General features: G+C 45.4%; 3 protein-coding genes and 7 non-coding genes across 13 annotated transcripts in view; 3 read left to right on the top strand and 7 right to left on the bottom strand.

The window, feature by feature from the left end:
• LOC8040291 (neuron navigator 2) overlaps positions 1–94,781 on the bottom strand; it is a 183,827-nt gene extending 89,046 nt beyond the window's left edge. For 2 of the 4 annotated variants that reach the window (XM_029988503.4, XM_029988502.4), the window contains exons 1-11: positions 93,987–94,781; positions 52,385–52,517; positions 49,999–50,225; positions 48,045–48,395; positions 45,089–46,253; positions 37,763–37,822; positions 12,052–13,363; positions 11,080–11,265; positions 9,725–9,851; positions 9,397–9,449; positions 8,670–8,768 (exon numbers count right to left, since the gene is read on the bottom strand). In XM_029988503.4, coding sequence (XP_029844363.3) covers positions 8,670–8,768; positions 9,397–9,449; positions 9,725–9,851; positions 11,080–11,265; positions 12,052–13,363; positions 37,763–37,822; positions 45,089–46,253; positions 48,045–48,395; positions 49,999–50,225; positions 52,385–52,517; positions 93,987–94,029 — 3,756 coding nt within the window. In that variant the 5' untranslated portion in view covers positions 94,030–94,781. The remainder of the gene's footprint in view (positions 1–8,669; positions 8,769–9,396; positions 9,450–9,724; positions 9,852–11,079; positions 11,266–12,051; positions 13,364–37,762; positions 37,823–45,088; positions 46,254–48,044; positions 48,396–49,998; positions 50,226–52,384; positions 52,518–93,986) is intronic. The other 2 variants (XM_029988505.4, XM_029988504.4) reach the window with 1 other exon arrangement.
• Trnai-aau lies at positions 30,945–31,018 on the bottom strand. Its single transcript has one exon. It is a non-coding gene; the product is annotated as a tRNA-Ile (tRNA).
• Trnai-aau lies at positions 33,155–33,228 on the bottom strand. The gene has a single exon. It is a non-coding gene; the product is annotated as a tRNA-Ile (tRNA).
• Trnai-aau lies at positions 33,875–33,948 on the bottom strand. Its single transcript has one exon. It is a non-coding gene; the product is annotated as a tRNA-Ile (tRNA).
• Positions 94,782–132,006: 37,225 nt separating the features above from the next.
• On the top strand, positions 132,007–156,331 carry LOC115327488. The gene is made up of 6 exons (XM_029988506.2): positions 132,007–132,077; positions 135,496–135,588; positions 136,760–136,813; positions 139,453–139,500; positions 147,806–147,853; positions 156,125–156,331. The coding sequence occupies exons 1-6, from the start codon at positions 132,021–132,023 to the stop codon at positions 156,272–156,274; spliced, it is 450 nt and encodes a 149-aa protein (XP_029844366.2). The 5' UTR covers positions 132,007–132,020; the 3' UTR covers positions 156,275–156,331.
• A 1,592-nt stretch (positions 156,332–157,923) lies between these two features.
• On the top strand, positions 157,924–157,997 carry Trnai-aau. The gene has a single exon. It is a non-coding gene; the product is annotated as a tRNA-Ile (tRNA).
• Positions 157,998–159,262: 1,265 nt separating this feature from the next.
• Positions 159,263–159,336, top strand: Trnai-aau. Its single transcript has one exon. It is a non-coding gene; the product is annotated as a tRNA-Ile (tRNA).
• Positions 159,337–203,645: 44,309 nt separating this feature from the next.
• On the bottom strand, positions 203,646–448,495 carry LOC8027735 (neuron navigator 2-like). The gene is made up of 8 exons (XM_042286071.1): positions 448,328–448,495; positions 371,127–371,244; positions 368,595–368,647; positions 351,138–351,210; positions 350,581–350,794; positions 339,858–340,036; positions 205,160–205,207; positions 203,646–203,704 (listed from the first exon to the last, which is right to left on the bottom strand). The coding sequence occupies exons 1-8, from the start codon at positions 448,421–448,423 to the stop codon at positions 203,646–203,648; spliced, it is 840 nt and encodes a 279-aa protein (XP_042142005.1). The 5' UTR covers positions 448,424–448,495.
• Trnai-aau lies at positions 328,729–328,802 on the bottom strand. The gene has a single exon. It is a non-coding gene; the product is annotated as a tRNA-Ile (tRNA).
• Positions 335,117–335,190, bottom strand: Trnai-aau. Its single transcript has one exon. It is a non-coding gene; the product is annotated as a tRNA-Ile (tRNA).
• Positions 448,496–576,716: the final 128,221 nt, after the last annotated feature.

The raw sequence follows: 576,716 nt of genomic DNA on the forward strand, positions 1-576,716 counted from the left end.
AAAAAATGTGAGGTCGCATAAAAGAAATGAAACAACTAGATAGTTTCTGGAATTAAGAACTCTTCGAGCTCTATCTTCCAAATGAACCTCCGCCGTAATTTCCCCATAGTATATCCAAAACCTAAAATCATTCACAAACGCTTTTTTTTTTAATGAGTTTGGGCAATGCTTTTTTACTCGTGTTCCCATGAGATTTTCACAACCCGGGATGAGCGCCCCTTTCCTTTTACACCGTTTTAAAAGTACGCACTCAACCAGCTAATACGTCGACCCAAAACTTCTCCTTGTTTAGCCTAAACGAACGCGATCCGCTAGCAAAATCTCATTAAGATCCGCGTACTTCATCATCGTCTCGACGTGCTAAAACGGTCAGTCTCAAAATGAAAAAAAAAAACAAAAAAAACCCAAGGCTCTTTTTGTTTCCTCCATTAAACGAAGGCCCCCAGAACGAGAGGCCATCGCCCCGCGTACATCATTTATGTCGGTCGGTCCTGCTGACTCAGAAATCCCATTTCCTCTCGTGATGATCATCGTCATCACGACGATGCTCCCCCACCAAAACGCGAGGGACGCCAAACAGGTGACGAGGGAAAGTGCACCTTCCCCATCGCCACACCGATGTGCACAACCAACCAAACGGAAAAGAAAGAAACTACGCAGGAACATATGACGAAGATCTCATAGGTAGCCACGAACACTGTCGACCGTGCAAGGCATACTGGTACCCATAACCACACGAATAACTCGCAAGAACATGTATTCAGACAAGCTGCGTCTCCGAGTGAAGTTGCGCAGACGCCGCACGCGCATTGCTCAAAACCTAATCTGGGCAAACGCGGACGTATTTGTTGGTTTAGAGCGTGTTGGTCTATAGACGGATGGACATACAGACGCGAAGCTAAGGGAAGCACACACAAACCGACCGACGACCCGCACATACGAGCACAAAAACAAACGCATGTGTAGGAATACAGAGTGAGGATAACTGAAGAAAAAAGAAGATAACACAGTGAATAAGAAAGTAAAAGAAAGAAAGATAGCGAGGGAGAAACAGGGGAGAGATTGAGCATAATCTGCGTGGACGGATGTACAGAAGAGAAGCAGAAGAGTACGAAGAAGGCACGTGCGTGGAAACGAGGGAAACGGGAAGGGGCATGCCCCCGTAGGAACGCACACATATGAGAACTGTTAGAAGGATATGAGCAGAAACAAAATAATAAACGAAGAAAACAAAAAAGAAAACGGGAGACTGGTTGGTCTGCAAGTGTGAGCGCCACAGGGGGAAGGGGGGGTCGTGCTGGGGGAGGGGGTTTCGTGTTCCAGCCCAGCTGTTCTTTTAATTAATGAGCAGCCACGGAGCTTCGGTACCCTGTTCTTCCGGATGCGCAGGAGAGCTTACGGGGTTGCTGAATAAGTAAAACCGAGTGAAACGAGAAAGACACGTGACCCTGCCTCGTGGTCACGCGAGAAAGCGCGAGATCAACCGCGGGAAGAAGGATCAACCGTCGTTCTCTGGTCCACCCTGTCCGTATGGTAGGACCGGAGCTTCGTGTGGTGCTGCAGAAAGCACATTCTCGTCTGCTGGTTTTTGGCAGGGTTTTAAACTGACGAAAGGAGCATCTTATTATTGCTTCGAAGCCAATGGCGGCATTAGACGATAACAAGGTCCAAGAAAGAGTAAAGAATCAAGAAGCGTGAGGGTCGGACATCTTGAAGCACCGTGGAGGTTGGTTGGTGCAGATCTTGTGACTGTGGGTGGTTGCATGGGCTGTATTCGCTTTGGAATGTCAGGAAGAAAATGTCTAGGTTAGGCTAAACTGCACGTAGATGATCCCATCACAAAACCTTGGCCACCATCCAAACACATCACGAGGGAAGTCGTACATGACAAAAATAATTTGAAAAGGAGCCTTTTCAGAAAAATTCAGGATGCCTCGTTATCTTATACCTTTGATAAAGGACAGCTTCTCTGGTGATAAATTAGCCCTGAGGTTACGCGGTTTTAGAAACGTCGGCTGCCAACCTATAAAAGGCTTCCGGGGGCTTCCTTTTTGTTGGGTGATTCAGAAATAGCACAAATTGCGGTCAATCACGAATCTGGAAGGGATGTTGCTGCATCAATCGGTGCATTCAGTTTTAACATCGGAAGATAGCTTAAAGTACTTCGATTAAGCGCCATCCAGAACCGACAAATCCGCCAACGGTCGGTCATCGACCTTCTCCGAGATTTTAGGTTCGAGGGAATTCGACTTTGCGTGACGATAACATCCGAGATTAGGAAAAACCTAACGTCGATGACATAACGGACAAAACGGCAGTGGAAGATAAGGACAGATACGGATTATCTGTTTTTACAGCTGCACGACGTCGACGTGGGAGGTACATAGTTATCACCACAGCAATGAATAAAGACAATAAAATATTGCCAAAATCGCATGAAAAGAAACTGAAAACTCTCATCATGCAGCAGGCGTATAGGACTGATAAAAAGCAAACCTTTGAGAGGGTGTAAGCTAATTAGGGGCACCTGACGGGCTCTTGCGCTTCGGCAATCACAGCGCTGAGATGCATATCTGCGTTGGAACCGAAAGAATGAAGCCTGCCTGCAATACGGTGACCACTGCGTAAGGTGTGTTGTTGGTGTTGGTGCGTGAGATACACGCACGTGGCTGAACATGTTCGTAAGTTGCTCAAACTGTCGAACCTTCCTTGGATAGAGTACGAGGGAATTCTCCCAGCTGGTATGCTTCCGCCAGTAGGCATTTAGTGGTTCACTTGAAACACTCCTCGGGGCACCCAAAGCGCCAGCACTGAACAACGAAATATATCAGCTGTGCTTTAATCAAATATCACTTACTTTAGGAACTGACAAGTGTTTGGAAAAGCATAGTTGGTTCTAGCTCCAAAACGGAGCCCACGTTGGGAAGAGGTCTCTTCATTCACGCTCCTGATATCCGGTCTAAATAGTGGATTTTTATTTGTTTTATATATATAAACTTGCCTTTTTTTTTTCTTCGTCTTCGGGTGTTTTGTTGTTGTTACGTAACCATATATGAGACTTCATGCCTAAACTATACGACAGTTTGATCATTCGGTACACAAACGCGTAACTACGGCGACTATACGGCGAGCAAGTGTTACAAGATGCGTCTGCATCGGAATGCAAGAAGGAGTTCGCCAATCAAAGTGCAACATAGAGAAGGCAGAGGAAAGGCGCAGTGACGAGGCAGACAAGCGCGCAATGTGATTGGTTGGGGCCGAGGGGGTAAACAAAAGCACGTAGGCGCATTTGGGGGTTAACAAACGCACATGGTGCACAAAGAGGAGACGGTCTTGCACGCCATATGATGGTGCTAACAACGCCAACTTCGATGATGATGATGAGGGAGAAGATAATAATCTGGGGTTTTATTACCCTACATCGACGGTGACCTTATACATCGCCAAGAAATCTAGAAACAACTTCAACTAAAAAAAAAAACGGTTTAACGTGGAACTAATAAATCAACCTGCCTAGTCTCTCACCAGCCTCGCTCTTTATTTTTCAGAGTTGGCCTTCTCTCGCCGTCAACGAGGAAACTAGCAGACGACACGCAGACGACTACAAATGAGGGGGTCATCTCGTAGCCTCTCGTTCGTTTACGGCAAGCGGAGGTTAGGGTCCGATAACTTCTCTCGTCGGAATTGGACATCTCTCGAAGGAATCGCGCGTGGAAAGTGCGGCCACTTCCTGATGTCGCCGATAGATAGCGCGACGACAGGCACCGGTGACTCCGCTGCGATTCGTTCTTTCATTCGTCTAATTCGCCCAGACTGTGCCGCTGCGGTGAAATCCCAGACTGACTTCGTGATAGCTTCTTGTTTTCGTTCGTTATTTTCGTTATTCGTTATTCGTTATTTTAACAACGTGTATTTAATCCCTTTTTTTCTGTTTCGCATTTTGACCGCCAGTCCGTGTCGGTTTTTGATGCACACTCGCATGCGGCTCCCCGCCTCGCGTGTTTCCCGCGAGGTGGCGTTGTCTCTCGGGGTTGCGAACTTATATGACGATTTTGCTTCGGGAAGTTTTGTGCTTTCAGCGTAGAAAGGAAGTACATTTTTCACGCACGCGGGTGAGCTTTAACTTACTTTTTGCAAAGTAATAAAGCTTACAGCTAGATTCATCTTTAGGTGGTGCAAGGTAGTTGGCAAGAGCGTTTGCTCTTTCCCTAGTGACGGGACTAGGAAAGCAGATAAATGGTCAACACTAAGTGGGGGACATACGGGAGAAGAGGCTTCGCCGGTAATTAAATTGTGAAAAAAAAAAAAAAAAAAAAAAGAAGGCGGGTGGTGTGAAGCAATGGGACCGGAAGTAGAAACCTACGGGAGCCCATCTGGGAGTTGGACGATTTAAATTAGAGGAAAACGTACGCTTGTGGCAAAAATACGAGGTTTGGAAGATCAGTTCTGCCGTAAGTCAAGGGCGTTTCGGCGACAATCCCAAAGAAAATCTCCTCTCCGCGAAAGGCACTTGCTACCTCCGTCGGACGAAGAAAAAAGAAACGCTTTAAAGATGCCGCGCTTTCTTTCATTTACACGCGCGGTGGGCGAAATACCATATACACCATTGTCCCCATCCCCCAGTTGGTGGCACCAGCTTGGCCAAACGAGCAGGCTCGCTCAAAATTTAGTTATTACTCATTTTCTGGGCCACTCAGAATTCAGTTATCATTTATTTTCTTTCTAATCTTTTTTTTTTTTTTACTTTCTCGTTTCAGAGAGTTCCTGCAGCAGTTTCTTGCGACGCCCTCTCTCACGAGTTGTAAGAAGATTTGATGGTCGTGCTTAGAATAGCTTTTGCGCCGAAATATGAAAAGTAACTGTAGCGACGTTACTCTTTACAGTTACTTTCAATAATAGTAACCCTGTTACAGTTACAAGTTATTTCCACCAAACAGTAGCGCGCTGCAGTTACGAGTTAGTGAAAAAAAGCAAGTATAGTTACCGGGAACGTGTTAACTAGTAGAGTTACTGCCCCGAGGCTGATATCAGCCACTGTCTCTTTGATGTAACAAGTACTCATTCGATTCTAACAACTAAACTATCTAGAAACTAACATGCCGTAAATGCGATCGGTGGCAATTGAGCAAACAAACGGTATATTCAAATTAAATAATCGCACTTCACCCGAGGAAACAATATCGCATGCAGCATAGGTCTTTTGGAACAACGAATGAATGACGCAAGTTTCAGTGGACATATTTTAGGCTAGCAAAACACTTGTCGTCATATGCGTAAAAAGGGGGAAAGGGGGGGGGGGGGGGGGGGGTCGTGACCTTAGGTATAGCGAGGAAGCCTTTCTAGATTCAAAAGACCGGTATAGACTTCAAAAGGTAGAGACAACTCTAACAGCATTGCATATGAAGATGGCTTGCAAAGAAAGGCCAGACGATATACAATTTTACGGCACAGTTAGAAGTTTTACCATATTGTTATGAATCTGTATGCTTCCCTTGGTACGAAGTCCGACTCGAAGAGCTACAATACTGTTCTTTATGCGTATATACAAGTTCCTAGGTGAGTGACACTAGTTCTCCCCAGTTCTTTGACTGCATCCAGTGTGAACAGAGGCGAAGTCAATCCGCAAAACAGGGTCTTTTGAAATCAGGGCGGGCGATGGTAAAATTTCGTGTTGGCTAAGCGGGACGCAGATCGGTGCTTCGCTGGGAAAGCGACCTTGCGGAAATGAACAGGATGCATTCTTTTTTTTTTTTTTTTTCGTGTCTATTCGACGTGAGGTGAAAGGTGTTCCAGCTGGTATTTCAGAAGGAAACGATTGAAGAAAATGTGCTACTCAGGGACGTGCACATTTTACGACGAGAGATCATACTGGCGCCACCTATCGGGCAGCCGCGGAACACTTAAAGTGTCCGCATATTTCCTTTTTCTTTTCACATCATTTATTTTTAGTTTGCTTGAAAAGTTTTGACAGTTTTGTAAACGATTATTGCTTATAGATAATACGTGCAATGGATCTGGAAAATACCGCGAAACATTCGCTCTAGTGAAATTTACTTCCAGGGTAACTACATAGATGGCGCCAGCGTTTCAGTGTGTTGTCTCGTCGTAAGAGATCGCAAGAATTTGGCCCTAAGCACGGTGTAATGTAAACAAGCGGAAGTGTGTGAGCGGGCCTTTAGACAAGGCTCGAAAAAGTGGGCTCTGCTTCAGACGGAACCGGCACAAAAACAATTCTTGACTTCGCGTGGGTATCCTTTGCATGAGCTTCTAATACGCTATAAAACGAGAAAAAAGTAAATTATTTTAATTGTAAATAACTCTAGTAAAAAAGAAAAGGTATTTGATCAGATGACATTTCAGAAGTGTGCGAGCGCATGGGCTTGATTGCAGGAAACAATTGTCCCCAATTATAGGCATAATGTATAATAAAATGTGTGTCCAACAAAATAATTGCTAATTTCATGGTTAATTCCCAGTGATGGAAGCGGCATTTTACCTTTTGTAGCACGTTCTGCAGCAGTCAAAATATTGGTTTGAAGCAGTCATTGACTCTTTTGGAGCAGATGCCAAAATCTGTTAGCGCATCAATTGAAAAAAAAAAAAAAAAAGTGATGCTCCTCTAACTTAGTTCATCTTTGATAATGATTGAAGGTTCCTCGTTAATAAGGGAACAAATTACTTATTACATATTGTATAAGAATAGACAGGGAGCAGAAGGAACACACAGTTGTATTTTTAGAAATAAGGCCTGGTCAGAGTAGGTTCCATTTACGTGGGTATTCAAAATGGTCGAGAAATGAATCGAAGCGCAACATGTCAATCGGGATAAAGCCTCTCTTCTCTCCCCATTTTACGCACTGTAGTTTATTTAGCCCGTAAATACAATTACTGTAAAATGTCAGCAAGAACCAGCATCCGCTAACACGTCTATAAATAAAACCCCACGCCACCCCCCTCCCCCCCCGCCCCCCCCCCCCCCCCCCTTCCAAGTTCTGTGTATCTACCAAACTCTAGACTCTAATTAAACTGCAAAAACACTCATCAACAAAGATAATAAAAGATTCTTTAAAGGTGACGCTCCTCTTTAGCGGTATTGGAACCAGTGTTAAGTCAAAGTTCGCTGATCTTTCGATCGACAGCTGCACGTATTACATTCAAATGTAGACTCGCGTTTTTTTTTTCTCATCTTTTTCTTGGCTGAGTTTCTTTTTAATTTGAGATAAACCTACAATCTGGACAAGGAAGGTCGACTTGTAATAATCATGAGCATAATTTGCGTGCATATATCGCGCCAGGCCAGCCGCTCCCCCGGGCCAGCCGCTTCTCCTAGCACTCCGGTGCAAAGCGGTGAAGCCCGACGCGCGCGCGCTGGTGTGAGGCGGTAAAGGTGATGCGATCGGCACAAGTGGCACGGTACACTGTAGTAGCCATGGCAAGGAGGAATGTGGTAGACACGACAGTCGAGTGATTTTCTGAGTACAAGACTTCGGATCTCTCCTATCACACTAGCCGCCATACTGATATCTTGCAAAGATTTCCCGCGACTTGGTAGTTCCTGAAATCGCCGATATCGTCTCGAAATTTAGACGATGTCGGCGATGGCGATCAACCGGTCGGCGCATCAACCGGCCAGAACGGTAGATGAGCAATCTCTACAGTTATTTTCACCTTAAGTTGACGCTACAGCCGACGCTACGGGTCAATGAGACCAATCAAACAGCATCAGAGTGCGACATCGTGGCATTCCTCATCTCCCTGTACGTGTTCCTTCATAGGTTAAACCGATCTAGTGCAACGAGTGTCCCATGACTCGCGCTTTTAGTATCTGTGTTCGTGGTTGTATGCGTTCGAGCCTTCGACTGTGCTCTAACCTAACCATAGTTGTACAATTTCATTTTTACTTCTACTTCTCCAAATATAAAAATGGGCCACTAATAAATTTGCCACGATAAATTTGAGAAGTGGGTACTACATTTGGTTATACAATTCCCTCTGTTTGCAAAACACAATTGTCATCTTTTCTCATTTGTGAACGATAGACGGAATTGGATGAAAGGTACGACGTTTCTTAATATTCCATATCGGTCATGTAGCGATCGAAGAACTAAAACACGAAGCTCGAGGACTAATAGAAAAAAAACAACAACAACAACAAAAAAAACATTGTCAACGGAAAGTTAATAAAACAATTTCTACGACTAATTTTACGAATTCTATGAAGGGCTGGAATAAATGTGTATAGGAATTAAATATGTCGTAACGTAAACTGAGCGGGCGTTCCAGGTCGCCCAGGTCGTTTCGAGCAGCCGACGCAGCCGACGCAGCCTCACCGCCATCTATCGGAGTAACGCGGAGTCTCGCGGTTGATGCTTTTAACGGCGCCACTAGATGGCGACACAATATCCCGGGTTTCTTTTTTTTTTTTTTTTATTTCTTGCTTTGTTTATTTATTCTCTTTCTCAGCTTTTTTTTTTTTTTTTTTTTTTTTTCCTCCAGCCTTTTTGTTGAATATGTTGGATACAGGATGGCGCTAGAGCATAAGCTAGAGCAATCGGAGGCATCGAAATACGGCACCGAAAACCTAGGTCTATGTTGTGATTGCGTGACAGGTATGCTGCGATAAAATGGTCGTAAAAACATCGCGTTTTATAAAGTAAACGAACGCTCACGTTTGTGGTGAGTTGTGACGTCAGTGTGGCAACTTTTTCATTCGCTTGATCCAGTTCCTTTCGCAACTTGCGAATCTCGTGGGCTTGCTTCTCCTCGGTCTGCACAGACCAGAGAACACTCGATTATTATCAGAACAAAGGGACGCTATCAAAAACGATTTGAAACGAAAACGAAAACGCTCAAACCTATCCCATCCTAACCCGATAGTTTAAGAGTAAAAATAATGTTATCTATAAGCTAGAAAACTGTCAAGTTCTGCACAGTTTACGAAATAAAGTACATGGTTGAGAGCTTTAACTTCAATCAGCTTGAGACCACTGGCTTTCATTTCATGTGACTGAGATGTTTTTGGATTACTTATATATCCTCGCACACTTGTAGGTACAGGGTTGTTAGAAGATATATTTTAAAAGAGAGAAGTACCCGGCGCTATACAAGTGCCATTATATCCTATGCTCTCTTGTAAAGTACTACTGCCAATCCATTTAAAAAGGTCAATATTAGTTTCGAAATACGCATATTTTTATTCACTTTCAGCTCTACAGATTGTTTGCACCTAAGCTTAAGAGTCTCGGGCTACTTGGGACTTCAATACATGTGCTGTGATTCTGAAATCCCACACGACTAAAACACTCGCAGCTGTTACTCACGCGAACGGATATGTCTTTATAATGGTGCGTAATATGTTTACAATGAAACAACGATTACAATGCACAACGTGCTCACCGTAGAGTAGAGCGAAGAGTTTGTGGAGACCAGTGACAAGGAGGATCCATGAGCTGAAACAAAATGTTAACATTTCTCTTGAAATTTGTCCAGATATGTCGCGCAGGGTTTCTACGACTGGTCAAACATGACATATTAATACTGTCATCTTTCTTGGTGTTCGGTTCTGCTTGCTGCCTTCTACATTTTATACGCTGCAAATACAGGAAACCCGTGGCCCATTTTGCGAGGTACAATATTATATGCTTGTGCATTGCATTGAAGTACTAAAGTACGATGCCTGCTACACTTTAATGTTCGGTATCAATCTGCATGGAAGGGTACGCACCATCGTCATCCTTGGTCGCCATTTTGGACAGCAATCCTCCCATGTAATGTGACACAGTCATCGAGTTCCTCGGGGCATGGCTCGCCGTGTGTAGTGGAGAAGAGATGTACATGTAGCGTGAGCCACCCTGTAAATAAAACATGACAACATGAAAAATAGTGCCACACACAATGTTCCCTCTGCCTCTTGCTGAAATAGATACGGATTTGCCGCTTGCTACGGCTACAGTTCTTCATGTGTAGTTCACCGGCAATGATATGTTTTGATATGTTGTCTAAGTTAGAGAATGATTAGTCGAAACACACTTAATACATATTGTTCATATCTTCAATTTAACCGATAACCGTATGTTATGTTTTCAACGCTGTTTATACCGCTAAGCGGTTTAATTGTGGTTGGTTTCAATTGTTTCCACGATACTCATATTGATGGCTTGATTGGTGGCCATGCATGCAAACATCGCAACATGCCATTCCATGAACATGCCTTCAATGCACAACAGAACATTTTACTAGGAGTGCAACAATCTACTCAACTTCAATTAAGCAACAAGTACTAGTAGGCAAAGGCAGCCAAAACTATTCATGTTTCATGTCGTATCGAATGATTCTATAAATTAGTCGAAGACGAAGTAGGCTAACTCATTACCCGTTGGTGATCCATAGTCTTATGAAAATTTCTGCTCGAGCAGAGGCACATAACTTAATTATCAGAAAACAGGTAAGATGGTGCAAATTGTACATAAAGATCTACGACACCAAAAAACTAAGGCAAAAAAAAGTTTTAAGAAACTCAAGTTAAAAGAAAGTATATATATCTTTTTTAAGTGCTATTTTAAGAAAGTTTTGTCACTGTCGTACAAAGCTGATCTTGCCCAACGACTACTCTCAAGTCAAAAGCACTTTCTTGTCTTGCGCGTTTGGAGTGTAATTTTTTGGGGGTCTTTCAAGAATTGCTTCTAGCTTAAATGCTTACATTTTTTAAAGAAAAGTCTTGAGTTCTAATTGCTCTCCTACCTCAAGTGTCAAAACACAAACGTCAAAGCAAGGTTGAGAGTCAGGATCCTTGCTTTGTTTTCCAACAGGCGTACAAAGTTTCTTTGGTTTAGTGATACTAATGAAGTCTCAGAATCTCAGGAAAAGAATTTAATCTGAACACAAATCTCGTGACTTGAGTGTGAGTTACTTCACAACCTTCTGTTCCTCGGTCTCGGGTATAGTGTATTTGGGGGTTATGATATCGTCATGTGCGCAACAGAATAACTAACATGCTGGCATGCTTCCGGAATCCGCAAGACCTCAGCCCCTTGCGGCGGAGGGCTAGGATGGGTAGGGGACAAAGGCCAAAGGGTCTACCTGTCGCCCCGTGGGCGACGGGGGGCAGGAGGGAGGGCGTGGTCCGACGAGGGGGAGGGCTAGTCTCTCGGACTGTGCGGGCCGCAGAGACCTGGACCGTGATATTCTTCCGGGGCAGGTTGCCGTACCGGAAGTGATGTCACGCTGGGACGTCAGCAGGGGACCGGAAAGGAAGGGCTCGGCCCACTTTGGGCGAAGGGAAGGGAGGAGAGGTGGGAATGGGGAGGTCATGGTTGGGAAGGATGGCGACGTCTTGTAGAGGAACGTCCGCATGTTACCTCAACATCTTTCGAAAGTCGACCAGTCATGGTTCGTACGGCACTTGACCGAGATGTTGCCGTAAAATTTAAAGGAGGCAAGGCTTGTAACTGGTGACGCCTTCAAAATTGCTCTAGAACTTGCGATTAATCTTAAGAAGAAAGCATGCTCTAATGATCGAGACAGGCGATAAGAAACAAAACCTCACGACTGGCAGACCATGCCACAGTGCGACAAACATGCGACGGTCTCAAGCGGTTTCTGGTTGGTTTGTATATTATAACCAAAACGTGTATACCGGAAGAAGTGGATGATCAAAACCTTTTTCTTTAACTGCTTGCGATTGATTTACAGGTCATCGGCTGTGGTCCCGCAATTATTGCTGATCAAGTCGCGTGTTCACTATAGCCTCACATAGGAGGCTGTCGTTCATCGTTTTATGAGTCTATGACTGATCCTATTTATGATAGGCTGCTGTCGTTGAGGTCAGCTACACTGTCGTTCCATACATTTACCGTTCAAGGTTGCATTCGAACAAGATTTTTTTTATTTTTTTATTCACAGTCTCGTATAACAAAAAGTTATCTTGATCGAGTGGTTTTGTAGTTCAAGCTACTCTGAGGGCGATAGCACTCCGTTTACGATTAGCGTGATGCTTCTAGGACTTAGAAAAGCAAAATAAACGAAGGAAGAAAACCAATTACGGTTGCTTACCTGTCCGTGTGCGCTGGACGCCGTTGAAGACAGTGACTCCATGCTATCCGCCTCGGCGATTCCTGGTCCTCCGAACGACCTTCCTACTGGCGCCGAAGCCACAGAAGCTGATCCGGACGTTGGACTGTGCCTCAGCCAGGCGTACGGACTACCATGATCCAAGGTCATGTAGTTGTCACTTTCAGAACCCTTCGCCGACGGCACCGACAGCCGAGGTCTGTCCTTCACCGGACCATGCTGGAAGCCCGAAAGCAAGGCGTAGTCCGCGTTGGAGGCGTACGACGGTGGCGACCCATTCAGCAGGGTCCTCGTTCCGTAGATGCGCTCACGCATGCTTCCGAGCGTAGGCGACGCGAAGGAAGCCTGCAGGTACTGCTTCGCGTGCTTGCCGGCCGACCTCCCCAAGGAACTGTACTCGGAGTCCGAATGGGCCGAGATGAACATGTCGTTGACCACCGTCTGCGTGCTTCCAGAGACCTTGGCCTTGCGCTCCAGCGAGGACCTGCTCCCCCGGGTCATTTCTCCGGTTCTGGTAAGGCTCGACGTCCTGTGCTCCAGGTCTGAACCTTCCCTCTTGCTCTGCTGGGAGCTTCCGCTTCTACCACTTCCCGTTGACGCCGTGCTAGAAGGTCGCTTGCCCGCGACGCAGACCGCGTTGGGGGCTCGATTGACCAGCTTCCTAGAGTTGACCACGTACTCTGTCCCGCTCTTCGGCGCTCCAGAGCGGCCCTTGTCGAGTGGCCCATCGCCGGCTGCCCCCGCAAGCTCGGCGGAGTACGACCTCAACTTGGAGGAATCGTCCCCTTTGCCAGAGGTCGTCTTGGACTTGCTCTTATGGACCTCGTGCTTGTTACTGTCCAGGGACTTGCTGGTCTTAGAGGACTGTGCGCTCCGCTTGCTCTCCTTGGATTTGAGCGACTCCGTGGAGTTGGTCTTGGACTGCTCCTGCTGCTGGACGTACCTCTTCCAGTTGGCGGACGTGAGGTTCTGCTGGAGGGCGCTGGAGTCGGTCTGCATGGAACTGTCAGTCTTCTTGACGTTGGCGTTCCTGCTCCGCACGGAGGTGGTGGGCAACAGCGGTACTCCGATGGTGGCGGATGCGCTGGTGGAAGCCTGCTGGTCGGCCTTGCGGGAGGAAGACTTGTCAGTGGTGGACGAGTACTTGTTGCAGGGTGCGGTCATGACCGGGTAGTGGTGCCGCTTCAGGCAGCCGTACGGGTCCGAGCTCAAGGATGAGTCGGTCAGGTCGTTGGTGCTGATCTCGGCGAAGGTGTCGCTCAGCCCGCTGCTGATGGAACTGCTGTCGTCGAAACTGCGCAGGAAAAAAAAAAGCATTATCATTTCATGCATAGACATTGAATGAATGTGGTAAGTTTTTATAGATCGTAATACAATTTTTATGTCATTACCGCGGGGAATTTTATATTAAACGCCTAAATTCAGAAGAATATAAACAAATCATATTATTTTGATCTTTTGGCCCTTTGCCCCAAAAAGATTTACCTCTAATTTGCTTTCAGATTTTTTTTTTGCTTCACGATGTAAGCATCTCGTATTCATTGAGCTGATAATGAATATAATTATTTTGTGGTCAGGACGATCTTATTTATTCATAATAATTTATAGTGCTAGCTCGCATTCAACTAACAGAAATAACGATATTAATTTGACAGTGGTGAAATATTTAGAATCAACTCCACGCGAATAGATATATTCGTCCGTAATTTATCCTAGTAATCCAATTGTACGTGCGCCTCTTGTCAGTGGTTCTCAATTGAACTCGCCAAACCAGCGCGGAACTATTCTCCTGAAAATAATTGCGCTCCCCAGCACCAGCTGCACAACCCGTTGAAGGCGGCCCATATCGCAGAAACAAAAGGAAGTGGTCGGGAAGCGAACTAGAAATCTCTGCCATCCCCAAAACAATACTCCGTTTCCCCTTCCGTTGGACCGCAGCGGACGCTACGGGCCATCCCAGCCAATCCAGAGCTGCGAAACTATCACGTGATTGTGCGTCCCGTGCGTAGCTCGAAGCTCACGTGACAATAACGCGGCATCGGATTGGTTCCGCGATGGCTCATAACATCTCCCGTGGTCCACAGTAGGGTTAAACGGAGTGTGGGCGCGGCGTTCGCAACCGGTTCCAGAACCCGAAAACTGCCGCGTTCAATTCTCTCCAGCCGAGGTAAACAAGGATCGGATAAGAGATGATTCGATTTTGCGGGCGCCGAAACCTTTCGAAAACCAGATCGGTAACATACGCGAGCGCATGCATCCTGCGGTATACATCCGAAGAGGAGAAAAAGAGGGCGCGCTGCCGGTTCGACAATCCCCGAAACCATACAGGCGTGAGCAAACGCACACACGATTATATCCCCACCCCCTCTCGGCTACGGCCTCCGACCCTCGATAAAAATACATTAAAAAGAACCACTGTGGAAAGGAAAATTATCAAATCCAATTTCGCGAAATTAAATCACGCCACGGGGCATATCATATGGGGAATGGATCACCGGTCTTTTGTTCCGGGGTTCGTTCCGGCAAAAACATATTTGTGCAGGGGTGGTTTTTAAAAAGAACGAGAGAAAGAAAACGGGGAGGCTCCGTGATGTCGTCTGCAATGCGGGGAAGGCGCTCTCGCCGCCGTCGTAGGATGGCCGACTGTCTGAACGGGATATCGGTTCCCTGTGGCTGGGGGAACGCCTGTGTTTGCTGATTGGTTAACCGGCTAAACCACGTGATCCGCAGTGAGGTGTCGAACCTCCCGTAATTTGTTTGATTGCATGTCCTCCTGTTTCGCTGAGGTGAGCTTACGTGTTTCGCAGAGGCAGGAATCGTTTGTTTCGTTAACTAGGGAAGGCTCGGTAGGGGGCCTATTGCCACTCTTTAAGAAACGCAGTGCCGAGCATCGGATTACAACTCCACAACCGGTAAGACTTCATCTGTATGCGTTCAAAGGAGCAGCATCACATCGGACACACCCACATCTCGGTAAGAAAGGCACGAAAAGGAATTTTAAAACAAACTAAACGATTAGCAAAGAGCACCTGGTGGATGTCGCTAACGCCTCGCTTGTGATGCCCGTCTAGGAATTTTGAGAGCTAGTGACGGTGAGTGTCGCGCCTCCGGCCACGACGAGAGAAGAGGGGCAGGAGGAACTCCCCTCTTCCCGAGACTTCCTTTTGTGTGTCCCAGAAGTCGCTATTGCCCCTCTACAAGATTATAGAAAATTAACCCGTCACTCGAAATTCGTACAAAAGCAGCCGCTTCGGTGGCTGGGACGACTAGGCCACCCTCTTAACGTCAGCCTCGCCGCAGCTTTGCTCGTGCCGAGACAAATTACGTCACGATTGCGTCGGATGTCACGTGGTCTCTGTTGGCTGCTCTCCGCGCGCTTACCAGAGTGGGCCGTTTATAACAAAAAATACAGCCACCAGGCTCAAAATACGAACGTGCGATTGTCATTTACGGATATTGTGGATCATATTCAGCCTATTTCTGAACACGACGGGTACATCTCAAATTTCGTCGAAGTATCCCTTTCCTTAAAGTGACTGTAGACAAACATACCGCGTTGTAAACATGCAAGTGGAGAGAACGCTTCAGGCAATATGTTCTGACCTCTTGTTAAATACTACAGCAAAGCAACGTGGGGTGGAAAAATATTTTGTCTAAATCAGTTATTTCTATAATCTGCCGGATATGCCGAAAGGAACGCGACTAAAAACGTTTCCTTCTGAGCCGCGTAGACGAAAGAAATAATAAAAAAAAAAAATAAGCCGGGAATGTTTAAGTCGGTATTTGCCAGGTCAACATTTAACTGCGTTAGAGTTCATTGAGGACACCAACTGGCGAGAAGTCATCATTAGACTTTGGGCAGCACACGATTTAGGAGCGTCGGCACAGCCGTTGAAAGTTCAGTGACTCGGGAGGCCTATATAGCCACGAGCACCTAAAACGCACTTTCTGTCGAAATTTCACGCATCAAACGTGAGAGGGGGGAATCGGTGCCCGAGAGTGTTAGCGCATAGCAGCTCGGAGCACGGCACGGGCGGCGAAAGCTCGCGCTGCAGAACTCGGGCATACTACTGGGCTCCAATCCACACTCTTGCCTGCACATTGCGATATGAATGAGCATCTTACCGGCGTGCGGTCGTCTAGCTGTCACACCTGGGGCCCTAATCTGGAAACTTGGGGAAAAAGTCGGCGAGAAGTCCGGCGGCGGGGTAGACGGTTCGTTAACTACCGACGAACGCGCTAAAGCTTCCTGCTTTAATCGTTACATCCGATCTATTTTTTCTCTGGATTTAAATGCGAAACCTTTGCATGCAAATGATGGTAGTTTTTAACAAATGCCAGAGATTGGGATAGGTCACAATGGAATTCTTAATTTACTAAATAACATTAAAGTTGAAAAGGCGATCGGACCCGACGGTGTCCCGAACCATGTTCTCAAATCATCTGCTCACATAATTAGTTGCTATCTTTTGATTATTTTTACCCGATCATTGCAGTGTGATTCGTTGCCTCACGACTGGAAACATGCGATTGTTGTACCAGTACATAAATCTAGAGCCAGGAGCGGTGTTGAGAACTAAAGACCAATATCGCTAACGAGTGTTTCATGCAAGATAATGGAGCACATCATTTATAGTAATCTGATAATAATAATAATTTTTACTCCCTCGCAACACGGTTTTCGGGCCGGGTTCTCATGCGACGCCCAATTAACTGAATTATACCCACCACATAGCTCAATCGGTGGATAGTAGCAAGCGAGTCGATTGCATTTTTTTGGACTTCCGAAAAGCCTTCTATACGGTTGCGCACTGTTTTATTTTAGAAAAACTTAGGCGTCTAAATATTGATAGGAACGCGTACTATTGGATTGCTAACTATTTGAGCGATCGTAAACAATGTGTAGTTGTATATGGGATAAAGTCTCTACCAGTTGATGTAACTTCCGAAGTACCACAGGGCTCCGTGCTTGGGCCGCTCCTCTTTTTAATTTTTGTAAATGACATAACCCAGGGAATTGCCTCGCAAATAAGACTGTACGCTGACGACTGCATGTTGTATTGTGAAATTAATTCAGACTCTGATGTATCGGCTCTTCAAGGCAATCTAGACAGAATTTGTTTGGTGTTCACGATGGAAAATGACTTTGAGTATCTCAGAGTGCTGTCATGTAAGGTTCACAAGAAAACACAACGTTCTCCAGTCAACGTACACTTTACACGGAGAAACTTTACTCGTTAAAAAAGAAGCTAAATATCTGGGGGTACCTTTTTTTTTTATGATTTGAGATGGCTTTCACATGTGAAGTACGTATCAGGGAAAGCTAGTAGAACGCTGGGTTTTCTAAGGAGAAACTTCTCGCGCGCTCCGCCATCCCTCAAACAGACTCTCTTTTGCTCTTGCGTGAAGTCCATTCTCGAGTATGCTTGCGTTGTATGGGATCCATCTCAACAGTGTCTTATTGATAAAATCGAAAGAATTCAAAACCGTGCCGCTAGATTTGTGAGAAATAATTACAACTTTCGTAGCAGTGTCTCCGCAATAAAAAAGGATTTACAATGGAAATCGATGTATTCACAGTATTTTTTTTTTTTTTTTTATGGTTTATCTAAAATTGAAAGATCACATTACCTGTTCGAGTCATTTTATGTATTGCGCAGAGTAGATCATGACGAAAAAGTTCGGGAGTACACGTCAAAGTCGGATTTGTTTCGTAACTCTTTCTTCCCACGAACGATAAAAGAATGGAGCAGCTTGCCAAGCTAGTTGCGATTCGTTTTCTTTTTCGCAACTCCAGCACTGTCTCTGATCAATATATTTGAGTGTAAATATATTATTAACGCATTTGTGTGTGTGTTTTTTTTTTCATGCGGACTAAGGTTGTTTCTTTTCTATGTACGTTTATATGCGTGTGCGAGTTCTGTATATTGCTTTGCCTGCTTGTGTGTCTCGACAACCTATGGTGTATTAAGAAATCCATTTTTTGATATTCTGACTCCCCCTACTGTAATGCCCTTCGGGGCGATGTAGGTAATAAATAAATAAGTAAATAAATAAATATGATCGGCTGGCGCCAAGGTCAAATGCGGCGTTGGCCAATTACAACCGCCGGATTTGTCGCCGACTTTTTCGCCGCGTGTCCAGGCTAGCGGTCGCACTGCACTGGTTTGATTTCTCGTCTACAGCGAAGACAACCGACGTCCATTGGGGCTGCCTTCCTTACTTTTCGCTCTCTAAACAAACACGCAACACAATTTCCAAACGCGAGACTAGAACAACAACAAGAACAAAAGTCCGTCTTGTTAGCTCTAATCTCCCCTAATCCCAGTTGTTATTGGAAGAGATTGACCGCCGCGTCACGTGACGCGCCGCGGAAATCAATCAGATTGGCCTAGCAACAGCGTCCGAGCCGTCGCCATGGCAACAGAGATGAACCTCCTCGTTCCCGAGCAAGCCTGGAGAGGAACGCACACTCCCGGGGTTCTCTGAAAAGAAATAATAACACTAAAAAAGGAGGAGGATTTTTGCGTGCAGCTCCCACCTTCGCTTTTTAAAGCTTTCGCGTGGACAAGAAAGCCGTTATCTTTTATGGACGCCCCGGAACGTCGTGTAGAGTCTACGAAAATGCGGCGGTGGAGAAGCGGCTTTTCTTTGATGGTCCTTACGGGGCACGAGAAGAGGCGCTCTTTGAGTGTCCGGGAGCTACATTTCGGTTAGGGTTATTGTCGCCCTGAGACAAGGGGCTTTGCAAAGGGTGCTTTAAGGTGTATCTTCGCGTAAACAAATAAGGCAGGGTCAGCTTTTCTTTTTTACCGTCTCGTATTCTGAAGGTTAGAGCTTATGTTCTCGGTAAAGAATAACTGTACGTATTTTTGTACAGTTTTTTATATGCATGACTAAAAAAAAAAATTAAGGAAGAAGGAAACGTTGATAATGCCTTTGTTTTTGGACTAGTTATCTCTAATGGTTTTTAAACAAAATCCCCAAGATGTAGACTATGGGCTCAAAAATCCCTTTACTTCCACCTAGAATTGAGCGCAATTCGCGCCCTTGTGGCTGATGTGCCGCTGAGCAAATCCGCCTGGTCCGTGTATCGTACCCGAGACGTCTCCAAAACTAGAGTAACTGTATATAATCACTCCTTGTCCTTCCAAGACTAGCGGAGCGTTATGAAAACTGAGCGCTCCGCTAGTCTTAAAAAGGTCCTGGGTTCGATACCTTCACCAGGCAATTTTTTTTCAGCGGCCCTAAAGGGCACGAATTGGACTCTATATAAGATAGAAGGTAATTTATCATTGACCGGATATCTGAAGTCCTTTCCTCGAGCCTAGATGGTCTTGAACCTCGTCTCATTCTTAGGGCACATCGAAAGACTATGGAGGTGTTCGCTAAATCATAAGCACTGCATAAACATAAATCAAGATCCTGTCGCTCCATAACGTGACATTTTGCCTAAACAGAAAACCGCGGAACTATTGCGAAGTCCAACCTGCTGTTTGACCTCGGAGAAATAATGTTGTTTACATTACGCTGATAGAATAATAAGTGAGATAATATCGCTTCATTTCTTGTTTGGACAATAAATTCGGCTTCGGTCGCGAGTCAGAGGAGAACGAGCAACTGTTTTGCAAGAATCAGTTGTTGCACCTGATTCCCTACACGTTTCATCATCTCGCAAATGTTAGTCTGCTTATCACGAAGTCAGAACATATGTATCCCATAAGATACATCACATATTTAACACGGAAAGGAATGATACCGATCATTTCCAGTATTTATTCGCCTCTCCAAGGTTACTCGAATATTTCATTTCCAAAAGACAAAAGCAACATAGGTGCCAACGTTTACACGTGCATCAAGTATCCCGCATTTGTTTTCGTTTTAACATACATACTTGGAAAAATGGCATCGCGAGCAATATTTTTGTATCGACACTTTTGCAATGTTCTTTGTCCGCAGTATCGTGCCACTTGCAACGTAATCGGAGACGCTGGTGGGAATGAAACCTGCGAAATATATCGCGTATTAGATGGGGCTTCCACGTACAGCTCGTAACGCCCAAGAAGTCACGGAACAATACGTGTTTGTGCAGTCGCACTCATGATTTGTGTAAGGGCTTCCGCAGAAACTGTGCACAGGTCCCCCCCCCCCCCCCCCCCCCCCCCCCCTCCCGGGCCTCCCCCCTCGAAGAAAAAAAAAAAAAGTTACGAGGTTTCTTTACTACAAGAATAAAGAAGTCGCAACCAACGTTTCGCTAAAAAAATTCAACTCAAAAAGGTGATGATATTTTTATTTATTTTTGTTTTAATTTTTAGCGTAACGTTTGTTTCCACTCTGGAGATATATCTCGGTGACATTACAATCTCCGAATTTACCAATCTGATCGGAAAGAGTGAACGACACAAGTTCAAAGTTGACGTTCCCGTATTGTAAACAGTTGAATGAAGCAACCAGACACAAACCGCGCCTTTTTTTTTTATACTATAACCCGGGATCACGTGACTATAGAGCCAAGCTCCCGGCCCCGAAGCCCAAAGATGACACGACGGCGACGTGGGGCTCCCGAAAATCCCCAAACACCCGATATAAAGATAGACGGAGTCCCGAAGCCGGGAAGTGCTTCCGTATCGATCTCGAGGGACGACGGCCAGCGCCGCCGGCCGCCTCGGCCACGGTAACGCTCCGTTTCACTTAGCAAGGGATCCCAGAAAACGCTACGATGCCGTCCCAAGCCACTCCCATGATGTGCGAGTGTCGCGCCGTGTTGGCGGTAACGCTTTACAAGTAACGGCGTCTCCCCTAACGCCCAAGTTTTTTTTTTTTTCAGTAACGTAGTAAGTGAAGTGGTCGTTACTTTTTGACACCAGTAACGGATAACGTACTTGCGTTACTTATTTCGAACAAGGGGTAGCGTAGGTAGGTTACTAGTTACATCTTCTTACCAAAACTGTAAAGACAAATTACGCTTCAAGTTTTTTTTCGTGTTTTTAGGCGTCAAGTGATACGAATTCTTGCAGGAATCCTACCTACCTTTCATATAAGAAGGAAAAAAAATGATAAAATAATTCTGTTAAATTTCTGCGTGGTCATGATGCTGCTCGCAATATGGCGCTTCTGCACACCCGTAATGTAAAAATTAGTAAAACGACTTTGTACTTGCGTAAAATAACGCGAAAGAATCGTGCGTTTTATCGGCAAATATAACGGTAAAGGTTTTCTTCTATTAGTGGGTTTTAGGGAACCGTTTTTGCACATCCGGTACGGTTCCATGGGCCCACCGGCACAAACTGCGCATGCGCCATTACAGAAGAGTCGCGCATGCGCAGTTCGCACCGGAGGGCCTATCGTACCGTCTCCGATGCGCCAAAACGGTTCCCTAAAACTCTCTATTTGGAGGTTACGTAGGTCGATAACGCGTTCCTTTTATTTGCAAGTAACACGATTTCGTTACTATTTTTTTTTCGGTAACGCGTATACGACACTGGTGTCGCGTGACCTTTGGGAAGGGCACGGAGTGGGTAGTCACGTGGTAAGTTCACAGTTCTAGATTGGCTCCAGGATTGGTTCGCAGCGTCCGCAGCGGTCCATGTTAAGGTGCAATGGAGCGCGATCTCGGAAGCGCGCGGCGCCGCGTGGCTTCGAAAGGAACGAAGCCGAGAGACGGGAGCGACGCACTCTTTTTGGACGTGACTCGGTAAACGGTGAAGGCTACGGCCCCCAGCGGGCCAATCAGAACAGTCGGAACAAGTCACGTGATAACGGATCCTCGAAATGCAGTTCTCCCGCATAGAACCGTCACGTGCTTCGTTTCGAGGCTCTGATTGGCTCTACGAGGGACGTAGCGTTCGCGGTTTGCCGTCAGGGTGGCTTCGAAAGGAAACAAAGTCGAGAAACGGGAGTGATACGCTTGGTTCCACCGTAACCTGGCAAACGGCAAAGGCTACGGTTCCCCGTGAGCCAATCAGAACGTCGGAAGAAGTCACGTGACAACGGATCGTCCTGCGGAGAGCTGTCAGTTGCTCCGTTTTGTCGGTCCGATTTGCTTTAGGGGGGCCGTTCGCGGTTTGCCACGTTGTGGGCAGACAAAGTGTAGCGGCCGACGGGCGCTGATGACGACCCCTCCGAGTTCTCTCCTTGGAGGACCGGCATCGGGCAGAGGAAGAGGTGCCGTTATCCGACTCTCTGCAGAGTGCACACGTCGATGCCTGTCTGGACGAAGTGTGTCGCGAATGATGAGAGAGCGAGCGAAAGTTAAAATGAAGGAGCCTAAACACGCTGATGTCTTGAGCGGATTTTTCGGTAGGCGGTGAATGTTGGAGCCGGTGATAAGACGACGACTGCAACATTTCTTTTTTTTGGTGGTGGGGGAAGGAATGGGGAGGGACGTTTTAAGATAAACGCCCGTACGTCTGCTTTTTTGCGGAGCACCCGATGAGCCAACTACTGCGGTGCGCGAAGAGATCGAGCTCGGCGAATAAGGAAACCTACGAAATGTATGTGCGTCGCTGATAACGGAAGAAATGCAGTGCGTTTCTTCCTTACCATTGCTTCGCAGTCAATCATTATTGCGGCATTGGCCGATCAAGAACGGGAAAAAACGAATCGCAAAGCGAGAAACGCGAACATAATAGGCATTATAGGCAAAGTAAAAAAAAAAAAAAAAATTACGATAAAAACAATTAAATAAATAAGATTTATCTGGTTTAAATAAGATTAATTTGATTTAAATCACTGTACCTAGAGAAAAAGTAATTATTTGTTACTCAGATGCATTTTTAAACATGTCAGATTGGCTGGTCAATCCGTCCGGCCACTGAAAACAATGCGAACGAAACAATTGCTGTACCATTTTGTTCTTAGCCCGATACTGAGGCAGGAAAAGAGGAAAGTTTCGAAGTAGAAGAAAAATGAACAGTCGAGGACACGTCTCTAGTGTCCTCGACTGTTCATTTTTCTTCTACTTCGAAACTTTCCTCTTTTCCTGCCTCAGTCTCGGGCTAAGAACAAAATGGTTAACATCCACCAGCTCGCCTGCGCAATCACTACATTATCATCAATTGCTGTAAATTGAAAGTAATAAAATTAACTGGTTTTCATTGATGTAAACCCCGCTATACTTTTTTACAACATGTGAGTTAACGCTTTTAAGGCACTTTAGACGGCCCGGCAAAATCGGGTTCTCAACGTATTGCGCTGAGATTTACTACAGAGGTGCAACCACGTGGTGAAACCTTTGTGTGAAGATATCAACAAATAAGCTTACCTCGTTAAAAAAAAAGAAGAAAGAATACTTGTTTTGGGTTATCTGCCGCGGCATTCGCAGACGACGTATGGCCGGGCCCGCCAAGTTAAATCTTCCGCCAACAGATGTCGGAAGCGTCGAGCGCGCCGCCGCCGAGCCGCCGAGCTCAGCAGATGATCTTCGGAAACTGCCGGCGCACTCGACGCTTCCGACATCTGTCGGCGGAAGATTAAACTAGGCGAGCCCAGTCATGACGTCGTCTGCGAATGCCGCCGCCGATAGCCCAAAACAGATATTTCTTGTTTGAACAAGGTAAGCTCATCCGTTGATATTTTTAAGGACCCTTCGATATTTTCGCCCCGTGCTTCCACCACGTGGTTGCTTCTCTGTAATCAATCTCAGCGCGATACGTTGAGAAACCGATTTTTACGGGTCGTCTAAAGTGCCTTAGAAGCGTTAGTTTACACGCCGTAGAACAAATTCACCTTTTTTTTCTTTTTTTTTTAAAGGTTCCTTTTTTTTTTTTGCGTTCTTGATTTGTGTGCAATATATTATTTTCCTCGTATTTAGTTCTTCCTTTCGCTTTCCCATTTTCTTGCCATAGGATATAACGTAACTGACGAACTACGCTTTGCCAAAAGAGCACCGCTTTTTACTTGTCTTCGTCCTGCTATATTTATTCTTTGGTGATTATATAATATATAAATCAAATGAACATAGAAAGCATCGGATGATAGGAAAGCAGTACATAAAACGATATTGTCGGGCACATTTGTTTGGGAAAGCTTTGTTAAATCATCATTGAAAAACCGGTTCTTTAAATCACGATTTAAACCGTGATTTAAATCATCTTGATTTTTAATCTCCAGCCTGCCTAAGAGTCGTTAAAATCAATTCGGTAATATATGACACGGAGCTTGACGTGAACGTGAACGTATGCACGTGTTGAAGACCTAATTTTAACATCTATAGATATCTTGGGTCACGTCATTCGACCAGGCTCCTTCGTTCACCGCTGTCATTAGCGCCCCGGACGCCCTGCGGGAAAGTACACGTACCTCCATTTTTAAGACTGCGGTGCAGCGGTTAGAACAGCCCACGCGCGAGATTGCATTCGGGACCGGAATCGGTGTTGGCTGTATTTGACGGCGTTACGCGAGTGACAGGCTACAGTGTAACATATAGCTAAAGTTACTACCTTTCGTGTGTCGGATATTTTCAGCACGAAGACGCTAAATATCCCTGATCAATTTCAATGACACCTGGGAGGTTGAGATTACGCCTCCTAGACCTAGTTAAATCTCCAACCGACTTACCATCGAAAAAAAAAAAAAAAAAAAGTAGTAGATAGGTGTTATTTTCATGCAAAAAAAAAAAATGTAACTGCAATACAAACCATTTTTTTTATTTTTATAACTTTTGATCAGATCATGCCGAAAACATCGTGATGGTATTTTATACCTTGAGTACGCCACCCGTCTTTTTACATCCCCACGTTCATGTTTTTTTTTCTTCCCAAGGTAAAACATCTGTCAACGGGCCACTCGCTTCAGCGTTCGGAATTACTGCGGGCTACTTCCCAACTATAAAATGGATTGTTGGACTTTTTTTTTAAACATTATTTTTTTTTTTGGGGGAAGAATATAATACCCTCGCTATAAAAAATAATATAGCCAAATAAAATCCTCCACCCCATGAGGCAGGAGGGCACATCCAACCAGCTAGTCGACCTTGGAGAAGTGTGCTGTTGACTCCTTCAAGCGGAAACGCCAAGAGGGGATTGTGTCTTTGTTGAGAGAGAGAGAGAGAGAGAAAGGAGGGGGAGAAAGACATTTTGGGGACACCAAAATGTTTCCGGAGTTTGGGGAAATCTCTTGGGGACAGACGCAGCTTGCGAAACGGCGCGAAAATCTCGCGCCTTTATCTCATCGCCCGGGGTCATAAGCCTCACTTTGTGAAAGGGCATTTCAACACCATGGTAACGAGCTTTACTACAAAAAAAAAAAAAAGCACAAAAAAAATATTCGAGCAGGTTTAAAATTTTCGCTTAAAACACGGGAAGGAGGCAAATGGTTTTCGGAATTGTCTGATCTTAGGGATGACGATGTAACCGTTAGTTGAGGCTTCTTGCAAAAGTTCACCACTCGTCTCAGAACATACAGTAGCACCCCTGCAAAATACAGCTGGTTTAGCCGAGAGCCACTAAAATGGCGCCTTATTGCTTTGACAGACCAGATGCGGTGGTTACCTGAACATAACGCTAGAATAAGACAGTTTATTTGGCTCGCAATTGTTCCCATTCATTTCTGAGATTGTTACACACCAGGCACGTAGCCAGAAAGGGGGGGGGGGTGCCCATGGGGCCCGGGCCCCCCCGAATTCTTCCATTTTGCTGGGACCTCCTCTCCCCCCCTCCCCCTCATACTGCATTTAATCATGGGCGGACGCCCCCCCCCCCCCCCCCCCCCCCGCCCCCCCCCCCCCCCGAAACAAAATCCTGGCTACGTGCCTGTTACACACGCCTTAATATTTTGTCCAACTCGCCAACACTATGCATCTCAGCGTTGCTGGCATTCATCGTAACTATCCGGAGAAACCAAGAGACAGGCTGTTTGCTGTGATCAGAAGCAGCGTAGAAGCGACAGAACAGTTGTGGGTGCGATATCTGCAGTGCTGGGAAAAAGTACAGCTAAAAAGTACTTTAAGTAAAGTACAGAGTTAATGAAAGTTTATGTACTTCAAGTAAAGTACACCTGTCGACGTACTTCAAGTAAAGTACTATAAATACAACGTACTTCCAAAGTACAGTACAAGAATTTTTAAACAATATATCTTCCCCTACACATTTTTTTTTTAATAACTGGTATGCATTGGTTTCAAGGGTGCATCAGTTATTTTTCGGGGTGCATGAGTTATTTTCGGACACGGCGGCGAATATCCGATAATGTCAAATGTCCAGAGAGTAGTTGTTTTATTCTCGCCGGCGAACTATTTCACACAGTCAGCTTATTACGCGCTTATTTGTACCGGTCTTATAGCCGCCATTACTTCATTCAGAGAAATGAGTGATGCGCCGTTTGCCCACGTTTCTAGTGAGAGTAGCGTATCCCTCCAAGTATTTCTTCAAAGCTGACAAAGCATTAGGTATTTTGTGAAACTAATCCAACAGGACCAAATATGGGGAATGTACTTTGAAGTCGGGCGTTGTACTCTCCTCGAAAAGCAACAGAAAAAAATACTTTAAGTACAAGTACATACTCAGATAATGTACTTCAACTAAAAGTATAAGTTTTCTAAACCTACTTGAAGTAGTACTTTAGGTACTTGGAAGCACTGGATATTTGTGCGCATTATTTTGTTATTTTGTGGGGGCACGATAACAAGTGAAACGTCGCACTTACTTGTAGTGATCGTACCTTCTTGAGCGATGCATCTTTGTACTCCGAGCAATGGAAGCTGTTAATCTAGTTTGTTCATACTGTGGTTCCTAGGCATATGTCCCTCGACGAAGAGGCGTTGAGCAGACGCGTGAGAAAAAATGCAACTTCCAGGCGACTTGCTTCACAGAATCTTTGTGCCCGTCCTCAGGCACAATGGGAAATTACAAATATATCACATTGAGCAAACAAACAAAACAATAAAGTCTTCTTCAACTGCAGCCGTTCCTTCCAAGGCAGCCTATCTCAAGAAGGAGAAGGTTAATGACGACGGGAAAGTCTTGCCAGCGACTGTAGTACTCAAAATCACTAGTTCGAAACACGCTCAACAGTTAGCTATGAGGACAGGTAAGGTACCTAAACGCCGAACTGTACCATAAACAGCTCAGTCACACAGAAGTCTTCACGTCGTCTCAAATTAACGCTGTAGGCCACAGTTACATTTCGTTACATGAGAGACCACTTCATAACAGACACCTACGATTTCCAAATCAACACACGGAGACTAAGAACCAGAATGGAATACAAAGAGGGGAAAGACTGTCAGGGACAACTACCGAAAGTCACCACGGCTAAAAGCTACCGAAGAAGCCAGGATCTTCAAGGCATCCTCGAGAAAGTTAGGGAGCTTTGGAAGATGCGAGTCCTTCCGGACATCCGATAACGTCAGAGCGGGCAACTAAAGCCCTAAACTGAAGCCAGTTCATAAAAGGTTGTAACACTGAACAACCGGTACACACACCCATAGCTTACAATATGATCGCAAAATAGCAAGGAAACCGCCGGAGCGAAACAGTGTAGTGAACACGATGGCACTCGGCGAGCACTCGTTCAGATGTCCTCCTCTACAAGGCGGCTCACCTTTTCCACTTGAACAACTCACTTCACAAGTAAGAGATGAAGGTTGAATTACATCTGAATTAGACCTGACACCGCGATCCCACACACACACGCCACTGGAGGAAGACGGCGAGACCTGGTGCCTACCAGGACACCGAGGACGTCGAGCTTGAAGACCGATGACGGTAGACGTGTCTTCAAGAACGAGGAGAAGCGGAGTGAGCAGACCCTAAAGAACGCTCATCAGACAACACCGATGAAGACGACCGACCGTAGAGAACTCCCCGCAACAGCGACAGGGACACTGAGACCGTCACACACGAGGGCCGATGATGGTAGACACGTCTTCAAGAACAAGAAGGGGACTGAACGCACCCGAAGGAACATTCACCAGACAACACCGGAGATCATGACGCGCCTGTTCAAAGCGGAAATAAGCGGCACGGCCCACAGCGACGTTGAGGACGACCGTCGACAGATGTTCACCATGACGTGTCCACGTCCCCTGCGCATGGCTCCGGGTGCATGTGGTTCCGCGCAACGTGCGACCACTTCCTACACGGCGTTTTGCACCAAGGACTCGGGACGCGAGTGGTGTGCATAGGGAGAGGCCCAAGCGGCGCTGTATCGATTGGACGGGATCGGGCGGTTCCACTTCGGAGTCGGAGGGGAGGGAGGGAGGAGTGATGGGGGGAGACTCGGGAGGGGGAAGCCCTTTTATACGGTCCCGGGGGATCCGATAGCAAACAGCCGGTCGCTCGTTAGCATGAGGCGGGAAGTTTTCGTCGCCGGGGGTCCATATCGTCGTCGGCTGTAACGCGGACTCATAAAGCGGATACGCTGCTTCTAGCTAACCGACTTTGACGGGGTTTAGCCAAGATCTGCAGCGTGGGGAAACAGCGTGCCTTGTTCGTTCGGGTGTTTAACCGGTAACGCAGCAGGGGGCTTTGAAACCATGCAAGTCACGACTAGGTTTCGTCTGATACAAAACCTCCTTGTATAATTTTGTATGTTCAAGAAAAACACTGAGCATCATTTGCTTATTGGACAAGTGTAAGATGATTCTAAGCTAACTCAGAGAAAGTCTTGGAATTAAGCTGAATGTTTTGAATCTGGCGTGCATGGCATGCTTTTTCCTCTTCAACACTAGAATAATATGTCGCGTGTCATTCTTTGTTCTCGGCGCATTAAATGTTTCAGGGCGGAAAATATGCATAGAGTGAAAATGAAATGATGGTCGTTTTTATTTAAATAATTTTCTGGGATTTCAATCGACTTCAATAAGCGACCGCTGTTTTTGTCTTAGCTTACGAAGCTGCTATGCGTTTAATAATTGCTATTTATACAAACTTTTAAAGTGCAGACTGGAAATATTCCTGCTGGTATTTGGTTAGTGTGATTTTGTTTCGTCTGAATCTCTGAAATTTGAACCCGAGTGAGCTGCGCAAGAAAATTTGAAGCCAGAACAGCAGATCTTTTGTGCTCTCGCTAAATCAACCATCGATAAATTCTTGGAGGAATAGAAGCGAAAAAAAGTGTGCATTGTATGCAAGCGTTTCAGAAGGCTTTATACGAATCGCATGACGATAATGAAAGTCCACTTCAAAGGAAGCATTACATAACTTAGACGGTCAAAAGGGCATCGGAAAACTGCTAGACGTTCTTAAATAAAATATTCAATGTCATTTAGCTTTACAGGCGTTTGCTGTTGAAATATTGACAGAATAAATACCGCAGCAATAAACACAATCATCAAAATATAACTATAAAAATTCAAATTCACTACAAAAAAAAAGAAAGAAAACACTTTAATGAACAAATTAAAATCACGTATAACTTATAAGTTCTAATCACTTCTTTTTCGGAGTACTAATGAGTGATTGAAATGCGTTTTGAAAATTAGAGTAAAGGAAAGTCATTAGCGCACCCGGTTTGCGCAACCCATTATAACTTTAACGGGAAAATTATCTGGCTTTCGAAAGACAGAGGAGTATTGTTTTGTAATCGCTCTAATTGTGAAACCAAATATGTGATAAATAACTTAAGATTTAACAAAACGAAACAGGGACGGAATTTCCGTCAAGGTTAACTGCGAATAGAAATAAATAAAAATTAGAAACATTTTTTCTTGTTTGGCTTTACTCGCTAACTTGTGAAAATATCATTCGATTAATAAAGGCACATTCCAACATAATGAAAAATTGGGACAGAAGTTTGGGACGATCGGAGAAGCAAATGGAAGGGGAAAGGAAAGTTCGAGAACTTAGTGGGACAGTCCTCTGCTGATTTTGTGTCAAACATGTTTTGTTAGTAAACTTATTTTCATATAAAGAACTTTTTTTTATACTGATAAATTTTTTACAGCGAAGCTCCTCAGATTTCTTGCCAATTTTGTAGTGTTTCTGCCGCTACAAATCAGCTTACAATTATATATATATATATATATATATATATATATATATATATATATATATATATATAAACATAAACAGTCGATGGGTGATATGTTTTGATGTAATGTAATGTTTCATGACCATGTACATGCCGAGGGAAAAACCTTGTGACTAACACGAGTAATGAATTGTTGCATACATTACGTTTATTATATGATCAATATATTTAGGGAATAGCGGGTATCAAGAAAATAATAAGAGATTTTTCTGTTAGCACATTTTTTTTTAAACATTTACAGTTCAATGGCCAAGAAATGTGTATCCGCTAGGCATACACCGTAAACAAGTTTATTTTCGCTGTCTCAATATTTCGAGAATTTTGCGGTGCGGGTTTCATGAATATTTGGCGACCATAAAATATTGTGATTTAGAGTGATATGAACTATTGGTTATCATGGGCTGGTATGTCACGTAATACATTTTTCGCGATTTTTGTTTTCGAAGTCGGGTACTCCGCAAAAATGAGGTCCTTCCGAAAATTAAGTTTTTTACGGTAATGACGATTTACCGCATTTAAGTTGGTGAGAGAGGGGGAAAGTCAAGGGTTATTTTAGTGCAACTTATGAAATAAATAAAAACGGGGTTTCACTTTCAGTAGAACGAACCAATTAATATAATGTGATAATGTAGTGATTGCGCAGGCGAGCTGGTGGATGTTAACCATTTTGTTCTTAGCCCGAGACTGAGGCAGGAAAAGAGGAAAGTTTCAAAGTAGAAGAAAAATGAACAGTCGAGGAAACGTCTCTAACGCAGCTCTAGTCGAGGCGATGCAAACAACGCACGCAGACAATTTGTGATATTAGGTGCGGTTGATTATTGTAATAAAATGCTGAATAACGCTGAACGTTAAAAGAATAACGTTAAACGCCAAAACGTTTAATAAAAAATAAATAAAAAAAAACCTGGCCTGCACAGGGATCAAACCTGTGACCTTCGCGTTATTAGCACGACGCTCTAACCGACTGAGCTAGCAGGCCGGACAAGACGCGATCCGTCGGCGAATTTGGAAGTTAGAAAGTTAATCTCAGCTGCTTTGCGGCAACAATGATGTACTACAAACAAACAAAAAAAAAAAAGAAAAAAGAAAAAGAAAAAAACAGTTCGTTTTGACATTTTATGATTTTCGGTATATGTTCAAAACCACCGAACAATCAAGGAGTGCAGATTCGTCGTTTCTTGGCGCTAACCATTTTCTGAATAGTTTTTGAGATTCATAGATTGCCTAGTACGAGTGGGAAAAACAGCAAAGGATAAACGAGGTACAAGTGTAAACAAGCACAGCGCTGACTGACAACTCAAGTTTATTTCTGCACGTGACAGGAAAATACGCACGAAAGAAGCCGAAGAGAAAAGAAAGAAAGAATCAATCCGCTAAGACCTGTCAAAACGCGCCCAAGCACATTTAAACAAATTTGCCGCATTTCTCAATACATTCAACTTCGTCCCTGTCCAACTATGGGATCGCCTCAGTTTGCGCAGTGTTATCAAAGCTACAGGGTTGAGAGCGTGGTGCAAGCCGCTGGAAAGAAGGGGAAAGATGAATTCCCTTTCCTACACAGGCTATCTTGCGTGCCTGAAACGTCGCCATTTTGCTCATCGTGGGTTGTCACTCAAAATTCCTACAAAGCGTTTTCTTTTTTGTCTTCAGCCCGATGCTTGCACAGCGCTGCACCAAACTGTTGTTGTTCTTTTTGCTATGTATAGTTAGACTACCAATGCTTTCTGTTATTCATAACTCTCAATTATATCAGAAAAGTGCGTTTTTTGTTTGTTTTTTTAGCTCTAGGTTTTAATGTATTGCCCCCCCCCCCCCTTTTTTTTTTTTTCGTAATGCCCTAGAAAGAGGGCCCTCAAGATCAAACAAATGAAATAAAATACACCGACTAAATTCTCTGACGTCACATTGAAATACGCAGACGCTTCAGGCGCATCTGGTTCCTGCGCATGCGCACCAGCGCCCACACCGGGCCAAACGCTGGTTCTGTTTGTAAACAGCCCGCTGGTGTCTATACGTGAAACGGACCTTCGCATTGCAGCATAATGCTCGATCAGCATGATGCTCTCAAGTGTAGTTGGAGTGGCGGGCTGGCGGCGCACTTTTGGAACCGTCCTACCATTTCGGTCCAGCCTCGCGCGCTGCTGACTGGGAAAGGGAAAGTGTGTAGAGAGACAATAGGGAGTTTTAGCAGGTCGTTTCCACGCGAACATTTAGCCCTGGAATGCATCGGCGACGCCACTGCGCATGCGCACGCGAGTCGTTCGGGGCGTCGTGAGGCTCCTCTCGTTCGTTTCTCCCGTTCCGGCCGCTGGAGTCGCCACCGCAACGCAGCCAGCACCGTTCTCGACTCGAGTAAAAAAAAAAGATGGCGGTCGGTTCGGCGACTGATTTCGCCGACCCAGCCGATCGTTAGGCTTAGTATAGCGGGAGGCGAGTTGCCGTCCATGTTACTCAGCTTCATTCGAGAGTCTGAACCAAATCATATCGAGAACTGCTCACAATGGTAAGCGATCGTGAATGCTGTAAACTGCGCGTGCTGGTAAATTTTTGCAGTCTCCGGGCAGACTAGCTGGCACTGCCGTGGCGACCGCGAGCAGACGAAAAGATTTGGTTCGACGGCACACAACGCGAACGATCGTAGAAAGTTGAAGATGACGGAGACATACCTTTACGGTCATTCAGATACTTTTTACTCTGCCTAGCTTCGCAGTTCTTGAAATTCCGACCAGCAAATGTTACATCGGCCGTCTTGTTTACATCAGTCGTACGCAGGAAACACGAGCCGCCACCGTTGCAGAATGTTTCACATGTTTACTAGAAGATGGCGGCACCGTCAAACACTATTATTATCATCGTTTACACGGTTGCGCCAGTTTCACGATTCGCTAAAACATGTCAAATTTCACGTACAATTTCACGGAACGGACCAGCTGCATCGTTCGTGATTTCGGAACTGTGTGCTCGAAAAACGACTCGCTAAAACTCCCTAATGTTATTAATAATATCATGACTACCAGATAACTGAAAAGGGAACCGCCATTTCAGTGTAGTAAAAGAATGAGGTGCCGGTAAACTTAAAAAAAAAAAAAAAACAGATAAAAAGAAAAAAAAAAACTGGCCTGCACAGGGATCGAACCTGTGACCTTCGCGTTATTAGCACGACGCTCTAACCGACTGAGCTAGCAGGCCAGATGACATGGGCAAGGCGAGCTGAAGTCAATTAATTCAATCGAGCATTATAATCTAAAAAAGAAGCAAAAACAACCTCGCATGCATATTTTCGTTTCTAGCAATTTCGTCGAGCTTTAACCTCGTTATCTAGTTACTATTTAGCTGAATACTAGTTGGCTACTTCTTTGATACCCGGTTAATTGGCGCCTCATTACTTGTTACCCGTTCACTAGCTAGCTGCCACCCACCACCTTAGTGCCCACGTTACTTGTGCCCGTTACTCCGCAATCGTTACCCGTTACTCGTCACTGGTTCTTCGGTAAAGATATTAACTACATTTCAATGGCTGCTGGCTCATAAAAAAAACCCACGAAAAACTAGTATGTCATCCATTTTTTAGACCACCTGAGACTGGGTGGAAGAAACACGATGACGTCTCAAAAAGACGAGACGTCGTCGTGTTTCTCCAACCCAGTCTCAGGTGGTCTAAAAAATGGTAAACTTACACCAGCTCGCCCGCGCCCTAACTGTTTTTTCATTAATAGTATGTCATGGAGTTTATAACCCTCACAAAAATACCAAAAGTATGAAAAAGCCAAGCACCGATAGCACAATATTAAATTCTGCAGAGTCATCTCTTAAGAATGATGTAATAAAAAGGCTTTGGCCTGCACAGGGATAGAACCTGTGACCTTCGCGTTATTAGCACGACGCTCTAACCGACTGAGCTAGCAGGCCAGATGAAAACAACAAATCCACAGCAGGAGTCAGTTGATATAATCAAGCTTTAGCCTCATTACCGTGTCGCTATACAGCTGATTATTAATTGACTACTTCCTTGGAACCTGGTTAATTGTCACCTCATTACTCATTACTCGATTACTCACTAGTTGCCACCCATTACTTGTCCCCTACCACTTAGTACCCGTTATTTGTTATCTTTACTCCGTAAGTGTTACCAGTTACTCGTTACTGGTTCTTCGCTAACGATGGTAACTATGTTTCAGTGGCCGCTGGATTTTCAAGAAAATAGGTATGTAATGTGATGTAATGCAAAAAAACATCAACAACAAGGCGGATGAGGACAATGTTGGGAAGCCTAAAAAATACTAAAGTATGAAAACGTTAGGTATTGCAATAACAGCACAATATCAAACTCTACAATCTCTTAATTTTACAATGAAAACATATAATGGCCTCCTTCCGACTGAGCTTAGCAGGCCAGACGTAAGCCAGCTAGATAGTTCGTTTCGCACAAATCCAAGACTAGTGGCGAGATTAATCTTGTTGAATTGCAGCGATAATAATGTGACTAGATTGCTGCATGACAAGATTACAGAGATTAGGTTGCTGCATGACAAGATTAGAGAGATTAGGTTGCTACAGAATTAATTATTGTGACTAGATTGCTGCATGATAAGGTCGCTGTAATTAGATTTCGGCATGATAAAATTACTAGGCTTATAATTTGTGTGACAATATTACCTTAATTGATAAGGACACTGTGATAAGATTATACATGTATCGTACATTAGACTTCAGTGGCTAAGAGACCGTAATTTAGGAACTAAAATGCAGTACTGGAAAGTAAGCAAAATGAAAATGAAAAACCAACAAACTTAGCATAACATAGACAACTATGACTTTTCAAGATCCTGAAAGTTGCGTTCCAAAGAGGATCATTTTCGAGTTCATTGATAGACCTACTGCACCATGCTGCATATGTTGGGAATTATCTAATTAGTTGTCAATTGTTCACTAAGGTAGGCTGCATGTTTCTTCGCAAAAGTGCCAAGAACTGAAAAGATCGCAAAAATATCTTGGGAGTGTTTCATTTTTTAAACATTATCCTTTAGCAACTTCCTGAAGGCTTAGCCTCACGAAGTTGCTACTGTCTTGTAAAGTTTTGTGAACTGACACTACATGGCTTTTGAGCCTCCAAGCACTTTGACAGCGACCGAACTCTTCCAGTGAACTTGCCTCTTCGTCCCTGAACAAAGACTAGTGCCAAAACTCCAACCCACAAGCATCTCAAAGAATCGAGGAGGGAATAATAATTGTGGCGAAGAGAAAAGAGGAATGCTTTCAATTACAGAACTTACAGAACTCGAGCTAAGCTCTTATCACGCCTCTTACACATTCATCGAGAAAAAGTATTCGACCGATAAAATCAACGCGAGCTATTAATAACAGTTAGGCAGACAGTCCAATTAAAAAGCATCGGAGTTGCTTTAATTAGCGAGCCACCCCTCCGGGTAAATTATCAGGCAGTTTCCCAAATGAGCTAATTAATCTTCTAGTCCTTAGCGACTACCGTTGAGTGCATCTTAAACACCGAATCAATCGAAGTGCCCGCGCCTTGGAGCCGCTGATAGGGTTATGCAAATGTCCGCCTTCGAAAAATACCGCTTTCTGATCCGTCGTTTCGTCATCGTTTCGAGGCGGAGCAGGACAATGTTGGGAAATTTCATATCGTTATCGAGACCGTGGCAGCGTGCGAGTTTACCCAGAGACCCTGAATAAGCTTAGAGTACGGATACTCCATTTTCCGACTGTCTTCACGGCGCCGCCATTTTTGTGACTGGTGCAGTGCGGGTGCGGTAGCCGATCGTTACGATTTTTAAAATGCGACCTTCCAGAGATTTACATATGTGGTGCAAGGAAACTCACACGATTTTGTTTTTCGCTGTCGCGGACTGTTTTGCAATCATTGGAGGACAGAAAACCGTTTTCTCGCGATTTCAAATGAAGCATCGGATAACTGCCACCAACGATTTTAACACCAAGATGGTTCAAATGGTGTTACTCTGAAGCGTATGGCCTATTTAGCAGTACTGTAAGTTTGTCGCGTTGCCGAGTATTGAAAAGAGGACATTTTGTCTATCTTGATAAGGAACGCAACAAACGAAAGAATACAGACCGCTTTTTTTTTTTTTTCCGTGGTGGTCGTTATGGTGAATTCTGACGTAGGCTGAGTTGGGGCAAAATAGCAAATCACTAGAACTCAAGAGGTTCGAGCCAATAGTGTTCTTCTTTCTTGACTATACTTTTTTTTATTGCAGTTATGCTGAAACTATTTCGTTTAGGCTTTCCCGCCTAACCCAATTACGAGTGACGCCATATTTCAACGTGGCGACTGAGTTTGCTTCACTCGAAACGGCGGGGGGGGGGGGGGGGGGGGGGGCCTTGCCGTTTCGGGGGTTGTTAACCGAGGCAATAGGTAAACGAAACGCATAAGATGCTTCAATTGAAGCGTTTTCATCTTCCCTGTGCATATCACCCCAGCGAAAAGTTTGAATGAGCTGTGGACGACCGCGCGACGTCTGGTATAGTGCAGAAAAGAGGTTCTGCGCATGCTCAGAACGCGTTCCACATCCCAGCAGACGAAGATGACAACTAATCAGCGAAATAATTTCCTTAAATTTACTAATTAACTTTTTAATTAGTAAAAAATAAACGAATGGTCCTAATTAGAAATTTGCTGAGTGTCGCGGCAGACATCCATAAATCGGTGAATTTTAGGACGCGTTGAAGCAGGTCAGAAACGCGAGGCCAGCGATGCGAAAACGGGAATCATGAGCGTTTTCAAAGTCATAATTAAAATAAGAACGCCGACTTGACATAACTGAAAAATCAACTTCATTAGACGTTTCGCCTCCCGTGCGGGAGGCATCATCAGTAGTTACACAGCAAATGCAGGGTTCAACCTAAACTCCACGCTATTTATCACGAATGTCCGTGTAAGCTTCGTGGAGAGGGCCGCGGTTTTTGTTGCACACGGATGTGTCCCTGCGAAGAAACCACGATTCTAGAAGCTTTCGGTTATGTCAAGTCGGCGTTCTTATTTTAATTATGACGTCTCCCGGCTTTTGGAGTATTTTTGCATGTTTTCAAAGTCTTCACAGAGACATCCGGTATGTACAAAACCCAAGGAAACATTTGCGATCCTGACACCATCAAGGCGATCAACGACGTTGCAAACCTGAAAGAGTTTCTGCGTCCAACTTCAGCTCTTCCGTATTAATTAGATTGACCGTAAACAACCCGATAGACCTAAAGCAGTAGTCAGGGTTACGAAGCCTTCTATATTGACCCTTGCGACAGGGGCTCGAGCCTCGGTTCAAGCTTGTTCACGACGTATCCGCTTCGAGCTTCAAAGCATTCATTATTCATTCACTTTACAGTAAATGTTTGGTTCGGCGCTTGGATGGGTTAGTCTCAAGGAAGAAACATATCCGTTGCATCAGCGCTGATGGACAGCTGCGATGTTGCTCGTATCGGCAGCACTACTTAAAAGACAAGGCCTGAACCTTTCCTGCTCTGACGTCATCACTAGTGGATCCAGACAACGTCGCCTAGTTGGCGTCACCGTCACCGCCAGCATGGTTTGCAGCGTCTTACAACGAGCGGGATGCTAGCAGACGGCGACACTCCAACACGCACTCGTCTGCGTTTGCAGCTTGGGGACGTGTCGGGGGTCCACTAATGACGACGTCACGCGCAGGCCTTGCCTTCTAGGTGCTACTTGTAGCGGTCATTGTGCGGCACTCACCCTTTACGAGGTGCACACAGATGGCGGACACTGGGGTGCATCAAGGTGGCGCTGCAGTGGCTGCGTGAACGGAAGTGGCGATCCATCCGTGAATCCCGTTCAACGTGTTTGGGAACCAAAAAGAGAAGGGGGGAAAAAGGGAAAAGAAAAAGAGAAAGGGGAAAAGAAAGAAAGACGTGAAGAAAGATAGAACGAGAGAGAGGAAAAAGAAAAAGATCAGGAAAGAACGAGAGAGTGAGATAATTATAGGAAAAGAGGGATAAAAATATAAAGATGAGTAAAATAAAGAAAAGATGAACGGTGCGAGAAAGAAAGGTAGAAAAAGACAGAGAAATAGGAAGATGATGAAGGACCGATAGAAGAAAACAGAAAGAGGAAGCAAATAAAATAGAAAAGCACAGACGAGAAAGAGAATGAGATATAGAGAAGAGAGGCGAACAAGGAAAAAGTGAAAGGGAGCGAACACAAAACACAAATTAAAATAGTGCAAAAATTAAGAACTTCTAAACACAAACGGACAGCTAAACAAAACAGAGCAACAGCAAGGTAGAACAGAGGTGTTCTTGAAACACAATGTGTTAGAGCCTTGTAATGTAATCATGCCACCATAATGAAAAAAAAAAGAAGAAAAAAAGATAGCAATCAAAAGTAGAACACCAGAAAAAAAAAAGCAAAGAAACACAACAGGGATTATAGGAAAACAAAACCAGAATAAAATATTTACATATTTTTTCTATACTTACACATACGTTGACTAGAGAAGGGTGTGTCCCTTTTTGATGGCGCTTTTTATGAGCTTGTTGCTGTCATATTTCTGGCCTCCTCGGGCCGAAATATGGTTTCCACCACACCCAACAGTTATTTTTACATAGCCTAACCGTGTGCTCCCGACTCTGTTTGTCAGAAGATATTTGAAGCACGTGGAATGTCATTATTCATAACCAAAAAAAAAAAAAAAAAGAACACAAAGGAAGTTTATGATTTTGGAGATCTGAAAAGCTAAGCTATGTCAAAGAAATAAATGAATTTCGGCTGAAAGACTTCCGTTGACATTCAAGCTGCTATTTTGTGTGACAGAAGGTTCAAGAGAGGATAAGCGACTCAGATCTGCCCATACATGCGATATCGGCTAAGATCGTGACAGGTTTATAAACGTAGTTCGCATTAATTGTGTCGCACAATGTTCAAGTTAGCGAGTCTGGAAAGAAGGGTCGGCTAGACTTCTCGGCGGTCTTTGCGACTCAAACATCTGAACTGTACGCTTGGCCTGTATCGTCGGAGCGAGCGCTATTTAACATTGACTGAAATAGAAAAGCGTGTTAGATTAAAACCTCCAAGATGAAGTCAGATAAACAGAATAACACCAAAGCTGCAAACTCCACACCATGGCATGAATGGATATTTCACCCATTGAAGGACATAATTCACATGGACACATCTTCGCGTTTGATTTTTTTTTTTTTAAATTTCTTTAATATGTTATTGCATTAATCAAACTTCATCTCAAGAATGAGCAATGTAAGTACCCCTCCGGAAACGCACTGGGACTTTAAGATGGTTCCCCAACCTCAAGTGCCACAAGGGACTGCACCAGAAGACGTTCCCCATCCCTTCCGGCGACGGACACTGACGGAGCGCTGTGCTGCAGATCTACCCGCCGCCTACGACGAGGAAGAATATGCCGACATCTGTGAACTTTGCCGCGTCCCACTCATTTCATGCGAACAACATCATCAAGGAGCACTTCACCACGACCGAGAAGACCGCCAGCGGGCGCTGGTGCGAGCTGAATCACGGGCCCTTACACCTGCCGACATCGAGGCCGCCCTCCTTATTGTTGGCCGTGCCTGCCCCGAACGCCTGCGCCGAACACTACCCTTACCACCAGAACTGGCGAACATCAGACTCAGCGACGACGAAATGTAACCAACTGATTAGGAAACTCCCTGCCCCCCCCCCCCCCCCTGCCAAGAGGGGGATGATGTGGGGATCGAAAAGAAGAAGTATAAAGATGCCTCGTGAGGCAGACCGAACTAGCTCGCGCTCAGGACGAGCGCGGGGTAGAACGGGCGTAGACACCAGTGAAGCGGCTGTCTTTTCTTCAGTCTCCACAAGCTAAGCAAAGCTTGAAAGCCACGAATATGTCAAACCTTTTCGGCATTTTATCGCAGTTTCGGCGTATAATTCAGCTTCTGGACCGGTCAATGCTAGTAGGCGATGAAAGAAGCGGTTCGCCGACATCATGATCTTGTTTTTGTATACATACATTTATCGCGTACCATTTTCACAATGAAAAGTCAGTATCCTTGACGTAGAGGGGGACTCCATTATATACGTAGATCCGAAATGTTTCTTGGCCATAAAAAAGACATTCGATTCGTGTATATATTTCTTTCTTGTTTATTTTTCACGACCATTCCGCTTCTCTGAGTGACTCAAACTTTATTTTCTTTACCGCTTCTGCGGTAAAACAACAACTGCAACAAAAAAATCCCCGAATCTAATAGTACGATGGAAGGAAAGCGCTTTCAGAGCAGACAGAATGCCGGAAATTTCGCTGGGCTCCGGGCCAACAAAAGCGTTTGTTTTGTGTTGCCCGACGCGATGGTCTGCCTCTACACACGGGGCCTCATTCAAGTCGAGTGTTTCGCATTGTAACCCAAACGAATCAAAGAATAGCCATATAAGAAGATAATAGATTGTAGGGCAGAGAACGCGCCACTGCAAATCAGCTTGAAAGAGTTTGTTCTGGAGACTGGAGGAAATAGTGGTGTCGAACTGTCCTAACTGAACTGTATCGAACTGTATCAACTGACTGATTGTTGGTTACGCTGACACTGTAACTACTCCTTTGTTTGTATTTATTTTTTTAATACGCATGTTTATATGAACATGAACTGGTGAATAAAATTTATTCTTGTTTTATGTATTCCTCTTAGCTTTGCTTTTTGTTCTCAACACCTGCCTGGTTCCATTGAAAAAAGCCTGCACTGTATTCTAAATAAATATGTAGTTACATAAATAAATTAGCAACAATTCTGTAATTAGTACACGAGTTGACTCTTGTAATTTCGCACGTGAATACGTAAAATAACTCGTTCCTTAAAGGTTTTTTTTTCACTGTGATGTTTAAACCGACTGATGCTTTTTGTTTCTTTGCTACTCTGGACCCTATTGTTTGACGTTCTGTTTGCTTAATGTCATACTCTCACAAAGCTTACCGAAACAGCAGACCACTTTTGTGTAGATAAGTGACTAATTAAATAGACATCTTATCCCCAGTATCACTGACCGATTTCACGATGCAAATCGAACGAAAAATATACTCCTTAGCGAAGATACATAGTATGTCACGAATATGAAACTGCTTGATTGAAAGTGATTTGTGATTTCTTTTCTCGTGATAGGCGTTCCAAACCTCATTAAGCCAGAGCTGCTCCAGCTTGCTTGCGTTCTCACGGGTTCCCCGTGAACAGCTGTTACTTTGAGAGATTTCAAAGTGAGGTACAACCAGTGCTATATTCGATGTCTTTGACACTTACCTATGATATAAACGTGCAATTGCACCGGGCGGAAATACAAATCTTAAGTGAATGGTGCACGTTAGATACCTTGAGAACCGAAGTAAATAAATAAAAAGACCTCATACACCTTTTGAACAAGAAACATAAAACTCCCGCGCGCACGTCTCCCACAACACGGATATAGGTTGAGAAGAATAAGAGTTTTAAGAGAGACATTTCGCGCACTATACAGAACCATGGATGCAGGAAGTGCGTTCATTTATCTATCCTCAAGTGCATTACCTTCGCGCACGCGCACTCATCCGTGCAAGGGGGAAGCGACAGAGCGCTTTTGTGCGTAAAACGTAAATCCGTAAAGAAATGCTTGACCTGCTTCACTTGCACATCCACAGTTCCTCATCAGGGGAGAAACGTTCGACTCTCGTGGCCTCGCTTTTAGAGGTGTGTTTTCTTAGTACAAGGAAAGTTAGGAAGACAATAGAGTCAGTGAGTTTAAGAAGTAGTACAAACCGGTCAGAACCAAAATAGTCTATTTCGTAGCGTATGTAAAACTGTTCCTTGTTTTACTCGAGGAGGTTGGAGCTCCATTTACAATCTACTCAAGTCGTAAACATAGCGCTGCTGGAGAATGAACTTATGTAATAATTCCTTACAAAAGCGAGCGATGAGAATATTAGCCAATACACCAATTAATGCTCATTCTGCCACATTATTTCAAAACCAACGGATACACCATTACCATGCAGTATAATTTCTCACTGAGGTAGAGTAACTAGAAATGTTCACGTAAACAATTGTAACATTCCATTGTCTCATAATGTGCGTGGCCAAAGAATGGTAGAACGTTCAAAAGTACACTGAAAAAGCTTTATATATATATTAAAAAAATGTTCGAGCAAGAAATATTTGTTGTATGGCACATGCATGAATGCCAGCTAGTCGCCGCATTATTTATTTGTGTACATTTTGAAAGAATCCAACACTAGCCAAGAAGGCTACGGACCCAGATGCGTTTGTGCAATGTTTATTATAGGTTTATTTTGACTAAAAGTGATTGATTGATTGATAATGTCTAGTTATCAAATTTGTAAAGGGTGTAATAACAAGAAGGTTGTCAAATGATGTACTAAACCTTCTCTTATAATAAGCACACCGTGCGACTTGTTCTGATGGGTACAGGGTAATGCTAGAGCCACTACATAAGCTATACGTTCCAGAGTAAGGACACTCCATTCCCCGACTGTCTTGCGTGCGCCGCCATTTTGTTGCCTTATGTGCAGAGTGGATGCAATTGGCGATAGTCGCGATCCAAAAATACGAGATCCAGAAACTTTAGATGCGGCGTCAGGAAGCTCAGGCGATGACGTTTTGCTCTCTCGAGGACTGTATTAGTATTCCTGGAGGACGGAAAAGCGCTTCCTGTGATTTCAGGTAAAGGTTCAGACAACCAGCCACAATAAGTTTAGAAGCAGTAAGATGGCTCAAATGTCGATACTGTGAAGAAGCGCATTTAGGAGCTCTAAAATACCATTCTACCTATCAGCGTCTTTTTCCCCCTAATAATGGATCCACGTTCCGGCTTCTAATTGCACATATTGTTAATGATCAATTGTTTAAAAACGTTAACACTCCTCACTGTTTTCAACCTACGTGAAATAAGTGTAAAATTACTGCCTTGTTTTTTCATCGATACAGTAATGTCTCGTTGACAGGGACACCTCTGCCCCCCCCCCCCCCTCCCCTCAAAAATTGTTCATAATGAGAGGTGTTCATAATAACGAGACAAAAAAATTCCGTTTGTCCCCAAAAAGGGTGTAGATATAGCGGGGTATTCATATTGACGCGGTCCATATTAACAAGACCAGAACTGTATCTGTTGTTTCCGCTACCCTCTAAAATGCCGATGACCTGAGTGTATGTACATAGATAAATGAATAAATAAATAAACATGCCCCCTAAGCAACTCATAGGCGAAACGAGAAGCTGAATTTGAGAGAAACAGAAAGTACTTAAAAGGAACTGCCACAAACACTGTCACTGCTCAGACTCGACCGTTGGAATAGTACTTTTACACGTTCCTGGAAGATTTCCCTCAAATCTTGGGAGGCTCGGAGGAATAAGTTGGCGAAGATTGAGGGCGAGGGTCACGTGACAGCCATCCTTGGCACGTGATAAATGGCGGGAACCCAACGCCCATTCCACGGACAGCGAGGCGAAGGGGTTCCGGATCGAGTTTCGCCAAGGGGTCGCCGATCCATCTTCCGGCCAAAAGCACCGTAGACGTTCGAGGGCACTCCACGTCGGATAGTGTCGTCCTTTTACCGCTTATTGTCACTGTCAAAAGAACCCGAGCCTTGAAATGCAGTTCGGGGAATGTGGACTGGTTTGGCTTGTTTTTAAACGTTCTTTGCTGTGTGGGTCCTATCTTCTCGTAGATGTCTTACTCTGGTAGATGTACCATGCACGCAGTGGCTGAGAACGTTTGCTTTTATAATTGCATGACAGAGTAATATTTTTATGATATCCATCTTTAAGCGGAAGGCATCGTAGATGTTCGAGTGCACTTCATATCGGATAGTGTCGCCATTTTCCCTCTTATTTTCATTGTCAAAACAACCCGAGGCTTGCAATGCAGCTCGGAGATTGTAGGCTGGTTTGGTTTGTTTTTAAACATTGTGCGTTCTGTGATTCCTAACTTCTTGTAGATGTCTAGTTTTAGTAGACATACCATGCGCGCAGTGGCGATGTCGAAAATACAATTGGAACTTTGCTTTCAAAATAGCATGACAGCCCACCATTTTTATGAAATTCATCTCCAAGCAAAAGTAATTCATCGCAGACTTTCTAGGGCACTCCACGTCGGATAGTGTCGCTGCTTTCCCACGTATAGTGCCCGTTAAAGCAACCCGAGCATTACGTTGCAGTTCGAAGAATGCGGGTAAAGTCTGTTTGCTTTTTACCCTTTACACACTGTTCGTTGTATGGTTCACAACTTCTCGTGAATGTCAAACTCTGGTACACGTACAATGTGCGGAGCGGCGATGCATTGCTTGAGGACACATGCGAAACTTTTCTTTTATACAAGCACGACCGTGCAATATATTTATGAAAGAACTGAGGTCTAGATATAATAAAGGCAGTACACAAGAACTACATTATAAGTGCATCTTGTAAATGATTAATGTGTGAAATTCTTTGTGCAATAAGACCTAGAGTCTTTCTAAGATGATATATATTTAGGGCAGGACAAGTGTGACGTAAAATGAATAATAGTTCAACTGCACGGGATAATGAAAACTTAAAAGTAAACATGTAATTTAAACAAAAAGTTAGCTATCTTAAGCGACACGTCAGGATGTAACGCACGCTAGGTCCCATTATAGATTCATTGTCTCAAAATCACATTTAGAAAATAAATGCTCGTTAGAGGAATTTACTTTTCTTTAAACCTGTCGTACATCCAAAAGCACCATAATGCGTCATACAGGAGATACATTTTTCAAAGTTAAGGTGTCTCATACAATAAGAACAAACCAATGACTCAGCATAATGAGACCATTTGAGTGAATCGAATAAAATAACTTGTCTCACAAAAAACTCTAAGGTCGGCGTTTTTTAAAAGCCTTATAATTTCTTTCAAGACTCACTTCATTTAATGAATTTCATTTTCTCAACAGCTTTGACGTTTCTAGTTTATTTACTCACACATAAAGGTCTGACCAATATTGCAAGCTAACGATTCAACGTTATGGTTGAAGCAGCTAGCAGTCAGAAGAACAAAGGTAAATCGGGGAGTCCTCACCTGTCGTCCTGAAGCACGTTGACCAGCTTGGGATCCTTGACGGGACACCTGACGGGTCGACGGGCGTACAGAGATGCCCCACCCTCACTCATGTAGCCGCTAGCCACTTCCTCGGCGGTCGGAGCCCTGAGCACGTCACCGTCGCTCACGTAGCCCGCCGTGAGCTCGGCGTAGTCTGAGGCCGTGCCTACCCTCTGGGCGCCGTACAACCGGGCAATGTCCTGCGAGGCTGCCATCATGTGCCTTGCCACGCGATGCACGTCCGCCTGGAGACGCAGGCAGGCCGGCAGACGGGCCGCCCGATGACCGCTCAGACTCCTCGCGTAGCCGCCGTAAGGTGACGCCCTGTTCAGCGGCTGCATCGGCTGGATGTTGGCCAGGGCGTCTTCGACCTCATCTCCGTCCTTGGCTTCGGATGCGTTCGACTTGGGGACCGGCTTCGTTTCGGCTGAGACGGACTTGATGGTCGACTCCATGCCGCCGACGAGGGAACCCTTGGTGTCCTTGTTGTCCTGCGGTTCCTTCTTGGAGATGATGGACGTCGCGGTTGAGGACTCAGTGGAAGACGTGATGGAATCCTTGCTTAGCGAATGCTGCGTGCTCATGATCGGCGAGACCATGGCGATGCTGACGTTCTGTTGCGAGTTCTTCTTGGAACGGTCGTTCTTGTGTTGCGTCTCTGGCTTGCCAGTGGATTGGCTAGTCACTTGGTCTTGTTGGGCATGGACATGTTCCTTGGAGCCCGGTGATTTTAGTGATGCCATGGACTCGGACGTCGCTATCGTTGTCATTGGGTTGGCGTCTTCTCTGGCCTTGTCCGGCTTCTCCGGTTTTTCGGGCGGAAGCGTCGATAAGACGCTGAGATCTTCTCGCGAATGCTTCGATGTACCCTTGACGGCTGCCGTAGGCTTTGGTATTCCGCTGCCCGGGTTGGGTGTGCCATTATTCATATCAGACTGTTTGTCGTCCGTGGCTGAGCTGTGGATGTTGCTGTCTTGAAAGCTGCTACTTTTTCCCACGGCGACCTGGCCACTCAGTTCGTGGCCAGTGCTCGTTGGGCGCGAACCTCCACCATTTGTAGACTTGGAAGCGTTTCTGCTTAAGGTATCCGTCGATGGGGAAGACCTTGGGAGACCGGACCTTACTACATCACTGGAGTTTGGTGCTGGAAGCAAATCAAAAAGACATATTTTTATATCCTTTTGACATAGCCCTTTTCCCAACGTCCACAAAATCTGATAGTACTTTCAGGTTCCCCGCAACAGTGGGCGAATAAAATTGGGAAATAAAGAATCGTTCGTAGCGCGAAAAAGGTTCCAAATAAGCTAACAAAAATTGTAAACACTTACGCAACCTGTGAGATGAAACACAGCGACAGCTGAGGTGTGACGTCGGAGCGGCTAACGTGTCATTTCGGAGCAGATGAACTGAATGAACGGTAAATGTGCGAGCGCGCACCATAGAGTCCCGCATAGATGTTTCGTGTTAAACTGAGGAACATACCGTACAAAAATTCCATAGCGTTTTGGAACCAGCGAGGGTGTATTAAGTAGAGAGAATTTCAGCTGTCTGCGTGAGAAGGGAGCGGGTTTTCGTATGTTACTTTTGTACAAATAGTCACATGTGATAAGCGAAAATCTTCGAAAAACCAAGGACACGAAACTGGAGAAGACGGAGCGCACCCTCAAATGAAGGTTTATTGAAACAAACATATACTATTAACGCCATCTTTCTGGCTATTCGTTTAGAACATCAAACTGTATCTGTCAGGTGTATTGACACGGCACTAACACATCTGCTTTTTTCTTACTTTCTTATACAGAATGCATCGTAAAATTCTAAGGCAGTTTTATCTGCGCATCTCCCGAGAATTGTTGTTTGTGCTAATTCTGGGCCACGTGCCCGCAATATGACGGAGGCTTATTGCGGAGAAGGCGCCGTGTAACTAAGCTTTCGATTGCACGTCAAAAGATCCCCAGGTGGTCGAAATTAATCCTCAGTCCTCCGCTGGGGCGTGCCAGATGCCCGTCGTAGGTTTGGCACGTAAAACCCCCAAATTTGAAATTTGACCTGGGCCAGTGCACTGTCGGATTTCCCTGCCGGGACTGTTTTACTGACCATGCATGTTATCTTGCTACAATGCATGGCCATGCATGTTATTTTGCCTGCTTGTTATCTTGTCATCAGCGGCCCGTAGAATGTGTTGGATGAGTGCTGAAAAAGGCCCGCGTCGATATGAAGCGCGGTCGGTGGCGCGAAGTGTCCCACTAACAGCTATCGCTGTAATAACAAATTGGAGATAAACTAATCGTAAGCATCATTAACTTAAAATCCTGCAAATATTAACAAGTATTAGAATATTAATGGTAAATTTTTCTGGCTCAAGGAGCTTGACAAAACCAGACGGTCTAATTTAAAACGTACACAGACATATGTTCATGATATAGAGGTCTTAATACATTACTAAAGTTGGCGCCTTAAATATTCCCAAATATTCCGAGGAGAACGTTTTAGCTGACACTTATGTAACCCACTAACAAACAGACCTATCACATAAATGTTTGGGTGTCTGTTACGTGTCTGAAATTAATCTAGCTTTCAGTGAAACCGAAGACGATATTTTCCCGCTCTCAAGAGATCAGGTTCCACATAAACGCTAAAACCGTTCGAGATCCCTGAAGTTTCAAAAAGGCTAGCACACACTCGCTTATGACAATATTACCAGGAACCTTTTACCACCTCAAGTCCTTTCACAATTACGAAATATTTTTTTTCCAAATAGCGACAGTGAGTCACACTTTCTAAGCAACATGCTCGTAGGTCTGACGTTCCAGAAATCTTCTTTACAAGTTCTTGCTAGCTCCAGCCACATTCGTGCTTTGAGAAAATTACGATGCAATCAACATTTGCTTATCTCTTACTTGCAAGGTATGTTCTATTAATAAGATCGCCTCACCAGCGTTAGCCACAGGCGTAGTTTTCGTAGTCGTCGCCGCTGGATGCTTTCCTATGGACCTGCCGAAATTTTTCTTGGACAGACTCTTCACCCCCGCGGCAGGGCTGTTCACAGAGGCTTCAGTTCCTTCCGCGACCAGCGCAGAGTTGGGCACGCCGCCATTGCAGTGTGAAGCAGGTGCAGCGGTCGAGTGGAACTTGGCCTGGAAGGCATCAGCCACTGCCGGTGCTGGACTTGTACCAGGGGAAGGGGAACCAGGTGGATCACCGCACAGGCTCACGGAGGAGTCGCTCTTCTCACTCCTGGCAGAGCTGAGTCCGCTGCTGCTGCTGGGTCGTCTTGAGGCTGTGCCTGCGGTTTCGGACGGAAAGTGGATTGGATTGGATTGAATCGCATTAAGAAGGCTGAACCCTTTGTATCGGGAGTTCACAACCTAAAAAAAAAACTAAAAGAAAGAACATTAAGAGTTTTAAGAATTATTGATGTAAACCCCCCCCCCCCCCCCTCTTCCCAGTTTTCTCCCACCAGTTTTATAGTATACTTCTTGTGATTTCTGCTGGCTTGCAGACTTGATCACAATGTTCATTTGTCGTCGGCACAGCTGGCGCATTGCCGTTGCACGTGATCTGTTACTGCCGCCCCTGTTTGAATACTCTGAGCCCCGGTGCGTGTGGTTAGCACCAGTATTTTTCACACACATATTGACGGCGTTCTGCCAATTCAGACAATGAACTAACAATGGCAAGGCTGTCTGGCAACAATGCAATAGTACTAATTGCCGCTCCCTCATGATACCAACGTGCGAATGTTCCGATATCAGTAGATAGGATACACAAGACGGTGGATGTCACTTTTAGCTACCGAGAATGCGTCGAAAACTAGCAAGAAGAAATTTGTGTCTACAGCCAAAACAACAACGATTACAACAACAATACAACTATATTTAGAATATACGTGTGGTTACGTACTAGAAGAGTCCATTTTTGAGGTGGAGGAAAACATCTGAACAAATTTCTTGAGTCATTTGTTCTAGGGATGATTACTAAAGGAAACAACCAGGGCATACATTACAGTCTTCTGTGCTGATAAAATGGGTATTAGGACATAATGTTGGGTCACCGTGACCGAATCCCTGGCTGCTTCAGCTTGTTTAAAACCCAACTGGTAGGAAGAGCAAACCCTGTAAACAACTAGAACGGACACCTCCACTTCATAAGTGACCTATTATTATATCCTGGCTGCACCTCATTATCACGTACAAGTAGGCAAAGACACGCTTGAGTGTTTTGTTTAACGGGGAATCTGTTATATAAGGGCTTGTCTTGGCCTTTTGAGCCTTATCTTTAAAAAAAAGAGCTAAACAGCAGCTAAATTTAGCGTAAAATATTATGTATACTTGTTAGTCTTGCCTTAGGTTGTTCGTTTGCACATACACACATATATAATACGATGCTTCAGCTAGCACATCAAAAACATTTATTCCTAACTCCAAAAAGTTGTAATACAGAGTATGCACGAAGGAAAAGTATTTGGAAAACCCCTACAATCAGAACTAATTATGAGAAACAAAAAATTACTCTCCAGATTCCTAATTTGTGAAATAACATGGAAGAACAAATGAACTTCAATTGTTGCTTTCACGATTTCAAGAAAGACATTAAAAAATTTTTGATGGCGAGTGAGGGTAAAAACATGCACCACGGAAAATCAAACAAACGAACAAGATCAAGTTCTGTTGATTTTGTGTGCTCGCTGACATGCGCCAAGAACTTCGTAAGGGGGCAGACCCTCGTCAGGGCTTGCAGTCTTTTGCCTCTGCCTCCCACCCAAATGCGAAACAACAACAAGATCAACCACAACATTAAACAATAATTTTAGCAAAAACGAACTATAAGACATTCGAACTTCATACGTTAGGCTAAGATGCGCATTCAGGCTTGTTCTCGAAACCTACCTTTGGACTTGTCGTGGGCCCCCTTGTCCTTGGAGTTGAAGAACTTGAACTTGTCGAGCATAGAGTTGTTGTTGAGGCTGACGTTGGCGGCGTTGTTTGCGCCGGCTGCCTTGTGCCCGGCGTGGCCGTTGGCGGCGCTTGCGGGCTGTTGCTGCCTGACGGGGACGCCGACGGCACTCTTGACAGGAAGGTGGGAGATGGACGAGGCGGAGGCCGTAGACGATGGTCTGGGACGTGGAGAGGAACACCAAATAGTTACTATACCGCTGTCCTCTGGGTCTGGCCTGTTAAGTTCAAAGATGATTGCTAACACGCGTTGTGAATGAGAGAGATATAAATAAAGACCGAGAGAGAGAGAAAGTGAATGGGGAGAGAGAAAGAGTAACTGGTTGTTTTGGAAAGATTGGCAACCTTAAAAATGGCGCCGGCTACTTCATAATTTTTGTTCACGTTATCAATATAATTAATATTTGATTCAAGAAAGAAGAGGGTCAATTGTATTTTTAAGGACATCGCATTTTTCAGTTGCGCCTGCTTCTTAAATAACGTTTGAATTCATCAATCCTAAGAGTAATTTTACAACAAGATTTTTTTTTTTTTTTTTAGAGTGTAGATTGGGGATTTTGCGGTATTTGCAATATCAAATCTGCGACATTTATGAGAAATGGTCTCTGGTGACTTTGTCCGAATTATACCAGCAAGTCCATTGTGAAAGAATGATGCGTAAAGATGATGGAAATATATACGCTGATGGAAATGGTTTCAGCCAGGGCTAGCCGATAGATGGCGCCTGTGTGCCAGTGTGTTAAGTAGAGAGCCTAGATTGAAAAGAGAATTCATCTCAAACCATGGGGAGCGTTCGCAATTTAAAGGGATACTACAACGAAATTTCGGCGCCTATTTTATGGTCCATATGTGTTCAAAGGAGCAGTATCACATCGAACATACCAATATCTTGTTAAAAAAGTCACGAAAAGGAATTTTAAAACGAAATAAACGATTAGCAAAGAGCACCTGGTGGATGTCGCTAACGCCTCGTTTGTAATGCCCGTCTAGGAACCTTGAGAGCTAGTGACGGTGAGTGTCGCGCCTCCGGCCACGACGAGAAAAGTCCCTTTTGTGTGTTCCAGAAGTAGCCATTGTCCCCCTACCAGATTATAAAAGATTAACCCCTCACTCAATATTCGTACAAACGCAGCCGCTTCGGTGGCTGGAATGACTAAACCATCTCCTCGACGTCAGCCTCGCCGTAGCTTTGCTCGTCCCGAGACGAACTACGTCACAATTGCGTCGGATGTCACGTGCTCTAAGCTGGGTTTTGTCCGAGCGCTTGCTAGAGTGGGTCGTTTATAACAAAAAATACAGCCTACCAGGCTCGAAATACAAACGTGCGATTGTGATTTACGGATATTGTGGATCATATTCCGCCTATTTTTCGACACAACGGATATATTTCAAATTTCGTTGAAGTATCCCTTTAAAATGGCGGACACCTCCTGCTGCGACTGGTCGCCGGTGCGCAGGCGCTGCATTGTCACGTGGCGAGGAGGAAAACAGGAAAGCAGGAGGAAAGGCGGGGGCGTTTGCAGACGATCCGCGCGTTCGTCACCTCCTCGCACCTTGCAGACGCGGCTCACAAACCACGTGACCCCCGACCGAGGAGTTGGAGACTCTCTGTAATACAGGCTGTTAAGCGGCTGCAAGTTTACCGCAACGACCTCCATCACACTCGAACGCAAATGTGTGGCAAAAAGGATTAACGCGAGATACACAGGACAAGTAGAAGACAGGACAGGACAAACATACGAGTCGGTATTTCTTTATACAGTGCGAGTTTAGTCTGCCCAAGTATGGCGACGTCGTTACCCACTGTAGATAAGAGATCTAGCCGGTGCAGTACGACCGCTACTCCCTGGGATCTTCAGCGGGTACCGCGCAGTAGTGGTTACGCAAAAACTCACGATGGTACGATGTGATCACCCAGATCGAAACGGGCAGGGTGGGGACTGAACCTGGACAGGACAAGCGGTACTTTCAACGGTCGTTTGATGAAAAGATAAGTACAATGATAAAAAGTAAACCTGGAAAAAACAAAAACAAAAACAAAACAAAAAACACAAGAAAACGACGGATGATTTGGAAAGAGAAGAAGATATATAGTTGGAATTTTTTTAAGTTGTTAAAAATATAATTATTAAAATGAAGAATTAATAAAAATTAGCAAAAAAAACAAGTAATAAAATTTTTTTTTGGGATTTTGAGTTAATTGTTTATGTGATGTTTAATACACTGGGCCATCAACTTATATTATCTTTGCGAAAGTGTGACGGACGCAAATGTGTGAATCAGCATTTCGGGTGGCTTGGCACACCCCGGCGTGACGTACCTCGACCTGTCCGAGGTGTTCCGGTCCCGGGTGATCACGGTCGCCTTGGGCTGAGGGATGAAGGACCCGGTGTGCGGCGAACCCGACCTCGAGCTGTTGGCCGAGCTCTTGGGCGCTGCAAGGCCGGAGATCCCTGCGGCACGGAGAAACGAAACAAAGGGACCAGCATATTAGCGGACAGGGTTTAACCGCAATGGCGTAAAACGTCCGAGTTCGCGCGTCGAGCGAGACGCTCGTACGTTCGCAATTTTAGGGAAAAAACATCGTTTTTGCCCTAAAAACGATGTTTTTGCCCTAAACGCCGAGCAGAGACGGTATTATGAAACTCACACGTGGTTTAATGGGCCACACCTGTATAGGTTAATAGCTACGTGAAAAGACCTATTTTTTGTTTGTTGTACACACGGCGACACTGTTAGCGCGAACATGACATCGGCGCATTTTCGCATTTGACTCCTAAATAGTAATAGCGAGCACAAAATTTTATTGCTCACATTATAGAACTAAATGAGTTCTTTTCATAGCAAATAATAACTTGAATGACATGATGTAGAAAACCCGAGACTGTGGTAAAAGCAGGGAAACTTGGTCGAAGTAGAAAACAGGAAAAAAGAACGTCTCGTTTCTTTTTTTTTTTTTTTTTAATGACATTTCTTGGTTTTAAAGAGAAACACTGGAAAAACCGGCCATCGCTTGTTCGTGTTGACAGTGTCGCGCTCTGTACGTATGTATTTACTCTGTAACGTCTACCTACCTTGAACTATGACGTTTAATATCACTGGCTTAGAGTAGCAATATGACCTGTAACAAAAGTGTTCGTTTTTTTAACGATCACACGCAGGAGAATAACGGAAGGATCGTAGCAAATGACAACACTCAGAATACGATCAGGTTGGTTAGAAAACAAAAATGCAAAGTGCGGAAATACTGTAATATTGACTCTTTTCCCTTTGCTTATTGTCCTTGAGTGTTGAGGAGCGTTGGTCATTGGGTGGGGATTTATTTTTGAGGTTGCCAAGGTTAAAAGAAAGCAAAAAAAAAAAAAAAGGAAGAGGGATCTGACGGTTTTATTTTTGTTGACGTCAAAAAATAAATACGGGAGCTTGATTATGTTGACAAAGACCAGGGAGTACATAATGTGTCCCGCACAAAACACACATGTAATAATTTTGTTTCGATTTTATTGCTTTTATTGGTTCCCTTATTTTAATTTTTTACGTTCATTTTATATATTTTTTTTTTCGTAAAGTTTTGCGGAGAAACTGTATGATATTATTGGTAGTACATGACATGAAGTTATGTGACGTCGATTTTCTCCCCTAAATATTGCGGGGAAACAGGATCATCTTATTGGCCACGTCACATGACGTCACGTGACGTTTATTCCTCCGCTAAATTTAGCATGGAAACTGGATTGTGTAATGTTAACTCCCAGCGTGTCTCTCGCTCACGACGCTCGTTCACGACTCTTGTTCATGACTCTCGCTCATGACGATTTTTTCATAGAAAACGTCTGATAAAATACATTCTGTGTTAATTGTGCGTTGTTACTCAGTGAATCACCGTAATGCCATTTCTCTTTGTGGATTCAGAAGCAGAGCCTCGGCAGCTGTTCAGTTTTTATATTGGAACAGACAAGGACACGAGATAAAAGGGCTAGGGGCATGTCATCGAGATTGAGAGGATCGCTTCATGTGCAAAGAGCAGAAGCAGGACAGTCGGGTCAACAAAAACCCCGAAACATTTTGTTGGGAAACATTCAGATAAAAATATCAGAAGCTGAATCAAACTATAGTTGGTGACAGGCTAAAGGGGCAGTGAAGTCATATTTGGAAAAGGTCGTTTTTAATCTTATATTGTTTAAAAATATGTTAGTTCTCACATTTATCAAGTCCTATATTACAAAACCCCCCCGTTCATCTCAGGGCAAAAGAAAGGCATGTGGACTCTTTTTTTCTTGCGGACTACATTGTGTGGACCAATGAAAGCCCTAAAATACGCGCAGATTCCGAATGATTTTGTTACAGTTCGGTTCGGAGAGAGTCTGATAGGTAGACATTCGGATAAGACTCCTCTTTTTCTCCGCGGGCTAAGCCATCGCTTGCAACTCGCCGACAAGCGCCCCTCGTCGACCACTTCACTCGGAAGAAAATTCTTCCCAAAAAGGGCATGTCGCGATCTTTGAACACGCTTTTAACGAGGAAATAAGCTACGCACGATTATAATTTCGGGTTTGTTGGGATGTTTAGAGTGTCTAGATTGAGTTGTTACCCCAAAAGGACAATCTCAGAATCGACTTCAGTGCCTCTTTAAGAGTTTAGAAAACGCTCCTCCCACCTGTTCCCCCTTTAGCAGAGCGAATTCTGGAGAGGAGGTCGCCCCCTCTCCAGCGTTCACTCTGTTAAAGTGGAAAGAGGTGGGCGGAGCTTCCACTTTTCTCTTAGCCTCTTACCGACTACACAGAAAACGTAAAGGATAGTACCGCAAGATGTGCAATTCTGCTAATCCCCGAGTGCGGTTTCGTCCAGGTCAATCCGCTATTTATTTTCTCTCTCCTCCCCCAACGTATGCCAACGTATACAAGACATGTGATATACATATGACTACAAGATTAACGCAACTCGCGTAACATCATTAAGAAAATTACCCTACCGTGAATTGATAGAACCGAGCTTTATCGACATAAAATTGGCCTAAGTGCGCCGAGCGCTTGAAACTCTTGGTTTGGAGCGCTATGCCGCACGTATGCATACGCCTACATCAAAACGGAAACGCATAAAACACCCAATAAAATTAACGTAACGAGGATAAGTAATTGCCACAAACGCTGATATAGTTCTGTCGTTTTTCTTTGTAAGCTTACTGCCTGTTTCATGGCTCGGCACTCCAGCAACTGGTTTAATGATCGCAACATATTTTATCCTTGTTTTGTCTAAAGAAAGGCCGCAAAAGAAATGGGTTCTGGGCGACCGTATGTAAGCAACGCAAGACAGAAAAGAAAAAAAAAAACACAGCAATCACAAAAAAAAAACCGGCTAACTTAGACATCGCCGACAAAACGCCCCCTCCGAGGCCGCGTACAATGAACGGGTCGGGGAGACCTTCGCGGAACCCAAGTCACCCCTTCTCGGCTTTCGCGCGTTCCAACATGACATGAGGCACCGTCGATTAAAGACCTGTTCTCGGCTCTCTTACTTTTTTTTTCCTTTTTTTTTTTTTTTTTACAACACTCCGTTCATCGAATGAGTTGACAGTGCGGTGGAAGTATCGTGCCCGTTGGACCAGTCAAACGTTCATTTTTTTGCCACGTGATGACGACGCTCCAGCTTTTACCCAAGCGCACAAAGTGGGGTCACGTGGTACAAGGGACCGCGGCTCATTAGTCGAGCGAGCGCGTAGCCTTCACCGCACTGTCAACTTAGTGCCGGGCGAAATGCAGGTGGCGTCGGTCATGCTTAGGGCTTTTACCGGCGAACACATTCTGGTGGTGTTAAAGTAAGGGAGGGAAGGAAGGTTCGCGGAATTATGTTTTCCGTCTTATCTATAACCGTGACGTGCTTTCAAGGTGGTCGGCGTTTCTTAGAGTGTTTATTTTATTTATTTTTTTCGTTGCGCGTGAGTGGTGGGGGGTGGTGGGGGAGTGTCGCTTTGGTGTAATGGTCGGCAAAGTATAGTTAGTGTACCACAGTATCACTCATAAATAACCGCAAAGAGGGATACTTATACACCAACTCATGCTTACAAACAAACCGGAGCGCCTCTAGCGGCACGCCACCGGCGCCGCGCATGCGCAATGGGTTGTGGGCAAGCGTCGCGTCTCGCGTCCGCAAACCATTGGTATGTGATGTTGTCGGCGTCGATGTTAGTTTTAGGGCTCTTTTTCACGTTTAAATTGTTGATTCTACGTTTACCTAGCAAAGCATTGGTACTTTAGTGGTCTGGGCGAAATTAACGAGGCTCATTACACGGCAAAACTTGGCGTCAATGATGGGACGTGCGGCCATTCCTTCCGCGTGAACGTTGCAGAACGATCGCTAAAGCCTGATTCGGGTGAGATTCTGCTCGCTATTTACAGTCGTGAAGCCGCTGGGGCTGCCAAAGCGTGGACGGTAGCTGCGATGCCCGACGTTGATACTGAAAGTCGCAAGCGGAATCGGTCCAAGTTAATCAGGCAAAACAAATCGGTGATGGCAAGGATGAATATCTTGTATCATACTGTCTACACCGAGCCTACTTAACAACTTTCAAACTTATAAGTTTTTTCGAGGCCTGCACTTACTTCTTATCGCAACGTTTGGTCTACTGGCCGATGTTTTTTTTAATGAGCAGACGAAAGTTTGAACGAGTTTGAAAGAGCAGACGACAGTTTGAACGATCAGGTGGCCGTTTGAGCTTGAACACGCACTGAACGTAGTCTGCAGGTTGTCCGAACAACTTGACGGTTTTCCCGCGTTCATGTTGGAACAAAACAAATAAATCTGACGACCACAAGTATCCATGAATTCAACCAAGAGTGCTTCCCGCACAAACAATCGTTGTCCGACAGTATCTGGTTTTTCCTTTCCCCGGCACCCACGTTCTCGGATTTAATGAGCAGGCAGAAAACACGTAAAAACTGATCTTCGCACCTTTCCCGGCTCCTTTGGTACGGCCCCAGTCGCGGCGTTTTGACGGGAAGGCAGGTTTTAGCTTGGTTTCTTTCAAAACAACACACGAATGCACGTCCCGCATGCCGACTTCCGCCGACACCTACAAGACTGGAAGTGCGCCCGAAGCGCCATTATCGCGGCATGATGTAGCAGAGTTGCAGTGTGCAGTAAAGGCACCGAAGTGGATTACATTTGAGGCGCGCTATTGTATCTGGAAGGTACTTAGGGCCAAGTCGCAGGATAACTTAATCGCGGGATCTTATGAATTGTACAATGAGCTCTTTTCAGACCTTGTTTAGCGCTGTTTATTTTCGGTGTAGCGGCGAGAGGGAGGCTCTACCCACTTTGGAAGCGCGGTCTATAGACTACTTGTCTTATGTACTGTACTAAAACCATGCGGCCCCCTTTCCTGCGTGGTTCCCACACTCTTAGGAGTCTGGAGCGTCTGTTTTCCAGCGGAGCACTTGGGCGAGCCAATAGCCACAACCACAACGAATGGTGGAAATAAACAACAACAACAACAAGAACAATAACAACAAAAACAACAACAATAAGAACAAAAACAACAACGACAACAACAACAACAACAATAATAATAATAACAACAACAACAACAACAACAACAACAAAAATTTACAAAAAAAAAATATCTTTGCGCGGTGACATTGGGCACGGCGTTTCACCATGCTCAATGTCAAAGTGCAGACCTTTCTTGTGTTCTTTTTTTTAAGGTCTAAACATATTTTTAGTTCCGTCCTTCACCGAACGCCCTCCGTAGATTGCAGCGATTGGCTCTCCCAAATGCTGTGCGGAAAAGGAGGCTCTCCGTATTACTTAGAGTACATGCACTAAGAATTCTCCGCTATTTGTAGGTGACACAGTGTTGCGTGTTGTCGAGTTGTTCTCGGGGAGCGTGCGGTGCGTCACCCAGCGTCATAACTGGGAAGGTCGCCGACGGGTGGATTGAGCACGAGGACGAAGGACGGCGCTGAAACTACCCTGTCCCCTCAATGTGTGCGACGCCGCAGCACGACCGATAATTCAGGAGGCCCTCGGGCTCGCGTGACAGGGAACAGCACTGCACGAACAACTTAGCGTTCCGATGCATATACCTTCGACGAAACGCCGACATGCATGCTTTTCGTTCTTTATCGTACACCCTATACGAAATCTGGCGTGTTTTCACTCTGTCAATGACTTTGGTTGCAGACTTCAATAGAGCAGCTTGACAATTGTTCTCCGACCGTACAGATGTGGCAACTTGACCGACAGGAAAGCAATAGAAGTATTTCAACTGTGAACAAGAAATTGTAGTGTCAGCGCGTCCGCTTTCCTGCACAGTAGTCAGAGAGCTAATCGCAAAGATTTACGGAGGAACATGAAAACAACAACATTGAAGCCTGCGATGGGACAGTGAGCATTGCGATTGTCACGTTCACCTCGCTCTCATTGCAGACTTCACTGTGGAGTCGAAACCGAAACTTAGCTCTTTCGAAAGCGTTAGTCGGTGAGCGTCATCTGGGGATTTGCTCGTGCATTTTTTTTTCTTCATATTTCTTTATTTATAACATTAAAAGACTAGCAGGGTTATTTTAACGGTTCGAGCTGACAACATTAAAAATCCACCCTGTTTTTTTTTTCTCCTTTCTTTTTTTTTTTTGGAGGGGAAAGGGGGGGGGGGGGGGGGCTAGAGCAGCGGGGTAAAGACGGAAACAGAACGCGGCAAATCCTGAGCCCTGATGTCGGATGTTTCCAGAGAAAGAACGAGAAAGAGAGCGACAGAAGAGCGGAGAAAGAAAGCAGACGAAAGGTCTGCTTTCTTTGTGTTCGTTTTGTCGCGTCGAGTTGAAGTTGCTCGAGCACTCGTCGACTTTGTTTCTTCTGATGCAATGCACAATTCCGTTGTCTTCCTGCCAAAGTAAGCTAGAAAAGAACAAGGTACCGACTTTAACGGTGATGTTTATGTTCACGCTTTTGTCTTCGTGATTGGTCCCTTTGCGTTCTTATCAGCTAATCACGCATTCTGATCGGCTGAGGAGCGGGATGACTTGCGTTTTCTTAAGTTGTCAGTGCACACATTTCCAGCCTTCTTACATGGCGATCGCACGACACGAAGGATTAAGCCGCCATAGACCGATCCAATCCAACGAATGCAATTCCATGCAACCGTCTCTAATAAAATCCAATTCATTCGAGCCTAATCAATGCCCAATCTAATCTCGAATCTAATCCCAGCTTTTAGATGGGTCGGTTAGCGCGAACGCTCGATTGCTAAAGTTCCTCTCGACCGGTGAAAAGAAACACATGGCATGATTCACCGCGCAAACTCGCAGAGCACCATCGCAGAGCACCACCCGTCCGAGGTGTTGAAGGAACAGCGCGTCGACTTGGAGCCATAAACGGACGGAAGGCTCCTGGAGAAAACGGGCATGGCATGCGTGCATGCTTGCCCGAGGCTGCAGCTAGAGTGTGTACACTCTCGCCGCTGTGTACACAAGCACGGCTTTCTGCGTGATCAGCGTACACAGAAGACCAGACGCTGTATAGGGTTCGGGACGCTGGAGCGGCCCTCCCGCCGGATACGAGAATTTCAAATATTTGGGCAAATACTCGTTGTAAACCACCTCCCGCCCCTCCCCCGCCCCCCCCCCCCCCACCCCCCCCCCCCCCTCCCCCCCACCCAAGAAAAGAAAAAAAGAGGCACTATTAGGTTTTGAAAAGCGTGTCCGATCGTTTTAGTATAGGTGGCGCCTCCAGTAGCACAGATCAGGTATACATTCAACTGTTAGGGATGCCGCTTCTAAGTTGTTTCGTAACAGTTTATAAGCTGATGCAACAAACAAAACATATTATTGATAGCAGCCGTTGTAAAACAAATAGTGTGGGGCCACGATGTTTCTCCGATTGATTTAGAGTAAGCTTAACAAAACGTCTACTCCATAGTCAGAGCGTCAGGAGGTTCCTTCTTCAATATCCGATGGCGAATAAGCAAGCACCAAAAGACAAAACAAGGAGAAAAACAAAGAAAAATGCAAATACAAAGAACGCAACTCCAGCCCGGTAGGTGGCATCAGACGTGCCAGCTGGAAAACCATGAAGAATAGAAGGGTAGGAGAGGGCATGACGTCGACCGCGTAGCCTCCACAAGCCATGCTCCCTTGACGCCTCGCCTCTTTCTCATTTTCCTCCTCACTCTCCTCACTTACCATGCCAACGTGACCACATCACATGACCGTAGCTAGACTTCGTCTTGCTGTGGGGTACTAGAATACACCACAGTCTAGACCTCGACCTGATAAAACCTACCGGACGGAGCGCGCGCAAGCCTGCAAGGAGTCCTTCTACAATCAACCATCAATCTCACACGTGACATGTCACGCGCACCAATCGCCCGAGAGATCTGCGGTCACGCTGGGCACAAAATCGTTTAAACTTTTTATGAATAGGCTTCACCAATATTGCAACGTGCCCCCTCCTAGTACTTCTAACCTCCTTGTGGAAAACTGAGTAGCCAAAACGTCTGCTCCCACTTTTCAGCATGCATGGATGGATGAATGACTACGGATGAACCCTCTGAATCGGACGACTACTCACGACACCTATAGCCAGTGTTTTCAGGTGTTTCAACTTCTTGCACTGCCTGGTAGCCAGGGCACGAAGCTGTCAATTGGGGGCCTCAAAACGTGTTTATGAGGTCTGGGCGTTGATTAAAAGTTCTAACCCGAATATTCGGTACCCCTTAATCGATTAATTATTCGATTCATCGGTTTCGCATATTTACACGCATAATATATTAATGAGGACAAAATGACACGTCTTGCCTTTGCTTATTTTTCTGCTATTGTGATGAACAGCGCAAAGTATTATTTTCAATTAGAGTTCAACTTTGATGTCTTTTTGAGAACAGTCCAGAGAGAATTTCAGCCACTTTTTCCACTTGGGAATGCAGATAAGTTCTTTGATATACTCCGGCAGGAACGAGCTGTTTTGCTCGTCCACGATAGTCACTGCTGCGCTAAACAGACATTCGCTCGAAGTTGAAGTGATCGTGTGAGGCACAATCTTCTCGCCTTGCTGTGGGTTGCAAACATCGCCCCTGCAGCTTACATTACACTTAGAATTCATCTGAAGTTTACCCTTCATATTGGTGTACTCCTCCACGTCTGTAAGGTGTCTAATACTGAAACGGGTAAAAGTGGCGAAGGATACGGCACGACTCTTCCCTCTCGAAGAACTTATCCGTTTAAATTTAGCGTTGCTCATGTGTCCCCGACCAAAACCAACTGTAGGTGAGGACACGTAGAAGACGGCAATAATTGTTTACCCCAAGTTCCCGAGTAAAAGAAAACAAAAAGTAAAATCTATTTTGTGCTTTCGACTACTGTGGTCTCCGCAATTTTCGGGGGGTGCCCGGCGATTTTATTCGAGGGAATATAGACGGCATTCGGCGTGAGCCGAGGAAAGGCCACACCGGGCCCTGCGGCTGCCGACAGGTCCCCCCGCTCAACGGCTCAACCCCGCTCGCGATGTAGACGCGTCGTCCTCCCTCTTTGTGTTCTCGCTAGTTTGAAGGGAAGCTCAGTCGGGGGAGTGTCCGAAATTGGCCCCGTGAATATCGGGTCAATTGTCAAACACGTCGCGCGCGGCTCGTTCGTCGGCTTTGGGAGGAAAGAGAACGTCGCTGGCATCAATCTTGGTGACTTTAGACATACACAAAAAATGCATGACCAAACTCACTTGGCCACCCCAAGACTCGAATAAAATCTCTGGTCATTTCTTTTTTTTTTTTTTTTTTTTTTTATGCGAAAGCATTAATTGTCCCATGGAGCGAGCTGGCGTCATCAGTTTGAAGCGCGAAAACGGCAGATAGTTTCCTTCGGTTCCATTGGCTGGCGCGCGTCGACGGGGCTCCCATTGGCCGCTGCGCTCGTCAGTTTCCATGGGCCACTCACCCGATGGTGCTGTGTGTCCATCAGTGCGCCGTTAACACGGAGCGTCCAAGCTCACCAGGGGAGCACGCACGCTGACCGGCGACGAAAAGTACGCAGCAGACGAAACAGGGAGCGGACGAGCGGCTTGCATGCTTTCGCATTCACAACTCATAAAAAGTGCTTAAGTGTACCTCGAGTTTTTTTTTTTTTTATCTAAGTTTGCTAGATGAGGAAAGCATATAATGTTTTTTCTTGTTTCGTTTTGGTTTGTCACAATTCAATCAAATAACCGGTTGAAGAAATGTATCGCAATTAAAGCATTAATCGATTCATCGGAAGGTTAATCGATCAATCGCCCAGCCCTATATATAGGAACATGAATGTTTCGGAGTGGCTCTCTCCAACGAGACCAAATGGAGTTTCCGCAGCCACAGAGTTTCAGAAATTTGGCTGTAGTTCGTTTCGTGCCGAGTTCGTCAGGAACGGGGCGGCTCGGAAACCCCATCAGCGGAGATGAGATGTGACACATCTGGGGCTGATGACACACGTATGCGGACTTGTTTTCAAGTCACGTGACGAAGTAATGACTAAGCGACGAGGTGACTAACGACTCATCCGTTGCCTTGAGCACATCCTGGGCTGTCTACACGTAGACAAAGACGCATCGGGGATGTGAACCCTAAGCAGAAACCGTTGCATCCAAGCGACAATTGACGAAAACGTGAAGACGCTCAGGTTCAAGATTACATAATAAGAGGTCACATGTCCTGTGTGAGCTCAGAGTCTTAACGGTTCTAAAAATATCACATTTTACAAAACTAAACTCCTGCGCACCAAAAAAAAAAAAAGAAAACGAAATAGCGAAAGGAATTTTGACATTAAAGAACGATGTTAGGGGTTCTTATTTCGCCCGAACAATGAGGAAACAAAATCTGTTTTCTGAGCACTGATACTGCGCTATAATTTACCTCATCAAGTGTCTTTTAGATGTTTTTGTCTTTTCTTGCCCATTACGACATTACTGTTGAGAGTGATATTTATATGTTTACGGCGTGTTCGGCGAACATATTCATGGTTTTCTGAGCATCTGTTATTGGTCACAGTTGCGTCCTGATCACCTCCATCGCAGTCTTAGCTGTAGGACTGATGTAGTATTATGAAATAAATGAATCACTTAAGACACTTGGTGCGAAACGTTAATTTAGCGTAACCGATATGCATAGCAGATTCGTTCAACCCGGTAGTGTAATTGAATCATGGAACTTGAACACTCGATCGTGGCTGCTCAATATTACGCACGGTAGACAAGAAAAAAAGAAATAGAAAGGGACTGCCACTGCATTAGACATGCGGGGAATTCGAGGCGTCGGGACCTTCAGTTGTCCTTGGAGTCGGGCTGGCGTTGACACACGGTCGCCCAGACGACGCATCAAAAGTCGGCAGCGTCGGGACGATATGCTTTTTTGGGACCGGCTTAATCAGACGCGGAGCTCGACGTCGTTCGTCACGGTGGTGGCGCGCGACACATCGTGCTTGCGGCAACATGGCCGCGCCCATGCGGAGAACGCCTGGCGACGAGGGATTCCCGGAGTGCCTCCGGTTAGTGTCAACTTCGGTTATCAGCGCGCCGCCAGGGCCACATAGCAAAGAGCTGCGGCACTGCACTACGGATAAACTCTCGTACATGCTAAAAACAACAACAACAACAACAACACGATGTTTGTTGGAGACATGATGAGAGAAGTATGTGCGGTCAGGCCTCGAGCATGTATATGCATGTTTCGAACATGTCTGCTCTGCAGGCTGTCTTTTGTGTGATCTGTGTGTTCGTGGCTTTAGAGTATCGGCACTCCACGATTATGCTGTGTGCGCCGCAATTTGCGCACAAACACACGCACACGCAGACAGAAGACATCACACGAGATGAAACGCGTTTAAAACTATGGTTAGCAATCTTGGAAAAGTCGAGGGATCGATTCCACAACAAAATTTGCTGTCCTAATTTCAGGCCGACATTTCTTTTTCGTCTGAAAGCAAGCAACGTAAAGCAAACAAAATAAGACGAAAAAAAACATTTTTTTTTTTGAGGGGGGGGGGGGTGTATAATTTGTTTTTGCAGTTTCATTAAGAAAGAGAGAAGGAATTAGACGCCAACTTGATATAAATCAGCCGTCGGGTCATAGTTACTATAACCTATTCAATTAGAGTAACTAAGACGTGACAGCCGCAACGAGCCATAGTAACTCTCAAGTTAAAAATGAAATAACAAAAATAGATGATTGAACGCAGCAGGCTGCGACGCAAACTGAAGAAGCAAATTACGCGTGCAAAAAGTTCTACGGTTCGTGATCCAAATTGCCAGCCACTATAAGTGGCGCGCCGACCAGCGATGTGACAATAAGCGGAGGCGACACTCAAGTGGTCGTTGGCGGTTGACGTGTGCGTGAATTATGACGCGGTTCGAACACTTTCGCACTGCGCGTTTTTATAAAATTTGTTCTATATTTTGTTTTTCTTTGTCCGTGGTGGTTTTGACGAAGGCACTTGCCCTTGCTGTTCGAGCATGGGTATAAGTATAAGGCGGGGTATAAGTATAAGGCGGGAAATTTCGGTCGAGTGGGGGACCGTGGCGCCCACCCACACTGCATGCGTTGAGAGATACAGGGCATGGCAGAAAGAGAGGGAGCATTGGGAAGAGGCGACGTGCTCGAAAAGTTGTAACGAGCGTGAGATCACAGTAGAGGAAGTCTACCCTCTAATGTTCTCACACCTCACAAAAAAAAAAAAAAAAATGGTGGAGAAAAAGGGGGGGGGGGGGGGGGTTGCGAAGGGCACGATTGGCAAGAAGGTTGTAAAGTTAATGCACTCCTTTTGGAAACAAAGATCGTTATATGTACAACAAAAATAAAAAGATTGTAGAGAAAGACAGACGAAAAGCTACGTCTGACGCATTCCAAAATCGAACTGATCTTCTCGTTTTTATTTGCACGCGATCATCTTCTTCTTTTCTCAGTGGCTATCGCCACATAGCCCCCCTTTGGAGACGGAGTCGTCCCAGTGAACTGTCCTGGAGTGTTTGATGCGGGTCACGTGTGCTACTGTTGAGCTCGAGGTGGCTTGCACGCTGGGAAGATCGGTCGGCTGAGCGATCGTATCGCTCTCAACAAATGCTGGCTTGAGGCGGTCAACGGACACGACCGTGTCGCGGACATTAACTCGCAGCGTGAATGTTTTTTCGCCACGTGCCACGACGAGGTGGGGACCAGTGTAAGGTTGCTGGAGCGAACGGCGGACGCTGTCGACGCGCAAAAACACGTAGCCACTGTTGTGCAGGTCGCGATGGAAGAAAGGAGGCTTGCTCTGGCGTGTCCGCGTCGGTGTAGCGCGCACGTCACCGAACAGACGGGCTAAGTCTTCCGCGTAAGGCAATCCTGCAGTCATCGTAGGGCCGCCGTGGGTCGGAGTGGTAGGGCTGACCAATTCAGCTGGGAGGCGCAGCGATGTTCCATAAACTAGATGTGATGCGGCACATCCGAGGTCTTCCTTTATGGCTGTGGTGCGCAACCCTAGGAGGACGATGGGTAGAGACGTGGCCCACTTATCTGGTGTGGCGTGGGCCATGAGGGAGGCCTTGAGATGGCGATGGAACCGCTCAACCAAACCATTTGCCTGCGGGTGGTAGGCTGTGGTCTTCAAGTGAGCGATGCCAAGAAGAGTTGTCAAGCTTCGGAAAAGGGCCGATTCGAATTGGCGTCCGCGATCGGTCACGATTTCGGCGGGAACCCCAAAGCGGGAGATCCAGGTGGACAGAAGCGCAGAGGCGACAGTCTCGGCAGTGGTGTCTTTGATGGGACAAGCCTCCGGCCAGCGCGTGAACCTGTCGATGACGGTTAGGAGGTACCGGTAGCCCTGCGATGACGGTAGGGGTCCGATGAGGTCCACGTGAATGCTGGCAAAGCGCGTGTCGGGGAGTGCAAACTTTGCCAGAGGCGTGATGGTGTGCCGGGACACCTTACTCTGCTGACAAGCAATGCACGCTCGTGCCCACGCGAGGACATCAGTGTTCATCCCAGGCCAGACAAAGCGTTCCGCGATTGAGAAGCGCGGATGCCTGGGTGTGAGAGTGCATGAAGGTTGTTGAACATCTGACGCCGAAGTGGCAAGGGCAGATAAGGCAGTTTCCGTCCGGTCGCCGGGTCGACGTCGCAAACGATGTCTGTGCCCAAGTCGGAGAAGTAAACGTCCTCAAGATGGAGAGAGGAGGTTGGGGAAGAGCGAAGGTTGCGGAGCTCTTCGTCACTCTCCTGTAGAGCAGGGAGTTGTCTAAGGTCACACCCGCGGTACTGAACTGCGGAGACGCGGCTGAGGGTGTCGGCGGGGATGTTGTGGACGCCCTTGATATGCTGAATGTCGGTAGAAAATTCAGCTAGGAATGCCAAGTGTCGCGTCTCTCTCGGAGAGTATGTGGCCTTAGATGATCTGAAGGCATTGGTTAGTGGCTTGTGATCTGTGAAGATCACAAACGATCGTCCTTCCAGGAAGAATCTGAAGTGCTTGATGGTAAGGTAAGCCGCGAGGAGTTCACGGCCGAAGGCACTATATCGTTGCTCGGTTGGTGTAAGTTTCTTGGAGAAGAAACCAAGCGGGAGCCACTCGCTGTTGATGCGTTGTTGCAGCACCCCTCCTACTGCGTATCCAGAGGCATCAACCATCACGCTCGTGGGGGCATCGTGCTCTGGATGAACTAAGAGGGTAGCAGAAGCGAGACGCTCCTTGATGGTAGTGAAAGCGTTGTCTGCAGCGTCAGGCCAGTCAACAGTGGCTGTTGTACCCTTCGTAGTTTGAAGGAGCGCTTCTAGGGGACGCAATATTGCCGCGCAACCTGGGATGAACCGCCCGTAGTAATTCACCAGGCCCAGAAAACGGCGGAGCTGGCGGAGCGATTCTGGACGTGGGAAATCGGTGATCGCTTTCACTTTGTCGGGAAGAGGTCGGATGCCATTGGAGTCTACCACGTGGCCCAGGAATTCCAAGGACGGGACGCCGAACGCACATTTTTCTGCGTTGATGATCAGGCCATGTTCAGCGAAACGCTCGAATACTAGGCGCAGGTGGCGTAGATGTTCCTCCGGCGACGAGCTGGCGACAAGAACGTCATCGACGTAGGCGAAAACGAAAGGTAGGATCGGCACTGACTGCGTCAGCAGCCGGCAAGACTTGGTCTTGATCGGCGCCGCTGGTCCCATCCTGATCCTCGTCATCACCGGTCATGAGGAGGCGGGAGAGCTCGTCACTGGGCGTTTGGCCGAGGCAGCTGAGGACAGGGCTTAGCAGGAGGCAGTCTTCGAGCCGCGGCGCGTGCTCCCAGCCGCTCGGAGAGGGGCTGAAGTGCGTGAAGACCGCCGCCGGGGGTTCGTTAGGGTCTAGGAGGGCAATCATGTCGCTCGGGGTGTCGTCAGCCTCGCAATCCACGATAGAGTGAGGCACCTGACGTTGCGTTCTCCTGGCCTCGTCGGAGAGCGAGCTCGTGGAGGAGCCCGACGACTGGTAGCCAGACGCTACCTTCCGAGGTCTCTTGGCTCTGGGCGGCCCGGCCTTGCGAGTTACCCTCCGTAGTAGGTCCGGACGGTCCCCTCACAAAGGACTCGTTTCGGAATGCGTGGATGCCGCTGCTCGTAGTGTTACCCCGCGTTGAGCTGCTGTACTGCGCCATCACCCTGTCGTGGGGGCTCACTTTGCGGAATCCGTACAAGTTCAGCTGCCTGATGAAGCTCCTCATATTGCTCGTCTTGAAGATCTCTTGCTGTTCGTACATGTAGCTGGACTGGAAGTTGGCGTAGTCGATCACCACGGCCTTGCCGTCGACCGACCAGCTAGTAGCGCCGGGTCACCAATGTAGAGAAAGACAGACGAAAAGCTACGTCTGACGCATTCCAAAATCGAACTGATCTTTTCGTTTTTATTTGCACGCGATCTTCTTCTTCTTTTCTCAGTGGCTGTCGCCACAAGATAAAGAATATTCACGCCTTTTTTTAAGATTTTCGTTTATTTGTTTTATGCCTGAGTAAAAAAGAAAGAAGAAAGACGTATTTTTAACCCTTTCGGTAGGATAGTTTATCGATCTTGACGAACCAGAAATACGTTCTAAAGAGAATAAATCAATTTGTCCACGCTGGCATAAAAGGGGGTTCGAGGAGCCGTTTATGCAAATTTGTTTTAGAGTCATTTTAGAAAGTACATACAAGATGCCAAGTTTGGGAATAAAAGAAATAGTTCGCAGTGTCCACGAATGAAAAGAAAAGACGGTACATACAGTTTTTGTAACGTTCAACGTTGTACAGCTCGTCTATAACGGAAAAGTTTATGTTTTTCTTTTATAAATGGTCTGCATCAAGATGCAGGATATTAAATCTGGTTGCACGTGCTAATAAAGAGATCCCTCTTAGCTCGCCCTAAGCGTAGAGTTTCTCGTGGATTCAGCAACTCAGCCACCACTGTGGTCAGCTGTGCTGATGCATTATATTGTTATAAGATGCCATATATATTACATTCATCTTTACTACGTAATTTTTACATGAAAGTGAACTTGAGATAAACAAAAATTACAATGGTACCTTTAATAAAATAAACCTTTGCCCTTAAAAAAATAAAAGAAGCGTTTTGCAATTAGCGGCAGGTCGTATATTTGTATGCTCTCTTAGATAAGAAGATATCAACCTACAGATTGTCCAAGCACCTCTGAAAATGGAACTGGTGTTAGCAGTCAAGAGGCGCGCTCACAATTCCTCTTAGCGCCATTTTTTTTTTTGTCATGTAAACACCATAAGATCTATCGGTCACAGCTACCTCTAGGCTGCCGATGCTGTTTCACCAATCGAGTATGCTATCTTGTTCAAGGGGCTTTGCAACGATATTACAGCGAACTAGAGGAGGGGTGAGATCAGGCGCCGACGCGCGCCACGCATTGCTGTGAAGCGGCGAGCTTGGAAAGGTCCCGGATGTACGCAGTGGCGCTGTGGTAGCATGGGCTGGAGGATCCGTGCGTTCTGAGGGCCTACGGCGAGCAGGTTGGGCTTGGCGATTTGGCAGCGCGAACTGGCCCCCGTTCAGATCTTTCCCCATTGTTTTCTGTCGCTTATGCCGATTGAAGTGTAATACCGAATTGACTATACGACGGCAAAAACGACGACGACGAGAGTAGCGCAGTAAACGCTATCCGATGCATGCATGCGCTACAGCCCATTACAGCCCATGCTTTAGTGGCGCCCTCTCGTGCCGTCAACACAAAGTGCGGCAGCTGTGAGCGCTTGCTGAGCTGACTACCCTTCCTCTAGTTCACTTTAACGATATTCAGTTGGAATGTTTTTTTCACTTTACGTGAACTTACTGCCACCAGTGGGACCCAAGTTCGCACGCAACGCCATTGACCGAGAAACCTGTATGTTGCGGGGTGCTTTCAAGGAGAAAAGCGAGCGTTCTTTTTCAATAACCATGATGACGTAGCCTGGAGGTCGCATGCATTGTCGGCATAGTCCCGCAGTGACGATATTTGAATGCGGCTCGTAGATTGGACCCGAGCACTGCGTGAGCACGCGATTTGGGCTCGCGATAATCAATAGCTCCACAAGCATTCGGGTGGTGGCCCTGCCCAATCGCTGCAATGACAAAAATAGCCGAACCATAACTATCTAGAACTCAGCGCGTGTTCTGCGCTTTGCCAACTCTAGCGTGTGGCTATGAGAAACGTTGGAGGCATACTATCGGCTCCAAATCACGTGGCCGCTTGTTCTGGCTGCAAATTGAAAGAACAAGCGCTGATCGTTTTTTTCTCCTGCGATTATTGTTGCAAGGAAAGAAATTCTAACGAGCTTTTCATGGGTTAGAAACATCAGGGATTCATTCTAATCGGTATCTGCGCAAAGTACAAAAGTCGTTGTAGAGTCCCTTTAAAAAAATAACAAACCAAACATTGGATGAAAAAAAAAAAAAAAACAATGCTGGAGATTTAGGCGAGACGCTACAATCCCTACAACACTACTCGTAAGGCGATATCTTGAATGGACGGCCGTATTTTTGGAAAAAGAGGTTGAAATTGAACGAGGCCGACGAGGCGCGTGACGTCAAGATATCTCGTTTCCTCCTCTCTTCGCTTCGCCGCCTCAAAGCGGCGAGGCGGAGAAGACGCGAGGCCGTTCCCTCTCTTTCTCGGAGAAACATGACGTAAACATATCTGTCATATGCGCCTCCTTTTGTTGAGAAATACGGTCATCCGTTCGAGATATCGCTGTATGAGTGATGTTTTGGTGTTAGTAGCGTATGGTGTCACGTTTTTGCTGCAGTGTTTTGTGGAATCCAGATTCCGGTTCAACATCCTTTTAACGATTGGGAGTGACTTGGCAAAACCGTGCAGTGTTGAAAGTATTTGTTACGAGTCAGGATCGTCATTGGCATTTCCCGCACTCTAAAACAAAGGGTACGTGAGTTCACTTTCCGGCGGGACAAGTAGACAACCAATCACGGCAATAAATAGAAAGATCCCATGGAATGAAAAAGCTCCAGCGATAATCCCAACGAATGACAATACGATAAGACGCGATGTACGCAAGCATGACGTTTCGGTTGTTCTCTTCCACTGCCGACACCGTATTTTTCACATCTAATCGTGTTCTTCAACCTCCACTGGAATTCGAATCCTTCTATTGTTCGTCAACGTGCTTAGCTATGTCCGTGTTTTGACGGGAAAGTGAGCTTAAAGTTCGTAAATAGGAGCCTCCTACAAGTAGCGATGACATTCGTTGAAGCGCGGACTGCGTGACGGTGCAGGTTTTAGGAAGCGAACGGCGGCGCACATCAGAGGACTGAGTTGAATAACGCCATTTTTTTCCAGAAGAACGTGCTTTGTCTTTTGTATTGGTTGTCGTTACTCGTAAAAAGAAGTATCAAGAGACATTAAGTGAATTTACAGATGCTTTTCTAAAAGTGATATGTGTCCGCCAGATTACCCTGACAAGTTCATTACGGTTCACGTGACTCAAAGTGAGTATTGCCTGGGGTGATTACGCGGGCCCTGAAACTCCGATGGAGTGCCATACCCTGCAACACACAGCGACCCCAATCCATACTCTTTCCACTTCCTGGGTTCGCGCGAACCGATTGGGGTTCGGGCAGTCTTTTATCCGTTACAACGACCGCCGCTCGTTAGGGCCCCGGTGTGCGGCTTCCCCGCTTTTTCCGAGACGATGATCGCGACGTGACAACGAGATAAGGTCGCACTCAATGACCGCACGGATTTGCTCGGCCGACTTTAAGCTCACCAGGCGGCTCGGAAACTTTAGCGGGGATACCATGGCGGAAGCGGTTTGTAAACCGTAAACGATGCCGCGGTGGAGAAAAGCGTGACATCTCGATTTCGTGGCTTATACCTCGCGGATTCTTCAACCGTAACGTCGATTGTTCCGCGAGGTTTCTTGCGTTACTTTCGAAAATGTGGCGCCCTCCTAACGGACTTGTTTTCTGTTAGATGCTAATGGTCTGAAAGTCCCCAAAGTACAGTCCTAAAAAGAAGAGAAAAAAAAAAGAAAAAAGGGGTTGGTTAAAAAAAATTGCTTTTCACTGAAATTGTGGAAAACTTGCGCCCCCCAAATAAATAAAGCGCGTATGAAAAAAAAAAATTGACTTTTTAGTTAAGCGTTGTTGCGAGGTGGATGAATATTATGCGCGTTCTCTTTATCTTTATGCAGCTAACTTCTTAAATATTTTTCGCACGAATAGCTTTATTCTGAAGTTTAGTAATTTATTTATATGTACCATGCTATACTTTCAAAAGAAACAACATACACTCGCAGAAAAAAAAAAAAAACGCGAATGAACTTGCCTGCAGAACACAAAGACATCCATCCAATCACGTCGTACAACAGAAGGGCTATGCTTTGCAAAATAACTATTGGAGTAAAAAAAATACATTTGGAAATTATTAAAACTAACACCTAACGCCAAAATGATTTCTACAAGCCCGCGGACTGACACACGCATGTAACTCGTAGGATGAAATTTGGCGGGTAAAGTTAAATTTAATAATTGCCTCCAATAAATCTTCCTAATAGTTATTTCTTATTTGGTATATGTCTTAACAGCCTCTGATGAAGAAGACAATTACGCATATGAAGAAGAAGTGTACTAAAGCAACGTTGTAAGTCGGCTAGCACATGTTTTGTTCTGTTTTGTACTTTCTTGGCTCGTTTCAGTAAGACCAAACTGACCTTTCACCAAACAATTTATGAACGTCACCCCTCGTTTGTTCCCTTTCCTGCGCAGATCGCATTTTTCAGATTCCATCCTATTCTGAGCTTCATCATTCGCTGGGGAACCTCGTATTCTCTGCCGTGATTGGCTGTCTCCGTGTTGTGCAGAAAAGTGAACTCAAGGCGTTCTTTTTTTAGAGTGTACGGGTGAGTAGGTCGTAACTAGATTCTGCACATCCGGGCTATTTATCCGAAGCGCTCGTCTGCCTCGACGAACAGAGGTTAGCTGCAAAACGAGTCGGACGCACCTGTGCATGTCCCTGCCCTGAAAGACACACGACGCGCAAACTCACAAAGAAGCGGAGGTATCCAGGTCTTGAATTACGACTCCTCGTGGTACGGTCTGGTTAAAAGTAGGGGATGTCGCGAATTTTCGTCGAATCCGAGGTTCGACTAGATCGGCGAACCTTCGACCTTTATGCAAAGTTCGACGAAGTTCGACTTGTGGACAGTGTTGCCCAACTTCTACACAAAGATTTTGAATTTTGGGAAACAAAAATATTAGAAAGTAGTTCATTTTATAATTATTATAATGGTAACCAAAGTTTACACTATATAAAAACAAAAAAAAAATACTTTTATTGTTGAACAAAAAAAAAAAAAAAAAAGGAAAGGAAAGATAAAGAGCGCAAAAGATGAAAGGCAAGTGGAAGGCGTACGCAAACACATCGCTGATTTACAACTGAAATTTCACTTCTGCACGATACAGCAAATAAAGCGTCCAGCTCGCAGGTTTACTCGCTGTATCGTGCAAAAGTAGACTTTCAGTTGTAAGTCAGCGCTGCGTTTGTGTACTGCTTCCACTTGTCTCTTGTTTATTTATTTGAAAATTCCGTCAGTCTCAAAAGAGACTTTAACGGGAAAGGACAGACAATACGAGAAAATTCCATGCATAATAACTGGCACTTCAAGGTCAAAACATACACATAAACGCTATTGAGCAAGACACTCTCTTCCGCCTTTTACGCTTGTTTTTCCACCAACTGGCCCAACTACACACCTTGTTGCACTTTTAATGCCTTCGTTAGCAACGCGAACCAGTGAACCAATCCATCAAACAAATATTGCCCTTTTCCCCCGCCAGGTGGTGTCAGCTCGTTTCCAAATTTTCGCGCATGCGCACGAAAGTCTTAAGCCGAACTTCTGTCGAAGACCGCGTTGGAAGTTCGAGCAAGTCGAACTTGGTCGAACTTGAACCTCGGCAGGTTCGCGTCGCCTTGTGCGGGGTAAAACGAGTCAAGGACATAAAGGCGCTCATACGAGAATCTGATCTGATTTTGTTTCTCGGTCACGTCTGTCAGCGCGTGCAGAGCGGGGCACAGTGCCGACGAACAAACGATCTCCCGTTTCCTTTTTCTTGTGTTTTGTTTCCTCTGTTGCGCAACTGCAACAATGCCTCCGAGCTGGACGCTGGAACTTCAGGACGTGGCTCCGTGGCTTGGGACTCGACGTTGTAAAGAGGCGTGGCTATGAACGTTATCACTGCTATCAGTCTTGCAAATATGTTGGCCCCCAGTTTGAAGAGTCATTACTTACGGAAAGATAAAGCCCGAAAAACAGCGGAACATAAATATCTTCCCGAATTTAACTCTGACCATTATCCGATGAAGGAAGAACACGCTTTTACTTCGGCTAGGTTATCCTGGTACTCTGAGCCCCTTTCTAGAGCAGCGACGCAAGCGCGATGCTTCGTTTCACCTCAAAGTGTACTGCAGCGGACGATACAAGTCACTCCATTCAATCCGGCGTTTCCCGTGACTTCAAGTTTCGCGCGTTGTAGCGTTCCTTTTTTTTTTTTAATTTTTACGAAGGCGCAACACTTGCACGCCATTACATTTGCTTTCCTTACTTGAAGCGTCTTTTGAGCCGCCTTGCTAGAAACCGCGTCTCAGCTGAGACTGGGGGGAGGAAAGCGCTGCCAAAGCGAGCGCACGAGCTGAGCGGGACTCTCAAGACGCTCGCACCCCGCAGCCATCGCAGTGTTTCCTTTCACCTCTCAGCTGAGACTCCGTGAAAGAAAGCACTGCCGAAGCTAGCGCACGAGCGGATTGCCACATGAAGTCGAGTTTCAGGCGCTCCCCAGGCCTTGGCAGGCTTGATCTACGGTACGAACTTTATCTTTCACCGCAAATACACGTGGTGAATGGAAAGCCGGAGAAAAATCTGCAGAAATGCAGCTTGAAAAAGCTCTACCCCCCCCCCCCCCCCCCCCCGCCCGCCTCCCACTGAGCAGCTACGACGGAGTGCATATAATACTGTGGTAAAAAAAGCGAAAATCAAGCGAACAAATTGATGATTTGGCTGTTTGGCAATTGCAAAATATCTATGTTTTTCACAAAATATTCGTTCAGTATAGACGGTAAAGCAAAACTATTTTTTTTCCATAGTTGGTCCTGTATTTCGGAATTCGCCAGGGCTGGTGATTTCTCGATGAATAATAATCGTGTTTTTTTTCTGTTAAATCAGACAGTTGAAGAATTATTTTTGAGCGTCACAATACCGGATATTTATACGCCATCGTTAAACGATGGTTATAGATTTGGTGTATATGGATAATACAGTCTAAGCCGACGTTAGTATAAGCTAAGACGCTGATTCTAGCAAGCCGGCCCTGCAGTTCATCATAAGGTAAAAGGTAGTATAAGAACAGTTTCGAAAAGAATACGTGCATGTTCTTTTTTATTTTTGTATATTCCACGCAATGCGGAGCGCAAGGTCGCCTGCTTCTTTTGCAAGGGTTGCGATCACGAGCCCCGATCGACTGTAATTGAAGGATAGTGAGCAGAGATCAAAGCAAGCTATCCTTCAATCAAACCCAATCAGTGCTCGGCGTTCTGACCTCATCGCAACCCTTGCAAAAGAAGGAGACAAACTTGTGGTCCGTATAAAGACACACTGTTCTCCCGTAAACCAGCAATGCCCCTTTAGCAGACGGGAAAAAAAGTTTTTGCTATACTCCGTTCACCCTTATGTTGAGACTAGAAGATCAACCTCCAGCGCGAGCTCGCTGCCTTCCGCAGCGCTCTGGTTGCGCATGCCTGCACGTTCACACTTGTGTTAGCAAGGGCAGAAAGCTCGCGCTGAAGGCGGAGCTTCTAGGCTCAGCTTAAAGGGGCGATGCAACAATTTTTGTACTTTGCGCAAATACCGCTTAAAACGGATCCCTAACGTTAATGACCTATGAAACACGCGTTCGTTTTTCACCACACGCAATAGAAGTCCCAGAAAAAAAAATTAAAGAAAAACGAACAGCGTTCACCCCCTCAACTCGCAGACAGAACAAGCGGCCACGTGATCTGGAGCCGATTATATGCCGCCAGTGTTGATCATAGCCACGCGCTGGGGTTGGCAAAGCACAGAACACGCGCCGAGTTCCAGACATTGTTATGGCTCGGCTATTGTCGTCGTTGCAGCGATTGGACACGGGTCACTACCCGAATGCTTGTCGAGCTAGCAATCATCACGAGCCCAAGTCGAGTGCCCAGGCAATGCTCGGGTCCAATCTATGAACCGCATTCAAATATCGTCACTTGGGTGTACTGCGATCCCCACGTTACGTCATGAAATTTTGCCAAGGAGAGATTGAATGAAAATGATCGCTTTTGTCCTTGAAATTACACCGCAACAAAGGAGTTTCTTGGCCAGTGGCGTTGCGTGTGAGTATCCTTGAGTCCCAGGTGTGCCGTAAGCTCGTGTCAAGTGAAAAACATTTCAATTGAATATCGTTGCACAGCTCCTTTAAGGGTGAACAGGGTATTATAGTTCGGGAGATGCACGTGAGAATAATATATTTTACTTTAGAACGAAACGGTTACTAGATTTGGTTTTTCTAAGAGTTTTTTTGCACCCGCTCTGTGGAAAATCACGATTTTTAGTTAAACATTTGAGAGAGCGCAAACATTCTTCCACGAAGGCGTCGCGAGAACTTTGAACCCCAGGATGCTTTGGCTTGGGTGAGCGCGGCGCGCCCCGCATGACGTCGTTCCGAACACGGAGGCCACATGTTGGATAGCGGAGGCGTTGAACTGCGAACGACATGCAATGCAGGAAGGGCTGCACCAAGCAAAGCGCCGTCTTCATTCGGGCGAACCGCAGACAACGTTCTTCGAAGCATCCGAGGATTGGCTTTACACACGAGGAAGACATCTGCTAACGCTGTAACTCAAAAGTCAATGACTCTATTAGCGTCACTCCCACTCGTTTCAGTATTCATAAACGGAAAGGCTCGAGCGTATATTGATAATCCGATACGAATCGCGATTTATGCACGCTGCCATTCTTTACAAAATATCACAGTCCAGACGTGCTAAATCACAGTTCAGCCAGCGCTCGCTCGCAATGCCGGCCAGCCAGAAAGTGCGCGTGCAAAACACCCAAACATACCAATGAAGGCGCCCTCATACACTTTTATGGAAAAGGGAATAGGAGACATCTTGTAAACCCTGAGATGGGGAACGATAAAAAAAAAACGGACGAACACAACAAAATCTCAAACGCAGCTCGCCTGCACTCTCTCACTGCTTGGAATAGGAGATCTGCACGAATGTATGATATTCCTGGATGTGCGCTGCACTGCTTTAAAAAAGTGGGGATTTTTTGACCTAAACAGAAATGAACAACCGAAGCATTCTTCCGATATATGCGCAGCAAAATATCCACACAGAAGGTTAGTTTTTCCTCAATAAAGTTCTTAGCGCAACAAATATTATTTGGTTTTGTAAATATGTTTCCGGAGACCAGGGCCGGCTTGCTGGAACAGCGTCTCAGCTGAGAGTGAAAGAAAGCACTGCAAAGGCTGGGGCGCGCGAGCGTCTTGAGAGTGAGACACGGCTTGAGTGACGATCAGCTCGTGCGCTGGCTTTGGCAAATATAAACATACGCTTAAAAAAAATAGAACTTTTGTTCAAAAAAAATTAGAGTTGTAAGGTGCTTACATTTCTCATTGGCTGAACATATGATAGACGTGTGAAAGGTTGCTTGTAAATTTGTATGTCCGTGCCATAAGAGTATTTTAATCGACTACTTTGTTTTATGTTTGAGAAGCAGCTAGTCAAGATAGAGTTAATCTTGTTTTCAAACGTATTCTGAGATTGCTTCTCCTGCTTTGGCTTGAAACGTTAACAAACATGGCTGTCGGCGCTCGTCACTTTTCACGAGTGCGGGTCGTTTTGAGTTCATCGAGGTGTTTAGAGGAAGATCTTATCAGCCGACATAGTTTGCAACAAACAAATGTCGCACGTAGGCGCCTTCCGAAGCGCTGTACGGATGCTTGCTTTCGCAGCGGGGCTGGACTAAGCCCCCCATAGCGTCCCACATTAACTATTTTCATAGACCTGGCTTGATTTTTTTCTTTGAGCGTGTTGGTGCTGAATGAAGATATTGGTTCCCGTAAAAGCGGCCTACTGCTCTGCGAATTGTGCAACCGTCGTGATTGCGGCCATGGTTTCAATACCGAGAAGATATACCCACACAGGTAAGAATTTGCGATTCGTTTGGGTGGAGGCAGTCGGGCGTTCGGCTCGTATCAAGTTACTCCGGGTATGTTCCCATCATTTCGCTTCGAAAGCCAAGTAGCTCTCAAGTTTCGCAGTGCACCTGGTCTGAAAAAGCGAATAATTTTAGGTCGCGTTTTTAATTGTTCGTCATGATGCTCTATCACCTTGCTAGTGGATATCATGCGGAAAAACAAAATAGAAGGAACATAAAAGCTGAAAATACTGCATATTCATTTTGTTGCTTTTTTTTACCTCTCGGTCGCTTTTTATTGCACATCGACATACGCTGACAGACGCCTGTATTGGACCGTCGCTCGCGAACGATGGAACGCTGGAACGCCGCTTCGATGGTCGAGTATTTCGAGCGTTGTAAAGTTTCTAGACGGGGGCGGAATAGCAGACGGACGAAGGCGAAAACGAACGCCGACCGGCAGCGTTCCTGTCCGCGTCCTTGGAGCATGGCAGACGACGATAGACGGTGGTGAAATAGCAGACGACGCCGGGGGCTGCCGCTCGTCTGCTCGCACAACTAGCAGGCTTCTTCAGTCGCCAGACTAGACGCGCCGGATGTTGGGAAAGGGAGACACCAGGCTCGTTAGCGTATTCGGCTGCGCAGCCAAGCGAATCCAGTAGTACTGGGCGGTGCAAATGATTTGTGGGCGGGGCTTAGAGCGGGCCGTGACCTACACCTAAATTGCGTCGAACGGCGTAAATATCGCGCGAAAGCCTTTTCTTCTCATGGGAAAATTACGGCAAAAAACAACGAGTCCCGTCTATGCCCTTTAAAAAAAAAAACTATTTTTTTATAGAAACGCAGGGGGGCGTGGCGAGTACCGCGCATCTCATTATCTGTCGGCAGCCAATCAGGTTGCGGCATTAGCCGATAAGAACGCAGCAGAACCAATCACAACGCGAGAAGCGTGAATGTGATAAGCCATGCCCCGCACTTTCTTCAGTTGTCAGCGACTCCAGCTTGCGAAGACGGGTTTGATGACATCACGTGGATTTGAAAACTGTGGAAATAATACTCGCAGAAATATGGCTGTTTCGAACATCCTCAATTTTCTGACAATTATCTTTCGTGGGATCGCGCGGGATCACAGTTAATAAAGCAGATTTCAGGGAACACCGGAAGTGCTGAAACAATCACCTTCGTTTTATGGCCGTGTAAAGGTGTGACTTCGCGTACATTTTGATGAGATCGTAAAAAGACGTACGCGCTTCAGCGTCATTTAATTATCAAAAATCGATAAAAAATACGTACTATAGTTTCCCAGCTTGTCAATTAATGACAGGCGTTGAAAACGGCTAACTCATTCACCGGCCGTATTGAAGGACGCCGACTGAATTTGCGTGGTAGAGGTTAACACGACACAAGGCGTGGTATAAGAAGCATTTTATTTTAATTAAATCTAAAGGCCTTTTTTTTATTTTCTTATGCGCGCGTTAGACATTGAAGAATTGCGAGTCAATACCACCTAGAAGATAAGGCCTGAGCCTCTACCTCGAGAACGTCATCACTCGTGGATCCACGTAGCACGTAAGCGTCGCAGCCAGCGCGTATTTCAGAGTCTCACGCGGCGGACACCAAGACGGACACGTCTGGCGTTTTGCGGCGTCACTCGTCGAACTTCAGTGTCTTTACCGCATGGTGCAGGTCGGGGGTCCACCAACGATGACGTCAACCGCAGGCCTTATTTTCAAGGTGGTATGAATACAATACAATCCTAAACATTTTTTTTTTGGGGTGGTGGGGAAGGGGGGGGGGGAAGGGGGGGGGGGGCGAGGGCTGCCAGTTAGGTTCGATTGATTGCGATCTACGTTTGCCGTACGAGTCGTGAAAGCGGCACGACAAAGCACACTATAGTTTTACTGTGGTTCTCGGAAGCCTATTGAGGCTAGCAGCTGCGCTCCGCCTCGCTTCGTCGTGACAACGCCGCACCCCTCGTGGTAGAACACAGGTGGGATTCGGGCTCTCGTACTTTCTCGCGTCAGTCAATAATAATAATAAAAAAAAAGTAATAAGAGGCAGGAAGAAAAACTGAACAGGTACAAAGCGTAAGGCATCTGGGTACGACACGTCGGATGAAAAGAATATTGCTTCGCGTAGGCTCCGGTCCCACGCGGCGCCGCGATAGGCAGGCTAAAGCAGCTGGGACTGAATCTGCGCACGATGATACCGATGTCATGCAGTGAGTTACGACCAGTCTATGAGAACGTAAACGCTCGTGGTTGCTTGAATAAAAAAAAAATATATATATATATATAAAATACGGCGATTATTACAGTCATACAAAATGTGTACAGATGTATCTTATTGCTCAGACGAGAACCGGGAGACAATTGTTTTATCTAAAATAGTATACGTAAGAATCACCGATACGCGACGATGATTCCTGAGATTTTAGGCGCGTTAGTTTAGGTTATATTCGTAATAAAAAGGACTTAAACTGTTTATGATGCATAAACATTTCGAGCACAAATACCATATACCGACCACATTACTTTTTGTTTTGTTTTTGTTTTGCTACAAAATTATGTCATGCAAATAAAATTGATATTACATCATGTGAAATTAGTTTGATGGTACGACCCATCACGCGTGCCATTGTCACGCCCTGCATTTTTCGAGCTGTCGGTTACTTTAGTGATAACTTCGATATGAATATGCTGCACATGCATTCGGATCAGAACTATTCAGACGTTAGTTTTGACCTATATAGTACAAAAAGTAAGGCTTAATAGATGCACCACTGACGGCAACAAAGATATTATATATTACTTTCAGAACTGAAACTCTTTCAAGTAGCAGTCCTTCTGGTGACAAGAACGTCGCTGTTTGTTTTTGTTATTTTTCCTATTTTACTTTCTTTATGTATCGCTCGTGAAAACCGCCGAAAGACATACTAAAAATATTAGACGTATTATTTATATTTAGTCTTTCTTTTTCCGCACGGTATGATAATTTAATAAAGAAAAGTTTAATAAAAATTAAATGTTTAAAGTGCAGGCGAGCTTATGCATATTGAACATAATGGTAAAGCCTGAAATTTGGGTACCAGAGGGAGGTAAAACAGATAGAGAGTGAGAGTTTCTGTTCCAAGATGCTGTCTGAGCCCTCTGTTTTCTGCCTTTCCTCCTTAGTACTGTTTTTATTTTATGCTGGTTTAAGTCTTATCTTCGGTCTACACAGTCTCAGAATTTAGCAACATGTTCAAGGTAAAGTTTAAGTTAGCATGGCTGTCAACACCTTTTCGAGCCACAGACAATGACAAAACAGAACAACGAAAAGTCTAATCCCGAGGTGCCATACGGGGCAGGTTCCCGCTTTTGCAGACTACGCAGCGTAAACGCAATTAAGGCACGTAACATAAACACCCCGCGAGGAGTGGACACAAGGTGGCAAAGGATCTCGAAAGTGCCAACGTGTAAAAACAAAGTAAAAAAAGGACTCGGTGCTATAATTACACAGCTGGTGCCAAAGGAAGATCACGGGAACGCATATACGTTTAGCAAATAGGCTAAGAAAAACAAAAAAAATCTCGAACGTGTTGTATCGTCGAACACTGCACGCAGGCCTACCTTTATAGATGCCAGACCCGGCCCGGTCGTGTCTCTCAGTTTTACCCGACCCGGCCCCTGCGCGATGGGACGCGTACCTGATCCGGCCAGGCCCGAGCCCGGCCCGGTTGGAGGTGTCTCGACAGTGGGATATAAAACACGTCTTGGTCCCGGGTCCGGCCCGGGCCTGAGGACAGTGCGTGCTACCCGGCCAGGCCCGACCCGCGGACCGGGCCCAGCCTTTTGGGTAGGCCCAGGCCCATGCACACTTCATATAAGGACAAAATCTTTAACAAAACAAAACAAAAAAGCCTGTAAGATTTGTGTTGTTTTGTTGGAATAATATGCCTGTTCTACAACAGTAGTATTTCCAGCGGACGAAGAAGCTACACTCTCAAGAAAAAAGGGTGTAAAAGGGTGTATCGGTTACACCCTTTGTCCGATATATAATACACCCCAAAACTTCAATTCGACGTACAGCACCCCATAGTCGAACAGACGGCCCGAAATTTTACGAGGGGCTTGATAGCCGTGTGGTACAACTTATTAAAATAGCTAATGTACGTTTTACTTGCAAAAAACAAAATAATAATAATAATCGGGCTTTTCTCGGCCCTACTGTAAAAACTTGGTGTTTTCTTTCTTTGGTCTTTGATACGTACTTTAGTTATTTAATAAGTTATATGACACCGTTATCAAGCCCCTCGTAAAATTTCGGGCCGTCTGTTCGACTATAGGGCTGTGTACGTCAAAATGAAGTTTTGGGGTGCATTATATGCGAGAAAAGGGTGTAACGATACACGCTTTTGCACCTTTTTTTCTCGAGAGTGTACGCGGCGAGGAAGTGTTCCGAAATGCGTAATTGGTGCGTCGGAAGGCAAGGGGAAACATAGAACGCCATTCAAAGGACAACATTGCGAGCGCCCAGGGAACGGGCGATGGCGAGGCGACTAAGCACGCGCCGTCATTTGGTTGAGGTTCGGGTGGAAGCAAAAACGCGTGTGCGCGGAGAAAAATACATTGTCCAAAGCTCTGGGGCCCTAAACCCGTCAAGCACAAAGTTGGACCCTAAACTCGTCAAATACAAAGTTGGACCCTAAACTCGTCAAATACAAAGTTGGAGCCGAAAGTTCGCGGAGCTCGCCGATTGGACGTCGGCGAAAAAAAGCGCAAAGTCATCGTCGTGATGGACCAATCGGCGCGCCCCGTCAACTTGGGCCCCAACTTTGTGTCTGACGAGTTTAGTGGCCCTTCAATGCGAGAGACAAACTCGAGCTTTTTCTGCAGAAAACCGAAACACACCGGGCGCACGAGGAGTGCAGGAAAGGGCTGCTAAATCGCTGCATTTCGTGTTCTTTTTTTTTTTTTTTTTTTTGTGTGCAGATAAAGTTTTAGATTTTTTCATTCTGCATGGCTTAGAATATTCTTTTCTCCGTTTTAAAGCCGAATATAAAATTGTTTCTTCCACAGCTACAAACGTGCCATCGGTACTGGCCACCAACTTTGCACTAATTTAAATAAAAAGTTAATTAGTTCGCTAATAAGTGTCTCGTTGCAATCAATAATGTCTGCCGTGGCTGGCAGTTTGTTCCAGAAAAGAGATAATTTTTTTTTTGTTCGCGCTCAACCACCGTTTTTGGGAGTTTTTGAAAGTCCTCGCTGCAACACCGGGCATAAAAGGCTGCAGGCTTCGGAATTCCCCGAAGTCGGCGGACTCCCTGGACGGAAGCTCGACGCGCCCTGAACCTTGACTGTGTCACGCACCCGCGAACGCGTTACGAATGCGTCTCCGCCGAGGCTTTCCCTCCTCGCACTGTCCCTCCTCGTAAGAAAACTCGCTCTGCATGCAAATCAGCCCCGTCGCTTCCAGACTCTCGGCATTGTCGAGTACCAGCATGGGAACGTCCGTTGCGTAAGCCTCGTACACCGGGAGCGCGTCGAGAACCGCATACATTACTCCGACGTTCGCAGGTGTCGTTTGCGCAACCGCAGCACACCGTTCACCGCCCAGCTGCTGCAGTAGCACGATAAGAGGCTGCGCGCTCGTCCGAACCAATGAACAGCCTCCCTTTCGTCACCTGACCCCTCTCTCTGTGAGTGGGTATATGGTAGGAGCCTGGTCACGTGGGAAATGGTACGCGTACAGGACTGATCCGACGAGCGAGTGGCTTCGACCGCACGGTCAGCTTAGGAGCGAATGGAGTATGCACGTTAACTGGCGTGACCTTCCCCGTAATATGTCGTTGTAGATATAGATGTACGTCGGTACTTCCTCCGAGCCTTCTAACGCGGTGAGGCCGCTGGAAGCTTGCCTAATTGATTTTCGAAGTCCTTTTGCGGAGAAGCATATTGCTGTACGATACGAGGAAAGGTTTGCGGACGCAGAAGTAGTAAACCCAATTGTTTCTCTCAAAATGGTTGGGTTGCCTACTATGGGTTCTGGCTTATGGATTCGCCAAATTGTGTTCTATAGGGAGACATTTCCACCCTGATTAAATATTTATTTTAATGGCTCGTACGCGGACCAAAAGATACCGTCTTCAGCCGCAGCCACACTTGCTCATACATCACGCTAAAAGACAATGTGTTTGCCGCAGATATGAAGCCGGGATTATCGGCGGAAACGCCTCACGCATGTTTTAAGCAGGTCTGATTCACGCGTATATATGTATATTTCGAACATGTCCGCGCACATTTTTTTCATGACCATTGTGAAAGGTGCTTTCACAATGGTCATGCAAAAGCTGTGTGCGGACATGTTCGAAGTATATACATATATATGCGTGAAGCAAACCTGCTTAAAACATGCGTGAGGCGTGTCATACAGGGAAGAAACACACCTCAGACAGTGCGTGCAGACTGCCTTTTGTACGATGTATTAGTAGTGAGACCGCTACTCCAAACCCGATTGCAGTGAATAGGCGCGGGACGATTCTTAGTTATTAAAAAGAGAAACAGGTTGAAAAAGAACTGCCGATGTTATGGTTCGCTATAAATTAACCGCCACGACCGTGGTAAGCGTAATGACCCTGTTTATGTCTGATGCTGCGGAAGAGTTCACGTGCTGACAACGTTGCGTATACCAAAAGTGATCGGTATGATGTTTGTGTGTTAACGAGTAGTGCATTTGTAATTTGTCTCGTCGCCGTTTAACACGTGGTTCCTCCATATCTTTGATTATTCGCCCCCTGTTTAGTCGTAGGGTGTGATTTTATGACGTTCTCGCTTCTTGAAGTGGGATTGGTTCTAGAGCGTTTCTTACATGCTGATGCCGCAAGCTCATTGGCTGCCGAGCACTAATAATTAAGAAGCTCGGAGGTCACCATACCCTGCTGTCAGCTACCCGGCCGTTCTGACCATTAAAAAAGTATGTTCCGAGCATGTTCGCATCTTCAATTCTAGGTCCCTAGCAGTCGAGCACAAAATAAAATCAAAATTAAATAAGTTCATGAAAGCCACACACAAGCGGCCCATTTATTTATTTCATTGACTCATTAATTACGTATCCACGAGTCAAAGGTCTTCAGCACAACCGGGGCGGCCACCACCGATCAATATGCATACCTCAAGCAACACATTTTCCCACAGTAGCCTCAACACATAAATAACAATGGAGGGGTGTTCACGTTATCAAAATGGTTTCGCGCCTCGTAACAAAAGCGCGGTTGATCAGTCTTTAATGACTTTCACGCAGGAACGCCCAAACCGGAAGCAGGGACGTATGCTATACGCGGGCCCGTACCGGAAGTGACGACAAGGAAGGTCGTGCTTCGACTACCATAATCGCAAAAGACAATGGCCGCGGTCACCGGCGGCATGTCTCGTCGTGGTCCAGGCATAGGCCGTAAAATTTCGGGACCTCCGCAGCACGCGACCTCTCTTGAGCATCGTGAGCAGGACCTGGCCAAATGGTGCCTTTGACCCCGGGCCGGTGAAGCGCTCCGCCATTGCGATGCAGGATTCAGCGGTTAGTGCGAGTGCAGTGCACTCATCGCAACGGGAGCACACTATACTGGTTGCGATCACACAAAACAAACAAACAAAAAAAAATAGAAGAACATTACAAGTAGTCTATGCGACGAGCACGTTGGACACTAAACCGCGTGTATATCTATTTATTTTTGTTATATTTTGTACGAAATAGCCGGCACTGTTAAAACAAGGCCGTTATCTACGTTAATTTAAAAGTATCATAGAAAAAGAATTCTGAAAAATAAAATCAGATCTGCAGCGCCTAAAAGAAAAAAAAAAAAAAAACCTCGGTTTTGGAAAATTTTGTATTGACCCTTCTTGGGAGCTCTTGCGCCACAAAACCCGCAAACAACAACGACCCTTCTGGGGTAAACAAACCAGGTCGGTATAATTAGGAGGACAGCCATCCTCATATAGGTTAACGCGTACAGATAGATACAAGAGTCGGAGTATAGACATCTTTGTAAGACCGGCCTAGATGCTGGTGAGTGTACAGACCGTTCGATAGTCAAGCTATTGGTTATACTCATGCCCTTTAAATTGGGCGATAGCCTGGGCCGCTTATCGTGAGAAACATGTACACCTGTTCCCTCTAAAGTTTGCTCCAAATTCTGCATCTCGTTAAATCTTCTTATAACTCTATCCGAGGGGCACCTAATATACGCCAAATGACATTCAGCGTGAGTTCCATTCAGTCAGTGCCACACCGCAACTAAAAATGGCATACGAGCTAAGTGGCATTTATTTGTCAATAATGTAATTTGATTGGACGTGTGGCACTGCTTAAACTGTTGTTACAGTGAATGCCAATTGGGCGTAAGGGCATTTGAGGTGCCCGTCTCATATAGGACTTCAGTCTAAAGCCCGAGCGTCTACTTTCTCGCATTACACTCGGAGAGCCAATCACTGCAACTTACGGAGGCGACTCAGCGAATGACGATGCCGAAACGTATTTTTAGACCGAGAAACGCAGTCCGAGTTGTGACATTAAGCAATGCAAAATGTCACGCTTGCATTGCTTAATGTCACAACTCAGACTGCGTTTTTTGTTCTAAATATATGTTTCAGCATCGTCATTCGATGAGCTGTCTACAGTCTCCGTAAGCTGCGGTGATTGGCTGTTTGCAGCTTTGTGCGGGAAAGCAGACGCACGGTTTTTTTTTTTAGAGTGTAGCAACGGTTGCCAGACAATCGCCGCAAGAAAGCCCTTTTTTTCCCGCCACGATGGTAACACCAGCTTGCAAACGTACGTGTATGGAATCGAAATGCGAATAGCAGAATTGTAACGCGCATTTCGGAGCCACCAAACTCGAAGAACCCAAATTCTGGTGTACGAGAATTATGTGCGTTTGGGAACAGATGACGATATAGCAGGAAGGCAGTCGAGCTAGTTAAACTTACACGTCTAAAAATAATAATAAAAAAAGAAAGAAAAGAAAGACAGGAACACACACGATAGGTCTTCCCGCGTTGAAAAGCGTAGTGTAAGTTTCCTTTTTGTTGTGTCGTATTTTGACTAGGGCTGTAATATTTGAGTAAATATATCGACGCAGGCTTCATTCTAACACGCTACTTGTACCTAGTGACTTTTTTCCGGCAACGGAGAACCGAACTAGTTAATTTTCGAGAGAAGGAACGAGTAATTTATTTTCGCCACTTTTAGATGAAGTAACGACTAACGGTATTTAGTTAATTCTGGGGGTAAGTGTACGGCACGAGTATTCAACCTAGTTCTCGCCCCAGCTGGCGCCCGTAATTCGCACGACGAAAAAACGCAAAATAGACCATAAAACGATCTACACAACGTATATCAATATAGCCGAAGCGATGCCGGAATTGACGCTGTAAAAAGCGAGGAATTATTAGCGACGACAAATATTGGTAGCGGCTACAGCTACGTAAAAACAACCCATTCAAAGTAACGACAAAAAAAAGCGTTACCTTTAAGCTAATATAACGTGTTCCTCTTGAATCGCAGTAACTAGCAATGTACTTACTATTCGAGTGAGTAGCGAGTGACGGTATGCAGTTACTTTATGTCAGTAACGTCTACATGTCCGCGAAACAAGTATCTGAAACAATACGGACAGTTTAAGGTCATTTCTCAACGACCTAAGACATGCAGGATACAGTCTTCTATATAATTGCACCCCAGCGCAAGATAGTTATCTATCCGGGAAATGGAAGAAAGTCTGATTAGGATAGACCCCCATAAAATTACAATCCCCAGAACTAGCGTAATTAACTAGCGATTACGTGTTCAAGCGCAATTGACCAAAGACTTCCTCTTAATAATTAGCCCGTTCGGAATCACGACAAAAAGATAGAATCACGTGATACCCTCTCCATCATCTCCCGAACAAACACACACCTTCAACTCGGACCCCAATGCCACGCAGGTGCAAAGTCTCCTTGCCTTAAACGTTTCTATGGAATCGCAACCCCACTGGCGACGGGAAACAGCGGCAGCCGCGGCTATTAAGCGACAACTAAAAAACAAATAAAATACTGCAAATGAAGTTGAAAAGTGGCGCCGCGTAGAGGTCATTACCGGAACCCACCACGACGTCTCGTCGGCGGCGCCAATGTCAGCAACCTCGTCGCTACTTCCCAGCTAGAGAGCCTCCCTAGACTTTAAGAGAGGGTGCAACTCGAAACCACGGAGAGCGTTTGATATTTAATGGCGGACACCTCCCGCGGAACTTAATTGCGCCTGCGTAGTGTTTAAAAGAAGGCCTTACGAGTGGCGACGTCACCGGCACCGCGTTCAGCCGCTGTGCACACATCGTACAAAATATACAGTTTTTGCTCTAGACGCGATGAGAGAACAACCTGCGGACAGACGCCTCGAGCATTTTCGAAGCGTGTTCGCCTCATGCGTACGTGTGCTTCGAAAAAGTCTGCAGACCGACTTTGTACGACCATTTTGACAGGACGGTCATACAGAGAAGAAGCACGCCCCAGACACAGTTTCTGCAGACTGTATATCGTAGAATGGGGGGGGGGGGGGGGGGGGGGGGGGGGGGGGGGGGGGGGCGTTACAAGTACGGCTTTAGTGTTTTTTTTTTTTTTTTTTTTTTTTTTCTGTTTCAATAGGAACTAGAGTCCTCGTTCCAAATGAAAATGACTAAGGAGTAAAATAATTTACTTACACTTTTACCATATTGTCAATAAAATTGGGGTTATTTCTTATTAAAATATAGCATCCTTTTTGTTATCTTTAAAGCGCGTCATTGGGACCTCGCTATATTCTACAAATTATATATATATATATATATATATATATATATATATATATATATATATATATATATATAACGAAATCGCTCTCGAACTGTTCAGTTGCTGTGAGAATAATTATCAGGGCCTTATCAGCGCCAAATGACAAAAAAAAAAAAAAAAGCTAAATTTTAGGTTAGCCCAAAAACAAGTGGGAAAGCAGCGTTCTTTAGGGTTAAGAAGCAAGGGCTATAAGGAAATTTCGTCCCCATTTGCAGGACGGTAACGAATCTCGGTAACGCGTTAGATTTCGGGGGAACTAACGTGCCGCGCTATTTCGCTACACTTATTTCGAGTGACGGGCTCAACGCTGCTTTTAGACACCCGCGCGTTCCTCCTCAAACTGTACATTACAAAACGCGCTCCATGAACCACGTGACCGAGGCGGAGCAGTTGGAAGCGCTCTCAACTCTAGGCTCACTGCTTCCCAGCAAGATGTCCCGCAGAGAAACCAGGCTTAACACTTAAAAAAGGGGGAGAAGGGGGCTACAAGTTCGTTGTGGTCGCGTTACTGGGTCTTCCGTTTTTGCTTTATTACTGTTTTTCTGCTTGTCTTTTTTTTTTTTTTTTTTTTTAATCCTTTCTTTTAGGGGCGTTCTTTCAAGTGCAACTTCGTGACTCACTGGCACCGCGCGGTCAAATTAAAACATCTTCTGCGCGCCTCTGCGTGAGTGCGTGCGAGATTATTACGCATCAGAGGGCTAAATAGAGGCAGTCCGTTGCTAACGTGTCTCTGCCCGGTGTTTTCGTGCTGCACTCGCTGCGTGTTTTGTTCGGTTGTTTTTCTTTTATGGCTCTAGGTCGGCCGGCACTCGGCGAGTGTTTCCTCAGCTCGTGACAATGGCGCCCGTTGATGAAATACCGAGGGTGCCCCTTCACTGCCTGATCCCAACACTATAGGCTGCGTTGGAGGTGACGGCGAATCTGCGTAAGATGGAACGGCGTTACACCCGAAACGCGTTCTGTACTCTAAAAAAAAAAAAAATGAAAAGGGTGTGGGCATTACACCTTTTGTCACGTATACGACACCCCCAAAACTTCTGTTCGACGTAGTAGAGCGCACTGACGTCGGACTGGCTGCCTCAAATTTTCCGATAGGGTCGATGACGGTGCAATTTAACATATTGAACGACTAAAGTACGTATTAAAGTAAAAAAAAAGAGAGAAAAAAAAACACAAAAAAAAACAGAGGTTTTGCAGTAGGGCTAGGAAACCCCGATAACTTTGTTTTGTAGTAAGTCACACTTACATTAGCTATTTTAATAAGTTGTACAGCTCGGCTATCAAGCCGCTCGTGAAATTCAGGTTCAACGTCATTGCGCTGTACGTCCAACTGAAGTTTTGGGGTGTCGCACACGTGACAAAGGGTGTCAGAATATACCCTTTTTTGTGTGTGAGTATGAGAGAAGCGAGGGAACGCCTTCCGTACCCTCGCTCTTAATTTCAAACACCCCTTGCATTCATAAAGCTGCCCGTGACTTTAGTGGATGAAAGGCTAAGACTTGAAGGGTGTCCATTTCTTCCCACTTTAGCGGAGCAATAGCTGGAGAGGACGTCCCCTCCTTTCCAGCGTTCGCTTTGGTAAAGTGGAAATGGGAAGGGGGGGGGGGGGGGGGGGGCTTCCTTTGAACTCTTACACTGTCAGTCCAGGCTTGTACCAGTACTCATTACGAGTAATCAAATTACTCGTAATCGATTGCTTTTTGGAGTAACTTTGTACTCATTCGATTACTTTTATTGGGAAGGAATCACGATAGTCATCTTATCACTTTTGAAGTATTACAATTAGTCGTAACCGCTACTAGGTTTCCCTCTCCTTTTTAATGACTCTCCTTGTTTGCACAAGTCCTACCAACAATCCTCGAACAAAGTACCAGGCAGGAGGATGGTTTACGAAAATGAGAAGATTAAGAAAGGATAAACAGTTTATAATTCGGTGAATCTAATTAAATAATGGACAGTATAGGAAATACCAGTCTTAAAACCGGCAGAAACATCTGTCGTTTTGAACATCCGAAGTAACCGGAAAAGCACCGAATACTTGTTCAAGTCACCGACCCCTTACATTTTAATCTAATTGAATAATTTTTAACCTCGGATAATTATAATTGTTATCGATTAGTTTTTTTTTGGAGTGACGTGTACAGAACTGCATTTCACCGACCAATCAGCGTTTTGACCAATCAACGCCAGAATAAGGCACTCTCCGAATCTTAAAAGCTCAGCTAACTGAACGATCGACGAGCGAAGAAAATTACGCGTTCTGATGCAACAAGAAACAACCGTTAAAGGTCATTCGTGCCGTCGAGTGAACGAAACAAAAAAAAGCGAAGAAATAGCAACATGGCGAGGATGACGCATGAGTGACAAAGAGCGGCTGTGGAAGTTGAAGGTTACCGCGGCATCTCGCGGAGGCATATTAAGACGGCTGAAAAAGGATGACGCCGCCTCGAGGTCGCTCCGATGGCATCGCGCCGGCAGTGGCCCAGCAATCCCGACCTGCGCTCTAAGCCAACGGAAAACGGCTTCCGACCCTTACTCACACGACAAGCGGTGACCGGGAACTTGCTGCTCTTCCAGATGGAAAGCAACGCCAAGGTTATACCAATCAACGAAGGGTGGATTAGTATAACCAATCAACCTTCGTTGATTGGTTATAGCAATCGGAGGTATCGGAAGGTACATGGTTAAAATAATAATAAAAAAAGTTTTATCCACTCAAGTTTCTTTGAGTTTTGAAATACATGCGAGAGGTCTCTGAGACCATGAGAAAGGAAGGGTGTCGTTTTCACGTCAAGAACCGTAGTAAAAAAAGTCCGGCTCCCCTCGGAGCAATACTAATTAGAATTTGTATGTAGATGATTGAGATATGTGTACGTGCGTTTTAGATCAGACATATGTTATCTTATCGAGAGGTACACGTTTCAGACGCCAGAAAACCCGCATCGCTTCTTCCTTCGACAATTAAATCTTGTAAGAACTATTTCGCGCGGCGTAGGAACAATGCGCAAAACTCCCTTTTTTTTTTCTTGAGGCGAATACGGGTATAGTAGTAGGGAGCGTGGTTCTTTCTTGGGCTCATTATCGCTCCAGCCAATGAGAGCGAGGCATCAGTGTGATAAGAACGCGAAGGAACGAATCACGAAGAGAAAAGCGTGCGATGATATATAGCACTATGGCGGTTCAAACCAAATGCCAAAGTTCCAGAACAAACCGTTTTGCCATTCAAAGGTAGCTCTCGAATACGTGAAGCTAAACGGCACCAGGTACCGAAAACGGGTGACAACGGACCCCATGTTTCCGTTGAAATTTTCAGAAAATTACCCATAGAACTTTTGATTGAAATAACGGCTACTTCAGAAAAAGTTGGCATCTCGTTCGGACCTCAAGCACTACATTTGGGCGGAAAATGAGCGTTAGGCAATGCGTAGTGTATTTTTGCGGAAAAAAAAAAAAAAAAAAATACAACAAATCAAATGTTTTTTTTTTTTTTTTTTTTTTTTTTTGGGGGGGGGGGGGGGGGGATGCGCTGTTCGTTCAAAGACGGGTGTTGCAGAAATTATTCTGACGGTTTGTGGAATGATGCTCTTTTTAAATCCAGCAGAATAGGAAATTTTATAGGGGAAAAGGCGCACGACACAAGGAGCGGGATTGGCTGGTGGTGGTGATACCGGTGCGATGTTACGTCCCTTGAAACTACAGGCTCTGGAACGGCTCGATCACATCGGACAGACAATGTACCTGGGGCTCAGCTGAGGAAACCAGGTCGTACAAAATGGCCGTGCCGGTGGATTTTGGCATCACACTAGTAAATGATCTACCGGCAATATGACAGTATAAAGCCTCATCTGGCTGACCCAGTAGAGAACGAGAACTATTCGAAGCTGCTTTAGTCCAAACACGGGGGAGCGGGTGGCATGACACGACATGTGGCCTGAAACAGCTACTGCTACCTTCTTCCTCTCAGACCCATAAAACTAGCTGACAGTGCGTTTATCATTGCGTTCATGTTCGTACGTTGATTGCTCTTATCTTTTTATGTTGACACTTTGTGTTATGGCAGCACGAAACGGGCCATCCAACAAAAATAATTGATGATGATGACACTGTTCCCAGATACTGTGAAAGTTTAGTGAAAACCCGGTAATACAGGAAGCAGGTGCATGCCATGACATACAAACCTCAACCCTCTCCCCCTTTTCCGGATCCCCGCAGTATGTCACTGACAGGTCGAATGTTGTATGTATTCGCTTTATGCTACTTTAAGAAGTATTCCGCACGGAGTTTTGCAGGTGTTCTTTTCTTCGGAGCGAAGCAAGGTTTAAGGGGAACCGCCGAGTCAACAACACCTGTCCCTGGCTGAATAGAGACCGGTGCCGCAGGTTCAGCTGAGGAAATATTTGGACTAGTGCTGCCCCAAAATATTTAATCGTATGAGAGTTTGCTGGCTTGCACCTGCCATGAAAGAACAGGTGCGCTGCGGACCTGTTTTATGCCGAAAGTCTGAACTCCCACTAGAACAAAGCGGACGAAAAAAGAAAAATCGGTTGGTCGACGACGGCGATTTTGTATTGCACTTGATCTAAAGAGTACAGGACTTGGATGTACAGAAGATCTTTCTGCGCCAATAATTATTTTGTATTCATTGGCTCGAAAGATACAATTAAAAAAAACACTGACCATGATTTCTGATATGCAGAAATAAGGACAGTACGTTTCGAGGTCAGGTTTCTGAAGCACTCTCCTGCATTTTAAGTTAGCCCAATGCTACACTTTATCCGATCTGAAAAATTAGAAATCAATCTACGATAAGAGTGAGGCATGCAATGGCGGATAGCTGTTGATGACAACGATTCTCAGAATGTGGGCAACCCATAGGAGTACACGCTGTTTACACACATGACCACATTACATTTTCCCACACCAGGTGTGGGCACTACGCATGCGCCGAAATAAGGACTGCGACAAGTGAAATGTCTTCGCATGCGCAGCGGATTGGCATCATAGTGCCGCGTAGGTGTATATACGTTTCCTAAATGTGATCCGCAATCGTAGAAATTTCACCGCGACGGGCAGTGTAAACAAGGAGCGCGGTGGCAAGATCTGTGAAGATGAAAGTGATTTGACTTTCTACGATGGCTCACTATAAAGGGTGCACCCTAGTTTGTGTATGCCCCAAAGTGTACTATACGTATCATGCCTGAATATCACGAAACAAGACACGGCGAAGGTGAACAATGCCACGATGACAGCTAAAGACCATTTTGCTTAGAGTATCAGTTATACCACTTCTGGCTGACACCCCTTATTGTGAATAGGCTACCGCGAACACTGTGCATAAAAAAGACTCAGTGGCAACGTCTGTGAAAATGAGTATTCGAGTGATTATGAATAGGAAACTCCACGAAACTTACCAGTGGGTCTTCGGACGATCCTCCGCTGTGCGACGGTCGCCATCACCACGACACTGCCGTCACTAATCTAACAGCACAACCTGACACTGACAACACGTTCAGACAAAAAGTGGCGCCAAACTGTACGTCACTTCCGGCGGCGTCGGCGTCACATCCGGATGCAATCCGACCGTCAGGCCCGCGAAAACATCCGAGGCGCCAAAATTGACAGCAGCGGAAGCGATGAGAAACTCCTTCGCCGAAATCCTTCGCGTAAGCAATCCACCGAGACGACGCTTGACGCGATAGCGAAGCAGACGACAAAACGGACGAAGCAGACGACAGGAGCGACGAAGCAGACGACGTCACTACCGAACGAATCTAGCAGGCGGCTCCAGAGAGGATTCAGACATCAAAAGCAGACGAAGGTTGCAGGTGACATTGACATCGACGCAATCGGCCAGAAGACATAAATAGCGGACGATAAAACACAGCAACGGTGGAACCTTCAGTTCCGTTTTCGAAGCTTCGAGCTACATCACGGAGCAGGGAGGGGGTCGCAGTTGATGAAGCAGACGTCACTTGCGCAAGTTTGCAGACGACAAAACAGGGCAACCAAACTGTCAGTTTCGGTTCGACGCAGGAAGGGATTTCGGTATTTGTTTTCGAACGTAACACCCGTGGAGTTCAAACGGTATAAAATCTAGAGTTGGCTCGTTTGAAGTTTCGCGGACTACTCCGCGAGCTGCCGTCCTCGGCTCGACGCACGTGAGTCTGTAGCGGCTCCGGCGAACGCAACGGCAACTTGGCAGCGTCGAGGGAGAGAGGAAAAGCTTACGTTTTTCGCCCTTTCTTTTACGTTTCCCTTTCCCCAACACGCGAGGAAAGAGGAGGAGGAGGAGAGTGCGTTATGTAAGCAAGAGTTATTTCTCTTCGGCGGCTCTATGAAGCCCGTTCCTAGCCGTACGTGATACGGAGTTTCAGCGAGCAGGCGCATAAGTGCAAGTGCTCGCCGTAGCCAAAAAAAAGTACGGCATTAAAGAGAAGAGAAACAACAGCATACAATTCTTAGAAGCTACTTTCAAATAGGGAAGTTGTGCGGGCTTTTACGCAACTCCGCTATATAGGCTACTTAGCGTGTGAGTTTAGACTTTGTCGGCGTAATCTTGATGCCATCACAAAGAATGTAGGAAAAAATGCAGATGTTTTGTTTCAGGTTTGATGGTAGCTTGTAATAAAGAAGGTACGTGTAATGCTTCGCTTCTCCTCTTGAAGGAAGGGATTAGCGAGGGTTGGATAAGATGCTATGGAAGGAGCGGAGTTTACGGAAGCTTTAATAGGACGGAGGCGTAGGTACAGCGAGCAGATAAAAACCAGGACCGTGGGGCTCCCTGCACTTTGGGATTAGGTGAGTCGAAAAGCGGCATACTGCGCTTGCGTGTGCGCGTTTTTTAAAAGAACGTTGCTTTAGAGGCACAGAAATGAGGAAGTGAAATGAAGCGGAACGAGATCCCTGATATGTGAAGCCTCGTGATCAAAGGGAGCTCGTCTGTAAGTTTAAATAATTCTGTGAAGCTTATTGTGTGTATGAGGCATTACAACCGTTTTTTTATATATAAATGTTCTAGAAATACCAACATCTGGAAAAAACAGCAATCTAATCTCCGAAAAAAAAAATATACGCATAAATGATAACTGAATAAATAAACCCATTCAATGTCAAGAGAAAAAAATATCCTGCCTAGGAAAAATTGTGCGTGCTTTCTGACTTTTATGCCTACTATATTTACTCAATATTTGAAGAAATTTATTTTTTAAAACGATAAAGTATTGCCGGGAAAGGCCCCTCACAAAGGGGATATTGGCATTACAGGGTTGCGAAAGGTACAGAATAAAAATGTCAGCACTGCTTTTCATTTAACAATAACATCCACCCTCAGAAACACGCGTATAATGTGAAAGCAAAAAAAAGAAGAAAAAAAGCCAACAGAAAACATAATTTTCTACATTGGCCACATCGCCTCTTCACAACTATACACAAGTAATCGAACGCGAAGGAACACTCGCTTCTATAGGTAAAGAAACATCAATACAACTAATATATTTCACGGACGCACGTGCACAAGTGGTGGGGCATCCAAATCAAAATGAAACAAAACCCGCTTATAATTGGCTTCAGCGTGCTGCCATATTTGTCTGCTTGGCCCTGAGACGCATTTTGAAAATGCGCAGTAGCTCCATTCTGCGAGATATCAGATTCCGCCCTCGCGTCCACGGCCCAATGACCCAGCATTTTTCGCTCGCGGGTAAGTTGCACTGAGAAAGCCCACACTGCATATTTCTACAACCTAACCAATCAAATGAATCGTCGTCTCATTATGAGCGCTAAAATCGATTCCATATACGATTCGCGCTAAAATTTTGCAGAGGTGGCCGCGAAGATGGTCCATTTTGTGCATAAAAACGTCAAAGAATGAACTTGCCTTGGTGCAAGTAAGAAAATTAAGAACCTGATTTCACCACCTACAACGTCCGCCTGCTAGCAAAAGATGTCGCGCAACAGCCAAAAAATGTGGAGCGCCAGTTCGTCTGCTTCTTTTGCAAGAGTTGAGGTGACGTCAGAAAAACGCCGAGCTCTGATTGGCTCTGATTGAAGGACAGTGGGTAAACCTCAAGGCAGCTTGCTTTGAGGTCTCACCACTATCCTCCAATCAGAACCAATCAGAGCTCGGATGTTCTGACGTCATCATAACCCCTGCAAAAGAAGCAGACAAATTTGCGCTCCGCAAAACCTGATGTGCGACAGCCGGCTTTTAAGTGAAAAGCGGCGCCGGCTTTTTCAGTGCAGTGCAGGGTTTTCTTACACTTACTAATGAGAAACACTCAACTGATGTAAAATCGACAAAAATATAATTTTTCGGGTAATTTCGGTTTCGGTCAAGAGCATGCTCCCATCTCTGGGCGGTTGCGTCACCCAGACGTGTTTCATTTGCAGACGGCCGCGGTGAATTCAGGCTTTTCATTTTCGACCCGTTCCTTAGAAATGCTCATTCATCGAAACTGCGACACCTCTGCCCCGACAGCTCAGCTCGATACGTTGAAGAACCGCTATGCCGTCTCCTTCAAAAGGGCCAGCGATCCATTTGATTCGCACGGTATGCAATAAACAGCTCATACGATACGCGACACACGAAGCGTGAGTTTTCGCACACAAAGGTTATGGGGTCGCGAGCAGGCACGCTTCGCTGACAGCCCGGCCCTTCCAGCGTCCCCCTTAATTCGCACCAATCAGCTTTCAGAGGCGTTCGATCGCGTCCGCGTCGAAAAGATCGGTTACGAGCGAGTGATTGCGACCGATGCCCTGCCTGCCCCCCCCCCCCCCCTCCCTCCCTCCCCCCCCCCCCCCCCCCCCCCCCCCCACACACACACACAACAACAACGAGCGATCTCAATGCGCGGCAACGGTGATTGACACTTCTTTGTTTCTTCTTTCTCGTTCTCGGCGATTCCGCCATAGTTCCTGCCCTGTCCCAGTTCAACCGCGGACAAAAGCCGACGGTGTCGTAGATCTGCCATTACGGCAGTCGGGAACACGGCTTTGCCGCGGCTGCATGCAGCGCAGCGGAGTTTCAATGCGGCGGCGAGGTCGGACACGAAGTCGTGCGCCGGTGTTCGGTTGCGATTTGCGCGAACCGGGAAACCACTTTCGAGTCGGCGCGGCTTTGACGTTTTGCTTCACTGGGTCGTGGGCCTGAAGCCGGTTGGGATGCAATGCTTCGGTGAAGTCGCGAAGAAACCTAAAGCCCCCGGTTACACTCGCTAATACGTCGTACAATAGAGAGTCTGCAAAAAATGTTCGGGGCGTGTTTGTTCCGTGTGTAACGGTCACGTTGGTCGTACAAACACTGCCTTCAGACATGTTGGAAGCGCACATATGTACACATATATTATGTATTCGAGTAGTGTGACCGCATAGCTTCAAGCTTCGGTCCTTGTCACCATAACTTGATCCTTTTTCAGTGCACGTCCAGATAACAAAGAATAAACTATATTGGCGTCGAAAGTCACCGAAAAAGACATTGAATGATTAGGAGCGCCACGGACTCCCGTTTTCAGTCTGGTCATTTTTCTCGATGACAAACGTGGGCTTTTTTTTTTTCTGTTTTTGCGGTTCCCAAAAGCTGAATTATGTCTCAGTTTGTCAAACGATCCGAAGAGTGGGACCTAACCGTCGCGTTGCATTCCTATAGTAAGGGCCGCAGCTCTTTCGAATACTGGCATTTACGACAGAGAAGCAGGAAGGAATGATTCAGCTTATATTGCCCGCGATAGTAGGTTGGGCACTTCATTTCTTATTTGTTTAAACCTCCTTTGGTGGCCGAGTTCGATTTGGTCCATCATCCAGCCGTTGTCGTTGATTAACGGTGTAAGCTTGTATGAACTCATGGAAAATTCACGCAGTACGCGTTTTCGGCCTAAATTTCGCATTTTTCCAATGTAGAAAGTTCACCCGGTGGCCAGGCTTTTATAAGTTTTTTTATGTGACTTGGTGTCATTATTTTTACTACAAGCAATCACGGTCGTATTAGTATACAAACGGCAGAGCAGCATTAATACATAATCGCGTTCTTCCGGTGGCTGCACCTTGCAGTTTTATTCGTGCATGCACATATAATGTATACACTACATGTATGAGATATAAGAGAGGCAGGCATACACCGTATACGGCGCAAACAGCGATCGTTTCTTACAAGTGTATACTGAACTTTGGAGCCAGCAGCACGCTCCCGGGGCCCACCGCCTTAACCTTCTGGCACCACATTCTGTTACAGTCCGCACCGTTATCATTTCTCAATCACGAAGAATGACCCCCGTGTGAGCAACCCTTCACCTTGCCCGGGGAAACACCTCCACACTTCCGCCTTGATATACACTCCGGAGGTGACCTTGCAAACCGAACTCCACCCTCCTAGTGCGACCAGGCTGTTATACAAAGCGAGACCGCGGGCGATTTCGTGCAGGACCGCGCGGAGGCCCGTGGTATAACGGAAGAGACAGGAACACATAATCTTTGCAGCAGGGATTGTTGGTATACAACTATTTCAAGGTCGGCAGCCATGGTTCGAGACAATCTCGCGAACCTTATCTGAATTACAAAACGATAGAGGGACATAGAAGACAATACAGACCAAACGGGCTGGTGATATCGGTCTATTCGAAAGCCAGTTTCATATTAGGTGGAAAAAAAAATTATGGGTCTATCTAACACCAAAACGCAGCCGTGACGTCATGCCACGTCACGCCGCCGTCTATAAACGTCACGCAGCCGTCACGTCTATAACGTATAAGCGAAAGAAATAGGAAAAAAGTATAATCGGAGTACTGTATCAAGGTAAAAAATAACTGAGGGTTTTCTATTTATTCCCTGCACACACACAGAGACATGCAATTTTTGTGTCAGAAGATCAGGAAGTTTTCCCACATCGCGTCCTTCGGTGCAACCGTTTCACCTTCTATTGTAATTTTAGGTTCCTATTTGAAACGCTTCCTCGAAACTTGACACACAGACACATACACGTTGTATACGGGCCACTATAATACATGTACCTGACCGGCAGCGTCACACCGACTCCACACTCCATCGCAGCTCGTGTCGAGGAAAAGAGCCCGCGCGTTGACACAAAGCAAACCCGAGTCCGCATTAAGTGACATCAGGCTCTCGCAATCTTCACGGAGGAAAGAGCACCCGCGTTCACATTAAACGAACCTCGGCGCACATTAAGCGGCCCGCGCTAACGATGACAGTAGTTCGAGGAGGCCTGCCGAATGACCGGGTTGGGTCGGCTGGTCAGGGAAGCGGTCACGGGGGCTTACGGAACGGCACACACGGGGTGAGACCGGGGCGGAGTACTTATGCCCCGCGGGCGCAGCTCGGGCTAATTACGGCGCTGGGAGATTCGCTACGAAGGAATCCGGCGAGGTCAGCCAGGGGGACAAGCGCGAAGCGAGCGATACGAGTGTCCGTAGGTGTTTCGGCGAAGGGCGGGTGAAAGTAGGGCGCACTGCAGGGTTCGATATAAGAGAGATTCAATTTGAAGGAGTCGAGTTGGGGGAGGAAGTGGCCGAGTGGGCTAACGCGTCTCAGCTCGGAGCGTGGAGCGAAAGCTTGCGCTGGGAACCTCCTGGGTTCGATCCCCGCCGCCCCCGCCCGTTTCGGTCTGGATGAGTTTCGTACGGGCACGCGTTCGTGTGATGACTACTGCGTGATGCACGTTAAAAACCCCAGGCTAGCGGTTGTACTGCACTGGCTAAATTTCTCATCTACAGCTAAGAGACCGATTACTCATTGAGGCTCAGGCATAAACATACAGAGCAAACCAGATTTTTTTTTTTTTTTTTTTGTTTAAGGAGTCGAATTATTAAGCGGTCCATTTTTTTTTTTTTTTTTTTTTGCATTGAATTTTTTGAGGCATAACCGGCGTATTGAAATGAAGAAACTTTCGCTAGTGCATTATATCTAGGGCTCCGTGTTTTCGATATACCGTATACCAATATTTACCGAAAAATAACCCCCGAAGGTTTTTTTTTCCCGAAAACGCTAAAACCAAAAAACACCGAATCGAAGCTTGCTTCGAAGAAGAAGAACCACAGTTTCACGGCAGGAAACTTTTATAAATAAATTTCTTTGTTTCCAACTCAAGCACCGACCGCACTGAACTGTCCGCAATGCTGCTTGTTTCTTCGGAAATTGTTTCTATGTGCTTTATTTAATAATAAATAACGTATATAACGTCGTGTTGTCTAGAGCGCGCCCGATATACCTTTTGCTTTTACCATAGAGGCCCGACAAACCCCAATTTGTGGGTTTATCGGGGCTCGTATGGTTAAAACCCCGATGTGTGGGCCGGTGTCTATTTGTGATATCAAAAATAGACACCGAAAACACCGAATTTCGGTAAAATAAACTCCGAAGTTGAATAAAACTAAGTACCGAAAACCCGAAACCGTATTCATATCCCAGACTGCCGGGTGATGGGAGAGAAGATTGGCTTAGAAGGGCGGGAGGAATCATGTTTGTCTTTCTAGACTTTGGCTAGGTGGCGCAAGCTGCCGCCCGTTACAAAGGGTATAGCCATTGACATCCATTCATTATTCCAGTCTGCAGACACTGCCTGAGGCGTGTCTCAGAGCCGTAAATGTAGAGAGTTTGGCCATTCGTTGGGAAGTATAGGAGACAAATGAGGAGGCGCCATTGGCCGAAAGCGGGCTGGGCGTGTTCCAGGGCGTCTTCAGAAATTCGAATGTGACCAACCAGAAGCCGGAAATAATACCCTGGCGGTGGTCGCAAGAAGCAAACCTGATAACTGCATTGGAGTAACTCTCAATGGCTGAAAATATGGTACACGTGATGTTTCAATGACGTTAATCCAAAATGATGGTGGAAGAGTGCGACTAGCGGAACGATCGACATGATCCGTACGCCAAGCGCCCAGGGCCGGGAATCTGCCGTCCGAACGTCCGTGCAAAACAGAGTTGCGCGGTGCATTCGTTTCTTACATCTTTCTGCATGATCATGATCAAAGCAACACGTGCACCCTATTTTCAACCACGAAGAGTTACTACACTTCACTCTTACACGCTTATTAAAACCATATACGAACATAGACTTTTGATCAGAACTGTTTGCCGCTACCACCGCTAGGGGATTCTTTTCGGCTTCTGGTTGGTCAAGAGAGCATGCCAAGCCCTCTTTCCGACTCTGCCGCACGCCCCGACTCTGCCCGCGCCTCCCATTGACCAAACTCTCTCAATACACGGCTCTGGCGTGTCTCCTTCTTGCATATAAAGGCCGATTCACAGATACAGTGGAGCGCTAAGTTAGCGCCTCATGAGCGCTGGAAGCAGTGCTGCGTGACGTATATAGCGCTCGGTTATCGCTTCAGCAATGCTTCAGCAGCGCTCGTTTAGCGCTCTCACGCTCCTTGTGCCACGCTTGCTGCTGTGGAACAGCGCGTGCACGACGATTCCGTTGTTGTAGTTTTTTTCCTTTGCTGGTGAACGAAGAGGAAGCAAAAGAGCCGCTCTCCAAGCAAACGGTCTGGCAGACGATCCAGAGTCACGGACGTTGAGCGACTAATTGATTGGGTACGACCTCATCGCTTTCTATTCGACATGCGTGACTCAAAGACACGCAATTCCAAAAATAATCACCTTCGAAAGAGCTCTGCGTCTCGGTCCCTCACCCTGGGAACAAGGTTCGCCGGATACTCGTCGGTATCTCGGTGGCGAAAGATCTCGCGCACTCAGAAGACTCTTCTGGGCGTTCAGCCGTCCACACACATATGCACTAATTGCGTATGTAAGAGCATTTGTCGCGTTTCTATTTCAGCGTCCCAAATGTCAGCCATGATGTTGCTGATGCACACACAACCGCAGGAACCGGAACGGCAGTGCACGCGCTCATCCGCAGCAGTAACCGCGGTACAAGAAGCGCTAACAATAAAGGCGCTATTGAAGCGCTAACAAGGCGATACTACAGCGCTAACAAGGCGCTGCAAAAGCGCTAATCGCGCGCTATATTAGAAAAATCGATTACAATTACACTAGTCTCGATTAGAAAAAAGTATTCAATTTTATTACTGATTACCTGAGAGAGAGAAAAAAGTAATTTTCCTTAACCAGAAAAAAAACAAAAAAACTTTCAGCCTTTCCATTTTGGTGAAGAAGGAAGACCAGCGAAGCTGTACTATGGTGGGAAGGAAGTAATGGACGGTCGCAAGTCGGCAAGCCAGAGCGGAAAGGCTGGAGGGGTTGTGCTATCTATGAGCGACGGCGGCAAGCAGACAACCGGCAAGCCGATTGTCTGGTTGCCGCCGTCTCTCATAGATGGCGGTAGCTGTCCAGAGTTCTGTGTCATCAGGTCATTTGAGGACAGAGACGATCATGGGGAAACTAGCCCGTCATTCTATCGGAGACTTCATTCGAGGATTCCTGGGCAGGAAACTTGTACAAGCAAAGGGCGCCAATGAGAAGGGGAGGGCAGATAGTAACGACTACAAGTGAACTTAGTAGTTCTAAAAATAATCAGATCACTCTTGCGATTACTTCCGAATAAACGCATTAAAATGATTACAAAATTACTCAGAAAAGGCATAGATTACGAGCAATTCGGTTACTTGTAACGAGTGTACCGTACAAATGTCTGGAGCGGTGTGACTGTGTGGCATTAGGACAAAAAGGTACGTTAATTGTTACCCCGAGGCCGTGAAATCCCTTCGAGGCTTCCAAGTTGTCACGAGAGTGTATTTAGCAAAAGTGGGACACGTGTGGTTTAGCACGAGACAGATTCGATTTGAAGAAGGAAAGATATTAAGCGTGCTATTTTTGTTAATTGCCTCGAGTTTCCCGGGGCATCGCCGATAGCTCGAAATTAAGTCGATTTCGTGCTATCGTACTCATGCGTCCTCAAGAAGTGAAGGCTCCCGGCAAAAACAAATGCGTACTTGGACTGAGGCTAGTCTGAGGTTCTTTTTGAGAATTCCAGGTCGTGACATCAATGCTCTCAATGTCTGATGATATCTGAGTCGGAGTCTTTAGTGAAAGTGGGACACTGTGGTTCCTATTAAGAGAGATTCAATTTCAAGAAGGAGTTATTAAGCGGGCTATTTTTGTGTCTTGGGTGTCCTGAGGCATCGCTAGTAGATTGAAATGAAGTCAGTTTATGCGGTGTCTTCTGGCCCGGCTGGCGCATTCCGAAGAAGCGAAGGCTCTCGGCGAAAAGGTGTGGCTGTGAGATATATCTCTATAATGATTACGATACATCTCTATATCGATTACAGGTTGGGACACGGGTCTCCTCAATTTCTGATCCTCTTATGGTGAAATTAGAACACTGTGTTTGGTATAAGACGTAATCACTTTGAAGAAGTCATTAAGGGAGCTGTTTTTGTGGCTTGAGTTCCCTGAGGTATCTGGAGTAGATTAAAATGATGTCACTTTCAAGATGTGCCCCTCAATGAATGTGCAGGTTTCCCTCTTTAAAAAATAAGTATTTCAGCAAAAAGAGAAAAATTTTTATATCCTGAGGTTGTCAGGCTCCTTTGTGAATTCGAAGTCATGACATAAATGTCCGCTAATGTTTGATCGTATCTGAATTAATTTCTTCTAGTGGAAGCAGTACACTGTGGTTCGGTGTAAGAGACATTTAATTTGAAGAAGTACATTTAAGGGATCTATTTTTATTGTCGAGTTTCCTGAGGCATCAGGTGCAGATTGAAATTATGGTGACATCACTTTCAAGCTAATTCTCCTAGCAATCCGTCGTCCCTCGCTCTGAGGATGTGCAGTTTCTAGGCAAAACTTTGGCTGTTATGATGAGGATGTGGCATCTATTCGGTGACTTCAAGTCGTGATAGAAACGTCCTCGGTTGTTCAAGTTCTAGGTCTGTAATACTCCAATAGACGTAATCTCTCCACCGTTTTTTTTTTTAATTTGTGCTTTCTTATAAACTCAGGAACATACCGAGACACTAACTAGAAGACATGTTTTAATAATTTTATTTATCAAGATAAGTATCCGATAGTCCCATGGCAAACCGTTACTCCCTTTAAATATCTGAGAGAACAATAACAAACCAAAGAAATCTGACAAGCTATATTTGATTGTAGAACGGTTAAGCGTGCTGGGAAGCAAATTAGTTGCAATCCGAACACTGCCAGCTTCAGCACGACAAGGTATCAAAAACAATGATCGCGTTCACTACTCCATGCTTGAGTCTCCATGCGTATTTTAGGAACACATGCATGCAGTGTCAATGGCTGCAGTGTCCTAACAGGATGTGATCGTGGATGGTCAATCACCTTGCCTCCAAAGCTACCAGTGATTATACCGGATGTATACATAACACAGGTTCGGCTACAATCAACCTCAGTGAAGTATTGAAATTGCGATTAGTTCTAACAAGAAGGTTGTAAGTTAATGATAGGATCAGTTATAAAAAAGACGGCAGAGGCGGACCAGAACCTCAATCTTAATCTATCAGCTATTATGGACGAGTACGCTCTTTATTGAGGGTTGTCTGGAATTACCACATAACGAAGGTACTAAGCCAGAATTAAAATCGCAAAAAAGATTGTAGATAAAGATGTCTCAAAGAAGGATAGAACGCTTGGAACAACCTGATAACGCAAAAACACTACAGAAGAAAAAAAAGAAGAAACGCTTTAAACGGTCAACAATGGAGGTCGTCGGCAGTACTCGGTCATTTAAAAATGCTCAGAGTAAGACATTAGTCCATCGAGTGGATTAGGAGCGGGGTCGTTCACAGGCAATCAAAGACGCACTGGGACATCCGTGGTGATGCATCGAGTATTCTTTTATCACTAGTGTTTATTTTGCTTGAGAAGAACAGCTGCGTTCGGTGTTGAACTGTCCTACCTTGAACCCGTCTCTTCTCCCGCTCGGCGTCACACATTGGAATGTGTGTCATCTCCGTTCGAACGTTTACACGCCGGTAATGATGATTGTTTATCGCTTCGGTAGGATGATGGGAAACAATGAATCATACCATAATAAAGGAAGGTTACCATTACCGGTTTTCTTCCCCTCCGTATTGCACGTTTCATTGCATTTCACTCCATAATAAGAGGATCTATCTGAAGGTTCGATATCTTTAGGAGTAGACAACTGTGTGGTACTGCATCGAAAGCCTTTGCGAAGTCGATGAAAATGTCGTCAGTTTGGACACCAGCATGAACATTAAAGTGCAACTTTAATGTTCAATACCTTTCTTTTACATGGGGCACTTTTGCATGTTCGCCGTGGGTAAATCAGGACATTATCTACAGCGCTCTGTTTGTCAACGTCTTCCCTTGTCCTTCGTCTTGTTCGCGCTATTTTTAATTCTTCATTAGGCAAATTTACATTCCTTATGCAAAGGACAGGATCAATGCAAAGTTCGAGGTTCTGTCAAAGGGATGTAAAATGCGCTGTACTACGTTCCAACATAATCTGACAGGGCGATATAGGGTGCGGGCTTTCTGGACGAAGGAGCAGTCGGCCCTGTGCCATGTGACTAAATGAGGAAAAAGTTTCTTATTAAAAAATTAAATTAAATTTAAATTTAAAACAATTGTTTGTGTAAACAAAAATGCAGAAACTAAAATAGTGAGACGCTAAATATACTGGTGAGAATAGGATTGAAGACACAACAAATACAAGAAGGCGACCATGTCGCATAACGTTTTTAGGCTGGTGGCACAAGCTACCGAAACGCTGCAAAGGGTATACGTATCCAGCATCATTCATCCCTTCATTCTAGACAGAGAAATGATGGAAAACGTGTCTCACAGTTTTCTTTTCTTCCTATTTTCGTTTATTTGTGTCTCGCATGCTAGTGGTGTGTGTTGGCTTCAGCTGATGTCGGAAGGAGCTCGGAGAGGCCATGTTGGGTTTGGAATCGCAACCAAAGTGGCAAAAAGCGACCCCCCTCGGCGACATTTTACGAGCGTCTGGTGCTAAAATCACAGCTGGCCCTCCGTTTTTTTTTTTTTTTTATCTTTGAATTCTTCGGTGGTCTCCAACTTCTTCATCTTTCGATACGAGGAGAAAAATAAAAAAAAAAAAAAGTCCACACTCCCCTCTCCCATTTTTAAGAACCAAGAGCTTTTCGCAGCATACTGTCTGGCCAATAGAATCTGGTTTGACGGGTAGCACCACGCTACGCGCAATCTTTGCAACTCTGAGACGCCTCACGGCCGCAATCCTTGAACCCGATCCTGAGCTTAAACGTCCGAGTGCCCTGCCGAACTTTGGCGCCTGCAGAGTTCGTGCCCAATCGTTCGGATGGATGAATAGATGTTAACCACTGTACCCTTTTAATTGGGCGGCAGCTTGCGCCACCTAGCCTGTAGCAGCGTAGTCTATCTACCCAATGCTACCCTTTCGGGTTTTAGCTGTTCTCTGCTCATGTCTACACTTCGTTTCGCCGTAACCTGGCGAAGAGCGAATGCCACGGGCCCTTCGAGCCAATCAGAGCGACGGAGGCGAACCACGGGCGCATGGTGGAGAGCGTCTCGAGCAGTTGGAGAAGAGGGGAACTTCTTAATTCCCTCTAACCAGTGTTACGCACGCTCCTCCAAAACAGAAACGAAAGCTCGTTCCTCGCTTTCTCTCAAACTTGGAGCAGGTTCCCGTTGCACTTTCTAGTGGTTCAAAAGAAATTCCTTCCCGTTATATTTCTACGATTGAAATATGTGTTTGCATTCGTGTTATTCTCACGCATTTTAATAAAAAATATTACGCTCGATAATATTTAGACAAAATTAAGCTAGGAAGTGAAAATATCCACATGAAACTTCGCGGCGCGTCACAATCACATTTTTGTCAGTTGGACTGTCTCTCGGACAGTTATTCATCCCCCGAAATCGACGGTTGAAATAGTCGCCAATGAAGTTAATAAGTGCCTACTAAATTCGGTTAAAATGCAGATATTCAGAAAAAAAAAAGTGATGCCGTTTTTTTTGCAGTTTCTTTTAAAACGTAACGGATTCCTGTTTCAGTTCTGCCGATGCAAGATTGAACGGTGGTGTTCCTCCGTTCCTCCTCCGAGGAACACGTTCCAGGAACGTCGTTCCTTGGAATGCCGTTCCGTACAACACTACTTCCATTCCGGACCATTCTTTAATTGTCCCAGGCGTCGCTTCTGTCCTCCTCGGAGGTTAGCCCGTCACTCAAAATTTATACAAAAGCGGCTTTTTTTCTCCCTCCCGCCCGTGGCTTAGACAGCACTGCTACAAGAGAATGGTACCAATCAAGCTGTGTGAAAAGGGCAAGTCACTTGGACTTTTCTGTTTATGATTAGCTCAGCGATGATGTAACATGTACAGACACATGACGAACTCGTAGCTTCGTCTGCGCCTGGACGAAAGGTGAAACTAAGTGTAGTGAGATGGCGTATAGTCACGTGTGTCCTTATGACGCGCTGATTGGCTCACTGGGAGCATAGCCTTCGCTCTTTGCTAAATTACGGAGATACGATGTATAGGTGGTAACTTAACCCTTCCTGGGCGTCCACGGGTTCCAGCGTGCCAGCCACCGCGTCATCCCGAGCGAGCTTTGAAGTCTCGGCGTCCTTCGGCGTCGTTGAGGGCGGGACCGCCGACAGAGAGGCAGGGGTCCCGCCCCCGTCGCTTGTACCGGAACAAACACCCGTCGCGGAGCGAAGAAATAGTCCCAAGGAGAAACGGTGCATTCCAGGGGCCGTGTTTGTCATCACTGCCCCCACCCCTGCTGAACGGATCGCGGCCCTTCCGCTTTGGCTCTTCTCCCGTTCGCGGAATCGGAATAGGCGTACCTGTGCACGTGTGTGGTCCCGGCACCTCCTCTCACCCTTGTGGGCCCGCGTTCAAGACCGTATTACAATGTCTAAACAAGGTAGGGGTGAACTCTGATAGAAAGGACATTGAGAAAAAAAATAATTCGGGGGCTCTTGATCTGTGTTATTAAGCTGAAATGCACATAATGTTAAGCGGCAAATTAGTGTGTAATCAACTTTAATGTCACATTTAGGCGCGAAGCATTTACTCTTCTAAGCTTAGCGGGGAGATCAAATCGGGGAATAGTTTGTAGACCAATTCAAGTTTTTCTTAAGGCTCGTTAAATTTTTGCGTACACTTTTTCGTGGCCATATTTTTATGACCTTTCTGACCTTAAATACATTCTGCGTGCAAAATCTCCTGAAAGCCAAAGTCGACGTTTCGCTAAAAGTCTAGTTATGCTTATATAGGGCTAGGTGTCTTGGTGATGCGTTGAGTTAAACTGTGATTCCTGCATGGGCTTTCCTCTTCTGTTCTTTCACCTAGTCCATACTGCGGTCACGTTTTGTTGGAGTATACTTGAGATGAACGACAACAATACTTGGCAAACGAACGCATGGATATCTATAGAAGTCGCAACTTAATCTCCAAGAGCAAATTACACCATTGCGGTACGAGGCCTACCAACACGCACCGCTTACGCAGACTTTTCGAGGTTGCGGGGTTTCCGGGAGCCTCGCAAAATGAACGCAAATTATATACATCGCACACTGTACGTCGTCAGTCGGATATGTCCTCGTCGGTGGTGTGCGTACGCGCGTGTGCACACTGAATAGACCCCTTCCGACATTCTGTCCAGCCGCTTCGATCACTATCATCATCTGCGGCATTCTAATATGACAGGGGTGGCCAAGCTGCGGCTCTTCGCGTGTTAAAGTGCGGCTCGCAGCTCCTTCCCTCCCCCCCCCCCCCCCCCCCCCCCCCCCGGCCTCCCTCCCGGTCACACGAGCACTTCCCCAAAATGAGAAATGGAACGCATTTTAAATCAAACGACAGGTAGCGGTTTGGTAGTCTTATGCAACTACAGTTGCACTGCTTTTGACCCGGATAGATTGAAAGTAATTCGAGTTTCGTTTTACTGCTGCAAACAAAAGTCCCCGTCCCTCCTTCCCCCCCTCGCCTCCGCGGCTCTTGGAAGTTTCGTGGTTTTGTTTGCGGCTCTTAGGCCGGGTCAGCCTGGCCACCCCTGTAATATGACAAGCCTCTGGTGGCTAACGAAGGAAGCCTATAGAAGCGTATAACACGATGCTTGTGCAATCTAAAAGTTCGCACACGCAATGCGACGCACAACTTGGGTTCAAGCGCTGCTTCGGCGTTCATTTCGGACACTCGTATACAATCAATCGCACACTCAGCCCACGAGGGGGTCCTGTACTAATACCACCTATAAAAGACAAGGCCGGCGCCTTTTCCCCATAAACGTCATCAGAGGTGGACCCACGCAGCAGCGCCCAGCTGGTTTGCGTCAACATCGCCGCCAGCGCGTCTCGCAGTGTCGCGCTACGAGTTCGACTATATAGCACGCGGGGTGGGTCGGGGATGATGACATCATCCGTGGGCTTTGTCTTCTAGCAGGTATTGGCTCTACTCTGGTCACCTCTTCGTACAGGCTGGTAGTTTCTTTGTCTTAATCAGAACGGAAACGAATCGAGGAGGACTTCGCGACAAAGTACACGTTCCCGTCTGCTGTTGGCGCTCATAATGAATGTGCACGATGAAATACTATGTGTTTATTTATACAGGGAGTTTCCGAGAAACCGGAACCTTGTTTTTCGGCTCGGGTAAACAAACTAAGCATCGTAGAAAGCTCACACTTCTTGAGAATGTGACTGTAGCGGGTGGGGTAGGACGAGGAAGTTTGAGAACATGACGTCACAGCTGTATCCCAAGATAATTGAGAAAAACGATATTTCTCTATGGAGCCGACGTTAAGCTAAGCCTAACATCGTCAAAACAAGAAAAGACACCGTGGGTGCCCGTAATATCCAATTGAGCAAAAAACAAAAAAAAAACACAAAAAAAACACTTAGTTTTTTTTTGTAAAGAAAGAGGACAAGAAAACTATGTCCTCTTTCTTTCTGAAAAGTCTTTTTTTTTTCACTGAAATGGATGCTACGTCCTCCCACAGTGTCGTTACCTGTTTTAACGATATTAGGTCTAGGTGGACGTTGGCTCATAGAAAAATTCCGTTTTTCTCAATAATCCTTTGATCAAGGTAACGTCATGTTCTCAAACCGTTTCGAGTTCTATCCCAATTGCCAGCGTCACATTCTCACAGCGTTTGAGCATCCTGCTATGCACAGTTTATTTACCGGGGCCGAAAAACACGGTCCCCGTTTCTCGGAAACTCCCTGTACATGCGCGGTATGCACGTACATTGTAACGATGAAAACGACGCTGCGGCTGCGGTGCCCAACATTGTCGCGTGCTATGGGTACACACGCACTTCCCGGCTGCCATTAGAATCATTCGGCTTCATTACCTGAACATATGTCTCTCTTTATTTCAGCCGGTTGCTCATATATCTTCGCAACAGTATATCTTGTATACATAATTATAACATACATCACAACGCCGCAATTTACCGCGAAGGTATGATTAGGAGGCGCATTTGCTTGTGAAAGTATAAAGCCAAAACCTGCCTCATTCAAAAGTTACAAATAAAAGTCAGCGCTTTCATTTTACTGCGTACTGTTTAAAGTCAAAGTGAAAAAGCGTTATTGCGGGTCATTGGAGCAGTTTAGTGGACAAAGCAGAAAGTGAGGGCCGAGACATAGTAATTTTCTTAACGCACCGTTCTAGTTTAGTAAGCGTTCCAATGGCCACATTAACGTTTTGTTGAACTTGACACGAAAGGGATTTAGCTCAATATTGGTTCGGAAGAAATTTATACTTTTTCTTTGTTACTTTTGATTGAGGCAAGTTCGTTCTTTGATATTTTCAAGTAAACACATGCACCACCTAGATTCACGTTCGTGGCAAATTACAGTGTCGTAGCATGCGAATCTCATTTCTGAGATTCATTTATCCGGTCGAAAACGAAACTAAAATAAATGACCGGTATCGCATTAGTGGCACGAAATATGATCACAGCCAAAATATTACGTCAAAGTAAAGCCGCGTACTCCACTAAAACCGATTTTAAAGATGCGACCAGCTGCTCTTTAGCGGGCGGCAACCGGGTTAGCTTTTAGTCTAGCAACACTGCGCGACGCGTACCGCAGCATCCCAGTGACGTCACGTCGCGGCCATACAGCTGATATCAGTGTTGCCATCACTCTCTAGCATAGGGTGACCACCCGTCCCGCGACTCGCGGGACTGTTCCGCATTGAGGGCTGGTGTCCCGCGTCCCGCAAGAAATTCCCAAATCTTCAAAATGTCCCGCATTTCACATTGTCGTAACATTCACTGCTCAAATTATGGCGCTTCCGAACAATGGGCAACGGGGAACCGCGGAGGTCGCTGGAGAATATGTGAATCTCGATGGTATGTCATTTTCTTGCCAAGCACTACGGGAAGGAACTGTCGTTCTTGCAGGAGACTGACGCACATGCGCCGTTGTGCCTCTCCCCTTGATGGCAAAATATTGCAAGCGAAAATTGCTCGCCAAAAGCTGAAAAATAAACTATTGTAATTAGTTGCAAATCATACTGCATCATACGAAAGGTTTGTTGTGGAAAGCTTTTTTTTTAGTAAAGACGGCCAGAGAAGAACAAAACCTGCAACTCACAACGGTCAAAAAGATAACAACATAAGGTTTTATTTTTGTGTAGGAGCATGTTAATATAAGATTAAGTATCGACAGGAAACAATAAGTCGAAACATATTTACTGTTTTTTTTTATTTCCTCTTGATGGATTGGGGTCTGGTGCAATCGATCTCTATATTTTCAACTTAGATACGTTTAATAAAATATTTACCATTACAAATAAGCAAAAGTATATCACTGTGAGTGAAACTTATCTTAGTTTAATTGCCGCGTAAAATTTTCAGGAGTATAATACGCTTTCGAACAGCGCAGAATTTCGGGGTGAGCGCGTTGGTAAATTTCCCTTAATAGTTATTTCTTGAGTCGCGAAAATACCGTCCTCTACTTACTCCCACTCCACCCCCCCCCCCCCCCCCCCCCCCCCGCCAGGGTCAGGGTGTCCCGTATTCCACCGGCAGGAAGGTGGCCACTCTACTCTAGCAGATGGTTTCGCTTTTGGCGTAGACGCCCGAAACGAAACTTTGAGCCGTGATATTTGTAAAACTACACACAATATCGAAAAAAAAAAAAAAAACCTTGAAATTTAGGGACACTGTCTGAGCTGAAAACGGTTGTAAGCCAAAATTCGAAAATATTGACCGGAGTTGCCCTTTCATACGTACGTAGGCTTCAAACATGTCTGTGGCAGTGTTTGTACGACCAATTTGACACTGACTTTCATGCTAAGAAGAAAAAAAAAATTGGGTTGTGTGTGTGTTTATACCAGACTTGTACGTAACGCGTTACAAGTAATTGATTACTTGTAATCAATTACAGTTAAGTGTAATTTTGTAACGCTTCAATTACATTTGTCAAGCTGTAACGCTCGGAGTAATTCAATTACTTTTTTTCTGTAATCAATTACAAAATCAATTACACAATTACCAATTACATTTTTCATTCCACATTTTTTTTTCACAAAAATCAACATAGTCACTCAGCCATGGAGCAAAAATGATTGACATTTTTTTAACATCTAAAAAAAATAAAACTAGGATTAGTCGGCAAATCCTTTTTTCTTTTGCGCCACGCTCTTCTACAAGCGCGCCACCAGCCTTGGCTGGGGAGTTCCGGATCTCGTTGCAGATTGCTGATAAAGTCGACGGGAAGCGGGAACTCGCTATTGACTTTTTAGTGGGCTTTGTTCCTTAGGTCGACGCGTCAGCTACACGACAAGGTCTGGGTCTGAAAACAAAAAAGGGAACAATAACCAAACAAAATTGTGTACGCAATATTTTACTGTGTATTTGTGTATTTCTGTCATCGCAATAAGAAGTAACGTGAAAGTAACTTGAAAAGTAATCAATTACTTTGCCGTAATTGTTCAATTACTTCTGGGAGGCAGTAATCAGTAACGGTAATCGGTTACTTTTTTGACTGTAGTAATTGTAATTGTAATCAGTTACTTTTTTTCAGTAACATGTACAAGTCTGGTTTATACCAGAGTGTCGAACCGATATTTTTATCGGTTCGGTTCGGGTTCGGGTTCACGGCTTTCGGTTCAGTTCCGGTTCAGTTCCGGGGAGCAAAAAATAACGGTTCAAACCGGTTCGAACCGGTTCGAACCGGTTTGAACCGCTAAATTGAGAATATATTTTCCGCGTTGTTCTGTCAATAGGCACTATTTAGGCCGTGAAACTAACTGCTGTAAACGATCTGATTTTTGCGAGGACCTATTCTTGAGAATTTCGTGAATCGCCTACGATTCTCGGAAGATGGGTCCCGCGAACAATTTCGGTAAAATGTAAACAGACTGAAATTTATATTGAGATTCCACCGCGGTCGAGAAAATTACAACCCGCGAATTATTCCAAAACTTCAGCTTTGACCTAGATCGCGAAATATTGAGCCCACGAAAAATAAGTCGTTTACAGTGTATAGTTTTCTTTTTTTTATCGTTTGTTTAATCCAGTTTTATTTTCAGGTACCAAAATTATAAAATTCTGTTATTTATTCCTACACAACAAGAAAAGAAAATCTACATTAACATACAAAACGTCGAGTCTATACGACTCAACATCCCTTCGTTTTCCAGAGTCACATGCATTGTACCTGAATCGAAATGTTTTCGCGAAGTGAAGTTGGTTGCCTAAAATACCCGTGATTGGTACAAATTTGTATCGCAGTATCAGATGTTGAATCGGGGTTTTGCCCTGGAACTAAGGAATTAATTACAGTGATTAAAATCATGAAATCGGCACCTCGTCGCCATATATACCATAAAATGTGTTTTACGGAATACGTTTCACAATATATATATGATGACGAGACGACTGAGCTTAAGGCAACATAATTTTCAAAATGTCACGAAAGTCACGGGACAAGTCCTTCCAGTCTATATTTTATAGAAACACTAAGCGACAATCGCAATGCTTGTTTTTCTAACTAGCATTGTTTGCTCTCAGCACCATGATGCGGGCGACGAATCATGCGAAAAGGAGTGGCTGAAATTGTTCACTCTAATCTATGAGCACCTTCGTACTGATATCGAATCTGACCTAAAACAGTGCTTACCCATGTGTACATTTTCTTATATTGGATAAACTGGCATAGCCTGGATGTTGAGGTTTGCTCTTGACAAAATGCCGGTCAATTTAATTTGCAAATGAGCATCATTCTCGCTAATTTATGATTTTTGTTAAATAGAACAAAGTGGTATTTCGTGCTCTACTCAATTCGGAAGCTACTTAATCGGACACTTTCTGAGAGTTTAAGTGTGCAATTGTCATAGTTCCAGCATTCGTTCCAGTAAAAAAACGCGATAATAAAAATATGAAAAAGGCGATAATAAACTTCTATATATTTGAGAAGTTATATATGCGTGAGGAATATATAGGTACTTAAATTAGCTTCAAAATAAAAAAAAATTATTTAAAGCTTTTCCAAATGACCTATAATTAACGTGTCTATAGAGGATAAAAGCGCCGAAAAAGATTTACAGAACATCTTTCAGATAATTTAAAGGTGCATTTACTTATATATCTTTGAGGTGAGGATCTCCTATTTATGCTGCCAAATATTCAGACAGGAATTAAGTATATTTTTATTATCGTCGATAAATTTGACTTTATGAAGTTCACATAACCGCCTGAGACCGACACGGAAGGACGACACTCGAAAATACGCCAGCTGTTGAGTCTTCGGCAACGTGCTTTTGTTAGCTGTTTTGCAGTGTAAAATACTGGGTTGCAGGGTATGCCAAAAAACACCGTGGTCACATGATATATCGGAAGGCTAATACACGAAATGGGCAGAAATAAGGAGATGACACGCAATTTTTCCTAAATAATCCCTTACAGAACGCTTTACTGCAAAAAGAGATGCATAGAAATGCATAAAATGATATTCCTAATTAAACATAGATTCCGCGCAGGGCAAACGAAGATTTTATAAATCCTAATATAAATCACTTTTGGGCATCAGCTTGCCTCAGCTCGAAACGTCGCGAGATACTACCTCGGAAGGCTAATGTTACCTTAGGTTTTACGTGCACTTGTTTTGGGACCTTACTTCACGACTCTGTTCTTTATCAGTCATGTGCTCCAACATCTGCGAGACTGCTATAAATACTACACAACTTTACACCTTGGACGTCTACTGCTGGTGTTGCAAACGTCGCACTTCACCAGAAAGCTGAAGTATTTAACATGGTTTGCACGTGACGTAATCGCACTAGATAGTGGTTGTCATTGCGAGTTGTTCTTGCTGAGAATATCAAATCCGGTGGGGCAAAATGCACGCTGCAAAAGTTTCGCGCTCAGTGCAAGCTGTGTATTTGAAAGACACACATTTTTCTTGTTGGTGCATCGTCGTTAGGCACGGCGCGAGTAACTCGCACGACGAAAACGTGCTTTCTGGCAAGAGTGTTTTTACAAATAAAAGTTTTACCAACTATCCATCTGTCACTACCGTTTCCAAGCCACGCTTTCTAGTCTGCGCCGAAAATGCGGGGCAGAAGAATCTTTACGACACAGTATGTTTTAAAACTACCACCCTCCCCACTCCCTTTTTTTTTTTTTTAGTTGCTCCTTGATAGTTTTTATTCCTCAGGGATTGCCTGCCCCGTATTGAGTGGTGTTCACTCGACAATTATATTTGTGTCACTTGTTAACAGTAATTCTTCCTTGCTTTTACTTTGCACCACACTGTGAAGTTTAAACAAAATACAGGGCGGTCGAATCTTGGAGAACTTGAGAACGACACTCCTGTGAGACTTAGAGCGGCTGCTATCCCCCTGAGGCCACTAGGATCCCTCTCGCACACACTAATAGTTCCATGTAACGTCGGACTAATACGTCACATATAGACCCTTTAACACTTCTATTCTCGGGACAACTTTTTGAGGCAGTTCAGCAATAACGAAAACATGTTTGGGAGCCTCAATGGTGTGCATACATGTAAAATGGGTCGTGCAGCATTTTTTTTAAAACTTAAGTTCAATAAATACCGCTAAGATGTAATCCCTGACGTTGATAACTTACAAAAGCATCCATTAGTTTTCCCCTCCGCGAAATGGCAGACAGTCGAAAGAAAGAAATGAAACAGCATTCCCCTCCTCAACTCGCAATTAGAACTATCAGCCACGTGATCTGATCCTAATATACACACCGTCAGTGTTTATCATAGTCATACGCAGGGTTGGCAAAGCAGAGAGCATGGGCTGATCTTCAGATATAGTTTTAGTTGGGCTACAATGCCCGAGCCCCACTAAAGCGACAAACAGAAACAAACAACAGCGGCTAGCCTTAAACCAGAGTATTTTGCGATTTGACAGGCTTTGTAGAATAAAGAAGGCTATGCTCAAACACAAGTATCATGCACACGATGGTACCATTTGCAGGCTTGTAAACGCTCGTGCTAACTTCGCGAGCACCGAACAACTGAAAGCCGTATCATCGCGAACATGCTGCATGTGTCCGAGGCTTGTCGCTGTCGTTTGTTTCTGTTTCTAGTTCTAGTGGGACTCGGGCCCATCATAATCTTTGAGTTGAACACGAGCCGTCACCCGAATGTTTGGCGATGCTGGTTGTCATGAACCAGAGCATTCAACTCGGGATCATGACAATCGGGTACATCATGGTGTCACGTGACTCTCAGTGCGAAGTTGTGATGTCATGTGACGTCACGGTATCAACAACGTTAATAGATCTAGGGACGTCCTCAATTTGAATCTGCGCGGTGAGTCACGTGACGTCACGGGGTCACGTGATGTGACATTACTTGACAGCGTGTCTTGACATCATGACGTCACGTGACGATGTGACACATGGCTAATCATAGTGCCAATAAGAAAGCGTCGCAGAAAACCAGGATTTATTATACATTGCAATTCTGTATATGACGATTTGATCAATATAGAAATACAGCTGCCAGTTTTTTTTTATTCCCAAATAATAAATTTGTAATACTAACAAAAAAAAAAAAATACCGCGAACCGTTTTGAACCGGTTACCGTTATATTTTTTTTCCGGTTCAGTTCCGGTTCAGTTCCAAGATGGCGGCGAAGATTTCGGTTCGGTTCAGTTCCGGTTCGGCTAAAAATAACGGTTCTGTTCCGGTTTTCGGTTCGGTTCGGTTCGGTTCCGGTTCGACACCCTGGTTTATACAGCCTAGAACTTGGTCTGCCTCACAGGGGCGACGAGTCTCCCAGCTGTACACGAGAAATTTAGCCAGTGCGGTACAGCCGCTAGCCTGGGGTCTTTAACGTGCACCACGCGGTAGTGATACACGACCGCACGCCGGTACGATGCTCATCCAGATCGAAACGGGCAGGGGTGGGGCTCGAACCCAGGATCCCTGGGTTCTGCAGCGCGAGCTTTCGCCCCACGTGCTCCGAGCTGGTGTGCGCTAGACCACTCGGCCACCGATCCCCCTGCTAAGAAGAAACACGCCTTAGACAGTGTCTTTAAAGGTATGGATGGACGGATGTTAATGGCTATTCCCTTTGTAACGGGCAGTAGGTTGCGCCACCTAGCCTAAGTCTAAGAAGACAACCCTATGATACAGAAATGAACGCTCACAAGGTTGCCTGCGGGCTATAGCCCCATTTTAGTCTATTCAATTCACTCTTCTGTTGGCCTTTGCGGGTATAGGAGAGTCGTCTGTAGTCGCAGCTTCTTTCGGAGCTCGAGTGACAGCGTGAAAACAATTCGGCCCTGAACCTGACAAAGGGCATCGACGCAGTATCCTGAACGAAGTGATAACAGGCAGTAGTGCACCTCCGCTGCAAACAGGACGAACATCCGCTGTAGAGCTAGGAAAGGAAGCAACGCAGACGACGACAAAGATTATTCTTTACCTTGAGGAAATCTGAATCGAATAATAGATGCTCGCCTTTCTTTCACCTTTCCAGAGTTGAAACACGGTAGGCTAATGCTGCGGTCCATAGTCAAGTACTATGAACATGCTGTTTCTTGTTTTTGTTTTCTTGGGCAATATTAAACGCAGAGAGTGGGATGACGCAAGAGAATGTCGCTTGCGGAGAAGCCGAGTCGTTACGAAGCTTCTATACTTTCAGAAGTCTCCGAAAGTAGCCGCGATACATCTGGAAGCCTAGTCAGTTGTCATTATTTCATCGGTAGAATCAAGTAGAAGGGCGATCAGTAATTTGATACTATCTGTGATCAATGGCCTCGCGGTCACAGGGGGCACGCCCCTCCTTCAACTTACGCTCCTCACCCAAACTCACGAGTTTTCGGAGGTTAGAAACTCACTCAGTCTCACCCGACGTCTGGGGGCGAGCGAGCTGAGAACTTACTCATAAGTGTGCACTCATGAGTAAGTTCCTACAAAGCTTGGTTTTTAAAGAAAAAGGAATGAAGAGTTTTAGATTAGGTGGCTCCATCGATTTGGGTCTCCCGAGCAGCTTGAGGCGTCGCACGCTACGCAAAGGCGGAAGTTCTGCGCATGCGCAATGCGAAACCCCAAGCTGCTAGTGGACCCAAAGCGTTTGGGGCCCCCTATGAAACGCGTCAGCATTCACTGTCCTGGTACATGCAGCCGTGTTTCGTTTGGACTGGACTGGTTTAGTGATGCCGCGGCGCGTTTACCGCTGTGCTCTTTTACTTCCTTCGTACGCTCGTTACGTCCACTTTCTCTCTTACAAGATGGAAAGTGTCTTCTGCAACGCTTCCAATGATGCGCCGCGGCACCGGGAGAGGAGGGGATCGAGCGGCCGTGGTGGTGGCACAACGAACGCGACAGCGTAAAGCCGAGGCGCAGAGACGACGCTTTTTGCGAGAAACCGTGGAAAACCGTAAGGAAAGATTAGGGAGTTTTAGTAGACCGTGTTTCCCCCTCCGCTAAGCCCCTCCGCTACCCGGAACTCTACAGTCAAGGCCATCAGCGCGCAGGCGCAGTGGCGGTTTCTTCGTTGTTGAGGGCTTAGCGGAGGGGTAAACACGGTCTACTAAAACTCCCAACTGACTCTTCAAAGACAACAGTATGCAGACCGTAGGAAGCGATCGAGGGGAGCTGTGGTGAATGCGTCCGAATCTGCCAACGCCTGGGAGAACAGGCTGGCTCTCCAAACACAACAGTATGCGGACCATTGCGAGGCTGAAATTCCCATCCTTCGCTGAGTCGAAACCCCTGCACTAAATGATAATGAATTTGGTCGAGAAACAGCGTAGGAAAAGCAGTGATTTCGGCAGTATTTTTTTTTAAATTTTAATGACGTTTTTTGCCATGGAATTTTGGGAATTCTGGTAAAATAAACACTGACTAATCTTGAGTGTATACAGTCAGCTGCCATATGAGCTAGACCAGTTTAGTGCCAGCCGAAAGAGGTAAAATACCTCATGTGCATGGGGCGCCCTTGGCATGGAGATGAGCTATAAAACCGGCTGCCACATTGCGACAATAGCAAAGGTGGCAGCACACGTCAACCTTTTTGTTAATGCAATTTGTTTGTTAATTTGTTTGTTTGATGGCTATTTTGTAACCTCATGAATGTAACCATTCCTACAATGGTCCTGAACAAGGACCAGTAGTATAAATAAATAATAAAATTAAAAAAAAAATGTATTAACGTGCCCGGGACTCGGCTCTTGTGCTGCCCCTGGATGAAGGGCGCTGGGCCAGCTCATATACTGCGCCGCTTCCTACACTCAAGTACATTAGCTCACCGCATAACGATAGAGATCAGTAATGCTACGCGAGAAGCATCGCTTAGTTTTACTGCAGTTAGTGGGCTGAATGCAAAGCTGGTTCACACACTGCTTACTACCGTGTGCCATCTAACCGCCCACTTTAGGGCAGCCGTCGGAAACTTGGCAATTCCATATAAATTTTCTTTTTGTTTGCGCAACATTTTTTTTTTATTTGACTCGAAAAGCTTTTGATGATGTTATAAACGATCAGTTTTCATATTTTACCTCACCGCGAAACCTTCGCTCTATACTGAAATTCAGTTCCAGGGTCACCCCCTAGGTGGCGTCAGCGTACCGATCTGTTCTCTCGTCGTTAGAGGTCGGAAAAACTCGGTCCTATTCGCGTCTCCATCCCGCGGCGGAAACGGGAAGCGGTCTAGTGAGGGTCCCCCGATTCTCCTGCTCAGCGGGCACGGCAGAACTGCTCGCGACCATGACTCGCTAAATGTCATGTCCGAATGCATACAACACTCTTCACTGTCCCGAAGTGGTGCTGCAGCCGGTATGGGATTGTACCTTACTGGAGAGTTTTAGTATTGCGTGTAGAAGCAACAAGCTGCAGGGCGTTAGCGTAAAGGCGGCGTGCTGCACGTTACGCGTGCGCATCGTTGCCATGCTGCCATCTAAGACCGCGATTTCGGGCTCCGCGCACGCGCAGCGTAGAGCCCGGAAAGCTAACGCAAACACACAGCTCTTGCATTCGCTCGTATACGCAATGCTACAACTCACTACTGTTTCACCGGCTTCCAACGCCAACAAGACGTGCTGAATGAACAGACTTACAAGCAGATAGGCGTTTCTACGGACTGCAAAGGCTGAGATTGGCAAAACGACGGCGAGCAAATACAAAAGTAAATAAATGTTATGAAAAAAATGTAGTAACTAAAAAATATTTTTGTTTTTTCTGGGGAATGTTTGTTTTAGCAGCCAATATCCTTCATAACCATGGATTTGGTTTGGAAGGATATTGGCTGCAACTTTGGAAGTTTTGCCGATTGTCAAAAGTCGCTACTTTGATAGCAGCCTCAATTAATTTAATTTTCATTAATTTCTCAAATTAGCTAGAATAGTGTCTTTGATTTTATACTTAGTTATTTTATGTCTTGGTAATTGAAAATGCTGCAATTGGCACCAGTGATGATAGTTAGCTCACTTTAGATTGTCATACTTGTTCGCGCGTTTGAAATGGGGTCGTAAGCAACTAATTATGTTAAAGCTTGAAAAGTTGCTTAATACAATATCTTAATTTAATATTTATATTATTATTAATACAAATTGCGGCAATGTATGCCCCCAATTAACGCCACGAACAGAAAAATACGCCATTTAACCATAATAATCTTTCCTGGAAGGTATCATTTTGTTTTCTTTTTAGCACATGAAAACCTCTGACATCGCTATCAAGATAGACAAGCAGTCAAACACTGGGTGCAATATGAACTCCTATGCGCCACGCGTTGCTCTAAAAAAAAAAACACGCACACTTCAGCTGCCTGAGTCGGATTTTTATCCTCTTTGAATTCTTCTAGTGAGAACAGCGTTTCTTAATTCATACGTTTTGTGAACATATGGTATAAATTGGATTTATTCTGTTATTCTTGTGCTGGGAAAGTTGTTAATGTAAATAATCATCTAAATACCGAAAAATCCATTGAAAGGCCCGCAGCTCATTATTTCATCTGACAATTATCTGAGCGAGAAAAGGCAGCGAGAACGCACACATGTCAGCATTAATTTTTTTTAACTAATAATAATATTCTATCTTACCTATAAAGTGTATGAAAGACCTTGTCGTTAAAGGGACAAAATGTCTCTCGAACAACTTCTTTAACTAAAATATACGGTGTGAGACACATTTTGTGTTATGAAAGAATTTGAAATTCAGACCTATACCGAGAAATTAGATCCAAAATAAAGGTTAGTTTAGATTTCGCTCCGGAATTAAAACGTACTTCTTGACCTAAATATTACGCTAACTACCGTTTTTCTTTTCAAGATAAAGAGGTGACCTGCGCTCATAGCACCCTAGCTTCCTCGTATTACCGGAAATAATTTGTGTCTATCAGGGAAGCCAGCACGCCACACATTCTCAGCAGCGGCACGCACCTCCGACCCTCACTATAACCGCCATTTTGGAAAACGAGTGGCGCCACCTATAGTGAACTGGAGTCGCGAATATAAGCAGACGCAAGTGTGTGAACGGGCCTTTAGCGTATAAGTGGATGGACTCGGTGAGCAGGGTTGCCCGGTCGAGAAGAATTCGTGACTGTGATGATTGGCACAGTCGCTTTCTTCGACCCTCAAAATGCGTTTCAGTGGGCGGCGAAAAGCCCAAGTCGGCGGACGCATCCTTGCGCGACAAACGCTCCTTATCGAGGGTCAGGCGACAACGACCCTGGCGGGTGTGGGAGGAACGAGCTGTTGTTTCGCCAAGGTTTTTTGACGCGTGGGAAGAAACCCTCAAATCGCACGCAGATTCTTCGTGCGCCGCTGTCCGTCGGTTTAAAGGGGAATTGTGTAGAAGACGTTGCTGATTTGCGCATGAATAATAAACGACCAGTTTGAGCGTTTTTTTATCCGTGATTGAGTGGACGTCTTTTGCATGACTCTGGGCTGAGTGTGTCTGGTGGTGGGTGGACTGGGTTGTTGGGAGCGATTACCAGAAGTCGTTAGTCATTTCTCTTCTCTAGGGTTTACGTTTATAAGTAGTAAATTAAGAGGCGGTAAAAAAAGGACGAAATATAACTGATGGTAAAGCAAGGACACAGGCCAGGCGGTGTAATACAACAATTTTCTCGTGTAGAGCGTAAACAGAAAAGAACAAAACCCGGAATGTGTTGCTACCTTCATTGTTGCCATTCTCTAAAATATGTCTATATATAAGTAATCCACACCCCCCCCCCCCCCAAAAAAAAAAAAAGAAAACAAGAGAGGGAGAAGAAAACACATTAAGCCAATGTGAAGCATTGATAGCCTTCGCTATCCACAGACATTTTCTGCACAATAAATTATAGCAAAAATCTAATCATGATCGTTCTGGCACACAGTCTAATTTTAGCACGTGTATGGGCGGGAAAAAATCGAAACCTTCACATCTTTGTGAGTTTGTGAGTAGAAACGTACGCACAATCACCCAATTGCACCCACCTATTGCCCCAGGGCAGCGAATAGGAGGCGCCACGGTCGACTGCTAGTCCGCGGTGCTGGTGAACACAACTTTGGCAAGGCCGAGCCACCGAACGATTGGACACGGGCACCGCGTCACAGTTCGAAACGCCGCTCGGACATTTCAAGCTCGAGATCGGGTTCAATAGTAGCGGCAGGAGTAAAAATTCCCCATAAGATGGCGTCACCTGCCAAACCAAACTTCACAGCCCGGTGGGAATAGGCATCACTCATGAACAAAGCATGTCCAGAGTTGCCAGACTAGCTCCTGTGCAGAACGCTCGGCCACCCAGGGTGGCCCCAGTAACGCTGGAAGCGCGGTTCTTCGCAAACATGTGTCATGTCACACATCCTCTCGCATTCATCGCGTATAGACCGCCACCCAATCCTAACGGAAAACAAGCCGATGGCGGTTCGTCAGCGCGGAAACGACAACACCGTGAATCAGCTTCCTCGTCGAAGAGCGCATGCGCGGAGAGGCTCGCCCGCAAGGACTCTATCAGCCTGCAGGCTCTGGGAACCGTGTTCGACGAAACGCATGCCCCAGGCGTCTCCGTCTCGAAGCGGCATATGCCGGCTGCCGGGACTACTTACTTTCCGATTCACCTTACGACGGACCGAAAAGTATCCCTCACGAGTCGTCCCAGCCAATCCAATGCCGTCCGCGTGTCACGTGACTTCGGGGAACAGGTGCAGCGACACTCCTAGTTGAGATTAGTCACGTGACTGGTTTCACGACGCCGGGTTGGCTGGGATGGTGGGTAGCGTCCGGTGCGGTCCATCTTAAGGCGAGATCGAGTCTGGATATAAATTACGGGGAACGAATCGAGATTGAGGAATGGTTCTGAGTTCTGGAAGGAACGAGCGCCCGAGCGTGCGGAACCAGGTAATGACGCGGGTAATGGGCTGCCTACTAACGGAATGAAACACTCTACGTTTCCTTCGGGAGGAAAGGAAGACAAAATAACGGCAAAAAAATTAGTACGACAAAGTAGAAATATTGAAGCACGAGCGCGATGAAACATTGGCCGAGGTATGTTGGTGCGCAGCAAACACGAAGGGTGTACGCGTTCCAAATATAGTCAGATTTATTACAGTTATGTAAAGATATAATGCCATAATGTTCATTTATTACTTTTATTTCTAGATTCATCACTTAGGTTACTTGATTAGTTTTGAGGCGATACGAGTGATCATTCCATTTTATTGCCTGTATAGTTACGGACAAGGAGAAAGAAAAACAAAAGAAGCTACACAGTTTGGTTTGATCGTAAGTCCTTGCCTTCCAATTTTACCACGACTACATTACCTTCACTTGGTCTCGCTGCTACACTGGAGTAACTTGAAACTTAAAAAGAAGCGAGCACAAACGTTTTTGCGATCACGCCGCTAATATACATCATAAAAAACGGCACTCTGCAAACACTGTCTGTGGCGCGTTTGTGAGACGTACGCTAGGTGGCGCAAGCTCCCGCCCGTTACAAAGGGTATAGCCATTAACATCCATCCATCCATCCATCCCTCCTTTTACGAAATTTCTGTCACATCAGTGATAAAGAAAAAGAAAATGTTTGCAGAGACAATTGAGGCATAAAAATGCACAAAGCAAACACACTTTGAAGATGCTTTAATCGTTTCCGCATATTATTCTCTCATGACGTCTGCCGCGCACTCCGTGTTTTTTGTACGATGATGACTGACACGTTACTTCGACTTCAGCACAAACGCAGGTAAAGTACATATAAGACAACCAAAGACCCACGACGCGTTTGAGCTGTAGGGTGCCTTCACGTGCGCTTTGCTTAGGCCTTAGGGTGATAACATCTAACCAGTTTGTTCTAAACGCTCATTTTTTTTTTGTTCCGCACTGCGTGAAAGGGCGTCTCCCTGCACGCGATCTTGGCGTTGAGTATGCTACGGCGACATTTTGTTTTCGGCGATTTTTTTTTTTTTTGTGAATTTTCCCTGTGAGCACGTGCTGTCGGATCGGGTAAAACGTTGATCGGGTACTACAAAAAATGCCGTTACCCCCCCCCCCCCCCCCCCCTCTCCCCCCCACAAAAAAACAAATAAACAAACAACAACATTCGTGCATCTTAATTTGAGTCGTTGGTTTGAGCTTGCAAGCAGCGTCAAATAAGCAACTGCACGAAGCGCATGACTCGAGTGACTCTTGGAAGAAAATTGCGTAAAATAGTGGCGGTGCACTGAAATGAGCGGAACCTAGAATCCAATGGCGGCGGGAGCACTCGCTCGTGACACGTGTCTCGCACGTTTCCACAACAATGGTTGGCGGCACTTGTAAGGAACGCCAAGCGTGAACTTTGTCGAGAGACTTTACGGTCGAACGGTTTGAACGCTACCTGGACTGCAAGGAGCAGGCATAGTGAATCGGTCGAATACTTTTATCCGATTTGAAGTGGTCGTGTCAAAGGTGTTTTAGCGAAAAGGTTTAGTAGACCGTCACGCTATCCACGAAGTGCGCAATACGCGAAGGAGATTACGTCTCGAACGGGTTAACGACGCAGACCGTACTGCGATTACAAATTCGTGTCAGTTGTAACAATGTTGTAACGAACGTCAGACTCATAAAAAAAAAAAAAAAAAGAAAGAGTCCGATAGCAACGCAGAGACGCCTCGGCGAAGTTCCGCATCTCGGAAGCGATCGTCCCGGAAGCCGGGATCAGCCGTGCCGGCAATACGTATCTCGTCCTTTTAATTTCTGTTTCATCATTTCGTTGTTACGCAACCGAAGCGAGCGTGTCGCAACGGTAAGCGGCTCATACCAACACCACCTAGAAGACAAGGCCCGGAGCTTTCCCTCGATACGTCATCACTTGCGGACCCACGAAGTGCCGCCTACGTTGGGTGAGCATTGCCGACAGAGCGTGTTGCAGCGTCTCAACACGAACACGACGCTAGCGCGCGGCGACGCCAAGAGGGACGCGTCTGCCCCTTTGCGGCTTCTTCTGGTCGCGCTTCGGCGTGTTCTTTTCGCTTGGTGCGGGTCGAAGGTCCACCGACAGTGACGTCATCCGCAGGCCTGAACTTTAGATGGTATTGCTCAAACAAGGCTCAAGCAAGGCTCAAACTGGTTGCTCTCTTTGTTCCTATCTCTCTGCCTCGCTTTTGCCACGGAAAGAAAACGGCTTAGCATCGAATATTGTTTTTCTTTTTGCTATCTTTTGTTTTTGTGATTTGTTGCCGGGACTTGGCATCAGAGGCGCCCTCAATCACAATAATGACTGGGATCTCGACGACGTAGCCTTGACCTTGGAGAGATGAGTGAGGAGGAGTTAGAGCGGACTGGGTACAAGGCCGATTTCATGAGCGCCGCCGCTACCGAAGCACCTAACATCTTTTGTCTTGACAGCCTCTCGCCGGGTTTCACAAACACGCGCTTTTCTTTGTGCAGGCGTTTTTTTGGCGGAATGTCGATGTATACTTTCTAGGTGCTTTCGGTTGTTTTATACTGTAAGATATCTCGCACCCTTAAGACAAGGTCACACTGCTTACATATCATACAAAAGTCAGTCTGCAAACAGATTCGAATGCGAGTCACCGGGAGATCTGTGCTTCGAGTGCCAGATGGCAACGAGTTCGAGGAGAAACTTGGGCACGCGGCATTCGAACCAGGGATATTGCGGTGACTCTTGTTCTGCATTCCGTCTTTTGTATGATGTCTGAGCAGTGGGACCCCGGCTTTAAAGGGAATCGAACTGGAAATATGTGTGGGTGAGGAACGGTCAAATCTTTGCAAGGAAGGCTGAGAACACGGTTGTAGTAAAAATACAAACTAGCGATGATGTGGCAAAATTTGTAAACTCCTAAAAAAAAAAACAAGAAACAAAAACTTAAATGTCTAGCACATACGTTGACCCTGCTGATTTGCATAAATTAAAAAAAAAACACACCTAAATTTGTTCCCCCTAAAGGAGCTGGGCAACGATTTTACCGTTGAAAGAATTGGCATCTTCTACTTTTGAAATTGTTCACCTTGTCACAAAGGACAGAAAACACTCCTCCTTCCTTCGAAATGTTGCAATTCCGCCGCGTAATCGCGAAACCAAAATTGGAATATTCCTCGACCTGCAGCCGTGAGCGCCGCCCACGAGAAACACGCGGCATGACGTCAATGGGGGTCTTGTAGAAAGATACCAAGTTATGCGAATACCTGCTCGATAAAAGGTAACTTTTTTTATAAATCGTGTCGTTCCAACATAAATATAAATGCGTCAAAACCCTGGTATCATCGACAAAACTTTTATTGTACGGAGTTTTAGTGGCGCCATCTATCCTAGGTTCACAAAACCGTCAGATACCGCGAGCAACCGCCAAAAGCCGTAGAGGGAGGGGGACAGGGCCGGACGGGTATGGCCGGACCGCTGCGCCCGCCAGCACGTGGTCACGCGGTCGCGAGCGGGTGAGTTCTCGCTGCTCACTGATGGCTCTAGAGAGAGAGCTTCACTTAAGCTTCACCGGAGCTCAATGCGAGAGAGAGAACTTCACTGGAACACTATATATGATTGCTCCGCAGTCAATGAGAGCGAGACGTCAGCCGATAAGAACGGCGAAGAAATGGCGAAGCAAAAGGTGTGAGCCTGATTGTTCTTACGTTTTTAATAAGCAGTTAACGACTATAGACTCTAGCTACTAGAGACAGTGAAGTTGAAATGCGTTTTTCGAAGATCGCTTCTGAGAACATTTCCTAATGTAGCTGTGCGTTCTTTTGACTCGTCGGAATTGCCAGGGCTAACCCAACTCGCATTATTCCAGATACACTCTGGAGGAATTAAGTGTCAGAACGTGACTGTTCGAGAACTAGAATAATAGAGTCCCGACGAAACACGCTTTAGAAAAACACTCCTTTCTTCCAGAGGCGTAAACACTACCTTTTTGAAGCTGACAGCGAATGGCAAGCAACATTTAGGGCGGACCGATGAGTTGTTTCATTCCTACCACATGAGCATTCCTCCATCGCACGTGCAGCAAACGAGAGCCTGGTCACGCGACGTGACCAGGCTCCCTTTCCCGTTCGTTCTGGAAGTACGTGTCGTCGTCTGATTGAGTGGTCAGAAGTCACGCGAGTAAAACAACTGAGCTTTTTGGAAACCACACATGTTTAGGGAAGGACGCCAAATTTGAGCCGAGCTCGATTCGGAGCTACGAAAGCTTTCGTCCATGTTGTGAGTTTCACTGGGGGACGCCATGGCTAAGTTACCAGGCCTAGCTGTGGTTTTCGGTCTTGTCATCGTGGCTACGAAAGCCCGCGCTGAAGTCAGGATCACCAGCTTAGCGGAATGCAGGAAAAGTAAGCGTGATTTTCTGCAGTAAGGCCCCCGCTGGGCCTCAGGCATGCTTGACCTGGTGGGATCTCTTCTTAAATCTTTCGGATTGTTGGCACTTTGTCCAGGCGAGTGTATATTTTTGCGATTAGCTATCTTAAGAGACTGGGAGCCGTAGCTGACTTGCAGAGAACTATTCGCCGCACAGAGGAATTAATAATCCTTTTTATGGTAACTGAGGGGTGAAGAAACGCAGGGCATGAGAAATGTTCACACTTGTTGCTTCGTTTAATCTGGTTTCACTTACCGGTCATGACCGGAACTTCTTTACGAAAAAAGTTCCGCTTAACCAGGAGGAATCGTGATGCGCGTACTTGGTAGTGAGTAGCGCTGAAAATAATTCTAAATAGGTACTTTGTAGTTTATACGTAGGGTGTGTACTTTCCGGTGTTTATTTGTGAGAAAAATCGGCGGATGTTTTTCGGTGTTTATTTATTTTCAAAACACCGGAGTATTTCGGAGGAACGTCTCACGATGAGGCTAAAATCGGTGATTATCGGTGAAAAAAAAGCGATTGATCGCAGAAAAAGATTTCCAATTTTATTCACATATAGTTCATACACTTCTTCTCTAGGAAGCAACTATTTCTGACACTTGGTTATTGTAGTAGATGCAAGCATACTTTCATGCTTGCAGCTACACGCAAGAAACGTGCTGCCGTCATGGCAGCACGTTCCTTGCGGTTCGCAACCCGCATTTATGAAAACGCACGCTCCTGTACGACACGGACGTTGGCAGTGTCTTCCAGGAACCACAGCAACCTCTAAATACATGGCTTGCACCGATATCACTTGGCCAGACACAATGAGGAAAAGGCACGTGAGAGCCTACCCTCCACTGCGTTAATTTGTCCACAAAAGGGGGCCATGGGAGACACAATGGGGGAAAGGCGTATGAGAGCTTAGCTTCCACTGCGTTCACTAGACGCTTTTGACCCACAGAAGGGAGGGCGGACTGACGCCACCTGCAAGCCATGTATAAACACTGGAAGAATGCAGGATCCACGAGATAACACGCTTGACGAACCTCTACGGGGAAAGGGTTTCGCTAGGTCGGAAACTAGCAACGACCGGTGTTTTTCGGTTTTAACCAGGGCGAAAATATCCAACCACCAGTGTTTTTCGGTTTTAACCGATTTTATATTTTCGTCACCGACGGATGTTTATCGGTGTTTTTCGGTTAAAACCGGAAAATGCACACCCTATTTTTACGGAGCAGCGTTTCAGAGAGTCAATAATTGTAAACAATCAACGTTAAAAAAGACGCTTTTGAAGTTTTAGCTGGAGCGGATTGGTGCTCAAGTGAGACAGAGTAAGTGGAACGGCATGTAAGTGGAACGACACTCTACATAACACGTATGTTTTAGACTTTAAAAAAAAAACCCGAAGAGATTTGACATTTTACCTAAATAATCCCCGATCCACATAAACACTTGATTTGCTGAAGATAGAATATGTGGAAGCTGAATAAGACGATTGATTAAAAATGTAGTCTGCAGGGTTGGTGCTGCTACTGGTTAGAGATCTAAAGATAGTGAAAATAGATCTAGAGTCTTCCACAGGGAGGATTGCAAAATTGTATCTTTGCATTAAAAAAAGAAAGAAAAAAGAGGGTGAAGTGAATGTACTTTATTTGCTACGGCAAATTCCTTTTCGAAATTAGAGTGGGGTCTCCGGCTAGGACTTGGTAACACACCCCTCTGTTTGCAGCATGCACATGTCGGAAGTTTCGTAAAATGTCGCAGCACTCAAATCAAACTGTTTAATTTGTTGAAATATTTTTTATTGAATTTAAGATGATTTGTTTTTGGAAAAAAATCCTCGCTTTTTATGCGCTTCATTTTTAGGTACGTTTTTTTTTCAGCAAATTACCAAACAAATTTAGTATCAGTTAAGCTCCAAAAAACAAACAAACAGGAAAGATAATTGAAATAATATAAAATTAATCTCAAGGCACATCTTTCTTCTATTATTACGTGTATCTGTGTGTCAAAGGGTTTTGTTGATCTGTTCCGGTCGGGTTCAGGCTCCTGGCCCTGTTGTTATTGTTTTTCTGCCTTGGTGTGTTCGGAACGAACTGGCTTAGAATTTGAATCATCCTAAAACCAAAATTTCCTTGCTTTGTTTGTTTTTTAGCGTTGGGGACGACTTTAGTAGAGGAATACAAAAGCTTTGTAAAAAAATAAATTTGGTTAGCCGAGTTTGAGACGCTCCTCTGGCAACTTTCTTAAGTTCGTTCTAATTTACCTCCAAGTTTCCTCCCCAGTCTCAGGATTTAAACATCATGATTAATACGCATCAGCTCGTCTGCACTTTGACACTTTGTAAAAATAATTTCCCTTTAAGCACAAAAGAAGCACCAAAGGGCTTTTTCACAATCTCAAGAGTGAAACAAAGTTTCAGTCCACCAATGCGCGTATTTGCTCGTCAATGCATACTGAGCGCCTAAATCCGAGGCGCAGAGTAAAATGCGGTTACTCTCAAATGTGGTGCGTCCACTTTGCGTCAAAACACTTGAGAGAGCCGAGCGCTGCACGGCAAATAATTCTAAAATAAACGGATTTGATTTGACTTGAAATGACAAAAAGACGTAAAAAGAGGATACTGCGCTGTGATACTGAGCATGCTGTAAGCATGTGAAACATCATGCCCACTGTCACATCACAAACGTTTTTTTTTTGTTTTTGTTTTTTTGTTTTATGTCTAAACATATCTTTGAGCCAGTAATTCGGTGATCCTCTTTCGTAGATTGCATCGATTGACTCTGTCTCATGCTTTGCAGAATAATCGACGCAGCGTATTTTTTCAATTTTTCTTTTTTACAATGAGTTCAATTTTTATATTAGAGACGCAAAGACTCAAATTTCAGGGTACGGTGGGAGAAAACAAGCATGTAGGAACATTTAAAACAAGGCCAAAAAGGATGTCGAAATACCATTCAGGCTTTCGCGCAATTCCCGGCGGGGCTGTCGAACTGCATGGGGCTTCCCGCGCATGCGCGGTAGCGCGCCGCGAGGCATTGAAAGCGTTTGCACGCCTAAGGAGGATTCGTTGAGCTCCTGTCATGCCGCGCCATCTCACGGCGTTTCTCTGAAATGGAAGCGAGCCCTCGAAACACTTGCTTTGTGGCCCCTTTCGAACACCTCTCTCTTCTTCCACCGTGCCCCAGATCTTCAACGGGAGGTCATTGAGTTCAATTTTTTTTTTTTCTTTTGCAGCGATAACGAAGTTTCTTAGGTGTGTGGACACGGAATCCGGCTGGGGTCCTAATATGGGCGGCCAGTCACCTTCAAAAACGATGATTCGTAGAATCGAAAAGATGAACAAAGTAAGCCGACTCCTGGCCACGGTGTTAAGGCCTTGAAACTGCGCGTGTCACAGCTGCCAGATAAAGTCCCTTTTCCGCCTTGGTTGCAAGCAGCGCCACCAGATGTCTCCTCGACAAGTGGCTAATGGCTACTTGTCACGGCACCGGTTTCTCATATGCTTTTCTATGGGACACGTACGGGCTTGTTTTTAAATTTGTTTTCTGGGTCCTCCACGTCATGCAGAACTTGTAACTTGTTCTACGCGTGCTGCTTAGACACTGCTTCGTCATTGACCTTAGTTTGGTGCCCCAACGGCGGCAATGAGCTTCATGAATGCGTTGAAGCGGAGAGCTGTCTCTGGCGCGGTGTTCGAGCCAGCGTCCGTCAAGGTCAGAGCAGGCGCTTAGAGCGGAAAGAGCGGGAGTCCGGGTGCCATAGAAACGAGATACGTTTTTGGTTTTGTTTGCTTCTTTTTTCCTCAGTTGCACCGTCTGCACGGTGGAGGCGCTGTCGGCATAGGCTACTCGGGCGCGTGCCAATATGACTTTATCTGATCAATCGCGTCGCAGCGTTAGCCGTGCTGTGTCCTGACCTATATACATGTATCTTACATCGTGCTCCCGGCAGGGCCGAGGTGACATCTGGAGCAACGCAATAAGTTACACATAAACCCTTAACCTTGTCCCACTTAGGTTCCAGTTAGAACCTGACCTTTTTTTTTGCAAAAAACGATCCGTTGAATAACCAGTTGGAAACCTGGTTTACGTACTTCGTACTTTATAGGTATCAGTGTTTCCTAGAATTTTAAATTTTTCGTAATTATACACCAACGCGCGGTCCTGACGTCACGCAGCTACGGTGGCGCTGCTATTGGCAGTGCGCATGCGCAGTGCCCACACCTCGTGCGGGAAGCGCTCGTTTGCCCACACCTCGTGTGGGCTTGCATGTAAACAGCGCGTTGGCGCCTACAAAGCAGTGTTTCACATCATGAACATTTGTAAACGATAAATGTAAGAGAAAGAAAAAACACTAGTTTTAATTTGAGAACATTAGCGCTTAAGTGGAGCAGGAGTACGTGGATCGACATGTAAGTGGAAGGACATGTAAGTGGAACGACTAGTGTGCCTCAATGCCCTTCTGTTTAGGGTGATGCCATCGTTTGTAGTACCCGATGCCGACAGCACGCGCCCACAGGGAAAATACAAAGAAATCGACAAAAACAAAATGTCGCCGTAACACAGTCAGCGCCACGAGCGCGTGCAGGGACACGCCCTTTCACGCGCTTCAGAACAAAAAATAAAAATAAGCGTTCGAAACAAAATGGCCAGATGTCATCACCCCAAGCAAAGCGCACATGAAGGCACCCTAGGAACGACACTCCCCATGTCATCAACGAGGTCCAGCATTAAAAAAAAGAAAGGAACAGAACCCGCGTTCCACCTATGATATCCGATCCCAATGAAAATCGGATTTGTTCTAAGAGAATATGCGGAACGCTAATTTAACCGGAACCTATATGGAACCAGATTAAGGCTGTGAAGTATCGGCGCTCGTTTTATCAATTTTCTGGTGGGCCACGCCATTTTACTTGATCGGAGCGGGTGCATTGAATACAACCTAGGAAACAAGGCCTGCGCCTTTCCCTCCTAAACGTCATCACTAGTGGATCCACGTAGTGCCGCGTAGCTCGCGTCAGGAACGCGGCCAGCACGCCTCGCAGCGTCTCGCAAAGAGTGCGACGCTACCATGCGGCGTCGGCAAGACAGACGTGTCTGACTCTCGTCGAGCTTTGGCGCTCTTGCCGCTTGGAGGAGGATCGGGGTCCACCAATGATGACGTCATGAACAGGCCTTCTGTTCTAGGGGGTAGCGGCCCTTTTCGAAAGTGCACGCCCTCTCCCAAGCACGCATTCGGCGTTCGGGACGTCTCCGGGTGCAGATCTGTTCGACAGGAGCATTGCGTCAGCGCTCGGCCTCGACTCGGGTCCAATCAGACGCTTCGCGCAGGAACTGAGTCCCAGATTGTGGCGGCCGCCAGTGTTGGCTGATGGACTTTTGAAAAGTGCACATTGAAAAGTGTGTTCGGGCGTAAGCTAAGTCGTATAAATAAACCATTAAACGGAGTGCAGCAAAAGGTTTCTCAAGGTGTCCTTAGGTTGTGCGTTTATCCTACTTACACTTTATGAGTATAGGTTTCACAAAAAAAATTCGTAACCCCCCGGCAAAAAAAGAAAAAGAAACAAAAAATGTTGTTTTCCGTTACTATTCACAGATGGCACAACACACGCTCGCATCTGCTGAATGCTCTCGGGTATTCGCCGCAAAAAAGAAATTCACGTTTTTGCTTTATTTTGTGTCATCTGTGAGGAACAGCATGAACTAAACGGCTTTTGCGATTTTCCTCTATCCATAAAAAAAAAGGAGCATTTTTTTTTTTTTTAGCTTTGGGAGGGGGGGGGGGGGGGGTTGAATTGGCGTTGTTGCGGAGCGTTTTAACGTTTCTGGAGGATGAGAAAACGCTTCCAGCGATTTCAGATAAATTTTTAGGTGTCTGGCAACACCGATCTTCAGCACGAAGATGGCTGAAGGCCTGATCGTGCCGTTGCTTGAAAGCGTAGCCCTCTCGGGGGCTCTAAGGACACTTTGCGTCGGCATAACTTGGCAAGCGCCGAACGCCCCCGTGCGCCAATCGGGGTGACGTGTGGGCATCTTGACACAGCACCCGAAGTACAGGAATCAGCGTTGATGTCACGTCACGTGACGTCACATGACATCACAATTAAGGCATGTCACGTGATCCTGTCATGTGACCTCAAGTTACGTGACGTCTTGTTCTCCGTCTAGATTTATCGGTGAAACTCGCGTCACACCACGTTTTCCCGTTAAATTCACGTCACATCACGTAATTGCCCGCTTAATTTAACAAGAAAATTGACGCCCCATGATATGAGGTTGCATGAAGAAGTCACGACGCAGTATTTATATGTGCAATTACACCAAAGTCTCTACGTACATCCAAAATTAATGTGTCGTTTGTGCTCAACATATCCTGTGCTGTCCGGTATCTGTCAGCATGATCAAGCTTGTATAAGCTTTAGGATACTGTGTTTCATTCTATGAGAAAACCGTCACGAAGGACAGTATACATCGCGTGACAATATGACACCATCTGACACCATGACGTCCGCGCGTGACGTCATATGACACACCGACGTCGTATGACTTCGAAGTCACGCGACTTTATGACTTTAACGTTCAATGACGTCAGACGCACACATGGCATGGGCCCAGCTCAATTACGACCCATTCAGTGCTCTCCGGTGTTTATCAGCACGATCAAGCTAGTGTCGCGCTTTTGAAGTGTGTTGGATATGCAGGTCAAATCATTGTCATCGCGAAGCTTGCCACAGCAGCTGATTTGCCGGCGTTTTTGTTACAGAGACATCCCAGGTTTGCAACGAAGACCAAAGGGTGTTTATACCGCGACTTGACTGGGCGTGATCTCAACGTAGTGTGCACCACGGGACGAGGGGTAAGGCTATGACAGTGCTTGTCGCAGTTGCCGTCTTAAAGCGACACTCAACTATGACAAAACAGATATTTCTAATGCCTGCAAAAGAAATGCATGTCATAACATTCAATTTTATTAAAAAAATAAAAAGAAATAATGGCGTAATTATTACGCTGTCACAATCATTTTGAGTACGATTGTGATATTTCGGCACGTCGACATAAAATGGAAGGAGGTTTTGGAGTCATTCATAGGGAAATTGCAACTCTCCAAACCACATTCGTTAAGTTACTGCGGACCAGTCTTATACGTGTTACTAAAAAACAACAACAACAACAATCGAATACAATTACAGCTACACTTGGTTGAAAAGTATTGAAGTAGATTACTTGATTAGCTAAAAAGCAGAGTAATTGGCCGTATTTAAAAAGAAAAGTAATCGTTAGTTTTTCGATTACTTCGTACTGCCCATCGTTGGATTAGAATCACCAAACTAGAAGGTATCTTCTCAGTCCACCCCTTTTGGCAGATTATATGTCCTCCTTTTGAAGTGTTCGTTTGATGATTCCTTGATAAAAAAAATTGTACCAACAAAGTTCGATATTAGAAAGAGGAGAACAAATAGTAAAGGTTACGAGTAATTGTAATACTTTCAAAAGTAATCAGTAATTGCAATACTGTTCCGATTACTTCCTAATGAATGTCGTGAAATGATTACGAAATTATCCCCAAAAGTAATAGATTACAAGTCATATCATTGCTTGTAATGATTACCGTACAAGTCTGCTGCAAACGCTATGACAAAATAATATTAATCAATAAAAAAAGCGATAAAAATATTTACGCCGGGAGACTCATTCTGAGTGAGAAGCGATTCCGAAGCAGGCTTGCATTTCGACACCTCGTCCCCAAATAGAAGCACGAAATAGCTCATGGCGAAATTGTAACTCCGGATTAGAACGCCCTTTTTAATAACGTAAATAATAAACATTAGGCACGTTATTTAGAGTATGCCTACATCCAAAATAAAAAAAAATAAAAATCCATATTTTTAAATATAAAATCACTCCAGATTCCCTTTATAAAACCGCGAAACGTTAAACTTCTTTTCACCGCATTCGCGTATAGAAACGCTGGAGAAAACGCTGTTCTTTGATTAATCTGAATGGTATTTGTGTTGTCCCGCTTTCAGCTGAAGAACATTGGCATCTGCTACTCAAAGGCGTACCTCCGCTTTAAAGTGATGGTAACTATGTGCCGTCCGTTAGCCTTTCTTTCCGAATTACGCAAGCTGAACTATACACTCTCAACGGCGCGTTTACACTCGCGTATTCGCGGGCGGATCCGCGCAGGCGGAAAGGGGATTTCGGAGCCGGGTTGGCAAAATCGACTCGTCGCTGGAAGAAAGTATGGATGAATCCCGGCCGCTTATATCACCTGCTTCCTCACGGAGTAAAACCCAGGGGGCGAATCCGGCGCCCCCTGATTCGCCATTTTTTGACGCCTCTCAGAAATGTGCGAGCCACCAGCGGGTTAAAAAGTGCACACAGATGCCCGCCTCGAATATGGAGATGCCGCCTCGAGAGATTTCGACGTTTTAAACGCTCCGCCACGCGGTGTTGGGGTGTTTGTATTCGCCACCAAAACTAGCCTTCGTCTGTTTACCGCCGAGCATTCATCGTGAGCGGCGGCCATCGTGTCGCCTTGTAATGTGGTGCAAGCCGCCGCACACTGTCGCCGCGAAGCACACTGTCGCCGCGAAGCACACTGTCGCCGCGAAGCGTTTAACACGCGCCCCAGTGAACCCCGCCGTCCGCCACTGCACCTCCAAGAAGGGGCAACCCCGTCTTCGGAGAAAGAGCTGTCTTCTTACCTCCAACAACAAACAAACAAGCGCCGAAGGGCCATTGTCGCCTTCCTGCTTGCGAAAGAGCGGGACGTTCAAATAGACCAATCAGGGCCCTGGATTTGCTCCGTGGTTTTATTCCGTGAGCAAACGGCAATGCGCGTCCGGGACCCTTATCCGGATTTTCCGCCAGCGAGGAGTTGAATGCTCGCCACCCGGGCCCAAAACCCGCTTTACGGCTGCGCGGATCCCCCCGCGAATCCGCACTGAGTGTAAACGTGCCAAGAAACCACAGTCGCACTGCTCGAACATCATGAAAAAAATAATAATAAAAGAAATGCGGTGTTTACTGTAGACACGGTGGCGGAATATTCGGCGTCCCAGGCATTCTCGAAGCCTGTTTGCTTCGTACATATATCTACCGGGTGATATTTTTTATTCAAGCAGATATAAAGAAAGGTGTCTTCACTGCTACCGTGCATGTCGTCTTCACTATATTTGTTTCTTGAGCTCGGCGCACATTCGAGGGGTCCTAGCTTTAGCGTACTACTGCACTTTTGACGTGCTCAAAGGCGTTCTCAAAAATTGCTGATTTAGTGGTTTTACTTGACGCTAAGAAAATTTCCAAGTATAATCGTATGTTTCTTTTCAACAAATAAAAAGTTAAGTTAATGAATGTTAGTTAACTATTCACCAGGCTGTGACGGTTGTTCCCCCCCCCCCCCCCCCCCCCATATGTCCGCCGAGCTGAAGACATATGTAGTGAAGACGGAATTCACGTAACAGTAAAGAAACGCCTTTTTTAAAAATTTGTTTCGAATAAAAAGAATATCTATATACACCGTGTAAACTAACGCTTCGAAAGCACTTTAGACGGCCCACAAAAGTCGGTTTCTCAACATATCGCGCGGCAATTTACTCCAAAGATGCAACAACCTGGTGGAAGCCTTGGGTAAAATTATTAAATAATAGAAGTAAAAAAAAAAAATCCTGTTTCGGGTTATTTGTCGCGGCATTCGCAGACGATGCCATAACCCAGCTCGCCTAGTTAAATCTGCCACCGACAGATGTCGGAAGCGTCGAGCGCGCCGGCACCGAGCTTAGCAGACGATCTTCGGAAACCTCTCGACGCTTCCGACACCTGTCGGTGGCAGATTTAACTAGGCGAGCCCCTTTCATGACGGCGTCTGCGAAGGCTGTGGCAGGTAGCCTGAAACGGTTTTTTCTTTTTTGAACAAGGTAATGATACAAATATGCAATCATGTGGTTGCATATTTGTAGCAAATTGCAACGCAACACGTTTAAAAACCGATTTCATGTTTCTTTTTTTGCGGTCCGTTTAAGTTGTTTTAGAAGCGCTACTTTACATGCTGGATAGGCCTCGTGCATGTCTGTAAAGAGTGAACAAAAGGTAAGGGCGCAAACGAGCTGGTGGTGGTTAAACATTTCGACAAAACCCCCGAGACTGTGTTTGTCCGTCCCTTTTTGTCCCAGTCTCGGGGTTTTTGTCGAAATCTGTAAAGAGGTTTTTTTGTTGTTGTTTTTTTTGGTACGAGGCGTTATTATTTTGACGGCGATTTAAGAAATCCAGTGCCCCTGGTTTCACGTAAAACACTCGGAAGAGCTAATGGCTGCAATCTACAGAGGGTACACGGCGAATGGCAAAACTAAAAATACGTTTAAACATTAAAAAAAAAAAAGAAAAAAAAATAGACAACATCGGTGGTCGCTCCTTTTGGTTTCTAGGCTAGGTGGCGCAAGCTACCGCCCATTACAGAAGGGTACAGCCGTTAGCATCCATCCCTGCATCCATCCATGGACGCAAAACATGTGATTGGATCCGAGTCCTCGCCGAATGCTGACGCGGCACTCGCGTCCAATAGATGCTCAGAGTGCGCGAAATTTCAGGGACTTTTGAAAAGGGCCTATCGGCACCCCCGGGTGTTTTGCGAAAAAATAAATAAATGACCGCGCGGGATTTTTTTAGAGCGTTGGACACTGTGTTAAATTTTATTTTTAATGCATTTTATCTTTCTTAGGGTGACCGCGAACCGTTTGACTGGAAAGGAAAAACTAATACATCAAAGGTAAGATATCTAACCAAAGTTCTGTTCGGCATCGAAAATAATGTGCCTGTTTGTTCGTAAAAAAAAAAAAAAAAAGACTTTATATTTTGCCTATTTTTCACATGGTGTTTTTTCGTTTGTTTCTTTCTTCTGAGATACCAAACTAGAAAACGAAACTGTTGATAAAGAAAATATTCTTGCCGAATAGCTTTATCGATGGCGGCGGACCTCTCTATACGAGTTTAAGGTGACAATTAGCACATAATAATAATAATAATAATAATAATAATAATAATAATAATAATAATAATAATAATAATAATAATAATAATAATAATAATAATAATAATAATAATAATAATAATAATAATAATAATAATAATCAAGAATCAAGAATAGTTTTTATTTGTGCCCAGGAACAACCTTGCGGTTTTGGTGCTGGCGCATGTAAAAAAAGAACAAAAACACACACACACAAAAAAGGAAAAAGAAAAAAAACAAAAACGGAAGACAGTTTTACATAAAATTCTACAAAAAAGAAGACGCGAGAACTGTGTACATAAAATTGTACAGAAGAACAAAACAAAAAAGTGCACAAAAATTGCACAGAGAAATGAAGACACGAAAAAAATTGTTCCAATACATATGGATGCTTCACTTGGACGCAAACAGACGTCTGAACACTACACATACAGCTCCGTACAAATAGAAACAAGAAATCAACAAGTCATAGAAATACATATGGAAACCCGGCAGTTGATTCAGGAAGTTCATCAAAAGTCACAAAAGAGCTTCCGCACAGATTTAACAAAATCGGAAAAGTTGTCAAGAAATATATCGAGATTAAGAGAAGAGTTATTATAAAGGAGTTCCGCACGAGATACTGGATCAAGTGTATTAACTCTAGATGACAGATAGAAGGTTGACGTTTTTCTTGTCGTCACTCGCGGTACGTGCAGAGAAACCTGATGCAGGATGTCGGAGCTATCTATTTGACCATGTATACATTTATAAAGAAAGAGCAGCTCCGCAGTGTTTCGGCGTCCCTGCAAGTCTTGCAGTCGAATGGGTGAACTATGCACGTCATCAACTGCTTTTGCAAAGTTGAAACGGTGTTTAAAAATAGATACGAATTTCGCTTGTACACGAGAAATCCTCAATAGATTAGAGTGGCACGTCCCACCCCACACAACAGATGCATACTCAAGGTGAGAACGACACAGGGAACAATATAAGGTTAAAAATGTTTTAGGGTCACGAAATTCTCGTGATACACGACACACAAGACCCAGGGTGCGCAGCGCAGACTTCACAATATGCATAACATGACCCTGGAAACGCAAAGCAGAGTCAAATACAACACCAAGATCTCTGATTTCGCCAACGCGGGATAGTTGATTAGTGTTAATTGTGTAGTTAAATGGTACTGTGGCAGTTTTTCTAGAGTAGGTCATGACTTTTGTTTTGGACTGGTTGATCTTCAGGTGATTACGTGAGCACCAGCCAACAAACGAGGTTATATCAGACTGTAAATCCATGCAGTCAGGTTCGCCGCCTATTTCTCTAAATATCTTTATATCGTCTGCATATAGCAAGAAAGAATACGTGGTGATGGCGCTTGCGACGTCATTCACAAAAACAGAAAATAGCAACGGGCCCAGTACGGAACCCTGTGGTACACCCGAAGTTGCGTTATACGTGGAGGAGCAAAACCCGTTCGCACGCACATAACAAACCCTTTCCCTTAGGTAGTCCTCCAGAAGACAGTAAATCGGACCGCAAAGACCAACTGCAGAGAGCTTAGATAAAAGTATACTGTGGTTTACAATGTCGAAGGCCTTGCTACAATCAAAGTATATAACGTCAAGTTGACCTCTGTCGCACACAACCTTAGACGCAGCAGCCGCGAATGCCACAAGATTTGTCGTCGTTGAACGACCAGCGAAAAAACCGTGCTGGTTGGTACTTATCGTCCTTTGAAGTGAAAAAGACAGAGACCTGTGGATGAGCTTTTCAAAGAGCTCAGAAAACGAGCAGAGTAAAGAAATAGGTCTGTAGTTAGAAGCGTCAGTCCGCTTGCCCGCCTTAAAAATCGGGACCACAACAGCAATTTTCCAAATACTCGGGAAAATGCCCGACTTCAGACAATTAATAAAGATAGCGCAAAGGACTGGTGTTAAAATGCAGCCGTGAGACTTGAGTATAGCTTGGGGGATGCCGTCATGACCGGCAGATAGCGTCGGACGCATTGCTTTTATAGAAGTTTCTACAGTAACCTCGTCTATCGCAATATTACTAACTGATAAAGTGTTCGTGCATGGAAGGGTCTCATTAGGAAGTGCGCCAGTATCAACAGTGTAAACCGAACCAAAGACATCAGCGAAAACATTACACACATCAGTTGTAGAGCCTCCGTTCCCTTCTATGACAATAGCATTTTCTCCTGCGCGATCGCCCCTGCGCGATTTAACTCCTCTCCAAAATCTTTTAGGGTTTCGCTGTAGATCTGACTCTACTGCTTCGGTATCTGCCTGCTTATCACGCTTAAGCAATGCCCTGCAACGACTTCTCACCTCCTGAAATTTAGACTCGAATTCAGGACGGCCTGTTTTCTTAAATTTTCTATGCAAAAACGACTTTCTCTTCAAAGCCGTACGGAGTTCAGGAGAAAACCAATAGGGAAACCCAGAGCGTACGTTTTTTCTCAATGGGATAATAATAATAGTAATAATAATAATAATAATAATAATAGTAAATATTATTATTTACCTTGTAAGTATGGTAGGAACTGAGGATACAAAGCTGTCCGAGCAGCTTGACAGGTCCTAGGTCCCCCTCAAGTACAAAGCAGGGATAAGAAAAGTAAAATGAAAAGAATACAATAAATTATGCAATACCAGGTTCTTCCATCACAAAACAAAACAAAAAACAACAAGAAAAGAATTATCAGCAGCGACGTTTGCTTCCACTAAGACAAAGTAAGTAAAAAGATAAACCCACAAACAAAAAAACATCAGAAAAATAAAAAGAAATTAATTCAATTTTTGCATATCTCAAAAGCACACATAAAGTAAAAAAAAAAAAAGCTTTCCAAGCTTTCGTACATTGCGCGAAGTTCAGTGTACCACCTTCAAGTACATATATATATATATATATATATATATATATATATATATATATATATATATATATCAAAATTAACCAGGTGGTAGCTATTTAATAGAGATATGGCACTGAATAACAGCATGGTTACTACACATTTCAAATTACTGTGGCTATGATGGAATTCACTGTGCACATATTTTTATGGTCTATCTAGCGTTTTCTCGATGTGGAAATTACAGGCGCGAGCTGGGGTGAAAACTAGGGCGGCCACACGTGTTTTACACGTTCCCCTGCAGAAGTAATTAAATACCGTTACCCGTTACTTCATCAAAACGCAATTAAAATACATTCCTCGTTCTTTCTTTTAGAAAGTGATTAGGTCGTTACTTCGCTACCGAAAAACCGACTCGTGTTACGTACAAGTCCGGTCTAACCAAAGAAATAAAAGAGCACCACGCGTTTCAGGAAACACAATGGTTGATCAAAATCAACATAAAACAAAGGCTCTTCGGAGCTACTCTTACGGTCTCGGTAAATGATATACATGTATGGAATGATCATGACACCTGCGCTGCTTCCTGGTTCCCCACTTCAATATTATGAGGATTTACTGATGAGGTGTCATATACTGCGATTGCTCTTATATCCGCAACAGAAGGCGGATGCCAGACAGGGAAACATCCAAACACGGAAAGGGCAAAAAAAAAAAAAGGGAATTAGGTGGAAAACAGAGACGCACACGCACACAAAGAAAGATATATTTTTTAAGATGGTGGCGTTTTAACGTGACACGTAAAGTTTACTTCACACCATAAAAAAAAAACAAAAAAAAACATACTTCGTTTAATTTTTTTTTTTTTTTTTTTTTGTAGAACAGGCAAAAAGCAATTAGTGCGACAGTTAAGGTCTTGGGAGTTTCGATGAAGGAGTAATAATAGAGCCGAAATAACGCGAAGAAAAACAATCAAACCAACAAATTCAGCGTTACGGCGTTTCGTTTCTTAAAATGACACTTAGCCCCCACAAAACATGTTAATAAATGGCTAGGTAAAACACGCGTGTCTCACAAAATAAACATGCCGCGAAAAAAAAAATAGTATCGCAATATGCATGGAGGAAGACTCATATTGTATTAGGAGGGAGCGATTCCGGACGTTGAAGCTGAAATAGAACTACGTTTCGGATTCACCGAAACAAGTCTCGCAACGTAAATAATGCACACTTTTTATTTTGTAGGTGAAAGCTTTTTTTTTTTTCTGTGACATATACGATTTAGTTAGGCACGAAAACAATTTTAGACAAAACCCCGAGGCTGGGGGGGGGGGGGGGGGGGGGGGGGGGGAGGGGAGGGGAGGGGGGAAAGGACAACACAACACGAAGTTTCAAACATAGGTGAAATTTCCAATAAATTTCAGCTGTGGTTGTGACTTCGTGTTGTGTTGACCTTTTCATATATATATATATATAAGGGACACTAAAAAAACTTCTTATTAAGATGACGGTTCATCTCATAACTTTGGCATCTGGTTTCGACCGCTAGATAAAAATAAAAGACATGTTTTTTTTGTTATTTCTTTTCTTTTTTTTTTTTTGGGGGGGGGGGGGGGGAAGGTGGGTACCCTGCCCAATAAATTGAATGGTTATCTGTTTTGAATAACATCATCTGTAAAAGAAAATCAAATTCCTGTGGCGGAAGGCGCCCTCGCGTCATATGGCAGGCCACGAGAGTGACCCGCCATCCGACGGGGAAAGAACGAACTACCCAGAATTTTGGCGGGAGTTTTTGACCGAAAGATTGCAATCTGTAGCTCTCAAGTTTCAGCAATGCACCTAGCGAGCGGGTACACATTTGCTAGTCGCTACCCCTCTCACAAGTCATTTTGTTCGCCGCTTCTTTTTTACATATATCTATATCGATCAGATATAGCGCAGTCCCTTTGCCAAGAAGGAAAACAACTGGAACTTATAAAAGAGTCGCTGCATAAACGCTGAACGCTCCCGAAAGACAAGGAGTGGCGAATCCCGATAATCTTATCATAGCTCAACATCCATTGACATTGGAGCTCGTGCGTCGACGGTAGCGCCACCTGGATCGCACTAATGACAGCAGGCGGCCCTCCCGCCTTCGGTGCCCCATCCGTGCAAGCATGTGCAGTGTGCGCGTAAACGTAGCTTTGGCAAGCTTGTAATTGCACGCACTTGCCCGCACGGGCATGCAGAGACACGGCGGCTGTCAGATTCTCCGCTTGCAATTCTCTGTACACCTTTCCACAAAAGTATATGGGGGGAGCGTTCATTGCTGTGTTCGTAATCTGTGTTCGTGTGCTTGTGTGCTCTTCAGGCTTCGGCTGCGCTCTGACTCAAGTTGAAACGAAGTATAGGCAGTATTCACTGGCGGCCATAACGGAGTGCGCTGCTGCTGAGCGCGTGCTGACGGCGAGCTTCCGCAGTCCTTTTGGAGCGTGCATTTAGCACCATCAAGGTTGCCGGTCTTAGCAGGCTAGTAATGTGAGCTCGTTCTGAGCATGCGCTCTAAACACCACCCTCAAATATGGCGTCCAGTGAATACCTCCTATAGGCAGTATTCACTGGCGCCATAGCGGAGTGTGCGGCTGCTGAGCTCGAGCTCACGGCGAGCTCCACCACCATCGGCAGTTCTTTTGCAACGTGCATTCCGCACCAGCGCGATTGCCGATTGCGTTCTGAGCAGAGATTGCAATATTGCTCTGAAAAAGTTATGAAATTTCGTTACTAATTATTTTTCTGTAAACAGCGAACATGTAATTAAACTACATTACAAATTACCGCTGACCAAAAGTAAGGACATTACATTACAATTACATTCCAAAAGTAATTAGATTAGTTTGACATTGCATTACAATTACATTCCAAAAGGAATTAGATTACTTTGTTATCACTTTTCAATACCTTGAGGCAGTAATTTGGGCTAATTTTATTTACGGGATATGTACCACGAGTCCAATATTCCTGTTTACACCGTAACATGCCTCATACGCCTCAACGTGAACCGTACTGAACAGTTATAGTTATAGTCCGTGCCAGTAACTTAAGCCGGCCATGCGAGCTCGTTCTTTCAAGAAGTCGTCATGTGAAAGATTTCCCTTCCGTCTAGCACGCAGTCCGATCATTTTCACCCAAGAACACTAGCTGCATTATTGCGCATTCATTGCGAGGAGTGTTGTTCCAAAACATCCGAAGAGCCCTCCTTGTGCGTCGTCACACAAGGGGGCTGAACGTTTGCTGGACCACGGCCGCTCGATCCCGAGGGGCCGTGGCTGCAGAGGCGTCGCTCGTCGAGGAAAGAAATGGCGCGAACTTTATAAAGTGTGTACTTTCCCACCTGACGGGTGGCAAATTAGTTCGTTTTCTAATTCCCGACTAAACTCTCTAAGGAAAGACAGAGAGGCATACCGCGAGCGGCACCTGCTTTACTCGCTTCCCGTCTTTTTCGACTAAAAGCATCTTTACTTGCCAAGGCTACACAAAAAAAACGATTTGAGGCCTTTATGCGGCATTTCGGATTAACTATTTATTCCGGTCGTTTGTTGTTCGCGATGGTCGAAGCTTGCGGTTTGACCTTGCTTGGCGAAAGAGCAAGAAGGCCGGAAATCTGCGTCTCCTGTTCACAGGTTTCAAAACGTGTTGACCTTACTGGTGACGTGCACGTCACACTGTAGCCTAAAAGCCGTTCACCCCTAAGATGATAATGCGGGGGAAGCTACGTGCTCGTTGGACCAGTCGCAGGTGTATCTTTCGCCACGTTACCACGCTATCGCTCCTACCCACGAGCAGAGAAGGGGTCAGGTGATGAAAGAAAGATGTTTGATTGGTTCTGGTTCGCTGCTAGCTCGTACCGCACTGTCAGCTTAGGGGTGAAGGAAGTAGAGTACCGTCGTAATGACGTGGATCATGATGATGTGACTCCGTGAATCTGTCTTGCCTGTAGTTCGTGATTCTTGGCCTTCCAGCGATTTCTCGACACAAAAGCTTTTCTCCATCTCCTTGGCCTTTCGAGCCTGCCTTTGTGCGTCTGTCGTGTTCCTCGTACGAGGCTTTGCGCTCAGATGTAATTTATTTACTCTGGCTGTTTGTTTTTTCCAGAATACTTCATTGTGCAAAGTATGTTTTTTCTTCTGAGCTCGCAAACAAACCATATAATTTCGGACAAAAGTAATTCCATAGTGTAATGAGTAATTTGTTTCCAAATTACTGCCTGAGAGTAATTCATTAAATTACTAAATTACCTGCTTGGAAAAGTAATTCATTACATCACTCATTACCACAAAAAGTAATTTATTTACAGTAATGTCATTACTGGCATCTCAGATTCTGTGCATGCACTCTAAACATCGCCCTCAAATATGGCGTCCAGTGAATATTGGTCGCCATATTTGCCCAGCATACGATTAGACGCGGAAGGTGTCACGTGCGCTGGGAGAATTGGGCATTTACTTACAGTGTTTCCGCGCCAATCAATGTGTTTTGGTCTGATCATTCGGAGCATCGTCGCTTGCTGGGATCCTTTTGTAGCTCGCAGTGATTGGCTATCTGCGTGTTATGCTTGTAAGTGAACGCACAGGATCTTTAACCGAGATTTCGTTCTTTGGGTGTGTTCGATTCCGATAAGGGATGGACCGTCACGGACAGATGCGATGTCCCAGAAGCAGCGTAGATAATAGGGAGTTTTAGTAGACCTTGTTTCCCCTTCCGCTAAGCCCGTCCGCTATCCGGAACTTTCCAGCCAAAGCCATCGACAGGCAGGCGCAGTGGCGGTTTCTTCGTTGCGAAAACTCGACGAAAACTCTACGATCTACGAAAACTCCCCAATAGGGAGTATTTGTAGATGGTTTTCACTGTCCCGCAAGGTTCTCCGCAACCGGCTACGATGCCCGGAACTCTACAGTCAAGGCTATGGGCGCGCAGGCGCAGTAGGGGCTTCTTCGTTCCGGAGGGCTTAGCGGACGGGGGAATGCGGTCTACGGAAACTCCCTAATTTTGACCCCGAACTTAATGGGAAAGGTTTTCCGCTAAATTTGAGGGACAACCTTTCAGTTGGAGCCTCGTCTCGTCCCAGAACTCGAAGGCCTCTCCGCTCACTAAGGTTTGGCAGGAGCCTAAAGATTTTCATCTTCGTCTTGGATTTATTTATGTTTTCCTTCCGAACCATAATTTTGAAATATGTCTTTCAATCTACTTGCAGGGTATCCTTTATCTCAGACGGATGAGGCGGCTTTTGGAGAGAGTGGAGGTAAGTGCGGCGGCTCGCTTTTCAACATTAAAAGCATCGAATGATTTTTAACGGAGCCCCCAATCCCACACTTTTGTTCGTCCGTCCGTCGGTTCGTGCATTTTCGGATAAACTTAGCGATAAAATTGAAGTCACGTGGCTCGAAGTCCACCGATACACAGATTCAGTCTTGTGGTTCTCCTTGGGGCCACTGCCTTTGGGAGTACCACGTTCGCGGCGAGACGCTCTACCGCGAAGCGGGTTCGTACTCGCGTGGCATGCTGCTCGTTGAGCGCAAACAGACACCAGTCACGTTGGTAACGGTGATAAACTGTTTATTTACAATGAAACAAAATAACAACAAAACAGCGACTATAAGCTGGTGAACGCCGTCGGTGTGGAGATCGCCCACGGCCGAACGGTCGTTCACAAAGGTACAAAGTACGGGGTAAACGCTCACCGGTGCGCCGGAAGGGTCCCCGTTGTCGCCGCCGCCGAATCCCAGGAAGAAGAGAGAAGCGAGACTGCTGTCCGCTGGTTTTAAGATAACGGCGGGGGCGAAGTGGCCAATCAAGGAGCGACACGTCGATCTCCTTTGTGCGGGGGTTCGTTACGGAAATCGCCCCAAGGGGAGAGAGGAGGAAGCCACTCACAGTGGTAAGCAGCGCCGCCTCTCGCTACGCCAGCGCGGCCGCCACGGCGCGCCAAAACGCTGACGCGACAGAATGTTGAGGGATCACAATCCCCTCACTCCCCCCTCCTTAGCCAATAGTCACCCGCAAACGGGTGGACCAACACAAACACACAACAAGACTAAAATAATAAAAAAAAGAACAAGGCCGCCAGCGGCTACAACTACACGGGAAACAACAGCCCGGCTCATAGGTCCATGCTTCAAAAGTTCGTCCAGCGGTCCCTCACCAGCAGTACAGTACAGCTCCCAGCGGCAGTCGCTCCGCCACGTCATCCTGTGACGGTCGCGCACGTAGCGGGTCACCTCCTGAGCGCCCCGGCCGGGGTAGGGCGTCGAGCCCAAAGTGACGATGTCCCACAGCAGTAGTCCGCCGAACGCCCAGACGTCGGACTTGAAAGGGGAAACCAGGAGTTGCACGCACTCCGGAGCCATCCACCGCACCGGGAGGGCGCACTTGGACACTGGTGGTAGAGGTCCGTCTCGGAGTCCATAGTGCTCCTGGAGAGGCCGAAGTCGGCGACCTTGTAGCAGCCGTGTTCATCGACGAGCACGTTCCAGGCGGCCAGGTCCCGGTCGATTATCCCTCGGCTGCCGATGTAGTGCATGCCCTACGAGCCCTGCTGAGCGAACTGCGCCAGGTCCCTGGGTCCCTCGGCACTTGTTACGGGACGAACGGGAACAGCTAGTCCCTGGTCGGCGAGCTTTCCGACCGCTGCGCGGGTGCCGAAGATGACGAGTGGGCAGTCGCTGGCCGGATGTCGATCTTGACGGCCCACGAAAACGACGGGTTACTGGTTTGGCCCGCGGCCGGCTGGGGTAGAGGGGCTGCCTGACGAGTCACGCCCAGCCGTGGTCCCTGGACACCGCTGAACTGCCGTAGCCAGGAGACAGCAGCAGCTCCCGAACGACGCGAAGCAAAGGCTGGAGGTCCTCTTCGTAGGTGCGGAACGTACTGCGGTAGAATGACCACTTGGTCTCCGACCGCTTGTGACGACGCTCGCACCGCGCTCTTGCGTTGACATGTGGCACACGTGAGCGTAGGTGGCAATAACTGACCAATGGCAGTTACGCGTACCCTTTCCCTTGGAAGCCGTGTTTGGGGGATTCCCCTACGGGTTCATCCGGGAGCGAACGCCGAGGTGACGTATGGAGGTCACTGCTTGCCAGTAAACAATGGTGTCTGGCGCGTTCGCGAAGGCAGCAGGTGTATTGTGCTTTGCACTTCCCTTAATGTGACATTTCGCCACTTACAGAGGCTGCCTCTACGAAAACTTCGGATAATAGTTCCTCCGTCTACGCAGATTGTAGCGAGACGCCTGTTGTTCATCGTCGGCGTTATCTCGCGCTGCGTGTGCATGTTTCTGCGGGGGCTGAGTTTGCTCGTTGGCCCCGTTTTCCCTCTCATGGTAGGGTTTCAGATCGCACACATGTACCGGCCCACTGACTTTTCTTGATTGCAAGTTTGTCAGCTTGTACACGAGTGGGGAGAGAAGTTCCTGCACTCGGTACGGGCCACACCACTTCGGAGCCAAAGCGGCCGAGAAGCCTTTGCTGGCATCACTCAGAACATGGTTGCGTCTGAGGACGAGATCGCCCACTTTGTAGCGGAGATCTCGATGCGAGCGGTCGTACTGAGCTTTTTGTTTCGCTCGCGCTACCCCGAGATTGCGACGCGCCTCTGAGAAGGCTTCCGTCATCCGAGTTTGTAGCTGTCGCGCGTGGTCCGTTTGCGTCGGCTGCGCGTTGTCCACCCCGGCGCTCCCCCCTAGGACACGGTCCATGGGGTTCGGAAGCTCTCTCCCGAATGTGAGGAAAGCGGGGGTGAAACCCGTCGAACGGTTGAGAGTGGTCCGAAGTGCGAACCCGATCTCGGGGATATATGAGTCCCAGTCACGGTGCCTTTCCGCGAAGGCGGCCAGCATTGGTTTGATGTTTCTGTTACATCGCTCCGTGATGTTCGACTGCGGGTGGTATGGCGTGGTTGTTTTGTGCTTTATGCCAAGGGCCTTGCACGCGTCCACGAATACCTTCCCGACGAAGTAGCTCGCTCGATCAGTCAAAAGAGCTTCGGGGAACCCAAAACGGGTGAAAACCTCCATGAGCTTCTCCGTGATCGCTCGGGCTGTCAGCTTACGGAGCGGAAAAAGTTCCGTCCATTTGCTGAAGTGGTCAGTTACAACCAGTAGATACTGGTGTCCTTTAGGGCTCCTCGGTAGGGGGCCGACCACGTCGCAGGCTGCCAGAGACCATGATTGCTGGCTCGGAATCGGTTGCATTAGGCCCGGGGGTTTGCCGCCTCTTGGTTTGAAGCTTTGGCAAGAGTGGCAGGTGCGGGCATAACGGAAAACGTCCCGTTTCATGCCCGGCCAAGTGGCGATGCGACATAACTTTGTGTAAGTCTTGGAGCCGCTCGCGTGTCCGGCCAAGTGCGAGTCGTGATAGTAGCGCAAAACTGCGTTTCTCAGACTGCGGGGTACCACTACCTTGAACGCCTCGTCGGAGTCGTTCTCGGAGGGTATGTACGTCAGCAAGAGCCCGTCATTGCTCAGCAGATATGAATCCTCCGATACCAGATACGTCCCGGCACTCGGCGCCTACTACAATACCAGTAGTGTTGCGCCCGGCGGTCGCACCACCCGCCTCCACGGCGTCCGACTCTTCCGCGAGTCCGTCGATCACCTTTCGACAAAACGGATCATTCTGCTGGGCTTTCAGAAGCTCTTCTTTGCTGAACACGATTCCCACGGCGCTCACTGCGTCTAGGTGGTTGATCGTCTCGTCCGGGGTGGTCAGATGTGCTGCCTCCCTTTGGGACTGAGTCACGGCTTCGCCTGACAATGTGGATGTCGTTGGCTCGGCCTGGGTCTTTGCGGAAATTTGTGTGCAGTCTACGGGGGCTCGTGACAATGCGTCCGCCACCACGTTTGTGCTGCCTTTCCGGTACCGCACGACGTAGTCGTATTTTTGCAGCATCAAAGCCCATCTTGCCAAGCGACCAGCGGGTTCGCGAAGTCGGGAGAGCCATATTAGGCTTTGGTGATCTGTTTCGATCACGAAAGTGGTCCCGTCGACATAAATGTCGAAGCGCCGGAGTGCAAAGACGATGGCCAAGCACTCTTGTTCGCATGTGCTGTAGTTCCTTTCAGCTGGCGTCAACGAGCGGCTGGCGAAGGCCACCGGTCGGAGTACACCTTCGTGCTGTTGGAGCAGGACCGCGCCCAAGCCAAGATTGCTGGCATCTGTTTGGATCAGAAAGGGCTTGTTCAAGTCGGGTAGCTTGAGTTCAGCTGTGTCCGCGAGCGCTCGGGAGGTGCGGCGAAAGGCCGCTTCCTGCTCGGGACCCCAGCTCCAACTCACGGACTTTCGCAATAGGCGTGTCAGTGGTGCTTGAAGCGTCGCGCAGTTTGGGATGAATTGGCGATAGAAGTTCACCATTCCCAGGTAGCGACGGAGGGAGCTCACGTCGGTTGGCGCCGGAAACTCCAGGATTGCCTTTAGTTTGTCGGGATGTGGCGCAAGGCGCCCGCGATCCAGTTCGAACCCGAGCAAGGCGATGCGGGTTTCGGCTATTTGGGCCTTTTCGGGGTTCAGGGTCATTCCCGCGGCTTTTAGCCGGTCGAGTACGTCCTCGAGATGACGTAGGTGATCTTCGAAGGTGTTGGAGTAGACGACAATGTCGTCGAGATAGGCCATTGCGTGTTTCCATTTGGCTTCTCCCAGTACTCGGTCGATCAATCGCTGGAACGTCATAGGCGCTCCGCACAGACCGAAGGGCATTCGTGTGAATTCGAAAAGCCCGCGGTGACAACAGAAGGCTGTTTTTGCCTCGTCACCTGGCTCCATCCGAACCTGGAGGTAGCCTCGGCTAGCGTCCAGGGTGGTGAAGTACCGCGCACTGCCCAAGTTGGACAGAATCGAGTCGATGCTCGGTAGCGGGTAGGCGTCCTTTCGTGTGACGTCGTTCAGACGGCGGTAGTCCACGCAAAGACGTGAGCTGCCGTCTTTCTTCGGGACCAGCACCACGGGGAATGCCCAGGGGCTGTTAGATCGCCGGACAACTCCGGTGTCGATCATTTCGTCCAGGGCACGGTCGATGGCTTTTCGTTTAGCCAAGCTTACGGGTCGCGCGTTCTGCCTTCTTGGCAGTTCGTCGCCCGTGTCAATGCGATGTCGCACTTCGTTTGTGCAGCCCGGTCGGTCCGTGAACATTGCGTCATAGCGGCGCAACAACGACGACAGTCGGGCTTTTTCTCGCCCTGACACGCTGCATGATTGCGTGAGCAGTGGGTGCGTCATTTCCCCGATGGGGGCGGCGCTTGCTGCCATCGGCGCTGGACTCGCTGTCTTGGGGTCAATGACCCGGTTTAGGGAGTCCTTCGCTTCCTCTCGACGGCTCGTCGCGTGCGCCAATGGTGGCGTTGGCGGTACGGCCGGGGGTTCGCAGAAGGGTTTCAGGGGTGCAAACGTGCCCTCCCGATAGCCTGCGCTGCTGACGTCGATTACAATGCCTGTTTTGGCAAGGAAGTCTCTGCCCAAAATAATGGGCACCGATAGGCCAGGGAGATGAACGAAGCGTTGTCGTCTTACTCGATTCTCCCATCTCGCGACCAGCCGCGCGGTACCAGCCGAAAGGGCGGTTCCGCAGGCTAGGCGAAAGGCAGTGTTGCATTCTCGGAGTCGGACAGAATTCTGTCGGAGGTGAGTCAACACTTCGTCGCCGAACATCGAAGCGCTTGCTCCGGTGTCGAGGAGTGCCTTGAATGCCTTGCCGGCGATCGTTACAGAAATGAACGGGGCCGGCGTGCCGGTCGGGAAGCCTATTCTGTAGGCGGTCGGCAAAAGAGTGGCCATGGAACCCTCTGATTCTTTGTTAGCCACCGGTCCGTCCGTCCAAGGGCCGTTTACCGGTGGCTTTGCTCGTTTCCCGCACGGTGCGATTCCGTGTTCGGCCGCTCCGGGCACTGGCGAGCGAGATGACCGGGGCGATTGCACCGAAAACATCTTCTGTCGTCACCTCGCTGGGGGTTCCGCCGTGCGTTTTGGTTTTCGCCGGCTCTGTCGTAGCGTGCATTGGCTCGCTGAGATTGAGGGATCCTCGTTTCCTCCTGCCTCGCTGCCTCGTTGGGGCGCGAGTCGGTGGTTCTGAACTGCGGCGTCGGCCGGCTTGTTCGTCTACCGTAGGAGTACGGGTCGAGCGCACGATCTGAGATTGCGTACGTGTCTCGGCCCCGATCTTCCGCATAGTTTGCGGAATCGTAGCGCCTTGGTGCTCGAGATGGCGTGTCCCCGCTCCACGCGCAGCGCGGTTCGAGGGCCGCTGACGCTGGAGGCGGAGGCCGGTACGCACGGGCAGCGAGAATGTCACCCTGAAGGCGCCGGGCCTCGGAGGCGAGCTCGTTCAGGTCGCGGAAACGGCTGCCTCGAAGATACGCAGCGAAAGTCGGATGGCTTTGGCGTATGACGCGTTCCACTCGCTCTGCATTGGGAGCTGAGGGTTCTGCGAGCTCGAAGAGCTCTTGCATGGCTCGTACGAACTCCAGCAGGGACTCGTCCGGATGCTGGGTTCGCTGTTCGAGCTCCCGCCGCATCCTTCTCTCGTAGTCGGCGGGAAGGAATTCGCGGCGGAACGCTTCTCGGAACTGATCGAGCGTTCCGGGTTGGTCACCGACAAGTCGGAACCAGCGGGCGGCTTCGTCGACGAGCGCGATTGGCAGAATGCGCTCAAGTATTTCACGATCGGACATTCCCATCGCGCGTTGGTACTTCCGTAAATCGTTAAGGAAGTCCGTAGCGCTCGCTTTGTCTGCGTAACCCCGATAAGTCGGGACGGGAATCCGGACCGGAGGTCGTTGGGCCTGTGGTGCGAGTGTTGTCGTTCGCAACGCACCTGTCAGACTCTCAATCACACGTGCCGCGTTTTCGAGCAAGGTGTGGTGAGGCGCCGCAGCGGTTTCTCCGTGGGGAGACCGGTAGGCTTCGCTTTGTGCCGGCGGCGGAGCACGTGCGTTCAGGGAAGATCCGGGAGCGATGGCGCCCGTCCGCAATGGCGTCGGAACCACGCTCGGCTCCAGGCGTGCGCCGTAGGGCGCTTCTCGTTGGAGGGTTGGCATTTCGGCTTCCCGTTGAAGTGGGGGCCGCGCGAATGCGTCGGCCGGGGTCGCCAGCGTGAGCAAATCCGAGAAGTCGGTCTGCATTGTCACGGTAAGCGCTGGTTGCGCGAGGACTCGTCACTCGGCAGCAGTCGCCACACACAGACGTACCAGGGTTCTGGTCGTCAGCCCTTTTGTTGGGCGCCAAATTGTGGTTCTCCTTGGGGCCACTGCCTTTGGGAGTACCACGTTCGCGGCGAGACGCTCTACCGCGAAGCGGGTTCGTACTCGCGTGGCATGCTGCTCGTTGAGCGCAAACAGACACCAGTCACGTTGGTAACGGTGATAAACTGTTTATTTACAATGAAACAAAATAACAACAAAACAGCGACTATAAGCTGGTGAACGCCGTCGGTGTGGAGATCGCCCACGGCCGAACGGTCGTTCACAAAGGTACAAAGTACGGGGTAAACGCTCACCGGTGCGCCGGAAGGGTCCCCGTTGTCGCCGCCGCCGAATCCCAGGAAGAAGAGAGAAGCGAGACTGCTGTCCGCTGGTTTTAAGATAACGGCGGGGGCGAAGTGGCCAATCAAGGAGCGACACGTCGATCTCCTTTGTGCGGGGGTTCGTTACGGAAATCGCCCCAAGGGGAGAGAGGAGGAAGCCACTCACAGCGGTAAGCAGCGCCGCCTCTCGCTACGCCAGCGCGGCCGGCACGGCGCGCCAAAACGCTGACGCGACAGAATGTTGAGGGATCACAATCCCCACAGTCTTCACGCTACATTTTGCGAAGGCAGTAATGCCACGTGACTTTCGGTTTCCCGCTAAATCGAGGTCACGTGACCTCATACGCCAATTGAATTTCACCTCTAATTTTTGAAATCCCGTGACTCGTTGTCACGTGACCTATATATATGACTAGTTTATTTTTCCCCGCCAAATGTGGCTGACAACTTGATGAAGTTATATGTCTCAGGTTATATATCTCACACCCTGATATGACTGTATGCATGTCTTCTAAACAGGTTTAAATGGTATCTCGTTAAAAACTGCATTTCATGCATTACAAAACTTCAATAGTAAAGGTCTCTGCGAAATTTTAATGCGAACGCATTAACTGTCCCATGGAGCAGAGCCGGCCTTGTCTGTAACCGCGAAAAACGGCAGAGAAATTCCCTCCGCGCCGTGACCGCGAACAAATGGCTGAGAAATTCCCTCCGTGAAACGGCTCTTCAAATGGCTGCGACGCGTAGTTCGAAGCAACGCCACACATAGAAGCCCTCTCAGCGCCGGTAAGAGAGAGAGGGTGGAGCTCGCGCGGCTGTTGTGTTCTACGCTATGCTTTCAGCCATGTCGCGCCCCACACTCCCGCCGGCGCTTCCTCTCGTCGCCGAGGGCACTAAGGAGTGTTCATCGGTGTTCAATTGCACACTTATGCTTTCGCATTTACAACTCATAAGAAGTGCTTAGGTGTCATCGGAAATTTTCTTTTCTTTCTCTTATGAACAGGCGTGCGTCATGAACGACTGGGAAATCGAAGCAATGATCATGCGACACCCAGGAGGGCAGAGGGCCCACGAAAGAGACGGAGGAAGGAACTACGACAGGAAGGAGGCGACAGGCGTCCCCGTCGTCGCAACTCCGGCTCAAGCTCCTTAAAAACCGCCGGCGTGAACCATCCCGAAGAAGAGGCTTACTCCAAACGCCCCGCACAGTTTGAAATAAATAGAGAGTTTTAGAATTGCGTATATATATATAGGAACAAACGCAAGCACTGTGCGTTTGCGATAGTCTGGCGTGTTCCATGCCAAACTCCTTCTGCGTTCGCACACCAAGATGTTTAACCAACACGCTCTCCTAATTCTATGTGCATCCGGGTCGTTGCCATGCGCAGTTTAGGGGTCCGCGCACGCTCAGTGTGGAACGCGAAACGCTAACGCAAACGTAACGGTGCTTGCGTTTGCTCGTGTACGCAATGAAACCGTTTACGAAACTTCAAAATGAGGCGCAGATAATGGGCGGCGGCCATTAGCTGGTCATCCACCGTGAGCACGCGTTGTACACGAGCGCTTCGTCAGCATTCGGAGTGTAGATCGATACGCATTCGCCCACGAGTGCTGCGTCAGTGCTCGACGAGAACTCGGAACCAATCACGCGAGCCTGGCGCCGGAAGCGACGAAACGAACTAATGGCGGCTGCGCATAATATATGCCTCCTTTCACAATTTGCTTTCCTGCTGCTTACTTTCCTACAGAACACAGAGACAACCAATCACGGCCGGCAATAGGAGGGTACCAGACTACCAGCGAACGACAACGTTCGTGGCCTTGTCACAAAAAGAACTTTACTTTTTAAGTCGCGATCTTTAACGGTCCTTAAGGGGTATTCACACGAGGGAGAAATCCCGGGGATTTCTCCCCGGCACGCGCATCCCGCGACGAAAACGACAGGCTTTCCGATGTGCAAAAGCCTCGCGTTTTCATCTCGTGATGCGCGCGTGTCGGGGAGAAATCCCCGGGATTTCTCCCTCGTGTGAATACCCCTTTAGATTCGGTGAATATTTTAAACGTAAACTTCCTCTTTCTTTTTTCTACCGGAATTTCTATTCACGTCGTCCCAGGACTCAATCGATTTCAACGAGTCATTTAAGCGACCAGCTTAAAGCTTGGTATTCTTAGCAATCCATTTTCAGGCAACTCAAGCTATAGCATATGTTTTTGCGGGTTTTCATTATGCATGTTTTAAAAGCATTCTTCGGTTCTTCTTCCTCTTTTTATTAAACGTCAGTTGTTAGTTCAGCCTACTATCCTGTCTCCCTTTTCTCTCCTTCCTGTCGTATTTGCGCTGTTAATTCAACAATATGATCAACCAACTAGCCCACCAGATGATCGTGACTAAGTGGCAGTTTCGCAAGCCTTCGGCCCCCGTACACCGGCAGACAGCGGAAGCGGAGGTAGTAGGGAGTTTTCGTAGATGGTTTTCGCCGTCCCGCAACGCCCTCCGTTACCCGCTACGATACTCTGAACTCTACAGTCAAGGCCATAGGCGCGAAGATTCAGGCTTCGTTGCGTTGGGCTTAGCGGAGGCGGAAACGCGGTCTACGAAAACTCCCTTATGACACGATCGCGTGCCGGTGCTATTCTCATTCAGATCGAAACAGGCATGGGTTCAAGCCAAGATTGAACCTTTAGTCAGTGACGAAATTGCTAGAACCGGAAATATGGCATGCGAGCGTGTTTTCGCTTGTTTTTGAGATTATAATGCTCGATTAAATTAACTGACTCGAGCACGCCTTGCCTTTTCCACCTGGCCTGCTAGCTCAGTCGGTTAGAGCGTCGTGCTAATAACGCGAAGGTCACAGGTTCGATCCCTGTGCAGGCCAGTCTTTTTTTTTTTCTTTTTCAGTGACAGCACGTCATTTTTTTTTTACTAGTGAAATGGCGGTCCCGTTTTCAGTTATCTTGGACTACTAATATCATTAATAACATTATCTCTCTACTCATTGTTCTTTTCCCGCTCAGCAACGTGCATGGCTGGACAGAAAAATGTTGGACCGTTCCAAAAGTGCGCCTGCCAGCCCGCCACTCCAACTACGCTTGAGAGCATCATGCTAATCGAGCATTATGTTGCAATGCGAAAGCGGGCTATTTACAAACAGGTCAACGTTTGGCCCGGCGTGGGCGCTGGTGCGCATGCGCAGAACCCAGATGCGCCTGAAGCGTCTGCGTAGTAGTGTGACGTGAAAAAATTGAGTCGGTGTATTTTTTTTTTTTTTTGTATTATTTCATTTGTCTGATCCTGAGGGTCCTCTTTCTAGGGCATTACGAAGAGGGGGGGGGGGGGGGGGGGGGCAATACATTAAAGTCTAGAGTTCAATTGAACAAACAAAAAACGCACTCTCCTGATAAAATTTAGAGTTATAAACAACAGTTTGGTGCAGGGCTGTACAGGCGCCGGGCTGGAGATTAAAAAATATATATCCCCTTTGTAGGAATTTTGAGTGACAAGCCACGATGAGCGAAATAGCGTCGTTTCAGGCACGCAAAGATAGCCGTGTAAGAAAGGAATTCCTCTTTTCCCCTTCTTTCCAGCTGTTTGCACCACGCTCTCAACCCTGTACCTTTGGTAACACTACGCACAACTGAGGTGATCCCATAGTTGGACAGGGACGAAGTTGAATTTATTGAGAAATGCGGAAATTTTTTTTTAATATGCTTGGGCGCGTTTTGACAGGTCTTAGCGGGTTGATTCTTTCTTTCTTTTCTCTTCGGCTTCTTTCGTGCGTATTTTTCTAGCTGTCACGTGCTGAAATAAACTTGAGTTGTCAGTCAGCGCTGTGCTTGTTTACACTTGTCCCTCGTTTATCCTTTGCTGTTTTTCCCACTCGTACTAGGCAATCTATGAATCTCAAAAACTATTCAGAAAATGGTTAGCGCCAAGAAACGACGAATCTGCACTCTCCGTTTGTTCGGCGGTTTTGAACATCTATACCGAAAATCCTGGTATGTCAAAACTAAAATGTGTAATGCGTTGTGTGTAAGCGTGTTTTATATATATATATATATATCGTAGTACAGCGTTGTTACCGCAATGCAGTTGATATAATCTATCAAATTTCCACACCCGCCGAAGCACTACATCACGTCTGGCCTGCTAGCTCAGTCGGTTAGAGCGTCGTGCTAATAACGCGAAGGTCACAGGTTCGATCCCTGTGCAGGCCAGGTTTTTTTTTAATTTTATTATTAAATGGTTTAATTAATGGTTAATGGCGTGTAATGTTATTCTTTTGTTTCACGTTATTCTTATTTAACGTTTTAGTAGAATTATCAACCGCACCCCATATCACAAGTTATCTGCGTGCGGTGTTTGCAATATTTCACACATTTCTTTCATTTCAAACGCCGAAAATATTTCTTTCCACGCGGTGAATAGCCAGCTTTTAATTCATTGACCTTTTTGCTATAAAAAGAAGTTCGGAAAGTAATAGATTATGTTAGTTGGCTCGTTCTACTTCCCATTTTGAAAGTGAAACCCCGTTTTTATTTATTCCATAAATTGCATTCAAACAACCCCAACTCTTCCCCACCCCCTCCCTTACTTAAATGCTTCAATACCATAAAAATTAGCATATCACTCTAACTCGAAATATTTCGTGGTCACAAAATAATTACAAAATCCGCACTGCGCAAACTTCGCGAAATATTAAGTCAGCGAAAATAAAGTTGTTTACAGTGTATGACTAGCGAATACATATTTCTTGGCCATTCAACTGGAAACGTAAAAAATGAAAGCCGTTTACAACTCCCTGTAACACCGAATTGGAGCGCAGCTCTTGAGGAGGAGGAGGGAAGGGTACTGAGGGTTACCTGTTCTCGGGGCGGGGGGGGGGGGGGGGGGTGTAGCGTGACCTCAGGGGGGGGGGGGGGTCATGTGACCCTGGGGGGTCACGTGACCCCCCAGAAACAATTTCCCGCTAGGTTTAGCGGGAAATTTTTTTCCGCTAGATTTAGCGGGGAAGTTTTTCCGCTAAATCGGGGAATTTTTCCCGCTAAATCTAGCGGGGAACTTTTTCCGCTAGATTTAGCGCGGAATTTTTTCCGCTAGATTTAGCGGGAAAATTTTTCCGCTAGATTTAGCGGAGAAATTTTTCCGCTAGATTTAGCGGAGAAATTTTTCCGCTACATTTAGCGGGGAAAATTTTCCGCTAGATTTAGCGGGGAATTTTTCCCGCCATATTTAGCGGGGAAATTTTCCCGCTAGATTTAGCGGGGAATTTTTTCCGCTAGATTTAGCGGGAAAATTTTCCCGCTAGATTTAGCGGGAAATTTTTTCCGCTAAATCTAGCGGGGAAAATTTTCCGCTAGACTTAGCAGGAAAATTTTTCCGCTAGATTATGCGGGGAATATTTTCCGCTAGGTTTAGCGGGGAAATGTTTCCGCTAGATTTAGCGGGAATTTTTCCCGCTAGAATTTTCCGCTAGATTTAGCGGAGAAATTTTTCCGCTAGATGTAGCGGGGAAAATTTTTTCGCAAGATTTAGCGGGGAATTTTTTCCGCTAAATCTAGCGGGGAAAAGTTTTGCGCTATTTAGCGAAATTTTTCCACTAAATCTAGCGGGGAAATTTTTCCGCTAGATTTAGCGGGAAAATTTTTCCGCTAGATTTAGCGGGGAATTTTTTCTGCTAGATTTAGCGGGAAAATTTTTCCGCTAGATTTAGCGGGGAACTTTACCCATAATGCACCGCGCGGCTACGCCGACGCCGCTCAAGCTGGAAACAGGCCCCTAAGAGCTGCGCTCTAAAAGTGAGCAAACGGAAAAATGCCTTATTATTTTCTTAATGCCCGCTATTCCGGAAAGATATTGATCATTCAATAAACGTAATGCATGCATCAAGTCATTACCCGTGTTAGTCCCGAGTTTTTTTCCTCTGCATGTATACGTCATGAAACGACACAAACGTGGCCGTGAGCGGTTGAGTTCCCGCTGCTCACCAATGGCTCTAGAGAGAGAGAGCTTCACCGGAACCCCGCGCGACCCCCATTGACGTCACAGCGCACGTGACTCGGAAGATGGTGAAGGAGTTGAGAAGTGCCGAATACCTCAATCTTTGTCAATTTCTAAAATAAAAATGTGAAAGCCGCTTACAACTCCCTGTAACGCCGAATTGGAGCGCAGCTCTTGAGGAGGAGGAGGGAAGGGCGCTGGGGGGGGGGGGGGTTAGACTAACCAGGGGGGGGTCACGTGACCTTGGGGGTCACGTGACCCCCAATGCCGATGATGTCATCACTGACGTCACTGATGATGTCATCAGTGACGATGACGATGCGGGTACCGATGACGTCATTAGTGACGTCACTGATGACTTCACCAGTGATGATGACGATGACGATGCGAATGTCGGTGACGTCATCAGTGACGTCGCTGACGACGTCATCAGTGATGATGACGATGACGATGCGGATGCCAGTGACGACATCAGTGACGTCACTGATGACGTCATCAGTGATGATGGCGATGACGATGCGGATGTCGGTAACGTCACCGGCATCCACATCGTCATCGTCATCATCCCTGATGACGTCACCGGCATCCACATCGTCATCGTCATCATCACTGATGACGTCACCGGCATCCACATCGTCATCGTCATCATCACTGATGACGTCACCGGCATCCGCATCGTCATCGTCATCATCACTGATGACGTCATCATCACTGATGACGTCACCGGCATCCACATCGTCATCATCACTGATGACGTCACCGGCATCCACATCGTCATCGTCGTCATCACTGATGACGTCACCGGCATCCACATCGTCATCGTCATCATCACTGATGACGTCACCGGCATCCGCATCGTCATCGTCATCATCACTGATGTCGACGTCATCAGCGATGATGACGATGACGATGTGGATGCCGGTTACGTCATTAGTGTCGATGACGTCATCGGGGGGTCACGCGACATCGCCGGGGGTCACGTGACCTCGGGGGGTCACGTGACCTCGAGGAGGGGGTCACGTGACCTCAGGGGAGTCACGTGACTTCGGGGGGTCACGTGACCTCGGGGGGTCACGTGCCCCCGCGAAGTCACGTGACCCCGGTGGGGGGCTCGCGCGGTGCATTATGGGACATTTCCCATGATGCACCGCGCGGTTACGCCGACGCCGACGGCGACGGCGACGGCGACGGCGACGCCGCTCAAGCCGGAAACGGGCCCCTAAGAGCTGCGCTCTAAAAATGAAAGCCGTTTACAACTCACTGTAACGCCGAATTAGAGCGCAGCTCTGGAGGAGTAGGGAGGGTACTGAGGGTCACGTGTTCTCGGGGGGTCACGTGACGTCGGGGGGTCACGTGAACCCGCCACCGAGGTCACGTGACCTCGGGAGAGGGGGTCCACGTGGGGGGTCACGTAACCTCCCCCGAGGTCACGTGACCCCCCACGTGACCTCGGGGAGGGGGGTCACGTGACCTGGGGAGTCACGGGACCCCCAGGTCACGTGACCCCAAGAGAAATTTTTCCTCTAGATTTAGCGGGAAATTTTCCGCTAGATTTAGCGGGGGAATTTTTCCGTTATATTTAGCGGGGAAATTTACCCATAATGCACCGCGCGGTTACGCCGACAGCGACGGCGACGGCGACGCCGCTCAAGCCGGAAACGGGCGCCTAAAGGCGCGTTCACACTCTTGCAACCGAGTACGACCGAGAAAGACTTCTTGGGACCGGATGCGCTGAGCGGAGCTGGTCCTAAGAGATCGCAAGAGGCTTAAAAACCGGTTTGGTCTCTCTCGGTCGTACTCGGTTGCAAGAGTGTGAACGGGCCTTAAGAGTTGCGCTCTAAAATTAGAAGATGCAGGCAAAAGCGGTTTTTTGTTCTTTACTTCGGAAAGCTCGAGACACCAACTCCCAAATTATTTAAGCCAACCACTGCAACTCAATTTCGCATACGTCATGATGTACCGCAGGAAAGGCTACAAGCGCGAGCTCCTGGCTCTAGGGCACATCTCGGCGACACAAGCTCTCGTGCATTAAGGGCAGCACTCTAAAAAAAAAAGTGTCGATTAAACCCTTTTTCGAGTGCAAGTGATTTGTCACAGAATCCACTCTTTTAAAGAGTAACTGTAAATCTTCGGAAGCAAGTGTATGTTTAACTCTCCCATAGAAGTGTTCAGTTAACCCTTCTATAGAGAGTAAGTGTAATACTTTTGAGAGAGTCAGGGTTACTCTTTTGTTGTGTAAGTGTAAGAGTTAACTTCACTCCTTTGTGTAGAGTAACTATAACTCCATGTGAAGTGTTGCCTAAGCTCTTTGACGAGAGTAAATTTCCCTCCTTTATGTAGAGGGACTATAACTCCACCAACATTGAGCCTGAAGTTTTTTTCTAAAAGATAATAAACCTGAGCTTTCTATCCGCACAGTAATAAATGAGAACGGGACTTGGCAGAAGGTGGTGTTTAAATTCCTGCAACAAGGATTAGGGCATGTAAGGCTTGAAGATTCGCCCTCACTGAGAAACTCGAACGAATTAATTGGCATCCTGGAGGTCCACCATGGCAGGAAGTGCTCGATATTTTCTATGGACATAAAAGACCTTTATTATTCGTTGGAGAAGAGCAGACTGGTGAAGCGAGTGAAAGAGGCCCTGGAGCGTAATCTCGTAAATTTTCAGTCAGGTTCGGGCATTTCGGTAGATTGTTTCCTGACGGTGTTGGATTTGTATCTTCGTTCAACGGTGGTCGAATACGATGGGAAAAAAATTGTGCAGAAAGATGGAGTGTGCATAGGTTCATCGGTGGCACCAGCTTTGGCGGAGATAAACCTGAATTCTCTTGATTCTGCCGTGGTGGAAGGACTAGGGAAAATGCCGTCGGGTAGCTGTATAGTCGGGAGATATGTCGACGACATTGTGGTATGCACCTTTCAGAGTTTAATTGCGGAGAAGCTAGAGTCACTAATAGTGTCATCAGCTCCTGAACAGAAGTTAACAGTGGAAAAACTAACTAATGATGTGTTACAGTTTTTGGACCCAAAACTTCATGTGGGTGAAACCATATACTGAGAGGGGTGTAGCACGATTGCCCCGGGCGCCAAATCTCCGTCACAAAAGCCCCGCGTCATTTGCCCCGCGCTTCGAAAACCCCGCACTCAATGACCCTGTTCTATTTGCCCCTTATGCCAAAATCCCCGCATTTATTTGCCCCCGTGCCAAAACCCCCGCATCCATTGACCCCGTTCTATTTGCCCCCGCGTGGTGGTGGTTATTGCATACGCGGACGTAGACTTGTGTGGCATACGCACTAAAACGATGGACGGAAGAGAATTTTGTACTTTTTGATGTGTCAACCTTTTCCGACCGCATCATCTGCTTCGGTACACCGGAGGCACTCGTTGATTTCTTTAAAGCGAACGAAGTTTTCATTGATGGAGCCTTCTTTTCCTGTCCCTCTATTTTTTACCAGATGATGACATTGAGCATAGTGAAAGAGGGATGCGGCTTCAATGTTGCTTATTTCTTGCTGTCAGGAAAATCCCGCGACGTGTACGTTCATGCCTTCGAACATTTCAAACACACTCTCACTGGTTGCAATCTCTCCATTTCGCTTGAGCTCGTCCGAACGGGCTTCGAAACTGGACTGATTCAGGCCTTCCTCTTCGTTTTTCCTGGGAATCATCACCGGGGGTGTCACTTTCACTTCTCCCAAGCGATTTGGCGGAACTTTCAAGAGTTAGGACTCCCAAAGGCGTATCGCGTGGACACCTAAGTTGCTGGCTTCGTCAGAAAGATGATAAGCCTTGCGTTCGTACCACCGAATTGTGTGCGGGTATACCCGCACAGCTAGCTTCAGGTTGCTCCATGCTATAGCATGGAACAACCTGAAGCTAGCTGCACCTTCGGACCTAGCTGCACCTTCGGACCTAGCTGCACCTTCGGACCTAGCTGCACCTTCGGAAGCTAGCTGCACCTTCGGACCTCGAAATTCCGCCTTTAAATCTTTAGTTTGAGAGCACTTAGATTATGGGCCATTTCGATATTCCACAGTGCAACCAACACGAGAACCGCGGAGCCCGCACTAACAACCTGAAAGAAGCCTGGCATAGGTAAGCAGCAGGAGGTATAATTTATACGTGGATGTATCTCTCGCTGTCTTCAAGGGGATATGCAGTAACACTTTTTAATTGCAGGAAAATAAACCACATGCTCGGTAGGGCACACACGAACATCTACGCCTTCGTCAGTCTCCTGAAAAAAGATGAGGCCACCAGTCGGGTGTCCCTGCTCCAGCTGTCCAACGGTGGCCAGGCGAGGAAACGACTCAAGAGGCGGAACAACAAGGACAAGAGCATCAAAGATTTGGAGGAACGACTGCGGGACGGTGCCCTCAACCTGGATGGCTTTCTTCAGAAGATGCAACGTTTTTGTGAAATTTAGGTGTCCCTGTAACCATACACAAGTTGTGAGCAGACTTTGTGAATAAATAGATTACCCTATCGGCGAATTGTCATGGTACGAGTAGTGTTTCTACGAACGAACCGCTGCCCTTAGCCTAGTGTTCGTTCATAAAACGAGCAAAAGAAAAACTTCTAGCCTTTCCACTCTGGTGAAGGAGGAAGATCAGCGGAGCTGTACAATGGAAAGTAATGGCCGGCCGCAAGTCGGCATGCCAGAGTGGAAAGGCTGCCACCATCTATGAGCGACGGCGGCAACCAGATATGTGGCTTGTCACAGTCGCTCATAGATGGCGGTAGGTGTCCAGAGTTTGGTGTCTTCATTTCTTTGTGGGGGTCATGATCTTGGGGTAACTAGCCCTTAACAGCTCCGCTGTAAAAAGAAACTAGGGACAGCGGCTCGTTCGACGAACAAGCCGCTGTCCCTAGCCCAGTGTGCGTTCAAAAAAGAAGAAAAGCAAAAACGACGAAGCGAAACGCAATGACGCATAGAAGAAATGGGCTGCAAAAAGAATGGGTTGCTGACACGGGGGGCATTGGACACGGAGCTTTTGAGATTGGGGGCTTTCGTGTTACGGTCTTTTGAAAATGGGGATTTTGAAACTGGGGCCAAAAAAAAAAAAAAAAACGGGACTTATGGTGGGGGGCATTTCACGCCGGGCTTTTGAGATTGGGGTCTTTCGTGCACCACCTTGCTGGGAGTATGGAAAATATGCCCCGAAACCAGTACTCCCAAAGAAGAGCTGCCACTCTAAGACGGTAAAGGCAAGTGTCGTTAGATCGCTGTTCACCAATGCTCTGAACAGGTCATGTATTCATTTCATGGCTAAGGCAGTGAGGGGGAAGTGGCAAAGATTGATTAACGCAGGCTATGAGGGAGATTTCATCGAGAGGCAAGTGACCTTAATGAACCGGGAAAAGGAAAAGGCAGAGGAAAAATCGAGAAACAGGATCGCAGTGATGCCGTATTTTCACACCGTGTCAATGTAAAAGCGCGTGCAAAAAAATTGCCGTTAATGTGGTTTTCAGCTCGGACTTTAAGTTGGGCAACCTCACTCCTTTCCAAAGAGAGGAAAAAGGGTGCCAAAAGGGCCACAGGGAAAAATCTGCGCTTTGTGAAACTGGTGTCGTTTACGACATACCGATGACTTGCGGTTTTAGGTATATAGGGCAGACGTCAAGATGCTTGAACGATCGTCTTGCTGAGCACAAAAGAAACGTAAGGATAAAAGCGACTAATTCCGAAATTGCGATACATGTACAAGAATGCAGAAACTGCTCAGCCGAGTGGTCCGGTACAGCGGTAGTATACAAAGAGGTCAATGACATCGAAAGGGTTGTAAAAGAGACAGTAAAAATTAGGTCGATCGGCAATTGCACAAGCCAGGCGTCTATGCTTCTTATTGATAGGACGAAAGCTTTTCTGCGAGTATGAATTGAAGAGGTCTTGTGTTTTTCGCGAGATGTACCTCCTTTGCCATGATCTTGTTTCGTTTGTATACGTACGTTAAAAAAAAAGGGGGAAAAAAAGGTGCAACAGGTAGATGGGTTCGAACTACAGTCGGTTCCGTGTGGTACGCTTGTTGGTTTTTTAAAGATAAGGGTGGCTGCGAGGTCAAAGAATATTTCTTCGGCCGATGTTTTGATGTGTGTGTACGTTTTGTTAATTCAAAGTAATTCACTATTATTATTATTATTATTATTATAGTTCAACTTTCTGTCTTCCATTGTGGAATCATGATAATCGTTTTTTGAATTTCTTTTATGGGCGTCATCATACAAGCCCGTATCTAGTACATGATTTGATATGCCCGTATCTAGTACATGAATTCCAATTTGTGTGAAATAAATATTATTATTATTATTATTATTATTATTAAGTTTATTATTATTATTAAGATTAGCGTGGCTGCGAAGTCAAGGCGTGTCCCCTTGGTGCCATTGTTTGGAGTGTTTCTTATGGTGACGATTTTTGGGTTCAGGATGTATAAAAGGAAGGAGCACTGAATAAAGTGGTGAGCTGTGTTTGAGACGTCGTCGTGTTTCTTCTACCCAGTCTCAGGTGCTCTAAAAAATGGCAAACTTACACCACCTCGCCTGCGCCCTAACTGTTTTTTTCACTAATAATATTCCACATTTCGCGAATCCGAAGACGCAGAGCTGTTTGGTTGTGCTTTGTCAAATGGACTCGCATGTAGCCTAAAGTTTTCGGAATTGAGCGGAGTTGCCCTTTAAGATGATGGCCAAGGGTCGTTACTCTGAAGCGTAGCTTATTTAGTGGCACTACATACACCAAAATCGTTTAGTTCGCTGATGTCACGCCACTATACAGTGGCGCTACTGTCGTCGTTGCGCACGCGCAGTCGCTTTCTCTCACGATCGGGTATCTGCCCAGACGCAGTGCGCATCCTTAGTGTGACAAGCGCGGGTCTGGTTTGTATCGAGCATGCTGGTGTGTATACCATGCTCTTTCTCGCGAACCCTCACAGGACTGCGTCGTCACAATGAGGACCATCGGCGACGACTACGACAGGAAAGAACCGTTGGAGTCAGTCCAGCCTCGGATGGGCAATCAGACGGCAGTCCCCGATGGAGGGATGGATGAATCCGGCTGAGCCCTTTGGATCGGGCGGTAGCTTACGCCACCTGGCCCGAGAAAGCCGCTGCAGCGTCCCCTGGCGGGAGTCTTCTTCCACCTCGGCGCCGCGACGCTGAACCGCTCGACGCTGTCGGTGCCGACGATTCTAAGGACACAACCTACGTCTCAAAGAGCAGAAAAGATTTCGGAAGTAATTTGTCGCGTCATAGTTTTGTGTGAACCGTCCTCACAAGAGTGCGAGGGAACATTTGCAAAAATCCCACAAGGCCGGGTGCAAAGCGCGCAACGAATTATGGGAGAGTTCAGTGACACCGAAGAAAGATAGAGATAGAGAGAAGGAGGGAGAGAGGTCGGTTTACATATGTTTTAAAAGCCGTGAAATCTATAGTAACGCGGCCTTCGCAGGGGTGTTATATGCGGGCAGGGGGACTTCAGATAGTTTTACTGTCAGGATAACTGAGCTAAGGGGGATCGGTGGCCGAGTGGTCTAGCGCACACCAGCTCGGAGCACGTGGAGCGAAAGCTCGCGCTGCAGAACCCAGGGATCCCGTGTTCGAGCCCCACCCCTGCCCGTTTCGATCTGGATGAGCATCGTACCGCGTGCGGTCGTGTATCACTACTGCGTGGTGCACGTTAAAGACCCCAGGCTAGCGGTTGTACCGCACTGGCTGAATTGCTCATCTACAGCTGGGAGGCTCGTCGCCCCTGTGACGCAGACCAAGTTCTAGGCTGTATAAACATACCACACAACCCAATTATTTAACTGAGATAATTAACTATAGTCTGTTAACTATATTTTTTTTCATTAGTGAAATAAAAAAATTCTTTCAACTAGAAACTTGCTGAGTGCCGCCCAAAAGCGTGGGAAGCACGGTGATCCTCTAAATTCCCCCCTCGTGCAACGTGCGCAAAACTCGTGTTGCGAAAAAAAAATAAAATAAAAAAAAGCGTATTTCAATAGCTTCGAAGGCGTTTTTAGAGATCAAAACGCACTGCATATAGCAAGGGCGTAGCGCTGGATTTTCTCGGTCACCTAAAAGCAATCTTGTAGTCGCTACTCGAAAAAAATTAATCGCTTACATTTACAATTACACTGGGTTAAAGAGTACTAAAATTAGATTACTCGATTACTCCAGAAGAAAAGTAATTGGCCCTTACTTTACGGATTACTTGAGGCCTTCAGGACGAGAGATATTTCCGACGGCTTGAAAAAGGGTCTTTCGTACTGCCCCTTACTGATTTAGAATCACCGAACTCTAAAACTACTTGTCTTCTGAGTACACTGATTTCGGTAAACCAATGCCTGCTGTCGGAGACAGATTTCCAGGCTCCCTTGGGAGGATACGGAACGGTTACAAGTAATATTAGTACTTCCAGAAGTAATGAAATTAGTCGTGTGGTTACTTCCTAATAAATGTATTCCATTACAAAAGGGGCCAGCCGGGGGGGGGGGGGGGGGGGGGCATGTTTGGACGCGAGTTGTGCGTCAGCATTCGGCTGTTTGCTGATTGGACAAAGGTTTCTGTCGAGTGATGACGTAGCGGACGTGTCCAATCGGCGGCCCGCGCTGGCCCCTTGACGTAGTAGGATCGAGTGATTCGGCCTTGTATACATGGGCGATATTGGCTGGCCCAGCCACGTTGTGCTTCAGCGAGTTTACCGCTAAAATTAATTTTTATATATATATATATATATATATATATATATATATATATATATATATATATGTAACTGAGAAGAAAAAACTCTTGGTGATCCGGCCGAAACGTCGGAAGATTAAATCGTCCGTTGTTGCTGATTTCACTAAGGGTTTTTCTCCTCAGTTATATACCCACGCCTTCGGCCTCCCGCCACCATGCCCGTTGTATATATATATATATATATATATATATATATATATATATATATATATATATATATATATATATATATAAAGTAATAAAGTCGCACTTCGAAACGTTGTTGGAGTTTTAAAGAATTTAGTGAGTCGACGTTTCGGCCTGACACAGGCCTTCTTCAAGACTGGTTGCCAGAGTCGGTTACAGGGTTGTTTTCGGTCTCCCCACCCGGGCCACGTCACCTGTCAGATCACGTGTAAAAATGCCCAAGTAAAAGAGCCCAAGTGAAAAAACGCTGCTGTACTCCCCCCTCTACACGCACGGCCGCAGCAGACGCCGCCAGCCATCGGAGCAAACCAAAGGCCACGTCAGACTTCGTGACCCCAGGAACGTCACGTGCGGAAGGCGCAGTAACGTTCACATAGTTGGATCGGCCCAGATGGCCAGCAACGCACGCCGCGGATAAACGCAAAGTAAAAAAAAAAAAAAAAAAAAAAAAGGGGAGGAATGTAATAAGCGCACACAGTAAATAACGCCAAAACGCATAGAAAAAAACCCTACATAGAGAAAGATAAGGTGAAATAAGCACACAGAGTAAATCAATGCCAACGCGCATAGACAAATCCCCTGCATTAAAAAAAAAAAAAAAGGAGAAGCCCACGCATTAAATTAGGCAAACGCTCGGCCGAAGAGCATAAACAAATCTCCTGCAAAAAAAAAAAGAAAAAAAAAATCGTAGGTATAACAGTGTTAACCACAGTCCCAGAACATTCAACAAGGAGCAACAGGTGGAAGATGCCTGTTGAAGGTCATGACCCGATGACTCATCGACAGGTTATACAGAAAGGTACACGAAAAAATTAAAGGGTTGAACGAATGGGATTGAATTAGCTACAGTCACTCCGCTACAGGGGATCAAGGTAGATTGCATGCATAGATGACATTATACCTGGATCTTCATTAATACCGGCCCGGATTGAATTAAATTTGTAAATAAGATACGATTCTCTCTGCTCGCGATCACGGTTGCTTTTGAAATTGGATTGTAAAAATGTAACGTCCAGTTTGTCAAACGTGTGTTTGGGTAAAGCCATATGTTTTGAAAGGGGGAGTTTGGGAAATGAATTTACATGCGCCCTGTGGTTGTTAAACCTCAATCGGAAAGGTGTGCTGGTTTGGCCCACGTACTGCTTACCGCAGGTGCCACATGTGAGGAGGTATATCACATTACTTGTGCGGCAGTTTAAGTTTCCGTGGATTATGTAGGTGAAATTGGAATTCGTACTCTCTACCGTGGTTTTAGGTGTCACGTGTTGACAGACATCGCAATTTGTTCTTCCACAAGGGCGACTGCCAGTGCTTTCAGTGTAGGTTGTCTTAGACAACCTACACTTTATAGTCTTCGGCATCCTACGCTATATTTTCTTTGTCTATATATATATATATATGATTTTTTAAAGCATATTGCATGGAAACAAACGCCACCGAATAATCGATTAATTAATCGATTAAACGGTGGCAATTAATTGTTTGAAAATTTTTAATCGACACCCAGTGCTCGCGGATTTATTTGTTCGCTGGGAAATAAACCGTGTCTCAAAACACGAGAAATTTATGAGCTGTGAGGTTTCAAAATATTAAGAACAGCGATGAGCTGAAATGTTCGCTTTAATAATGTGCATCGTACGGTAATAAAAAAAAAATAAGAAAAGATCATTAGATGATTATATTCTTCCGCTTTTCTTGTGTTTTTATGAAAAGGTACTTTATTAACAAATCTAAGAAATTTTAACGATGCTGTCGAGTCGCTTTCAGGGTAATGCCACATTTGGATTTTTTATATACTAATTCCTGAAACGCAATTCGCAAAGGCAGATAGAACCCTCCCAAGAAAAGTGGGTACGCAACAAATCCGAGACTATTAAATCTGTGAAACAGGTCAAAGAGAAAAGATCCTCCGCTCGTAAAACAATGTATCTGCTGAGTTCTAAGAATTAGATTATTGCATCGGGTCTTCAATAAGTTATTGGATTTTTGTTTTATTTACTTATTTCCTTTTATTTATATCGAAACGCGATCGATAGGGGCGAACAATAAAACACCCTGAGATTTCTTTTGTTACAATAAGCAAATTTCGTTAATTGTTCGTGTCCAACATCGACATAAAAAGTCAGTCGAGCTTGTCAGACTTCTCGAGCCCATTTGCGGGGATTGCTTGCGCGTGAAGCAACGATCTGTCGCTAATATGTTTGCACCAATAGGAACGACTCTCTTGGTCTTGGTTCTTTGCGTCATTAGCGCTGCGGCTCAACCACGGGCCAGACACTTTTTTCGTGCCGATCCCGAAAAACAGAAAGTCTTCGAAGGATGCAAGAAAAGTACGTACTTCGAAACTATCGACGCTTGTTCGCGCTCTCGCGTTTGCTTGGACCGACCGGGCTCCTGGGACATTTTACGAAGAGAGAACACACACTGGCACACTGGCGCCATCTATGACGTCCATGGTCCTGCGTCTGCATTTCGTCTGCATTTCATTGCTTGGGTGAGGCATGCGGAAGGCGCGGGTGTCCTGGTTTCTCGCAGCCGCAGCGCAGTCAAACGCTTTCGAACGCTCTCAAGCACAGATGTGCGTAGGGACCTTTAAAGCCGGGGTCCCACTGCTCATTAACATCATAGAAAAGACTGTCTGCAAACATCAGTCCCCGCGCTATCCGTGGTTCAAATGCCGCCTGACAATCCTTGAACTGATTGTCGATCATGCGGCATTCGAAGCAGGGATCTCGCGTTTGATTCTGTTCTCAAGACCGTTTTTTGGATGATGTATACGCAGTGTAACCCCGGTTTTACGGTTTTCTTAGCGGAATATCGCGGATAAAATATATTTTGTGTCAAGTGCTGGTTCACACTAAAACATTTTGTTTCAGTCACTTCTGAGTTCTACGTGTGTATGGCTCAACAGAACGCCAAAAGAGTCGTGCCGAAATTCGAAAAACTCGAAACGAGCAACATCGCTGGAAGGAAAGAATATTCTTACAATTATGGAAAGGTATGGCATTCTATTTTTTTTTTTTTATGTTCTAGAGATTTCTCGCGATACGGAAGAATGAGGCGTCAGGATGCTATAAAATGAGGTTAAAATTTTGCGGATGTTTTTTTCCTGTACAGAAGTTAAAGACAACAGAAATAAAGATCGAGCCGTCTGTGAGATTCTAGAAGAGCGTATGTAGGCTTGGGAATTGGGATATCGTTCGTTTCATCATCAAAGGTCGTTCACAGATTTAGGTTTGACTTGGATCGACGGCGTGGCGACGGTCGCTTACAAGGAATGAACACAGTGGCGCCACCTATCGTCTATACCTGTAACGCTTCCGATATGCGCATAATTTACGCATATCGTGTGCTTGAAATAATTCTGACAATTTTGGAAGGGACCATTTCTCACAAAATAGTGCGTACATTTGAACTCGCAAATGTACTGCCAAAGCCATCGAGTGTTCCAGGGATACCTGATAGCAGAGTGTTCCAGGGATACCTGATAGCAGAGTGTTCCAGGGGATACCTGATTAACTTGCGAACCTTGAAAGATTCGCATAGCGCGGCGCAGGTATGTTTTGCTTCTGGATGAGGCTGAAAGTACATGAATGTATAATTGTAAGAGATTGAAGGAAAAGAGGAGTTTCAAGGTGGCGAGTGCGTCTACTGACCCAGGAAAGGTGCCATTGACGAGAAAAATTTCCTGAAACATGAGGCGAAACTGCGAATGTGGGCTGCGCGCTAGGGGTTTGGGTCATAACTTCCATGGAGCCGCAGTCCGTCGTGACCGCGGCCACGACGGACTGCGGATTCGTCTCCGTGGAAGTTTGACCGCAGTCGCGGCCGCGGCAGCCGCGGCCGTGGGTGCAATTAACATAAAGATTGAGTGCGTTCTGAATGTCGCCGTGACGACAAGGTCACGTGCGTTGCCCTTTCAGTCACAAAGAGTCGCAAATTTCAACTCTAGCGTGCTGAGATGTAATACTTATATGCATCCTTACTTAGAAATTGTGATTGGAAGGTATTCGTTAAGCTCATTGCCTCCGTTTATTGGAATATTTGTGGCTAGTGATTGGTCACACGAGCTGACAATTATCGCGCCCAAGTTCACTGAAACCATTTCGGCCGATGACGTTCCTTTATTTTTGCAATATTCTTACCAATGAATGAGCAAACTCTCTATATCTACGGCTCTGCCTGATAGATGGAGCCACTGCGTCATCTCGTCATAAGCAGTCGCAACGCAGTCGGTCACACCAACAGCACCTATGCTCCGTTTCACCTTACGTCCGAGCGCAGCCCATGCTACGAGCCCTCGGAGCCAATCCAAGGCCGTGCTAGTGTCACGTGACCTTGGAGAGGGGGCACAGCGGCGCACGGAAAGCGTAACAGCGCCGACGCCGTTAAAGAGTGAGGAGTCTACCGCACACGAAAGGAGGGAAAAAGTATTTGGGAGGGAACTTGCGGACACTAACCACCCTCACCTCTCGGTTCTTAGCAAACAAACCTCGGCGCCTCGGGACACCTCGTCCACCTCGCCAGTGAGTCCTTTGATTTCCCTCCTTAATGCGCGTGTGCTAATCAGACAAAAACAACGTACCGCTCGAGTTATTTCGTCTGCCCTCTCTGAAAGGCGAAGTCGAGCTCGCTCGTAAAGACCTGCACTTCCGAAAGTCGCAGGAAAGGTGAGACAGACGCAGAGGACGTTGCGAGCAGACGACGTTGCAAAGGAGCAGACGACGCTCAGATAGGGGGTCGCGATCAGCCAATCAGGGCTCGGCGTTCTGACGTCACCGCTACCCCCTTTGCAAGAAGCAAACGTTGAAGCAGACGAACTTGCCCTCCGCATAGCGTCCGCTGCGTCCGGACGTAAGATGAAACGGATGGAAGACAACGGGCGCGTCTGACGTCATCGCTAGTGGATCTCCGATCCGCCCCAAGCGGCGAACACGCTAAAGCTAGGCGAGAGTTAGCGCGAAACGACAGACGCGACTGCTAGGCGTCGCCACATGCATTTGGTCTCGTTGGGAGACGCCGCAAGACACGTTGTCGGTGACGCAACGTAGGCGGCGCTGCGTAGAATCACTAGTGATGATGCTTGGGTTGGCGCTGGCCTTGTCTTCTAGGTGGTAGTGATCGATCACACTGGGACGCAAATATGTGACCCAGCCTTGAGTTGGCGCGAAACTTACGCTAAACGAAATTAACTATAAAAGTTGGAGGGCGCTTAAAGGAGCACTGACACCCCCATGGTCGTATTTTTTTCATTGTCTAAAACGATGTAAATTGTAATCATAAGCTGTAGTAAAGTGTTTAAAATCAGTGTAGTCATAAAAACGCAAAACAAACGCATCACAAAAAACAAAACAAAAAAATTATCCCCCCGCGGGCGTGCCAATTTACTTTTGGCATTTTTCTCTCCCGCACCCCACCTCCTCGCTTCTTTCGATTGGGGACGTCAAATATCATGAAATTTAGAAGCTTTGTAGACCACATCTCTATAACATTTATTAACGGCAATCGTAAAACATTTTTTAACGCAATTGCGAACGCACTACGGCCCTTCTTTTTGAAATACCAAAAGTCAGAGTCCGGTGTGATGTCGCCTCCTAGATTTGTATCCTCCCGCGGAAAACTTGGCGGCGCCCGACGCACATAGCACAGGATGATCGGTGAGTCGGGGGACCGGACGAACAAACCGGTTTTTCCCAGTCTTGGGTAGTAACGCGTTACTAGTAACGCGTTACTGTAACTTCGTTACTTTTTTGGTAACTTGTAACTGTAACGAGTTACTTTTTAAAAATGTAACTTGTAACTGTACTTCTATTACTTTTTTCTGAGGTAACGATGAAAGTAACGACGTTACTTTTGTCGTTACTTTCCAGTTTTTCATGAATAATATATCACTGAACGAGTACAATTTAGCCATTTTTTGCGCTTTCCAAATTGCCTCTTCCGAGATTTCGAGTGTCAAGTTATTTTTTGCACAGACTTGTGAATACGTTCTTTCTCGCCAGTCACGACCCGAATATAGCCACGTGTAGGTTCGTTGGAAAAAAAAAAGTAGTTATCTTTAGCACGCGCTTGTACTTTGTGACTGAACACTTGCATCTTAGTGTCTTGAAGAACTATCTCTTTCGCGGTTTTTCTTTTTTTCTGCGCAAACGCTTTTTAATCGGGTGAATCAAACAACAATACACGCGGAGGGCACCGCGAATGTTTCGTATTTTAATTAGCGCCGCCACTCCGCACTGCGCATGTTTCGTATTTTGATATGCGCCATTAATCCGGTGTAGTGTCAACAGTCGAGGCAAAAGTTACTGCTGTCTGCGCGGGGTTTGTTTCTGGCTTGCCGGGTACAAGCTGAAATATGTCCAGGGACTGTATGAACCCAGCGCAACCGTCAACGAGCCAGCAATAAGCTAGTGCTACGAAGGATACGAATGTTGATAAGAATAAAGAAAAACTACCATGGCCGGCGTACAGAGAGTATTTTGCTGACGTGGAGGAGGTTACTAACACCTTGACCGCAGAAAACGCCACTCTATTGCCTCACCAGCTATTCGGCAATCAAAAACCTTTTCCGGCGAAACAACACAGCAATCCCATCCAGCGCGTTAGACGAGCGCTTGTTCAACAAGGGCAGGGACGTGTTCGTTATCAAACAAGGGAAACTTTCAGAAACTAATTTCGAGAAGCAACTGCTGCCAACTTACAATACGAAGTAAAAAACACACTTTTTAATTTTATGCAAATAAACTTGGTGAAAAGCGTTTTCTAGTTTCTCCTAATTTTTTTTTTGTGTTATAGAAAAAGTAACTGAAAAGTAACGTCGTTACTTTCTGAAAGTAACTGTAACGAGTTACTTTTTTTGTTGCGGTAACTGTAACGGTAACTTCACTACTTTTTTTCTGAAAGTAACTGTAACTGTAACGAATTACTTTTTAAAAGTACCTTACCCAAGACTGGAACTTTTTCCAGGTCCGCCGGCGCCCTTCTCTCCCGCTCCTCACCTCCTCGCTTCCGGTCGCAATGGTTCGGAGGCGCGAAAGAAAGTCGACTCGCAGGACTCCGTAATATTTGACGTCACCGCACTGGCGCGGATCGCGCGGGAACTTCAAATTCGGCATTTGGAAATTGTTTTTTTTACTTCACAAATACTGAATTCCCAAGTTTCGAATTCCGAGAGTAACGTTCCGGCTTCGTTTTCAATCGTTTCGGATAATAAAAGAAATATATGAATTGGATGTGTCAGTTCTTCGCCTTTGAGATGGCCCCGTTCGCAAATCTATTTTATACAAATCCGCGCTCGTTTCCAAGGCGTGCAAGGGTGCGTGCGTGGCCTAGTCGATAGCGTCACGTGTGACGTGACGTCACATACGTCAAGTCACGCGTAAACTCACACGTAGCATCATGCGTGTGACATAGTGTTACGTCACACAAGACGTCATAACAGCCACGTGACGCGTTTGACGTCACACGTGGCTGTGACCTCGTGACCCTACCGACCCACTGAATTTAGCCGAAAATTTTCCCGCCGAATTTAGCGGGTTGATAGGGTCATGACGTCACGGCCACGTGTGACGTCACACGTGGCTGTGACGTCATGACCTTATCGTGGGTATCTTATCAGCAACTAATGCCAATCGAAGACAGAAATTGTTATCTCTGCGACGGTACGTTATAGTTAGGGTTCCGCGTTTTCGGTTTCTATTTTTTCAAAATTCGGCGTACTTTTTTCGGTGTTTATTTTAAAATTGAATTTTCGGTTTTTTTCGGCGTATATCTATGCCCAAAAAGTTTATCGGCTTTTATCGGTGAATATAAAACAAACACCAACGGACACCGGATCAGATGATCCTTGTACGTAGCTCTGATATTTGTGATTACTCAAAAAATAACGGCACAGATACATTGAAAGAGAAATGGACACTTTATTTGGCAAATGTGGGCAACTGTAAAAGAAACAAGAAAAAAAAACACAAGTACAAACAAGTCAGATATGAAGCCTATGCCCAAAGAACATGAAACTTCACCTTCTGTACATCAGGATTATCTGATCTTATTATAGTGCACGCACATGTACCTTGTGGCTCTCCTTAGGGCCACTGCCTTTGGGAGTACCACGTTCGCGGCGAGACGCTCTACCGCAAAGCGGGTTCGTACTCGCGTGGCATGCTGCTCGTCGAGCGCAAACAGACACCAGTCACGTTGGTAACGGTGATGAACTGTTTATTTACAATGAAACAAATAACAACAACACAGCGGCTATAAGCTGGTGAACGCTGTCGGTGTGGAGATCGCCCACGGCCGAACGGTCGTCCACAAAGGTACAAAGTACGGGGTAAACGCTCACCGGTGCGCCGGAAGGGTCCCCGTTGTCGCCGCCGCCGAATCCCAGGAAGAAGAGAGAAGCGAGACTGCTGTCCGCTGGTTTTAAGATAACGGCGGGGGCGAAGTGGCCAATCAAGGAGCGACACGTCGATCTCCTTTGTGCGGGGGTTCGTTACGGAAATCGCCCCAAGGGGGGAGAGGAGGAAGCCACTCACAGTGGTAAGCAGCGCCACCTCTCGCTACGCCAGCGCGGCCGCCACGGCGCGCCAAAACGCTGACGCGACAGAATGTTGAGGGATCACAATCCCCACAACCTTCCCAGGTTCTCCTCCCTGATCCGCACTCTTTCTTTCCTGTTAATATGAACCTGAGCTTTGAGAATGCACTCTCAACGCTAACACTGGACACTGGCAGGCTGAGGAGATGAACCGCTGCCTGAGCCAAAATCGGACAATCAACCGATTGTGACCGCGAAAAGAGACACGGTGCGACGTTTTGAGGCACAACACAACATGCAGAGCTAGCATCAAGTCAGTCTTCGTTACAACGAGTTTGAAAACACGTTCGCGCATGGCGAAGTCATGGGGCATTTCGGAATTCACGTTCCGATCGATGATGCGCGCATTAAACCAAAACGTTGTGATGCCATTCGTGTATCCCATACATCCGGACACGTTTCGATAGACACTGTCGTTCCACTTTTTCGCCACGGCTCTGCGGTGCGACTGACCTTTTCCGGTTAAAACTGAATTTCAGAAAATGGATTCGACGAACTTTTATCGGTTTTTATAGGTTTAAATCTAAAATGACGAACCTAAAAACTGACCTTTTTCGGTTAAAACCGAATTTCCGAAAATGGATTCGGCGTACTTTTATCGGTTTAAACCGAAAACTCCGAACCCTAGTTATAGTTTTAGAAACGCAGGGATATATGCCACCCCCTGCGTTTCTTAAAATGTCCACCTTTCTAGCTTTGCGATTCGTTCGATCAGCATTCTTATCGGCAAATATTGCCACGGCAGCGGAGTGTTATCCACTCCTCAGGGCTCTTAAGCTGTCAATTACTATATGCTTCTTCACTGTCAATGCGGTAGCGGCCTCGTGCCGTCTCTGTGTTCATTAGTTTTTAATTTGTTTTTGCCAACATGGTCATTTTGTGTATGTATATATACTGTTGATGGCAATATTAAACAAAAGCGGTCGCTTCAGAAATTTCGAGCACTACTTTTGCTGAAAAAATAGTGACGAGTAGAATACGCGTTTGAGTATAAGTAAATCAATTGTTTATGCACCAAGACCACGGTGTAAGCTATGACACACCGATCAGCCAAAACAATATGACCGCCTTGGCATGGTTTCTACGAGTCCTTGGTAATAGAGTAAGATTGTACCAAATTTGTAAGCAGAGGGTGCGGAATTCCTGTAGGTTTCGAGGAGGTGGTTTGGGAGCTCCGAGCTCGCGCATCACATCCCAGATGTACTCTATTGGATTGATATCTGACGCCATGGGTGGCCAGGATATCAGCTGGAATCATCAACATGCTCTTCAATTCACTATAACGCAATTCTAACCTTGTGACATGGCGCAGCTGCATCTGGCTTCAGACTCTGCGTTCGGGTGTGCGTCTATTGACATTCAGTGACCATAGCAGACGGACTTTTTTCATGCGGAAGGAGATTGTGGTGTGGCGAGGTCATGTAAGTCATGTCTTGCGTAGTTGAGTTTTTAAATGGGCGGAACGTGCTGCGCCGTGCTTTTCAATGTGCGCAATGTGAACAAAAAGAGTTCGAAATAAAGACTTGATACATGAAGTAGGTGTAATTTCATGCAATACTAATCTCTTTTTTTATTTTTTCATCCCACGCACCTTTAATGACTGGAACTGCCTTCCCTCTCTAATAGCCAGATTAGTAATTTCGATTTGTGTCAACGTGCTTTGCATATATATACCTGAATGATTTCATGTAATAATACTAGTATATGTCACATATCTTTCCTAGAATTTGTTCTATATATATATATATATATATATATATATATGTCTAGGATAGCGGACTGAATATTTTTGAAGCTTTTGAGTCGTTTGTGTCCCTTGATTTTTGTAATTTCCTTTTGTATTGCTTCCCTAATTTTCATCCCATGTTTACTTCATGTTATTTGCTCTACCACTCCCCTCTATAATGTTTGTGCCTTGAGGGTACGTATAAATAATATTAAATAATAATGGCTCATTTTCTTCAGCGCCTAATATTTTGACGCGCTTTATATGAAAAGCATAGGTTTCTTGGTCATCTGACGGCTGGTTTTATCCCCTGGGACAAGGGGCTAAAATCGTCAAACGGCCAAGATGTCAATAACTTCGCGAAAACGAAATAAGTTATTTTGACACGTAATTAGGGTTACTAGTTGAGATGTGTCCATTAATCTGTTGAACCGATTTTGAGGAACATCAGTGACTATTGGAATGTCGCCGACTGGCGGTTAATGCAACTGCAACCGTTTGTACACCCGTTGAAGTGTCCCAGAGCCGAGCTGCATGGTCGAGGCTTTTTGTGTTCTTCGTGCAGGCGACAGCACCTGTGTTCTGGGAATCGATGGATACCTGCATACTTCAGACCTATACTGTCGAAGAACTCCGTAGCTTCTGCAACACCGGATTACCTGTAAGATAAGTTTCTTGTAGATTCTGTTCACTGAGTGCTCAGAAGAATTTCTCTTAAAAGCGATATCCCTCTTTCTTTCGGCCAGGGGCGCTGTAGCGTCCACAAAAGAGGCGACTTCGGTAGCGTCTTTTACTGCTGCCGTGAAGAAGCGGCGTCCTATGTGCCAAGAAAGTGAGGAAGAGGAAGTGACGCCACGCTCTAGTTGGAATGATTGCATAGCCGTTTATACTGAGAGAGTTTGGCCTTGTTAAGAAAATTTCGACAGTCTGGCAACTACAGCAGCGTATTCTGACAACCGGTGGAGGACTACTTCCGTCCGCCATTTTGGGGGTCGGACTCGTAGGAATTCTATACGATTACTTAGAAATCAAAACTCATTGCAGTTGAAGTTAATTTAAACTGTACGTTAATAACTTATGACACGTTTCTTGAAACGTTGTGGATACGTCTGCAGCTGGGTTTTCGTAAAGTTTGAATCGGCGTATGTTAACGTCCGCCGAACAGAAACCCCAGCGAATTTCATGATGCCATGTATAGTTGTCTGGAGCACTTAACGGAAGCTTACCCAAATGACGACATAATATTAGCAGGCGACTTCAATTATCCAGGTGTAGACTGGGCGATGCTTAGTGCCTCATTTCAGTCTGCAAATCCGCGTCACTGCATTGATCTTTTTGCCTTGCCTAACTGTTTCGGGCTGCCCCAACTAGTAACCACCCCTACCCGAGGCAATGCGGTCTTAGACCTATTTTTTGTTAACAACCCTGACCAAGTAAGCACAATAAATGTCCTAGATTTCATCAGTGATCATGCGATTATTCACGTTGAAACTACCTTTACGTCCGAAAACCGAGCAAACAATCGCAAGTCAATATTTAACTATGCTCGTGCAAATATGAAAGTTATGAATATCTTGCTAAACGTAGTTTTAGAAGAATTTTTGACTCATTATCAAGATCGCTCCGTCGAAGAAAATTGGACCCTATTCAAACACGAAATTTGGAATTTGGTGTCAACCAACATTTTTAAAACTAATATCGCATCCAACTATCTCTCATCATGGTTCACAAATCCCCTCAAACGTATGTTGGACAAAAAGAAAAGGTTGTTTCAAAAAGCAAAAAGAACTAACAGAGACGATGATTGGCTCGCACATAGTCTTTGGTCGAAAAGTATAAAAAAGGAAATTATAAAAGCAAAAGAAGAGTTTTTCGGAGTCAGACTGAACTATATGTTAAGAAACAATGCTCGTAAGTTCTGGAAAATCTTAAATCCTAGTGAAACTCGAATTTGTTGTTCACAAACCAATAGGGTGACTGCCTGTCCGATAGCGATGCGGGTCATATGCTGAATGGCTTTTTCTCGACGGCATTCACCCAAGAATCATTCCCGCTTCCTTCACCACCGGAGTTTCAATTTGCACCCGTGTCTCCCATTTTATTCACAAGTAGCGGTATTGCCAAACTTATTGATGAACTCCCGTCTCAGTGCGCCGCCGGTGCTGATGCCATATCTTCAAAGATACTAAAAATGTTAAACCACTCGGCCTCTGTTCTTTTATCTCTGCTATTTCAGCAAAGTCTCGATACTGGCACTGTTCCAACTGACTGGGGTTTCGCTATCGTCAAACCAATCTTCAAATCTGGCATAAAGTCTGACCCTTCCAATTATCGGCCTATCTCCCTCACTAGGGTTTCGTGCAAGATCATGGAACACGTCATTTTTACAGGGATGATGTCCCACCTCGACGGCAATGACTTCCTTTTTTCGAATCACACGGCTTTAGACAAAACCACTCATGCAATACTCAACTATTTGAGTTCATCACAGATTTGCGCTTTAACATTAATGCTGGCCCCCAGACTGATGTTATCTTCATCGACTTCGCAAAGGCATTTGATACAGTTCCCCATTGTCGCCTACTTTTAAAATTGTCCCATCTTCAAATATACCAATCTATCGTGGAATGGATCGCAGCGTTTTTGCGTGGTAGAACACAATCAGTAAAGTTAAACGATGGTCTTTCCTCAAAACATCCCGTGACATCAGGCGTCCCTCAGGGTAGCGTAATTGGTCCCCTCTTGTTTCTAATTTATATCAATGATCTTCCATACACCTTAACATCAACAAATCAGGTTGTTTACAGACGATTGTGTTTTATATAGAAAAATAACTAGTACAGACGACAGTCGCGCTCTACAAAGTGACCTTGACAAAATTAGTAATTGGTGCTTAAAATGGCAGCTTAACATTAACATCAGAAAATGCCGGCTAATGAGAATTACCAATAACACTAATGTGATATTAACCCAGTACAGCCTTCCCTCTCTCGAACTAGAGGTTGCCACGTCGTATAAATATCTAGGTGTCTATTTCACATTCAGCTTAACTTGGATCGAGCACATTGATCACATCATATTAAACGCATCTAGAAAACTCGGTTTCCTAAGGCGTACGCTGTACCAGGCACTTCAAGAAACACGCCTGCTTGCCTATAAAACTACAACTCTACCAAAACTAGAATATGCAAATATAATCTGGAGCCCGCACCAAAATTTTCTTGTTAAAAATCTTGAGGCCTTGCAAAGCAAAGCCGCACGTTTTATTTCTGAAAAACACTCTTATCAAACCAGTGCCACGAGTTTAAAACAAAATCTGGGTCTGTCGTGTTTGGAGATAAGAAGGAAAATTTCACGATTGTGTTTTTTTCATCGAATTTATTACAGAGACTCTACTTTTAGACAAGCTTTCTGTGGGCCTGCAACCCATATTTCGGCCCGATGTGATTACACCCAGAAAGTGGAACCTTTTTTCATCTCGCACTAATCAATTCCTGTCATCTCCGTTAGTTTTGTGTATTTCAAATTGGAGCGCACTCCCAGACTCTGTGGCAACTGAACGTGACGAGTTGTTGTTTAGAAACAAAATGTTGGGATTTATTGTTGAATTAGGTTTCCAAGATGATATTCTGTTTTCGGGTTGAATGTTCTTGACATTGTGTACATTACTTGAGCCAATCAATGGTCCCTCTGATCTTGTTCTTTCTTGTTTGATCGTTTTTGAACACTAAGTTTTATATGTATTGTGCTTTGTGTGCTTTTTTTCCCAAATCCTCGCTCATTTAATACATCCGAAAAGACGTCTTTGAGCAACAATAAATGAAATGAAATGAAAAAAGAAAGAAGTAACGCCATTTTGTGTTCTCCCGAAATCCGCTGCTTCTAGCGGGCAGCGAGCTCCGCCCATTGGCCACACTCTCTCGGTATAAACGGCTCTGGAGTAGTGCTCACCACAGCACCACCGCAGCGGGCATAACGTCTAAAAGCAAAACAAAATTTGACGTTCGTGTTTAGACAGCGTAAGCTAGGTTTGCCTTTGAGGTGCGGCGACGCTGGCTTGGCGTTGTAGATGAGAAATTCAGTCCGCGCAGTACCACCGTTTGCCTGGGGCCTTTAACGTGCATCACGCAGTAGTGATACACGGCCGCGCGCCGGTACCATGCTCACCCAATTAGAAACGGGCTGTGGTGGGGGCAGAGGTGGGGAGTGAACCCAGGGGTGGGGGTAGTGGTGGGGATTGAACCTAGAATTTCTGGTTTCTAAAGCAAAACGAGTTTTCGAACCGCGTGCTCCGAGCCACGGTGCGCTTATACACAATCGGTCACCGATCCTCCTGCCAGGGGTTGAGTTGGTTTCCATAGGAACCGGTCGTTCTTCGTTGTCTGACCGCATGATTAGACCACGTCACGTCACATCAACTTCCCCACACAATTTAGCGTGAGAATTACTATCGCAGTGTCGAACCGTAATGTCAAGTGACGACATGACCGCACGTGACGTCAATTTCCCCGCTAAATGTAGAGGGGAAATGTGGCCGAAGGGTTCATGACGTGGGCATCTGACGTGACGCTACTGTATCACGTCATTTGACATCACACAACGTCAGGTCACACGACATGAATTTCCCGGCTAAATTCAGCGTTGAAATCACCATGGTGCCCCGCGACGTGGGGTCGCAATTTCTTCAGTATGTTTGGTGGCGAAATTCCTCCTCCAAGTTCCAATAGAAAATAGACAGTGCAGTTCGTTAGAGGCCCCACCAGCTGCTTTCGCGGCATTACTGCGTTTGACAAAACGTCTAAACCCGGCGATTGTTTTTTTTTTTTAGAAAATAGACGTTTAAAGTTAATATAGATCACTAAGCATGCTATTCCCGACGTATTTACATTTACAAAACTTTAATACTCCCATTAATACCCAAAAAATATGTAGAGGTCGTATCCACGAACTACGAATGGACGTATAAAAGAGAAAACATCCCAAAAACTAGGCAAGCACAAGGAGCAATAGTAACCACATCTGTCAAAAAAAAAAAAAAAAAAAAGAAAATCTCGGACACAATTTAGCTTAGCTTAGAGAAACACGCTCCTACGTGTGAGCGATGGTGCGTTGACCGTGCACTCTAGGAAACCAGGAGCGTCGGTTTTTTCGCAAAGCACTTGAGAGACGGAGTCTCCGCAATTTAATGAGGGGCACCTCGAATGACTAGGCTGAAAACAACAACGTGTTTTTTTTTTTAGGCTTTACAGATTTGTTTAAAGAAAAACCTTAAAAGCTAGGACTTTGGGCACTTTAGGATGGTAGGGATAACTAGGGAATTAGGGAAACTAGGCACTTTAGGATTGTAGGGAAAACTAGGAAAAAGAAAACTTCAATGTGCGAAAAAAAAATCTTTCTTTTTAATTATCGAGTGTGAATCTGGGGGAATGAGATAGCATTTCGGAATAAGGAAGCCACCAGCACTCAGATGGTGGCTTTGGATCGGGTGGCTCAAACATTCGGCTTATGTGCCTACATAGATTCAGTGTCGCCATTTTAGCGACTTTCGCGCAGATTGCGGCGATTGGCTCTCGCGCAATCCCCTGGCGGGAAAGTAGACGCACCAAATGTCTTGGTGTGCATCCGAATGTCTTGACCCCAATTTTCGATGTCGTGCTTTTACATGTGTCATGCTCGTCTCACGTGATCGATCTAATTGCAAACAAAATACTCTCCGTGCAGATCGACAAAATGGCCAAATGCTTCTCGAAGGAACGAAACAAAGGAAGCAGAAAGGTAAGGGGATCTCAACATTGTTCCGCGTAATTGGTAAGAAAAAAAAAAAAAAAAAAAAGCAAGCTTTAAAGTTGAAAAGTTTCGTTTACACACTTGAGTTCGCGTAGGACCGAGTTCTTGGGATATCTTACAACAAGAGAATACACTGAAACGCTGGCGCCATCTATGAGGTAGCCAAGCAACTTAATTTCACTAGAGCGAAGGTTTTACGGTATTTGCGAAATCAAACGTATGAGATATCGAATCTAAAAGAATTGGTCATTTATAACATTGTCAAAAGCACAAAATAAAAAAAAGAAGAAAAAGAAAGGGTGATGCACAAACGAGGAATGTATGGGGAATTGCCAAGTGTTCTACGACTTCATTTGATTGGCTGCTGCGAAAACCCGGCCTCCCCCAGCTTCGGCAGGCTTGAAGATGTTCAAATTTTGCCCGGGCTGAGGAAGCAGGAAAACGTCACGTTTGACGTCACAGGCGACGTCACTTCCGGCTCCCGGACGCTCCCGCACGACCGTTTTGCGGGCTGGTTTGGACCGCCCTTTGAAGCGGTTCTGTATTTAAGAAAACAATAATTAAATCGTCTCCATTCGGCTTTAAGGATCTCGAATATCAAAATTATATTTCAGATCGATGCGTCAAGTAGCCACAAAAGAACTTTCCGAATAGCGCCGAAGCCCCTCCTTTCCGGCCCGTTCGGTGTGAGAATTATCGCGTATTCTACGGAGATCCGAACATTTCCCTGCCTTCCGCATGCCTTACGCAAAGCAATCAAAAACGCTGTACGCGTTTCCTCGCAAGAGGCAGGCGTAAGGCAGTTGAAACTTCCGGGTATGATGTCACTCCCAGCGGTTCATTTTTTTTTTTTGTTTTTGTCGCGTCTAACGATGCGGTCGGGTCAATTGCTCGTGATAGTCATCTTCACGGGACAAAAATGCGCTAGGATTCAGCTATTAGCCCCGAGAAGTTCGCGTGGCGCCCCCTTACGGCGAACCGGGGTGACGTCACGGCGAGGAGAGAATTTTAACCCGACTCGGCCCGCTCGCCCTGTGGAGGCTGTGACGACGGTAGCTGACGGCGCGCTCGTTTCTATTTAATGTTTTTCGGCGTGTTTTTCGTAGGAAGTGTAAATTTTTTTTTATGTGCCTTTATTGAGGTATGGCCTGTAGCTACAGGCGAAACTTCAACCAACATTTTAAGCATGGTTGACAGGGCAGGCAACGCATGAATCGCAGCTGGTATATGAAAATAAAGAAATATGGCCACAATTCCAGGAGCATCACTATAGATTTACATCTCGCACTATAAATGCTGCTGATGGTCTGAATGAATTGGCAGGTTATGTATATTATTTTTTTTTTTTGTATCTCTGTTTTTAAACAAGATCGCCGAAGCAGAAAAGCTGCATGCTGTTCGAGCAACATGTTAAATACAGCCTGGGCCATGAAGAGAGAATTACGAGTAAGGCAGCCCAAGTGGAGGGGCAAAGTAAAAAAACAAGGAACATTCATTATATACATTGCTCGCATTTGACCTTTGCTGGATTCGGATAGTATTTCAATGGACTACATGGGCGGCATCTGTGGACTCGTTTATATCAACCCTCAAGTAATGCATAACAAACGTAAGCGAAGGTGTCTAGCTCGTTATTAGCCCCTTAAGCTCTAAAATTGAAATTTTACTTAAATCGAATTGTCCTGAAGCTGAAATACCTGAAGCTTTTCTCCCGCAGACTGTCGCCCTTCACAGGTTCCACATTTTCTGCTACTAGTGCTGCATCTACCACTGGACAGACGTTCGAATGCTTGCTTTTGCTCCTGTTTTCTTCTGATGTCAGAGAGTCCAGCTGAAGGGAGTTTGGAGGCTGAGGAAGCTTTTGGGGACCTGCAGCAGTGTCCCTTTTAATTGGAAATGACAATTCAGACTAAACGGTGTATTTTCGGTATACCCAAGACTGGAATAAAGAATGTCAGGAAAAAGTGTAAACATTCCATATTACGGCACTATTGCCGTGCATAGTTTGGCCAATACATATACAGACAACTGTGGGCAATTCGGCCGTTTTTGCTGCTACCATACAAACTAATTTCCAGTAATTGTGCAGCTTCTAAGAAATATGCCTGCATGCGTGTGTAAACTATATAATTCATTCACAAAGAAGCTACATTTATTTAAAACAACCCTGTTCCACGAGCACTTTCAAGATCATCAGACGCAGGGCCTTTAAAACATCTGCGAACCAGCGCATGCAGACTGGCAGCGCAGAGTCAGGGTCGCGAGCTAATTTGCCGACCACCCAAAGGCCCATGATATAAATGCCACTTCAAATGCCTTGAAAGCGGGATGTAATATCGTCTTAAATCGTGAACGTGCAAGGAATAGAATTCCAGCGTTTGAAACACTCGCGCCACCGCTTCACCGACCCCTCGCAAGATTGCCTTGTGTCGTGTGGACGGACGGGGAGGTTCATCAGCGGAATTGCCTCCGCCGATAGCTTTCCAGATTTTTAACCCAATTTTAAAGTTAAAAGGGACAAGCAGGCCTATAAAATGTACGGAAGCACGTTAATATCGGCCTAACTCAACGCCTTGTACACCGAGTAAACGAAGTCCAGCTCCTCGAAGAGCTTGCGGCACACAACGCCTAACCAGGAAACCGGTGCTGGGAAGCGAGCCGATGCGAGATCGCGGAGCGGAGTACTCCCCCTGACGTCACGGTACACCTCACCCAATCCGGGCGCGGCGACCGCAGCGACGCTTGTGTTCGCTCTCGGGGCTAATATACTCCGTTTAACCTTATGATCAAGCACAGCGGATGCCACGATCGCTACAAGAGCCTATCCGAGGCCGTTTGAGTTTTGCGTGACCCTGAAGAGGGGGCGCGGTGAGGCGCGGAAAGCGTATCACGTGCTACGTTGACAGAGCCGGATTGGTTGGGATGGCTCGTGGGCTTCCCTTTAGGGATGTGGTATCCGAAAGAAGAAGCTGCCTCAAGGGCAGTTTAGTGGCGACCGAATTATGGTTCATCACAGAATAAAGGCCCATACGCACGCCCATCTGCGTTTTAACGCGTTTGAGTGCGTTGCGGCGTCGTTGCAGCCAGGAGGGGTCGCCTGCGGTAAAACACGCGCCGTCTCACAACTCTCGGTGGCCCGACGCAGGGTAGTAAAGGCTCGCTCAACTTTCGAAAGCGTCACGGTGCATTCGACCAATCAGAAGCCGAGAAAGGAGACGATGGTCACGCGTTCGCTCGTGGGGCCCCGCCATTTTTCCGTGAATTTTTCTTACTATTGGCGAGCCGCTAGCGGCGATAGCGCGTACTTATTGGCTCTTGACTGCGCTCGACTGCGTGTCAATGCAACTACGTGTTCAAGCTTGGTGCAAAGTTCTTCGCAGCGCTACGCGTCCGCTTGTCGGTACGAAACGAACCAGGCTCACACGAATATGTGCGTATGGGCCTTAAAACTTTCCATAGACATTTCTTCCGGCGAAGCTCGTGTTTGTCTTATTCGAGGACACTTCAACCTCGGGATTCGTCTGCTTTCCTGCACCTCGCAAAGGTGCAGGAAAGCAGAAGTAGTTCTGCTTTCCTGCACGAAGTAGTTCGCGCGAAGTAATTCTTCCTAAATTCGATTGTCGAAGGTAGAAGTGATATTTTGGCGTTCGAGACGTGCAAGTCTTGATAAGATAGCATATATCTACTCTATAAGGTAACATACATCTACTCTAAAACTTTTATAAGCTTGCAGCTTATAAAAGATTTCATTGAGGATCCCGCGTCGACGAGTGTGTCCCTTGTCTAGAACTGAGAACAGCAAAGTTGATATGGGCCCATTGCCAGTGCGAGTTGATCAATGTTTCAGCGATTCGAAATCGAAATCGATGCATAAGCACGATTCAGGACTAGAAATTGAAGTTTTATTTTTAGCTACGGTACGGACTAATTTGCAAAATAAGAAGAACCCAGTCACGTCGCCTTCAACTAAGAGTTGTAGACTATAAAATTGAGTCGATGTCACCTCTGCGAGATATCAGCATTAAGATAAATTAAACTACGAAAAGTTACAAGCTGAAACAGCGATTCTCACGATAAAACTTGCACCGATCTTGCGATCGTAGCCCATTGTTCATCGACGGCAGAGCGAGCGGTAAGTCCGGTGCGCGATGTATTCACGAAATGTTCCGAGCACACTCAAGAGAATGGCGTCGTGGAAAATTATCTTCTGTTTACGGACGCCACCCACTGCCGCCGAAAATTTTAATGATTAGGAAAGCGATAGGGAGTTCGAAGACATTCCAGCCGCAGTTGCCATGTCGGATCCCTTGCGGGATACAGACATCCTCCGATAATATTCTGCACTTTCGGTTTTAGTGGTGCAGCCCATTACCAAAACATGATGTCCCGATGACAAGGGGACTGTTGTTGTTGATTGCGCTGGCTCTAATTACATCTAAGAGTAGAAGAGGGGCATACCTTTCTCCTTTTCTCTTTTGCCATCTTTCAATAAATGCTCCGTGAGGAGTCGGACTTTTTCTGGTTCTCGAGGTGAAAACGAATATAGCTCAGCTCATTCCCGTTGTATGCTCACGCTTGTCACCTAGTGCTTGGTTCTTAGACGTTCTTGTCGGCCGACGCTGCTATTTCCTTGACTGCAGCGATGTTAAGAAACTCGGATTTCGCCACGTCCGCCGTTTTTTTTTTTTAATTGACAGTGACTATGAATGTTCGTTGTCGTCTTGTCTCGTCCACAACCTACAGAAACGAAGCTTAGGATTCATCGACGACGACGACGGGCCACCATTCTGGGCGAGTTCCAAAGAGGAAACCGAAGAAGAACCTGAGAAATGGCATGAAACACGTCGTCCACCCGTGACAGTTGTAAGTTGCAACCCGGATAATATCAGTGCGGAATACTAAATCGCTCTCAATATACCCAGTCGAAGCCGACGATGAGCCGTCGTATTTTGAAGACAGTGCGAGGTTTCGTACACAGCTCACAGGCAAAGTGTGGAGAATCAAAAGATGGCCGCGGGTCATCGCCCTAAAAAAATGTCAAAAAGGATATTCAGGGAAATTTTAATACCAACAGTAACTTGTTACTAAACTCTCTGTTGGAACTAAAACTTCTTTGAATGTCATCATTTCTCGATTAAAAATATGTTTACCTACAGCGAATGTAAACAATAAAAAAATATCCGAAACAACAAATTTATTATAGGATAGGTGGCGCAATCTGAAGCCCCACACAAAGGCAGTGGCGCACCAACTTGTTTTTGAGTGGGGGGGGGGGGGGCAAACCAGACCCCTCCCCCCCAAGGCCGGGGGGCGGTGCCCCTGGCATCCCTTGGGCGCCGCGGGCCAGTGTTTGCCTTGTCCAGGGGCGGCTGTTTCAGAAAGGGGGGGGGGGGGGGGGAAGCAAAGCACATGTCTTTCCCCCCCACTCTGAGAACTGGGGGGGGGGGGGGGGGGGGCAAGTGCCCTCCTTGCCGCCCCGCCCACCCCCCCCCCCCCCCCCCCCCCCCCCGGTTGGTACGCCCATGCACAAAGGTTATAACTCCACTCTCCGACTGTCTTCTGGCCGCCGCCATCTTGGTGCGCAACGCAGAATGTGCTCGATTGGTGACAGTTGGAAAACGTCGCTTCCTGAGCTCTGGATGCTGTGTTAAGAAGCTCAGGCGATGTTGTTTTGCTGTCCCAGACCGTCGTAGCATTTCCGGAGGGCGGAAAAGTGTTTTCAGAGATTTCAGGTCCGACTTCAGAAAACTGGCAACAATGATCTTAAACATCAAAAGAAAAGGTCTAGGGAGGGGTAAAAATACAGATATAAATAAGCAACGGAAACACTTTGAAAGGAGGGGGGATTTGGCGTGAAAACAAAATATATAAAAATATTAAAAAAGAAGGGATGACGAAATGTTAGGCTAGGTGGCGCAAGCTGCCGCCCATTACAGAGGTTATAAGCCATTACCGTCCATCCATCCATCCAGCGCTGAAGTGTTGTTACTCTGACGCGTGGCTTCTTTATTCTCTCTCTATAACCAGATACAACCAGAAAAGCAGTGCGAGGGGAAAAATACCGCCCACGAGGAAAGCCGTTGTGGACAGGATGTCGCCCCTCTCCACTCCAGCTTTCACAGAAGTAGAAGAAGGTAGATTCGAAAGCTGCCGTTGCCCAGATTGAAGAGTACCCTACCTCCCCTTACAGTTTAGCGCAGGACATAGCATCAGCAAAATTAACTGTGCAAAACTCAACCAAAGAAAAAAAAAAACAGCTATACAAGATCGGGCGCGTTGACCACAATACTCATGACAACTAATATGGACGCTATTAGTTTTTTACTTCACATGGCAATATGCAATTTTTCTAACTGAAAGGCGATATTATTCTCGCTAGGAACAGACTATATATTTTGTTTAGAACGTGGCAGAGACCTTAAGATCTTAAATTGTACTTAACGCCCCCCCCCCCCCCCAAAAAAAAAAAAAAAAAAAAAAAAAAAAAACTTTGGTAATTGAATTGTTGCTTGGCGTAGTTAGTTCTTATTTTAGGTGTTATCTCATTTTTTTTCTCAGTGTCCTCTTTGAGCTCATACGCATTAGATTTAGATGCAGCTTCTCTGTACATTAGCTGAAGCAACTTGAAGTAATATAATTTGTTAGCATTTCTACTCTGTACTTTTGGACGAATGGGTACGGGTATAATTTTCAAAGAAATAAATAGAATTGGAACGTACTAAGGGCGGTGCGTAGATAGGGTGTCATCTGTGACGGCGCGGCACGTCGTACCCCAGGACCAAACGAAAGATACACCGCGGACTGCTACAATGTAAGGAAAGCAGGACAGGTCCTTCTCACAAAGCTCTATGCTTTTCGTAATTGATGTTAACCACATCTCCACTGGACTCCTCTTAATTAAGCGGTTCCCCAGATAGTTCGCCAGAGAACACGCCAAACTTGGCAGTGGGCACAAGCTTGGCGATCCTCGGGTTCCAGAATGCTACTCGTCAACAAAAACAAAAGCCAAGCAACAACATAATGTTTTTTTTTTTTTTTTTTGTAATTATGTGGAGTATGGCGGTTAAATAATAACCAAATCCGAGAAAGCGACGCAGCGTTACGCGGCTAGCAAGCATCAAAACAATTGAAATGTTGTGTTAGCCTTCTTAGGTTTGAGGGTGATTTGAGATATGCAATGCTGGGTGGCAATTTACACGGCGGGACCAAGTGGGACCAAAGGACCTGGACATCACCGCCTGCTGCGATTGGCCAGCATCGCACTGCTGCTGACCAATGACAGCAGTCGGCTGCCATTGGTCAGCAGCAGGCTCATTATTCATTATTCTAATAGGCTCATTATTCACCGGAGTGAATAATGAGCCTATTGGAACTGCTTTTATTATTACTATTATTATTAGAATAGGGAATTCATTGGGAGCGACTTGGTATCAAGAAACGGAGTACGAAATCGCATTTTAGGAGGGCCCCGGGAAAGGGTTTATAAACTCTTCTGCACAATTTGCAATACAAAATTAGTCTTTATTTACTGGTCAGGACTACATGTAAATTGCACAGATGTACATATTTGAAAGCCATAACTTCACTTATAACACTAATTAGAATGTTTATTTTGTTCGTAGAGTGACTTCCCAGAAATGTTGGCCAAGTTCAGAGAAGCTGGGGTACGTACTGCATATCCCTTCAGAAACAAATTTTCACCAGTGCAGGCGCCTCTGGTCTTCTTTTGCGGAAAATTACTACCCGTTCTTTTTACACTGAAAATGGGTTAAAAGCTAGAACAAGTGACTGACGTTATTATTTTATAAGTACTCGTAGCTACAGTATTAGCAAGGAAGGAAGGATGCTTCTTGTGGCTCACGATGTTCAGTGATCAAACCCTAGTCATTTAACGCAGGCACAGTGTGTCATGAATACAGCTAATCGCTCTAAAATTACCCGGACAAATTGGCACCTACATGTAGGGATCTAGAATTTCCAATAAAGCTGCATTTTAGTGGAAGGTTTCACCTTGTAAAATTCCAGGGCCCGTTCAAGATTTTCGACATCGTGAACGGCGGACCCCAACGCAGATGTGCTTGTTGCGCCATCGCGTAGCAGCCACTGCGAGCAGACGACAGCGTCGTCTTGTTTCGACAAAGTATGCCAGCTGCTTGCTGCTCTTATCGGGAGATGGCGCCACAAGCCCAACCCGCGGCTAACTCGATCGACTGCGTCGGCGTCTGTCGTTGGCCATGTCAAGGTTGTTAGCCCCATTTTCGCAAGAAGAGAGCTACTATCTGAAAATTTACAAGGTAAAATCCAACTTAAAAATACAAATTTGATGAGCATCTGTAACTGCTATGTGCAGGCGCGGATGTTTCCGTTACACCCTATATGTACTATCACGAACAATGTTAGTTGAAACAGTTGTTCATGCTTCTCCGGCGTATAGACCCTTTCAGGCAACATTTCATGGGCGCCGCCATCTTGAAGTCACGTGACCCTGCCGCCATAGCCGCCCTTCAGTTTCTCGCCGTTCCTCCGCGTTGTGTGCTGCACCGGCCACTACCGGAGCTTTGTTTTCGCGTCCTTTACGTTCCCCGTTGAAATCGTGTGTTTTCTTTAGGTCTTTTCGATATTTCGGGCTTTCATTTAATCATTTGATGTCTATATTTCAATATTAGCTCTTGTAATTTCTTATTTATGAAATGGAATCGGACAGCGAATGGATCGACGATACAAGATTATGGCTTCAGAAACTATGTAAGTTCATCGCATTCTAACGTTTTTCTCGCCAATAAAGGGCAGTCAACACCATCGTGAAATATGCAAATTTCAACTGACGCAGAAAGGATATCCAGTCGTGCTTCTTGCTGCATGTGCGCGCTCGTTTCCGTAAAGCCGACCCGCATGTAAACGATTGAGCCTGCAACGAGACGAGCGACGGCGACAACGACGAAGATTTCTCACTGCCGCCTGTTACATGGCTCGGTTTTTTGGGTTTCGTAGCTCACCGTCTTGGTCGCTTGCTCCTGTCGCTTTCATGCGGTTTGCCTCGTCGCGCGACTGCCAGAGCTTCAGCGAAGCGGGTCACCGTCGCTTGTCTCGTTGCTCGCCGAATCGCTTGCTTGCGGTTTATACTTAATATCGAGGCGCCAATGGTTCAATGCTGTGTGCATCGAAATTAATTGAGTATAAACCGCATGTAAGCGATTTGGCGAGCAACCAGATAAGCGACGGCAACCCGCTTCGCTGTCGCTCAGTCAGTCGCGCGACGAGGCAAACCGCATGGAAGCGACGGAGCAAGCGACCAAGACGGTGAGCGACGTTTTCTAGAAATCCCAAAACCGAGCGATGCGACAGGCGACAGTGAGAAGTTTCGTTGCTCGTCTCGTCGCACGCTAAATCGCTTACATGCGGGTCGGCTTTACGGAAACGAGCGCGCACACGCAGCGAGAAGCACGACTGTGATAGCCTTACTGCGTCAGTTGCAATTTACATATGTCGCAATAGTGTTACTGCCCTTTATAGCGACAAAAACGTAAGAATGGCATGAACTTACATGGTCATTGAAGCCTCATAATTTTGTATCGTCGACCCATTCGCTGTCCGATTCCATTCCATAAATAAGAAAATACAAGAGCTATGTCGAAATATAAATATCAAATGATTAAATGAAAGTCCTAAATATCGAAAAGACCTAAAGAAAATACAAGATTTCAACGCGAAACGTAAAAGAACACGAAAACGAAGCTCCGGTAGTGGCCTGTGCAGCACGCAACCCGGAGCAACGGCGCAAAACTGGAGGTCGGCTATGGCGACCCGGAAAGCGCGCGAAGGGCGCGCCGACTGGTGGCAGCTCGAGTAACTGACTCGCTGAAAGCGTCTATACTTGCCTTTTGAGAGGAGTTGTGGCACGAACTTAGAGTGGCATGCGAAGTTGAGGGTTCATTCCTCTGAATATTTGACAAATTAAGTGATAAGAGCGTGTGCGGACACACACACACTTTACTGAAACAGAGCAACTAACTCCCGCTACTCGTTAGTAACTAAAAAAAAAGTAAATAAGTACGTGTCTCGTTACAGTGATTTCAAAGGAACGCACTGCAGATGTTTATAGTAATGCGTTATTTTTCTCGCTACTCTGAAAATGTCGTTTTTCATGAAAAACTTTCAGCCTTTCCTTTCTGGTGAAGGATGAAGACCAGCGGAGCTGTACATTGGAAAGTAATGGCCGGCCGCAAGTCGGCAAGCCAGAGTGGAAAGGCTGTCGCCATGTATGAACGACGGCGGCAACCAGATACGTGGCTTGCCGCCGTCGCTTATAGATGGCGGTAGGTGTCCAGAGTTAGGTGTCTTCATTTCTTTGCGTGGGCACGATGCTGGGGAAACTAGCCCTTAACAGCTCCGCTGTAAAGGTACCCGCTTTCAATACTTGACGTCGTTAATCGTTCCTCGCCTTTTTAACGCGTTCCCTAAAACAGAACTGTGTCCATACTGGCATCCTTGTGCATATTTTTTTAATGTTTCATCTATTACTTTCTTGTCGTGCAAATTACTGGCACGATATAGGTTAAGAATTAGGTTGAACTCTTGCGTTGTACACGTTCCCCTCTAGGAGTAACTACATATCGTTACCCGTTACTTCACCAAAAAGTAACAAAAACACGTGAACCGTTCTTTTTCTTAAAAAAAGTACCTAGGCCGAAAGAAGTAACTAGGTTCAAGTAACCCGCTACGCACATGTCTGGTGGGCAGCGCAGTCGCAGAAAAACATCGGATCGATTCTACCACGAATGCGAGCTCTTCTTGTTTTAAGTTATATATTTACGAACTAGTGAAAGTTCCAGAGCCCGAACCACTATTCGCCACGCAAGGCATATGGGTGAGCCACCGAGTAGACCTGGTGTTTAGCAAACTCACGACAGCATTGCTTAAAAGATGAGCCTGAGAAGTAGGAGGAGGCACGTCGAGCGTGGAGTAGTTAGGTTCTCTCCTGACCGTGCATAAACACATGAATGCATTTATGATCACTAATCGCTTTGTCGTTGGTCGCGTGTTAACGACTCAAGAAACAGCCTGGTAATAGTTTCCTTAAAAGGCAGTGACTGAACATAGAAGTCATACTGTAACTTTAATATTTTGTGCTTAGGTGAAAGCTGATAAGTGTGTATTATAAGAAAAAGAAAAAATGAGGCCCGGGGATAAATACTTTTAGGCTATATGATGTGTACGAGATTTTGAAATGAGGCTAATGTGAAAGGAAACAATCACCTCAAGCAAATTGTTTTTTTCGCAATTAAAAACAAACAAAAAAAACGGCTCCGTCAAATGGCCAAGTCCAAAAAGCAGAAATTTCCCCATTACTCCAAATTAAAAACAATTAAAGAAGAATTCAAACTTTAAAACTGAGATTATCTAGGTGTGTGCGCTGTGCACAGTAAGTTTAGAGTCCCAACAGACTTCACCTCGCTGGTCACCTTTGTTGTTGATATTATTCTTGCCAAAATGCCGCTATCTCGGGTAGATAACTGTCATTCACCGTTTATTGTATCATTTCTCTTCTCACTTGACAAGCACATTTTTAATTCACAATCATGGTCTTCGTACTCAAACGTTGATTAAGATTCATTCTACCAGTATCTTCGTGACCAGGGCTGGAGCAGTGTCTTAGATGATCAGAGCGTTGAATCATCAACTTACACACTTTATGTTGTTGTTCAGGAAATCATGCAGTTGTTCAGATCAAAGAAGGTATCGCTTCTCACTATCTCCCATGGTTTTCGAAGTAACAAAAAGATTGCTTGAGGCGCAAATTACATTATCATCGTCTCTAAAAAAAGAAAAAAAAAATACTGGACACGCCGATTTGTACACAAAATTTAGTCAATGTAGTGAACTGGTAAAACGATTGTTTCAGCACGATAAGCAACATCACGCTGGCATTGCGGAAAATACATTGAACACGCATCTGCAGTGTATATGAAAGTTTGTCAAAAAAATCAACAAAGAAAATGTAAAATGTCACCCCGATCACATTTCAAGATAACAAGGATTACGTCACTGACCCAGTGGATATAGCTAATATTTCTGCGAGTCGTCTTAGTGCCTGCTTTAGTACGAATGATGGCCTATCGCCAAGCTCGAATATAAACTACATGGATTTTCTTACCCTTGCTCCAATTAATGAATCTGAAGTTTTGGAGGCAACTAAAAGATTTAAACAAAAGTTATCTACGGGAGCGAATGGCATTCCAAGTTTTATAGTAAAAGGTTGTACTCCGCTACTTTGTCCAGTCTTGGTCCATATATTTAACTTATCACTTGAATCTGAAACATTTCCCGCCGTTTTGAAAAGTTACGTTGTTCCATAGCATAAATCGGGTGGTAGATCCACGGTTAACAACTATCGGCCTGTCTCTCTCCTCTCTATTTTCTCTGAAGTATAAGAAATTGTTCTGCACACTCTCCCCTGTGTGTATTTTTGTCGGAAGGTTATTTCTAAACAACATGATTTTACGGAAGGCCGCTCTGCAGAAACAAACCTATGTTCCTTCTTCAGTCAAGCAGCTACCATCTGTACACAGCGGAGGACAAGCGGATGTAGTGTACTTTGATATGATGTAAGCTTTTGATAAAGTAAATCATCGACTACTGTTGAGTTAACTCTCTAGTTACGGTCTGTCTACTAAGTACTGTCTTCTGTTTAATAGCTATGCGTCTCATGAAGTGAAGTTTGTACAAGTATTCAGTCAATTATCTGCTCCTTTTTATCTACTTGTGGTGTTCCCTAAGATGGTATCCTCGGTTCAATACTGTTTTTACTTTTTGTAAATGATCTCGCTTGTTGTATCTAGTACACGCAGTTGTTATTTTCTGACGATATTAAGTTATTTACGGTGGTTAAAGTAGTTAAAGATTGCGAAGGTCTGCAGCGTGATACAGATTCTATTTCGGCGTGGTGTCCTTCAAATTACATATTTTTCAACGAGTACAAGACGAAAGTGATGAAAGTTACGTCTTTTTCTAGAGAGCGTGACATTCTAATTTATAACAAACGTTTTAGCTTCTGATTTCGTCCCGAACTGTGAATGCGGAGGCCATTTAAAAGCGAATATTTCTGAACTCAGACTGCGTTCGAAAAGATGGAGGTAATCGCAACAGAGAGAGGTGGAGCTATGCTGCTTCACGAAGGATTCTCGTACACATGCAGCAGAAAGAAGAATACCTGGTATTGGATTTGTCGCAGAAGAGGTATATGCAAGGCAAAAAGTAATAGCTTATTTGGCTGCCAGTAGGATAATTGCTCGTTCAAGCCAGCATAAGCACATGGGGAACCAAACTGAGATCAACCTGCTGAAGACTCGTCATATGATGAAAGGAGAAGCGGATGAGTGGCAAAACCTTTTCTACGTTGAGTATTGTAAGATTAGTTTTTCTAATCTATTGTTTATGTCACAGTGGAAAGCCGGAAAACTCCTCATCAGGGAATGTGGGCAGTTGTTGAAATTCACATTTTACTATCGTCCCATGCCCGCTCGATGTGTAATTGCCCGCGTGACGAGTCATCCTGTGACGGGTGTTCCTATGTGACGAACCGCCTTCTGACCAATCATCTTGTGACGAGTGCGCATGTGACCAATCGTCCTCATCCCGTATCATAATCAAAGTTCTAAACCTTGTGACAAGGAGAGAAAAAAATGGCAGACAAGACGACATATTTTGTGTCGTCTCATCCGTTATTTTATAAACTCCTTGTCTCAGGGTCTAGATAGATTATGATATTCCAAACCAGGTCGCCTGTGTATAGCTTGTGCGGGACATATTCCGTTTTCCCAGGTCTTCGTCAGCATAATCAAACATGTGACTTTTTTTTTTTTCAGATGTGCATAAAACATCGAATGTTCACTAAATACTAGCAGATTGATGTTTCACCCCCCGAAGGCAGCGGCAGAGGAGGACGCGCCGAACCACGGACTAAAACGCAATTAGAGGAATAAAGGTCGAAGCTCTTCAGCTCTCAATGAAGTTGATTCCCGATGCTGAAAGTTGCAAGTTTCTCTTTCTCGGTCCCCCTTCATTTACAAACACGGAATCTTTCATCGGTCATTTTTATGAAAGCTATGCGATGCTCCCATGCAGAGTTCGAGTGAGTGATTTGACTGTTGCACGCATCGCCGATAAACTTGGTGGGGAAATTTGATGTCATAGTGTCGTCGTCATGTGACGTGACGTCAAATCAATCGACGTTTTTCAAAAGTGTGCGCCATCTAGTAGCTGGTTCGCCAGTTGTTCGAGTCGGCCATTGCTTGGGCACGCACTCTGCGTGTCTATTGGACACGAGCTTTAGGTCAGCATTCGGCGACGACTCGGATCACATAAACACGCTTCGTGTCCACCAAAATGGCGACCGTCAGGGTTGTTTGACGGGGTTTTGAAAAATGGACGTATTTCTCCGCACAATTTAACGGCGAAATCGACGTCATAGTTTCGTTGACGCCTCAAATCACGTGACGCCAATTTTCCCGCTAACTTTAGCGGCGATATTGACTTCACAATTTCGTCGTCTTATCACGTGACGTCGCGTAAATTCACACGCTAAATTTAACGGGGAAATTGACGTCACGTAACGTCGTAGTTTGTGCTCCACACATTCCGTGAACCCCGGTCATTATCAGTATGATCAAATTGCGTAAAGATTTTTACGCAAGAATAAATTTAATTTGAAGAGCACGGAAGAATAAAACATATAGGGACAAAGACAGACGATACAAGTCTTTCAACTAGCATTGAGGGTGGCATCATTAAATGTCGGTTGCTAGTCGAAAGATCTGTACTCTGTCTTCGTCATTAGACGTTTTATTCTTTTGTGTTTTTAAAATCCCTTTTACCAACCCACTCTAGGCTCATTTTCGAATAAATTTCCTTCCTCTTGAGAAGGAGCGGCGCCCTCCAGCGCAGCATCTCAGGCCCCTACCATAGAGGAAAACGAAGATGCTGATCCTCGTTTGTAAATAACCAACTTCGAAGAAAACGAAGGTACCGCACCTAGTTTGAAAACTAACCACCGTAAAAAAACGAAGATACTGCGCTACATTCACCGCAGAAGAAAAGAAAGAAGCTGCTTCTCCTTTAAATAGCCCCCTGAAGAAGGTGCCGAGCCGGCACCGAAACGTTGGGACCCTACGATTTTTTAGGGATTGGTTGGCGTTTGCCCTTTTTTCATTTATAACATTTAACCCAACCAGGCAGACGTCTGCCGAAATGTTCACCATTAAGATTTATGTGTTGTTGTTTTTTTTTTGGTGGTATATGCGTTTTGATACAAATATGAGTTGAATTGAAAACGCCGAAACTTCGTAAAGTCTTTAGTATCAGGGATTTCTCAGATTTTTGTTTTGTTTTCTGAAAAAAAAAAATAATTGCCTCCGCGCAATGAATTTTCATAAATTAGCTTCACTGTGACTGGGTTGAAAATAACGCTTTAAAGGGGCCCTGCAACACCTTTTGGACTGGTTGTTAATTTGCACGAAACCTGAGCGCACTGAACGTAGTAACCTTATGAAACTTTTCTTTTCTCAAATTTCGCTTTATTTTAATAGTGATAGGCAAATTAGAATTACAAAAACAAGCAAAAAATAAGCTTCCTCATGACGTCGTAGGTCCTGGCTTGAGTGGCCGTGAACTAGAGGAGGGATAGTGAGCTCATGGAGCGCTCACGGCTGCCGCACTCCGTGTCGACGGCTCGAGAGGGCGCCACTAAAGCACGTGTTGGATAGGCTGCATGAAGCGGGCGGCCAGGGCGGCTCGCATTGCATGTGCTGCCCGATTAAAGACTAATTTGGGATAACACTTCATTGGCCAGAAACGACAGAAAACACGGCGTAAATATCAGTTCAGAACGGGAGCCACATCGTGCTGCCATACCGCCAAATGGCAAAATCGCCAGCCAAGCCCGCGCCGAAAGCCTTCGGAACGCTCGGAACCGGTCGGATCATCGAGACGGTATACGACCGCAGCGCCGCCGCGTACATCCGGAACCTTTCTACGCTCGCCGTTCGTCGGCGCCTCATCCCACTAGCCCTTTCTTGTATGCGCCGTTTTTTCCGCCGCTTGGTGGCGGGTATGCCGACGGGTCATTTCTTGTTGCCGTACTTTCTAAACTGCATTTGTTTCTTTTCTGATCTAAAATAGTGAACAAAAACTACATTCATAAGTAATTAAAACGGCTCGCGACACTTATAATTTGCGTCTCGACTAAAAAAAAAAAATATTTTTTGCGATTTTGACCAGTAGTAATCCCAGGACCAAAGACGTCACATACCGCGCGCTTTTGGCAACGCGGGTCGCCCTCGTCGGTGGAGGAGGTTTCCGCGTCGTCCGGTTAAAATGTGACGCACTGATGTTTAGTTACTCTCTCCGTGCCCTCTGGCTTGACCGAACCCCAAGAGACGTGGAAACCGCAAGAAAGGTAGACGCTTAAATATGATTGCAGGGCCATTTTAAAGCGATTCCTATTGGCTTCACTTCTTTTTTTTAAACAGAAAGGAATGGTTGCTGAAAGCAAAATATAAAACAAGGATGTGGGATCCGCAACTTCACTGGAAACGAAGATCTAGAGCGTCAAACAAACTCTCTAGATCTAAAAAGTGTGAAGCAGATCTAGAGAGCGTGAAAGCACAGCAATAAATAAACGACACGCGCCTTGGAAAAATTAGATATGATGCATATAAAGGTACTCCTTTCATTTTTTCCTGGCTGGATTTCCCATGCGGCAATCGGAAGGTCTTCAAACGGGAGAAAGGAATATTACTAAAATGCGCAATAAAAAAACTCTCTCCAATGCATGAATAATTGAGGGTAGTAATAGAGGTGTTCCCATACAAAGACGGCATACCGAGCATGTGCAACCGGTCTGGCCAACGAGCGAATGATTCGTAGCCCTATCCAACGCCTTTACTTGCTCGAAGCCAATCAATCTTCATATTTCTACATCTGGCTAGCAGGGCGGAGGTGTTTTAGGAGAAAGAAGACGACGAGGGACCGGAAGATATTTACCTAAGGTAGAGTGAACTATACTACGTTTCACCTTATGTTGTATACCGCAGCGAAGGCTAGAAGCGCGAGCTCATAGCGTTGGCAGCTGCCCTTAATGCACGAGAGCTTGTGCCGCCAAGATGTGCCCTAGAGCAAGGAGCTCGCGCTTGTAGCCTTTTCTGCGGTACATCATAAGGTGAAACATAGTATAGAAGGACCGAGTGGGACGAGCTACAGGCTCCGCTCATGCTTTCAGTTGTACCTCAAGATGTGGAAAGTGATCAGGTGGAACCAAGCCACTTCGACCGCAGCGCCATCTTCGCTGCAATCGAGCAACGACAAAGGCCAAGGTCATATGGGCAATACAGCCCCTTAGGGGCTACATTGCATTTTTTATGATTTTGACGTCACAGGTAACGTCAAAGCATCACGACACGACAACGTTAAGACGTCATCGCCGGCGACGTTACGCAACTCCAAGATGGTGTCGTAAGGCCGTCGTGACATCGCGTCGCTCTCTTTTCTCTAAAGCACAAATACAAGAGTCAATTCCAAAAGAAATGAAGACACCGGCGCTAGTCGGGTTTTAAAGCCTGGTGGTTTTCCAGAACCTGCCATACTCACGGGATCAGCCAATCAGCGTTGATCACGTGACGTTTTCTAATCACCGTCGAGCATCGCGGTCGATTTTTATGCTTCATTAAATCTGGCAAACCCCCCCCCCCCCTCCCCCCCCGGGCCTGACGAGTCAAAAAAAAACGTTTAACGCTCTCTCACGCGAAAAGCACAGTGGAGGCTCGAAGCCGTGGCGCTGTTAAACCCACACTGTCTCAGTTGATAGTCTCCCACGCTCGTATCTTTGTCGATGAAAGCAGAGTGAAGCCGTCGTAGCGAGCGTTTGGTCACTGGTCAGTCGTGGCAAACAGCAAAGAGCCGATCAGAGCTACGCTTATGGTCGTGCACGTCGCCAGCAGAGACAGACACAGCAGGGTCTCTAAACTCGTCAAACACAAAGTTGGGGCCGAAGTTCACGGAGCATACCGATTGGACTTTCATGGCGATGACTTGGCGCTTTGTCGCCGGCGTCCAGCCGGCGCGCTCCGCGATCTCTTGGCTCCAAATTTGTGTTTGCCGAGTTGAGGGCCCCAAAACGTCTGAAGGAACTCAATTGCATGGCTTAGAATGTTTAGGATTCGATTCTTTCTTCGTGGTTCACTCTTTGTCGTTCTTATCACCAACTGCGCAATATATTTTCTTTTTCTGCGTAGCGACAATAAAGCAATTTGGACTAGTCATGACTTTGCACGTCACTAAAACTACCCCCCCCCCTCAAACAAAAAAAAAAAAGAAAAAAAGAAAAAAAGAACGTAGGCCACGAGGTATGTTTGATTGCAAACTCCCCATAATCGGATGTATTAGCTCGTGGGACTTGCTAGATAGAGTTCGCTGATCAGCTGATCCTTAAACATCTGAAGGGTTTATTTTCAGCGAACGACTTCGCTAAAATTTCCGCTGGACTCCTTGAATTAAAGTTTTCAAATTTACGCAATCTCATAGCGGCCTTGATGTGAGTGCTTGCTCCAGCACGCATATATCTTGGAATATACTTTTTCAAGATTAAAACCGTGAGGGCAAACGTTGATCTTGTGAGTGAAAGATAGGCGCCTCCACCAAAATGTTTTCCCACTCTCAATCGTCGCAAGCAATGTTGCACGCCCACAATTGTATAAAGACGGGGCTCAAGGAATCTTACCTTACCTGTTGCTGTTGTAAGAGAACATCGTTGCATGCCACGTTGGGTGTTTATGACAGTTCTCTCTTTTTGTATTTTGTTTCTATGGGCTAATCTTTAAGGCCCCCCTTTACTCCGTTCGACAGGCGCCGTCTCCGCTTTGCGGCGATTTGGCGCGCTGCAGCAAAAGGTTGCCGCCCCCGGCCGTAGGGGATCCAAATGGTGTGTCCTGCCTCTACTAGACTTACCAAACGATGCGGAAGCTGACACACGGTTGCCCAGAGAATCAACAGCACCTGTCGAGAGAGAAACGACAAAAGTTAGACAGTAGCTATTATAGTGATAATGCAATTAAATGCAAAGGTGCAAGCGAGCTGGACAAGAATGACGAAAATAATCCCCGGAGACGGGGAGTATTTTGGATATTTGTGCTTTTCCTTTGTCCCCCTTGTTCCCCTTCTGCAAAGATTATTTTCCTCGCAACTGTACTGGCACAAGGAACACAGTGCCGAGTCATTCGTTTTATGCAACAACCCGGGAAAAAATTGCGGTGGCTTAGCTCGGCTATGCCAGGCTATACGTAGCGTGAGCTTATGCGCACAAAACAAGAAGCGCTATCAAGCGGCTCCGGTGCAGCGTCAGACTTGGCTGCTGCGCAACAGAGGCGCACAGCTGGACACGCGACGGCGCCAGTGCGTCGGCCGCGGCTATGAGTCCCTCCTCTGGAATGCGCAGACCGGCGAGGCGCGCGCGGCGGCGGCGGAGCGCACGGCGGCGGCGGCTCCGGCGAGCCAGCTGTGCGCCGTGTGACGTCACTGCTCCTCGCGCATGCGCAGCACGGAGCACGGCTTATTATGCGAGCCACACGAAACTGCTCAACCAAGGCCAGTGTAGCTCACGCTACAAAACAGGTCTGGGTGATATACCTATCAACAGAAGCCCCACACAGAAAATTATCTCTAAATTATTTCTCGAATCATTAATATTCAACCGCAGTAACGTAAAAAAAAACATTTCGAAAATGTAGGTTTTACAACAGCTATAAGTGGTCCCTTTATAGATAAATTTGCAGTACACCATTTTAAACTGGATGGTATTCACAACTCCAGCGACCTATAGGGGGCGCCACTACCAAATAAACGTGGCGGCTGGGTCCAGGCCGCGTCGGCTCGGCCGGGCCGCCTGAACGGGTGGTGCATTTAATTTGACAGTTTTTTTTAATACCCAATTTTATAGGTATTTGAACTGCGACGGTTAAGTGTAGCCGGTGCACATAAACTTGCAGAGCATAGTTTTGTTTTCCCGGTGTTTTTTGTTCTTTTTATGTCAAACTTTCGTTTCGGAGATTTTGTTCAAAACCGAAACTATGGGCTCCGGAGAGACGGTAATAAACTCTAATCAAGTATGATCACCTAAGGAAAGCGGCAATGACTACAGAATTGTTCCACCTAGAGTAATTTTCAGCTAACTCGCATGCGTCGACCATGCGACTTATCCAGTCTTGTACACGTTACTAAAAAAAAGTAATCGATTACAATTACTATTACTCTTGGCTAAAAAGTATTCGATTAGATTACTTGATTACTCGACGGCAAAAGTAATTGGACATTACTTAAAGAAGTAATCGTTACTTTTCCGATTACTTTATTGTGTGAAGACACATCTTTACCGCTCATAACAATGAACTACTTCCAACCTATATTTCACATTTGCACAAGTATTGAAGAAGAAAAACTGGCTCCCTCTTCGTGGTCGTTGCACCTTCACAATGCGGACACAAGCATAGAATTCGTTTGAAGATGTTTAATGATTTGGGCGTTCGCCAGTGTGTGTGCGTGTTGGGGGGAGCGGAGGGGGTTCTAGATCTTGTTAAGCTTGAGCAAGTGTTGTCGCTCAAAGTTTGCGTCGCTCATTTTATTATTCACATGTGGATGAGCTCGCACGTTATACAAAAGAGCAGCAGCTCCAGGATTTGAAACGGATCATGTGTAGTTTCCATTAGCGGAAGAGATCGCCCCGACCACTTCTCAACTCGAAACATTGCTTGTCACAAAGACCACGTAGGGGAAATGGGGAAATATTTCAACCGCCTTTGTTATATTTTGCATCCACTTTAGGCATTCTTCGGTTCTGGTTCTCCTAAGGCTACCCTGCTTAGGGTAGGTACCCTAAGCAGGATTTTTTTATTTTTTTTATTTCTGTGTGTGGTGTGTGTGAGGGGGCTAGTTTGGACAAAGGACTCACAAAGCTACATTCTGCTTCCTCAAACTTCGCCCTGAATGGACTTTGTCACGCACTGTGGCTTCCCTGGGGCTTCCCACTCCCAATCCCAGCTCGGAAAAAAAAAGGACATTTTACAGAAACTGTACATAGAAAGAGATTGACCTCGTTTCCTACAGCTCCACAAAAGTCTTTCTTTTTTTCCGTTCGAAAAAAAAAAGCAAATTTAATTTTTGTCATGTCATAAAAAAAAGGCGTGTGCCGGGGGGGGGGTCCCGTGGACAAATTGTAACGGTTACAAGTAATTTTATTACTTCAAAAAGTAATCAGATTACTCTTGTGATTACTGCCTAATAAAAGCAATCAACTGATTACAAAATTACTCCAAAAAGTAATCGATTACAAGTAATTTGATAACTTGTAATGCGTACGGTACAAGTCTGGACTCATCTGTCCGCGAAATCGAGCTTTTGTGCGTATCCACGTTTCAGAAACAGCTCCAGTCGTCTGCTCGGTCAATAACACAGGCTGCAGGAAAATTACGAAAATTAATCAAGCGCTTCTTGAGCCAAGGAGCTTGTTAACCCGCTGGCGCCGCACTAAGCAGCTGATACTCGTATTCCAATTCAAATTTTAGTAGCAATCGAGAAGTCATTTTGACGAGCGGGTTATGTATCATATTACGTACTATAATGCCCCACTAAAGTGATATTAGTGTATTCTTCGGATTGAAATATGAGCTTAGTTGACTAGCTATTAAGTGAACTGCTGAATAAAAGTATATTTGACAGACAGAGAGATACTACTTATACTCAGCCAAATGGTTCTAGCCGGTAGCACGGAGACGAATGCGGACAAACTGAAGAGAGTCTTCATCGGAGGTTCACGCAGAACCTCTCTGGCATTGAACTTGACTTTGAATTCTGAACGGAGAAAATGAGTATTTTTTTGTGGCCGGGCAGCCTGAGCAATGAAGACATATATTGCTGCTGGCTTCGACGGAGGTATAATATAAATATTGGAGGCGCGATAGATCATAATGCCGTGACAGCTCCTAACTTTTGCGAGACCTTTTGAAAGCAGACAATTTCCCTCATTAATCGTATGCAGCGAGCAGGTTTTCCTGAATCAAGTAATTGCGAAATCAGCCCAACTCCTTCGGTGTGGTCCAGATGCTTTTTCGGCGAAAAGCAGCCAAGATGAATAGCCAACGCACCGACCGGCGTGGGTGTCTCGAACCTGAAGCTAATCGAACTCAACCAAACTCAAGAAAAGCAGTATCGAAACTTCCCATTCACTTGACTGCAACATTGGTGTTCCCTGCAGCGAAACACCTCGTCTGTCGTCCTCAGTCCACTGTTCTACATCCTTATAAAAAAAAAAAAAGACACTTATCACTTTGAATGTGATTCGAGACAGACAAGAAATCGAAACGTTTTTCCGTGATTCCCCATCCAAGAAATCAAAAGCACGCGACCGTGTTTTGTGGAGTAAACGGGCTTTCAAACACCTGATGGAAGGAAACAATCTACTGAGGCTTCACCACACTAATGAACACTCAAGAAAACTTAAGAAATTTTCGGACCTTCGTCAAATTACATTGTTCGCCACCGCGCCGAAAACACGTGTTTGCGAAAGCCACCAGAGACGCCGAGGGGCGCGAAGCCACCTGTTCCGGTTGGTTCCCGGTTTTCCCATATACAAAAAAACAAACAAAAAAACTAACTATTTAGCCACTTTTCGGGATCCGTTTCACATGTTTAGCAGTCCTTTTGGGTCGTGAATAGAACATTTATATGCAAATAAACCCGACAAAAAGCTTGTCTACACTTAGTTTCAGCTTAAAGGGGCTGTGCAACGACATTGGGTAGGAATATTTCTTATGGATGAAGAAAGAATAAAACAATTAAAACAGGGACAACAGAACCACATCTTTCAACTAGCAACAGACGAGTAAACTTTCAAAAGCGAGCAGCCGACTATACCCAGTAGGAGTAGGGGAGAGAAGGGGAGAGAAGGAAAGATAAGAAACGCGAAGTGCAAGTCAGGGTGGTAGGGTTATCTCGGATTTTAAAAATTCAACCTCGGTTTTCGTCAGCAGGAGGGAAGGGTTTGACACGTTGTTCTTTGATGTGGTCATGGCGAATGATTCTATGATTTCCCTGCCGAATCTGCTGTCATGCCCCCCCAGACTCGCTTTGCTCGCTTTTGCTCGCTTTTGAAAGTTTACTCGTCTGTTGCTAGTTGAAAGATGTGGTTGTGTTGTCCCTGTTTTAATTGTTTTATTCTTTCTTCATCCATGACTTAAACGAACACGCTCTTCTCCCAAGCAGAATATTTCTTACTTTACACCAGCTTCCTGGCACTAGTGGGACCCAAGAATACTCGAACGCAACACCACTGACCAAGAAGCGTCTTCGTCGCGGCGGAATTCAAAGGATGAAAGCGGAGCTTTTCTTTCAGTCTCTCCTTCCAAAGCCGCCTTTCGCTCCTTCGCGAAATTTGATGACGGAGCTGTGGGGACAATGGCAACAGTACGATCCCCGGGAATGCGTCATCGAGCTTTGCGGTGACGATATTCAAATGCTGCTCACACAGTGAACGCGAAGACTGCGCATTCGATCTGGGCTCGTAACAATCGATGCCTCGGCATGCATTCGGGTAGTGGCCCGTGTCCTGTCGCTGCAATAACAACAATAGCCGAGCCATAACAATGTCTGCAACTCAGCGCGTGTCCTGTGCTTTGCCAACCCCAGCGCGTGGCCATGATCAACATTGGCGGCATATAATCGGCTCCAGATCACGTGGCCGCTTGTTCTGGCTGCGAGTTGAGGGGGTGAACGCTGCTCGTTTTTCCTTAAATTTTTTTTCTGGAACTTCTATTGCGTGGGGTGAAAAACGAACGCGTGTTTCATAGGTCATTAACGTCAGAGATCCGTTTTAAGCGGTATTTGCGCAAAATACAAAAATTGTTGCATCGCCCCTTTAAGTCCATATACGCAGCCGACGCTACAATCAAGCAGCATCAAAAGCGGAAGTCCCTGGGCCTTTTCTGTTTAAGATTTGTTCAGCGATGGCAAAACACGCACAGAAACATTAACATTTTAGACAAAACCCCGAGACTGGGAGGGGGGGGGGGGGGGGGAAGGACAACACAACACCAAGTCTCAAGCACAGCTGAAATTTATTGGACAGCCCGTAGCGTCGGCTACGTCTGGAGTTAATCTGAAACGACATAGAGAAAGGTGTTATATCAACTAAACGCATGATTTATGAATCTAAACGGCGTCAGGAATATCTGAAGCATTCTTAGAGGCCAACATAGAACGGAGTTTATAACTTTTCTCATTCCTTATTGGAGCCTGACTGATCACGGAAAGGTGTGTTGTCCAAGCGACTACTGTCGCTTTTGTTTGAGGAGTTATAAATATCGGCCGAAACGCTTAATTTAGAGGAGAAAAATACAACCCAAAAAGCACTACAACGCTTAAAGGGATACTTCAACGAAATTGGAAATATTCCCGTCTTGTTCAAAAATAGGTTGAATATGATCCACAATATCCGTAAATGACAATCGCACGTTTGTACTTTGAGCCTGGTGGCTGTATTTTTCGTTATAAACGGCCCACTCTGGCAAGCGCTCGGAGAAGGCCCAGCGGAGACCACGTGACATCCAACGCAATCGTGACGTAGGTCGTCTCAGGACAAGCAAAGCTACGGCGACGCTGACGTCGAGAGGATGACCTAGTCGTTCCAGCCACCGAAGCGACTGCTTTTGTACGAATTTTGAGTGATGGGTTAATCTTCTGTAATCTTTTAGGGGGACAATAGCGACTTCTGCGACACACAAAAGGCATTCTCGGGAAGAGGGGGGTTCCTCCTGCCCCTCTTCTCTCGTCGTGGCCGGAGGCGAGACAACCTCCGTCACTAGCTGCCAAGGTTGCTAGATGGGCGTTACAAGCGAGGCGTTAGCGACATCCACCAGGTGCTCTTTGCTAATCGTTTAATTCGTTTTCAAATTCCTTTTCGTGAATTTTTTAACAAGATATTGGTATGTTCGATTTGATGGTGCTTTTTTGAACACATATAGACCAAAAAATGAGCGCCGAAATTTTGTTGTGGTATCCCTTTAAGGTAAATATGGTTAATAAGAAGAAAACAAAAATCTGAGAGCCACTTAATTTACTAAGTTCACATCCTTACGATAATTGCAAACTGCCCCTCTACCATGAGGTCGCTCATTCTGATTACTGAAAGAAGAGTTGATGCTAAAAAAAACAAAAACAACTAGACTTGGCTACAAAAAAAAAAAGAAAAAGAAAAAAAAAACAATTTCGAGGCAAGGAAAACGAAAAAGATGACTAATATAACATCTGAAATTGTTGATTTCTTTTTCCATTTTGATTCTGTAAGCAGCTGAACCAGAGCTGTTTATTAAACTGGGATGCGGGGAAGGTTGCCAGAGAGGGGAGTAGATATCACATCGATCAATTACAGAGTTATAACGTATCCAAGAAATGATAGATATTCCAAAAAGCCGCGCGTCCTTAGCTAAAAAAAAAAAAAAATAATAATAATAATTTCTTGCAAGCAATTGACCAATCGCGTGATGGTGAACCTCTAAACTCTTGTCGATTCGAAAGTTAATTACATCTTTTCAGGCCTAGGATTCAGCGCTTAAGAGCGATTAGCCGCTAAGCTTTGCAACTGACGTTTGCAAAGATTAGCGGCTAAGATCCTGTTTGCGTATACAGTTGGTATTACCTCTAGAAATTACTATAGGATATGCTGTGTATAACATTATAAATAAATATGAACGCCTCCTGGCTTCCGTGTTATCCATACCTCATGTCATCGAACGCACCCTGGGCAAAAATAGGAGTTCGTTATAAAAAAATCAACTGCTTCACGTGCCAAAACGCTGGCAGCAATTACGAACCAAAGGAGCCATCAAAGTACGGATACCAAAAATAAATCTAAATTAATCTTCGAAGAATAACAAATATATCTAGAACGTAGCTCAAGAAAACCGTTCACATAACTTAAAAAAAGAAAAAAAAAGTGTTCATGTTTTGTTTAAGTTTCGCGAAGACCGTACCAAGAACTCATTTCGTCTAGACGCAAGTTGTAGAAGTCAGACCTGGTGAACTACTCGCGTAAAGGCACCCTGCGCGGAAGAGTAGACCTCTAACACGTTCTTCACAATCCAGGTATCCCGCTTATACACTTGGCGAAACTGTTCTCTGCTGATCCGACCTTCATGATTCACGTCCAACCGGCGAAACATGTTTCTAGTACGCCTCCGGATGAACTGCAGCTTGATGTCCTCCATCTCTGGAGATTCGCCATGAAGTTGCCAGATCGCCTCGACCAGGTTGATCATCTCGTCGAGGGTCACGAAGCCGTCCCCTTTCTGGTCGAAGACGTCGAAGGCCCAGTTCAGCTTGTCATCGGGGCTCCCGCTGACCGTGATGGCGATGGTCTTGACGAAGTCCCGGAACATGACGTACCCGATGCGTCGCTTGTCCATGGCGTTGAAGATAAAGTCCAGGAAGGTATCAGGGTAGCCGTCCGGGAACATGTCGCCGTAGACATGCTTCAGCTCCTCCTTAGTGAAGAAGCCTCTGGGGAAGTCGACCAGAAACTCATGGTACCACCGTCGGAGGATCCTCTGGTTGAGACCAGTGCACTCCACAAGCTCGATGAGTTCGTCGCCCTGCAGACGTGCCGTGCTCGAACAGCAATGCCCCATCATGCAGGGTCCCAACCACAAAGGTATATGGGCTTCAGGCAGTCCTAGCTTCAATTTGTCCTAGCTGCAGGCAGTTGTAGCTGCAGGCAGTCCTAACTTTATTCAGTCGTAGCTTCAGGCAGTCGTAGCTTTATGCAGTCGTATCTTCAGGCAGCCGTTGCTTCAGACAGTCGTAGCTTCATGCAGTCGTGACTTATGCAGTCGTAGATTAAGGCAGTCGTAGAGAGGGTAATTCTGCGGAGGATTTAGAAGCTGCACGCCGACACTGGCTGCTATTCCCACTTCTTTCTCCTTGGCTCTGCCGCGTTCCAATGTCAAGCACATTCTAAAAAACAAAACAAAAAAGGGGTCGCAAAAGTATTCTCCGAGGTTCTTCGGCTTGCCCATATTTTGCACCCTTAAAAGTTCTTCTAAGAATCATCTAAAAAGGCTTCTATTGAAAAACCTATAGGCGGTTCGTTTCTGCTCAAAAGAGTTCTTGATCGCCCAGTTGCCTTTCTAGGGCGCCAGGAAGGGATCGTACTTGACGCGAAACTGTTCTTCACTATTTGAAAGAGTTTTTGGGTCATAAAAGAATCCTTTGAAGGACATTATTTTACGAGCGCATGATTTGTTCGGTATTTTTTTTCTCGATTATTTGAGAGGAAATGGATGAACGAACCTGACCACTCATAAAATTGCACCACCAATAGACCCACTACAAAGTTCAGTACCATCTGACGGCTCGTATAGCAGTTTAGGTTTTGCCCTACGAATGGCGGTGATGAACTTGTATTTCATCGGGCACCGCCACTTTCGCAAATCAACGGCTGGCGAGGAATTGTTTAATATGTTGTTCTTTCTTGATCACTTTTAGTTCGATGGTGACGAAGAACCTGCAGTGAGAACCAAGCTCCAACCCACACAGACGTCTCGATAAAATTCTGTACACCAAAGGGCTTTAGAGCTCATTGTGCGCTGCCCACAGATTTACTAAATCTGGGTTAGAAATAAACGCTTATATAGCTCTTGTGTTCCATTCCTACGTCGCATCTTACTTATTCCCGAATGTACAAGCTTCGCATCATCCGCTTAGGAACATCTTCAACGTCTTCGTTTATCATTAGTACGGCATAGATGATGTTCCACAGGGTGGATGGATGCTATCAGCTGCACCCTTTATATCAGGCGGCAGCTTGCGCCACCTAGCCTTGCTGTACGTCATCCAATTCTCCCTAGATAATTTCCACCAGGCTTCCAATCTCCTCTTTGTTATTAAAATGCAATTATCAACCCCCAGCGCTCCGGCCTAATCCGCCTCCCCCCCCCCTCCCCCTTCCCGGGGGGAGGGGGGGGGTGCAAGCCTTGTGCACCTCAACACCACATGTTCTATTGTCTCGTCTTCCCCTTGGCATACGGCTCACCGCGTATCCATTTCGGCATACTTTGTCCTATAGGTCCTAGTTCTCAATAATTATGTTCTAGCCTCGAATAGAGTTCCTGTATAGGCTCCCTACGGGAGCCAGAGTTGCGCGTTCATTCCCGTAGCGCCGTCTTTCCTGCGCGGCGTTTTGATCCCACTCGTCACGTGACTGAATTCGGCGAATAGCGGCGCCGCGCGTTCGAGGCACGCGGCGCGCTGGAAAGCAGGGGAACGTACTGTCGGGGCGTGTGCAACGTCTACTTTCCTGCACGGCACTTGATCGGGCTCCTCACGATGATCGTATCTCGGCGAATAGCGGCGCGGCGGCACGTGGAAAACAGACGCGCAACTCTGGCTCCCCTAGGGAGCCTATAGAGCTGAACTCTAGCCTCAAATAACAAAGAGCTCCCCCTTGAATTATCATACCAATGTCCCTTCCCTTATTTTCTTTTTTCGTCCCATTTACGCAGTTGAAGGGACCATGAAATTACCTTCCTTATTTTTGCAAAATAACTTTCACATTAAACCTCCAATGTTCAATGAACGCCAAACAGGCACCCGTTTTCGTTTCGGTTTATTAACTTCTACAGGAAAAACTATTGAAATATCGAGCTTTTCTTCCTCTCCAGAGCACACCGGAAAACCAGCCGCGGCGTAATTTTGACGGTCGTGATGTACCCTGGCACAGGAACCGGAAGTTCTCACGGTAGTAGCAGAATGGGAGCGTTAGCGGCGAGCTGGCGGTGTGCCGGTAGGTTTTACCACAACGTTCTACTGCGGTGATGGCACCGATGCCACCGTCATATTTCCTGAATCGGCGCTTCCCATCACCGCGATAGGGAGTATTCACTAGACGCCATATTTTTGGGTGCTGTTTAGAGCGCATGCTCAGAACGAGGTCACATCAATAGGCTGCTAAGACCGGCACTCTTGATGGTGCGGAATGCACGTTGCAAAAGAACTGTGGAAGCTCGCCATCAGCACGCACTCAGCGTTCGCGCACACAGCTATGGCCGCCAGTGAATACTCCCTATAGCCATAGGGACATCGCAGCTGAGCGAAATTCAATTTGATATGTTGCGCTACAGCGACAGCATGGGACTGGTCCCATACGCTCGTACGAAGCGCAGCAGGTCGTCAGCACGAAAGCCGCTTCTCCGCCGCCGTCAGCCGTTCCCGCGGTATCGCTAAAAAGAACGGAACGCGCTGTCACTTAATGGCGTAGCAGAAAGTGTACACAGTTTTCTATAGGCTCACGCTTTATAACTTTTATTTTGTCGGGATAAGCTCGCAGGGCAGAGTGGATAAAAAAAGAAAAGAAAAAGATGCAGTACGCTGTCTTGGACGATCGCGACATTAAAACACGACTTTACTGGTAGTACAAATCTCTCCACACGCCTTTCCTACGATTGCAGAAGACAATGTAACCTTAGCAGAGATATAGCAACGTAGAGATGTGATTTCGTGATCGCATAGACGTTGCGAGAGTTCAGGAATGCTAACACTAATCACTTTTCTCGGGTGATGAAAACCCGTCAAAATTCGAATCCTTTATACACGCCTTTAAATACAGTACGCACCAGTAATATCTTCAACTTGAGCACACACACGGAATGCTCAAAATAAGAAATCCGAGCGATGTTCGAAGAGACAAATACTAAGTAAGCACCACTGTAGTCGAAGTGAACAAAGACGACGGCACGAGTGTTTCTGCTGTCTTGAGGGTGCCGCCACAACATCGCCACACGAGTAGATGGATCTTCAATTCTAGAACGTGCTGGATTATCAGCGCGACACGCGACGAGGATAGACCTATTGCTATAGGGAGTATTCAGTGGCGGCCATAGCTGTGTGCGCGAATGCTGAGCGCGTGCTGATGGCTGACTTCCACAGTTCTTTTGCAACGTGCATTCCGCTCCATCAAAATTGCCGGTCTTAGCAGCCTATTGATGCGAGCTCGTTCTGAGCATTCGCTCTAAACAGCACCCACAAATATGGCGTCTAATTAATACTCCCTATATTACCCAAGCATCAAGGGAATGCAGGGATTGGTGTTCCACGCGCCGCACGTGCTGGCCTCAGCAGCAGTAACTTTTCCAAAGCAAATACCTAAAACAAATGGCATCTTGCACGTGCGTTCGTCAATGCTTTATTTTGGTTATTTACTTCGAATCTGTTATACGGGGAAGGCGTGCGCGCGTGGCGCGTGGAACACTAATCCCTTCATTCTCCTTGATGCTTGGGTAATATAGCAAATGGTCTCTTCTAGGGTGCCTCAATGTCTTTCTGTTTAGGGTGATGCCACCCTTTATAGTACCCGATGCCGACAGCACGCGCTCACGGGGAAAATACAAAGAAATCGACGAAAACAAAATGTCGCCATAGCACAGTCAGCGCCACAAACGCGTGCAGGGACACGCTCTTTCACGCGCTTCTGAACAAAAAAAGAAAAATAAACGTGTGGGACAAAATGGCGAGATGTCTCCACCCTAAGCAGAGCGCACATGAAGGCACCCTAGTCTCTTCAGTCAAAGATAGCGCTCTACGCGAAACGATGAGCTTCCACCACGCCGATCACGTCGACGATCACCACCGACGCCATATTTGTTAGCAAAGCAGGAACCATGACCGGCGCAGGTGCAGTCTTATCTTCCTCTTGCTTCGTTTACCAACCGATAGATGGCGCATAGCTCCGAGAATTATAAAATTCGGGAATTTCCGTCACATCGCTAATAGACCCTTTCCGGAATTGAGTCTGGCCACTTTGATTACTATCATCATCATCTATCGTCATACCTTAGTGAGATGGAAAAAAGGTTAGAACAGCGCAACCTAGGTTTTGACCTGACTTACATGGAGCACATAAAGTAAATCAAGTATCGCCAGGGTTACTGTATGTAGACGACATAGTACTCGTATCAGAAAGTCGTGAGACAATACAGGAACTAATTAGGATTTGCAACAGGGAAGGGGATAATTCAGGACTAAAATTTAGTAGAAACAAGTCGGGTATAATAGTTTTCACCGACGAGAAAGGAGAACCCCTGGAGATACAGGACACATTGATAGAACACGTAGAAAAGTAGAAATATCTGGGAGTATGGTTAGGTGAAGGAAGACGGTATCTAAAAGACCATGAAGAATTGTAATAAAGAAGGGGCACCGAGATTCAGTTATCATGAAACACAGGGCACTATGGAACTATAATAGATATGAAGTCGTCAGGGGTGTGCGAAAGAGAGTCATGGTGCCAGGACTGTGATTTGGGAATGCGGTATTGTGTAGGAGGTCAGAAATCCAGGCAGGTTCAGAGACACAGCAAAGGAGTGTGAGTAGGTTGGAATTGGGGGCACATGGGAATACACCAAATGAGGGAGTACAGGGGGATATGGGTTTAGAGACTACAGAAGCGATGAGTAAAGTAAAATTTGAACAAAGACTAGCTGAAATTGAGGATACACGGTGGGCAGCGAAAGTGTACAAGTATATGAAAAGTCTAAACACTAAGTGGACAAACCGAAACCGCAAGCTGAGATCTGAATACATTCAAGGAGATGAAGCCGGTCAGAGTATTTCAGTAGAAAAGGGAGCAAAGGAAACTGAGGGTAAATTGTGGGAAGAGAGAATGCACGAGAAGTCAGCTTTAACAATATACAGGGCACGAAAACAACAAATAAAGAAGGAACAGTTGTATGATAATTCATTGAGGAGCTCATTACTGTTTGAAGCTAGAACGGGGGTGCTAAGAACGAAAACGTATAGCGATAAATTCCAGGAAATCGACACTCTATGCAATATATGCAACCACGACAGGGAAACTATAGAACACGTAATTTTAAGGTGCACGGGGCTTCGTCCCACCCTCTTGGGGGGGGGGGGGGGGGAGGGGGAGGGGGGAGGGGGATGACTACGGATTTGGAGGGGGCACTGGGATTTACAGAGGAGAGTGAGGAAAAGAAAACTAAAAGAAGATTCGAAGATTGGTGGAAAAGATCTAGAGAGTGGTAAAAAGTACAGTTAAAAATAAGCGATGGAATCACTTTAAAAAGGGGGGGGGGTGGTTGTGTTATAACAAAATTTAAACAAATTTATAAAAAGAAGGGATGATGCAATGTTAGGCTAGGTGGCGCAAGCTGCTGCTCGGTACAAAAGGTATAGCCATTACCATCCATCTATCCTGAAAAGTGGCCTATGTGCTATATTAATGGCGACCTTCTGTTTACTAATGAAGGAAGAAGTTGAAGATGCTCCTGAGCAGCTATGATTCGAGGCCTCTAGACGTAAGCGCGACGTGAAGCAGGAATTGGATACAAGATTTGAGAGAGCTTTCATTTCTAACTCGGGTACAGTGAATCTGTTAGTAGCACAGCTCGCATTCAAAGCTCCTTGATGTATAGAACTTTATCAAGGCTTCTATGTTGGTTGGGGCTTCGTTCTGACTGGTTGCCTCTTTTTCGCCATCAAAACTGAAAGAGTTTGAAAAATAACTGTACAGTGAAGCGCACATTATCGTTTACCGTTGACTTGCGAAAGTGACGGTGCCCCATACAATACTGCAGACCACAGGTTTATTTCCGCCATTAGTGCGGTAAAAGCTAAAGTGCCATTAGAGTCACCAGATGGCACTGAATTCCGGAAAGGGTCTATTATTCAACAAAACGTGGATCAGAATATTCTTAAACAAAACTTTCAAGAAAAGTTCGCCGGCTATTTATTGTTTATGATCGCGGTGCTGGTGAGGTGGGCTCTGGTCCAATAGGCACTGTGGATTTGACTGATGTGCCGTGGCACCGCGGATGCATCGCAGTGGAAAGGCAGAGATTTTTTGACGGAAAGAAGGTGCAAAACAGTCCGCTTTTCTTTTGAAAAGTTCTATTGCGAAAACGATTTTCTGGCTTTCTATTTTTTGTGTTTTGGTTTTCTTTTCGCACCTTTTACGATGTGCGGTGGTTTAAATTCGATTTCAAAATCGTTTCATGCTCCCTTTAAGTTTCTTTAACGTACGCTAGAGTTTTTTTTCTTTATATTTTTTAGCAGTTGTAGATGTTTCCAAAGTTAAAGAAATATAACTAGGTTGCTAGAATCCGCTTGAGTGACCAACATTCTTTTTAACGAATGTAAAGATCTATCAGCTCAAAATACGTAAACATCGCGAAACGCATTGCTCGAAGCAGGTAGCCAAAAGAATGAGACTGTATGCCGCTCTGCATAGGATATCCACTTGGTCACGTGGTAAGCGAGACGGAATATCCATTAAAAAAAAGAAAAAAAGTCAAATTTCCTTCGGCGATATCCTTTGGCAGCAAGAGATGGCACACTCATTGCGAAACCATATGTTTGTCTTTATTTTGATTATTTGCAGTGGTAATTCTTATTAGGCATATTTAATTTCAGACACGATTAAGATTATTAAGAAGTTCCGTAAAGACTCATAATAGTCTGCGTAGGGACTCGTCGTTCAAATGATTAAAAATGTTATTTATATTTTTGTTTTGCAGGAACGGAGTTATGACTTGTTTGAGTACAAGGCGTCGTGCTTAATTGAAACACATCAATGTCGAAATTTCATGGCTTATACGTGCACGCAATAAATATCTCGCGTTGTTTGACGGCCAGCACTTCTATGCGTGCCAAATCGAAATGTATATATCTTTTATTAGGGTTGATTATAGACAAAAGACCAAGCGCGGAAACAATAAATCTGGTGGGTTTCAAGCAAAGCAGTAATAAACAATGCAATTTCAGCATATAGTTAAGGACTTGGACTCGCTACAGGATCAGAACTATGGTGGCATGCAAGCTAAGATCTTCGTTAAATAATTTTGTAGCCCATCTCTCTTAGGAAGAACGATTTTTATTTTCCTTTCTACAGCCACCACCGTTGAAAAACCTGCTGGCGTTTGCGTTTTATAGTTATAAGATACGCTCTTGTCGCACTCACATGAGTAGAAACATTACGAATACATCAAATAATACGTCTTGAGGCAATTGCTCCTGGTTTAACAAACAAAAAAAAATTCAATTTTCTAGGAATATTATTTATCGCAGTCAATGCTGATAAGAAGCAATTCAGCTTCAGACTTCCAGGCTGCTAACGCGCCTATTTAGGTTTTATAATTTACAAAATAATCCAATAAATTTGGATTAATTAGACGAAATACATTACAATACGTTCGAATTTAACTTCATACAAGTGAATTCAGATATTAAAAAACTGCGATATGTTGTGCAAACAAAAGTATTGGGTTTATTATTTTTTTTCAGTGGTCATTGGCTTGAAACATAGATTCTATGAACTCTGCGAGACAAATAACGAAGGCTATGAATTAAAGGTGAAATGAATTAGCTGTACTCGGGGCGGTTCCGTATAAATACATTCTGAAGGAAACTGTGCGAGAAAAGATTGCCGACGAAACCTGATGTGTAATCCAGTCACCGTCGAATATCACCCGGAGAGATAAGAACGGTAAGATTCAGGAGTGGGGCAAATGATAGTATTAAGATAATCTTTTTTTGTACGGTGAGTTTGGCGCCAACATATGGGGTGTCGCGTGGAGTGTTACAGCACAAATAAAATATTTTAGAGCATAAGCGTTCGCCTCGGCCCGCCGCCCACCCTAATTTATCTTCAAGAAAGCTTCTATCGATTCTGCACATCATGGTTCATCCAGACACGTTTCTTAATAATGATGGCGAAACCACAGAGGTTATGTTGCTAACCCTGGAGGAAAAATGAGCGTGCAAGCAGTTTGCGCGTTAATGTTCCCTACGTTAGCGATTGTTTTACAAGAATGTAAGGCCACAATAATTGCTTCTTTGTGCAGAACATATACCGATACTTCTTAAGGCAAATTAAATATTATTTATAATGCTAATTGCGACTGTATCATTACATTTTTTTCTGTTGGAGGGTGTAACGTTTATGGATATTCGTTATTCTTTATTTTATTTAGTCATTCATTTATTCAATTATCAATTTCAAGGGCACATGAACAACTAATGTTTCATGTGACAAAACAATTAAACAAGTTTAGTAGAACGAGACTCAAATGGGAGAAACATTTTCTGTGCCTGCTATGAATTAATATTACCGTATTTACTCGCATATTGGTCGATACGTCGTATAGGTCGACCCCCTAACTTCGGGACCCCCGAAAAAAAAAAAAAAGTTGAAAAATATAATACCGGGATTCGCGTATTGGTCGACCCCCCAGTTTTGATGAGGCGATTTTTGAAAAACAGGTCGACCTATACGCGAGTAAATACGGTATATTTCAAACGAATTTCCAAATAAAATAGATTCATCAATTCACGGCGTTTGCTGTCACTGCAAGGAAGATAACTTCCCAGGGATAGCAGAATGCAATGTTTGCGTTGGCGGTTTGTGATTGGCGTTCATCTTTTACTCATCACCAGGTGTCAGGAATTTATTGCATGGGAAATTAGGGAACGGCTGTCCATTCAGGCCACGTCACCTCCTCGTTTGTTGATCGAGGTGCGAGAACATAGCCAACGATTGATGCCTCTGGAGAAACATATGCCGGGCATGACCAATTTACGAGACAAAAAATAAAGCTACGAAGCCTTTCAAAACCCTTCTTAACAATCCAGAGCATACATATGGTTTGCCAGAACCGTAAGTCTGGAAAACAATGGAATCAACTAAGATGTATACGTTTAGTTGTGGAACCGAAACATTTTAACAAAAGCGTCAATGGGATGGCAATCTGTGTCTACGTCTAATATTTTAGAACAACGGCCTTTCTAAGAAACGGCGGAAATAAAAATTTCAAACTAGCAATAATAAAAAAAGTTGCTGTTAAACGATTTCAGATGAAGCTTCTCCTGAAGGAAGTGATTTCGTACGAAACTCCGGTGATGAATCAAGTGCCTTTGTTTGCAGGGTTCCTTGTAATAATATGCATGTCAACTACACTGTCATCAGCGTTTTCACCTTTTAAATTTCCCGTCGACCCATGCGCCGATTGTACGTATTGAAGGCATGCTTTTCCAATTCTCGAACACCTTTATTTAAGAGCAGCAGTGTGCGAATATTTACAATTTTTTCCTAACAGAATATTACCCTATTTGATTCGTTGCTCAACTAAAACTGGGAATTTGTTTAAAATTTTCAAATATTTTTCGAACAAATTTCTACGAGTTAGAACGGTGAGAGGCCACGAGTCTTCTCTAAAGGCGCTCTACAAGGCGCTTGCCATTCTTGTCGTGAGATGGCACTACACTCTTAACACGATCATCATCATCAGTACAGGCTTCTCTTTGCTCGTGCGGTGTAGTTTCAAGCGTCTGCGACTACATCTAGGGTAATTGTTAACTGTGCACGTCCGCACAAGACCGCTACTGTGATTCTGGAAAACGTAACCTGGTGAAGTTTATTTCTATAGATTAGTGACCGGCCGCTAGGTGCCTCCACACAGCCTAAAAAAAAGAACCGCAAAGCTCTTTAAAAAACGCGTGCTGAAGTGTGGAAGATTTTTGACCGCTCCGGCACTGTATCATCCAGGTGTGTCGTATATGCCACCATAAAAAAAAGACATAATACATATTGTTTGATTTCTTCTTTTTATTCACACCTTTCAATTGTAGCAATTTTCCCACAGCCTTGCTTTGCGGCATCATTTTCTAAAGCAGAAAAAAACCTGAACAATAAACTATACGGTGCAGTACTTTTATTTATAAACTACCTGCCCACTATTCAAAATTGATTATGTATAGACTCATTTCTCGGTCGTATTCATGCAATTCAGTGCCGAAGTATTTAATTCGCATTCGATTCGGTTTGAAAGATCAACATTCACGTACCTCTATTTAAGAGGCACGCTGATACAGCAACCATATGCATTGTGCCAAGTAGGCAAGGCAACTTTTCTAAACCTCAGAATCCTAATTGACCGCAGGCATTGCCGAGATGTGGTGTTTCACTGTTTTTACAGAAACTCGTAGAAGGTCGTTTCGATGTACCTGATCTTTTGAGTAGTCAAAGCCTTCGTGTGCCAGCTAAACACACGCGACTCTGCGATACCTTTTATCCTGACATGCAGATTCTAGGGTCACCAAAGCATAAAATTCAACTTTTTTTTTTTTGTAATAGCCTTGTGGAGCATGATTTCTTTTCCATGCCTTATTTCATTTTGAATACCGAGTTGAGTCTGTAATTTGTTTTATTGTGACTGATGTGTCACTCCTGTATTTCACGTCTTTGCATGTTGTACTCATTTGTGACTTTTATGTGCACCAGCATCAAAGCCTTCACTGTGTTTTGGGCACGCAATAAATACCAATACCGAAAACTTTCTGGGGTGTTACAGTAGAATCCGCGACATTTTGATTTTAGAAGGCAGGAATTCCATATTCGATTAAATAAAAAGAACACCAAGTATAGTACGTATCTAACCTGTGGCTCACTAATGCCATCAGAATAAACTAGATAATCTTTCTTTGTAACGAACGTAGTCTCTAAAGTTCACCAGTGGAGTAACTAAAGTGCTAAAAACTAGTTAAGTGTTGGGTAAAGGCCATCTAAAAGGTACTTCAAGTAAAGTACAAAGTAAATGAGACGTGATGTACCTTAAGTAGTATACCGGGCGCAACGTACTTGAAGTAAAGTACTATATATACAATGTACTTTCAAAGCAAGGTACACGTATTTTAACACAACCTTTCATGATGCCCTTTCATTCCCCTATACAGTGATGTTTTAACTGGTATGCATTGCCCAGGGGTAATCAGGGGTGCATGACCTATATTTTCAAAAACAGCGGCGAATATTTGATAAAGTCAAGTGGCCACAGAGTAGTTATTTTCTGGAATGGAGCCGAATACAGAAGTCCGTCTTCTGAATTTGGCGCCCCTTGCACTGGATTGTTGCACCCAGTGGGTTAAATGTTCTAGGAGAGCATGACGTCAGCCTTGTAGCTTCCGCAAGCAATCCTCTCATAAAGAATTGTCCTCTCCTTAATGAAAAAACAAACAAACAAACGTGAGTGTGCAAGCGAGCTGGTGATAATTAATCATAATGTGACACCTGGGATTGAGGTGTGAAAAAATTAAGGGAACTTTCAACTAGAAGGAAAAGACAAAAGAGAATGTCTCAAAACATTTTGACGTTCTCTTCTGTTGTCTTCTACTTCGACTTGAAAATTTAATTTTTCCGAACTACAGTCTCAGGTGCTACATTATGATTAATTTTGCTCACCTGATATCGTAAACCTCCTTGCTTGCGCTGACCGACCAAGAAGTAGCGAGAGTTCACAAAGCTACGGGAAAGCCGCCCGCAGAACAAACGGATGCGTCGTCTGCTCACGTTTCTGGTGAGAGTAGAATATCCCTCTCAGTATTCCTTCGGAGTTGAACAAAGTATCATTTCGTGATACAAATTTAACAAAATCAAATTTGAGGAATTTACTTTGAAGTCGGGAACTGGACTTTCCTCGGAAAGTACAAAAAAAAAAAATGAAGGCCGTTTAGAACTCTCTGTAACGCCGAATTAGAGCGCAGCTCTTGAGGAGGAGGGGAAGATACGTAGAGGGGGCTATGCCCCTCCTCCTCTCCTGCTCGCCTCCCATTTAGGGAAAAAAATTTCGCTAAATTTAGTGGAAAAAAATTTCCTGCTAAATTTAGCGGGGAAAGTTTTCCGCTAGATTTAGCGGAGAATTTTTTCCACTAAATTTGGCGAGGAAAACTTTCTGCTGAATTTGGCGGGAAATTTTTCCGCTAGATCCAGCGGGGAATTTTTTCTGCTAAATTTAGCGGGGACAATTTTCCGCTAAATTTACCGCGGAAATTTTTCCACTAAATTTAGCGGGAAAATTTTCCCGCTAAATTTAGCGGGGAAATTTACCCATCATGCACTGCGCGGTTACGCCGACGCCGATGGTGACGCCGACGCCGCTCAAGCCCGGAAACGGGCGCCTAAGAGCTGCGCCCTAAAATTACTTTAAGTAAAGTACAAGTACATATTAGGAGAATGTACTTTAATTAAAGTACAAGTTTCCTAAACCTACTCAACGTAGTCCTTTAAGTACAATGTACTTAAAGTACTTCCCAACACTGAACTAGTTTCAACGAATCGAAAACTAGGTTTCATTAAATGTGAATCGACTTTGCATTACTGAGAAAAACACAATGTAGTACTTTTGTTGTGATATTATGTTCAATTGCCTAATACCTTGAAAGTGAATGAGTGATTGATAAAATGTAGCGTGTTCTAACGAAAACATTAATTTCAGTCATGAAGGTGTTATTCCACTGCATGAATGCGACTTTGAAGGTGGACACCCTAGTTGTGCAGGTAACCTACTCATCTATATACTCCGCAAACATTGGTAGCAGTCTAAGCGAAGAATTTATTCATGCAGATAAAAAGTGCAGTGCGCGTTTTGGTGCCCTACGTTGTTTTATCGTTTGAAAGACACTGCAAGTCACTAATTTGCATGAAACCAATATTCACCAATGAAAAATAAGGTTTTTCTTGTGCGAATGTTCTTATTCTCTGATGTAAATATAGAAAACTATAAGTTGAGCATACAACGGCTCAAGGTTGCACGTCCATATTTTAGACTTTGACACTTAACGAGATGAGACCAGAACAGTGGTCAGTTAAACAATGACTTTGACGTAGGACAAGAATATTGGCTGCCCTTTTGATGCTGAGTGATTTTTGTACTGCTTATATGTATTCCGCACTATATTTGTATATCGCTAAGAAACTGAAAATGATGTTTGCAAAGTGGGATATTCAAACAACGACTGAAGCGCGGCGCCGGTACTAACGCAGATTTATACCTTTTCAACCTTTACCGCAGAGTGAAGATATTAGGGCGAAAAAAGCGGATGAAGCTTTATCAGTGTGCCTGCATCGGCATTTGGTATTTGCTGGATTGAGGGTCCTCTGTGCGACCGACATGGGGGTAAGCGCGTACCCGTTTAGCCGACATCGCATCAAAATCAATCGGCATGAACACAAATGGCACATCAGTCAATCAAACAATCAATCAATGTTTAATATAGTGTCCAGAAACAACCTACTAAAGTGCTGGGACGATATAAACATGTATGACACTAACATAATAACTAGATTTAGAGGGCAGTTCAATCTTGAAGACAAGCAAAAGGAACAAAACAGAAACACGTTCCAAAATACACATTTTAAGCGAAAAAACGAAAAGATTGATATTGCATTCTTAAAAGACGGTGCAACAATTTTCGGACTTTCGATAATTAAGAGCGGGAATTGATTTGCCTCACATAAAGAACGATAAGAAAACCACTTTTTCTTGCGCACTCTAGTTACCATTAAAAAAAAAAAAAAAAAAAAAGAGAGACAAAGCGAATGTTAAAGTTTCCTCCAACTCTCAGGTCGTCTTTTGAGTGACGTCTCGGGGGGGTCCACCTGGTTTCCCGTTGGGTTTCTCGTCAGAGACTCCAGCCGCTTCTTCCGCGATTGTTGACTTTTCAAGGATTAGCACCACCGTAAGTCGCGGCGAGCGATTGAGACAAAAGACGGTTCGCCACTGGGCTGACGGCGAGGGTAGCAGCGGAGGGGGACAGGCCTCGTTGACTTCCGCGGGTACCTCATGTGAGGTAACAACGTAGTTCCCTTAGCCGCCACACGCGGCTGCAAACCGGCAAATAATTCGTTTTTTCCTTTGCGATTACCCAACGGAATAGCAGTTTTTCGGGGCCAGGTGGCGCGTTTTCACACACTTAGGCCTACATAAACAACATAAAAGATACAAGTTGCAAATTCTTTCGACGCTAACATCGTTGCACTGCCTCTTTAAAAACACATGTATCTGTTTTATTTCGTCATAACACTTACAAAAATCTAACTTACAAACGCCAGAATTTTTGGGGGGGACATGGAACACCTTAAGGTATCTTAAACATAAAATAAAAACGTTGTGTTAACCAATAGTAAACACGCCATAAAATGAAAACACTGAATAGGAAGTAATCAAGTAACGAAAATTAAAATGACTGATCATTTTGATAATTGTACACATTTGTGATGGTATAGAATTCACAAGTAGGTATCCTAAAAAGACAGTTTAATAGAATAGACCTCGGTCCCATATATTAGTTTCCACAAGTCAATTATATTGATAGTTTTTTTAACTTTTTTTTCTAGCGTTATCTTATATTAGAACGTGCCGGAGGGCGGTCGTTACCGATATTTATAATGTCGTTTATTCGGCTATCTTTCACATTTCCAGCTTGACAAGTTGTTTGACTGCAGCAAAGAAATAATTCAGCTTGGCAGCTTGTCGGTAAGTTTCCAATCATTGAAGAAAACTGTCAATGCGAGAGACTGATTCGCCGGCCTCGGGAAATAAAAGTCATGTTTGATTAAATCCGCGAACGACATAAATATTTCTAATCTTGCAGTTCCTAACACAGAAATGCCACAACCTTACGTAAAAATAAGCCACCGTCGACCCTGTTGACTCCTCCACTGTACCTTTCATACATCCTAAGTGAAGGGTGGCTTATCCGCCAGCAACGACTTTAGCAACGCATTAGGTTTGTTTATTTATTGAACATAGACTCGGAGACCGAATAAATTCTAAAGGGGGAGAGTAGATAAATGAAATGAGAAGAAAACTGTAACAAATGAACAATATTGAAAATATAAAAACAATTAAACAATCAAACAGGTTCTGGATCCTTGGAAAAAAAAAAAAAACACTTGTTAGTGATAGCATTTCGGAACAGGTTAAGGCCAGTGATGGTAGCAATCAAACCGGGGAGGTGGTTGCATCCTTGTACTGAGTGCAATGCCGTTGTTAATGAGCTTGGGATTCCAACATTATGTCGATGATCGACACGGGACGAGATGCAAAAGGGTAGAGTTATCATCCGATCGCGTAAGATGAGAGTTTAAAAATAAATTTTATAAAGTAAACACTAATATGATATTTTATGCCACAGAGGTTTACAAATGGTTGCTTTTATCTCGTGAATACTTCACATACCGAAATAGCGTTTGTTATCGAGGCTTTAGCAGTTTAGCTTGGAATGAAAAGCATTGGTAAGGTCATAGATATCCGCCACACTCACTAAACTAATCGATGGAAAAAGAGCCTGTTGGCACGGGTCAGTACTGAAGAAAGAATAAACATGTAACACGAGGAAAACGCAACCACATCTTTGAAATAGCAATGGGCATACAGGAATTCCAAAATCTTTATTATTAAACGAACATAAAGGGATTCCGAAAGATCGCTTCTGGAATTCCAAAAGCGATGTTATAAGTTCGTTGCTATTTGAAAGATGTGATTGTATTTTCCTTGTGTTACGTGTTTATCCTTTCTTCGGAATGTTTTCTCGTTTTGCCATACTGCAGCTGACCAGCCTTTTCCACACCCTTGAATGGCGGGTATTCTGTGCAACATTATCTTATTTTGCAAAGAAAGAGGAGTATATTTCTCGGAATAAAGGTAATGAAAGTGTGCCGCAATAGGTGCTGCTCTCGAAACACCGTGTTAACATACTTAAATGCGAAACTTCGATAGTGACTGAGATTTTCCACCAAATTGGCTCAACACACTAATAGATAGGTGCAAACTAATAATGCAGATTATGTCAGAATATTGTTTTTTTTTGTTGCAAAGTTATGGAATGTTTGCACTTGGACTGAAAAGCTGAGATGAGAGGTTCTATTGGGAACAGTGAACACGTGACTTCAAATGTTGAAATACAGGGCAGTAGAACTTATTCCCGACGGATCACACGAAGTTTGACGGTATGAGATGAATGCTGGAGAAGCTCACGTCAGCAAAAGGAAACAAAATGCGCGAAACATTATGTTGTTAGACTGCCTGCTCAACTTGCAAGATATACAACATGTGACCGTGACGTCACCCCACTGGAGAGAGCGGGAACATTTTAACGGTGTTTTTAAGCATAACCTTCTTTTGACGTTTTCACATTGGCCATTTTAAATTTACAGACAATAAATCGCACGCCTTGAAGAGTAAAGCATGTGAATTCCAAAAATGTGTCTAAATTGGGTACATAAAAAAAGAAAAATCGCCGGAATTCGTTTTTTAAAAGACACTTAAATGAAAAAAAAAAAAAAAACTTCTCCTATAAGAGGGCATGGGACAGATACTTAAAAAAAACATTCCTACGGGAAAAGTTAATTGGAAAAATATTTACGCTGTTAGACACTATTTAGGTGGAGATGGTGTAGGTCGAAGTCCGCCAAGCCCCGTCCCGTTCTTACACCATGCTTACATCTTTTATTGGCTGGAGCGATTGTTGACGTGTGAAATGGAGGTTGTAAAATTGTTTCTTCGTGCCGTAATAGTATTTTAATCGAGAATATTTCTATGTTTGAGAAACAAATATTGTGGATAGAGTCATTATTATTTAAAAAAAATATTCCTAGATCGTAGCTTCCGTTTTGGTTTGAAACGATGACAAACCTGGGTGCCTGCGTTTGCGGCGTTGTCAAGGAGCGTAGCTCGTTGAGTTCGTCAATTTTTATGGGTGAGAGTCGGTTTGCGTTCACCGAGGTGTTCAGAAGAAGATCTCCTCAACCGACCTAGTTTTCAGACCTAGTTTTTAGCAAAGAACTGTCGCAAGTACCCACTAAAAAGAAAGGGTGTAGCCCTGACACCCCTTGTCACAAATACGAAACCCCTAAACTTCAGTTGGGCGTAAAGCGCACTGACGTTCAACCGACGCCAGCAACTTTCACGAGCGGGGCTTGATAGCCCAGTTGTACAACTTATTAAAATAGCTTTAGTAAGTTTCCGTCAGCTGATATGTAGCTGAAACAATTGAATGGGGTAGCGCCCATCCGCCAAGATCAGGCACTTGCTGAGTACCGGAACTATCAGTATCTGTCAGTTTCTATCAAATTACAACTTTCATAATCTACACGTAATGCCTTACTAGGCATATTTTAGACTGACTCTCAGCAATGGCGTATTTGCAGGTTCCCAACAAAGCTGAGGCCAAGAAAAGGCTCGAGAAAGAGGAGGTAAGACATTCTTCCATAAGCGACGGTCTTAATTAATCGAACAAAACAAAACAAGAACTCACACAAGCAGACAAAAGTCGAAAAGTCGGAGCGTATTTTCATCGCCTGGCTTTACTTACTGGTCAGCATAACACGCAAGCAAAAAGGCGACGAAAACCGCGGCGTTACGTTCTTTGCGCTTCTTCACAAGGCTCTTGGCTGAACGCGAAAGTTCAGACCCGGCGAGTCCATTAGATCGACGAGGAGGGTCACGTGACAGCTCTTCAAGAAATGCACTCCGACGGTGCGATGACACGTGGGTCGCGGTTACGCTCTCATTGAATGAACGCGCTCCTAACTTACTCTTTCTAAAGTTACCTTTAAACGTAATACAATTTTTAATCCGCTCGCCTTTCCGGCTTCATCTCAATTAGCCCATGACACGCATATGACACTCGCTTAAAACCAGGGCATGGCAGATATACTCCAAGAAGTATCCGAAATGCAAATATTGTATATGCCAAAAAAATACAGATGCTGAGATACATATGCATTTTTTGTAGCGGGATATAGTACATGAGATACAAGAATCAGCAAGAAAACAACCCGAATAACGGTTACACATACACAAAAATGATTTTTCCTTTCTTATGCGGTGGTAGCTACGCGTATGTGTAAGGTGTGGGTCATGGCGAAAGGTACCGCTTGTGTCCTTCTCCTTGTGTCAGTTAACGCACCTACTTTTCCCTCGAAATCTTTGAAAATTTACGGCTACCATCCCGAACACACGGCTGCAAAAACATTCTAATTAACTGTGCAAAGCCACCGTGATTCTCACCATCTTGTAATATAGGAGACAGTTACGACCATGGCCTCGAAGATTCCCTGGATAATTCGGACAAATCTTCTGCTCAAATTCGCCTAAAGCCGTCCAGTTGGCGCTTAAACGAGCTGCCACTGCCTGGGACGCCACGACGGCAGCGAAACCTCCCTATGCTCGTTTGAAATGCGATAGCTTTTCTGAACAAACCCAACGCACTTCTGCGTCCGTGGCTGGATTTGTAGCCAACAAAGCAGGCGGCGCGCATCTGTTTTATACGTACTTCAATGATGCATACAGGGGGTGATGTGCCCAAGGAATCTGATATTATTTTAGCATTCCCTGTTTCCGAATAAATCCGAAAAGCTTCGAGAAACACCCGCCGGTAAAATTTGATTAATTCCAAATTATTCGATAAACTCCAAAGTTTGATACCCCCCCCCCCCCCCCCTAAAAATGAATAAAAGAAAATGAGTAACGAAGACGGTTTTGTACAATTCAGTTTGATCAGCGCAAAAGGGGTATGACCTCTTGTCTTGTCAAGGTTAATTCAGGATTACAGGTCATTGCACGTTCGGGTCACGACAAAAACCACGGTTTTGGTTTCCAGTTTGGGCCATGCTGCCTGTGCTTCTTAGGGGAAGGAGAAGTTGTGTCTTTGTAACAGTAAAAACTATCGAACATAAAAATTGCATAAAATGAGAAGTGCGGCAGTTGAAACTCTTCTATTGCATCATTTACCATTCCACCTAGCACGGCCGCGGGTAGGTTGATGGAATAGGATGGGATGAATACGAGCTTCCCAGAGAGTCACTCCGGGAGTTCGCTTAAGGTATCAACGTTTATCGAAGCAACACTTGTTTGCAAGTTTTGTCGTGGGACAAATTAGTATTGCCAATGGTAATGGCACGAAAGCCAAATCCAGCTGACGAAATATTAATTGGTACAAGCGCGATTTATTATTTTTCTTTAAAAAAAAGCGCCACAAGACAAGGACATAAAGAAGAGACACAGCACAAGCGCTACTTTCAACTGACTATTTATGGAAACAACACAAACTATTGATACGCCCAATCGGGCTTCTCAAGCAGGAATTCAAATTTTTTATCTGTTCAATGAACTGCCGGGGCACTTTTGCATCTGTCACCTCCTTGCATTCTGATGTGGAATGACTCGTACAATTCTCACAAGATACTGTTTCTTAACTTCCCCAGAATTTTTGTTTTTTCCAGTTCCGGGGCACAATGAATCGCCAAGTTGCCCGACAGGGAATTCCTTACTGACAGGGAGTGCTCTCGTGACCTTCATTGACACACATGCCCGTTTGAACTACATACGCCTTGCCGCAAGTCATGGGGATTTCTTACACTACCGAGGAGGCACAATCTACAAACCACTTTAGTGTTTCTTTCTGCACAAGTCACCCCCGTATTTTTTCTAAAAAATTCGGATTTTCGAATATTCAAAATTTTGAATTCGAATTTTTTAATATTCGAATAATCGAAAATATGGAATAATGGACTATTCAAAAATATTCAAAAATATTAAAATATTCGAATATTCGAAAATTTGAATAAACTTCAAATTTTTGACGAAAAAGAAACTCCGAAAAACACCCTCCGAATTTGACGAAAAATAAACCCCGAAAACACGGTATCCTAGATTCAATTTCTCCACTTCTGAACGGGAAATACAAGCGTCATATTTTGTCTGTATATATTATAATTATATACATATTATAACAAACAAATTAATTGCACTGATCTTAAAACAAAAGTCGTTAGTCGATCGCGGGAGGCCCGCCCGTAAGAAGAAAACAGTAATATGAGAACCTAGGAGGAGTCCGAGGAAGTCGACGAAAAAATATTCCTCGAATTGCTACAGCAGGTATTTGAGAGTTTAACACAGAAACGTTTACGCGATACAAGACGGTGCAAAATGCTATCGCATTTCAATGGCAATTAGCGCAGCAATTTCAGAAGCAATTGTTCTGTAGGCTGCTATCATGACGTCAAGACGAGAGTTTGCTTTAATCGTATTTTGTTGGTGTTTTGGGAGCATTACTTTGCACTGGCGGTGAAAGACGCTATCAGTGAGAAAAGCTTTCCAAGCGGGATACTTAGCTGAAACTACAATGAAGTCCGAGCTTCTGTGATGTTGCATAGTTTAGCAGGATGAAGCTTGGTGTTGCATCAGAGAATTCAAAAGCTGAATATTTCATTTTTTATTTGTTCGATACCCTAGCGCTTTTCCCAATTACAGCCCGGGGGGGGGGGGGGGGGGAGGGAGGGGGTACACGCATAAATAAGAAAGATAAGGGAACAGGTCATCATCTTCAGCGAGCACGAAGCACCAAGTAGATACGATAAAAATACATGAAATTGTGCGACAACGAATGCTTTGTTTTATATTTCGCGACTTTCAAAGCATTTTTTCCTAATATTTCGCGACATTCAAAGATTACACACGTTCATAAAATCTAAAACAAATCAAACGATACACAAAATCCTTATCCTGCGGAGTATAACAAGGTCTGCAGCTGCTTGACTGGAATGAGATTGATGCCTGTAATGGATTAATGGACACCGACCTTTCCAGACGTGTGTTCGGGAACATCTCTATCTGATTCCAAAGAACTGACGACAGCTCCACAAGGATCCGATGTGAGAGGGGAAAGAACTGTATGCGGACCAAAGAAAAAAGTGTACTCGAGGTATGGAGTAATAAAGTTCTACAAGACCAATGGGCTCATTTGGCTAAAATGAATTTTACTATGCTACTCCGTTTTCGCTGCAGCGAAACATAAGGTGGAACTTTTAACTTATGTTCGGTTGCAGTGGATGCTACGAGTTATCGGAGCCAATCTAAGGTCGTGTAAGCTTCCCCTGAAATTCAAGAGAGTATGGCTTGACGCCACGCGACCACCTTTCTTTCACTGATGGACGCTTAAGAACAAAACCAATGTTCTTGCACCTCAATACACTCGTTTCTGGGATGGCCAATTTATGAGAGAGTCAGAGAACAATGCAATGAAGACCTTTTAATGGCTCGTTACAATCCAGTGCATATATTTTTCTAGAAAAGAAAAGCATCCTGAACCATGGAGTCGATCTAGAAGCGTATGTTTAATTGTGAAACCGAGGAAACGTAAGAAAAGCGACAGCGAATTTGAAACTGTTGCTATATCTATCAATTTTTTTGCAGCAATGGGATATTCGTAAGGATCGTTCGAAATATAATTATTTTAAAATCGGTAATAAAAGAGAGCCTCTCTCGAGAAACAGTAATAATCAAGGTAAGGATCGTTCGAAACATAACTTAAAAAAAAAACCGGCTATGCAAGAGTCTTTCTCGTTTGAAACTACAATAATTAAGGTTGCAGCACAAAGTTTACAAAAAGGAATTAGTTGATTACGCTTTCCTGGCGATGAATCAAGTGCCGCTGATTGCAACTTTTCTCGTGCTGATATGTATGTCAGCTACCCTGGCACCACCCTTCTCTCCTGTTACATACATCCCGAATGCGTGCACTAAATGTACGTATTCAAAGCACGCCTTATGAATTCTTAAAAAGCTTAGTCTTCGGAGACTCGATTATAGAATACGGCCATAAGGACCAACACATTAGGCACGCCTTGCGAAAATCGAATTCGAAACGTACATACCAGAAATTGGGCACAAGAACGTGGTTTTGCAAGAAAGTTTTGTTCCCATTTCTTAGTGCTGAACTCGGAGGTAGCGAAATGTTAAATAAAAACTAAATTGGAAGCCATTTGTTTCCTATGTTCTTACCAGCCTGTTTATCGTTTGGACATCGGTTTATGAGCTCGCTCCTAAGTGGCTTTCTGAACGCAAAAAAAAAAAAAGCTAAGAACCAATAGTAGAGGCTGGCGATGAGCAAGATAATCGCGATAATTAATACTTTTAACGAAATATTTGAAGAATGCCCACCTGGGAACATGGTCACAAACCAGTGTACAGACGATGAACATACGGTATAGCCCTTACCAAAAAGGCATATTTCATTTCATTTCATTTCATTTATTTGTACGTCACAAGCGCCCCAAGGGGGCATACATGAGGAGGGAAATTCAACAGTATACAAGGAAAACAGAACAGTGAAAATATGAACACACATCATGCAAAAAATAACAATTAATGAAAACACGTGGAAAACATACATTTCAATTTATGCAGTATTGAGCACACGCACTTTTAAATCTGGACTTATATATAAAAAATATGGTTATATAAAAAATTGGGAAATTGGGCATATCTGACCATATCAAGCACATAAGTTTATCTCCAGATATGCCCAATTTTTTATACATCCATATCTGGGTCTGCCAAATGGGTATATCTGCCTCCTCAAATCAGGGAGATATGTCCCAATCAAATAAGGCAACCTTTATACACAGAATGTTGTTTTTTATTCTTGGAGATTTTCTTTTAAAAGCCATGACAGCTACACTTATGCGGTTTGAGCAAGTGAGTTATACGCCCAAGGGGACATTATGTGGGTGGCTAATCTTTGCGATAAGTCGGCCAATTAACTGAAATTCACTACTTAACTTTTCAATTAGTGAAAATAGACATATGGTTCCAATTAGAAACTTGCTGAGCGTTATCGAAAACCATATATCAGTCATTTTCAGAAAGACTTTGAGCGCGTGAGAAGCATAGTAGTGCACTAAAGGCCGGTTCTCACATGCAGCGAAGCGCTGATGTAGCGCTCCTCACGTGTCGTCTGCTACTTATCGTCTGCCATGAGCAACAGTTTTGGCGGTGCGATACAAAGCTGGTGAACGCTGCCGTCAGCACGCGCTTAGCGCGAGGTGAGCGCTATGCTTGTAGCACTCCGCTGCATGTGTGAACAGGCCTTTAAGTTACCACTCATGGAGAAGGTACGAAGTTAGCGATTTCGGTAAGGCGCCCCGCGCGAGTTTTCCGTCTCTTATCTAGCCCCAGCTTTGTACCTTCTCCACGAGTCGTGACTTCAGTGCACTCCTGCGCTTCACACGCGCTCAAAGTATTTATAAAAATGACTGATTTAGGGGTGTTGGACGACGCTCAGCAAATTTCTTATTGAAACCATACGTCTATTTTCAGTAATTAAAAATTAATTAGTGAATTATAATTAATTAGCCGACTTAACGCAAAGATTAGCCACCCACATAATGTCCCCTTGGGCGTACAACTCACTCGCACAAACTACATAAGTGTAGCTTTCACGGCCTTTTTTAAAACAAATCTGCAAGAATAAAAAAAAACAAAAAAAACACCCGGTATATTGTTGTTTTCTACAAATAACTACCAAAAGTGACTTCTCATCTGTATAAGAAAAATACCAATTCGATATTGAGCATGTACCAACGCTTATTAATTTTTCATGAGCTCCGCTTTACGCCACTCCTGATTTTGCTCAACTTAATTCCCAAGGAAAGCAAAATTATCGACATTCGCTTAACGAATGTCGATGAAACGTTAATGTCGACGAAACGTGTGTCCATGAAGCGTGTATCCACAGAAGGTGGCCGCGGAACGTGTTATCACGAAACGCAGGGAGAATAAAAAAATCGGCATTCTACCTGCAGTTGTGATATAATTTTAGAATTTCGGAGAAATTATTCTTCCGGCTGCCAGGAGATAGACACGGCCTAATTCTAGAGATAATCTGGAAGGGTGCCTTTAGGAAAACGATCAGTTGTCGCGAAGTAGGTTGCAGCGCACTTGCGTTGACGAGACGGGACTTGAAAGGTGCAAAGCGCGAAACATATGTACGACGAAACCGTCCAATCCGACGTGCGAACTGCCGGAATGACCTTCGAGGGCGTGGGCTTTCGTAGCACCGGAGCGCGTTGAAAACCCTCGCCTCCGACCGTCGTATTGCCTGATCGGACAGTTTCGTCGAACATGTGTTTCGCGTCTAATCCGAGATACATGTCGACACGGCCACGGCAGAACCACCATGCACTCAAACACACAAACGAGAAGGAAGGTGTCCGTGAAGATTCGACACGATGTAGTACAAGCTGTCATTTGTAGACACTAAACGCATCACAAAAAAATTCTCCGGCTTTGAAGAAATCCCTTGCAGAAGCAGAAATCCGCAGCAGCCACGCAGGGCGCAACACACGCCAAACTAGGTCCGGCAGGCACAGGGTGTAAGATAGGCAGGTGGGGAAACGAGAGCCAAATGAGCGACCGGATTGTGTCCGCCTTGGGTTTCTCTTTTTCTGTGGCGCCATCTATGTGGAGCATCGCGAACTCTCACTCCGGGTAAGCGAACGCTGGCGACCTGCTAAACTGACGGAGATGGTTTCTCGTGGATTTTCAATGGAGGACTGTCGTGCTCTCGGTTTATTTTGCGCACTCTCCCATGGAGTTCCACGCAAATCCGATTCCGATTTTTTTTCTTCTCGCCGCAGCGCCATCTGTCGCTAATCGGCGGTACCCGGAAGCAGACGAGTACACAATCCGGTCACGGCGCTGCGGTAGGCTTCTAGGGGCCGTTTCCCCACCTTTCTATCTTACACCCTGGGCAGGACGCATTCCGAGATTGCCAACGGCTAATGGGTCATCCGTCAAACCACGCGACCACGGACCTTCTACCACGCTTTCAGCTTAGGGAGAGAGAGAAAAGGAGAGAAGGAAAGGCCAAAAGAGGAATGTACACACAAAAGGCTTATCTTATCGGCCATCGACGACCACAACGAGCGGATTTGTCACTTGTACCCAAGGTTGATAGTGCAGTGAATACTGAATACTGTGTGTGGCCTTGGGCTCCAGGCAGGTGCCGTGTTCTGCTTTATCACCAGCTTCTACACTGTAGTCACGTGACCGTAACCGGAGACACGAATGGCTTAAAACATGCATAGCGTCTACCCTGCTGTCAATACCGAGCGAACTACAGCTCTATGAAGTCCAGCTTTTGAACTTCCAAAGAACCTGTCCAGCTCGAAAGTGACCCAAAACGATGCGATTATAATTTTAAATGAAAAAATAAGCGCGACTATTTTTTTTTGCGCACGATGTCCACAAACAAATACTAAAATAAATATGTATATATTTTTTTTACCAATAAATTTAAAATTATGTGTACACCGTTAGGTTCTCGGTTATAAACTTCAATTTTTTTTACGAAAGAGTTACACATAAAGGACACCACGGACAGCACATCTTCCGACTTTCAACACAGGATGAATCGCAGACGCTCGCAAACGCAAGGTTGCGATGCTGCGCGAACGGTTTTTGAAAGATGCTGCGTAGGGTACTCCGGGCACAACGGATTCAAAGCCGTTCGAAGGGAAAAGGATTCGCGACGACAAAGTAGCGTCTTGCATCTTCAGTAACTTAACGGTTCGTGTTTCCCCGCTCAATTTAGCGGGGAAACATGAACAAAATTAGTTTCACTGCTAGATTTAGCGGGAAAATTGACGTCACGTGACATAAGTATCAATTTAATTTCTCGCTAAATTCAGCAGGGCGGTTACACCGATGGCGACGCCGACACCGCTTAACTCGGAAACGGGCGCCTAAGAGCTGCGATCTAAAATCCGTTATTTGATTAACTCGCTTTCCCATCTTATGCTCTTCGTCATATTGTCACACATCAAACATACAACCAAATTTCATTTGTCTTTCAATCTTCAAAATCCGCGATTGATTAATTGGTCCGAATACCTGGAATAACTTCACTTTGAGGATGTTAACAATAGTTAACCAATTATATCAGACTCATGCAATATAGATCAATCAACTAGAGTGTTGGCGAGTACGTACGACTTATTGCTTGCACTGCCGAAACGGGCCCATATATATCATTATCAGGGGCTATATTTGCACGCGTATATGGCGATATATGGCCGTATTTACGCACTTATATGGCCACATCTGGCAGTATTTGCCCACTGATATGGCGATACCTGGCATATTTGCTCCCATATATAGTGGTATACTGCCATATTTGACTCCTTATGTTACCATATATGGCCGTATTTACGCACTTGTATGGCCACACCTGCAGTATTTGCCCACTGATGTGGCGATACCTGGCATATTTGCTCCCATATATAGTGGTATACTGCCATATTTGACTCCTTATATTACCATATATGGCCGTATTTACGCACTTGTATGGCCACACCTGCAGTATTTGCCCACTGATATGGCGATACCTGGCATATTTGCTCCCATATATAGCGGTATACTGCCATATTTGACTCCTTATATTACCATATATGGCCGTATATAAAATCTATCAGGGCCATATCTGACGTTGTTGTACGGGAGGACATAAAAATACACGACCGCCGCTTTTGATCTATTTTATTGTTTTACAACCTCTGACTTGAGCTGTAAAAAAACTAGGCACGAAAATGTTTGCGAAACTACGTTCGCGTGCCATATTTCGGGTATTTTTGTTTGCGATTCGAATTTCGCAAGCCGCGGCAAATGTATTGGTCCTCATGGCCGCACTCTGTACAGCCAACACCTGCCCAAGCAAGCCCTAGTTCAATCTACTCTGGTACGATAGTACTCAAGTCAGAGTCCTTAACAAATTCTGTAACTAAATATGGAAAAATAACTCTAAAATATAAAGGCGTATGATGCATCCGCGCGCCTTCTTTGGCCCTGTCGGAGAAAGGATTCGAATAGCTGATTTTTTTTTCATGATAGGAATTCTTTTACTTAAAACTTCATCTTTTTTTTAGCTTCTGACATGATTGTTTTTTTTTCACTTAATTTAATTTCTAATTTACTTTAATTTATTTCTGCATCTTTTATATTTCCCATAATAATATTCCCAGTGAAAGCACTAGGAATACTTCACACGTCGACTTTTCCTGTTACGGTCACAAACAAATGTCGTCCCGTCCCTTGGAATCCTTGCACCGTTGAATGCACAAGCACTTTGTAAAAGCACATATGAATCGCCGTCATTCCAGACCCCGCACACCACCACAGACAACTGCCGGCCATCGACAACAAAACCACGTGATCCCCGTCCAAGTACCACGTGACGCCTGCGCCACTCCGCACTCCGACGGCTACAGACGGAGTGCTAGGGAGTGCTCTGAGAGGAAGAGGCGCCCTCGGAATGAATTACCCGATCAGGCCACAACACTCTCTTTCAACCACCCGATCTCGCGGGCTCATGGAAAGAGTGCTCGAGAGCGCGCAGAAAGAACCACGCGAATTCGCCATTAGCCTCACTTCGGAAATATTGTTTATGAGGTAACGGCATCGCCATCGCCCAGGAATGACGCCAGAGAGATGGGTTAAATTATTTATAACGCATTTCTTCTAGTCCACGCGTGAGTCCGATGTAAAAAATGACACCTTCGCCGCACAGGACGCAAATAAGGCTGGTCATAGTACCACTCAAGCGGGTCACAAAAAGGTAGGAGCGGGGGCGGGACTGGTGGCGCCATCTATTGGTGTCTTACAAAAGCTCTCAAAAGCGTGCCTTTGAAATGGCACGGGGTCCGCTTGATTCTGAATTGCATTTCTTAAAAATAAATATAAATAAAAGCGTTAAAAGCAAAAAAAAAAAAAATCGAAAGAAAGGAGTTTACTTTCGCAAAATGTGTACAGCTCTCACCCCCCCCCCCCCCCCCCTCCCTTTTTTTTTATCCGAGTTTCGCCTTTGGAGCCTTCTTAATTTTAGCGTAATATGAATTCCGAGAAAGAAAAAAAAGTAATCATACAGATCAGTTTGTGCCAAACAATAAGAAGCGAATGCGCGTTTTACTCTGTGAACCCTTACCAAACACAGAATGCATAGTGAAAACAAAAAAATTATTTTCGAACCTCTTACACTCGAAGTCATGAAATACTCAAAACAAAGAGTATCTAAATGTTGCTTAAACATAATCGTGCATTGTTGGACAGGTATAGCGCGCGACACTTTTAGCGGGAGCACAACTTCGGCGCTTTCTCGCATTAAAACAATTTAAAGGGTATTAATGGGCATTAAGCTCATCACTTAGGTTGGCACCGCAGCTGACCACTTTCCACCACTATACAGCGTGTCCGAGATAGGGTGCACCAAACAATTAAAAAAAAAGGGAGAAGAGAAAAACGGAGCGCTCAGCGGGTTTAAAACCAACTAACTGCATGTTGTTAGAAAGCGTCTTGCGAAAGTGCATGAATTTCTCTTAGTGCGCCTAGTTATTTAGTTCATTAAGACTCATTAGCTAACTTTTCAACTATTCATTTAAGGGCCGACGTGTGAAAAGGAAAGTTGTGGAGCACGTTGAGATACACCGGATCTGACAGCGGGTTTTGGAGGGCGCTGCGGGATGGTGGAAACTATCCACGAAAACGTCCGAATTCCTCTCTGAGAAGACTGGAGCACAGGCTCCCCTCGAGATCTTGTAACACACTTCACACAGAAAATAGTGCGTAAGACACCGACAAAGATAGTTGCAACCCTTTCTTTGATTCAGGTCTGACAGTCTGGCAATTATGGGGCGAGCCAGAGAAAAGAAACAATATACGTTAAAATCAAAAGTACTATGGCGCTAACTAGCGGCTCGGAGCCGAACCGTATTAGGCTCCCAAGCTTGTGCCAAGCTAGGCATTTCTTTGGCGTGCTACCTGGGTAACTACTAAAACGTAGATTATTTTTCGTTTTTGTAACAAATGCCTTTTTTTTGGTGAGGAATATTGGATTTCTGGAGGATCAAGGTTGTCCCGGGGTGAGCCGAGAGAGGCTCCGAAAACGATTTCCCGGACTGAAAAAGACATTCCCCTTAATGAGAGCCGCCCCGTTCAGGGAAGCGGACCCCGCTCATCCCTATTAATCCCCATTAGTGCCGTCGCCCCCAATACATCAATGTCAGCCACGTGGAAGCCTCCCCCTTCCATCCGCATCGTGACTGGCAACCCTGCTTCGACGGGAGACTTACGTTCACAAGGTTTATCGATTGTCAGTAGATATTTATCGAAGCCTTCGTTAGTCGCCGAGGGGTGGCGGGCCGGGATCACGAGACGAAGAGCCGTATATGTAGGAACTTCGGTGACTTATTGGTAAGAATAGGGAGAAAACAAGGGCACGTCTTTGGTCGATATTGTTTCAATGACCTTGGGCGAGTTGAGCGACGGCACTTGTGACTAGAGTTCCTGTGTAGCTACCTTGGGAGCCTATACAGGAACTCTACTTGTGACCAACCACCAGCCACGATTATTCCCCTAGCGGAGGCAATGAATTTAACTCATATCCTCCAATCACAGTTGTTTGTTTGTCCTGCCCGTCCTCTTTGTCTAACTCTCGTATTCTTGGACGTATTCACGTATTTCATTTCGGCACACTAGAGTTTAAATGTGCGACTCTTCCTATACGAAAGGGCAACGGACGTGGCGTTGTCGTCACGGCGACATTCAGAATGCTCTGCAGGTTCCCTTTGATTGCGGCTGCGACTCGGCTCCGTGGGAGTTTTGACCCTGAGCCCGAACGCGCACCCAATGTTCGCAGTTTATCCTCGTGTTTCGGGAAACTTTCCCGTCTATTCCACCTTTTTCTGGCTCCGTAAACACACTCAGACCCTTGAAACTCCCCATTTTCCTCAATCTCTTACAATTATCCATTCGTGTAGTTTCAGCCTCATCTAGAAACAGAATATACCTGCACCGCGGTACGCACCTTTATCAAGGTCCTCCTAACTCTTTCTTACTTCGCAGGATCATCACGGGGAGAATATGCGGCGCTGGCAGTGGCGCCACTAACGCCGCTCCACGCCGGCTCCTCCAATTGACTAATGGTGAATTCCACTCGTAGATCTGGAGCGCCTTCCAAAATCCGCGAGGGAGGCAAAATTCCGTTCCGTGGGACCCGCTCCGAATCAACGAGGGGAAGATAAACTTGCATTTTTGGAGCGACCTCTCCCCACACCCCTTCTCCCTCCGCCGTAGAAAATGGCCGCTGCTCGAACTTGACCAGTCCCCCCAACGCCTCAGCCGGCTGATCTTTCCAACGACCAGTGACGACTGTCACTGCTTAGCTGCAGAAGTAACACGCGACACAGGCCGGGCGAAATTATACGTACCACGGCGCCCATGTCACAAATAACGAAGAAGTCCGCGTTCGGCACCGTCACATACCTTTCGGCCGCCTCGAAGCGGCGGGGCACGGACAGCGATTGCCAGCGGTGGAGTTCAGATGTGTAGTACGACTTTAATAAACTCAGAGGTAACAAACCATCACTTGCGCGGTCACTGCCTAACCACTTCTTGTTTTATTTCACGAGAAAACGCCGACGGAATGCAGTGCAAAAAGGTAAACAATCACTGGCTGCAGAATGAATAGGCCTAACCTTGCGTCTTCCTCCGGCTTTTCTGTCGTTCTTTTTCTCGTTCTTCCTCTCGCATTCACAGATGTCAGCGCTTACGATTTGCCACGCTCCACATTCCCGGCTTTTTATCCCTGATCTACGCGAAGTAGAAGCGTTCGAGCCGTCACAATCCAGAGTAAACAACCGACGCACCCGCACAGTTCCAACAGTTCCAACTCCACGGACCACGACCCGACCGGCCCGCCGATCTCTCCAACCTCGCCGCGCATGCGCACCGCCGATTTAGACGGAAATCACGTGGGCCGCTCTGTCAACTTCCGGAGAGATCTGTGAAACCCCGCAGTGCAAGTTCGGCGCAGTTTGGGGCGCTCCGTGGAGCGGGCGCTGCCAGAGATCTACGAGCGGAAGATGACCAACTTGAGCCAGATCTGCGAGCGGAATATGCGCGCTCCAAATGGAGCGCTTTTGGAGCGCTCGAGATCTGCGAGCGGAATTCACCATAAGCTCTCTCTACTACGGCTCTGACAGGACGGCGGTTCAAAAGTATGCTGATCCGAAATATGGATGTCGCAAAATAAGGCAGCAGAAGCGTTGAGGGGTACGCTGTGAACCCCAAAACATCATTCATATAGTGATATCTCAGACGGCCGGCCGTAGTCTTGAAAATGAAGGGCGCGATCAAACGAGGAATCTGACGTCAAGATCCTCCTGAAAAAGTTGAGAATGAGGGGAAGCGGCCTCGCTCCTTTCCTCCTCGCTTCGGTTCACCTGCCCGAGAGGACGAAGCGAGAGAGAGAGGGAATGAGAATCGTGACGTCACTTGTCTCGTCGGCCATGTTGAAACGTGCACTTTTGTTTCTCCAAAAATACGGCCACCCGTTAGAGATATCGCAGTGTGAGTGATGTTTTTTGGGTTTGCTGCGTCACGCCTATCGCTCCAGCCTTGTTTTTTGAGCTTCAAATTTCGGTTCGGTATTCCTTTAAGTGTCTTATTCTGTGGGGTTTAAAGTCAAATGATGGTGGATCGTACCGATCCACCATCATTTGATGGTGCATCGGTACGGATCGGATTAGATCATAAGTCGTCGATATGGTTATGCAATGGAGAGACAGTTAGATCAAAAACTGCCTGACCACTAAGTTACAATAGGCTAAGTCGGCAAAAAAAAAAACTACCAAACCTTTCCCCCCCTAAAAAAAAAAAACAATAACAACTACAAAACAAAAAAAAAATAAAGTTTTTTTTTATTGGAAAAGTATACTACGTTTTGCACAACAGTAGACAGTTTTAGTGGACCGTACGCTATAGCTTTGCGTACGCAAGGAGATTGCGGGTCGTGAGTGCGCATGCGCAGAACGCAATAGAAGAGCTAGCGTATTGCGTACGCACGCAACGCTGGGGATTTTGCGTTGCTGGCTAGCGGGCCTTGCGGGACGCTCTCGAGAGATCTCGGACCTAACGAGAGCACCAGTTTCAAGATGGCGGTTGCCTCAACTGGCGCAGCAATGGCGACGTGGTGTTTTCGAAGTTCTGTGTTACGTGAAATTGCATGGTGTTCAGCTCGGCGATTCTTTCTGGGACCTACCGCGGTCGAATGAGATCGCCCTGCAGCTGAAGGAGTGCACAGTGGAAATGTTCGCCGCTCGCAGTGTGCGTCGACGCTGCGATCTGCTCAACGCTAAGCCTATTCCCACAGTTCATCGCCGACGGACGAACGACTCTAAAAGAAATCGCCGAAGCTCTCGCTATGCACTGGACATCAGGGTCATGAATATGAAGCATTGATAAAAGGTGCCGTTTCCACGGGACGACTGACGGAGGCTCTGTGATCGAATTTGGCTACGCACTCGTACTAGTAGCCTCTGTACCCCGCAGAAAAGCGCGCTTGACGAGGCAGCTGTGGCTTGGTTTAATCTGAAATAAAATGATTGGACACTTTTTCTTTTTCGATATTTCTTTCCAGGAGCATGGCTGCGCTATAAGCACGCGAAATTCTATGGCTCTAGCAAATTTAACCAACACCATGCGCGGTGTTCACTCGAAAACGTAACGCACAACTAAATTCGGTCCGAGCAGGTCATTTTTAGCGTATACGCTTTACTATTGCGTATTGCGCACGTAAGAGCCAGCAACGCTATACTAAAACTGTCTAGCAGTTTCCACCCAAATATCGTGCTAGCGTTCTGAATCAGATGACAGAGTATCAGAACTGGCTGTTATCTAATTCGAAACTTAAAAGCGATTTTTAGAATATTTATATGATAAAATGAGTTCTATTCTCGGCACTCAAAACCATTCACCTCAATGTACAATCATTGGGCTTCGTCGACAGTAACGTTCACATTAAAAATTAAGAAGGTCCGTAACCTTTTCCTCAGATAACAACGAGCCCTCAAACTTTGGCACCTGATTCAGACCACCAGTGCTACATTTGGACGGAGGCAAAGCGTTCGTCAATAAAATTCTATGCGCTGCAAAAAAAAAAAAAAAAAAAAAAAAAAAAGGGGGTATTATTGGCGCGTTATTATTATTACCACTAGAATAGGCGCGTCGCGTAGTTCCTCTAGTATAGTGTGAGCTTAATAGAGACACGAAAAAATAAGAGGAGCTTACGCAGACACAGAAGGCATGCTAGATAGCGGCGTCGTCAAAAGGGACGTATGTTCTCCACTCGGTAAATAAAGAGCGAAAAAGTATAAAGCGAACGCTAGTTTATTTACATAACGAACCAGGGCAACTGTACGTGAAATAAAAAAAAAGCGTGACAAGCGTAGATATAGGGTATTCACAGGAGGGAGAAATCCCGGGGATTTGTCCACGGCACGCGCATTCCGCGACGAAAACGTCAGGCTTTGCGATGTGCAAAAGCCTCGCGTTTTCGTCTCGTGATGCGCGCGCCGGGGACAAAACTCCGGGATTTCTCCCTCTTATGACTACCCCTTATGAGACATAAAACCCTCTATGCTGTGAAAAGTGGCGCCATTCATTGTTGTGGAAATACTCGAGACACGTGCCGTGCGTCATTTCTGGGAAGAACATGGCGTCAGAAATCTAGTTCAGTGCTGCGCTGCGCCGCCATGATCCCAAGGGCTGCACGTTGCAAGTGCCTCGTGCATCTACGCACCTTGCCCTACTTTGGAAACATAAAGGGGCTTTAATGGGACTAAATATCCGATCAGCCTAGCACGTGCACGAACGGTGCATTTGTTTATGCTCCGTTTCATACTTATTGTATACAACACTATCAAAGCTGCTGGCGGGAGCATGGGGATTGGTCTCGTTGATCATTTGCACGCGTTCTCGCGCAAACAAAACCATAGATGAAGTCACGCGCTCGCGTCAGCAGTTTTGAAAGCGTTATATGTTAAGTCATTGCCTCCTATGTACTGACAAAGCCTGGCAGAACGCCACGAAAAACGCCGCTGAAAGGAAAAAGGTGGAGCGGCGGACAACGGATGAAAGGAGAGCCACGTGACTGGCGCCCCACTGCGGCGAGACGCCGAAACACACTTTTCCCGAGCGAACGAGTGTGTTTCGGGTCCTCGCCGCTGCAAAAACTTTGCGCTGACTGACGTCTAGCTTTCCCGAGAAATGGCTCTTTGATGCTCTGTGCTACCAGATCCTCGCGCTCCAAATCTGCTGCCGGGCACTCTACGGCTCCGTTGTCGAACTGCTAGGCTTTGGGAGTATAGAGGAGGCTTCTGGTCATTTATGGGCACAATAAAATGACATGATGACGATGATGATGATGACGGTTAAGTTTGAAACAGAGTATGGTTACCTCTTGAATACCTGCAGCTCTGACGGAAACATTCCGTGCGCCGCGTTTTGGGTCGGAAAAGGCCGTGTTCCAAGATTTAGTCGATCTTACCCCAGGGTAAGGGTTTTTGTACCTTAACCTTCTGAAACCTACCCGCGTGCAACCTTTTTCAATCTGTGTTGTCACGTGACACGACCCACCGGAGTAACTTAGATCCATTTGGGTAAGATTTGGAACAGAGCCAAAGAGTTACAACAGTCAACTCCGGCGGAATTTAAAACAGATTAACCAACTGCAGATTGTAGTTTCCATGCACTGGGGGTAATCTGTGAATTTTGTTCTTTCAAATGTTGTGTTTATGAGCAGAAAAAAAAAAAAAAAAACCTGAAAATCGAAGACGTGTTTGGAAACACGGAAACAGATATTCGCAGGTTCGCAGGCAGGTAGAACCGGTGAGCTCGCCTTGCAGAAACCCGGGTTCCTGGGTTTGATCGCCACCCCTACCCGTTCCGATCTGGATGAGCATCGTACTGGCGTGCGGTCGTGTTCCACTACTGTGTGGTGCATGTTAAAGACCCCAGGCTAGCGATTGTACTGCACTGGCTAAATTTCCCTTTACTGCCGAGGCACCCACTCAGGCTGACAACTATAGCCTCCAGCTGTATAAAAACACACACACACAACACATTCGCAAACAGAAGATGTGTTTTCCAACAAGCGAGCACAACTTGGGCGACTGAAGTTATGCATAGGAATCAAATACTACCGCCGGTTAAAATTCCCGCTCCTAATGCTTCCCAGGGTATGGAACCCAGAGCACTCCGACTGGGGTGCTTACTGTTACATCACCACACATATGTCTTACAAGTGGTCCTAATGTGTCAGGAAATAACATCACAGAAGCAGGTGCGTCACGTTCCCGGATGCCGCGATCTTTGCGGTTGGGGCTAAGGGGTCCCTGTAAAAAGTACGAGCAAGCGTGTGTGCCGCTGTTGTTCCCAGGGCACCAACTCTTGCCTGCTAAAGCCGCGTCCACACTGCTCCAACATCGCACTAAATGTTGTCCGCAGACACTGTCCGAGGCGTGTTTGTTGTCACAATGTTCACACATAAAACGTCTGCAGACATGTTGGAAGCATAGATGTGCTTGAAGCAAACATACTGCCAACATGCTCGAGGAGGCGTGCCCGAGGATCATTCTATCGCTACTACAGCCGAGGACCGCCATTTTTTGTGCCACGCACGAGGGCTTCTGTCGCGTTCACCACCGCCGCTTCGTTACCGCCAGGATCGTGACCTTTTACAACGTGACACTCGTACCATGTCATCAGGAGGAAATCGAGGGACCACTTCTTAGGACGCGGTAAACCAATACCACCGAAAAGACCGGGCCTCCCTTCCGAACATCATCATTAGTTTTTAGTGGATCCACGCAGCGTTGCCTGACTTCCGTCAGTGTCGCCCGCCAGCTCGTCCTTTGCTGCGCCTCTCGTCATGTTTCGGCGTGTTTGTCACGAGGGGCGGGTCGGGGCTCCACGAATGATGACGTCATGCGTGGGCCTTGTCCTCTAGGTGGTACTGGGTAACCACACCAGTCCGAGGCGCGCGTTCCAGGCCCCGTAGTGTGTGTGGCCTTATGTCCATTCGCTCCCATACTCAACAGCGACGACATATGGGTATCGGCGTCGGACGGCCGCCACTGTACGGCGGGACAGGTCAAGAGAAAGCGAGCGGCTAATCCGGGCCGGCCGCAGTCTTGGTTGCCATGGTTACGGCCCCCTAGGCCGTGACTCCCCCCTCCGTCGAAGTGGTTCAGCGTCGCGAGTAACTGCTATAGCAAACATCTGCGTCCTCCTCCGGCGGGAAATGCGCAAACAAGGTGCGGGGGACACAGGCGCCATTAATTCGCCACCACCGCGACACACTCAGGCCACGCCTGCCCTCTTCCCCCTCTTCCTCCCCGTACTTCCAGGCTCGTTTCGAACAACGTGGAGAAAAGAAAGAGGGGGATAATATACGACACACGAAAAAAAAAAATAAGGTTCGAGTGACAAAAGAAACAAAAATTGTCGGTTTCTTGTCGTGTTTTCCGAATGAACTGAGGTGAAAGCAGAGGCGCTGCATTTTCAGCTGCACTGAGACCACGTAATCGTTTTCCTCCTCCCTTCACACACTGGCAAAGGCGTAAGAATTACCGTGTAAGTTTTTCCGCTAAATTTCGTGGGGCAATAGAGAGTTTTCGTAGATCATTTTCGCCGTCCCGCAAGGCCCTCCGCAACCCGCTACGATAGGGGGTACACCACAGTCAAGGCTATCGGCGCGCAGGCGCAGTAGCAATTTCTTCGTTGCGGAACGCTTAGCGGATGGGGCTGCGCGGTCTACGAGAACTCCCTATTTAGAAAAATATAGTGTCACGTCACACCGTGTTCCGTGAAAGTGACATTTTCCTTGACCACAGTATCACGTGACTCTCTGGCGTCACGTGGTACTCTGACGTCACAGGACTGTTAGCACGAACGAGCGGACGCATATAATTATTTATACCGGGCTTTACTTCTTCTTTTCGTCATAGGTGGCGTGACGAACGCTGCACCCATTTATGGAGTGGCGCACGAATGTTTCGTGCGCCACGCCATTTGATACTACTAAAGAAATGTTACGCAACCTTTGAGGACTTAATATTAAAGACTAGTTTCTCCAACAAGCAATTACGCCCGCTTCAGACGGGTCGATTTCTGCCAGCAATTTGATGTCGCTACACCAGCAACGCGAGCCGCCAGCGTTCACACGCAGCAACATTACTAGAACCCCTCAGTTGGGAAGCTGCCATAGAGACTGCTTTGAAAAAGTGACCCCGATCTGTCCTCCAGAACCGAGCTAATGGCGAACACAACGCCGCCATTCCTCCCGCAGCGGCCACTCGAGGAAGTGCACATTACTTTTATTTTGGCTTTAATCGGCCATTTTGGCGCCAAAACAGATACAGCGGAAGAGGTTACAGGGGTGGTACCCCCGTCTCCCCAGCGGACGCGCCGCGACTTACTGCCGAAGTTAAAATGCACCTAGGTCGGGACGCGCTACCTGAAAGCACCGCTGAGGCGTGGTTGTATAAAAACAATATTAATTTTTCCGCAAAACCTTGCAAACTAAAGATTATAAAAACACACCGCGCCCTCCATTTTGTACTAAACTCAAATAAATTTCATACAAAAAGAGTTTTTTCTGTTTGTTTTTACGAAAAAACATGCTTTGTAAAAGCTCAAGGTGACCACAGTACCGACCAATGATAAAAAGAGGCGCTGTTGTCGTATTTAGCTCGGTCTCGGTGGACGCAAGCGGCCCAAGTTTCGACGGCGAGTTTCCCAACCGAGTGTTCTAGTAACGTTGACACACAGCAAGCGAATTACTACGATTTTCCGTCATCATAATTAAATTTTAATTTTCTAGAATCATTTAGACACTTTGTTACGCGCTATACACGTGTTTTTGTATCTTTAAATGGCGTTGAGAATCCTACCTCATCTTTCTGAAACGGTTTATACCCCAAAAACGATCCATTTCAAACCAGAACAAAGTCTTTAGTTGCCATCATCGCCTCCAAAAGGGTGTCACGTGAAAGTATCGCGTTTCCGATTGGCTGCAGCCGCTTCAAACGCCTCCGAGTTGTCCGAGTTGCTCGTCCGCTTCTAGCAGCACAAAATTTCTGGGAAAGTTTCCCCGTCTGATGCGGGCCTGAAGCGCCGTTCACACTCCTGCGACCGACTAAGACCGAGAAAGACCAGACCGGTTTTTAAGCCTTTTGCGACTCCTTAGGACCGGAGGCGATACAGCGGAGCTGGTCCTTAGAGATCGCAAGAGGCTTAAAAACCGGTCTGGTCTCTCTCGGTCGTACTTGGTAGCAAGAGTGTGAACGGGCCTTTAGATACAAAGTTATTCATTCCCTGAAGCAAGGTGATATGTTTAGCGAGTTGGGGATCATTGAAAACGATAAAAAAAAAAAAGAATCCGGCAGAACGAAAAGGAAGGAACACACGAAAAACATGCTTTTTATTGCCAGTTTTTTTAAACATACGAACCCCCCCCCCCCCTTTTTTTTTTAGACACGCAAATAAGAAAAAAGAAAGAGAAAAAAGTTCTTCGCTTAGAGATTTAATTTTAAAGCGAAATCTGTCGCCATAGCGAGATCGACACACCCTGCTCTAACTCATATGGAAGATAACGAGACAGTTTCTCTACCCCCGGAGGGGATCCGACCCCTGCACACGGCCCTCGTGCTCTCATTTCCTGACCGTCTCGCTTGGGCAAGCATTCCAATCTAACATCGGCCTGCAGGCGAAGCGAGACGCGCATAGCCTCGCAACCCGCGTTCCCCACGGGCCGTTACTGCATTCTTCTTCGGGGTTCTAATTAAAAAAAACTTCAAATCCCTGGCAAGCGTGTCTTCTCTTTTTTTAATTACGTCGTGGTAACACTGCACCGAAGGTCTCTCTCCCTCCTTATTTCTCATTTTTACCTCCTTCTCCCCTTTCCAATCACTCTTCGTTCTTTATTCTAAGTTTGTTTACAAAAAAACAAAGGTTCGCGGTCGGCCGGGCTTGTGCCCACGAGCGCGGGTCACACGGCGTTTAACAAAGTAAACTGATCGAGGGCGGTAGGCCTAAAACACTCGGCGAAAGGCCGTTTAGCGACGCTTCGGGAATAAGAATAAAACCGAGTTTCGCAGGAATCTGAGGCCACTATGTAAATCACTGAAATCGGGGTAAATATGAAGGGTAATTGTTGGTGGCGGAATACTCGTTAAATAATTTATTTATTCGTTGGTTCGCATCTACGGCCAGTATGTTCCGCTAAATTTAGCGGGGAGATTTTTTCCCCTCCGTTAAGCCCTCCGCAACGAAGAAGTCGCTACTGCGTCTGCGCGCCCACGGCCTTGACTGTAGAGTTCCGGGTATCGTAGCGGGTTGCGGACAGCGTTGCGGGTCGGCGAAAACGATCCACGAAAACTTGCCTATCGACGTGGCAGTATTAAGTGCTGATGGCAGGTGAGTTGAGGCCACATACCGTGGTCACGTGGCGTCACGCTGTTACGCGACCTGACATGACGCCAGGTTACGTGACATGAATTTCCGTGGCAAATTTAGTGGCTAAAGAGTTCCGCTAAACTCGGATAAAAAATACTGCTCGCAAAAACAGAAAGCAAAAAAAAAAAAAAAAATTGGGGTGGCTTAGCTTGGCTATGTTAGAATATACGTAGCGTGAGCTTATGCGCACAAAATGAGAGGCGCTATCAAGCGGCTCCGATGCAGTGTCAGACTTGGCCACTGCGCAACGGAGGCGCACAGCTGGGCACGCGGCGGCGCCAGTGCGTCTGCCGCGGCTATGACGTCACTCCTCCGGAATGCGCAGACGGGCGAGGCGCGCGCGGTGGCGGCGGAGCGCGCGGCGGCGGCGGCTCTGGCGCGCCAGCTGTGCACAGTGTGACGTCACTGCTCCTCGCGCTTGCGCAGCACAGCTCTTTGACAGCCACGCGAAACTACTCAACCCCGGCCAGTGTAGCTCACGCTACAAAAATCGAATTGTTGCATTTGACAGAACGTCTAAGCCGGGCGATTTTCAGCATAGAATGTGCTCCATGAGACGTTTTCTATGAGAAAATTGTTACGAACGTGTGTCATGAAGGATCGTCATGAATGAGCGTCATGAGCGACCGTCATCAACGAGCGACACGCTGGAAGCGTTATAGTATCCAGTTTCCCTGCTGATTTTAGCGGAGACATTTTGACGTCAAGTGAAGTCTATATAAATCAGGCTGCCTCGCTAAATTTAGCTAAGGAAATCAACGTCACGTGACCTGATGTCGCGTGACCATTAAAATAATTCAGTATCTCCAATATATGTATAGCGGGGAAAAAATAAACGTATCAGGTTTATAAGGCGATTGTGTTTTAAGAAAAAAAAAAAAAAACAGAGACTGTAAGAAAATACTAAGACGAAAACAACAACAGAAAGCCTCGAAACATGTCCTATAATATGTTCGACTATCAGCAGCTAGTGTGCGCTCCAACTCTTGGTTACAGGTTCTGTGCTCCTTGGTGTTCGTCAGCATGATCAAGCTTGTGTAACTCTTCTTAGACTGTGATTAGACCAGCCGGTTTTGTCTTTATTCGTAAATTTATATATTCTTGAATTGATTACCTCGACTCGCTTAAAATAAGAACTAACCATAGCAACCAAAAATAGCGCTGGAAGAAGTCACAAAGCGGCGATGGCCGCGTCCGCGGTCGATACACAAAAATCCAATAAAAAAACGCAAAAGAACGCAACAGAAAAAAAAAAAGAAAAAAAGAATGCATTTCTTTAAGTGGGTAGGCTCGGCTGATCACGTTTCACGGGCTTTCGGTTCCCAGAAGACCCCGCGCGACAGCTTCACGCTGGCTGCGTTCCTAGCCGTTCGAAATTCACGCCGCCTTGGGTCGCTGCGGCTGGGGACACACTTCTTGCTGCCCGAAAACGCAACTTAGCAATTCCCAAGCTACTGCTTTTCCTTTTCTATCCCTACTTTTTTTTTACTTATTTTTTTGCTGAGGCACTCAAGCACGAAGAACTCGCGTACTCAAAGCTTTGAACCCCCTTCCCCCCTCTCCCCCCCGCGTAATAAACTAAAACCTTACGCTATAAAAGCGCAATGCCCCAAAAGTTATGACGTTTTTCTTGTAACCGAACGAAGCTCATGTTCTTAAAAAGGGACGGAAGTTTGCTTAGTGTAGCGGAGGTGCGGAGTGTACCTCGAAGGGTTTCCGTCTTTCAAGACGTAATATCTGGCCGGTAGAGCTTCCCAGACAAAGTGTGGTGGTGACAGATTCCAGCCCTCGAAATCTCTCGCGATGTAACGTACCTAATGCGGATGGATGGATGGATAGATGGATGAATTCGGCTGAGCCCTTTGCATCGGGCGGTAGCTCACGCCACCTAGCCATTTCGTTCTTCAATTTAGCCGCTAGAGGCGCCATAGTTGGACGAGTTCCAACCATGGCGCCTCTAGCGGCTAAGTTCAGAACTAGACTCATGGGGACAACAAACACATTAATACGCGTTTTTTTTTTTTTAATATTTATTTAGATATCTACACCGCCCAATTCTGGGTGTTACGGTGTGTGTGGGGGTCGGAGATACAAAGGTACGCAGTGAAAATTTTGCGATACAAAAGGGTTCACACAGAAATGACGCAGCAATTAAACGGGCACCAATAAGCAAACAAGTCAATAATTCTTCTAGCAAAATCTTTTGCAAGAAAACCAAAAAAAAAAAAAAAGACGAAATACATTTAGACGCCACTTCCGCCGGTAAATTATTCCATTCCTGTACTGCTGTGTACTTGAAAACGTTAATTATGCACCTGAATTTGAGCAGCCTTAAATTACAATCTGAGCGTGTGAACGCGTAGGTCGGTTCTTTTAAATAATTTCCTTCGTCAATTCTAGTTCCACCATTAGATATATTATCAAATAAAGACAACCGGCGATATGTTCTTTTGTCCTCCAGTAAAGGTCATCCTAATTTGCGACCTATTTTACGTCGCAAGTCGAAAAATTCCTATTTGAAAAATCCTCGAAAAATCCTATTTGTCGGCAACAGAAGAAGATGCACGTTTCTGAATAAGCTCACTTATCTGCGCGTGTTTCTAACGCGTCGCTCGGTGGGCGTGGCCAAAAGCCGCGTCATCGTTCGGCCGGGGCTCGTGACCACTTAGCAAAGCACAATATTGAGCACGAGTGCCAGCCGAATAGTGACGCAGCACACGGGACCAAATCAGCGTCACGAGCTCGATCGGCCCAGGAAGATGAGGTCAAGCATCCAGTTGCGTTTGATAAGCACCAGTCTCGTACACAATACTCGAAGACAAAAAAAGAAGATATAAAAATTCAAGAAGTTGATTACAATTGCTCTTTGTTAAAAAGTAATACATTAGCTTGCTCGATTACTTGAGACTACGAGTAATTGGCCGTTACTTTTCGGCTTACTTCAGTCTGTTTAAACGACAGATCTTTCTGCCGATTTCAAAACGGGTTTCGCGTACTCTCCATTACTGTATTAGAATAACCGAACTAGAATCTCCTTGTGTTTTTATTCCACCAATTTTGGTAAACCATCCTTTTGTCGGAGACTCGATTCGAGGATTCTTTCGGTCAGAAACTCGTACAAAGGGCGCCTTTAGAAAGGGGAGGGGGAAAGTAGTAACCGTTACGAGCAATTTGAGTACTTCCAAAGGTAATCAGATTACCATCGCTATTACTTTTAATAAATGCATTCGAAACATTACAAAATTACTCCTAAAATAAATCGATTGCAAGCAATGTAAGTACTTGTAATGAGTGTCGTCTAAGTCTGGTAAAGACTGAGTTATGTATAAAGCAATTGCTGTAAAAAGTACCCTGTGTCGTTCAATCTTCTCGCCAATAATAATGTAAACACGGCTAAGGGTATGAGCTCTGCTAACGCAAGTTGGACGACGACATCATACTTGTCGTGACGCGAAATAGCTTTAACAAAATTAAACTTAAAAAAAAAAAAAACTTTTTTTTTTTTTTTTTTTACGTTTGAAGCGTGTACCTTTTTGCAACAAAAAATAAGTAATCTCAATTCACTACATAAAAGAAAAACCGGTTTACTAAAAGCCTTTTTTTTTACTACGTTCTTTTTTTTTTTTTTTTTTTTTAAAGCAAACTCGGAGCATGGTCAGAAGTTTCGAAAGGAGAAACCAGAAGTGATCGAAGGAACAGTCATTCTTGAGAGTGCATCCACACGAAGGTATTTTCGTATCTGATATCTTCCCCCATTTAGGCTCGCGAATAAAATAAGGCGTTTAAATTACGATCTTTACGGATTCCAGGAATACGTACTTTTTTATAGCGTACCAATAATTTCTTCCTTGGCGTATACTTCCTGAAACAAGCAACCGAAGAATACGACACGATTTATGCAAAGGCAGCACCTGCCCTTTTTAACTATCGCACTATTTTTATTTCTTACCCACCTCTCGCCCGAGTACCCTTTCCTCAAAGCGTAATACTCCGAAAACAAGCCATCGCCAAAACAACCCTGCGCTCGAAAACTGATTTGAGGGGAATCACATGTTTGCCACGTACACCCCCGGGACAATAAGAATTCAGAACATTCAATCCCGACCTTTATATAGCCCACAGTTCCCACGACTTCTATTAACTCTCAAAGTGTGAATGAGTTCAAAAATGAAGATCTGAGCTTGGCGTTCCAACGCTTGTTTGCACGAAATCTTCCTTAAAAAAACTGGCAGGCGAGCCAAAAAAGCGAGGACTGTTTCAGCTCGTGTTATCTGCGATGGTACCGAAAACGAAAAAAAAAAGAAAAAAAAAAGAACACAGAACAAAGAATTTTTTTTTTTTTTAAAGAGCTAGTACTGTGAATGATTAGAATGCGTACCACTACCTCCTCTCCATCATTAAGAAAAAAAGAAGAAATATATATCAGCCGTGCGCAGAAAGCGATTATTCGAATGGTCGATAGTAAACGCCGATTTTCACCGAGCGAATAAATCTCGAGAAAACATCACACGAGAACAATTCCACCCCTGCTGTTTCATACCTCTCACCCTCTCTATTTTACCCTTTCGTTCTCTCTCTCTCTCTCTGAATTTTTTCTTTCCCGAGGCCACGCGGAGCGACGCAGGGACCGCGCGAATCACGTACGCTATCGATCAAAAGCGGCCGAGCGCGACGCCATGACGTGGTGGCGACGAGCCGGACGTGCCGGGGGATTTGCTCGGGATTAGCCTCACGGATTAGGCGGGGAGATTAACGCTCATCCCACCCCGTCTGTGTTTCAAGAGGACCGGAAGCCCAGTGGTTCCACGAGACGCACTGCACAGCAGGCGCTTGCTCGAGTCTAGTGTCACGGGCGTCCGCTAGGGGAAATATGGCGCTGGTGGTCGTTACTCTGTTTTAACAGACTTTTTTACGATCGCACGTTTTCAAACTATAACTGTTTTCACCTCAAGAACCGTAGTAAAACAAGTCCTGCTCCTCGCGGAGCATTACTAATTTCCTCCTTTAAGTGGAGAATTAAGATACATGCAGGTGCAATTCAGCTTAGATAAACGCTATCTTATCAAGAGGCACACGTTCCAAACGCAAAAAGCATCGCTTTTTCCTCCGAGGACCAAACATCGTAAGAGCTACTTCGCGCCGCGTGTGAACAATGCACAAAACTTCCTTTTTTCTTGAGGTGAAAACGGGTATAGTCTCTGTAGATTGCACTCTTTCGTGATGTTGTATGCGCCTTGCAGTGACAGGGCTGTCCAAGGCTAGTAACAGCAGCACATGTTTAAGTGTTGCGTAACAATAAAAACAAAAAAAGGCCGGGTAGGGAATTTAAAAACCGGATAATGTCAAATAATGTCGAAATACAACGAAATAGTTTTGCTAATGAACCGATTCAATGCCGCGAGAGGTTCATGTGCCCTTCGGAAGTGGCGCAGCGACGCGAAGGCAGAACTTGTACGTAATGCGTTACAAGCAGTAATGTAGGCGTTGCCGAAAAAAAAAAAGAAGTAACGAAATGCGTTACTCGCTACTTGCAAAATAAAAGGACGCGTTACCGACCTACGTTACCTCGAACTAAATGAAAACTCGTTATTCCTACCGATAAGAAGTAACGCACGTTACTTTGGATGTAAGTTTTATTTATACATTAACAATAACAGCGGCTGATTTTTTTTTTTTTTTTGGCGAGAACGTTTTTGGAAGTACGACAAAGGGCGTGGGCATCGGGATTTTACTAAAGTGGGACGTTTTGCGTAGAAAAAAAAAGAGGCAAAATATTTGAAGGTATGTTAAATGAGTGCATTAATTAATGACTTGGCGCCTCTACTTCATTTCAGGTTCAAACGCATAGCTGACGCGTAATGGGAGAATTCAAAGAGCCTCAAAAACGCAAATCACTGTTTTTTTTTCTTTAGGATTGGTTCGGCGATGGCGTAACACGTACAGAAACACGAGGAACACCATGACGGTGCCCTTTTGACACCGCCTGATTGGTCCCTTCAGCTCTATTCGTGACTCCAGCGACCTATAGGGGGCGCCACCACCAAACAAACATGGCGGCTGGGTCCAGGTTTTCCCGCTTGGTGGCGTCCGTTTTGCTGGAGTCGCGAATAGCGTCGGCTGCGTCTGGACGTAAGGTAAAGCGAAGTAAAGAAACACACACAAAAAAGTGTAGCTTTTTCGGGTTTTCGGAAGAATATGTACCGAGTAACGTAATTACGTTACCCGTTACTCGAAATAAGTAACGTACGTACGTTGTTCGTTACTGTTTTGAATAAGTAACGAGTACGGTACTACGTTACCTAAAAAAAAAGCAACGTGTTACCCGTAACGCCGTTACTTGCAACGCGTTACCGCCAACACTGGTTACGAGTAACGCGTTAATTGTACATAGTTACTTTTTACCAGTAACAAAATAACGACCTAATTACATAATTCAAAAGAAGGACCGAGTAAAGTGTTCCAGTTACGTTTTGATGAAGCAACGAGTAGCGACTTTTAATTACTTCTGCAGGGGAACTTGCACAACACAAGTACCCAGCCTAGTTCTCATCCCAGCTCGCGTCTGTAATTTCCACGACGAGAAAACGCTAGATAGACCATAAGAACGACGTGCACAAAGTAGGTCAGTTTAGCCACTGTTTTCCGTAAACCAACACGTTAGAAAGCGAAAAATTATTAAATACGACAAATATTGGAAACGGCTATACACCATTCCAACATTTTCTCAGCCCAGCATGCGCATGTTCGTCGCTTCGGAAAGCGAGCAAATCACGCGCCATACGCACCAACACTGAAAATGAAACCGGCCAGAAGCCCTTTTCTTTTGAAAAATGTATACTGCTTCATGAAAACGACACATTCAAATTAACGAGAAAACGACGCGTCACTTTTAACTGCTCACGTAAGGCGTTTCTTTTGAATCCCAGCAACGAGTATACTTAGCTACTTCTTGAGCGAGTAAACAGTAACTGCATATAGTTACCTTATATATCAGTATATCTGGTTATGAGTTCCCATCGATGGGTTGGCTAGAATGGTTCACAGCCTGCGCTGCGATTCATCCTAAGAAGAAAGAGTATAAATGAGTGCTGTCGAAGTCTACATTGGGGGGAGGGTGCAAAGAGGCACTCTCGCCACTGCCATCATCTGTTCCTTCTCTCCCTTTTCTGCACACGCCACACATCTGATTGTTTTGTTTCCCCCGTTTCGCTCGCCATTTGTTTCCCCTAGTAATATCTGTCGGGTCACGTACTGCTGCGCGGCTGCCTCCAATGGATGTCTGATCATTACCGGCTCACTTACACACTGGAAACAGTTGCTGCGAGTTGTCCCGAGATTGTTCCGTTTCTTCTATTTTTCTTTCTTTCTTTCTTAAACACTTGCTCGAGTAATAGGTGTATCGTTCCTTCTTCAGTTGCAATTTTTTAGAAGAGGTTTTTTTTTTTTTTACTCCGTACAATACGTACTCCTTTACCTCCATAACCGACTCCAACAAAAACACCAAAAATGGTTTCGATTGCGTACCTATGCATTCCGAGGTCTGAAATTACAGTACATCCGTAACCGGTACAATCAAAAACTTGCGAGAGCCCGAAGTTATTTTTGGTAATTTACGATTCAATCGTGGTGTAATAATCGCTCGCAACGCATAAATCTGTTGCAAGTGAACTATGTTTTTTTTTTTTTTTTTTTTTTTTTGTCTGGCAACGCCTTAATAAGCGTTTTTAAAACACTACGGCCGTATACGCGAACTCAGCTCTGTTACATTACGGCGCGATGGTAGCTCGTCGGGTGCACTTCCGGTCTGGGGCTATGGGCGGAAGTCACCGTGCGGGACGTGCATTCCTGAGTTGTTTTGGAGCAAAACCAGACAAAAACCTGCCTTCTAGTCAAAACGACACAACTGGGGCTGTACCAAAGGACTCGGGAAAGGTTGAAAATCAGTTTCATTGTGTTATCTGCCTGCTGGGTTCTTCCGAGATCGTGGATAGGGGCCGTGAAAAAGGAAAACCAGACGCCACCGGCCCACGACTGCTTGTGCGGGAAACACTTTGGGTTGAATTCATGGATACTTGCGATCGTCAGATTTATTTCTTTTGTTCCAACATGAACATGGGAAAACCGCCAAGTTGTTCGGACCACCCGCAGACCACGTTCAGTGTATCTTCATGCTCAAACGGCCCCCTGATCGTTCAAACTGTCGACTGCTCTTTCAAACTCGTTCAAACAGTCGTCTGCTCATTCAAACAACAGCGGCCAGTAGACGAAACGTTGACCCGGTAATTGCGATAAGATGTAAGAGCAAGCCTAAAAAAACTTTTAAGTTTGAAGATTGGTTGGGTTTAGCAGGTTCGATGTAAGCAGTACACACAAGGAGTTAATGATAATTATTGTTACCAGGGGCCAGCACCGACTTGTTATGCCTGATTCACTTATTCTGATTCTGCTTGAGATTTGCAGTATTGACGTCGACCGTCTCAGCTACGGTTCAGGCTTTTGCAGCCCGAGCGACGTCATGACTGCGAAGTTTTGCGGTGTAACGAACTTCGGTAATTTCGCTGAGGCCACTAAAGTTGTCAGACATCGCCAGGAAGACGTAGAATCAACCATTTTAACGCGTAAACGAGCACGGGGATTCACGCCGACGCCGACAACATCCCATTCCAATGGTTTGTTTATGGGCGACGTCGAGCTTCTTGCCCACACTCCATCGCGCATGCGCGGCGCCGGTGCACGGCATCTGCTAGGGGCGCTCCGGTTTGTTTGTAAACATGAGTTGGTCTATTCCGGTAGCGGAAGCTTTAAAGCAAGTTTATTCGCAGGTCGGCGGTACCTCAGGAGTTGGAGTCTACAGAATGTTGTGACGCTCACGAAAACATCAACAAGTTTCACTATATTGAAATGGTCGTTGGCTTCTCTAATTATAGTCGGAATATCCATTCTCGCCAAAGTCAAACTGCGCAGACTATTCATGCAAACATACAAATTTGCAAAGAAAGTATGTTGTCCGAACTCTCCGGCTTAACGTATGCAAAACGGCCAGGTGTCTGCAAGAAGACTCACATGCACTGTGAAGGTTGCACAATCTAAAGTGCACGAACGGAACTCAAAATATGGCTAGACATATTTTCGTAAACACTACCACTATACTCTGATTTGTTGTTTGGAGCATGCAGTTAATTTAGACTGCCTAAATGAACTGCATTCTCCGGTTTATTCTAACTCCAAGAAATATATAGGTTTCAAAATAACATGTTTTATTCCGCTATGGAGACAACAGATTGAAAAAGATGGGGCATCGGTTGCACTGATTTAAAGCACAAACACCTATACCCATATCACATAATACAAAAAAAAAAAAAAACGTTTGGAGCGAAGTCGTAGTTTCGCGTTCGACACGACAACATTTTGATAACACAACAAATAACTCGTATGAAATACCTAAACAAGCATCCCATTTCACCACACTAAGGGGTAAGTTAGAAACGCGTGACGAGTCGCCGAACTGTATTTACTACGGTTCTTGACGTGAAAATGATTTAGACGCCAACAATAATTCATCGTGGGAATGACAGAACTAACTCACAATGTGTTATCGTCCTAAGCCGCGTCAGCAGACAGCATGCTGACAAATTCAGCAGCGAGGTCTGCACCACGTCAAAAGGTCTGTTTCAACGGTCGCACTCGTTCAGCCACTCTGTCAGTCACACAAACACCAGCTGGTCCCAGACTCAAGAGAGAGAAAAAATAAACCTCATATAACGTGAACCCCCTCCCTCCCCCCTCTCATCTTTTCTCAAATGCGCAGCCGGTTTGCCTCAAAACATTTCCTTCCCAAAGTCGCGTTAGCGGCCCCGCCGCCACCATCGCCAGCATCAACGGGGAAAAAAAAGCAATAGAGCCGCAAAGAGAAACGGCAAAGAAGATAGCCACAAAGATAGCAAAGAAGGCGGCAAAAAGGAAGCGAACCGCGAGGCAACAACACGCCCCCCCCTTCTCGCCAGACAGCTAGATGCAGGGACCAAGAAAGCCCCCCCGCGCACCCAAACTGAGCAAAACGAAATCAAAGCGCCAAAAGTTCCTTATCTCTGGAACCGAGACGCGAAAGCGGTGGCTGGCAGCTCTTTCTGACAACGGAACCGGCGATGCTACAAAGGAAATTGGAGGCTTGCGGTCCTAAAGTAAATTTCAAAATGAAAGGGCTGTGCATTACGCATTCAAATCTTTGGCGTGTAAAGAAACCAAAAGCGGAAACCCTTTCTTGGCCAGGTTTTGAGTAGACAATTGTATCCTAGAATAGAGTATTTGCAGAGTTTCTGCGACCACGATAGAAACGATAGACAGTTTCAACAAAAGGGAATGTTTCTATTTCGGTAATGGTTTTCAATGACTGTGATGCTTTGACATTGGTTACGCAGCTTTAGGCCAAGTCGGCGAGATGGAAATAACATACCAAATCAATTACGACACTGCGATCTGATTTGCGCAAGACAGTCTAGTAGTTCATAAGTAGAACAAGTATCATTTCATTTAACAAAGCGCAAGTTCGCACAACTACCGGGATCCTATATAAAAAAAAAAAAAAAAGTTTGTGGTAATCCATCATAGAGACTGCGCTGCATAAAGAAAGGTTCAACTTGCAACTGTAAATACTCCGCTTGATAGCACACTGCCACATGGAGACATCCCAGTTTGATCAAGCTGGCAGTGTTGAATTTTTCGACACATCACAGTCACACATCTCTCAGGATAACAATAATATTGTGATGACATGTCATGACTATCGGGAGTATCAATACCTTTACTACTGCTACTACTACAATCACTACTACTACTACCGCTACCACTACTACTATAGTACTACTATAACTACTACTACCACCAGTGTTGGGATGTAATTCAAGTACATTGCACTCAAAGAAATTCCAAAAGTAGGTTTAGAAAACTTGTACGTTATTTGATGTTCAGGAAGTTCCCGATAAAAGAGAAGCGTGTTTTTTGGTCCGTGTAAATAAACTAAACATCGCACAGAGCTCAAACTTCGTGAGAATATGACGCTAGCGGTTGGGATAGAACGCGAAAGTTTGAAAAGACGGTGTTACCCGGATCAAAAGATAATTAAAAAAAATAATGAGTTCATGTTTACGACAATTTAATGTTTCCAAAACAAGGAATGACATTGTGGATCCTTCTGGGATTTATATGAATCAAAAACACCAGTCAGCAAAAAAACTGAACATTGTTCTCTTCTTGCTGACAAGCTTTTTCACTGAAATAGATGCTACAGGCGCCCACAGTGTCATTTCTTGTTTGGCGATTATAGGCTTAGGGGGACGTCGGCTCATAAGGAAACTTAGTGTACTTCAATTATCTTTGCAGCCAAGTCACGTTCATGAAAGTTCGCATTCTACCCCAACCGTTAGCGTCACATTCTCACAAAGATTGAGTTTTATAGCATTTTTATCCGGGCCAAAAAAAAAACAAAAAAAAAAAACACGTTTCTCTCTTCTCGGGAACTCCCTATTATGTGCTTGTACTTTAAGAATTTTCTTTTTCTGTTACCTTCCGAGGAATGTGCTACTCCCGACTTCAAAGTGCATTCCCCGAATTTCATTTTGTTAAACAATAATATTAATAATATTAAGTTTATTCATAAATAGAGCATTCCTACATTTCACTGTCTCATAAAAGCGCTTGCGGTGTCTGGGAAAGGTACGAGGACGAGCGCCTTGATCTGGACAGTGCCTTCTTGCGCTTGGTGAAGTTAAGCTCTTCCAAGGACCACGCGTTCGGGTCCTTGGCTTTTCCCGTACAATACACTACTTCTGAGAACGACTATGGGAGTTAAACAGCATCTAACAAAAAATGACGTCGTCAGGTAAAAATTCTCTATCGTCTTTCGAGACTTCATGTGGTCACTTCTTTGAGTGAAGTAATGGAGGCTATAGGACCGATAGAGATGAGTGTTTTATAAGCTGATTGCGTTAAATAGTTCGTCTGCGAGATGCTTGGATGGAACAGCGCGGATGAACAGTCTCACTCACATGCACACAAAAGGAGACAGTCTCGCAGCGCTGACTTACAACTCAGTCCTATATTTCTTCGTCCTCAAATCTTCAACTTCTCCACCTTTGCCGTTAACGAGAACAATTTAAATTGTTTACACACCATAGACCAAATAGCCAGAAAGCATTAATAAATAACTAATAATTAAATAAATAAAAGATAACTAAACATACTATTAAAAATACTATTAAAATTAAATAAAAAATTAAACGAAACATATTCTCATCACTATTGGGGCTTTGATGACATCTCTAGATAATCCTATTCTTTCTTTGACAAAGCTAAGGATGATACACTCACACATTGGTTGTCCAACCTGGCTATTTTTTCAGCTTCCATGACCTCTCTTGTCAGCTGATTACCACTTCTGGCAATGACAGTGCAGTTACTCAGGTTGTTCCATCAAAGCATGAATTACCAACTTGCCCAAGCATCGACATTATCAAGCGTCTGCGAGAGTAAGGCAACTACTATGTGGCCACTTGACTTCCTCCAACATTCGCCACCATTTTCAAAAATAACTGATGCAGCATTGATTACCCGTAAGGGGAATGCATACCAGCTTAAAAGGAATGTACAGGGGAATGAAAGGGCATCATGAAACACCGTGTTAAAAAATACTTGCACTTTGCTTTGCAAGTGCATCGCATTCACCCATAATTCCAACGCCTGCGTTAAATTAAACTTACCCAAAACATTTTGAAAACATAATTCGGCCATACATCCTCCACTATTTGAGATCAAAAACTTCTATCGTCCCACGATCACATTCCAAAATATCCTACCTGTTGAGTTGACCAATCAGAGCGGCGAAAGCGTCGCTCGGCGGCTCAGTATCCACGGGCACAAACGCACAGACACGTGATCAGAGCAGACGTTCGCAAAAAGAAGACCCACCGGAAGACGAAAGCAGACGATCATTTGTCCCGCTCGCTTGCTGGTTTCCCGAGTTGTATCCTCGCGGCGTTGTCACTCAACGTTCACCAGACAAGTAAGTACAAGTCACACGAACACACATAAACCCATTTCCTTACTGAGCACTGTTGGAAAGAACAAACTTCGTTCGAGAGGAACAGTTTTGATCCTCGAAACGGCAACGGTTTTCACGCGACCAGCCGTCATCGCCGCGAACTCTGTTGGCCTTGTCTGCTCCCAAGGGCGGCTCATCGCGTCGGCTGGTACACACCGTGACCGCCTGAGAGAGTGGCGCTACCGTACATACGGCTCTCCCAAACGCTTGAAGCTGGAAGTGGCGCCATTTAGAGTGGCACAGTCAAGCGACACGCGGAGCAGCTGACGTTTGCTCAATTAAAGCCATGTGCGTGTGTGTTGTGCATGCATGGGTGTTTTTGTGTGTGTGTGTGTGTTTTTTTTTTATTGGTGATTTTAGGGCGAGATTCGGCATAAGCAGGAATGGTGCAAAATTTGGAATTTGGGAACATCTTAGTTTTAATCCAGTTTATGTTTTTGCATATTACCATTACTGTCCAGGCTCATTTAGGAGATCCTCGTTGCAAGCTGCCTTAAGGTCTACCCACTATCTTCCATTCAGAACCAATCAGAGCTCGGCGTTCTGACGCCAAAACCCTGCAAAAGAAGCAAACGAAATTGCGCTCCTTTCAGTGCTTGTAAAGGTGCCGTCGCAGCACCTGAGGCGTTCGCAGACGTCTGCAGCCGTCACAAGTGTCTTCAGAGAGGACAGCTTCTGCAGCCTTCACGTGCGTCTGTAGCAATCACAAACTTCTGCAGAGTTCAAAAGAGTCCGCACCGATAACAAGCGCCTGCAGCCTTCAAAAGTATCTGCAGCACTTACATGCGTCTACAGCATTTCTAAGCGTCTGACTAGTGCAGCTTACAATCGTATCATAAGTCTGCAGCGTTTACGAGCGTCTGCAGCATTCATAAGCATCTCACAAGTACCTGTAGAGTTTAAAAGCGTCTCAGAAGGGTTTGAAGCGTTTACAAGCGTCCCCAGGGGTCACACCCGTCTGCAGCTTCCATACGTGTCTCACAGGTGCCTGCGGAGATTACAAGTGTCGCAGAAGAACCTGCAGCGTTAACAATAGTCTGGAGCGGTCATAAGTGTATGAAGGGGTGACACGCGTATACCCAGCCTTCAGAAGCGCCTGCAGCATTCACAAGCGTCTGCAGCGCTTTCAGGCCTCTTGCAAGTGTCTGCAGGGTTTGGAAACCTCAGCGTTTATACTATCTGCAGCTTTCACAAGCGTCTCACGGGCGTCCGAAGCGTTCATAAGAGTTCGCACAAGCAAAGCTGTGGACCCGGCGGATAACGAAAGAGTACATGTGTCCTTCCTCGATTTTCACCAACCGCAGAAATGTATCTCTCTGTACTCTCTTCATACGTGTCTATAATTTGGAGGGCAAGTCGTCTGCTTCACGTGCAGGGGTTGCGGTGACGTCGTCAGAACGACGCCGAGTTATGACTGGCTTTGATTTAAAAAATAGAGGGTAGACGTCAATGCTAAATGCCTTAAAGGGTAACTGCAAAGAAAAAAAAGTTTTTTTTTAAACAGCCTAATTGGGACAAGCATGTCACAAAACAAATGTTCCGCGAAAAAAATTATTTTTTTTATCAATATTTACGCCACAGGACGTAATTTAGTAGAGTCAGAATTTCTCCACATTTGAAACTCCCGCTCTTTCGACCCCCGCGGAAGAGGAGTACGCCCCGCCCCTCACTCTCCTTGCGTTGCGGAGTTGAACGACGCAGCGTCTCGACTTCCGGCAACATCTGGCAACCACGCCAGGCCGCGGTATTTTTTTGGTTTGACGCGGTTTGCGAGCACATGTAGCGAAGACGTGACCGGAGAAGTGCCCCTGTGATGTTCCCGGAAGATGGAAAGTATCGTTCGTAATCGTCGTGCGCGCTTTGAAAGCGAAGGGAGTCACAGAATCCACGAGTGCGCAACCACGAGCCAAGGTTCACGACAGCGCTGCGTTGGTTTCGGCGATCTCGTTCTGTTTGGTGCAACACGGCGATGCGACAGAGCTGAAACGTTTGTGGTGTGTGTAATGCGGTGCTAACACGGAGCGCAAATTGGTTGTTGCGGGGTTGACGTTCAACCAGTTAAGTCCCGTCGTCGTCAGCTGATCCAGTCAAATTGGTCCGGGAGGACGCTGGGAGCGTTTTTAAAAGTAAATCTGCCTCGTTCTGTTTCAAAATGTGGAAGTTTCCCGACGCATACCGTGAGTAAAAAGCTGCGGGCGTTTTCAACAAAATTACGTCGTTTTAATTGAACAATGGACTCCGCATTGTTGTCCTAAATCTGCCGTTTTTATGCTTCGTGTTGGACTGCGTTTGCACAGCGACGTGTTGCATCTTGCGGTGTGAATAAATTTGGGCACGATTTCGTACCTGCCTACAGATGCATGAACTGAGACCATTTTTATGTAGTGGACATAGTGCTTTTTTTATTTTCTGTCTAGTCGCGGACGTTAGGTGCACACGGGGCGAATCTCGACGGCCTCCAGAGCGATATGACGAGAACGTAACTAGACACGTTGGTCGCTACGCGAACGCCCGGTTGCCTCCAGCCAAATAGCATACCTTTCGGGGCGACATGGCTGCTGGAAGGCTCACTGTCGGGATCACGCATCTGACATCTCCGAAAAGTCAGCATTTGCACGCACAAACAAGCAAAAAAAAAAAAAAAAAAAAAAAAAAAAAAAAAAGCACGCTAAGCAAGCAAAGAGGAAAACGAAAGAACCGCGCTATGAAAGCCAAAACCCCGCGTCGCTTCCTATCACTAACACCTACGACAGCTGCTAAACACACACTACTTCACTTCAAGAAGTCTCACTCAAGCACCTGGGTCAGCACGAAACGACGAAACACTGATCACTTCGGCGAAACGATTAGTCGAGGTAGGCGAGACAGGCGGGAGCAGACTTCGGCGGCCATGAAAGAATGGCGAAGCTTTTGTTTGTATGAATCCAAACGGAAGTGCCCGTCTTGTAAACCTTTTGTAAAGAATAATAACTCTCATCACATGGGTTATTCTTTAAACGTAAAAATATGCCGCTCAAAAGGAAATTGCAACATATAACAAAGGTTTAACAACCAAGACCTAAGCTGTCAATCAAACTCTTAGCCAATGAGAACCTTTTGGGATTGACGTCACATAATCACAACTTCGTGGCGCGCGATTTAAAACGGACGAAATAGCCGCAAACTAAAACGAGTCTCACGCAATAAATATTGCTGTTAAAAATGTTTTTTCTCGCGGAAAAATTGTTTTTTGACATGCTTGTCCCAATTAGGCTATTTTAAAAAAAACTTTTTTTTCTTTGCAGTTACCCTTTAAGGCTAGCCCACATGGTGCGCTTTCTCCGCGTCTGCGTCGCGTCTGCGCCTGCGCTTTGACGTCACTTCCGGCGCCGGGGCGGAACGCAGCGTTTTTTGGCGCATTCCGGCGTATCTGGAGGAGCCAGATATTTTGCGTCCACGCGTCGCGTCTCGCGCTGCGTCCAGAAGGCAACAACCAATGAACGGCCGTTTTCACTAGTCGCAAGGAGCGTTTGAATTTTCTCCACTGTTTTCGCCACTGTAGGACTGTATGTTTTCGCCACGGACCTCGCGACAAAGGCGATAATAATAATAATAATAATAATAATAATACATTTTATTTGCACATATTGCGGTACCCACTCGGCAGCGTGCGAGGCTAAGTAAAAAGGTTGAGATCCTTACGCAGGTGGGCCTGCTAGCCCGCCGCCAAGTAGGGAAAGAGATACGGGAAAGGAAAATAAATAAGAACACTCAAAACAGAAAGATACACACACAAAAACGGGTAGCAGCCCTGTGCCATTCCAAGGCAGAGCGCACGCCCGCACGCACATACACACACCCGCGCGCGCGGAGTTTACAAAATTTGCACGCTCGCGGCCTTAAATAAAAACGACTTTTAGGCCCCGCCAACGCTAGCAGCAGGGCGAACATGGGTAGTTACGTCCTTCCCCCCGCGGATATCAGTTTATCATACCTTTTACACAAGTCCAGGGAATCCTCTCTGCTCCGCGGGAGAGGCTGACGCTGCTTCAGCGGAACAGAGAGGACCTAGCGAAGTACAAAAGCGTCCTGCACTCTGGCAGGCCAAATGTAAAGAATACAAGGACACCGAGAGACAAAGGTACAAAATTAATACTACCGGTAACAACCGGAACAACGTAACCTATGTAGCGGATTAGCGGCCAGCAGCCAACTGTAAATGTTTTGGCGCGGGCGATGGTGATGCCAATGGCGTATCGAAACGTGGATGAGGCGTACGCACTAAAAAGGATGAAAATTAGTGAAATTGAGCTTCTTTGCGATTGCTGTAATAAAAATGAGTGCTTACTATTACTAAAATTAAATATTACGGCATGTAGCCATCATTTACCGCGCGATTTCTATTTAATATTTGCTTTTGTTTCTTAAGCGTGTCTGGCTACGTTGGGCAGACACTTCGGAAACGCAGACGCGAAGCGCTGCACGGTAGCGCTGCGTGTGGTTTGACTGGGCGCACGCGTCCTGCTTAGCGCGCGCGCCAAGCCGAGACGCGCGTCTAGACGCACTAAAAAACGCGCCATGTGGGCTAGCCTTTAAGAAGTTAAGGACTACGCACCATTTTTTTTCAATCAACTAATAAGATTTTTGTGGTATGACATCGTGCGCTTTGCATGCTGTCAAAGCTAATGTCGCGAATGGATTGCTTTAAAGCGAGCTTCACTTGCACTCGCTTTTGTGCTAAATGAGACCCTCAATAAAGGAACGTGCTCGCGTTAGCAGTCGTGACAGCGTTTTTGAGTATGTATGAAATGAAGTATCGGTGCATTTTATCCAATAAAAAGTATTGGGTTTTATTAAGAGAAATTTGGTGTCGGATATTAGGCGGTACCAATGAAACATTCATGAATAATTAAACGATAACTTCCCAATATTGGCTACATTTCGTCCTTTTGAGAATGCATTGCGTAGACTGTTATTTTCAATCGAAGTAATTCACTCTAAAAAATCCCGAAGAGCATCGAAAGATCAAAAGATTAAACAATCAAGGCCCAATAGCTTGGCTGCAATATAAGCTTAAGTTAACAAGTTTAGTAACGGTTGGATAAAAATATAAGTAGATTATTTTGATCGGGCTACTAGTTTGATGTCATCACCCAAATTGCCTTTATTGTAGGTTCGCTGTTTAATTTACTGTTAATATCAAATCAGATCAAAATATTAAACAATCAAGGCCCAATAGTTTGGCTGCAACATAGGCTTAAGCTAACAAGTTTAGTAAAGATTGGATAAAAAGATAAGTAGATTATTTTGATCGGGCTCCTAGTTTGATGTCATCACCCAAATTGCCTTTATTGTAGGTTCGCTGTTTAATTTACCGTTAATATTAGAAAAAAAAGAAAAGACAAACCACGGCTCTGTAGAATTTACAATAGTGTCTTGCGGTGTAGGAGTATAGCACAATGATTTCTTGATGATGTCACCAAACAACAAGCGTGAGAACCGCACATCTTTCATTTCGAAATATGCCCAAAGAAGCATTAAAGGAGCTGTGCAACGATATTCAATTGGAATGTTCTTCATTTGACGCGAGCTTACTGGCACACCTGGTACTCAGGGATACTCACACGCAACGCCACTGGCCAAGAAACTCCTTTGTTGCGGTGTAATTTCAAGGACAAAAGCGATCATTTTCATTCAATCTCTCCTTTGCAAAATTTGATGACGTAACTCGGGGATCGCAGTACACCCAAGTGACGATATTTGAATGCGGTTCATAGATTGGATTCAAGCATTGCGTGGACACTCGACTTGGGCTCGTGATAATTGCTAGCTCAAGGAGCATTCGGGTTGTGACCCGTGTCCAATCGCTGCAACGACGACAACAGCCGAGCCATAACAATGTCTGGAACTCAGCGCGTGTCCTGCGCTTTGCCAACCCCAGCGCGTGGCTATGATCAACACTGGCGGCATATAATCGGCTCCAGATCACGTGGCCTCTTGTTCTGGCTGCGAGTTGAGGGGGTGAACGCTGCTCGTTTTTCTTAAATTTTTTCTTGGGACTTCTATGGCGTGGGGTGAAAAACGAACGCGTGTTTCATAGGTCATTAACGTTAGGGATTCGTTTTAAGCGGTATTTGGGCAAAGTACAAAAATTGTTGCATCGCTCCTTTAAAGTTACCAAGTGAAGGACCATTGCAAGCTTACCTAATGTTTCGTGGCTTTCCATAATATGCTTTCTAATCAAACTAAAATATATGCGAATTTCACAAGCCTCGTCCCTGAAAACTGTGATCAGCAAAAAAATTAATTAGGACTCGTTTGAAGACACTTATCTTCATAAAATATAAAACCAGACAAAGATTGAGTCATAATATATACGTAGGAGGCCACAGTTCAGCATATCCCTCCTCATTTGCAGAGTTCCTAACAACGAAACGATAAAAAAAACATTCAATGAGAGAGATGCCTGTGAAGAGAAGCAGGGGTGTTTCAAACTCCCCCCCCCCCCCCCCCCCCCCCTTCCTCTCTACACTCTCCCTCCTAGAGCCCCAACCAAAACAATGTCAGACATCACTCGACGCCTCGCTACACCATCCGCTCGCAGCGCCCATCGTCGCTTTAGCGGACAACGTCAAAAGCACTCTCCCCCGATTCCGGCTGCCGAAATATGCATCACGAGGAACGAAACCTCCACTCGCGTAGAGGGAATGCTAGGACGCACGAGAGCAGCCATATGTTTGCACGCACTGAAGGAGAGGAGGACACGCACGTGCAAGATTCACCCTCTCCTTCAATCAAAAAAAGAGGGGGGGGGGGGGAGAGAGAAGCGTGGGAGAGATGAAACGCCTCTGGTTCCCCCTCTGATGACTCATATCCCGATAACAATTTGGGCCCCTTTTATTTATTTTTTTTATTTTCTAGATGGGTCTGTTGTTCTTTTTTTCGTGGACCTCAGAAATCAACAGTGCGCTCTGCTTCTATTCGCGGTCACGTCGCCAAGCGCAAAGTGTAGTAGTTTCGGTAAGGGTGGGGCGACCCAACAACCGCCTAGAAGAAAAAAAAAGATAACCACGTCGGATAGATGGCGCAACATTACAACATCCCGGTTCCTATGTTTTTTTTTTCGTGTGTGTGTTTGTTGTGGTTGTTTCCTCGTTGTTTTGCATATCTAGGCGGGCTGTTGCGATGACCTTGTGATAAAGTTTTCCAAGGGCACGAAATGCAATTTCACCAGAACGGAAAACGGGGTTTTATAATTTTATTTTCTAGGCATAGCGGTAGTTTCTTCTATATTTTCCTGCTTTTGATGGTGTTTTGATTGGCGGACAAAACATGCCACTTTGTGATGGGACGGTTTTTTTCTTCTTCTTTATTTCGATGCCGCGACCATGGCCAATTGAATCAACTGGACGAACAGAATTTTCGCCGACCAAAAGCGACGTAGTAGTACGACGTGACAAGAGCCCTAAAGAAGTTGGCAAAAAAAGTCATTCTGGACAGGAAGTGAGGGCTCAGACGAGCTGGTGGAGATTACTAGACGTAACTCAACCTCGAGACAGCAGGTAGCAAAAACGACACGAACAAAAAGAAGTCTCTTGGGCAGCTGAACATTGATTTCACTCGAAATTTTGGAATTGACGACTTTCGGATATGAATAGGCTAGTATGCTAGTGATTTATTACTATTACCACGGTCCTTCAGTACGCTACTGGTCCCGAAACTTCTCCTTAGCGTTATGGGACAGCTCGGCACGCGACCACGTGTGGCGCTAGCGTCGACGAGGTTCAAAGAGCCGCCGGCAATCTAGCCAGCACCGGTGGAAGTCTATCAGCAAGAAAGTGGTGTCGGAATTTCGAACCCAGTCTTAACGAGCCACTAAGAGAACGTGGTGACGCGTCATCGCGCTGGCAGTGTTTTTTTTTGTTTGTTAAAGTAATCATTTTTAGCTTTGAATCCTCAGTCAAGTAATCAAACATTCTTCTCTGCAACGTTCTCCAAACTAATATAATTTAATACCTCGAAATGAATCCTCAATATTCTATTGCCCTCAACCTTCAGCGCCGCAAGCAGCGCCATGAAAGAGAGACACCGCGAACCCGTATATGTCTCTTTAACTTGCAAAAAAAAAAAAAGAAAAAAAAAAAGAACGTTTTTGTTTGAAAACAACAAAAAAAGGATATTTTAAGTTTTCTTATTAGAGATAAACGAAGAATGACCGGTGCAAGCAGAGTGATCAATTACTGACATATTCAAATATCGGTGCAAAAAAAAAAAAAAAAAAAAAAAAAGAAGGTTTTCGAAAATTTAAATTGCGGATTTTGAGTGTCTCACTGAGACTGGGGTGTCCGAGCGAAAATGACTCCTCAGGCACAGTGGCCTCAGGAACAGTTCTTATTTCAGTGCGTGATTTGTATGCGGAACGCAAGTTTGTCTGCTTCTTGCAGAGGGGTTCCGATGACGTCAGAACCCCGACCTCTGATTGGCTGATCGAAAAAAATGGCGGGTAGGCCTCGAGGCATCTAGCATCGAGGTCTACCCACTATGCTTTCGATCAAAGCCAATCAGAACTCGGCGTCGTTCTGACGTCATCGCAACTCCTGGGCAAGGAGCAGACGACTCGCTCTCCGTATAGCCTGCGACAGCGCAAAGACCACGAGTGCAGTGGCGGTGCACTTTTACTCGATTGGTTCTCATCGAACTGCATACTGTAGGCTTCGGTACGACTTAAAGTGAAATCGGAGGCAAAAGCCTCGGCTCGCGTACGGCGAGTCGGTATATAACGTCTCCCATTTGGAACGATCGAGGCTGGTTGGGTAACGATAGCGTTCTCTCCGGGGTCCCGGAAAAAAGCGCCTGGGCACACAGTTGCCCGGCAAATCAACGGGACGCTATATTGGGCCTAGCAATGGAGTGGCCATCCACGCACAGGGGACCAGTCTCTGCAGCGAGTTCGTGGCCCCCCCAATAATCCATAACTCTCCCGAAGCGATCATGAAGCAGACGTGATCGATGATCCAAATCCCTCACTTCGTATGTACTCCTCCGACGATAATGTTTTCTTTCCCTCACTCTCAGTTACCCTCGCTCACTCTCCCACTTACTCTCGGTCTCTATCCTCATTCTTCCTGCTGCGAGCTTCGTCTCTGTTTCCGTCTCCCCGGGCCCAACTCTCATTCACTCCCTCTTACTCTCACTTCCTTACTCTCTTTCACTCATTCTCTCCTTCTTTTTTCTTTTGTCCAGTCGGAGGTGAGTCTGTTCTCGTAGCTCCGGACCATATCCATTAACGGCCACGGAGCAGAAACAACAGCACGCACCCGGGGCATACAACATAGTAAAACTGCAGTCCTCGCCGTCTTACCTGTCGAACGGGTCTGGACCCCGATGAGTATTAATCGGCTCGCTTACCTGAAAAGAAACAAAAAATTAGGATTAAGTATCTGGTGATATACTAAAAAAAGCGATTAGGGTAAACACTCACACGCAAGTATGGTCTACGATGTACATTATCATGGCCATCCCAAAGGCCATGATAATGTACTATAAAAAATACTTATTTCTGTCGCGTGCGAGACCGTACATCAATTACCGAAACTTGTATAACAACGAGAGGATCGCGGTGACTGATGAACAAATGGAGATGCCAGCAGCCTTACACGTTGTATATATATAATCTGTCTTTTTGTAATATTGTTTTTTTTTAATTGACGCGTGTTTTAGTTAGCTTGTGTTTTTACGCTTTACGCATATCCTTATAATTAGTCAGATTACAGTAGAGGCCAGATTGGGACTGCTCGTACGTCATAAAAAAAAATTAAAAAAAAGATGACATAATTATTTCTGTGTGCGCCGAAAGCACGTTTGAAGCAGACATGTATGCTTCGCGCATACCGTTTTATGTGTGACCATTGAGACTGCTACGACACCCAAGAAGGACCTCAGACAGTCTTTGTAGTCTGCTTTTTGTATGATGCATCGGCAGTGTCACCGCGGCTTTCAGAGTGAGCTGGCGACACTGACCGAGCGGAAATCATTACGATTATCGAAAAAGCGTTTCACAAATGTTTTCCCCATTCACACTCCTCGAATTCCGTGCATTTAGGCAAACGCAGAGGGCAAACTCCACGAGCTATTAAGCGCAATTAAAAGAAAAATAAACTCGATGTTCCAGCGATCGCAATTCACATTCCTTTCTGTTGTCACGCATCGTTATTAGATTAATGCCGAGCAAAAAAAAAAAAACTTTACCGACGTCGTAAAAAAAAAAAAAAGGACGCTCGCGAATTTATACGAAAACCGTTTACTCTACAATTCAGCAAACAATGTTGACAGTAATGGCGTAAACAACGGCGCGTTTATTTACAGTTCCCGATTCTGCGCACGCCGTCTAACACCTCGTTTCGGGCCATTTTATTACGTCGTAAAGCGAGCAAGCGGCTGCGCCACGACGATCGCAACGGGGTCATGAAATAACGGCGCCGGCCTCGAACCAGATTAGCGGCTGTATAGCTCTCTCTTTCTCTCTCCCATAATAAAACTAAACTAGACCAGTCTTAATGTTTTTTGCGAGAAATAACGAGACAAAACAGGATTTTAAATAATATATAGACAGTAATCTTGCAGCCTTAGAAAAATCCTGTGCGTGTCGAGAAAGTTAGGGGGCCGTCTCATGACGTGGTCTAGTCAGGTGGCCACCGTACGCTAATTTTATAAGGGTGGCGATGTGGGTTAGTTGGTTCATACTGACGAAAAGGCAAACAGCGCACAGTAAACGGGGACTAAAGGAAGTGCAAACAGGACACGCGCTGACTCTCAACTGAAATTTAATCACATGGAACCAAAACAAAGAAAACAGCAACTCAGCCCACGTCACATGATACATTCACCACGTGTCCAAAAAAACAATCTCTTTGCTACTCAGGCCCAGTGACGTTTGGCTTACGCAGTTAGCGCCTGCTTTGATGATTGCATGCGCCTCTAAAATTTCTCTATTCACTCTGTCCCTTCCATTGCCAATGATACCAGTCTTACTGAAGAAAGGTTCGCACCCACAACCATGACAATGCAACGTCGTAGTTCCGGCAGAGCGCCAAGGATAGAGCTCAGCAGGTTCCGGGATAGCTTCCAAACAATTTATGCTTTCGCTTCGTCTTTGCAGTCAGCTGTTCCAGTGGTCTTCAAGCAAAGTCCATACTCATGGACAACTTTCTGGAGCATTTCCAAAGAGAGGAAGAGAGCACGCGTGCACAGCTTCCATCAGCGCTCAAGCGCGCGCTCCAGTACTTTTAACTCCATGCGCAGCCGCAGAAACAATTGTTCCCGAGAGTATAGCTGTTTGCAAGGAGCCGCGCTTCGAAAGCTAGTCTGGCCACCGTGGATGGAAAACGCTTTTGTTTGGGTGTCAGTCTGGAAACCGTGGGTAAGCTTCAGCAGTGCTTGGCTATCAGACGATCTGCCTACACCAGTAGCAAGATGGCGGCGCCCGAAGGCCGCACTTGCAAACGTCTATATCAATAACACCATGATGCTGTCAGGCCGCAAGACAACGAGCGTGTATCCAGTACGGCCGTGATTACAGATACTGAGAAGGTAAAGACTTCACTGGGCAGAACAAAGTTGATTAGACTCTAGCGAATTGAGCGTATTTCTGCTTTTTTTTTTTACTACAGTGTCGCAGTGGACCGATTTGGAGTAACGAGCTCTGTCTGGAGTGTTTCCTGCGAACCATAAATGAGGGTCAGCCGTCCGTGAGAATATATTAGAATCGTACCGTCGTAGCGTTTTTTGCTGTTTTTATGCCCCATACTGCCGATATTAAAGGTACGAATCGTCAAGAAACAAGAAATGCGCACAAAGGTAGGGCCTGAATATGTAGGTCGTGCGAGACGGTGCGTTCTCAAAATGGCGACATTGGGAAACAATGTCAGGGGAAATGGTGTACGCATGCTCAGAAGCTCTGTAGAAAAAAAAGGTTCATTCAAGCACGAACTATACGGAACGCAAGTCCGTCTGCTTCTTGCACACGGGGTGCGATGATGTCAAAACGCTAGCTCTTATTAGTTAGCTGATTGAAAAAAGAAAAAAAAATAGTGGCCCAGACTTTGAGGCATCTAGCACTGACATCTACCCATGGACTATCCTTCCAATCGAAGCCAATCAGAGCTCGAGATCGTTCTGACGTCACCACGACTCCCGCGCGAGAAACAGACAACTTGCTCTTCGCATGGACGCTTTGCAGCAGCCGTGCATCCGCGCCACCATAACCGACCTTCCGTTTTTGAACTTTGAACTTTGAACTTTGAACTTTATTTCAGCAACATTATGCCGAGGACACCGGACAAAAAGCTAACAGAAGCTAGCTTGACTGGGTCCGGTGCCCTGGCATGTACAGGGAACACAATCATATTTAAACAATCCTAAATATTTCTTACAATATTCAAATCAAACAATTTAAAATGTTCCAATAAAAATTTTAAAATCACCGACATTAGAGAACATTTTTTTTTCTTAATTTAACAACACAAAAAAGTACGCAATGTTTTCTTAGTTATACTTCACTTCAACGTCACCACGGCAGGAGAGGTTATTGCCATCTTAGTTCCCATGTCCTCCTCCCTAGCATTGGCCTTTTTTTGGAGGCACTTCTCAAGGTCCACTTCAGTGGCTCGGCATCTCGGTAAGACTAGAGACTCTGTAATCTGACGCGTGTGCAAAGCGTCTACACCCGAACCTATGGTTTTAGGCACTGAAGGAAAATGGGCAGGTGAGATCACTACGTAAAAAATACAAATTTTTGCACGTGGAAACAAAAAAAAAAAAAAAAAAATCACGCAGGTTCTATTATTGCTGAGGACAACTTCTTCTTCAGGTACTTGGGAATTCTTCGGGAGCTTTAGAAATTCTCCAGAAAACGTATTCAGGAACATTTTTTAGGAGCTCAGGACAAACGCTGCTGAAACCTTAAAAATTCAAACGATCTCTTTTCTTTTTCTTTCGGCGAAAAGCGTGTATATAGTCACCGAAAACTTAAGAAATACAGGGATCGGCGCAATATGTTCGCGCCTCTCGCTTCGTGATTCGTTCGTCTCCAATTTCATTGCCTAATGTCGCACTCTCATTGGCTACGGACGATAATGAGATGCCTGAGATTCGCTACGCGCTGCGTTTCTTAAAGTGTCAGTCACTATAGTGGGTCAAGCGTAAAGATAGAAAAAAAAACAGTTTTCTTTTTTTTACTTAACTAGCTAAGTGAAAAACCTAGGGTGCTAAAGAACATAAAAATCAAGCAAAGACATTCAAATAAATATTCGCGCGCGTCTCGGTTTTCAAGCGTGGTCACTCCGTATTGAATTCTCGAGGAGATTTAATTTTATTGGCTCGCTTCTTCTTTTTTTCTGCGAGCATTTATATTTCGCCTTTAGATCATCATTATGCTGTCCTTTTATGGCGCACGTGGTAACACTCTCTCATATATCGATAATCGATAGACCTATTGCTAAATTACCCAAGCATCAACAAGCATGCAGAGAACGCAGTTACACACACTGAGCGTGCTGGCCTTGGCAGTTGCATTTTTTAAAGCAAAAATCTAAAAGAAATGGCAGTTCGCACGTGCGTCCGCAAACGCCTTTTTGTTATGATTTCTTTTCAAATTTTTATACAGGTGAGGCGATCAAGCGCAGTGCGAGTAACTACGTTCCATACATGCTTCTTGATGATTGAGTAATTTAGCAATACGTCTATTCACCGGATATACTTTTTTCCCACATCGGTACGAATATGGAGACACTAGAGACGACGAAATGCAAACACCCATAGAAACAGAATATCACGTTTCATATATAGTGATGGTGAACATAAAGAAACTTTTCAGATGCCAAAAACACGCACAAAAATTATTACGCAACGTTGCAAAAACCCGGAACGGTATGCATGCTCCATTTCCTGGGAAGGGAGTGCTTGCATTGCTAATAACGTTAACAAAAAATAAAAATAATAAAAAGAAAAAGAAAACTTTACAAAACCGAAACAAGGAGTCAAGATAAGAGTAGCATATGTAACAAAAAGCAACATACAAGAACCAAACAACTGCCTACTCATACGATAGCACAGGAAGCCCGATCACTCGAGCCCAATCAAAATCGCTACCGAAACAACGAGGAAACAAAAAAAAAAAGAAGCTTTCAACGCTCACTCGGAGCCGGCTGCTGCCTAAAAGCAGTCATCCAAAGCCTGCACACAAGGACCTGACCCTTTTATGCGTTATCGATTTTATAGGGCGGTCTCTCTTTCCTTCTTCGCGCGGCTATATCCGCATTTTCGTACATTTATTTGTTAATCAAATCTCGCACGCTGCGTACGCGCGCAGGGGGCGCTGGCTGTAGTCAGCGCCCTTATATGCGAAACGAGGCGCCATCTGGCGCCCGGAACGATCCCTCTTAGCCTTTACCCCGAGGTACGGAAGAAAGTTGACGTAAAAAAGCGCGAACGCCACTGGCTTAATTCTAACGCGGAAGCACGCGCTTGTCGGAGGGCTTTTTTTTCTTTCTTATATCGTTCCCTAAAGGGCATTTGCGAAGGTATTTACGCCTGCCCCTAGTTTCGCAGAAACGTGTAGCCAACAAGACCTCAGGTATAAAGAAAAAGTATTAGTGCCTCAAAATTTGGCTTCCTGTAAAAAAATTCAAGAAAGGGGGGGGGGGGGGGGGGGGGGGGGACTCGGCTTAGGTATGTGTTAAAGACCGACGACGAGTTCGCGCTTTCCACTTTTCCCCCGCTTCCTCCTCTCCCCCCTCCTACCCTGTCCACCGTTGCCTGTTTCGTCCTCCCCCACGGTGAGCAGGATTTTCTGCCTTGCAGAATCTTGAGTATGGTCGTTGGCCTCTAAGGAGGATCTTGGGGGGGGGGGGGGGGGGGGCGGGGGGGGGGCGGTTTGCGGAGGGGGGGGGGGGGGGACTGTAAGGGCCAGCGCGCTGTTTATAAACGAGCACACATTTTAAAACGGAGGTTCGGGCGAGTTGGTTGTTCTTGACTGACATGGAAACAGCGCACCCTCAAAACAAGCACTCTAAGCTTTCATGCACACAAAAGAAAGAACCATTTACACAGCGCTGACTGACAACTCTATGTTATATTTACAATTTTCGTTTTCGTCTTTCTTTGGGACTAGGGTTTCTATGGCAAAAGATTGCCCTTTTCTTCTTCCTTTTTTTTTCTTTTTTTCTCTGTGCTTTTATAATAGGAAGCTAAACCATAAAATTATTGTATGGCTAAGTACTCAAGTTCTTTGTTGGACAACATTATGGAAGGAGTGTTGACACATGTCTCCTTTTTCCTGGCAATGTTCTCTGCTTCCATGATTTCTCTTGTCAGCTTGTCGTAGTTCCTGCCTAACACTGTGCATTTCTCCAGCTGCGCTGTGCAGCCACAGTCTCGGCAGTGAATTCCCAAGTGTCCGGAGTTTTTGTTGGTGATAGTGCAGTTGTGCTCACGAAGGCGATCGTTGACGCACCGTCCGGTCTGTCCTATGTATTGTCGTCCACAGGTTAGAGGGAAGGAGTAGACCGCCTTTTCGGTACACTGTACGAAGTTGTTTTTATGTTTCTTCGTGCACTTGACTGTGGTTCTTGTGGGTGTGTTTACTCGCTTGCACAGGCTATGAAGTCTGTTAGGGGCTGAGAAGACGATGTCCAGGTTAACTCTATTAGCTATTTTCTTTAGAGCGTGGGAAAAGTTGTGAATATATGGTACAATGATCGGTTTTTTGGCCCTGTCTTTTTCTTTTTGTTTAATGTGGTCCCCTTGCTTGATGTCTTTGATGAGTCTTTCGGCCACTGATGTTAGTAAGGAGGTTGGATACCCTGCGCATTTTAATCGAGAGACTTGCCCGTTGAAGCTTGTTTGCATGGAATGGCAGCATGATTTTGTAAGTGCGTTGTTAAGACTTAACCGCACAATGCTCCGCTTAACAAGTTTCGAGTGCGCCGAGTTGAAAGGTAGAAGCGGCTTTCCCCCCCTGGGCTCATAGGTCCAGCATACATGATAAGGTAAAAAAAAAAGTCGCAGATCCAGGAATCTTAACGAGTGGTCAACTGGAAGTTCGTGCGTGATGTTTAAAGGGTTCATGCAGCCTTTAAAGCTGTCTAGAACTTCGGCAACCATCGTTAAGATTCCTGGATCTGCGACTTTTTATTTTACCTTATCATGTATGCTGGACCTATGAGCCCAGGGGGGAAAAGCCGCTTCTACCTTTCAACTCGGCGCACTCGAAACTTGTTAAGCGGAGCATTGTGCGGTTAAGTCTTAACAACGCACTTACAAAATCATGCTGCCATTCCATGCAAACAAGCTTCAACGGGCAAGTCTCTCGATTAAAATGCGCAGGGTATCCAACCTCCTTACTAACATCAGTGGCCGAAAGACTCATCAAAGACATCAAGCAAGGGGACCACATTAAACAAAAAGAAAAAGACAGGGCCAAAAAACCGATCATTGTACCATATATTCACAACTTTTCCCACGCTCTAAAGAAAATAGCTAATAGAGTTAACCTGGACATCGTCTTCTCAGCCCCTAACAGACTTCATAGCCTGTGCAAGCGAGTAAACACACCCACAAGAACCACAGTCAAGTGCACGAAGAAACATAAAAACAACTTCGTACAGTGTACCGAAAAGGCGGTCTACTCCTTCCCTCTAACCTGTGGACGACAAGACATAGGACAGACCGGACGGTGCGTCAACGATCGCCTTCGTGAGCACAACTGCACCATCACCAACAAAAACTCCGGACACCTGGGAATTCACTGCCGAGACTGTGGCTGCACAGCGCAGCTGGAGAAATGCACAGTGTTAGGCAGGAACTACGACAAGCTGACAAGAGAAATCATGGAAGCAGAGAACATTGCCAGGAAAAAGGAGAGATGTGTCAGCACTCCTTCCATAATGTTGTCCAACAAAGAACTTGAGTACTTAGCCATACAATAATTTTATGGTTTAGCTTCCTATTACAAAAGCACAGAGAAAAAAAGAAAAAAGAAAAAGGAAGAAGAAAAGGGCAATCTTTTGCCATAGAAACCCTCGTCCCAAAGAAAGACGAAAACGAAAATTGTAAATATAACATAGAGTTGTCAGTCAGCGCTGTGTAAGTGGTTCTTTCTTTTGTGTGCATGAAAGCTTAGAGTGCTTGTTTTGAGGGTGCGCTGTTTCCATGTCAGTCGAGCACACATTTGCCCGCACTTTGGTGCCTGTAGTGCGTCTCCGAATGGATTGTTTAGCGTCCTGTTCCGCCCCTGCATCAAAAGGGGTCCGGAAACGGCAACAAATGAGGTCACGAGGAAAGGAGTGTCACGCTGTCGGATGACGCGATCCTGCCGGTCGGTTCTAGAAATGCCGGCGGAAAGCACGAGCGAACGTGAGTGTCGCTGTCGTCGCGGCGTCACGACTCCCGGCTGTCGAGGCTTCCCTGGTCTGTCAACCTGGAAAGCGACTCGCGGCGCAGCTGGAGTCTGCACCATCCACCTTCGCTGCTGGGACACCGCCAGGGTCGCTGCAGGCGGCAGCGTGACACTGGCATGACGTCATCGGGCGCAAATCGAGGGGCGACTGTTTTGGACGCCGTAGACACACCAGTCGGAGACCCGTTCCGGGCGCCGTATGGTGTTAAGGCCCTGTCACACTGAAACAACACACTGGCGGCAGCGACCCAACACGTTGTCCAACAGACAGGCAACTTGTCGTTCGTTCCTCGTGTCGTGCGACAAACTTATCACATCGCGGTAACAGCGGCGCAACATGGACGACAACAAATATGTCGCCTCGGTATGACAGCTTTCGGAAACGAAAACAGCAGCGCAACATGGACGACAACAAATATGTCGCCTCGGTATGACAGCTTTCGGAAACGAAAACAGCAGCGCAACATGGACGACAACAAATATGTCGCCTCGGTATGACAGCTTTCGGCAACGAAAACAGCAGCGCAACATGGACGACAACAAATATGTCGCCTCGGTATGACAGCTTTCGGCAACGAAAACAGCAGCGCAACATGGACGACAACAAATATGTCGCCTCGGTATGACAGCTTTCGGCAACGAAAACAGCAGCGCAACATGGACGACAACAAATATGTCGCCTCGGTATGACAGCTTTCGGAAACGAAAACAGCAGCGCAACATGGACGACAACAAATATGTCGCCTCGGTATGACAGCTTTCGGCAACGAAAACAGCGGCGCAACATGGACGACAACAAATATGTCGCCTCGGTATGACAGCTTTCGGAAACGAAAACAGCAGCGCAACATGGACGACAACAAATATGTCGCCTCGGTATGACAGCTTTCGGAAACGAAAACAGCAGCGCAACATGGACGACAACAAATATGTCGCCTCGGTATGACAGCTTTCGGCAACGAAAACAGCAGCGCAACATGGACGACAACAAATATGTCGCCTCGGTATGACAGCTTTCGGAAACGAAAACAGCAGCGCAACATGGACGACAACAAATATGTCGCCTCGGTATGACAGCTTTCGGCAACGAAAACAGCGGCGCAACATGGACGACAACAAATATGTCGCCTCGGTATGACAGCTTTCGGCAACGAAAACAGCAGCGCAACATGGACGACAACAAATATGTCGCCTCGGTATGACAGCTTTCGGAAACGAAAACAGCAGCGCAACATGGACGACAACAAATATGTCGCCTCGGTATGACAGCTTTCGGCAACGAAAACAGCGGCGCAACATGGACGACAACAAATATGTCGCCTCGGTATGACAGCTTTCGGAAACGAAAACAGCAGCGCAACATGGACGACAACAAATATGTCGCCTCGGTATGACAGCTTTCGGCAACGAAAACAGCAGCGCAACATGGACGACAACAAACATGTCGCCTCGGTATGACAGCTTTCGGCAACGAAAACAGCAGCGCAACATGGACGACAACAAATATGTCGCCTCGGTATGACAGCTTTCTCCAACGAAAACATCAGCAACTTGCGTTGGACAACGTGTGTTGCCCTGATCACTGGCTGTGCGAATTTTGGGCCGGCAACACGACAACGCAGATAGCTTCGATGGCAGAGCTAGTTCCCTAGCAATAACGTCCTACTCAAATAAAGACTTGGAAAACGTTATTTGACAATAATTTCCGTAATTACTGCGTAATTACGGAAAGCGATTGTCGAAATGGGCAGTAGACAGTCGTGAATGTTCAGACTGGCGTTAAAATTAGAACCGCCGAGGGACTAGCTGACATTACTGCTAGTGAAATAAAATTGCATGCCTACTCACCCGTTGATAAAGTATAATTAAAATAATCAAAAGCGAACATTAAAATATCGAAGCATTAAAACGACCACTTTCGTAATGATTGTTCATCCGTGGAACTTGAAAACAGCTGCTATCAGAAACTTGATTTGTTTCAGAAATACTCAGGGAGTTTCGGGGAAAGAAGCGATCACATAGCAGGCGGTAGGCAATTAGACAGCGTTGAACAATATTTATTCCACGGATTTACGAAGATCGATTGTGTGGGTGTCGCAGGATTTAAGCACTCTCAGTTCAACTCAAGACCACAGAAGACGCTTTGGGGTACTGCCGGTGCTAACTCAATTTTACGGTAGAAATAGGAATTGCAGGTAAGAAAGAACCGGACAGAAACACTTCATACGGTTGCGTAAATGCCGAACATATATTTCAATTTCCTCGGTTAGGGCCCTCGGCTTTGTCAGCGAATGAAGAACATTTTTTGGTGAAATAAAAAGTGGAAAATACTCCCCCTGTCAAGTTTTCTAATCACAGTAACTGGTTGATGTAGGGTGCCTCAATGTCCTTCTGTTTAGGGTGACGCCACCCTTTGTAGTACCCGGTGCCGACAGCGCGCGCTCACGGGGAAAATACAAAGAAATCAACGAAAAAAAAAATTGTCGCCATAATACAGTCAACGCCAAAAACGCGGGCATTGCCACGCTCTTTCACGCGTTTCTGAACAAAAAATAAAAATAAACGTGTGAGACAAAATGGCGAGATGCCACAACCCTAAGCAAAGCGCACATGAAGGCACCCTAGGTTGATGTCCTCCCGTGGTAATTTCTGAATCTTCGAACGCACTAGCACTATGCTGGGCCTCATTTCCAGCGCCCCATTTCCAGCGCCGCCCCGCACACGAACAAAGGTAAACAATCAAGATGGCGGAGTGTTCCCCGTGTTGCCCCGTGCCGAGTGCTGGTGTAAAAGCCACAGAATGAAAGCCACGGCGTCTGCGATTTCACTTCTTCCGTGCTGGTTCTCTGGTATGGGCATAAATTTCTTTTAGTTTTTTTTTTTTGAAACTTTAAAACCAGACCTTGGCGCTTCGAACCGAAAACCAAAATATTTCTGCCCGTATCGGAGGTCAGGTGAAGTGACTTAAGTACACTTTTGTCTCGTTAAAAAATCAATCGCTGGAACGCCGCTGTAGACTTCATATGAACGATGAGATGACATTTTAAGTTCTGTTGTGGCGATGACATGTTTTTAAATAACCTCTTGGTATATGAGAGTGTTTTGCAATATTTCACTAATATTCGCGAAATTTTTTTACGTGTCAGTTAAACAACATGCAATTTTATTCGTTTATTTTTGAACGTACCCCCGGGGTCTGAAGGTATAATAGAGGGGGCAAGCCGATACATAAATTGGTCAGTAAAACTATAACAAATAAACAGCATTAAAATATTACAAACACACCCGGCCACGGAACCTTAAGAAAATTGTTAAGGATAGCATTTCGGAACAAGTTAAGATCAGTGAGAGTACTGCAATCAAACCGTTGAGGTGGTTTTATACTTGGACAGTGCGAGGAAGAAAGAATGAGTGAGATGCGGTTCTTAATGAGCTCGGAAGTCGAACTTTATGCTGATGATAAACACGAAATGCGATTAGGTATTCTAAGCATGGAAAGAAATAGGTGGGGCCAGTTTGTGATTGTCCGGGGAGAAAAACCTACGGTACACTTTTGTGGTCTCAGAATACATCCAAAGATGCACCAGTCATAAGGGGATGCTGAACTCTCCAATGTATTTTTTTAAACTGCCTGAACAGGACGCATACATTCACAAAGTAAACCCCCCTTCCCCTCCCTTAAAAAGAGGGAAAGATGTATATTGATGGATGAAGAAAGAATAAACAATTCACACTGGGACAACACATCCACATCTTTCAACTAGCCACAGACGATTAAAAATTCCCACAGCGAGCAGCCGGCTAAACCCAGGAGGGAAGGGGGAGAAAGGAAGAGAAGGGAAGATGAAAACATGAAGAGCAAGTCAGAGAGGTGGGTTTATCTCGGATTTTAGAAATTCAACCTCAGTTTTCGTCAGCAGGAGGGAAGGCTTTGACAAGTTATTGTTTGCTGTGGTCATGGCGAATGACTCTGTGATCTCCCTGCCAAACCTGCTGTTATGCCCCCCAGGATTTTTGTCTCATCAAGGAGGGGGTGACAAAGCGAAGACGAACGGGCGTGTATGATCATGGGATGATAGGAATCGGGATTCTGGAGAGGATTTAGAAACTTCGTTGTCATTTTCCCGGAGTCTGTGATTGGTGCATCTGCCGGTCTGACCTCTGTATTGATGGCCGCAGCTCAAGGGAATGGAGTAAACTTTCTTTTGTTTACATGGAATGAACTTCTTCTCGTGTTTAAAAGTGCAGTTAATCGAAATCCGGTTGTTGTTCACTTGTTGACAGAGTTGCTTAAGACGCATGCGGCACGAAAAGACTACATTCGTGTCAAACTTTGAGGCAATGAATTTTATCCGGTGGGCTGAATTGTGTACGTAAGGAATGACGGCGAATCGGGCTTTCTTTTTAGTGGCTGGTGACTGGCGATCAGGCCCGCGAATCAGCCTTTCCATTAGTGATAGTAGAAGGTCGACGGAAAACCCTGCCCTGGCAAGCCTCATCTGCTGGAATTTGAAGCTATCTTCTGAAAAATGACAACAAGACTCCGTGAAGGATGAAGAAAACAACGATTTGATGATGCCGAGTTTTACCGACTTCAAATGGGCACTGGAAAACGGTAGGACAGGTTTAGCAGACCTTTGTTTAAAGGCCCAGCGAAGTCCAGTGGCACTGACATGAAGCTGCAAATCAAGGTACTGAAGACCTTCATTCGAAGGTTGTTCCTTCGTGAAGGATAGGCCTGACGAACAAGCGGAAAAAACGGCTGTAATACTATCAGGAGAAGTTCGATCAGGATGAATGCGGATTAGGTAATCGTCTACATATCTGAGCATATTTACAAATCTGCATATCTGGTCTTTAAACAAAGGTCTGCTAAACCTGTCCTACCGTTTTCCAGCCCCCATTTGAAGTCGGTAAAACACGACATCATCAAATCATTGTTTTCTTCATCCTTCACTAAGTCTCGCTGTCATCTTTCAGAAGATAGCTTCAAATTCAAGCACATGAGGCTTGTCAGGGCAGGGTTTTCCGTCGACCTTCTACGATCAGTAATGGAAAGGCTGATTCGCGGGCCTGATCGCCAGTCACCAGCCACTAAAAAGAAAGCCCGATTCACCGTCAGTCCTTACGTACACAATTCAGCCCACCGGATAAAATCCATTGCCTCAAAGTTTGGCACGAATGTAGTCTTTTCGTGCCGCATGCGTCTTAAGCAACTCTGTCAACAAGTGAATAACAACCGGATTCTGATTAACTGCACTGTTAAACACGAAAAGAAGTTCATTTCATGCAAACAGAAGAAAGTTTTCTCCATCCCCTTGAGCCGCGGCCATCAATACATAGGTCAGACCAGCAGATGCACCAATCACAGACTCCGGGAACATCACAACGAAGTTTCTAGAGCCTCTCCAGATTCCTATCATCCCATAGTGATACACGCCCGTTCGTGTTCGCTTTGTCATCCCCTCTTTGATGAAACAAAAATGCATGGGGGCATAACAGTAGATTTGGCAGGGAGATCACAGAGTCATTCGCCATGACCACAGCAAACAATAACCCTTCCCTCCTGCTGACGAAAAACGAGGTTGAATTTCTGAAATCTGAGATAAACTTACCTCTCTGATTTGCTCTGCACGTTTTTATCTCTCCTTCTCTCCCTTTATCTCCTCTTCTCCCCCTTTTCCTCTTGGGTTTAGGCGGCTGCTCTCTGTGGGAATTTTTAATCGTCTGTTGCTAGTTGAAAGATGTGGTTGTGTTGTCCCAGTGTTATTTTATTATTCTTTCTTCATCCATCACTTGAACCAACACGCTCTTCTCACAAGTATAGATGTATATTGTTCGTCGCTTTGTCTGTTATTCGCTTGCTCCGTCTTTCAGGGTGTTCACAAACCAGCTCACCCAAATATTTTCGCTTCTTTTAATAAAAATAATAGCCCAAGGCTTACATCACGAGACACATTTTGAATTAGGAACGATTCCGATGTTCCAAAGTGGGGCCCAGAAAGTGCGGCTTGTTTTGGGACACTCAGACACTGATTTCCCTCAAACTCTCTTTTCTTAAAGGTCCCGAGTTACGGACGTGCATTAAGGAATAAACTCTATCGGAGAAAAACAATTTTGTTCTTAAAGATATAGTCCTTATACCGCAAGGCTTATTTTGATGGGGTGGCTTCAAAACGTGTCGTTACTTAGACGCATCGTGCCGAAATAGAAGCACGGAACAGAAGCACGCTACTGAAAAAGAGTCTCGCGACGAATTGGCATCGCGCTAAATCTTCGTTTCATCGGGCAAAGCTTATTGCGACGCAAAATCCAATCTGTCTACTTTTCTGCAAAGCAGTTGGAAGAGCCGTTCGCCGCAATCTAAAATATGTTTGACCTAAAAAAAAAACAAAAAACTGCAACTTGTGTTGCGACGGACAGCACGACGTAAGCCCGCATTCTCCGAGTCGTGTTTTTTTTTTTTTTTTCGCGTTACACTGGTCATTGAGAAACCGTGTGCAGCCATGTTGAAAGCACGCCAATTGGTTCTGATTGGAAGGATAGTGGGTAAGACCTCAAGGCAGCTTGCCTTCAGGTCTACCCACTATCCTTCCAATCAGAGCCAATCAGAGCTCGGCGTCCTTATGACGTCACCACAACCCCCGCTAAAGAAGCAGACGAACTTACGCTCCGGATACCCTGTATTTTGGATGATGTATGAGCAGGGTGCCTGCGGCTTTAGAGAGTGTACGTCTTGCCCAAACACGTTTACAAACTAAATTTTGAAGAAAAAAGAAGAAAAAAAAAAGTTTAATGCCTCGTAGATATTCCCAGAAGCTCGCGCAGACGAAGAAAGATTAAGATTTCCAAAATAACGTCGCCCGTCAAATCTTTTTGGAATCTCAAAAAGCCAATTTAACTCCCACCGCACACTCACGTGGAGAAAAAAAGGTGCAAGACGTTCTGACTCCCGAACTCGAGAATTGTTTATCTACTTTCGTTTTCTTTCGAAAGACACAACACGAACACCGCGGCGCTTGTCGGAAGAACTCCGGGGGGAACAGAGTGTATAAGGGAGTTTGAGGCGCGTGAATGATTAATGACCACGGCCGGATTGAGCGCGAGCGAGTTTGCAATATACGCTCTAGGATGCCGAGGAAGGAAGAAAGAAGAACTGTACCTCCGTTCACCTCTCACCGGGGGCCAATCAAAACCGCCCCTTTTTCATCCCCTGAGCCCGCTCTCTGCGCGTGGGTAGGGGCGGGCGTGTGGTCACGTGGCGCGAGACGAACGTGTGATTGGTGCAACTAGACCCCCTGCCTTCCACCGCACTGTCAGCCTAGGAGCGAGCCTTAGCACCGATGGGAGCTTCGCCGCGGAGGGAATGCAAATGATGGCATTCGGTGACGAGGAGCAGAAAAGGCTTAGGCGAACGGCGAAGATATCGAAAGGGTTCGGTTTATTTTAATTTAGTTTTTCGCACTTACACATTACTTTTTTTTTTTTTTTGAGAAATAAGTTCTTACGAAATTAAACGTGGAAACGACAAAACAAGCAAATTTTATTAGGGAAGTAAAAATAACATAAGCATTGAGTGCGTTTATTTGCTCTTGCCCGCATAGTACGTGCATATTTATATCTGTATATATTTTGTATCTCCTCTAACCATGATGAGGGCGAAGCCTTCAAGCTGCAGACAGGCAGCTTTCTTTACAGCTATTCGCCTCGATATCGAACCTGTTCGCCACCGTGCGGCCGTAATTGGAAACGTGCGAAAGCGGGGATACTGCCGTGCGTCGCCTGCTACGGGCGCACGTTCAGAAGCATTGATCTGGACGACGCAAGCCCGTTTACGACTGAGCTGAACCCTTCTTATTAATGCGAAAGCATTACCTGGTCTCGTGGAGCGAGCTGACGTCATTAGTCTGAAGCGCGAAAACGGCAGATCGTTTCCTTCGGTTCCATTGGCTGGCGCGCGTTAACGGGGCTCCCATTGGCCGCTGCGCTCGTCAGTTTCCACGACCGCTCACCCCATGGCGCTGCGTGTCCATCAGCGCTTTAATCTGCGCGGAGTGTCCAAGGTCACCAGGGGCGCAGACGCGCCGACCGGCGATAAAAAATACGCCGCAGACGAAAAAGGGAGCGGACGAGTGGCTTGCGTGCTTTCGCATTCACTATTCATAAGGAATGCTTAGGCGTACCTCGATCTTTTAAATGTTTCATGTTTTTGTTGTTGCTCCTTCTTACTAAAGGTGCTAGTGTATCGTTTCACATGAGTGGAAATTCAGCAATCCGATAAACATAAGTCGGATGCTACCATAATCTTAAAGGTAAACATCTTCGACAGACGTCTGTCTGGTTGGGAAGTGATAATGGAAAAATATTTGACTCCAACCAAAAATTAAACTCGGACCCAACGTTTCAAAACCAGTTCGGTTTCTTCTTCAGGGGCGATTGATCTCGTGCGTGGGAGCAGCCTCGTCTTCTTTGGTGATACGAATATTTTCTAATCGCGCTTCCGCCTTGCCATCCCGTAGGCTTTGCGGAATCACGCTCATGTCTAAATCAAGGTGCGTTTTGAAGACGGAGATGCTGCGAGTAACGTTGACATACCGTTTCGCAAGCTGAGCTGTCGAACGCCCGTAATCGAGGTGTAAAGACTTGAAGGTAAACATCTTCGACAGACGTCTGTCGAAGATGTTTACCTTGTTGCGGTAAACGGCTTTTAGAGCGCAGCTCTTAGGGGCCCGTTTCCGGCTTGAGCGGCGTCGCCGTCGGCGTCGCCGTCGCCGTCGCCGTCGGCGTCGGCGTAACCGCGCGGTGCATCATGGGAAATGTCCCATAATACACCGCGCGAGCCCCCCACCGGGGTCACGTGACCTCGTGGGGGGCACGTGACCCCGGTGCATCATGGGAAATGTCCCATAATGCACCGCGCGAGCCCCCCACCGGGGTCACGTGACCTCGTGGGGGGCACGTGAACCCCCGAGGTCACGTGACCCCCCGAAGTCACGTGACTCCCCTGAGGTCACGTGACCCCCTCCTCGAGGTCACGTGACCCCCCGAGGTCACGTGACCCCCGCCGATGTCGCGTGACCCCCCGATGACGTCATCCTCACTGATGACGTCACCGGCATCCACATCGTCATCGTCATCATCACTGATGACGTCACCGGCATCCACATCGTCATCGTCATCATCACTGATGACGTCACCGGCATCCACATCGTCATCATCACTGATGACGTCACCGGCATCCACATCGTCATCGTCATCATCACTGATGACGTCACCGGTATCCGCATCGTCATCGTCATCATCACTGATGACGTCACCGGCATCCACATCGTCATCGTCATCATCACTGATGACGTCACCGGCATCCACATCATCATCGTCATAATCACTGATGACGTCACCGGCATCCACATCGTCATCGTCATCATCACTGATGACGTCACCGGCATCCACATCGTCATCATCACTGATGACGTCACCGGCATCCGCATCGTCATCGTCATCATCACTGATGACGTCACCGGCATCCACATCGTCATCGCCATCATCACTGATGACGTCACCGGCATCCACATCGTCATCATCATTGATGACGTCACCGGCATCCGCATCGTCATCGTCATCATCACTGATGACGTTACCGACATCCGCATCGTCATCGTCATCATCACTGATGACATCATCAGTGACGTCACTGATGTCGTCACCGGCATCCGCATCGTCATCATCACTCATCACTCGCTGATGACGTCATCAGCGACGTCACTGATGACGTCACCGACATTCGCATCGTCATCGTCATCATCACTGGTGAAGTCATCAGTGACGTCACTAATGACGTCATCAGTGACGTCAGTGATGACATCATCGGCACTGGGGGTCACGTGACCCCCAAGGTCACGTGACCCCCCACTGGTTAGTTTAACCCCCCCCCCCAGTGCCCTTCCCTCCTCCTCCTCAAGAGCTGCGCTCTAATTCGGTGTTACAGGGAGTTGTAAGCGGCTTTCATTTTTTTAAGTAATTATTTAAACACTATAATCACCCTCGATGACAATCATAAGCATGCTTAAGTGGTTTACCGTGCCTGTCCCCAAAATAAATAATTACCTCAGAAATATTTAGACAGACATTTTTTACTTTTTTTCTGACTTTGTCCAGCACAAGATTCCTATTAAACGGCAAAAAGAAATACCGCAATTAAAGAATCCCTCGATTAATCTGAAGATTAATCGATGAACTGCCCAGTCCCGATATGCGTTAGGTGAGGGCGGAGGGTGATCGGAAAGTCTCGTGACAGTCGCTAGCCTTCATCAGTAAAAAAAATGTAGCTCCGGCCGATGCTGTCTGTGTCGGGGTGCGGGTCGTTTGTTGGAGTCTACTATGTTTGAATAGAAGATTAATCAGCGATAAATTTATAATATTAGCATCTTGACATCCGCGGCCCTTACCGAGATAATTGAAGAGGGTAAACCCACATTCCCGAGAAAAGCATCTAATAACACGCACGCTGCTGCGTTGCTCGATTACTCTTGTTTGTTCCACTCGTGGAAGATATATTAGAATAGTTCGTTTCCCTTGTTTCAGTTGTCCTGCCAACGAACATTTTCCGGATCGTAACTAGAAGGGGCACTCTCTCCTCATCGCAAGGTAGTAGAATTGTTCCGACTCCGAAAAAATTACCCACACCATGGCACACTAAAGGCCTGTTCACACATGCAGCGGAGCGCTACCAGCACAGCGCTTACCTCGCGCTAAGCGCGTGCTGACGGGAGCGTTCACCAGCTTTGTATCGCACCATCAAAACTGTTGCTCATGGCAGACGATAAGTAGCTGACGGCACGTGAGGAGCGCTACATTAGCGCTTCGCTGCATGTGAGAACCGGCCTTAAAGGGAAACATTGGCTGCAGCGGAACGTAATAGCACGGTAATTTCCAATACAGCACTAACTTCCCTTCATGCGAAGTGTTTATATTACTACGAAAGCTAAAATTTAAAAAAAAAATGCATAGAACCTGCGATTTTACAGCTTAGAGTACCAGGATTATATGTAATCAGGGTTGGAATCCATTGTTTTGCTGAATTCTCACCCTGGCTACCCGATACATCTATCCAAAAAAAAAACAACAACAAATATTTAACATAAATAGTACAGTTCAGCCGGACACAGGCATCCGTCGTTCGATTCGATTTTCACTTAAGCACCGTATGGTACCGCACCATTTTCCGCTAAAATTGTTTTCCCATCGATACTATGCGACAAAACAAACGTAAAAGTCTACACCGCTTCGTGCACGAACGTGGAGAGCTTATGGGGCTGCCATGTTCCTATCTGCACTTTGATGATGATGACAACGCGAGAGTTGCGCCACCTCTGGGTCGATATCGGGGTCAATAGCTGTTATCGGGTCTTGCCACCACTGCAAATGACGTCCGTTGTTGATATTGTGCTTGTTGATGCTGTTGTTGTAGTTGTCGTTGTTGATGTTGTATCCGGCTTTACGGCAACGCCGAGAAGCTGAAGAGACGAGGTCGTTTCGACTTTGTCATCTGTTATTGCTGCTCACGATAAAATAGAAAGCGCGCAAAAAACAGGAACGACAAATAGAGGACACGCTCGATAGACAAGTACTTGGTTCTCGTAGGCAGCATAGTAACAAACATCGTTTCCACTAATTATTTTTCTGCTTCCGCCGTGTCATTTCCACGCACTCACGAGAAGGTTTTTTACCGTCGCAAATCGCTTTGCTTTCATTCGTAACACCGATTCTACGCTGACAATTATGGTGGTCCGCCTCGCTGAACGACGAAAACAACATCTTTTTGTCCGCCATTTTGCCTGACCAGCGCGCCCCCTGTAGTTCTGGGGGGTCGCGGATACCTCCGTGCATCTTGCTTTTTTCTTTTTCTTGGCTAATCTCATTAAAATAAAGCTAATTTCATTCTTTGTTGTTGTTCCTTCTGGCCTCATTCAAATACACGCTTCATCTTCCGTTGGCACAGATGCAAAAGAAACTGGTGTACTTTTAACAAGGCGAGTATAGCCACAAGCCGCACCGCACCTTTCACTCCTGCGGAACGCACGGCGTGTTTTGACGAGGGCCCCGCAAGGACTTGCCTCCAGCTCCTCTTGTCTCTGCATCTTTATCGGTTCATTCTCGGTTGAAATTCTTATCGTGCTTTTTGGGTGATAATGTCATAGCTTAAATGTGTTACTATGTCTATCTCCTCAAAAAAAAAAAAAAAAAAAAAGAAGCTAGTGCAAAGTGGCGAAGTTTTGCTTTCCAGCGAGACGCGATGCGTGTATCCAAAGACGAAGAGAAAATGCCATAGTTTTTTATACCACGAAGCAGGCGAATACTTGGTTAGCAGGCGACTTTCGGATCAGCACAACGGTCACGTGCAGACCCCGCGGCACTTCTGCATCAATGAACTCGACTTTAAGATTTTCTTCCCCACCGCATTGCGGCAAGACGGAGTTTCATATCCTCTTTTTTTCTTTTGTCAGTTTTGCTATTTGCTCGATTGTCAAGAGCTTCCTCTTCTTTGGCCGTTGCAGAGACGCAACGTTTACAACTATCATAGCGTCCTATGCAGGAGGCTACGCAACTATGTCATAGCGACCCCGGCGAGACGTTGTTTTACGATCCGGCTTCGCGTTCCAGCCGCCAGGGGCTGTGAAATTTTGATACGGTGACACCACCATAGCTTTATTTCAGCTTATATGAGTCGTGTTTTCATGCGACTCAATAAATAAAAATAAAAAAAGCTACGTGATTAAGAAGTGAGGGTGATAAAAAGAAACAAGCCGTTTCTTTTTATCTTCTTTTTCTCTTCAACCTAGCAGCCGGGGACATTAAGCTACGAAAGTGCACCGAACGTTCCTTATAGTTGCTAATAAAATAAAACTACAGAAATGTACTGAGCAGGACTAAGCCCACTCACTATTCACTATTCACCACACTGACAACTTAAGGAACGCAGGTTCATTGTGTTCACGCTTCTTAGTGATTTTCTTCCTCTGCCGCACTGCTACTGGCTATGGAGCACATCCGTACGTTGTTTAGAATTAGCAGCTCTCATTTAGAAGTCTTCAAATTACTTGTAATCGATTGCTTCTTGGAGTAATTTTGTAATCATTCGAATACATGTATTAAGAAATAATAACGAGAGTAATCTAATTACTTTTGAAAGTACGGGGATTACTCCTAACCTTTACTATTTTTGCCCTCCACTTTCTAATGGGGACCTTTATTATTCACAACTGTCTCGCCAAATAATACTCGATTCGAGTCTCCGATAAGTGGGGAGTTTACTAAATTTGGTAGAAAAAAAAAATAGAGTTTTATAGTTCGATGACTCTAATCCAATAACGGACAATATGAAAAGCCTGTTTTCAAACCGGCAGAGATATCTGCCGTTTCAAAAATCGGATGTAATAAAAAACTAACGGTTACTTTTTCCAGCAACGTCAAGTTACTTTTGCTCTCGTGTCATCTAGTAAGCTAATTGAATTTTTTTTTAAACCAAATGTATTGTAACTGTAGTCGCTTATTTTCTTTCGAGTGGTGTACAAGAGCGCCAGGGAATAATAATAAGGCGCTCAGGACTCCTCACGCCCTGCGCTTCTGAAGTTGTCTGCAAACCATACTATTATATTATTATTATAGTTATTTCCCATGAAAAGTGCAGCAGGGTCTCGAATAGACACCATAGAAGTATAGGTGGTGACAACAAACAGGTTTTCCGAAGATGTGTTCATTAGGGGAAGAAAAAACATCCACACTGTCTATTTTCTTTAAGAGAAGCGGAAATGTTATCTCTATTAAAAAATAAATACTGTTACCTAAAAAAAATATCAATCAAAAAGCGTAAAATGTATTTGGAAAGCCGCTAGTGATGGCGTCCTTTGACAGTTTGCAAATTCGCATAATATAAAAACGCAGTCAACCAATAGTTCGAGTGCAGAGAAGCGTATTGATCGCCGCGAAGATAAACCAATAATAACTTCGAATGAGCTACAATCAAGCAGTACCTTTCCGAGGCAAAACAGCAGCACATCATATATTTTCTTCTGCCACACATTGGTAAAGGCACACGGAAAAAGAAATAAAACGATCAAAAATACCACATCTCCAAAAGTATAAGTGTTTCCGGTTTTCATGTTTTTTTTAAAGCGCCATTGAGGAAGCTAGAAGAGAATGAGCGAATCAAGCGGACACCAAGAAAACAAAACAAACACGAAGAATAAATAAACCCCCATCAAAACGACTTGGGCGCTATTCAGGGGGCTGTCTCCACGCCTGGAATCGAATTTTCCCAAATCAAAGGGAAGGAAAAAACGATTCTTTCGAGTCCCATTTTTTTCCCCCTCTGCGAGTCAAAAGTTTATTTTTAAGGCTCCCCCTTCAAGTGCCCCCCCCCCTTCCCCTTCCCCCCCCCCCCAAAAAAAGAAAAGAAGGGGGAATGAAAAAAATAAAAGAATTACAATCCTAAATCGAGCCAACAAACATCGGCATTCATTCTTAGACGGCCAAAATGTGGACAGGTGCTGTGAAAGGACGCCACACTATCTCCGCGAAAATGGATTTTTTTGTAGTCTGCTTGGACATTACAGCCACATAAGAAGTATACGATAGAAGAGCGCACTGCAAGTTGATATTACAGATCATAAAATAATTTAAAAAGAACAAGAAAAAAGCTCGGGAACATTATTTAGTCTCGCGGGAAAAACCGAGTAGTTTTACGAATAACCGGGGAAATCTTGACGTGAGCTCGAATTTGGAAAGAAAGAAATGTTTGCGGTTTCTTGGGTCGATTTTATGGTGAAATATAATTTAAAAAGGAATGCCCACCCGGGCCCTCAAGAGAAAAAAAAAAATGTCTTTGAGACAATAATGTATAATGTGTTTTTTTTTTCTACAATATTTTACACTCTTCTTGTTCTGCTGTGCCGTTTCATACTACATTTTAGCGCCTATGACGAAAATAGTCCACGGAAAAGGGGAACAAGACTGGGAAACGACAAACACAAATCTCCAAACACAACTAAGTGACTGGTGCGCGACTGAAAAAATCCGCCTGGTGCTGATATCGAACCAGGGACCTCTCCATTTTCTGTGGAGTTCTCCACCAACTGAGATAACCTGAAGTTAGACGTCAGTAGAACAAAACGAGTTTTATCAACTACCACCTGTCTAACACAAACAAGGGAAACGGCTTGCATTTTTAAGGTTACGATGATGATCGTAACCTTGCAAGCCGTTCACCCTTGTTGGTGTTAGACTGGTCGCAATTGATAAAACCCGTTTTGCTCTACTGACGTCTAACTCCTGGTTATCTCAGTTGGCAGAGCGCTCCACTGGAAATGGAGACGTCCCTGGTTCGATATCAGCACCAGGCGTTTTTGATTTTTTTCGGTCGCGCACCAGTGGCTTTGATCTGTTTGGAGATTTGTGTTTGTCCTTTGTCCCTCTTGTTCCCCTTCTCCAGGGATTATTTTCGTCATTCTTGTCCAGCTCGCTTGCAATTTGCATTTAATGTCGTTATCATAACTTTAGCGCGCACGTTATTAGATTGCTTTGACGAACAATTATTTATGGATGTTACACGGCAAGCATTACGAATATAATCCTTCAGTGAGATTATCTCACTGCACTAATAGTTCTTCCTTTTTTATCCAAAAAGTTGTAAATTTTTGCTTTTGTTTTTTAGGGCACATGGGTACAAAAATAAAATTATCCCCAAACCAGTGAACAAGGGGCATGCTACACTCTGAAAGATATGGTGCTTTGAAATACTTTCTTGCAAAGCAGGCGGGAGATCCAATGCATGCAGCATACGAATAGAGACAGACGATAGAATTAATAACACGCTTAGAGGTAAAAAAATAAAGAAAAGAGACTGCGACGTGGTATTGAGCCTTACGCACAAGCACGCGCTTATGTTTAATTTAACAGGTAACACTGCTTTTTTTTTTTGTTTTTTTTTTTTCTAGCTTCGGACGTAAGTTTTGCTTCGTTATCTGGCGAGTGACTCCGGTACATTGCAGTAACTGCACTTCCAAAGTGCTTCGCGGAAAGGTAGAAGGACCAGATTTCTTGAAGCACGTTCACATACTTGCGTTTGCTCGGGACCGAGTTCAACAATCTCTTACGACAAGCGAAGACACTGGCACGTTGGCGCCATCTATGAGATGAACAGGGTACTGCATTTCACTAGCGCGAAGGTTTTCTGGATTATCCGTGATCAAATCTACCTACTATCCATGAAAACTTGTCGTTCATAACACTCAAATTTTTCGAAAAAAAGAAAAAGATGCTGCGCGAAAGGATTAGAAATTGGACGAAAATGCCAAGTGTTCCATGGCTCACGATAGATAGCGCCAGTGCATTTTCTCGTCGTAGCAGGTTTCAAGAGGCTTAAAGTTACACGATCGTAAGCAGACGAAAGTTTGTGATCCAGCTTTTAGTATACTGTTCTAAAAATCGACTCCCTACGATTATAGATATTAAAGAAAAGGCATCGTAATTAGTCAACTGTCACCATTGGGTCTCTAGAGAAGCTCGATGCGGAAGCAGAGCGGGAAGAGAGGGAAGGGCCAAGGGTTGAGGGAGACGGCTGAAAGGCACACCTTCAATAAGTCGTTGGGCATTGATCGTACACCTTCCATGATTAGAGGGAGAAGGGAGAGGGGGGGGGGGGGGCGCCATCTGCGAGAGGGTCCTCTAAGCTCCACGCGATTGTAACGACCGATCAGCACGGACAAGACATTGGGCGTTCTATGGAAAAGGCATTGGTAAAACGTAAGCAACAACACAGCGAGTCGACGGAGGAGCATTAGTACCGAAAAGGTGCTCACAGCGCGTGATCCAAAGGAGGCAACAAAAAGGCGCAGTTTCTGCGAAACATTATATGGAAATTTAAAAGCGCACCTTTAAAAAGCGCCAGGTTTAGAGACATTCGAAGAGAAAGAAAATTCTCTCGCCGGAATAGGTGAGCGGCGTTTGACAACTTCCGGTTTCTTAGGAAATTTTGTTTAGCTGTTGACAAACGACGACGATGATCTGCAAGCCTGTCTCTGCACGGCGACGACGATGATCTGCAAGCCTGGCTCTGAAAACTATACTCTGCAGGTTTCAAAACCATGCTTGCACAGACTTGCAGCTCATTGTCGTCTTTTGTGAACAGTGAAACAAAATTTTCTAAGAAACCAGAAGTTGCCAAACGCCGCTCACCTATATTATGAATGCCTTCGGACGCTCCCCTAGACTTAGGGAAACATAGGTAAAACTAGAATTATCAAGAAATCAGTTTTTTTTTATTCTCATACCCGTGTTATGCGGCTTCCGCAGGCAACAATCACTATACTCTGCTTCACACAGTGTACAACGCTGTCAAAGCTGCTTGCGCGAACATGGAGTTTAACCTCGCGGATCTCTTGCAGGCGTTTTTGCGCAGACAAAACCATACATGGAGCCATGTGCTCGCGCCAGTTGCTTTGACGGAGTTGTATACTAAGTATAAAACTGCCGTTCAACAATCCGCCATGAAATGTCTCTGAAGTCATAACGCTTTGCTCATTCTATTTTATTTTAATGTGTCATAACCTGGGGCAGAGGATTGAAGAAGGAAGTCGGTGAAAAGCAAGTGAAATAATTAAAATCTTCAGCAGGAACACAATGAAAGGGGAAACAAACTCACAATAAGAAACATTCAGGTATTCGATCAACAGTGAAAAAAAAAAGAAGGAAGAAAAGACGTCAAGCGTAAAATATTGTCAGCATGACACAATTACAGCCACAGCAATCTCGGCATACTAGTTACGCACAGCCGATCGACACAATTCGTAATTGGTTAATGGGAAAAGAAAATCGGTTCCAGTAGTCTGATTTGCGCGCCACTAATAAATACAAAAATGCATTAGTGTTAAGCAAGCTGACATCTACTTCATTAGAGTGATCCCAGCGGGACCATAAACATTGGTTGTATAGTTGATATTTTCGGACAAAGGTTTCCCGTCCTTGCGCGTCCACCAGAAAATAAACATACCTTCGAGCTGTCCACCGCGGGCGAATATTGCCCCTCGTCAGGCATCCATATCCCAGAAGGGCGTCACTTCGCAACCCACACACATCCACACCAGCACGGCTTTCACATGCACAACAGAATCCGCAGTCCCAGACCGTCCCCGACTGCTCCGCAAGCGACCACCGTTTAAAAAAATCCACCGGGGCCGCACTGAGCAGCGCACCCCCTCAGCCGAGTTTCCGCAATCGGGACACTTCTTTTTATTTCCCTACTTTGTTCATAATCCCCCTCTCCGTGTCGGCGCGGCCCAATCCCCAACCCTCCACCCCCTCGGTGTGCGAATGGGGGCGTCCCGTCGCTTTGGACCCGACGACCCGTCTTCTCGCCATGTATCCACAACATCCCCCCGCCACGCAAAAAAAAAGAAAAAAAAAGGAAAAGCAGTTTTTTCCCGAAGGACTATTCTCCACTAGGGCATTGGGAAAGTCTCGTCTGCATACCGTCTATCCTGCTCAGTTCTAGCTGACAGTTGGGTGGAAGCTACGTGTTTGTCGGACAAGTCACGCGTCGATCTATCCCCACGTGGTCCCCCCTCCCGTTCACACCCAAGCGCGGAGACCGGGGTCAGGTTATGAAGGGGAGGCCTTTGATTGGTCTAGCGAGCTCGTAGTTCTCCCCGTACTGTCAGCTTAGAACTGAGCGAAATGTCGCGTCCCGTTGCTTCGTTCACCCGGCACTGCGAATTCCCAGAAGCGTACATTGGTGCACGTTGCATACGTATACCGGTGTTTGAAGTAAAATGTTAGCCGGAAACACTTACTCGTTAACGCGTTATTTATTTCGGTAACTTGCTAACGTACTCGTTGGAATCCGAAACGACTAAAGGGTAAATAAAGCCCGTTCACACACTTGCGACGGACTACGACCGACTGAGACGTGACGGGCATTAAAGCCTCTTGCGACGGCTTACGACCGGAGGTTTAAAAACTATTCACCGATGTTTGTTTGCAAACAAGCTCACTACCACCCCCTGTCGGCGGACCCCTGCGCGCTTCCGGTTTTCCTCTTCTTTTCCATTTGTCTCTCCACCTTTAGTTATTTTCACTATTTTGTACAGTGCACTAATGTTCTTACAAACATACCACAGAAACTTCTTTGAAGGAAACTCTTCTTATCCGACCGCTGTGCGTTGCTGAAGAACGAATAAATACACTACCGGAAGTCTACCGGGGCACCAAATACTGTGGCGCCCTCGTGGTATCAACTCCCACCGAATGTGGTGAATTGCGACGGCTTAGGTCCCCAAGAGCCTAAAAAATCGGTCTTGTCTTGGTCGGTCTATAGTCAAACGGGAGTGTGTGAACGGGCCTTAAAGTAATTTCGTTACTCTTTTACGGTATTGTCTACGAAATTACGTAAGTAATTACTCGTCATTTTTGACGAAACTTGGTCACTTGGACACGCAGCATCGGGACCGCGTTTAATTCTACACATTCAATAAATGAAGAATACGAGTATTGTGAAATCACCCCATAAAAGTTTATTCGCTGTCGAAGTTCGTAACGGCGGCTTATTGCTGCCAAATACTGAAATCTGGAGTTAAGCAAACGGTAAAGGTGGTTTGTTATTTTACGGAACGGCAACGAATCTCAGTAGCGCGTTAAGTTTTGACTAACAAGTAACGCTATTTCGTTACTTGCTCTCGGTAACGGGCACAACACTGACGTATGCACAGGATAAGAGGTCTTAATTTGTGACCGTTGCGACAGGGTTGCTAAGACAGCGAGATCCTCCTAAACTAAACTTCTGGCACTCCGATTCGAACGATGAATTTTGGGTAACAGTTGGTTTTCTTAGAAGTAGAACTCCTATTGTTTCCGGTATGTTCAGAACAACTTTCTTTTTTTCATGGAATACTGCAACGTGTTTGCACAAGACCGTCTCAAATCTGAAAACAAGCAGAAGTATGAGACAGAGGATGACAGTTTGAAGACGATTTTGTGCGTTTTAAAAGACATTTGCAATGTGTAAGGCGACATCTTGAAGCGGCTGTAAGGTGTAATACTGCGGCATTTCCAAAAGATTCCTTTTCAAAACCTTTCGCGCCTTCATTCACAAGAGAGATATATATAAAAGTGAAACAGATGTGAATAAAGTAATGATTGAAAAATAAACCTGCGAACTTTTTTTCATGTCAATAGTATATGCTATTAATAGCCTTAAAATAGAGCTCCGGATGATGGAGTTTCGCCTAATTCAAATTTTAAATCAAACAAACAAAAAACATGGTTTTTATTAACGCTAATGGGCCGCACAGGAGCCATGACCAAAATGTGGAAAACTCATTTGTAAGATAAGTTGGAAGTGTAACGTAATTTAGGCCATCGTGAACAGACGGTATGTGCCCATAGAAGTTATGGGTTCTTCGCTCTCGCAAAACAGAAGGTCCACTGTGAGGACACAAATTAGAGTCCTACGCACAGACAAAAACAGCAACTAGTAAAAGAAGCATTACTCTGGTGGAAATTGAACTAGTTATCAAAGATTTTTTTCTTTTAATTAAAAATTAACAGAAGTGCGTGGCTGCCCCGTCGTCGGCTCGTTCTTGCTTTTCTCGTAATAATTGCTCATTATGGTAGGCCTCCAATCAATGTGGTATGTCTTTTTGTATATATATATTTTTACTTTATTGTAGAACAGCTCAATTTTAAGAAAGAAAGCACAGATAAAACGTCCAAAACGTATTCAGAACGAAGCAAGTTATGTTTTTTAATATAGCTTCGATACACTGTACAATGCGGGCTAAAGAAAACACAGGAACATTTCGCTCCGTCGATGTGGACAGCTTATAGGCACCTACGGCGCGTGAATGAACATAAATGTGCCTGGTCATGCGACACAGGGCTTAATACTTTGTAGACTCACGCATCCATGCAAGCACTCCGCAGCGCCGTATGCGACAACAACGCACACAAGCCACCCCACCAACAAAGACACAAACCCCAAAAGCAAAATCCTAAAGCATGCGGAGGGAAGCGAGGGAGTAATGGAAAGTAAACGTCGTGAATCACGGCAATCTCGTCCGCAAAAAAGAAAAGAAAAAAGAAGGAACCGAACAGGAAGAAAGAATCCCGGGCAGTCGCCATTACTCCGGCTCGGAGATAACCTGAACAGATTGCGCATTTTTCTCGGCCCTTGTGTCCGAAACCTTCCCCAGAGATGTAGCCGTCCCTATAGCAGGCCGAGAAGAAATCACTGTTTGCGACGGCGTCTCCCCTTAATATGTACGCTAAATGACGAAGTGCCTTCGGTACCGCCGGGACCGGTGTAAATAGTTTCGCGAAAGCGGCCTGTTCATTTTTTTGTATCTCTGCATACTCGACAACGACGTTAACTGACATTTATCAAGGCATAACTCGATATGGATGAGAAAATTCTGAAGTGTGTGACTAATGTAAATAATGCGGCTGCTTGGAGTTGGGCTTGCTCACTTTTCTGAGGTTCATATTTTCTGCTCAACAATATCACCAGTACAAAAAAGAAAACATTTAGTTTAAGTGACATGTTGCATAAACCCTTTCAGGTGCTAAGAAACCAAAGGAGGTATATTCAGTTCATTTGACATGCTACATAAATCCTCTCAGGTGCTAGCTAAGAAACCGAGCAGGGCATATTTAGCTTAAGTACCATGTTACATAAACCCTATTTGATGCTGATTAGGTAACCAAATTGTGTACAATCCGTTTATATAACATGTTACATAAATCCCCTCAAGTGGTAGGTAAGAAACCGACGAGAATACATCTAGCTTAAGTAATTTGTTTCATGAACCCTCCCAAGTGCTATCTAAGAAACCAAGGAGGGTGCATTCAGTTTATATGGCATGCTACATAAATCCTCTGAGGTGCAGCTAAAATCAGCAAGGAGGCTAAATTCAATTGTAGGTAAAATGTTACATCAACCCTTTCCGGTATCTTGCCTGAAAAATGCTGGGCTTTCGCTAGCCTGCGTCGGATATTTGAATTGAATTATGAAACACATTTTGGCAGAGAGGAAAAGCTCAAGGACTTTCGCGCTAATACGAAACTGCATGTCAAGTAAAATGCCTGCCTTTCCTTCAAAAACGTGCTCGAAAGTTCTATGCATACTGGACATATTCATATATATATATATATATGGGTGATTTCATCTCAAATCGTGCAAGCAAATAAGATGGGTCCTCAAAAATTCTGAAAAATAAAATGTATCTTGGTGGAAAATGTGGGACTAGAACAAAACTGTAAATTAGAGATGCGGAAAATTTTTTATTATTGAGTTTTGTGTTTCGCAAGGGCAGAAGGTAGGTCTTGCAATTTTTGCAGTTTTCACGAGTGACACCCATAGAGTTATTATAATGTACGCTAGAGGTTCAACTGGCGCTAGTGTGCTGCTGCAAATTGAAGCAGAGAGCAACCAGTCGGGAATTTTCTTCCGGTAATGCTTTTCTACGGAAAAAAGCGAGTGCATTTTCTCGCTGCGCTCGATCACAAGAACAAATATCACGAATATTTCGTACGTACTAGGCACATTGGAACATTTCTCAGTCACGCAGGCAAAATAATTGGTCAGTTAAGGCGTTTTTATTTGAAATTCGTGGCATGAAAAACGGTGCTAAAACCATTTCGTACATGTATTTGTGTGCACTGTCGGACACTGTTAGCGCGAACACGGCGTCGGCGCTTTCCACCATGGGGGATATACGTGTCAAACGAACGAAGGACATGTGGAAAACCAAGAGAGACGGCAAAAGCTGCGTAGTAACACTGGATAAGTAACTCCTTGAGCATGCAGGCGATCAAAATAAATTGAAAGCCACGTAATATAGTCCGATTTACAATAAATAAGTGCTGCTTTGTTTTTTCTGCCCGTGAATATGTGCGAAGATGCGTGTTCTGGGTTCAAATCATCAACAACACGCTCCAAATCTTTACAATTAGGGAGGAGTGAGAGAATAGGTGCCCAATAAAAACTGCCTTACATAGGAAATAATAAAAAGACACACCTTTCGTAGCCCACGTGCTTTATTTTTTTACATTAGAATGTTATTTAACCGATCGTAAAGATGCACGATGGAGTCATATTCATAGAGTGACAGGACGGGCATATTAGCAATATATAAGCGCCACCGGAATGCCAGCGAACCTTGAACACACTCCACATCCCTTTCGATCGTTAGTTAGCTCAGAATCGTCGCTCGTTTTTACATACCTGCCATGGAGCAGAGGTTTGGGCCTGAAATATAGCGAAGCATTACATCGTTCAATGGTAAAGAAAAATGCTGTAATTAAAGCAATTACACTTTTACAAGATTAATAAAGGTACGTACTATCCGGTACAACCGAAATAATAAAAGTTATCTATGTTATTTTCCGGCGAAGAGACAAAGTTCACGCGCGTTTTTCCATAGGAATACACAGGAAGACTGGAAAAGTTGACTGGTTGCTGTCTGCTTCAATTGGCCTCCCGGAAGTCGCATAGACACTAGCGCCAGTTGAACCTCTAGCGTACATTATAATAACTCTATGGTGACACCATTTGGAATCTCGAAACTTTATATTATTGCTTCACTACAATTATAACTTTTTTTGACTGCTTTGATACTTTGTGTAGAAGGGTTAAAGTTCCCAGGAAGTGTGTGTTTTTATATAATTTTTAAAATATATATTCTCTGATTTTTTTTTCTTACCATAATAGGCCAAGTCTGAATCGAGCTAGCTTTCGATGTACAGTTATTTAAGGCATAAGAAACAGATCAAATGGAAGCTTGTATATAAGCCATTTTAAAAATTATAATATTGTTATTCTAGGTACAGTTTATATTGAACGTACAACACTGTAAACTTGAGAAGAAATGCTTAAAACACTAAATTAAACGTCATTTTAAAAATACGCATTCTTAATTTTTTTATTAAAAGATTTTTATTTGCTCTCATATATGCAATAAAATTTATTTGACATAAATGGCTTCGTCATATTAAAGGGGCCCTGCAAGGGCTGTTTTACTGTTTTTTTTTTTTTAATTTGCACCGAATCTGAGCGCACTGAACGTAGTAACTTAGTAAAACTTTTCTTTTCTCGAATTACGCTTTATTTTTAAAGTTATAGGCAAACTAAAATGACAAAAACAAGCAAAAAAATAACCTCCTTCATGACGTCCTTGGTTGCTCGGGCGGCCGTGAACTAGAGGAGGGGTAGTGAGCTCAGCGAGCGCTCACGGCTGCCGCACTCCGTGTTGACGGCTCGAGAAGGCACCACTAAAGCATGTTCTGGATAGGCTAAAATCAATAAAAACTGTGATTATGTTACAAAAATAACTAATATTTAAGTGAAAAACAAAATGACAGATATATGCGTCGGAGAATGGAGGTACCAATATGTCTTCTTTTCAGACGCACGGCCTAATATATGACGAAACCATATTTGTCAAAAAATATTATTGAATTTATGAGAGCGTATAAAAAACTTTTAACATATAAATAAAATAAAAAATTAAAAAAAAGTATTTTCTTAAAATGACGTTGAATTTTGCATTTTCAGCGTTTCTTCTCATGTTTACAGTGTTAATTTGCTTCTCTGATATAAATTATACTTAAATTAGCAATAATATACATTTTTTTTAAATAGGCTTAGATACAAGCTATAATTTTCTATGTTTGGTGTGCTTTGCATAATAGACTATTTGCTATATTACCCAAGCATCAAGGAGAATGCAGGGACGGGTGTTCCACGCGCCACACGCGCACGCCTTCGCCCATACAAAAGATTCGAAGTAAATAACCAAAATAAAACGGTGACGAAAGCGCGTGCAAGAAACAATCTGTTTTAGGTTTTTGCTTGAAAATTTACTACTGCTAAGGCCAGCACGTGCGGCGCGTGGAACACTAAACCCTGCATTCTCCATGATGCTTGGGTAATATAGACCTTTCCAATGTTTACAAATCCACAGCTCAGCGTGCGATCTCCACAGCTCAGCACGCGCGTGTGCGTCGCTTCGGTAAGCGAGCAAATCACGCGCGATACGCACAAACACTGAAAATGAAACCGGCCAGCAGCCCTTTTCTGGAAAGGTCTATAGCAATAGGTCTATTGTACATCGAAAGGTAGCTCGATCCAAACTTGGCCCATTATTGTCAATCCTGCAAGATACAATAAATTTTATTTTATAAAATAAAATAAAAACAGACTTATATAGAACTTTTAACCCTTCTAATATAAAGTATCAAAGTAGTAAAAAAAATTCACCATCGTTGTGAAAAAGATAATCTTAAAGTTTCGAGACTCCAAATGGTGTCACTCGTAAAAACTGCAAAAAATCGCAAGACCTACCTTCTGTTCGTTCAAAGCCCAAAACTCAAAAACAAAACATTTTCCTACTTCTAACGTAAAATTTTGTTTCAGTCACAGACTTTCCACAACGTATAATTTTTTCCAGAGTTTTCTAAGGACCCATCATTTATTCTTGCACGATTTTTAGATGAAATCACCCATATACAGAACGATACGAAAAAAAAACCTAAAATATATCTGCAGCTTATTTAAGAGATGTATACGTAGCATCAAGCGCATCATTCTCGTACCTTGTAGGCGAACCCGCAGTATCCTACCGTAAAAACCCACTAACACGTTATGAATAAAGATAGCGGTGTTACATAATAAATGCTATCAAACTTGCCGCGAAGACAAATAAAAAGTCATTAGCCTATATACACAAACCCACCCCGAAGAGCCGGAGGAAACTAGACACGCGCGACGAAACCGCCACCCGGCGGAAAGTAGACACGCGCGACGAGACCACCACTCCGGGAGAGCGAAAGGAAAGGAAACTAGGCACGCAAGCGGGGCTTGGAACGACGACAAAGAGTGGACGGTGCGAGCGTAGACATGGACGACGCCGGTCGCACAGCGGAAAATCTTTGAGAAACCTTTATTATCTGCCTCAAGGCGAATTCCACTGGTCGTTTTGGAGCGCGCCGGGATCGACTTTTCGGGAGCGAGCCTATTTCAATTGGCGATCGGGATCGAGACGGACGTGTTCCACTGGTCGTTTTGGATTAGCTCCCGCTCCAGATCTCGATCTGGATCCGAGAAAACTCGCTCCGACGATTTCGGCGGATTCAACCGGAGGCCAGCCGGGCCAGCCCTCGGCGTACACACGTGACTTCCTTTCTTGCGGGGCATCTCGCCTGATCTCGCCCATCTCGCCTCAGAAGAATTCGTAATGGCCGCTTGCTTACCCTTTGACTCGACAGCCGGTTCGTTTTCCAGGAAGGAGAAGAGAAGGGTTTGGCCGCGCTACGGGCATTCCGGCAATCTTTGCTAGAAGCTCCTGAGCCATTCCTGCCGCTCGTGCGTCGAACACGTGTTTGCGTCGCGATTGCGAAAACGTCTTCGAAACGACCGCAGCGGCCGCGGAAAGGGGATTCCCGGGCAGTTGAATGACGGGAAGGCATCCGCCGATCCCGGAGCAGTGGTCACGTTCCACTGGGGATCCGTCGGCGGCGCGACCCCGTTCGAATCGTGTGCTCCAGTCCGGATCTGGTCGACTGATCCCGGCGCGCACCGAAACGCACAGTGGAATTTCGCCATAAGAGTCTACTGATTTTGAAAATGGTGCCTATTGATGACTAATCTACTGAACTTATTGCTCATTTACCCAGGAAATGCAGGAAATGGTGTTTCACGCGCCGCACGCGCCGGCGTCTGCAGGAGTAACTGTTCTTAAGCCAAGCCTAAAAGAAAAGGCATCTTGCACGCGCGTTCGTAAAGGTTCTATTTTGGGTTATTTACTTCGAATATTTTATATGGGGAAGGGTGCGCGTGCGGTGCGTGCGGCGGTGCGAGCGTAGATTTTTTGGTCACGCACACGAAATATTTACAGAAACCTCGCCATAAACAGCTTCGCCGTAAAATAATTGTTAATGAACCTTGAGCTTTACGTTGTACTCAGTATCGAGAAACAAATAGGTGCTCTAGTAGAAACTGAGAGGTCTTGCTGTATGGTCATAAACTTGTTCTGCCATATCTTCAAAACAGTATGGCCTTGAGGTACGCATACGTCATCCGTTTTTCTATACCTGCATCATGTTTTCCAACAGACTGTGCTTTCATAATTTGGCCTCCAACTATATGTGAGGATGGAATGAACTATGAAGGGCTGCCGCTACTGACATGGCCTATAAAAAATGCGTATTAAAATCACAACACTCATAAGAACAAAATCAAATTCTTACGTGTGTGAAGCCTACACGATAAAAAAAAAAATGAACACGTCGGTCTTTGTTCTAATGTGTTTACAACTTTTTTTTTTTTTTTGTAACTTCGCGTCCGCATTCAAGCTCGTTGAAGACAGGAACACGGACTTCTTTGTCACATTTAAGCTGGCAGCGACATATAAAGGCTATGATGGCATGCCTTTTGTCTACTTTTCTCTAGCTACATCGATGCACTTCCCTGCTACTTTACTGGGCTTCTTAATTACTCAACAAACGTCTTCCTCCCAAGTCATTCGAGCGTGAGATGAACCAAAATAAAAAAAGCCAACTTCCTCGAAACGTTGTTGAAATAAACAGCTGCCCCTCGTTCGCATCCAGCGCCGCTCGCACACTGAACTCCGAAGCAATCAATTCGTTTCCCCTCGTTTGACGCGATACAAATAAATCAACGTCCACTGTACACAAAAACCCGATACGTGTAGCCAAGGCTGTACTCGCAATCCGCTGTCCGACCCGAGTGCCAGGCAGATCTATCAACACGGTCTCCAATCGATATCGACAGCAGGGCGCGAGCGGGAGCTCACCGGCAGAAACCGTACTCCCCATGATGGACCACAGAGGACGCTACCAGCAATAGCGCCTAAAAGACAAGGCCTGCGTCTTTCCTCCTCTTACGTCATAACTAGTGGAACCACGAGCGCCGCCAAGCTCGCGTTAGTGTCGCCGGCGGTGAGTCTTGCAGTCTCTCACAGCGAGCGCGACGCTAGCACGTCGCGCTCGTGCTAGCGTCGCGGAATCAACTAACGATGACGTCATCCGCAAGCCTTGTCTTCTAGGTGGTACCGCTACGAGCCAAGGAAGAGAACCCAACGCCCTGTAAGCGCTTGGACTGGAGTCGGTGAAATCCCGCCGAAGAAAAAAAACTAAAACTCAAGAATTTCTGCCTCTCGAATTTCTCCAATAATTACCCACGTTTGGATGGATCACCTTACCCGGAAACAGTTTCACGTCTTATTACGCAGTTTAATGAGGGCAGGCTTTTTGAGCCGCACCGAAGCACCAACAACGTTTTCTGGAATCATATTCCCCCCCTTCCCCTCCCCCCCCCCCCCCCCCAAAAAAAAAAAAAAGAACGGCAATGAAATCGAACTCTATAAAAAAAAAAAAAAGACACTGTTGAGAACCCAACACTTGAATATATTTTATGCAACGTTAAAATATTTTTCAGTAACTTTTTAGAATACCGTGCGGATTCACAGGTGCGATTGCGCCTTTGACAGAGTGCTTTGGATACACTCCCGCTGAGGCACTGACGGGGCCCGCAATATTGTGAAATAAAGTAAATTGATTGATCAATTGATTGATTAATTGACTAAAAATAAACGTTCTCTTTATGAGAAGCTCCTAAACGTGCGGGTTTCGTAATCATGCGATACATTCGGCGAGCTGGATTGGCTGGGAAGGCTCGTAGCGTGCGACGCGGTCCATCGCAAGGTGACCCGGACTAGGGGCTCTGAGTCTTCCGGCTTCGGCCCGGGTGGTTATCCGAAAGATGATTACGGCTAGATTGTGCGAGGAGCAATCCTCTTAGCAGGAGTGTGCTGTCCGGAGGGGATCATCCCCGGATCAGATGTCCACCCGAGAGACGTGTAATCTAATTTGTTAGGGAATATTGGCTGCTTGTCGGGGGGTTGGAATCGTATCTTACCGTGCACGTGTAAAGAAAAAAACAATACAAGATACGCAGATTACGTGGGGTGCCAGAAACCTAAAGAATGCTTCACGCACTTGCGCCTGCAACGACCATGGGCCTTAAAATCTTTCAAAATCTTTTACTACGGGAGTAGAGTAATTGTATAGGCTCTGCTTGCAGAGCCAGAGTATCGCGTTCCTTTTTCTTTCGCCGCATAAACCCTATCGAAGGAAAAGCGGTGACGCGCGCCGAGCTGGATCCAGCCTTCATGCGGGAAAGCGACCTTGCAGGCGCCGAGTTTGGGGTGGAGCATGTGTCTCGCTTTGCGTTTGCGAAATATACATCCTGCACATAAATCGACCGAACTGCAAGGTTCCTTGACCATTCAACATTATGTGTAGCTACTGGATACAGTATAATCGCGCTATTTTATAACGCGAGCGATGTTTTAAAACATGTTTCCAGAGTCTAGGAAGCAGACGACACGGAGGATTATCGCGCTGCTTGCGTCTGCGGCGCTCGCGGAGTGATACGCGACTGGCACATCCGAGAAATTCGGGCCAGACAACAACGTGCTGCTATTACTTTGGGAACAGACGACATTTTCGTCGGCCACGTTCTACTAAGGGCACAGAGAGAAACAGGTAACTCATGGAGGGACGACGGCGTACACGCGGCATCTCGCCGCACTACATTTTCTCTGCTCCGCGCGCCGCAGCACGCCACCTCACAGCCGCGCCATCCGCGCCTCCGGGCCCCCTCAAAAGCGACGGTCGCTTTTCGCAGTGCGGCTTGGATCCAACATGGCCGTCCTGGGAGCGCCGTTGCGATACTCTCTAAAGCGTCCATATTCTCCGCAAGCGGAACATATGGGCGCTTAACACGCGGGCTAGATAACAGCCGAGATTGCTGAACAATTCTCTAGTTTTACCGAGATCCTGTGCAACTGAAACGGACGTTGACGAGCTTCACAAAGGACAATACTGGGTAGAAGAATACAGTAAAGTTTAAGATGGCAACAACCTGATCTGATCTGCCATGGTAATGATGAGGTGAAATAAAAGGAATAAGAGAAAACAAAACGAACAAACAAAAAAACTTAAGTTCAGTTACGGTGGCTCCAATGCACAGCTGCTGCAAAGGGTTTATAGGATTACTCTAGACAAGAGAACACAATGGCACCATCTATCGGGGAGCCGTGGAACTTTTGACATTCACATATATTCCCTATTTTTCTCGCGCATCATCCTTCCTTTCTTGGCTTAAAAAGAAAGATTAACTTTTACAATGTTATAAACGACTATTTCTCGCACCGCAAAACCTTCACTCTAGTGAAATGCAGTTCCAGAGTTAACTCGCAGATGGTGCCAGGGTGGCAGTCTGTACTTTTATTGTAGGAGATCCCAAGAATTCGGTCGTAACCGGACGCAAGTGTGTAAACGGGCTTTCAGCATACGCTGCGAGAGGATAAACATTGGTTTTAACGTTCGTTATTTCTTTTCTTGTGTATGCAACTTTTCAATCAGTCTTATCTTCATCTCGCCACCGTGGATCCCAGCCAAAGCTACGAGTTGCCCGATCCTATCGCATATCATGTAAAAATCACGTGTTATATTGCTCAAAAGCCTGACGTCCTCCGATGTGGCCATCGGGAAGCGGCTCTGATACGCACGTCAAAGCATTTTACCACGTTTTTACCTGGCTCGTGATTCAACTTGGCGGCCTGTACCGCAATCCTACGTATGGTGAGAGAGAGGACGGGCAAAATTTACCAATTTTTATTTAATAAAACACCACGGATTTTAAATGTGCTTCAGGAATAATACGCCTAGCCAATAATTTCAGTAAGAACTGGGTTTAATTAATGAACTAATTATTTAGTTAAACTTGTTTTTTTATTAAACTTAATGTGATACGACTTAAGAGAAAATAGTAATGGTACAAACGAGATGGTGTCAATTGAACAGAATTACTAGAAACCACGACAGTGGGGTAAAAAAGGGAGGACAGAAAAAAGTCTCAATTGATGCTTCATGTTTGTTCTGCCTACCTTTTTTATCCTAGTCTCGGGGTGTTTCGTAATTATAATATGACGTCATCACTTGCCATACGACATCGATGAGGATAGAAGAAGACTAAAATCAAGTGAAAGTTGCTTAGGCTGTAAAAGAAAAGGAAGAAGCTTCGTCTCATTTGAAGTTACAAATCGCTTGATACACGCCGATAAATTGCGGACGAACAACACCCTGGTACACACATATGCGCTGTCCTATGGAAAGTACTTTTCTTGTTGCTTCCTTGTGATTCTCTCTATGATCAGAGCAGAAGGGCCAAACTGCAACACCGTGTCTACGTAAGGTCTTTTGTGCTGTACGGGCAAGCCAGACCTCGCACTCCGAAGGGGTCCCCTCCAGGTTTTACGACGTCACGAAGGCGGACAACGACACTCTAAAGGGCGGACGTGATGGGGAAGAGACAGTTCTGAAAAAGTCAAGCGCAGTTCCCAGAACTCCCGACAACGAGGCTCGACCTCGTAAAACCCTAATAAGACATATACGAATCTCGCATAAAAGCGATAACACAAGATAACATGGGTCGGTAGCAATCAACGAAATGATAGTGTTACGCGATGCAAAACCCATATAAGGCTAGATATAGTATAAGGTGGGTACTAAACATATTACATAATTTAATGCACTAGATTAGGCATTGATGTAGTAGCCAGTTTATTTTCCCTGGACAATATATCTGCCAACGTCATCAATTACTGCGAAGTCTGTTGTACCCGATTGTAATATGGATTTGCTTTCCTCTCTGTCCCGCACTGTATATATCCTAAACGAGAGTTGAAAAAAATATTTTCTACATAGAACAGATTTATGCACATTAAAATATCGTTGCGTCACGCCAATCAAAACTCGACGTCATTGTTGTGACAAATTGCGTTTCCGAGGGTCAAGCTTCCGGACAACCGAATGTTACAAAAAAAAGAACGCGTACGCTCAGAGATTTTAATCTTGCGCATACTGCATAAAATGCCGAGGGAGCAGCGGTAGCATACACTCTGCGAAATCATTCAACGAACTCATCTCCGGGAGCAAATGCAAAAAGTAGCCACACTTTCATTTAGTACCTTAAGCCACACTCTCACTGCTTATTCATCGTAAAAAGTACACGCTACTCGCTGTATTTTCGTATCGGCAAACCCGCGAGCCGCGGGTTGCCGATCCCTGCAATAGACCGTTCCAATCTTCACCCTCTGCGCTCCGTCAGGTTTGTGTACTCTACTTGGCTCTATAACGCTGCAGGAGCAGTAGCTGTTTCTCAGTAAAATATCAGACGTCTCGCACCCTTCCACGACCCAGTGACTCGGCATTTTTCGCCCAAAGTAATAACTTATAAGCGGTGGGAAAGTGCAAGGCTTATATTGAACCCCGCCCACCTCACTTCTCCTCACAAATGTAAAAAGAAAAAAAAGTAATACAGAAAGAGCCGCCAGGGGTGTGTATGTGCAAGCTCCTAACAGGTTGTCAGTTGTCGTGTTTCGTGTCTGGGTGGTTTCCCATCCCCGGAATGGGGGGAGGTCGGTGGTCGCCATGGCAACGAGTCTTCTTGCCTAACGGCACTCCGCTCTCTCGGGTACAATGGGGCCGTAGGTGCTGCAGCACGCGGCAGTTCACACTCCGTTCACCCGTGAGCTGACAGCCCGGCAGAAGCCACGTGGTCGTTGGACCAATCAAACGCACCCTTTTCATCACGTGGCCCCGCCCTCCCCGCGTAGGTACGGGCGGGAACATACGTGATCACGGGGCTAGAGATGGACGCACAACTGGGTCAACGATCCCACAGCACTGTCAGTGTAGGGGAGAACGGAGCACGGCTGCGTCCCCCCTCTGAAGCCACAGCGACCCCCCCTTTAGAACCCGGGAGGAAATTGGAAACATCCCCCGGTGGGACCACGAAGTGTTCGGTGTTATTTCAGGAGCAGCCAGCTGAGGAGCTGCCGGGTCGTTGAAACTATCGCATCGAAGAGACTGGTGTTGCTTTTTCCTGGTCGCGGCGTACGGCGAAATGTCGACGCTACGTTCGAAGTGTCAACTACTTCAACGTGGAAGTTACGATTGTAGACCCGATTCATACTTTAATTAAACGAGAAAAGTGGCGATTTATAGGTATAATAAAAACAAAATCAAGACCATATGACACCGGAGGAGAGAGAAGACAATGTTGAGAAAGGGTCACGCTTGTTACATTAGTCAAGTTGCTTTTGCTTCTTTTTTAGTCACTGAATTGAACTTCATTTTATTTGATTTTTCGCGGGAAGATAGAGGCAAAAGGCATTTCTACCTGACTGAGGCCTCTACCCCCTAGATTGTAGCAAGCACAAACAATTGCAGAAAACACAAAAACGTAGGCACACAGAAAAAATAGTAAAAATCATCCGACACAATTTGGCGCAGTAAATATGCACATTTTTCCTATTAACAATGAACCAGAGTTTGATGCTCTCCGTCGCCACGTAGACTCGTATTCTGATTTCAAGATTAGGGACAATATTTACCAAAACACCTCGAGCAACGAGACAGTCACCGAATATCCCCATTCCCCACGCCTACACAAAGCGGCGCCGCAATACATACAATCAAAGATCAACTCTCCCGACGCCTAATGTGAACAACCGCCGGTTATAAGGAGGCCCGAAAAACGACAGGAACGAAGGTAAGGAACGCGAGAGGCTACAGGCGCAACGACCCTTATAATTCATGCGGTTTCCTCCGCCCTCCGCCAGGGGGAGGTGCGCACGGCAGCGCCATAATCTCGAGCCTCCCGAATCATGGGGGCCCCCGCAGAAGGGGTTGGAAAGGATTACAAAGCCATTTGTTTTGTTTCTGCAGAGGCGAGAGCCACGGCAGCAGAATCCCCACCATGGAACTATGGTCGGTTTCTATTTTTGTGCGCGTAAAATGTTAAAAGTTAAAACCCATACGCAAAAAAAAAAAAAAAAGATCCTAGCGGAAGGGATCTGGCGATAGGTGTCGCTAGCTTTCCCCCCTTTTTTTTGTATTTCAGTGAAACAATTTTTTTTATTTATGTATTTTTGAACGGAAAGAGGGAACGGTGTTGAGCGCGCTACCATATATCACCTGTTTAAGACATCTTACGTAGCCGAGCTTTCTTTCTGCTTCGTTGATGGTAGACGTTGCTAAATTTCGTAATGGTATACAGGTACCACATTTTCCCGATGGGCTATTTGTATTCGCGTGAGACATCGTGGGTTCATAAAAAATAAATTTCGCCTCCGTTTCATTTTTTTTTAGGTGTAGCTTCCTGCCAAGAGATATATAACACTTTTTAGAATTTGACGTCGCGGCAATTTGGAAAAGTGAGACATTTTTTGTTTTTGTTTTGAGTCCTGCTGCTTGGCGTCTTGTCTTTTTCTTTTTTTTTTCTTGTTGTTGTCCCGCAGCAAAAATGTATTTTTGTTTCCTTCTCGTAAGCTGCAAGCCACACAATACGTTAAAACTGATATATGGCCAGGAATGTCGCGCATTCAATGATTTTATCTGTCATGGCGTCGAGAAACGGAAGAATAAAATATTTCTCTTTTTCATACAAGCTCAAATATTCTGAGTTGTGTGCAACCGCAAACTGAAACTTTCAGCGACATATCGCCGTCCTCTTTTGAAGGGACGCGTCACCAAAATCTTCCTAACGCAAACTGAAGTGCAAGAAACAATGGACTGCTCTTCTTTCTTTTTTTCTTTTTTGTACAAGACAAATGAATAGTTAATAGAAAAGAAAACCCGAACAGTCTTCGTTATCTCCGATTCTTCTTTGTTTCTAGAAGTATTTTGAATAAACAGTGAGCTAAGCATACTATTGAACAATTGTATCTAGATCCACTATTAGTGAAAGGCGTATTTAAGGGAAGATAACTTGGAAGATAACTTATAAGATGTAAAGCCTCTCAAGTCGGGTACATCGACGTATTGCGTATTTTTTGAAGAAGCATAGGTTCAGAAAACAACATTGTAGGATACGTCTCATAATACATTCTACAGTTATTTGATTTCATTTATTAAATAACAGTAAAAACTGTGACCCCAATGGTACACAGATAAAGCTCGTTAAACACGTCATTGATCTTATCCTCCGCTTGCCCGACACATATCTTCAATCTCTGCTTTCAAAGCGGCTTTATTTAAAAAAACGAACGCAGTTAGCGAGAGATTCAGTCATATATAAAGAGGGCGATGAAATCGATCTTGGTAATTATAGGCCAATTTTTGTTTTGACAGTATTCTCTAAAGGTCAAGAAAAAAATGCTGCTCCTTCGAATGTCCTTATTTGCAGAAAGTCCTAACTTAATCCCCCATCTTAGTTCTGTTTCCGCAAACAGCGTTCTACTGATCACGCTCTTCTTACTCAGAAAGAACATATTTTCAAAAGGTTTAGATATGAGAAACTAATTCTCGGCTTATTCATTAACTTCACGAAAGCCTTCAATTTTCTCGATCACAGCCTTCTAATTAAAAAAAAAAAAAAACTCAGAATACATGGTTATCGGGGTCAAGTATCGCTTCTTATTCATTCATACTTATCTTTTCGTCAGCAGTATGTCGACATCACTGGTGAATTGTCCGATGTAAAGCCAATTAAATCAGGCGTCCCTCAAGGAAGCATTGTGGGTCCTTCTTCATTTGATCTTTATATAAATGATATCGTAAATACAAGCCAATCAACGGAATTTCTTATCTACGCAGACGACACGGGCATGCTGTTTAATGGAGATTGCCCCACATAACTCATTGAAAACGCAAACGTGACGCTAGGAAAGCTAAACAAATGGAGTAGGTATAATGGTTTAAAATAAATGTGAATGAGACCAAAGCTGTTTTTTTTCGTCCGTGGGGTAAAAGTGTTAACATCCACGAGGATATTATGTTCCACTCTTTTGAAATTGGAGTGGTGCCGGCGTTTAAAACTTTAGATGTCTTTTTTCCAAGGAACATGTCATGGGATGCTCATGTAAATTAAGTTACACCAAAACTGCCTGGCGTACCGCCACGAACGTATTTTGCCTTTTAGAATAAGGTTGCTACTATATAACTCTCCATTTAATTCACAAATCAATTACGGCCATTTAATTTGGGGTCAGCCGCTAATACACCTCTACAAAATATGTTTTTATTAGAAAAAAGGATACTACGAAGCATTTGCAATGTTTCACCGGAATTTCCAACTGAAAAATTATGTAGCCAGCCAGATGCAGTAAAAGTATTTAAACTTTCATCGATACCGCCTCTGTGCTGAATATAAAGCTGAAATGAGTATGAATGTGCGACATCTTGCGAGCTTAGCTTACTTAAAAGAAAATGTATATACATTTCCAACGAGAGATTCAGAACCTTGAGAAGTCCCATGTTTTAGAACTAATTACGGCCTTTAAACCGTGGCGTTTACTTTCCCAACCACCCTCAACTTTTTTTTTTTTTTTTTAGCGCAGCGCATAGAGCTGGAAAATAGGTCTGGAGGTAACCTAAGGAGCATAATAATTCTTAGCCGAACCGACCAAATTTGACTGCCATTTTTATACGTTTATTTTCTCATTATATCTATACTACCGCTACTAAGTTTTAAACATCTTGTTGACGTTTAATATGATTTTTCTGTCTATTTTGTTCCTCCTCTGCTGTTACACTCCTGGCGACTCGGGACCAGTCAAGCTGTTTTAACAGCTTTTTTCCCGAGCCCCTACCAACATCTGTACGTCATTGTTGGAAATAGAGCTCTTATTATTATTAATATATAAGTTACGGTTTGTATGGTTCACATGATATGTTGAACACCAGTCAGCATTAGAAATAACAATAATATCGATAAAATAATAATAATAATAATAATAATAATAATAATAATAATAATAATAATAATAATAATTTCTATTAGTGTAAAACCAGCAATATAAACCTTCTTATTGGAACACTCTGCAAAATATATAAACCGAAGCATTGACCCATATATAACCAAAGCATTGACATTGGAACATTTAACAGTTTCACCCTCAGACAGTATAGCATTACTTTCAAGAAACATGACAGTAATCAGCTGTTTTGCTTTGCTTTTATGTTTTGCTTTGATGGCATAGAAGATCGCGTATATTCACTCAAAAGAACAAGTACTTGTCGAGCCCACGACCTGCAATGCCTCTCAGTGGTATTGCGTTTTTAATGGAAATATGAAAAAAAAAAAATGAAAATCACAGCCTGCGAAGTATTCTAATGAGAACACAAGAAGCTCTGCATTTTGGAATCAATTCAAGGCTGCTAACTAAGGTTAAAATGTCAAAAACAAGCCAATTTAACTCCCAATTAAAAGACAAAAAAGGTGATGACCTTTGCGATATTCTGACCCACGTATAAGTAGTTTTTATATAAATTTAAAGTATGAAGTTTGGACTGCGACCTACAACGTTAGGTTTCGTTAGCGCGAAAGCAATTTTTTTTGTGTCTTAAACGTTGTCGCGAGGCAGGCTTGGAAAAAAATATAATATGGTCGACAAGTTCAAAAGTTGCCTCCGGTTTCCACACCCAGCTAATAAAATATCTTCTAGACAAATTCTCAAATAAATCTGCATATCCCGTAAAGAATATGGGGTTTGACAAGCATCATTTTATATAACGGGAGCCCCGCCGGTTTATTAGAGCGCTCTAACAAATATATAAAAAATATAACAGACACCACGAACCACATTTGAGTCCTAAATTGTGAGCCCTCTCGAAATAACCCGTATTGTTACAATGCCGACCGTCTAGTAAATGAATCCTTCACGGGGGAGTGCACTGGCCTCCGCGCGAAATTGATGACCCCAAGAAGATCACAATAACACATATCCAGAGAGCGCAACTCACACATCACGTCGCTTCAAATGTCGCTATGATCACATAGTTATAGTAGTGTCATTGCCACCAACGGCGATTCTAGCAAACGAGCCCAGCCACGCGATATCGATTTAAGTACTTCAAGGTCACCATCGGAGGATGACCCTTAGCGAACGCTTCATCCCTCGAATCAAAAATTATAAATTTTTCTCCTCGATAATTTGAGAATGTTCGCTTTTTTTAACGAAGCCCTCGCAAATTTCATGATTGTGCCCGTTAATGTTAAGCAACGCGCTATGTGTACGAAGCCTCACCTTAGAGGTAAATTCTTCTCAGAAATTCGGGAAACTCCAAGGTACGGGCACGACAACTCCAACTTCCACAAAGGTGGCGGAAGAACGTCCAGCTCCAAAAGAGGCGTCCGAAAGCACCGGTCACAAAGGGCCGAAATGGGAACACCGAGCCCAACGTGCGAACGCGGAAGCAGCAACACCAAAACGCCGGGCACAGGAATCCCCCACGCACAGGTGAACCAGAACGAAAAGACGTTTTGGAAAGCAGACGGCGCGACTTGTAGTGTCCGAGGCGTCCGCGACATGGCGCCACGCGCGTTTTCTCGCCGCCTGCGTCGAGCCGCCAATCGGAGCGCGGCTAAGTTCCCGCCAAATCTCGTTGCCCGGCAACCATCAGTGACCAATCGGTAAACAGAGTCCCCTCCTCTCCCCGCCGCGCGAGAAAGCACGTCTGCTTAAAGGGACTCCGTTGGATACGCGAAGTTTGGCAGGAACATACATTTTTTGTGTGTGTGTTCGTGTTCCCTGTTGATTTATTGACTGGTTGACTTCGTAGTCCGAGTCCCGATGATGAGCGTGCTCGAAAAGTCAATAATGAGGCATCCGGAAAATATGGCGTTCCTAATCATTATAGACTTGAGTTTCGTGTCTAGAGTATTTTGCACAACGGAAACAAGGCAATATCAATATTTGTATCTTGTGCCCAGGAATGTTAGGGAGTCAATGATCTCTCTCTCTCTCTTGGATTCGAGGCTTCGTACTAGAATCATTATTGTTTTTTTTATTTAACCTCTTGTCGAGCAATCGCCGTAGATAATTTAAACGGAGCACCGTGAATTGAAAAGATGACGAATAATACAGCACATATTATTATTTAATACTCATTGCTTTGGGGGATTGTTACTATACTTATGTGGCTCAATATTATCATTTTAGTGTTTTTTTTTACTAGCATTCTTGGCTGCTGCTGTGATAACTGGGGGGTACCTAAAATCATATCTTATACTTCGATCAATAGTTTGATTTTATTCCGAGATAATTTTTTCGATAATGTCAAGCTAATTTCGGAAGCTGCTGATTAAAGTGACAAAACTAGTTTGGAAGATATGTTTTCTAATCCACTGTCTTGGCTAGAAAGATTAAACGCAGGTGATATTGGGGGAAAACAAATTGAACGCAACTGTGAAGCTATATGTTTTTATCAGTTCAAAGTAAATTACTCGAGCTCAGCTACCTAAAGAAAAAAATACGTTGCATTTATATTTTTCGGATACTAAACACTCTCCAAAGCGATCTATACCAAACGGTGTACAATAAGTATAACAGGAAAAATTAAATTTCCTCCAGAAGGTAAAGTTAGTCACGTTGGGTTATAAATTCAGAAAGAGCTCGTTTATTATTCAACGCAAGACGTGAAAACGTTTTTGCAAAATTGCCCCATGGCTGCTTTTTGCAAAATAATAAAAATATATAAATCATTTTTCTTATTTGCGTGTGTGTGTGTGCGTGCGTGTGTGTGTGTGTGTGCGTGTGTGTGTGTCTGTAAGCAATTGGGAGAACCTTGGACGCACATGGTCGTTAATGATGCAGGTAAGTAAAAAGTGCGACCAGAGTAATTAGAAGTATGGCACAGGAGCCTTCGAGCAGACACACACACACAAAAAGTTACTTGTAGTTTCAACCGTAATTAGTGCAGCTTTGCGTGGGTTATAATGTTGCTGTTAATTAGTCCCTTCCCAGGGGTTGCAATAGCTTATACACTTAGGTAGGATCGCAATCAACAAGAAAAAAAAATCGTTCTCAGTGTTTCCCCTTTTATCTGATGTTTTTGCTGCAAAACGACAACTGTTAAACAAGTATAGTTGTTTGCGATATTAATGTACACAATATATAAATATGCCATCATAGTTGTACCGCAGTAGTCGAATGGTTGACATGACCTATTCGGGCATGTCGCCCAAGACAATGTTCTTGAATAGATTGTCGTGAAGGGTAGCATTATTTTATAATACCTATACAACAGAATAGCTTTAGTGGAAAGCTAAAGTTGCGCAAAATCACGCTGACGTTCAGATAACGGCAGAGTTATTGTATATCCTTTTTGTGTAGTATTTCCGTCTAGTTTCTCAATAACATGAGTAACTCACTCTATTCTCAGACGCCTTATTTTAATAGACCCAAACTAGCCAACTAGCAGTGGGTCCATCTGTGCTTTCACTAACATGTATGCGCACATTACTAATAATAAAACGAATTGAACTGAAAAAAAGAATAACAAATACTAAACCGTCTTATATCATACCACTCTGCATGTATTGCGAATCTGGCTATATTATAAAAGAGATCAATCTTCGCCCTTCAAAAAAAGTAAAACTGGTATCAAAAATAAAAACAAATATAAGAGTGATGCACAATATAAAAAAATAATAATGTAAGTCGTTATAAAAATAATTAAATATAAGATGGTACAAAACATCTTAATTTATAAAAAAAGGTTTTAAGATGCAAGATGATATATCGCCTTTCAGAAAAAAGTAAAACTGGTATCAAAAATAAAAACACATATAAGAGTCACGCACAATATAAAAAAATAAGAATGTAACTTGTTATAAAAATTAAATATCAGACGGTATATAAACATCTTAATTTACAAAAAAAAAAGGTTTTAAGATGTAAGATGATATAATACAAGCTATATAAAATATTCCGACTTATGTCGTGGTCACCGAACTCTGTACCCAGAGCCCTCAAACACAAGAGCCAACGTCAGAGAGCGTCGAAATTTTAAAGAGACGCCCCGAGAAACCGACCTAAACTAAATTCCAAACCCCCCCCCCCCCCCCCAAAAAAAAAAAAAGAAAGAAAAAAAAAAGAAAAAAAAATTGCACGAGAAGCACAGATGCTTCCAAACGCGTCCCCCCTTCCCCCCTCTTCCCCCCTTCCCCCTTCCCCCTTCCTTCTTCCCCCTTCCACTTCCCCGCCCCCTTCCCCTTCCCCTTCCCCCTCCCCTCCCCTCCCCCCCCCCTCCTTCCCGCCAAGCTCCCGTTCAATCCAATCACTTCAAAGCGAACTGCAGCCAACCAAACCAGACCGTATGTCTCAAGTAGGCTTCTCCGCAGTATGAGTCTTTTGAAGGAGAAGCCCAACTCCCGGGAGGCAGCTGCAACGATGCGTCGGCTTTGGGCTCGCGCGCGCTACTGGCAAAGTTATCACAAGTAAAGAACAACAACAACAACAAAAAACGTGGGGTTCCACTTTTCCCAAACCATATCAAATTTAGACATTTTATTTCATAGATGTATTTTTTCGTTTTTATTTCAAGATGTATGCAGGGTTACTTGGTACGAAGGTTAAAAAAGAAAAGAAGATAAGAGAAATATTAAATCACACATACTCGTAAACTAGCAACAGGAAAAGTGAGCAACGTTTTGTTTTGTTTAGTTTTCAAACAAACAAGATTTTTCGGAGCTTGTTTCTCTCGCTGGGTGTAGTGAAACTCGGAAGACGTCTTTCCGTGCGCGAGGGACACGGCATCGTAATACATTTGAACTTAAAAATAAACATGCGTAAACGAATGTTTTTTTTAATTGCCAGCGTAGAACGATGCGTCAACCTAAGAACAAATAGAGAAATGTTATCCGGTACTTGAGGTTGTTTTTTTTTATCGCAAGAACTAAAGGTCCTTTATTAGCTAATGGTTTCGTCGTACTCTATTTTTTTACTGCCTGATACTGTTGCGTCTAGCTACAATGTTGACAATATGGCGCCTCCTTGAAAACCTTAGCGTAGGATAACATATCCCAGATTTTTCGTAGAAATTAATTTAAAGAAAAAAGATGAAATGTCTAGGAACATTTAAGGGTAGCCCCAATAAGGGGTGAAGAGCTTACTACAGTTCGATCTGTAATAAAGGGGAGATCACGTAAAATTTTTATAGTAACTGATTTGCCTCAAAATAGTTTCAAAACAATAATACACAAAAGTTGAACTAGTAACTCAATTCGCAAATCTAAATATTTTTTCGATTAGTTATTAAAGTTTTATATTTAGTCGAAGATGCCGTCAAGATTTCTGGCAAAACTGAAAACGTGACCTCAAATGTTGTAATATGGGGATTTATAGCTGGTTCCCGATGGGTTACATGAAGTTTTATGGTGTGAAATAAATACTAATAAAACTCACGTCAGCAGAAATAAAAAAAAACATGTGCAAACTAGTATTTTTACCGACTGCGTGCTTGACTTGTAGCTTATACAACATGTGACGTCACCCAACCAGAGAGCGAAAGAAAATTTAAAGGTTGGTTTTCTGCATTTCCTTCACTTGCCGTGTTCTCTGTAATTATTATAAATTTAGAGATAATAAATAGCTTCCCTGAAAGAAAACAACCTGGTATTAAAAACTTTTTAGTTCGGGCAGCTAAAAAAAACACACAAAAAAACAACAACAAAACGTCAGATCTCTTTTATAAGGAACAACAAAGAAACGTTGTGATCTACACTTACGAGCAGACGAAGATTGTACAGCATGAAAAACAACAACAAAGGAGTTAACAAAGAAGGATTCCATGCGTACTGCCAAAACAGTCTCGCACCAAAGAAACCACAGATGCGTGCAATCAGTTCGGCGCTTACATGCGCTTGCACTCCCCAAAAAAAAAAAAAAAAAAAAAGCTCAAAATAAAAAAAAAATAAAAAACGGGAAGAAAGACATTCTCGCCTCAGAATATGAATAGGGAAACGCTCCCTACGGACGCAGATGCACTGGACCCAAGATAATGATCCGCCTGGGGCAGATGTTCTATAGCGGACCCGGATATCGTATCCAGGACAGAGTCCCTTCGGAAAGCCGAGGACTTCCGTGGAAGATAACAAGTCTTGCTTTCCTCGTTTTCTATTCGTTTTTTGGCGGAGTATTAAATGCGAGTATTATAAACATATCTTCACTTTATTTTGTTACGTAAATACCTACCTGGAAGAACTAGACTGTGCTGAGGTATAACTGCATTTTGAGTCGTTCAGTTATTATCGCGAAAAATCCATAGAAGCTAAAAATCAAACAAACTCGTCGTATTAATTTTGCGGTGCCTTAATGCTACGCACTTAATAATTTACAATTCGGTGCTAAAATCGAAATATTTATGGTCTTTCTTTTGCTTTCGAGATTAAGCGATTAAAAATACTCGTTGCATTCCCTAACGTATACTACCTAAAAATTGCGCGATTGCAGAACGTACTACCTAACAATTGCGCGATTGCACAACGTGCGCGATTTATCGCTATACAATGGCGTTTCACACACATACGATCCCGGGATTCTCTTTCCACCTCAGTTTAAGCTAGTGCGCGCATTTGTCAGTAAAATTACAAATTTCGAATAATGCGTGGTGCACTAGAAGAGTCAACAAAATAAAAAAAAATGAATCGAATATTCGAGACAATATAGTACGGATATCTCCGAGGAAGTACGCCTCCCAGGCCCCACCCGTTTGCCGAATATGTTTTAGTCACAAATACAATACAAAAAGAGCGTTCAAAAAGCCTGGACGTTGGGAAGAAACATATGGCTAACAGGAGCTAAGTCACAACAAAAATATATTATTAAAAGAAAAAAAAGTAGCGAAATAAAGCAACCAAAAAGATGGAGACACTGTGTGAAAAAGCGAAGTAATAAAAGTCAGTCAACTCTTCTAAATGAATCCCGGACAAAAGCTCACCGGACAAAAGCTCACCGGACAGAAGCTCACCGGACGAAGGCTCGCCGGACAAAAGCTCACCCATTTTTTCACAGACCCGGACAAAAGCTCGCCAGCAGAAAGTTGTATGTTGGTTTAACACGAGCGCGGACAATTTAGGTGCATGCGTGCGACACTAAAATGCAACGATAGATTAAATCTTACAAGCGCATGGTTTATTTATCGATTGGTTAGAAGCGAATGCAGTCCATTAATAGCTCCAGCAGTCTTGGTAGATCTCGATGTAGTTGGAACCCCTCGAAAATATTTTCCAGACAATTCTGCAGGCGCAGAGTGGTTTTTCGCACCCGTTTCTCTGGGGGTTCACCTCTCCGGGTTTGGATCAATGCCGTGGCAACGAGTGCCTGAGTCTGCTGTAGGCATTCAATCAGCATCCAGACGCTTGGATGGGCTTGGCAGAAAAGCTTCTGTAACCCGGCATTCCATCCTTCGCAGGTGTTGTTTGTCCGGTCTTCATCTTGAAGAGTGGCGTCGTACATATTCCGCCGTTCCGGGGGAAACTTCACTCGTCGTGGGTGCACAGTCAGGCAAAGGGAGGAATTCGCTCTGGGTGCCGCCGCAGAAGAAGCAGAAGCATAACGGAAGGGGCCGTTGACATACGTGCAATTAAAATAGTCCAGCAGATCGCCGATGTCGCCGGTAGACTTTTCCCTGATGTAGGTTAGTCCTTCGGGCACAGGTTGTGATGGAAGGAACGCCAGCCTACCCAAAGTTCCGCACAGCTTTCTAAATCTGTCATCTGTCTTGTACCTGTCCAAAAGGAGCAACTCTCGTTTCTTCAAAATATTTTAAAAACTTCGCAACACAGTGGTTTGGATATTACAGTTTTGCTTCAGTTTCCCTTTCACATCACCTGAAATAATCCTTGATTTCAGATACATTTACGGCGCACAATAACGGAAAGAATTTAATTTTCCTAACCACTCACTTCAAATAGTACCCTGAACCCTAAGAAAACCCACGCATTACTGATGAAAAGACATCGTGCCTAACCTTGATATGCGCGTTTAGCGTGATATAAGCAAACTGAAAAAGCGAGGTCACCGAACGGTGACTTCGCTTCTTCGGTCACTCTTCGGGTTCAAAAACTTCGGTTCACGAAGTTTCCTGGGCGTGGCGTAAGGGTGCTCCGGCATACCTTGAGTCACGCAAGCTTGATCTTATCAGCTCCACTCGGTTTCGGTGAACTAAATTGTGGTCCCAAATCGTTGCTTCTCTGCATGTCATGGCTTATCTGTCGACACATTTTCACAAATACCAGTTCTCCTAAAAATAATGCAATGTCCATCACGTCCGTACTTTATGCCAGCCTGTGTTTCACCCGGGTAGCGAAAAAAAAAAAATTAGGTGAGCTTTTGTCCGGGTTAGTGAAAAAACGGGTGAGCTTTCGTCCGGTGAGCTTTTGTTTGGTGAGCTTTTGTCCGGCTACCCTTCTACACAACCTCGCAATCCCAGATCAGGTGGTTCGATCGGAAAGTCCGGACACCGGAAACCTTACCCGAGTCCTAGGTTCTGTATAATCTATAGACCAAGATGCGGCTATAATATCACGCCGCTGCGGAAGTGCTACTGTCGGCACGGGGCATGCGCAGACGCTTCACGTTACCCTAATCTCGTTTCTGCGCATGCGCGGTGCCCGACGCCTGGCAAACGCGGGCTGGTTTCTAAACAGCGAGTTAGCACAATAGTGAGTTTTAGTATTGCGTATACGAGCAAACGCAAGCGCTATGCGTTTGTGTTAGCGTTGCGTGTTCCACGCTGCGCATGCGCGAAGTGGCCATGCTGCAGTCCAAGGCCGCGGTTTGGGCTCCGCGCACGCGCAGTGTGGAACACGCAAACGCATAGCGCTTGCGTTCGCTCCGTATACGCAATACTAAAACTCACTATTAACTACGTGTCCGTGGCCACTCACTACTCAAGAAAAAAAAAAAGAGAAACAGGTATGTAACGTAATTTATAAATCTCACAAAAATACTAAGGTATAAAAAAGTCACGCGTTAAAACAAAAGCAGGCTCTCAAATTCTGCAAGCCATCTCTTAATATTCTATAATAAAAAAAAGGTATTGACCTGCACAGGGATCGAACCTGTGACCTTCGCGTTATTAGCACGACGCTCTAACCGACTAAACTAGCAGGTCTTTTTCTTTTTTTTTTTTTTCTTTATTGCCTGTTTTTGTTTTACAGGTTTACTTCTTCAATAAAAGGTTAAAACATGAGCCAATTTGGCTGATGAGGAAAGTAACACAGAGTACAAATCGTCAGAGATCTTTGAGGGTCGCAAGCTTTTCAACCAGTGGCAGCCAGTCAGGAAGTGGCTGCTCCACCTTATAAATTTCTTTCAGGTAACACATGCTTTCAACGAAATACCTATGAACAGGACGCACATTAACATCCGCGTGCCGTACCGCCATACGGCATTGCCACAGACTATACAGTGAAATGAGCATAAACATGTCATAGGGAACAGTGTCTCCACCTTCCACCAACAAGTATCGTATGCCATACGGCGTTAACGGGAGATCTTTTTTTAAAGTTCTTTGAAGGATGTCCCAAAAAAACACCGCATCCCAGCAATCTAGGAATACATGTTCTAAGGTCTCAGGTTTTTTACACAGCAAGCAGTTTTCAGACCATGCTACTGGTATGCCATTGGACACTAACCAGGTCTTGACAGGGAGCGTTTCACTGTGCAGTTTAAAGAAAAACGTTTTTGCACATGCGGGGACAATCATTCTCTTGACTCTTTTTAAAACGTCTTGTCCTGGTGCGGCACTGTACAAGGATCGGTACAAGGGGACGGGAAACAGCGAGTCGGTCAGATCTCTCGACAACCGTTTACGGGGCACTTCTGACAAATATTCTAGCGAGAACCGTGCTCTTAAAAACCTATATGCGTCGATGACTTCCTTTAAATACCCTCGAATCAGGCCGCTGTAGCCACTTGACGCCACAATAAACTCAGGTATCACGTCTCGTAACCTCACTTGAATCACGGTGCGTAAAAATGGGTCCCTTTGGTCCCGAAGGAAAATAAACCTGTTCACGAGCTGCCTGATGAATAAATGAGAAAGACCAAGGCCCCCCGTTTTGACTCGGCGGAAAATGTTCGTTCGACTAGTTCGCTCCCAAACCGAATTCCATATAAAAACCGCAAACACTCGGTGCATACGTTGAATGTTATTCCGTGAACAGTGCAGCACCTGTAGCACGTACCACAGCTTAGCCATAAAAAAAAAAAACATTGCATACTGTGACCCGCGCAAACATAGACAAACAGTTTCCCCCCCCCACTTGGTCGCCTTTGAGCGCATGGCTTCTGTTTCTTCGCGCCAGTACTCGTCATTGTTTCGGTAGTGTTCCAAAGGCACGCCAAGATAACGCACGGGCGTGGCAGACCAGACAATGCGTTCAAACACCATTGACGTTGACGGCCAGTCGCCGTGCCAAAAACCGGTACACTTGTGCCAGTTCACTGAACTACACGTGTGTTCACAAAACACCCTAGTTAGATCAATGGCTCTTTTCACACTTTCCTTGTCGGTACAAAAAATAGCTACGTCATCCGCGTATGACAGCAGACGAACTTCGCTAGCTTGCAACCAAAAACCTTTCACATAACTATCGCGTATAACACTTAAACAAAAAGGCTCCAAGAAGATACAAAAAAGCAGCGGCGAAAGTGGGCAACCTTGCCGCACTGATGAAAAAAGGCGAATCCGTTCGCTAACACTCTTGTTGATAACTAAACTGGTGGCGCAGTTACGGTATGCCATGCGCACGCCATCACACAAAACTGATCCTAAATTCACATGCTTCAAAATAGAAAAAATAATATCGTGGGACACCCGATCAAAAGCTTTTCCGAGGTCTATCTGTACCACTGCGACCCTTCGGTCCATCGCATCACAACATTCTAAGATGGAACGCGCAACATGTACAGCTGCAACGGAAAAAGAGTAGCACAAGTGACCGATGACCGGAGCGGCAAAATCGCGACACGCGGCGCTCTTGTTCCCAGGCGTGCCGATAGCGAGAGTGCCAGTCACGTTGCATGTCTCAACGCGGGGGTGGCCGGCAGAAAATTGAGAGATAAGATAGCTGTTAAAATGAGGGCTTTAGGATGGGCTGTTTTTTGCCGGCCACCCCCCCCCGTTGAGACATGGAACGTGACTGGCACTCTCGCTATCGGCGCGCTCGGGAACAATAGCGCCGCGTGTCGCGATTTTACCGCTCCGGTCGTCGGTCACTTGTGCTACTCTTTTTCCGTTGCAGCTGTACATTCGTGACGATACTTCTCCCCTTGATACCACATGTTTGATGCGGACCGACTATAATACTTATAACGCTTTGTAGCCGTTCCGCCAACACCTTCATTAAAATTTTGTAATCAACGTTTGTCAGTGTTATAGGACGATAGGACCCTACTTGGCGGAGTTTCACGTGATCTTCACACTTGGGAATTAAAATCGTATGGGTACATAGAAAGGACGGAGGCAAAGCTTTAAGACGGTACGCTTCACTAAACACGCGAAGCAATAAAGGTGCAATTTGGTCTTTGAATGATTTATAAAATTCCGCTCCCAGACCATCCGGTCCAGGCGATTTTCCGGGCTGCAAATGGTCTATGGCTTTTTCAACTTCGCCCAAAGCTATTGGCTGTTCTAGTCTTTCTTTAAGGTCTTCGTCTAGCCTCGTCATTAACGGCAGATAAAGCCTTTCAAACTCCGTCAACTTCGGCTTGCGATAACTGAAAAGCTCCTGATAATATTCAACAAACGCGCGTTCCACGGTTGTTCTATCACTAGACAGAACTCCTTGATACAAGATTTCGCTTATTTCATTTCCTCGCGCGTACTTCTTTTCCATTCCCAAAGCTCGTTTCGTTGGTATCTCGCCAAGCGATAACCGTTTCAAACGCGATCGCACCATGGCTCCCTTATAGCGTTCGGTATCAAGAGCCTCGAGTTGTTTTTTCAACTTGACTATGTCTTCTGAAAAAAGACCTGGTGAACGACATTCTTGGCGCGTTAACTCTTGTAGCAGGCAGCTTAGCTGTCTTATGTATTTCGTTTCCTCGTGTTTTAAAGAACTAGATCTTTCGATGGCACTCATTTTTATCTCTTGTTTAAAAAATTCCCATTTTGCGCCGATACCATCCTCTGCACGAGTCAAAGAGCAGAGATTTTCCCGAACATTACCTACGAAGATATCGTCCTCTAATAACTTAGTATTAAATTTCCACCATTCCCAACTGAATTTCTTGTTAGCGTCCGGGGAAGAGGACAACATAAAAGAAACGAGGCAGTGATCGCTAAAAGACACGTGATCCACTGCGTAATTTTTGCTTATCGCGATAAGTTCGGAGGAAACGTAGGCCCTGTCTAAACGCGCGTGGCTCGCTCCTTGGAAGTGTGTAAACTGTAGGCTCCTTGCACTTGATGAAAAGTGAGCAACGTCTTCCAGTTCACACCGCTGTATCATATCGCACAAGTATTCAGAACTGACGTCTCTATATCGTGCTCCATTCGATCTATCCTCTGGGGCGCAAACGCAGTTAAAATCCCCCAACAAAATGGCTAGGCGATCTGTTTGAATATACTTCGTAATATTTTCAAAAAAAAACCGTCTTTCCTCAACCCGGTTAGGAGCATAAATACACACCACGCGAAAGGTGAAACTACAATAAGAAAAATCACAAAGTACCATCCTACCCGACTCACAACTGATAACTTGTTCAACCTTTCCAATACACTTTTTAAGGAACACCAAACATCCACCGGACATCCCAACTGCGTGGCTAACGCACACATTGTACTGAGACCCGAAAATCCGCACCATGCTTTCCGTCCGGTCTTCACTTTCTATCTTTGATTCTTGTACTGCGACAATGTCAAGGTTTTTATCGGCAAACAGGCGGCTCAGCTGACATTGCCTGCGTCTGGAACATAGGCCCCGCACATTTATAGTGCCCACACGTAGGGGTCTTTCAAGCATAAGCTTTAGGTGGAAGCCCGGTGGAGAACATAGAACTTACAAGGTCAGTCAGTGGCGTGCCGAAAAGACTTACTGCTTCTGTTCCTTGTTACGCGTTAAAGGCACAGACTGGGTCTTGAAACGTCCTACCTTGCCACACCATTCGCGCTCTAGGCGCCTCAGCTGAGCCTCCCCCCGGCCTGAAGGTGGGTCCTCCAGCGCCCGTTTCGCGCTCCCCGTCACTACGTCCATATCGTTGTTCTGATCGTCGTCCTTAGAAACTACGGTGTCTTCTCGTTGCGCGGGTCCCGCCGGGGTGCTAGAAGTCTCCGTGGCTTGCTCGGGCACAACGTCTTGGCTCGCCTCGGTGTCCACCTTTTCTCTCGGTGCCCCGTGCGGAAGCTCCGGTGCCACAGGTCCTGGTATTGAGCTGGCCGCTGCCGCCTCGTTGCGTGGTTGCTGGGCCAGTGAAGTCGACGGTGCGGCTGCCATCTCAGCCTCGTCCTCGTCCATCACCAGCTCGGATGCTACCGTGTCGGTGTTGCTGCCGGTGACACGGGCGTACGTCTTGACGCAGTCCCTGGTTTCATGCCCAAAGGCTCGGCACTGCGAGCACCGAGGTGCTCTGCAGTCTCGACGTATATGGCCAGTGCGCCGGCAGCGCAGGCATATCGGTGCGCGTCCGGGGACGACGACCAGGACCGTGCCTCCGCCAATCCGAAGCTGGTGTGGGAGGCTCTCCAACGGTATGCCTTCGTTCAACGTCATCCGCACGGCCAGCGTTGTAGACTCGACGTCCACGAAACCTTCAACCTTCCAGGTCTCTCGAGTGATATCCTTGACAGACCCGTACGGCTCGAAGGCCCGTCGCACCGAGTCCACCGGGACGTCAAAGGTCACCCAGTGGAGCTTTATACGCAGCTCCCTCCGGCTGGGGTCGACGACGTGGCACAGCTTGCCCTTTACCTGCAGACTTCCGGCCTCCAGCAGTTTCGCCTTCGCCTCCGGCGTGCGCAACTTGAGCAGCCAGACGTGACTCATATGGTAGGCTCCCAGGCCTGCCACGTCCGACAGAATGCCTACCTGGTGTAACGGCTGCCTAAAGTCCTCAATCCGGTAGGGGCGTCCTTCAAGGTCAGCGTGAAGCACAACGCTGAGTTTCGCCGTCTCCCCGGTCGGCAGCGGAGGCAGTTGAAGCCTATAGTCCTTCGGCAAAAGGGTAACACCATTATCACCGCGGCCGGGCTCGGCCGCCCCCGATGACGGAGAGCGATTCATATCACGTCCGCTCGCTATCGCGTCCGGAAGTGGAATCCCTGAACTGAACTAGCAGGTCAGATGGGGGCAATGAATTGACAACTGCAGTCAGTTGATAGAATCAAGGTTTAGCCTCGCTACTTTGTCCCTACGCAGATGATTGTTAGTTGCCTACTTCTTTGGTACCCGGTAAATTGACACCTCATTACTCGTCACCCAGTTACTCTATATCTGCCACCCATTACTTAGTACCCGTTATTTGTTATCGTTACTCCCCCATTGTTAATCGTTACTCGCCACTGGTTCTTCGCTAACGATATTAGTGATTTTTAGTATTGCGTCTACGAGCAAACGCAAGAGCTATTCGTTTGCGTTACCGTTGCGTGTTCCAGGCTGCGCATACACGAGGCCGCCACGCGCCAATCCAAGGCCGCGGATCGGGCTCCGCGCACGCGCAGTGTGGAACACGCAATGCCAACGGAAACGCACAGCGCTTGTGTTTGCTCGTATACGCAATACTAAAACTCACTATTAACTACGTTTCCGTGGCTAGTAAGTCTTTAAAAAAAGAAAGGGAAAAAAATGAAAGCCTTTACAACTCCCTGTAACGCCGAATTGGAGCGGAGCTCTTGAGGAGGAGGAGGGAAGGGTACTGAGGGGAGCCCTTCCTTCCCTCCTCCTCCCTCGTGATCCTGCCTGCTCCTCCCGAATGAAAGGGCTCCGGTTCGAAGCCGGCCGAGGGACAAGAGATAAAAGTCTTTTAAAATCATTTTCCGGAGTAATCAAAATTCGGATTCGTGCCCCCTGCTCATCCTCCCTGCTCCCCTACTTCCTCCTCCTCCCCTCCTTTCTCCTTCTCCCCTCATGGGGGTCACGTGATCTTGGGGGGGGGGGGGGAGGGGTTCACGTGACCCCTGAACCTGGGGGTCACGTGACCTGGGGGTGTCGCGTGACCTGGGGGGTCACGTAACCTGGGGGGTCACGTGACACGTGTGGTCACGTGAGCTCACGGTTACGCCGACTTCGACGCCGACGGCGGCGCCACTCAAGCCGGAAACAGGCACCTAAGAACTGCGCTCTAAAAAAAGAGAAACAGGTATGTAACGTAATTTGTAAACCTAACAAAAATACCACAGTGTAAAAAAATCACGGGTTACAGCAATAGCCCTATATTACATTCTGCAAAGCCATTTCTTAAACATTATGTAATAAAAAAAGGTATTGGCCTGCACAGGGATCGAACCTGTGACCTTCGCGTTATTAGCACGACGCTCTAACCGACTGAGCTAGCAGGCCAGATAACGCAAGAAATTGACAGCTGGAGCCAGTTGATATAATCAAGCTTTAGCCTCAATACCTCGTCACTACACAGCTCATTGCTAGTTGCCTATACTTCCTTGGTACCCGGTAAATCGACACCTCATTACTTGTTACCCAGTAACTCTCTAGCTACCCCCCATTACTTACCATTCGTTATTTGTTATAGTTACTCCTCAACTGTTAATCGTTACTCGCCACTGGTTCTTCGCTAGCGATATTAGTGAGCTTTAGCATTGGGTATAGGAGCAAACGCAAGCGCTATGCGTTAGCGTTAGCGTTGCGTGTTGCACGCTGCGCATGCGCGAATGTGCCATGCGCCAATCCAAGGCCGTGGTTCGCGCTCCACGCACGCGCAGTGTAGAACACGCGACGCTAACGTAAACGCACAGGGCTTGCGTTCGCTCTTATACGCGACACTAAAACTCACTACTATTAGATCAAATCCGTTGCGTTTATTTCCCTCCCGCGGAACGCAGGTTTCAAACGATGCGGCTCAAACCGCATCCACGGAAACAAGCGCATGGAACGGTGCACAAAAACCGTAAACTCGCCCCCACCAAATAAGAACAAAAATAAAATAAAAGTACGATGGCCCGTTTTACCGTATCTGAGAAACGGTGAAGGCGACAGTCCCATTGAGCCAATCAGCGCGACGGACGGAGTCACGTGACTCTACTCTACCTCACTAATTGCGCGCCGTACCGTCGAAGCTGCAGGGGCGGGAGAGGGAGGACAGCCAATTCGGTACGAATTTTAAATCACGCGGAGGTCACTATTCCACGCGAAGTATTTCTTACAAGAGTTGGTTGTCGGAGGAAGGAGCGATGCTTTGGCCGTTTGAGACGTGCGCGTCTTGATAAGATAACGTCTATTTAATCTAAAATGAAGCTACATATATTTTTATGCTCCACATAAAGGTGGAAGTTAGTGATGCCCCGCGAGAAATGGGCATTTTTTTTACTTCGGTTCTCGGGGTAAAAACGAGTATAGGGGAAGAAAATCGACGTTGTGGACACAGGAAAAAAGTTCGAGCAAGACACTTTCCTCCCTTTCCCTCTTCTCCAACTATTAAGTCACCCATTTCGTCGTTTACCCTGAGACTTGGTTTTTTTTTAGAAGAGCAGAAGTAACAGAAAAAACAGACAGGTCTCAAAACCTGTCTGTTTTTTCTGTTACTTCTGCTCTTCTAAAAAAAACCCAAGTCTCAGGGTAAACGACGAAATGGTTGACTTCCACCAGCTAGCCTGCACTTTGACTCTTTTCTTATTAAGTCACACTCTAGCCGTTGTGCCTTTCACTGTCACGTGCTTCGCCCCTGTCGCTCTGATTGGTTCCAAGGGAACGTAGCGTAGCGATCTTTGCCAAGTTCAGGTAAAATAAAGTACCGGGTGTTCGCAGGAACAAAAAAAAAAAAAAAATAGCCGCGGTTTATGGGTCTCGTAAAGAAACTATGCATCGCAGAAAGCTCGAACTCCGTGAGGATGTGCCTCTAGTGGTTGGTTACGCAGAGCGCGTAAATTTGAGAACACGACGTTATTTAGTTCGAAAGATTATTGGAAAAGACAATTTGTCTGCCAGCTGACGTCCACCTAAGCCTAATATCGACAAAACAAGAACTGACATGGTGGACGCATGTAAAGTTTATATCAATAAAAAAAAAATCTCGTCAGCAAGAAAGGTAATATTGGTGAAAAGGTAAAAACGCGCGAATAAAAACGAGAGCAATAGAGACACAAAGACTACAGGACAGGCGCTGGATCATTCCTATCCTGTCATATCATTGTCTTCACTGTCCGCGTTTTGTTCTCGTTTTTTTTCTTCAAATTTTAACCAGTATAATTTAACTAGGGTTCTGCGTTTTCGGAGTTCATTTTTTTTCTCTTGAAATTGGGGGTATTTTTTTCAAGGTTTAATTTTTCCTTAATTTTTCGGTGTTTTTTTGTAAATTTGTTACGATTTTACCTATTTACGCAAAAAAACGCCCAATCTGTAATTAGGCTACAATCGCTCACAATGTCATTTCATGTTTTGAAGTAAACTTCATTGGCGTCAGCTTATTGCACAAATTTCGTCCTTCTCAACTACCTTTCGATCCAGGTAACTTCACACTCTCAAACTCTCGCGTTTTTTCCCAGCCGCTAACGACACATTCTCACAGAGTTCGGGCTTTCTGCGATGCGTATAGTTTCTTTGTCCCGAGCCAAAAAACACGGTTCTCTTTTCTCGTGAACGGCCCGCGTAGCAGCGATTCCGCCAGGCCCTTTTATTCTTCCAGAAAACACGTGGTCGGGGGCGGCGTTCCGCGGCCATAAAGACCCCTCCTACCATAAAGCCTTGCCCCGAGGATACACTAACGGCCCCCATAAGGAAAACCGGGTACAAGAACGGGAGTAGATCGTAACGAGTGGCAAAAAGAAATGGATCACACGAGCTGCTACGACTCGGTCGTCTGCCTGATCCCAGAGAACAATTCGGGGGAGTACCCGAGGAATTACGGGATTTGAGGGCTGGGGGGGCCACACGGGTATACGTTGGGATCCGTGTAGTTCTTTCTATGAATCAGCCTTAGCCAGTGTTTTTCGCAGGTTAATAACGACAGCTTTGGAAAGAGACTAACCTGGTCCACCACGAAATGCTTCGCGCTGATTCAAAAGTGACTCTAACAGCACTATTATTCAGTTTCGATTACGTTTTGAAACTGGCCAGTTGAGGGAAGAAACAGCAGGTAAGGACCCTTCTCGGCGTATTCGAACTCTTCAGTGCGTATGCATAGACTGCGCGACACTCTTAGCACGAACGAGCGATTCCGTTATTTTATTTTTTAACTTTAGAATTAAAATGATGTCGCCAGAACTCCTAGCGCTGTGCGGAAAAAACTGATTGGGGCACCAAGATAAGGGAAAATGTTTGATTCTCTTCAATGCCTTGTCTGAGTAACATGCAAAGGAGTGGCGACGTCCTGTTTGCACTAGCTGTGACGTGCAGGGTACATATATCTGTAGTATATAATGTCCGAAAAGGAACCGTAATACTGGGTTTCAATTTTAACGAGCATTTAGTATTGACAGGCATCTTACACAAATCATGTACGTTCATTATTCTCACAATCTCACTAAATTTACTCGTATGTAGAGTGAACACTTGCTGTCTGGACCTATCAGTCAACTCTACACAGAGCATTCAGGTTGACGCAGCATCCGCTGAGCCAACAGGACTGGTGTTTAGTCAGAATGACTAATCAAATATCTCTTTTGTTTTCGGCAGTTTTTTGTTGTTGTTTTTTACGGATTTGCATCTTCGTGTATCTGCTTGAAAAAAACGGTCTCAATAATATGCAACCGTACGCACACAAAAGTATGGTGTGGGTAGCCTAACAAGGGTTATAAGCACTACCTGTATTCCAAGTACAGGACGTTGACTATGCCAAAAACATACTGAAGCTGAAAAGGCATGAATTTTTTCCCCCAAAAACAACAATCTAAAAACTTTCATGCGCATCCAATTATAACTCACCATGCCGTACCGCATCTTTTTTTCAAATAATAATAATAAAAAAAGATCATTAGACTCCCTTTCCAGCGTGACTCAGAGACGTTGGGTGTTAGGAACCGGTGGTGTACCCGATAACTCTGGGGGATTAACGGATTTGCTCGGAGCGACTGCGACCACAAACGACTCATTAGAACGGGACTAGGATCAGGTGGTTTTAATTGGGAGCCGAGAAGCCGGCACAACTCTTCGGCACACCTGACACCGCCCCTCTGCGTCGCCGAAGCTCGTAAACCCCACTTTTTTTTTTCGGCAAAGGGTGGGAAGGGTACATGGAGTTTATCAATTAAAATATGACTCGGATTTGTTTGCTCGTGTGGCTTCGCTTGCGTGTAAGAATGTCATTTTGTATTATAATGATCATTCTACGCGGTATCGGACACCCCCCATGAAGTAACGAAGCTAGAATGATGAGTTGGGCTGGTTGGTTTATTACTCATTCGTAGCGCGCCAAAAGACACCTTGTGTTGTCGTCTTGACTATTTTCCTGTTTTATGGCGCTTTTAGATAGTAATGAAGGTAAGTAGGCGTTGCTATGATCTAGAAAAAATGACACAGCGTATTTTTAAAGAGGTACATCGTACGTCTAGTGTGTGTGTGTGCGTATGGGTGCATGTTCATGCGTCCGTGTGTTTATGTGTATTTCGGTGCGTGTGCTCGCGCGTGTGAGTGTGTGTCTGTGTTTGTGAACGTGTGTGAGTGTGCACGTGCGTGCAAACGTGCACGCGCATGTGTGTGTGGTTGTGTTTGCGTTTCACCGGTTTCACTTAGCGCAACTAAAACGAATGCGGTATTTAATCTACACTTATACTTTGCATGCGGTTATTTTTATGAAAAATAATTTCTTTTTCACACTCAACGCACGTGTACAGAGGGTCAGCTATATTTTTTCTTTTTTAAAGGTGAGAGTACGAAAATTGAACCAATAACGTCCTTTGGTACTTTCTTGGCATGTGGCGACGTGTAACAACACTGGAGGATAACACGTGTTTGGAGCTTTAACACGCGGAATGACATCCGTTCTGAAGACGGACTCTTCGATGTAATATAGAATATTTACGACACATCTTGGATTCCAAGTTTGCATTACTCACCATTTGCGTTGATGACGTGGTTGGAGACGGGGCAGGGACTAGAGGACGGAGTCTTGGACGACGAGGACGTCTTATTATCACCACCACCGGAAGTCCTTCGTTGCAATGTTCCACAGGGCGCGGGTATAGCACTGAACACATCCTTGCTGCGAGGCTTGGAGCTGTGCAGCGAGGGTAACCTGCAAAGCAATGCGAGAAAACACAATATATTCCCCGCATTTTGCAGCTTAACTCTCACATTAGCCAAAGGAGGGTTATGTGGAAATAGGGCAATATAATGCTGCCATTTTTTAGTCGGAAGACATTGTTTTACTTTTGCATAATATACAACAGCAATGCCAAACTGCAAGCTGTTCAACACCGTTTTTCTTCCCAGTGAATGCGCAAGACGGTTACAGGAGACTTCTTAATGAATGCGCAAGACGGTTAACGGAGATCATTGTATATACCTCTAAAAAGTAGTTGGGAAATTTCATCTCTTAAAGGGGCACTAAAGAGGATTCTGCGATCGTCTGTTCTTGGTCATAACTGATTCTACGGGCACTAAACATCCTGAAAATTCAAAAATTACGATCACGCGACGCTGATTTCCCTATTAAAAACGCGATGAAATGCCGGGACACACCACTCTCTGTACAAAATTTTCCGCTCAGAAGAGGCGGGTCATACCCCAGCAGCGGTGTCAACGCGGTGACGGTGGTCGCTCGTCGGCCAATCGGAAGCCGAATCTCTTGGAGAAGCGGCTTGCAATTGGCCGACGAGTGACCATCGTCACAGCGCTGACAACGCTGCTGTTTTATGACCCGCCTCTGCCGTAAAATTTGGTTCAGGACGTGGTGTGTCACTACCTTACATCACGGTTTTAATAAGGAAATTGGCATCGCGTAATTGCAATTTTTTTTTTTAATTTGTAGGATGCTTTGTTTTTGTAGAATCAGCTATGACCATGAACAGACGATCACAGAATCCTCTTTGGTGACCCTCTTAAAGTAACTACTGCTCGAGAGGATGTAAAATGAAAGTTAACTGTAAAACACTTCTTTTTCTCTATGTTTCTAATGAACTTTTGCGGAGGGTTAAGAGGATCGACTTTTCGTTATAATTCTTACGTGTTTTTCTCAGTGTAAAGTGACTGAATTTTTTTTGTGCAGTTTACAATAGAGTGTAACCCATTTCCATTAGTGAACCAAAAAAGATACCAATATTATTAAGCAGTAAAAAAGAAGGAGCACAACTTGCTTTGCTGACGAACCTCATTGTTCATCTAGTTAACGAGTTGTGTCAAAACGTTGCCTTCATTCAGAGGGACGGTCAAGAGTCTCCAAACTAAAAACTGTCGCCGACAATTCTCCGGTAACATCTAAAAGTGCTAATTTGGCTACATACAAAAGCGGAAACTCGGCAACATCTAAAAGTGGCAAGCTGGCAGTGTCTAAAAGTGGCGATATGATAATATCTAAAACTGGAAGTTTGGCGAGAAATAAACGTTTTGAAAGTCGAAAGGTGTGTCTTCCGCGCCTGACCTTTGCGCGTCTTGTTCGTTCACCTGTAATCGTTTCGTGTACAAACTGAACATTCTATATAGAATAGAAAAATCGAAAGAATTTAAGTATACAGGAAGAGGCCTCCCGTTCAATCGAGGCGCCTTTTTGTTTCTATTTCCGTTTGCTGACGGCCCAAAGGTTGCTGCTACTAAAGCCGCTGGAAACCCGAGTTGCGTCCTCATTTCGCGACTCCTTTATAGCATTGTGACTTATGCTAGCTGTTACAGTATCAATATTAGTTTAACATTCTTAGTATGTATTTGTACACGCGTACACAGCCACAGTAGTTGCAACGTTTAGATGTTGAAGACAGCTGTCTCTTTCAACCTGCATATTGGTGTAGTAGGGCTCCGTGTTTTTGGAGTTTATTTTTTGTGAAATTCGGAGGGTGTTTTTTTTTTTAGCAAAAATTCGGTGTTTATCGGAGTTTATTTTTTGTAAATGCCAATTCTTCGAAATTTGGAGATTAATTTCGCTGTGTTTCTTATTAAAAATAATAAATAATAAGCGGATGCAAACGTATGCCAGATAAAAAATAAAACGCGCTTGTATCAATTAAGATCTCTTCAGTTGAATTTGGCGTTGGTGTCATTGGCAATACTACCGGGTGAAACAAGGAGACGGTAGGCTCTTTAAATGGACCGGAAAATTCGGTTTCTTAACCTATCGCGCTACGACTTTGTGCAGCGTTGCCCACAGATGGTGCATTTTTTTTCGTAAAATTTGCAAAGAGCGAACTTACCTGAGGAAAAAGTAAAGAAAGAAAAAGGCTTAGCTCCTATGGAAACGCAGCGACGCCACCGGTCTGCAATCAACACGGCGCCGTTTCGCACGGTAGACAAGAGATGGCGCAAGCGGTCGCGACGCCAACTGCTGCCAACGAACGAGCAGACGACGCCGAGAACCGGCGTTTTTAGCAGACAAGGAACTGCAGTTGCTTGTTGTTACCGCGCCTGTTTTTGTTTCTGCAACTGTCGCCGTTTGCGGAACGCGCGCCGCTTTTGATTCGAAAAGATCGTCTGCTAAAAACGCTGGCTCTCGGCGCCGTATGCTCATTCGTTGGCGGCGTTCGTTGCGCCATCTCTTGTCTACCGTGCAAAACGGCGCCGTGTTGATTGCAGACCGGTGGCGTCGCTGCGTTTCCATAGGAGCTAAGCCTTTTTCTTTCTTTACTTTTTCCTCAGGTAAGTTCGCTCTTTGCAAATTTTACAAAAAAAATGCACCATCTGTGGGCGACGCTGCACAAAGTCGTAGCGCGATAGGTTAAGAAACCGAATTTTCCGGTCGATATAAAGAGCCTACCGTCTCCTTGTTTCACCCGGTAATTTGTCCCACGACAAAAGTCGCACACGAGTGTGGCTTCGATAAATGTTGATACCTTAAAATCAATAAACTGCCGGAGGTAGCCGCAAGGAAGCTCGTAGTCATCCCATCAATCTATCCCGCGGCCGCGCGAGGTGGAGTGGTTATGGATGTAATAGAGAAGTTTCAACTGCCCCTCGTTCTATTTCACTACAAAAATAACATTTATTTTAATGTCATCAATCACACAAACTAGAAATATGTATATTCAAATATCACTCTATACGATACAACCTTATAACATGTTTTCACACTTGTATAAAACTGCTCGTTATTCTTTCAAAAATGCACATATATATGTACCTAAACTTCTACACATATCTTCTGCCACACCGCAGCAGCTCTCGCACGTCAAAGGTGATGTCAGAGGGGCAGGTTGGTCTATTACACAGCACGACACGAACAAGAAGTTGTGCGTGTTGCAAGTCTTTCGGGGCTAGAACTTTAAAAAAAATTAAACTGCAGAAAAAAAAACTATTGCTGTGGCGAAAAGCGTCCATTCGCAACCCGAATCTAGCAGAACATGTTGGTGCTAACAAATTCCCTGAGTGCAAATATCGTGCTCGCGGTAGAAGTATCGCGCACCTCATCTACTTTCTTTGTCTAAAGGCTGCTTCACACACTTGCGACTGCTTACGACCGCGTGCCTTAAAAACCCTCAAAATCCATTGCGACACACTGGCGCCATCTCTCAGGTAGCCGTGAAACACTTGGCCTTTCCACATCTCTTTTTTTTTTTTTTTTGCGCACCATTCTTTTTTTATTTTTAGCTGGAAACTTTTTTGGCAGTAGGTACAGTTGATTTTGCAAATAATGCGAAACCTTCGTTCCAGTGGAATGGTTCTAGGATCACGTCATAGATGGCGCCAGCGTGGTACTCTGTTCAGTCGTCGTAAGAGATCAGAAGATCGCGGTCACAATCAAACGCAAGTGTGTGAACGGGCTTTGACACATTTGGTATATACACCACATTCTTTCGGAGCGAAAGAATGCAGTTTTGAAACTGGGAACCTCGTAACTCTTTATTTGACGCTACTTTTTCTTTCTTCAATCTTTATTTCCTTTCTTTTCGCTGTGTTCCCTCCTGGTTCCGCTTTTGTCCCCCGGCCCCAACAACGTTCAGAGAGTCGTAAATTGCGCCAGAGCGCCCAGGCGCGAAACAACGCGCCAATTTAACGAAGCAAAAACATACCAAAGTTGAGAAACATTCCCGCCAAATAAATGAAGGGGAAAATAAAGAAAATAAGAAAAAACGAGAGGGATTGCACGGGCCGGAAAATCCCTCGGGAAACGACGCGGTCTGCGAAGACCGCCGTATCGATCGGTCCGCGAACGACACCGCCATCTACCGCAAGAAACGCCAGACAAAACAGCCACGACGAGCAGTTGGTTCGGGTGTCTCTTCAGAGATGGCGCAACGGAGCAATGGATTTACTAGTGTGCCTAGATCTAGGCTCTCCAGAAGTTACAAAATGTATGAAAAGACGTCACCGATTTTGTGCGTGCATGTGTGTGTGTGGGGGCGGGGGGCGGGGGGAGGGGGGGGGGGGGGGGGGGGCTTCAAGCTCAACTGCTCACCTACTTGCGACTAGATGGCGCAAGTAGTTTTCAATTTAAAAGTGGAAATATTCACTTATTTTGTTGCGATCCTACTCCACCTTGGTGTCTTGCCCTCAGTAATTGACGGGTTACTAGGAATATATGCCATTTTTACTGGCCCACTTCGGGCATGAGTGTAAGGTCACCTTTCCTACTAGCACGTTTGCGTAAGTGAACGAGGAAACCAAAAATCCACATTCTTCCTCTCCTTTAAATTGACTAAACTGAGATAGCTCACTCCCCCCCCCCCCCCCCCCCCCATAAAAAAAAAAAGAAAAACGTAAAAAAACGGTTTTTCCTTGTTTTTTTTATGTAGCCTATTAGTATTCCGTAGTTTGATACTTTAGAGCCGACTTGTGTTGTTCGAGACTTTTTCGTCCCTGACATTTTTGCGGTTTTTAAGTCTTGGGTAAGCTAATTTTAAAATGCAGTTACAGTTACAGTTAGTTCCCCAACAATGTAATTAAGTTAGAGTTTCAGTTACTCAAAAATAAAAGTAACCCGTTACAGTTACATGTATTTTGCCAGAGTATTCGAGATCCACTCTCATTTTTTTATTTAAGTATGGAGCCATTTACGACAACAAACAATTAGTAACATCTACATTTATTTGGGACACCCTGAAAACTCTCAATTTACCTTTTGAGTATAAATTTATCAATGTCCCGCTATTATTTAGTCCATGTTGTACCGAAGGGGGAATTGTTTTTCGAAGTTCTCGTCCCATCAGCTTCCCAGTCTCGATGTTAAAAACATTCTATCCCGTGCTAAAGCGGCGTTCAACATGGTATTTAGTCGCGAGAAAGCTTTATTAATATTCGGGAAATCGTCATTAAAACATTCATAAAAAAACACCGCGAAGCACAATTGAGGGAGGAAATGTAAAATGAGAATGCAATGCAATGCACCCTAGCGGTACTGTTCTGAAATGCGGGTGAAAAGTAACCCCGAGGTGCTCGCGAATATTGGACAAAGAAGGCTTCGCGGCTGCATAATTTTTCTTGCAGTGCTTGCAGCGGGCAGTGAACTTAATTTCACTAAACTTAATCAGGTCAAAGCGTCTTTTATAACCCAGCCGCTGTAACTCCTGCCGATCGTCACTCATGATGAAACCTCATATGACCATTCAATTTCCATCAAACTATGTTCTTTTAGAGCGCAGCTGTTAGGGGCCCGTTTCCGGCTTGAGCGGCGTTTGCGTCGGCGTAACCGCGAGGTCACGTGACCCCCCCCCCGAGGTCACGTGACCCCTGAGGTCATGTGACCCACCCAGGTCACGTGACCCCCAGGTCATGTGACCCCCCGAGGTCACGTAACCCCCTGAAGTCGCGTGACCCCCTTGTGGTCACGTGACTCCCCTAAGGTCATGTGACCCCTTCAGGTCACGTGACCCCTGAAGTCACGTGACTCCCTGAAGTCACGTGTCCCCCTGAGGTCACGTGACCCCCTGAGGTCACGTGACCCCCTGAAGTCACGTGACCCTCTGAAGTCACGTGACCCCCTGAAGTCACGTGACCCCCTTGAGGTCACGGGGCCTCAAAGAGTCCCGTGACCCCCTTGAGGTCACGTGACCTCAAGGAGTCACCTATTCCTCAGTACGCTTCCATCTTCCTCCTCAAGGGCTGCGCTCTAACCGGCGTTACAGGGAATTGTAAACGGCTTTCATTTTTACTGGTAAACTTTACTTTATCTCTCTCTCTCTCTCTTTCTCATACAAATGGACAGATCGGTTCATTACAAAAATGGGGAGGGGATCACGCAGCCAGACGATCTGTGACTTGACAAAGCAAAAAACCGTCAATATCAAATAAAGTATAAAAAAAAATTAAGAGAAAGCCCGCAAAAAGTTGTCTCGAGATGTGTTCCGATTGTCCCTTTCAATTCACTCGAGGCAATACAAAACAAAAGGGTCGACCACGGGCCACGGGAGAAAGCCAGTCGGCCAATAGAAACGTCGTCTGTGGCTCGCTCTTGCAAAGGAAGCCTGGAGAATAGCCTCGAAGCAGGTGATTCGCAGCTTCGAGTGTAAACAAAGAAATTGAGCAGTCCTTTGTTTAATCCAAAGTATAGCAACAGGCTACCGCGGTATTTTCGACACGTCACGGCAAAGTCACTGGGCATCGGCGTCACGTTCACGCACCGTGAGATGAGTGAACAAAAAAAGTGTTCGATATAAAATAGACATCTGACCTTTTTTTTCCGAATCCTTTTGTTCCTTTTTTTTTTTTTTTGTTCCGGAGCGAGTGAAATTTCGTTTCCCGGCCCAAGCTCTTGGCATTGACAGTGCTACAACGGCATTTATTTATCGTAATTTTTTTATATATAAGAGTACGTGCAGTGGGGTATTGGGTATAGTACGACAAAAACCCTAAACATAAAGCTGGTTGTTCACGCTGTGGCGTAGCAGAGGTGAGCTAGAGACGCCGAGAAAAAGAGACGCCGAGAAAAAAAAAAAGAAAAAAGATGAACTTCTTAGCAGCGCATTCTACGGCCTTCCGAAGTCGGGCTTCATTGTCTTTCACCTCAAATGGTGCATACAAAGATATCCTGCCACCGCTGTTCACAGAATCTGCTCCAGTAAGCTCAGTGCTTTTCCACTGTGACCTCCGAGGTTTACCCTACCGGATAGAGAGGTTCTGGGAGGTGCTTGGAATGCGCGATGTCTTGAAGTTGATCCCCGCCTTTGAACCCTACCAGATGAATCACGTGTAGTTGCTGACCCTTGGGTCTGCAGCGGCAAAACAGCGGTTGATAGAAGCCAAGGAGCTCGAAGTTTCTTGGCTTGCATCTGCAAATCTGCAGAGGGAAAATAGTGCTGCAGTGCGTCTCGCTCAGGCAGCACTGGGTACCCTTCCATGTACACGAAGCCGTCGTACGGAGGTCCTGGAGTCATATGGGAACGTCACTGAGCTTGCAAGAGAAACATAGCGAGTTGAAGGTTTCGAAGGTGTGGAGTCGATAATCGGATGGATCTGATTGAAACTGAAGACAGGCGTAAACATCGAAAACGTACCCTGCCAGATAAGGACATTTGACGGTACTGCGCTTATCGTAATCCCAGGTCGTGCACCGCTGCGCTTACTCTGTAAACGAGCAGTACACATAAGACGAAAGTGTCGAGTTCCGAAATGTCCGAAGTGTTTTAGATGAGAACAAAGTGGTGACGAATGTGCGAAGGATTTACGCCAGAGTCGCAGGGGAATTTTTTGCGGTTGGAGAGCTATATGAACATATCATGGACGCCACCGAGGCAGAAAACATGACAAGAAACGCCATGCCGGAAACCAAGGAGAAATAATCGTTGCGTGCCACACTTACCACGAAAACCGAAGTAGCGAAAGAGACAACTGCGGAAAAAACGCTCCAGGTTCTAAAACAGCAAAAGTTGGTTGGAGGGGGAAAGGTTAAACGGGAAATTTTCTCAAAAAGACCACTAGGAAGCAGCACAGCAGACCGCAGTCGGCACTGAACTGAAAATCGACACTGACGGTCAAGATACTAAGCGTACATGAGCAGTCATTAGCAGGTACGGAAAGGGACGATGACGAATCGCAACCTTGGATGCAAGTCATAAAGCGAGGGACATGTCGCATTTTGTCCGGCAATGTCTAAACAAACCGGCGAAGTAGGGACTTGAAGTAGAATGGCTTTTGCCTGGTATAAAGTTCTGACACGATGCACTTCTGAAATATTGAACAAACCCGAAGGTCCCACGCTGACTTTCAACCAGAGTTCAAATAGAGGAGTTTGCTAGACATTTCTTCAACGGAAAGAGCCGTCGATTGGAGGACTTGGAAACACTGGAACCGATGGCATTTTCAAGGTGCAACATAGCGAGTAGGCAATGTTTTAGAATTACCAGTTAGACTGTATACGTTTAAAAGGTGTACATAAAATGAAAATGCAATTTGAGTTGCGAATTGAACAATCGCTCGTGCTAAAATGTTTTACCATGAAAAAAAAACAAAAAACGAACAGTTGTGGCGTAGTTAAGTGGTACAGCCTTCGCTCCGCAAACAGCGAACCCATGTTCGGTTTCCGCGAGCGGCGGGCGATTTTTTCAAAGATTTGGTGACATCGACAACGGACACCATACGCCTTACTACACCAACTTCGAGAAACTGCAAGTACAACGTCAACAACGGACGTCATTTCCAGTATTGGGAAGAGCCCATAGCAGGTACAACCGTAAAATGTGGTCTCGCGACCGAAGGCCCTCCCCTCGTCAGCCGCCGAGCGGTCAACCGTTATGTGCAGGGAAGGGAAGGGTTATGTGCAGGGAGCAGGGAAGGGGTTGAGACTGAGCGACAGTGCTTGAGGTCTTGAGGTCTACGCACTATTTCTTTTTTTCAATCAGCCAATAAGAGCTCGACGTTCTGACATCATCGGGACCCCTGGGCAAGGAGCAGACAAACTTGCGCTCCGCATAGCTTTATGTCTACCCCCTACTTCTTCCAATCAGAGCTCGGCGTTCTGACGTCCCCTCTTGTTTCCTCCTTTCCCTCAGTTCATCGGCGCTTAGCATTCGAACATGGCTCAAGCATGATCGAACGCTACAACGCTGCCTTTATGGTCGCGTCGTTGCAGACGCCATTGCCACGATTACATGGTCGCGTCACGCTCTCGCGCCCCAGGGCCGAGTGCAACAGGCCTATAGATGATGCCAGTTAGTGAGATTTTTTTTAGCAAAACTAGGGAGCTGTTTTAAGAGAGGAAGCAACGGAAATCACGCAGAGAGATTGTACTTCGATAGCCGACACCCCCTTCGCGAGTTGGTTGCAATTGCGTATCCGTGCGCTGAAGCATGGCGAGGAGCACAGTGGCTAAAGAGGTCTTCGGCAAAGGTTGGAGACGCTTGACGCACTCGCGTCGCATCTTATTTTCCAAACACGGCTTATAAGGGCCATAGCCCACGTAACCCTGATCGAACAGTTGGAGCGACTCTCAAATCTAGGCATACTAAGTCAAACATAAAAGGATAGAATGTATCATCAACGTCGTCTGCTTCATCAAACTGGCGATAATGGTCCCTGTGTCCCTGCTTCGATCAGGGAGGTTGCTGAATCGTAGGACTATCAATTAAAAGTGTGTACTGAAAAAAAAAAGCCTTTATGCGGTTTCTTTGTTAATGTTTTAGGGTACTTTGTTTCATGCCTTGTATTCCTTTTGTCTCGATGGCTGCGTGATGTTCTTCTGCCTACAGTATGTACAGGTTGTCGCCGAAAACAATTTGCAGAATTTTTTAATGGCAGTAAAATAAACTCCAGATCGTTGAACGCCCAGTATCCTCCCAAATGTATACCGTTAGCGGTCCGGACCAGATGACGAAGTCTAAAAATTCGAACCGTTATCTTATCTAACGTTATTTTCGGAAATTTTCAATGTGAAATGGGCGACAGATGAAGCCCACGAGTGAATGGTGTTGAATGTCGCTATAACTACGGGAAAACGAGTCCCCGTTTTCACTTTGAACGTTTCAGGAGATCACTTAGAACTATTGATTAGGGTAATAACGGATAGCTCTAAAACTCTGGCATCTTATCTGAAGCGCTAGCGCTACATTCGTGAAGAGGCTAAGTGTTAGGCGATACGTGGTTTTATTTTTGCGATGGAAAAAAAAACATACTAAGGTTTTTTTGTTTTTTTCTTGTTTCTTTAGTGAGGGGGGGGGGGGGGGGCACGTTGTATATAAGGATTTTGGCCAAGACTTGAATGCGCTCTCTTGGGTGGTGCTAGGTGGCGCACCATACGCCTTTTCCTCAGGGTGCCTCCATCGGCCGGCCGCTTCCGCTAAAAGGGTGGAGACAACCTTTGACCAGGGTCGCGCCGCGGCGGCGCCATATTGTGGCTATTCTCCGCATCGGCGGGAGCTGCAGCAGCCGTGTGTGATGCACTCGGAGTGAAAAACTGATTTTCTGCGCAAAACCGCTCAGTTTTCTGCGCAAAAAATGCTCAGCGGACCAACAGCGTTCATTGCCGCCAAGCGCGAAAATAGCGACAGTATGACTCCGGCGAGAGCGGTATCTCCACCCTGTCAGCGGAAGCGGCCGGCAGATGGAGGCACCCTACTTTTTCTTGTATGTCAGCGGCACATCAGTGAAATTGCATTCCTTCCTTGTAATTGTCCTGCTTTGCTTAGGCCCCCTATGGCCGGTGGTATATTGCAGATAAAGAGATGACTAAAGCAAACGCGAAAGTATCGGAGTAGTCGAACTCACTTTGAATGGCTGTTGGGCACCGAGGTCGCCATGAGGTCTGGCATCCTGTGGCAGGGCATCCCGGGACCGGGACAGCCGTACGGGGTCGGCCCGGGCGGCGTAGTCACCTGGGGCGACCTGGACGAAGCGGCTGCCGCCGCCTTTTGGGCTTGCTTGTACCGGGACAGGGTGAAGAATAGGCCCAGGATGGTCTTCAGGTTGCCCTCGCGGATGTCTGCGAGATGAAGAAGCGCGCGGACGGAGCACCCGTTTAAGGACAAAGAAAGAAACCGTGGACGCAGATTAGCGTCTATCTGCTTCTGCTGTCGGTTGTGGCGCTGTCCTAGACAGAAGTCAGTGCGTTAATGCTTAAAGCTTTTTTAGTCCGGTAAGCTTCAGTTCAGACACTTCGGTGTCTTATCAACATGAATAGTACGACCTTCCACCAGAGTGTCAGCTTTCGAAGATGCGTGCTTTACTGGCGCGCTGCGAAGTACTTTGTTCTCTTTTTTACGGATTGTCGCAACGAAGTATTGTGAATTGTAAAGAAATGTTGCTGACGTCCAAAGAGCGCGTACCTTTGGCTGTCACACCTTCGACGCAGACACCGAGAGCGCCGAGGTACGTAAGGCAGGCGTTGATGTTATCCAACTGAAAAATGACGAGAAATGCACAATTACCTTTAGGTACATCGACCTCGTATAAACGCTAACGTTCTCAAATCGTACCGAAACATAAGTATTGAACCTCGCGCAACCAAGGCATCTACCAACGAAGGCGCAGTTACACTATAAATACATCATAGGAAAGAAGAAATGACAGCCGTTTACAACTCCCTGTAACGCCGAATTAGAGCGCAGCTCTTGAGGAGGAGGATGGAAGGGCACTGAGGGGGGGTATACCCCTCCTCCCTCCTCCTCACCTCCTCATCCTGTCTGCTACACCTCCCTTCGAGCGGTGTCGCCGTCGCCTCACGAGGGTCACGTGACTTCGCAGGGATCATGTGACGTCACAGGGGTCACGTGACGATGACGTCATCATTAACGTCTCTGATGACTTCATCAGTGACGATGACGATGCCAATGCCGATGACGTCATCAGTGACGTCACTGATGACGTCATCAGTGACGATGCAGATGCCGATGACGTAATCAGTGACACGTCATCAGTGACGTCACGTGTTCCATAATGCGCCGCGCGGTTCCGCCGACGCCGCTCAAGCCAAAAACGGGCGCCTAAGAGCTGAGCTCTAAACAAACAGTGTGTAGGCATATCTGAGGCGTGTTTCTTCCTTGTATGGCCGGTCATGTAACAAATCTGTCATTCAAGCTCTCTGCAGACATGTTAAAATCATACGCATGTATGAAGCAAAAGTGTTTCGAACGCGCTTGAGGAGTGTCTGCACAGAATTCTGTCGCCATGTCTGTAACGTTTTTTGTTTTGTTTTTGTGCAATGTGCGAGCAGTTTTGTACAATGTAAGAGTGGCGTGACTTTGGCTTTAGGGATGCAAATCGTTCGCTACTCGCTGGTCCGTTTCCAGCCTATTGCGACATATTTCGGGAAGATTCCAACCCAAAAGGAGTTGGGTCCTGTGATGTTGTAACCACATCATGGGAGCCAAGTGCCGCGAGTGTCTGCAGCAGGGAGCGCTCAGATCACCCAATCCGAAACATTGCATATTCCCCAATTTCAACAAGTTTTGAGAGCACGCCCCTTTTGACAATTTTGCCCTAAAAAAAGAAAAAAAGAAACCCTAAACAAACCCCGCGGTGCGGACGTTATAGGCACCCGTCCCCAACGGAGGCCTATTTGCATAAAATATATTTTAAAAATAAGGAGCCCGGAGAGCATAAAAAAGCGAAAATAAACTTAAAAAAAAAAAGAAAGAACCATCCCCCCTCTCTCCTCCCTCCGGGATTCGTAGCATGGCCCCGATTGGCTTTACTGGTTCCCATAGCCGGCGGCGTACCCTAGGGTGCACTCGTCGAGTCAACCTGAATTAACCGAAGCCTAGCGGCGTTCGGTTCATTTGCTAATACCAAAAAAAGAAAAGAAAAGAACCCTTTAAACTTTTACTTTTCTTTTCTTTTTTTAACCGGGGAGAGGCTTATTTAAGCATTATCCATGCACGCGACCAAAGAAAAACCCATTGCTAAATGCAGTAACTTAACCTGCGTAGAAAAAGATGTGGTACTCCGGAGTAATTCCGAGTTTCACCTGATGTTTTGATTCCTGCGTCTAGTTTCGGCTAAACTATAGCCACGGGACAATCCACGAGACTGTCGGTCTTTCGTAAAATCTGTTCTTCTCCGACGTTGAGTGCAGCGAACGCAGCGTAGCGTGGGACGTGCGCCTCTCATTGGCCGGCGAGCAGGAATTCGTTATCTGCGAACGAGAAGAATATGCACGCCGTGCGCTACGCCGTGTTTGTTACGCTCAACGTTAGAGCTTAACAAGCGCCTTAAGCGGAACCGGTATTCACGTACGTAACTTCAAGTAGCGCCTTCTACCAAACGATCACATGCAACACTACTTCTCGTAGCCAATGGAAGGTCACCAAATAGTCATACTCGAGTGTAAGGGGTGGAGTAAGGCTAATTTTTTTTTCATGGCGTGCGTACGGACTTATTTTTTTTTTATCTACCTCGCTTCTATATTTCCGGAATATTTCGGTAAACCAGTTATCGAAAGAATCGTCACCCGTGAGCTGGAGCGTGCGGCCATATTTGAATTTCCTACTTTTACATCCAATCAAAGCGCGTTCGTAAGACTCACCGAATTTCTACACCCATTTATAGACCAACCCGAGCGACTGACGTCACGCACCTGCGGTGGCGCTGCTGTCGGCACTGCGCATGCGCACACGGTTCACTTCACGGCTCTCGTCGTCTTTGCGCGTTTCCTTTCAGCGACTCGACCAATCACTCGCAGTGAATTCACCGCGAACCTGCGCTTTTGTTTATTCGTTAATGATTGGCTCATTCGCTCGTGGCAAACGAACAAAAGACGGCGAGCGCCATGACGGTGCACTTTTTGGGACTGTTTGGTTGGCATCGTCGGATCGTACTGTGTGAGCGTGCGTTCAGACACGAAGTGAAACGGTCGATATCGTGTGAAGCAGCCGATTGGAAATATCCACTGGCGGCCATAGCTGTGTGCACGACTGCTGAGCGCGTGCTGATGGCGAGCTTCCCCGGTTCTTTTGCAACGTGCATTCCACACCATCAAGATTGCCATTCTTTACAGCCTATTAATCTGGGCTCGTTCAGAGCATGCGCTGTAGACATCACCCACAAGTATGGCGCCTAGTGAATACTCCTTATAGAGTCGACAATTGGTTGGCGTCCCTCGATGAAAGATCAAATCTGATCTATACGTGAAGAACGGCGCAGCCAAAAACAAAACAAATACCGAGCGAATTGCATTTATGCTATACTCGAAGGTGAGACATTATCCGTCGCCGTCACATTAACCGGCAATCGAGACCATAAATACCGCCTCAATCCATCAGGTGGGTCTACGCTCGTCTAGACACCTCGGCGGGCGGCAGCCATTCCTGAACGGGCCGCATGACTAAACTCATTTCCATACCCCGCCGCGTCCGGTAGCGGAGGGGAAAAAGGGGCAGCTACTCGAATTCCCTTCCTGCGTCCTCCCGTCCCGTCTCCCCAAGCTCCCGTTCCCTATTGGAACGCCGAAGCTTCCCGCCATGAGGGTATAAAGTCAGCCTTCCCCTAAACGATCCAGCTACACGGGAAAAGTCAGAGTTCGAACAGGGACGACCGTCCCCTTGTCCTTCGTATAAATGTTCGGCGGGCAGCCATTTTGCCGATCCTTCTGATAAGTTGTCTATCGGAGATGTGCGCGACCAAAATTGTCGTTGTGGTCGGCCTTCCAGGATTGGCAAAACGCTCAGCATCGCGTCTCGAGTATAACGCGTTTTACTTTCATTAATGAAAATATTAGCAATTTGGGACTGTCAACTTGGACGGTGCTGGAGTAGGAACGGGATGACTAGACGCTTCCACCGTGCGTTCTAAACACGCCGTCAAAACTGTCTCCGGCAATTGATAATCCTCGTGGTGACGTCACAGAAAGAGACCATAAGAGGCAAGTACCGCAACATCTCGACGCCAAAAGTGCGCTGCAACAAAAAATCGGCAGAAGAAGCTAAGCGTGCTCCTAAGTGTTGTCGAAGGTAGTAAGTTCGCGCTGGAAGAGGAGTACGCGTGTTTATACTGCTTTTCTTAGATTGCAACAGACTACATCGACGTCGCGAACGTTTCTCGGGGTTCGACTGGTTAAGGCGAATTTGTCGAGATTTTGGCACACTTCAACGAAGTATATACCACTTCTTAAACTCTGTTGCCGGACTCCTACAGAAAAAAATTCATATTTATGTGAGAGAGAAAAAAGAAAAGAACATAATACTTCATACATTCGCTTATGTTTATAAACTTGGATAATGTCACGGGTTATTCTCCTTGTCCCTTCGTGGTCTCTAAGGAAACCGTCGAAATTCGTAGACGAATTCACAGTGTTTCGAAAGCCCTCCAAGCAAAAAAAGAAAGCCCGTTTGCAAACGTGCCGGGACGAACATTGAGAGAGCTGCCGGTGCACAAGACGCGGTGCCACCTAATAAACCCTTTTCCAAAGTCACCGGCCGAATATTGAAACATGGAAACCCCTGCATGATGGCGGAACAACTGACAACGTAAAACGTGCAAGTCACTTCATAAGATAGCGAACCTCGGAGAGCGCGGCCAACGCTAGGAGCTGACGAGCTAATCAAACACCTTCGAAAGTGCAGCGTCACTGAGCGAGCTCATCGCCTTTGCCTGAGAATGTTTCGGTTTCTAATCCAACGAAACCCATGAAGTGTGTCGTAACGTTGCGGTGTTAGTCCGCCATTTTGCAGGGATTCCATAATTGCCGACAGAAGGCAAGTCTTATGAAATGGGTCCATGTCGTGATGCGTTCCGCGAGTCCAAGAAATAGTGAAAATCTTAGCAAAACATCGGCTGTCACTTTGAGGATTCTAGAAAGCTCCTTTTCAAGTTCTACCTATGAACTCCGACCACCTTCGGTTTTTGTTACGAATACGGGCTCTGCCACTCATGGCTCCGCCAGTGCGAAAACTACTGCCTGGTTTCCGTCTCTTCTCTGTCTTCGTGCCCGTTTAATACACGCTGTTTTCAACGCGCTATTAATTATTAGCTAGCCCAGCTTTAGATTCGCCTGCAAGGACAGGGTGCACATAATTGCCCTCGTCACGCTCAGACTGTAATTTGCCGATAGCTACTAGGCAGGGCAACTAGGGCACACGACATAGTTGGCACTGTTCACTCTTCACGTTTGTCTACGATTTTATAATCCCATCTTTATTGTCTACACGAGACAAAAAATATTTATACCAATGCATTAACCATACAAAAAGAACAACATCGTAGAATACGGTTTTGGGTCAGTAAATATTGGTGCACTCGTTTATATACCGAGATTCATGCAGCGACTCCACAAGAACTTCACTGGTTGTCACTCCACCTGATTGCTTTACGCCAGGCAATGGGAGTGAGTTATTACCTTTTCTAAAAAAACTCATTTGACGGTGTAAAGACAAAAACAAATTGGCAGCTACTTTTATTTTTAAGCTTCTATGATGCGTGATATGCAGTATGGTAAGGAGCGATCGTTTCAATTTCCTTAGGAGACATTCAACAGTCGTCTTGGGCTAGTGAAGAACCTATATTTTTTGTGGGTATCCCTGTCAAATTTAAAAGAACAGTTCACTTGGTACAAAATTGCCCTGACGTCAACTGGCCCACTAAATTTATAGAGAAATTAAATTGGTGTATAAGTTACGTGGCGTCAGATCTCGTGACATCAATTGGCGCTAGTGTTTAGCTCACGTGACGTCAATTTTAATGCCAAATTTGGCGGGAAATGCACATTACGAACGGAGGGCTAGAGAGGGTTTTCGAATGAAGAGTTCCGTTAAAAAGCATTTCATGCTTTAAAATACCCCCCCCCCCCACACACACACACACACCACACAAACACAGAGATTCTTTTCGTTCTCTCAGTATCGGGTTTAATGCGACGCAATGTATTTTCTATGGGTCTCAGCACTCTTGCGTCTCGCTTTTACGCCTGGTCTTTGCTTCTTACGTTTTCATCCCTTTACCCTGGCCAGAAACGTAGCAACGCACCCCGCACAAAGTAAAAAAAGTACAGCGCAAAAGCCGAGGGTAACGCGAAGGCAGAGCTGAACGCAGCTAAGCGAGAGCGGTGCCCCTCAACGATCAATGTCGACCCCAATGTGTCGGTCCGCTAACTACAAAAGGCTACCCATTCTTTTACCGCTTAGCCGCGGGGGTGCGCCCCTCATTATTCACCGGGTGCTTTTCTGCATCGTTTGACTCCTGTCTTGACTCAATGGGTGCGTCTTCTTAATTCGCGCTGACGTCATCGTTCCCGGGAGAGACTCGAAATGACTAGGCGAATTTGCATCGGGAGCGAGAAGACGCGACAACTCGGTTTTAATTACCCGCACCCTTCTTTAATTGCCTCTTTCTGAAACAGTTATTGGATTCGATGTCATCAATTTTCGTGCTTCGCGTAAATGATATACACACGAAAGAATAAACACTTATGGCGGAGCACTGAAGTTATTATCTGAAAGATGTTGTGTCTTGTTCGCCGTCCTATTGTTGAATATTTTTGGCGAAACTTAACCAACACGCTTGGTTATTTCATAACACTAATGACTCGAGTTAGCTGGGTTGCATCAGATATTGTTCGATGAGGCATATATTTTGGAATAATTACCATTTTGTCACAAGTTATACTGTGATTCTTTTTTCCTCATAGTGTTCTTACTGTTAAATTGCGACGTCAGTGATGTTTTTTCGAACATATGTGATCGCACAGTGACTGAAATAAACAAAGTTGAACAAAATTTAAAACGCTGTTGTAAAATGAGTCTAATTGCAGTTATTTCAAGAAAAGAAGTCGCGTCGGCAAAATCAGTTACCCAAAAAAGCAACCAAGTCATCCAATGCGCTTACCGCAAAAGTATTCACGAAAAACAAGGATACAGTATTCCCCTTTTATTTTAAACTGGAAAATGTCCGCACTCATACAAGCATAATTGTTCAGGGAGCTAGACGTTGTGGACATATCGACACATCTACATCACCATCAAATTCCTTTTCCCAAATTCTGGCTTTCATAGCAATTCAATTCGTTTTCAAACCACCACTAAAAAAATGTATAAAATCTGCTTATGCAAAATATTTACATGTAACGATAAGCGAAACTATTCAAACGCCTGTTACATTGAAGTTTTTCAGACACCAAATACGTAGATACTTCCGTAGGGTGCAACTAAAGCCATTGGTTACATCAAGCATAGTTAGCAGGGCGTTACATAGACAAACAGAGTATGCCTCGTTTTACCTTTAGTTCAGACGCAGCAGACGCTACGAGCTGATGGGAACAATCAGACATAGTCAAAAGTGCACTATCGTGGTGTTCGTCACGTTTATGTAAGAGTTCTATCATCATTGGATTATAGAAGAGAGGCTGAGTTTCTTACAGTTTTAACAATATTTGATGGGTACATCAGCTCGTAGCATTGGCTGCATGTGGATTTAAGCATGATTAGCATGAATGGTCCATATCTCACGGCGCTTGATCCTCGTGAGTCAACATTACGGTAGATTTGTATTCTCCTCAGATAGCCTTGAAACAATTAGGTGGTAAATTTTGTCGGCAGGCAGATTGTGTCAAATCAATGAGGTGGTCAATATCATCGGCAGGCATTTTTTTTAGTCGATTTTTCATTCGAAGCGCTCGAAAACAGACGGTTGTCGAGTTGAGCGGCGGAACCCATGAGCACCATTTTACATTGTCGCGCCGCAAACCAATCTTTGAGCTTTTGTCAAAGTGAGATTTGTAGAGTTGTGGAACGCTCACCGTTTTGCTTCAGGATGAGCATTTCAAATGATGATCCGAAGTTTTCGCAGCCTATCAAACTTAGCACCCCAAGTCTCTGAAGAAACAACAAGTGCCGAAGATGCTCCAGATCCGCAGAGCGTACACAACAAGGCCACCACTTCGTTGCATTAAAGATGTGTTAGAAGACAAGAAGGGACATCAACCTTGGCAAGTCAGCCATCGCGAACCAGGGGCACACATAGTCACAGAGACAGCCCCCAAGAAAGACGTCTCAGATGTTATAAAAATATGTTAAGCGTAGCAAGTCAAACGTAGCGTGAACCACGAGGACGCAGTCACAAAATACCTCAAGAAGACACCGGGTTGAATACTGGCGACACAGTATCACTTTCACCTCCACACCAGTGACACTTGCAGGCACTGAAACAGGACTCCGGTTGCAAAACCGACCTCAACTTTTCTCCCTCTCCATCCTCCACCGAACGGTGCAGGGAGGGCGGAAGATGCCAGGGACTCAGATGAGGTGGCACAGCCAGCACCCAATGCCCTACACACGGCGTCTAACTACGATGCCCCCCCCCCCCCCCCTTCCCTTCACTCTCTCCTTGGGTACCTTCACCTCCGAATCTCCCACCGCTCCCCACGCCCCCACGACTTCCCCAAACCCCCTCCGAAGTTCCCGAACGAACCCCACGTGGAGCCATCTTTTGCTGAATCAACACCCTGCTCCCTCTTCGATTTTTTTTCAACGTGTTGCTTTTTTTCTTTTTCTTTTACGACCTACAAGTGGCGCCCCCACCGCTAAAGCCATTCCGATGGAATACGTAACCTATGTGGGAGGTGAGCGAGGGCGTTTGTGGAGGGGGAAGAGTCCTCGCTCTGGGTTCCCACTGGAAGAATGCATCGCCCAGCTTGTGATTTACGGTCAGCGGCTGATTCATACATCGCGTTGGCAACACTGTGCAGTCCCCCCGCGCACACCGTTTGGCTCCGCGGTGGCTCGTGACCCAACGGGACACTTTCGGTTTGGGTTTCTGTTTTCATGCGTAGCCGCAGAACCGAAATATAAATTTCTTATTTCGGGGGAGAGGGCAGCTCCCAAATTTTACAATACCTTTTTGTTTCTGTATCTGTATATTCTTTGTTGTTTGCGTGTACTTTTGCGAATTAGTGCGGCTACCGTTGAAGGTGTCGACAGCGACGCCATCAAGAGGGCGATTGCTGTACACGATGAACAGGTTTGGGAGCAGATCATGATCTTAACCGAGAATCAATACGTGAATTTTCGTACCACACTTAAGATCTCTTATAAATTTAGAATTTCTGTACAAGAGTCATTCCTATAAAGGTGGGTTGATGTGAATTTATCTCAGATAAAACAGTCCGCAATGTCTTTCAATTTGTACATTGTTTGATTTTTCGGAAGACTCAGGACGAACAAGCCTCTTTAATGCATTATCAAACTTTTGTAGGAGCAGCCTGCCCTTTTACAGAGGGAGCCATTAGTTACAACGTCATTTAAAAAGAACTTATTAAAAATGGAGTTGTTCAAAAACAAACAAAAAACTTCTTCGACACATGTAGATACAAATCGTAGTCTGTGTATCTACTGGGCTATTCCGACGGCTATAATGTCTTTAGGTGGTCTATTTATTATACCCGAGTTTCATGTGTGTAGGTAATAGCAACATTATACACACTTCAAAACGCCTTCGTTTATGTTTTACGCACAGGGCAGAAAGCGGTTGAATCCGTCTGGTTGCCACTGCATCTCACGGATCGCAAAACACATGCTCTAAAGTGCTTGATCTCTTTTTCAGTGTGTTCATATAACTTTTTTTTTTTTTTTTTTTTTTTTTTTTTTTTACGTTTCTGCTAATGGTGTGCCATCACAGAGTAGCAACGTCAACCAGACGGTTCTTACCGTTTTTCTCTCCGTGCATAAAAAAAAAAAATGTTTTTAATCTTACATTTTTTTTCTAGTACCTAGAGACCCGTGACATTTGCCGTTTCATAAATGCACCACCTAAAAGCAACTTTGTGAAACGTCGTATCGCGCCCAGTTACGGCACTCGGAAACACCTCGTAAACGCAGGTTCCCGAGTGGCACAGTCTGCACTTTAAATAGGGCTTGTGCAGTCTCGGACGTATTATACCGGGGAAAATAGTAATCGATTACAATTTCAATTACACTCGCTCGAAAAAGTACTCAATTAGATTACTCGACTACCCAAGACGAAAAGTAATTAACCGTTACTCTAAAGAGCAACCGGTTCTCCTCGGATTAGTTTCGATTTTTTAAAACGACTGAGTTTTTCCTGCCGGCCTGAAAACATGTTTTTTCGTACTTTCCATTATTGGATTAAAGGGACTCTGAACCTAAACATTTCAGTATCTACAGACCAACACGCGGCCCTGAGGTCATGCAGCTGCGGTGGCGCTGTCGACGGCACTGCGTATGCGCAGACGCTTCACGCGAATTTGGTTTCTGTGCACGCGCAGTGCCTACATCTTGTGTGGGCAAACGCGGGCTTGTTTGTAAACAGCGTGTCGGTCTATAATAAGCGGCGCACTATCTTTTTTGATGAGTCAGCAACCACGCGCGGGCACACGGAACGAAATTGACGTCATCATATCCCCCATTCACGCTTAATAAGCTCGAACGGGAGATATGATGACGTCAATTTCGTTTCGTGTGCTCGTGCACACCGGCGGCTGCTGACTCATAAAAAGATTGTGCGCCGCTTATTATAGACACTAAAATGTTTGGTTCGTCATCCTTTTAAGGCCAAAGAATTATCAACTACTTATCAATTTTTGATCTACCGATTCTCGCTCAATCACCCTTCCTGCCGGGGATTTAGTTCGTGGATTCCTTGCTGGGAAACTTGTACGAACAAAAAGCGCCATCAGAAACGGGAGGAGAAAAAAGTAGCGATCACTAGTAACTTAGTGCGTTCCAAACGTAATCAGATTACTCTAGAGTTAACTTCCTAATAAGTGTGATTGAATTATTACGAGATTACTCCGAAAAGTAGTCGACTATAAGTAGTTCAATTAATTTTTAATGAGTGCCGCACGAGTTTGTGCTTGCACTACCTTGGTGATAAGAAGTCCCTCCAAAGGAAACTTGTATAAAAAATAAAATACCTCTTACGTAATGGGAGTTGTAAGAACAAAATTATGAGTGCTGTCAGAGGTGCTGTGAAAGCAACCTGTTTCTAAAAATAAGGGTAAAAAAATACGAGGAACAAATGATACATTCTTGAGAAGAACAAAATGAGGGAGTTACGGGGAATCGAATAATTGTTCGGATGCTAGGCGTTCGATAAATCACGCTCAAGAATGGAAAGATTCGAGAGGAAGACAGTGTTGAGGTTGAAGGAGTACTGGGGTCTGCGCCCGTTGCGTCAGGAAACAAAAGCACCATGCGCCTTTTACACTAGTGGCCCAGTCAAATGGCGCGGACACTAAAATTTGGATATTTAATCGAGGCTAGTTTCAGCTAAGTGTAGCTATCTTAGTTGGGCGTCAAATAACCACGTGAAGTATTAGCACGATGGTGTAGCCTTTCTTAAAATAGGAGAATTCAGAAAGGCAAAGAGGGGGGGGGGGGGGGGGGGGATGTGGGACAGAAAGAAAAGAGATAATATACTCCGTTTCTTTTCGGGAAGTATATATTGCGCAAAACTTTCCGTTCATGTCTCGTACCTAAACAGCGACTCTTAGTAGATTGCACGGCTCACTTGAAGAGAGGCCGTCGATGGCGAAAGAGTATCTTTAACTATAAAGACAACAAAAAGGCGAAGTAGTTCAGTATCGCGTTCCAGATAGGATGTCCCTCGAGTGCGGATCCATCTCGCCTCCGTCTTTCTCATCCCTACACTCCCGCTACGCGGCAATCGCCGTTCAATTTCACGGTTCGCCGGTCCGCCAACAACGGCCGAAACTCCACCGCGGCAGACAACCTTGGCGCGATGACGTCACCCGATGGCGATGCGGTAGCTCTAGCCAAACTCGATTAGCCTCGGGAGTTCCCTACTCGCGCCGATCACACGCGCCAATCACGTGCCCCAATCACGTGCACCCATCCCAGAGCGTGTTCGCCTATCACTCCCCTACCCTTTACAACTCTCGGCTGACGATCGTAGCTGGCAAAGACACAAATCCTGATTAGTTCTGGTCGTTTACATCCGAGGTACGCCCTCCCCGCCACCGATGATCTCGATAAACTAAGTCCCGAATTAAAAATGCAGGGGGAGCCGCCTACCAGATCCGATTTCTGTCGGGGGGGGATAAAATAAAATATGCATTCGAAACACGAGTGCGATGCGTTTTCGAAACGGTGGATTCGTATTTGGGTAAGCCTTTTTGAAGCGGGACCGGGAACCGTCCCGGCTCAGCTACTCGAGGTATACGCTTTTAACTGGAGTTCCGGCCTAAGCGTGTCTTTGTTTCTGATGCTAATTCTGTAAGAGTGAGCTGACAGCATGATCTTTATAAAGTAATTATTCCTGCCTCATGGGCTTACTCGTGTGTAGCACTGAGAAGCGATCAATTCCTCCGATTGAGCTGGGTAGGTCATGTTTTTATAGTTTGCCTTGAGGGTATCTTTTTTCCATTCTCAAATACTTATAAATCTGGAAGAACGTAACTCCGAGCTGACAGAACAAACCTTAACCCTGTAGAATTTCACGGAGTGCGAAGAGCTTTTGGAAACAGGTAACTTTCTTTTTTGTCAACGTACAACATGTTTTAATCGATCTTAACACAAACGAATCTCAGGAACATTACACCGACGAAAGCACGACGAGGTGCGAGTGATAGCACCGTTGGTGATAAAAACACACGAGTAGGTATAACTCAACCCGTGCAAAACAATCCGCTTGGCCAGAACTTGGCAAACGGCGAAGACTACGGCCCCTGTGAGCCAATCAGAGCGTCGCAGCGAGACACGTGACAACGTATTGTTGGAGTGTGCTCCTTCAATAGAGAGCTCTCACGTGGATCGGTTTGTGGCTCTGATTGGCTCGAGACAACGTTATTAGAGATTAGCTCAGTTACGGAACTGTTCGTAGACGCTGCATGCACGAGCAGTACCCCCCTCACTCACCACGACTCGATGGATGGATGGATGGACGAATGCGGCTGAGCCCTTTGGATCGGGCGGTAGCTTATGCCACCTAGCCATTTTGTTTTACCATTTAAGCTTAGAATATTTAAATGTGAAATCTACATTCACTCCACACTGCAAAAAAAGTGGGGCTATAAAACCCCCTTGCCATCAGTTAATAAGAAAGTACCTAGTTTTCCCTCCCTTTCTGCCACCATTCAGTTAATCTTTGCTTGGTAATCTCTACAGTCTTGAAATCCGCTCTCCCCTCACTGTCTCTAAAACCCAATGACTTTATTGAATCCATGTTGTCTTCGGTAGGCATAGGGTGAAGCCCTTTACAGTAGAGTATCAAGTGCTCAGCCGTCTCGTCCTCCTCTCCACAAGCAGTGCACACTGTATCCATTTCCTGGTATTTCACTTTGTATGTTCTGGTTCGCAGAACCCCCGTCCTCGCCTCAAACAACAATGAGCTTCTCCTAGAATTGTCATAAATGCTTTCTTTGGCCATAATTGTTTTGCTTAATCTATAGATTTCCAGAGCCGTCTTTGTCTGCATTCCCTCTAGCCACTGATCTCTTTCTGTGGCCTTGACTTTCTTCTTAACTGAGACTTGCTCTTCCGTATCTTCGCTATAGCCCCAAAACTTTCCTCTTAATTTCCTAGTGCGCTGTCTCCACTCTGTGTCTCCACTCCTCATGTCTAAATAGCTGAAAAACCTTCGTGCCCATTGGTCCCCATCCATTTGCCTCAACCGATCCTCAAATTCTATCTTGCTCACCGCTTCCCTGCTCTCAAATGACGCCCATCCCATGTCTCCTTGTACACCCTGGTTTGGCGTTTTGCAATGTGCCCCCAAAGCCAGTCTACCTACTCCGCGCTGTTTTATTTCTAGTCTCGCATGCACTTTGGATTTCATGCATAGCACCGCGTTTCCAAAAGTCAAGCCAGGCACCATGACCCCTTTCCAAATCTCTCTCACCACCTCATACCTGTTGTAATTCCAAAGTGCTCTATTTTTCATTACAGCTGCATTTCTGTTGCCCTTACATATTATATACTTTTCATGCTCTCTGAGATATTCTGCACCATCACATATCCATATTCCTAGATACTTGTATTTACTACACTCTTAGAAAAAAGGGTCAGTATAGTCCTCCCTAAAGGGAGGAACGCTCTTGACACATATGTTCCTTCAGAAAGGGAGAAACTTTCGTCCCTTAAGCAGGGGAGGAAAAGTTCCTCCGTCGACTGCATCTCATTATGGCGGCCACGAATCGAGCAAATCGAGCTCGGTAAGGCTTAACGAGAACACTAAGTCTATTGCACGAAGCGAGAGGAGCAGGAAATAAAAACGTAACACGAGCTTTCCGCGAACTGTATTTATTTCCGAAGTTTCTTTACCCCTGCAGGTAAAGAAACTTACGTTTCGAAAGCATGCAGTCACTCAGTCTTCTCATCGTCAGCACTGCGATGTTCAACGGAGACAACCGGCACTCAGTTCGCGCACTTTATGTCCTACCTTTGCTATTCCTCGAGCCACAATTCCTTCGTCAACCGTTGCGTCAACCGCACATCACGGAGGGGTGAAAAACATTCGCCCGCAAAACCAAAAGCCGCTCTCAAAAAAAAGCAAATCCGAAGCAACCTCTTGGCTTACCTCAGCACGGTAACACGAAATTATGGCGTAGCCGCGTAGCGTAAAAGGATGTTAAATCGCTTGCCACCAGATGGCAGGGTCAAGCAGAGTAATCGCACGAAGCTAGGCTAGGTGGCGCTAGGTACCGCCCAATTCATGTTTTTACAAAAAAATATTTTTATTTCCTTACGCCAAAATTGCGTTTCCTTTCCTACGGAATCTCTAACACATGTAGACACGTTGCGCACACTACAAACATCAGGTCAACATATATTGAACGCATACACAGGCATCGCACATACAAACATCAATACAACAGCACACTATCCCGATCACTACTACCGAGCCCTGCGTTTCCGTCTTTTATAGTGGTCGTTTTGAACGTACGGAATTTTTCGGTGACTCCCTAAGCAAAAAAAAATATTCCGAACATGTTCATTTTTTTCCAGCAATGTCATACATCTGGGGCTATTTTTAATGGCTCAAAGGATGAATCTCTTATTAAAAAGAAGACGCTCGATCATGCCATAATTATTTGAAAGCCAATAAATCGAGCCGCTCCAATGTGGTTCCAAGCCATGAGTTTGTTTTCCCGCACGGCCCTTCGTAGCCAGTATTTATATTGTGGTGTTCGTTTTTCTATTTGTGCTGTTCGCGCAAAGCTGCAACTGCCGTCTTGAATTAATCTCTCTAGAGCGGATATCCACTCAGTTGGAAGTGATGCTTCACGGGCACAGAAATCGCTTTTCGATCAACTTGAATGCAGTCAAAGCCGCGACTTGCGACAACTGTTAAGTGTACGGAGCTGCGCCGTTGCGAGCTCGAAAACTTCTAACGCTCATCCCAGCGCGCCACTTAGAGGGCAGTTTCTACAGGAACCGTAATATATTTAAACAGTAAATTAAAGGATAGCGTTTTTTTTTTTTCAATTTTGCCTGTCTTTTTTTTTTATGTTAAACTTCCATTATAAATATACGTACTTTCCGTTATACTTTCGTAGTGTTGTCTTTTCCCCAGAGCGCAATCGCTCTCGGGTATCCGAGTCACATTGGCCACTGTACGATAGGAGCTCACCGTTCAGACCAGCGTTCCAACATGACTATCCACACGTCGATCGACTGCACCTAATCCCTCAAGTGGTTTTAAACTCTTTAATGTAAAGCGGAATGTCATCCTGCGACACCCCGGCCCCTCCGATAACGGCCCGACCAGCGGCATCAATGCCCGACAGTTTACGTCATCTCATCTTGTTACGGCATTGATACGCGAACACACGGTCACATCGGCGATAATTCCAGTCTTCTGTTCACAACCCACAACACTGCCATCACAATGTCGCTGACACGAAGAAATACAGAACCACGTTGACGATGTTCCTGACACGCAGAAGAATCACGTTGAACGCCGGTTGGCACTCGGCACGGGACGACGGAACCGAACTCAGCATGGAAGGCACCCAGGCAGCCGGCAGGAAAACCTGCCTTCCTTGGACGCAGTTCCCGCGATTTCCATAACGTCGAAAACTTCGACACAGTTCCTCGTGGTTTCGCTGCTGTAGCAGGCTGTAGTTCCGCATGTGTCCCGCAAATTGGAGACGGCCGTCTTACTCAGTGTATGTAGCGCTGCTGGCACTGCTCCGGAACTTCGCTGTTTCTAGCGGCTTCGTTAGCTCGTTTGATAAAATTAGTGGTAAAAACGTCAATGCAACCGAAATATTCTGCACGTTTGGACTAGAAGACGGAATTACAGGCGGCCTTCGCTGCCGCTGAAGCTCAATCAACTCAACATTAATTTATTAAACAACGTGCGCGACCTGCTCGAAAAACGAAACCGAAAGAAGATGAGTCGGGAGGGCGAAAGCTTTCTCCGGTCTGCCTGGAGGAGGAAAACGTCTCGGAGAATAATAAGGACTTTAATTTTCCTTTCATCGGTCTGGGTTTGTTTATATGTGTTTTGGTAAACAAAAATAAAAAAAAACTTTACAAAAAAAAAAAAAAAAAAACCACTTTTCTGGGGATCGAATTGTTGACCACTTGGTCAGTAGCGCGATGTTCTACCCCTGCGCCAACTGAACAAGGAGGAACTCGCCCTCCTTCTTTCATCTGAACTGCCGTTCCTCCCTTCTCTGGGCAACTTGTCCGCACCAAGGAGGAACAGTCGCTTTTGCTACCTTTCTCCTCCCTTTTTTCTTAGAGTGTAGCTCTCTCAACTGTAATATTCTGTATCTTCAGCCTCTCAACTTCATCCTCGTTAAAAATCATGACTGCTGATTTTTCGCTATTGAATTCTAAACCTAATTCCTCTCCTTCCCTACCACAGATGCTCATTAATTCCTGCAACTCTGTCCTGTTGTTAGCCATTACACTCTAAAAAAAAAGGGTATCACCTTACACCCTTTTGTCCCATATAATACACCCCAAAACTTCATTTCGACGTACAGCGCCCTATAGTCGAACAGACGGCACACAATTTTACCAGGGTCTTGATAACGGTGCGATATAACTTATTAAATTGCTGAAGTACGTATCAAAGACCAAAGAAAGAAAACACTGAGCTTTTGCAGTACGGTCAAGAAAACTCCGATAATATTTTTTGTAGTCAATAATACGTACATCAGCTACCTTAATAAGTTGTACCACACACCTATCAAGCCCCTCGTAAACTTTGGAGCCGCCTGTTCGATTATGGGGCGCTGTACGTCCATTTGAAGTTTTGGGGTGTATTATATGGGACAAGGGGTGTAATAATACACCTTTTTTCTGAGAGTGTAGTACGATATCATCCGCATACATCAATCCCGGTAAGGATTGCTGAATTTTTTGGCCTAGCTAATTACTGTAAGAAAGGTTGAACCCAAGCCCACTCTTCTCTAGTCTATCCTCCAATCCTCTCTGATACAACATAAACAGCAAAGGCGATAACGGGCACCCCTGCCTAAGGCCTCGTCTTATCTTTATTTTCCCCGTCGCCTCCCGTCGCTCGACGCGCCGGACGGTTGGTTTGGTAACTGCAGTGTATTCTATGGGATTCGTACGAATCCAAGCGCAGTGTCTAGATGGCGCTCTACCCGTACTCTACGCAACACTCAGTTCGTAAACGAAAATCTAGATGGCGCTTCGAACGACGAGAGGAGTACTGGAATGAGTGATGGGGGTACTCCCTTCCGTGGGAGTTCCACAACTGAGGTCATCTAGTAACGTTAGCTCGAGAGTGCAACAAGTAGAGCGGTTGCAGCTGTTTAATTTTAACAGAAAGCGTTGGTAACACCGTGGAACTCCGTGAGTGATAAGGAGCGTGAGATAAAGTCTTCTGCTTGCACTCACCATTTGGCTGTTTGACTTTGGCTTCCGGTTGATATCAGGAACTCTGGCACCCCCTGCTGGGAACACACAGCAATTTGAGAAGCACGTCATTTTCTTCTTCAATTCTTCATAAAATACTAATAACCCGGTAAAAAAAAAATATGAGGACACAGGCGCCCTGCAAATCGTAATTAATCAATGGCATCTTTGTAGATTTAAAAGACGTATGTGCTGATTGCATGCATGCAATGCGAATCCGTTTGTTTTTATATAGATTTACGTTTATAACATCACTCCCCCCCCCCCCCCCCCCCGGCCCTTATTCATTGAGGTCCCCTACGAAGAAGTATACACACTACAAATATTTATAAGGACTTCAAACAGAAGCGAAGCTTTGGGGACAACCGCGACCCGGGGCCAAAATACCAGAAGCACGACATCGATTGGAGGAATGAAACAAATACACGCGACAAATCAAGCGCGAAGATATACACCATGAACAACGGCGCACCGTCATAAAACTTTGCGAAGAACAAAATTTTCTGTCAGTGTTATTCTACTTAGCAGAGGCTTTATGTTCTCCGCAAATGACGTAGATGTTTACTCTACATCGTCAATAAATTTGCGTAGACGTTCCTCAATAAAGCACAGAGAAACCGTACTGGCTGTAGCTGTATTGTTTGAATATATTTGCCTTAATACCTTTCAAATCTCACACACTTCTGCACAATCATTAGTATCCCGGAGGTACCAGGGCTTCCCGGCGCCAGGGTGGTCCTGCTCTTTTTTTAAGCGGGCTTTCTCATTTTTTCTTTGATGGTTGTACATTTACCGTGTCGAACACAGCGCTTTCAAGCCCACCCAAGAAACTCAATAAACTACGTCCTCCCGCATCTCTCTTCGTACCCTGTTTGCACTTCAGAGCCTCCTTCAAACGCTTCCCTCTTTTCCGGGTGACCGAACGCAAACCGTTCGCACCATTCGATGCTCTCCTCGTCCTTTTATTTCTTCCCCCTCTCCCAGTTTACCCAAGGCCTTAGGCTCTCCGCGGGGGGGAGGTTTGGACCACGGTTCCCGCTCTTGCAGTTTCGAGGCCGATTGCCCATTCCGGTAAACAGATTTCCGAGCCACCGGTCGCGACGTTAAGAGTGCTGAGTCACTCCCTCGGCTCCGCCAACCCCTCGACCAGACTTTTCCCTTTCCCACACATCCCCCTCTCTCTGCCTCCCTTTTTGTTTTTTCCCCCGAGCTATTGGTACTCCAAGAATGGATTTCCTCACAGTTCAAGTTATTCTGCCTGACGTTTCCAGGTGCCAAAACTCACTCCTTGAAATTTGTCATTCCTAAAGCCTTAGAGTCACACTGCACTTATATCGTACAAAATGCACGGTGTGTGCTGCAGACGTCATAACAAAATTATTTGCGGACGGGCCTCAAGCGTGTTGGAAAGAAGCTTGCTTCATATATGATATGGAGTGTCTGAAGTCACCAGTCTCGATCTAAAATGGACCGTAAAAATTGACGCCTCCCGAAGCAATCCGAACTTTTCGTTAAAGGTGTATTTCACAGGTCCGTTTTTCTCTTGCGAAATTACAGAGCGTAGCTTCCTTTCTGTTAAAATGAGGCCAAAAAAATTGCCAGGGTCAACGGCGGGCGGCGAAGCAGACGACCGAGTCGAGCGGAGGGCGCGTTTGGCGCACGTTCTGATAGATGGCGCTGCCTCCTCATCGAGACTGCTCGCGACCACCGTGATTTACTAAAATGAAGATAATCTTCATGTAGTGTACCTTTGCTTTAAAAATAATTGCGGACGATAAAAACAAAACTTAAAAAAAGAAAATGCGGTTGCATAACGATGGCGTTCTTGCTGCCGTCGGATTTCGTCTGCGTATCGTCTGCTTTCTTTCGCTGGTAGGCTACACCTTTCGACACCGCTCCCGACGCCATCTATCAATACGAGCGCCAAACGCGTCCCGCAGCTCGACTCAGTCACCTGCGTCGCCACGCGCCGTTGACCCTGGTAAGCTTTTTGCCCTATTTTTTTACAAAAAGGAAGCTACGCTTTGTAATTTTCAAAAAAAAGAAAACGGATCTGTGAAATACACCTTTGACAAAAAGTTTGGAATGCTTCGTGCAGGCGTCGATTTTTACGGTCCGTTTTAAATCGAGCCTGGTAAATTCAGACACCCTATATATCCATGCATCAAACACGTCCGCCGACAGCTTTTGTCCGTTTTGTCCGACCAATGTGTCCGCCACGCAAAGAACAAACACACCTCAGACAGTGTGTGCAGAATTTTTTTTTAAATTATGTGTTAGCAGTCTGATCGCGGTCTAAAGCGACATTAAGCTCGCCCCCCCCCCCCCCTCCCTCCCTCACCCCCCCCCCCCCCCAAAAAAAAAAAAAAAAACTATGCAATTTTTTTTTTTTTTTCTTTAGGCGGTGGCTTGCGAGATTGGGTTTGGTTTGACTTATGCTATTTGTGAGCTGCGCAGCCCAGGGCAGTTTACTCGAAGCAACCGCGGCAATCCCCGCCAAAACATTATACTCACCGACGGCGTCGATGACGTCAGCCAACAAGACACCGTCGCAGACGTCGGATTGGAGGTCCTGGATGTAGCGCTTGTAGCGCCCTCGCTCCAGGTAGTGGTTTGCCCAGTCCGTGTAGATCTGGAAGGGCAGAAAGGCACACGCGAGGACGGTCATTTTGGCCGTCACTGGTACGCCCTCAAAGCCTCCTAAATGTAGGATACCCTGCGCCGCATTCGTTGTACCTATGGGTTACCTTCCTCTCCTCGGTTTGGCCAACGAGAAAGCACAGCGGTATGCTATAGTCCCGGATAGCTTAACTAAGAACCGTTGGGCCTGGCGTGGGCCAACCATCTTATCATCACCTCGCAACAAACAAGATGGCAGTCGATAAACACGCAGAGGGACAAATTGCCAAGCATCGAGCATCAGCATATTAAATCAAGCCTCGTGTTATATAAGCTGTGAGTGGCCACATACACCGACATTTTAAGAAACGTTAAGCGTAGCAATCTGAATATGTCTCCGAGACCAGTGGAGATTGTTGCGTCTAGCCGATAAGAACAGTGAAAAGGAATAACGAAGTGTGAACATAGTAGGTCACGCCCGGCGTGGTACAAAATGGCGCCGGCTTTTGCTACTGGATCCTAACAGCTCTTGAAGCATGGTGCTGATCCCACTTCCGGTTGGCTGAGCTGGTTGCAGAAGGGCAATGTCAGTGGCGTTACGAGTGCGCTGCTCGTCAATACACGTGCGCGAAGTTTCGCAACTATGCATGTTTTACGAGATCCTGGTATCTTTATTCACACGGACACGGATCATATGAAGCATTGGTTATACTTCATACTTAAATTGTGATAGTATTTGCAGGAGTCCAAGCGCCTTTTCGTACGATATTGAACTGCAGTTCTCCTGTGTACTTAATATAAATCCCGACTTCCCATCAGCGGTCCATTATGGAACGTTATATCGCCACCAACAGCATAAGTCATGCAAACTATTATATTCGCGCGATCTGCTTTGCTTGACACCCCCTGCCTTTCTGAAGTTGTTATTGGCTAAACACCACCTCAGCTCTTTTACGTCACGGCGCGGTGGTGGTGCGTCGGGCGCACTTCCGGTCTGGGGCGTGGGCGGAAGTCACCATGCGAGACGAGCACTTCTGCGTTGTTTTGAAAAAAAAAAAAAAAAAAACGGATGAAGGCCTGCTTTCTTATCAAAACGCGGGACTAGGGCTGTACCAAAAAAGTCAGGAAGGGTTTGTAGGTCAGTTTTCATGTGTATTCTGCCTGCTCGCTTCGGCCGAGAACGTTGATATGTGCCGTGAAAAATAAAAACCAGACGCCGTCGGACTACGATTGCTTGTGCGGGAAGCACTTTGGGTTGAATTCACGGATACTTGTGGTCGTCAGATTTATTTGTTTTGTTCCAACATGAACGAGGGAAAATCGAGACGTTGTACGGACCATCTGCGGATTACGTTCATTGCGTCTTCAAGTTCAAACGGCTGCCTGATCGTTAGAAGTGTCGTCTGCTCTTTCAACCGTTTCGGCTTGTTGTCGTCTGCTCGTTCACACGAGAGCGGCCCTTAGACCAAACATTGACCCGGTAATTGCGAAAGAAGTAAGTGGTGGCCTCAAAAGACTTTTAAGTTGGAAGGTTGGTTGGGGTAAGTAGGCTCGGTGTAAACAGTAGATTCAAGAAGGTGTTGATCATTGTTACCGGTGGCCATCACTGACTTATTATGCCTAATTCACTTGATCCGATTCTGCTTGCGATTTTCGCTATCGACGTCGACCATCTCACCTACGGTCCATGCTTTTGCAGCCCGAGCGACGTCGTGACTGAAAATAACGAGAAGAATCGCATCATACGAGTCAGGCTTTAGCGCCAACCCTGCGGCTTCCACGCGAAATGAATTGCCGCATGTCACATTATTCGAGCGACGTTTTTGCGGTGTAATGAGCATCGTTAATTTCGCGGAGGCCGCTAAAGTTGTCAGACATTGCCAGGAAGACGTAGAGTCAACACTTCCAACGAGAAAAAAACAAACAAAAAAACATGGGGACTCACACGGACGCCGACAACATCGCCTTCCAACAGTTTTTTTTTAAGGCGACCGGCGCGAGCTTCTTGCCTACACCTCATCGCGCATGCGTGGCGCCAATGGCGTCCGCTAGGGGCGCTCCGGTTTGTTCGTAAACATGAGTCGGTCTGTAGTAAAAATTAAACGTTCATGATCTAATGTTAAAATAAAGTAAACAAAAAAATTTTTTTTTTTTTTTTTTTTTTTTGCGCTATTATTTTTGTTTCCAAAGAGAGAACTACAGCACAAAAAGCCATAGAAAGAGATCGCACTCCTTGGGGGTTTCCCAAACACAAGCTCCGGAAATCGATTTGTGGACAGACGCTGAATCGTGGCTTCCTCTTTTTTTCATTCGGGCACAAAACCAGCAGCTGCAAATCCTTCCGCTCTCAACCCTAATTACTAATCGATTGGTTGCGCAGACGCCGCCAACTGCCTCAAATACGAAACATTTTCATGCTGCCTTTTTTTTTTATCGTTTTGTCCTAAAATGCAAAGTTTTTTTTTTTTTTTTGTGTAATACTGTCACGGGTGGTGACCAATAAACAAGAAATAAACAGGAATAAATAAACGTTTAATGTGGCGAACTTGTGCCAAAAATAAAAGGGTACAAAAGATAATAACAGAGCGTCGCGGGCGTCGAAGTCGGCGAGACAGCAGAGTCGAGCGCTGGGGCGAAACTGCCTCGACAAGGTCGCGGTCGGCCTCTTATCTAGAGTGCGTCGCTATCTCGAAGATTCGGCGAAAGCGGTTCGAGCGTCGCGTGATCGGGGCGAGAATGAACACGCACTTTCTAGAAAACAAATGCAGGGATAAATGATAGAAGTTACGTGCGGTACATGAATAAACGGGAACTTTCTGGAGGACCGTGACCGAGCGTTGCTTTCTCAGCCTTGCGCGCGGCATTACTCCCCCCTTTAAAAGTGCATCGCCCCGATGCAGTGTAAAACAAATCGAAATAAAAAAAAGAACGATAAACTAAAGAGTCTTTGGGAGCACAAAAGGTCCACAGTCCTATCGAGCGTAGTACGGCTTCAGGCGCACGACGTGGACGACCTCAGGTCGTGGTGGGCGGCGTGACGATGTTCGTGTTCCGTCGGGCATCACCTCGTAGTTCAGATCCCCGAGTCGACGAAGCACTTTGTAGGGTCCAAAGTAGCGCTTCAGTAGTTTCTCGCTGAGACCACGGCGGCGGATCGGTGTCCAGACCCACACCCTGTCTCCCGGCTGGAAGTGGACGTCCCGGCGACGAAGGTTGTAGCGGCCAGTGTCGATACGTTGTTGGGCTTGAATCCGGAGTCTGGCGAGCTGACGGACTTCTTCTGCCCGTTGGGCAACCACCTGGGCGTCGTCACTTCCGTCGACAGCCGGTTCGTGGGGTAACATTGCGTCCAGCATTGTCGTCACTTTGCGACCATGAACCAGTTGAAAGGGTGTAACCCCGGTGGTTTCTTGCACGGCCGTATTGTAGGCAAAGGTGACGTACGGCAACACCTCGTCCCATGTCTTGTGCTCCACGTCGACGTACATGGAAATCATGTCGGCGATGGTCTTGTTGAGTCTTTCCGTCAGCCCGTTGGTTTGAGGGTGGTACGCCGTGGTGCGACGATGGCTGGTGTGGCTGAGACGAAGGACTTCTTGTGTCAGCTGGGCCATGAACGAGGATCCACGGTCTGAGATCAGGACTTCGGGAGCGCCGTGCCGGAGGACGATGGATTCAATGAAAAACTTGGCAACTTCCACAGCAGTTCCGGAAGGAAGGGCTTTCGTTTCGGCGTACCGCGTGAGATAATCTGTGGCGACGATGATCCAGCGATTTCCCGACGTCGACGGTGGAAAAGGGCCAAGTAGATCCATTCCGATCTGTTGGAAGGGTGCCGTTGGCGAGGAATTGACTGCAGGAGTCCGGCCGGCCTCGTTGGAGGTTTCTTTCGTCGCTGGCATTCATGGCATGATCGTGTGTATAGGTGGACCGTTTTGGGGAGCTTGGGCCAGTAATACTTTTCACGAATACGGGCCAGTGTCCGGCTGTAACCGAGGTGTCCGGACGTCGGGTCGTCGTGGCAGGCTTGGAAAATCTCCTCTCGAAGGTCGGTCGGGATTACCAGCAGCCACGTCGAGTTGTTGTTGCCGAAGTTCTCTTTGTAGAGAACTCCTTGTCTAATGGCGAAGGTCGGCAGGGCTCGTGAAAAAACACGTGGTATGGCACTCCCACTCCCTTCCAGGTGCTCTATTAGTGCGCGCAGCTCAGGATCGTCTCGTTGACGTCGGGCCATGTCGTTGGTGTTCACTGCGCCCAGGAACCACTCGTCGTTATCGTCGTCGCTGCTGTCGGAGGGTGTTTCGATGGGAGCTCTGGACAGGCAGTCGGCGTCGCTGTGCTTGCGGCCTGACTTGTAGACTACGGTCATGTTGAACTCTTGTAGTCGGAGACTCCATCGCGCAAGGCGTCCTGACGGGTCCTTGATGTTCGCAAGCCAGCAGAGCGAATGGTGGTCCGTGACTACGCGGAACGGGCTTCCGTATAAGTACGGACGAAACTTCGTGATCGCCCAGACGACCGCAAGGCATTCTTTTTCAGTCGTGGAGTAATTTCGCTCCGCCTTGGACAATGTCCGACTGGCGTAGGCGATGACTCGTTCGGTGCCCTCTTGTACTTGAACCAGTACCGCGCCAAGTCCTGCGTTACTTGCGTCCGTGTGAATCTCGGTTTCCGCATCCTGGTCGAAATGTCCAAGGACAGGAGGAGTCTGCAGTCGTCGCTTCAGCTCGTCGAATGCCTGCTGCTGCTCCTCGGCCCATTCGAACTTCTCGGCGTCCTTCGTGAGGTTTGTGAGCGGTGCGGAAAGTTTTGCGAAATCTCGAACGAAGCGCCGATAGTAGGCACATAGCCCAAGGAACCTTCGCACGGCCTTCTTGTCTCTTGGTGCTGGAAATGCTGCGACGGCGCGGGTCTTCTCTGGGTCTGGACGAATGCCTTCGTTACTAACCACGTGACCTAAGAACTTCAGCTCGTCATAGGCGAACCGACACTTTGACGGCTTGAGGGAGAGTCCGGCGGTCCGTATGGCGTGGAGAACAGCTCGGAGTCGTCGCAAGTGCTCGTCGAAGTCGCCTGAAAACACTACGACGTCGTCGAGGTACACGAGACAGCTCTGCCACTTCAGTCCTGCCAGTACGGTGTCCATGACACGCTGGAAAGTTGCTGGCGCCGTGCATAGTCCGAAGGGCATCACCTTAAACTCGTACAGCCCATCCGGTGTGACGAAGGCTGTCTTCTCTCGGTCCCGTTCGTCGACTTCGATCTGCCAGTAGCCGCTCTTCAGGTCCATCGATGAAAAGTATCGAGAATGGCGCAGCCGGTCTAACGTGTCGTCGATGCGGGGGAGTGGATAGACGTCTTTCTTCGTCACTGCGTTCAGCTGCCGGTAGTCCACGCAGAATCTAAGCGTCCCATCTTTCTTCTTAACCAGTACGACTGGGGAGGCCCAAGGACTGCTTGAGGGTTGAATTATGTCGTCGTTCAGCATCTCTTGAACTTGCTCCTGGATCACCTGCCTTTCTTTGACGGACACTCTGTATGGAGATCGGTGCACAGGGCGCGCGTCGTCCTCGGTAACGATGCGGTGCTTCGCAACGGTGGTTTGGCGCACCTTCGACGACGTCGCAAAGCAGTCGCGGTATTCGGCGAGGAGGTTAATCAGCTGACGTCGTTTCGGGCCCGGAAGTTTAGGGTCAATGTCGAGCTGCGCTGGCGACGTACTGTCTTGCTGAGGTGGCGAGGATTCGTCAGCAATGGCGGCGATTTCCGCGGAGTTTTGGAGTTCCTCGACGTGGCCAACGGCTGCCCCTTTCGTGAGGTGTTGCGCTTCGTTTCGGAAGTTCGTCAGGAGGACCACAGAGCGGCCATTCTGGAGTTCTGTTATCCCTCTTGCGACGCCTATTCCTCTTCCCAGGAGCAATTGAAGGTTGCCTTCTAGAACAACTTCGCCGCAGGTAGCTGTATCTGCCACGACGGGTACGACAATACTTGATCGCGGCGGCAGGTTCACGTGGTCGGTGGCGACTCGGACGGCGGCTGACCCTGTTTGGGGTTTCTCTGAAGGCGGAACAGGCTTGCGCAGCGTCAGTCTGTTCTCACCGAGGTCGATGACGGCGCCGTATTCACACAGAAAGTCCATGCCAAGAATGACATTTCTGGAACAGTCTTGTAGAACGACGAACTTTACCGGACACGTCTCGCCGTGAATCTCGACGCGAGCAGTGCACCTTCCGACGGGCGTGATGAGATGTCCTCCTGCGGTTCGTATTTGGGGTCCATCCCACGGCGTCATGACTTTGCGAAGGCGGCGGGAGAGCCTTCCACTCAAGACCGAGTAGTCTGCTCCGGTGTCCACGAGTGCTGATGCGTCGTGGCCGTCAATGACGACATTTAGGTTATTGGACACCGCTGCAGGGGCGTCGTTTCGGTCTCTGGTAGCGTTCGAGTGGGGGCCCTCCGACGTTCGTGGAGGATCTTGGCGTCGGTCGTCTTCGGCAACTCCACCTCCAGGGGTTGCCGCGCCTAGTTTCCCCGGCGTGGAGCGAGGGGCGACAGGCTTTCACGTCGGGGTCGGTGCATCGGCGAAGCTGGACGTCGTGGCGAAGGTGACCGGAACTCTCGGCGGAACGCAGGCTCGGGGGACTGAGGTCGTCGCAGGTACTCGTCGATTTCCCGAGGGCGTTCACCATAACGGGGTCGCGGGTCGTTCGGGTGGAACCCGCGCAGCCCGAGTCGTCGGTATGGGCATCGGCGGTACACATGGTCAGCTTCCCCGCAGTGGTAACACAGCGGGCGTCGGTCGGCCGTCCTCCATACGTCTGTCTTCCTCGGCGCAGGTTGCTCTGGGTACACCTGATCTTCCTGTCGTCGGGGGTACTGCGGCGTTGGGGCATCTCTTCGGGGTGGCGATGTGGCTTGACGGGGAGCTTGCGGCGGTCGTCGGGCCATCGCAGCGTAGCTCAACGTCGGTTCCTCCGGTGCCACCGTGGTGACGGGAACCTCTGGTTGTAGCGCCCGATGCACTTCTTCTCGGACAGCCTCGGCGATGGAAAGGGTTGGTGGACGGCTGGTTGTTGGCAGCAACCTTCGCAGTTCCTCTCGGACAACCTCTCGGATAATTTCCCGGATGTCCGGTGTACCCAGAGTGTTTTCGCCGTTAAGCAGTGTGGGTGCAGCGACGCCTGGATGTCGCTGGTAGTGGGAAGCACGTGCCTGAAGCGCGCGCTCGATGTTGGTTGCTTCGGCGATGAAAGCTTCGACGGTGGTAGGCGGGCTCCGCACAAGGCCACCGAAGATGTTTTCCTTTACACCGCGCATCAAGACCCGCAGCTTTTTCTCCTCGGGAGCGGTTGGGTCGGCGCGATTCATGAGGTGAAGAACGTCTTCGACGAAGCTTGTGACGCTCTCGGTCGGCCCCTGGGTTCTCGCTCGCAGGAGTTCTTCGGCACGCTGCCGTCGGTGCTGGTTGGCAAAGGTCCGTCGCAGCTCGGCCTGGAATTCTTCCCACGACGCAATGGACGCTTCGTGGTTCTCGAACCACGTGCGTGCCGTGCCTTCCAGAGAGAAGTAGGCGTTCTGGAGGCACTGCTCCGGTGTCCATGCGTTATGGCGGGCAACTCGTTCGTAATGTTGCAGCCAATCTTCAACGTCCTCGTGGACCTCCCCGTTGAATGGCGTCGGAGTCCGGGGTGCGACGGGAAGGTATACGACGGCGGCGGTGGACGGGTTCTGCGACGACTGGTTGTCCATCGTCGGCCTCGTTGGCTGCCTGGTCCGGGGTGGCAGAAGTCCGTGTTCCGGGGGTAGACCTTGGGTGCGGCGACTGGATCGGGTTTCGATCTGGTCTTCGCTCGGTCCTCGGGAGGCTGGGTCCGGACTTGCACTGCGGGAACTCGGGAAGAGCGCTGCACGGGCATGCGGGTACCCCGCACCTCCACCAATATGTCACGGGTGGTGACCAATAAACAAGAAATAAACAGGAATAAATAAACGTTTAATGTGGCGAACTTGTGCCAAAAATAAAAGGGTACAAAAGATAATAACAGAGCGTCGCGGGCGTCGAAGTCGGCGAGACAGCAGAGTCGAGCGCTGGGGCGAAACTGCCTCGACAAGGTCGCGGTCGGCCTCTTATCTAGAGTGCGTCGCTATCTCGAAGATTCGGCGAAAGCGGTTCGAGCGTCGCGTGATCGGGGCGAGAATGAACACGCACTTTCTAGAAAACAAATGCAGGGATAAATGATAGAAGTTACGTGCGGTACATGAATAAACGGGAACTTTCTGGAGGACCGTGACCGAGCGTTGCTTTCTCAGCCTTGCGCGCGGCAATACGAATAGGAGACTTTTGAATGGAAACAGAGCATTTATGAACTCAGTGCGGCGTTCGCGTGCGCGATGCCTCTCTAGGCAGTGAAATTACTCTATAAACGTATTTTATTTTTGTGATTTAAGTTGCGTCTCTAGGTAACGACGTGGCAGGCAAAATGCCGAAATGCGATTAAAATAATAACTCGGCAATTATTCTATATTTTTCGCGCGATTCCTGCAAACTTATTTTACCTTAGGACCGCGATTAGCAACGGCAATCGTGGTACTCATAGAATTGCGTCCTAGCTGTATAATAGGAACTCAGTATTCGGGATGGTAAAAAAAAATGAACATTTTTAAACTCATATGGGCCGCTCGATTGGCTCAGTGTCTAAAATAATTCCCTTTCTTTTTATATGGATCGCTAATTATTTGTGGCTAGCAATAACAGACTAGTGACTACTGATAATCAGTGTAATAAGAACTCGTTTTCGCTGCTCGGTGGTTTTACAAAAACCTTGTTCAAAACATTTACAAAACAGCGAGATTGTTACAAACAAAATAGTGGACGGTGGTGGTCAGTTTCAAACGGAGCACGAACAATCTTATGAAAGTATAACGTCGCCACAATACATCTACTATAGTTTAATTCGAACTCTATTTCGCCCCCCTTAAGCATGTGAATAAGTATCTAAAGGTGGTTCTGGCCGACCTACCGGCGATATTACGTCAAAGCAGCGACATTACTTCCCCCTCTCGATTCGACTCGCAAAGCACCATAGACACGTGCTGCCACCTCTTAGTGTCTCGGCCGACTAATCCATTCCCGCCTTTTGGGCCCCCAGTTCGAAACTGAAACGATGAAAGAGGCTCCAACAATTTTCTTTTCTCCGCAAAAGAGTGTTTATTATATGTGATATTTTATTGTTGTAATGATAGTACCTGTTCATCTTCTCACATGTTTTGGCTGGCGCTCTAAATAGAAGATGTATACAAATCTGTGAATATGCTTGTTTTTTTTTTTATTAAAGTAAGGCTGCTCCGCGCTTCAAACGATTTCGCCAATTAAATAGGTGACCCTGATTGATTGATTGATTGCTATAATGTAAAGGTTCAATCATGAACGTATTTTAAAATTATAAATACAACGTTATACGTTTAGGCAAAAGCAGTTTCTGGGGCACCGGAAAGTTAGGTTTTAATTATTTAAATTCATTGTTTGGTTTGACTTGCTTGCGTTCAGAAGCCGTGGGGTGATGGCAGAATTAAATAGGACAAAAAATATATATAACGTACAGTTCTTTTTTTTTCAACGCTTACTAAGAACAATTTCTGTAATAAAGGTATGGTAATTTAGTCAATACGTTTATGTTTCGCTAGTAATGTTTATGCTATATCGTCTGAGGTGTTTCGGATTGAGAAGCACATATATGACGCTAAGCAGAAAAAAGTGCGCATCGCAAGCCGGGATGTGTGCACGAAGCTTGGCGCATGATGGTCAGGCACGCTACAGCCCCATGCAGCGTCGTCGCCTTCTTCGTCACAATACCTCTCTCTCTCTCTCTATCTATATATATATATATATATATATAGAGAGAGAGAGAGAGAGATACCATCGCTGCGCAGAAGAAGTCATGCCAGTGGTTAAATTATTGATGTTGAATTTTAGAGCGCAGAAGGTGATGTCCGCGTCAACCTCATACAGGTGAACACCCTTGTCCGATGCATTGGTTAATAAATTAGTAGGAGGTTGATGCATTACTCTATTAATTGGTAAGTCAAGTATATTGATTTCACAGCCCTTATTTGACCAACATGTCTGTCTTTATGAGTTGCATTTCTGGTAGCTTGACTAGAACGCATCCATAGAGAGTTCGTGCTTCTCTAACACACTCGTACCGTCCCCAACTTTGCGCTCTATTCTAGGAATATGTGGCTTACCTTTTATCAAACATACTTCCAGGAGCTTCCCTTTACTTTATTCTGCTTTGTGAAGTAACGTACCTTTTTGTGTCAAAAATATTAACTAACTTAAATTATAGTACCTTTTTTTTCGCTGAAAGGTGCGCTGTAAGAATGGCCTAACAGCTTAGCATTATTGCATATTAAATTATGACACGTTGAATGAATGTCACGCATTATTGACCTTGAATAACAATTCCACTAATCCCACTGCACCATGCAACTCTTCCCAACCCGCATATTTTCACGATGCAACTTCGTGGCGCTACGCTGCCAAGCCGAAATGAGCTGCATCTTTTGCTAACCCTTAAACTCCCCCACATCTTAAATCAAAATAACGCGAACTCGGGTTATCACTTAATATCTCGCAAGTGCTGTAACACTAACGCCCCTATCCTAAAAAAAGAAGTAAAGGAAAAGTTTTTTGAGCTTACAGGACACAACCTCATGGCAGATCTACGGCGTCTTGTGTAAACACAAGTCAACCCAAACGACAGGCCCCTCAACGAAGACACCTTACAAACTGTCGGATACTTCTTCGCAACGCTGGCGCCACGAGGCGTACAAACACACAAAAGCTATTTTCGTTCGGAGCCTTTCTACGGAACGCTCGCTGCCATTCCACGCTTCACCGTGCGGCGGATCTCAGCGCGCCCAACGAGCCATCGCAGCCAGTCTCGCGCTGCGAACCTTCCACGTGACTAGGCGCTCTGCTTATCACCGCTACCTCCCAAAGGTCACGTGACATTCTCGCGACATCGGGCTGGCTTCGATGACCCATACAGCCTCCACTGCGGTCCATCGTAGGGTGAGGCGGAGTAGAGTGCAAGCAGGGCAGGGCTTCCTATCCTCCGCTTCATCTTAAGATGGACCGCTCCAAACGATAGGACGGGTCGTCCCAGCCAATCCACCGCCGCTAACGTCTATCACGCGAATTGGCGCCCAAAGATGGGAAAACGCGGGGCGTGGATTGGCCACGAGCGATGCGTCAGCGATCGGCTAACACTCGTGTCGTCCCTGATTGGACACGAGCATCCGTGCTCCGCTTCTGCTTCTTTAGGTGTATTGGGCACTATTTGGCGATGTGTGCGACTAACAAGCATCGCTGTGGACGGCCTTCCACAATTGCCCGAACCCTCGCTATGACGCCTTGAGTATACGACGAATTCGGTTTTTAATAATGGCAATGCCAGGCTATCAGCTTTGGCGGTGTCGGTTCAAGGACGGAACGATCACGAGCTTCCACCGTGCTCTAACGCGCACCATCGAAGTTGTCGGTGGTAATCACGAAGTCGGGTCGTGACGTAATAGATAGAGTCACTTCGAAACCTCATCGCCAATAGGGCTTCAACAAAAGGTGTGTCTCTGTGTGTAGGTTATGTAGTTGGAAAAGGAACTAGAGGCAATTGTGGGTGTATATAGTCTCATAGGCCCCTCTCATTGCCTTGAGCTGTGCTCGCTCCCTTCCTTCCTGACTCGGGATCGGATTGGCTTGGAACGGCTCGTAGCCTCTGCTGCGCTCCGCCGTAAGATGAAACGGAGCAGACCGAGAGGAAACGCGAAAGCTACCGTCTTTCTCCCGCCTTGAGTTATGGGAGTCCCTAAACAATCTTGGGCCCAGACCGCGGAGTTCCGACTCAGTCCGTAAATCTCCTTCCGCCGGGAAACTTCCCACACAAAACTCCGGTGTTGCGAGCTCTCAAATCCAGATGCGCGCACACATTCCGGGGCCGGATCTTGTCCGAGGCAGTGAGGGATCAGCGAAACGGATGAAACGTCGCGCCATCTTGGAAACGAGTCGGTGTTCGGCTGAATTGTTTATGTGGGAATGCAGACACCCTTCTGCTGTTTCAGCCATGCGTAAGAACGGTATACATTTTTGAGAGATGAAAAATTTACTGGTTTGGCTGTGACATAGGCGAGAAGAAAATAAAGCAATTTTACGGTACTGCCATTCTGCCGATACAGTAACAATCCACTTATAACAATACCAGATATAACGATGTATTGCTTATAACGATCAGTTTCTAGTGTGTCTAGATCAAAGGCGATCTCTTTCTAGTCCAGTTACAACAATAAATGGTTACAACGATGGAATTTTCGGGTTTTCTCATTTTCGTTGTCATCCGATAATCATAATCAGTGCGTGTAAAGAATCGGAAGCTTTCCTTAAGCTCAAGTAAATTTCGCAGTAGGCTCGATGCTTCTTTATTGTGTGGTCAATGTGCACACTTGATAATGCCATACCTAACTCTGTAAGCAAAGCAATACAATGTCCACACAATCTGTCTTTTAATGCTACAGGCCAGTCTAGCCAATTTGAAAGCTCGTGCATTCACAATATAACTAAATATTACGAGAGATTACTGACGTAAAAGAAACGGTAATGTGTACCAATAACAATGTGTACACTTAATGATTAAAATATTATAGATGATTTTGCTCGCTGCAATTTGCACCGAAATATAAAATTCAGCTGTACTTTGAAGAAGCTTCAAAACTTGTGGAAATTGCCCTGCTAAATAAATTTCGTCGAGACTGACATGGTGCACTTGCAAGCACTGAAATCACGCGGGCGAGCACGGGTGGCAACATTAAGATTCGAAGGATTTAAAAAAAAAAATCATGGATAGTTTACGAGCTTCAATAAAATTTTCCAAGCAAATATAGCTCTTCGTTTTAGCAAAACTATGAAGGAGCAAAAATCCTCATTATTACGTTTTACATTTGTGACGAAAATAATCCCTGGAGAAGGGAAACAAGAGGGACAAAGGATAAACACAAATCTCCAAACACAGCTAGGTGACTGGTGAGCGACCGAAAAATTCCGCCTGCTCCGCGTATTGCACCCGGACCAGGCGGATTTTGTGGTTCTAAATTTATCTAGATAAAAATCTACATTTGTGGTTCTAAATCGAGAATGTTACGTTTTCTAGGAATAGCTATTATTAATGTTCATTTAGTCGGAGGTGCGATTGTGTCGAGTGAATTTACGATTAAATTTTCTATTCCGCGCTCGCAGAAACACACTGACCATTACCAGGTAATCCTGCCGCCCCGTCCTTAAACTAAAGCCTCATTTCCGAGTTGCAACTTATGTAAAACTAATAGTCATGATTAAAAAATAAATACATTTTTTTTTTGTTTAGTTATATAACGAGGTATTATGTCACCGCCTTACTCACGTCAGCGAAATGACCAAAAGGTTATATTATCGGGAACGAGACGGCAAGTAGTTTATCTTGCATCAACGGAACTTTAAACTAATGTCCCGCGCTTTCGGAATTTATTTGTCTTTAAATTTTCCGTTTTCTTTTTTTTAATTCTTTTTAGTAATTTTGAATTTTTTGCGGTGTCGGGTTTTGGTGTAAAATAAAACAGTTGCAGCTTCATTTTGTGGTGTCACAGACAGTTCAAAATTGCGTCCCGCAAAGCTTGGGCTCTTTCATATTCGCTGACAGCTGTCTCCGATCTTGATAGAACTGCTTTAGGAGTTAATTGTCTGGGTTAACGTGACAACTCGTTTCTAAACAAACATTCGTGTTAGTTCCCACTTGCTCAAAACGCAAGCAGCACTGCTTCTTGAACCACGCAGCGATGTTTCGGGCAATGTTTGAGCGCGAGCATTGCAGTCTGGCGTATAGAGTGATACGTATTGGATTACTTAGGCATTCAAAGTCAAGCAGACTGTTTATGCTTACTCTACGCCCTCATCATTAATCATCTACCGGGAGCACTATTTATTTATTTATTTTTGCTAGTAAAAGAGGAATCAAAAATGAGGAAATTAATTCAGTTTTAAAGTACGCCGTATATGGTAGTTTCGGACGGCATAATAAACGAACGCGTCCGAGATTTGCCAAGAAGTCACGCGTGTACACTTAATGCGCACATAAAAAGAGGACCACAGTACCTAGAAGATTGATCGTCGCGAAGAGCGCCAACAAAGTAGCTAGCGTTTGGTGTTGAGAAGATTAATAACTCGTGCAATTATTGGATTCCCCCATCTTTTAAAGTAAAAAATATAATATTGTTGGTTTGTTAAAAGCTCTCATCAATTTCAGGAGTGACTTCGAAGAAGTTGTTGCCTATATAAAAAAGAAACGACAGTTCTATATTGATTTGCTGTGATCAAAAAAGCTCGTTTACCTAGCGAACGGGTGTGAATATGTTTTATATTTTCTATGTATCGATATTTACCAGTTAACGTAAGCTTAAAGTGGTCGAAAAAGAACCAACGGTCGGATTAACCATAATTTGAGTATAATAAGTTCTGCCATCCAAAACATGTAAAGACGCATGAGAGCAAGATATAGAGCATCTACGCAAAAGCCTTGAAGAGACACTTGGCGTTAGGCTTTCATTTAACAAATCAAAAATCGAAGGGTATAAAAAAAAAAACTTAATGTGTGAAGCACCCGTTGTTTGCAACCCCCCCCCCCCCCCCCCCAAAAAAAAAAAAAAAAAAATTCAATTATTTTGCGTTTTTGAGTATCCCATGTTCATGTAAACATGCGGTTCTAACCCACATATGCCACCCTTTCGCAAATTCTAAATACCGCGTCAGCTTTTTATCGACGCTTTAAGCCAACACCTCCCAGACAGCTTTCAAGCCTTCGCGTCACGTGACATATGACGTCACGTCCCGGAGGCCTGCACGGGCGCTGATTGGATACGAGTGCCGCGTCGGCGTTCGCGTGGGGCTCGTTTCCTATCATAGTCCCACGCGAAGACTGACGCGGCACTCGTATCCAATCAGCGCCCGTGCAGGCCTCCGAGGTGTGACGTCATGTCACGTGAGGCGCGGGCCTTGAAAGCTGTCGGGGAGGTGTTGTTTAAGCTCGCGCCTGATTACAGCCGCCCTTGCTGACCTTCCCTCGCCTTACCCAGACACCGAGCTACTGAAATAGGCCTTGACGAGCCTCCACAAATGTCAATGCAGTGGAGATGGACACAATAGAATCTAAAAATGACAATGACCTGGCCTGCTAACGTAATGATGAAGCGAAGGAAACGGAATAAGGAAAACAAAAACTGAACGTCGGTTATGGCGGCGGACATGTAGAGCTGCTTAAAAGAAACTATGGAGCCTAAAAATAAAGAGCAGCCTAGATCAAGTGCGTGCGTCCATAATAAATATACCGATCCTCCGTTACCAAGTCTATAATTAACTGTATTAATGAACAAGTCTTCAGCAAGAAAGTCGTAAACGTAGAAAAATGTTTGAACAGCAGTAGAGGCTTTAATACACGACGTTTCGGGCAGAGACTTCCCTTCTGAAGAAGGGAAGTCTCTGCCCGAAACGTCGTGTATTAAAGCCTCTACTGCTGTTCAAACATTTTTCTACGTTTACAAGTCTATAATCTTAGACGTTTGCGACTGTGGAGCCCAATAATAAGGAACGATGCATTTGAAATATTGATCGGGATCGTTACTGTAACTAATTAACTATCTCGACGTCAAAATCAGACAACTAAATAAAAAAATCTCCGCGATTTACTTTTATTAACTTTTTGCTTTATTAATCCAATGCTGATTTCATGAAGAGAGGAACTGGTTCCCATATTCTCAGACCGGCTACCTCAAAGTCAAGAAATTATGAAATTATGAGATCTGTAATGCAGTGAACTAGAGACATACAGCAAGAAGTCATAAGAACTTACACAATGAGAGATTACGCGATGAAGTCACACACACATTAAATTACATTATTGTTAATTATTTAGTCACTAGACGCGATTCATCTAAATTGACGTACACATCCTCGCACGCCACCATATCTGAACATGACACAGAATCAATCGTAAGTTCCCAGTAGTCGAATCAGTGTCAGGCAACTCGGGCCAACAAGACAAACTGGACTTTTCGTGTGATCGAAGAGCTTCAGTTATGTTTCCGCACTGCCTTCGCCGGAATCGCCGGAACCGCCCCCCCAGCCGTCGCATGCCGCTTCAAAACGAACGTCGTAAGGTTCCTGGAGTATGTTGTGGATATAAGCTTCCTTAAAAGGGCCAGGGTTCCTGACCCCCGCAGCCTAAATTTAGAAGACGCGGGGCTTGCAAATCTCGGACCCGTCCGTACGGGTGGTCTCCTGGGAGAGCCCGGGTCCGGGAATGTATTATCCCTTTCGTACAGGGCTATTTCTCATCGAAGGGAATGAGTTAGTTGAACTGGAACGCTTGCTGGTGGTTCAAAACCCTTTCACACGCTTCCGTTTGCTTAGGACCAAAGTTTTGTGATCTTATAAAACGAGAGAACACGCTGACACGCTGGTGCACTCTGTGAGGTGAACCTGGAACTGAATTTCACGGGACGCTAAGGTTTTTGTGGTTTTTGCTAAATAAAAGGTGCGTACCAGCTGTGAGAAATGTTCATAACATAATGTAAACTTGTATACATGTCGTCCCACCCCTTTGTTTAGCTTTGATTATATTAGTCTAAACGTCAACACGATCGCTCAGCTTTCGAGAGATGGTCCCTCATAACATTTGTCAAAGGTTTTTCGAGCTCAAAAAGAAAGAATGATGCGAGGGAAAAAGATAAGACAGATAGGGAATTGCCAAGTGTTCCAATCCAGTTGAATGGTGCCACTGCGTTCTCTCGTCATAAGAGATTTGAAGAGCTTTTAAGGCACAAGGTCGAAATCAATCGCAAGCATGTAAATTTGCAGTTTTTAATCTGAAAAGTACGTTGCATTTGCGAATTAGAATAAATTGAAATGATCTACGATAATCGGAAAATGTACGGAGCGACAAAAATGTGATGCGAGGACACATGAAATTCAATTTACTAGAGATAAACGCAGCGTGACAACGTTTTCATTGTTTAATGCCCTCACCAAAAGATATGGGTTATTCAATATACAAAACGTGGGTCGATGGCGGTGATACTGAACGAAATGCTTGCAGTGTATAAGAGTCCCCAGGCCCTCAAACCATCCCGCAATCAGCTGCACCAAAGGTCAAAACCAAAAACACCGGCAACATGAAACCCTCATCCTCCTGAACAGGCTCCACCTGAACCATCATGACATTTTTTTTTTATCTGTGAAATATCATTACATTATAATTAGATACGGTGTTGCGGCTCTACCGAGCTAAAATAAATATCGCAATCACTATCATTAAGAGTGGTGCCCGAGGTAATTGCTACGCCATTCAATCAAAAACTGCTTTCTTATAGTAATACAGATGAAAGGGTCTCCTACTACCGAGGTCATATCTGACATAGAGGAATTACGCATTTTATCTAACAAAGCTTTGAAACTGTAAAGGCAGTCAAGTTATGCGACATTGCTAATATTTAAGGCAAAAGCGTCGTGACTTGACAACTTTTAAGAGTGCGTTGTAAAGGAATCAATGGAGAGAAGAATTATAGCGGTCCCAGAACGATCCTCAGAGCTCACGGAATATTCGTCCTAGGCACGCGCAACTCACGTCGACTTCAGACGAGCTTATTCATTACGTTCTATGACGAACCGTATGCGTTTAGTACCTTATCTTTCTTTTTAGGTTGAAGGGCACCTTCTTTCGTTCTTTCATTTTTAGGTTTTTTTTTTTTTTTTCAACACACTCTTCTTATTCCTTGTCACTTTCTTTAGAGGAATTTTCTACTATCGTCGATTCGTGCTTTTTTAAGAGTCTATTTTTACATTCTCGCTCGAAGAGTTCGGCCCTAAAAAGCGTATAAAAAGGAAAAGGAAAAGAAAGAAAGAACATGGAGGAGAGTTGGGTCGGGGACGAGCTTCCAATGAAGACCGATGTCTGGTGGCCCTGACCGGCTCAAGACCATCTTTTACTCGTCGCTTGGACATCTCTAACACTGTTCTTTCTTTTTTTTCGCCTTGGCTGCTTTACGTCTCTGTTTGTACTCCACGCGTGTGTTGTTGAGAAGCCTCCCAAAGTGGGGTTCGGGGACGCTCCCCGCATAAGCGCTTATATTCTGCAAGGTGTCTCGCTAACACACACACACACACATATATATATATATATATATATATATATATATATATATATATATATATACATACATATATATATATACATATATTGTTACGGTTAGACCGCGATCCCATAATTTGGTTATACGAAGAACGACGAAGTAGCCACGGGGATAAGGAAGAGGAAGTTGGTTGTAAATTAAAGACCGAACTGACAAGACCTGGTTGCCGTGTCTCCCAAGTCCTTTCACACCCTATTATTTGGTGGAGGTGCGGCGACCCCTACCTCAAGGCTGAGAATCCGACACGGAGCTTCGATCAGGTAATCACCGGGGTCTACAGCCATCGTTGGGCACAAACACCGTAACATCCCAAACCATGCCGAATCCACCCGTCACAACGTCATCGACCGTCACATGCCGTCAACGTGATCCTCCATTGTTTGCCGGCACAGCCACCCAAGATGTCGTCGAATGGCTCCGCGACTATGATCGAGCGAGCGCGCACAATCGCTGGGATGATACGCTTAAACTTGCTAACGTTAATTTCTACCTCAAAGACACGGCGATGATCTGGTACAATAACAACGAAGACGCTTTCACCTCCTGGGATCGATTCAAGGAGAAGTTTCTGGAAGTTTTTGGACTTTCTACGCAGCGCAAACAACTGGCTGAAGGGCGTCTCGCTTACCGTGCCCAAAGTCCCGACGAGGACTACATCGGCTACATCGAGGACGTACTTGCTCTCTGTAAACTCGCCAATCCAACCATGTCAGAGGCAGACAAGGCTGGCCATATACTCAAAGGAATATCAGAAGACGGGTTCCAATACCTCATGGCCCGTGACTCCCGCACCGTCGAGAGCATCATAGAAGCCTGTCGTCGCCTCAACGAGACCAAAAGAGCCAGGATTCCAGCAACCACCTCAACGAGGTTACCCTCGCTACCCTCGCGACTGCAAATCCCCGTCACTGAAACTATACGCACAGTCATCCGTGACATCATCAAGGAAGAGCTTCGGATTATGTTTCCCGACAGTGCCACATTACTCGAGGAAACAACTGCAGCGACGCGTATGTCTTTAAGGGACGCCATTCGAGAGGAGCTTTCTGCCGCAGCTCCTAATATTTCTGCAATTGCCATGAGCCCTCGTCTACATGCTGACTCAGCGCCCAGACTTCTTTCCCAGCCAGCTGCCCAGATTTCTTTCCAACCCAGGTTCCAAAGACCGATGAGTACCGAACCTCCGAGGACCACTTACTCGAACGCCCAGTGGACCTCCACTGTTCGAAGCCGCCCCACCTGCTTCCACTGCGGAATCCGAGGTCACATTGCTCGCTTTTGTCGCCGACGCATCGCTGAAGAACGAGGAGATACCTACAGATTCTTTGGTCGCTCCAGTTACAACTCGCCACCAGCCTATCCGACGTATCCATACGACGAGGATGTTCCAGTAACAAGCTTCCCACCTCGTAACCGATCTTCATCTCCGAGACCATCGGCATACAGGCGTCAGCGCTCGCCTTCGCCTTACCCACGTTCGTCGGCGTCATTCCGACCATCCCATGAGCAATCCACTTCCTACCAGAACGAGGGAAACTAGACGCGGCGGCAGTAGGAGGTAACGCCGCTTCGTTCAGTTCTTGCCAGCCTCCGCCTCCCCCAAGAAATTTTGTTTCAATAACCGTCAAAGGACAAACGTTTTCCGCATTAATAGATACGGGTGCATCAGTTTCAGTCATGAACGAGTCCACGCGACGGAAACTTCGTTTGGTTGGCACCCCTCCAGACGGCAGGTTATTGCAAGGTGCCAATCGTTCTCTTTTCTCGCCATGTTGCTTGTGTACCACTCGCATCACTCTAGACAAAGTTACCGTGGTGTCTTTCACTGTTGTTCCTCACTGCAGCAATGATTTTATTTTGGGATGGGACTTCTTATCACAACGCAACGCGCTCATCGACTGCGGCACTGGGTCACTTAATATTGGTAGAGAGAATTATGATGACTATGACCTAGACACGGTTCAAGTAAGGAAGCTATGTTTGAGTCATGACTATGTCATTCCGTCTTTGAGTACTATTTTTGTCACGGCGGTAAATAAGTTTTTTTTCGGAGACTATAATGGCAATGTCCTTGTGGAACCTTGCCGCGACATGTTGCTACGCAAGAACCTAGCCCTTCCATTTTCATTATCGACACTGACCAATGGCACGGCAACAGTCCCTATCACCAACATGTCAAACGAGCCTCAACGTTTATCAACTGGAACTTGCTTAGCCTTTGTTTATCCCTTGCCCACTTGTCCAGTGTTTACTCTTCTGCCGTGCGCTGAAACATTATTAGGCTCGTCTACTTCATTGCGTGACTTCGACTCTTCTTTATCATCCATGGTTGATGAAAAACTACCGAGAGATTATCAAAGACTACTGTTGGATTTATTGAAACAATACTCCTCATGCTTTGACATCGACGATGGTCCATTGGGGTTAACGACCTCCGTAAAGCACCGAATTGATACCGGCGATGCTTCACCAGTTCGACACAGACCTTACCGCGTCTCTCCTTCAGAGCGAGCCTTAATTGATCAGCATGTTAAAGACATGCTCCGAAAGAACATAATTGTACCATCATCAAGTCCCTGGTCCTCGCCTGTAGTTCTGATCAAGAAAAAAGATGGGTCGTGGAGGTTTTGCGTAGATTACAGACGCCTAAACAATGTCACAAAAAAAGACGTGTATCCTCTACCACGAATCGACGACGCTTTAGACAGCTTACAAGGATCCGAATATTTTTCCTCTTTAGACCTTCGATCCGGATATTGGCAGATACCAATACATGACCAAGATCAAGAGAAAACAGCCTTCATAACTCCCGACGGGCTCTATGAATTCAAAGTCCTTCCGTTTGGTTTATGCAACGCTCCTGCCACGTTCGAAAGGATGATGGATGTTTTATTGAGGGGTTTAAGATGGCAAACATGCCTGTGCTATTTAGATGATGTTGTCATCTTCTCTGCGACATTTAAAGAGCACCTCTTACGATTGCAATCCGTCCTAGAATGCATTAAGACAGCGGGTCTCCAACTTAATACTAAGAAATGCCATCTTGCTTGCCGCCAAATTCAGATCTTGGGTCACACCGTCAGCGCAGACGGCATTCGTCCTGACCCCGACAAGATAAGAGCTGTCTCGGAATTTCCCCGGCCACTGAACGTTAAACAACTGAAAAGCTTTTTGGGCCTCTGCTCATACTTCCGTCGCTTTATCCAAGATTTCGCTGACCGTGCAGCACCTCTAAATCGCCTTCTCTCAAAGGACACAGCATTCGAATGGACGGAAGACCAAGAGAACTCTTTCAAATCCTTAAAGCTGTCCCTGACGAATGACCCAATACTATGCCATTTTGACCCCCGCTCTCCCACAGAAATACATTCGGACGCAAGCGGATATGGAATTGGTGCTGTCCTCATTCAGAAGAAACATGACAAGGAACAGGTCATCGCGTATGCTAGCCGCACGCTCACTAAAGCGGAGGTAAACTACTCTACAACAGAGAAAGAGTGTTTGGCTATAATATGGGCCATAACCAAGTTTCGACCGTACTTATTTGGGCGACGCTTTCGAGTAGTGACTGACCACCACGCTCTCTGCTGGTTGACTAACATAAAAGACCCATCAGGACGTCTCGCTAGATGGTCACTTCGTCTACAGGAGTATGATGTCGAGATAGTTTATAAGGCAGGCTACGCTCACCAAGATGCCGACGCTTTGTCTCGCTGCCCTTTACAACCTACCACCACCGATGACACGGATGCCACCGAGATCCCTGTTCAAGCCTTATCCCTCCAAATGGACATCGCAACGGAACAACGTAACGATCCGAAACTGCGGAGTATCATTCGACTCTTACAGCATCCTTTGCCACGGAGCAGAGCAGCGAAAATGGAGCGTATGTATGCAATTGTCGGGAGAGCTCTATATCGTCGCAATTATGAACCCACAGGACAACCCCTGCTTCTCATGATCCCGCGACATTTACGCTCTGATGTACTTCATTCCCTTCATGATGATCCGACTGCCGGACATTTGGGTGTGTTTCGAACATACAACCGCGCCCGCTCTCGTTTCTTCTGGTTTGGCTTATACAAAAGTGTGCACAGATACGTCACATCATGCGAAGCTTGCCAATGCCGAAAAACACCTACCCTCGCTCCTGCGGGCTATCTGCATCCCATTCAGCCCCCTAGCCACCCATTTGAGAGTGTTGGAATTGATCTCCTTGGCCCTTTTCCTGAGTCGACACAGAAAAAACGATGGATAATCGTCGCCGTCGACCATTTGTCGCGATACGTAGAAACCCAGGCTCTGACGGCACCAAATGCAGAAGAGGTGGCCTCGTTTTTTCTCCACAATATTGTTCTGCGACACGGATCCCCCAGAAAACTCGTGAGCGACCGAGGGCGCGTCTTTTTATCTACAGTCATTCAGCACCTCCTTCGGTATTGTTACACAATCCATCGCACCACAACTGCCTACCACCCTCAAGCAAATGGGATGACTGAACGCTTTAATCGAACCCTCGCCTCGATGCTAGCAATGTACATTTCCAATAATCAAGACAACTGGGATCAAATTTTGCCGTTTGTTACTTATGCTTACAACACGGCCATCCATGAAACTACGCACTATTCTCCATTTTACTTAGTTTACGGTCGGGACGTAGTAACACCCCTAGACACGATCCTTCCAAGCGTTTCCGAACCATCATCTCACTATGTACAAGACGTTCTTCACCGGGCGGAAGAGTCCCGCCAACTCGCTCAACACCGCACACTTGCTTCTCAACAGACACAGGTCTTCCGTTATAACGACAAGCACAGGCAAGTTAACTACTCAGTCGGTGATCTTGTTTTAGTCTGGTCACCAGTTCGTGTTGCTGGACGTTCAGAAAAACTTCTCTCCCGGTATTTTGGACCATACCGAATCACACGACAGACATCTGACGTCAACTACGAAATAGAACGTGTGACGCCTACTCCCGACGGTCGTTCACGGAACAAGGATATCGTCCATGTGTCTCGAATGAAACCATACACCATGCGCTCCGATGACGACAACTGCCTTGAACCCGTACCTTCGCCTTCTCCAGAGGAGGGGGGTAGTGTTACGGTTAGACCGCGATCCCATAATTTGGTTATACGAAGAACGACGAAGTAGCCACGGGGATAAGGAAGAGGAAGTTGGTTGTAAATTAAAGACCGAACTGACAAGACCTGGTTGCCGTGTCTCCCAAGTCCTTTCACACCCTATTAATATATATATATATAAATTAACATAGTTATCTTGTCGACACACTTGTGTCCCGGTAGTGAATGCAAATCGTCTCCTGTCGAACTTTGCAAAAAAATTGTTCGAAACAATCTTTATAGTTTGATACAAAAGAAATGTACTAAAGTTTGCCTTTCAATCGTGTTTCTGTTCTCTCTCTTTATGTCCTTTTTTCCCCCTTTTCATTTCTACATGGTGTGCGTGAACAAACGACCGCCGGTTTCGCAAGGCGGCTTCGTATATTCGGTTGGAGAACGAGAAGCAGCACATTTCTTCTATACGCCGGGCAAGTTCGCCCGCTCTTTGCCCAACTCGTGCGTTCCTTTACCAAGCACGATACCCGTATAGTCGCCTCGTCATCGGTCGTTCACTGCACGTTCTCTCCGCTGCCCTTCGACTGGCGCGAGTTCCCGTTTGCGTTTTGGTGCTCCAAAGACGCATTTGGGAACACATGGGGGTAGTATAAATATTGCGCTTCAGACCAAGTCCGACCGAAGCTAAACCTACGACCTGACGGAGCCATCCAAGCCGCACCAAAGTGCGCATCGGCATGGATCTTGTCATAGCCTCCTCTATACTCCCAAAGCCTGGCAGTTGGACGACGGAGCCATAGAATGCCCGGTCGCAGATTTGGAGCGCGAGGCAGAGCACCCAAGAGCCAATTCTCGGAGAACCTGGATGTCAACGAGGCAGCTTTTGCAGCGGCGAGGAGCCGAAACTCACTCGTTCGCTCGGGAGAAGTGTGTGTTTCGGCGTCTCGCCGCAGCGGGGCGCCAGTTACGTGGCTTTCCTCTCGTCCGTTGTCTCCAGCTCCACCTTTTCCATTTCGGCGGCCGCTTCTCGTGGTGATCTGCCAGGCTTGTTCAGTATAGCTATCACCGGCTAAACCACATCCGCAGAAACAAAAAAAAAAAAAAAAAGTACAGGACCAGGACACATTTACTGCGCGGGATCGCTTTAGCCGGCGATCGCAAATGCCCTAAGACGACGATCGCCATGACGATGCAATTTTTGTGCCCCTCGATTAGCCCGTCGGTTCGTAGAATTGACTGCGATCGCACCTCATGTGAAACGGAGTATAAGTGAACAAGATAGGGGCTTCTGACCCTTACGTAGATAGTAACTTTTGTCTTTTAGATGTCGTTTGTTGATACTTGAAATTGACAGTGGAACAGTCGTGTAACATTATAGAAAGTTTTATGGAGCCCTTTTTTGCCTACCCGATGCAGGGCCATCCGTACCGTATGGGATGTGCGAACAGTGTTCCCTAAAACTCCGTACTAACGAGGCATGGATAGCTCATATCACGTCGCCACTATTCGGTAGGAAATGACATAGTAATAATAATAAGCTCATTTCCATCCGTTCCGATGGGGGACCCGAAGAAAACAGCTGTAATATAAAACTTGACGAGTCCTCGCGCCCCTACAATGGTCAGCAGCGAGCGGAGAAGGAACACGATACGGCCAATCTTGGACACGTCTGGAAAAGGACGAACGCCACCATAATTAACCGTACCCTTCTCTTGTCAAGTTGTTTGCGGGTAAAACGAGACTCCAGAACCTCGTCGTCCTTCGCAACCAAACGACGGCTACTTTATTGTGCGTAAGAGCACATTGGCCTCTTTTCTTTTTTTTTCGTTTTCACGGAATGAAAATAGAAACACAAAAACGTCCCCCTTCTCGCAAAAGGCGCCAAGCCGTCTGGCACGTCTCCTACAATCCGACCCGGAGACTCCAGAGTCAATACCGCCTCGAAGACAAGGCCACCGCATGACCTCATCTTCAGTGGACCCCCCGATCCGCCCCAAGCGGCAAACAGGCTGAAACTTAGGGAGAGACGCGTCTGTCTCAGCGTCGCCGCGTGGCATGAGGAGCGCCAGTTCGTCTGCTTCTTTTGCAGGGGTTGCTATGACGTCAGAACGCCAAGCTTTGATCGGCTCCGATTGAAGGACAGCGGGTAGACCTCGAAGCAAGCAGGTTTGAGGTTTACCCCCTATCCTTCAATGAGAACCAATTAGAGCTCAGCGTTCTAACGTCACGGCAACCCCTGCAAACGAAGCAGACGAACTGGCGCTACGCATAGCGTCGCGTACCTTGCGATACGCTGAAAAGCGCGCTGGTGCTGATGCTGCTGACAAAAGCTAGGTGGCGCTGCGTTGATCCACTTGTGATGACGATTGGTGGGTAAAGGCCTAGGCCTCGTCTTCTAGCCCAGACAAACACGACCACGCCGTAGCGGCGAGGAAGGCAATGAAATATGTAAAGATAGAAGAAGCGAAGGCATTTTGGTATAGGGGTGAGAGCAAAGCGACTGCGGCGACGAATCCGGAGCATCTTGGTCTTGTTGACGTTGAGCACGCGTCTCGCTCTGAAGCGTCACGGTGCTTAGGGGTACCCTTTGTCGCCTCAGCGTTTAAGGCGGCGCGGGCTCTCGAATATACGCTATACGGACCTTGTTTTGTTCGTCTCATCTTCTTCTAGTACGAGTATATCGAGGAAGGGGGGAAAAGGGGGGGGGGGGGGGTACGTCTGGAGGCGCTATTTTTATATAAGAAATTGTGAACACCATCACTATTCGCGACTACATCGGCGAGCATTTAACCCTCGTTCCTATTTTCCACATTTTAGCCGCCAGGCCGCGGTAGTTTTCGCTGCGCATACCGACTGGCGCGAGCTCCCCGTTTCGAAAAGTCATGTTTTTGCCGCTGGGTGGCTTCGCGTCGTCAACAGTTTTTGACTGATGACGGTTCTGAAAGGTGCGACCACTTCGCGTGTGCACGCCCATCGGAAGCACATACCTAAGCTATCGGCCTGCATTGGAAGCCTTATCTGCGGTCCATGTTAAGCTTCGTCGAGCAGACAGCGGCTATTTTGATCCCTGTTGGAAGGTTTCTGAGTTCTGCTTCCAATGCCAAATAAAATACCGAGAAATATTTTTTCATACATTACAAAAATTGGAATACGTAGAAAAACGCTTCTAAGTGGCTAAATCTTTGCGAGATCCTTTATATGCTGAAACTTACACCACAACTTCCGACAAAAACGCCATATGGTTGGTGGTCACATAACCGCGCCAACCATCGAGAGCTGCAGGAGCTGGCCACCGGCGGGTAGCCAGCTCCTGCAGCAGTGACAGGCAGACTAAGCGTCACGTACAACATTGTCACGTGACACAGCGGCACGTGGTAGCGTGGTGAGCGGTTCAGTCGTAAAGCTTTCTTGTTCTGGTTCTGCGTCTTACCTTTTCATAAAGCTATCCTTGCCAAAGACGCTTTCAACGCTGAAGTATGAAGCACGTTTTGACTCTAATTAAAATAAAATAATGTATATAAGTAACCTGGAGATTGAACATTTACATATACATGTATACTCAGAAATGAAAGAGGCTTTGAAGCAATCCCAAAACCGTGCAGCTTTATTCATTACCTCAGCGTATACGCCACAGTGAAACACAACGTAAACAAACCCTAGAGCTTTCATTACAATTTAACCACAAATTCATCACTGGAATATGTCTCTTACATAAATTTACCACAGAAGCAAAAGTCCACATGACACACTCCTTTTGCCTCCTGGTAGGATATGCCATCTCGTCTCAATCATAGTCGTTGCATCAAACGCATAACTGTCTAAACGCTATTATCCAACACTTCGATCTTTCCCAAGGCTATTACCGAACTGGAACTCCCTTTCCGAGGAATTATCACCCATTTTATGCCCATGCATTTTCCGGCAGTCAGTCATGGTATACTAGGGCTGGGCGTCGCTTAAAAATGTTAACCCGATTAATCACTACTCTTTAATCGTTAAAATATTCGATTAATCGCTCTCGTTCATTTCTACACTTAATATTTTTAAAACATCACATTTAAAATTTTTTTTCACCCTTTCTGAATTTGTGTTTCAATTAAGATAATGAATCAACCTCGATGTGTAGTTGAGAACAGTTCAAAAACACTCACACTCACAGATTCTTACTTCAGCTGCTTGGGGAAAAGGCGTTCGTTGATATTCTCCGGCAATAGCGAACTCCTTTGATTCTACACAATAGTCTTTGCTGCGCTAAAGGGAGACTCGCTCGGAGTTGAAGGTGCCGGGACAGATGTAACCTTCTGTACTTGTCTGGAGTTACAAGCCTTACGCATAACGTTTATTTCAAGTTAAACCTTTCACCTAAAGTTTGCCCTTTATACGAGTGTACCCGTCCACTTCTGCGTGGTGAGAGTGTAATTCGTCGTAATTTGACCGATTAACCGGCTAAAAAGATTAATCGCGATTTAAGCATGAATTGATTAATTGGTAGGCTATTCGATCCATTTGCCCAGCACTACATAATACACCTCTGCTAACCACCACTTTCCTCACAGGTTGTTACTATACGCGATTTTTATTACTTTTTTTTTTTTTTGTCTTGATGTGCCCACATTCTTCACTTATGTGATGCCCCGTCGATCTAGCCCTTGAAAATAAATAAATTAAGCGAAATAAAAAAAAAAGGGAAGAGTAATAAACAAGCAAACGTCAAAAACTTAAATCCACAACAAAGCCAATTAGCAAACGCCAAATAGGGAAGGTGGCATAACTTTTCTCCGCCATGCCGCACGTAGAGTCAGCACACCGATGAGGTGACACGTTATTTGAGGAGAGCTGCGACCGGAAGTAGAATCGTCAGGGGACACCCTTCCCACGTGGAGACAGACAGAGAGAGAGAAAGACGGAGAGAGGAGGAACCACCGGAAGTCACGCAGTTAAGGTCGCCCAAACGTAGGGTGCCTCGATTTCAGAGTGTTTCCCAATGCTCCACCGGGGTCACCGGGTATATGGGCGACTTTTTACAAAACGAGCTGCGAAAGGGGCGTCGAAAAAGCGTCGATTGTATTCACAGTGCTCTGTCTCTCCGCCACAACGCTATGCATGCGCACTAGAGACCGATCCGCTCCACCATTCAGTGGCAAACGCTCTCCAAGGCTCGAGTTGCTCCCTCTCTGAAATCTGGGCTCACTACCGAAACGCGATCCCGCCAGCGCCGCCTGGTGACCACATGGGCGACCCTCGGGGAGGGGACCTTTCGCGGTCTGCGTGCAACGCCACGCGCCGTCGGAGGCGAAAGAAGGAAAGCTGACGCGTTCACCTTGCACGGCCGAGTGTCACATCTTGTGGGACAAGAAGAGAAGACGAAGGAAGAATATCGAGAAAGCGAGACTCTGCACGAAAGTTGCAAAGTGATTGCTTTTCGTGGTTGCATGAATGTGGCACGCGGGCATAGATTTGGGTATTTTAAAAAGATTCACCTCTAACGTTTCGTTTTTGTTTTCGTTTCTTTGTAAGCTTTTTTTCGCAGTTTGGAGCGTGATGCATTCTTGAGGACAAGGTTGAAGAATCTCTAAACACCAACTGAACTTTGCTATGTCTCGTCGCGGTGGTGGCGCTTCGGGTGCACTCCCAGTCTGGGGCTTCGGGCGGAAGTCGCCATGCGGCACGGGCAACCCTGTGCTGTTTTGGAAGAAACCAGAATAAAACCTGCCTTCTCGTCAAAACGTCGCGACTGGGGCTGCTCCAAAAAAAGCCTGGAAAGGCGTGACGATAAGTTTTCGCGTGTTTTCTGCCTGCTCGGTTCGCTCGAGAACGTGGATAGGTGCAACCAAGATGGAAAACCAGTACACCGTAGCACCACGATCGCCTGTGCGGAAAGCGCTTTGGGTTTCACGGATACTTGTGGTCCTCGGATTTATTTGTTTTGTTTCAACATGGACGCGAGAAAATCGTCAAGTTGTCCGGAGTCTGGACCACCTGCGGACCGCGTCTTCACTTTCAAACAGCCGTCTGATCGTTCAAACGATCGTCTGCTCTTTCAAACTCGTCTACTTGTTTAAACCGTCGTCTGCTCGTTCAAACCACGGAGGCCCGTAGATCAAACGTTGACCCAGTAATTGCGATAAGAAGTGCACGCCTCAAAAGACTTCGAGGCTCTGTGTAAACGGTAGATTCAAAGAGATGTTGATCCCAGTTACCAGTGGCGCTCGCCGACTTGTAATATGCCCGATTCACTTCATTCGACTCTGCTTGCGATTTTGCGAGTATCGACATCGAGAATCGCAGGTATACCGTCCACTCTTTTGCAGCCGGAGCGACGTCGCGACTTACAATAACGAACAGAATCTCATCACGAGAATCGGGCTCCAGCGTCCCTTCTGTGGCGTCCACGTGGGACGAATCCCCGCATGTCACATCATTTATGCGAAGTTTTGCAGTGTAACGAGCCTCATTAATTTTGTTCAGGTCAATAAAGTATTAAAACATTACCAAGAAGGCGTAGTATTCATTCATTCATTCATTCATCTCTTTTATTTTCCGGGCTAAGGAACGGCGAGTAGGCTAAGTATTGATGCACATAGTCTAAAGGAGTACACACAAGAAATCTACGGCAGTTGCAACAAATAATATCTATACGGGGGGGGGGGGGGGGGGGGAACAGTAAATGGGTAACAGTTAAATAATATCCATTGAATACCCAAACGCTTGAACACTTCAGTTGAAAATGTCGATGCTGGTTGTACTGAACGTGTTATAAGAATGTTGGATGCGGTTCACGGGACTGGAAATGATTTCTTTATCTGATAAAGTGGTATTTACCCTCAAAAGCACTCGCGGTACATACATATTAATAGCTGTTGTGCGGTGTTGAACAATCAATGCGACCTTGACCGCATTTATACAAAAATATTAGATTGCGCTCAAGTCTTCTTGCGCTTAGTGTAGTTAGTAGGAACAATTCTAACGCGCAAAAGAACAAAGGGTCTCACATCGACGCCGAAAACTTCGTATTCCTATGGATTGATGAAAACAATCCCTGGAGAAGGGGAACAAGAGGGACAAAGGACAAGTCACCTAGCTGTGTTTGGAGATTTGTGTTTGTCCTTTGTACCTCTTGTTCCCCTTCTCCAGGGATTATTTTCGTCATTCTTGTCCAGCTCGCTTGCACCTTTGCATTTAATTGCATTATAATCCTATGGATTGCTGATGCGGAACGGCGCGTATCTTGCCCACGCCCCATCGCGCATGCTCAATGTGGATGGTGCGCCACTAGGGGTGCTCCAGTTTGTTTGTAAACATGAGTTAGTGCAAAGAGCGGAAGCTCGGGGGTAGAGTTTTCTCTGCTGCAATGTGATTCCCATGTCCGTCTCATCAGATCTGCAGCCTAAAATACCTGCAGCAACACGGAAGGGTGTGAAACAGGGGGAAAAAAATGAATCAAAATACAAGGTTAAAAAACGAAAACAGAAATTCTAGAGAGGTCTTCTACTATTACTGCATTCGTTAAAAAGGCATATCTTCGCTTATTTATCGTTCAGTTTACGAACTACTGTCATTATCTCACAAGCTGTTTCTACCTAAAAGTGGAAAGGCAAATTCTATAACGTTTAGCTATGTGTCACTAAGATGCGGAGACTTACATCAAAGCTTGTCTGGGGATTATCGAGGTAACTATTCGATGCAACGCTTGGCTGCCAGAGTGACTCCATCGCAACGTAATCAAAGAGTCAAGCGCTGCTTTGCGAAAGGTCCAGTGGTGCTTAACTCAAGCTCTAAAAGAAAATAACCGTTCATCATTTTTTTGCTGCCATATGTTACATGCAGAGCCAATCGGTGCAGACTACGCACTCAAACGAAAGCTCGACAACAGAACAAACATGTTTTCATAAAAGTGAACTCTGCGATCTAGCACTGAACTGGGCGTGACGTTTCTCAAGTAATGTCATGATCAGTATCACATCAAAGGTATCGATTTTCGTTCAAAATTTGTTTCTTTAAACTTTACCCATTTGCCGAGATATTTTATGGCAGTGATTGGCTGTCTTGAGAAAATAACCAAACTCTTAGAATTGTTTCTTTAGATTATACCTCTTATAAAAGTCAGTCTACCCACCCCATGCAGAGCCAGACCCAACGCTCTAACGGCGGCACTAGAGCCACTAAATGATCTGCGCTTAGAGTGTCGGCATTCCGTTCCCCGACATTGTTGTGGGCGCCGCCATTTTGGTTTGTATGCAGGGCAGACAGAACTGCCAATCGTCATGATTCGTAAGTGCGATTTCCTCAGCAACAGATTCGGTGTTAGGAAGCTCATGTAATATATTGCTTTGCTCTGTCCCGAATTGTTTAAACATTTCTGTAGGGTGGAAAAGTGTTTCCTGTGATTTTAGATAAAGCTTCAGATAACTGGAAACCACGATTTTAAACAAAATATGGCCAAGTGTCGTTACTCTGAAGCGTAGCTTATTTACTGGCACTAGGTGGCACTAGACAGCTTCTCCACAGCAGAAGACGTGCACGTCTTCGAAAGCATAGAGCAGAAAGTGGGGAGGATGTTGGCCCTTTTACATCACCTTCGAATCAAGAAATGGAGGGTGCTTGATTTAGGCAAGCATGACCCCCTATCACCGCCATTGGAGCGGCAATATGCGAGCTTTTGGGACTGCCACAAGGTGACTCTTTGAAAAGGGCTTACTGCCTACACAGACAATGAACAAACCTTAAAAACCGGAACAAAATCCGTATGCATTGAGGGTTATTTATTTATAGCGTTCACAAACAGCCCTCAAGCCCTGAAGCGTTATTGATGACGAGACGTTCCGGTAGCGCCCTCTTACGGTCCCTATTCTTGACGTCACGACCAAGACCATTGAAAGCGAGCGACAAGTTTGATGGTGCGTAAAAAGCGCAACAGAAGCCTATAGTCATAACGTTCCCGAATCAACACCGTCGGAGTTGAGAATCTGACTTCGCTATTATTTCCGTCGATGAGAGCAGAAATAATTCAACTCAAACATCATAGTGAGCGTCTGGCCAATCGTAGAAGGCCGATCGCAGCGACACTTTTGGTCGCTCACGTCGCTGATAGCGAGATGTCGGGTTTTAAAATCTCATTGGGTCATGAATTGGAGCACCCGGCTCGTAAATGACAAAACGAGGACTGTGTTGTTTGCTAAGGAATCTCCCGGCCAGTCGTCCCAAGCAACGAAGGATCCCCACAGCGGTGGCGGCGAGTCACAACTGCAATCCCTAATTTGTCACTATATTTCAGCATCGTTAGAGTAAGAACTGAAAACGCGAGCAGGCAAAAAATGCGGGGCAGGTGATGACGCGATGAGTCTTCTCTTTGGCGATGCAATGCAGCCTCTACAATCAACGTCAGTTTAGTTAGGAATTAATTAAGAAACGTAGGTTATCGCTCTGGAGTCAGTGGGGTTGCTGCATGACCCGATAAGAACCCTGGAGAACGAATTACAATGAAACAAGCCTGAAATTATCCTAAATTATGCCCTGCCTTTCTGTATGTGTGGAAGTAACCATATAACGTCAGCGTGTTCTCCGAGTCAATATAAAATATTAGATTGTTCATCTAATACTATAGTCGCAAATATGTTTTTCCACTGATCTAAACAATGTGATGTTTGGGTCACATCTAGTACTCACTACAACCACCAGGGGAATTTGTGTCTCGGGTGGTGGCACCGTCACTCTTGTGACTCGCTCCTCCTATGAACCGAACTCTCCAAACGTAGCTCCGATCTTAAAAAGAAAAGAGTTTTTGGTGGTGTTTAGACAGCGGGAGTTCATTTTGCCAGAACATCGCGACATTGTTACCTAATGTTGATTAGAAATAGGGCTAGTGCGGTACAACTGCCAGTCAGGGGTCTTCAACGCGCATCATGCAGTAGTGATTACACGACCGCCTGGCTGTACGATGCCAGTCCCGATCGAAAAGGGCCGAGGTGGGGATTGAACCCACGATACCTGGGTTTGCAGCGCGAGGTTCCGTTCCACGTGCCCCTAACTTCGCCAACAGACTCGGCGACCGATGCCTCCGACCCAAGAGCACTTACAGGGCAGCCAAGCGCGGCAACACTTTGATCACCCGAAAGGAAAACTAAAAAAAAAAAGCCCAGTAGGCCACGTGCGAAGCCAAAACTTCGGTCAACGGACCACGGAACGGATATCTCCCCAAAAGCGCGAGATACGACACTCGCGGCCGCTTTGCCAGTCACTGGCTGACTGCCAGGGTGCAAATAGAAAGCCCTGCGGGCGCTGAAACGTGCGGCTTGAGAAGAGCAGCTCCGTCGTCTGGGAGTCAGCTTCGCTCCTCGTGCGACGAAAGGCGCCCGACGCCGAAAGACGTCGGCTGACGACCCCGTCGGTAAAGAAATTTCGGGGGGGGGGGGGGGGGGGGGGGGGGCGTTTGAACCTCTCCCACAGCACGCTGACTCCGCGCCTCGGTCAGGAAAAAATGAAAGAGTTTCATCATGCTCACAAAGACTTGGTTGCAGAGCAGACTTGTACAGGTGACTGAAAAATAGTAAGGGATTACATTTACAATTACTCGAGGCTAAATTGTAATTTATTACAATTACAATTACCCTTCCGTAAAGGTAACTGACCATTACCCCAAAAAGTAATCCGTTACTTTCGTGGCGTTACTTTCAACAATATTGTCCTCAGGTAAGAAAAAAAGGGAAAAGGGTTATCCAAGTTCTTATTGTTGCAACCTGTTCCATTTAATGACCTTGAGTATTTCGAGCAACAGCTGACTCTCGAAAGTCTCTTCAGATATTTTGCGTTATTTCTTACTCAATATGTCGACTGCTACACTGAACACCCACTGAACTCAGACACTGAATGGGAGTGCCATATTGTGCCTAACGGAATGTTTTGTGCTCTCCGTTGAGCTTTTTCAGCGAAGCAATGGAAGCACTATATACCTCGAACATAGAGCAAAGCTTCGTCGTTGCAGCCGTTGCTTGATATAAGAGAGTTTTAGTAGATCGTTCCGATACCTCCGATACCCCAGATAACGATATGATGAATGGGCAAAAGCGGCGGCGGAGTATCGGTTATCGTTATTGGAGTTATCAGACCGATGTACTAAAATTCTCCATGGTCGAAATCACGAAGCTGTAGAAGTCATCATACATCTAGCGAAAACTAGAATAAGAATGAATTTATGTCCATCTCACTACACTGGCATATATTGCCAGGTAATAGCAAAACATACTTGACCCAGTGAGGTGATAATTAAATAATAAATAAAGTTTGGCTCGATATTCTTCTTCCTTTGGTTCTGAACAGGTCGAACCTTGGTTGAGACGTTGGTGAATAATAAAAAAAAAAGCTTCTAGTATTTAAATATAAGTAATCGAAAGAAAAAGGACATTTATAACAACAATTAATTAGAACGTTAGTTAAAACAAGAAAATGTAAACGCACGTTTGCCGTGTGTACCTTTCTTCGTGCCGATCAAAAACGCACGGAGCACAAACCGACTGCAGTTTACTCCGGTGTTCTTCAGATAGACGTCCGCTGATGCCCCGGGCAGCGAAGGGCAGAGTACTAAGTAAGCCGCGCTATGGCCCCACTCACGAGTTTCACTCTCTCCTCAAGCCCAGAATAGCAAGCCTACGTCAGCCACCATCATGTTTTATTTTTAAAAATATCTGCTTGAGATAGGATGCGTCCTGCTGGGGTAAAGACAGGAAGAAGAAAGGAAGACTATTACCATTTTCGAAGTGCTCGCAAAATGCTGACTCACAAAAAGGGTTACTGAGATGCAGATAACCTTGCAGGAATTGGACTACAAAAAAGTAAGTAGCTTTTAAAACAGAGTCAAATAAGGTGAAAGAAAAAGAAAAAAAAAAACATCCTGTTTTCTAAAAGAATATGAAAAGTATGCAGCAACGAACCAGGATGCTTGTGGCAATTACACCTTCAGATATTATCACATCTTGTTTAGTGGATTTTAGGGTAGACGGAGCGTTGTCTCGTGTTGTGACATTATAAGGAAGGTCGTAGTTACTATAACCGAGAAGGACATTGTTAATTCTTGTCTGTGCACTTACCGCCTCGAGCTTCTGGAAGAGGCACAAAATCGCTTGGTTTCCTCCTTTCCCCTTTTTCCATCGCAAAAAAAAAAAGGAACTAAAAAAAAGCGGATAAAACTTGCCCCCCCCCCCCCCCCCCCCCCCCACCTTTAATTTTTTTTTTTTTTTATGCCCATTTGGATTTTATGACATTGTTGTCAATGTCTAAAAAACAAGACTCAGGGGCTTGATGTTGCAAAAAAAGACTTTGCGGAACTGAAGAGTGCCAAGCCCTTCTTTGCGCTGGTCAATTCGCGTGACAGTGTCACTGCGCTCGACTTTACCAAAATAAATGCAACCTTTTCATTAGAGGGGGGTGGGGGAAGGGGTTGGTCATAAAAAAATGTAATGGATTAGAAGGAATCCGTTACATAAAAAATGTAAGAAAATTATTTTAAAATTACTCTAGAAAATATGTAATTATTCTGTTACTTAATTACTGATAAATGTAAGGGATCAGAAGTAATTTCGTTACTTGTAACGGATTACGTACAAGTCTGGTGCAGAAAATGGATCGAACGCGAACCACAGCACCTCGCAGAAACTCTTCGCAGAATATGACGTTACGAACGTTCATTACTTGAGGTCAAATGACGTGGTCATCATCATCATCATCATCACCATCATCATCATAAGTTTATTTTATATGCTCATAAACAGCGAGATTGCCTTAATTACGATGCATCGAAAAGATTACATATTTGAGATGTCGATGCCCGCTCACTGATCTTGTTATACAGTGTCCTTTTTGGGTCATAAAAACTAGCTAAGATAGTGTAAAATAACAAAGGTAGTAGCCGTAAAACTAGAACACAAATGAGGAATGTAAATTAAAAATAACGAACATAGAGCCCACTTAATTTATGTTGTTACATACAGAATAAATAGCTAAATACTAGCCAATGAAGATCTAAAAAGTTGAATGTCTGAGTTGAAGATGTCCATACTGGTTGGTGTGAATCTGTTATTCCAATTTGTGTGGGGTTCATAGGACTGATTAGGTTGTTTTTTTATCAACTGAGGAAGTGCGAGTCACCCTCAATATTACCCGTGGCACATGCATACACGCAGCTGACGTGAAGTTCGAAGAATCAATTAAACTATGCAAGCACCTGTGTAAAAAAAAATTAGATCACACTCAAGTCTTCTTGAGCTTAGTTTAGGGCAACCACATCGTTGTAAAAATCTGCCATAATCATAATAAACAGTGCGGCCAATTTAGTGGTCGTACACAATTAGAAAAAAACGTATCTGCACATTTTCATTTTTAGCTTGATTTGAACATCTTATACAGTTCCAAACGACTCAATTGAACTCAAGAGTGGTTCGTACCAAAGAACAATATAAATTAAATATACAACCTGACGATTTGAATTCACGCGTAATCCTGGAAATGACAACCTCAGGAAACCAATATTGCCGCGCGCAAGGCTGAGAAAGCAACGCTCGGTCACGGTCCTCCAGAAAGTTCCCGTTTATTCATGTACCGCACGTAACTTCTATCATTTATCCCTGCTTTTGTTTTCTAGAAAGTGCGTGTTCCGGGGGTAGACCTCGGATGCGGCGACTTGACCGGGTCTCGATCTGGTCTTCGTCGGGTCCTCGGGAGGCTGGGTCCGGACTTGTACTGCGGGACCTCGGAGGGGTACGCGGCAGGGGCATGCGGTACCCCGCACCTCCACCAAATGTCACGGGTGGTGACCAAACAAAAAACAGGAAATAAACAGAAAGAAATAAACGTTTAATGTGGCGAACTTGTGCCAAAAAAATAAAGAAGGAAACAGAAGAAAGCAGAGCGTCGCGGGCGTCGAAGTCGGCGTGTCAGCAGAATCGAGCGCTGGGGCGAGACTGACTCGACAAGGTCGCGGGCGGCCTCTTATCTAGAGTGCGCCGCTATCTCGAAGATTCGGCGAAAGCGGTTCGAGCGTCGCGTGATCGGGGCGAGAATGAACACGCACTTTCTAGAAAACAAAAGCAGGGATAAATGATAGAAGTTACGTGCGGTACATGAATAAACGGGAACTTTCTGGAGGACCGTGACCGAGCGTTGCTTTCTCAGCCTTGCGCGCGGCATTATGCCAAAAAAATAAAGAAGGAAACAGAAGAAAGCAGAGCGTCGCGGGCGTCGAAGTCGGCGTGTCAGCAGAATCGCAGGTACTCGTCAATCCCCCGGTGTGGTGAACGCCCTCGGGAGATCGACGAGTACCTGCGACGACCCCAGTCCCCCGAGCCTGCGTCCCGCCGAGAGTTCCGGTCGCCATCGCCACGACGTCCAGCTTCGCCGATGCACCGACCCCGACGTGAAAGCCTGTCGCCCCTCGCTCCTCGCCGGGGAAACTAGGCGCGGCAACCCCTGGAGGTGGAGTTGCCGAAGACGACCGACGTAAAGAGCCTCCCAGAACGCCGGAGCGCTCCCACTCTCCCGACGCCACGCATCGCTACGACGCCCCTGCAACGGTGTCCAACAACCTAAACGTCGTCATCGACGGTCACGACGCAATGGCACTCGTGGACACCGGAGCAGACTACTCAGTCTTGAGTGGGAGGCTCTCCCGCCGCCTTCGAAAAGTCATGACGCCGTGGGAAGGACCCCAAATACGAACCGCCGGAGGACATCTCATCACACCAGTCGGGAGATGCACTGCTCGCGTCGAGATCCACGGTGAAACGTGCCCTGTCAAGTTCGTCGTTCTGCAAGACTGTTCGAGGGACGTTATCCTCGGAATGGACTTTCTCTGCGAGTATGGCGCCGTCATCGACCTCGGAACAAACCGGCTGACGCTACGAAAACCTGCTCCACCAGCGGAGGAACCCGAAGCGACGTCACCCACGGTCCGAGTCCTCGCAAACCACGTAAACCTACCACCGCGGTCGAGTGTTTTCGTACTTGTCGGGATCGATGAAGCTTCCTGTGGCGAAGTTCTTCTCGAGGGAAGCCTCCAATTGCTCCTGGGAAGAGGCATAGGCGTCGCAAGGGGAGTAGCTGAACTTCAGGATGGGCGGACTGTGGCCCTCGTGACGAACTTCCGAAACGAAACGCAACACCTCACGAAAGGTGCAGCCGTGGGCCACGTCGAGAAACTCCGAAACCCCGCCGAAATCACTGCGATCACTGACGAATCCTCGCCGCCCCAGCAAGACAGTACGTCGCCAGCGCAGCTCGACATTGACCCTAAGCTTCCGGACCCTGAACGGCGTCAGCTGGTTAACCTCCTCGCCGAATACCGCGACTGCTTTGCGACGTCGTCGAAGGCGCGCCAGACCGCGGTTGCCAAGCACCGCATCGTTACTGAGGACGACGCGCGCCCTGTGCATCGATCGCCGTACAGAGTCTCCGCTAAGGAAAGGGAGGTGATCCATCAGCAAGTTCAAGAGATGCTGAATGACGACATAATCCAACCTTCAAGCAGTCCATGGGCCTCTCCAGTCGTGCTGGTTAAGAAGAAGGACGGAACTCTTCGGTTCTGCGTGGACTACCGGCAGCTCAACACGGTTACGAAGAAAGACGTCTACCCACTCCCCCGCATCGACGACACTCTAGACCGGCTGCGCCACTCTCGATACTTTTCATCGGTGGACCTGAAGAGCGGCTACTGGCAAATCGAGGTCGACGAACGGGACCGAGAGAAGACAGCCTTCGTCACGCCGGATGGACTGTACGAGTTCAAGGTGATGCCCTTCGGACTATGCACAGCGCCAGCAACTTTCCAGCGTGTCATGGACACCGTACTGGCAGGGCTGAAGTGGCAGAGTTGTCTCGTCTACCTTGACGACGTCGTAGTATTTTCAGCTGACTTCGACGAGCACTTGAGACGACTCCGAGCTGTTCTTCAAGCCATTCAGACCGCCGGACTCACACTCAAGCCGTCAAAGTGCCGGTTCGCCTATGACGAACTGAAGTTCCTTGGCCACGTGGTTAGTAACGAAGGCGTCCGCCCAGACCCCGAGAAGACTCGTTCCGTCGCGGCATTTCCAGCGCCGACAGATAAGAAGGCCGTGCGAAGATTCCTTGGACTTTGTGCCTATTATCGACGCTTCGTTCGGGATTTCGCAAGGATTTCCGCACCACTTACGAATCTCACGAAGGACGCCAAGAAGTTCGAATGGGCCGAGGAGCAACAGCAGGCATTCGACGAACTGAAACGACGACTCCAGACTCCTCCTGTGCTTGGACATTTCGACCAGGATGCGGAAACAGAAATTCACACGGACGCAAGTAACGCGGGACTGGGCGCAGTACTAGTCCAAGTGCAAGAAGGCATCGAGCGAGTCATCGCCTACGCAAGTCGGACATTGTCCAAGGCGGAGAAAAATTACTCCACAACTGAGAAAGAATGCCTTGCGGTCGTCTGGGCAATAACGAAGTTTCGTCCGTACTTGTACGGCAGCCCGTTCCGTGTAGTCACGGACCACCACTCGCTCTGCTGGCTTGCGAAGCTGAAGGACCCGTCAGGACGCCTTGCTCGATGGAGTCTTCGACTACAAGAGTTCAACATGGCAGTGGTCTATAAGTCAGGACGCAAGCACAGCGACGCCGACTGCCTGTCCAGAGCCCCCGTCGAAACCCCTTCCGGCTGCAGCGACGACAATGACGACGAGTGCTTTCTAGGAGCAGTGAACACCGACGATATGGCACGACGTCAACGGGACGATCCTGAGCTGCGCGCATTAATCGAGCACCTGGAAGGGGGCAGGAGTACCGTGCCACGTGTCTTCTCACGAGTACTGCCGACCTTCGCCATCCGACAAGGTGTACTCTACAAAGAGAACTTCGGCAACAACAACACACCTTGGTTGCTGGTAATCCCGAGTGACCTTCGAGAGGAGATCTTCCAAGCCTGCCACGACGACCCGACATCCGGACACCTTGGTTACAGCCGGACACTGGCCCGTATTCGTGAAAAGTATTACTGGCCGAAGCTCCCCAAGACCGTCCACCTATACACACGATCATGCCACGAGTGCCAGCGACGCAAGAAACCGCCGACGAGGCCGGCCGGACTTCTGCAGCCCATTTCTCCTCCAACTACACCCTTCCAGCAGATCGGAATGGATCTAATTGGTCCTTTTCCGCCTTCGACGTCGGGGAACCGCTGGATCATCGTCGCCACAGATTATCTCACGCGGTACGCCGAAACGAAAGCTCTTCCTTCAGGGACTGCTGTGGAAGTCGCCAAGTTTTTCATCGAGTCCATCGTCCTCCGGCACGGCGCTCCCGAGGTTCTGATTACAGATCGCGGATCTTCGTTCATGGCCCAGCTGACGCAAGAGATCCTTCGTCTCAGTGGCACCGGCCATTGTCGAACCACTGCATACCACCCGCAGACCAACGGACTGACCGAGCGACTCAACAAGACAATCGCCGATATGATCTCTATGTACGTCGACGTAGAGCACAAGACGTGGGACGAGGTGCTGCCCTACGTCACGTTCGCCTACAATACGGCGGTTCAAGAGACCACTGGATTCACCCCTTTCCAGCTGGTACATGGTCGGAAGGTAACGACCATGCTGGACGCCATGCTGCCCCATGAGCCATCTGACAACGAGAGCGACGACGCCCAGGCGGTTGCTCAACGCGCCGAAGAAGTTCGCCAGCTCGCCCGACTCCTGATTCAAGACCAGCAACGCGTCGACGCCGGCCACTACAACCTTCGTCGCAGGGACGTCCACTTCCAGCCCGGAGATAGGGTGTGGGTATGGACGCCCATCCGTCGCCGCGGCCTCAGTGAGAAACTGCTGAAACGGTACTTTGGACCATACAAGGTACTTCGTCGCCTCGGCGAGCTGAACTACGAGGTGATGCCCGACGGAACACGAACATCGTCACGCCGCCCACCACGACCTGAGGTCGTCCACGTCGTGCGCCTGAAGCCGTACTACGCTCGATAGGACTGTGGACCTTTTGTGCTCCAAAAGACTCTTTAGTTTATCGTTCTTTTTTATTTTGATTTGTTTTACACTGCATCGGGGCGATGCACTTTTAAAGGGGGGAGTAATGCCGCGCGCAAGGCTGAGAAAGCAACGCTCGGTCACGGTCCTCCAGAAAGTTCCCGTTTATTCATGTACCGCACGTAACTTCTATCATTTATCCCTGCTTTTGTTTTCTAGAAAGTGCGTGTTCATTCTCGCCCCGATCACGCGACGCTCGAACCGCTTTCGCCGAATCTTCGAGATAGCGGCGCACTCTAGATAAGAGGCCGCCCGCGACCTTGTCGAGTCAGTCTCGCCCCAGCGCTCGATTCTGCTGACACGCCGACTTCGACGCCCGCGACGCTCTGCTTTCTTCTGTTTCCTTCTTTATTTTTTGGCACAAGTTCGCCACATTAAACGTTTATTTATTTCTGTTTATTTCTTGTTTATTGGTCACGAATCACCACCCGTGACAATATTCATAGTGTAAGAAACTTGTTCATTAAAGGACGAAGTTGAGTCCATATATACTCCTAGATCTTTTGTGCACTGCATCCTACACAAGGGTAAATTCTCAAGAGAGATAGAAACACTTGCAATTTAAAAAAAATCAAAACTATTATTTTATTACGATAAGTTTTAACAAATTGCGGGGGGCATCAATTATGCACTGAATTAACATCATTTATCAGCAGGAGAAAGTCATCGCTAGATGAAACCTGCCGAAACAATTTTATTTCGTCGGCGAATTCCGAAATGATTGAATGGCGGGCACAAGAACTGAGATCATTTAAGAAAATATTGAATAGAATTGGTCCCAGTATGGATCCCTGCGGCACACCGGAGTATGACACGTGAGGTCTAAAAAGATGTCCTAATATCCGAACAAATTTTCTTCTTTCTGTCAGATAATTCGAAAATAATATCCAAAGCTGGTTGTTCATTTTTTTTATATGACTTTAATGTAGAGTAATTGAATGATTAACTAGGCCAAAAGCCTTCGATAGATCAAAGTATACTGTGTCTACCTGCCCGCGTTGATTGACAATCGGCAACACAAAATGTAACAAAAAAAAATACTAGTTTGGTCTCTACAAACCCACCAGAGAAAGCAATCCATGTTGTGAAATGTTAATTCACGTTTGAAAAATAGTGACATATGCTCAAACAAGAGGATTTCATATACATTTACAAATACAAAAAGCAGGGATATCGGCATGTAATTTTTTACATCCTCGGTCTTTCCAACTTTGTGAATTAGCACAATGACCGATTTTTCCCAATGCTCGGGAAAAGTAGAACTTGAGAGGGAAAAGTTAAAAATGTGCGTATTTGTACGAAAATGGAGGAGCAGCCTTTTACAATAAAGCTTAGGATCCCGTCGAACGCCATCGATAGCTTGGGCTTTAGTTGTCTGATTGCAAGTTCAGTTTCGGCGTTTTGAAAAAAATCCTATCGAGAGGTTATCATTGCAATAGAAACTATCTTCCGGAGTGCATGACGGAGCTTTATTTAGAGGGTAAACTGATTTAAGATAGTCAGCGAAAGCGTTTGACAACACATGCAGGTTCACTCTGCCCTTTACCCGATGGGTCACGTAGGTTTATCGCAGAGAGGGACGTGGTCGTGCGATCCTTGACATACCGGCAGAAAAACTTGGGGTCACGTTTTAAGCCACGTTCAACTGATCAGTGATAAGATTTCTTGTCCCGCTTGATCAACAATTTAGCTGATGCCCGTGATTCCGAAAATTTTTTGTACCAAAATTCTGCTGGTGTAATCTTGTACCTTCTATGATAGTGCAGCTTTTTCCTAAGCTCACACCTAAGATTGTGTGGAAACCAATGAGGAAAGCGGAATGAGTAACGATACTTTTTGGAGCAAAAAGTTCAAGCGCGTTTTTAATACAGTTTGTAAGCAATTCAACGGCACAAAGAGATGTTGTTTTACATATAGGTGTCCAATCAGTAGTGTCTATAAATTTAACGAGGCTTAGTTAGTCACCTTTATCGAAGCAAAAGAGTCGTAGCTTAAAATATTTGTATTCTTATATAATACAAATAGTTTTACTGTTAGTGCTATTAGCTCGCTTCATGTCACCTGAAGCGAGCTAACAGTACTGCTGCCTTCAAACAATTTCAGCAAAGATCACCCACAGCCGATTTGTATGTGAAATAGGTTTTCTTGTCAATACATCTTTCACTTGATTTACATCTGTTGCCCGCTAGATACGTTCTGACATTTCAGAATTTCGTTTTCTAAGGTCAGAACTTCATTCGGCGTCATCATGGGAACCGAAGAAGTATTGCACGGGACCTACGAACCACCCCAGCAAAGACCATCACTTTTTATTTTATTAGTTCTTTTTTTTTTGGGGGGGGGGGGGGGAGGAAGGAGGGAGGAAGGAGGGGAGAGAAGGGGGCGGCAGGAGGAAAGGGAGGCAGCCGTTACATCTAGAAACCTTGTCTGACCTCTAACGAGTTCTCATGTCCACCAACTTAGGAACTTCCCTGATCTGCTTTGCCTTTATTTTTTCCTCTCATTAGAGATCGCGGTCCATCCCGCTCCCCAGGGCTCAGGTGTGAGCGATGAGCCGCCATTTTCCCTAATCGTTCCGTCTTTCCCCTAAACCAAAAACCAGAGATTCCCCTCTTTCCCCTCGGGGCTCCCATTTAAAACCGTGGGCGCACTGCTTGCTCGTTGTTCAGGAAAGAACAGCAGTTAGGGTCATTTCGTTGTTCTCCGAGGGTGGCGCTCTGCCACACTTCTTTCCAAAGTGCAGTGTGGGCCGAGAAAACTTGGCGTGTTCAGCCGTCGTAATCTTCAGGCAGTCTTCCTTTATACTCCGCAAGGAGAACGTTAAGTCTAAGGTAGTCATGTGTTTTTTTCTTCTTCTTGATGTCGTACCATCTTTAACCACACGTTTATACGTGAGTTTTTTTTTAGTAAAGACAACATAGAAAAGCTAACTTCTTATCCTTTCTGTTAGACATATACACAAACTGTTCAAATACGGCGAGTAAAAAACAAACAAAAACATTGACGTTCGTTTTTGAACAGTGTAAAGTCGGTGCTCTTTTGATGTATGTCTACACTGGTTTACGCTGTACATGATAAATTTAGTGCAATACATAATTGTACGTAACCAGTTACTGGTAACTGATTACTTCTAATCAATTACATTCTATTGTAACGTTTTAAAGCTTCTGCGGTAATGTTCGTTCTAATTTAATTACTATTTTTCTCTAATCAATTAAAAGTAATCAGTTACAGTGTGTTTCCGAAAGACATCAATATGTAAAGCTGAGTCTTTTTACAAAAAAAAAGAAAAGAAAATCACTCTGTCCACTTGCGCGTCACTCACCTGAGTCGCACCAACTTTGGGCGCTCTTTGTGATCCCTAAACAACTAAAAAAAAAAAGAAGATAAAAAGACATCAGAAGGATTAGAATGTCAACACGCTCAACGAAGTTTTGACTGTCGAGAGTGCCTCGTTTCCTGTGTGCGGGTTGTTACGATCCGGATTTGCCGAGGCATAAACGATTTTTTTTCTGTACATGACCACAACTAGTAACCTAAAAAGTAACGTGAAAAGTGATCGATTACTTTCTAGGGCCATTTTAAATTACTTTTCTGATGCAGTCATCGATTACTGTATTCAGTCACATGTTTCAAATAGAGTAATTGTAAATGTAATCGGTTCTTTTTTTTAGTAACGCCTACAAGACTGATGCGGTACGACTACAAGCCTGAAGTCTTTAACGTGCATCACGCAGTAGTGATACGCGACCGCACACGCCGGCAGGGTGCTCATCCAGATGGAAAAGGGGCAGGGCTAAGGATTGAACCCAGGATTCCTGGGTTCTGCAGCAAAGGGAACTTTCGCTCCACTTGCTCCTAGCTGCGGTGCGCTAATACCCGAGTCCCACTAGAGTGACAAACAGAAACAAAAGACAACGCCAAGCCTCAAACCAGAGTCTTTCGCGATTTGACAGGCTTTGCAGATAAAAGGAAGATACGCTCAAACACGAGCATCATCCACGCGGGGGTATCTTTGGCAGGCTTGCAATCACTCGTGCTTACGTCACAAGCACCGAACGACTAAACACCTGCCTAGTGCCACTAAATAAGCTACGCCTCACAGTAACGACACTTGGCCATATTGTGTCTTAAAATCATGGTTGCCAGTTATCTGAAGCTTTATCTGAAATCACAGGAAACGCTTTTCCGCCCTCCACAAATGTTTAAACAGTCCGCGACAGAGCAAAGCCATATTACATGAGCTTCCTAACACTGAATCTAATGCTGAGGAAGTCGCACTTTTTAATCATGACAATCGGCAGTAGCGTCTGCTCTGCATACGAGCCCAAATGGCGGCGCCCACAACAATGACGGGGAACGGAGTGCCGATACTCTAAGCGCAGCTCGTTTAGTGGCTCCACGCCTGCCCCCATTGCGAGCATGCTGCATGTGTTTGAGAAATTTTATTAGTCTTCTTAATTTGTTATTTCTCTTCAATATTATTTCTTCTTTTTTGTTGAATTTAATTGCATCCCGTTTGTGATTTTACTTCTTTCTCTTCCCTTAATAGCACAACTCAATCAGGTATCTAAAGTGAACTACAAGAGTGGTGGTGAGCTCAGGGATAATAATAATAATAATTGGGTTGTGTGTGTGTTTATACAGCCTAGAACTTGGTCTGCCTCACAGGGGCGACGAGTCTCCCAGCTGTAGATGAGAAATTTAGCCAGTGCGGTACAGCCGCTAGCCTGGGGTCTTTAACGTGCATCACGCAGTAGTGATACACGACCGCACGCCGGTACGACGCTCATCCAGATCGAAACGGGCAGGGGTGGGGCTTGAACCCGGGATCCCTGGGTTCTGCAGCGCGAGCTTTCGCTCCACGTGCTCCGAGCTGGTGTGCGCTAGACCACTCGGCCACCGATCCCCCTATGAGCTCAGGGAGCGCTCACGGCTGCCGCACATCGTGTCGGCGGCGCGAGAGGGCGCCACTAAAGCATGGCCTGTAGCGCATGCATCGTATCACATTTGCTGCGCTACAAGCGTCGTCGTCGTCGTTATCGTCGAAGTCGTTTTCCTCTTTTTATGGTGCGTGTGTTTCATTTCTGATGCCTCGCCTTCCTCTTTATTTCGCAATGCAGCAGTTGGAGGTCAGCCCTCTGTGTTCTCATCTCTTCCTCACTGCTTGTGCGCTGTTCTTAATTTGACATTCTACGACGTCAGTAGGGCGTCTTTGCGACTCCCTGATGACGCGTCTTGTTCGCGAGCAATAATTAGGGACTTTTAGCGAAAACGTTACTGTGTTCCGTGTACCGCAGTTCTAGAGCCCTCGAAGCATGCTATGAAGCAAACACCCCGCAATCACGGTATCACTCCTGGCGCGTGCTTAAAAGCATGCTCGAGAGGCTCCAGTAGTACGGTACGCGAAACATGGAAACGGTTTGATAAAAGTCCCCATTGGCTGAATGTTTCCCGGTTTTCGACAAGCACCGTGGTAGTGCACTTCTGAAGCTGCTTCATTAGCACTCTCAAATTGTAGCTTGGACTTGGCTCAAATTTAGTGTGAAACGGACTGTAGGAGGCCAGTGCACACCGAGCAAAGTTGTCTTAAAAAACAACAACAAAATAAAGTCTGAATTCAGTTACGGTCAACCGAGCGACCGCACAATTCTAGGCGAGCAAACACTGAGACATATTTCGCTATTTAGAAAAGACCGTCCCTTCAAAATACCGGCCACAAAGCACCCAAAGCCTCACGCATCTCCGAACCAGCGTCCCTTCGAGAACGACGGATAGAAGAGACGGCCGTGCCCCCTTTCCTCGAGAGCCATCTCGTAGACGGTCCGCCCTTTTAGATCCGTAGCGCAGTCCCCTCCATTCCTCTCTCTCTATAAAAACAAGCGTTTCAGTGCACGACGAGAAACGGTGACAGACTCGCCCCCGCTCCATTCTATCCCCGAACGTTAAAAAAGAAAACGGCCACCATTTTATTTCGGGAAGAAGAGAAAGATCCGAGTCCGTTCTCGTCCATGGTCTCCCCGAGCGAGCATCGTCTGCTTGTGGTACGAGCTGGGGATTTCGGAACATGTCGTCTGCTTCGAAAGAAAACACGGATGCGCAAAATGTTTTCGCACCCCCCTGGGCGGGGCACTTTAGGCGTAAGTGTTCTTGCCTCTCTCAAAGCTTACGCCAATGGTTCGGACTGTAAAGACGGCAGTTTGCAACACTGGGCAGGTTCTCGATGACATCTATGACGGCCATTTTTTATGTCGAGCGTCGGTTACTGGTGAGGTGCCATACGTTTCAAATGACGTGTTCAGTGGTACGAGGATACCTATAGGGATTTCTGGAACCATTGTTCCCGAGGCCCGCAGTAGTCGTAGAAAGAGTCAGGATGTAGGTTACTGTTGTCCTGTGACAACTGATGTTCGTGACGTCATACAGTATTAATGTCGTGATGTAGGCGAGTTGGTTCATGATAACGGAATGTGTCGTTCACACCTTCCTTTCGTCCTGTGTATTTTTTGCGCGCTGTTTATTTCCGTTTCCGTCATACAGTAGCGTTGGCTGCAAAAACAAACTATGCGCAAAAATCCCCCCCCCCCCCCCCCCCCAAAAAAAAAAAAGCGGTTTTGCACATACCAGACGCGCATGATTTTGAGGAATGTGTTTGTGCATAAATAGATTATATTAAAACCGTTGAACGTTGAACCGCATGGTCTGGGTAACTTAATAGCGGTCTCTTGAAGGTAGGCTGTTGATTTTTCTGTAGTCCTCGCCGGGCCATGTTTATGGTTTAAATGAATGGACTGAATAGAAGATCGGATCAGGTTCATTGTACGTCTGCAAACGTATCCACGCCAGACACACGATGACACACGATGGTATGCACATGTCAAGATAAACAGGGAAACCGTTCAATGTAAAGGTGATTTTGTTATTCTTATTTTATGACAGTTGCTGTTTTAAGCGTAACCTTTGACAACAATCGCAGCCAATTAGCGGCCGACAACGCATTATACTTTTCAGTCGGGCTTCAGAACATGGCACCCCCCGTATAAGCCCGAAATAAAGAGAACAACCAATAACTGTGATTTTTCAAACATTCAGCTACACGTTTTCTTTTTTTTTTTTTTTTTTGTTTTGCTCTGCGGGAAAAGATACACTTTATTTAAAACTCAAATAAGAAGAGTGAAAGGAGTGGCTGAGTTTTCAATTGAGATAATATTTCTGATTTAGGTGGCATGGAGTTCGTTACCTTTCGTTACGTGTATAACGGGATTTCAGCGACTCTGCGCTCTCTTTAAAGTATATGAGCTTATTTTCTAGCAGAAGCCGTCAATTGCGGTGAGCAATGAATTGCAAGAAACAAAGTACGGAAATGAATCGGTTAAGAAACATCATAATTTCAACCCTGAAAACGCAAAACAAAATGGACGTTATTTTTTCTTTTTGGTATGCTCTTATGGTTTATATTGTTCCGCGTAATTGAAGGATACCTGCGATTGACAAAATCCGGAATACAATTAGACAAAAGAAAAACGATGTGCGCAGGGACATTCAGCATGGCGTTTCACTTTCCCGTTGTTCTTGGCTGTATTGCATTTTTTATGCCCAATCGTATTCTCAGTTTTGAGATTAGCTGGGTCGGTCTATTGTTCTCTATAATTCGCTCTGTCTGTGTTATGAGGGAAGGCAAAACTCGCAAACGTTTTCGTATGCTGTCCCCAAGATGATCTCTATCAACTTCTATAAACACTACAATATGAAAGTGTGGTTGAAACGTTGGCGAATATCGGGCATTATGCCGGTGATACGCAGACGTGAACATCACGCGAACGAATGATTCGCTCTGTTAGTGCGAGCTTGTTTGTCATAAAATGAAATAAAGAAATTAGGTCATGAAAATCGTTATGAAAAAAATATGCTCTTGGATAAAACTAATTATAAGAAAACTGGATGTATAAAAGTATTGCACAAAAAGATTAGGTTCCCTTTTCAATTAAAATATATCTCTTGGAAGCAGGCTCTTATTCAATATATATATATAGAGAGAGAGATTTGTTTTTAGTTAGTAAAAAAAAAAAGATTTTTGTGGCACTGAAGCACACATTCACTTACATAGCGTTAGCATCACACCTCTATTTATGTTTCGATCTTTACAATAAAAATTTGGATGACCCTTAAGCTTCGCCTTTAAGAGTGGAACGCTTCGCATCGCCTTCTCATTCGCTTCTTACGCTCTTCCTGTCAGCGAGCAGGAGGCGCGGTGTTTATAACCTAGTCAGTAGCATGTCTGACTCGCAATCTAAGCGCCGTCGGTTTCAATCCCTCATAAAATTCTTCAAATGTTTCCTTAAGGCAAATCAATTACTTTATAAAGTTAAGTCATTTGAGACATGCGGCGACCTTTAATTCGCATTAGATGTCACGTGTAATCATTCCACGCGCGCATCCCTATAGCAGCACGGAGTTGTCCAGACATCGGCCAATGGCTGGCAATGGTCCTTGGCCAAGTGGCCAGACAGTGGCCAGAGACTGGCCGGTGACTGGCCTTTATCTGGCCACTGGCCAATGGCCACTGCAGGCCATCAGCCATCGGCCAAGCAATGGCCAATGAATGCCCATTCTCTGGCCACTGGCCAAAAGGCCATCGCGAGATATTGGCCGTTGCTTGGCCAAAATCCGTGCTGCTTGGGATGTGAGCGTCGTGGGTTTTTGAAATTCCCGCGCAAGGTCATGTGATGTAATGACCCTATGGACCAATCAGGATGTTCGCGTCAAGCAACCGACTCCGACTTTTCTGCGACGCGAGTTCCTCAACGCTTTCGCGGTAGAAGACATTTCACTGTCTCATTTACTGCCACGCGGCCGGATAACTTGATGCCGCGGCACCATGGAAGAAGTTGCTTTATGATGTCCCTTTTCACAAGCCCAATGGATTCTCTTTACCTAGTGTTCCCCATCAGCTTAACTATATCGCCTTTTAAATAACAATAAATCAAAATCAGAACGGGTGAGTTGCTAGATGGCTGCTAAACAGTTTATATTTAAATCGGGGTAAGCGAGGAACATAAAACAATCTACAAACTTTTCACACGAAGGGTTTGTTGACCTTGGTGTACACGTCCGCTGAGAAAGCTGACATGTTTTTGATCATTGTTCATGGGGCAGGGTGGACTCGCTCATGTCTTCATTTTATTAAATTCATTGTTTCCACATATTTCGCGTGTGTTTGTACACATTTCTCGAATCCCAAAGATTCCCCGCTACGTGGAATTTCTCGTTACCTTAGCTATGCTACCGTTTAAATAACGATTTCAAAAAATCAGCACTTGTAACCCTATAACGCTATTTAACGTGCCACATTAATTCGGGTAAGCATACAAAAGAAAGCCAAGAGCCTAAAAAGGTTTCAACGCACAGGGTGATCGTTTACCTTGAGTTACGACCACTGGATACCCGATAAAGCCGACACGTTCTTGAAAATCGTTCAAGGGACTCACTGGTCTCGCTTATATTTTCGCTATAGTATATTTATTGTTTTTACATTTCACCGCTCGCGCGTGTGTTTGTGTGTCCAACTCTTGACGATGCGACGCGCCCGTCGGATGATGGATGGACCGGCGAAGTCAGCCGACCACAAAAACAGTTCGGTCCCCAAAAACGCCGGCAGCCGAGTGGTCACCGGGCATACTCTGTCCATCCATGCCGCAGGTCGGGTGGGAGCTGCTGACTCGCCGGACCAATCAGCCGCGTCCCTTTTGTCACCTGACCGCGCTTTCTTCACGTGGGCATGCGGGCGGGAGAGTGATCACGTGACCATAAGACAGACGGATGGCCGGTCACGCAAGCGCCATAGCTTCCACCGTATACCGTCAGCGGCGAACGGGGCGTGGTGTTTGTCCCGTCGAAGACGCGAAATCAAGAGGAAGGAAGAAACAAAAACGAGGAAAGAGTGGGAGCAACGTACAATTCGTTTTCGATTTTCCAATATCGACTCAACCCGACCGTGAAGGTCCGCTTGTCGTGTCCCGCCAAATCTGCCGTGGGCGAAAACACTCGGCGAAAGGCGGCGGTGGGTGCTGCCTCGATTACGCACTCTTTGGGGAGGACGACGGGCGAAGGTCCTGGCAATACCACGTAGAACACAAGGCCCACGCATGACGTCGTCGGTAGTGGACAACCCCCGACCCGCCTCAAAGAGTGATTCCACCAATGATGACGTTTTGAAGGGGGGTAAGGGAAGGAGGGTGCGCAGGCCTTGTTTTTTAGGTAGTATCGGTCCAAGACGCCGCGTGACAGGACGGCGTCAATGACCTCTAACGCACCGAAAAAAGAAAGTCTTTTTTTTAAGGTGGCAGAATTAAAACTTTTATAAGAAAAATGACCAACGACCTCTACTTTCAAAGTCCTAAAACACATGGAATACAGTAATCAACCAGCGAGCTCTGAAATTGGTTTGGACGACACCAAACAATGGTATCCGTAACTGCAGCGAAGAACATAATGCATTTCTCCGCTAAATTTAGCGCAGAAAATGACGTCAGACGTTCGAGTCACGTGATATCATGACGGGAAATGGTGCTAGTGTCTTCACGTGGTTTAGCGGAGGCACTGAAGTTACTTGACCTTACGTCAAGCGACGAGGCCACATGAGGTGACACCACGGTGTCAAGTCAGGGTGCCCCGTCGTACCGTGACGTCACGACACTTTAGTCTTTCCGCTGAATTGAGCGTAAATATCCACGGATTGATTGTAGGACGAATGGACAAATTTGGGGGTTAGGGAGTTCCGGTAACGAGCGTTCCTAGTTTTAAAGTAATCCCCACATCCCCGCACTGTCATGGCAAACCCGGTGCTAACACGGAATGCGCTGTGTGTTGCATCGCAGTGGTGTAGCGCAGTTTTGTGGCGAACGCAACGCGAACGTTGGCATACAATGCCCATATATTGGAAACCTGCTGCGGGGACTGGTATTCCACCCGCCCATTATATACTCGTGGTCGCCTCAAGAACCGTACCAAAAAAATACCTGACTCTTCGCGTAAAGTTATTAATTTCCCCCCTCTGTGATGAATATAGATAAAGGGGCACTAAAGTCGATATTGAGATCGTCCTCTTGTGGTGACAATTAACTCAATCTAGACGCTCTAAGCATCCAAATGAACCCGAATTCACAACCGTGCGTAGCTTATTTCCTCGTTAAAAGCGTGTTCAAAGATCACGACAAGCCCGTTCTGGGAAGAATCCTCTTTCGAGTGAAGTGGTCGACGAAGGTCGCTTGTCGTCGAATTGCAAGCGATGGATTAGCCCACGGAGAAAAAGAGGAGTCTTATCCGAATGTGTACTTATCAGACTCTCTTCGAAACGACCTATATTAAAATCATTCGGAATCTGCGTGTATTGTAGGGCTTTCATTGGCCCACCCAATGTAGTCCGCGAGAAAAAAGAGTCCACATGTTTTTCTATTGCCCTGATATGAATAAGCGGTTTTGTAATATACGACTCGGGATATGTGGGAACTAATATATTTTAAACAATATAAGATCAAAAACGACCTTTCTTAATAAGGACTTCAGTGCCCCTCTAAGATGTATACGTATGCAGGTGCGTTCCAGGTTAGCTTTACATTATTTTATCGAGAAGCGCACGTTTCAAACACCAAAATTATCTTTTCTTCGGCAACCAAATCGTGTACGAACTACTCTGCGCAAAGCATAAATTATGCGCAGAACTTTCTTTCTTTTTTTTTTTTTTTTTTTGATGTGACAACCGGTAGCAAAGAATCCCCATGGTTCTGCAGCGCGAGAATTCGTTCCACCTGCCCCGAGTTGCGACGCGCCAAGAAAACAAATCTCACGAAAGAAGCAGAAACAAACAACAAATGAACAATCCATCAACAGCTTCTGGATGCTGGTAGACACCTTAAACGAGTGAATAATAATAAAAAAAAGATGAATATAAACAAATGCCTAGTTATAATCTCGCAAACGACGCCGCCGAAAACTGTTCCTCCCATCTTTCTCCGGAGGGAGGCCCTGAAATCCGACACCGCGCCTCGCACGCTCGAGTTCATTCTTCCGCCAAAACAAACACACCGGAGACTCCAAACTCAAGCGCCATGAGCCCCCCACTTCCCCTCTCCATAACGCCTTCTCTCCACACAAAGACACGTCGCACCTTCCGGACTCGGAAACAACAGGAAAGATCATTAGCGGGTTGGAGAGACCCGCGGTTCTCGCGTCCTGAAAGATGCGGTTGGAACGGCGTGTTTTTCGCCAGAATAGACCGCGTTTCCGGTTTAAATTAGACCTAAACAAGTGGCGAGGCGAAACTGGAGCGCTCCAGATAACTGTAACCAAATCAAGGTGCTTCATGCAAGGAGGTTATAACTTGAAAGTGACCATTTGAGAGAAGAGACCGAGCGGGCCTCGAAACGTAGGGTTCCGTGTTTAAACGAGGATTTGGTTGGTGTATCTTTTATTTATTATTTAGGAGGTTATAAGTACTAGGAGAGGGCACGTTACAATATTGGTGAAGCCTAGTCATAAAATGTTTTCGCGATGTTGTGGCCAACGTGACCGTAGATCTCTCTGGCGATTGGTGCGCGTGACATGTCACGTGTGAGATGGATGGTTGATTCTAGAAGGATTCCTTGCAGGCTTGCGCGCGTTCCATCCGGTAGCTTTTATCAGGTCGAAGGCTAGACGAAGGCTAGCTACGGTCACGTGATGTGGTCACGTTGGCCTGATAAGTGAGGAGAGTAAGGAGGAAAATGAGAAAGAGGCGAGGCGTCAAGGGAGCATGGCTTGTGGAGGCTACGCGGCTGACGCCATGCCCTCTCCTACCCCTCTATCCTCCTTAGCTTTACGTAACTTTTCTACGGCAGTGCGGTACTTGATGTTGTCTTTTTTTCATTTATTTTTCCCGGGTGCGGTTCGCTTAAAGTTATAAGCCTGAAAACTGCGACTCCCCACACTTCATATAAAATGTTTAGACACGTGTGTTTTGTTGCTCATTTCTTGTTGGCTGGTCGCCGCTGCTCAGACGTCCTAAAAAAGGCACCACGTTCGCTGCAGATATGAGCGAATATTCTGCGTCGTACACACCTCAAGCACATTCGGTCCACGTTTGCTCCAAGCACGTAGGCTCGCAACATGTCTGCGGACAGTTTTTTCACGACTAATTAATCAATCAATCAACCAATTCGTGTTTTATTGTTCCCCAAGCAGCTGGTAAGGCCTTAGGAGGTCCGTCATACACGCAAGAAACCCTCTTCAGACAGTGTCGCCTGAATCTTTTCCACGATACATTAGCAATGTCGGTTTAAATTTTTTTGCCCCTGTAGCCTACATCGGTATCGGATGTAAAATAAAGCATTTATTCTGTTTATTAACTGATCGATCGATCGAGCTCGAATGTCTGTACTTATAGTTTCCAGCAAGGCGTGTGGTCTACCTATCACCACCATCTACAAAACGCAAGCAGCCATCGAACGACGAACATCGAAATATACTGTTTATCTTGTATAGGTGCATTCTCGTTAGGGGCAACGAGGTTTCGGCGTGACCAAACCTGAGACAGGAGGGAAAGGGAGAACGGGTAAAAAGCGGGACAACACTCACACACAGACTGTCTCCGACCACTTCCACTAAGAAGACAGGTTTTGGACGTGACGTCATCGGTAGTGGACGCCCGACTCGCCCCGAGCGGCAAACACGCTGAGGGTCTATACGAGAGACGCCTCAGAACTGCAGACACGTGTTTCTTGGCGTCGCCGCGTGCGTCGTACTCGTTGCGAGGGAATGCAAGACGCACTGTCAGCGACGCCGCCTCAACAACCTAGGCGGCGCTGCGCACGGATCCTCCAGTGATGACGTTTTGGAGGGATTGGTGCGGGCGTTCTCTTCTAGGTGGTATGCGGAGCGCGTCTGCTTCTTTTGCAGGGGTTTATTTATTCATTTATTTATTGAAAGTACCCTTAAGGCCTGAAGGCATTACAGAGGGGGAGAGCACATACATAAAACAAAAATAGTAATATAGTAACAAGCCAAAAATATTAAATATACAACAAACAAAGAAAAATAACAGGTCATGGGTCACTGCTAAAATGGTTAGTGATGGAATTTCTAAACAGGTTAGTATCAGTTTTAGTAGCAATCAAACCGGGGAGGTGGTTTCATTCCTCGGCTTTGCGGGGTAAAAAAGAAGATTGAAATGTTGTGGTAAATGAACTTGGAACTCCAGCTTTATGCTGATGGTCAAGACGAGATGAAATGTTAAAGAGTAATCATCTCATTGCGTAGGAGAGCATTATGAAAATACATTTTATGAAATAGACATAGGCGTGAAATTTTACGTCGCAAGGAGAGAAGTGGCAAACAAACTTTTTTTCATCGAAATGACACTAGCAGTACGATGGTAGTTGGAAAAAAATGGAACGGGCTGACCTATTCTGAATGGATTCCAATGCAGTGATTAAGATAAAGTGGCCGGGAACCCAGATGGAGGCTACATATTCTAAATTAGGCCGGATTGATGTTTTGTAGAGGATCAATTTTAGTGAAATAGGTGCCAAGGAAAAGTTGCGTTTTAAGTAGCCCAACATGCAGTTAGCACGGGTAGTAAACATATTGAATATGGGGTTACCATGAAAGGATATTTGTTAAGTGAACACCAAGGTACTTGTACGTTGCCACTTGCTCCAAAAGGTTGCCATCTAGGTGGTAACAGGGGCTGCTGTTAAATTTGCGGGACACTCTCATCTGTTTACATTTACTAGTGTTTAGTTTTATTAGCCATAATTCACACCAACGAGAGACAAGGTTAATATCAGACTGAAGTGCAGACAGGTCAGAATCATGACAGATTTCACGGTAAATTACACAGTTGTGGTGACGTGCAGAGCCGAGTTCAATCAGAGCCGCTGTGACTGAAGGATAGTGGATAAACTTCAAGGCAGCTTGCTTTGAGGTCTACCCACTGTCCTCCAATCAGAGCCAATCAGAACTCGACATTCTAACGTCACCACAATTCCTGCAAAAGAAGCAGACAGACTTGCTCTCGCATCGTATTTGTTGTCCCTGTTACTACCCCCCCCCCCCCCCCCCCCCAGTCCTTCATTTTATTCCTCATTCTCAGGTTGAGTCACGCCCACTATTCGCCAGCTCGCCATCGCGATCAGCCTTCTTTCACCGAGGAGTGCACCGTTGTCGTGACGGAATATAGGACATGTACGTAAATGCCGAGTGTTTCCCGGCTATCCGCTAGGCGCTGCCAGCGTGTTCTCTCGTCGCGAGAGATCCCCAGAGGTCTTAAGGCACTCGGTCGTAAGCGATCGCGAGTGTCTGAACTAGTCTTCGGTCCCAGTTATGGGCGCCACGAGAACGTATACTACGTACCAAAATTGTCAGATGCTATGCCCGGGCCCTCCGCAGACCCGATGTCTGCCATTTCATTTAACGACCGTCGTAACGGGGGTTGTTAAATTAGGGTCCAGCGTACCGGCATTGCCCCGGTTGTCGGTTGTAGCGTTGCCTCGAGCAGCTTCGGGATGCGCGCTGTTGAATAATGCGAGCGTCCCGCTGGGGATTCATCCGCGTTCTGGAGCATTCGAAGCACTCGAAGCACTCGTTTGCACAGTTAATGGCGCGATTCGCTCGTGCTTACTCGGAAACGTGGAGAAGTCATTATGCATACCCGTTTAGAAGCTTCTTGAAACTCTTGTCTAGTTGCAGCTTGTTTGTTTTCTTGGGCATATATTATATGTTGGCTGTGTCGACCTTGTTTATTGCTTTACATATATATAGACTCGAGTGTTAATAGCACAACCATTCTATAAAAGGTAATTACTTCTGTGGAATCGTCTCGTGATAATTTTGATCATAATAGTTCCCAACAAATCAATTTCTTTTTTTCTCACCCATCTTAGCTTCTCTGGAAAGAGTGGCAGTTGCGTTTATATTCTGACGCAAGATTCGCTTTAGATGTTTTATTTGTTTTCTTTCTTGTAAAGCCTCCGAAGTAGGGGCAGCATACTACTAGACAACTAAATACCTAAAATATGGAACATGATAAAAAAGCAACTGTATAACTTTTAAAAGTTTCAGTAGTGACACGATTCTATCCTATACCCAAATGCCCCTGAGGAACTACGGCATCGAACAAATGTTGCGATACCAAAACAGGTGCTGTCTGTTGCAACGTTGGAACGTTTTTTTTCCCCCCCGTTTAGCGGACCGAAGAACGGCAGAAGCCATAAGTGGGAAAGAGAACTCCCACATACACCAAAAGAAACAAATACAACAAAAAAAAAGTTATGGCAGCTTATCTCCTTCGTCCTTCAACAACGACAAACGAACAGAAAAACTTATCTTGACCGTCTCATCGCTAGCTTTTCCTTTAATCTATCTTTTAAAAAAAGAAGAGTAAGACAAAGCGTTTCATGTTTTTTCCCGCAGCTGCTGAAACTAGCTCTAGCTGAAACTAGAACGAACTCGGTCGCGCGCTCAAGCACGCACGTCTCGCATTCCTGTCTGTCATCCTCAAAGTCTGGATACTTCACTTTCTTTATTTCTTTTTTTCTTTTATCGTGCTCCTACGAGTGCGAGCCCGTCGCCCTCCGCTCGGCTTTCCCTTTACGGACGCGTCCTGTCGCGGGTTTCCAGGCCTGGGCCGAGGGTTGCCCGTTTGGGACATGCCGTTTACGTCTCCGCGCTCGAGAGGAACGCGCGCGCTTGTCGCGTATATTTTGAGCGCACACGCGAGAAAGTGCGAGAACGACAGCCACCAAGATCACGGCTGTGCCGATGACTCTCGTTTCCGCTGACTGGAGCGCTCGGCGGTTGACGCTGAATCATCGGGGTTGTCGAATATAGACCGAAGGGAGTTTCACAACAGCAGCCATCGCTCCGGGTTCCGACGGAACCGGTCAAGCAGTGACAAAAGTGAATCACCAAGGTGCTCCTCGTATTCTTGCGTTTTATAATACGAAAGCATAAACTGTCTCATGGAGCGAGCTGACGTCACCAGTTTGAAGCTCGAAAACGGCACATAGTTTCCCCGATCCCAAAAGTGTGTGTGTGTGTAGGCGTTGTAAAAGTAGATGAAGGCCAATGATCCAAAACGAGCGAAGCAAAGCTGTTGGATTTCGCCCTCGGTTCCATTGGCTGGCGCGCGTCGACGGGGCTTCCATTGGCCGTTGCGCTCGTAAGTTTCCACGACCGCTCACCCCATGGCGCTGCGTGTCCATTAGCGCGCCGTTAACACGGAGCGTCCAAGGTCACGCGCTCTGACCGGCGACGAAAAGTACCAGCGGCTTGTGTGCTTTCGCATTCACAACTCATAAGAATTGCTTAGGTGTACCTCGAGCCTTTTTTTTTTGGATCAGCGGCTCAACCAATCACGCACAGACAAAAGCGCAGGATGAGGCCACATTAACTGTGATTGGTTTTGCCGTTGCTTGTTTATCGCACAAAGACATGGAGCGCCGTGACTGCGCTCATTTGACACGGCTTGATTGACTCCGTCGGAGTGGAGCGCTAGCTGCGGTTCAAGTTAATGTGAAACGGGATATAGTAAAAGAAAGTTTTGGGGAACTGTCTTTGGCACGTCCTATACGATACGATGAGCCCTCCGGTACGAACTGCGCATGCGCTGCCACAGAAGACTCGCCCATGCGCAGTTCGTACCGGACGGCTCCTTGTACCGTATCGGACATGCAAAAACTCTTCCCTAAACCTACTGCACCAGAATGCGATAGGATGCACGCCCACAGGCGTCGGCTGAGCAGCGGACCTCGTTATCGGGAACGGTCTACCAAAACTCCCTCTATTCCATGGCCCCTAGGGCGGACGTATTATATCTGGGCAATTTGTTAACTATTAAGCCGCCCCAAATAATTGAGTTCATCGAACATCCTCCTCTTCTTTCGCGGAACGTTGCCACGGTCGGATGGCCGTGACAACGTTCGCGAAATCGGGAGTGCGCGATTTAGTTGAGCAGGATCTCCAATCACCACCATTAGAGCGGCGATATTGGAGCTTTTGGGGCTGCCGCAACGTGGCTCTGACTTTTGAAAAGAGTCTATTGGACCCGAACCCCCCTGTCGAACGTCCTTCGACGCGTTGATTGGACACGAAGTTCAGCCGAGCACTGACGCAACACTCGCATATCCAATCTGTGTCCGCTCAATCTCCCAGTCATGAAGTCACGATTCCCGCTTTTGATTATTCTAGGTGGTGTTGTCTTTTGGGACTCAAGCGGAGATTAGTTGTCAAACGAACATCTCCGGGGGATGACCGGTGGTCGCAGAGACACTAAGTAGGCAATCTCTTCTGTGCAACGACGCTCTGGTAATCTAAAGTTCTATAGTCCGTTGCAACTCAAGAAGGTAGGGCGAGAGAAAGGAAGGCCGGGGAGGAGGAAGCAGACGGAACGGTAGAGAAAGAAGGAGGTTTCCCCCTCCTCCCCATCGTTCTGCCTGCTTCCTCCTCCCCAACCTTCCTATCCCTCGCCCTACATTCTTGAGGCTGTAACTTACTATAGTTGAATTTACAAGAGCCGCCTTTGTCCGTCCTCCGGAAATGTTAAAAGAGTTTGCGACAAAGCAAACGAAATTGTCTAAGCATCCTGACATCATCTTTAAAGCGCAGCTAGCCGCATTTTGAATCGTGCGGATCGACAATGACGCCCCCTCTGCACCTTAAGAGTCTAATAAATAAAAAGTAACGAATTTATTTTTTCAGCCACTTCATTCTTGATAACTCGCAGTGAAGAGCCGCTGTATGCCTAAGCACAATACAGTACGTTTACAGCTGCCCGGAAATTGCCCGATCCTTCAAATTACGATCGCAAACAAATTCCAGGAAGTGATTGCCGTCGCGATACAGTTCCCGCATTCGTCGGGAACAAGCGAGATCGAACCCCGAGACGAGCCTCGCAACTTCTGGCGTGCGGAACGAGGCTAAACGACTCAGGAGCACGCGACCGCCCCCAGCCAGCCCCAAACAACCGTTTTCAATCAGGACCCTCGCAGCGCCCAATGTCCAACTGCTGCCGGCTTCCCAACGCAGCGGCCGTTACTGTCCCCCTCGTATACTTCCTTCCACCGTAACTGGACAAAGAACGAACGCTACCTCCTCCCTCGAGCCCATCAGAGAGACGGAGTGAAAGCACGTGACAGAACTCTGCAGGAGCAAAAGAACGCCGACGACTTGTTCTCACGTGACTCGCTTCAACACGTTGATCGGCTCGCTAGGGGCCGTAGCCTTGAGCATGCTGTGGCGAAAAGTGGTATGGAAAATGGCTACGCTGAAGTACTTTACTGTCCCGTTTACGATGGCATGGTCCACGTTTCATGTATGTTTTATCGAGAACATGTGTTGTCGGCGAGACATATTTATCCACTGCAATCCTAAAACCCTGGTCATGTATTGTAAAAAAAAAAAATAATAATTTCGGGGGCTTAAGATTTGCAAATTTCGAGAAGGGCGAATTTCAGGAAATATTTCGTGAAACCAAGATTTCGTTATTTGGAACGGTATGCTTTGTACTCGTACAAGTACCATATTTGCGTAACACATTTTTGCCGATATTCTTTATTTCGCGCAATTAGCTACAATACAGAGTTTTAGTAGATCGTCCGATAGCTCCGATAAGGATGCCCGATTCGGCGCATGCGCAAAGGCGGCGGAGGAGTACCGGGTACAGTTATCGGACTCATCCGAACGATCTACTAAAACACTCACATGAGGATCTTGTAAGCTTTGTCGCCGCAAGAGCGTTAACGTTTACGGAATACGTTCTTGCTTTGATGACTAAATTTGTTCCGAAATGTTAAAAGAAACGACTAAAGATAACTATTTATGATACCGAAATATTAAAAGAAACGACTAAAGATAACTATTTATGATAATATGAAACGTATCTGTGTTGTCTTGGAGCCATTTGGCCTAATTTCAAATATCACTTCAAATGTACACTTATTTGCTTTTCGATAGTCTTCTATACAGGTAAATTTACATTTGCAGCTTCGCAGTAACTTATTAGAAACTACGGAGCAGCTCAAAACAGTTCAAAAAAAATAATAACGCCATTTTACCATCTTATCACCAACAATAAAAATGAAGGTTCCTATCGGCGTGCTTCGAGTAAAGTCTTAAAGGTAACAGCGCAAAAGATAACTCACACACTGATTACACCCCCACCGTCAAAACGGAACTTCTCACATCGCGGTGACTATCAAGACTGGTTTGCATTTCTATCTTCTTCCTTTACACGTATTTTTATTTTATTTTTTATTTACACATATTGCTGGTCCGTGGGTCAGCAGTCCCCACCCCTGCCCGTTTCGTGTATCCCTACTGCGTGGTGCACGTTAAAGACCCCAGGCTACCGTTTGTACTGCACTGGCTAAATTGCTTATCTACAGCGAGTGACTCGTCGCAACTTTAAATGGCTGACCGACTACACGCTACATGTATAAATATGCCCACAACCCAATTATTGGGCCAGCAGTAAGCATAAAAAAAGAAAAAGAATTATCACACTCCGTTGTTTTCTTCCTGCTGCGAAGTAAGACAATTCTTAATAATAAAGTGCGCTAACAATTTTCCTTTTTCTTTTCTTAATTTTTATTGTGGCAAAGGAAGAAGAATACAAACCAAAGTAGACAGCCGGCGCGACATGAGAGGTTCCTTTTTGACGGTCTGCCTGTGGTCAGAGTGCGTGAGTTACGTTCTGCGCTATTACCTTCAGGTCATGAATAGCCAACTCGCCCAATCCTTCATCTTAAGGAGTAAAGACCATCGAGTTAGACACCAGCGCCACGAACTCGCGCCTAAACACAAACAGCAGCACACTCATAAATTTAGACAAGTAACGTCAGGAGCGCCTAAGAGTTACTCGCGCAAGCGTACCGCAAAAGAAGGAGAGGGTGTTTCGCGCAGGTGTTCAGCAATACACTCCGCTTCACCTTCCAACGGACCACAGAGGACACTACAAGCCGTCGTAGCCAATACGGTGCTTTGAAAACATCACGTGACCACGCACATCGCTGCGCGTCTCCCGAAGCTCGTGTGACACACACACACCATTGCTTCAAGGGCTCGTAGCGTTATCTGCGGTCCAAGTGAATCGGGTCCTCTAGTACCCACCTGGGACCACGGGCACTCGCGTAAACGCCATCGAGCGAATAACCCCTCAATTAATATTCACGGAGAGTGTACGGCGCCCATTCGCGAGGCCTGCGTAAACAACCCGTTTTGTCAGGATACTTCTTCCAAAGTTTTAGATTAAGGAAGTTTAATTAGAGGAGGGGAGGCGCCCGACTCTGACCCCCGTTCAATCGGTTGGGAGCGCGTTCGATTGGCGGCTCGAGAGTAAACATTGTAGGAGGCACTTGCAGTCCCGAGTGCTAAGGCGCGCATCGTACTGATCATACATAATGTGAAAGGCATGATTCTCGCTGCAAACACGTTGGCAGAAATGTCTGCGGTCACGCGTCGACCATCTTAAGAGCATGTTTGCTCCATGCAGACGTATACTTCAAACATGTTCTGCAGCGTGCTTCTGTGTGACCAGTGGAACTGAACCGTCTTACGAGGAAAAAACATACCTCAGACACTAGAGAGTTTTAGGGAACCGTCGGCGAGGTGTCCAATTTACAGACGCTTTCAGCTGTGCATGGGCGTCGCCATAATCGACCTTCAGTTTTTGTTTCTTCTTATTCCGTTCGCTTCAATTCATCATTGCCACAGCAGGACTGGGTATTGCCACTTTAGGTGCTACTGTGTCCTTTTCCCCAGCATAGGCCTTTGTGCAGGCTCGTCAACGCCCGCTTCAGTGGCTCGGCATCTCGGGGAAACAAGAAATGGTCGGAAATGGCCGCTCAATCCGGCTCGTGTTTAAATCGTCTCTAGTTTTTAGATGTTGCTGACTAGTCGCTGTCTGCCAGTTGGCGCTGCGGAGGCCTCGTCAAGTCAAACATTTTGACTTTCTGGCCCTGCAACCTACATCAGTGTCTAATGTAAAACAAAAAGGTGATAGAAAGATAGATTCATTAATGAATTGATTAATTTATTTAGTGATTAATTCATTGATATTACTCGGCTCGCTCCGTGTATATACATGGCCGCGTTATCTGCCGCAATAAAGCAGGGCGATTCGAGTTCAAAAATCGTCAGTGGACTTCCTATATTGCCTATAGTTCAACACTGCCCATATTGCTATTTTCAATATCCGTAAATTTTCTAAAGTTAAAATTATTCTCGTAGATTTTTGCTCCTTTTTTTACAGTGCATGTAATAAAGACACCAATGTAAACATACTGCTAAATAAATTTTCAGGGTTAATAAAAAAACACTTGAAATCAATTATGTACGTCCAGAAACAAACAACTGAACTTGAATCAGCTCTATCGTTCGGCCAGTTATTGATTTGAAATGAAACAGCCGTAACTTAAATTTCACTCCTATCGAGAGAGACATAAAAATGTAGCAATCAAAACTAAAACGACAAAGCCGTGACTCCAGCCCGCACCTCGCCTCGCAAGAACACCCTCCAAGTGTCGTCGCTGACAGCTCCGAGTTCACGCCGATAGTCACGCTCAATTAAACTTCGCAATTTCAGGATCGCCTGCTAAACATTCCACCTTAATAAAACAAAAAGGAGAAACTATACGACACAAAACCAGCTAAGACGGATAGCAAGGTCCATTAGGGCACCATCCATCACGGATCAAATGACGTTCGACAAAGACGTCTTGTGTATCTTTCGCTTGGGTCGAAAGCAAAATGGCTTTCGTTTCACCATAAGTTGTCTACGAGCGAATGCTACTGCCACCTCGCGCCAACCAAAGCGACGAAGCGAATCACTTGGCAGACCTCCGCAAGAGAAAAGCATCCTGACGATACTTTGTCCCGCTTACCTCGCTCAGACCAACTGATGGGCTCAATGGCAAGCTTGTATCCGCAATCCGTTGCAAGTAACGAAGTTACTTTTAATCCCTTACATCTATCAGTAATTTCGTGACCGAATAATTACATATTTACCAGACTAATTCTAAAGTAACTGCTTTACATATTCAAGTAACGGCTTCCTTGTAAATTGTTGCGTTTTAATGAACAAACCCCAACCCTAGGGGAAACAAAAAGTGTTCCCTTTGGTAAAACCGACTACAGTTCCACTGTCAAGTCCATTGAACAGCGGAAAATGAGGTTTGGCACTCTTGAACTCCACAAGCTCCTGATTTTTTGTTTTCTTCGGATATTAACAACGCAGCAAAAAAGATCCAAATGGGTATTTAAAAAAAAAAAAAAAGAGGGAGGAGGGGGGCAACCTATGTCCGCATTTTATAGTCCCTTTGTTTTTTTTTCTCTTTGTGATCAAAGACGGGAAGAGGAAGGAAGGCACCAAGTGATTGTGTACCTCTTCGAGAAGCTCGAAGCAGTAGGTGCGCAGAAAAGAATGAACAATGTCCCTCTCGGTTATAGTGACTACGACCATTTTCACAAAGTCACAACAGGAGAGGACGCTCCATCTGCCGTAGAATCCTTTAAAAACGACGTGATAATAAGTGAACGGGTTATATGTCCACAAGCATACTTGTTCGTTGCTGCACAAAATGTAATACACCACTTCCCATCTTCTCTTGGAGAAAGGGTGTATATTGTTTTTCACCTTACTCGACCAAGTTTTAAAGGACCACAAAAGTGTGTATTGAGATCCTCGTTTTATGGTCATAACTCAGTCTATGAGTTCCAAGCATACTTCTTAGTATGCTTCTGTGCAAAAATTACGTTCATGCGCGGCCGGTTTTCACGTTAAAAAAGGGATAAAAGTTAACGACACTTACAGCTGGCGCAGAACGGCAGATGGCGCTATCAAACCTTGCTGAATATGGCGAACGACAGACGGCACTTCCCAGCCACTCGCGAGCGATGGGTTCTCGCGTGGAAGAGCGGCAAGGTAGGGTAACGCCATCTGCCGTTCTGCGACAACGGTAAGCGCCGGGATCTTAATGAAATAAAGTAAGCAAATACCGTAATCCTCATTAAAACTAAATTCGTAGCTCGTTACCGTCACTCAAAAAAAGCAACGCGTTATTTTGTCGTCACTGTGAACGAGCCGCTTTTATGAAGCACTAGCCAATTCAAATATTTTTCGTCGTTAATATACTCACTTTTTGACGAGTTCATTAAGTGTAGCTTTGGCTATACTGATATACTTTATGGTCTATCTATAAGTCTTCTCGTCGCCGAAATTACAGGCGCGAGTTGGGTGAGAACTAGTTTAAATACTTTTATGCACGTTCCCTTCCAGGAGAAACTAAACACCCTTACTCGTTGCTTTTTCAGGATGTAACGAAAATACGTTGTTCGCTCCTTCATTTAAGAGGTAACTAGGTCGTTCTTTCGTTACCGAAAAAACGAACTGAAGCGTTACTAGCAACGCGTTACCAACAAATCTGGTCCGGCTCCAGCCTTCCTAAGGCGTGCACAGGGTTGCCAGCTAGCGCCTAAAGAAAATCATTCTTTACCCACGGTGGCCAGACTAGCTTTTGAAGCGTGGCTGCTTACAAACGTCTATAGAAATTCTTTCGATTCATGCGTATCCATTATGCCTTTTACTTTTCCTGCCCCTCTTCTACCGCCATCATCAGCAGCAGTAGCAGCCAGTGGGAGAGGGAAGCGCACCAGGCGGGGTAACATGGTCACGAATCACTTAAGTGATTGCGGGGAAAGACAACCCTGGAGCACTCAGGGTCTGCCCACTCCGCAGGGGCGGTGCTCGCTCCAACCCCTCCAAGAAGGAGACGAGCGCGACGCTCAGCGAGAAAAATGATGTCCTCGCGATCTTGGAGTGTCCTCGTAAGAAACCCGCCGTGACGGCCCTATACGTGGAGTTTACATTAGGAGGATGCCGGACCAGTTTGTGTCCACAATATGAAAAAAAAGGACATTCTGTTCTAAGGCGGGGATATTCGTTCGCATATTATGTAAAAAAACAGACGTTTCTGGTTCTTATTGTTTGTCGCCGCTTCGTTTGAACGATTTGAAATGACGCGGGAGGCATTATTTGCAAAGGGTATGCAATCTGCGATAGCTTGCCATAAAATACACATAATATTAATCTAAGCAGAATACGAGGAAAACGCAAACTTTAATTGCAATAGCGGATTTCAGTCCAGGACTGAAAAAGCTTGATTAGAATTGGTGGTGTCGACACATAAAACACGAAGGCATATAAACAGCGGCACAATCAACGTGCAATATACGACAAACTAAAGATGCGCTCAAGGTTTGGTCGTTAATTTGTTTTGTTTGTTTGTTGTGGGAAGTTAAGAAAATAGCTCGTGCTCGGAGCGCGCCGACCATTTATTTTGATTTCCTTGTGGCATGAGCAGTAAGTAATGATTTCCCACGTTTATCAGATAACGTCTTTCTGATATCAGCTTACGCCAGTATATTTCATGTTGTACGGAAAAACAAAGTACTTTGATTAGATTTAAGGCTGGTAAATACCATTTGTTATAAACCTTATCAGGATGTATGTTTTTCTCGTTAAAGACGCAAACTCTGTTAGGCTGCACGCTGTTCACATTACTCAAAGCAGACGAGGGTATGTTGTTTCCAACTTTGAACACTTTTTTATTATATAAAAACATGTTTCTGCATCTACGAAAAAAATGGCAAAGCTTACATAAATAAATATACTTCGTTTTTTTTTTTTTTTACGATATGATATTTACCGAGCTTATTGAGCAGAAACTAACTAGTAGTTTAATATGACACAATACGTAGTTACAGACGGAATGGAGTCTTTGCAAAAACAGCGAACTGCAACACAAAGTATTTGTTAAATTAAAGTTTACGTTATGATCACTTTTCACACCGATATTGGTTTGTCTTTTTGTGGATGCCCTTTCTTCTCCAGTAAAGCGCTACACATTTTAAGTAGGTACACCAGTACAACATAAGTTCATGCACAACTAAATCACCATATTATGCAGGTAACTCATACGGAATTCAATTGATCCAAATAATTGTTGTATGCGTTTCACTTAATAACATACATAAAATCATTTAGTAAAAGAGGATCTAAAAAAACATTTCCTTTCTTAAAATTTAGTGACCGTGAAATGCAAGGTTATATTAAGCATTTTGTTCGTGTTGTCAACTTTTGACAGAATTCCGTTTAATGATAAGATCATTCTTCAAATTCCTTTCGAATCTTACGAAGCGAGACTCAGATGAAAACTTTCTCGGAGAAGGAAATAATTTCAGTAAATCTAGAGCTAACATGCACAAAGTAAAGTTAGGTAGGACCGGGTGATGCCCGCTATCACTCCGCGCGCTAACACTGGGTGGCACTGAGCACGAGCACGACATCGACGCTTTTTTGTAGCTTTTTCAGACATATAACCCAAAAGCATCAAACTTGACCGCTTAGGTTATTGACATGAATTAGGACTTTCTGTCACATTGGAAGTTTTATTTGAAGCTGTTAGATTTTAACCGAACTCAAGCAAAATATTGCAATAGCATCTCAGTGTTAACAGTCTAGCACTGTGGACATATGTCAGACATGCACGCGATACTAAAATAAAGTAACTGAATACCGTTACTCCTTATTACTCCTCCAAAAAGTAACTAGGTTTGTCACTCGTTATTGCGATTCAAAAGGAACGTGTTACCTTACCTTGAAAGTAACACCCTATTTTCTGGTTACTCTGAATATGTTGCTTTTATCAAGGAGTAGCCGCTTCGGCTATTTCTTATCGCGAATATTTTTTTGAGGCTTTTAACGTGTTCATTTCGGGATAACTGTAACTATAGTGACGTACGTTGGGCACATATTTTTATGGTTCGTCTAGCGTTTTCTTGTAGTGCAAATTACGGGCGCTAGCTGGGGTGCGAAGTATAGGTTGGGTGCTAGTGTTGCCTACGTTCCCCTCCAGAAGTAACTAAACATCCTTTCTCATTACTTCATTAAAACGTAATGAAAATAAGCCACTCCTTCGTTCTCTCGACGAATATAAAAAAGTGCGTTACTTTGTTAACGATAAAAGTAACGAAGTGACTTGTACCGCGTTATTACAAGTCTGTATAGAGTATCCGGCCACTTCCTAAGTCTCGGTTCCAATGTTCTTAAAAGTTCGATAATGTTATATTAATCGAATACCCACAAAAAAAAAATGGTCCAATTCACATTAAGGGGAACAAGGTATCTTTTCTAGACGCTCTCAAACGGTATCCCCGTCTTCTCGCGTGTGTTGTTCTTGGGTGCGCTCGATAAATATATCTGCCCCTCCCTGAACCCTTCGATGCGTGCACCCGGGGTTACCAGCAAAAGGTCGGAGACGGGAAAGGGGTGGGATCCTCATTAAGCCCAAGTGCTCTCCGAGTGATGACCGAGGTCGGACAGGCAGTCTCGTTCTCGCAGAGGTCGGCCCCCCCCCCTCGGTCGCCCATCGACATCCTCTTGTTTCTTCCGCCACTACAACGCGAACAACGGGGCCTCGGTGTTGTTGCTTTTCAAACAGTCGAACGGAGCCTCATTGAAAGAAATTTATATGCATATACTGCAGCTTTATTGGGAAAACTTTTGCGGAGGCGTCGGCCTATACAACACGAATAACCTATGTCGTCGTTGCTGTTCAGTCTTGATTAAAACAAATAAAACATTCTGTTTTCTTTTTTTTTTACTTCTAAGCAAAAACACAAGAAATAGCCATTGTATTGTACTGTACTTTATTGAAGTCTATACATAGAAAAGCTTTATTGGGAACGTGTTGAAGATCTGTTGTGTTTGATCTAGAGGACCCTGCCACGATGACGGCGTTTATTTGGGGCTGACTATGCGGGGAATGATACCATTTATCAAATGTGGATTATATACTCCGTTATGGAGGCGACATTAACAAAAATAGAAAAATTCAGCTTCTTTTCGGACGCGGTTCGTCGCCGAGCGTTGTTTTCAAAGTATGATGTCAAATAAACTTCTAAAAATCACTCTGATCCCTATAGCAAGCTACATTTTTTCTTATATGATCAATCTGTAGTTACCAAGTGGGAAATACGATGCACATTGCTATTTATACTGTCTTAAAAGTTCCGTTCCATGCTGCACTCTAAATAAAGCACGTGCGTCTACTTTCCCGCACCACACTCGGAGAAGCAATCAGCGCAGCTCACGGAGGCAGCTCAGCGAATGACGATGCCGAAACATATATGTTTGGACCAGAAAACGCAGTCTAAGTTGTGACATTAAGCAATGAAAACGTCACGCCTTGCATTGCTTAATATCACAACTCGAACTGCGTTTTTTGGTGTAAACATATGTTTCGGCATCGCCGTTCACTGAGCTGCCTCCGTATGTTGCGGTGATTGGCTCTCCGAGTGTTGTGCGGGAACGTAGACGCACGGACCTCTTTAAGGGTGTGGTGGTATTACAGTAAGGCTGCCTTGCCCTCTCTCATTATTAAATGACTTTTCATTGCATCTCATATAACATTATTCGAGCAATATTTCGCATCAAAATGAACTGGCGGTTCAGTTGACTGAACAGAATGAGTTAAACACAGCGCAAAAAGGCATGGACTATAGTATCATGGTGTAATACGCCAAAACAACAGGGCGTATTACACCATGATGCAAAACCAACTAGCCCAACTAGCCATCCTCATTGGACTATAGTAGCAGACGGACCAAGCGGAGTCTTGTTTTTTCACACTCGATATGATTATAGGAACTTTGTACCGCGCTTGCGTCCCCTTATGCTATAGCGAACACCAAAACACTCTCTCCGGTATAATACTTTAGGTTGCGGCGCTTTTCTATATTCAAGTTAGAGGATATCGATTGATTCATCACCCCTTTGGGACACATGTAGCGTGAACACAATATCGTTTGATTGTTTTTTTACTCTTTTCTTTGTAGAAGGGAGTAACACGGCACTATCTTTCTTTCGTTGGGTCACACATCTATTCAATTTGCAACACTTTGATTTTTTTTTATTTTAAAACAAATTTCCAGTTATGAAAAAGAAAAAAAATGTACCTGCGATCGCTCATTTTTGTTGGTTTGTGTCGTGTCCTGCTCACATTGCACCGTGGGCACGTAAGTAAAACTCAGGCACCCTCAGAGTAAACGCCGAATTCGGAAACCATAACAACGAGACTTTTAAATAGCAAAATAGATAAAACAACATTTGGGAAAATGAGACATTAGTCTCCGGGGCATGCCTTCTTATTTCGTTTTGAGTCAGTGATGCGGAGAAACATTATCCTATGGGGGAGGCTCGGGGAAGGACACAAGCTACAACTCTCCGACCCCGCAATTATTCGAAAGAAAGCAGACAAGGACGATTACAATATTTAGGGTCGCAAAAGCTGGGCAACGCAAACACACGACCGTTGACGAGAGCGGCAAAACCCACGAAGCGAAAAGTAACGGTTACGATCGTACGAGTAACAATGCCAAGTTCACCCGTAAGCTCACAGTGCGGTGAAAGCTAAGTGCTCGTTGCACCAATCAGGAGTCTGTCTTCCGTCTCGTGATAATGCCACCACCCATATACCAGCGTCCAGCGAGCGGGGGAAGGTGGTGAAAGAGAAGCGTTTGATTGGTGCGACGAAAACGTAGCTTCGACCGCACTGACAGCTTAGGGGTGAACGGATTGTACGGGGAGAAATCGAGGGAGGGGAGGAAATGACACCGCGCCGTGACGTCAGAAAGGGCCGCGCTCTGATTGGAAGGATTTAGGCTGTCTCCCTCTGCCCACTGTCTCCCTCAAACCAGACACAACAATAGCATCGTCTGCTACTCGCGCGCTGTTTTCGCAGTCGAACGCCGGACGCGGGCGTCCGGCGTTTAATGCAGAAAAGGCAAACCAAGAATGAGAGACAATCCCGATTAGGATGTGAGCTTCTCCCAGTGGTGTGGCGAGAGCAAAGCGATGTTTTCCATCATACCGGAAGTTCCTCGATTCAAAATGGCGGAGTCCATGTACGAAACATATATAGGATTATGCTTAGCGACGGCGGAAAATGCGACGTGGAACGTAAAAAAAAAAATAAAAAAAAATTGAGGTTTGCGTATTTTTGTACGCTCAAGAAAGACGCAAATACTCGCCGGTAAATATTTTGAAAGACAACACTCATCGAAAACCCGCGAAGTTCGGGAAATTTTGGCTCGAAAGAGCAACGCTCTCCTTTGGCATGAGATCCGGCCGAGCGCTTCCTTCTCGAAATATTCATGAACGCTCGGGTGAAAGCCAGAAACGTTCCAAGAGGCGAGTAAACTCGACAAAAGAGCGTCAGGTTCAGAGTGAGATGGAAAGTTTGTGGGACGAGAACCCGCGGTTCACTTCGTTTTTGCAGATTGCTGTTCAAAGATGATTGGTGTGTTTTCGAACGTATTTCAAATGAAAGTTTATCTACGGACCTGCTTGCCAAAGGGCCACTGTTGTAGGTGCTACAAAATTAACAAGATACATTATTCCTTACTCTCAGATAACAGAAACGCATTACGTTACCGATAAAAATAACGCGTGTCACTTTTGCGTTACCTTTTATGCATGAATTAAAACGCTTTGCTGTTTTGACGTTACACGTACACATATGCGCCATATTTCAAAGGGCCATGCAAAAACTTAACATGATTACTTCATTCTTTTTTACAGCTTTGCGTGATTACTCAACAGGAAAAAAGGCAAAAAAACAAAAAAAAATCGCGAAAGCGGGAATATATAATTTGGCGCTTGAAAACACGAAAACAATAAATAGGAATGTAGTTTTTTTTTTTTTTTATGCATTCGGAAGAAAATGTTATAAGTAACATACCTACGTTTCCCGTAACTCAAAATTGGTAACCTAAATACATTATTCGTTACGGTTAAAAAAACAATAACGAGTACGTTGCTACGTTACAGGAAAACTAACGCGTTAGAGGTAACGCCGTTATTGCAAAGCGTTACCGCCAGTACTGCAAATGACACATGTAAAAAGTAACAAAAAAAGAAAACTTTCCCGGTTTTTTGTTTTTTTTGCGATGCAAATTATTGAACATTATCTTTTTTTGTGTGTTGGTTATGTAAATATTGACGAGATTTTGTCTATTTGTTTTGAAACGAATCAGAGAAGTTGTTTGTATTCCTTTCTAACATATATATGATTGCGTTTTAAAATCAAGAAGAAAGAGGAAGGACGATTCAAATGACAATTTTATTCCCGCGGCCTCACTTTTCCGAATAACATACATGGCGTTCGTGGGCTAACGATACCGGGTTTCACCGACACACGGAAGTGTAACGAAAAGAATCCAGATATACGGTCGCCTTGACGTTGCTTGACACCATATCGTCACAGGACCTAAAGTCACGTCACGTGATCACCTGACTCACAGTGACACCAACCACTTCAGTCGTCGCATGTATTCTAAGTACGACAATATTTTGAAGCATTGCTAGAATGCTGCACATTCCAGTTTATCTGATTCTAAAGCAGCATATGAAAGTCAATAATTTTAGTGACGAATGAACGTGAATAACAGCAAATTCTTTAGACTCCAATTATAGTCGTGTTTAACCGAGGAAGCAAAAAGTAAAAAAAAGTGAGGCTTCACGCGGTACCTTACTTATTTTTTCCTTCATCTGTTGAAGTAAGGATTATGTGAGTGGCATTTTAGATTAGCTTTACATTATTTTATCAAGACAACGCGCAAAAAGCATCAACCCTTCGAAGACCCAATCTTGTTTAAAACTACTTCGCGAAGCGCATAAATAATACGCAAACGTTTTGGTTTGGCTTGATGTGGCAGCGAGTATAGTTCGACGAGAAGTACTTACGATTTCTAGTTATATGTGGATTGTTCAATGCATTCTTCATTATGCGCAAACTTTATAATTGCAGTTTATATACCGTATATCCCATTCATTCCTAGAGTTAGAAGTAGCCGGTACTAGAATAAGATAACACATTCTTCAACATCAAATAAACATGAATTATTCGACACTACTTAAAAAAAAAAAAAGCAACGCGGAGTTTTATTTGTGTCCACGCCTATATGTCCCCCACTCCTTCGCAAAAAAGAACGCAAAATGACCAATTTCCCAAATGGCCTTCAAAAACCAAGACACGGAGGAAACCGAGATCGTGATGAACAGCCTGCATCATAAGGAACTTCCGGTCAGGCTTGCGAACGTAAGCTCTTCGCGTGTGCTTGCTCCCTGCTTGGTGCTCTCATCGCTCCCCGCACTGCGACGGCAGTGTATCGAGGAAGTCGGCAATTTCCGCAAGCTCGCTAGGCCAAATAAATTCCCCTGCTCTCTTTTTTCTTTTGTTTTTTCGTCGTTTTTTGCAAAGCTTATTTGCGTCGTGCCCCCAAATCCAAATCAATATTTGCCACGCGCGGCGAAAATGAATTCCCCGCATATCCGGGGACCACTGCGTCTTCGAAAATGCATTGGGGTACGGACATTCTCATGCAAATTAGCCGAGAAAGCATTTCTCGCAGATTCTGAGTCCCTGTGCGTAACTCTAGCAGCGTCATTTGTGTGCTAGATTTTGATTTTTTTTCTTGCGTGGTTTTTTTGTTTTGTTTCATTTGTGTCTCTGTGGGAATCGCTTATTTCAATGTTTTTGGGCGACGCGATAAACATGCCACATGGTCCCGTTTTTCGGGCATGCGTTTGGATTCGTTGGCAGTCCATATGTGTGATATTTTAGACGCGTTGCTGAATCAAGAAATTGAATCATGCCGTTTTTCACTAACACTTGTCTGGTAAACTAACCGTTTTCACTTTAAATAGCCTTCAGTTAATAACGAGCATTATGAAATGTAGTGCAAGGAAATTTTTTGGATCGAGCAAAGCCACACAATATACATACTATGGCGAGCGCAAGTTCGTCTGCTTCTTGCCAAGGGGTTGCGATGGTGTGAGAATGCCGTGCTCTTATTGGCTGATTGAAAACAATAGTGGGTATACCTCAAGGCAGCTTGCTTTGATGTTTACCCACTATCGTTTCAATCAAAGCCAACCCGAACTTGGCATTCTCACACCATCGCAACTCCTGGACAAGAAGCAGACGACTTGCTCTCCAGGTCCTGGTTAGTAGGGTAAAAGTGCTCGATCCGTGCCGATGAACGTCCCTATTGGTAGATATCTTTAATGTTTCTTCAGATTAACTTTATTCGGGAGTGAAACGCAGAAATAAAACAAATTGTTTGCCAGTGTGATAATTGTTGCAATCTCATTACAGCTCCTTGATAACCAGTTGGATTGCAGATTTTAAGATAAATACCCATCCTTCAATTTTTTTTTTTTTTTGGTGTGGGGGGGGGGGGGGGGGGGGGGGAAAGATGTCCCGGATTCCAAAACGTTATACATGAGAAATGTTCATTAGTAACAACTTTTGAACCAATAGGATGCTTTTTTGAGATGCTTTTTATTTTTTTTGTGAGAGATTTCTTTTAAAGTTAAGTTTGACTTAGTTCGACATGAGCGTGTTGGTGAGATTAAATAAAACAAAAAGAATAAACATAGGGACGGACAGGACAGCACAATAGAGCTGCCGTTCTGTCCGTCGCTATATTTATTCCTTCTGTTTTATTTAAGTTTAAATTTTAGTGAATCTTAAAGGCTTTTCAGATTTCCGAAATTAAAATTTTCAAGATTTCTCGTTATCACCACTTAAACGAAACAAAATTGGCTGACACCAATAGGGTCATTCAAAAGCGTAAAATTCGAAGAGGAAAACACTTGGTTGCATCCCTCAAACGTATCTTTTTTACCAATTTCTTTAACCACCTGAGACTGTGTGCAGAAGGAGAAGAATCCAAAGTGAAAGAGAAAGAAACAAAATGGCAGAAGGCGTAGTCTCAATTCGACAAATCAAAATTTGGAGCATTGTCTTTTGTGGCTCTGTTTCTTCCTCTTCCACTTTGGATTCTTCTCGTTTTCCACAGTCCCAGGTGGTTTCAGAAAATGGTAAATATACACCAGCTCGCCTTCGCCCTTACTGGTTTATTGCATGTGTGTGTGTGTGTGTTTGTTTGTTTTCAGCGGAAACGTGTAATAAATTAGTACGTTTGTCTTTTCTGAAGGCGTTGGCCTTTTTTGACACAAGCAAATACCTAAAAGTAACTTGACATCAGCGGTACTTGAGTTAGTTTTTGGGATCATGCTGTTTCACGTTCAGCCGTGAGTTAAAGTAGGTCCTCTTTGCAAACGCCGTAATATGCGACTTTGCATGTTAAAGTTAACCAGTGGGCACACTTAAATTCGAGTATAATATATATTTACCCGGAAAAACATGTGGACCACCTAAGCAGTTATCTGATACATGACACTGATGCCATCAATCGTATCGGCATTATTCATGGAACAAGGAATTCTCAAAGTTACACCGCACGATCTTTGACGTGCTAAAAAAATGATGTGCATCATTCACAGCGTATGGTGGTGAGGGAAATAATTGCCCATTCCTAAAATAAACGCATATAATTTCGTGAAATAGCCTCGTCTAGAAAGGCATTATTCGGTGAACATATCCAGAAAATATTGTAAAAATGGAATGGCAACACACAACACAGGGTACTGTGTAGTAGTACCTTTTTTCCTTATATTTGTCTTAATGTCGTGTTTACTCTGAACGATGAACTTAGGAGTATCCCCAATAAATATCTTAGTGGCCTCATTTTGTTTTGTCAGACACCGTAAATGCTGGGCTGTGTGATGAATGCTTACGCCAAGTATTTGAAACCACGCGTAATAAAAATCTATGGAATTGCGTTTGTGCGATGGTGAAATTTCGGGTTTGATGGTGTAAGCATCGTCACTCTCGGTTATAAAACGGGGAGCAGAGAAAGAATGAGAGATGTGGCTCAAAGCTATTGCGTATGGTTTTTCCAAAATTAAATGAATAATACAAAATCCTCAAGAAATAAATTTCAGTTGAATTTTTAATGCGAGTAGTAGACTAAAGTGGAGGACCATCTTGATTTTTTTTGTCTTATGAAAACATGATTTTAGCTGCTGACATTCATCGAACATGATAATAAAGCTTTTGCTGATAAGATTTTTATGAATGAGACTTTTTTTTTCAATTGGGTTATTTCTATTTTTTTTCGCATTGTAAAAACCTAATGTTTCCGCTATTTCGTTGGACTGCTAAGCTTAAAAATCATTTAAGTGAACAGAAATGAAATGGATTTCCAGAGCCCACTATTCCTTAGGCAACTATAAACAAAATGGGCTTGAACCCAAACACCTCGCATTTATGAGCACGCGAATGTCAATGGACCGATAGCACTGAGGGTTCAAAGCCTGACACGGCACCAGGGGTCTCGAGAATTGCCGCCTGCCTCCTCTGAACTACTAAAGCCAGGACTGCGTCACTCATGCTCCGAACACTAAGTGAAATCTGTCTATTGATCTCAGTTTACTTGCAACAATATGTCAAATATCGTTTTTTCGCTGCGTTCCTTAAAAAAGATTTTGTTACGTTATTGCATTTATCATAAAATACAACTTATGACACAACACTTGACTGAAATATTGAAGCAGTTAAAATGAGCTGAGCATTATCTATGATAATAACTCGAAAAAAAATTGTTTTTGAAGCAAAAATGAAACAAAAAAGAAACGTGGGAGATAAGAAATACGTTTATCGCTCAGGAGGACCAAGTCATGACGAGTCTGTTTCACCTGAACAATTGAGCGTTGCTGTGGAGCCACCGCCGCCGGTGCCGCCGGTGCCAGACTGACGTTCTCTCTCGACCCTTCGCTCCGCAAGCACGCCATGCCCGTCGCTAACCCCTCGCCGATAATCCAACCGGCGTTAATCCATCGTTAATCCATCTTCGCGCCGTCGTCCTCCGCTCGTCCACGCAACACCACGCGCACAAAAACAAAAACAAAAACAAAAAAAAAAACACGAACTCCGAGAGCACACCCCAATGGGGGCGAACACCCCGAAAATTCCGACACCGGGTTCCCAACCTCCGCCGTCTGCTCTCAGCCGGCGTTCTCCCAGACACAGGGCTACACGTGCTCGGGGACTTGCACCGGAGGCACAACATACGTCACGTGGTTGACGCTACGTCACGTCGCGACGTCACTGCCAGGCGCGCCCCCGCACCATCTGTCGGAAGCCGACCGCACTACAGAGGCGCGGAAACGTCGATAGGACACTCGCCGAAGCCCGTTCCACAATCTCCACGAGATGTTTCAGGTGCTACGTCACTCGTGTGTTCCAGAAGAGGTTCCATGGAAGACAGTTTAAGTGCGTGCTACGTTCATCAATTATTTTTTATTTTTCTTTTAATTCTTCGCAATTTAAAAATTGCAAGTGGGATAGCACAAGTGAAGAAGTCTACAAACGCTTCGGTTTATTATTCCTTTGTTTTCTCTCAGGAGGCACTGAAACCTGTACAAACTGAAGTAAAAAAAAAGAAACGACTGAGCCTAAGACGGAAACGTTTCAGCGCGAAAATTTCACAGCGGTAAATAACATTCCGAAATGTTACGAGTAACATAGGAGATCGGCAGTGATATATAAAAGTTATGAAAATAATTTGAATCGCGAACTCCTTCGAACAGTTATATTCCTTTCAGTTCCCTCAAAAATTCCGTGTAACTAAGTTCTAATATCGTATCGGGGTTGGGTATTGCTTTACACGATTTTTCCAGTATAACCTTAACTAACTTTATTTTATTTCTCTCGTCACTAAATTCTTTTTATACATAAATGAATGAAACGGCGTTTAACACTGCCTCAATTAAGTTATTACGAAGTGCCGCACTATGTAAATAAAATTTTCAAGTATTACGCAAATGAAATATTTAGCAGGCATTTAGTTTATAGGAAACTGGTCACTTGTTACGCATATTTAAATATCTTAAACAAAAACGTTTAAACGTAGTGATCTTAATACTTCGAACTTTAGTAACGTATTCGTTTCATTGCTTTCTTTACAATATAAATAAACTTATTTCAATATACGATGTAACGACATTCTGTAGCTAAAGCTTCTTCTTGTTAATGTAGCCTGCAATTAAAGAAAAAACATTACCGTAACTTGTAGTTTAATGTTTTTTTATCGGAGAAGTTGTGAAAAGCGTCAACGCACGTCACGATTATGACTCCCATTTCGTGATTTTGACCCGTTTACAGGTAATAGCGCCAGGTTCCATGCATGTGCACTAAAACAACCGCCTTCCCATCTGTACAAAGTGTTGCACGGCATATTTTCACTATTATATCGTGTCATGTCTCGGCATTTTCTTAGTGAACTCTGTAACTTTCTGTGCGTCTCGGTGGCAAATTGGATATACAAACTTTGTACTGCAACTTTGATATGTATGCAACCACAAGGAAGCCACGTTTGTGTGCAGCATGACCATAAAGTCTTGAGCAGATCCAAACTTACTGTACATTCAGCAGTTATCGAAAACTTTCAATGCATCCCGTTTTCATCTAGATGAGCATTGTACCGGCATGGGGTCGTGTACCACTACTGCGTGATAGACGTTAAGCTTGCCGTTGTACTGCTGTGCTGACTAAGCTTCTAATCAGAAGTTGAGACACTAGACGCCCATTGGAACTGACTAACGTTCTGCTATACTTCGTTTCAGCTTCGGTCCAAGCGCGGCCGATGTTATGAGCCGAAGGACCAATCAAACAGCGAAAGAGGCACAGCGTCGTGGTGTGCTCTCTGCAGTTGATAGGACCAGCCGGTATTCGCCGTTTCTCTGTGCGCGCTCCTCCGCCGGCTAGTCTTATCAAGCGCAGAGAGCACGCCATGACGCTACGCTTTTTGCGGTGTTTGATTGGCCCTTCTGCTCATAACATCGGCCGCGCTCGGACCGAAGCTGAAACGAAGTATAGCTGTCTAAACAAGCACACCCCCCAGCACAATCCACACTCTAAAAAACGCCCGTGCGTCTACTTTCCCGCACAACACTTTGAGAGCCAATCGTCGCAACTTACGGCGGCAGATCAGCGAATGACAATGCCAAAACATATGTTTTGGCATTGTCATTCGTTGTGAGATTAAGCAATGCCAAACGTCATGCTTGCATTGCTTAATGTAACAACTCAGACTGCGTTTTTCAGCCTAAACATATGTTTCGGCATCGCCGTTCACTGAGCTGCCTCCGTAAGTTGCGGTGACTGGCTCTCCGAGTGTTGTGCGAAAAAAAAAAAAAACGCATATTTTTTTTTTTAGTGTATATAAAAAAAAAAAAGAAACATGCGCCTTTTTTTTTTTGCAAATTTTCTACCTCATACAAGATATAATAGATATTTTAATTTTCCTAAAATAAAGATATCACCTGGGATAAAAGCGGCTTCTTTATTCATAATCTCTGCCCAACTTCCTCATGCGCCTCCTGCAGGAAGATGTATTCCAGAACGCTACACTTTAAAACAATAACCGCCGTTCTTTTTTCTTTTTTTATTGCTCGCTGTATAATTTTGAGCGCGTCAACGCCCCCAGTACACAGGGAGGGACTGTCACGGATATAAATCACTCGGCAAACTACGACCCCGCCGTTGGACTCAAAACACGCCGATAGGACGTCGTAAAAGAGGGAGGGAGAGGAAATGAAAGAGAGGGTGGAGGATCCCGTAGAAGATGGAGGGGATGTTTCGCGCTGTACCCACGGAAGGTTTGGTGCAAAAGCGCGCGAACTAAGTGTAATGGAACGCTGACAAGTTACACCGATAAGGCCAGGGAGTAGGTGTGGCGAAAACGAAACAGCTGGAATTTTTCGGGAGGGGAAGGCGGTTAGGAAAGCGTTGGGAAAGAGGCAAAGAGTATGGCTGCGGGTGCGAACCTCGATTTAGTTTCACAACCATTTTGCTCAAACATAATAACCAACTATCAAAAAAGAAGATAAGGCGTAAACAAAAAGTAAGGAGTATGATGTAACTTAATGTAACCCTGGGACTGTGGTGCTAAAAAGAAGAAAAACTTTTAAGATTGAGACGTTTTGCTACTGTTTTTTTCTTCGACTTCAAGGTTTCTCAACTCTTCCGCACCAGTTTCAGGTGTTTCATTATGATTAATTATCACCAGCTCGCCTACACCCTTACACTTATTTCGAGTATCACATGTCAGCCAACCGTCCAAAACCCAAATGGAAAGTGAGGCAGCTTTTTTGTATCTAGGATAGGGTGCGTTTGAGCACGAGAGTGTTTGTTTTGTATTCCCGTACAAGTTTGGAATGTGTCCATTATATCATGGCAAAAGTGACGTGTTTTGTAGCTTTCTAAAAACGTTCAGTGTATAATCAGCGCATGGTCCTTTCAGTTCTTGTTCGTCGTCCCTTGTCGTTTCGCGCTGTTTTACAATAGAGAGTTTTAGGGAACCGTTTCTGCAAAAACGATACGATACGATCGGTTTTCCGGTATGGTCTGCGCATACGCGAGGTCACTGCTGCCTTACCGTAGAGCAGTGTGCTAACCGTGAGCTTTGTGGTTGTACCCGGAAAAAATGTCATGGTGGTGGTGAGACAATCGATTCGAATTCACGGCGAATAACACAGATAACAAAGTAAGCACGAAGTTGAACGTCCTTAGACTCACAATCAATAAGCTTTTCCTTTTAGGGGAAGCCAAGTCAAATGAAAGTACATTTGCTAAGTTTTTCTCACCGAATACAGTCATTTTCAGCTCATCGCCAAAAAGTCCTAGCTCCATGATCACCGCGAACATTGTCCGCTCCTTTAGCGTACGAACTGTTTAGTCATGGTGGCGACGTCTGCCGCCACATTTAGTGCTCCCATACTAGCAAAACGAGACAAACTATGGTTCGTTCTAGAAATTTAGGTTCAGGCTTTTTCTGAAATGGGAAACATTTTCCTTCAGATTTGTGAAATTGCTAGACACTCCTACAGATTTGTGAAATTACCCAAAAAAAAAAAACCCGTCCCTTCCCCCCTCTTCGCAAAGAAAAAAAAAAAGCTTTTTCTTTACCAAATTCACGAAGTCATTGGGCATTTTTTTTTTCTGCTTTTCTTTTTTTGCCAGGAATTACCACGCACACCGATCGTCTGCAAACCCAGTTTCCTAAAAGCCGTTTCATTGAAAACGATCGGTCCGAACTCCCAATCCGAGCTACCGATTGTTTGGTCTGTAGACTGTGTTTTATTCTCTCTATTATGCTACCGTATCAACTAGCCCAACTTTCCGTCCTTTTATGAGTATTTCATTTTATTTATGGTTTCTTTAAAACTCCTGCAAGGGGCTTTACATAAAGGGGACAAAACAACAAAGTACACGTTAACTAAAATTTAAAAAAAGCTAAAACAATTGTTATTTTGATGCATTTAGAAACATGACAGTGCGAACATTTTGAAAATAGGAAGTGTCTAGTATGGTTAGATTGTTATCGGGTAGTAAACTTAACTCGGAACGAAAGTGATAATTGAGCCGAAGAGAATCTAAAGATTTTAGTTCTAAGAATAGTGAGGTGGAATCTGCATGCGTTTGTGCGTGAAAATATATGAATTGAAGCTCGACAATGGATATATTTTTTTTAGATGATGAACGATAAAAGAGATGACTCAGAGCGGCCAAGCGGGACATTTTGCGGCGATCAGCAAGAAAATGAATAATAATTTGTTTAGTGAGAGTATGCTTGTGCGAGTATAGTTGTAGAAGATGAAACAAGTGGCTCTGCTTTGAATGGCTTCTAATTTATCTATAAAGTATGACTGATGTGGATTCCAGATGAGTGATGCATATTCAAGCTTGGGTCGAATAAGAGTGAAATATGCAATCAATTTTGTTTCCCAAGTGGCCAGATAAAAATGATGAAGTTAGAAATCCAAGGGTTATGTTGACTTTAGCTGTTTCGTAGTTAATGTGTGGTTCCCATGAAAGGCTTGAAGTGAAGTGAGCCCCAATGTACCTCTATGTAGAGACATTTTCGACGGCAGAATTGAAACGGGTGCGGTTGAACTGTGTAAGGGAACACTTGTTAGGAAAGTTCACGTATTTAGATAAGTTATTTAGGCCACTTCGCCGTAAAAAAAAAAATGAGAAGGTTCGTTGTAAGCAGGCACAGAACTGGCGGTGCTGAAAAGAGTAAAAAATGGCTGTGTAACAATAGAAAAGTAATAAAGACGGATGATGTCAACTTTATTTAAAGAGAAGAAGGAGGTTCAATGTAAAGTTGGCACACAAATGGCAGTGGAAAGAAGGCCCGAAAAATGCAGTGCAAAGGTGGCTCAAATATCGTGGTACAACAAAGAGAATAAAAAAGGAACGAAAAAAAAAAACTACCTCGTTGTAAAAAGAACACAAAAAAGCAGGAAAAAAGAAGAGGGCACGATGTAAACGGGGCACAACCATGGCGGTGCAAAACAGGCACAACGACGGCGGTGTAAAAATGAGAAAGAAAAAAGGGGCGAAGAGAATGGCTGTTTCATTGTAAGAGAGAGTGTAGGAGGCACTAAAATTGTGCTGTAAAAGCGAAGGCGCGAAAATAGAGGGTAAACAAAAATACCTAAAATAAAACCAATTTCGAGGGAAAGTGACGTGTGCGAGAAGGGAAACCAAGTGTCCACGCGAACGCGAGCAGTGACGACGTCGACCGCTAGGGGGGTGCGGGAGGTAAACCATAAATTACTCCTTCTAAAGCAGCCAGCAAGTGTAAAAAAAATGGATGGCGTCGAACGAGAGTGGAAACAAGGAGCTTCGTGCCCCGGGAAGAAAGATCGCGGCGTCTCGCCCGGTTCCATTACCTGAGGCCGGTCATGAAATAGCAATATGCCGGGAGGAGGTGTCGCCCAAGCAAAAAGGGTAAAAATGGCGGCTGAATTATGGATGAGGTTGAAAGGGAGACCGCTGGCCCTCCACTTTTTGCTTTTCCTTTTGCTTTTTTTTTTTTTTTTTTGTGAGTATGGAGCGCTGCGAGGCGAATCTTGTAGCTGTCAGTCTGACAAAAGCGGGCCCGTTTAATGGCTGAATGGTTTAATGGAACCTTGGATTACTGGAACTTGATCGGTCGAGCCCGTGCCCTACCCTCGTAATTAGGGCTACGGGCTTGGCAGTCGGAGAATTATTTCGCCATGAGAGCAACGTGCCACTTCGAAACATGTCGCACTCTTCAGAATGGCACATATGTGCTTGACATGTGTCAAGCACATATTAATGACAAATATTGCAAAATGACATATTGACTACTATCTTTGGTGTTTGTTTTTTCATCTTAAGATGGTTTTTTTTTTGTTAGGCTTCAATAAGAAGTCAGTTAACAAGCCGCTGCCAGTTTTAATTCTGAAAGAGCGATACCCAAAATGATATGAAACCGGCAGAGTTTCGCACAGTTGGCATTCCGTTTTGTATACTGCGCTTTATAATAATAATATAATAATAGTTTATTTCCATGAAGCATGGTGGAGCATAGGGTAAAAGCCTCAAAGGAGGCTTGACCAGCTAGCCCTCGGCCCCGTACTTTGGCATTGCAGCGAAAAAAAGAAAAAAATTATTTTCTATATATACATATATATACATATATATATACACACACATATATATGTATAGTATATGCACCAGATTACAAAACAGCCATTAGTCACCTAAAGAGATGGCAAGCACAGTCGTTGCAGACAGAAATAAAAAAAAAAACACAAAAAGAGTGCATTCTGTATAGCATAAACAAATTAATGAATCATTTGAGTGGGGGAGGTAAATCATTGCTAGATATAAAGAGAACGCAAAGCGTTTAGTCAAGTTTAGTTTTCTGAAGCTTAGTCCTTTTTACATTCGAAATGTTTTCCCTCTGAGACAAACATTAATTTCATAGTGACTTATAAATTTCTCTTGACTACGTCTTAAATATGGTAGCGCTGAATGTGCACTAATAGCGTTACACCGTTTTTCGCTCCTCAAACTCGTATCTAGTTTTGACCTGCACCCACGTAAAACAGTGTATTGACCATGGGTCTTTTCGTACTGTTAGAAACTGTTAGAAACTGCAGAAACGTACACATAAATAGGACTTCGCGACATTACACCTTAACAAAATTAGTGTCGAGAAAATAAATAAAGCGTGGAATCAAACCCCAAAACATTTTGTTCTATTCTGAACTTAACATATTCCTGTTTCTCTTTTTAGTGTATATTAAAAGAGCAAGGACAAGCACCAATGTCTGAGAACGATATAAAAAAGCTAACCCCTCCTAAAAAATGTAAGAAAACACACACACACAAATCTTTAAAAAGTGAACCACTCCCAAATTCGTAGGATAAAAAAAACAAGAAAAGCTACAAAATATGATAATTTTATTTCAAGCAAAACACGTAGGAATGGTGCTTCCGGCGTTCTTCTACTTCCTTTCTTTGAGTTTCCCGATCTCCACTTCCGGTGGGGTGGAAAGCGGAGTCGCTCAAAGAAATGCCTCGGGGCCAGGATTGTCTGTCGCCTAGGAATGGGCAATTACCGACCAGCGGGGGCGCGTACCCAATCAGCCCTCCCCAACAATTCAGACGGGTCGGGGCTCGTCCGCGACCTTTTAGCATAACCATGACTCGGAGGAGGGACAAATGGTACGCAAATTCCGAAGCGAGAGCTCACAAAACTGGCCCCCTTTTTTGCTGCTCCTTTATGTATATGCATTCCTCTTGACAGTTTTGATTTCTTTTTTCTAGTAGTCTCGCTCTTTCTTATAATTCACTGATACTGGAAACGTCTTTTCCTATTTTATTTCCAACATAATAAATATATTCGAGCTTCCTGCTTCGAAGCTCGAGTTTTAAAACACTTTAAGCTTTAACTTTGGACCGTAGAAGAACTGTCACTATAGACGATTTCAAGAAGGGCATATGGCCGCCGCCATGTTTCTGCTCGTGCGAGCAAGTGCGAGCAATGACAAGTTTTCCAAAGCTACGTTCACGCGCACGCTGCGCATGCTTGCGGGCATAGGGAACCAGTGAGGCGCCAGGCTTGCAATTGTCTATAGACCACTTTCACGTGAAGGTTCCATCTCGAGGTCTGACGTGGGTGGCCTTGGCTACAAAAACAATACAAGAAAAATTAAACTGTTTCTACAAAACAACAATTAATTCATGGTTCATTGAATCGTGGCGGTTTCCAACAAGCACTTATGGAAATTTGGCATTTTGTTTGACTCCAAGTTAGGTTTACACAATTATATTAAAATTTTTGTCCCGAAAACATATTTCTGATTGGCAGACTTCGAACACAGAATAAAATGTGAATGGAACCGAAAGCACTGTCGTGCAAGCCAAACCCGAATTCAAAGTCCTGGTTTCAACGTGGCTCACTCGCTTTTGTCACCGTAACATTTTGAATCCGTGGAATACAAATTGGAAGCCCTTACGTGCTCTATCAAACCTCAGATAGAGGTAAATATTTTTTTACGTTCAGGCACGTATATTAATATTTGAACTAGAGAACAATTCTCCAAACTCCAAGCATACGCAAGCAAAATATGCACACAAAACCAGTATCGTTTATCTTGCAGCTACATGGCTCAGATTGATTTTGAATAAGGGAATTAATTGACATGCAAGACGTATTTTCTTTGAATAAAACACATTGTTTTGCCGAAGATTTTAATTTTATTTGAATTTCACTCTTTATTCTTGGTTTGTTTTGTTTTGCTCCGTTTTGTCTAGTGACGTTTCTAAATCAATTAAAGAAAACACACTCGAATGCTACACGCACATACGTAACAATGCGCTGTTTGTAAAGATACAAACTTAACAAAACTCGTGAAAAAAACAGATTCCGAAACCTAACCTAACCTATTGAAAAAAAAAAAGAACAGCATAACGTTTCGCCATCTGGATTATGGAACGGGACATCTATCTGGATTCTATCTGGATTCCGGGTTTTTAAAAATGATTCCCATGTTTCTGACCGGGATTTCAGGTTCCCAGAAACAATTCCAATTAGATTTCCAGTTCTATCATCCAAATAGTGAGAAGTTGTGTTGATTTTTTTGTAAGGTGGTAATTATAACAGTAATTACGTTGGTAATTATGACAATACAGAAAATAATTAAACATGGAGGCAGCATACAATCCTTTCCTGGCTAACCGTACTTACCGCCTTAAAAAAAAAAGAAAAAAAGAAACACGGTATGCTTTTGTAAGATGAAATGTACTGAAATTTAAACCACAACTTCATGGTACACTTGAAGTAAATTTTGATATATATTTTTATAATCGTATTATAATATCGACATGCGGTGCAATATACCGATCGTGTAACCAACTTGGCGTACGAGATTCCGTTTAGTTGTGGCAAAAGGTATACATAGGGCAGAGTGGGCGCTGCTTCAATGATATGGCACGTGAGCATAATCTGTTGTGAGCAACAACGCCGGAAAAGGGGAGGGGTTCTTGCAAACCTTTCTAGGCAATGGGGGTGCAAACCTGACCTAAATTCCCCGACGTTTTTAAGAAGGGAGAAATGAGACATAAAAAGGGATTATAGAGGCGTTCTATACATAAAAAGAAAAGAAAGAAAGCAATTGCGTCAGCGCTCCAGCTGTCTATCTGCTTCAAAATGAGATGGCGGTTTCGGATGGCGGTCTTTGAGTGCGCGATTGGGTGTTAGGCGGATGGGGCAATAATGGGTATATATATATAGGTGACAAAGCTGCTATTAAACACCACTTGAGAGGAAAGCGCCTGTCCTGTTGTGTGTGTTTCTTCATTGTCCCCGTTTTGTTCGCGATTTTAACCTTTTATTCAGGGTTACAACGGATGCCCTCAAACCTCCTGGCTCTGAAGTTGGTTTCATGGGTGGTCGTGTGGGTCTTTAGGCTTAGCGGCTGTGCTTTTTTTTCCGATCTGTCACGTCAAACGATGCAAGGCGAGAAAATAGCTTCAGCATCGGTAGAGCGTCATCCTTTAAATACACCGACAACGTGATTATGGACTGTTTTGTCGGATAAATTGAGGCCTAGTTTTGTCTGATGATTTAAGAGCTCGCTGCCACGTACCTAAACTAAGATGATCAGAGAACCGTAGTTAAACTTACTCCTTCAGGCTTACAATTTCTCCTCCCAGAATGTGAGGCAGCGTCAATCAGTAGGTGCACTCCCGATTGACCTCATTCGGAGTTAAGGAATTTTCCCGCACTCGTTGGAAATATCGCAATACATATGAGTGATTAGAGGAATTCGTCAGTCTGGTTTAAAGAGGGAGAAAACGGACTTCTCAAGAACCCCCCCCCCCCCCCCCCCCCCCAATCCAAGGAGGGAGGCTAATGCGCTCAATATATTTGCCTTTTTTTACTTCTTCAATTTATATTTCTTTATTTCCCTCGAATAAATAATCACGAATATTTGTCTTTTTAATCTTAAGAGACATTTTTGGTGAAATTCTGCTAGTCAAGCCACAGGTTTACCCCGACCAGCCGAACCTACAACCGTCATGAATAGCAGTTTAACAAGCTTGGCGGCTCAAATATTCCCACTTAATCGCGAATATAGATCTAAATGTTTGCATATAAATTGCACCAATGCTATTATTTTTATACTACCTTCTCTAAAAACGGTAGTAGTAGCGATGACAAGCGTAAACAATTTGCCTAAAGCTCCTAACCCTTGTAACTTTAGCGGCAAAAACACAGGCTTATTGGTTAAATAAATGCAAAGGACGAGCAACGCGGGTATTGTCTTAATTAGAAGAATACTTCAGCTTGAGACCAGAACCCGAATACAGCACCAAAAATATATCTAGTCATAAAATACGCCGAATCAAAAGATAATCCCGTCTCTGGCATTGTGTCAAAATGCCGGCGTGGAAGGTCCATTTTGCAGGGCTGAAATTTTGAAGGAAACAAAGTGATGCAACAAGTGTTTTTGTATGCATAAAGACGAGAGTATGACAAAGAACTATCACTATAAATTTAAAACAAATTGAGGATTTTTTTGTAATTTTGTAAATTTGTACTTTAGAACAAGTTTCGAGTAGCATACAAACTTCAGTTTCTAGGATAAATCGATGATTTATATATGGTTCAAAAGAACGTTTTATTAAGATCATAGAACATAATTTTTAATGTTGTAGCTATTCAATTTGTTTTATACATAACGCCTCAGAAGTCGAGTGACAGAACGTCACAAGAGCCATGCTTGCGCATTTTTTGACGCAAAATATATAACCCCTACAATGCCGTACATATAAAAATCAAGAGTTCCCAGAATCTGTTATAACTGTAATATATTTGAGATTTCTAATATTTGTAGTTTCGGTAGTAGGTGTCACCAAACACGACATAAACGAAAACTTCAAAAATCGAATTTGGCGCACTCAATTTGTTTTCTTAAAATATTATGTGTTTTGCAAAAGCTTTTTTTTTTTATTACGTTTCCTACACAAACTAAGAAGTAACATGTAAAAAACTAACAAAAACAAAAACAAAAAACGTCCTGACTCGCGGGCATGATGTTTCAACAGAGCCTACATTGGATGAGTTTTAGTACAGTTTTGAAAAGAGCAAAACACGTTTGGACCAATGCATTCCCTCAAACGAAGACCACTTTGAGGGTGAGTATCGTTGTAAATAGTTAAAATAAACAAATGCTTTTTATAACAAAATTTCAGTTGTTTTTGTGTCCGTTCTCCTATGTGCCCTAAGCGTCTAAACAAATACAATTATGTGTTTCCTTTTTTTAAATGAAAATGCAGGCAAAGACCGCCGGCACGTCCCTTTTTTTTAGATATAAAAAAAAACGTGTCGGGATCATTGGTTGCATTTTCAATAAAATAATTGTCACACATGATTGTAATTTCTTTAAGCCACTTAAGCGCATAGATTGAGTTTACGCCATAATAATACAAACTCCAAATCTACTTTAATGTCCCTTTAACGTATACGTTTATTTTACTACTAATATATAAAACATTTACTTTAGCATCTTTCTTAATCAAAGCGAACATGAGAGGGCAGGCATCGGGAGTAACCAAAACATTCTAACGGCACGCTGTGCAACTGTGAATTCGCATCTTTGCAGAAACAGTTGCGCACTGGGTCGTTATGAGTGCTTTCATATATAATAAGTGCTCCCCTCTTGAGGCTAACTGCGATTAAGAGAGTGCACCTTCGTTGCCAGAGTCATTCGCCGCGTGAACCACATTGCTTCAATACAAAATACGCTAAGGGCATCTTACAACCCAATTAACGACATCGAAAGTATACTAACAATATGTTTATGCGTAACATTTTTTTTTATTTTCTCATAAAAGTACCAAGAACCTATATTATGAGTGTATTGCTTTTTAACAAGGGCTACAATTGCCGCCACACACCTCGTATATAGAATGCACTCTTTTCCGTCTGTTCCCTTCGATCGGGGCTCTGAATCACGAGGGGCCTGTTAAGAAATCAACATAAATTTCCGATTAACAGGGGCACATTCGAGAAAGCGCTCATTAAACGAGGCGCCCGTTGTAACGAGCTTCTTAACGCGCCGAGACGCTCACCAGGCAACGCCGAGACCCTTCGTAATTAACGTCGACTCATTTGCCTTAATCGCGAATTAATCTCCCACCTTTCCTTTGATTTCACGCCTCAAATGCCCCATTGTTTGTTTAGAGGATCCTTTCAGACGCGTTTGGCTTCGCCGGAAATTATTTATCATTAGAATGGCGGGTGTTTCATCGAAAGCGCGATCCATTCTGGGCACTGAGCGTTTTGCCTTTGAAACCCAACCCACAAAAGTCTGAAAAAAAAGGGAATGAAGTACATTCATGCAATTATGGTGATGACATTTGCTATTTCTATATCGCATTTCAAATAAAGCCTGCACAATTTTAGATTTACCTTTGTTTAAAATAATGTTTCTTTTTTTTCTTTAGAGAACCTTACGTGGATTTTTATTTAATGTGTATGCATACTCCTGCGTATCTATGTTTGCAAGCAGGTACTCTTCAAAAAATAATCTGGCCACCGTGAATAAAAAGAAAAATTATTTTTTAGGCGCAAGCAGCCGATTTATCAAGACAGAGGCGCACAGAACCCGCACTTGCAAATGTTATTAGAAATAAAAAGAATAAATCCTTCTATGGAAGTCAGGCGAGTGTTCCAAGTTTCCTTCAACGTGCGCTGGTATGTCGACGATTACTGATGAAACTGAAATTTGTGATTAAATATGTCGCCAGTACTCCCAAAAGCTGAGTCATTATGATTGAGTAGAGTAAGGTTATCTTGCCTATTGCACAATTTCTGACAAGCTAGAAGGGTTGCCAAGTAGAGCAAACTACTATTGCTTATTCTTTAGCTATGTTTTTATCGCGTTGTGCTTAGATGATCTCGTTACCCAGTGCATATACGGACCTCATCTTTGAATGCATTGTTATACAAACCTTGTCTGATTCATTTCACTTTTAAATTGTTCCCTCATCATAAAATTAACTTTTGTATGCCCACTGAAAACTTGCAAAGTTAGTAATAGAAAGATGAATACGGTCATGTCTCATTAATATGGACCACGCTAATGAAAATACCTCGCTATATAAACACCATTTTCGGGGAAAATGGGGGGAATACCAGCATTTTGGTCTCGTTATTGTGAACAACTCACATTATGAACAATATTTGGGGAAAAAACAGACGTGTCCTTATTACCGAGGCATCACTATAATTGAAGAATTATTAAAACGCGATAAATAACCAACTTGTATATTATAAACAACGTGGAGGTGACTATTTAAATCAAGATGATTTAAATGGTCACCTAAGTCACGATATAACTCACGATTGAAATGAGGCCAGTTTTACTCTGATGATTTAAATCAAACCTTTACCGCAAAAATAATTTCCAGTATGTTTTTATTTAAAATTTATCTATAATTTCATGCCTCCTTTTTGTGCGCATTCGTTTATATTTAAATAAATTAATCATCAAATAATAAACATTTCTATCAGTAGAGTAGATTGTTGGGCTAGTTGGTTTGTTCTATCAGTTGGAACAAGAGTAAAAACCTGTGCTTTTGTAAACAATCGAAACGTAATTTTTTCTTTTTCTGCTCCCACCTTGTTTGTGAATTACGTAAATCAAATCCGAATGCGTAAGAAAGAAGCGAAAACTAGGTTAGTGATTTCATATTGCCAGCATATCAAAACGCAAGAGAGAGACCAAACAAAGCTTTTTAATTAACTAAAAAAAGCAAACTGTCTTTGTTTCGATACGGCGGGTTTACAAACATAAAATGTTATTAATTAAACTTCTTTAAATTTACAGTAATTTCTCCACAATATCATTAGTAATTGAACAGATCAACAACTAATCTGCCACGGGTAAAAAATCATTTTGTGATAAAGGCTCGATATTTTCGAGCTACAGTGATTTACATTAAAACTAATCTGATTTAAATCATATAAAACTGATTTATTTAATTTAAAAAAGTATCCTTTTTCATTCAATGTATGTTCCCAAAAATGTCGTTCGAACTTAAATTAGTCCTTCATACCAGAGCTTTGCTTTTGAATCAGAGACTTGATAGTAGAGTTATTTGTCGAGAATTTAAAATTTAAATGCAAGTTATTCACGAACATTTTTTTTTTTTAATTTCATGACCAGCTAAAATGGCCGAAGCGCAACCTCAGCCTTAAGAAAAAATCAGTTATTTTACACCCGCCATCAAGCTGACCATATGAATTATCCAGTTTCCTTATTGCATTACGATTATTAGATACCTTGCGTTACACTGCCTAAGTTTCTAGACCGGGTAGATGTCAAAAAGTTACCTTGCCTACAAGTTTTGAAAAAAAAACTAACCTTTATGGATTTTTAAGCATTCTGATCTTGTTGTGTTCTGGTTTGGGTAGACTATTCTAAGAGTGCTTGGCATATATTCGATTATTGTTTCAGCAGCAGCTATTCCTAGTTATTTGAGATATTTGAAAGAAAAAGAAGCCAAATCTCAGATAGGTCATAGGCAGATGTTACAAAGAGTAGTACAGAAAATCCAATCAAAACATACAGCAAAGATCTTGAACCCGAAATGCCCAAAAACAGCCCTTCCGTTATGGCAAGATTGCAAAAACAACAGCCCTCCAGGACAGGCACGTAGCCGGGATTTTTTTTCGGGGTGGGGGCACCCATGACAAAATGTTGTATGAGGGGGAGGGGGGAGAGGAGGCCCCAGCAAAATGGAAAATTTGGGGGGGGGGGGGCGGGCCCCATGACCCCCCCCCCCCCCCCCCCCCTGGCTACATGCCTGCTCCAGGATAACATTTCTACCTATACTGCTATCGAACAAGCTGAGAACGATCTTACCTCAGCTGCGCTCTTCTTGGCATGGTGGATTTGAGCTTCCGCTCTAATCCTCTCCTGGTAGGCCTCGAGAAAGAGCGTCGTCGGCCTTCTTGCCATGACGTCATGAGCAGGACCGCTCACACGAGCGTCACCTCAATCCCGCTTCTCACATTGACAGAAGAGGCCCATTCGATGAAGAATTCACTCGGTTCACCAAATGTTGAAACATCCACAGACGCGGGGAATGCGTATCCAGATGCGAGAAGCGGGGAATTGATGCACCCTGGAGTTGAGAAGAACAGTGCATACTCGCTAGGTACGAAAGTTTGAAGCTATAGACACCCGTTCCGTCGCCAATGCAGAGATTCTCGAAACTGGCTGTCCATTAAACTGGAACGAAACAGTTTGGCTCACGAAATAAGGAGACCCTCGAAAATTGCTGGGGCAGTATTCATGCGGTGAGTGATGAGTGTTAAGGCAATAATAAGCCGAAGATATTATAAAAAACGACAGTTAACGTTTTTTGATGCCTTGACGAGAAGATTTCCGTTACACCGATGGTCCTTGTGACGTGATAAGAACGTCTCTTGAAACCACCCGAAAACATCAGACCGACACGACTCTGTGATACGTTGCCACCGAAATTGCAAAGCTATGCTTCATTTCAGCTCAAGTCCAGACACAGCCGACGCTTCGGGGTAATGGGCCGCATAAAGCTGCGTCAAAGGCGCGAGTCACTAGGCCTGTCCTGTTTACGATTGGTTCAGCGATGATAGAACATCTAGGGGAACACGATTAACACCACGAAGGTCCGCTTTTGACGGTCACTGACTGGCCCCATTAGCTCGTAGCGTCGGCTACGTCTGGACTTAAGGCGAAACGAAGTAGAGGTGCTAAACTCCGCTGAATTCAGTAGAGGACGTTAAGATGGAACACGCTCAACGTGAAAAGCAAGAACAAGCCAAGCTCCTCCAAAGGAAGGAGCTTGCATAAACGAAGGCTCTTCATAGGGCGGAGCAATGTAGGACCCTCGAATACTTTCCAACCGCCGACTCGAACATGTGGTGACCACCCCACCCTTAACACTTGGTTTCAGCACCTTCGAAGATGATGGCAGCTTCAGGACGTCCCTCGAGCAAGGTTGACAGCTTGCGAATACGTTCACAGCCACTAAACTTCGAATACGAACACTCGAACACACGTAGACCGCCACAATCTTTCAGCAGTCTTGTGCGAACCGTCGCAGACGATATCAGAGTCAGGCTGTCACTAAAGCAGGCACAAAAACTAAGTAATCCGTGGCTAAACAAAAAACTCGAAAAACTGTTGTTTGTGAACGCTACTTTAAAACGAGGTTAGAGAAATTCGGAAAACCAGACTTGACGATTCATACGTTCCCAAGACGCGTAGGAAGACGCTTCATGGAGCAGACGTCTTCAAGACCACGAGGATGCGTTCGAATCTCCAAGAAAACGGAGCACCATTTGAGAGCGCCGACACACTGGAAAAGCTCTTCTGTTTAATATTCGCGCTCTGGAAAGAGTTGGGGGCGACACCTTTTGGGGCAAGAAAAAGCCGGAAATAAAGAGGAAACGACATTCACCCACGAGAGGGCGTCGCCTGAGTACGACCTTCTCAGAGAGCCTAGAATCAAGAGAGGGAGCAATTCGAACCATGGAGGGCACTTGCAGCTTTTAGTCGCAGAGACGCCTCCTGGTCAGATTGAACGCAAGTGCACACGTGTCGTGTTGTCATGTGTAGAGGAGAAAATCGGGAGTGGAGGCGAAGACACTTGCAAACGATTGAAGAATTCGCCACCTCTTTGCAGGTCGTATTGCAAACGCTGCGCATAAAGCACGTGACCGCGATCTACGAGTTGGAAACACTCTCAAATCGGGACACACTAAACTTCTTCGGCGGTCGACGCCTCAACCACGGAGCACGAGCCGTGCATGTCAAGTCAGGAAGGAAAGAGGCTACGTCTTGGGAGGAACGCAATCATGTTTGAGTGTGGCTATGACACGCTCTCATTTGGCGCGAGTCACGAACACGCTTAAACACGAGTCGACCTCCTTTGATCATGTCAATGTGTTCGACATTTTAGTTCAGGTCATTCGAGCGTGGTGGCGGGTTCAATGATCGGCCGGATCGTTGGACTGTAATGCGACGAGTCACGGTGATTCAACTAATCAACGAAATTTGGCAAATCACCGGGATTGGGATGTTAATATTTTGGAGGATAATTATTGAACTATCCGTGGCATTAGTTAAATCATTATTAGTCTTGTTTTACTATACTCACAGACAACTTCAGAAACGCAGGGCGCGACAAGTCCCGAGCATGTTATTAGCTTTCCGCAGCCAGTGAGGTTGCCGAGTTCGCCAGTAAGAACATCAAAGAACGAATTAGAAAGCAAACATAACATCGTAAGTCACGCCCTACGGTTCTTATACTGTATTTCCTTGTATAGTTTCTCAAATGCGCTTCCTCGAAGAAGTCTTGCTGATCATTCATCGAAAGACGTTGGCAGCAAACACTTCTCCATATTGAACTGAGCGTGTTATTGGGATAGTAAGATAAACAGAAAGGCACTAAATACAAGGGCCAATGTCGTATCGAGAGAAAATCTCGTAGGAAGATGTGATTTTTCGTCGCGAGCGAAGGTAAAATTATTGCTGAACATAAAGAACACGTGTTGCTCTTCTGACATCGCAAGTACAAGCCGTCACTTAAACTAATTTACCCGAAATGTTATTGCGTTGCATATACTTCCAGTCGGAATTATAAACCGAAATACTGCAATCAAATAAAACATAACCCGGTTAGAAAAAAAAGCAAATGAATGGGCCAAAATATGTTCCCTCGGGAAGCGAAGAAAGCCTTTTCTGACGGCATAATATTCGGTCAAAAGTGTCGACGTGCGGAATATTTGTATAGCGTACATTCTTGGATACGCTTAGGGGTCATAGCGTTGCGTCAATCTCATTATTGTCTCCGACAACTTAAAATAGACAGGGTTCGGCCAGTGGCCAGCACCCGATTATCGCTCGAAGGCCAATCAGACTACAGCGTCCGACGAGAAGGCCGAAGACCCAGTCTCCAAGAGCGAACACGATAAGCTTCGGGCCCCATTTTTTTAGTTTTCAGCGACTACGGGGGTAAAATCTAGGGTCTACATCAAAAGTCATGCCGAAAAAAAAATTTAAGCCACTTTATTCTTCCGAATTATCTCGTGATTTCATAATCCCTATACACACAAACCTATGTTTATAAAGCACTCTAAGATATTCCTGCGCGTCAACTTAACCGCCCAACTTTCGAAGCGCCAATCTCTGCGATCTACGAAATCCGCTCAGCGAATGATGAAGCGGAACATCATTTTAGACTTCAAGATCAAGTCAGCGCTGTAGCATTACGCAATGCAAGCATGTCGCTTTGCATTGCGTAATGCCACATCGCAGACTACATTTTTAGGTCTAAACAGATGTTCCGCCTCATCATTCGCTCAGCTGACATCGTAGATCGCAGAGATTGGCTCTTCGAGTGCCTTCCGGGTAAGTAGACGCGCAGGAATTTTTTACAGTGTAGAAGAATCTCAGAAAGGCATCTAGTCCAGGGGTGTCCAAACCCCAGCCCACGGTCTTTCCAGCGGCACACGGCCTGAGGCCCATTTCTACAAACGCAAACAAATAATTGCGCCGCTACGAGCAACAAAAGCGCGAACAAAGATAGCTGAAAGAATGAACAAAAAAAAAAACTGCATTAGAAATGCGGGTTTTCTAGCCATATTACTTGTCGCACATTGTTAACACCAGCATTACCTCACGTAGTTCGCAGTTTCATGTTTGTGTAACATAGGACAAAATTCCCCCGCGTTCTAAATGTATATCGTGCTTTGATGTAGCCTCGTGTCACAACTCTTGCATATCGTCGTCATCGGATATACCTCTCTCATGAGCCTTCTGCCCCGTGTGAATATGGCAAAGTTCCTTCGTGCTTTGATCTATGCCTTGTGAGTTCTCTGGGCCAAATTATTTTGTAATCTCATAATTAGCAGCATATTGCACTTAAAAAGGAACTATACATATTCAACCACCTAGCAGTTTTCTTTAAATTATTGCTCTGGTTTAAATTTCTGTATATAAATATTTATTTAAGCTTTTTCTATTTAGTACTTTCTAATTATTATTTACTTTATTGCCTTCGAGACCGCGACAGGTCTCGGGCATCTTAGCCAAGTCTTTTGGAGGCCCCCGATCTAGACTATCGCCGCGGCACACGTGACTTCTTTACACCAGATGAAACCACGTCTCCCTTCTTCACACTCGCCGTGTTATTTTCGTAACTTGACCTTGACACAAGTGGTGTCTACGAGCTCGTAATTTTACGCCTGTCGCAACAGACAGTAACCGCTGTATATCTTTCACGCATCTGATTTCAGGAGACAGAATGCAGCCTTGTTCTTTGTGCCTTACTCCATTTCGCCCTCCATTTCCCATTGGACTTTGGTGCCCAGTCAGGCGACACGATCGCCTTTTGCACCAAGGTACCATTTCGAGGAGTGTGTACCCCTTGAAATAAAAAATAAACTGATTGATTGATTGATTGATGGATCGCTGCGAACGCTACAAGTCACCCAAGTCAATCAAATGCCGCCATGTGAGGAGTCGCGCTGTCACGTGACGCGTTCTCGGTAGCGGATTGGCTGGGATATGGGCTGTAGCCTTTGCTGCAGTCCATCGGTGAAATGGGTCATATACGGGGATCGTGGATCGTCACACCCTTGTCTTTATAGATTACTTTATGTGCCGGCAAGTGTGAGTTCCTGCTCGCCTAGACATCTGGCTCGAGTATCCGTGTATTTATAACAATTTTTGAGGAATCATTAAACAAGATAACGATATGTTCCGGGTAATTGTATAGCCATAAGGCATGAAATGCAGTTGAAGATGTTGAAACTTAACATCGAGTATCTTAAATAGTATATGGTGTAGGATACGGTTTTTATTTGTGTATTTATTCGTATTATAGGACACGCTATTGCGGGACCAAGCAGTGTTAGAAAACATTAATAACAAAGTTCATGATGAGGTGCTGTCAAGTTGCGAAGAGGCGTCGTCAACGTATCCAACTACAAAGTCACAATGTAGAATCAGCCTTTACAACATGCTAAAACATTAACAGCACAATACAGTAAGTGAAAATACGAAAAACTACCTCCAGGATGGCTCAGCGGTATTTAGTAACAAACAGTTGCCCCGGAATATAGATGAACTCTAGAAAATAACTGAAGCAACATGGGGAAATATTACAACGTGGCACCAACTTGACAAGGCCAAAACGGCTTCTATATTCGAATTTATGTCTGTATATTTTATGGCTCTACTTCGCATAAAGCTCAGTGAAGCGCACAGAAAACTACGAGAAAGTAGAAACAGCAAGTCAGTGCGATCAAAAAGAAGTGTCTATGTAAAATAAACGAGTGACAGATAAAGAACAACACATTAAATTTAAAAAAAAAATGTGAATGAAAGGAATTGTGAGATAAAAGGAATCAGCTCACCTCGAGCTGCCGTTGTGTATCCCGAGGAATCTGGCGCAGTTTAGGGATTGCACTAATCCTAGCTTTTCTCATTCCAATCGCCAGACGATCACCGAAGTTTCTCACAGCTCGTAAAGGATACCGCAGAGCCTCTCGCTTCTATTATCCACTTATCCACACGATCGGAGGTTATCACGCACCAACACTTCGTCAAACCGATACCCTAGACATTGATGTCGTCACCAGCCTCCTCTCTGAAACACCTCCGAACAGAAAAGACGTTAACTGCAGATCTCGGAAGAATACGGTGTATGCATTCGCGACGGCCGACCGTGGAACGCGAACTTGGGAGTCGGGCTCGGCTCCTGAGCCCCAGGCCCGGAGCCACGAGGCGAGAGAGACGCGAAACGCCGGCACGGGAGGGAATTCTCATCGACCCGTGGTCGGCTGTCGTGCGGGGAAACCCCGCTTCCGTGTCTGGACGTCAAAGAGGAAAGGAAAACCCCAGGTGCCGGCCCCGACTTCGTGTATCCATGGCCTTGTTTTCGAGACGCGAGTGGCTTCTACGATCTCATCTTTCTCTTCCCCTTCTTCTCACGCGTACAGTGTTTTTGTCGAAGCAGAATTTCTTCTATTTTGTTTTTATTTTACTGATGTGAATTTTCAATGAAATTAGAAAATGTGAACAGTGGTACAGCGCGGATCTAAAATGAAAAACTTTCAACAACAAATTCCTAAAAAAAAAAAAAAAAAAACTTTAAACAAGGGTGGGCTTCCCAGCTTCACTGCTGCTTTCGGCCTGTGCTTGTTTCTTTTTAACCCAAACATTTTTGACAGATGCCTGTCCGGTTGGACTAAAATGAGCAAATCAAAGACGCCAAACCAAGCCCTGACTTTGAGGGTCTCAACGCTTCAAGACTAACTCAGTTTCTTCATCAAGGGCAACACCGTTCGTATATTAGCAGTAGGTTTTTTCTTTTTCTAGGCGGCAGTATAATTTTTTTCGTGCTCATCCCGTGGCGAAGCCTGTTGATGTATTTGAAAGGCAGGGTATTGACATGTTCAAACTACGCCAAGAAACATCAACATGCCTCTTGGTACATTTCTCCATCCGTGTACGTGAAAAGTCTACGCCAAGGGACAGGAATAAAGAGAAATAAAAGCAACGCCAATGTACAAGAAGCTGTTGTCCATAAACTGGCGTAGTCGCTCCTCATGAAGAGACCAAGTTAGCCGTGAAACGTTTGTACCGTCAAATCTAGTTCTTCGTTGGTCGTCCTTCACATTTTGTTATTTTGTAATTGATACATTGAACATTGACAGTGAAAAATCAAAAGCCGAGCTCTTTCGTCCCGAAAAAGAAAGTAGGCAAGCTTACGAAAGGAATGAGCATAAACTCAACCAATATCAATATTGTAAACTTCTTCAAGATTCAAGGCGTAATTTCTTCCTATAATATGTCACGGGATAATCACACCACTACATTATCAAAAGTTGTCACAAGTTGTTGGCAGGCTATACTGTCATCGTTATACTTTACCGGTACACGTTAAGTTAGTGGTTTTTAATTCCTTGTTTTAATCCTACCTAAATTATTGCCATTAAGTTAGGGGCACAACCACTTCAAAGAATCACAAAAAATGCACCTGCTGAAAAAAAAAAGCACAAAGGGCCGTAGGCACTATTTTATTTCTGTCCCCTACATCTGACCTATTCAAAAAGTTCCGCATCAGCAACGTTCACACTTTGTATCACTACAGTCAGTACTAACCTAAAGCTAAAGGTCACTAGGAACACAAACTTTCTAATAACCATTGGACGTCTCTCGCAAAATATCGATGTGTTGTCTACCCGTAGTGCCAAGTGCCAGGTGATGTGCAAAGTAAAGAAAAAATATAACACACAGACGCTAAAATACAGTATCCTTAATTTACTCCATTTTTATTGATCCAAACATTGGCATTTGAAAAAAACTAACGATAAGAGAAATTCGATCATTGCCTATTACGGATGCTTATGATTATTACTTGCATTTACTGTCTTTGTGATTGCCGCCTGTTGAATTTGCCAGGATGACTTTCGTATGTTGTGTCTTCCGTATTTTTTATTTCCTGTTGTGCACTGTAGGAGGTCAAGAACACGTTGCAGCTCTTTTCTTGATCGCCGCCATCAAACTATAATGAAAATCAAGCATATTCTTATTATTATTGTTATTTTTATTATTATTGCTATATTTAATATTATCATTATTAATATGTGTTCTGCTTATTTTTCGCACATGTTCTGCCGGATGAAGCTATTTTATCCAAAAGTCACATGAAAGGAAGATGTGCGTGAAATGTCCGGTTGTGTTCACCACCTTTTAAACACCAAGTTTTTAGGCAGAGTTGCCTTTGATTTCTTACAAGACCCACGAAAGTCTCAAAAAAAGAACGCCTCTCAAAATGACAGCCTGCTGCGCTATCGAAAGATGCACATGGTTAGCGCATCTAAACTTGCTTTGAACTAGAAAGCAACTAATGAAAGGTAGCTATTTTTTGCTTTGGTTTTGTTCTGTTCTTTCCGCGGAATGGCGACAACCGTACGACTGTAATAATATTATTCGGTAATTCTAATATTTGACACTCAAACGAGGAAATCAAATAGCGAAACCAGAAAGAAGAGGAACACTGGGATTTAACAAAGAAGAACTCTGTAGCAAGTAACTCAGAAGGCCTGTACCACTGTATAAACAAGTTCAACGTTTGGCTCAGCGTTGAAGGCACAAAACATACAGTATATAATGGAGCCTGCAAAACACGAATAAAAAAGATCACCTTCAGCCTTCTTGACCAAGTGTATAAAGCGTGAAATGTCCCCAACTTCTCAAGAGAAATCACATTAAAACTCACCTCGCACTCAGTTTTGATCCATTTGTGATGAGCAGCCACGATTCGCAGACGCTGCTTATTTTCACTGTCCGATCCAATCATGGCTGATGTCGAAGACTAGAGGCACGTCTGTCGCCTTGTGACACTTCTCGATGTTTGAAGCTGGTCCAGAGAACCATCTTTCAAGGTCGAATGCAAAAGCAAAAGGGGGCAGGAATAAATGTCCAAGGCGAACCATTACCTGGTGAAGGTCGAACGTCTACACGCTAAGTAATGGCGATAGTGTTTCATGATTTGCGAACTAACTTTAGTTGCGGGTAACTTAAACCTAACTAATTTAAAAGAAGGATCGATTTTTAATAAATCCAACAAAAACTGCCGTTGATAAAACGTTTGGGAGAGCTTAGTGTCGATAATTACAATACAACGGTTTCAGCACCTTCTCCGGGAACATCCTAAATGTTTAGACATCAGATACAGTACAAAGCACAACTTGAAGGAGAATTCAAAATTCGATGACCAGCGCGTTCTCTACTCGTACAAATTTTAACAGTTTTTCAATTCAATTGGAGACCAGCTACAGGCGACAAGTTTGTTTCGTAACCCTATCTTGAATGAAAAAGCTAGTCCATCTGAAATGTATCTACCCGACGTTAATCTTATGCTATTTAAACCCTCCTCTGGACACTGTTTGTTTTAACACTAATCAGTGTCCGATCCAGGTTACTCAATGAAAACAGAACGCCATCATTTCAAAATGCTCTCAGTAAGCGTATACTCAACGAGTTGCACTCATACTGCAACAGCATAGTGTCTTGCACGAAGACAGAAGACCCCCTACGACGACCACCTAGCACACCTATAGCCCACCTGGCGTCCATCCAAACTTGACAAATCGAGATCCCACCCCTAGGGGGCACTGCGTGTATCCGATGTTGCAGACGACACTCACGGCCTTTGATCCGCGCCGACTCAGCAAAAAACAACACACGAACCACCTTGCCACCCACCAAACCGAAACTAGAGTGCGCGCAACCCCAAAACCGACGAGCACGCCGCACGCCAACGTCGCTTCCGGTTCGTCCCAGCATCCGGGTGCACCTAATTTAAACCCCACTCCCTTCCATTATGTAAACACGGGCCAGAGGAACAACTGGGCGAAAGCGAAAGCCGAGCAATGTGGACCCCTTTTTCTGGAGGACTATACCGCTGTTCGCGTAGAAAGTGAAGCAAACCAGAATGAAAGCTGTACGGCCGCTTCAGCCAATCAGACGAAGGCTGGGTGTCACGTGGCGCTACGCTCCGTCACTTGCAGCGCCACTTCAGGAGGTCACGTGGAACATTCGGCTTCCCTGACTGGTTCGGTTGGCTCGTAACTTTGTCAGAGGTTCGCCCTTCAGGCGAAGCCGAAACTTGGCCCAGTCTGTCTTCACTACGAGCTGTCTGTAAACAAAAGCGGAAGGTTTAGTGTGTTTGTTTATCCCATTTGCCAGGGGGAGAGGATGACACCTGCTCCTTGGGAGACAGTGATAAAAATGTATCAATGCGCGGGGGTGAAAAGGGTTTTGTTTATCCTCGCGGAAGAACTGCGCGTTCGTCGGTTTGACGCGAGGAAGAAACCTGCCTCTCAGAGATAAGGAAATATACAGACCGAACTCCTCTTGAACCGAATATATATAAACGGTGCCAGGAATAATCGGGACGAGTGGTTTCTTTTCGCTAGCAAGCCATCTGCGAACAGTGGTGTTTGAGGCGTCTAAACGCAGAACCGCCATCTTGGTGAGGCAAAATATTGCGGCGATTCCAGGACGACGCGAATCGGGCGTAGCAGAAAATAAATGCTACAGTCATGCGGCGGAAGTGCGGTGGAAAATTTGGGATGCACTGACACTTCTTTGCTTGCATTCTAAGCTGTTATGCTCTGATATGCAATATGTTTTCTTGAGCTTTATAGATTCGTTTAAAAAAAAGCCGTAAAAACTACACTCATGCGGTTTGTGCAGGTGAGTTATACGGTCAGGGGGACATTATATATGGGACTAATATCGTAAAGATCACTCGAGTAATTAGGTAAAACTTTTTATTCAATTTTTAATTTGTGAAAATAGACATATGGTTCCAATTAGAAAATTGCTGAACGTCATCCAAAACCCCTAAATCAATAATTTTTAGAAATACTTTGAGCGCGTGGGAAGCGTAGTAGTGAGCTAAAGCCTAACGGTACCCCTCGTGCAACAGGTACAAGGCTGGGTCTGTGATAAGAGACGGAAAAATCGCCCGGGAGCCTTATCGTATAGCCTTGCTCCTGGCATACACGAGTGGTAACTTTGGCGCACTGCAGCCTTTCTCACGCGTTCAAAGTGTTTCTAAAAATTATTGATTAGTTGGTTTTGGATGACGCTCAGCATTCTTCGATTGAAACCACATGCCTATTTTCACTAATTCAAAGTTGATTAACAAATTTCGCTTAATCATTCGAGTTATCGTTACTATTGGCCCCATACATTATGTCCCCCTGACCATGTAACTCACGTGCGCAAACCGCGTAAGTGTAACTTTCACAGCTTTTTAAAAACAAATTTGTAAAGCTTAGAAAAAAAACACCTTATATATATTACAATAATGTAGTGCTCCAAAAGCTCTGCTAAATGAATATTGATAGCGACGTACTTGCCTTCATTTGCGCCCAGGTCGTGATCGCAAATTGTACCATATTTCTCCAGTTTAACTCCTGCAGCGTTAGGGCTTGCCCAAGGTTTTGCATTACAGGTCGTCTCGATATCAGCGAATTACACTTTCCTGTGTTTCATTTGCTCTTGCCTATTTTCTGAATATTGTAATATACTAAACCGTTTGGTGAGTAACAACAGTGATTGTTCTTGGCTTCGTGCTTTGCCACCTTAACAGTGCATCTGAGTAATGCGATTGATAAGACATGAGTCTGAACAGTAAAAAAAAACGTAATGATAGTTTCTCGACTTAATATTGAATCTTCGTTCCAATGCCGTAACGATTAACCACAAGACTGTGAGAGCGCAAGCAAGCACAGAATGGATAGTGGGACGACTTGGTGGGAGTTCCTAAGGGAAACAACGCCAAAAGACGAGGACGTAGAACGAACACAGCGCTCGTCCCCGCGTGTGTCTTCTACGTCCTCGTCCTTTCGCGCTGTTTTATGACGAACACAGCTAGCAATTCATCATATTTTGTAAATCCTGAGCGATGCTTTTTTGAAGCGAGCATTGTTTTCTATGTACTCAATTGTTTATATTTCACCTAATGCATCTCGAAAAGCTCGAAGAATATGGCAAACAATTCAAAACGAATGCTAGGCTTTAGCGAACAAAATTCTCCATCCGTCTATGTATTTCTAAAACTATCTCTACGAAAAACTCATGCGATCAAAGATCGAATTCACCATCTAATTTAAAACCCCGGCACTGGCGTATTAACATCTGCCATTGACGCTATTCAAAATGAAACTGCCCGTTGCATTCTCACCACTTGTTACCGCGCTGCCAGCGTAATAACTTTGAAGTGCACTTCGGACCTGCCGAACCTCGCATTGTATCTCACCTACCTGTGCCTGTTGTATAAAATATACTACCACATTCCTCTTTCAGATCACAGGTTACTAACTCCTCCTTTCTACGTCTCAAAGCGTCTTGATCACCAACGGAGAATCGCCCCATTTGTGTGTGTGTGTGTGCGTGTGTGTGTGTGTGTGTGTGTGTGTGTGTGTGTGTGTGTGTGAATATGCGCGTGCTTGCGTGCGTGTGAGTGTGTGTCTGTGCGTGTGAAACAGCTACATGTTCATAAATTCCCGGAGCTATGACTTCCTGAAACCACCTTCCATCATCTGCGTTATTTTTCTAGGGCTCAAACACATTTAAGCGTTGTCTTCACAATTTTCTCATCTATATTTTATACTTGGACATTGTTTTTGTTTTATTTGTTCGATTCATTGTTGCCGACTCCCCTCTACATGGTCTTTGACGGGCCTTGCGAGTATATTAATCAATCAATAATTAAATATGTTCTGGGAAGGAAAATACAATTTGTTCGCATCGAGTGCTGCTACCGTGCAACCAAGCGGACATACAGTATGATGGAATGACAACGAAACAAATAAAAAGACATTTAAGCGACAAAAAAAAGTGGAAACAAGTCATTATTTGCGAGCATATGAAAGAAAGAAAACCATCAGGAGTAAAACAGCCTACCTGTATTATAATAGCAGTTCATATGCCTAGAAGAAATACATTTTTGTACGCTTAAAATAGAACACAAAATTATTCCAGAATACCTTCATATCTATTACCTCATTTCGCAAATTTTGCGCCGCATGGTACAGGCGCTAATGCTCCAACAAACAAAATCTCGGAACCAACTTTCAGCAGCCACAACAAGGAACCGTATAAAATATTACCTATTACGCCCGTACACGGGGAAATGTAATACACGGAAACAAACCCCCCCCCCCCCCCCCCAAAAAAAAAAATGCCATTTTTTTTTTTGGTTCACTGAAAAAAGAGAAGCCCGCTCTACATAATATTCAATCTGTCTACCCAACAAGAAACGCTGAATAGATTTAATCTTACATACGCGTCTCAGAAGAAAATGCGAATGCATTTACCGGCTACGATACCCTATATTAACATTCTGAGTAAAAACTCGCTCTCCCAAAGAAAAACAAAACAAAACAAAAAACACCTCACTGGAGGCAACTCTTCATATTCAAACAGACAGAAAAAAATGGAAAAGCGTCATCAACTTTAAAGCCCCCTTTTCCCCTCTTCTACCCCAGACAAAGAATGAACCGGAAATGACGAACCGCCAAAAAGGGCGGTTCATTTCCGGGCATTTTGCTGATAATGCATTGGCGTACATAGTGAAATAGAATTGAGCGATAGCTTCTTGAGGCCTGTTGAAGTTTACGATCCCTTGCTAACTGGAAAACCTGAAACGGAGACGCGGTCGACCTGCCTGCTTCTTCAATTACAATTTACGAGTAAGATTTTAAAGAAAAACGTCAAATCCAATCTAAATCCTGAGACAAGAAGAAATAAAATACCAGACAAGACTCAGGGTTTAGATTATGATATTCCCTAAGCAGCTCACCTGCATACTTTAGCTCCTAGCGTTTAATATAAGTTTCATTTGGTTTACGAGTCCTACAAATAAAAGATGCGTCGACGTGTGATCACCTCACTTCTAATCACCACGCATAAGATAAACAGATTGAACGAAAAGTTATAACAAAACTACTATGTATGATGTCTAAACAAGTTCGAAATAAAAAAGCTCCCTAACTTTTGAAGGAGCCAGTAAATCTATAGAAAGATCGATTGAGGCAAAACACGACAAAATTAAAACTAATCCGAAATGAATGTACACAGATATTCGAGACAGATGCTGGATTAGCACCCGGCGAATCTTGACCTTATACATGAAAATCCACTTATCTCGTCACAAGCAAATATTTGTCTGTTTCATTCGCTATACTTTTTTGGGGGAGACAGGTCGCAAGCTAGAATTTATTCCATGACTAAAACAAATACAAAAAAAGCTATCGCAAAATTGCCGACTTAACAAAAACTCGAAGTCATCTATTTATATATGTATTTTTTTATTCTGCAGTTTCGAGAACAATTAATGAAGTCCCATCCCTTCGACCTTTCCCGGTGTGTTATCGACTGCAGAAAGTAAAACTAAAACCATTTGCTCGAACTCCAACTAAGACAAATTACTTTGCGATGGGATCCGTTCGTAATTCCTCTTTGAAATATTAAGCAGGGCGGGAGAACAGAGCAGCAATGGGGGCCCGTCTTTTATTCAGCCAACACATGAATCAAAGGTTTTTGTTCACTTCGTTTTTCAGGACGACAACATTCTCTCGTATGATCGAGATAGACATTGAATTGTAGCCTGAAGTCTTCTATGGAAAAATGTTAGAGCGCATTATATAGACCTAAATTTTTAAGTGTTTTATTTTTTTATGTAGATAGTGGGTTAAAAATGAAGGGTAAAATCATGCATAAACATACACACTCCGAGATATCTGGTGGGCCTGCTTTCCTTCAAAGCACTTGAAAAAATCAATCACTGAAATCTGCGGAGCACGCTCTGCGTGAAAACGTGTAACATCATGTGCGGTGTCACAGCGCAAACTGTTTTCGTGGTTTTTTTTTTGCTTTTTTTTCTTTTCTTTTAGGTTTTAACGTATTTTAGGCCTATAACAATCCCTGGAGAGGTGGAACAAGGGAGACAAAGGTCAAACACCAATCTCCGAATAAAACTAGGTGACTGGTGCGCGATAAAAAAAATCCGCCTCGTCCTGGTATCAAACTAGGGACCTAGCTCTCCATTTCCGGTATATCGCTCTACCAACTGAGCTAGCCAGGAGTTACAAATCATAGAGCAAACGGGTTTTATCAGCTGCCACCAGTCTAACATCAGCAAGGGTGAACGGCCTGCATTGTAAGGTTATGATGATAAAGCAATTAAATGCAAAGGTGCCAGCTAGCTGGTGAAGAATGACTATAACAATCCCAAGACAAGGGGAACATTAAGGACAAAGAACCAACTCAAATCTCCAAACACCTACACATATACACATACCAGGACCAGGCCAATTTTTTCGGTATTGCACCAGTCACCTATAGCTGTGTTTAGAAATTTGTGTTTGCCTCTCTCGTTCCCCTTCTCCAGGGATTATTTTCGTCATTCTTGTCCAGTTCGCTTCCACCTTTGTATTGATTGCATTATCATCATATTTTCAGCCTCGTCATACACCGATCTTCTTCTGTACATTCCAGCGATCGAAAGTCCCAAGTGCTTTACAAAAAAGTGCACGTGCTGAACTTTTCTTTTTAAGTGCACCAATTTACGTGCATGACATCAAAGCGGTTTGGCAGCTCTGACTGTCGAACAAAGCGCGCTTACGTTCCTTGAGCTTCAATAAAAAAAAATAAAAGAAAAAAAACAAAAAAACAAGAGCGCTTAATATGTAATTCCTTAGGAGACGCGTGTATAACGACCTCCAAAAGATTGGAGACTCGAGACCAGGTTTATGAAAGACATCATCCCCTTAGTAGTTTCCTACGCACCGCGGAGCTCGAGGCCCATATCTGCCAACGAACAATACAGCGCACCAAACGCTCTGCCTGTAGATATTATCGGGGACGCAGTATATATTCACTTGAGCGCGGCGGCAAATTAGGAGGTGAGGCGAAGCAGAAGCGAGATGAGGGATGGCTATAACGAGGGCGCAAGGGGACCTGACTGACGGATATGCCGGGGGTGCACTGGCGGGGAGACGAAGAACAATGCCCCCTGGCGGACGGGGCGGAAGTAAAGTGGGGGATGGGATCAGCGAACTGCTGGGTCTTGGAAGTTGGGGGGCCGCTGCCGCTGCCAAGATCAACGGCCTGGAAATGGCCTCCAGACAGAACCTGCTGGGGGTTTCAGTCCTGAGACGCCGACATCTGGGTGCAAAGGGAAGAACCCCAGGGGCGATGCTTCGGGGAGAGAGAGAGGCAGCTAGCCGGAGTCCGGACCCCGGGTGCAGTGATCCCGGCTTTCCACGCTCCAAAGGTGTTGAGTCGGCGGTCATCTTGGGGCGGTCAAGATTTCTCCGTCTGCTTGTTCTCTCAGATAACGGGCATTTGATGACATGACTCTTGCTTTCATTTGTTTTATAGCAGGGTCGAACGTTATGAATCAGTAGTACGATGCTTGTTGATAGGACTCGGTCATCATGACATCTGTGCAGTCGCTGATATCTTAAGAAATGCAGGGCGTACTGAGTTCCGGGCGATCGCTCCGCAGTATCCGATAACAACGCAAAAGCAAAATTACCAAACAAAAAAAAATGGACATAATAAGGCGTGTCCCGCGTTTATTAAGCATTCGGCGACTATAGCGACCACTGGTGGTATTCCCACTTTGAACTTTGAACGTTACTAAAACACATTTGTATCTACGATACCGGACGAAAATCGTACAATTGGAGGCTCGACTAGGTACCGTGTCCCTGCACATACAGGGCACAATATAAAAAAAATGAAAACACCACAATAACCTAAACAAAATTAGCACAGTATTTTGTTTTAGTTCAAGAATGACCATCAATGTGGTGGAAGACAAAGTTGTGAAGCTGTGTGGGCAAGTCACGAACCAGTATCGAAGTGCATAATTAGTACGGAAATGGGGAGCGATCCAGAATCCATTGCGTCAGATACTGATTATAAATTCGCGTTTAGTAAGGTTATCGGGACTTACTTTGAGGACTTGCTTAGCATGGCGTCTGGATTAACCCAGTTAAACTCGGTAATATCTGCTGTTTTTTTTTTCCATCATCAAATTTAGAATGTGTAAGCTCGTAATTGACAATTAGATTTGAGGATTTATATAACCTACTTACCGAAATCTTGAAGAACGCCGGGCGTGTTTAATTATGTTCACGCCTATTGTCTTAGGTTTCGTTCTTCGGTCTTGGTATCTGCTCACTGGGACATCTCAGTGGCTGCGCTTAGATTTAAATGGCCACAGCGCAGAGAAAATTTTACCCCAATAAAAAGACTAGGTACTACAAACTCCGATTGGGAATTCCAAAATTAAGCAGAAAGTAGCGTTGCGACTTTTTTGTTCTCAAACCGTAAAACGTTGTAGTCTATTTTCCTTCTTCATTTTTTTTTTTTTAATATGCAGGGTGTCACAAAAAAATATTATAGGGTTTTGTTTACCGCAAAAATAAACTAGGCATAGCCGAACGCTGATTCTCCGCCCAAAGGTAGCGCTAGAGGTCACAACCAGATGACAAAGTTTCAGCCCGATCCGATACCTTATTCAAAAGTTTTAAGTTATTTTCTGAAAATTTCAATGGGAAAATGGAGGCCATTTTTGCCCGTTTTCGGCTTCTCGTGCCATAGAACCCCATGTATTCGAAAACTCCGTCGGCCGCCATTTACCCACTGAAATTTTCAGAAAATTTCAGAGAACCTTTGGGCGGAGAATGAGCGTTCGGCGATGCCTAGTTTATTTTTGCGGTAAAAAAAAGAAGAAAAAAACGTGTAAATTTTCTTTTTGTGCACCCTGTATATATAAGCTAAGATTGCGTTAACGTTTAAAATTAATGTTCAGGTCAGGATATCAATCCTTCAAGATATTCTGCAAATCATTTATTTATAAGTTGTCTAGCTGTCATTCAACCAGAATAACGGTAATGGCCACACTTTTACATTCGTGATTTTCTGTTTTTGGACCGTTTTTTTGCGGTGAACTGCTTATTTGCCAAAGTTTTTTCTGTTTTTTTCTTTCATTTCGATCTTTTATTTTATTAAGGTACCAGTCAATACTTCTCTGTCTCAAGTCATTTCCCCGAAATAAATTTTGAATTTCAACTGTTGGGATAATAAATTTGATCAACCTTGTCATGTTTCAGAAAATGTTTAACGCCATTATTTTACATGTATATGCAATCAACTACAAAGAACATACGTTGTTCAAAAATAGTGCATGCGACAATATTCCTCTATGTATCTCCAATATATTGCTTGATAATGAGGATGCTTGGGCAAGTTGGTAATTCATGCTTGGATGGAACAGCGCAGACGAACAGTCACACTCACATGCACACAAGAAGCAAACAGACTCGCAGCACTGACTTTCAACTCAGTTCTATATTTCTTCTTCCTCAAATCTTCAACTTCTTCACCTTTGCCGTTAATGAGAACATTTTAAATTTTTACACACCAGAGACCAAATAGCCAATTCACATTAATAAATAACTAATAATGAAATAAATAAAAGACAACTAAAGAAATAATATTAACAAATTAAATTAAAAATTAAATTGAAAAATTTAATAAAAGTAAAGCGAAAAATTTTTCATCACTATTTTGCTTTGATGATATCTCTAGATGATCCAATTCTTTCTTTGACAAAGCTAAGGATGATACACTAACACATTGTTTATCCAACCTGGTTATTTTTTCAGCTTCGATGATCTCTCGTGACAGCTGATTACCACTTCCTATCAATGACAGTGCAGTTATATATACTCAGGTCCGCTGAACACCCGCAATCCCGGCAATGAATACCTAGATTCCCTGATATTACTATGTTTATGTTATAATGATGTTCTCGTAACCGGCCATTGAGACACCTCCCGGTCTGCCCGACATACTGTTTTCCGCATGAGAGGGGAATGGCATAAACCACCCCTTCAGAGCATGGAACAAAACGGGAGTGGTGCTTTTTGGTACAACTTAAGGTCCTATCGGAGGAAGAATTGACTTTTTTACATAAACTAGAGAGCTTGTATGAGCAGAAAATACTACGTTAACGTTTACGCGGTTGCCTATATTTTTAAGGCCATGAGAATTATTGTGAATATAAGGCACAACCGCTGGCCTTTGGTTTCTGTCCCTCTTCTTACATTGGATTAAATTAGAATTTTTGAAGCTCTGAGTGAGTTTTTTTGCGACAGATATTAAGACTTGATTAGGGTACCCCCTGAAAGTAGCCTAGCTGTATGTGTGTCAAAGCTGTTTTTTACAGTATGCGGGCATGACTTTGTGATGGCTTTTTTAAGGCATAGGTTGACTACACTCCTCTTAACTAATTTGGAGTGGGCCGATTGATAATGGAGGAGTGGCTTTTTCCTCCTGGGAGCGTATGTCCAACAAGTATGATGAGAAAGAAAACACAGTCTGAGGTCTAAGAACCTTAAGGACTCTTCAACCGGAAGTTCATGGGTTATGTCCAAAGGATCCAAAGAGTTCTTAAATATCGAGAGGACATTGGACACAGTACTTGAAATGTCGTTGCCATCAGGGGCCAAGAAAATCAAAAACCCATCTACGTAGCGGAACAGTTTCACAACTTTTGAAATGTCCAAACACTTTTGTAGGATGTTGTCCTGATGTGCTAGGTATAGTTCACTAAGACGAGGCGCAATGCAGGATCCAATGCAAACACCTTTCGTTTGTCGGTAGATGTGTCCATCCCACGTGGTGAAAGTAGATTTCAAGTGGACTGTAAGCAATTCAAGAAAACAGCTTTGGGACATTCCTGAAGCATTTCGGAAGACTACAATGCCGAAAGAGTCAATGCAGGTTTTAATGCACATTAAAAGTCTTTCTTGGGATATAGCACAATACAAGCCCTTCATATCAATAGAGACGGCCTGTAAGTCATTGTTGTTGTGTTCATTTAAGAACCTAATGACCTCATCTGTGTTGTTTAACAAGAAAGGGTCGTCAACTGTCAGCCAGTTTGGCTTCTTTTGTAAAAATAGGGCAACAGTCTTCTGCCATGTCCCCCTTTCCGACACTATTACTCTTAGGGACAGTCAGTTTTGTGTGTTTTCGCACTGAGCATAATTTGTAGACTCAAATTTTTGCTTCGGTCGATGGTGGAGCAAAGCTCCTGTAAGTCGAGCTTCTGACATATTTTCTTGGCCCTCACTTTTTACCCTAACTAACGAAACGTCAACGTGGCGGCTGAATACAGAGTCGATCGCAGCTAAGGCTCTTTCTCTAAATGTAGCCTTATGTATAATCACGAAACCTCCTTCTTTGTATGCCGGTAGGATGGACATCGACTTTTCTTTCAAGCAGGTCTCGATTCCCTTAATTGGCATAGTTGAGCCTGACTGTCTGTATCTAGTGAGTAGGTCAATGCCTTCAGATATACAACGCCCACTTTCTGCTTCTGGCGCCCGCCTGGCAACTAGCCTTACCAAAGAGAGGAGTTCCGGTGCCGACTTCGTTGGTTCAACCGCAAACTTTGGTCCAAGGCTGAGAACGTGACGCACATACTCCAGTCTCCTACCACGTGCACTGGGTTGCGAAATGATTGCCCTTTTGTTGGGAGTAATCGAACGGAGGTGGCGCTGATATTATAGGGCTGATGTTATAGGGGGGGGGGGGAGGAGTTCTGTGGGACAGAGGGCCACCGCCCCACTTAAGCCTCCCAAATGGTGACATTTTTATTTAAAAAGCGGTATACAGCATCTCTACTTTAGAAAGAAATGTGAAGTTGTGGGTGAAATGGCAAATATTAGGCAAGAAAAATATACCTGGGCAATGCTTCGCCCATGACGTCAGATCTCTCTGATCCGTCGTCCCACCCCCTTCAAGACTTAGACATAAATCCGTACCTGCACATATATATTGGAAACGTTTCCAGACAATTACCGAACCGCCTATTCACTTCGAAAGTATTCCCTCGCCAAACATGCGGCGTGTATACTTTCGTAATTCGTAAAAACCACGGTAAGCACGGAAAAGACGATAGACCAAACCTTACTGTCAACGAGTCTACTATAACGACATTAAGAAGCTCGGTCCATTCCAGAACCCCTATCATCCCCTTCATTCTTACCACAATATAGAACAAGATATCAACACGACCAAACGCTAAAAAAAAGAGCACGACTAGGAGAAGCCGTATTGATGACACGGGGCAAAGTGACACGAGGAAGCTCCCGACACCGAGTTCCGCGGCATGTCTGCCACCATTAGGACAACTCGACGTGGTCGACGTTGTTGTTCTTGAGCTTGCGCGGCGAGGACAGGCGTTGCGAAAAAGGGACGTAGGTACCAAAAGCGTGCGATGACGAGAGGCGACAAGGCACGACAGCGGAGACGCCCCAAAGAAGAAGATCCCGGTTGACAAATGACCAGGAGCCGTGCCTCCAAACCAGGCCACCTATGCCTACTACGTACTACGCACCCCTGAGAATAAAATGTGGTAACAGTGTATGCGTCGCCTCTGCTATAGGTGTACCGCACACTACGCGACATAGCGCGAATAATCGTCGGTCTTTTCTAGTTTTTTTGGTTTGTTTGTGTTTTGTAAAATTAATAAAATTTTGTCAAAACTTTAGTCACTGATAGACGACGAAACGCCGGGCGTTGTGTGCCCCGAGCATTTTATTATCGTTTCTTACTTAATGAGATTGCAGCATTAACAGATAAGAACGATGAAAAAGCAATCACGCAGCAGGAAGCGCGACCATAGTAAACCACGCTCCGAATTTCGTATATTGACAGCTACTATAGTAGTGTTGGTGGAAAGTGCTCATTTTGACACAAACTCGAGCGGCAAAACCTGATTTTCGTCGATATCTCCTCTTAGCAGAATGCAAGTAAAGAAGATGGAAAGCACCGATGTCGTGTTCGGGCTCGTATGACGCCGTGTACATATGGAAGACGTTCGATTGGTGTACTATTTTTTCTGGAAGTTTCCATGCCCACCTTCCTTTTGCTGGGTTCAAAAAGCGGCAAAACTTTTCCGGCATACTGTGATTTGGCTGTTTGTTTCAGAAAATATTTCATTTCTGGCAATATAGTTTACCGCGAATTACGTGCCGGTTGTGAAATGTGCGATTCGTCAGATCACGGTTCCAAAATAAAGTTCGTCTATCGAGTCCATTTTACCGTCAGCTACGGTCCATTTGCAATGCTCGTTCTAATTATGACTATCAAAAGTCACGCACGGGAAGCACAACCTTCTAGAAAACAACTCTTTTAGAGTTCATGTGGTTCACATTTTTTAAATTAAAATTAGTTTTTCAATCCCACACACCTGTTGAAAAATTTGAAGAGATCTTAATAGGTTTTATAAAAAGGTTTTTGTGAATCAAATATGAAGATATCAATATCAATTATAACACTAGTGACAAGAAAATACTGTTGTAATCAAACTCCGGCTGAAACTCGAGTTCCTGTAACTGGACACATTTGTGTGCTTTAATGCGGTGATGAGACCCGTGCTCTCAACTTCATATTTTAATATTGTTTTTTTCAACAAAAATACATGTCAACCAAGATGATCCATAGACAGTTTGATGCAATTATCGTCTACAGTGGCGGATGTCATCGAGGCTTTGAGTAGGAGAACAACAACAGCCAGACAACTGCCATGTCACAATAACCGACAGCCAATTCCTATACGCAGTTACTATACGCAGAGGCAATTTACAATATCGTTCCTCACCACGCGCCTATACGACCAGTCTGAGTGCATCCATCAAGTCTGTTTTCCCACCAGGCCCAAAAGGTAAAGGATCGAAGACACCAGACGCACCAAGAGCGCGCGTTCCATTCGCTTTCACACTTCGAGCGCCGTGAAAGGCCACAGAAATAGCAACTGCATCGCACGAACACCTCTCTCCCAATCCGTAACGCCTGATTGGTCCAAATCATTGACACGAGTGATGACGCCTGCTCATCGGCTCGAAGGCGTCACCGTATCGATGTGTTCTGATTGGTCTAGAAGGTACGTACCCTTCGCTCCGCTCCAAGCTGTTTCGAAGAAGGATGTACTAGTACGCCTTGTCGACGAACAAGAAAGTACGCCGCGCACTCCTGAGGTGCCAGTGCGGAGGAAGCTTCGTTCGGGCCGGACCAATCATCCGCCTTTCCCTTCGTCACATGACCTGGGCGCGGGTATGAACAGGAGTACGACCACGTGGCGAAAACTAGAGACGTGATTGGTCCAACAAGCAGGTAGGTTCCACCGCACTGTCAGCTTCGGGGGGTACGAGGCTCCGGGATTATTATCGATTTCCGAGCTGTGAAGTTCTCGTCCTTGGTGGCAAAACCCTTGGGTTTCTATCCATCTGGTTGAAATGTGCTCGCGCCCGTGAGTTTGTGTGCGTGTGTTGGTGTTACGCATGTGTGTGTCTGCGTCTGTGTTCGTGTAAAGTCTGGAGGCGGTGGGGTGGCGTGTCGGATTCTTCGGCGGACGAAGCAATCTGAGGTCATGTTGATGGCAGCGGCAGGCAATCCTCCGGGAAGTGATTTATGGAAAAGGGGAAGAAAATCTCCCGGTTCCTGCCCGTTTTCGAGCCGGTCGTCTTTGTTTTCGGTGCGAACGGGGTGCTGCCGGGGGAGAATAGCCGAGCTCCTGTTGCTTCATCTGGCGAAGGCGGCTGTCGATGCTCCTTTTTTTTTTTTTCATCTTCTTTCTCGTTTACTTTCTTCAGATTCAAGACGCGTGATGGAAGAGAGCTGATAACGTCAGTCGGGATTGGAAACAAAATTGGGCTTTATGTAATACGCGAGCGCGTAAATAGGTGTATTCTATTTTTTGTTTCTTTTGTTCGAGGTAGACTGTGCAACGCCCGGCAGAGCCTTAACTTCATAAAGCACGGTGTTATTGAATTCACTGGAAGAATGAGAACGTCAGGGAGGAGCTTGAGTTGTTCAGCTTTTAGAAGGCGTTCGCTACCTCAGGTAACGCTCTGGCATCATGTGAGCCCCGTGCGAGGGCTGCGCGCAGCCATCGAACGGCGCAAGGCAACGAGCACAAACTGAGGGCTATAGGCGTTCGAAAGAAGCGAACAGCTCAGATCAGATCGGATTTTATTTCCTCAAAGGTATTCCATTTGGGATACATTACATGAGGAGGGGGGGGGGGGGATAAATACAACATTTGATGCCCAAAAATAAAAGGTAAACAGCAAAACAACAAAAAAACACGTTCACTGATCACACTTTACAAATGGGAATTACAAATGTTGCGAAATTTATTGGTATCAGTTTCATGGACGATGTGAGCGGGTAAGGAATTTCAGTCGGCAATAACAATTAAAAGGGAGGAATTTTGATATTTGTTGGTTCTGGAGAAGAGAGGCTGAATTTTTAGCGGATGATCGCGGCGCTTTGAAATGTAAGATAGGTCTTGGAGATAGAGGCTACGAAATTCGTGGTTAATAGAATATTTCCGTGGCGTGGAAGAATGCTGACTGGCAATTGGTATAAGTCTTGTTTTGTTTGTGTTGAATCTCAGTTGCCCTGTGCTGCACCAAGGTGAAATCATGTTCAGGTCTTGCTGTAGCAGTGCTTGCTCATCTGGGTTAGTGATTCGCCGGTAAATAACACAGTCATCTGCAATAAGTCTTATGAAGGATGTTAAGCTAGGCAGGTCGTTTATGTAAATAGGAAATATAAACGGACCCAATACGCTCCCCTTAAGGACTCCGGACTTTACTGATAACTAAGAGGACTTACTCTCTCCGACTTATGTAGCTTGTTCACGATTTTCAAGAAAAGTGGCGATTCATTGTATGATAACAGGAAGAATATTAAGTTGAGACACCTTTTACAACAAGCGTTGGTGAGGTACGGAGTCGAAGTCCTTGGCAATATCAATAAATATGGCATCAGTTGGTCTGGAAGAATGAATGTTTTCGTGCAAATCAGTAACGAATTCTAAAAGTTGCATTTCACACGAAAAACCTTTTCTGAATCCACGTTGGTTAGTACAGATTAGGTGATGAATAAGTAGCTATATAATGCATGGAAATATATGACATGCTCCGTAATTTTGCATGGCACACTTGTTAATGAAATTTGTCTATAATTAGAGACATGCTTTTATCACCAGATTCAAAAATTTGTAGCACTTTCCCAAATCTTCAATCCGTCGGAAGGTCCATTAGCTCGACAAATTGCTTGAAAATGAGACATAGTAGATGGCAAAATAAGGTTCGTGTTATCTTCAAAAATTTGGGACGTATATCGTCTTCGCCAGGTGCAGAGCTTGGGGAGAGTCAATCAATAATTGCCAAAATGCCTTCTTGTATAAAGGTGACAGGTTCAGATGATATGGTTGGGGATACACAAATTGGATCACATGGCAAAGGAAGCTGTTCCTCAGTGAAAACAGATACCAAATACATATTTAAAACGGCTGCTGAATCTTGGTTGGAGAGCCCCTGTCCTTGCTCATCATAAGCCTTAGGCGAAGTTTGCTCCTCTTGAGGACCGATGGTCTTCCAAAATTTTTTGGGGTTTGTTTTTAATAAATTTGGAAGGTCACGTACGTAATATTGATTTTTTGCCTTTCCAATTTCAGATTCTTACTTTTTCTAGCACTCATTATATTTGGTGAGTCTATAACTATGCTCTAGAAAACAGACGTTTTTTTTGTTATTAGATAGTATTTTTAACCAGTTAGTGAACATTGGCCGATCAACATTCATATTTAGCACAGTTTTCGGAAGGGAAGTCGACTTTAGTCTCTTAAACTACATTTTCAACATATTCCGGTTTGCCTCATGCGACCTTTTGTTAAAATTATCTAAGTACTTGGAAGCAATATTTTGAAAAGAGGCAACAAGAGCTTCCTTGTCGACTTTAGAACAATCATATATAATTTTTGGTGCCGTAGCTCTAAACTCAATCGGGAGTGCCATTTCAACAAAAACAATTTTATGGTCACTAATTTTACCAAGAACATCAACTGACCTAATATTGTGAGGAGACGACGTAAACACAAGATCTAGTATAGCACTGTTTCTTGTAGGCTGAGTAACGATTTGATTAAAGTTCATAATGCTTGCTATATTAAAAGAAAAATTAAAGGCTTCTACCGGTCAGGTTCGCGGTGACCAACGTTACTAAACCACTCAGTTGGGAAACTGCAATAGAGACGGCTCTGGAAAAGTGGACCTGATCCGTCCTCGAGAACCGAGCTAATGGCGAACACAACGCCGCTATTTATCCCGCAGCGGCCACTCGAGGAACTGCACGTGTCTTCTATTTTGGCTTTAAGCGGCTACTTTGGCGCCGAAACAGATACAGTGGAAGAGGTTACGGGGCGCCACCTCCGTCTCCCCAGCGGACGCGCCGCACCTTACTATACTCCGCGACAACTTTTCTTGGCAATGCAGTGGAAGGTACAGGCCCGCGTCCCCTCTCCCATTTTGAGTGTACGCAGGCTCTCTTTCTCTCCCCATTTCCGGGGAGAGGAGGAGAGCCCGCGCACACTCAAAATGGGAGAGGGGACGCAGGCCTGTACCTTCCACTGCATTGCCAAGAAAGGTTGTCGCGGAGTATACCGAAGTTAGGATGCACCTAGGTCGGGACGCGCTACCTGAAAGCACCGCTGAGGCAGGGTTGTATAAAAACAATATTAATTTTGCCGCAAACCCTGCAAACTAAAGATTGTAAAAACATCACGCGCCCATCATTTTGTACTAAACTCCAATAAATTTCATCCAAAAAGAGTATTTTCAGTTTGTTTTTACGCAAAAACAAGCTTTCAAAAAGCTCAAGGTGACCGCAGTACAGACAATTGATAAAGAGTGGCGCTGTTGTCGCACTTAGCTCGGTCTCGGTGGACGCCAGCGGCCCAGGTTTCGACGGCGAGTTTCTCAACTGAGTGTTCTAGTAACGTTGGGGGAGACAGACAGGAGCAGGACCTGGGTTGTGAAGCGTGTTAGGTGAAGCATGACTGTTTTCACCTCAGTCACAAGGCCACAAAACTGCGAAAGGTGCAGCCCCTTCTCTTGCTAGCAAGTTACTCTATCAGAAACTAAAAAACAGATAAAAGATGTCGGTTTAGTAGAAACTGTTTTTGTTTTGTTTTTCTTTCGATCACTTTCCTTGTTTTAGGGGTGTTTCGAAGTTATTAGACCCTCATTCTATGCGATAATATTCGACCACCTATTCGTGGTCTGGTCATTCGGCAGGTCAAGGAATGGATAGCCCGTGTAAGGCTTATTTTCTATTAATTTTCCTTCGAAGAGTGCACTTCCCGAGATGTTTCTCAAACAAGGAAGATCCCCAGGGTTTGTCACACCATCTCACAGAGAATCAAAGCCAACGTCCATCATGGAAACAACAACCTGCCTTATTGCGGTGCAGCAGCTCGTTTAAGCCAAGTTAAATAAAACTATAACAATGCACCCCTGAATAAAAAAATATGCAAAAAAAACTATCATGGTTTAGCATGACGTTCCCAACGGGTGGACGCACCATTTCACTTACCTATTTTATTTCCGCTGGCTGGTAAGGTTATGTACGGGTTTAAACGCAGTCTATTCCGCGTTGCTAGTCGATATCAAGCCTGCAGGGATCGCCTGTACTCTAAAGTAAAAAAAGAAAAAAAGAAACCTGTTCGGAGGTTAGTCAATATTCCAGATATTTGCTTCAGTACACAAATGTCACATGCGTCATAGTGTCATATGCTGTTATAATGTAACGTGACGTCGCAATGTCCTGTGACGTCAGGACATTACGTAACGTCACAATATTATTAGAGGTCACGGAGTCACGAAACTCCCGATTTATGTAACATCAAGGTGTCACATGACTTCACATTTTCACGTAAAAACAATGACCCGAAAGGTCTCTCTGAGAGCCTGCGTCACGATTCCAGCCCCATGGTAAGATAAGAACTGTTGTGAACACCGTGACGTCATCAGCATGACGTCACCAACGACGCTACTTGTGAGCACGGATACAACAACCCTAAGAGCTAAACCCATAAACGCTATGCGTAAAAAAAAAAAAAAAAAGCAAAGGCATGAAGTTGGAATTTCGGCATACGCCATAAAGGTGAGCATCTAAAGTATAAAGTTGCCCAGACCTGCAGCCATTTTGATATTTGGATGCCTACTCCCGGTAACGTAAACACTGTCAGAGCTAGAATCTTCGGCTCTGTGTATGACTCCTCCGGGAGCCCTGGCAAAAGCCCCCTATTTCGGAACGTGTCCCGATAAACTCCACGTGAAACACCCCTCCATTACATAATGACACGAAAGCTTGTTTTCGCGTGCTTTGTTTACATCTTATTCGTGCAAAACATCTGCCTTGATTTTCCCGAGTGTTCGTCCAGGGAGTAATAAATCGAACTATTCTGGTGCCGCGAACGCCCGAGATAAGTACTAAGAATTCTAGCTGTACACCCACCTTTATGATCCACAGTCGAATTTTTTCCTACCGGTTACCTTAACCGATCGATTTAGGAAGATTTTCGTTTATACTACAATCTGTATAGGACATCCTTTGCAATATTACTGTTTTTTCTTTAATACCTCGCTGGATTATATATTAGCATCGCAACAATTAAGCATCACACCCAAATTGAGTGTCATACGGGATGATCTTTTTCAAGAGGAATACTAAAATATCCAACTAAGTACTAAAAATAGCGAGGCACTGATTAATTATATTGCTTCGACTCTTACCAGATGGCGGGACCCTCGCCTGAACTGGCTTATCTAGCTTTAGAAATAAAAAAAAGAATGACGCAGACTTGGCTCCACTTAAAGTAATGCAACCTTATTTATGTAAATAACTATACATTTAGTTTTTTTATCTGTTTGTTTTTTTTGTTGTTGTTTTTTTTTGTATGACACGCGATTAGGAATCTTGTATCGCGGAAAAACGTGCTCACAAAACTACGCTTGCGAAACTCATCTTTCTCGCCAGTGCAAAAGAAAAAAAATTACAAAATAGCCTACCAACGAAACAACAGCAATGCTGTAGAGACTAATTATGAAAAGAGCATTTTCTGAATGAAGTCTTTCATCAATGAGATAGCATGCAGCGGAGATACAATTAAGCCGAATACGGACGCTCCACAGGAGTTTTGCTTGAACTAAGAAGTTATGTAAATAAAAATGGCAATAATATATCCGATACGTACTACCTAATTTGGTGGAGTGTGCACGATTCTTCGTCAACATAAACATTTTAACAACTTTAGAACACTATTAACGAGTTGCAATATAACGGAACACAACGTACTACGTTACAACACAATACGATGTAGCCAATCTAATAGAGTCCAGTTTGGTTAAATTATCATAATTAAACAAATCTAATTAAAAACAATGGCTGCGACTATTGAAGCCCACATTTGACGTTGTTGTCCCTGTGCACCTAACCCCGCAGGCCCCAGTGAATAGTATAGCTAGAGAAAATTATCATCTAAACCAACCAGGCTGCTGACACGTAAAATTAAGTTTAAAACACAAGCACACTTCCGCTCGTACAACCAGGAATGGCAGACGTTGTTGCAAGCATACTCATTCTTATCTTTCCATGGATATATCATGAAATAAAAGAGTACTAAATATACAAAGTAAAAGGCAAACAGATCATCGGGTCCCGATTCGCATCCGCGCCATCTCTCGGTCAACATCGCGTCCGGAGGTGCCCGCCATTTACACTAATGAAGGCGTCACACGTCGCCATTACATAACAAGCCTGGGCAGTCACCCGGATGTACCACTTCATCAAGTGCAGCCGCCCCAGAGCGACCAGACAGGAGCACGTACCAGGGACGTGCCCCCCCCCCCCCCCCCCCTTCCCTTTTCACTCCGCAAGAGGGCGTCTGTCACGAGGTTTCGTCACGTGACTTAGTTTTCACCAAATAAAGGAAACGTGTTTCTTTGCTTTGGAGAGCGATGTCCCAGAGAATGGGAGACGCAGCGTCGGGTAACCTCACAATCGGCCGGGAAGGTTTTTGTTTGGTTGTTAAGGGCTTTGATGGGTTGTTTATTTTATGGTATCTGAGGATGTGGGTGAAGTTGGAAACCTAGGTTTCAGGTTGACGAGGAAGTCAGGGACAGATGTCAGTTGGCATTTGCAGATACCCGCTGTGCGAGTAAAAATGTATTTGATATTCTTTTTAATACTGTTCGCTTTCGATACGGTGTAGCTTCTTTGTCGAACGGGGAAGTGAGTTCGATTTGGTCTTGGCCTATAGCCCCGACAAGAGGAGTATCAACAGTCTAAAAAAGACAGATTAAAAAATAAAATCCGGTAGCAACAAGTAAAAAAAAAAAGAAATCTAACTATTGAAAACCTCAGATCCCGAGCCGACGTATTGTTGCGAAATGACGGCTGTCTGTTCTAAGGTCTATGTGAGGTCTTTTTTTTATTTATTTCAACATGTATACAAGACGTTTGTTTTTAATCAATACATGTTTGTGGCTTTAAATAAGGGTGGTCGTTACACGGGTGCAGTTTGTTTCCAAGATAACCAGTTAAGTACTGACCTTTCTTTAAATTCTCAAATTTTTTTGTAATAATGACTCAAGAGGTTATGTGCTATGTCTGGAGTTTTAATTAGCTCAATACTATAATCTACAACACTGCTAAAATTTTCGAAAAAGCAGCGTGATTCGAGGTGTCCATCGATCCTTTTTTTTTAGTATATTTTGTAACATGGTTCAGATCAAGCTTTGCGGTTTCACCCTCGATGATGCTAAAAACGGTAATGTAATAAACATTGCATGACACTGCAGCCGATTTGTCACCGAAGTATGATTGATCATAAAATCCAAATAAGGTTCTTATGCACACATCCAAAGTTACGTCGTATGACCTTCTCAGCCGCCGAGTGAAAGCGCTTTGTTCGCATTGTAGGATAACTTAAAAAAAAAAAAAAAGAAAGAAACAACAGTGGTCCTATTTGAATGATGCTCCTTTGTCTGAAATAATACAGGCTGTTATCGTTCTATGCAATGCCGTGCTATTGACATAAAAAAAAACTCGACCTAGAACAGCGAGGAAGACACGGTGGATTTGGAAATTAATAAGCTTTATTTTGCGTTGCGAAGGCCGTATATTTTATTATATTATTTTTGCCTTGCCTCGAGCTGAAGTATGGATGTCACTCAACAGCTAGCCTGCGTGTTTTTTTTTTCTTTTCGTCGTTAATTCTCAAGTTGTTTTGCACAGCCTGGACAGCGTTCAAAGGCGAAAACAACAAAAACGTTGTCCACCCGAGGCTTCTGCTTAGAATTCGAGTGCCGGGGCTACACGTGACAGCCACTAGCGGATATCGGCAAGCCGGGCCGGAGAGGCGAGTACCCTTCAGACGCACCTGGCGCCGACATGGAGCACTCGAAGCAGGCGGGACTCAGCCTTATATACGACTCCTGCATGTGACACAGGTGAGGGATTCTTATTAAGAGACATAACATAAATATACAACCACCTCCCTCTCTTTCTCTCTCTCTAAAAAAAAAAAAGCTTTATAATGGGAGGACAGAGTGTGGTTATTAATATTGTATCCGTTGTAGCTGTTGAGCTAGGCTATACACCAAACGAAAAGGCTGTTAAAACATCCCCATCAACGTCTTTTTCAAAAGTTGCCCAAATTTGTACTATTGTTCCACATTTTGCTGGCCCTGATAGATGTGGGGTCGTGACCTGCACTAGAAAGCCTAAAAACTTGTTAGGGCAATTAAAATGGTGGTAAATTATAAGACTCAATGCCAAATGAATCATATCAAATTTGGGGGTTTTACGTGCCAAAACGACGAAGGACATCTGCCACGTCAGAGCGGATGACTGAGGGTTAATTTTGAGCACCTGAGGATCCTTTAACGTGCAACCACGCGAAGCAAATTACACATGGCTGGTTGGGCAGTGTCAAGTCCGTCTTCTTTTGAGGTGTGGCTGCAATGGTTTACGTTGTTAATGAGAAACTTAGCCACTGAAGTGCGACTCTTCGCCTTGAGTTTTAAATGTTCGTCACTGAGTAATCGTCATGACTGGTGCATTCTTCTTCTGTATGCATATCTGTATAAATTATTGACGACTGCGCTGAATGAAAACACACATCGGAAAGTTAATGTTGCGTCCTTACTGGCTTGCTTGAAGGCTGGTTTTCAGTAGATGCTGTAAGCGCTGGACTTAACACATCAAAACTTCAACAAGCAAGAAAAAAAATAAAGTTTTACAGCAAAGTTGTACACAATAGAACAATAGCATTTTAAAGTCTATAGCAAAGAAGACAACCCGAATTGAAAACTCAAACATAATGTGTAGCAAAAATCGCGACCACCTGACCCCAGGGCCTCGCTTTTTCATACTGCTCGCAGGCGGACTCAAGCCAAGAAAACGCTCCACAAAGGCAAATTACTCGTAATAGCATTATAGTGACAGAGCAACCGACGCACCCCACACCTCAAATCACCAAGCCACCCCCACCCCTCTTTCCCCTCACCGCGCGGCACCCCAACTCCGCGGGGAGTTTATGTTTCGCCAGAAGCAGCCAGGAACACAAAAGGAGGTTGGCAACCCCTGCCTCTCTTCCGCTCCCCGCTCACTTCCTGTGTGTACCTAGGGAACTTTGCTCTTCCGCCCTGATTCACCTCGAACTTCCCCGCGCTGTAGTCCCGAGCGTTAAGATGCACAAGGGGTAATAGAAAAGTAATGAGAAACAGGAATGGCAATTGAAAGAACTAAAACACGGTTACACGAAAAAAAATATATATAGCAGACGACAGTATGTCGTTTGCCACGCTAGGCTGATTCCAATTGGAAATCCCTCTCAGTATTGCTTGTCTCCCGTCGTCTCTAGCGATTCCATGGCTTTATTTCTTGTCCATGTTTATTTTTTTATTTGAAGCCGGCTTAAGTCTACGACGTCTGCGGATCTGGATTTGGATTCAATCAACCATGTGTAGTCGAAATCCTCTAAAGCTTTTCCGCTTGCTCTTTCTTATTTCCTCTTCGTCCCGTTGAATTCGTTTGAAAGCAGTTTTGTTCGGTAAACTCTTAGTTTTACTTTAGAAAGAGTATTCGACTACATTACCGTTTTGCATGAGTTCGACTGTGCGATGCATTGGATAGGAGTAAAACTAGGCGAGTTGACGCAGAAATGTTGCGCATAATCCAGTGTTAGCCGGTACAAATCGAGTAATGGTTTTATCACGCAAACTCTAACCGGTTGTTGATCTTCGTCTTAGTCATCTTTGTACACTACCCTATTTAAGCTCCTTTTTTGATTGTATGTCCTATCTCTGAGTTTTGTTCATAGTTTTTCTTTTAAGGCTATCAGAAAATGTGTAGAATTATTTTTGCCTCCACGCTATTTTAGGTTTCTACATTCACGTTAATATCGTTTAAAAAAAAAGTAAAAAGAAAGCGCGTTATTATGGGTCAGATAATGTAGTACTAAAATACAATTGAAGAACGTGAACGAAAAAAATGGCCTTGTAGCATTTTGATACGCTTGGTAGAAGAGCGTGTTGGTTTAAGTCATGGACGAAGAAAGAATAAACAAAACAGGGGCAACACAACCACATCATTTTGAAAGATGTGGTTGTGTTGTCCCTGTTTTAATTGTTTATTCTTTTTTCGTCCATAGCATTTTGATACTGGCAACCAGGAACATACGCGGCACGCAATAGAAACACGGAAACAGCCAAACTTATAGCTTGGCAGTTGTGGTTCACGCCTGTCACTCCCGAGGAATGTGGGAGCGAAAAGCTGGCATCCTAATTTTTACCCATGAAACACCCACTAGATCAAACGTCAACGTTAGTCAGTTCAACGTTCAACGTGCTGTCTCCGCAAAGTTTCCACGGAATTCTTTTATTCTTTTTGTAATTTGATTTAGATTCTTTTTAAAGAAAACCTAACCAGGACCCGAAATACGTGTTGTCATTGGCTCGTCGTTAAATCGCACCGCTTCCAAATATTTATGCTTCCTGACCCGTAATAATGCCACGTAACATGCATTTTATTTTCAAAAGCGTGCTCCGACTAGTACCCGCTGTGCGAACTGTCCTATTCCACCATAGCTTGGGCACCTACCCTGAGCATGTATTGGGCACGAGAGCAGCGTCAACGTTCGGCGTAAACTCGGATCCAATCACAAGCATCGCGGTGCCCCAGAAATGGTGACCGTCAGTGTTGCTTGATGGTGTTTTGAAACGAGTATTTTTATATCTTAAGTTAGAAAAAAAAAACTTGTGAGGACAGGAAAGGACTCAAAGCACTAGAACCAAAATTCTGCAGGCACCGCCAAAAGCTTTTGTTATTAAATGCTCGACACATAATTAACAGTTAATACGCAGTAAACGGAAGCAAGCCCCAACGAAGCGTCCTAAAAAGAGCTCGTGCAGCGCCCCACAGCGGAGGGGGACGGAGCTAATTACCCGCGAAACCAGACGCACGCATGCGAGCATTTTTGCGAGGGCCTTTGCGCCGCGCGTAAAATATCGCCCACTTAATTCCCCTCGTTGGAGCAAACACAAAGGATGCGGGGAAAGCCGGCCCATCTCTGCGTGCTATTCCCCGGTGTACCTGGCAGCGATCGCACGCCTTTGTTTTCATAGAAGTTCATGCTCGCGGGCGGGATACCACTGCAAGATCTGCGTTTGTTTTGCGATATCTCTTGTTGTGGTGATGTATGATTGCGGCTATCGGAGCCCGTGCATATCTTTGAGAGGTTACCAGAGCAGCAACGTGAGCCATTCTTTTTTCTGGAATACAGTCGCGCGCACGTTTAATCGCTGCTCACCATCTGTATCAAAGATACTTCACGAAATTTTGTCATTTCGTTCCGCCTAAAGGCTTGCTTCACACACTGGAGTTTTTTTACGACCAAGTGCATTACGACCTTTCGTGATCTCTTACGCCCAGTGCTGCCAATTTACCTGTTGTTCCGCTAAATTTAGCCGGTATTTTGTTAGTTAGCCAGAGGGAGAAATTGTCGTTTCGCGGCCGGCGGTACTTTAAGCTGTTTTCAAGCAATGTTAATGTTCTTTTATGGCGGTCTAAAAGGTTCTCGAGTTTGTATTGATGAATTATAAACAACTTCATTTTTGTGTTAAGTTAGAGTCATAATGTCGTCATCTCTGCTTACTGTCGGCTTAATTGTTATCTGTTAGACTAACACTTGCGACGCCATTAAGATATTGCAGTAGCAAACGTCGAAACGTGTTTTCAACTGATCTGTGAGTGAATGTATAAAAGATTTTTTCTAAGTCAACCAGATAAAACGGACCCAGTGAACTATGCACACATATACAGAAACAAAAAAACAGGGGCTATACGAATCCAAGTTTTGAGACTGGTTACATTAAAGTACCAAGGGACGTTAGGTGAATGAGATACCCTGGAAAATATAACTTCTTTGAAAAACAAGCGATTTTGATCAATGAAGCTTTGAACTGCCACCAAATATTGCACTAAATATCGTAACAATAGAGGCGTACGTCGACAGGTATGACACGACAATACACCTTGTAATAAATACTTGGTAAATGCAAGATCATGCTGTGAACATAGCTTTGTACATGAAAGCGATATGGATCAAGAAATGTAGCTTTCTTTAAGGGTTCTTATTTATTGTACTGGTTTAGACTTATTATAACAGTAAATTATTTTTATGGGACACAACAATATTCACAAATGTCGAAAACAATTAATGCGCTTCAATAAAGAAGAAGCGCACTCCGTATTTGTAATTCTCCTCGCGATGCTCACACACTGCCATTATTCAGCAACTTGCAATTATTTAACTTTTTGATGTGTGTACTTATTGGCTAAGTCTCAGCTTTTTATCGGAGTTAAGACAAACTGTTGGGAGTTTAACATGGCTAGGTTAATCGACCAGAAAAACTCCCGCTTATAGAACCGTCACATCAAATACTAGAAGGTGAACGTGTGCAGAACGAAACACCGTTCCAAAATGCTCATACACATATAGCTTCCAAAAACTTGAAAGAACTATATACGAGACAATATTGATTTGGTTGCTATTAATCTTAGAAAATTGGAGCCACTCTACTTATAGTTCTATGCTTCGTGTTTATTGATGTTTTCAGTATTCAATGTTGAATACTTGTACATAAATGCTGTGTGTTTATATTTTTTATATAGAAATGTATACTTTTATATTATTTCGCTGAAGCACAACCTGACATTGTAAAAGGCCCAAGTGGTTGTCAAGCTGCATGTAGGCAGCATTTTTACTTTGTCTGCGCTATCAAGTGATGCAAAGAAATGAATTATTATTATTTTATAAAATAATAATTTTGACATTCGCCTTACATTTAACGGCGAAGGGCCTGTTGCGTTCACATTTCTTGCTTCGTGATTCGCTTGTCGGCCATCTTGTCGGTTAATACCACAATCTAATTAACTTTAATATAATATATTTAATTGATAATAAAATCTCCATGGCTTTTGCCCCACCCTGCGTTTCTTACAATATCAGTGACTATGATGTCATTTAAAGAAACACTCCGGTCTAGTACTGCGTTCGAGTCTTTTATATCACCAATGACAATTTACAGATTCGATAAGAGAAAGTAGACGATAAAATCGCGCGTATGAATCACACAAATGAATGAGTGAATTAAATAAAATATAGAAAACATACTAAAATATGAACTTGCATGCTAATAAACTATTTTAGTAATAGCGGAAATGTATTAATTACAATATCTAACATCAATGCAGGAATATACGAAAAACAGTGTATGAAACTCACCGTGTAGATACGTCATTAGTACCGCACTTTCGGGCTAGCTATGGGAGACAGCCGCTGGGATCTACAGTTACGAAGAGGGAAACAGCGCCAAAAGTACGGAGGACAAAGAACGAGGAACACACAGACCGAGCGCCTGTCTGTTCCTTGTTCTTTGTCCTCCGTACTTTCGGCGATGTTTCCCTCTTCGTAACTATGCATAACCGACTCGTCTAATTTTCAACGGAGATCTGCAGTACCTCGTTTGTTTAAAATGTTTTGACCCAACCGATTGTAGAAGTATTGCGTGAAGCCAATAAAAATGTGCGTTCATGGTTTATAAAAATGTAATCCGTGGCTGGTGGAAAGAACGAAAGCCTGGACTAATTGCTTCTTTCTTCCTTAACACCTATATATTACTTCAATATTTTTGTGTGCATTTGCATGAGTATTTCGAATATTGTGTATGTTCGTGTTGTTTCCCTGCTGCTGTGGGGGAGACCAACACACGAGTTGCTTTTATTTATCTGTCTCTCATCTCCACCGGAGAGAAAAAATAAAGAATTTGATTTGACAAAAGCCAAGTCAGACCGACCTCACGACTCCGTCGGCCATGCTTCGCAGAACCCACTCGTGTACCCTGACCACGCTCGGACTTAACGGCGCAGTTGAGATTGAGTTTTCCCGACGCCGACGGGGGTGCGCAGCCAATTACTCGCGAGGTGGCGCTGATCCCCTTTATCAGGATCCCCTCGGATTAGCTCCGGACTCCCTCCGGGCAATTCGTAGAGACTTCTCGGACCTTTATCCTTAATCCCCTAACGATGGAATAGCCTCTGGGCACCGGGCCCCTTCTGTCACGTGACCGCCGGAACAAACGTAGCTGGTTCCAGACCCAGATGGCTCTGTGGTTTGCTGGCTATTGTTCAGGCGACGATGGCACTGAACTAAACTAAAACAAAACCTGCGTACTAAGCTTATGTTAATTGCAACCGCAACGACTTTAGAAAGTAATAACAGTAGGACAGATTTTCTTACTCAAGGCTTTATTGTACAATTGTGAACTGTAGTCGAATCCAATATGTGTTTTCTTTAGGCAGTTATCGTTGGATAGTTGACCCTCTTTTTTATAGTTCTGCGCCCATTTCAAATAAAAAACAGCTTATATGAATGGTATTTAAAGTAAATCTACTGAGTTGTACGATACAACGCAATAGTGTAACTTTGTTTAAAACTCGAGGTGGAAATAACATTAACGGGAGAGAAATTATCATCCACCGAAGTGATTTTCTACGCTGTAAAATCGCCATAAACATTCAATTGCTGACACTTTTTATAGGTTAATGGAGAAAGTTTGCATAGTTATTGTCCTCGCCGAAACAAATATATGGTGGGCATAACAGTGAAAAGACGGTGAGAGTGCAGGCGAGCTGGTGGTAGCTAATCATGTCGCATTACACCTGAGACTGCGGTGGAAGAAATCGGAAGAACTTTCAGTAGAAGGAACAGACACAGAGAACGTCTCTGTCTGTTCCTTCTACTGAAAGTTCTTCCGATTTCTTCCACCGCAGTCTGAGGTGTAATACGACATGATTGGCATAACAGTGTCAGCAAAGACTTTATGCAGGGTTCTGCAATTACACCTTTGAGCTTGTGAAAGGAACTTAATTTTGTGTCGCATTCACCTTCAACACAGCAGTTAAATATATAAAAGGAAACCTACAAAAACCGTAACACATATTTTTTGTGCGCCATTTCACTCAGCTAGATTTTCTTATCGCGAACACAGTATTCTAATTCTAAAATATTAATCAGAAGGGTCGTTTCATTTTAATACGAGTGTATTTATCTTGATTCTAATACATATTCATGTTCATATTTATTTCTGTCCCTTTCTCTTTCCAAGCCACTCCAGCTTTTACTTTCTTAATCTCAAAAGTGCTTTGATGATTATGCTGTTTGTTCACGCTAATTGAGTGAGCACCAACAGTATAGAAGACCAGCACGGCAGAGCGAGCCAACAGACAAAGTAAAGGCACTTTAATCGACATTGCCCGTGCATAGAAATGCGAAGTATGCAACTATCCCCCCTCCGAACGAAAACAAAACTAAAAACAATATCAAGATAACCAAAACACAAAAACAATGCGTACAAGTTCCCTAAAATCGAATTGAAGGGGGAACGCCGAAACAGCGCTGACCCCCGCACAATAACGAACAAGTGCCGGGCCAACGAACACTCGGGTGACGTCAGCAATGCCGAGAAAACAAACATCAGACACAGCAATAATATAAGAAGGCCATAAACAGGTTCCCCCCGTCCTCGCAGCGGGGAGCGTGGCCGAATTGAAATTCTGACCACAGAGTCCGGCGCATCCGCTTCGCCCCACTACACGAGAACGCGATCGATAGTAGCGACGCGCTATCCCCTGGCGGTTGGGGGGCGGAAGAGAATGGCCGAAACGGTCTTGTACGCCCCCTGGCAGCGTGTTGACGCGGCACAGCGGGGGGTGCGAAGACAGCAGGGGGGAGGTTTTTCTTTCCACCTGATTGGCCGGAAGAAATGTGCGAACAATGTTATGGAAGATTGCCTCCGGTAAATTTCGCTATGGCGTGGTAGCGCAACGAAGCGTAAGGTATTAGATACAGATATATAGATAAATAAAGATAAACAAAAGCTAGATCCCAGCCACAGAAAGTGGGGGAGAGATGGCAAAGGAGCGTTTTGCTTGTTCGAGAAAGCTTGGTGTCGGGTTGCGTAAGCTTTCGAGCATTCTTTACGCTATCTTTGTTAATACTGTGGTAAGTGAACAGATGCAGGGCATACATTATTTTGATCTCACTTCTCGCTTTGTAATTAGTTTTTTGTCGTTCATATCGGCTAATCCAGCAATCTTATCGGCTGTGCAACAATAACAAGATGTTGAAACTAGCGACGCCTTGCACTTCTCAAGCCGTCAGTTAGTATTAAACTGCCATAATTCCTCAAAAAAGCAGGAATGAAGAGTTTTCCGAGCATGTTGCTATAAATATTTAACTAAAAAACAAAAAAAGCTGAGGCTCGAGGTTCAGCAGGAAGTTAAAAAAACTTAAACAGACTTTAAAAAAAAAAGGTCGAACTGCTAGTTGAATGCTGTCTTCGCTAGGTGTTTCTCGAGTTCGGCAGCCATTAGGTGAGAAAGTAATCGTCGTGGTAAGTTGCCTAATTAACTAAAATCTGTTAATTTACGTTTTCATGACTGGTTTCGAGGGTTATGCTGGAATTGCAGAATAGACGGCAGTTGCGATAGAGGCGCAACTCTATAAGTACAACGACCAAACAAGGAAAAGGCACTCACTTACCCATGACACAACACCTGTTCCCAGGACCATTATCGCGAATGCTGATGTCGTGTGAGGAAGTCTAACCGTTTACCGAATAGCGAGACAAACATGGGACTTACACAATCTTCCTTTAGTCGCGCAATCATCTCTGTTTCGATGATTTCCCTTGTCAGGGCTTTGCCGCTTCTTCGAGTGACTGAGTATTGCATTTACGGCTGCACCTTGACGATTGAACTTCAGTTGTAAGTTCAGCGATTGTGTGCCTTCTCTCTTCTGTCCAGTCTGTGGAACACCCTTTCACATAAAGTTCTATAAAATATATGTGGAACGGCTTTCCAGATGCCAATATGTTGAACTCGATCGTTGCACATTACACCTTGTAAATTTTCTGGAACGCTGTTCCGTATAAACCACAAAATAGGCGGAACATGGTTCCCCTTCGTTAAGCGAAACTTTTTTTGCAAGAAAGTTCTAGGTACCAACTGGAACCTAAGTGGAACGAGATTAAGAGTGTAGCAACACGCCCAAGCTCCCATTTCGAATAAACTAAACGTACACTTCTAATATTACGTTCATAAAGCAGTATACTCAAAATATACTTTTTCTTGTATAAACCATAATAGTCTATACTCAGCTAAGAAAAGTGTGGCTTGGCGAGCCCCTAACGTCTTATTATCGCAGCCATTGACATTGTGGCATTCGCCAATTAGAAAGCCGAAAAACGAATCCCTAAGTAAGAAGCGGGAAGACAATAAGCCGCGCTCCGAGTTTCTTCATCTGCCAGTGACTAAAGGACAATTTGAGCGTATGGTTCAGCAACTAAGCCTTGGTTGCCGTCGCCTCGTCAACAAACACGGAGTTCGAGTGAAGATGACGGAAATTTCAATGAGCGCCAAGCACCGCTGAACGAAAACTAACCATATGCCACGCGGACCGCAACACAGACCTCAGATGTCCCTCGGGTTTCTTCGCGGGCGCTAATCCACGATAATCTTATTCCGATGATATTGTTCTTTTACAACGTATAAGCCGTCCCCTGGACAAACATCAAGTAAGACATGAGCATCCCGATGCAACACCCTCATCTGCGAAAGTGCGCATCAAGCTGACCAGACGCCTCGCAGAGGACTAGTATAGCCTTGACCACTATCATCGCTCACGCGGCGCCCCGACCACTTCTATACTTCGTTTAAGCTTATGATGGACCGCAGCAGACGTTTCAAGCTCTCCCACCCAATCCTGCGTTGCGAATTCATCACGTGACTTCGTGCCCCGCGAGTTGCTGCTACCTTCCCTTAGGTCACGTACAGTGGCGCTGGAACGGGGGGGGGGGGGGGGGGGGGGGGGGTCTAAAAATGTTCAGGGGTAAGGGCAGAATCTCCCCCCCCCCCCCCCCCCCCCGTAATCAGCACCGCCATCGCCACCATCTCCAGAATAGTTCCGAAACCTCATGTAATGTGATACTCACGTGACATTGGACTGGCTACGTTGGCTCGTAGCGTCCGTTGCGATCCACCGCATAGTGAAACGGACTCGAGCGTTGGGGAAGGGAGGAACCTAATGCAGCCGGGCACTCGAACCACTTCTTCCTGCTTTACGACTGGCCCTCCGGTTCCGGTCTCCGAGGTGCCGTAAATCAGCGATCGGGACCCCACCCTATAGCCCTAACGAAGAGAAACGGTCCACGTGGCCTGGGGGGTATACGTCTGGACCCAGTCTGGAAGGGTCTTCCTTGGAATGAACCTCGCACGGCGTCGGCTTCTCCGGTCGAGGGTGCGATGCAACTTTGAAGACGTCCGAGATCGAAACGTCTGTGGCTGGACCGGGGACTCCCGAGTTTATAGGCACCCATAGTCGGCCAAAGGTTAAGAATTCAGCGTATGTTCCACCTCCTGCGCGTGATTTCTGTCCTCAGCCCCAGTCACACTGTCCATACATTAAGCATGTTTGCTTCATACATATGTACGCGCTTCAAACTTTTATAAAGACGTTCTTCTGGCCTGCATAATTAGGATTAACTGGATTCCGAAACGTGACGTTAATTTTTTTTTTTTTTCTTCTGTCGATGCCTGTTTTAACGTTTCTGGGGTACAGAAAAGCGTTTCCGGTGATTTCACATGAAGTTTCGGATAACTGATCTCAGTGATTTTACGCGACAAGATGGTGAGGTCTTGTTACTATGAAGCATGTCGAATTTAGTGGCCCTACGTGTCTACCGTATTTGCTCGGGTAATAGCCGCACTTCTTGTGAACGAGGCCCTTGTGTCTATTTTCCTGTAGAGCACGCATACAGCCAATCACCGCGTTTTCTGTAAGAAACGCAGCGAATAACGAGGTCCAGAACACGATTCTCCCTAAAATGCGATTTGAGCAGATGGCATTTTCGCCTGAAGAGGTTATCACTGTCCGGTAAATCGCTGCCACTTTTCTGCAGATTGCGATGATTCGCTATGCCCTTGCTACGTGGGAAATGTGCAGACTCGCGGGCCTTGTTCGGAAAAACTGCGGCTATTGCTCGAGCAAACACGGTACACCTTTCCAGCGCGTACTATCTAGACGGAAATTGCCGATTCATTGTCCCGTAGATTCATGCATTGTGTGTGATATTCTTTGTAAGAGATCTACTCTGAATGCCCAGAGCTCGTTCCAAAGCCTGCAGTAGACAAAGATGGAATTGTGCAGAGCGCCATTATTGAACAGGTCTGGTCTCCTTTTTGGGATAACTTGGCAAGCGACGAATGATACGGTTCCAGATTTCCAGTGGGAGCGTTAGTGCGAGGCGCAGGACGATGTATTTATAGTAAGAATGCATTCCTTCGGTGGAGAGCTATCACGTGTGTTGCTCGGTCACTCTGGTTTGCTTTTTATTCTCTCTGATTAGCAGAGAGCTTTGGCTCTCTGCCAGGCTATGATGAAAGGAAATATAGCCCCGCTTGTTCGGTATTTGTTCGCTCTAATTTTGTTCACCTTCCATTTTCTTTATCACGAGAGAAAGAAAGAGAAGGAGAGAAGAGCGTGTAAGTAAGCTGAAGTATACTGTGTTAAAATGGAAACTTGGGCGAGTTTGTGATTCATGCCATAAGGTAACAGCGCAGATTTTGAGAGTCGGCCCAATGAAGAGAACAAAGAAGTAGCAGAATACAAAGAGTTGTAAGTCAGCGCGTGTGTTTATCCTTCTGTGTGACGTGTTGTGTGATTGATTTTGCGCTGCTACTTGAAGTATACATTCCACATTTTCTAGGGTCCTATTTTAGCGGAGAGCACGCGATAGAACAATCACTGCGATCAGTAGAGCATACATAGAGGGACGATAGGGTGTAAGAATGCAATATAAGCATGAAAGATAAAGTCGGCAACATGGCAACAACGAAATGGAAGCTTTTCCCACCTCTTTCCACTTTAGGTAAGCGAGAGCTGAAAGTCGGCGACAGGTCTAGAACATCGTTCTTGACTTGTCGCCGACTGTAGTATAAGTATAGCTTTTTAACTGTCACTGCGCAGAGTGCGTTTATGAGTTAAACCGTTCGGTGCGGTGTGCTGCGTAACTCGCCCTGATGGGTCCATTGCGCAATCTGCGGAAAGTAGACCCGCGGGCGTTTTAAATACAATGGATGTCTAGGGCCACGTCGTTGCGCCTTCGTGTCCCTGACATCACGGGCACAAAACTAGGGCAAGTAAGCTTTTTATGGGGTTCTATGGCGACAGCATTATTAGGCCATTCATCACAGATTTCAGCTATGTAGGTCGCCTCTAATGTATTCAATGTTTTGCTAAATGTAGCGGAAAATTTATTTCATAAGATCTATGCACCAATTCAGGTTCCCCGCTAAATTTAGCAGAGTCTGGTTCCCCGCCGAATTGAGAGGAAAATTTACTTCGCGTGCCCTATGGACCAATTCAGGATTCCCGCTAAATCTAGCGGGGATCCGAACACCTGCGCGTGTGTGAAATGATAAATGCTTTCGTATTCAATGATAATCACCCATAAGGTTTTCACAAATTTACCTCCACCATCAGTTTTTCTTCTTTTTTATTGGGAAAGTTTGTTTTTTGACATTAAAAACCATAACCGAGCCACACTTTTCTGTTAAATACTATAGTCCTCTGCCACTCAAGAAGGTAGGGCAAGGGAAAGGAAGGTCGGGGAAGGGATGGAGATGGAACGCTAAAGAGAGGAGGAGGTTTCTCCAGCGTTCCGTCTGCTTCCTCCTCTTCGGCCCGTCTTACCCTCGCCCTACCTTCTTGAGTTGCAACGGACTAGGACGCCCAAACCTGCAAAACTGTTTTTTTTTTAAGGTTTATTTAAAGTGTGCTTGATCAGCTAGGCCAATACCGTGTATAATTCAAGGCCGGCGAAGGACGTCATTATTAGTGGATCTTCGACCCTTCCGAAGCGGCCAGAACGCTACAGCTCAATTAGAGACGCTTCAAAGTGGCAGACGCGTTCGTCCTGGCGCGTTGTGCTGCACAACGCGCTGGCAGCGAATATGACGCAACCAGGCGGCGCTGCATGGTTTCACGATGACGCTTTGTGCAAAAAGTCGCCGGACTTGTCTTTTAGGTGCTATTGGTTGGGCTCCACGCTGTAGATACACACCCAGAAAGTGCCCTTTATCCTCCGGCGGTCTACAGCTTAGTGCGCGACCGTTCCTGGCCTCAATAAATCGCCACAAACCCGCGGTGGCGCGCACCCAGAGCCTCGCTATATCGCCGACACTCTGCTTTCACCCGTGGCGTATCGGGTCGTAAACGGGGTTTTCGCGAGTTTCACGAGGGGCGTCCTCGTCCAGGTTTACGAGCGCATTCGCGGTTCGCTATCAATAGCCGATGTCGAAAATATATCCTTCGCTACGCGGGCGTGGTCTTGGAGAGCTTTGTGCCGTCTTTCGAGCACCAAAAAGAGGGCGCTAGTTATCCACCTTCCGCCCCTCGGCGAGAGAAATAGCGCGAAGAGGATCGAGGCTGACTCCAGCCATGCGGAGCGCAGTTTCGTCTGCTTCTTTTGCAGGGGGTTGTGGTGACGTCAGAAAAACGCCCGGCTCTGATTGGCTCTGACTGAAGAATAGTAAGCAGACTTCAATGTTACAGCTGCCTCGAGGTCTACCCACTATCCTTCAATCAGAGCCAATCAGAGCTCGACGTCTTTCTGACGTCACCACAACCCCCTAAAAAAGAAGCAGACGAACTTGCGCTCGACACCTCCTCCAAGTCGCAATCCAAATTGGCGAATCATTGTTTTTGGGTGACGAAGTTTCCTTACGGTCGAGTCGGTTCGATATTGGAAAATCGAAATTGGACACGTTCGTCACGCCTGCCTTTAATTTTTTTTTTTTTTTTTGTGCCCCGGTGGTGCTTGTGGACGCACCGACCGTGACTGCAGTGTCTCCCTCTAGCTTTCTACCGTGCAGTTTTCGCCAACGATCCATCAAGACGGGGACGGCGGGACATCGGTCAGCGTCAAGCCGAAAACGTTTTCTCTACGGTTCGCCAAGAGTAAATCCACTGACATGAGAGGTGCCTTGATGCGTTGTGGACCTAAAACAAGGGCCCTCTACTCTAACTTTTTCCCCCACTATAGATAGTGTTCTTTTTTTTATTTTTCTGCCATTTTGCACGTAACCAAAGTCTGCTAGAGCGAATATGTGGTTCGCAAAGTCTCATTCACGGTGATTCGTTATTCGGATTCGCTTTTTCTATTTACCTGTTGTCCAAATACGCCATTTTGCGATGAATTAATCAGTATGTACTATCGTATCGGGGAGGCAGACTAAGTATAATAAAAATAAAAATATTTTAATGAAACATTTGTATACAGAAATTTGACCCAAAAAAGTAAGAACTGCTCCACATTTGTGATGGCCGTCTTGCAATCCATATCTCAACCAAAGACGTTATTAAAATCTAAAAAACTCCAAAAACAATTATTAAAAAAAATGTATCTGAAATGATTAAAGCAAATGGACGATCTACGTATTCAAAAAGTAACTGTGGGGGACGATAAAATATAATAAATTTCAACATATAAAAAAATATGCAGCTTTGAAACAAAAGTAAAATGGAGGGCAGTGTTTTTCCACTATGAAGTGCCGTGCAGGCTACGCAATATTAATTACGCACCATATATAGAAATTTACAAACATAACTACTGTAACAAATGCCTCCTATTGAGGACTCAGAACTGGTAAAAAGAGATCAAAACTGTTTCATACAATGGGCAGCAAATAAAATGCTGGGGAGGTTCAGACCTTGAGTCATTACCTACGCATTAAATAAAACACACCTTAAAAAAACGAAGAGGCTTACATTTTAAACAGAATAGAACAGCATCTACAAATGTATGGTGTGACAAATTAAGGCCAGTACTATGCGAATATTTTGACAGAAGCATAGCAGAAACATAGCAGATTAAGCCATTGTGTTATTCCTATGCGAAAAGAAAAGCTTAACAATGGGTGTTTTCCCTTGGCTTCATTAACTTGAAAATTAAATAAATGTTATAAAAAAATGGCCGCCGCCGGTAGACCAAATTAAGCTGATCTTTGGCAAAAAGTAGTCCGTTACGCGTTTTTTTCTATTCAAACTTGTATACACCGTAATAATTAAAAGAAAAATAGACCAACCAGACAAAACATGGCGCAGCGAATAATCAAAACACCAACGATCAATGTTACGCTCGATTTCCTTTAAATTGTCATTTGTGTTCTCTTTAAAAGCACCACTAGATAACGCAAACAATAATTTGCACTCAAATCTCGTCTTTCGTCTATTAATATTATGAAAGGGAGGCCAGAGCACCGTTGCATTTAAAAACGCCAAGAAGTGACAGTCAAAGTAGTCTCAAGACGAAAGTCTCTTATAAAATTTAGTCAACTTCACACACATGGAAGTAGCAGAGAAAATTAAAAATATATATAATATTGGGTAGCTAAAATTTCACCAAAATTGCAGTACTAAAGCATGTAGAGCGACATTTACATAATAATACAATTAAAGCCACTTTACTTTGATTGTTGTATCCCACATTCTTTTGCTCACTTAAGCACCATACTTAACAGATAGCTTAATATAACTAATTTAACTGCCAACAATTTATTTATCTAACAACCATTTTGTTTCACGGCCTGCAGTTTCACAATTACACATATTGTACTTAAAAGTCAATTACACAATGTTTGCCTATGCGTACACAAAAATGTACAGTTGAGAGGTGATAAAAAAAAGTCCGGGCTCCAATCCACGCTGTTAATGTGGTTGGCCCGCGAAGCTGTGGTATCACCTGCAACGATTGCCCACTGCACTATACCAAATGATTGACTAAAGAAAAGTATATGCACTGTTTCCGAAACTTTTTATATACAGGGTGTTTCACGTAAGTGTGGCGAAAATTTCTAAAATTCATGTATTCGAGGTAAAAAAAAAAACTTTTCTCGGAACCGCATTACTCGGGATCGTGGACGTCAGAAAATGCGCGATACTTACTAATTAGTTTGCTAGGTAACTAAAATGACTGATTAACTTTTTATTTAGTAAAAATGTACATATGGTTTCATTAGGAACTTGCTGAGCTTCATCAAAAACCCCTTGATCAGTTATTTTTGCACGTACTTTGAGCGCATGAGAACCGTAGGAGTGCACTAAAGTTACCACTCGTGAAGCAAGTACAAGGACGACGGTTACGGTAAGGCGCCTGTGCGATTTTTCCGTCTCTTGTAAGAGCCCCAGCCTTGTTCCTGCTCCACGAGTGGTACCTTTAGCGCACTACAACGCTTCTCATGCGCTCATAGTCTATACGAAAATGACTAATTTGGTGGTTTTCAATGGCGCTCAGCTAGTTCCTAATTGGGACCATATGTCTTTTTTTCATAATTAAAAATTTGATTAGTCATTTTAATTAATTAGCGAACTAATTAGTAAGTATCGTGCAATATCTGACGTCGCCACTATGAGTAATGCGGGCCCGAGAAAATTATCCTTTTACCTCGAATGCACTAATTTTAGGAATTGTTTTGTCACTCTTACGTGAAACACCCTGTATGAAACGCTAGTGACTTCACTCCCCTCGTCTCAAGCTGCCTTCATTGCGGCAGCTTGCACAACAGTAATCTTTACCGCGAAACGTATGCGGTGAGCGCTATACGTACTTTGCATTGTTGTCAGGAGCGCCTTATCATCAATTATGGGGTTCGGATGCTTGTCTTTTGCTCGTTCTTCATTGAAACGAATGCTGTGCTGTACCTGTATGCGTGATATTCACTTCCGCTTAAATTGCTGAAGTTTTTTTGTTTTTTTTTTCCGTGAGGACATTGACACGGAAAAATCTGACAAACGAATCATCTACAGCTTTGCTGTAAAAGAAACAAAAAGTTGGCGCTAGAGCCTGGCACAAATAGTAGCCTAGGTCCTGGCATACGCAGGTCATTAAGGTCTAGAAATTATATGTTGTAAATCTACCTAGCATCAGGTCCGAAACGGAGAAAACCGCATACCGCGCCCACACTGCGCAAATACATTGTAAATTAAATGATTTTTTTGTGTACAATTTGGATTTCTAAACTTTAGTGCTCGAGGCAAAATGATACAGATATATTCACCGAACTTGATTCATAAACAAAGGTGTTGTCCCTATAGTTACTGAGACCTCAAAAAAACGCACGACATTGAGCCCTAAACATCGTGCGATTCTTGCGTTTCTTAAGCGGACATTGAGTATAGAAAGTCAGAAAGAGAGAGAGGGAGAGCAATTAGCAATTTCAATCGCGCGACCATCGTCAAAATAAAATGACGAGGTATTTGGAAGCTTCTATGGACCGATCTCATCAGCCAGTTTGACTGCGCCACTGCTTCCGCAATGCTTCGAGGGATTGCGAAGGGCAAGTCGCCTGCTTCTTGCGCGGGAGTTGTGGTGACGTCAGAACAATGTCAAGCTCCGATTGGTTTTGATTGGAAGGATAGTGGGTAGACCTCAATGCCAGATGCCTCGAGGTCTACTCACTATTTTTGTTTTCAGTCAGCCAATAAGAGCTCGGCGTTCTGACGTCATCGCAACCCCTGAGCAAGAAGCAGACGAACTTGCGTTCCACACAGTCTTTCCGCACATGCGACAAGCCATCAATCAATCAAATTCAATCAACTTCTTTATTTTACTCTATTTGGAGAGGGAAAACAGAGAAAAAAGCAACCTAACAGTTGCTTGACAGGTCTCCGTCTCCCCCCAGCAGCGGCAGAGACAACACACAAAACAGTTAACACACAGAAAGAAATGGTTTGTGTAAGTATTCGTTTCATATAAAACAAAAGCAAAGAAAAATGAAAATCACCACACTTCATGCACCTACACTAACACTGAAGGCTCAGCAAAAAAACGAAAGCAAATATTTGTTTACCGAAGTCAAAAGTTCTGTGCTGAATTCCCTCAAACGATTTAAAAGACGAGGAAGAGTTTTTCGCAACATCTGATTTCCATAATTTGTTCTAGAGTGCGGCACAAGCCACGTATCCGCGCTGCGCGTATCACGAATCGTGTTTCTAATTGTAATCTGTGAGATTGACAGAAATACGTTTTCTTTGTGATGAAAATACTTTTTATAGGTATTACAAAGTTTATAACTATAGAAATTTTTAATATGTACGATATTAAGTTTTTTAAACAATGGTATTGTCTGAGCATCGTATACAGTATGGCATATAATACGCACAACTTTTTTTTTGCAGAATTTGTATCTGCTTAAGGTTTGTGGACGTTGTATTCCCCCAAACCAAAAAAAAAAAACACAAAAAAACAATGAAAGCCGTTTACAACTCCCTGCAACGCCGAATTAGAGCGCAGCTCTTGAGGAGGAGGAGGAAAGGAAGGTACGGAGAGGAGGCTATGCCCCTCCTCCTCTCCTGTGAGGCTCCACACGCGCAGAGCCCCTCTGGAGCTCTGCGCGTGTGGAGCGCAAAACTGCACGAGCCCTCGCATGCAGGGCCGTCTGCCTCCTATGAACAAAAGTTATGGCTGCGTCACGCATGCGCCGTACGCTTAGTCAGTTCGGTCTATTGCACATTTGAAAACACTTTAGGATCAACAGCTGGAGACAGAAAAAAAATAACTAGCGAATTCTTTAATCGGATCCTTTTTGTACGGTCATACCAACTCGATGTTTTGACAACAATCATTTGGAGAAAACAGCCAACGTGTCAGTAGGAGTAGACCATAGCTCTAGATGAGCGATCTGCTCTATTGAAGTATTACAGAGGAACGCCGGATTGATAATTAAAATGCGAGTGCGGACGTCACGAACTATCGCCGCATTCACAATGCCGCTACCCGTAAAATCATTTAAAGATATATACATATTATTTGAAATAATGATTTTGTCGATTTCGTCAGTATGTTCATATAATAACCTTCACGTTCAGGACTCTGATAATCAAGTGAGGAGAGCGTAGGCTGTTGTTTAGGAAGAATTATGGAAAAGTTGTTTTATCTTGCTCTTGGCCTGGCTCTGTCCGGGGCGCTGGCCACTCCTTATGACGACCATGTACGACTCTGCCGCCCCTGTAAGTTATACATCTGTTACCCGACTTTTGTTTTTGCATTCTGAAGAGAATCAGTGTCAAATAACTTTCGATCACTTTCGATATATTTTTTAAATAGAACACTTTGAAACATATTCTAATCCTATATTACATATAAAGAAATCCCCCAGATGTCTAAGCAAAATAATTTCATAGACCTTTGCGAATGGGAGTAGCAAAGATAAAAGCGACAATTCGTCGAGAAAAGATACGGAATTCCATACATCATCCGTTCTTTTACTTGTCTGTATACTGACACAGATCGATATACCATGTGTTGCAAAGAAGGCTTTAAAAAAATTCTGAAAATAGGGTGGTTAAGAACAAATGTAACCCTCTTCGGGAACAAACTACCAGCCGCGGCGGACGTCAAGGATAAAAATGGTCACGCTGATTGGTTAAATAATTAACGAAAATTTACTAATTATCTTTTGGATGAGAAACACTGGGCATATACATATGCTCCAAAGAAAAACACGTTAAGCATCACGGAAAACCTCTAAATCAAATCATTCTCGAAGGTTATAAGGAATGACTTAATAATAAGTTATAAGGAAAAAGGGAGGGGGAGGACGAGGAGAAGAGGGGAGGAGCTTGAAGGATGAAGATGAAGAAGGAGGAGGAGGGGAGGAGGAGTAGCAGACCGGACGAGTAGGTGAGAAGGAGGGAGGAGGGGAATACCCTCCCCTCAGTACCCTTCCCTCCTCCTCCTCGAGAGCTGTGCTCTAATTCGGCGTTACAGGGTGTTGTAAACGACTTCCATTTTTTTAACGCCTTAAAATGCTGCCTCTGCCTTATTCCTTTCTAAAATAAGTTGATATAGTGATTTTCGATTGCACATAGCATGTTTTTTGTTGGAATCGTACTTTTATTTTAACAATTTAAAAAATTTATAAGCAAATCTTAGTTAATTATTTAGCTAATCAGTCTGTATTTTACGAGCCTTGACGTCGGCCGTGGCTGGAAGCTTCTTCCGGGAAAAATGTTCCTAGTGTTTTCTCAGTCACCCTATATTTTTAAAAATTCTTGAAAATCCCTCGCTAAATCACCCGGTGGAGTTTTTTGTTTATTTTTTTTCTCTTTCTAGGGCGAAGGAATAGTGAGTGTTGATAAATATAAATATGCGTTAAGATAGGAGTAAAAATAGGAGAGTACCACTTAAAAATAAAACTTGGGGTACCGTCGAATGCGACTTATAACTCAAGCTTGGGTTTGAAAGTAAACATATTCGACAGATATGTGCCTGGTTGGGTGAGAGTTGCCTTTCAATTTTTGGTTGGAGATACATTTTCAAACTTTAAGCTTAGGTTTGCTTTTTTTTTTTCTCGCAAGTTCGATGGTAGTATTATCGAAAGATACGATTGACAGGTAATCGCTGGAACCGCTAGTGACGCCGGGCATTAATTTTCCAGTAGGATGGCGAGAATAAACTGAGGCAACAACATAGTTTGCCGAAAACATTTCACAGATTCACAAGTTCACATGAGGTTGTGCGCGATGAGTCGGCTATACTAAATCGGCGATGAAGTTGTAGTACTTGCGCGGTCCTTAACACACCACCAGGGGGTGGTGTCTTAAGGACGCAAAGTTGGAACCGAAGGTTAGCGGAGCGCGCCGATTGGACGCCAGCGACAAGAGCGCCAAGTCATCGTCGTGATGCTCCAACCGCTGCTCTCCGCGAACTTCGGCCCCAACTTTGTGTCTGACGAGTTAAGAGCCCCAGAACTGCATTGGATTGCGATTTAAACTACGGGGAACCGAGTCCAGATGCAATCGTTTATCACGCTTCAACGATGGCACGAGATTCGGAGAACTTCGCATGCAAATACGTTGAATGTGACACTTTATATCTTCTACGATAATGCAATTTTCTTTAAAACTGACCTCAGATCTTTAAAGTATCAGTGAGGATGACGGCAAATATCATAACTTGATTTTTCTTTTAATTTAGCATTTTGTGCATCGGTTACAATATGCGTCCTAAACGCGTCCACATCACAATGCATCATGCCACATATCGGAGCACAATATGCATTATCTACATATTGAAAAAGCCAAAATAATCTCCTCTTGGGAAAAGAAACGAGTGACAGTTTGCGTGCTCGACATTTTCGACAGAAACCTTGAAAGAAGCCCAAAAAGGTAACATACCTGCTACAAATCAAGTGATACAAGTGGGTACGAAACATAAGACTCATCATAAAATAGTTGGCCCAGGCTTGATCCAGTACATTTCTCGCGGTGTTTCGAGAACCATTCTATCGGACGAATTCGAGAAAACTTAACAAGGATAGAAGAGGATTCCTTGTGTATAAAGCAATACCAGTCGACAAAGTAGGATGTTCCAAGTTCTCATTGATATTAGAAACGTTGAAAGGATACGATATCAATCTACGTCCAGTTTATCACTGGATTCAATCGATCAGAAAAACAAGAGCCAGTAAGACTTGGAGGAAAGTAGAAAGTGCCGATTAGCAAGTTAGTGTTATCCCGTAGAGTTATTTCAATCCACAAAGATTTGCAGCTGAGTTCACGATCCCATCGGTAGACAACCCGCTGATAAGTTTTTTTTTTTTAACTGCAATAAATATTTTAGCCCCAAAATTGGCATTCCTAATTTTATAATCTCGCTCTCGGCGAAGCACTGAATAATCTGAGGGAAAATAATCAGTGTACGCAAATTAAGCGTTTAACTGTTTTATTTAACGAAATGATATCAGTCACATAAAACAACATTGTTAAAAAACAAATTAGCCTCGTATGCAAACCACGGACGTTTTGATAAAACACTGCACCAAATCATTTATCTCCTAGTTAGGGGCGACCGTCTTGTGATCTTCGCTATTCCATACAGTACCAAACAAATGGCCTGAAAATGGAGCCCATTGGCCAAACAACCTCAACTTGAACATTGTCGAAGTCTTCTTCATTGAAATCAGTATGAAACGAAGAGTAGATTTCGTGTTTCGTTTTTAAGCTTGGTGCACGTAAACGTGTTCCCTCGTAAAATGATGCTACGCACCTCGACATCATCGTCACATGAAGTGGCCGGATGATTGCGTGATACAAAAAGCGTCTTGAGACTCTGGACTGGTAGCGACCGCAAACAGCTTCCCGATTCCGCAGGCTCCTGATGACGGCTTGACACATTCCTTCCGTTGGCCGAGCATATAACAGTCGGCATCTTTCCGTGCCACACCGCCGATCTATTTTAGCGGCGGTAGAGTGCCAGCCACAGCCACAGCGGGTGTTACGAACGTGCGATAACTTTCGGACATCCCCTTCCTGCCAGGTGCAACAGCTCCGGGGGGGTTAAATGTTTTTCAAGGACCATATCGAATGGCGCAGAACCAGGAGGGGAATGTGAGAGCGGTCTCGGAGTTGACGATCGCACGACGTTCTGGATGGTAAATTGGCGCAGAATTTCCGCGTCTTCGGACAGATGCAGTAGCAGGGTCGGGAGAATTAAGGCCCGCTCGCACACTTGCGACTCCTTAGAACCGAGTGTTTTAAAACATCTTCAAATCTCTTACAACGGGAGAACACGCTGACACGATGGCGCCATCTATGCGGTGACCCTGGAACTGCATTTCATTAGAGCGAATGTTTCGCGGTATTGGCGAGGTAAAATATACGTACTACTTAAGAGACATGTTCGTTCATAACATTGACAAAAAGTTTTTTTAAACCATAAAAAGAAAGAATGATGCGCGAAAAAAATTGAAAATATATGCGACCGCCCTATGTTCCACTGCTACCCGATAGCTGGTGTCAGTATGTCCTCTAGTCGTAAGAGATTTTGAGAGGTTTCAGTGCGCTCGGTTCTAAGAAGTCGCAAGTGTGTGAACGAAACTTCAATCTTAGTGAACAACGTCACTAGCAGCTCATTGACAGAGCCTCGCGCGCTGCACGCAACAGTAGCAGCCGCCGATGTTATGTCGTCACACCCGGGGGGCGTATTTCAGCACTAACACCAAAGTCCTTCAGCACTCAGCTAACATTGACTACCTCGGTGCCCATGCGACTCCTGCAAGGTTTTCACTTGCATACAATAGCGGCCAATATGGACCGAACCGCCGCTCCGCAAGGCTCGCGCTGCTATAACAGCCGCCTGTCGGATTTTTATGGAATCTCCCACGCACACTGACGCAGCTTTCCTCCGGCGATCATTGCGCCACACTGCACTTCCTTGTCGACTGCTAGTCAGGAAGTGCAGGTGATATCCTTTCGTTTAATCGAACCGTAAAACCTATGCATGACACAACATAGCTTCATCGCGAACTTTCTCAAAACATATTCTGCTGAACCCCGACTTATGATCAGGCAATAAATTAGCCCAAAAGTTGTGTTGCTAAAAACACGAACGTCCCTCTGCATTCGCCAGAGACATATTCGAAAAATTCCAGAAGGACGATGGAACTGCGTCAAACATCTTAGCATTAAAGAGTATTGGGAAATGGCAATGGTATAGAGGACGTGGTTGGCGACCGGAAGTCGCATAATTCACACCTATAATTATGGAGCTTGACCTGGGAATGCACGATATGGAAGGTGTTCTGAGCTACCAGGGACAAGGAGAACACCTCAATCGTCGCAGCTGTAATGGTGAATCCTCTCCAAATGGAGCGGCTGGTTCGACCAACCCTGGCGATCCAGGCGCCCATCCGGACAGCCCTGCCAAGCTGAGGACTGCCGCCCGGGAAGCAGACGGCAAAAACGTGCAGAGTGGCGCTCCGAGCGCCGGAGGGGAGGTGTCTTGACATGAGCATGCATACCTGTTTTCAGAAAAATGCGACAGGCGGCTCTGATACTGATACTACCGTGCGCCACGCCGAATGGAGTTTCAGCTCATATTGGCCGCAATAGTGCGTACTGAAACCATCCTCCACAAAGTATTCGTATCAATTTCCGATGACTTCTATGCTTTCACAATGAAAACGGGTGCCACAGGGCCTAGAGCAGTGAAGAAATTACATCCGGCCGACAAACTGTTCAGCGCACAGTCTAGCCTCGCAAGGGACTTAGACTCGCAATATCATCTCGTTACCGCAAGTTTTCTTTTTATTTTCGCTGGCGTATTATAAACCTGGACCCAAGTGACCCAAAATTATCCATCCATATCTCCCTGGGACATGAAACAGTACTAACCACATCGGTCTCGGTTGCATCATCGGGGCTGACCTACAGCTGCTAAACGATAACATATACTGAAAAAAAAAAAAAAAATGTCGTTCCGCATTTATCTTTTCTTTTTTTTTTTTTGTTACAGTGAAGGGCGCATCATCTGCGTGCCTGGTTCGTGCACTGGTGGGATCCTCAGAAATGACAGAGCTGAATAAGCCCGGCGATGGCTCACAAGTACGTACGCACCAAGCCAGTTCGCCTGCTTTTTGCGCAGCGGCTATATTGCAGCTCGGAGCTCCGATCTTTGATTGGAAAGATAGGAGGTAGACATAAAGGCTTAGGCCAGCTGCCTTGGTCTCTACCAAGTGTATCCCTCCAATCGGAGCGAGCAGCAGCCTCGTCTGCTCCATGCTCAGAGGAAGCAATGGCGACAGGGAATGCTTTCGGAAGGCGAAGGCCGGCGTCGTCTGCTAGTCCTAACAATGGCTGTCTTAACTTTTCCACGCCTCTCGGGAATCCACCGGCGCTTTACGAAGAGACGAATTAGCCTTGGCAAAAGGGGTAAGAAGATATCTCGAAGGATATGTTGTTTTAACCCCGATGATAATTTTACGGAGCGCCACGAAAACCGTGACGCTCACGTATACGTCAGATAATAATCGGCACAAAAAAACCGTAACTTAAGAAGAAAGAGCAAAATTCTAAACGCACCCTAATGGGAATCGAACACACGATCCCACAACCGGTAGCTCGACGTTCTACCACTGCGGCAATGGACCTTTTCCAAGAAGCGCTCTGCGCACGCGAGAGCGCCCGATGCCAAGCGGCGGAAGTCGGAACGAAAAATCGAGGAAATTCGGAAGGAGACTGTATATCAGCGAGTAGAATACGTAAAGGCAGCATATATATACTTGTGTTACACAAAAAAAAAAAAGAACGTCGACGGAAAGGAAAACACGACGTTTGGGTGGACGCCACGGATGCCCCTCTTTCAAGTCGCGTTGGGCAGGCGCCGCTGCTCAGAGAGCGAAGAAACTGGTAGCGTAGCTCCCATTATCGATTGGTAGCGCAGGTAGGTCACTTCCTCGATTTTTAGTTCGTGCAGCCACCGCCTAGTGCCGTCGGTATGTGGAAAAGGTACATTATGGGACTTTCTTTTTTTATTGCTTCGGCAATTAGAGGGCACACGCAAAGTTAGCTCACTTTGTCTCTACCCCGGTGGTTTCTATACTCACTGCTCGAATGATTGCGAACACCAAACGCCGGGCACCGGTGTTCGGTATTATGGCGCTCGGCGTTCGCGTTCGGCGTTCGCGCTCGTACAGAACACCGAGCTCTGGTTCGAATGATTAGTGGGTAGACCCATAGCCTCCTCTCTACTCACAAAGCCTGGCAGTTCGACGACGGAGCCATAGAGTGCCCGGTCGCAGATTTGGAGCGCGAGGGTCCGGTAGCACAGAGCATCAAAGAACCATTTCTCAAGCAACCTGGACGTCATCGCACAGCTTTTGCAGCGGCGAGGACACGAAACACTTTCGTGTCCTCGCGGCAGTGGCAAGACGCTGCGTTTCGGCGTCTCGCCGCAGTGGGGCGCCAGTCACGTGGCTCTCCTCTCATTCGTTGTCTGCCGCTTCACCTTTTCTATTTCTGTTTCGGCGGCCGCTTCTTGAGGCGATCTGCCAGGCTTTGTCAGTATTTAGGAGGCTATAGTAGACCTAAAGCCAGCTGCTTTTGTCTCCACTGCCCATAGCCCCCTCTATACTCACAAAGCCTGGCAGTTCGACGACGGAGCCATAGAGTGCCCGGTCGCACATTTGGAGAGCGAGGATTTGGTAGCAGAGAGCATTTCTCGGGAAACCTGGTATTCAGCGTACAGCTTTTGCAGCGGCGAGAACCCGAAACATGGTTTTTAAACCCGACGAGCGAATAAGCGGTAGCGTAAGGAACGCGAGAAGCAAGAGCGGACATTCCATCGCTCGGGAGATGTGCGTATCGGCGTCTCGCCGCAGCGGGGCGCTCGTTAGATGGCTCTCCTTTATCCTTTGTCTGCCGCTCTACCTTCAGAGCGGCAGACAAAATATAAGCCTTCCAATCCAGTGTTCTTTCTGCGTCCGCGCTTATGAGTAACACAGGCAATGCTTTAGAGACATCGATTCTTCGGGGTCGAAGAGAAGCATTAGAACTCTTAATTAAAATACAGTCAAATGATTAGGCAACAAGAACACATATGATGATCTAAAGTCAAAAATTGTATAGCTCCAAGCAAATCTTGAATGGAAATACCACGTTTCGAAAACCGCCTCGGTTACTTCTTTGAGGTCTTGACTTTTTTTTATTTCGACTGGGAATGGTGCCTCTTATATTCTAGGAGTGCTGATAGACTCTTTTGTTTATTCTAGTGATATCATTTTATGAATACTTCTTCGTAAGTTATTTCTTACACTAAGCGTAGTTTTGTTTAATAAATTCGATATATTCCAAAGATGTTCTTTTTAATGTTTTGTAAAACCCACCCCTGCTAAAACAACTCTTCTCGATGCGGGCTACTTCGTAGATAAAGAAACAAAATAATTGTAATATCAACGTTGCCTTAAAGAATTTGATTTTACTCGCGTAATTGCAAGACCCGAAACAGTGCATGCAGTTAAACAACGAAAGGCACCAAGATTTTTACCGCTTTTGCCCTAAGTTGATTTTCTTAGAGGTGAGGCAAATGCGGTATAGCAAAAAGACAAAAAAAAAAAAAAAAAAAAAAAAAACGAAAGCTACATGAGACGAGATACGTGGACACTCCTTAAGCTTCATTCCCTGGTTTATTGTTGCACAAGGTAGGTAAAAAGGGAAATTATCAAGAAAAGCTCGATCTCAGACGTTAAAAAAATAATTGTTCTTTCTAGATTAATGTAAAAAAGGCAAATAGGCTCATCAAACGTAAATAATAAAAAAAACACCACCAGGTGCAATAAATAACTGAATGCAATGCATACTTTGCTGTGTAGTGCAGTTAAAAAGCTTTTTTCTGCACGTCTCAGAAACGTTCAGAGTTAACACTGTAAACCGGTATAAACAACCAGCAAGGTTATTCATTCTATATCATTTATATCGTACTCCCAGTCACTGACTGCCGGTCGGCGTCGCCGCTGCTGCTTTTATGCGTTCTTTCACCGGGGGTAACGCCCCCCGCGCTCTCTACGCACAGAGGCGCCCCCTATAGCGTTCACAATGCTTAGATTATTAGTCTTTAGCTGTTGTAACGCGTGTTTCATTCTTACAGGATAAACGACCGAGCCCAGTCGCATTTGCGGTACATGTCATTACGGACGCGAGCTTCTGTCTGGAAGAGAAATTTAGGGAACTATCGATGGATACCATTTGCCGGACCGGGAAAGGAGTGCGTATATGTCGTGTTTTTTTTTTTGGCTGCACTCTGATTCACGCGGGCTATTTAACTACGGCGCCTGGAACACGTTTCCGACTGGTCTGTCTAGGGACCTATCCCGAACATCGTCCCGATGTGGTGACAAAGGACATCGCAAAATCCAGAGTGTAATGCTGTGTTGGAGGTCGCCTTTCTGGCGAACAAGCGTAAACGTTCTGAGAAAAGAGATACACGAGACAACGTTATGGGCTAGTGTCACGACACCGCCAGCTTCGCGGTAGGCGACAATATACCGTGTCTACAAATTCATCGGGCGGAAATCGAGGAACCACTTTTTGAGGCGAGCGAAAGCAGTAACTGTCTCATGGAACGAGCCGGCGTCACCAGCTTTAAAACCGCGCCAAACGGCACCTTAAATCCTTTCTCCAAGTCAAGCGAGCTCCCAGCTATGAAACCACGCGCAAAGCTAGCCAACGGAACCTTTCCCACTTCGGTGCCATTGGCTGGCGCGCGTCGACGAGGCTCCCATTCGCCGGACACGCAGCGCCATGGGGTGGCCGCTTGTTGAATCTGACGCTGCGCGTCAGTTTCATCGACCGGCCACCCCATGGCGCTGCGTGTCCGTCAGCGCGCCAACACGGGGAGAGAAAGTACGACGTACATGCTTTCGCATCCAAAACTCATAAGAAGTGTTTAGGTGTACCTCGAGCTTTTTAAGACGCTGTATACACACATGCCGGAAACGCGCACCAGGCTCCAGAGTAGACCCTATGTGTCGCGGGGGCAACGTAAAAGTGCTCTAGCAGTCACCGCCAGGGAGTTCATTAAGGCAGGTGCGAACCGCTTGCGTATGCCAAACAAAGAGGGCGCTTGAAAGTATAAAAAACAATATTTATAGTATTATTATTGCAAATGTTATGCCTCAAGATACGAGACCGCCACAGCGTATAACATAACGTTTTGATTGAAATCTCCCGCGTAGACTTGCAGGTTGTCCGGCTGCCTGGAACAAGGACTACAAATGAACTCGGTGAGTTGAGACTTTAAAGGCCGACGACCAGACTCGAGATTCTGCAAGGCAGAAGACTCTCCTCTCCACGCCTTCGGGCGAGGGAAGCGAAGGATGGAAAGAAGGGACCAAGAGGGGCGGGCGTGGGTAGAAAGGGTAGGAGGGAGAGGAGGAAGCGGGGGAAAAGTGGAAAGCGCGAACTGGTCGTCGGTCTTTAACACTCGACATTAAAAAGAACCTTCGAAAGTGCATTGGGAGAGAAATTACGACGCCGAAGATGAACCGGCATCGCTACTTCACAAACACGTACCCGGGATGCTAATGCTATACGGAGCGCAAGTACGTCTGCCACTTGCACAGGAGTTGCGATGACGTGAGAACGACCCCGAGCTCTTATTGGCCGATTGAAAAACAATAGTGGGTAGACCTAAAATGGTCTAGGACAGGGTGTAAGATAGACAGGTGGTGAAACGAGAGCCAAATGAGTGACCGGATTGTGTCCCCCCGGTTTTCTCTTTTTCTGTGGCGCCATCTATGTGGAGCACCGCGAACTCTCGCTCCGGGTGGGCGAACGCTGGCGACCGGTTAAACTGACGGAGAGGGTTTCTCGTGGATTTTCAATGGAGGACTGTCGGGCTCTCAGTTAAGTTTGCGCACTCTCCCATAGAGTTCCATGCAAATTCGATTCCAATTTTTTTTCCTTCTCGCCGCAGCGCCATCTGTCGCAAATCGGGGGTACCCCCAAGCCACCCGCAAGCAGACGAGTACATAATCCGGTCACGGCGCTGCGGTAGGTTTCTATGGGCCGTTTCCCCACCTGTCTATCTTACACCCTGGTCTAGGATTAAGGTCTACCCACTATTTTTTTTTTTATCAGCCAGTCAGAGCTCGGTGTCGTTCTGAAGTCACCCCAACTCCCGCGCCAGAAGCAGACGACTTGCATTCTCGTATTCACCTCAAAAACCAAAGTCAAAAATAAATAAAAATAAATAGATGTCCGCCATTTTTACGTAACGTTACAATCTTCCCTTTGCATGTGCTGAATGAAGACATGCGCAGGTGCATCTGAGATTAGCTTTATGTTATTCTGTCAAGACGAAGTTGTTTCAAACGCCAAAAACATCGCATTTTTTCCTTCGACAACCAAATCTAGGAAGAATTCCTCTGCGCAGCGCATGATGAACGCGCAAAACTTCCTTTTTTTTTCGATGTGACAACGAGTATAGGCTGTTTCACTTCTTTACAGTAGCACCTCATGCAATCGACAATAGCCAATACATTTTTATAGCATAAAATTCTTTCTGACAGAATCCCTACTTCCAGAAACGAATCCGTTTTTCGTGGACCCGTTCGTGCATTTCTCCGCTAAAGTTAGCGGGCAAATTGACGTCACATGACGTCCGTTTTCGAGCCAAACTTAGCGGAGAGGTTACATCACTGAACCACGTGAAACCGCGACGACGTCACGCCACGTGCCCACGTCGCGTGACGACTGGTCACGTGACATTATGTCACGTGACGTTGGGTGACGTGACCTAACAGTATCGCGCGTGACACCACGAACTAATACCGTCAGGTCGCGGGACTCCGTCGCCTGGAGGTGGTCGCATCACGTTTATTTCCCCGCTACGTAGAGCGGGAAAATTTACGTCAAATTGACGTTACGACGTGAAACCGTGACGGCAGATGACGCGGCGATGTCACTCCTCTTTAGTGATTCCGGCTATCACGTGAAAAAGTACGCGCATGCGCGGGTGAGTGAGGTACACGCGCCGTCCTCCTCTCTTTAGTAGCGTTAGCTACACTGGCCTAAAGTCCCTCTATACTTACACTGGCCGAGGTTGAGCAGTTTCGCGTGGCTCTCATAATGACCCGTGCTCACTATGCGGAGCGCGGGGCGCCGGCGGAGCTCCGCATATTGAGCACGGCTCATTATGAGAGCCTGGCGAAGCCGCCGCCGCGCGCCCCGCCGCGCGCCCCGCCGCGCGCCCCGCCGCGCGCCCCGCCGCCACCGCGCCCGCCTCGCCCGCCTCGCCGGTCTGCGCATTACAGAGGAGTGACGTCATAGCCGCGGCAAACGCACTGGCGCCGCCGCGTGCCCAGCTGTGCGCCTCCGTTGCGCAGTAGCCAAGTCTGACGCTGCACCGGAGCCGCTTGATAGCGCCTCTCATTTTGTGCGCATAAGCTCAAGCTACGTATATCCTCTAAGCCACCGCAATTTTTTTAGAGCTCGTTCTGCTCCGAGAGAAGGTCGCGCCTGGTACCAATTTGGGAAGAGACGTTGAGCGATGCCTAGTTTGATTTTGCGCTGCGAAAAAAAAACAACATATGGTTCTCGTTTCTTTCAAACACCCGATACTAAAGCACAATGTGAATCAGTCATCACCTCGCCGCCATCTCAATGTTAATGAAATACCAAGAAGAAAAAAGGGCTTAAGAATAAGCAGTGACCAGCCTTTTCAGGTGTAGCTGAACGTCCGAAGCGGCGCCTTTCGACGCGGTCGTGCCTTCGGGAACGCGTAATGTTTTCGTCATCTCATTTTAATCAAGATGATGCTTCGGTAGACACAAATGATGGAAAAATGTGTCCTGCGTTTGTTTCTAGGCTAACTTCGTCATACAGGCCGTCAAAACACTAGTGAAGCGTTACAAGGTAAGCGCTGCTTGGATTTTTGTTATGCTATCCGGGATTTGATTCAACAAGGCAGTCTAGAAGGGTTTCGCCTCCTGTAAACCTTAATTAATGATCGCCATCAGTTCTCGTCACTTTGGCGAAAACAAATGTAATAAATAATACCTGCACATAAAAAGGCTATATAACGTTCGATCCTGTGGAAATGGAAAACTGGGATTTGATGGTTACAATATTTGCTAATTTACTAAACTCTGCAGTCATCACCAATGAATTTATGTGCTTTTAAAAGGGTACATACGAGAGCAAGCGAACAAAATCAATTGCAAGCCCAACTACCGGGCGGCGGAGAAAAGCTCACCGGAGAAAAGCTCCCAGGAGAAAATGTTCACCGGAAATAAGTTCCCCGGAAGCAATATCAGCGGAAAAAAGCTCACCGGAACAAAATCTCACCGCGAAACCACCCGATATGTAGAAAAGCTCGCCACCATTTTGATAGATAGTGAACTGAAGTGTGTTTAAATGTCATTTGCGCATGCGGTAATTCTCTACATCAACCAAAAACTGAAAACCGAAAGAAAAAAAACTTTCCATTATGATTTTGGCGTTCCTTCTGGGCAAATTTGCGCGAGAGCATAAAATACCACATTGAACAAAGATTTTGTTTTCAGAACAGTTTAAAATATTCAGAAAAACCCAATGCATTATTGTTAACAAAAGAAACTTGTTAACAATAAAAAAGTTTTGTTATGAAATGCTTCTTATTACAGGCTAAGTCAATTGGTGTAGTGAAGATGTTTACTAGTTGACGGGTTTAGAGAAGCACTTAACGAATAATGTTATGAAGAAAATCCCCTTTACACTTTTAAAAGCATGTACGCCTACTTCCTAGCTGATCACACAGGTAGCCGATCGGAGCAAATACCGGCAGAAGACCAGCAAATCAAATCAAATCCTCATGTTACACAAGTCGAAGGTTTTTTTAGTTCACTTTTGTGTTGCGAGTCTGGTTTTTTTGTGCGTGTGCTTGAAAGCAGGATGTTCTGCGGTTTGGCGGCATTTTGATTGTGTGTACATAAGAAGGGCGTTTAAAGACGCACAATGGCTGAGTTTCCGACGTTGTATCTCCATATTTCCTTTTGCTACCACTGTAAACTTTTCCTCTATCTGCCACAGTCTCAAGTTATAGTATCACTATGGTAAAGCGCTTCTTCTATTCCTTCTGACTCAGGAATGCATCAGTGAAAAATTTCAGCCGCGGCCTGCCTAAGGATTGTCAAGTATACTCAGCAGCAAGGCAGCGTCAACGTCTGTCATGCGTGTATAAGGTTGTATTAAGTTTCAAGCTTGCGCTCTTCGAATAAGCCGATCATAGCTTTAAAGGCGAAAGAAGACGACCGTAACCAGCTGTTTCTCCTGAAGTGACTGGATCTGGGAAAGTAGCACCATCGCCTTCCCATTTGTTAGCCGGACACAAACAAATACCAACAAACAGACGACAAAACCTCTGAAGGTGATTGGCCCATTGCTGTTGGTTGCCATGGTGATCGCTATTTTGGACCTTTTCAAGGCTTCGAAGCTTCGGAGGGGTCGTTAAAACCAGTTGCACGAAGATCGCTATGAAGCATCATCGTACTGAAAGCGTTCCGCTGCCAATATGAGCGTCTTTGGCATAGTGCTTGCGATGAACTTATCACTCATGTTTATTTCCCAAGATATCTTAAAATTATGCTGCTCTTCTTGCGTGCTTCAAGAAAGTACACTTATTTGTCAATGCCTCAAAGCACTGACGTTGCATGTGATGGCGGTACGAAGACCTACGGCATCACGCGCGGCGTCCGTGCTGGGTGGCATTGAAAAATAATTTTACTGTCTTGAGACACCCAAGAAGAGCAACATAATTGTAAGAGATCTGGGGAAATCAGCATGAGTGAAACGTTTATTTCATGAGCACTGCCAAATACGCTCATATTGGCCGAGGAAAGCTTTCAGTATGATGATGATCCATAGCGATCTTGCGGCTACTCGTTTTGACAACGCTTTCGAAGCTTCGAAGCTTTGAAAGGGTCCAAAATGGCTATCACCATGGCAACCGACTGCGATGAGCCAATCACCTTCAGGGGCTTTGTCGTCTGTATGTTAGTATTTGTTTGTGTCCAGCTATACGTGGGAAGGCAATTGCGATACTTTCCCAGATCCAGTGACTTTAGCTTCTCCCAGCGTTCAAATGATCCCCGTGGCGTCTGTGTTCCCAAAGATCGCCAAATGTGGGAAGCATACATGTGTATCAAGCTTGTTAATAGCGGTTTTTACTAGTGCATGTTTTCAACACGGGTACGTCACGAACCCCCTAAATACTGCCGCCATCTTGAAAAAACAAGCAACGTTTTTGTGTGCTTTATTGCGTTAAGCCGTGACCGAAAGTATCTAGAATCTAGGAAATAAGCAAACTACTTTTTTCTGTTTTCCACATCCAGGAATTTCAGCAGTGCTGGACGAGAATCAAGCCCTACCTAATAAAACCTCTCAATAAAACGATTGCTTCAATGGCGCTCCTATGCTCTTATCAAGGACCTTTGGGGAAAAGGAGGGGGGAGGGGGGTACAATCTTGAAGTACTTGGTATATTTTGTTATTTTACGCCTACAATCTTCTTTTCTGTCTTTCCAGTCTTATTTTTATCATTCAATAAGCTCATATTGCCTAGACTTCACCTCACCAAATGAAACACGAAGGTAGCCGAATCTATTGACAAACCATATTTCAGGAGGTTCAGAGGGGCAAAAAGCATTTGCTAAGATACAGCTAGCATTTTCGCGAAAGCTATTCCTTGCAACCTATTTTTTTCTAGCTCCGTTTAGGGCAGAGTTAGATAAGCATCTTTGCGAAACTTATTCGTATAGGCTTCTGATCTACAGCAGGTTTCTCTCGGGTTCCTTTTCCCCAAGGGGAACGAGAGAGATGACCCCGCTATTGTGCGATTAATTACCCGTTCCGCATTAACCCTATTTCCTGTGAGATTTTTTGTTTGTTATTTATTCATTTATTGCCTGCATCGAACAAGGGGCATTATTGTAGGTGCTTTCGTATTACGAAAAATACAGTGGACAGTTGGGCGAGTTGGTAGTTATTGAACATAGTGACAGTTGCGAAAAATAGGTTTTAACATATACAAAAAAGTGTTTCAAACCAAAAGTATTTCCCAAAAGTATAATATACGTAAAGGCCTATTGTTAAAAAAGAAGTACATACGAAGAACAAGACATAACCACACTGAAGAGCACAGTAGATTTAATAAAAGTATAGACAGCGTTGACTCATTCACTCACACTTCAAGAAGAAGAAAGCAGGTGAACTGATAGACTTATCCGTCTTTTTTTTTTTTTCCTTTTCTTTAAATATTTGTCCGAGTTGTTGGTTACACAATATAGTATATAGTATAATGACAATGGCAGTGATCATAACAAAATCAATTTATAAGTTTAGCTACTTCCGATGATTGTGGAAGAGGTGTGCTCAAACTCGAATTCGTCAACGATTTGTGTCCTATCACGGAAAGCTCGAAAATTGAGCACCCGCGCCCAAGAACAGCTAATTGCCTGGATCATGCTGCATAGATTACCAGAGCAAATTATGCTACTACAAATGATAGATTCCAACAAACCGCCTTCAACAGATTTGACTCCCGGGGATAAACCACTTATATAAGATAAGCAAAAATTTGAACAAACAAAAATTCATAAAATTATTGAACAAAATTATAGAAAAAATAAAAATAGAACACGCGCTTGTACAATTAATTGAGAGGTCAGAGCACTGCGCTCACTCCAGATAATATCCACAAGAGCATTGAATGCGTTGAAACTGTTTCCAATGCGTGAGCTAGAAAAGAAAAAAAGTGAACATGAATGTTGCATGTATAATGTTTTAGACACATACATAAAATTGAAAGAATAAAACACAGAGGACAAGCACAGGACAATCATTTTCTTTCATTTAGCAACGACGTTTATTTTGGGCAAAGACATTGCACCCTGAGCGAGACCCCGACTAGACAGGTTGATAAGGGGGAAGGCTAACAGGGGGATGGAAAGGGTGATATGGGGGACGGAAGGGAAACCTGGGAGATGGAAAGGTGATAAAGGGGGAGGTACACTGGGAGATGGAAGGCGTGAAAGAAGTATCACGGCTGTTCATGCGGGGCACAAAAAAAAGAGCAGACATACATGTCCAGTAAGTCTTCCCTGTTGTGTACACCTTTGTAGATTACAAAGTCGCGCAAATGGCTATGAGATGTCAGTGTTTCCAAAATCATTGGGAAAAACAGTAATTGGGGGTTCAGTAGCGGCTCCGGGTGTCCAGGAGCTACAGCCAGCTTCACGATCACTTGACTAACTGTGGAGGCAACGAGCTCGGCAACCCAATAAGAGCATCGGAGAAAGTCCCGTGATAACACTCCATGGTCGAGGTCACCTAGGTCTCGTCATCGCCAAAGCAACAGTGCCGATCTTGTCACAAAAAAATGTAGATCTTGGTTTCTTTTTTTTTCTTTTTTTTTCGCTTTAAACGGCAATTAAACTCGCGCGTTTTTTTTTTTTTTTCTTTCGAGAATGTATAAAAAATAAGGAATGAATATTCTCGAATTTATGAGATTCAATTAGATTTAAAAAAAAAAGATTTCAGCCTTCCCACTCTGGTGAAGAACGAAGACCAGCGAAGCTGCTTAAGTACTATGGTGGGAATGAAGTAATGGCCGGCCGGAAGTCGGCAAGCCAGAGGGGAAAGGCTCGAAAGGTTGCCGCCATCTGTGAGTGACGGCGGCAATTAGACAACCGGCGAGCCGGTTGTCTGGTTGCCGCCGTCGCGCATAGATGGCGGTAGGTGTCCGGAATTTTGTGTCATCACCTGTTTGCTGACGGACACAATACTGGGGAAACTAGGCCTTAACAGCTCCGCTGTAAGAAGTAACGACACCATCCGTATCCGCTCTCGATGTTTTTTTTTATTTCCTTAGCACCGTGGCCGTTGGCGATTACAGCCCTGTAATCGACCGCTTCAGCACAAAACATGGCGCTAGCATTAGCATCCGCCACAGATTAGCAAGTAAATTGAGCGTCTCATGAACTGTTTCCGAAGAGCTCGCTACTCCAGTGGACGGCAATGTTACGGCGGTGGACGTTCATCCGAAATTGGTTGGTTTCCCAGTAGACGAATCTTGGCCAGCAGACGACAGTCGGGTGCTTGGCGCACGTGACACACACGATCCCGCAACGCGGTGCCACGTGCCTCGCACGTCGCCATCTGCCGCAGGGGAAGAAGTGGAAACTGCTTAAAATGGAAGCAAACGACGTCGAGCACGTTCGCTTTTATTTGACGCCGATGGTGAAGAAGTCTCGACAAGGGATCGTTAGAGAAAAAGAGAGTGACTGTAGACATAAGCGTTGCTGTCTGAGGCGATCCAAAGTGATCGCATGCTTCCCAGTGTGCTGCAAAGGCTGCTACTGTTATAAAGTCTGAGAATAACTTCAATACGCAGAAGTGGGTTTGCGGTTTCCTTGCTTCTGTCAATGAAAAGTGCTCAAGGTAAGACGAATAACCCGTCCGAATTTTAGGAACAGCTCAGGCTCTTTACGGAAAATATCCTGGAAAGTATTTCTTTTGTCTTAGATACGCTCATAGACCACGTAAACATTCATTTGGCTCATTTGGCGCCTTGTTTTGATCGCCGATGCACGGAAACTCGATGGTTATCGACGATAGTCCTGTTCGCGCGGAACAGAGCAAGGCAGGATATATGAACGTAAATTTGGTGCTTGCTTGGACACTCACGCGAAGCATGATCCCTATTCAATGCTTAGTTTGCGTAGCTAAATCCGGATATAGGCGAGTATGGAGGCGTCGAATGACGCTTTTCTTCGGCAGACAAAACCTTTGTCTTCAAGCGCAGCCATTTTCCCACGCGTATACCAACACATTTCACTGGAAATTCAAAAAGGAAGTGCAGAACAAACGTATGACCGTACAAAAGTGTCGTAACCGCCGGCGTAGATTCACAGAGCTCCATATTTTCTGCGTGTTGAAGTTATTCTCAGATTTCGTAACAGTAGCAGCGTTTGAAGCGCACTGCGAAGGATGCGATCACTTTGGATCGCCTCGAGCCGCAACGCTTATGTCTACAGTCACTCTCTTTTTCTCTAACGATCCCTTGTCGAGAGTTCTTCAATATCGGCGTCAAATAAAAGTGAACGTGCTCGACGTCGTTCGCTTCCATTTTAAGCAGTTTCCACTCCTTCCCCTGTGGCAGATGGCCATCTGCCACAAGGGAAGAAGTGCAAACTGCTTAGGAGCACCTGGAGAGCCGCGCTTTGTTGCCGTTCAGTAAACTCTCCGAGAACGTAGACTCGAGTGACTCCGTTCGGAGCTGAGGGAGCCGCTACTGAACGCACCAATCTACACCTAAGAAACAGCGGCGAGTGAAGCAAATGTTGCCCCCAATACGCGTCCATTTTATTTTAGAGCCCTTAAAATCTGGAAACTGGTAACTTGCACGCCATTCCACAGGATACCGAGCAGAACTCGAGTTTCGAGTGTCGAAAGCACAATGGAAGTGCAGAGTTTGACGAGACACGACGGATCTTTAAAGTTTCACTTCAAGCGAATTTATTTTCTGCGCACGCGCAATGCCCGCATCTGGTCTGGACACACGCTAACTTGCTTGTAAACAGCGTTTCGGTCTCGGCTGTGTTTCAGCGGAACTTGACAAGGGGCAGAGGTCACGGTCCACTTGAGCCAGTTCGAGTCGCGGAAGAAAGCACCAGGCATCTTTCTGTTCGAGGAGCTCCCTACGGCGAATTAATTGTCACGTGCCTCTCTCTCCGCTGCCCTGATTGGCGGGCCGTAGCCACAGCTTTCGCCACATGACAAGTTATGCTGAAAAGGATTCCAGCCGCTTTTACCCCGTCATCAGATGCATGCAATATGTGCGAATAATGTGCATTAAATTCAATACTAATTAGAGGCATATTAGTCTCGAAGCCGGAAAAAAAATTCATTTAATCAAAGGGATTATGTACGAGTCTCAGACTGAGTATTCTGTTATTGCACTCGAGGGGACATTCACGAAATCATATATTTTCAAATATACGGAAACTACCCCAATATGTGATGGGACAACTGAAACAATCTAAAGATATTCTTCGCTTCGTCGATGTGAATAGCAGCTATTAGCTGTTGAACGCATTCCACGATGGTTCCGCTGTTTCAGTCAAGGGCTGAAAAAAAGGAGTTCGTGGAAGTTAAAAGCTACTTCGCATGCGCAGAACCGTAGCGAACGGACGGAAGCGTGCACGCGGTTCTGTGCAGTTGAAAGGGAAGTTATCAAATCCGTCCTCCATGTAATCTTGAAACACCGAAACAAGAAACTGTTCTAAAGAATCTCGCAGAACATTCACCCGGATTCAAAGAACCGCATTGTGGAATTTCGAAGAATCGAAGCGTATACATCAAGTTCCATAAGCCCCATTTGATTAGTACAATTGTTTCTGCTCTGCCACGCCATTATTTCGATCGTAGAAACATTCACAGTCAGTCACGATGCCACCTATAGATTGTAAGACTAGTTGTTATTCAACCGCGATCTCAGCCTCGGGAAAACAATATACGGAACAGGAAAGCGTTCCAGAAGGTGTCCTATTGAGGAATAAAGCCGCATTTTTGTTCGTTCTGAAATCTATAGCACCCAGCTTGAATGTTCCATTCTAAGCTTCAGTTCCCCAAGGGCATCCTCTCATATTTGGAAATCGCCGGTTGCTTGCAATCTCACGTTGACGGAAACCATGTTGTCCTTGGCGTTAAGACTATTCTTGCTAGCTACTCTGACCCTGGTCATCGTCGATTCTACGAATAGGACCACTCTTGGCGCTCGAATTGGAAAAGAAATTAAATCCACGTGTGAACCGTGTAAGTTCTTCCATTAATTCTGAAAACAAACTTTCGCGTTTCTTGGTCAGATTTTAGCATTTTCTTTTTGGTTACTTACTCAAAGATGTACCTTACAAGGGTTAACTTGAACTCCTTTTACGTGAATATCTCTGTTGAAAACGAAAACTTTTCATTTATGATTTGTTCAATAAACGTATGAAAACTTATATAAATCATATAAGTCACGTATAAAGCGTATGTAAGTTATTATATGATCTTATTTGCTCTGATGTGTTTATTGAACACATTCATATATTTTGTTTCACTAGGAACGTTAACGGCTAGCGTTTACTCTCGGCATCCAACAAGATTGTCCTTGATTTCAAGAAAACAAAGCAGAGAAAAATATTTACACTCTTAAATCAGTCGTCTCTGTAATTTAAAGAAATCGTGAGTTGAATCGATATTTAAATTTAAACACTAAAGTTACGAGCTAGCGGTACTGAATTTTATCTAGTCCCCATAAAAGTGAAAGATTAAAAGTGAAAGATTAAAATTGACAGTAAAGAGAACAGTTAATCGGTATTATTTTTATGTAATATTGTTTATCTTGTAAAATGCAATGGGTTCTTTTTGAGCGCTCCACTAGACAGTCCAAGGACGTTTAAATATCCCAGGACCCGGCATGGCATCATGCTCGGCGACGCTGGAAAAATAACTCAAACCCAGACTGCCTTGCGCACCGACGCTGCTCTCATCGTCTGCTTGCCACTCGATGGGCTCGCTTGACCACGTTAGGCTTAGGCTACGGCGGTTCTGTGCCTGTACCAATAGAACCCTCAGTTGGGGAACCCACCGTTGAAACCTGGACCGCTGGCGTCCACCGAGACCGAGCTAAATACGACTACAGCGCTACTCTGTATCATTTGCCCTAACTGTGGTCACCTCGGGCTTTTAGAAAGCATGTTTTTGCGTAAAAACCAACGGAAAAAACTCTTTTTGTAGTAACTTTTATTGGACTTTAGTACAAAATAAAGGGCGCGTGTTTTTCCCTAAATTATTTAGTTTGCCAATTTGGCAGGACAATTAATATTTTTTTATACAACCGTGCCTCAGAGGTGATTTCAGGTAGCACGTCCCGAGCTAGGCACATATTAACCTCGGTAGTAATGCGCGGCGCGTCCGCTTGGGAGTCGGGGGTGGCACCCCTCAAGCCCCTTCCACAGTATCTGTTTTGGCCCCTAAAATGGCGGGTTAAAACGAAAATGGAAGTGACGTGTAGTTCCTCGAGTGGCCGTTGCGGGAGAAGTGGTGGCGTTGTGATCGCCTTTAGCTCGATTCACGAGTACAGATCGGTGCCACTCTTCCTGAGCAGTCTCTAGGACAGTTTCCCAACTGAGTGGTTCTAGTAACGTTGGCCTGTACTATGCGTCGTCTGCTCGTAGTCACGGCTGGCTTTCGGTACTATCGGTGTAAACAAAGAAGTTTCGATGCGCACGCGCAGTCACAGCCCGACGGTGGGCAACAATAGCGTGCTGGGAGCAGAGCTTCTGCCGCATTCTGAATCCGGTGCCACTATCAGAATTCGTACGTATACGGCGCCCGATATATCGCTTTTCAAAGCTGTGCTATAGACGTTTGCAAGTACGGCCCTTGAGCGCCGCCACCTTGCTGCAGGTGAGGATAAATCGTCTGATAGTCATGCATTGCTGAGGCTGTGGGTACGCCTCAGCAATGCTTGACTGTCAGACGATCTACCACATCAGCAGCAAGATGGCGGCGCCCAGAGGCCGCTCTTGCAGACGTCCATAGACCTAGGGCAGTGAACAGGAGGCGTCTTGGTCGTCTGCTAATCAGAGCGCGGCTGCTGGCCAAAAAGAGCAGCCTTGGAAAGGCCATGCCACAGAGCGATTATTGGATACGAACGGCGCCGCACAGTTCGGGTCCAATGATCGCGGCCGCGGGACGTCTAAGAGTTGCAAAAATCCCGCATAAGATGGCGCCGCTTGTCAAGCCAAACTTCATTGCCCGGTGGGTATAATTACTGGATCCGGACGATGCTCCCAGAGCGATTTCTTGAGCGTTCGACGCACGGCGACTTGCTGCTGGCCAGGCAGCTGTTGGGCTCCGAATCTCACCTGTTCGACACAGGTTCAGTGGACGCCGCCATGTAAATAAGTGGCAGCCAACCGCGTTGCCCCGGCGAGGCCATGGCAGCGCGTTTGTTTGTCCCATACCTAAACGGCGGCGCCCATGAAGTGACTTTTTTTATTGGCCGAGAGACCAAGAGGGCATTTTGTGGCCACACCTACTTCTGTTACACATCGCTGCATATATAAAAAGAGTACGGACACCATCCCCTGCTCAATATATTCTCCCTGAGACTCTCCGTAAAGAATTATTAAAAGTCACCTGCTTTCTGGGCCTTAACACCAAAGTTCCCATGTTCTAAAGCAAAAACAACTTTCAGCCCTTCCACTTTGGTGAAGAAGGAAGACCAGCGAAGCTGTACAATGGTGCGAATGAAGTAATGAGCGGCCGGAAGTCGGCAAGCCAGAGTGGAAAGGCTGGAACGTTTGCCGCCATCTATGAGCGACGGCGGCAACCAGACAATCGGCAAGCCGGTTGTTTGGTTACCGCTGTCGCTTATAGATGGCGGTAGCTGTCCGGAGTGTTGTGTCGACATTTATTTGCTGGCGGACACGATTTTGGAGAAACTAGCCCTGAATAGCTCTGTTGTAAAAATTGTGATCACTGCTGAAACCACTGCAGTGATATTGCTGCATGTTGGGCCTATAATGTTGTAATGGTCATTAAAACCACCACCTTGCTTGTCACGTTAGCTTTAATAATGCAATATTGCAGTTTACTAATCACACTATTTGGAAATTAAATTCCAGTTAGAAGCGCCTTCCGGATATGTAACGGAATAATCAAGAAAACCCCGGAGTTCAAGAACCTTCAGCAGAAATTTGCTGTGGAATTGGTAAGTTGTTGTAAATATGAACAATTTACTGGGATTCTTAATCGAAATTCAATGCCTTGTTCGCGCAGCTGGGTTCTGAGAGGTCAACTAGGCCTAGTCTTTGATTATGACGCCTTGTATAGATCTCAGCTGCACTGAATAGCCAGACTCAAGGTTGGTTGCCTGGTACAGCAAGCTCCTGTTACAACTTCCTTTTATTTTTATTCTTTTTTAACGCACATGAGCAAGGTCGAAGTAACAAACACCACGTATTATCACATAGGAAGGTTGAATGAATTAACAAACAGCACACATTAGTAGAGTTTATTGAAATCGGCATCGTAGAGAAACCGCTGAGGAAGACGTCGCGTTGGTGGTACCGAGACGCCGATGACATGTGGAGCGAACGGGGCTGCACTAGTTGCTGGGGGTGTGTTTTGGGGACAAGATGTGTCCGGAAGGTTCCTAGATGGCTGGGGCGAGTTCACCATGAGAGCGTCGTTGTCGTCAGGATGTGGGTCAGGGACGAAGACCTCGGGCGTTGCGATGAGGTGTTGTCGGTTGCGACGCAGCTCTCTCCCGTCCTCTGTTACAACCCTGTAGGACCTTGGTGCCAACTTCTTTTGAACCTTCGCCTTGGTTGGCCATTTCTTGCTATCCCCTATGAGGGCGACGTCCCCTGACTGGAGTGGTGGTAGGTGCCTCGATGATCGGAGCGGCCGACGCTCCTTCACGTGGTCTGAGGGCTCCACTGTGAAGTATGGCACCAGCGACCTGATGTGTCGTCCCATTAGCAGCTCACTGGGCGATCTTCCATCCTCCCAGGGTGGCGATCTATTAGTTGAGGAGACCTAGGTAGAAATCTCCGTTTGAGTGACATGGTTTTCTTGTAATTCTCTTGATTATCTGTATTCCCTTCTCCGCGAGACCATTTGATTGTAGAAAATACGGACTGGATGTGGCACGCCGAAAATCGTACCGCCAAGCAAAATCCCGGAACTCTTTTGAGGAGAACTGGTGGCCATTGTCACGATCTTTCTCGAACGTGGACGAAGGGGGCCGAAGTACCCGCCGAGGAGAGACGACACGCAGCCTGGTTGTGAGGGTGGACGTTGTCTGGCCGGAGCACGTGTGCTCAACGGTGTTTATTAGCGCGGTGAACAATGTTGCCCGCCGAGCCTGGCGGCCGCAGACGGGCGGACTGGAGGGGGGCGCCACTAACTTGTCACACTCCTCCCCCCCAGTTTGTTATTAAACAAAACTAAACACAATGCGCACGGCCGACACCATCTCGGCGTCTGGTCGTGCAAAGTCCTGGCCTGTCGACGATGAAGGTCACCCCGGCGAGTAGCGGTCAGGTGGCCTCCGCTGCCGTGCACTCCGCCTGGGTACAGGTGTCGACGGGCCAGGTGTGGCAACGCTGGGCGCTGCCTGAACCGGTCGCACTCCACCCGGTGGAGCTGCAGGGACCGGATTTGGAAGTGGCACTGGTGCCACAGGAGTGGCGACGCTTGTCGCCTCCGGGTGGGTGGTGCTCCGCTGGCCGCGACTGGTGCTGTTGTTGGGCCCCCTGCAGGCTGGTTCTCTGAAGCGACGGCCGTGGGTGGAAGCCAGGTCCCGAGGCGAGGCCTGACATGGTCGGCGTGCCGGTGCCAGGTGGTCCCGTCGGGCATGCGGACGAGCAGCGATGAGGCGCTCGCTGGTGAAACCACATGTCCGGCAGACCAGGGTGGGCCAGGACGGAAGTTCCTGGCGTACACCGACGCTCCCGGCTCCGGCAAAGGCCCGGGACGGCATCCTCGGTCAGCAGCCAGCTTCTGTTTCAGCTGCTTCAGGAGCGCCGTGGACCGGAGGTCTGGATGCAAGACGTCCAGGGGGGTCTTGACCATCCGGCCCAGCAGAAGCTCGCAGGGGGCACGGCCAGTGACCTCATGGGGTGTGGTCCGGTACTGAAACAGTACCCGGGCCACCTGCGTCCAGAAATCCCCGGGCTGGCTCCTCTTGAGCTTGTTTTTGAGTGTCTGTACCACCCGCTCTGCTGCACCATTGGAAGCGGGGTGGTACGGCGGAACCAGCATCCGGCGGATCCCATTCCTCTTCAGCCAGTCGAGGTACTCGGCGCTAGCGAAAGCGGGACCATTGTCGGACACAATGGTGTCCGGCAATCCCTGCGCCGCGAAGACCTGCCGCAGCGCCGCAATGGTCGCGCTTGCCGAGGGACTGGTGACTGGCAGTGCCTCCACCCACTTGGAGAAGGCGTCCACTACCACCAGGAAGTAGTGGCCCTTGAAGGGTCCCACATAGTCCACATGCAAGCGGGACCACGGCCTCTGTGGGAACGGCCAGGGGGTGATTTCCACGTGGCGCGAGGCTCGCTGGTTCTCCTGGCAGACCTGGCAGCCTTGCACCTGGTGCACGATGTCCTGGTCCAAGCCAGGCCACCAAACGTGCGACCGTGCCACCATTTTGGTCTTTTCAATGCCAGGATGCCCCGCGTGCAGCAGCTGCAGCACCTTGGCCCGCAGACTTTGTGGAATCACCACCCTGGAACCCCACAGGAGGCAGCCTTGCTCCAAGCTCAGCTCGGCGGTCTTGTGGCTGTAGGCCTGGTGACGCAGCTGCTCCCCTCGGGCAACCGCCTTGACCACCTGGGATAGGACCGGGTCCCGGCTGGTCGCCTGCGCCACCGCAGTCCTGGTGAGCACCCCCGGGTAGGCCCGCTCTAGCAGGAAAACGTCAGCTGGCTCTGGAACGGCAGCAGGCACCTCCGGCAGGGGCAGGCGGCTCAGGGCGTCGGCAGGTCCCAGGTCCTTTCCAGGGCGGTAGACCAGCTTGTACCTGTAGGCTGCCAGCGTCAAGGCCCAGCGTACCACACGAGGCGAGGCTTGCACTGGGACCGCCTTGTCAGGTCCCAGCAGCCCCAGCAGCGGCTTGTGGTCCGTGACTGCCTCGAACTGCCGGCCCCACAGGTACTGATGGAAGCGCTGGACCCCGAAGATGAGGGCCAAGCCTTCCTTGTCGAGCTGGCTGTAGCGTTGCTCCGCCGCATGAAGCCGACGAGAAGCAAACGCCACAGGGTGTTTCTGATCATCCTGACCCCGGTGCGACAGGACGGCTCCTACCCCGTACGGCGACGCATCCACGGTGAGGACTACAGGCTTGGCCGGGTCGAAGTGCACCAGCACTGGAGCCTTAATGACCAGCTCCTTGCTGCGCTGGAAGGCCAAGTCCTGCTCCTTCTTCCAGGCCCACTGCTGACCGTCACGAAGCAGTCGATGCAGCGGCTCCAGATGCGTCGAAAGGTTGGGCAGGAACCTCCTGTAGAAGTTGATGAGGCCGAGGTAGCTCTGAAGCTCCTTCTTGCTCTTGGGCTTCGGCGCCTTGATCACGGCCTCAATCTTGCGGGGTGCCGGGGCCAGGCCAGCCTGGGAGATGATGTGTCCCAGGTACTCCACGCTGGGGGTCAGGAACACGCACTTGTCCAGCCTCAGCTTGAGACCGGCGTCCTGTAGTCTTGTCAGGACTTTGCGCAGGTTCTGCAGGTGGTCCCCGTCGTCGGTACCGGTAACCAGGATGTCGTCCAAGTACACCGCCACGTGCCTCATGCCCCTGAAGAGGTTGCCCATCTCCCTCTGGAAGATGGCTGGGGCTGAGGCCACGCCGAACGGAAGGCGCGTGTACTAGAAGAGTCCCATGGTAGTCGAAATGGTGACATACTTCCGGGCGGCATCCTGGAGCACCAGCTGCTGGTAGGCATCTCGGAGGTCGAGCTTGGTGAACTTCTGTCCCCCGGACAGAGCTGACCAGAGATCTTCTACCCGAGGCAGCGGGTACTTTTCGACGGTAGCGACGGGGTTGATGGTGACCTTAAAGTCCCCGCAGATCCTGACGCGGCCGTCTCGCTTGAGGACTGGGACAATTGGTGCAGCCCACTCGGAAGACTTGACGAGCACCAGGATTCCCTCTCGCAGCAGCCGTTGCAGCTCCTGGGTGACCCCGTCCTTCAGGGCGAACGGCAGCGGACGCGGCTTGAAGAACCGAGGCCGGGCTCCCTCGGGTACGTGGATGCCGACCGTCGTGCCGGCGAAGGTGCCCACCCCTGGCTGGAACAGGGACTGGAAGTCGGTCAGGAGGCTCGGGACGTCTTGCACCATGTGCAGCGAAGCTTCTTGGTACTCCGGCAGCCGAACACCCAGCGAGTGAATCCAGTTCCGGCCCAGCAGCGTCGGCGACGACCCCTTGGTTAAGTAAAGGGGAAGGATTGCCTCCCTGTCGCCAAAGCGAACGCTGACTTGGGCTCGACCCTGGACCTGGGAAAGCTGCCCGGAGTAGCTGCGCAGCATGACGTCAGACGCCTCGATGGACACGCCGGGGAAGGTCCGCTTGAACAGCTTCCCGGGCATGACCGACACGCTGGCCCCCGTGTCCAGCTCATGCATGGTGATGGGGTGGCCGCAGATTTTGACAGACACCAAGTAAGGTGGCACAGACGATGGAGGCTTACTCGTCTGCCACACGTCGAAAATCTGCGGGTCCTCGGCCACGACGTGGACCCTGGCTGAAGAGGTACCCAGACCTTGTGCCGCTCGTCCCCGCCGCGTTCTTTTGCGACGACCACCCTGGCCGCGGGCTTGGCTGGAACCCGGGCTTGAACCAGGCTGCTGCTGCTGCTGCTGCAGCTGGCCGCCGCTCGTCCTCCCCCCTCGGCAGACACGTGCGAGGTGCCCAGTTCTCCCGCACATGAAACATTGTGCGTGGACGAACTGGCACTGTGAGGGGAAGTGGGCAGCACCGCAGCGGCTGCAGGCACCGCTCCTTGTCGCCATCTTGCGCACCGCCGCTTCCGTCGACGGTGAGCCGGCCGCACGCGCAATCTCGCTGGTGTCCTTCGCTGCTGCTTCCATCGCCAGCGCTGCCTTCACCGCGTCGTCCAGCGAGGGGTCGGGGAGCTCCAGGAGTCGCGTCTGCATGGCAGGGTTGTTGATGCCGCAGACGAACCGGTCCCGGAGTAGCGAGTCCAACTGGTCGCCGAAGGCGCAGGTGCTCGCTAACCCTCGTAGCGCAGCGACGAACTGCCCGAGGGTCTCCCCGTCCTGGCGGCTCCGGTTGTTGAAGCGGAACCGCTCCATCAGCGTGGACGGCGCCGGGCTGAAGTGCGAGCGCAGCGTGGCGAGCAGCTCACCCAGCGATCCCATCCTCGTCGCCAGTGTCACGATCTTTCTCGAACGTGGACGAAGGGGGCCGAAGCACCCGCCGAGGAGAGACGACACGCAGCCTGGTTGTGAGGGTGGACGATGTCTGGCCGGAGCACGTGTGCTCAACGGTGTTTATTAGCGCGGTGAACAATGTTGCCCGCCGAGCCTGGCGGCCGCAGACGGGCGGACTGGAGGGGGGCGCCACTAACTTGTCACAGCCATTGTCGCTGCATAACTCTAGCGGAATCCCATGTCTCGCGAAAATTCCCGCAAGCTTGTGGACTACCGCAGCTGTGGTGGCGTTGTCTAGAGGCTTCACTTCGGGATAATTTGAGTACGCGTCAAACGCAATGAGGTACATTTTCCCAGCATACTCGCGCAAATTGGCACTAATTCGGGACCATGGCTGAGATGGTGTTTGCCGCATAAATAGGGACTCTGCTGGCTGCTGATACGCAAACTGCTTACATGTGGTACACTTTCTAGTCGTGTCCTAAATCTCGGATGTCAGGCCCGTCCAAAACATCGAAAACCGCGCTTTGGCTTTACACTTGTTGCTGCCCAAGTGACCTTCATGAAGCCTCTTCAGCATCTCTAGGCGGAGACACTTCGGTATTACTACCTTACCACTTTTGGAGAGCATGCCGTCAATCACCGACAATTCAAAAGAATATACCTTAAAGACTCCTTCCACCGCCCAGTTGTTTTGAACCGACTTGAACACAGTGGCCAACACAGCATCGTTAGCGGTTTCCTGTCGGCGTGCAGCTTCGAGAGCATTGCGCAGCCGCTCCTCATGTTCCACTTCGCTGGTTCCCCGAATTAACACGTCATCTATGTACACACGTACGCCTGGAAGACCGTCGAATATCTGAGCCATCGTTCTCTGAAACGCTTCCGGCGCTGATGCTATGCCGAATGGTAACCGCAAAAAATGGTAGCGACCGAGAGGCGTGCTGAAGGGGCAGACTCGCGATGTTCAGACTTCCAGCGGTATTTGATTGAAGCCCGCGGTGGCATCGAGTCTCGAAAAGACACTCGCGTTTGCCAACTCTGCCTCGATGTCTTCTCTTTTAGGCCTTTGGAAATGTTCCCTTTTCCGCCTCTCATTGACGTTCCTAGGGTTCATACACACTCGAAAATTTCCATCTTTTTTGCGTACATTAACAAGTGAGTACCCGGTCTGGTGACTCGTCCACCTTTGTGAGGATTCCAGCTCTTTCCATGCGCTCAAGCTCGTTCCTCAGCGGCTCATTCAGAAGGTGGGGCACCCTGCGTGCTGGTTGGATGACTGGCTCGGATCCGGGCTTCAGCCCCATCTTGTGCTTTTTGTTGATACACCCAAGTCCGTGGAAGAGTTCTGGGAAGGTCGCAGCTATGTCCTTTGGCACACCGGCCGACACACCGTTAACGTGGCTCACGAGTCCGAAGTATTCACACGCCGGCAGCCCCAGGAGCAGTCGATGGTGGTCTTGCACGACGAAAAACTGCGCTCGTGCTCCCTTGCCTCGTAACTTTACATTGACGACGGCAGTTCCGTAGTGGCTTATCACGTTGCCGTTGTAGTCCCGTAATCCAGAGGTTATTCTGGTCACTGGAACAGCCTCGTCGATATAGCAAGCGCAAGTGGCTTCCCAGCAAAATGCGCTTGTACCCAACCTTCGCCCTTGCCAAGTTATGCACTTCCAAGGCCTCTAGGTCATAATCCCCGGGCGCGTCGTACACGCTATCAACAGTGATTTTTTCCTTTGCATTTGCAGCACTCTTTTCCGTATGCGGGACACTTCTTCGGGTCGTGCTTCGTGTTACACCACCCACATTTTCCTGCTTGGCGATACTGACGTTGCTTTGACACGACTTCCATGGTCTGTTCTGAACTGTCCCAGGTTTGCCCCTGCTTGACTGCTATTTCTGCCGCCTTACCTAAAGGGCAGTTCGTCTGGGCCCGTATCGCACCGGTCCAGTCCGGTTCGTGGTACACGGAAGGCTAGAGGGGAAAGGGGAGAATCCTTCTCTCCCCGCCAGTCTTTCGTGTGCTAAAGTGGAAAGAGTTTACTGCACTGGGAAACTAGGTGCCGTTTGGCTAGGCTTTTCGCCTGGTTTCATAGCTGGGAGCTGGCTTCACTTGGAGAAAGATTTAAGGTACCTTTTGGCGCAGCTTCAAAGCTGATGAGGTCGGCTCGCTTCATGGGACAGTTAATGCTTCCGCATTAAAACTTCCAACCCCTCTGAACCCGTGACGTGTAAAAGAATTGCGGTATTTTGCTTCTCGGAGCACGGTTTTAATAGCTGTGTGGCTTCGAGAAACAATTCTAATTGCTGCTGCAACTTATGCGAATTCTGGGCGAGGTTGCCTGCCAGCAAGAGTCCGTCCGGAGATCGAAGTCCTTCCATGGCCTGGTCGTGAAGTCAGCGAAGGATGCGTAGTCGCCGGATCCTACTTTTGACACCATGTATCAGCGCGTGAAGAAGGTTAGCACAACTGGGTTCCAAGAGTTCAACTAGACCTAGCCTTGTATTATGGCGCCTTGCGTAGATCTCAGCTGGCACTGGATTGCCAAACACAAGGTTCGTTGGCTGGTAGAGCACGCTCCCGTTACACGTGTGAACGCGACTTTGCGCTTATATATGGATGAGTTTCATTAAATGTTCAAATACCTCAAGACGTCCAAACATTATCAGACCTTACCCAAGCAGCACGGATTATGGCCAAGCAATGGCCAGTGGCTGGGTATAGTCTTGTGGCCAGTGGCCAAAGAGTTGGCCATTCATTGGTCAATGCTTGGCCGATGGCTGATGGCCAGTGGCCAGCGGCCAATGGCCAAGAAAAAGGCCAGTCATCGGCCAATCTCTCGCAAGTCTCTTGCAAGTGGCCAAAGGATCATTGCCAGCCATTGGCCAATGCTTGGCAACTCTGTGCTGCTTGGGTAGCAGTTGAATGCGACCGACTGCGATGACTCCCAACCCTTTGCCGTGACGCGTTGCACGTGCTTGACACCACAGTATGCAAATAGCGCTTGAACGCTTCTGATCCTAAATTTGAGTGACGGTTTTGCAGTGTTTGCGACATCAAATGTACCCATCATTTATAAGAAATTGCCGCTTTTAACATTGCCAGAATTATTGCGAGCCTACGGTGAAAGAACATATATATGCCGAACGAAAGTGGGCCAGAGCTACCCGAGAGATGACGTAATTTCGTCATTTTGTCGAAAGCAGACATAGGCGGTTGTAACGCGGTTGGTCGAATTCCAACGCAAATGTTCGAAACAATGTTTAAACGAGAATGTCCTCATAGGACCGATTAATTAGCTTGTCGTACAAGGGTCTAACTAGCGAACAGGATCGAGTGATCGGGTATTGGCCGTTTCACCCCACAAAAATAGCTAGGAAAAGAACCTAGTACAATGTCGTGCTGATGAAAAAATAAATAAACCTAACTGTTGCGGAGTGTAGAATGTTAAAAGAATTCTCGACGTGGCGGAGGGAAAAGTTCTATCTAAATTCATAGATAAAAAGAAACTTTTGTAGAATGCAGTTCTTAAATTCAAAGTCGATATAATCGAACGAATAAATGAACAGGAATCGAACCTCAAGTTCCAAAACTTCTTATTTAGGCAAGTTGTTTACAAAGTATCGGGAGCTTGAACGGGATTTCAAATAATGTTCAGTAATGAATTCAGTCGGTTAAAGAACGGTACATTTTACTCGGTTTAAACGCACATATCTCTCCTTTACTTATATATAAAACCGCGTTCCTTTCAACCAGATTCCAGGATATCCGGACCACAACGCGTACGCCGACTCATGCATTCAAGAGAAGGTGCCGCTGCCGCTCAAAGACCTCTGCAAGACAAGGTCACGGGTGAGCAATTCAGTCATTTGTCAAACTACAGCGTGAAGATCCGAAGCGCATACAAAGTCTGTTATAAAAACCTGCCTTACTGTTTTTTTTTTTTTTATCTCGAGTGGTTATTTATTGGCATCATTAAGCTTACACGGTATAAGGGGTAATTTTTATTTAGAAAAGGCCTGCATCCCCGTGAGGTATGTTAGCAGGGGGTTATAATTTTACAAAACATTAGTAAAACACCACTGGAATATAGAGGGAGTTTCTGCAAAATATGTCAAAGAACCCTAAAATATGCTGTTCGAGATAAAAAAATAAACTTCTTTGTTTTTTTGTTTTTTTGCGGGAACAAGCTACCAGCCTTGGCAGGCGTCAAAGATTGCAAAAACATACTAGTTAGCAAGTTAATTACCTAAAGTTTAATAATTAAGTTTTCTAATTAGTGAAAACAAACATGATTCCAATGAGAAACTTTCTAAGCTTCATCGAATCGAAAACCCCTAAATCAATTCTGTTCAGAAAGATATAAGCCAGAGGCAGCACTTTACGGCGTTTTGTAAAAAACACTAATTTCTAGGTTTCGATTTCTTTTCGGAGCGCATCTTGCGCCCTCATGTCCTGCCCCCCATTGGCCGAGATGCGCAACACACCTGCTCCATATGTGCTTTATTCTACGAGGGAAGTGAAGTCCCGTGACCTCCGTAAGGTCACGTGACCCCGGTGACGTCACGTGACCCCAGTGACGTCACGTGCCCCCGGTGACGTCACGTGACCCCCGCGAACGCGATGATAACCCAATCATCCGCGTTTTGCCACTGCCAGTTTTGCGCCTGCTTCACGAGCGGTAACTTTGGTGCGCCCCCGAGTTTCCCACGAGCTTCAAGTCGTTCTAAAAAGAGTTGATTTAGTGGTTTTCGATGACGCTCGGTAAGTTTCTACTAGGAACCACATGTCTCTTTTCAATACTTGTGAAGTTAACACATTTTATTTTATTATCCGACTTATCGCAAAGATTAGCCACCCACATAATGTCCCCCTGGTCGTGTAACTCACCTACATCAAACAGCGTAAGTGTAACTTTCACAGCTTTTTTTTTAAAGAAATCTGCAAATCTTAAAAGAAAACACCCTTTATATAATTTATCAAACACAACTGATATAAAAACGAGTGAAGAAGTATTCATAAAAACATCGCAGGAACTTAAAAATATTATATATCATCACAAATTAAATATAAGAGGCACTATCAACAACAACTGCAAAATAAGAGCATCATCATTCAGATACAAGGCGAAGAACTATTTAAAACACTGTTTTGAAGAATTGGCTGAAACTAATTACACTCTGAAATTAACCGCTTAAATTATGCTGCGGCCGCCTGAGCTGCTTTGAAGCATACATCTCGATCGCTTATGTTTAAGAACCCCAGATGAACTTATGGTGAATTCCACTCGTAGATCTGGAGCGCTTTCCAAAATCCGCGAGGGAGGCAAAATTCCGCTCCGTGGGACCCGCTCCGAATCGACGAGGGGAAGATAAACTTGCATTTTTGGAGCGACCTCCCCCACACCCCTTCCCACCCCTTCTCCCTCCGCCGTACAAAATGGCCGCTGCTCGAACTTGACCAGTCCCACCAACGCCTCAGCCGGCTAATCTTTCCAACGACCAGTGACGACTGTCACTGCTTAGCTGCAGAAGTAACACGCGACACAGACCGGGCGAAATTATACGTACCACGGCGCCCATGTCACAAATAACGAAGACGTCCGCGTTCGGCACCGTCACATACCTTTCGGCCACCTCGAAGCGGCGGGGCACGGACACCGACTGCCAGCGGTGGAGTTCAGATTTGTAGTACGACTTTAATAAACACAGAGGTAACAAACCATCACTTGCGCGGTCGTTGCCTGACCACTTCTTGCTTTATTTCACGGGAAAACGCCGACGGAATGCAGTGCAAAAAGGTAAACAATCACTGGCTGCAGAATGAATAGGCCTAACCTTGCGTCTGCCTCCGGCTTTTTTGTCGTTCCTTTTCTCGTTCTTCCTCTCGCGATCACAGAGTCAGCGCTTACGATTTGCCACGCTCCACATTCCCGGCTTTTTATCCCTGATCTACGCGAAGTAGAAGCGTTCGAGCCGTCACAATCCAGAGTAAACAACCGACGCACCCGAACAGATTCAACTCCACGACCCGACCGGCCCGCCGATCTCTCCAACCTCGCCGCGCATGCGCACCGCCGATTTAGACGGAAATCACGTGGGCCGCTCTGTCAACTTCCGGAGAGATCTGTGAAACCTCGCAGAGCAAGTTCGGCGGAGTTTGGGGCGCTCCGTGGAGCGGACGCTGCCAGAGATCTACGAGCGGAAGATGGCCAACTTGAGCCAGATCTGCGAGCGGAATATGCGCGCTCCAAATGGAGCGCTTTTGGAGCGCTCGAGATCTGCGAGCGGAATTCACCATTAAATACAGATCAGTAGTTCACTTCCATTCAAATGTGTTTTTACAGCGGAGCTGTTAAGGGCTAGGTTCCCCAGGATCGTGTCCGTGTATGTCGACAGTCAGTCAGTCAGTCAGTAAAACGTTTATTATTTGGCCGAAAAAAAAGAAAGAGAAAGGAGAGAATGCAGCGGTGGCCGGACGCCTGGCTGCTAGGCCGTGAGGGAAGTCAGATATGCGCTTGCAGTCCCGCCTCGAACACGAAGTCGAGGAGGGTCCGCAGCACACGCTTGCGTGCACCCTCTGTTCCTGGAGGGTGCGTCCAGCTTTCGAGCTGGATGATTTCGAGTGGCCGGTGGCGGGATCGTATTGCTGCCAGGTCCGGGCAGGACCAGGCAAGGTGGGCGAAGGTAGCCCGGGCTCCGAGTTTGCCGCGCTGGCACAAGCCCGAGGACTTGTTTTGGCTCCATGTTGCTATTCGTGCTGGATCGACCGTTGTGTCCGTTCTGATGCGCAGAAGGAGGACTCTTGCTCGACGACCCAACCCCGACGGAAGAGGGTCCGGGTCCTCGGGCAGAAGTTCCTCGAGCCGAATGCGACATTCGTTTCTGATGAGAGTGCGGTGCTCGTCCGGGTCCAGTTCCGCGACGACACAAACCTACCTGGACAGCTACCGCCATCTAGAAGCGACGGCGGCAAGCACACAACCAGTATGGTTTCCGCCGTCGCTCGTAGATGGCGCCAACCTTTCCAGCTATAATAGAAGAATGGATAGTTGGGCGGCGCGTTGGGTGCGAATTCATCTTAGGAAACAGCGCGAAAAAGAGACAACGAAGAGGAAGCACACAGTGTATCGAGTACAGCTCCGCTGGTCTTCCTTCTTCACGAGAGTGGAAAGGCTGTTTTCTATTTGCTCCTGCCTTAATGGTACTGATAAATGAACATCTCTAACGCTGCCCGCGACTTAAACACTCAGCAACTTAGCCTTAGTAGAGAACAACATCTGGTACTTCTCTTATTACCTAAGCATTCTACCTCCAGCAACACCTGCCTTTTGTTTTTTAAAGGTCCATAGTGCTTCTCTACTCTTCACTTTCGTCAACAACACTATAGACCTTTAAAGAACAAAAAGCAGATGTTGTTGGAGGTTTAATGCTCAGGTAATAAGAGAAGTACCAGTGTTGTTCTCTGCTAAGGCTAAGATGCATAAAAATGTTATACGCTTTAGTGGAAAATAAAATAGACAGAAGTGGGACGCTGATCCAGTCAAATACAATATAGTTTCTTTAGCCGCGTATTGCGCGTGTTAATTGTCATCGCTTACTAGAGGCGTCGCACTTTATGATATAAAGAGATCGTTTTGCCTCCACTAGATCCGCTTCCAAAGTTTACAATAGCCATCGTTTCTAAATCTGCAGACTAAAAAGTTGATCAAGTGCTACGAAGACGCCATCTATGCAGCGACTGTGAGTACAAGTCAGGCACGAATCACGTGACCGAAACAAATGACTTAAATGTGTGGGCTTTGTGTACTGATCATTGAATAGTATAGGCCTTTTTTATCTTAGTAGTTACCTGGCCTACGAATAGGCGCTGACGTACCTGCTGCCATTGAGTGGCTTCGATTTGGTTGGTTTCGGTTTCAGCGCCCTCGTTACTGTGTTGGTGTGTTACGTCCTTTTAGCTTCATTTCGTGATAAAATTATGTTAGTTGTAGCACACAATCAACGAAACAGTGGTGCTGAATTCCTCTGAGAACTACGTAGTGGTTTCGAGTTAAAACTGATAACTTTTTTTCACAAACAGCTTATCATGGATGTGTTCACGTTCGTCGTTAATTTCGTCTATAGTAAAAGAGCAAAGCAACAACCTGGAAAACAACCCGCAAAACAGGCAACTCTCAAGTTTACTGCTCAATGTTTAAATTTTCGCGGGTACCAACTTTTTGATAATTTAGCAGATTATCTGCAAGACGCAGATAACCTGAAGAAGAAGTGATACTGTATCGGCTTGTTTTCTTTAAAAAAAAAAAAAAAAGGAAGTACTCCAGAAATATTTCGATGGTCCATCATAGTCCCAGGAGGAAATCAGCCCTCCTGTCGGCCCTCGTGGAGTCCGCATCTCGCGATTATCGCAAAATAAAAATATTTAATTATTTGTTATACGTACCCTTACTTACGGCGTGCTCAGGATATAAGTGACACGCCCGTCAAGTGAAGTCTGGCATTTATATCTTATGAAAATTGCCAAACGAAATTAAATGGCGCAAGAGAAGTCACCTCCAGTGAATGCCAGGCACTACTTCATGTGGACCTGTGTAGACGATTCTTTATTTATTCGAACTGAAGCGCTTTGTTCCATCAGGCCCCAGGTGTTCTCAATTTATCTGTGACATTCTTTTCACTCGGGAAGTACCAACTTTCGTTTTTAAATTAAGCACTTTATTTAAATATTGATATCCGTAAAAACAATATATTTAAAGCATCTGAATGATTGTAGACGCGTTACCAAGTAGCGGGTGTACTCTCTTTAAAATTATCAATGAACCAGTCCGGCTAATGTTTCAGTCGCAAAAACGACGAGCATCTTACGCGTTTAGGTGTAGTATGATAAACAAAAAGATCACCTGTTGTTGAGGTAACCATTATTCGAGCATCAGACAAAAACAGGTGAACATTCGTTGCTCAGCTTATATATCGTATATATAATGAAAAATCGATTGTTTTTGATTTCTTATCAAGGCAAAGCACGATATTTTTTGGGAAGCACATACAATGATTATTTCTGAGCAGACTTAAGTTGCCACAAGCCTTTGAACCCTTGTGCAATCCTAAAGTCACCCCCCTACTCGATCTGCGTCAGTACTGATTCGTGTCCGGCCTGTTGACGGTAAAAATAGTCAAAACATGTCGGAATATTAACTTGAAAGGCTCTGCACGCACATAATAACGGGATGCAGTTAGGTCGCAAATATAAGAACCTTACTGCGGCCGCGTCATGTGATTCCAAGATGGAAGCTCCCATGCAGCGGAGGGTGAAAAGGCCACACAGATAACACACCACTGTTTCAATAAAGTGATTCGTGCGGATCTATTCACTTATATGAGGAGGTCGTAGGGTTGTTTTTGTCATCATATTTTCTTCTTCTTTGTAATTAGTGGACTCCGCATGATATAGGCTGAAACATGAGATTGACAGCTGTGAGATACACTCCGAGATGCACAATAAATAAGTCCCGAGATATATTCTGAAGTTTGTTGTCTATTAAATTAACCCCAGTTTGAACAAATCATTCGGTCTTACAAAGCACGATGCCGCAGACTAGTACGGCAATTATTGTTCTAGACATGGTTTGTAAAACATGTCAGACGCAAGACGTGGCATACCTAGACGTGACAGATTAAAAGCATTTATCTGCCGTTTACTTGAACCACCCGAGTCTGGGTGGAGAACTTAGAAGAACCAAAAGTGGAAGGGACATGAACTGAAAGGCAGAAGGCGTCGTCTCGACGCCTTTTGTCTCTGTGTTCCTGTCCCTTTCACTCTTTGTTCTTCCAAGTTCTCCACCGAGTCTCAGGTGGTTCTAGAAAGGGTAAATCCACACCAGCTCACCTGCGCCATCACGGTCTTACCACTTATCTGTCACATTTTTCCCTGAGCAGAATTAAGAAAATATTTTGAATGTTTTCCACGTCATATTATCTGATGAAATTTTAATCGTTCGTCTGCTTACGGAAATCACGCATCATTCTATCCCACGCTATATATATATATATATATATATATATATATATATATATATGACTTACAGTCACAGGGTCCGGCTACTCACTTCTATATTAGAGCGCAGCTCTTAGGCGCCCGTTTGCGGATTGAGCGGTGTCGGCGTCGGCGTAACCGCACAGTGCATTATGGGTAAATTTTCCCGAAGGAACCCGAGGTCCTCCCAAAGGACCTCGGGTTCCTTTGGGAGGACCTCGGGTTCCTTCGGGAGAACCTCGGGTTCATTCGGGAAAACCTCGGGAGGACCTCGAGGTCACGTGACCCCCCCCCCCCCCCTCGAGGTCACATCACCCCCCCCCCCTCCCTCAGTACCCTTCCCTCCTCCTCCTCAAGAGCTGCGCTCTAATTCGGCGTTACAGGGAGTTGTAAACGGCTTTCACTTTTTTTGTAATTTTTACTTTTTTCAGCGAGTCGGATGGGGCGTACGTGTACATTTCACAAGAGCATTCGAAGGGTCCGATTTTCTCTCGAATACCGAACCGGCATCCCGTTAAATAGTTAATTTGGTGCCTCTGCAAGCATACCTCTTGCGTGTTTCGCTTTAAACATGTTTAAAAAATTGAAATCTTACGCGATGTGGACTACATAGGCGCCGACTACCGGGGGGGTGGGAGGGGGAGAAAGGGGGAAAGGGGGCGCCAGCCGCCCCCATTCCGGCCGCCAGAAATCTCCAGGGAAGGGCACAGGCTCTCCCACGCCTCCCTGCCCCCCCCCCCCCCCCCTTTTTTTCACCCAGAGCTCCTCGGGAAACCGAGTACCCCCCAGGGTGCCCCCCATAAACTTTACACGGTTTTGTTCACTGCAAAAATAAATTATGCATCACCGAACGCTCACTCTCCGCCCGAATGTAGCGCTAGAGGTTCGAACCAGGTGCCAAATTTTCAGCCCCAGTTGTTATCTTATCAAAATGTTATGAGCAACTTTCTTTAGTTTTTAATAGGAAAATGGGTGCCGATGAACTTCTTATAATACACGGAGCCCTATCCGCCAGTTACCGAAAACGGGCGAAAATGGGCACCGTTTTAACTATCGAAAATTTCGGAATCTCACTTACAAGTTCTGAATGCGATAACAGTTAACGAAATAATCACTTGGGCTAGTTGGTTCATTACGTACACTTACAGGCCACGAAATAAGGACAAAGTGAAGAACGAGCCCCCCCCCCCCCCCCCCCTTGTAGTTGGCGTCTTGTATCGTCTTTGTTCTTCATTTCTTTTTTTTTTTGCGCTTAAATAAACGTAGATAACGGTTAGTCTTGAAACTTTGGCATCTAGTTCAGACCGCTATATGGGCAACATTCAGGCGGAGAGTGAGCTTTCGGCAGAGCGTATTTTATTTTTGCAATAAAAAAACTGTAAAAGTTTCTGGGGGGGGACCCTTTGTAGACTTGCCCGGTGATGTGCGCCGTGGCGGGTGCACGCGCATCTCGACAGGTGTCGCTCGTGAGTTAGAGCAACCAGAGTAATTGTACATGCTCGGCGCAGAGCCCGAACGGTTACTTTAGGAGCAACGAGGGAAATGAACTGCAAAACACTTCACAAACATTACTACACGAGACACTGGGGAAAACTCAATTCCAGGCGGAAAAAACAGCAATACAAAAAAGGCCTCCAGGCGGCAGAAAATGCGTAGGAATATGCTCCCTCAGCGATGGTAATCGTTGCGGCACTCTTGCCCAACAAAACGGAGAGAGAAAGGCGAAAAGGGTCTTACAATAGACCCTTTTCAGAAGCCAGTCAAGCAACATTGATGATCGCCATTTCTTGAGTTATATGGAAGGAGGGAGGAATGTATGTACAGGAAATACCAGGACTGATGTATGCGGATGACATAGTACTCATGGCAGATAACCAGAATACATTACAGGAACCAGCGGGAATATGTGGAGAGGTAGAAGACACCTTGGGTGTGAGTTTTTGTAGCGACAAGTCTGGGGTAATGGTGTTTAACGACGAGATGAGGGAACCCCTGAGGATACAAGACATTGTAATAGGCCATGTAGGAAAATACAAATATCTGGGAGTCTGGCTAAATGAGGGAAGGAAATATCTAGAGGAAAATGAGGAGAGTATATTTAGAAAAGGGAAAAGAGGTTTATCTATTAATAAGCTCAAGGCACCCTGAAACTATAATAGATATGAGGGGGTCAGAGGTATATGGAAAGGAGTGATGGTACCAGGACTGTCTTTTAGCAATGGGGTACTATGCATGAAATCAGAGGTTCAAACACGATTAGAAATTCGACAAAGAAGCGTAGGCAGATTGGCACTAGGAGCACATGTGAAGATGCCAAATGAGGGAGTACGCGGGAACATGGCCTGGTCGTCTTTTGATAGCAGGGAGTCAACTAATAAGTTCAAATTTGAACAAAGGTTGACCGAAATGGGTGACACACTGTGGGCACGGAAGGTATTCAAGTATTTATGCATGAAAAGTTTAAACACAAAATGAACAAACCGAACCCCAAAGCTTACATTTAAATACCTACACACTGGTGATGGGGCTGAGCAGACTACTTTAGTGAAGAGGGGGGTGGAAGAGGCAGAGAGGAAAACCTGCGAGGAGAGAATGCAGGAGGAATTAGCTTTAACAATGTACAGGCCACGAAAGCAGAACATCAGAAAGGAAAAAGTGTTTGACAATTCACTGCGAAGTGCTTTACTGTTCGAGGCGAGTACGAGAGTTTTGAGGACGTATAGGGCTAAATTTCAGGAGACAGACACATTATGTGCCGCCTGCCATAATGATAGCGAGATACTAGAGCACTATGTTTTGAAGTGCATGGTGCTTCGCCCTGCCCTCTCTGAAAGGGTAAGGGATTTGGCCGGGGCCCTGGGTTTCGCTGGCGACGACGGAAGGACGAAAGATAAAAGGACCACAGTGACAAGGAGACGATTAGAAGATTGGTGAAAATTATCTAGGGAAAATTGAATGATGCACAACTAAGTAGCGCAGCTGGGGACAGACAAGACAGAGGAAAATTGAGACTCTCTCCCGCGTGGCTCCGGCCCAAAGTCTCAACCCTGTCCCCCAGTGGGTCCGGTGCTGGGGTAACGCCGAAAAGGTTTGACCAAAGGAAAATCGGTGACTCCCTCGCCGGGGGAAAGAAACAGGGGGATGATGTTTTTTTTTTGTTTTTTTTTTGTTTTTTTGTTCGATCCTCCGAAGGTTATCCTGGTGATATCCCACCCTGCCTGGTGATAGTTAGGGGGAGAAAATTGGTCTTAAAAGAGCGGAAGAAATCATGTTTTTGTCTTTTTAGACTTAGTCTAGGTGGCGCAAGCTACCGCCCATCACAAAGCGTATAGCCATTAACATTCATCCATCCATCCAGCCACGGAAGAATTGAATGACGACCACTAGGGTAGGTGGCGCAAGCTGCCGCCCGATATAAAGGGTAGCGCTGTTAGCATCCATTCATTTATCCTTAGGCACTTGTTTTCAATTCGAGCTCAGCCGAGCTCATGCTGAACGCTGACCACTGATCTCAATGACAATTGCTGGATCGCGCTTGCCGCTCCCGCAAGTGAAGCCACCGGACGCAACCCCGCTGGGATACGATTTCCCGTTTTGCTAGCCTTTTGCTGCGGTTTTCCAGCGTGCTGTAGACACGTTTTCTACTCGTTCGTCGTCATTCGCCGAGGAAGTTTTTTGAGACTCTGTATTGTTGAGACTTGCCGTTGTGAACACGTGGAAAATTTTACGAAAGTGCAGTGTCACAGGAAAAAGGCACAACGCGTCGAAAGGAAGGGCTGGCGGCGTGTTCAAAGCTTCCTTGGCACGCCGAAGTGCCGTGTCTCTGTGCCTTCGCGCGCTTGGATGCCGACCAAGAACCGACGCCGTGTGAATGTGTTTAGCGAGTGCAATGTGCGTGAAGCCGTATCAAAAGGTACAACTCGTCGAAAACGTGTCGCCGGTGTCGCGGCGTGATCAAAGCTTCCTTGGCACGCCGAGTGATGCATCTTTGTGCCTTCGCACGCTTGGATACCGGTCAAGAATTGACGCCGCGCCAAAGTTCTGAACGTGTGTCGCGCGTAGATGCCTTTAGATCATTTATATATATCGGCCACGGAGTTCTAGATCGTCCAGCTGTTCCGGTGAGTTGAGATCTGTACGGCTATATCCCAAATCTACTCTAATAGATTCCTTGGGAGCACGAATAGGGCAACGTTGTGGAGCCAGGGGGGTTTTCGAAAGCAAAAGTACAAGACGGCGAGAATGAAAATCTTTGAAGCGCGGCCGATATGGTCGTGTGCAATCTGTTGACCAATTACAATTAGGCGAGCCGCGCTCAAACGTCAAGTGCAATTAAGTAGGTTGATAATAAGCCAGCACTGATCAGTGATGAGGAGTTGTTGTGCACGGTAATGTGTAAATCGTCTAAGGACGAAAAAAAGACGTACCTTCCCCCCCTTTTCCGTCGCTAGTGGACGCTGGATTAAGGTCGTTCCTAAACCGCGAGGGGAAAAGACGCTGATCCAGAGGCACGAACAGCTTCACGCACATTGCACTCGCTAAACACATACACACGGCGTCGGTTCTTGGTCGGTATCCAAGCGTGCGAAGGCACAGAGACACGGCACTTCGGCGTGCCAAGGAAGCTTTGAACACGCCGCCAGCCCTTCCTTTCGACGCGTTGTGCCTTTTTCCTGCGACACTGCACTTTCGTAAAATTTTCCCCGTGTTCACAACGGCAAGTCTCAACAATACACAGAGTCTTCAAAAAACTTCTTCGGCGAATGACGACGAATGAGTAGAAAACGTGTCTACAGCACGCTGGAAAACCGCAGCAAAGGCTAGCAAAAACGGCAAATCGTATCCCAAGCGAGTGAAGTCCGGTGGCTTCACTTGCGCTGCAGCGAACAAGGAACAAGGGGGAAGCGCGATCCAGCAATTGTCATAGAGATCAGTGACGCTGACACAGTCCTCATGTTCAATTCTTGCTCAGAGTATACGTGAGCGAGCAATGGCGGACAGGCAATGACGCGGACTTTTGCAAATTGTTTATAGGTGGTATTCACTGACCCTGCAGGCAGAGTGTCGAACCGAAATTTTTATCGGTTCGGTTTCGGTTCGGGTTCACGGCTTTCGGTTCGGTTCCGGTTCAGTTCCGGGGAGCAAAAAATAACGGTTCAAACCGGTTCGAACCGGTTTGAACCGGTTTGAACCGCTAAATTGAGTATATATTTTCCGCGTTGTTCTGACACTATACACTACTTGCGCCGTGAAACAATTAGCTATATAGTTTCTCCTCTCATCCGTGCAATTTACTTTTGGTTTCGAGTACCAAAAATATGAAATTCATTATTTTTTTTTTATTTCTTAACGCACATAATGGCGTGTTCATACGACATCACATACCTTTGTTTACCAGTAACATATATTTACCTGAATCCAAATGTTTCAATACAAGAGTAAAGAGTTGAGCTTGTTGGTACATACCTGTAAATTTATCAGCTTGAAATTTAGAACTATACTGTCTTTTCCTGACGTTTCTTTGTGTTTAAACACAATTCTAATATTCAAGCTGATTTATCCACACTTTATAAAATATTGACGCCAAGTGTGGGCGGTCACCAAAAATACCCGTGATTGGTACAAGTTTGTGTCGCAGTATTAAACGTTAAATCGTGATTGTGTCCTTGAACTAAGGAATTAATTACTGCACAAAATTATGAAATGGGCACCTAGCGGCCATATATATTGTGAAATATTGTTTACAAGATACGTTTCACAATATATATGTCTATGATGACGACACAACAGAGCAAAAAGCAATGAAATTTTAAAAATTTCACGAAAGTTCTAGGATAATCTTTTTCAGTGTATTTTTTAAAGAAATGCCGAGCGTCAGTCAAACTGCTTGTTGTTTTAACCAAACATTGCTTACACTGAGCACCGCGATGCATGCGACTAATCATGAAGCAAGGAGCAATCAAAATTGTGCACTCTTATCTATACTCACATTCGCACTCAGATCGAATCTGGCCCAAAATAACGCTTGCCCAAGTTAACATTTTCTTAAACAGGATAAGCTGGCATAGCCTGTCTATTGAGGTTTGCTCTTGACAAGAGGCCGGTCAAATTATTTTTCAAATGCGCATCACCCTTGCTAATTGATGATTTAAACTCCATGGCGTTGAGGAGCTCATGTCGCAGAAAAGCCGATTTCAGTGGCGTGACTGGAAAATCCTGATTGGTCGATAGGGTCATAACGTCAAAGCTACATGCCCTCGCTCAAGAATTTCAAACAACTCACAATTCTCACGTGAAACGTGACATCACGCATGGAGTAAAAGTGATTAAAACATAGCATGTAACGCGAATTATAGGTCGCCGTATGTCTCTAATAATTTCCCTTTGCCCTAAAGAAAAAATTTATTTTTGAATTTTAGGCGGGATTCGAACCCACGACCCTTCGGTTGCGAGTCAGACGCCCCTGACTAGGCAACCGAGGCACGCTTGCGCGGCAAGTAAGAAGGCAATGCAAACAAGGCCTTTTAACGCTATCGCGTTCCTATTTTAAAGGAGAAGCTTAAGCGTCCTCCAAAATAGTTTTCTTATTAAGTAAAGCGAAGTAGTATTTAAAGTTCCGCTCGACATGGCATGTACTTAATTGGACATTTTCTGACAGTTTGCGTGCGTAATCATCATGGTTCCGCCGCGCGCCCCTCTTTACTTTGTTTTTGTCCAGTCCAGAGACACATAAATGCAATGGTCACCACATAAAAGAGGGAATAACTGGCTTCTATATGTTTAAGAAGTTATATGTGTGAGGAACACATTGTTCTTTAAATTAGCTTCAAAATCAGAAATGTGTGGAAGGTTGTCCCAAATAACTTACAACGTGTCTGTCCAGGATACAAACGCCGGAAAAGATTGGCAGAACACCTTTCAAATAATTTTGGGGGGCATAGCTTTTGGGTGGTCGGCCCTTTATTTATGTTGTCAAATATTCAGTTAGAGATTAAATATATTTTTATAATGATCAATAAATATTACCTTAGAAATTTCACATAACCGCTTGAGACCGACACGGAAGGACGATACTCGAAACTACGCGAGCTGTTGTGTCTGCGTAAAAGTGTTTTTCTGTTCGCTGATTGGCAGTGTGAATTATCGGGTTGCAGGGTACGCCAAAAGGGACTCTGTGTTCACATGACAGATCTGAAGGCAAATACTCGAAACCTTAAAAAAAGAGGTAATTAATGGTATTTTTCTAAGTAATCTCTTACAGGACGCCTTACTGCAAAAAGAGATGCGTAAAGATGCACGCAATGAAATTAATAATTTTACACGAATAGTGCGAAGGACAGATGAAGTTTCTTAAAATATTAATATAAATCACATTTCATCAGCTTGCATGAGCTCGAAACTTCGCAAAATACTACCTCGCGAGCCATAATGTTATATTCGGTTTTACCTGCACTTGATTTGGGCCCTCGCTTTACAACACTGTGCTTCAATAGTCATGCGCTCTAACATTTTTTCTCGGCTACCGTATATCATCGCGACACTGCTATATATACTGCAAAACTTTCCGATTAGCACATCTATTGCTAGTGTTGCGAACATCACATTTCAACAGAAAGCTGAACGGTTTAACATGGCATGCACGTGACGTCATCACACTATATGCTGGTGGTCATTTTGACTTCTTGCTGAGAAAATCAAATTCGATGGTGCAAAATGCACGCTGCAGGATGTTCGAGCCCAGTGAGAGCCAAGCACTTGAGAGGCACGTATTATTATTCTTAGTGCACCTTCGCGAGGAACTGCGCGAGCGGCTGGCACGACAAAAACGTGCTCTTTGGCAAGAGTGTTTTTGCAAACAAAGTAGTTTCCGGGCCCACGCTTTTTGGTCTCCGCCAAAGATGAGGGAAAGAGGAACCTTTTTACAACAGAGTATGTTTTTGAAACTACACCCCCCCCCCCCCCACACACACACACTCACGCACACACACACGCTTATTTTTACAGCGGAGCTATTAAGGGCCAGTTTCGCATCATGTCAGTCAGCAAACAAATTATGACACAAAACTCTGGACAGCTACCGCCATCTATAATTGATGGCGGCAACCAGACAACTGGCTTCCCGGTTGTCTGGTTGCCGCCGTCGCGCATTGATGGCGACAACCTCTCCAGTCTTTGCACTCTGCCTTGCCGACTTGCGTCCGGCCATTACTTCATTCCCACCATATTACAGCTTCGCTGGTGTTCCTTCTTCACCAGGATGGAAAGGCTGAAAGTATTCCTGAGGAATTGCCTCCTCCGTTTGTGTGTGCTAATTCCACAATTTTATTTGTCACTTGTTAACAGAAACCGTCCATTGCTTTTGTCCTTTTATTATTTTGCACCCCGTGAAGATTAAAGCGGTCATAAAATGATATCAAGTTGGAATGTTCAGCACTTTGCAGAGGCGTGCTGGCCCTAGTCTGGCCCAAGTATACTCGCACAGGCCGCCACTGATTCAGAAGCTTCTTTGTCATGGTGAAATCGCGAGGATAAAATAAGACTATACCTTTTAGTCTTGCCTTCGCAAACCTTGATGACGTAATTGTGGGATCGAAACCTCCCGCCTGACGACAGTCGAGCGCTGCTCATGGATTAGACACGAGAACTGCGTGAGTACTCGACTTCGGCTCGTAAAAATCAGCGCCTCGGCGGACACTCGGATAGTTACTCGTGTCCAACCACTGCGGTGATGAGAATGGTCGAACTCTAAAAATGCCTGGAGCTCCGCACGCGTTTTCTTCCTTTCCAACCCCAGCACGGGGACATGGTTAACGTTGGCGGCCTCAGATAGGTACCAGGCCACGAGGCCGCTTCTGGCTCCGAGTTGAAGGGATCAACGATGCTCATATTTCTCTAATTTTTTGGCCACTGCCATTGCTTAAAAAAAGAGTAAAGCCAAGTTTATTTAGTTATTAACGTTAGGAAGTGATTTTAAGCAGGGTTATGTAAATGTATAGAAATATTTTTATTGTTCCTTTAAGCAAAATACAGAAATGGTAGAAACCTTGAGAACAACGCTCGTGTGTGACTTAGGCCGTGTTCCGAAATTTACTCGATCTTACTCCAGAGTAAGCGTTTTGTTTTCTGGCGTTCCAAAACCTACCCGCGTCCAGCACTTTTCAATCTGTGACGTCACGTGACATGACCCGCGGGAGTAACTCGGATCCATTTGGGTAAGATTTGGAACACAGCCTTAGAACTCACCCACAGTTTACCAATGTTCGGCTTTCCCTCTGAGGTCACTAAATTTGTTTTTCTTTTTTTCTTTCAAATATTCCTCCCGTACACACATGTAGTTCTATGTAACGCCATATTAATAAGTCGCATTTAGTCATTTCAATACTTCTATTCTCGGGGACATCTTTCGGATGCAGTTCAACAATAACGAAAACATTTTTGGGTGCTTCAATGATGTAAAATTGGTCGTGAAACATTTGTTTTTGTACTTTCAATACATACTGTTAAGAAGTAACCCCTGAAGTTGATAGCTTGCGAAAACATCCATTAGTTTTCCTCTCCATGCAATAGCAGTTGCAAAAGAAAATAAAGAAAAGAGATAAAGAGAGATAAAGAGAAGTAAAGAGATAAAAGAGATAAAGAAATGAGATTTTGTTGTGTTCGTCCGTTTTTTTATCGTTCCCCATCTCAGGGTTTACAAGATGAAGAAAAAAAGCTGTCGCTCCCCTCAACTCGCAATTTGAACAAGCAGCCAAGTGATCTGACACTAATTATATGTACGTCAGTGTTCATCATAGTCATGCGCTAAGGTTTGGAAAGCAAAAGCTTGGGCTGAGCTTCAGATATTGTTAGAGTTGGGCTATCATCATCTTTAATTGAACACGAGCCGTTACCCGAATGTTTGGCGATGCAGATTGTCATGAACCCGAGCACTCGATCTGGGGCTATGAAAATTGCTTACGTCACGGTGTCACGTGGCTCTCGGTGCAAAATCCTGATATCATGTTACGTCACGTTGTCAACAAGGTTAATACATCTAGTGACTTTCTCAAATTAAATCGACTTGACGCAGTGAGTCACGTGACGTCACAGGGTCACGTGACATTACTTGACAGCATGTATTGACACCATGACATCACGTGACAACATGGCAGATGGTTAATCATAGTGCCAATACAAAAGCGCCACGAAAACCCACAGTTTACCATACATTACAATTATGTATGTGACAATTTGATCAATAGATAGAAATACAGCCGTCAATTTTATATTCCCATATGTTCATTTTGTGATACTAACAAAAAAGAAAAAAAATTCCTTGAACCGTTTTGAACCGGTTACCGTTATATTTTTTTCGGTTCGGTTCCGGTTCAGTTCCAAGATGGTGGCGAAGATTTCGGTTCGGTTCAGTTCCGGTTCGGCTAAAAATAACGGTTCGGTTCCGGTTTTCGGTTCGGTTCGGTTCCGGTTCGACACCCTGCCTGCAGGTTCGATTTTGCCAGGGAGCGCCACCGTCGATCCGCCATCTTCGAGGTCTCGGCAGTCTCGGGCTTGACTGGCCTGGGTCGCCTGGGTATACGCTACGCGGTCGTCCGCTGCTAGTGTGTGCTAATTTCATATCGTTGAAGCTTCGTTGAACAGAAGATAGAAGAAAAGTTGGTCTCGGGGGCGGGCCGTTTTCCTTGTGAAAAGACGGTGAGAGTGCAGGCGAGCTGGTGGTAGCTAATCATGTCGTATTACACCTGAGACTGCGGTGGAAGAAATCGGAAGAACTTTCAGTAGAAGGAACAGACACAGAGAACGTCTCAACTTGAGACGTTCTTTGTGTCTGTTCCTTCCACTGAAAGTTCTTCCGATTTCTTCCACCGCAGTCTCAGGTGTAATACGACATGATTAACCGTTTTCCTTGTTGCCGCCGAGTACCGTGTGTCAAGGATGAACCGCATGTAAGCAGTTTGGCGAGCGACGGGACGAGACGAGCGACGAGACAAGGGACGACGACCCGCTTCGCTGTCGCTCGGTCACTCGCGTGACGTGACAAACCGCATGAAAGCAACGGGAGCAAGCGACCAAGGCGATAAGCGACCCTTTCTAGAAATCCAAAAACCGAGCGACGCGACGACCGACCGCGAGAAATCTCCGTCGCTCGTCGCCGACTCCCGTCGCTGTCGCCATCGCTCGCTAAATCGCTTACATGCGGTTCACCCTCCACTGTCACTCGTCGCGTAGCTCGGTTTTGGGATTTCTGGAAAACTTAGCGCTCATCGCCTTGGTCGTGTGCTCCCGTCGCTTTCATGCGGTTTGCCTCGTCGCGCGAGTGACCGAGCGGCAGCGAAGCGGGTCGCCGTCGCTTGTCTTCCCGCTCGCCAAATCGCTTACATGCGGTTTTTAAATCGCTCGCGCTAATGAAAGTGCGCCGCATTTTTCATAAGCTGCGCACTCTGTGAGCCGCACGGTATGTTTCTGCACAGAAACAAACACCGAAGGCAAGACGTATGTACGACACAGCGGCGATGGAGCAACACGGTTACACGGCCGTAGTACAGAAAATCCGGTAGAGAAAAACAATAAAGAAACTAGCAAAACAAAACAAAGAGTAATCCCACCGTGCTACAAAAGCACCAAAGTAGAAAAATTAGTCCTTGCAAGAGCTACCGCCGTCGGCACGGCGGGCGACACGGAGCGCTTCATGGAGCCGAGGGAGCAACGCGGCAGCGGTAAACGAGTCCGATAGCGACAAAAACGAACTAAAACACACAAAAAATACTCCCACAGCGCTTCAAAAGCACCAAAGTATAAGAATAACCCCTAGTTTCGGTCAAAAAGACCCTTTAAAGTTGTAAAATGCTGCTAAACCACGCTCAAAAGGTTCGGCCAGATGGCATTCGCGATAGCAAGAGACCTCGAAGATGGCGACCGTGGTGGGCGATGCCAGCGAACCTAGCGAGTGACGTCAAGTGAATGTCACCTATTGCGGTGTCGGAAGCAAAAAGAAAGCAAGAGTAAGGCCAAGGAATTGGTGAAAAAAGAAAAGTGGTCCGCTCACTCGCACAAACGACAACAGCGAAATGATTTTTTTTTTCTTTTTTTTTACGTAAGCGGGTACAAACGCGGTTTGAGACAGACCCCTGGCGGCTCGCAAGGAAAAAAAACGCTGGCAAGAAAAACAAAAAGCCCAACATGAAAGTCAAAGGAACATCTGTGTGTTGCCGGCGATGTGTTGTTGTTCTATGGCGGCAACGGGCGGCAAAATCCGAAGGCGCCACCGGACGCGACCGGGAAGGCGAAGAAGCTTCGGCGACCAACGACCGCGGACTCAGAGGCGCCAGGCCGCCGGTAGCTCTTTACTCCACGGTAGCTCTTTACTTGGATGTTCTCTCAACTCCATGGGGTGTTGAGGAAGGCAAGAAGGAGGTCTTCACGCTTTTTGTTAAGAGATAGCCAAACCAGCATCAAACAGGCCTCGTGCTCTTTTCTTTTTTTTTTTTTTTTTAAGGCGCAGCTTTTAGACGACCGTTTCCGGCTTGAGCGGCGTCGCCGTCACCGCGCGTTCCATTATTGAACGTTTCCCATGATGACGTTATGAGAGCAAAATTCTCTCGCTAATTTTGGTGGGAAATTTTCAGCTAAATTTAGCGGGAACATTTTACCCTTATGACGTCACACGTGACGCACTCAACCCGGGAAACTTCTTCCGCTAAATTTGGTGGAAAAATTTTTCGGGTAAATTTAGCGGGGAATTTTTTCCGCTAAATTCACTTAAAAAATTTCCCTGCTAAATTTTAGCGGAAAAAGTTTCCCGCCAAATTTAGCGGGAAAATGTTACCCTCGTGACGTCCCACGCGACCCTCCCTCCTCCTCCTAAAGAGCTGCGCTCTACTTCGGTATTGCAGAGAATTGAAAACGTCTTCCATTTTTCGATGTTTCGTTTGAACAATTCTTAATGCCGTTTTCTGTGTTTTTTTTAGAGCGCAGCTCTTAGGGGCCGGTTTCCGGCTTGAGCGGCGTCACCGTCGCCGTCGGCGTAACCGCGAGGTCACGTGACCCCCCCAAGGTCACGTGACCCCCCGAGGTCAAGTGACCCCCTGAGGCCACGTGACCAACCGAGGTCACGTGACCCCCTGAGGCCTCGTGACCCCCTGAGGTCACATGACTCTCGAGGTCACGTGCCCCCCCCGAGGTCATGTGACCTCCTGAGTTCACGTGACCCCCCCTCCCCCGAGGTCACGTGACGCCCCTGAGGCCACGTGACCCCCTAACCTCAGGCCACGTGACCCCCCTGAGGTCACGTGACCCCCTAAGGCCACGTGACCCCCTAAGGTCACGTGACCCCCCTAAGGTCACGTTACCCCCTAAGGTCACGTGACCCCCCCAGACGTCACACGACCCCTCCCCCTGAGGTCACGTGAAGGAGTCACCTATTCCTCAGCACGCTTCCATCCTCCTCCTCAAGAGCTGCGCTCTAACCGGCGTTACAGCTAATTGTAAACGGCTTTCATTTTTCTATACTCTCACTGTCTTCGTCCCCTTAAACTTCTACATTCGAGGCACGAAAAGGAAGGTGAGACCTCGCATGCCGAGTAGCTGTTCCAGAAATACCGCAATCAAAACGATCGTAATTGCTACTTTACTACTGGGGCGGAATATCCGTAATGCTTTGCGATTAAAGCCGACAAGATGACAATAGTAAATCAATCATACTGGTATATTTATTCGACCGCTCCAATACCTGGAGCTTGACTTATCATTACCACGTCTCGCTGGTAAATCATTTATTTCGAATAATTATTTGCTAGACGAAATCGCATTTTTAACTTGGTAATGCGTCTTACTTTGAATTGGAAAGGGAGGGGGGGGGGGGACGGGGTTCAGGACTGGTCGGGCTCCGGCCCCCCCCCCCCCCCCCCTGAAGAGATCGAAAGCTTTCCGCCTATGGCGGACTACACGAAGATTTGTTTTGTGTTTGAACATCGTTCATTATGACGACACGTGACAATTGTTTTGTGACTGACAGAATAATATTGATGATTTCTGAATGATAAGGTTGTTTGCTCGCTAATAAGCAAGGCTTTTTTTTCGGGTGTGTTGCGTATGATAATTTTTTGAGTTGCGAAATATGTGCCACGTATGGACTACTTACCAGAGGCGCACTATGCAAAGGGTACGTAGTTTGCAGTGGGTGCCACCTATCTGGATACAAATTTCTTTTTCTTGGGTCGAAAGCGGCCCCTGTGGACAATGCACGCGGGGCTAACCATAGCGCGAAAAATATGCCATCATCGTTTTAGGTGCCTATGCCAGTGCAACGTTTTATGACACGGCGTCATTTCAAGGATCATCTTACGTACTTGGCGCTTTATTACTTCTTGCAGCCTAAGAAGTTCAAGAAGGCTGTAGCAGACATCCAATCATACTTCAAGGTATACTAATTTTTCCGCCTCTAACAAGATCCCCCCCCCCCTCCCCCACGCCAAAATGGCCTCGCGAAATTGGTGTAGAGAGCCTAGATTTATGAATGGGAGCAACATTTTGCAATGTAATGACGGAGGCATCAGGGTTTGGCTTTCGGTTAAGGGGAATTCGAGAACGTTTTCGGCTGCTGATTTGACGTGGCACCAAAGCTCGCGCATAATGAACCACTCGAGCATTTTTTACCCTTTCGCGAGCGCAAAGGACAAGGACAGACGAATGATCTGAACAGAACAAAGATAAGAATATGAAACAAAAGCGCTTGTCCTGTTCATGTCTTTGTTCTGCCCTTGTCCTTTGCGCTTTTGTAATTAAGATCTTCCAGGACAGATAGGGCGCAGTTTTGATTGCGAACAAGGCCCATCAGCCGCGAGCATCCCAATCCTGCAGTTGGAAAACTGTGAAATCTAGGAAAACAAGATTACCGGTCTTATCCTCTGGCAACTAGAATATCTACGCGTACTATGCATGCATTCTAAACTAGGTATACTTTATAATCAACGTAATGTGCATGGTTTGATCAGAGCAATGCTCGATTCCAATGGTTGGCCCGCACTTAATCACCTTTCCTCTGTTTCACGCTTCGGCCAACTGGCTCCATGCAGGTTTTCGAGATGTTTGTTGTATATTTGAGTAAGCGTCAGCTGGCCGCTTCTCTTCGTCACACCTTTTCCCGCCGGGTGGCGTCACCTTCCCTATTGAGTTGCGTAGCAAGCCTATAGATTGTAGAGAGCGTTCATCTCAAACCACGGGAAGGGGTTGCAATTGCATGGCGGACGCCTCGCGTACCCATTGGTCGCCAGTGCGCGTGTGCAGCTTTGTCGCGTGGCGAGGAGGAAAGCAGGCGGAAAGGCAGAGACGCTCGCAGACGATCAATGCGTTCGTCACCTCTTCGCCGCAGCTCATATTGCAAACGCGGCCCGCAAACCACGTGACTCCGATTCAGCATGTGGAAACCCTGTTGGAGAACCTGCTGCGTTTGTTGCTGTTATTGCATTTGTATTTGCTGCTGCATCTGCTGTATTTGTTTCATTTGCTGCGCTTGTTGCTGCTGCTGCATGCTGTATGAGTCGTATCCACGCCGGCGGCTGGCTAGAGTTCTGGGTTGCTGCCTCGTTCTGGGGCGCAGGTACTTGGTATTGCTTTGTATGTACCTTGTATGATTCATATGCGTTTTATTGGACACAATAACTTCTCACACAAATTAGATTTTTCAATAGGGATGCTCGAAGCACTCGGTTTTATGGGTAAAGACAAGAAAAGACGCCTCAGTCGGGGCGTCCGACTTCTTCCTGCGCTGAACGTACTGCCGCTCGCTGTCTCCTCAAATCCCGCTTCGCTTGCACCAACGTTCAAGTACTCTCAAAACAACGCGCAAACAGCCGCTCCTTCGAAAAACTGCCCAAGGTAGCCAAACGTGTTGCAAATTCTCCGTTCCTACCACTCTCTCTCTCTCTTCTTGCACATAAAGGCAGCTCGCAGCGCGCATGAAGCGCCCGGTCGTCTACCAAAAACGAGAGGACAAAGAACAGCAATGCCAGCAATGCCAGCTCCACCACCTCTAGCCGACCTTGGCGTGCGCGCTCCCAGCAAGAGCAGCTTCAGCCAGCTTCAGCACCAGCTCAAACCACCTTGACAAGCTTGAACCAGCTTCAGTACCAGCTCGAACGAGCTCACGTACCAGCTTGCCCAGCAGCAGTGCCAGCTCGAACCAGCTTGAACCAGCTTGACCAGCTTGAACCAGCTTGATTACCACGTAGACCAGTTTGAACCAGCAACCAGCTCAACCAGCTTGGCCAGCTTGACTTTCTTGCTGGTTTTTTTTCAATAGGGAAGTGTAGGGAGCCTTCATACACAGGCGGCACGTCTGCCTTGGGGTGGTGACATCTCCGCCATTTCGGTCCCCAGAATGCACGCGCTTCAGTTTCGTTCGGAGCGAGCGCTTAGCTCTGGCCGGTGTTTTGGCACCATTTTGAGGCCCATTTGGCACGCGCTGGCAGTTTTCAATACTACAGTGGTAGTCTTCACCATGTGACAGACGCGCATCGAGGCACCCTACCCAAGTGGCAACAGCAGCTCTACCTCATTAAGAGAATGGGCAACTGCATTGGCGGTGCGGGCACGCGCACCATCCGTTTGCTCACTCAGGCAGTCCTGATCTCAGAAGCCTGCTATGGGGCCGCTTGTCATCCTGACCAAGGCGCGGCACAAGCAGCTGGAAATATTGCATCGTGAATGTCTGCGTGCCTTCATGGGTCTCCCAACACACAACAGGACGGAAGAGTTTTATCGGTACTCGAACCTTCCCACTCGACAGAGCATCATCGAGACCCGCGTTACCGGCCATCAGCGGCACCGAACATCCACTAGAGCCGGTCAACGTCTTCTGGAATTACAGGACTGGCGACCATCCGTAGGACAGGACCCGCCTCGGAAGAGCATACTGCCATGGGAGGACTTGATGTTCAGAAACCCTAAGTCGCTAAATCTCAAACACCACCGCGAAGAACATACGGAAGAAAGAGCTGCACATACGAGCCCTATTCAAGCGCTTAACAAAAACATATTTCGTACTTCAGTATCCCTTCACGCATTGCCCTATATATTACACTCTTCTCTTTTATTGATGCCCTTAATAAATTGTAGGGGAGTGAGTAGGTGAAGAGCTAAACTTATCTCCCATACACGCCAAGCTTCTTCGGTCACCTTACTCTAAGCAGACGTTAAAACTTGCATTTAGTACCGTAGCGCTCTTTTAGTGCCAATGACTGCACTAGCTTGTAGGGTTAAACCTATCTCCAGTCACAGCGTTTTTTTTTTTAATCCCAAACCGCGCAATTACCTTCCACAACTTCGAAAATACCATATTGATGTTTAAAACCAGAGACTGTGGTGAGGGAAAAATTTGAAAACTCTGATGTCGAAGAAAAAAGAGCACAGGAAAAGACGTCTCAATATTTTCCCTCAATTTTTGAGACGTCTTCTGTGCCTTTTTTGTTTTCCGCACCACGGTCTTCGGTTTTAAATTGAGATGTTTTCTCCTGTTGCTTTTTTCTTCGACTTCATTGTTTACTTTCTTTTTTTATTTCTCCACGCATACTCGGGTTTTAAACATCGTGGTGAACTATCACCAGCTCCCATGCACTCTCGTTTTTTTGTTTTTTTTTTCCTCATATATATTGAATTATCTTCAATACACTGCCATCCTTGCAATGGCACACACCAGTATCATTGTCAGGTCATAGGCGTTTTATTCTTTGTTTCTCTAATAGACCGATCTGAGATCTCACTAAGTGCTGGGCGCATGCATATCACCGCCATAACTTTTATTTCACAAAAGGCAGACGGCCGTGCATGCGAGGGCTCTTGCCATATCGTGCTCTACACGCGCAGAGCTCCAGCGAGGTTGTCGCACGTGAAGAAAGACTAAAGTTCTCTCGATGCATTGCGGCAGCGGTGGCGTAGTCAAACTGGCTGGTGATATCTGTCTATTATGTCCAAAATATGTAGTACCTAAATATTACTGGTTTTCAGTTGTGTATTGTGCAGATCTACAATAAGTATGAAGACTGGGCCAGCGGATCTTTTCAACCCCAGTTGGAAGAATGACCCGAGGATGAAGGCGGACGACTGAGTTCGTGCTGAAACCTCGGCGCCAGCGACGCGTCTGGGTTTATCCTGCGAACTTCCAAGTAAATGGCGGACTTGCCAACAATAAAGACAATAAAGTTACGGAATCCACAAGACTGCGTGCTTGAGAACAAATAATTTAGGAGCCTGTTTGTTTTATCTAAAACAGATGTTTGAACCATGTTATACGACCATTAATAAATACAAAAACTAAAGTCAATTACGCTATCACTGTGATGGCCTCATCGCGACACTATAAACATGATAGCGTCGCGAGCTGTCCCTTCATACGTAGAGTTGTTCATTTTCGGGTTTTAGAACTTTCAAAAATCGGGGGGGGGGGGGGGGGGGGGGGGCGGGGGGGGGGGGGGGTAAAAATCGCGCATTATTTTTGAGGCTGATAATCGGGGAGAAATCGGGTCTTTCTGAAGCCATTAGGAAATCGAGTTTTCTCGGGTCTTATTTCTGAAGTGCAAGTACCTGAAATGTGTTATTTACACGAAGAAAAGTCAACAAAGTATATGACATAGCAATGGTGCTCGATCTTAGAGTATATTTCCTCCTTCTGATTCCTTCCGAAGCGAATATATGCAGAGGTAACGCAAATCGAAGAAGTTTGTTACCATGTCAAACGAGTGACGGAGCAAGCAGTTCTGAAACAAATCCAGAATTGTTCTTATTTTCCATGAATTCAGCTGATTTCAAGACCGGTATTCGGGAGAAATCTGGTTAAATCCGATTTTCATTAAAAAAAAACTGTTCGGGGTGCAAAAATCGGGTAATATAAGGAAGACAAAGAACCCTATTCATCCGTCGTCGGTGTCGCCTTAAGGCCCGTTCACTATCTTGCGACCGAGTAAAACCGAGAGAGACCAGACCGGTTTTTAAGCCTTTTGCGACTCCTTAGGACCGGATGCGCTGCAGCGGAGCTGGTCCTAAGAGATCGCAAGAGGCTTAAAAACCGGAATGGTCTCTCTCGGTCTTACTCGGTTGCAAGAGTGTGAACGGGCCTTTAGGAACCGTTGGCGGAAAGTCTCCATGTGCTCTGGAGTCGACGGGACTGGAGTGGCGTTTCGGGTGCACGTAAAGACAAGACTCGGGGCAGTCGAAAAGCTACGCCACAGGATTTAGATAAATAGAATATACAAGAAAGAAGAAACTGAGAAACGAGAGACAACGCCGATAGTCAACAAAGCGGAGGGAGAGGAGAACGTTGGAGGGAGATACCGGGAACCGCCAAGGTTAAACAAAGGGGAAAATTCAGGCAGTCCAGGACGCGTCCAGGAAAAAGACGGAAAAGTGCTAGTTGCCGAAAGTTAGTCTGTTGTTTAAGCTGTGGGGAATTTAGTGCGAATATCAAAGATCAAGCGGGAAACGTGGTTCGAAACGTGTGTGGAGAGGTTAAAATCAATTTTGTTGGCGAGCCTCAGAGTCCACAAGCCGGTGGTACTCAAAGAAGCCCACGGAAGCTCGCGCTGAGGCGCCGAGAAACCTTTGGTTCGATCCCCGCCCCTGCCCGAATTTCGATCTGGATGAGTTTCGTACCGGCACGCGCTCGTGTAAGCACTACTGCGTGATGCACGTTAAAGACCCCATGCTAGCGGTTGTACTGCACTGGCAAAAGTTCTCATCTACAGCGGGAATCCTGGCGCCACTCTGAGAGAGCATAACATTTCATTGTCTAAATCTTCTCGCAACACAAATTGAAAATTGTTTAAAGATATTGTCATCTGTTTTTTGTGTTTAAAGTTAAGGGGAGGAGCGACATTCCTGCAGGTAAGACACCTGCGGGCGTTGCATGCAGGGTGTTATACCGGGTGGCTGCGAAGGGGATCAGGGACAGCGAAGAAAAGAGGAATTTTTACCAGAAGAGTTTTTAAAAGAACTGCCGTCCTTAGCGATCTTCAAAAAATTAATCGGATTATTTGATCAAGTAACTACCCACATTAAAGCATTACACTGGAAAGCTTGCGTAATGAACATATAATCAACCGAGTACAACACCCAAGGACCGAACGCGTTGCAAAGTCAAGTTTTTATAAGCAATATCATCAATATCACTCATATAAAAAAAAATAATTTGTTACTTTGCAGAACTCTATTGTGCCTGGGGACTAAGACGACGAAATAAGGATACCGTGAAAGTAGCGCAATTGCCTTCCCTACCTGCTGGACGAACACAAACTTATATATACTAACATACAGGTGACCAAAACCTCGCAAGGCGATTCTACGTTGCCATGGAAATCGCCATCTCGGTCCATTCAAATCTTCGAAGCTTCGAGAGATTCGTTCTAAATCAGTCGCGCCAAGATCACCATGGAGCGTCATCGTACTGGAAGTGTTCCTCGCCAATATAAGCGTCTTTGGCACTGTGTATCCAATCAACTTATCAATCATGCCCATCTCCCAGGATCTCTTACAATTATATTGCTCTTCTGGCGTATTTTTGAACAATAAACTTATTATTTCAGTGCCTCCCAGCACCGACACAGCACGTTGTGGTGGTACAAAGATGCACGCTTGTTTCGCTGGTGTGTGAATAGCAGAATTTCGGTATACAAGAAACGTCTCCATAAAGCTACCCGTCACAGCGAACTCAGATCGGCTCACCAGGAACAAAGAGGTCAAGGAGAAATTGCTCATTTCACGGACCAAAATGGGGACCACACGGGTAGCGTGGCCCTACTTTCCCAGGATCCAGTGAGTTTAGCGGTGCTCGAGTATCACAAGTCATAAAAACAGAAAGAACCCAACCCTAATCGAGTGTAACATTAACCTGATTACACTTGTTTTTAAATTTAAACAACATAATGCAACATGTTTCTGCAGGTATGAAACTACCGGTTGCGAAGAATCCACTGAATATATATTTTTTTTTAATATTGAAGATGATTATTCTTTAATTAAAGCACAAAACTTCAGCTTTTTTTTACTTTTTCTCTTTTTTGCAAAATTTGGGGCGTGATACAAAATATAAAAACAGTAGTAGAATGCTATATTTTTTTCTGAAAATGTACAAGAAACGGTGTACTCAGGACAAAAAAAAAAGAAATGAAGTTGAAGGTTTAATAATAAAGGGTCCTAAACATTCGCCGATAAATGGATTATTACGAAAGAACTGCTCAAAAAGCCAAGTTCGCACTTTTTATTTTTTTTTTTAGGTATGTGATCAGATAAAATAAATTTGATGAATTCTATGGTGAAATTTGTGCGCGTGCAGCATAAAACATTTGATAAGGTAGATAATCGTATATTTTTTCCCGGGTGGTTTCAAAGATGCGTAAACACGCAATTGGAGAAAGTCCTGATTTCAACCTCACCTTAGGGGCGATTTTTACTCAAGAATACGAAAAGGTTTCTTGCAAGACTAAGGTTTTCACCGTTGTGTGGACACATTTCTCTACTTCATAAAAAAATTCTAGTTGAAAACAAAAAAAAGTGTGACACCACTATGACCGTCCTTATCTAAACACATCCTACAGAAACTGCAGCATATGAATACGCCATTCAACAGCATAAAAATATCAAGTGCAACAAAATAGAAAGCATGACGAAGAGGAGAATAACCGAAAAGAAAACACAATATTTTGTATGGCCGGTCAATAGAACCACCAGAAAAATGTGCAAGGCTTATATAAATGTGCGAAAAAGAAAGGTCAAGAAGACAATGAATGCAGTCCATGCGTTTTTTTCAGCCCGTGCATTTTTCAGCCCACGCATTTTTCAGTACTGCAGGCAACTATACTCCGGTCATGCATAAGCTGACAGTGCGCCAAAGTTACATGCACGAGACCGCAGCTTAAGACGTTGCGGTCACACTGGGAGGCCCGTTTCAAAGGGGAGGTTTCGTAGATCACTTCCTTACCTTGTGGGCAGTTCTTTAACGCCCCTTCCTCGGGTGAACACGACACACGCTCTAGGTTAACGGTTTATTAACCCATCATATTGTTTACGAGGCAAGCCTCACGTCAATGTCCGGGCAGTCGGCGGGCAGCGCGCAAACGTCGTCCATGGGAAGCTGCGGTTCCGGGCAAGTGGGCGCATTGGTTTCGACGGGCTCTGTCATCCAGGGCTCCGGGGAGGTCACCGGCTTGCGGCGGCAATCGAATTCCCGTGGTCCTGAAGCCGGGAAGTCGCTGACGTTCGTCTCGCGCAGACGAGAGACGTAACCGTCGTCTCTCCGTCCCTTTTGTAGCCTGTCCACCGTTGCCTGTTTCCTCCTCCCCCAGGGTGAGGAGGATCTTCTGCCTTGCAGAATCTCGGGCCTGGTCGTCGCCCTTTAAGCGGAAGTAATTCGGTACTGCAATTTATTACGCTAGAGGCCCGGTGATTTGTAACTGTAATCCATTGCATTTTTCAAGTAACGTACACAACAAGGCGTGAAGTTGGGCTAGTTGGGTTCATAATGCAAACTTGGAAACAGCGCAAAAAAAGACGAGGGACAAGAACGAGAAGTGAACGAACACAGCGCTGACTGGCAACTGAAGTTTATTCCTGCAAGGAACAGAAAGGAAAACATAAAAGATGCAAGATAGATAAAACATCATCCCCTTCCTTGAGGCACGCCCGAGCACTTAAACAAATCTACGTACACAAGTTCGCTTTCCGCCTATGTCTAAATGCAAATAAAAAATAACAAAAAACGACGGTATTTTATAGTTAGGGATCCGTGTTTTCGGATAAAACCGAGAAACTCTGAAAAACTCTAGCCGGTAACATTTTCGTCCATTCTGATATATCCGAAACACTCCGAGTATTGAGATCACGATATTAAAAATAAAAATAAAGACGGAATTTTACAAATTCAGTTTTTCGAGCACAAGTTTAGCGGTTAAAAAAAAAAGGCCACCTCATTTTTGTTTCTTATAACCTCGGGTTATATAAAAGTAGAGTTTCCATTCCTCGTCAAAGTGCGTACAGGGAGGCGGGTCAATGCATTTATGAGATACGACAAAGGCAGCTGTTCCGGTTTTCAGTCTGAACCATACTTTTTGTGCTTCTTAGATAAAAGGGGTTGTGTTTTAATAAGAGTGGAAAAAAGCTGTAGATTTTATTGAAAGGCAGCTGAAGTTTTTATGCTTCTCAACGACCTACGTTCAGGAGCTTAACTATAGGTCGAAATGCAGATGTTTATTGAAGCAATAGGTGTTTCCAAGATTTATCGTGGTACAGTTACTACTCCCAATCGCAAAGGCGATTGGGGGGTACTAAGTTTTATCGACCTGGGGTATGTTTTTGTCCGGAATTATTTTTCGTCACTTTGAATTTGAGAAATTGAGAACACAGTAAAATGAAACTGAATTTTGGAGGCTCGTGAAGCTTATAAAAATAAACTACGATAAACCTCGAATTTTCAGGGAAAAATAAACTACTTCGAAAAACACCCTTCGAATTTCACGAAAAACAAACTCCGAGAACGAGGAATCCTATATATAATTGTGTTTGTTCATCGCACAGGGTCAATGGTCCCAAGATGTTACCCCAGTTTCCTTTCAAATTTCGAATCGTTGCCAAAAAGATCTTACAATTTATGTGGTAAAGTTCATTCAGGAAAACAGGTCTTTGTACTTCTGGGTCACGACCAACGCCACGTTCCCAGCTTGAACCTACTATTTGTGCATCTTTTTGTGATAGTGAAAGCTATATATGAACCAGAGATTTCATGAAGGGGAAGGGGGCGGGGGTCAGCTGAATATTTTATATTACACCCTTTACTTGTTTGATTGAATAGGATGGTATGAAAACGAGCTTCGCAGCGACCACCTGCAGGAGTTCAGTGATTTTAAGGCATCAATGTTTATTGAAAGAAAACTTGTTTGCAATTTTCGTCGCGGAACAAATTAATTAGTATTGGAAATTGCAAGGGCGTCAACGCCGAATGCAGTCGAAGAAATGTTATTTTATACAAGCGCGTTGTTTTAAATCAAGGACACGTTTACGCATAAATATCTTTTTTTTTTTTTTTTGGAAAACATTACGAATTTGAACTCCGAATTTCGGAGCATTGGGAATCTAACAAAACATAAACCCCGATAAACTCAAATTTTTTGGCAAAAAATAAACTCCGAAAAACACCCTTCGACTTTTGACTGAAAATAAACTCCAGAAACACGGAACCGCAGCAGGTTCCTTTAGTTGCTGCGGAAGATAGAGGTG

Source organism: Ixodes scapularis, unplaced genomic scaffold (assembly GCF_016920785.2).
Source record: "Ixodes scapularis isolate PalLabHiFi unplaced genomic scaffold, ASM1692078v2 PGA_scaffold6__148_contigs__length_123643588, whole genome shotgun sequence".
In the NCBI taxonomy this organism is placed as follows: domain Eukaryota; kingdom Metazoa; phylum Arthropoda; class Arachnida; order Ixodida; family Ixodidae; genus Ixodes; species Ixodes scapularis.

What these genes read in the sequence shown, in the direction of transcription:
- LOC115327488 (XM_029988506.2), top strand. Translation starts at nt 132,021, where the DNA reads ATGGGCGGCCAGTCACCTTCAAAAACGATGATTCGTAGAATCGAAAAG. An exon ending in GAATCGAAAAGATGAACAAA is followed by an intron (nt 132,078 to 135,495) that starts GTAAGCCGACTC and finishes TTTTTGTTACAG; the next exon opens with AGACATCCCAGGTTTGCAAC. An exon ending in GAAAAACTAATACATCAAAG is followed by an intron (nt 139,501 to 147,805) that starts GTAAGATATCTA and finishes ATCTACTTGCAG; the next exon opens with GGTATCCTTTATCTCAGACG.
- LOC8027735 (XM_042286071.1), bottom strand. Translation starts at nt 448,423, where the DNA reads ATGGCGTGCTTGCGGAGCGAAGGGTCGAGAGAGAACGTCAGTCTGGCA. An exon ending in TGACGTCATCGACGCCGTCG is followed by an intron (nt 368,648 to 371,126) that starts GTGAGTATAATG and finishes TGTTCCCAGCAG; the next exon opens with GGGGTGCCAGAGTTCCTGAT. An exon ending in GTGCCCAACAGCCATTCAAA is followed by an intron (nt 340,037 to 350,580) that starts GTGAGTTCGACT and finishes ATTGCTTTGCAG; the next exon opens with GTTACCCTCGCTGCACAGCT.